Source organism: Podarcis pityusensis (genome assembly GCF_964106645.2).
Source record: "Podarcis pityusensis genome assembly, chromosome: 7".
NCBI classification, from domain to species: Eukaryota; Metazoa; Chordata; class Lepidosauria; order Squamata; family Lacertidae; genus Podarcis; species Podarcis pityusensis.
This window is the reverse complement of record NC_138031.1, coordinates 66,825,274-67,347,041: the sequence shown is the minus strand read 5'-3', so window position 1 is coordinate 67,347,041 and position 521,768 is coordinate 66,825,274. Positions and strand designations below refer to the sequence as shown.

At 43.0% G+C, this 521,768-nt stretch overlaps 2 protein-coding genes across 3 annotated transcripts; one reads left to right on the top strand and one right to left on the bottom strand.

The window, feature by feature from the left end:
* Positions 1-152,434: 152,434 nt before the first annotated feature.
* GMDS (GDP-mannose 4,6-dehydratase) lies at positions 152,435-441,737 on the top strand. 2 transcript variants are annotated; one of them, XM_081014931.1, is made up of 11 exons: positions 152,459-153,212; positions 186,186-186,230; positions 187,816-187,903; positions 189,113-189,222; positions 237,425-237,617; positions 238,125-238,229; positions 249,781-249,908; positions 354,788-354,906; positions 369,444-369,540; positions 440,461-440,529; positions 441,390-441,737. In XM_081014931.1, the coding sequence occupies exons 1-11, from the start codon at positions 153,105-153,107 to the stop codon at positions 441,450-441,452; spliced, it is 1,125 nt and encodes a 374-aa protein (XP_080871057.1). In that variant the 5' UTR covers positions 152,459-153,104; the 3' UTR covers positions 441,453-441,737. The 2 variants fall into 2 exon arrangements, with proteins under 2 accessions (XP_080871058.1, XP_080871057.1); XM_081014932.1 differs by lacking the exons at positions 354,788-354,906; positions 369,444-369,540; positions 440,461-440,529; positions 441,390-441,737 and adding exons at positions 267,181-267,282; positions 268,248-268,347 and having other exon boundaries at positions 152,435-153,212.
* Positions 441,738-458,209: 16,472 nt separating this feature from the next.
* On the bottom strand, positions 458,210-461,243 carry FOXC1 (forkhead box C1). Its single transcript, XM_081014033.1, has one exon. The coding sequence runs from the start codon at positions 461,143-461,145 to the stop codon at positions 459,211-459,213; it is 1,935 nt and encodes a 644-aa protein (XP_080870159.1). The 5' UTR covers positions 461,146-461,243; the 3' UTR covers positions 458,210-459,210.
* Positions 461,244-521,768: the final 60,525 nt, after the last annotated feature.

Genomic DNA, 521,768 nt, shown 5'->3' with positions numbered 1-521,768 from the left:
ACATGGCTCCCTCTCTCTTTAGCATCAGACAGCAAAAAGAAAAAACAAAGGACAATAGTCCAGCTTCACGGAACACAGTGACACAAACATCCTGTCTCCGTCACTTCCCACTCTGTGGAGTCAAAGCATATACCGTCATGTGATAGACAACAATCCCATGACTGCAATCACGGAGCAGGAATTCTAACAGTGATGGCTGGACATTCAACAACGACAAAAGAAGACCAGACAAATTCAGGGAGGAGAGGGCAATTGACATCTATGAGTCATGAATGCTATACTCTACCTCCACCACTGGAGGCAGCGATGCTTCAGGATACCAGTTGCTGGAAACCACGAGAGGGGAGAGGGCTCTTGTGCTCATCTTCTGCTCCCTGGTTTCCCACGGGCATCCTCTTGGCAGATGTGAGAACAGGATGCGAGACAAGGTGGGCCTTCGGCCGAATCCAGCAGGCTGTTCTTCTGTTCCTCCAGTTACCCTCACAAGGTGCAATGAGTGGTGAGCAGACTGTAGGGACAGATGGATCTTTCAGTTTCAGTTTCTCATTTTGCTGACCTTAAGTCCACATCTCTACATCAATTCATGGGTTATTGTTGGGTTTTTTTAAGTCCTCAAGAAAATTCATCAGTATTTTAGCATGAATTTTAGCATGAATTTCTCTTAATATACACACGTTTGTCTGCCATCTCCCCTAATATACACCTTTTTGCAAAACGATTCCCCCCAATATAATGCATTTGAAGTTATTTTTGCTCATACATGCATTGCTATATTACCCCAATATAAGCATTTTTGTGCACATTGTTTGCCTTATAGCACTGCATTGCAAAATTCAGAGAATTACAAAGGGTGGCTGTGTTTTGTTTCTTGTATTATTTCAAAAAGTGCAACTTAGGTACATTCACCTTTAAATTGGAACTGAACTGAATTTCACCACCACCCAATCATTTCTATAAGATGGAGGTCCTTTTTGATTGTGGCACTCTGTTTATGTAAAATTCTCCCCAGGCACACTCATCGGGCACCAGTGCCGGATTTATGTATAAGCTAAACAAGCTATAGCTTAGGGCCCCACTCTCTTGAGGGCCCCAAAATAATTTAAAGGAAGAAAAAAACTGGATGTACATTTCCAAAATATAAGATAAAAAACAAATAAAAGAAAACCTACATACAGCAACAGTGTTTTGTGTTGTATAGGCTCCTATTTGTTGTGTGCAAATGGCTTTAGATACCTATTAGGTCCATGAATTACCATATAGCATATATTCAACACATAAAACAGCAACAGATGGGCATACAAAGGGTTCCATTACCTACAGTAGCTTAGGGCCTCATCAAACCTAAATCTGGCCCTGTCTGGAACACAGTGTGGTTGCCTGGCAGCACTAGGAGAAGACATTTTCATTTGCCCAGGCACATCAATGCAGGGGGTTGAACCAAATGCTGGACCTCGTAGTCCCTTCCAACTCTATGATTCTGTGGTCATGCAGAGTGATTTGAATACTGATTTTATCTGGTAAGCTGTCTTTTTTTGCTGAAGTCACATGCTGCTGGTTTTAGCTTTATTTTAGTTTTACTCCTGTAGGCTTCCTCCCGTCCCACTAAATCCTGACAGTTTTTGTGTTGTTGTTGTTTTGGAAGGGCACCTTAAATCGTATTTTAAATGAAACAATCAATTACGTAAATTATTTCCATTAGAAAGGCATGGGAAGGTTTCTTCTGCAACCCACTTCCTAAGGAAGTTCTTTGGTTTCAGAGATGACTGAGGGCTGTAAAACATCCGCCCACATTTCAAATTCCATACTTACCTAAATACCCAGATTCCCTGAGGACCAACATACCATGGCATACCATAAAGAGGGTGGAGGGGAGGCAAGAACCTTTTGCCCTCTAGATCAGCAGTGCCCTCTGGAAGACTTTATTGTTTTACTGGCAGCAGTAAAATACACAGTGCTATCAGAGATGCAATATCAGCAGAAATCAAGAACTTGGCTCTTTCTTAGTGGCTGCATTTGCCTAATCTCCAAATATATTCACGAACATAAAGGCTGCTCTGTGTCTCTGTTCCCCACCATTTCAGTAAGAGACACAGGTTCTGTGCATGGCTGATTGAAAAGACAATGGGGCTACTCAGAGGACAAGGCAGGCAGAGGGTGTTGTGGTTCACAAACACACACACACAGACAATTTCAGTCCACATGTGATTATTCTCTTGGTTAATAAAAACCATTAAATGCACTCATGCTAAAGGCAAAAATCATGTTTCCTAGAACAAGAACAAAAACACTCTATCCAAATATGTGTCTGTGACTGCTTGACTTGTGTTGATAACATTTGTTATGGTTAGGAGATCTTTTAAAAAGGCACAGAAACATGCAGCTTCTTTTGTAGCCAAATCTTCATTATATCCAAGAGCTGCTATTAGCTTGGGCAACACCTGGATGGTGTCTGCAGTTCTAACCCCAATGAGGCCAATAGCAGCAGCAGAGGAAGGAGTAAAGAAAATAACTTATAGTAGAGAAATAGCAGGGGCAAAAGTGTTAAGCCCTGTTTCCCCAGTCAAGGTTTCTGAGAATCACTCAAAAGTCAGAAGCCTCAATGGCTGAATTATAGGGTTTCAAGAAAAACTAAGCACCTATGCCAGACCCTTCAGGTGTCACTGTTTTCCAGGGACAGTCCCAGATTTACAGAAGCCATCCCGGTTTCTGATTTGGTCCCAGAATGTCCCTATTTTTCATCAGAGAAATGTTGGAGGGTATGGAGTTACGCAACCCTCGAGCCAATGAGATATGTAACTATACAAGCTTTAGGAGACATCTGAAGGTAACCCTGAATAAGATTTTTTTATGTTTAATGTTTTATTATGTTTTTATATATGTTGGAAGCCACCCAGAGTGGCTGGGGCAACCCAGTCAGATGGGTGGGGTACAAATAATAAAATTATGGTGATGGAATAGGAAATCCCTATTTTCGTCAGAGAAATGTTGTAGGGTACGCTATGCTTGGCATCCATTTTGGTTTTAAAACCACTGTGAGAGTGATCCTGCCTTGGGCATCATTTGAGGCTGCAAGGGGCAGCGCTGTTGTCTCTTGAAATGCAAGCGCTCAGATGCAAGGTGTTTGTGAAAAGCGAGTCCCCCGTAAGGCTCTGAAGTCAAGCACATCACCCCAATCCCAAAACAGAGGGCCTTCCTGAAGACTGGCAGAACTTCCGGGCAGCTGCTTTAGATGGACTGGCCTCCAGCCACAGCACTTGCCACAGTGGTTTGGACGTCTGAACTGGGCCTAAGTCAAGACTGAAGCCATTCCATCCTCCCCAAACAGAAGTTAACTTAAAGACTTCATTTGGCAGTGGGGACTCAGGGGCAGGCAGTTTGGGGGCAATGGGGCAAGAAAGCAAGGTTCTGCAAGTCTATAGCATACTTTAAAATGGAGTAGACAACTGCTGGCCTCTGGGCCAGCCTTGATCCGCTAGACCTCATTTGGCTCGAAAGGCTGTTTTGTGTGGGCAAGTCATGCCCACCCACCCTGCACCTGATACCATAATGTAACCATAATACCTATGATTTCAGGTAACAGCAGGCTTCAAAGGAACAATGGTTTGAAAGCCATTTTGTAAATAGCAGTGAAGTGGCCACCTTCTACCTATGATGTGCTCCCACCCAGGGCTGGGAAGTCGATCGCAGCTTACCTGCCTATCTGGCCAATGGCACGCAGGCTGTGGTGCCAGCCCTGCCCCTAGGGCAGATTGGGCTGAGCTGGCAAGTAGATTTCCGGGGGGGCTTTTTTAAAAAAGGGGAGGTTGGCCAAATAAGTTTGGGAACCTCTGGCTTAGAGGAACAGAACTGGCCATGTGACCTCTGCAGTAGCCTCAGCTCCTCCATATTTTAAAGACCTAAACTGTCTTACCAGAGTGGTGCATGCCCTGGTTATCTCCCGCTTGGACTTCTGCAATGTGCTCTACGTGGGGCTACCTTTGAAGGTGACCCGGAAACTACAACTAATCCAGAATGCAGCAACTAGACTGGTGACTGGGAGTAGCTGCCGAGACCACATAACACCAGTCCTGAAAGACCTACATTGGCTCCCAGTATGTTTCTGAGCACAATTCAAAGTGTTGGTGCTGACCTTCAAAGCCCGAAACAGCCTTGGCCCAGTATACCCGAAGGAGCATCTCCACCCCCATTGTTCTGCCTGGACACTGAGGTCCAGCTCCCAGAGCCTTCAGGTGGTTCCCTCACTGCGAGAAGAGAAGCTACAGGGAACCAGGCAGAGGGCCTTCTCAGTAATGGCATTCACTTTGTGGAAAACCCTCCCATCAGATGTCAAAGAATTAAACAACTATCTGACATTTAGAAGACATCTGAAGGCAGCCCTGTTTAGGGAAGCTTTTAATATTTGATATATTTAATATTTTGCTGGAAGCTCCCCAGAGTGGCTGGGGAAACCCAGCAAGATGGGCAGGGTATAAATAACAAATTATTATTATTATTATTATTATTATTATTATTATTATTATTATTTTGTACTAATCCAAAGGTATGTGCTTAATTTGCTAGATGCTACCCAACTCCTCTACAACAGAAATAGTGTTAGTATAATGCTAGTATTTGGAAACCCTTGGATGTATGTATGTTAATGGGAAGGAGTCACACAGTGAGTCAAAATGCACGCAGCTGATACTTTGAAAATTGACTTTATGATCTGTTTAGCATTCCCATCAGTCTACTTGTCCTACCAAGTCATATTTCTGGATCGGCTTTTATTGTTGTTATTATTATTATAACATGGGGAACTACCCCAAAATGATATTTATATGAGAAATGAATCACCTGCTTTGTTTTTTCAATGTGAAATACGGAACCACAAAAATGTGCGTCTCAACACGCACATTTTCTCATTTGTTCACTTTCTCTGTTGGGAGGAACCGGGTTCTGAAGCTCACATTTAGAAAGTGGCTCTTTGTAGCTAAAATCTGGGCGAGCCTCTTCCCTCCCCCTCCCTTTTTTCTTTTTTAATGTAACCATAATATATCTGAAATCGTTGGGATTAGCCCTTTCCCCCCCGCTCTCCTTTCCTGTGTGCCTTCAATTAGCTGCATAAAAGCAAACCCACGGCTTTGGAGCTGAAAATAGCTGGAGAAAAGTGACGCAGATTTCGCCCAAGATGAAAGACTGGATTCCAGAAGCCTAATTAAAAGCAACTGAGACACCAGTATTTGATACAGAGTTTACTCACCTGAAAAAATAAATGGAGAACTGTAGCGTGGCTTTAGTGGGAAAGAGGCTGGAGGGTTTTCGCTCAGGTCACAGGAAGGCCTAGCGCTGAGAGAACACAAAATCTGTCTGTTCCTTCAGAGTCAGGGGGAGGTCAGACCGGGAGGTGAAGTTGCAGCTGCTGCTGCTCCTGTACTGATGCTTGCTCTGCCGAAACAGAGAGGCTGGGGCACATTCATAACGGGCTTCCGAAGGGCGCTGTGAGAGGCAGTCTTTGCAGCTCCATGCACACGTAACTGCTCCTGTCCCGTTTTCTTGAGAGCGCAAAATATGGTCTGAAGCTCAACATCAAAAAAACTAAGATCATGGCCACTGGTCCCATCAGCTCCTGGCAAATAGAAGGAGAAGAAATGGAGGCAGTGAGAGATTTTACTTTCTTGGGCTCCATGATCACTGCAGATGGTGACAGCAGTCACAAAATTAAAAGACGCCTGCTTCTTGGGAGAAAAGCAATGACAAACCTAGACAGCATCTTAAAAAGCAGAGACATCACCTTGCTGACAAAGGTCCGTATAGTTAAAGCTATGGTTTTCCCATTAGTGATGTATGGAAGTGAGAGCTGGACTGATAGCTGAAGAATTGATGCTTTTGAATTATGCTGCTGGAGGAGACTCTTGAGAGTCCCATGGACTGCAAGAAGATCAAACCTATCCATTCTGAAGGAAATCAGCCCTGAGTGCTCACTGGAAGGACAGATCGTGAAGCTGAGGCTTCATAATCCAAGATGAGGCTTCATAATCCAAGATGAGGCTTCATAATCCAATACTTTGGCCACCTCATGAGAAGATAAGACTCTCTGGAAAAGACACTAATGCTGGGCACAAGGAGAAGGGGACGACGCAGGACGAGATGGCTGGACAGTGTTCTCGAAGCTACAAACATGAGTTTGACCAAACTGCGGGAGGCAGTGGAAGACAGGAGTGCCTGGCGTGCTCTGGTCCATGGGGTCACGAAGAGTCGGACATGACTAAACAACTAAACAACAACAACCCAAGCACATATTACAGGCGTTGCAAAAACCTGCAAAACCTGGGAATGGAAGCAAGAGTGGGATGAGCGTGCATGCCATGGTCCGAATGACCCCTGTGCAGAAAACCAGACACCTCCATATTTATGAACATCAAAACCCATCCAGATGCACTTTTTGAGGGGCCTGCGCATATTCCTCTCTGATCAGGGGCACCACCTCAGGGTGTGTTTGCGTAGGTCTTGGTATCATGGCTTGCATTTTTGAGTACAGAAAGTATTGGTTTAAGGTGTAGAAATCTTTCCTATTCTATTTGATTCAAGAAGTTTCTAGAAACTTCTCGGTGTGATACAAGCTGTCGCAAGCCAGGAGTTTCTAGCTGACGAGTAAGTTTCCATTTGGCCTGGAAACAAGCTGAAGGTTCCTGATGTTTGGGTTATTCCTTCAGAGAAGCTTAGCACAGCTGGATCACACTGGTCCTGTTATCTCTTTCTCTCATAAGAACAGGCCATTAGGAGCCCGGCTTTTACTTTCTGTTTCCTTCTTGGTTCTCTGTACTTCAGGCACCCTGTACATAGTATGTTTAAATGTTAAGTTTTAGTTTTGTAAATTTACTGCAACTTGATTTGTGACTGTTCTGCTCATTTGCCTTCAGTAAATAATTACTGGATGAAACAAATTGCCTCTGAGTTCTTTTTTTTTTTAACACTCTGCCTTGTTTTTACTCTGCTATCACTTCACTGTGATTTGCTCTGGATCATTATGGAGCAAAACCGTGACACTTGGAGCCCCCAGAATAATTTTATGGTTGGGGCTGAACAGCGGCGGAGCAAGCTGATTGGGCGTCTGGGGTAGCTGCACCCAAGAGCAGAGCCAGCCGCCCGTGGGGGTGGGGCTAGCCAGAGCAAGACACTCTGTAGGGCCTCTGAGGAGTCTGCCTGCCTCCTTCCACTCAGCCGCCCTACAGCTGGGGGGGGGGGGGAGGCAGTGGGTGGACCATTAGCAGCGCAGAGCCTGTGGGCATCCAAGCCACCATGTCACTCTCAGGAGAGACGCGAGGCTTGGGCACACTGCAGGCCCCACGGTGAGTGCCATCTGGCATTTTGTCACCCCCTCAGTGGTGACACCCGGGGCGACCCACCTCCACTGCACCCCATTCCTCCGCCCCTGGGGCTGTGCCCCACCCCAAGGGAAGAGGAAGCTGAGTGTGGAGCCGTGGTTTCCATGGTCAACTTCTCCTCCTGCTGCTGCAGCTGCCGAGAAAAGAGGCACAGACTCCTCCCAATGTTGTGCCAAGACCTCTTTCCTTGGCAACCTTAGCAGCAGCAGCAGCAGCAGAAACCAGCTGCATGACGCCCAGTAGCTGCAGGAAGAGGTGCAGGAACGGCTGGCACTGTGGACACTCTGCATCTGCTGCCATCACAACTCGGGATGCCTGGCACAGGTGTGATGTCACACACAAGTGTGATGCGCAAACCAAGCATCACACACACGTGTCCCACACACACACACACTGAACACCAGCCCCCTTAATCTGCTTTATAAATTGGCATGTATGTCTCTGATTGTTGCCTGGTGTGGTTTAGTCCTGCTGGGTGTGGCTCTTGTTTGTTCCATCTCTGTGGCCCTATTTACATAGTACTTCTGTTCCTGTGTTTACTTGTAGTGGGGCTGTGCTTTCAGTCCCACTCCCAACATCACATACCCGCCAAGTCTCCAGGATTTTCCAGGGACAGTCCAAAAATTACGAAAGCCAATCCAGCTTCTGATTTGATCCCGGAATGTCCCTATTTCCCCTGCCAGTGCTTCTGCTGCTGACCTCAGGGAGAAGGATATTTTATTCAGGTTGAGACCCCTGTCCCTTAATGTATAGTGGTACCTCGGGTTTAGAACTTAATTCATTCTGGAGGTCTGTTCTTAACCTGAAACTGTTCTTAACCTGAAGCACCACTTTAGCTAATGGGGCCTCCCGCTGCTGCCGTGCCACTGCTGCACGATTTCCGTTCTCATCCTGAAGCAAAGTTCTTAACCTGAGGTACTATTTCTGGATTAGCGGAGTCTGTAACCTGAAGCGTATGTAACCTGAAGCATCTCTAACCCAAGGTACCACTGTACTGATCTTCTACCCTTTGGGCTTTGATCCAGTACACATTTTACCTGGGAGTAAGCCCCACTAAATTCAATGAGATCTACTTCCGAGTAGACATGTATAGGCTTACAGTGTTAAACTCATTACATGTTCGCTAAATACCCATGCTTGATAAAAAAACAAAAAGTCCTGTTGCTCTATTTTAACTGATGCACTATGCTTCCATTGTTGTTTTGTTACAACGTACAAGGACATTTTTCATAAAGGAGGACCACAGGCAAGACACTCAGAGTCCTTTTAATAAATAGTTAGTTAAATAAATAAATGCTTTATAACATTTTGCACCACAGTGGTATATTTCAAATTATTCACTTGTCACTAAGAAAGGGAACTGATTTTCTCCCTTATCGAATACTGCATAGCACTCTGATTTAATTTGGAAAATCCATAATGTGCTGATCCTATGGATTGGTATGAGGTGTAGCGACAGAACTACCAATTGCGTTATGAGGCTGGTGCACGAGTTCAGACACTTGGAGTTCATAAGAGTGAAATAAAACCTCAGACACCGTTATGAAGGAACCTGAAACATATTTTCCTGAGGAAATTGTTTTTGTTCTTAATCATAAAGCAAAACAAACATCTAGCCACTGGAATGTGTTGCAATGAATTATCTCCCAATATACCCCGTAGAAAATATTAGCAACATCAGCTAATTCTAGTTCCATGTGATAAGATTTCATTAAAAGTAATATAATTAAATTTCGTCCACTTGTAAATCTTGGGATATTGGGGGGGGGGGTAGTGTCAGGTTTTCCCTTTAATATTGCTTTTCAAAGGTTTGCATTGTCACTTTGTTTTTATAAAAGCTTGTTTCTATATCGCCACGAGGTACATTACTTCCATGTGTGAAGCGCATATTAGAGGAAGTTGTATGCAGGAAATGTGAGGTGTAAAAAAAAGCAGTTGTATGAATGTAGATGATAGAAGGGACAAGCTGCGAAGCTATAGGTCCATTTTGCTACTGTGGATTTTGTTAAAACTAAGTTTTAAAAAGGGTTGCTTTGGATCACATCAATGATTTTTTAAATAAAACAATAATCATAATAATAGCAAAACATCAGGTCCGCTGCACATGGGAAAGGCTGATTTAACCCTTTTCTCCCTGCTGTGGTTTTGCTGAGAATCACCCCCAAAGCTGCTATTAGCTAGAGTGGACAAGTGCCCTATTTTACAGAGGGCAGTCCTCTATTTTAAACCCTGTCCATCCCCGGTTCAGATTAAAGGGAAGGAATCGTAAGGAAGGGACCACAGGAAGGATCTTGAATTTCCCACCAATATGAGCAGCAGACTGAGCAGGCTACAGTCTTCCCCACTATGTTGAGATGAATTGCATTTCCATTTAAATTATAGCCGTTCAAAGTAGCACTAAGGAGATTACTACGTCAACCCAAACATTTCTCCCACCTCCCCACACTGTTCCCCCAAGTCCCCGGAGCAGATTTGTTGTGCAAACAGTAGGAGAAGAGGTGAAAAGCCCCATTGCACTGGTGGGAATTGTTGAGTGCCGTCTCCCACTAGCGCAACATATACGATAAAAAGCAAAGGTAAAGGTACCCCTGCCCGTACGGGCCAGTCTTGACAGACTCTAGGGTTGTGCGCTCATCTCACTCTAGAGGCCGGGAGCCAGCGCTGTCCGCAGACACTTCCGGGTCACGTGGCCAGCGTGACAAGCTGCATCTGGCGAGCCAGCGCAGCACACGGAACGCCGTTTACCTTCCCGCTGGTAAGCGGTCCCTATTTATCTACTTGCACCCGGGGGTGCTTTCGAACTGCTAGGTTGGCAGGCGCTGGGACCGAACGACAGGAGCGCACCCCGCCGCGGGGATTTGAACCGCCGACCATGCGATCGGCAAGTCCTAGGCGCTGAGGTACGATATGATAATTTGGAGCCAGTGTGGTGTAGTGGTTAAGAGCGGTAGTCTCGTAATCTGGGGAACCGGGTTCGCGTCCCCGCTCCTCCACATGCAGCTGCTGGGTGACCTTGGGCCAGTCACACTTCTTTGAAGTCTCTCAGCCCCACTCACCTCACAGAGTGTTTGTTGTGGGGGAGGAAGGGAAAGGAGAATGTTAGCCGCTTTGAGACTCCTTCAGGTAGTGATAAAGCGGGATATCAAATCCAAACTCTTCTCTTCTTCATCTTTATTGTCATTGTTCCATACAGAACAACGAAATTGAAAAAATCTACATCAGATATTCAAAAACCAACAAGCCTGCTATCCCAGCCTGGTTAATCCCCTAAAAACTCTGATACCCCATAATTAAATACAATATACTCCCATAGAGACTATCTTACACTGCGTTTAAAACCAAAATCACATTTGGATAGAAACTGTTTCTCAGACATCTAGTCCTAGTCTTTATAACCGTGTAGCTTCTTCCAGAAGGCAGAAGTTGAAAGAGATCATTTCCGGGGTGTGCACTATCCTGCACTGTCTCTGCAGCTTTCTTACGGCACCTGGAAGCATAGATTTGATCCAAGGTGGGAAGAGTGCACCCAATTATTCTCTCCGCAGTCTTTACAACCCTGGACAGCATTGTTTTTCCCCTGACCATGTGGTTCCCAAATCACACACAGAGACCATAACTTAATACACTCTCAACAGTACAATGGTAAAATGCCATCAACAGGTCCTTTGAGAGATTATTTTTCCGGAGGATTCTCAGAAAATATAACCTCTGCTGTGCTTTCTTCATCAGGTCTTTACTTAGCAATGCAAATTTTACTCCTCCTTTTTTGGGGGATGGTGGATGCGCTTCCTCTTAAGTGCCTGCCCTACTATTATGTTGGGTCTCTGGACCGTAATAAAGATTGATGATGATGACTATTAGCCTGGAAGATGTACAATGGCTCAACAGTCAATCACACAGCACAATCGTGTAGAACAGCGTAGGCAGAACTGCTGTAGCTAACGTAGAAATGCACATGAATAAAATGATTTGCCTTCGCTACACACGACACAGTCAGTTTCAGAAACCTAATAACTGTAATATGTACCATCGCATGTACCAATCTAGAAACACCTTCTGGGAATATATAGTTCTGGAAGTAACGAAAAAAGAAAAAACCCTAACCAAAACCTTCTTGTATCAGACGGAGTTCCTAGTGGTGTGCGAGAGATGCAAACTTTCCACAGCAAAAGTATGACCATTAAGTTCCAGTTTGAAACCCAGAAAGTTGAGCTGTGTAATATGAGCTCCTAATAATCTTTTTTTTAAAAAAAAGATATTTATTAGGATTTTCAAAATATTACAAAATAGAAAAAGAAAAAAGAAAAATACAAAATAAAAGTAGTTAAAAACAATTCAGTCTTTCAATCACTTATCTTTCATTTGCTTATTTCCCGGACCTCCTCACGCCTCCCTTTTCTGTATTCCAATTCAGTTTGTTAGTTCAGCAAATCCCTCCCCTCTTTGTTTATCCTAGTCTTCAATCTTAAAGTATTGTAACATTAGATTTTTGCCTATTAATAGTCCATTTTTTCATATTCCCTTATAACATTACAGCTAAAAACCACTTAGTTTCTATCCAACATCATTCTAACATTCATTAATTTTACAATATTTCTGTAAATAGTCTTTGAACTTTTTCCAATCTTCTTCCACCGACTCTTCTCCCTGGTCTCGGATTCTGCCAGTCATTTCTGCCAATTCCATGTAGTCCATCACCTTCATCTGCCATTCTTCCAGAGTGGGTAGGTCTTGTGTCTTCCAATACTTTGCAATAAGTATTCTTGCTGCTGTTGTGGCATACATAAAGAAAGTTCTGTCCTTCTTTGCCACCAATTGGCCGACTATGCCCAACAGGAAGGCCTCTGGTTTCTTTAGAAAGGTATATTTAAATACCTTTTTCAATTCATTATAGATCATCTCCCAGAAAGCCTTAATCCTTGGGCATGTCCACCAAAGGTGAAAGAATGTACCTTCAGTTTCTTTACATTTCCAACATTTATTATCGGGCAAATGATAGATTTTTGCAAGCTTGACTGGGGTCATGTACCACCTGTATATCATTTTCATAATATTCTCTCTTAGGGCATTACATGCCGTAAATTTCATACCTGTAGTCCACAACTGTTCCCAGTCAGCAAACATAATATTATGTCCAACATCTTGTGCCCATTTAATCATAGCAGATTTCACCGTTTCATCCTGAGTATTCCATTTCAACAGCAAGTTATACATCTTTGACAAAATCTTAGTTTTGGGTTCTAACAGTTCTGTTTCTAGTTTTGATTTTTCCACCTGGAAGCCAATTTTCTTATCCAAATTGTATGCCTCCATTATCTGATAATAATGAAGCCAGTCTCGCACTTTTAATTTCTTTTAATTTCTTTTAATTTTTAATTTAGTCTTTTAATTTCTCAAAACTCTGCAATTTCAATTTGTCTCCTTCTTGTTCCAAAATTTCCCAATATTTCGGCCATTTGGCCTCCATATTGAGCTTTTTCTGAGCCTTTGCTTCCATTGGTGACAACCACCTTGGGGTTTTGTTTTCAAGTAAGTCCTTATATCTTATCCAGACATTTAACAATGCTTTTCTAACAATATGGTTTTTAAATGCTTTATGTGCTTTAACCTTGTCATACCACAAATATGCATGCCACCCAAAAACATTATTGAAACCTTCTAAATCCAAAATGTCTGTGTTCTCAAGAAGCAGCCATTCTTTCAACCAGCAGAATGCTGCTGATTCATAATAAAGTCTGAGGTCTGGCAGGGCAAATCCACCTCTGTCCTTTGCATCAGTTAATATTTTAAATTTTATTCTGGGCTTCTTACCCTGCCAGACAAATCTAGAAATATCTCTCTGCCACTTCTTGAAACAGTCCATTTTGTCCAAGATTTGCAATGATTGAAACAAAAATAACATTCTTGGCAATACATTCATCTTTATAACAGCAATTCGACCTAACAAGGAAAGCTTCAAGTTTGACCATATCTCTAGATCCTTTTTCACTTCTGACCAACATTTCTCATAATTATCTTTAAATAGGTTTAAGTTCTTAGCGGTCATATTAACCCCCAGGTATTTTACTTTCTTAACCAATGTTAAACCTGTCTCCTTCTGAAACTTCTCTTTCTCAATCGGTGTTAAATTTTTCTCAAGCACCTTAGTTTTTAACTTGTTCAACTTAAATCCTGCCACATGACCAAATTCCTGAATCAATTCTAATACTCTTTTAGTACTAGATTCTGGCTCCTGTAACGTCAATACTAAATCATCTGCAAAAGCTTTCAATTTGTACTGTTTGGCTCCGACCTGTATACCTTTAATCAGACGGTCCCTTCTGATCATATTTAGCAGAACCTCCAGGACCGAAATAAAAAGCAATGGGGAAATTGGGCAGCCTTGTCGTGTCTCTTTCTCTATCTTAAATTCCTCTGTCACCACATTGTTAACTATTAGTTTAGCCTTTTGTTCTGAGTAAATTGCACTTATACCATTTTCAAACCCTTGACCAACCCCCATCCCCTGAAGATTTTTCTTCATGAAACTCCAAGAAATATTATCAAAGGCTTTCTCCGCATCTACGAAAATTAAAAAAGCTTTAGTATTAATATTCACTTGCAACATCTCCAAAATGTTGATTATATTCCTTGTGTTGTCAGACAAGTGTCTACCCGGGAGAAAGCCAGCTTGGTCTTTATGTATCTCCTCCACTAATACTTTTTTTAACCTTTTAGCCAAAATATCTGCAAAAATTTTATAATCCACATTAAGCAGAGATATGGGGCGGTAGTTCTTAAGTTGTGTCTTTTCAGACTCATTTTTCGGTATTAGTCTAATATAAGCTTCCTTCCACGACTCTGGCGCTTTTTCCCCCTCCAAAATTTCATTACAAACCTCCTTTAGTGGTTGAATTATCCAATCCTTCAAGGACCTATAATATTTTGAGGTTAAGCCATCTGGCCCTGGAGATTTGCCCAATTGCATGTTCTGGATGGCACCTTCCACCTCCTGTTCTGTTATTTTGTAGTTCAACATTAACTTATTTTCTTGAGAGATTTACTAATCCTAATAATCTAATAATAAACCCTAATAATCCAAACAACCCTGAGGAGATACAATTCCATAACTCAGGCAGGGTGCTTGTGCTTCCTCATCTGTGGAAACAACGGGCCTGCCCATCTTCTGAATACAGTGGTACCTTGGGTTAAGAACTTCATTCGTTTTGGAGGTCCATTCTTAACCTGAAACGGTTCTTAACCTGAGGTACCACTTTAGCTAATGGGGCCTCCCGCTGTCGCTGCCGCGTCGCCGCACGATTTCTGTTCTCATCCTGAAGTAAAGTTCTTAAGCTGAGGAACTACTTCTGGGTTAGCAGAGTTTGTAACCTGAAGCGTCTGTAACCCGAGGTACCACTGTATCTGTACACACAAAGCCTATTCTGGGAGGACTACACCATGTGTCCAAAAGAGTTTAAAGGAACCAGAAGATTGCCAAGATCATCTACAAACATTACACACTACACAGTGCTCATCATCTGCATATTGATCCACCCAATTCCCCAGCAGAGAGGTAGCCACAGGCAGCACAATGGGGTGCCTTTAGAATGTTTACCTCTTGGATGACTCAAGATGTTTAGCCCTAGAATTACATGCACAAGCAGCCTCACTATGGCACTGAGCCCTAGTTGTAGCTTCCAAACCATCTTGTCCAGAACTGGCCTTCTCCCTACCCTCTCGTCTCAGTGCCTCCATCTTGTCTGGATTTGGTTTAAATGCATTGGTCCACATGCATCTCATTACTGCATCTCCCAAGTCAGCTAGGGTAAAGAGAGAAAGAGCTGAGTGTCATCAGCATGTTGATGGCACCTCATCCCAAATCCCTTGTTGACATCTCCTAGGGACTTCCTATAAATGTTAAAAAGCATGGGGGACAAGATCAACGCCTGGGGAACCCCTACAAGTTAGCTCCCAAGGTGCAGAGCAATAATCCCACATTGCTACTCTTTGAAGTTGGTCTTGGAGGTAGGAGTACAACTGCCATAATACAGTTCTTCCATTTTCCAACCTACATGTGGTTTGTGCAAATCAAACAACTATATATATTGTGTATCCCTCATCTTTTTAGATGTTGTATTTATTGCAATAAGCATGTGCATTTTCAGAAAATAAACCGGAGCCACCAGTTTAGTCTGAATAGTATTGGGAATAAAGGGGATAGAGATGAAGAGGTTAGCCCCTATTGTTCCATTAAAAAATCCCCCCTCCACATGCTATTTGCAATGAGAGGAAGGAAAGTATCCACTAGTTTTAGCAATGGATTGTTTTCCACCACATGTGCTCCTGATGCTGTTCTGGATTCCCTACAGCTGCTATTTATGCAGTTCTTTGGTTTTGAAATGTGCAGGTTAACTGTGTCTGTGCAACAGGGCAATTCATGCAATTGTTTCATGGACTAAATGTTCCATTGCCCTGATCCAGCAAACTCTTCTTATGTTCTTATGTCACATCTAGTTTAACTCTGAGAAAAGTCAGTTTTTAAATCTTTGGAGAAAGTTTCGACAAAGGGAAGGAAGAAAAGAATCGTCTATAATAGTGCTGGAGGGAACAAGCCAATGTTACAATTTAAATGGCACAATTCTGGCTAAAATGTATTATGGTTTTTATTACAATGCTCACTTTGAATACAGTACAGATGTAGGCAAACTTCTTTTCTAATTAGCCCTACTGCCAACTTTCTGTTTATAACCCCGCTTCTTCTGTGCTTCCTGCACTCGGGCCCAGGTACATTTACAGCGAAATCTTATACACACCTACTCAGAAATAAATCCCATTAAGTTCAATGAGGTTTCTTCCCAGATAAGTGGGCAGCGTATGATGGTTATACTATCAGATATTTATTTATACCCCACCTTTTCCCTGATGGAACTCACTGTATTGTATTGTACCAAGTTATGTGGAAGACAGAAGATTGCAGCTGAGACTACAGGTAGAATGATAGAATCATAGAAATTGCAGAGTTGGAGGGGGAGCCGAAAGGGACATCTAGTCTGGCCGCCTGCAATGCAGGAATCGCAGCTAAAGAATATCAGACAGGTGGGCATCTGACTTCTGCTTAAAAACCTCCAAAAAGGAGAGTCCATCACCTTCCGAGGTTGTCTGTTCCACTGTTGAACAGCTCTTACCATCAAAAAGTTCTTCCTAATGTTTTGTCAGCCCAGAACTTGCCAAAATTGGTTTGTGTGTGTGTGTGTGTGTGTTTAGGGGGGAAACCTGCCATCTTCAAAATGCTTCCCTATCTCTCATGGTTGGGTTCTGTTCCTCTATGTGGTTTTCCCCACTAGTATAGAAAGGGATGCCTGAAAGCTTGAGAAATTTTGCTAGTATTATCAGGGACTTTGTTTCAGCCAAAACTCAGTTCCGGCACCTCTCAGGTGGGCACCATTGCCATTATAAGAGAACAAGGGAAGCTTTCCTGGTGAGTTTCGATACTTCTTTTTCTAGAAAAATAGCAGTGAGTATTATTAAGGTCCTTTTGCTTCTTTCAAACTCTTCAGATGTTTAGCAAGTGAGGTGGACATCCAACTTTGACTGACCTTTCATTTTAGGTCAAACTCTAGTGACTTAGGGATGGGTGGAATCCCTCTGTGGAATTTCACGAACGGGAATCTTCCCAGCTCTCCTCAAAATTTCAAGTTATATCTAACGTTTGTTGGGAACACTGTTTTTAAACACACACCATATAAATCACTAGCGGAAAGCAACGTGGTGCTTGCTTTTCAACTGGCATGTGACTAAGGAAGCACGTTGTTTAAAATACCTGTGGTTTCCTCCTGTTCACTTCTCCCTGTGCACCACACAGAAGAAAAACGAACGAGAATAGTTTAAACAGAGGGAGGGAAACCAAAATGCATAAATAGGTATGCTCAAGGTTTTCCTATAGGGACTTACTTAAGCAGATATTTTGGCATGATGTTAATATGGAGATCGTGGAAGGGAGAATGCGAGCTAAAGTGCACGGACCAAAGCAGGGTGCAACCGCTCAATTTGGCCCTGCAGCAATCAGAAACATATGCTGTGTGTTCCTAAGTTTGGAATGTTAGTTTTCTCAAATCTTCGGAAAAAAATGCATATTTAGGCATAATATTAAGAATACTTTGAAACTGACACTTGCATATTTTTGCACTTGTACATTGCTCATTTACATTTAGCTTTCCACTCCCTTCTCAGCTGGGCCTCTCTTTGTTCTTTCGTTAAAGAAACTGGTCAGAGGAGAATGAAAGTAAACTATGGAAAGTCCGGGGGCCACTAGCAAGGCAAGGCAGGCTTTCCAAAAACCTGCTGCAAGCATTTCCCTTGCTGTTTTGCTGGAATGACTTAAAGCTACGGCCAACTGGCAAATGCTTGTGCACTCTTTTTTAAAAAATAAAAAATAAAAAATTAATTCAGCAGAGAGCGAAACAAGGAAAACATTTTTATAAGCCTGTTTTTAAAATTATATGCAAGGGAAACAATTAACCAAAAATGCACAGTCGTTTTTATAATGGCGTGGAAATGTCGCAGCTGATATCCAGTTCCAGTGCCCCAATTTCCCCACAACTAGATTTATGTAGCAAAGGCTACCAGGCAGACAAAAAGATATGCGGTAGAGTGTTTAGGTTTAATATAATTTTAATTTAATAATGATGGCCCAAATGATCCAGCAGCTTTATGCTAGACTGCTTTCTCTTCTGGTCTGCTATTACAGTAAAGAGATTGTTGTAAACTTGAGGGCCGGGGCGGAGGGCAGGGAGATATGTGGCAAAAAAAGTATTTGGCCAGCTTTAAAACCATTCAAATTTCAACAGAGCTTCAGTTTTCAAATGGAACCACTTAGGGACAGCATTTGTTTAGTATTTATTTACTTCTCTCTCTCTCTTTTTCTCTCTCTCTCTCTCTCTCTCTCTCACACACACACACATACACGGCATATCACAGCTTACCCAACTCCTGTTATATATATATATAATAATTGTGAAGCTATCGATATCAAGGGTGCTGACTTGCCCCCCATATTGCGGGGGTGCACCACATGATGTGTCACATGACGTGTCCCGCCCCCACCTAGCATGAGAACGCTTGTGTGCCAGGCGCCCCGGCCCCACGATGCCGGCGCTGGGGCGCTGGGTAGGGAATGGGAACGGCAGAGCTGGGCTCCGCGCTTCTTGTATTGGTAGATTCAGCGATAACTTGCTTACTGAACACCAAAATGTATTCCTTTTCTGTTCAGAAATAATAAATCCAAGATCCCTCTCTCAGCTTGATATAACTAAAGTTCTCCTTTTTCCTAACTCTATTAGTTTGTTATACCTTTTTTATACAGTGGTACCTCGGGTTAAGTACTTAATTCGTTCTGGAGGTCTGTTCTTAACCTGAAACTGTTCTTAACCTGAAGCACCACTTTAGCTAATGGGGCCTCTTGCTGCCACTGCGCCGCCGCTGCACGATTTCTGTTCTCATCCTGAAGCAAAGTTCTTAACCCGAGGTAATATTTCTGGGTTAGTGGAGTCTGTAACCTGAAGCGTATGTAACCTGAAGCATATGTAACCTGAGGTACCACTGTATATAGCAGATCATTTTCCTCTTTATTTGAGGTAACCTATCCCCCAAAGGACAGGTCCTGAAGCTGAGGCTCCAGTACTTTGGCCACCTCATGAGAAGAGAAGACTCCCTGGAAAAGACCCTGATGTTGGGAAAGATGGAGGGCACAAGGAGAAGGGGACAACAGAGGACGAGATGGTTGGACAGTGTGCTCGAAGCTACCAGCATGAGTTTGACTAAACTGCGGGAGGCAGTGGAAGACAGGAGTGCCTGGCGTGCTCTGGTCCATGGGGTCACGAAGAGTCGGACACGACTAAACGACTAAACAACAACAATCCCCCAAAGGTCAGCTTTCTTAACATGATTATAGGGCCCAATGCCTCCAACAGAAAATTCCTTATCTGAAAGTATTGGAAGCACTGCTATTCCTGCCTTTTGAGAGATTTCATGCCTTGTTAGTGAATTCTCATTCACAACCAGTTCCCCAAATTTAGATACCTCATCTGTGTTTCATCTTTCAAGCACTTGCGACTTATTTCCTCTGCAGAAGTTACTGTGCCTTACTGTGGAGGCTAATGGAGAAATAGCAGCACTTAATTTTCCTTGATACTTGTTTCATGTCTTTTAAGAGCAGTTGTGGAATCAGATACTTCTCCAGCTGATCTCCATGATCTTTCTTTGATGTTAATAATAATAATAATAATAATAATAATAAATAAATAAATAATTTGTGCCCCACCTATCAGACAGGGTTGCTCCAATAACAGTCATTCTAAAGGAATATTGATATTTAGGTGCTTTAATTGATATAAATCATTATCCTTAAACTTAAGCCAGCTTAATTCTGCTCATAATACAGTGGTACCTCGGGTTAAGTACTTAATTCGTTCCAGAGGTCCGTTCTTAACCTGAAACTGTTCTTAACCTGAAGCACCACTTTAGCTAATGGGGCCTCCCGCTGCCGTCGCACCGCCGGAACCCGATTTCTGTTCTTATCCTGAAGCAAAGTTCTTAACCTGAAGCACTATTTCTGGGTTAGCGGAGTGTGTAACCTGAAGCGTATGTAACCTGAGGTACCACTGTATTTGGAATTTCCAATTCTCCATTTTAAATGGAAACTTGCACAGTGGGCACTTTTCCTACCATATAAAATTATGAATGCTTTTTTTTTTTTCAGTTCACCAAAAATCAACTAATAGTCACAATGCAATGAATAGAAACAGAAACCTAGAGGCAATTGTCATTTTAATTGTACATACCCTGGCCCTGGAATACAAGGGCTCATAATAGTTACGATCTTATTCATGTCAGCTGCCAACTTTATTCCTAGATATCAGACTGTTTTATTTGTTATATCCATGCTCTATACGTTTTATATAACCTGGAATACCGACCGTAGTGATAACATTTTCAAGGATAATATTATAGCATTATCAGAATCTTAATTTTACCCATTTTAAATTTTACTGCATAGAATATTGAATAACTACATAGTGCTATAGCCATGACTCAACCACGAATGCGCATAATAAAGGCAAGAATGTACAACTTTGGCAAGTGCCTCTTTTAACAGACAACATTGGTTGGATGTTTCCCAGTATCTTGGCAGATGGCATGGAGTAAATTACCTTAACTCATTTTGTAAACTGAGGAAATACATTAAATGCCACCATAACATCAAACAAAAAGTCTGACTTCTCCCCTCTGAATGCCTTTGTGCTATGTAAAAATAATAGCAAAATTACTTATCTGTACCTCATTCAGCATATTTAGTACAGTTGTGCAACTGATCTGGCCAAATCATGAATCACAAACCAAAATCACGTCAATTTTTACTGGTTTGTGCTGCATCCACTCTGGGTCGATGCAGCTACAAATTGCTGCAAGGCCAGTTGGATGGACGCTGAATTGATTTATGGTGTTTTGTGCCAATCAAGAACTAAAAAAAAGTCTCTCTAGCCAGACTATACCAAGCAGGCTAATTAACTATGTTATTTATCTTGCTGTCCACTATTTAACATAACATAGTATTTGGCAAAAACTGAACTGCAGCAGAACAGAAAAAGTGTTGACAAATACAGGTTAGAACAGAAATTGTTGCCTTCAGACATCACTATCTGAGTGATGTCTACCAATAACAAGTCCTACTGAATCCAGTGGGGCTTACTTCTGAGTAAACTTCTATAGGAGCGCACTGTAAAACATTTATTGACCACCTTATTTCAAGATGCCATAGAAAAATGTAAATAACTTTTAAAAAATAAAAGTAATACAGAAGTATACAAAAAAGAAGCAGGTATGAAATGCAGCCATCCTGGACACAACATGTTTTGAAGACCTGGTTTGCGTGGGTGAAATGGTGAGCTGGAGATTTCTAACTACAAAAATAAGATACAAATAACAACATAAAATCAAAAGAGGTGGCGATGATGGATACTAGGTTAGCCAACGAATCTTGAGTTTCAGGAACATCATTAAATCTTGCTGAAGAGCCCAGGAATCAGTAGAAGATTGTCAGAAAATGTCATATGCCCTCCACAAATAGTGTATGGGTTATCCATCTTTGCCATGTGGCAACAGCTTCTAGCTGGTCGCCTTGGGAAGGTGTGGCAGCTATGGAGGTGCTAATTCTTTGAACCTGCATCTCTGTAAAGGTGGCATATACGATAGGGGTTGTAATTTTTATGAAGCTGGACGCTGAAAAAAACATTCCTCAAAGTATGCCAGACACACCAGACCAAGAAAATGTGCATATTTTAAACTCACGAGTCGCCAAAGCATGTTTATATGAGTATGGTATCACATTTCTTGCCACAAAGAAATCACAGGTAATAATCCCGAGTGCAGAATGCTTCAAAGAAATGTCTATACAGATCAGTTTTGTATCCCTATGAACACTATGGGTCTCTCTACTCCTCCCCCCCCCACAAAAAACCAAAATTACTGGGAATTGTCATTTGGTGAGTGAACAGAGACTTGTGCGTGAACCTCAGTTGCATTCCAAGAACTTCATTCACCGGGGTCCCCTGAGAGAAAATTATAGTCTTAAATTAGTCTAAATCTGTGGTCTAGCCTCTTCCCATAAGGCAGCCTTACTGTGGAGCAACATGAAGCAGACATTTGGGCAGCTGATGTCACATGGGGCTCTATTTTTTCCTTTTTAAAAAAACAACAACTCCAATATCCATCTCGGTGGGTCACTTAAAAATGAGCTTTAATCTCAGTGAGGGGGGGGGGTTGGGGGGGATTCTCTACCACCAACGGTAGCTATTTTTTTCCTTTTCTTTTTAAATGTACGTCTGCAAATCTCAGTGCTCCATGGAGCCTGTTCATGCTTTGCGTGTGAGGTGCAGTTTGAGACACATAAGCATCAGCACATAACTGAATATCAGAAATAGTATAGTTCTCTATACTGTTCTCTTGCCTGCTCTTAGGCCACTGGTTCTCAAACCTTTTTCTCTAGGCCACACTTTTATAATAAAAATTTGCTCGCACCACACCTAATTTTTTTGCTGATAAGAAGTACATTGGAAAACAAAGAGATCACAACTAGGATTGTCCTCAGTGCCACTCGATGCTCTTGTTCTTGTTTTGAAATGATATCTATCCATATTCTGCAAATTACATAGATACTATACTATGGCGCTGTGGTCTAAACCACTGAGCCTCTGGCTTGCCGATCGGACGGATTTTGCTCCCGTTGCTCTGTCCCAGCTCCTGCCAACTTAGCAGTTTGAAAGAAGCCAGTGCAAGTAGATAAATAGGTACCGCTGTGGCAGGAAGGTAAACAGTGTTTCCGTGTGCTCTGGTTTCTGTCACGGTGTTCTGTTGTGCCAGAAGCGGTTTAGTCATACTGGCCTCATGACCTGGAAAGCTGTCTGTGGACAAACGCTGGCTCCCTTGGCCTGAAAGCGAGATGAGCGCCGCAACCCATAGTCTCCTTTGACTGGACTTAACCGTCCAGAGGCCCTTTACCTTACTATACTATACAGAAATGTTTAAATGTTTCTTTGATTGTCCTTGAATCTTCCTGCCATACTTGCTATCCTCTCATGCCACACCAATGTGGCACACCACATCCTTTGAGCATCACTGTCTTTAGGATGTATGATGGATTCTGATACCAGGAGAGAGCTTTTGAGTCCACCAATTCCCTTATTTCATTGAGCTGGAGAAGCAGCTGCCCCTCTGCAACTAATTTATAGGGACAGAGGAAGATATGTGACAGCGAGGGTTATAAAGAGGTCATTTTACACACACACACACACACACAGAGAGAGAGAGAGAGAGAGAGAGAGAGAGAGAGAGAGAGAGATTGCACTAATAGCTTTTATTACTTTTAACATGTACTCACTTAGCCAAACAGGTGAAACTGATTTGAGCCAGGTTTTTTTAATGAGCCCAAGGGCCAAGCAGGGAAACCAAGATTTTTTTGTCTGTGTGTGACAAGGCCCCAGCTTCTCCTGGTTCTCATCCCAGTTTGAAATTTGTGAGAAAATTCAATTTGAAGGAGCACCCTTCCCCTCCTCCCCAACTCTTGAGGCAAGCTCACGGCCACCTGAATCAAAACCAGATGTACTTATCAGGCCTAAAGATAACAAATTGCAGCTTGAGATCCTGTTGACGGCAGACCACCAGAGCACGGGTTACAAAACTCACTCGACGCGTGAAATTCTAGTCCGATGCATATTAATGCTCAGCAGAACTCAAGCCAGGTCTCCTCTAATTTTGTGTGTGTGTGTCAATTCTGCAAAACATTCCTGCATTATAAACTGGTCATTTGAGACTGTTTAAGTGAAAACCAAAGGCTCCGTTGCCCTCTAAGTCCCCCATTCCTTTTTACCCCTGAGCTGACAAAGACTGGTCTTTTCCAGTCCGCCTGTAGCAGGGGATGGCTTGTTTTGGCAAGGGAAGCAGGTGCCTTCTCAAGCTCTGAGATCTGGAGTGTCAGCAGTGACCTGAGGTCTTGGGTGGCCGACTTCACGCTTACATTTCCCCCTGTGTCAGCTGATACACCTACCACCCACGCACTGAAAGATTCCTGCAAGTTCAGAAACTTTCAAAGAGATCTGACCTTTTACTCCTCCCTCAACTGCCCTTGCCAATCCATTCCTCCAATCCCTTCGGAACAGCCTGGGCACATTAAGAATTTCCGGCTTTGGCTTCTTATAAACAGCAAGACTGGGGGAACATTTGAAAGATCGGGTCGTGTAACATTAGCTTTGTGAAGATTATTAAAATACGGCCATGTAAACAATTGATGCTTCAGTCCCTAGAACTCTCTTCTGTGCCCTTGGCCCAAGAGAAGGTTGAGAGGGATTAACTGGATATTTTTTCAAGCAAATTTTGTTTGGTGATCCCAAGCAGATGGTGTGCATTTCAACGCTATAGCGATCCATTATCTAGTTACCTTTTCGCCATTGTCATTTTTTGCGGTGGTGCAACATGACTGGCTCAGTATTCAGTGAGACCTGGGACTTTTTTGCCATATTGAGATTGACTGTTTTAAAATTTGCCAGTTTCACATGTTGGTCCTAATCATGTTTACTCAGAAGTGAGGCCTACTGGGCTCAGTGTGGTGACTCTCACACCCTCCAAGTTTTCCAGGGATGTCCCTGATTTAGAGAAGCTGTCCCAGTTTCTGATTTGATCCCGGAATGTCCCACTTTTCCTTACAATGTCCTTTGGAGAAATGTTGGAGGATGTGGAGTTATCCCACCCCACAAGCCATCTGAAGGCAGCCCTGTATAGGAAAGTTTTTCAATGTTTGAACCAATGTTCAAGTTTTTTCAATGTTTAATGTTTTATTAAGTTTTTTTATTTAGATTGGAAACTACCCAGAGTGGCTGGGGCAACCCAGTAATATGTGTTGGGTATAAATAGTAGAATTATCATTATGGAATGGGATGTCTGTATTTTCATCGGAGAAATGTTGGAGGGTATGGACTCTTTCTTCCAAAGAAATATGCTTCACATTACAGCCTAAGACTGCTGAAATCCTAAGCATCTAATGCAGTGACAGATTTATGTATAGGGTAAGTAGGCTGAAGCATAGGACCTCTAAATCTAGGGGGCCTCACCAGCCTGCCCTCTCCCCAGTGCCGCAGTCTCCCCTCTCCCCAAATTAAAAACCCAAGACTTCATGTGAGGGCAGGACAACTCGGGCCCAGTAACTATGAGACTATCAGGGCTAGCCAGTGGGGCCAATTTGAAGCAGTGGGGTGCAACTTGATTATTTTTTGGGTAGGGCCCCAGTTCACAGCCAAAGTCTGCAAAATCTTATAGATATAAATAAAATCCATCTAGATTGCCCTGGTGCAGGGGCCCCCTTAGGAGTGGCCCACGGGGCCTAATTTGGCCCAATTGCTCCAATTGCCTTAAGGTCATCCCTGATGAGACTGTGCAGGGGCTGGGCTGATAAGCCCTGCACCTTTTAGGTCCCTGGTGTCACCATTCAGAGTACAGACTCAAGGACTTGTTATGGAAATAAAAGGGGGCACTTATTGGAAATCAGTTTTGTCACCTCTTCCCCCCCCCCAAACCCCGAGACAATGAGCCCAGCTACCTTTTATTCACCTTTTATTCACTACAGCATGGCCATAAACCTGTACATTCAACCGCTGAAGTATACACCCAATATGTAGCAATGGAGATTTATGTTACTACTTTATGAATGAACACTGTGTTTATGAATGGACTCTGTATTTTGTGAATTACCTAAGAGCCACCAATAGGGAGCTCTAGAATCTGACAGCTAACCAACTGGGTACTATCAAACAGCGACCCCTATTGCTGAAAGCAGGTAACCAGCAGGGAATGCTTCAGCTCAGCCTTTGCACTGTTGACTGAACACCCCCTGCTGTGCAGATAATGAAGAAAGCTCGTAAATTGTATCCCTTCTGGCATCCTGGCCAACTCTATTATGCTGGTGTAAACCCTGGTGCACCAGAAGCACAGAATAGCAGCAAATAAAATCCACTCATACGTCAGCAACTGATAAGACTTGTCAACCAGTTCTTCCAAAGTCTTCCTAAATTATAAAGCTCCAAAATACAGTCCAAAAGAGAGCAGGTCTAGGAAGAGCAAGGCATACAATGGGCACCACCAGTGAAAAGGCCCTGCTCCGTGTAACTCCTGCCCTGTCATTTGATAAAGTGCCCACTTGCCCTCCGTCTTGACAAGGAATGCTCTCTACTGGAGTCTCCAGGTCCAGTACAAAGACCATAAGAAGGGAGAGCAGGGACCTTGAAGTTCCCAACAGCTGTTAATCAAGCAAGCAAGCACACAGGTCACCTTTGTCACAGTCAGGGTGCCTATGTCCTGGCCAGGCCCTATTGTCCTCAGTAACCAAAATTATATTATCAACATATAGAAGCAGAAAAGTTGTTTTCCTTCATTTGCAAGGAATCATACAAAACAAAGTAGCACCAATAAAGAAAAGTTCCAGGGTGGCAACAGAAAGCAAACTAAAAATGCTTTTGCAGTTCATCAAAACTATCCAGCAATATCAAGTTATAAGAAAACTGGTGCTATTAACAGTAATCCTTCTAGTTGGTTAATTGGTTTGGCAACTTCCATGCACATGACATGTGATGCTAATTATTTTCCCCAAGAGTTAAATGATAATTTTCAGGTGAGGGTCAGGTGCCTTGTCAATCCCAGCAGGTATATAAGAGGATGACCCGGCCTGCCCAGGCCTCTGGTCTGCCCAGGATTCTACAGAGGAGAAGCCTAGCAAGGAAGACTTGTGTATAGTATGCAGATCTGAAAGGGCCACAAAGGGTAAACCCATCAGTTCTCTACATTTCTGTATGAGTCTGTGATTCTTTTTAAAGTCCTTATGAAAAATGACCAGCATTTGAGTGCAAATTTCTCCCAATCATACACATTTTTGCAAGAAATTCCCCTAGTAGTATCTTAAGTTGCTTTCACTAATAGATGAGATTTTTTTTATACACACATTCCCTTAATATGCCCCTTTTTGCACACATTATTTGGTTAGAGAACTGGGTGATCATAAAATTTTGCGAAGTGTTAATTTTCATGTTTTGGTTTCCATGCTGTTTTGGAAACTGCGAGTCTGGTAGGTTCTCTTTAAAATTTGAAGCAAACCAAATTTCTCCTGCATCCCTATGATCTGCTTTTTGACCTAGATTTGGAACAGAGATTGTTTTGGTTGGCCTAGGTGATAATATACAGAAAGTGAACAAATATAATGTGCCCATGTTAGTCCTCCTGGACCTCTCAGTGGAATATTAATTACGGTCTACTTCAGAGCTACATAGCCACAAGATGGAACTGAGAAGCACTGTTTTACAATCTTCCCGAATATTCAGGAAAGTAGCATCAGAAAGAACAAGAAGATTGTTGTTTGATCCCATGGTCTTTCACCAGTAGAGTTCTGCAGGGATCCATCTCCCATGCTATTTAACAACTATATGAAACTGCTGAGAGGGCTTGTCCAGAGACCTGGGATGCAGTGTCAACAATACGCTAATGATAAAATGAGCAATCTGTCAGATTCCCCCAGATGTTCTGGATGCTCAGATACAGAATGTAAAGGGAAGGATACACTACATGCCTCGTTGGTTTGGGATTGCATCGGCTGTCCCAGATTGCTGACTGCAGCTTCTGCCTTCCCCAAGACAGCACAAAACATGATTCCTCAGGGAGTGCATAACCTCATCCAAAACCCTAGTCCAGCTATACCATCCGGTGCAATCCCAAACCAACGATGCAGAAAGTGCAAGACAAGTAAAAAAACAAGTGAAATACAAAAACTGGTATCTGATCTAGAAAACAGACATGAATCAGAAGCATGGCTTGCATGATCTTAGACAGACTGCCTACTTTCTCTGGTGGTTGTTTCTGTCAAGAGAGTAGGCGATACATGCAAGCAAAACGATTGTCTGAACCAGGGCCTGGAACGGAAATGGATAACCACCAGACCTAATTTGGCCTCACGGATTAGCTGAAAGCACAGCCAACTGACATCAAATGACGTCAAGCATTGGACTGGTAAATCCACGGGGTCAACTTGAAAAGGAAGAATCAAAAGTGCACTCTAAGTCTGCTCCCGGTTCTTCCTTTCCAGGCACCGATAGAATTTGGCACTTTTTGAATTTGATACCTCCTTAGAATGTGCTCCCACCTCTTCCTTTGTGAAGCTATATGACATCAGGTGATTGACAGGTGGACAGCCCTGCCCCTCCATCAAAGTGGCCCATGGAGGGGGGGGGGGGGACACTGGCCCAATCCAGTTGCCAACAGTCACTGATTCCTGACAGAAAGAAAATGGATTTGCCTTTAATAGCATGGCAGGTGCAGCTTCTTCCATTACAGAATTATGCTCTAGCGAGAATATATGCCTGCCAAACCTCTCTTTGACATGCAGCTATTAAAGGCACAGAAACACCCTTCAAAATCAAGTTTTGGCAAGACTAATTTAACATAAAATACAGTTTTTCCAACATTTGGGCGGAAAAAAACAGTAATTGCAAATGAAATATAAAATGCACTCTAATGATAAATGGAGCGTGGCAACCGACGTCAAGTATGCTGGGAAAGAGGAAATAACATTTGTGGAGTTGCAAACCTATTTCCTCAGGTTTTCTTCTTTAATTGACACACACACAAAAATCCTCTCATAAAATCCTAAGAAAATTATACTCATGCTCCTCGTGCGTTGCCTCTAATGATAGCCTCAAACAACCTTTGGACAGAGCAAGCCAAATTTCTGGCCTAACGTTTAGCTGGGTCCTTGTCAGGCAACCAAACATGAGGGAAGTCCACAAGAGTAGAAGCTGAAGACAGACTTCTGTGAGGTAAAAACAAAAGTTATGCAAAGTAAACAGGGAGATTAGGACTAAATGGAACCACTAAATTCTCTTGCAATATGCTGCCCCCCCTGCTTGATACAATGGCTATGGTTACAGAATTATTTATTTTTTTAAAAAGTCATCTCCTCACTTGCTCCCCAGTGTTCAGTAATGGCAGGAAATAGAAATCATTTCTGATGTGAAGTCCTAAGCTATTTTTTCCTAATCAGCTGCAAAGGGCTATGTAGAATGGGAAACCAAACCAATCCTTATGATACTTGCCGATTAGGAGTGGTTTTTTTTTAATCCTCTTTAAACTGAGGTGTTCAATTTCCCTTTCTATATGTGCAAGTAGTTCTTCTTGGCTCTGGCTACAGCTTACATTAATACTGGGCATCAAAAAGAAACCCCAGATATGTGCCATGATGCTGTGTGTTCCAAAGCCCTCTTCAGTTGTTCTTTAAATGCAAGGGAAGGGGGGTGTTCAGCAGGAATGAACATGCTAAGTCCATCCTAGTTGTCTTTCTTGTCAGCCTCCTCTATTCTACTCTGAAGTGTGTAGGTAAAAAGGTAAAGGACCCCTGGACGGTTAAGTCCAGTCAAAGGCGACTGTGGGGTTGGGGCACTCATCTTGCTTTCAGGCCGAGGGAACCGGCGTTTGTCCACAGACAGCTTTCCGGGTTATGTGGCCAGCAGGACTAAACTGCTTCTGGCGGAATGGAATGGAACACCATGACAGAAACCAGAGCGCATGGAAATGCTGTTTACCTTCCCTGCCACAGCGGTACCTATTTATCTACTTGCACTGGCATGCTTTCGAACTGCTGGGTTGGCAAGAGCTGGGACAGAACAACAGGAGCTCACCCCATCGCAGGGATTCAAACCAACAACCTTCTGATCGGCAAGCCCAAGAAGCTCAGGGGTTTAGACCACAGTGCCACCCGCATCCCTTCCGGGATGTGTAGGGAGCCTCTGATGATACAAGGGGCTTCCTGCTTCAGAAGATAATTCTCCAACTTGTGGAGGGTGGCAGGCACAGGAATGGTGACTGATAAGGTGGAGCTAGCGTTCCATTGACATGCGCAACCTCTGTGTTTATCCTACACCTGCAGGAAACTCCTGAAGAGGGTTCAAGTGTATTTCTATTCCAAATCCAAACTTTGCAGTGAGGAGTTGTAGGTGGCTGGGTTTGGGGTTTGGGTTTTTTGTCATAACAGCAAACCTTTAAGCTCAAGAACCTTTCCTAAACTCCGAGGATGTCGACATTAATCTGAACTCCAGAGCTCAAAAAACTTCCGTAGGCTATCCCTGCACCAGGGCTGCATACAAACCACGCATTTTAAGCATATGACTTCCCTCAGATAATCCTGCGAACTGTAGCTTTTAAGGGAATTGTAGCTTTGTGAGGGGTAAACTTCCCATGATTCCTTTTTTCGGGAGTGGGGAGCAATTTGCTTTGAAAGTGTGCCTTGTGTGCAGCCTGAGATTAAGAACATTGAAGGGAAACAATATTATTTCCCTGTTCGACTCCTTGAGTTTCCTATTCTTTCCCTCTTTGCTGAATTTTAGATGGTAAGCTGATTTTGGCATGGACCTATCCTCTTGTACTCAGTGGAGCATCATGCATGCACATACACACATTATTCTCCCTCCCTCTCCCTCCCCATCTCTCCCTTAGTGACCAGAGATTCTGTAAGAAAAACAAATAACAACTTCAGACTGGCCAGTCTAGTTACAAATTATCTCTGCATTGGGTCCAGGAAATGGTTTCTCCTGCCCCATTGGGTTCCTTCTCCTCTGTCCTCCCTTTTCCTCCCATCACCCTCATATTTTAAAAATCTAAGTCTCACACTGACCTCATGCCCAATCTGTGCCTGCCCCCCCCCCACCAGGTGACAGAAGAAGCTGCTGCCGATCTTTTATGGCTCCCAGCTCTCCTCCCCTTGATAACGTCCAAGTCTCCAACAGCTCCTTGGTGATGGTTATGCTATGACTCAGTGGGGAAATGACTGGCTAGACTGCGAGGGAAAAATACGAGGATGATTTCTTTCTCAGGAAATCTTTCCCCATAATGCCAAGATATAGTAGCAAGTGGGATTAAGGAGACTACAGTCACACTTACCTAATTTGTGGGAAGATAGGAATGAGTAATCAGTTCATATTCCCCAACTGTTATATTAAAAAAGAGAGAGAGAGGTATACGTAGGGTTATATCTATAGAAATTGTGTGGGGGAGATGTTAAGAACTCAATTTTGGGAAGTATATGAAATACATATGGAATCAATTGTTCTGTTTTATCCCTCCCTTCCTCTAAGGGGCTCTAGGGAGCTCACATGGCTTGCCCTGCCCATTTTAGCTTCACGCTGGTGTGAACCATTTGGGTGAGGGGCATCAGAAAACACACAGCTTCACTGTGCTCTAAGGCAGCAATGTGAACACATCCTGTTTACCCCACCTACCAGTCATGGCTTCCTGAAAAGCGTATGCCCAATAAAGCAGTTATTTCCATTAATGAACCCAGAACTTTCTTGTCCTGAACCAGTGTGTTTCTTTTCATTGGCTTAGCCACAATGAGCTAAAGGGAGAATTATGGAGAGAGAGAGAAAAATCTGGACACGATCCAGCTGATGCTAAATGCACCGTATTTTTCGCTCTATAAGACACACCTGACCATAAGACACACCTAGTTTTAGAGGAGGAGAACAAGAAAAAAATATTCTCTCCTTCTCTGCACAGTGCCTCTCCAGCAAAGCAGGAGGAGAAATGGAAGGGGCTCCGTTTCTCCTCCTGCTTTGCTGAAAGGGGCGCTGGGCAGCTTTCCCTCACTGCGCAGTGCTTCTCCAGCGAAACGAAGTCAGAACAGCAAGAGGAATCGCTGCGCAGCGAAAGCAGCAATCCCTCTTGCTGTTCTGGCTTCTGGGATAGCCAAGCATCTTCAGGGCAGGGGGAGTGTTCCTCCCGTTGCCCTGAAGAGGCTTCGGGCGGCTATCCCTGAAGCCAGGAAAGCAATGGAAAGCCTCCGGAGCGCAGCGGGGGGAGCACTCTTCCCGCTGTGCTCTGGAGGCTTTGCGTGGCTATCCCTGAAGCCAGGAGAGCGAGAGGGATTGGTGCACACCGATCCCTCTCGCTCTCCTGGCTTCAGGGATAGCTGCACAACCTGCATTTGCTCCATAAGACGCACACACATTTCCCCTTACTTTTTAGGAGAGGAAAAGTGCGTCTTATAGAGCGAAAAATATGGCATTTCGTTGCCCATTGTTTAAGTGGGAAAGTCAAATACATGCGATTGTATTTCCTGGTCTTCTTTCTTTCTTTTCACAGCCAACATATCTGACTTGGAGCTTAATAACATTGGCACAGAGACTATTTGATGAGCAGCCTCTTCCATCCAGCACAGGCCAGCAAAAGAAATAACAGCCCATTTTGCATGTCTAATATAGTGACACATGTATAAATAATGTGGTGAAAGACAGATTGAGGAATTACCAAAATGTGAAGGAATAGGAGGGGACAGATCATCAGTATCCTGGGTTTTTTCCCCCTTCTCTAAAAATAAGTTTAGAATGGCTGGCTGTGGAAATAGCTTTCACAAAAAATAATGTGGACAGTTGGCCAATATGCAGGGTGATGAGAAAGAAAAAAACCTGTTCTGAATAGACATACTGTATTTCTCCATGTATAAGACTAGGTTTTTTAACCAAAAAAATTAGGTTTAAAATTGGGGCTCGTCTTATACACGGGTAGTGCTGAGGGGTGTTATTTTAATTTGGAGTCCCCAAAAATAGGGGGCGTCTTATACATGGGGGCGTCTTATACATGGAAAAATACGGTAGCTGCTTTATCAAATAAGAGCAGGATGTCTGATTAGCTTTCGGATTTTTATAACAGAGCTAGCAATAAAAAAATAAGGAAATCTGATACAAATCCATAGGGACTTTGAAAAGACTGTTAACCTATCACACTTGAATAGTCCCACATATAGTCAGGCAAGTTACTTAAGCGGATTGTGTGCCTTCTTATGCACCCGTTTGCCTAATATTTTTGTACAGTCTTTTTTTTAGAGAGAGAGAGAGCTGGATCGCAAAATTAGGGTGAATGTGAATTTGGGAGGATAGCTGCCTTTGGGTTCATATACTCATTGAAAATGGGAAGTGTGCATTAGCTGGGCTCACATTAAATGTGAACCAGAGTAGCAGGCAGCACTTCCAGAGAAACTGGGGTTAGTATAGCAGCTTGGGAAGAGGCAAGGTAACAGCAAAGCTGGCCCACCCATGAGGCACAGTGAGGCAACCGCCTCAGGTGGTAGGATCCACAGGGGCAGTGGATCCCAATGTCAATCTTTATTTCCACACACACCCCTTATTCCGGATGTCGATGTTCACTCCCCACCCTTCTTCCCTGGCATGGAGTAGGGCACCTCTTTGGGGTTCACCTCAGGGGCCAAAATGTCTTGGGCAGGCCCTGCGTCGCAGCGAGGAGGCAGTGACAGGCCATCACTAGCTGCCCTACGACATGATGATGCACAATCTGTGCCACACATCGAGTATGGCGGAAGGTTTGTAAAGCTGAAACATTGGATGTTATATGAATACAGAGGGTGTCACAGAGGGTTCCAGTCAGTAAAGTCACCGTCCAAAGTTGGAGTTAACTCTTGTATGGATAATGTGGAAGATTATTGTACAGTGGTACCTCAGGTTCGAATCCCCGTGACGGGGTGAGCTCCCATTGCTCGGTCCCTGCTCCTGCCAACCTAGCAGTTTGAAAGCACGTCAAAGTGCAAGTAGATAAATAGGTACTGCTCCGGCGGGAAGGTAAACAGTGTTTCTGTGCGCTGCTCTGGTTCGCCAGAAGCGGCTTAGTCATGCTGGCCACATGACCCGGAAGCTGTACGCCGGCTCCCTCGGCAGATAAAGCGAGATGAGCGCCACAACCCCAGAGTCAGTCACGACTAGACCTAATGTTCAGGGGTCCCTTTACCTTTTTACCTCAGGTTACAAACGCTTCAGGTTATAGACTCCTCTAACCCAGAAGTAGTACCTCGGGTTAAGAACTTTGCTTCAGGATGAGAACAGAAATCGTGCGGTGGCGACACAGCAGCAGCGGGAGGCCCCATTAGCTAAAGTGGTGCTTCAGGTTAAGAACAGTTTCAGGTTAAGAACAGACCTCCGGAACGAATTAAGTTCTTAACCAGAGGCACCACTGTATTTCGAGGAGATAATGATCTGACATGGTCAGCTCTTCCTGCCTCTGGTTATCTGTGTTTTATTATTTTCTCTATCCATTGTAAAGAGTCTTTGATGATAGCCTTTGATGTACAGCAGAGCGGGCTCATAGCTGAGCCAGCATCTATTAAATACCTAGTTTTGAATACAGCAATTGGGAGTTCGGCACAGACTCATGGCCAGAGTGCTGTGCAAAGGAAGGCTACCTGGGGGTCACTTCACCATGTCTTCAGGGTTTCCCCATGGCTTGCTTGGTAATGTATATACTGCTTGCTGTTTGGAATAAAATCTGTAAACTTCTCACCCACTTGCGTTTGTATTGCTTCTGAGTCTAATTTTAAAAGAACCATACAGTGGTACCTCGGGTTAAGTACGTAATTCGTTCCGGAGGTCCGTTCTTAACCTGAAACTGTTCTTAACCTGAAGCACCACTTTAGCTGATGGGGCCTCCCGCTGCTGCGTGATTTTTATTCTCATCCTGAAGCAAAGTTCTTAACCCGAGGTAATATTTCTGGGTTAGCGGAGTTTGTAACCTGAAGCGTATATAACCTGAAGCGTCTGTAACCCGAGGTACCACTGTATTGCATTTGGCAAAACAACTATTTATTAGCAACAACACAATCTCCACAGACTTAAGCCTAATGAGCACAGCATCTCATTCCCAGTGGGTCTTCTCCATGAATTCAATTGCCAAGACTGATTTCCCCCACTGCTCTCTCCTCCTCTCCAGTGCTTTTCTCAAGCAATTGAAGACTGTGCCTGCATGCCTTCTCCGCCCTTTTCATGCATCTCCTGGTTCTGGGAGAAAGCTGGGAGGGGAGCAGGAGAGGGAGAAACCTATGATTCTTGCCTGCCTGACTTTCTGCCTCTTGGCCTCCTTCCTCCCATTTGCCAGCTTCTGCCTCTTATTCTTGACTTCTCTCTGCCACAGACTCTGCCAGCTCACTAAGCCCTGTTACCCATCCAGCTTCTGACGCCTCCTCCTCCCAGTCTTCTCCCTCTGACCACCATTCCATCACCACTCCCTGGGCTCTGAGCCTTCTTCTCTTGCTGGTTCCCCAGCTGCTTCCTCTGTGTCCAACCAGTCCATGACAGAGTGAGGGTAGAAAAAGTCCTTAAAATGTAATGTTTTGTGAATGCACTTCAGTCACAAATGGATGGCAAATCTCCCATCGCATCCTAAGCCATAAGTAACCCTGTCCACATGTTTCAAAGGCTAAGCAAGATTTTAAATGATTGGGTCTAAACTGACTCAAATTCATGCTTGTGGATCAGGCTGCATGTGCGTATTAAACTCCAAATTAAACAGCCATATACATTTACTTCACAAGCCACTTCTCAGCAAACTTCCCTGCCATTTTTTTTTTTTTAAGTATGAAGTGAGATGGTGGTGGTTGGGATTACTGCAATAAATTATTATGAGTTAAAAACTCACATTGCATTCTGAATGCTGTAAAACATCCATTAAATCTGTGGTTTTTATACCAGTAAATAGTTCTTATTATATTACAAAATAACGACTCTTTGTTTGGGCTCTGAAAGTAGAAATTAAAAAATATATGTGCACATATAAACATAAATGTACAATTTGGTTCTTATAATAAGGTCGCATTATGCCATAAAACAATTTAATATAAAACTCAGCCCTGTTCCCATTTTTAGAAATTAATGTATGATGAAGCCAGAGAGGTACCCCTGCCTCATGTTGAAAGCAGTAAAATATTATTTTCCTTCCTACCACTTGCTAATTATTTTCCAGTAACAGAAATATAGTAATAGGCTCTTGCATTTGCCAAATAAATGAAAGTACAAGGTATGATTTGTATGCGGCCAACAGACCTGGGAGCACCTGCACCTAGTATTACTCCCTGTTTCAGCCGAATCAATAGACCTTTCGTTAGAATCATTACATTCATTAGAACTGGTATGTTCCACCTACCCTAAGATGCTGCCTCCTCTGGCATGCCACTGGGATCTCCAAAACCAAAAGCACCTCTGGAGCACACTGTGTGCAGAAAGCTATTTCTATAAAGTTTCGGCATGATGTGTTATATTTTTCATCCCTTTTCAATTGGCCCTTAGATAACCAGACTCTTAGAACCAGAGGTGCCATTGAAAGCTAACACGTTCTGCATTTCCACCCATGCCTCAGGAGTATCTGCATATCAGAGCAACATGGGAGTTACTTCTTTGTGATTCAGTCCTGTGATGCTCCTGTTACTTTGAAAAGAGGAGCCCCGGAGGCTAGTCAGATCCCACAATTCCTTCATACTGTTGCATTGCTCCATCCTTAGGACTAGGGAGAGGAGGAACCCTATAAGTTGCCCGATGGCATTGTCTTGTTAGGCTGTGTGGCTAACCTGATCCAAAACACCCACCCACCCCACTTGCACACGAAAACAAAGATCACCACAGCCAATCACAAACAAACAACCACACCCTAGGCCAACCCCAACCTCTCTCACCACCAAAGGAACACAAGTGAAAAGCAGAGAACCTCCACAAGCAACGCTGGCACCAAACCCTACATATATTAAGTAAAATAAAAACATTGCCACCCAACCCCCCATCTCCCCCCCCCACCTCTCTCCCCCTTTTCTTCCTAATGTCTCAACAAATGAAACTGATTTGTAAACATGTTACATGGTAAAAATACGAGAGAGAGAGACATTGCACATACTTTTGTAAATCAAGAAAATCTTTAATAAAAATACATTAAAAAATAATAATAAGTTGCCCGATGCAATTGGTTCCTTTATAGAGACATCACAAAGTTATTTCTGAATGGCTCTGGGCCCGGCTAAGAATATAGATCCAATTTTTCATCTGTTTACTTCTGTTGCCCAAGCTTCCAAGAGTCAGCTCTAAGCAAAAGTGGTTCTAAACAAACTCCCAAGAGATTGGCCAGCCAACCAAAGCATTCTGAATTTCCACAACTGATATATTTTCTCCATGCTCTCTAATTTTAAACATTCAGGCTCTTTTAGAGCTACTGCACTTAAACATAATATTCTGGCAGAGAAGAAAACCACACTCAAATAAGGACAGATTTCAGGATCTCTAATGTAGAACCTGATGCTTTAAGTACCCCTTCCATTAGTACAATGATGCTAGTTATATAAACAAATTGGTGACCAAATATTCACTTTATTTATTTCCAGAGCTACTTCAGCTTTGAGGATTTATTTTAAAACTGTTCCATCACAACCCCCAATGCTGCTTCCAAACTAGATGTTTAATCGAGAAGAATTGCTCATATTTTATGGAGGTGGGTACAACATTGTCAATTGTTTTGTAATCCTTCCATGTTTTCCTAGTACTTCTTCCATCTTTTTTCTTACTACAGAAGGTCTGACATTTTATATAGATATATATATATATAAGGAAGAATAGTGCTGTCTGCACAGGTATATCACTGCTTTCTCTTTTTAAGAGGCGTGAGTTATGACATGAAACCTTTCAAATTTAATTCGTCTTATTTTAATGGCTCTTTTAATAATATCTGAAATGCTTCTCTGTGGGTTTTTTTTTTTTAAATATTAGTGACTATTGCTTAAACAGAACACCGTTTCAATGAAATAACATCAAATACTCTAAAATACATGTCTATATATATATATATATATATATATATATGTATATGAAAAGAAACATTTCCAGTCACCAGTGCTTTTTTCCTAGGCAAAAAGGTGCCAGAATGCACCTCCTGCAGAAGACCCATCCCAGAGCTCAAAGAGGATTTCCTGAGGCTTGCTGAGGCTGCCCAGCTGAGGCGAGGGGAGCCTTCCTTGCCTCAGCTAAGCAGTTTAGTGAGTGCCCTCCTGCACCTCTCCAGTTCGCAAAAGCCTGAGCAGCATGGGGACTTGCTCAGCTGAGGTGCAGTTTTCCCACATGTCAGCTGTCAGCTGGGAGCCTGAAGAGTCTCAGCAAAGCACCCCCTGCACTTCCAGCTCATGAGGAGACCCTTTCCAAAGCCTCTAGAGCAGCGGTTCTCAACCAGCGGTCCCCAGACGTTGTTGGACTACAACTCGCATCATCCCTGAGCTCTGGCCTTGCTAGCTAGGGGTGATGTGAGTTGTAGTTCAACAACATCTGGGGACCCACAGGTTGAGAAAGGCTGCCCTGGATGTCTCCTTCGGGTTCCGGAGAGGATCTGCTTGTCAAGTGAGGCATTGCTGAGGCTCTTCAAGTCTCTGTTCCCACTTCCAGGGGCCACCTGAAAGATGCTGGGACACCAGTTCTGGGGTGTCCCGGCTGAAAAAAATCCCTGCCAGTCACCATCATTTTTCTTAATGAAGCACTTCTAATATCCAAGACAGATCTTAAGCAGTTTGTATTATTCTTACCAATAGTAGTAGGCAGTCACATGTAACTCAATAAGTGCTTAAGTACTAAATAAATAATAGATTACTTAGGTTTGCTGGGTGGTGGTGGTGGTGGAATTCCCCAAATGGTTGCTCAGGTGAAATTAGGCTTTGGGGAATAGGCTTCCTCCCCTGTGGCAGTGAATAAGAATCAGTTAGATTATTTAATAATCACAGTGAGAGAGATAAAACACACATCTCCCTAGAAATGGCGGTGCTCCCAATTAAGGTTCACTCCCACCTCCGTCCCTATTAATCTAGGTCACTCCTACGTCTTGTAATCTGAGCTTGTACCATCTGCGCTTTCTGTTCTAACACTTTCTGACCTCTCTGTGTCTTTGGGGAAGCGGAGTGAATGCTGTCCAGAGACTGTGAATCTGTTAACTCTCTTCCAGTGTTTCTTCTCCTAGCTGTTCCCCATCCAGTATTTCCCAGCTTCTGTCTTCTGAACTATGCCCCTCTGCAAACCACTGTTCCAAATCTATACTGTCCTCCTGCTCCTGGGAAGATTCAGGATCAGGAGCAGGGGGAGGCTCCCACCGTTCTTCCTTAGTGCAGCCCTCCTCAGCACGGTCCCTGACAGGTGAGGTCCATTCACAGATTCAGTGATAGTCATCCAGGGTACGCAAATCTGGTATGTATGAAGCCCTCTGAAAAACATTGTTTGAAGCAATTGTTTGAAGGTAAAGGTAAAGGGACCCCTGACCATTAGGTCCAGTTGTGACCGACTCTGGGGTTGCAGCGCTCATCTCGCTTTATTGGCCTAGGGAGCCGGCATACAGCTTCCGGGTTATGTGGCCAGCATGACTAACCAGAGCAGCACATGGAAACGCTGTTTACCTTCCTGCTGGAACGGTACCTATTTATCTACTTGCACTTTGACGTGCTTTCGAACTGCTAGGTTGGCAGGAGCAGGGAACGAGCAATGGGAGTTCAACCCGTTGTGGGGCTTCAAACCGCCAACCTTCTGATCAGCAAGTCTTAGGCTCTGTGGTTTAACCCACAGCGCCACCTGCGTCCCAGGTTTGAAGACTGGGACTTTAAAGCACATCCAGGGAGCCTGTGGCCCTCCAGATATTGCTGGACTACAACTCCCATCATCCCTGACCATGGTCTATGCTGACTAGGGCTAATGGGAACTGGATACCAGCAACATCCCTGCCGCTGCTTTAAAGTATTCCCAGTGGAGGGTTGCCAAGCATTCTGTACACACTGCAGATCTTATTCGTTTGATAATAATGTGTGGGATTTGTTTCTTGGCTGCCCCGGCTGCAGGCACACCAAGAAGATGACAAGTTGATTTATGTGGCAAGCAGATTTATATGAACGGAATATCTATTGCCATGCCAATATTATAGACCCTGATAGACTAGTAACATAGCAGGGGAGTAACGTAGATGATTTCACAATATGCTGTAAAAGCTGCATGAATGAGCATCTGGAGAACTGAATTTGACAACTTGTCATGATCTACCTACCCTAAAATGCCTGCTACATCTTGCAAATGGCACGTCGACATGGATTTTCTTTAAATCCCTATATATGGTTATTTTCAAGTGAGACTAGATCCTAATTATATATTTTTGTAAAATAGACCATGCTGTTAGAGGCAGCTTAGAATCAATCATTCTTGGCAAGGCTAATGGCGAAAGAACCTGACCATGAAACACAAATGAGCAAAAATTGGCATTGCCTCAGAACATACCTGACTGGCCAAATTCTACTCTCGGCTTTATCAATGAAGTCTTGTTAAAGAGGCTAAGGTTATTTTGTATCAATTCCACAGTTTGCTACTCTTCTGCCTCATAGTCAGAATTTTATTTTCCTTGACAGCTCGACTACAGGCAAATTCCACAATGCTGGTGATGAAAGCAAAGCATTGTGGGTTTTTTCTCCTTCTTAGAGAAAAGGATTAATTTTTTAATTTTTCTTTTTGTTCACCTCCTAGGGCTTGTAGATCAGAAGGTCGGCGGTTCGAATCCCCGCGACGGGGTGAGCTCCCGTTGCTCGGACCCAGCTCCTGTCAACCTAGCAGTTCAAAAGCACATCAAAGCGCAAGTAGATAAATAGGTACTGTTCCGGCAGGAAGGTAAACGGCATTTCCATGTGCTGCTCTGGTTCACCAGAAGCGGCTTAGTCCTGCTGGCCACATGACCCGGAAGCTGTATGCTGGCTCCCTCGGCCAGTAAAACGAGATGAGCGCCGCAACCCCAGAGTCGGCCATGACTGGACCTAATGGTCAGGGGTCCCTTTACCTTTTATGGTTTACTTACAATATCTCCAATCTGCAAGTGCATTGCTTGTTTTAATGTACCTTTAATTCCTTTGTCACATATCACATTTCCACAATAGGTCGTGCTTAGACCACATTTCAGAGCATCTCAACTCAGAAAGGAAACCTTCTATGGAAAAAAGCAAGTGTTTTGGAATATTCCTCTTGCTTAAAGCATGCCTGCATAACAAAACAGGCCACTGAAGGAGGCTAATAATGGCTAAACACGTTTGGCATTTCAGTTATCCAGAAAAATCTGACTGAAGAACATTAAGAACATCTCATGCATTGGATGGAGGGCTTCTGTTTATTCAGGTTTTTCTTCACACGTTGTAAATATATTGGGCAAGAGTCACCTAATGGGACCCATCAACAGACGCTCAGCAAAAGGGTTTCCACTTGTGCAATTGGGCTTCCCCCATCCTCTTCCCTAAATTGGTTCTGGGGGCAGTCAGGAGAACCACCAGAACAGCATGTGGAGCAGAAGAGGGGGAATCATTCCATCTAGAAAGCTGAAATGCTTGCAGAGATGGAAAGTCTGAAAGAGCACAAAGTTTTATTCCATCCAGAATTTTGATATATGTTCAGTTTATGGATTTATCCATTGCAGATACTGTATTATAGATGTTTTATATTTGGAAGTCAGCGTTCTGGGTGGTGTTTTGTTGTGTTTTGTTTTTTTGTAGTCTTGTCTTTTCCTCTCTTTTTTACTATAAGATTCTGTCAGTTTGCATTTCTTAGTGCAGAAAGTATTGATCTGATGTGTAGAGATCTCTCCTATTCTGCTTAATTCAAGAGGGTTCTGGAAGCTTCTCTGTGTGAAAGAAGCAAGCAGAAGGTTCATGATGTTTGGGTTATTCCTTCAGAGAAGCTGAGTACAACAGGCTTAAACGGGTTCTGTTTCAGTCAAGGTCACGCTGACTATAAAGGTAACCTGGGTTTCACTTTCTCTTTCTGTCTCTTTTCCTTCTGGTGTGGTGTTCTGTACATAGCATGCTTAGTGTTATGGTTTAGACTTCTTATAAGTTATTGTAAGTTTAAGTCTGCTGCAACCGGATTTCTTATGGACAGTGCCAATCCTGAATGTATTGAATTTGTGACCATTATGCTCATTTGCCTTCAGTAGCTGTAAAGCTCTGCTGGATGAAATACAATTGTCTCTGGTCTATTTTTTTGGGAATTCTGCACCGTGTTAAAAAAATTTTCTCTGCTAACTATATGCTGGAATCTGCTCTGGATCAATATTGAGTAAAATTCCATGACAGATTCAACTCCTTTTTATGTAATGAGAGAGAGAAAGAGAGAGAGATCATTTATGGGCATCACAGCCAGGGATTTCTTTTCAGTCAGAACTTGCTGGAATACAGTTCCAACATCTCTCAGGTGGGTTCCAGCACTTTTCGTGTGGGTGCCGTTGCCATTCTAAGAGAACAAGGGAGGTATTCATGGTGAATTCCGGAGCCTCTTTTTCTAGAAAAAAATAGCACAGATTAGATTTTCCGTAGATTGACTGTGTTCAATGTTAAGTTTGTTACCCTTGACTTTTCACTTAACATTATCCTTTAATGGTGCAAACAATTGCTTCAACATTTAAGGCAATAACTGCAGGGGGAAATATTGCTAGTTTTGCTCAACACTCATGGGGACACTCAGTAGTGACAGACGAGGTAAAGTAGAACAAGGAAACTTACCTCCAGAAACTGGTGTTACTAAGCTTACTTGGGTGGTTCTGTGGCAGGGCAAGGGGGAGGCAGCCTGGTCAGGGCTCTGCAAATACACTGCGTACGTATGATAGTCTTTATTATCATTGTCCCATACAGAACAACGAAATTGAAAAAATCTACACCAGACATTCAAAAACCAACAAGCCTGCTACCCCAGCTATCCCAGCTTGGTTAACCCCCTAAAAACTCTGATACCCCATAATTAAATACAATATACTCCCATAGAGACTACCTTACACTGCGTTTAAAACCAAAATCACATTTGGAAAGAAACTGTTTCTCAGGTGGCTAGTCCTAGTCTTTATAACCCTGCACCTTCTTCCAGAAGGCAGAAGCTGAAAGAGATCATTTCCGGGATGCACACTATCCTGCACTATCTCTGCAGCTTTCTTATGGCACCTGGAAGCATAGATTTGATCCAAGGGGCGGAGATTGCACCCAATTATTCTCTCCGCAGTCTTTACAACCCTGGACAGCATTGTTTTCCCCCTGACCGTGTAGCTCCCAAACCACACACACAGACCATGTGGCGGGGGTTGTTTCCACTGGTGTGTCCATGCAGATCTGACCTTGCTCCCGCCCCCCTGCCCTGTGTTCTGCTTGGATCTATTCTTCTTCCCCACACATAATAGTAAGATGGCAGAGATGCTTAGTAATGGCATCCTCATCAGGAGTTATCAGTTCCCTCTCTGAGGAAGCTGGACTCCAGAAACTGTGGCAGGGGAAAAAAGAAGGCAGGCAGGCAGGCAGGCAGACAGACACAACTGCAGATTATTATTATCTAAATGACTCTCCGAAAGCTTGATGAGAAAAAGCTTCAAGAAATGCCAGCTTGTGACACACGGAGTATATGCTATAAAAGCAAACCTCTGTTTAAAAACCTGTCACAGATCAAGCACATTTAGTAAATTCCGCATTTTTGCCATTCTGCTCTCTTGCCCACAAAGAAAATCATTTTCTTTTCTCAAAGTGAGCTGTCCGAATTTAACTCCAGAAGATTTTTGCCATAAAGTGCTCAAGGACACCTTGGCTGATATGTTCAGGAAATTAGAACATTTTTTTATTCTGCTGTTGCCCTCGGGGGCTTTCCAGATCCCCTACCATCACCCATTAGTATTACCCCATAGACACAAACATTTCTTTCTGCCTGATTTTATATGTCTTAGGACAAAAATGTCGCTTTGAAAAAGACATTACCCAAATAAAGGAGAGTAAAAAAAGAAAAGAAAAGCATCAGGGGAATGCCACCTACTCCTCCCTCACACACAAAAATAGGTATCTTCTTGAAGTTTTTGGAGAAGATTTCCAATTGTTAGTCTAATCTTCCTGATGACATTTCTGTTGTAAAGGTAAGGGTAAAGGACCCCTGGATGGGGTTGCGGTGCTCATCTCGCTTTCAGGCTGAGGGAGCCAGCGTTTGTCCACAGACAGCAAGCCCAAGAGGCTCCGTGGTTTAGCGCCACCTGCGCCCCACGTTCTAAGAGGAATGTATTCTCTTTTAGATAGTCCAAGACTCCTTCTTTTGCAAAAAAATTCCTTTTGCTCAGTGTCAAGAATGATTCAGCACTGCAGGGACAATATAGCATATTTGAGACCCAATTCATATTTATTAGCCCTACAGAAGATATTGGGCCCACTCTTACACAACTGCTAAATGTTCTGTCTCATAAACTTTCAGCAGTGATTTAAACGCTGTAATAAAGTCTGAAAGGTTTTTGGAGTTTTTTTGCATTTACAATTTTGGGGGGGGGGGTAGGTCATATAGTATATAGAAGAAAATTAGGGGCCATTTCATAGCTACAAATACGTCCAAGTGATTTATGGTATCGACAGAACCCGAGGGTTTTTAATGATTTTATATTTTTCAATATAGTAAATTCAAAAGCAAAAAATAATAATAATGAGTATAGTCAAAAGTCAACAGCTCAAGAGCTTTAAAAATGAAACAAACCCTTTACTGAGTAAAAAATTCTCTGCCCACAGAATAACATTCCCAATCGTTATGGTGTCTTCTTTGATGTGGCTTGGAATAAGAACACCAGCATACTGAGACTTAGCTTAAAATAAGGCTGTATACTTCAACTCTTGGGTTTTCTCACCAAACCCAGTCTTTGAAGATGTGTTTAAGTGGCCCCAGTACATACCCAATATATCATGGCCTTTTCTGCCATGTTAACAAGTGTTTATAGGATTAGGAGCACAAGAGGCTCAGGGCTGGATGCAATTTACTTTGGGCAGTTCTGTGGGATTGAAGGGATTAATTACACCACGAACTCTCTCCTGATAAAAACTATTCTGCAGCATGTAGTGCAGAGGTGGAGACATCCCAGAAGACCCAAGGGGCCAACCAGCAAATGGCAACACTAGGTTAAGAAATTAAAGAAGAGGTAGTGGCCAATACTAGTCTTACTCAACTTACTTAAGGGCCATTAATTTCAGTTGGTCTACTCTGAGATGGACTTTCTTGGACACAATCCCAAAAATGTCATAGAATAGATAATGCTGGTTGGTCACACAATCTCCGGTGAAGAGAGGCTTGAAGAACAGCAACTGTCCTGATAACCCCACTGGCATTTGTGGGTGAACTTCTCAACAGATTTAACCCACAATTCTCTCCTATTTTTCAACAACACTTCAGAATCCACATTTTTAACTCAAGAGCCCAGATCTCAATAGCATTACATGGCTTCCTCACAAAGTGTTATGAACCTTGAGAGTTAACTGCGCCTCTTTTATGAAAAGTGAATATGCTGGTGATATGTAACATTGCTAATCACGCAAAACCACAGACTTCACTTATCATCACGGGGAAACTAAAGTGCAATGTCAACTAGTGGACTGATTGCAACTCTTTATGGTATCATGCCTTGGTTTCTCTCCATCATTTCTTTTTTCTAACTGGAGACAATGCCAAATATACACACAACACACATTGCCCTGAGTAAATCATGCTTAAACGGGCCTTTAACTTTAAGCCAATGAAATACTGTGAAAATCCCTGAAACAAGAAGTAATCGACTAGAAATATTATCTTATAGAATTAAACTAAATAACAAAAATCAAAATATGTCTGTTTAGAAGTTTTACTGAGTTCAATGGTACTTACTTCAAGTGCCGTTGGGTTCAAAGGGTGCTTACTTCTGAGTAGGGAGTGGGTGGCACTGTGGTCTAAACCACTGAGCCTTTTTGGCTTGCTGATCAGAAGGTCGGCAGTTTGAATCCGCACGGTGGAGTGAGCTCCTATTGCTGTCTCCCAGCTTCTGTCAACCTAGCAGTTCAAAAGCGCACCAATGCAAGTAGATAAATAGGTACTACTGCGGTGGGAATGTAAATGGCATTCCATGCACTCTGGTTTCGGTCATGGTGTTCCATTGCACCAGAAGCGGTTTAGTCATGCTGGCCACATGACCCGGAAAGCTGCCTGTGGACAAATGCTGGCTCCCTCGGCCTGAAAGAGAGATGAGCACTGCACTTAACTGGACTTAATCACTTAAAAATTAAGAACTGTTGTTGTAGAACGTAAGTATGGGCTGGGCAGAAGATGGATCAGGATCTAATGGCAGCTCTCTGAGTGATTTACCATAGATAAACAAGGATGCCCGATTCCCATTTGTTTAATAATTTCACTGGCAAAATCTTTCCTTTCCATAGATTGTTGACATGAAGAAACCTTGAAGTAACTTGGAATGGATTTTTATACGGGAGCACCGAGAGCTCACTTCATTTCTGGTACTCAAAACAAATCCCTGTGCTCAACTTGGAGGCACAATGTTCTTTAATTTTAAGAGTATACCTTTTGAACCTGGGTCCAGTTGGTGTATCTCATGGTTCTCGTAAAACACAATGTAGATCCTGCAAGCCTGCCCACCCATGTTCTATGCAATTCCTATTTTTTTCACTATAGGTTTCACTCATATTCTTTCTCTTCCTAAAACAGCTTACAGGGCTACTTGAAAGAACCTAGATGGCCTCAGACATTCAGTATCAGTCTATATAGTAGCAACGCTACAGAAATTGGTGGGCAATAAGGCTAGTAATAATAATTGCAAACATACAACTTCATACAGTGGTGCCCCGCAAGACGAATGCCTCGCAAGACGAAAAACTCGCTAGACGAAAGAGTTTTCCGTTTTTTGAGTCGTTCCGCAAGACGAATTTCCCTATGGGCTTGCTTCGCAAGACGAAACGTCTTGCGAGTTCTTGCGAGTTTGTTTCCTTTTTCTTAAAGCCGTTAAGCCATTAATAGAAACTAAGCTGCTAAGCCTCTAATAGCCGCTAAGCCGCTAAGCCGCTAATAGCCGTGCTTCGCAAGACGAAAAAACCGCAAGACGAAGAGACTCGCGGAACGGATTAATTTCGTCTTGCGAGGCACCACTGTATTTGTTGTGCCATGTTTTATATGCTAATGACTTAATAAGAGGGAGAGCAAAATGCAGCTAATACATCCATTTGAAAATGTAGTCTCGTCCAATTGTATGGTGTTTCATCTGTTCTCATAATTTTATGGTCAAGATTGTTTAGTACAAAGTTTAGGGAGAAGGCATGGTGAAAATGTTGGGGGGAATTTCATTAAAAACAAAACAAAACATCCAGGGAACCAATTCAAACAAGAGCAGGTAACATGAAAATAAATAGTGGATGGCTTTAAACATTGCCATAAAAATGTACTGTCTCAGGTGTTCTGGCAGTTGTGCGTCATTTTGGGCTTCTCTTGAGACTGTTTAAACTTATTTGCTGCCCAAATATCCTCTAGAAACCATTAGTTTATATTAAATGTAAAGCCACTAAATTCTTTCCTAATGACAAAGTCATTCAAATGGGTAGTTTCAAAGACTTACAGCTTGTCTTGTGCCAGATATATTTTATAGACAAGACTTGAACTATACCTTCCTTGAATATAACTTTCAATAACTAAAATGAAGGCATTTCAGGATCTAAGGACAGGAACCCAATTAATGCAGCAGACAAAAGGTCAAATGGTTGCCTCAGTTCAATACAGTTGAATTTGCCTTGTGTCAATAAGCACATTTGCTATGAAACTGCTGCTGGTTATTTGCTAGTTAATTCCATTTTCAGTGGTGGTACAACTCTAATGGCCTAGAATAGAGATGATCAACTAGTGGTTCTAAATGCGAGTTTCAGATTGGAAGATGGGTTTGTTTACGCTGGCTGGACTGCCATATCTTATTGAAATATTTTTCTACATGGGATCTTCATCAACTTCACAGAATCTTAATAAACTTCTCCAGAGCAATTGGTTGCTGCAGCATATGGCTCTTCCCAAACTTGCCCCTCCTTGACCTTAAGGGGGAAATTGCACACCTTGAGCAGAGAATCTGTAGATATACGACCTCAGCCCAGTATACCTGAAGGAGTGTCTCCACCCCCATCGTTCAGCCCGGACACTGAGGTCCAGCTCTGAGGGCCTTCTGGCAGTTCCCTCACTGTGAGAAGCAAAGTTACAGGGAACCAGGCAGAGGGCCTTCTCAGTAGTGGAGCCCGCCCTGTGGAAAGCCCTCCCACCAGATGTCAAGGAAATAAACAACTACAGTGGTACCTCAGATTAAGTACTTAATTCATTCCGGAGGTCCGTTCTTAACCTGAAACTGTTCTTAACCTGAAGCACCACTTTAGCTAATGGGGCCTCCTGCTGCTGCCGCACCGCCACTGCACGATTTCTGTTCTCATCCTGAAGCAAAGTTCTTAACCCGAGGTAATATTTCTGGATTAGCGGAGTCTGTAACCTGAAGCGTATGTAACCTGAAGCATATGTAACCTGAGATACCACTGTACCTGACTTTTAGAAGACATCTGAAGGCAGCCCTGTTTAGTTTTTAATGTTTGAAGTTTTATTCTGTTTTTAAAGTTTTGTTGAATAAATAAATTGTTGTTGTTGTTGTTGTTGTTGTTGTTGTTGTTGTTATCATCATCATCATCATCACTGCACAACACAGCAGGTGTGTGTCTGCAGCAAAAGGTAATGAGAAGCAATTGAGAAGCACAGCTTTTGACTGAACAAAGAACCTCATCTTTAGGATTATGGAGATAAAACTGAAAATACTTGGACAGTGTCCTCTGAAGGCATAGAAGCAGAATGAGTCTGTGTGAGGCTGCCATTATTCAAGGAACAAGAAGCTGGAAACCTGTACATCCTTACCATCGCCCCCGCTGCTAAAATATTTCCAGCAACACCTTTACTATTACTGCTAACTATTCCTTTCCACTACTGTCAACTATCGCCAAAAATCAAAATTCTCTATTTCTAAAAACTTACAATTGGAGTACGTACGAACTAAATGTTTTGTTTGGATATGAGAATGCTGCCATTTAAGCACAAGCTACTGTTATGAGAATTCAATTTCCTTTTGTTCCTTGGCACTGTAGCACTGAACACAAGTTGTTGCAAGGCTACAGAATGCTCTTCGGAGAATGCTTCTACTAAAAGCGACAGATTACTTTCAGATTGCAGGGCATGCTGTGTTTTCAAAAAGGAAGCAACAGCCTATGAACTTGGAAGAATTAAGGCGGATTTCTTGAGCCACTGATTCCAAATATCTAATCAAAATACGTAACAACAGCAAACTTAAAAGGGAATTCTCATTGTCATGCTCACTTTGCTCTAGTATATGTATTTTTGTATGCATTACTTTTCTGGATAACGGCACCACAAAATTTAGGGAGGTGTGTGTATTTCTAAAGATGGCTGTGCTTTGGTTCCTATATTGTTTTGGAAAGTACAACTTAGGTAGGTTTGTCTTTAAACAGGACTGGCCCGTGACCTTTCAGCACCTGAGGGGAACCACAAAATGGCTTCCCACCACCACCAAGGAAGAAGGGGTGAATGAAGATATACATCAGGAACATGAGGGCGCTAAAGATCTTATTATTATTATTATTATTATTATTTATACTCCGCCCTCCCCAGCCAAGACCGGGCTCAGGGCGGCTAATACTAAATATAAAAACAATTGATTAGAATACAGCTTAAAAAACAAAATTAAAATACAACATTAAAACATTAAAATGCAGCCTCATTTCAGTGGATAAAAAATGTTTTGGGGATAAAAACGTCAAGTCTTCACCAAGGCTAACTATCCAGACTGGTCCTACATGGGCCAGAAAAAAGCCAGGGTCGTTCCCAAATAGGAGTTCCAACACAGAAGGTGAAAGGAAAAAAGAAAGAGGGGGAGGGAATCAAATTGATTCCAAGCCAAAGGTCAGGCGGAACAACTCTGTCTTACAGGCCCTGTGGAAAGAAATCAGATCCTGCAGGGCCCTGGTCTCATGAGACAGAGCATTCCACCATGTTGAGAAGGCCCTGGCTCTGGTTGAGGCTAATCTGACTTCCTTAGGGCCCAGGACCTCTAGGGTGTTGCTATTTATGGACCTTAAGGTCCTGCATGGGGCATATCGGGAGAGGCGGTCCCGTAGGTACAAGGGTCCTAGGCCTACATTGAAAATACATCTCCGTTGAAAACAAGGGGGGATAAATCTGCATCAGGAACAAGGGTGGAAGGAGACCAACAGCGCCTCCCTATTGGCCAAGACTACACTGTAGAGGCAGCATGGGAAGGGTAGACCTGGCCTCCAAGGAATGTACCACAGCCATTGTTGCCACTGCGACAACATTAGGCAATGCATTTCTTGTCGGTTAGATCTGCTGCCCCTCTGGATACTGCTGTCTGAGATGCTCACCTCACCTTGTCTCATGGGTGGGCCGGCCCTTTTTTCTAAATGCAGACTGAATTGAATTTCTCCTCCATCCTTGCCCACACATGAAATCACAATGTGGAAAGCCTTTAAACAATAGGTCTGCTTGGGAGCCAGGCACAACATGGAAGCATACTTCGATTCCTAGAACAAACTGGTGGGAACTGAATTTTGGTGGCTGAGAATCACAACATAGCTAGGTTTTTGGAACACACTAACTTCTAACTCTGGGTGGCGCTGTGTGTTAAACCACAGAGCCTAGGGCTTGCTGATCAGAAGGTTGGCAGTTCGAATCCCCATGACGGGGTGAGCTCCCATTGCTCGGTCCCTGCTCCTGCCCACCTAGCAGTTCGAAAGCATGTCAAAGTGCAAGTAGATAAATAGGTACCACTCCGGCGGGAAGTTAAACATACGTTTCCGTGTGCTGCTCTGGTTTGCCAGAAGCGGCTTAGTCATGCTGGCCACATGACCCGGAAGCTGTACGCTGGCTCCCTCGGGCAATAAAGCGAGATGAGCACCGCAACCCCAGAGTCGGCCACGACTGGACCTAATGGTCAGGGGTCCCTTTACCTTTGCCTTTGCCTAACTTCTAAAAAAACCACGTCAGACGAGACACCAGTTTCTCCACCATTTCATCCATTTTAAGCAGATTACTGCTTCAGTGTTGAACAGAGTATTATATGTTTTATTGCGAGGCAATCCAAGGCTTTGTAAATGTCTGTAATGATGAAGCTTGGGGGGGGGGAGTTGTTTAAGCTATCTTGTTTGCATAAAAATCAATCTAAATTTGTTCAGAAGCCAAATAAAACACGGTTGGGCTAATGGGTTTGCCTCAAACGTAAAATCCTATAACAGCTCCAAGTTTATTAGTGCCCATTTACTGAACAAACCTTGGCAGGCAGGCGGATTTTCCATTGGCATTAGGAGAGTTAAAGAGACTATTTGGCAGGTCCAGCTTTCAGCAGACCTGAATCTAATTCGAAGGCTTTACTAATCTCTGTCTGGATAGATCTTTGTTGAAAGTTCAACAGCTTCATTGAGTGGGGCAAAGGAGATGTTAAAAGAGACAGATGGGAGGGAAGACCGGGGGAAATCCAACCATATTTTGTGTCTCAAATGCCAACTTCTGGTCTCTGCACTGGGGATTAGTGATGGGCAGAAACTCTCCTCCCTCCCGATCCACTTTAGAATGAGGCCATTCAAATCAGGTTAATTTGAGGACGTCTGCTAGACGCCGTAAATTAATCCAATTTAAAACCAGGCCCATTCTGAATTGGCAAGGCTTCCAAACCCCACCGTGTCTCCCCCCATGAGATCACCAGGAGCATGGCAGTGCCTAGAGGGTTCTTAGCCACCCCATTCCTTGTCACTGACCCCTCTTCACTCACCTTCAAAACTTGCCACAAACAAAAGGGACAGCAAGGGAGGACTGCAGAAATCATTGAGTCTTGAGTCAAGCTGTGGATGTTGATCAATGCATGCTCTACAGCAGAGGTTCTCAAACTTATTTGTCCTACCACCCTCTTTTCAGAAAAATAAATAAATTACTCAGCACCCCCCTAGGAAATCAACCTGCTTTAAGCAAACAAACAGAAGGATGCCATGGCAAATTTACATTATTTTATGCAGTATTTTTTTCTGTTAAAAAAAATGTTTAGGGATACTCTCATTTTGACTCAAGAAAATCACCAATTTATACTTCAAATGTTCTCAGGACATTGATTGCATGAAGCATATTTTACTGCATTGTGGGCAGTATAAGCAAGCAAGGGACCAACTGATCAAACCCCTACTGACAAATTTGCTGGGAAAACCTGAAGCCTCCCATAATAAATATCTTTTGGATGACAGGTCTAATGATATTATACTGTCCGTGGCAAAGTTTCTTTCAGAAGTCAAAAGAAACAAAGATCATCGAGCTCGAGACAAAACAAAATGGCCACCTTGGTTTCTCTCTCTTTTGTGGCTGGCTGTCTCAACTGTATTTTGTTCTGAAATTGTCCTACTATGGGTCTTTGGACCACAATAAAGATTTACATTTTATAATTCAAACCGGGGGAAATAAATACAGTAAATGGATAAAAGTACAAAGAACATGCAATACTCATATTGAAATACTGCCCCTCAATGAGGCCAAACTTTCATTAGTAAAACACCACACATCCACATTCCACACTGCTTCACACATTAAACGTTCACTTCCATTTGAGACTCGGGAAACACCGTGACAGGAAATGAGGCCACCATCGGGGGTAGCAATGGAACTGATGATTCACCGGGCTAGAGAAGAACTTTTTTTATTTTAAAAAATAAGTTTCTTCTCCCGTTAGATTCACAAAATGTTTAGGGATATGCATACCACTGCATCCCCCCAGAAAAAAGCACTGCTTTTATGTATCTATATTTCTGTTGGATGTTCTCTCCGTGAAGAGAGTCCAACCCACTCCAGGGTTGGGGCCGACAAATAGGCAGGCAAGCTGTGATCCACTTCCTGGGCTGGGATGAAGCCAAAAGGGGTTCACCCAAGCCCAGGAAAACCCCTCGCCTACAGCACAACCACTGGATCTAGGGGAGGCAATGTTGCCATCCTGCAATGGTGCCTGACCTGGCAGTAAGAGTCATTACAGAACAGATGAAACATGTAAAAATGGTTTTTCAAAAATTTCTTCTCTTCTCTTTGTTCTTTATGCTTCCTCTGCCCCCTTATTCTTATTCAACGCCTGTGATGGCCTAGGACTCGGGCTCGGACTCGGAACCGGAGGAGTCTCAGTCCGCACCAGATCCTCTGCCTCAGGCGGCATCTGAACCGAGTCTGGGGCCTGATTCTGAAGAGCCCTCATCTGCACAGGTTCCCCTGCAACAAGCACCAGCTGGGCCGAGTCAGGGGCCTGAGCCTGCCTTGGCTCCAAATGCGGGGATTACCTCGTTGCCCTCTGCTGGGCAATCACGTGCAGCTGCTCCACTACCAGTTGGGTCTGGAGAGTCTAAGGTGGCCTTTGGGTCTAGTAACCCACGGGCATCTCCCGAGCTGCAGAAACTCAGGTCTGAGAGAAGGAGAGACCTGAGTACTTGCAGGAGGAGTGCTCACCTTCAGGTGAGACAGGGAGGTGAGTCACTGGGGGATCAGGACCGGCCGTTACCCAGCAGAGATAAAAGGCTGTCGGGCCCCGCCCCAGGTTGCGGGAGCAACATTGCTGCTTGCTGGAACCTGCCTAAGATCCTGTGCCTGACCCAGCCTGGTTTCCTGCCTTGAGACTTGCCTTGGCCCTGTTGGACTGACTCCTCGCAGTATCCTTGGATTTGGGACCGGACCTGGACCACATTGCTCGCGTTAACCCCCGGGCCCAGCACAACACCCCCCCCCAATTGCACCTGAGGCTACTGCTGCCCCCTGGTCATTCCAGCACCCCCCGGAAGCAGTATCACTCCCTTTGGGAAACACTGCTGTATGGCATCCAGGCAGAAATGTAGTCCCCATGCTTCATGGGAGTGAGCCCAAGAAATCTTCCACCCTTCCGCCCTATTTTGATGCCATTCTGATTCAAAAACGGTTATACAAGAGAAAACAAACAGCTTTTTCAAAGAACAAGATACCCAACAGTAGAATTCTGTGTATTGCCATTAAAGACCACATCCCTTCCTCAAAACAAAACAAAAAAAATCTCTCTTTTGACCAAGTACAGGAATATGAACATTTCACTGCTAAGCAAAGCGATTTTTTTTTCTTGTAAGACTGTAAGAAATATGAGTTTGGATTCTGAAAGTCCCAAGGCAGATGGCAAAAACAGAACAATTTAGCCTCCATACATGGTCAGAGGGTTGTATCCAGTCAAAAGTTGTGGAGATGGTTTCGTTGTTGCTGTGAGGCAAACACTTCAAATTTTCTGTTGCGTTTTTGACAGCATAATTGAAAACTTTGTCAAGTCTTAATCATGGGTAAAAAGCACTGCTCCCAGAAAGCTGTGTAAGAAGCCCCAAAGGGTACCATAAATAGAAATTCCCTGCCCCATGAAGTTTGTGGCGAGACCATTGTCTGGGAGTCCAAATAGGAAGGGCAAGATGACCAAGGCTGTGGTCATATGGCGAGACTTTTCTGGAGCCCATGGGGAAGTGTGACCTTACTGTTGTAGAAGATACATTCCAGAGACCTTTCTAACTGGAAAACCTTGTTTATAATGCCACTTATTTGCTAGCAAGTGTACTTAGGATTGCAGTACCGGAACGGGTTACTTCCGGGTTTCGGTGCTTTGCGCATGCACAGAAGCGCTGAATCGTGACCTGTGCATGCAGACTGCGAACGTGCCTCTCACACGGATCACGTTAGCAACCCAAGCGTCCACTGTATCTGTATTTATCATATGATATGTTGATTTTTCAGCAGAAAGTCAAAGAGAGTGATGACGGGCCTAATAATCGGAGACTTGAAAATACATCAGTACCAAATTACATATTTCCTCTTGGTTAATGCATTCAGGAGCAGCTCTCCCATTAGGAAAGTGAGATGACTACCTCAGGTGGCAACAGTCCATGGGTGTTCCTCTGAAGACCCCTGGCCAGTTCCCTTTGAGGGAGAACAAAGCCTGTCCTGCTCCCCCCCCCCCCAAAAAAAAACTAGCCTGTTGCCTACATCTGATAGAGGTTGCTATCCCATTGCCAGTGTTGAGGTAAGATTTAACCATCTCTCCAGGTTGTCACTCAAGGACAATAATAAACAATAATGATGATAATAGAATGCCTTTGCCCCATCATGGATTTCCAAGCTAACTTGTGTGCTGTATTTTAGGCCTCCTTTCAGAATCTCCTTTGGAGATCAGAGACAGTGAGAAGGAGATGAGCTTTTTTAGTCTTTTCACACAGCATGGGGTCATCAGCTGGATCTCTCGCTTGGCCAGGACATGATAGATGGCGATTCTTCTCAAGTTCACAGGGAAGACTGCCTTCGCCTGTGTCCCTCCAGCTAGCAAAACAGAAGCTCTTGCCAAGACAAACAGCTCAAGGTATGAACATTAGCAGTAAGCAATAACTGTGGTGTGAAACATTCTCAGGAAAGTCCAGACATCAAGAATACTGCTTGGGATATCTTGAATGTCCTGCATTCTTTCACAGTGAAAAAAGGGCCGCACAATAGCAGTGTGGGAGACAGCAGCGGAGGAGGAGGACATGAGCCCTGGAGCACCGGCCATCAATTTTCTAACTGTGGCTGATTGAGGGGAACCTGGAATGTATATTACAGTGACTTCTGATGCCAGCCACTGTTAGGCATAGAATGCATTAAAATAATCATTTTCATCTGGGATGAAATATTTTGGTATGGCTGTTACATGGGTCGTTGAAATAAGCTTGTGTCTGTTAATCTGCAGAAACAGTAGATTAAGAAGAGGATAATTTATGCCTTTTCGTTTGTTTGTTGGCTTAGTGATTTGTCGAATGCTTGATCTCGTTGCTAAAACTATAAAAACTAAAAGGAACGTGGGGATTTTTCTTTACAACATGATTTTCTTGGTGAATTGAGATTGGATGGAAGACCTAAAGAATGCAGGGACAGTAACACACTTTGAGGATAAAGTCACCCAGCTTTGGAGCGATCTTGACTCTGCAGTTGCTGCAGTTCTGGTTGAAGTACCCAATACCAGAATTAATAGTGTGTTAGGGGATCAGTTTCAGTTTATTCAGTCACTGAGATGGACAAGGTACTGGCAGCAAGACACCCAAGCGTGCGCTCTTGACCCCCTGCTCCACCAGTGGTTCCACTCCTACCAAGAGCTGTTCCCCAGTTCTATATAACCCATGGTTGGCAAATGCTCACAGGGTAGAGAAGACAGTCTTTTCAGATAGTTGAATCTGGTGCAGTCAGATCTTGCTTTGATCATTGACCATCTGGCTTCTGTACGTTGAAGTGCGGCTGATGTGGATTTCCAGGTCTGAATCCAAATGCAACCTAGTCAAAGATCTGGAATGCATACACAGGCAAGAAGGGTAACCAATAAGGCAGCAGTCTGTCAGGCGGCAGAGGAACCAACCCCCATGGCAGGTTGGCAGGAATGGATAAGACAAGGGAAAGTCCTTACCATCTGCTTTATTCAATATTTACAGAGAGAGTCTTGGGAATGCAGCCTCTTGGAATAATGGTGTTATCCTGAGTAAATCTCCACTCCCCTCCTCTCCCACTTCCTCATTTGTCATCTCTTCTATAGGTGGCGCTGAGGGCCCTTTGCTTCTGAGCCCTTTGCTCTCCTACTTTTAAGGCTCGCCGGGTTCTGGGAGATGGTGGGTCTGGGATTCTTTTTAGTGATAACGTCAGCCAGCTTCTCCAGCTCTGCCTCCTCCTCCTCTCCCATTATTTCACAACTTTCCCCTTCATCTGCCTCTGAGCTGTGACCTCCCTCAAACCCCTGTTGTAATTCTGAACTGTCTTCTTCTTCTCTGGAAGGGTCAGGTTGGGGAGGCGGTCTTCACCCTTCCTCCTCTGCCCAGTCCCTGACACAGGAGCAGCAAGTAATACCTCAATTAAAAGTACGGTGTGCTAAAATTAACTAAATGCAGAGTGGAATAAACAAGTGTTTGATCTCTTCTGAAAGGTGAGGAAAGAGGTGGGTCATATGTACTTTATAATATGTATTAGAGAGTTTTAGATACTCACTAATCTCACAGCTCTTCCCAGTGGCTCAGAGAGCAGGAACATATTAGTGCATCACCAGGGAGGCATTCCATAAGAAAAGGTCCTATTTTGGGGAGCCACCAACAGGATGGGAATATAGTTTCAAGACGTACCGTATTTTGGCTGATCAAACAAAAAAAAACTGACCTCGTATGTGTGGGACTTTCCATATCCATAACCCCAGGCAGTAAAATACCAACAGATATTCACAGGATTGGCAGAACAGTTAATCAGAAACTGATAAATACAGGACATCTGGACATCTTATGAGAGGTTTAACAAGCTTACTCAAAAATCCATGCAATATTTTAATAGAAATCAGCTGTCAAAAAAGTGAAATAGTTGAACTATATTTTTACATCTGATCCCTATGCTTTGAAAACAGCTGGACATCTAGATATCATTGTTATCTCCTTAATTTCATTCCCATCGTCGCATGTGTAAAATTCCAAATTCGCCAAATGGAGGCGAACAGAGTACTGTCTAAGGCACTGCAGTCAACTGGCTCTAGTCATCAGCTTGTGCAATTAATGGATCAAATGTCTCTCCTGTGTCCAGAAATGTGCTGTCACCTTGTCCCAAAGAGCTATTTCACTATGTGGGAGGCAGGGGGAGCAAAACATTTTGCCAGGATTAAACCATGGATAATGGCGGCTAATTACTTCATTCAGGTTTTGTAGCCGTTCATTTTGCCAGCATTGGTAGCAGCTGTCATGTCTACTATTTTCCAGGACTCGTTTTCGAATCAAGATTTATACAAGCAACCACTATACTAAGTGACAATATTGAGACCTAGTGAAATGCCTAGGCTGGAACTCAAGTTCTAACATGATACTAAATTGGCAATGGACCGCGGTCAAAGAAAGGGACGGAATAGGTAGTGTTGATCAAGTCCAAAGAGGAAGGGAGGTTTATTCTGGCTCCTATTCAGATCAAAAGATTGTTGACCCACTCAATAGCATTAAAATACGTTGCATTAAATTTTCATTTCTGTGACCATTTTCAGCGTCGTCTTCTGTGACTAGCCATTAATAGTAGCATCATTTTTTTCTGCTTGCACTATAATGTCTAAAGGAAAACTTGTGCATGAGATATGCACCAGTAAAGCTTGTGCACCACCCCTATATTAGCTGCTCCTCTAAAAATATAAAGCACAAAAAGCAAAAGGCCGAGATACTTGCATATCTTATTGCTGGAGCTTCTGCTGAAGAAAGCTGCTGGTAGCTCAGTATTAAAGGACAAATTTTGCATGCAGGGATGGCAAACATCCTTGATTGAACTCTTGGAGAGCTGTTGCCAGTTAATAAAGATAGCAGTGAACTAGATAGACCAGTGGTCTGATTCAGATGCTCAGTCAACTACAGTCATACCTTGGTTTTTGAACAGAATGCATTCCGGAAGTCCGTTCGACTTCCAAAATGTTCGGAAACCAAGGCGCGCCAGATGTTCGACTTCCAAGGCAAAGTTCGCAAACCGGAACATCTACTTCCAAGTTTGCGACATTCGAGTTCCAAGTTGTTCGTGTTCAAAAACCAAGGTACAGCTGTAGTTCCTTGGTCAGAGGGTTCTGGAAAACCAGTTCCAAGCCACCATGTTGTTGTTTTTAAAATATTATTCAACACTGGTGATCTTATCAAATTATTTATTTAAGGTCATGGTGTTGGATGTGGCTTAAGCATCATCAATTTCAATAGGTCTACTTTAAACGTGGCTATGACTGGGTCCAACGCACAGCTTTTAGTTTTACCAGCACAGTTTGTCATTCTTGTCATTTCCTGGGCCTCATTTGAGATTCAGGATTTATGTCCTTACATTACTTCTGTTGATAGGGTAAGAAGAGGAAGAGACCTAAGTCGTGCAGTATGTGCAGACTCCTTTTATAGTCACATTGAAGGCCGGACTATATTTTGAGATAGAGGCAATTTGTAACCCTGCTGAAATGGAACATTCCAGACAAGCCCCTGGGGAGTTTCAAAGCTCACAGTGTTGGCAGTTCTCTCCCCCCAACCTCCCAGAATGTGAATGCTGAATTCTGGTGCTTTGCAAAGTGACCTGGTCAAGAAAGCATCAGGAAGCGAGGAAAGACTGGGGTGTTGGCACTCCCAGATTAGCTGGGGAAGAGAGAGCTTTAAAAATGGAGGCAAATGCAGAAACTCTAACATCTTCCACTACAAGTTCTTGTGATTTCATATCTATTATGATGAAAGGAGTTTGAAATGCTCAGTATCAGTGGGTAGGGATTTGTGTCCATCACAAGGATAATATGCAGGGTTTAACATTCGTCTGCCTACCGTCCATATTTTTTTTAAAAAAAAATTATTCAGTTTTATATTTTACATTTATATTCAAATAATAATCATAAACATACAGGATTCCTTGAATCCTTGGACTTCTCTCCACTCCTCCATGGCTTCCATTGTCAACCTTTTTCTACTGCATCATATAGTTTCTCCATTTTTTCTCAAAAATCCATCTTTACCTTAGTTCTTGTTATATTACAAGTGTTGTTACAATCCTGCCAAAGTATTTAGTTCTTTTAGGAAACTTATATTTTTTTTCCCCCGTTCCTTGTTAAAATTCCTATCTTCTTGGTTTCTAATCTTTCCGGTTATTTTTGCCATTTCTTGGCAGGAATACCAAAGGAGCAGAAAAGATTATTCATGTACGCAACGATGGTAGCGCGGATATTGTTGGCCCAGAGATTGAAAGAAGACAAAGTTCCGACCAGAGACAAACGGCTGATAAAGATGATGGATTACTGCGCCATCCAGAATTACTCTGCCCTGTAATAATCAATGGGATAAATTTAGACCTAGTTTTGTCTTGGAATATCATATCCAAACAAAATGATAAATGTCCCATCAAGCAGTGGTAGGGAACCTTCATTCCAACCTCTAGTAGGGAGCCTTGGAGGGTCCTAATTTGTTCCACAAAATCATTGTCCCCACTCCACACCCACCTGCCCAGCTCCTGCTGTCATATGTGATGCCAGGTGTGGCACAGGTAAATATGTACCTGCAAAGGAACAAGACCCACAGACCTCTATAGTACAGTTGACCCCTATCCAAATTGGGGCTTGCTCTAAGTGCAGATCTACTGGTTGGCTCTTACAGAAAGCACCACAAGGTATACCGTACTTTTCCGTCTATAAGATGCCCCCGTGTATAAGACCAATCCTATTTTGGGGGACCCAAACTTAAGAAAATGGGGGAAGATGGCACAGAGTTGTTGAGCTTTTGGGGGGCATTACCCAGGGTTGTTGAGCATTTTTTAAGGGGGGATTGCCAAAACTCGCTCACCCGCACACGTCGCAAAATCTGCCTCCCGTCTGTCCAATCGCCAGCAGAAGTTGCCAATCGCCCTCCCAACTGCTGGAGCATCAGCCAATCAACACCACCCATTGACGCAGCAACCAATAGCTGCTGACAGTTGTGGCAGCAACCAATCAAACGTCCACCCTATGCACTACCCATGTATAAGACGACCCCCACTTTTTAGCAGGATTTTTAAAGAAAAAACATAGTCTTACTCATGGAAAAGTACGATACTTCCTTTGCATGTAGGGTTTGATATCAAACAATGCAAACAAAGGAAGTGGGATTTGCCAATGGACATTGTCACATCAGGTTATTGACAAGTGGACATCCACCTGTCAAATTTGGCCCATAAGGCTGGGATCTGATATAGATCTGGCCTGTGGATCAAAAGAAGAAGAAGGGGGGGGGGAGGTTTCCTACCCCTGCACTACCAAGATGAAATTGTTTAAATTGTGTGGAAATCCTAGTAAGATTTTTCTGTATGGAAGAAATAATATAGAGCTAGGTGGCTGGTGGCCCTGTGACGTACTGTTTTTTTTCCACAACTGTCAGTTAAATTAATTTAAAAGAAACACATTATTTTTATTTTCTGGAGTGTGTCAAAAACTTTAGCAATCATTACACATTGGAATTGCCTCAGGGTAAAATGTGAGTGTGTAAACTAAGAAACCTTTCAACTTTTACTGTCTCCTGAAAACTTTTTGTATGTGATTATCACAATTTTCAAATAACTGGCCAAAACTCAGTTCCCTTACTGCACATCAGTATGTCTTAATGCATGTTTCTGAAGAGCCAGTAACTGGCAGTAATTGCAGTGATCTCTGTGGCTGGGCTATGTCATCCTGTCTGGAGAAATAATCCTACGAATTCTTTTTGCCTCGAATGGACATCAGAGGGTGCTGTTGCATTTGGTGTCTCAAGGACCAAGAAGGAAATCTGAGTAGCAGCTCCATTATCTCCAGTATACTCTGCTCTCTAGTCTCATAAAGTATAAAAACATGGGTTTCTGTTATAAAAATCCATGATTAGTTCAAGATGTAAAAGCTTCTGTTCAGCTAGTGATGCGATTGCGTAGGCTGCGTGAATTGCTGGTCTCTTATCACGTCTACTGATAGCCAGTGAAAGATTTTAAGTGCATTAGTAGGCTGTGTAGAAAGTAAACGCTTTGGACATGAATTTGCAATCTGAGAATAATTTAATATCTATTCAGTTCTACGTTATTTTTTCGATGGTTCTTGGTGTTCAGGAACCCAGAGCTCAGAATTACCACCCAGGTCAGAATGCTAGGACAGCCTGTGTTTTTTGCTTTGCTCCTCTCAGTAGTACATAACACTTGTTGTGCCTTGCAATCCTATATATGTCTACTCAGAGGTAAAAGTATATAGGATTGCAGCCTTACAGTGCAGTCCAATGAATGGCTTATGTTATTAACTCTGAAACGTAACTATGCCAAGTGACTTTTACAGGGGCGTCTTACCCATAGAGGCTAGTGGCATGGGGCGCGGGGCCCCAAGTTCTGGAGGGTGCCAGGGAAGAGACGGAGGCTGAACGTGGCGCCTCCCGGCATCAGCTCACCACCCTCGCCCGCCTCTGCCATGCCATAGCGGCCAGCTGAGCTAGGAGGCGCCATGTCCAGCCACTGCCCACCTCCTCCAGCCCCTCCGGCAGTGGGAACTCTGGGAAATGGGGGGGGGGACCGGAGGAGCTTTGCACCACGGCACCAGATATGCTTAAGACGGCCCTAGGCTTTTATTATCTTAGAAACATGTCACTGTGTACAGAGATCCCACATTTCTATAATAGTATCCATAAGAACAATTGTGGTTGTTCTTCACAGTCAAAAGTCGTGTGGCTCTTCAACGTCAAACGAATGTATCGTGAAGTAAGCTTTCTTAAGGCAAATCCTACGAGAATAGAATCAATCTTTGCTGTGCCCTATGTGTTGTTTTAACTGCTGGTTGATGGGCTGATTCTATTTCTCTGCCGCTTTTTAGTCAAACAAATCCCAAAGCGCCTTACAAACAAAAGATGAAAATAACATAATGGAACATCAGGAATACAGCATAAATCGTACAGAACAGTTAGCAAATCATCAGTAAAACAATCACAAATCACAAATCAAACAATTACCATCTATGTAGCATCTATTAACAAAACAGCTAAAAAATAACATCACAGGTACACCAAAAAGTGTATTATAGGATTCATAAAGTACTATAGCATTCATATCTATAACACAATATTAACAACCTTTACAAAGTAGCAACAAAACAAACAGAGCCCTGTTGCATTTGTGCACATACTCTCCCCACCACCATGACTCATAAACTTTCATTCTATTCAATGCATCCAAATACACTTGCACACAACATTACCTGGCTGCAACTCCCTTCTGAAGGATCCTTGCGATGGAGGTGTTTAACAGCATAACAGTATAGTTTAGGCCAGTGGTGAGGAATCTGTGGCTCTCCAGTTATTTACAACTCCCAGCTTCCTTGACCATTGGCCACGCTGACTGTGGCTAATGGAAATTGGGATACAGTTTCACCTTGTTTCACACAACACATACACTTGATTTTCCTTTGCTGACTGGAAAACCTCAATACAGTGGTACCTGACTTTGTGAACGTAATCCGTTCCAGAAGACCGTTTGACTTCTGAAACATTCAAAAACTGAGGTGCAAAGGGCGATCCCAATTTCAGTGGGGGAAAAACTCATCGAAGTCGTTTGACTTCCCAAAACCATTCGAAAACGGAATTAATTACTTCCAGGTTTTCGGCGTTCAAAAACTGAAATGTTCAGCTTCTGAGATGCTCAAAAACCGAGATACCACTGTAGTTCCAAACGCATGAAGAAGGAGGCCCCCTTTAGGTCTTCTAAGGGAAACACACCTTTCTGTGGTGTCTCTCATCTGGAGAAGTTCTCAGCATTATCTCGCCCTTTCCTCTTATTGTTTCCAGATCCGATATGTGCTATCAAATTTAGATTTTAGTGTATCAGAATCATTCTTTCATATAAACAGTTTTCGAACGCCAATTTCCTTAGCCTCCTGAAAAAAGCAAGGAAATTTTCAAATGTGATAAAGGTCTCTTTTTAAAAAAAAAAAAGTCTTTAAAATCTTTACAATGCTCATAAAGGTTATTTCTAACTTGCTGCCTATGCTCTGACTTTTGTGGATCAGTAATGGGTGAAAACATTTTTGAGGTGGAAGCTGCTACAGAGGTCTAGGTGGTTGCATTCCAGTTCTGTGTTTCTCTGCCATCACATTTTCTTTCATTCCATCTCAGTTACATTTAGTAAAGTATTTATATATGTACTTCCTTTCCAGATGGGACGTTAATAGATATACAGATTGCAGACACACACACACACACACACACACACTTATAGGCTTGGTTCCCTTACACTTTACAATACAGTATCAGTCCCGTTGCATATTAATATGCTTCTGGTTTCTTTTTCTTTCTTTCTTTTTAAAGTCAAAAGCAGAACACTGCACATCTCCCTTTCCCTTCTTTATGCCATGTCCCTTCATTCCATGTCTAAGAGCTTCTATGCCAACTCCATAGGATTTTGTGAACAGGGGCTGTGGGGAAGTTTGTTTGCCTCAGGCTTGTTAACTTGAGCATACTCCCTCTTTCTCAAATTTGTTTTCTCAGCTGGTGGCACACTGCCCCACTGCCCCACTGCCATCCATCCTGTGGAGAGCAGTTTCATAGGGGATCTGAAGCCCGTTACCAAAAAAAAAAAAAAAAAAACACAGAGGAGGAGGCAGAGGGAAAAGAGAATTTAATAACGACTTAGAGGCTGGATCTCTCTATTTGCCTAGCATATTGAAATATGCACTGTATAAACACCGCACATTCCACCTGCCGGAACATTTGCCAAAAACTGGCTCACAAAAGGGAACTGGTTCTTTTTTAAATAAATAAATGAAGATCTTCTTTGCTTCACTACACTTTAGCCATTGGCCCAGTCGTACCATTCCGCTCTCTCTGCCCTCAAACTGGCAGGCACAAACAAGCACAAACACTTCCCAACAGGAAGCTTTCCCCTTCAACTATTATAGTTATGAATTTCCTGCGTCTAGGACCGTATTGCTAGAAAATATTTTTTTCTTGCTGGAGCACAGCTGCGTTGGTCTGAATTAGGGGTGGCATTATCTTGTCGTCGTAGCATTTGGACATCATTGAGAAGAAAGAAACACACACACACACACACACACACATGTCACTTTCATTTAAATTGTTTGTCTGCTGTAAGGTAAAGGTAAAGGGACCCTTGACCATTAGGTCCAGTTGTGACCGACTCTGGGGTTGCAGTGATCATCTCGCTTTATTGGCTGAGGGAGCCGGCGTACAGCTTCCGGGTCATGTGGCCATCATGACTAAGCCGCTTCTGGGGAACCAGAGCAGCGCACGGAAACACCGTTTACATTCCCGCCGGAGCGGTACCTATTTATCTACTTGCACTTTGACGTGCTTTCGAACTGCTAGGTTGTCAGGAGCAGGGATTGAGCAACGGGAGCTCACCCCGTCACGGGGATTCGAACCGCTGACCTTCTGATTGGCAAGTCCTAGGCTGTGTGGCTTAACCCACAGCACCACGCACAATAAACTTTCACTGTTAGCTGAGGGAAACATAAAGGAAGGGTGTGCAAGCCTTTTGCACTTTTTCTATCTTCCCTCCCTTTTAGTTGAAACTCCTCATCCCTACCTAGATATAATGGAGGGATCTTTACTGGAGATATCTGATTATTATGCCTATTTTAATTGCTCATTACGATGACAAACAGTTTTGGTTTCTTAGTTTTCCATTTTTCCAGTCTCAGCCCTGGCTCAGCCACGATGAGTGAGTTACATTGACATACGGTATCTTCAGGGTTGGGGACATAATGCCAACTGAACCGAGTTGAGCCAGGAATTAACTGACTGAACCAGAGATTCACTGCATCCGAAGCTTCTCATCTCAGCAAATCTTACCATAGTATTGACCCCTTAGTGTTCAATGCATTTCACATATGCGATCTTGTTAATCTTTGTGATAGCCTGGTAAGATAAACCAATATCATTGTTAATCCTATATTGATGATGGAGACTAGAGGTTGATAGACTGTGATTTGTTTAAGCCTATTGTTCCATACATCAGCCATGAGCTGACTGGGCGACTTTCGGCAATTTCTATCTCTCAAAAAACATCAGTGGTGTTGAAATATTACTGCTGGCCAAGGAGTAGGGTTGCCACCTTTGTTCTGGCAAAATACAGGACAGGGTAGGGCGATGCAATTGGGGGACACTTTTTCCCCTCATCATCTGGTGCTGAAGTGACTTCAAAGCTATCTGTTACAATCTATTTCAGCCTAACAGGATGGCCCCTCTGGAATTTGCCATACATGCACGCCTGTCCACTCACACAAATACATGAATTTGTAAATCTGTCTGTGCTTAGCTTCCCAGAGCTTAATATGTGACCTTTCACACACCCTTTCAAATATATGCTTTTGGAGAGGATCCCTACCTGGGCAGAGAGAGAGAGAAGAATTGTACAAAACTATCAATACAAGACGTAGCATTTTACACTGAAATACAGGACCATCCCATAATATATAGGACTGGTGGCAACCCAACAGAAGAGTATAAATAAATAAAAGAAGAAGAAGAAGAAGAAATGCTTTTACACTCGGAAAAGTGCTATAAAATGCTAAAATATTATTAATAGAATACTTGTCCTTTTCTCATACAGATTTCTAAAAATGTGTCCCGCATACATTACACACACACACTGTAGTATTAAAAACTCCTGTCCCCGATTACAAAGCAAAGCCATGTGCATCTGATTTTGTAGTTTGCAGCAAGTACATTTCCCTTCAAACGTTTCGCCCATTTTCATCATTTGTTCATGCCTGAAAACTGAATCATGCAAAACTATCTTTGGCTCTCAAAACACCCTTCCCTTTTCTTTCCCTTTTCTTCCCAGCAGGGTGACCATGCCTCGGGATTAAATGCGAAGAAGGAGAAGGGAGGAGGTAAAGGAAATAAACAATCCACTCCACCCTTCCAGGCAGGGAGAAGTTCTAGTAATCAGTCGGATTCAAGAAGGTCAAATTAACAATAACAAAAGGTGCAGCATAATGAAGCGATGGGTGTAGTCCCGACATGGATGCCAGAGTCTCTTGCCAGCAGAAACAGGAATGAAAGGCAAGGTAAATGATGTCATCTTGAGATGAGTTTTAATCCCCTAAAGGCAGGTGATTTTCTCTTGGAAGATACCCTGACAAATGAATGATTGAACTCAGATTATGTCCATTTCCACAGTGGTTTGAACGGATCTTATTGAAACATTAGCCCTGAACTGAACAAACGTATAGATAAAGTGGGCACGGCCCTGTCTCTTTCTCTGGATATATTTAAAGGGTAAATATGGGCCAGAAGTACAGAGGCATGCTTTGTGTACATGTATTCATTATTCCACAAGAGGGGTCACGAAGCTGGAACATCAAGTATGCTTTGAAAGGATCACATTTCATCAGAAACAGCCAGAAACAAGATATCATTTGGTAACTTTACTAATAGTGTACATTGGGCAACCAAGCTATTATTTGGAACATTGTTTTAACAGGGAAACAGTGTCCCACTGAGTTTAGGTGTGGTGTATTCTAAGGCAGAATATGTGACTTTCAGCACATTTGTGGCATGCTGGTTTTTAATTTGTAAGTATAAAACCCTTTCTAGAACGTCGACCTGAAATCTTCTTGTAAAATGAATAGCATTTGAGTGGGTTGCAAAGCTTTTGATCAAGATACGACCAGATTTTTTAAAGCAAATTAAACTACACATTTAAGAAGGATGTTGACAAGCTGAATGTGTGCAGTGGAGGGCAAACAAGACGATAGGGTCTGGAAACCAAGCCTTATGAGGAACAGTTGAGGGAGTTGGGCATGTTTAACCTAGAAAAGAGGAAACTAAGAGGAGATATGATAACCATCTTCAAATGTCTTAAGGGCTATCACATGGAAGATGAAGCAAGCTTGTTTTCTCCTGCTCCATAGAGTAGGACCCAAACCAATGGATTCTATTTACAAGAAAGGAGCATCTCCACCCTCTTCGTTCTACCCGGACACTGAGGTCCAGCGCCGAGGGCCTTCTGGCGGTTCCCTCACTGCTAGAAGCCAAATTACAGGGAAGCAGGCAGAGGGCCTTCTCAGTAATGGTGCCCACCTTGTGGAACACTCTCCCAACAGATGTCAAAGAGAACAACAACTACCAAACTTTTAGAAAACATCTGAAGGCAGCCCTGTTTAGGGAAGCTTTTAATGTTTGATGTATTACTGTATTTTAATATGGATGGCAGGTTGAGAGGAGTTCCCTACCAGGACAGACTTTGCTCATGTGCTCAAGACATCGATTCCATAAAACATATTTTGTTGCATTGTGCAACATATGAGCAAGCCAGGGATGAACTGATACTACCCTTGCTCGTACCTTTCCCAGGAAAATCAGAGGCTCACTATGTCAGGTTCCTATTGGAAGATCAGACAAATGCTAGAACATTAGCAGTGGCAAAGTTTCTATCGGTGGTTGCAAGAACAAATGATCCCTATACTCTGAAGAATATGAGTGTTTAACCTGGAGGTAGGCTGTATGAATTGTGTATTGCTTTGTAAAGTTTTGTTGGGTTTCTGGACCGTAATAAAGATTGATGATTATGGTATTTTAATATTTGGTTGGAAGCCGCCCAGAGTGGCTGGGGGAGCTCAGCCAGATGGGCGGGGTATAAATAATAAATTATTATTATTATTATTATTATTATTATTATTATTATTATTACTTCCGACTAAATATCAGGAAGAACTTTCAGCCAGTAAGAGCTGTTCAATCATGGAACAGACGCCATCGGAAGGTGGTAGACTTCCTTGAAGGTTTATAAGCAAAGGTTGGCTGGCCATCTGTCATGGATGCTTTAGTTGAGATTCCTGCATTGCAGGGGGCTGAATGAGATGACCATCCACTTTCAGACATTACATTTCCTCCTTGTATTACAATGATGCCATCCATTAAGCCTTAGAAGGCATTCACATATGGCTGAGGCATGTTGTGTATGAACTACAAATAAGCAGATACATTTGCTGTTTTTAGATAGCCTTGTTTTCTGAAGCACGTCACATGTATTCTGAGGTCAGAACACCATGCCTCAAGGAAATATGTGGGAATAGTCAACCCACATCTCTCTGGTATCATTGAAATGAAAGTATGACATGTTGTTGCTGGTTTAGCCTTTCTTCTCTCTCCACTCCTATTCCACTTCATTGGCTGCCACTGGTTTGCACAGTGATGGAGGATGTAAAGTAACATCCTGTATATATTTTTCAACTAGATATTACTGGGGAAATATCAGCTTCAAAAGGCCTATGTATGTCCCCATAATGGCTTCAGGCTTGAGTCGACAGCTGCCTAACGCAGCAGATGACAGCTGAAAAATGGAGCAACAAATGAACTTGGCAGGAAGCAGAGGACCCATTTGCCGGCTAACTTCCTTCAGATAACTTCCATGCACAGTGTTAAACCATCCATTCCCTCAAGACACTGCCTCAGTTATGAGATCAAAATGTAGGTTTAAGAACCATTGGTCTGCTTGTAGAGAGATCTGATGGTAGCGTTAGAGTCAGCTTCCTTAGATATGGCATGCCTATTTGTTTTATTATAAAATTCTTGGCACGAAATTGTTTGTTCTCAAAGAACGCAGGACAAAGCACACTGAAAAAAAACCTACTGTCTATTGTAAGTCTGTGGAATGAATGGGAAGTTCTGTCTTTTCTCACAGCTGCTATATCACACTTTCTCTTGCGTCCAGGATCAAACTTTTTGCCTTGGGAATTAAGAATGGAAAATGTGTGTTTATCAGAGGAAAATCGTCACCCGTTAGTCAGCAATGAAAATGTACTGATAGAAGTTAACCTAAAAAAAAAAAAAAAAAAGTGGAAAGGGGGTGGAAAAAAGCAGCTTTGCATTTCAGCTGTGCCTTTAGTTCCGAAAAGATTGGAAAGAGATGGTTGGTGAGCAAACATGACAGAGAAAGGAAGTCTGCAATACTTCAATATATATATATATATATTTAAGAAACCACTCATTTAAGGGAAGCAACTCATTCCACAAAAATGTGCCCTGGATGAAAAAAAAAATGTGTAAGTGTTAAAAAAAATGCAAAATAACTTTTAATAAAGAAAAAAAAAAATGTGAGGGGTGGAATAAAAGAGTAGTTCAGCTTTCCAGTGTTGGTCTTCCTTGTCAATACAGTGGTACCTCAGGTTACATACGCTTCAGGTTACAGACTCCGCTAACCCAGAAATAGTGCTTCAGGTTAAGAACTTTGCTTCAGGATGAGAACAGAAATCGTGCTCTGGTGGTATGGTGGCAGCGGGAGGAGGCCCCATTAGCTAAAGTGGTGCTTCAGGTTAAGAACAGTTTCAGGTTAAGAATGGACCTCCGGAATGAATTAAGTACTTAACCTGAGGTACCACTGTATAGGTCTCTCCGGTCTTAATCTGAACTATTTGCCTATCATATATGGTGAGGATTTCTTTTGTTTTAACGGTCCCCATTTCTGTTGTACCATGACATTAGAATTTATCCATCCCTCTGACTGACCTATGTTGCTCTGGTTGGTTTTATGTTTTCACATAGCAATTTGAAAAGAAAACACCTAATTCCTCAAACTGATGCAGCTGTCCTACAGTTCGGATTAAAATCTGTTGTCCTTAAGCTGCAATATGTTTTGGAAAATTGATGGTCTGTTCACTGTGCGTTTGGACACCTCTTAAGATATTGTAGTCAAATTTTGTGTGGTGGCTCATGAGATCAAGGAGCAGGATTTCGTCCTTGGTTGGATTCAGTTGGATGCCATTTTGAATGAAGATGGCTTACAACTGTGGCGCTTGCCCTCCTAGGTGTGACATCATACTGGGTTCATAAGGAAAGGGTTAACTAAATGTAAAATGACTAACCTATAGGAACCCAAGGGGAGGAGTTAGAGTTGTTAAGAAGTCAGTCTGGAGTTAAAGAAGAGAGGGGGAAGAGAAGTCTGTGGGTTGGGCTAGTCTGATGTGAGAGAGTGAGAGAATCTGTTAAGAGGAGTCAGTCAAACAGTTGAGATATTCAGTCAGAAGGTATTAGGAAGGTATAGGCCGGTAAACTAAGGTTAAGAAACTGACAAGAAAAATTATCTGTGGAACCATAAACTTGTTAATGCTTATAAAATAAACTTGTTTATTTGGTTTAATGTTAACAACTGTCTGCACTCAGTATGTACCCGAGAGTAACGGGTTGGTGGCAGCGGGGAAGCGAGCACAGTGGTGGCACAGGGATCAATAGACCGTCAAATGTCCAGGGACCCTGTGTGATCGCCACAACAACCTTTCAAAACTGCACTGTGTTTAACCAGTGATTTCCAAACTGCAGTGATTTGCTGGTTTCCTAGAAGTCCCAAGTAATACCTCTGCTAGTTTAATTTGAGCAATTTGAATGGAATGCACCATTTATACTTGATTTTTATTTGCTTGTTAATTTCTTTCTCTCTCCTAGGATGCAGCCTGTATAGCTACTTGATGATCTTCAACGATCAATGTGTAACTTACCAAATACATACAATCAGCGCCGGATTGATGTATAATCTAAACAAGCTCTAGTTTAGGGTCCCACTCTCCTTTTTGGATTTTTGCAATGCAATTTACACGGAGCTGCTTTGAAAATAGTCTGGAAAACTTCAGTGAGTTCAGAATATGGCTGCAAGGCTACTAAGCGGGAATGAGCCACATGAGCACATCATTCCAGTGTCTCACCATCTCCTTTGGCTCCCATTTCCGGGCCCAATTCAAGGTGCTGGTATGAGCAGTTCCATGCAGTGTGGCACACACTGAGGTCATGCTGTAATTGCTTCCGCACAAACCCAGCCTGCAACTGAATTAAGCTTTGTTGTGCCACTGCAAAGCTGTCAAAACCTGGTAAATGTGAGTTGAACTGGGAACCGAGTGCATACTGAAGCAATTACGTGTCTGCTTTACCACATGCCAGATGTTACCCCCATGATCCAGTCAAAGTACATTCTTAGCATGTGAGTTGGGTGCTGTGCATTGCCTTCCTGACAATCTAGGCAGTGTGCTATGGGTACTAAGTGTAATGGAGATGCAGAAGCAATGCAAAAGAAACGGTCTAATCCTGGCACCCAGTCAGAAATGCATTTCTCCCGGATTTAAAATATTTATTTTCTGCATCAAATAGGGTTGCCATACTTCAGGATTTCCCCGGGATTCCAATGACTTAGCATCCGGGCAGAATTTCGGGAAATCGGCCAAATGTCCATATTGTTGAAAACTTTCCCCAAAAAAGCTCAATAACTTTTTGTGCCTGGATTTTTACTTCTTGAAATATGGCAGCCCTAGCATCAAAAGACTAATGGTGGTAACTAAGTCATAAGCAAAACACTGAGAATGATAGCCTTAAGTTGTGGTTCGAGGACCCGATCCCCGCGTAGTGGAATGAAAACACAAGGACTCGTGATATAAGGTTAATGGGCAAGAAAAGGCCACAACTTTATTGATTACAGCAAGTGAAAAGGTATTGGCTTAGGCATTGGATTACGTCAGCTGACTCCACCCACTCGGAGAGGGGTGAGTCTAAAACAGGGGGGTTTATTCACCAGTAGGTGGAGCCTGTTGATGGTAATCCAACTATAAGCTCTCTCCTGATGTCACCGAGGGTCGTGCCATGGCCTCCCGCCACGCAGGCATCGGACAGAATACACGACCGCCGGATTCCTTTAACGGAATACCCAAAATTGAAGGCGTAGGCGATGGCCACACCTAGCCCTTCCACACACCACAACACATTATTCCAATGCCTAACCTACCCACCAATACCACGAAAGTTGTGACAATTGCTACGAGGTAGGCGACAAAACCAAAAAGCCTAATGCCAATGGAAAAATTCCTACCAGGCCCCCCGGACAACCAGGGCGACCAACCTAAGGTCCATAGCAAGGCCAAAAGAAAACTGAGACCCTGAGCTCTAAGGGAGTGGAGGGTGGGTGACTCGCGACGGGACGATGAAGAGTGAGGCTGGGAGGCTGGCACCGCAGCAATTTACGCTGCCGTACACGCCCCCTCGAAGGCACCTGGTTGGGTGCCTGTCAGTGGGCGTGGGCGCCAGCCAGGTGAGCGGGAGGCAGGGGGCTAACGCCCCCTGCTTGAGGCGGAGACCGGCTCCCGCCCACAACCACTCCCCTCTTTTGCAGGAGGAGAGTCTTTAGTCGTGACAAATGTAAGTTTCAATGGATCTACTTTGAGTATGCCTCGGTCAGATAGCCCCCCAAAATCAACGAGAACCTAGTGTTTTATTGCAATGCTGCAAAAAAATAGCATATGGGTTAACATTATCTTATTTCTTGCTCCAGTATTTTATTTCAAAGAATCAGTTTTGAACAAAAATATTTTTATTTTTTATTTTTTGCAGTCTACATTCATGGATTCATCAGGAATATGTTAATTTAGACAAAAATGCTATTGATCATATTATCTGAAACTGTTCCAGAATAGTTGGAGCATTCACCTTGTGAGGCTTTACACGGTTTTTGCTGCTGGCAGCATGCTTAATATTAGTTCTAGGTCTCCTTTGGCAACTCGTCTGTCAGATAGCGCAACAATATTGCTTTTGCATCCAACGAGCAGCATATTCTCCAACAAATCGTATGATCTGCTTCCAAAATGTGTCTACAATTGAACACTTCCAAAATATATAAATAACACCAGCATGTGCAGCTCAACATTGCCAGCAGGCATCGTACATCAAATTATATATACATTTCAGCCTATAGGGGGCTGAAAATGCCTGAAACAGAACTTTAAGGAAGTTATCTTTGAAAAGCAGCTGGAAGAGGAGAGGTGTGCTGAGGCCAGAGAAAGAGCTATGAGAGAAGGAGGGTCCTGTTTGTCATCCTTTGGACTCCAGGGAAACTCACCAACCTCAGCTGTTTTAGCCTGAAACTGGATGTGTTCAGTGCAATGGCTTGAGTGCTTAATTTGAAGACAGCAGTGAGCAACTTGGGGGATCTCCATCAACTTTGGTGCTGGTCTGTTAAAGCAAGCCTAGAACATGGGGGTGATGTCATCAGGTTCCAGGAACCCTCTTATAATACGAATATTATTTATTTGTTTAGCCAAAGCCATCACAAAAGATTTCCATCCATGGAAGGGAGCCCTCTTTGTTGTGAGATTTTCAGAAGTTTGAGTTTGTTTGGGTCCTGGGTGAGAGTCAGGAGGCTGAGAGGTGTTGTGTAGTGAAGTGTGTCAGAAGGAAAAAGCACCAATATCAGGGTATTTTTGTTAGTAATATGTAGTGATAGTTTTTTGTGTATTTCTTGAACATATGTAAGTCTATTTGTGGTTTTAGTTTGCTGTATACCACTTAGATACATTACACCATTTGGTCTAAATCAATCAAATAGAATTTCTCAGTTGAAACTGTCATTCCAAATAACGGGATATTCTCTAGGTCCTTTTCATAACTATTCAGACAAAGGAGCTTGATTTTGAATAGCACTGTTTTTGCTAGAATTCCTCAGTCTTGAAAATACTGGGTTTTCCCCCAAGAAAGAATATACAAATCTGAATCCAATAAGCAGGAGTTAACTGCAGCACACATGTTTAAATTCAAAGCCATTTGATATTATAGGACTCAATAAAGAAAAAACAGTTGGGTCTTCTCTGGCACTAACTGCTTCCATTTTCTGGAACCATAGTAAAGGTAAAGGGACCCCTGACCATTAGGTCCAGTTGTGACCGACTCTGGGGTTGTGGCGCTCATCTCGCTTTATTGGCCGAGGGAGCCGGCATACAGCTTCTGGGTCATGTGGCCAGCATGACTAAGCTGCTTCTGGCGAACCAGAGCAGTGCACGGAAATGCCGTTTACCTTCCTGCCAGAGCGGTACCTATTTATCTACTTGCACTTTGATGTGCTTTCGAACTGGTAGGTTGGCAGGAGCAGGGACCGAGCAACGGGAGCTCACCCCGTCGCGGGGATTCGAACCGCCGACCTTCTGATCGGCAAGTCCTAGGCTCTGTGGTTTAACCCACAGCGCCACCCGCGCTGGATCTTGAGAAAGGGCAGCAAAAGCATTACTCTAACTGGTGGGCATTGTGGAGCATTCAGCTGCATGATTCGGAAGATGAGCTAAAGTTTGACCTTCTAAGCTACTTCAGTGACAGACTACTTGATAACTGGAGGAAAGGTCTCTGATTCTGAAGGGACAGCAGGATATCCATGTCCATAAATACATCTTAATGTGCCTTGTTTGTTTCTACGTAGGAAAACATGAACTAGCGGATGGATTTTGTGGAAAAATCTAGCCCCAAAGCACATCAAATGGTTATGTGTGAAAATGACTGGTTTAAATGTGACAGCTCGACAGTTATTCGCATCACGTGACTGAAGTTGTACGGCAAAATAAGTCAGCGGTGGACAGGGGTAGCACAGTGCAGCCTTCTAAAAATTCATCAGAACTGGGGGAAAGATGGGGACAAAACACATAATATATCTTGGGAGAGGTAATGTCCTGTTATTGTTTTAAACTGCTGGGACCTCATTAGCGACTATGAAAACATCATCTGCAAGTTCTGTGAGGTAATAAATCTACACTGGCCAATGGGGGTGTGGAGTTGGGGGGGGGAGAGAGAGAGAGAGTGGAGAAGAAAACAAGGGCAAAGAATGAACTGGACTACTTCTCCATGCTCCTCACACAGCTGTAAGTTAAGGACTTTCTGCATTGGCTAGCTAAGCAGCTTCCAGAAACTATTATGCGAATCCAATACGCAGCTGAGGAATGATAAGATAATAGGTTTGTGTCAAAGACTGCAAATGATAAATAATTCCTGGCAAATCTGTGTTCCTAGCTCTCTCAGCCCCCTCTTTTCTTTAGCCCTGCTCTTCAACAGCTGTATATATCATAGAAGATTTGGGAAACACCTGAGGGTTCAGCTATTTCAACCCTTGCACTGGCAAGATACCTCCTAACAGACACAGCATACCTTATTTATCAGTGTACCTCACGGATAGGGATGGGCGTTTCCTATAAAAAGGTAAAGGACACCTGGATGGTTAAGTCCAATCAAAGGCGACTATGGGGTTGCACTGCTCATCTCACTTTCAGGCTGAGGGAGCCAGCATTTGTCTACAGACAGCTTTCTGGGTCAAGTGGCCAGCATGACTAAACCGCTTCTGGTGCAACGGGACACCGTGACAGGAACCAGAGTGCACAGAAACGCCATTTACCTTCTCACCACAGCGGTACCTATTTATCTGCTTGCACTGGCATGCTTTCAAACTGCTAGGTTGGCAGGAGCTGGGACAGAGCAACGGGAGCTCACCCCATCACGAGGATTTGAACTGCTGACCTTCTGATCGGCAAGCCCAAGAGGCTCAGTGGTTTTAACCCACAGCGCCACCCACGTCCCCTAGGGAATTTCCTATAGTGGTACTTTATCTTTAACCTAAGTGGGTGTTAGCTCTGAACCAAGCCAAGTATCCCAGTTCCTTGCCAGGGATTCTCTTTTTTAAAAAAAATAATATTTATTACTTTTCCAACAATTTAAACACTACAAAAAAAATAAACAATACAATACAATACAATACAAAAACAGCACACAACACCAACACAGTAAACTAACAAAACAAAACAAAAACAGTTTAAAACACATCAAACAGTTTCAATATCTTATCTTTCATTCCCTTATTTCCACGACCTCCTCACACCTCCCTTTTTGTATTCCACTTCTGTTAATTGTTTCAGCAATTCCTTTCCATCTTCCTCTGCTTTCTATCCTTTAATTATCTTAACACATTCTAACCTTATTTTCCCCTTTAATACTCTATTAATCTATTTATACTTAATTCCTTATAACATTTCTGCTAAAGCCATATAACTTCATTCCAACATTTTCCTAACATTCATTAATTTTACAGTATTTCTGTAAATAGTCTTTAAACTTTTTCCAGTCTTCTTCCACCGACTCTTCTCCCTGGTCTCGGATTCTGCCAGTTATTTCCGCCAATTCCATATAGTCCATCAACTTCATCTGCCATTCTTCCCGGGTGGGTAAATCTCGTGTCTTCCAATACTTCGCGATGAGTATTCTTGCTGCTGTTGTTGCATACATAAAAAAAGTTCTATCCTTCTTTGACACCAATTGGCCAACCATGCCCAGGAGAAAGGCCTCTGGTTTCTTCAGAAAGGTATATTTAAATACCTTTTTCATTTCGTTATAGATCATCTCCCAGAATGTCTTAATCTTTGGGCATGTCCACCAAAGGTGAAAGAATGTACCTTCAGTCTCATTACATTTCCAACATTTATTGTTGGGCAAATGATAAATTTTTGCAAGCTTGACTGGTGTCATGTACCACCTATAAATCATTTTCATTAAATTTTCTCTTAGGACATTACATGCCGTGAATTTCATACCTGTGGTCCATAACTGTTCCCAGTCAGCCATCATTATGTTATGTCCAACATCTTGTGCCCATTTAATCATAGCTGATTTCACCATTTCATCCTGAGTGTTCCATTTCAACAGCAAGTTATACATTCTTGACAAATTCTTGATTTTTGGATCTAACAATGCTGTTTCCAATTTTGATTTTTCCACCTGGAAACCAACTTTTTTGTCCAGATTGTATGCCTCCATTATTTGATAATAATGGAGCCAATCTCGCACTCTGTTTTTCAATTTTTCAAAGCTCTGCAATTTTAATCTGTCTCCATCTTGTTCCAGAATTTCCCAATATTTCGGCCATTTGGCCTCCATATTGAGTTTTTTCTGTGCCTTCGCTTCCACTAGTGACAACCATCTTGGGGTTTTCTTTTCTAACAAATCCTTATATCTTATCCAGACATTAAACAATGCTTTTCTAACAATATGATTTTTAAACGCTTTATGTGCTTTTACCTTATCGTACCACAAGTATGCATGCCAACCGAATACATTATTGAAACCTTCTAGATCCAACACGTCGGTGCTTTCAAGAAGCAGCCATTCTCTCAGCCAGCAAAAAGCAGCTGATTCATAATAAAGTTTAAGGTCTGGCAGGGCAAATCCACCTCTTTCTTTGGCATCAGTTAGTATCTTAAAGTTTATTTGAGGCTTCTTGCCCTGCCAAACAAATCTGGAAATATCTTTCTGCCACTTCTTGAAACAGTCCATCTTATCCAAAATTTGCAATGTTTGAAACAAAAATAACATCCTTGGCAGCACATTCATTTTTATCACAGCAATTCGGCCTAACAATGATAACTTCAAATTTGTCCATATTTCTAAATCCTTTTTCACTTCAATCCAACATTTTTCATAATTATCCTTAAATAAATTCACATTTTTAGCAGTCATGTTAACCCCTAAATATTTCACTTTCTTAACCAATGTTAGTCCTGTCTCCTCCTGAAACTTCTCTCTCTCATTCACAGTTAAGTTTTTCTCTAAAACCTTAGTTTTCATCTTGTTCAACTTAAAACCTGCTACCTTGAATCAGTTCCAATACCCTTTTAGTACTAGATTCTGGCTCCTGTAAATACAATACTAAGTCATCAGCAATGCTTTCAGTTTGTACTGTTTAGCTCCCACTTGTATACCTTTAACCTCTTGGTCCTTTCTGATCATATTTAACAAAACCTCAAAGACCGATATAAAGAGCAAGGGATTCTCTACGCAAGATATATTGTGCAAATACCACACATACACACTACTTCTAACAGAATTTATTTTTATTTAGGTTTTCAAAATTTGTTTAAGGTTTCAGAATGTTTTGTGGAAGATAAGCAAGAATGAAAAGCAAAGATTGGGAGCATAGTTGGAGTAAGAATAATTGGATCAGATGCCATAGACAAGGACACAGGAAAGTGTTGCGTACAAGAAATAAATCCCATTCCCTGTCTTCTTAAAGGCCTGTTTAAAGTACATTTTGCGTTCTGTCTTTCAGTTTATTGTGTCTGGACTTCTTTGGCCACAACCTCTAGGGCCAGATTCCCACCAAACTGAAATGCTAGATAATCTGAATATCCAGTTTCTACATTTTCTGGAACATGGGTACACACTGAGGATATGTACGCCTATCTGAAATTGATACAAGTCCCAGGACACTGGTAAGTGTTTTTAAATATCAGAAGAACCAGGCATTTTCATTGTTTCAGTCAGATAATTGCTGAACCTGGTTCCAAGCAATTGTACTGATGAATATTGCAACCCATGCCAACTATTAAATTTATCTGGAATTTTGAAAGTGGAATTAGGAAGTAATCTACCTATGTGGTACATCCAAACATTGTCAGTCAACAGTCTACAAGCATGAAATGAAAACACTTAAATCTGGGCTTGCCAAATGTGTGTGTGTGTATTAAAAAAGCTTCTTCAAGCTAAGTGTCGCAAGCAACTATGTTACTACGAAGCTGCCAAGAAAATAATCAAAATAATTTTCTGATATTAAAAACCTCTTGCCAGCAAGATTAGACTCAGGCCCTTTCTGTGAGGGCCAGTGCCATAGCTAAATTGGTTTCAGTTAATAATTGGACTAATAACACCATGAATCTTAAGTTCCAACTGAGGAAAATGTCCATCTATATAACAATTCTAAAAGTTTGAAATTAATTTAGACTGAATTCCTTTAAAATGCTGCTGATCTTTACTTCATTTGTGAAGTAAAAAAACAACAACCAGAAATGTGACTGAGAACATCTTCATCCAGCATTCTGGGAACTGTTTCCTCATTCCAGTAGGGAATATGGAAGAATATTTTGGTTCTGTGAGTTTTCCCCCCACCTGATCAGAGGCCCAGTGGCTGTATGGGTGTTCTTGATCTCATAGAATTTCATGGCATAACTCACTATTATTCCCACTGTACAACTGGATAGCTAAGGCAGGAAGATAGCATTGCTTGCCTGCAGATTTATTTATAGGAATTATCCATACTATTTGGGGGGATATGAACTCATGACAGCAATTTCTATTTTCTACACGATGTATCCAGCTGGCTCCGATAATCTGAAAAACACTCTTTATAAAACGAATAATCATAAGCAGCACGTTGTCACTCAATCCAGATGCCTGAGATACTGTGACAGAGCATAAATGTTAAAGAAGCTATAGTCCCACAAATATGAGCAAGAAACAGAAAAGGGGGAGAAAACAGAAGGGGTAGTGAGTAACAAAAACTCTAAAACCTGATGAAATGGACTCTAGCCCGTGAAAGCTTATTCCATAATACCGCAAGTTGTTTTTAAGTATACTTGAAAGTTAAATGTTTCATCCATTAGGCAGCTGAGTCTGTCTAGCTACAGTGTTTTTCACTACAGAGTGAAAGGGTGGGTTTCATTTGCTTGGCTTTGCGAATGCTTGCTTTTAATTTCAGTGAAACCAAGAGTATATTAATTTCACCATAAGGATGAGTGGGTCAGGTACATCACAAACCTTTATACAAACATTATCTGCAGAAAAACTTAGTGTAGTGTGGTGGAAGGTACTTGCAAAAATCTTTCCTTAAAAAATAAAAATTCCATCTAATAGAGTTGGAAAGAAACCAGGCTGAAGATGAAAAATAGTAATTGGGCTCATGTGCCAGTTAGTAAGTCCATCTATAATGTTGAGCCTCTGGAGCAAATGAGCACTCTTAATGACTGCCAGAAGTTTCAGCCCACCCTTCAGGTCATCCACGGGTGCCACTGATCAACTGCCAAATCTGTGACTCTGCCATTTTGGGCTCACGTTCAACAGCGTGTGTATATATATCCTGCTATGTCAATGTACACTCTTTTTCAGCGATTTGACAATACTGAACCTTTAGGATCAGAGTCTGATAACACATAGGCTGGCAGACCAGATGTATGTTTCTAATAAAGCCAAGATGTCTTGCCATTTGTATCATTAAGAGAATCTGAAAACAACAAGTCACAGAAGTGGGATTAAAAACCTAACATGCATAGGGTTGGGTTTTTTTAAAAAAACAACAAAACCCAACTTGTGACCTTTGGCAACCTCTGAGATGACTCATGCAAACCATTTAACTTTCACAACTATTTCAGCATTAGTGCCCAATAGTTCATGAAAGAACATTCAAATAAATCATTGCTTCCAAGAACAGAAGAATTCCTCATGTTCCTGGTTGCTTGCATTAGCGCAATGGAAATGACACTGAGCTTTCTCTCATTAAGACATTTTACTACTGAAATTCTAGCTGTCATTCCCACAGCGTTACTGAGGAGAAGCTTTGACACTTGTCTGGAAGGCAGACAAAGAGGACTGATAATGTATCCCAGCGTGGGGTAGTTTTGAGAAAGGGGAACATCCAAAAGCCCAGGTTCCATTGGTTCCAAGGTGTTATGCTCTCGGTCTTATAGAGAAAAAACAGAACAGTCAAAAATGTTCTCATACAAGATGAGTCTTTTCCAGGTGGAATACAGGTAAAGGTAAAGGGGCCCCTGAGCATTAGGTCCAGTTGTGGCCAACTCTGGGGTTGCGGTGCTCATCTCGCTTTATTGGCCAAGGGAGCCGGCGTACAGCTTCCGGGTCATGTGGCCAGCATGACTAAGCTGCTTCTGGCAAACCAGAGCAGCGCACGGAAACGCCGTTTACCTTCCCGCCAGAGCGGTACCTATTTATCTACTTGCACTTTGACGTGCTTTCGAACTGGTTGGTTGGCAGGAGCAGGGACAGAGCAACGGGAGCTCACCCCGTCTTGGGGATTCGAACCGCCAACCTTCTGATCGGCAAGTCCTAGGCTCTGTGGTTTAACCCACAGCACCACCCGCATCCCTGGAATACAGGTAAGTAAAGTCAAATGGCTTCAAACTCAGTAGCACATATGAAAGTATTAAGAGCCTGCTGGATCATCAATGGCCCATCTAGTCCAACATCCCATTCTCTCAGCGCCCAATCATATGCCTGTGGGTATCCTGCAAGCAGAACCTGAATTCAACAGCACTCTGCCCACCTGTGAGCCTCAGCAACTTGGTATTCAGAAACATACTGCCTCTGACAGTGGAGGTGGTAGAAGAATAAACCCTTCAAGCCCTCCCCCCTTTTCTATATTGGCTTCATCCCATACTGCTTCTGTGGTAGCCTCAGTGGGTCCACAGCAGACCAGCTAGGTATGCCAAATTGCCAGGCATGTAAGTGGGGAAGAACCCCTAGAGTTATTTGGTGATGGGCTATTATTTGCTATATTCTCCAGGGAAATATGTTGCTTTCTCAGGAAACTTGATAGGGTTCTAGGCACAGTTACAGTGGTACCTCAAGTTAAGTACTTAATTCATTCTGGAGGTCTGGTCTTAACCTGAAACTGTTCTTAACCTGAAGCACCACTTTAGCTAATGGGGCCTTCTGCTGCTGCCACACTGCCGGAGCACGATTTCTGTTCTCATCCTGAAGCAAAGTTCTTAACCTGAGGTACTATTTCTGGGTTAGCAGAATCTGTAACCTGAAGCATATGTAACCTGAGGTACCACTGTAAATCTAACTTGATAGAGTTAAATCCAGCTAAAGGGCCACAGATCATTATCCTTTAGACCGGATTAGCAAAGGCCCAGGCTAACAAGCTCTTGAGGTGATTCAAGTCTCATGACAAAGAAATGACTATGGGCTGTCCCTTACGACTGCTCTGGAGAAGCTTGCTGGAAAACCCTTCCCCAGCTTTTCCCTCTAGTCTTCTTCTCACTCCACCCTTCTTTTTCTTCTCCCCTGACTGATGGCTTCCACCAGGCTATTAAGGAAGAAATACCTGCCTTGCCTGTGATTCTTCTTGGGGTGAGGTCTCCTGCTGGCCTAGCAGCAGTCCTGGCTGGTTCTGGCTGCTGTAAAGGAGCAGGTATGGTGGTCTGCACAGCAGTACAGCCAAGTTCCCAAATAGTCAAGATTTCAGTTCAGAAAATGACTTTTTTTTAAATTTATTTTTATAAAGGCAGTATGCGGTTTGTAACTCAGTTGGAACTTCTTGTCCTGAATATAGACATTTGTTAACTGTAATAGTACTTATCCACAATAAACTGGATCGTATCTAAGATACCTCTTATTATTTTGCAAAATTGGATCCATAATTCTGTCCTAGGCTCTATAAATCCAAAACTGCATATCTGTTCCTCTGCAGGGCTCGTCTTCCAAAGCAGCTACTCTATTCCAAACTTAAAAATGGAAAGCATAATGCTGGTGGTCAACAAAAGAGGTTTAAAGACTGTCTCAAGGCAAATCTTTAAAAATGTAGTGTATGGAGGAAGACTGGAAGAAATTCAAAGACTATCTTCAGAAACACGGCAAAATTAAGGAATGTTAGAGTGATGTTGGACTGAAAACAAGTGGTTTCCAGCTGTACAGGTTAAAGTTAAGGATAGATTAAGATTAAAGATCAAGATTAAAGATGTTTAAAGAAATGGAAATTTGATAATAAAAGGGAAAAATTTAAAGCTATATGACATTAAGATCAAGGATTAGGTTTAAAAAAGTTGAAGTTATATATTTTAACGTTTTATTAAATTAAAGATTGGGATTAAAAAAGTGGAAAAGAAACTGCTGGACAAATAATGTGGATTGGAATACAAAAGAGGGAGGTATGAGGAAGTCCAGAAAATAAGTAATTTAAAATTGGAAATGGAAAAGAGAGTTTGTTTTTAATTGTTATGTTTTGTGTTTTTATTGTTAAGTTTTGTATTGTTTTTTGTGTGTGTTGTTTTTCTTTTTTGTTTGTTTAAAACTTTAATAAAAAATTATTACTTCTAAAAATAAAAATAAAAATAAAAAAATAAAAATGTAGTGTAAACACTGACAACTGGGAAACACTGGCCTGCGAGCGCTCCAATTGGAGAACAGCCTTTACCAAAGGTGTCATGGGCTTTGAAGACACTCGAACTCAGGGAGAAACGTGCTAGGAGGAAGGCCCGCTTGGCAGATCCACACCGTGATCAACTCCTGCCTGGAAACTAATGTCCCCACTGTGGAAGGACTTATGGATCCAGAATTGGCCTCCACAGTCACTTACGGACTCATTGTTAAACCCGTGTTTATGGAAAACAATCTTACTCGGCTACGAGTGATCGCCAAAGAATAAAGGGCCATGCTCAGTCCTTGCCATTTTTAACAAAATGAAAGCCAGCAAAACAGCTACGAGTGAGGTGAAATATGGTGATCAAATTACCATTGCCATGATGGCAAAGTAGAATACTACAAGAGGCAAACCTGAAAGGGTCAAAGCAGACTTAATATTGCCAGAGCGCCTAACCATGGTTAGGAGATCAGAAACACCTTCTAGGTTCACATCTCTTCCCCTTTCACATGTACACCCCAGATACATATACATTTTTAACTGTATCAGAGATGGATATGATTAACATTACACCTGCCCTGGTATTTTTGTTAGCTATAGTGCAAGCCACAGTCTGCACCTTCTTCTAACCCTGGTTGCAAACTCTGGTCATATTCTCACCATACATCTGAAGCATTTTTATACCCCTTATACCACAGTAATGGCTCCCCTCTGCAAAGAAACCTGGGAACCATATTTTATTCAGGGTACTGGGAACCCTAGCTCTTCAAAGGGTAAACTACAGCTCTTGAGATTCTTTGGGGAAAGCAATGACTGTTAAGTGGCATAAATGTGCTTTAGATATATGGCATCCTGTTTCGATGGACACCATGGGTAACATTAAGGCCAGCACACATGTAACTGTCGGGCGGCAGAGGAACCGACCCCCACGGCAGGTTGCCAGGAACAGATAAGACAAGGAAAAGTCCTTACCATCTGCTTTTATTCAATATTTACAGAGAGAGGCTTGAGAATACAGCCTTTTGGAATAATGGCGTTGTCCCGAGTAAATCTCCACACACCCCTTTTCTCCCATTTCCTCATTTGCCACCTTCTCCCCTATGGGTGGCACTGAAGGCCCTTTGCTTCTAAGCCCTTTGCTCTACTACTTTCAAGGCTTGCTGGGTTCTGGTAGATGGTGGGTCTGGAATGCTTTCTAAAGACACTGTGTCCATCAACTGTTGCTCTCCTGGTGCTTCCTATTCTTCCTCCTCCTCTCCCAGCATTTCCCCTCATCTGCCTCTGAGCTGTGATCTCCCTCAAACCCCTGTTGTAATTCTGAACTGCCTTCTTCTTCTCTGGAAGGGTCAGGCTGGGGAGATGGTCTTCACCATTCCTCCTCTGCCTCGTCCCTGACATCAACACTGACAGCAGTCAGCTCTCAAAAGGAGGAGTGGGGAATGCAAGAACGGGGAGGTGGGACTTTATGAGTCCATGGGCATTTCTGACCTCCCATGATGAGGTAATCGGGAAGCATTACAAATGTCCATTACGCCAGCCACGCACTGAACAGGTTTTGAATATAATCTTCCTCAGTGACAGTGACCTCAGATATTCTTTTGGCTCCAAAGAGAATTCTTCAGGGATCTTCTGTTTCTTCCTCAAAAAGCAGAATAAAATTACACAACAAGCTATACAGTGTGGATATAAAAGTACGGGAAGAAAACAGCGTGCTATGAGATGCCGCGTGAAGTGAGCAGAAATATCTGGACTCAATGCATTTGGAGAGCTTTTGCTGAATTAAACCTTAATGTTTTGCTGGATTCCTCATAATGAACATACAAAGCTCTTTCTGTTCGCCTCCTTTTATGCATAAGTGTCACTGGGAGCACAAGGAAGCATGAGAGCTCAAGTTCCCTCGGTCTCACCTCCAAACATCATTGTACAAGGTGTACAACAGGACACAGTTTATCTGCAGTGCTTCTCCCCTCTGGTTCTATTTGTAGAAAGGTGACTCATCAATTAATTGTGTGTTTGCGCACGTAGCAACTGCTATAATAAGGGTTACCAAAGGCATGAAATTGTTCCTCTTGCCTTGCTCATACTTTCACTTGTTAATCTGAAACACTCCAAGATATGCGCTTTGCCTATGCTATTTGTTTATAAAATCAAAACTTGAGAGGCTTTTATATGCTTGTCTAAAGTAACAGAAAATTCCAGGGTGATGCCCTGTAGCATGAATGAAATGTCAGAGGTGGCTGTAGTACTTCGGACTGCAGGTGAGGGAAAATCTCTCTCTCTCTCTCTCTCTCTCTCTCTCTCTCTCTCTCTCCACACACACACACACACACACACATTCTAGTAAGAATAATAGCAAACATTAATAACAATCTGTGCAGTTAGACAATTAGCAAGGAAGCTGGCTTGGCTCCCCAGTGTGCTAAAGCGTGTTCTCCTTCATGGAGAGCACATGTTGCGGTGGGGGCTAACAAGATACCCACTGTTGCTGGGCGGGAAAAGAGTTTAGCCACCATTATCATTGTGCTGCCTGTTGCTGGGGAGATTTAAATGTTGCCATTTCATGATTGACAGCCATAGCTTTTAAATACCCTGCACGCAGCGTTGAGCTTCCTCTTTTCGCTGCGCACATTGGAACACCCACCCTCCCTCCCTATTGTCAGGTTGTTCGCTTGACCTTGCTATGCCTGTCATGGGGTCGTCTGCTTTTGGGGCAGGGGCCCGGTAGGAATTTTGTCCATCTGGCTAATTGGCTGGTGCCATTTGTTTTTTGCCTACTGCGTAGCAAATCGTCACAACTTGTAAGCTTGCGGTTAGGCATTGATTTAGGAATTGGTTGGTGGAGGGGTATGGATTGGCTGTGCCTGCCCCTCCAAAATGCTGCTGCTGCAAGGGTTTTCCGTTAAAGGAACCCAGGGGCTCCCCATGCTTTTGTCTGAACCCCTGTCAAGGGGCTAGGGCCACGCAAGAGCCCCTAGGAGCATTTGGGGAAAGGTAAGGCATGGTACCCAGTCCCGTCTCTCTCCCCAAAATGTTTTCCCTTTTTGACTTTGCGGGCATGAGAATGTCAGTCTGTCCCCGTGTGGGGTCAGATAGTTGCAACCAATGCCTAAGCAACCACTCACATCGCTTGTAATTTTAATAAAGTTGTGGCCAAAATTATGCCAAAAACCTTAAACTTAAATCATGTGTCAATTGTGTTTTTATTGAGGGGTGTCTTGGGGACCTCAACACGCAACTGCAACTGCTAGGATGGGCAAAAGATTCACATGAATCCCAAATCAAAAGTAAAACTAGGTCGCTTTGCACAGATTCAGAGCTTTTCTGAAACGAAGCAGAATTTTTTCAAAGGGCCTGAACAACAACAAAAAAGACCTCCAAAATACTTTGGGTCACTACAGAGTTCCAGGCATTTGAAAAATGCTGTAGCATGTCTACAAAAAATGAAACAAGCTTGCCTTATAAGGAAAATACCAGGTTCGGGGAGGGAGAGTACTTTTGTGATGGACAAATGCATCTTTGAAACAGAAGGAATGATTTTATGATGGCTCTCGCATCACAGTGCTTTGCGAAAGGGACGTCTGATGTGCTTGCCTTCTCAGTGAGCTTTTCCAGTTCTGTTAGTGGTGCTTGCTTGGAAAATGCTGGAAATGCAGGACCTTCTGCCATATACCCCCTGACACCCTCCTGTTAAGTAAGTTTTGCACTTAGTTTCTGTGACTTTGGTGCCAATTGAGGAAAACAGAAGACCAACGCCGTCTGTTTCATTCATCATAATTCCCAAGCCTTTGCATCCATCGTTCTGAAATTTGGCAGGCTACTTTTCTAAGGGCATCGCTATGATGCATGCTGTTTTCATGCAAACTGCCCGTCAAACAATATAGAGATCATCTGAATTATTTTTAACCATCCTAAAACTATAATGGCTGCCCTTGCAGCAGGATTCATCCCATCAGAAGAGGCTACTGTGCCTGCATAATTTTTTTTATCCAGTTCTGCCAAAAAATAAAGAAGTTATATATGGTTCCCTGTATTGTTTTATTTAGGGAGGGAATTAAATTTTAAAGGTGCCCATCACAAAAACCTCAGGACCTATTTGTCTGCAATTTTGCAGGTTTTATCGATTCTCTCTGTGTGTCCATGCACTAATATGCTTACCAACTTTACCCAATTCTGTCAAACAGGGAGGAAATCAGAGTCATTTTCTACTGTAGCCCACCCCACCTCCGAATCAAGATTCAGATTTAGACCTCAAGTCAAATCAGTAGCCTCTTAAATGCTTCAAACTACATATTTTTCTTTTCCAAAGCTTCAGAATAAGGTCAAAAGAGAATATTGTGGTCCATACATATTCCTGCACCCTACTTTGTTTTACTTGCAGGGAATTTTTTCACATAGCAAAGCAGTTCAGAATTTTACCATCTCCGCCTGCTACTTAATTCTCTTGCTAGGCCTCCACCTCACTATCTTACCGACAATATATCCTGAAGTGATTTGTATAACAAAAGTCATATTCATATTCCACAACATGGAGCACTGAATTACGCATGAGATTGCATGGCTGCATGTTTGGATTAGCTATTTGGAGCAGGGTGATATAGACTGGATGGTGAAAGGAAGTATTAATTAGCCATGAATTAAATGTAAACCTAGTAGGAACTGGAGGAGGTCCAGAGCAAAATCTCCCCCCCCCCCTCCACTTTTGTTTAGATACGCAACCATTGTTCCCAGATTCAAGCTGCAACCCTATACACACTTACCGGGGAGTAAGTCTCAGTGAAACAGGGGGTTTGTTTCTGGGTAGACTTGTATAAGATTGCACTGGCAGGCTGTTGCCAAAAGAGACTATTGTTAAGCTCTCTCCCTTTTTCGTGCTAACTGCCAAAATTCTGGTTAATGTCATTATCGCCTCACCTTCGTGGCTGTAGCTTTCTCTTTCTGGGTTTCACAGTTGATCCTGTAACCTTGACTGAGGATTCTACTATTCTCCCATGCCTTGCCTGATGCTAGTCCCATTCAGACATCACAGTCTAGATCTTCTAAACCATGGTTTATTGGCCCAAGAATGTGCTGTGTGCCCAGCTGTCCCTTCCTCGTCCTTCCCATGTTCTCTTCATCTCCTGCACTCAGTTTCAGTGCTCCTATTGTGGCTTGTTAAACCAGTTTCCCACGACATCTGAATCAGAAAACTTTGGTTTTATAGGCTACTCTTAAGCGAGTGTGGGAAACCAGTATCTCGTTCGGTTGCCAGGATTTTAAAGATGGGTGTGGGGGAGACTGTGATCATTTCTGACTCTTGTTTTCTGTAAGATGTTACTCTTTGTAAGAGGCACTCTGCATATACAGTACTGAAAGGCATGTAGATCTTGTTGTTGTTGTTTAGTCGTTCAGTCGTGTCTGACTCTTCGTGACCCCATGGACCAGAGCACGCCAGGCACTCCTGTCTTCTACTGTCTCCCGCAGCTTGGTCAAACTCATGTTGGTAGCTTTGAGAACACTATCCAACCATCTCATCCTCTGTCGTCCCCTTCTCCTTGTGCCCTCCATCTTTCCCAACATCAGGGTCTTTTCCAGGGAGTCTTCTCTTCTCATGAGGTGGCCAAAGTATTGGAGCCTCAGCTTCAGGATCTGTCCTTCCAGTGAGCACTCAGGGCTGATTTCCTTAAGAATGGATAGGTTTGATCTTCTTGAAGAACGTAGATCTTATGCTCTTCAAAAAGAAGAATGCTGCACCCTGAGAAATTATACTGTTTGTGAACATCGGAAGCCTGACATTCGAGGATTTCTGAAAATGAAAAGATGGCAACACTAATTCAACAAATTCAACAAGCTGGAAGATGGGCTGAATCACAAGCCTTCATTTCCAAGTACTGTCATATTACATTTCAGCTATTAAATCAACAGTCGGTGTTTCCAGATCGGAGTAACAACACATACACATTTGAATTGCAGTCAATTGTGTGGGGGGGTTTTATTTTATGTTTTTGAGTAACAAGTACTTGAGAAGTTATGAACTTGCTTGAGTTGTGAGGATTAAAAGTAGAAAAATCCCTTCAGTCCTATGCCACAGGTAATCAGGAAAACACCCGTAATTCAAACCTGATTTCCCTTAGGCACACAATTTATATGTTTGTATTTTAAGGAGAGCAGACATTACAATAAGAGTATTGAGAGCTGTTGAACCCCGAGGATCCTGTCAGATTTATATACTTGCACAAAGCTTCTGTCACTTGTAAATTGGGGTCAAGAACCTGTCTGGGTGGAGGAGGCAGAGCCAACGCTTTCCTGAAATCTTCCCCTGTGCCAGGAAATATTCAACCACACCCACGGCTCCCACAACTGAGCCAAGGTGTTCCAGGGACATCGGCTGTAATACAGGGCACGCCTGTGGAAAATAGTTTTATAAAGCATATCCCATGCTTTAAACCTTCCATTTCACATTGCTGAATTAATTTTTTATATATAAAAAAACTCTCTTTAACATGGCTAAAGTTTCTGTTTAATGCTGCATACTAAAAAAGTAAAATTAAAACCCAAAGTAAATTGTAAAATGAAAACTTTTTGCTTTTAAGAGATATATTACATATTGGTCAAAAGGGGCATTATTAGTATAAATAAGAGGTAATTAAGTGTATGATCCAGCCAGAGTTAAAGCATTGTTAAGCTCAAATGATTTCAGGGAGAGAGTTGTAAGTATCCTTAATTTTTTCAGTGGGCATATCTATATTCAAAATGTGTACTGGTTTTATTCCAGTTTATCCATTATCAATATCTATATTCAAAATGTGTACTGGTTTTATTCCAGTTTATCCATTATCAATATCTATATTCAAAATGTGTACTGGTTTTATTCCAGTTCATCCATTATCAATTTCCCCCGAGAGAATCCTGGCACATTCTAAACAGAACTAAAAAAAAACCCAATCTGAGTGGGTGGAGAAGGCTTGGTCAATGCTTTCCTGAAATCTCCATTTTGAGAAGGCAGAAGTTCTGTGGGGAGAAGGCACTCAGCCTGATTTTGATAGGATCACTGTCTCCTCTGGAAGGATGAACTTCAGAGTTTGAGGAAGAGCTCCAAGACCCAACTTTGTCACTGGAGCCTCAGATGAATTCAGTGGCACACAAGTTTAGGTTGGTACTTAGGTTGGGGTTAGTTTTGCTACATAAGAAGAGGCCTGCTTGAGTATTTTATGTTATTTGTAAGACTATTATTGCTGACCCAGGAAGCTGTCTCAGTCTGTCTCATGGACGGGTCGCCCTGATCATTCAAATGTCTGTGAAACAATCGCTAGAGAAGATGACTGCACTTGTTGATTCTGCTCTGCATAATGATTTGGGGTGTGATGGGACCAGCAGTGCTAGAGGAAGTCACTGCCTGTTTGCTTGCATAACTCTGTGTTTTCAGGAAGTGGAAAGAGCGCCAAGTATAGACAAGAGAGGTGTGGGCAATCCATCTTTATTAATCCACTTCTGAAAGGACATGGTGCATCAGCCTACTGTATGGGACCTGGGAGGTAGTGATCAGATGCGCAATACTCTAAAGGTCATTCAAACTGAACATTAGTATAGATTTCAAGTGAAAGTAGCCCTCCTTGAACAATGGAGCATCAAAGGGTTAGTCCAGCACGAAACTGCTCAGTTGCAATTCATCAAGAAGCTTCATTCTATCACCTCTGGCCTGAATCACGATAATGGCTTCCTATTACATTACTGCCTTAATTAACTTAGCAATGCTAGGATGTTTGTTTTGTCATCATCAGCTGCTGCTGAGAGTGGTTACTGTGCTTATTTTGTATACTTTATTGCCTTAATACGTGGGTAGGCTAACTAAGGCCTGGGGCCCGGATATGGCCCAATCACTTTCTAAATCCGGCCCTCAGACGGTCCGGGAATCAGCGTGTTTTTACATGAGTAGAATGTGTCCTTTTATTTAAAATGCCATCTCTGGGTTATTTGTGGGGCATAGGAATTAGTTGATTTCCCCCCCCAAAAAAGTCCAGCCCCCCACAAGGTCTGAGGGACAGTGGACCAGCCCCCTGCTGAAAAAGTCTGCTGACCCCTGCCTTAATATAACTATCACAGATTGTATTTTTTGCACTACATACCCATCTAATATCTTCCTTTATATTTCTTCCTCCATAGCCATGTATAGCATGTCACCTGAGGATTGGTAGTGAACTTTAATCCACAAAAGCTTGTGCCCTAATAACATAGTTGGTCTTTTAACAGGACTTTAACAAGACTCTTTTCTTGTTCCAGGGCAATATTATTGTCTTTTTGTTGCAGACGAGGCAAGCTCGTGTTATCTAGTGAGTTAATGGTAAGATCTGAGCAGGGAACATTCCAACCTGCAGCCCACCAGTACCTGAAAGGCAAGATCCATCTTTCTCTGCTGACATCTTAAAATCTTATTTCCATCATTGTGTGTACACCAAACGGGTACGTTGCATGTGATCGTCGTGTGGGTATATCTGAAAGAAGAATTTGGCCTCCTCCAGAACTAAACACTCCTATCAGATCTAAAGGGTGGATCCCAGTTAAGTGGCAATAATTAAGTTTTCTCTTGGCTGCAGTGCAAAAATGTTGATATGTTTGAGATGTCCAAACCTCAGAATAGTGTTTTGCATCAGCTGCACACTGTGTCCTTATTATTACAAAGCAAGGTCTTGAAAGGGTAACGTTTGGCCATTAAAAGGGCACTGCTAGCCAACTCACCATGACAAGGCTTCATGTTCTGCTGTCCAAACACTTGCTGAAATTAAAACCACATGGAGGTGCAAAAGTTTATTCCACCCCCTTAGGTGGAATAACTATGCACTGTATCCTCTCCTACTTGGGAGCCTCTGGGGACTTTTCACATGGACTGAGAGTCTCCGCAATCTCCAGATCTGCCAATGTAAAGTTCCAAATGAAAACACTGGTGTTCAAAATCACAGCATGGCTTCAGGACCACCCTCATCCAATTAAATGGCCTTGGCAATTAGAGCTTTGTTCCCACATGCTTCGTCAAAAGGGAATGGAAGGCAGAGAGAAACTTTGCAGGCCACCAGCGCTTTGAAATCACCAACATATTCTAAGTGTGTCTCTTATCACAAATACAAATGGGGGGGGGGTATACAGAAAGTGTATTGAATAAAGCATATTTCTTTACTGTACATAAAAAAGACCCAGTGTGGTATTAGAAGGGTATAATTTTTTCATCTGTTAGTTTGGGGCTGTTTAACTTGTTCATCTCTGACACATTTGAGACTTGGCTTTTCAATGTTGCTTTTAGTTAGGATTGCCATCTCTTTTTTTAAAAAAAAAATCATGCTTCTGCTCCTGTGCTTTTAACAGTGGTCTGGTATAGAAACATTAAGCAGGCTACGTTTGTCCTGGCATGAATAAGTAGCAGCAGGGGCAGGTGGTGTGGTGGCACAGGAGCCCAGAGCTGCCCTCCTGCCGCCGGCATTCCTACAAGTATCCTGTGCCGGGTCGGGGTGGGAGAGGTTGAGCCTGCCTGGGCACACTGGTGGCAGCAGCAGATTGTCTCTGCCAGTGTGCCCATGCAGCTCCAGTCTTGCTGGTGCCCTGCCCCGCCCCTCCCAGGTGGGCTGCAGCGAGGCCAGTGGGGGGAGGGAACACAGCCCTGTGGCACTACCCTTAGGGCATCAGCTGCTCCTGACTGGCATTATATTTCTGTGTCCCAGGTTTGTTAATGGTGACAAACCTCTCTGAAGAACTTCAGTGACCATAAATCCCAATGAACAGCTCCAAATCTGCTCCTTTAAGGCTTTTGAAGAAAGAAAGAAAGAAAGAAAGAAAGAAAGAAAGAAAGAAAGAAAAGAAAGAAAGAAAGAAAGAAAGAAAGAAAGAAAGAAAGAAAGAAAGACTTTGTAGGTCACCAGTGCTTTGAATCGCCAGCAGGGTTTACCAGTTTATCTAATCCCCATTAAAAGGGTAAAGGGACCCCTGACCCTTAGGTCCAGTTGCGGACGACTCTGGGGTTGCGGCGTTCATCACGCTTTACTGGCCAAGGGAGCCAACGTTTGTCCACAGACAGTTTTTCTGGGTCATGTGGTCAGCATGACTTAGCCGCTTCTGGCGAACCAGAGCAGCGCACAGAAACGCTGTTTACCTTCCCACCAGAGCTTCCTATTTATCTACTTGCACTTTGACGTGCTTTTGAACTGCTAGGTTGGCAGGAGCAGGGACCAAGCAACGGGAGCTCACCCCGTCATGGGGATTTGAACTGCCAACCTTCTGATCATCAAGCCCTAGGCTCTTTGGTTTAGACCACAGCGCCACCCGCGTCCCTCTAATCCCCATTACTGCAATACTATAGTAGTAGAATCTGCACTCAGAGAACTCCTAAAGAGTGGTTTCAGAAGCAACTGAAAAAACATTTGTTGCTTATTATTTTAAAGAGAGAGGGAATGGCTGTAATTCAGTCATAGAAACAACTGCTTCACCTGCAAAAGGTCCCAAATTTAATTCCTGGCATTGCTGAGGTAGGGCTGGGAACGATTCTTCTGAAACCCTGGGAAGCAACTGCCAGGGATTGCAGACAGCAGTGATCTAGACGAATGAATGGTAAATATAAGGCAGTTTCCTAAGATAGACTTTTTTTTTAGGAATGACCTGTTCCTGTCTGGCCAGCTGCAACTACAACAGGTCTTGTCACCATGAAGCGTCTGCTGTCAACCTTCTTTCCTCCTGACTTCTTGAATAATCAAAAGTGACAAAGCCTCCTGCGCTTCTCACAATGTGCAGAAACAGCTTTTATATCTGTTGCATGAAAAAATGTTCCTGCCAAAAAATAATCTTCTTATATTCAGTGATTATAAAAGGCAAAGGCACCTTGCCTTTCTTAGCATCTCGGGTCCCGCTGCTTCCCTCATCCTTGCAATTGATTGTCTGAGCTGCCTCTCTTGATGTGCTTTTAATCTGCTATGATGCCATAGCCGAGTATTTTGGACAATCTGACCGCTCTTGATGTATCTGCACTGATGTTGCAGGCAGCGGAATACTTAGGGTGAGATGGATACAACTCATAAATTGAATTCCAAACTATGAGCTACCTTTTAGCAACTTTTACTCAGGCACCATGATTTCTCAGTGATAGCTTGATGATGAAATTCAGCTGAGCCATTTCAGAGGCAATGAATAAAAGTTGCGCGTCCAAGTCACACGTAATCCTTCATTGTGGACCGGGAGCAGGATGATATCTGACCCTAATGTCATCATGTCCATTGGTGTCACCATGCCTGTGTGTCTTCACCATCACTGCCCAGGCATCTGCAGGATCTATGAAGAGGGAACTGTCTGTAATGACATTGACTGATTCTACAGGCAGCGGTGGAGCAAGCTGATCGGGCGCCTGGAGCGGGGCCAGCCACCCGCAGGGCAGGGCGAGCTGGAGCAGGACGTTCCATGGGGCCTCTGAGGAGTCTGCCTGCCTCCCCCCACTCAGCCGCCCTACAGCTGGGGGGGAGGAGACAGTGGGCAGATCGTTTGGGTAGAATGGTGCCTTGGCGCGCCCAAGCCGCCACATCTCTCCCAGGAGAGACGCATGGCTCGGGTGCGCCAAGGTCCTGTGGTGAGTGCAACCTGCCATTTTGTGTGTCCCCCCCCCAGTGGTGACACTCAGGGCGGTCCACACTCACCACACACCCCTTCCTCCGCCCCTGTCTAAAGGTAAAAGGTAAAGGTACCCCTGCCCGTACGGGCCAGTCTTGACAGACTCTAGGGTTGTGCGCTCATCTCACTCTAGAGGCCGGGAGCCAGCGCTGTCCGCAGACACTTCCGGGTCATGTGGCCAGCGTGACGAAACTGCTCTGGCGAACCGGCACCAGAGCAGCACACGGAAACGCCGTTTACCTTCCTGCTATAAAGCGGTACCTATTTATCTACTTGCACTTAAGGGTGCTTTCGAACTGCTAGGTGGGCAGGAGCTGGGACCGAACGATGGGAGCTCACCCCGCCGCGGGGATTCGAACCGCCGACCATGCGATCGGCAAGTCCTGGGCGCTCCAAATTACATGGAGGGAACTATGTAAATACGGTTGACTCCCTCTTCCGAATTTAACACACAATGTTCAGAAGTGTGTAGCCAGTTAGGGATGCAGTCCTACTCCCACATGCAGAGTGCTAATTAGCCGATAATCATGAAGGTATTTTGCATGTGATGGTAGCATCCTTTTCCCAGTTGCTTAAAGGAAACAAAGGAAGCTCACAGTGATTCTTCATTCTGGACAGATGGTTGTAACAAAACTAAAAGTCTCCTGAAAACTAAAAGTCAGAACTGGTGATTTCACAACCTACAAAGGCTGTGAATTACCATGTGTTTATAGAGGATTGTTAGAACACATCAAATGCTATCTTCATTTAAATACTGGCTTCTGTCTTTGTATGTTTTGCTACGTTTTCTGACAAATATTTTATTTATTTGTTTCAAGTATTTATGTACAGCTTAACATTCATAATTTCTAAGTGCCATACATATGATCTCTTAAATATGCAGATGACACTCAACCATATCTCTGTTACATCTAGAGCTGGAGAGGCAGTGCAGGTTCTAAACTGGTGTCTGGAGGCAGTAATGGGCTTTATGTGTGCCAATGAATTAAACCTGTATCCAGACAAGATGGAGGCACTGTAGGTCATGGTTTCTTTTGTCCAGGAACTGGAGAGACATTCTGTTCTGCACGGTTGTTCTATTGTTTTTTATTGTTGGTTGATGTGGCTATGCCTTTGCAGCCTGTGAAGAAATGGACAATACTGAATCCCTCTCTTACCATGGATTCTTAGATCCAGTGCAAATATGTTTTAAAAATAGTTTCCCAATATCATTGGCCATTGCTTCCTTTAGGGTTGATAAGGTACAAAGGCCAGTTTTTCTCCTGTGAGGGAGAAATGTGCTCATTTTCACATCATTATTCAAATCCATGACATTCTGTATGCAGCTTAAGACTCTGAATTACTTAACCAGATGCAGAATTTTTCAATGTAGCTTTGTCCTTCAGAAAACAAAATCCTTGAAAGTTGCCTTCCGAAGTACGGAGGGTTTCGTGGTGAGCCTGTAACTTCGAATTCATGTCAGCGCTAGAGATTGGCTGAGGCATAGTTAATGCACAAACCTAGTGTTCAATAATAGATAACTTCTGGCATCGCCTACTGGCATCTTATTAGGAAAGTTCATTACTTTCTTACCTACAGCAGACCAAGGCTGAGATGTGTGAGGCAATGTCTTACATTCCAAAGCACCGCACAAGATAAAACTGGAGAGGTTTTTAGGAGGCTGAGGAATATCACTTCTAGAAGCCATAGTCACATGTCTCAAGGCTTAACTTAAGGTTTCCAGATTTTTTTTTCAATGAATCCTGGGACATTTTAAATACTGTATTTTTCGCTCTATAAGACGCACCAGACCACAAGACGCACCTAGTTTTTGGAGGAGGAAAACAAGAAAAAAAATATTCTGAATCTCAGAAGCCAGAACAGCAAGAGGGATTGCTACGCAGTGAAAGCAGCGATCCCTCTTGCTGTTCTGGCTTCTGGGATAGCTGCGCAGCCTGCATTTGCTCCATAAGACGCACACACATTTCCCCTTACTTTTTAGGAGGGAAAAAGTGAGTCTTATAGAGCAAAAAAATACGGTAAATAAATAAATAAATACTACACGTTTGGGATGTTGATGCTGCAGCGATGGCAGAGGGGCGGCCGCCACCTTGACCTCAACCGCCACGTTTCTCCTTCCTTCGAGGCTTCTATCTCCTTTCTCCATGAGTCTCGCAGCCCCTGAGTTGTTGGTTCTTCGGTGGTGGTGGGGAAGCAGTGCGCGGTGGATCAGGCATGGAAGGCAGAGAAGAAGGACCGAGAGCTGCGGCTGTGAGGCTCGGGCAGCGCGATGCCTTCCTTCCCATCGGAGCAGCCCCAATCCCATTCCTACTTGTGTGCAAGCAGGAGGGGACGGGGATCCCTCAGCTGGGAAGGGAGGCTTCACACTGCCTAACTGAGAGATCCCTGCCCCCTCCTGCTTGCACACAAGCTCTGATAGGCAGCGTGAAGTCTCCCTTCACAGCTTAGTTGCTGGGGTCAGGGAAGGTGGAGGCAGCCTGGAAGTTGCATCTTAGAGCCCCTGCACCACCATCATATGGGAACTTCCAAGCAGCTCCTGAAGCCAGCCAGAGCCAATTGCTCTGGGCTGCTGAGACTGCCGCTGCTATGTTTCTCAGGGACATTAGATAAAATCTGGGGAAATCCCGGGGATGGAATTTGTCCAGGGACTTTTTTGCAAATCCGGGGACTGTCCCCGGAAAATGGGGACATCTGGCAACCCTAGCTTACATCAGCAGTGGGATTAGCAATTATGTTGTGTGTGGTTTTTCAATGAAACACCAGATGTTCCTTGATGCTACCAACCACCACCCTTCTCTGGCCACCATCTCTGTGAAATTCACCCCTTCATGACGGCATTCACAGAAAAGCCTCCAATAGGAGCTCCCCCGCCAAATGTTGATTACCACACAGAGAAGGATTTCTCCTACTTGCACACTGCAATATTGATAACAATCTACACCACACCAGATTAAGCACATAACTCTGCTTGCTAATCGTGTTGTTAATGTCACATGTAGTTTGATCCAACTCTTAATACAGTACAGCTGACAGACTCTGTTCTCTAGTCGGTTAAAATACCAGGGTTCTGCAGTGGGGAAATAATTATATAGTCTCCAACCTAGAAAGTCATGTATGCTCAGATGTGCCCATGATCCCTTTTGGCATGTATGCCTTTGTTTCGGTGGTGTTATGGAATCTGCACCTGCTAAAGCATTTTCCCGCTGAAATTAATAGGGAGGGTCTTTCTCCAGCCTTCCCTTTCCTGGATTCAAACAAATATCTGGGAAGGGGGAGAACTGACAGGTCTGCAGCTAAGGTGAAGAATATGTGTTTTGCTTTCGCAGCAGAAGTATATAAACGCTCGCCGATATGTTAAAGTGATCAGTGACATCATGTAGCATGCTTTCCATGCTCTTTTCATTATATGACCCAGCCTGACAGGATAACTGTAACACTGAGCCGAGTACAGCGATTTTATATCTTATTGAATTTGTCTGGGAATTAACGTTTCAGTCAGACTAATGAGCCTTAACACAGCTTTCCATGTTAAGAACGCGAAGAACTACGAAAAGCCTTCAGCTATGCTTTTGTTCACGCTAGATAGTAGCCCATTTATGTCTTAAATATATTGCGGCAGACAGCATTTTGGCATGGGGAGAAGTTAGAAATTTGGCATAGGGGAAAGCTGCAACAGGAGGGAAAAGTCACACCACAAAAGAAATGCTTGTAAGAACTGATTTTCCAAGTTTCCTTTAAACAGAGAGCAGGTTTATGTGTTTTGTTCCTGTGTGGTTCAGTCAGACAATGAGAAACTACAGTGTCCTAGTATTATTATCAGTTACAAATCTTTGGGAGGCCTGCCCAGGAACTGAAGGAAGCCTTCTCACTGCCTAGGATTAAAACTATCAACTAAGCCAGAAACCAGAGTGTATCAGCAGCAAACAATTAAGAACATGGGTTCTGCTTTTTGTAACATCTTGTACAATCCCCCCACCCCTTTGTATCTCGAATGAGCCACAAAAAGGAAAGGCTAAACTCTCAGCCTCTTCTTCATTTGTGATGTATTTCTTTACATAATTTAGTATAAAGTTACTTTCCCCCCCTTAATGGGTTATTATTATTTTCTTAATTTGCTAGTTATTTGCATTCTAATAACAATGGAGAATTGTGACAAACCTTGTATTCTGTCTGATGCAGACCAACAGGGCTCCCCAGAGTGTCTGGGATTTTCCTCAAAGAAGCAGATATTTTGGGTTTTATTTCAAAAAAAAACATTATCAGGTCTCTCACTTTTTTTTGCAATAGACCAGCTGCCCAGAACAGGCTATTTCTTTTTTAAATGCCATTTGAGAATCATTAAAGACATAGGAGAAGCCTCAAAATAAATTTCTGGCTAGCTCCTTGACCACTTACATTAAAGATAGAGTTTTTTCTTCTTCTCATTAGGTTAAACAACAATCTGTGTCCATTATGAGACTGACTTAATGGAGGATTATACTAAAACTTAGAACTTCAAGCAAGTGGTATTTAAATGTTGTTAAATAAAACAAAAGATTGTCTCAAGATTTACATAATTATATGAGCTTTTTCTAACAATCTTCATCTCATTGAAAACGTCTAAATCTGGAATCCAAATATGTGTTCTTTCTCTCTCTCTCTCTCTCTCTCTCTCTCTCTCTCTCTCTCAACCATTTTCCTGCATGGAACTCTACACATGCTCTGAAACCCAAGCGTCTACTTAAGCAGGTTAAATGCAACTAGCTAATTTAGACTGCACTTCATTTGCAGATATCTCTTGTGTGTGATTTTGTTGCTTTCCTTTCTTTTCCCAACTTTTTTTTTAAAAAATACAGTGGTACCTCGGGTTACATTTGCTTCAGGTTACATACGCTTCAGGTTACAGACTCTGCTAACCCAGAAATAGTGCTTCAGGTTAAGAGCTTTGCTTCAGGATGAGAACAGAAATTGTGCTCCGGCGGCGCAGAGGCAGCAGGAGGCCCCATTAGCTAAAGTTGTGCTTCAGGTTAAGACCAGTTTCAGGTTAAGTACGGCCTTCCAGAACGAATTAAGTACTTAACCTGAGGTACCACTGTACAATCCTTCTGCGATGTGGGACATGTTTCTATTGCCACCGTTTGTAAATGCTTGCTCACCCAAGGATTTTCTCTCTAAAATCCTCCCCAGTCTACACAGTTGTCAAGCTTGTGTTCTCGGGATATTTCGTCAGTTTCTTTTTACGTTCTGGAGGCTTTGAGGAAGTAAACCTAAATCTCCTTGTGGTTTAATATTTCTAGAGCTGAGCTGAAGGGAGGGCTCCTTGTCTGCTGGGCTTCAGAAAACCTCCCAAATAGTTGGACAAACTGAAGTCTTTTTTCAGGCTACGTTTACCCTGTGGTGGCAGACATTCAGGGCTCTTTTCTGAGAAACGCTTACAACCGGGGGCCACACCCGGAGGGAAAGTCCCTTCACCAGATCTGCCACAGCGGTTGTTGTTTTTTATAGGTTGTTGTTTTTTATAAGCTAAGAGAGTTCCGTTCACACCCAAATCCTCAGCTGTACCAAGTTAGCAACTTGTACAGCTGAAAAACTATGAATTGTAAAGGAATCTTCTTAACAATATAAGTCATGGGTAGGTAACCTAAGGCCCGGGGGCCAAATCTGGCCCAATCGCCTTCTAAATCCGGCCCATGGGCGGTCTGGGAATCAGTGTGTTTTTACATGAGTAGAATGTGTCCTTTTATTCCTGGGACACAAGAATTCGTTCAATATTTTTTTCCCCAAAATATAGTCTGACCCCCCACAAGGTCTGAGGGACAGTGGACCGGCCCCCTGCTGAAAAACTTTGCTGGCCCCTGATATAAGTTGTGTGCCCTGCATTTCCCAAGGTGCTGCCAGGGCAGTTTTCCCATCCAGTGTTACCTCGGGTTAAGAACTTAATTCATTCTGGAGGTCCGTTCTTAACCTGATACTGTTCTTAACCTGAGGCACCACTTTAGCCAATGGGGCCTCCCGCTGCCACTGTGCCGCCGCCACACAATTTCTGTTCTCATCCTGAAGCAAAGTTCTTAACCCGAGGTACTATTTCTGGGTTAGCAAAACCTGTAACCTGAAGCGTCTGTAACCTGAAGCGTCTGTAATCCAAGGTACCACTGTATTACTTCGGTAGGTTTCTTGACTGCGATCTTCAAGGGTGTCTAGCAGAAGTTCACTGTTCATCGTCTCTATAACCGTTTCTCCTTGCTGCTGCCTACATGAGTTACAAGAATGCAAAAAGGGTGGCAGATGAAGATGATGGATTTTCCGGAGCTAGCCGACCTGACGGGAAGAGTCCGCAACCAGAAGGAGGAGGATTACCAGGAGGAATGGATGAAATTTGAAGACTATTTAGTTAAATATGTTAAGTTAACTTAATTGGAAAAGCTTGCAAATATCAGAAAGGCTTAGGATTTAAATATGTGATGTGATTAATTAATATGTTTAATGCCAAATTTCGAAGAAAGAAAGATGTTAAGTGATTAAGTTAATTTTATAAGAACATTGGTTTTGGGAAACTGTTAAAATGATATACATTGAAATTCAACCAGGGGGATACGGGGAAGTCACTTAACAATGTTACTAAGATTGGTTTAAATAGGCTGAAATTTATGTTTGTGTATTTGTTTAAAAATTTTATTGGAAAACTAATTTTAAAAATTGGGGGGGAAAGAATGCAAAAAGGGGGGAAGGAACTTAAGAAGCAGTCTTGGGGACTAGTGGCATCACGTTCATGGGGGACGGGGGGTGGAAGGTGAATGGAGCCCCCCCCAATGCTGCTGGAGTGAACCCCCACTGCCAAACAGGGCCAAGGCCTGCTTGCCTGCAGCCCTTGCCCATTGCCTGGGAAACCCAGCCAGATGGGCGGGGTATAAATAATATTATTATTATCCTCCTCATGCAGCCCTGCAGCATCGCAAAGCAGCAAGGGGCTGGCGGGGCAGTGAGGAGCAAAATGTGCCCCCCCAATGAGCCCAGGGCTACTTTCCTTTTTGTCCTCCCCGTGCAACACCACTGCTTGGGACAGGAATAAGAGGTCCCCATCACCACAGATGTTTGCTGGGCTTTAGACAAAAAATCATTTAGACCAGGCTTCCTCAGCCTTGGCCCTCCAGATGTTTTTGGCCTACAAGTCCCATGATCCCTAGCTAGCAGGACCAGTGGTCAGGGATGATGGGAATTGTAGTCTCTAAACATCTGGAGGTCCGAGGTTGAGGAAGCCTGATTTTGACAAAACTGCTTACCATGGTGTATATATTAGGAGACATTTTCATTGAAATGATGAATTTTTATTAGGACACTTTTAAAAAATAAATAAATCACAAACGGATGTGAAATTGTGGAGTACTGAATTTAAGGCTGGGAAAATGAAGAACTAAGAGAACTCAAAATTGACCAGCATGCCAATCCCCAAAGTGTGTGTGTGTGTGTGTGTGTAGGCAACTTTTCTTCTGACAAGTTAATTCATAATGCATAATAATGTGCACTGCAACTAACAGACATACCAAGAAAAAAAGTCATCTTTATTATTATTGTTTTCTTGTTTAACATTTGTTTAACATCTTTTCTAATGATTTTTTAAAAACACATTTAGGTCTCAGTGCTCAGCACACTGGCCATGATCCAAACCACTGCACAGGAAGTTTCCTACTCTATCCTACCAGCAGAGAAATTTTAGCTTTTGTTATGGAAATGCACAACATATGTACTCTCAAACTAGCCAAAACATTCAATAAGAGAACCTTCCATCTGCATGTGAAGTTTCCTTCTCCTGGAACAGAACTATGTGGGTCTCCATGGATGTTTTGGATTTATAGTGTCGTAAGATTGTGGATTTGGAAAGGGAGAGGGTTAGCAGAGTCAGAGATACTTCCCTGACAGCCAGTTGTCAAGCATATTTTGAATTAGGAAAGCCACAAGCTTCTAGCCCAGAGTCTTCAGGTTGGGTATCCTATGGGAGCTAATACTTAAAACAGTCTTCACTAATCTGATGGCCTGCCAGATGTTTTGGACTACAACTCCCATCAGCCCCTGTCAATATTAGAGGGTTAGTTTGGCATGCCTCCATTCCCCAGCTAAGAATGATGTGATATTGGGATTGTGTGAGGTGGGAGACATAGAGGATGTCCAACTCCAGGTCTGACATACAAAGCTGAATCTCAAGGCCCCACAACCTCATAGAAAATACCTTTGTGGGGAGTACACCCATGTTCAACTCGCATAGTTGTGAATAATCTCGAATATTACAAAATTCCTTAAGCCTCCAAGGAAACCAAAACCAGGTAAGCCCTGTGCTCCTGGAACTTCTCATTCCTCTGAGTGGAGTCACTAGCCATTAGGCGAAAATCCCATTTAAATTAAAAGAGCTTGTACAATAGTTTTGGTTGCAGCAGTATTCCCACATGCGTAGGCTTCTCCACAGATTTTGTGGCGTGGCATTTCCGGGCATGATAAGAAATATATGTTCAGGACTGTTCCCACGACTGACATTAATGAGAAAGCCCAGGCACATATATGGGCATTCCCACTGGAATTTCTCAACCTAGCAAGGACTCCCTGCATCAAGACTCTTAGGTGATTTAAATGGATTCAACTGAGCTCCATGCAAAGCTTTACACAAGAGGCTGCGGTGGGGAAAGAGTCTGGAGAAAGCTCCCTTGGAGAAGCTAAACGTTTTGTGTTTCCTACAGAATCCAGTAATGATCTTTTAATCAGAGACCATAATCAGATAATCCATGGTTTGGCAACGGACCTGCCAAATGACAACCTTGCGATTTCCTCTTGGGGAGGGGAATGGGTGGGAGCAGCCACAGCTGCCTGTCAAATTCAGCAGTGGCTAAGCCAGTCCCATCTCCCAGTATGCCAATAAATAAAATAAATATTATTATTATTATTATTATTAAATTATTTATACCCCACCCATCTGACTGGGTTTCCCCAGCCACTCTGAGCGGCACCCAACAGAATATTAAAAACGCGATAAAACATCGAACATTAAAAACTTACCTAAACAGGGCTGCCTTCAGATGTCTTCTAAAAGTCAGATAGTTGTTTATTTCCTTAACATCTGATGGAAAGGTGTTCCACAGGGTGGGCACCACTACCGAGAAGGGCCTCTGCCTGGTTCCCTGTAGCTTCACTTCTTGCAGGGAGGGAACCGTCAGAAGGCCTTCGGAGCTGGACCTCAGTGTCTGGGTTGAATGATGGGGGTGGAGACGCTCCTTCAGATATACTGGGCCAAGGCTGTTTAGGGCTTTAAAGGTCAGCACCAACACTTTGAATTGTGCCGGGAAACGTAGTGGGAGTCAATGTAGGTCTTTCAGGACCGGCGTTATATGGTCTCGGCGGCCAATTCAGGTAGGGGTAGGGGAAACAGAAGGGAAAGGGAAGGGAAGAGGTGTCTGTCCCTATGCAATACTAGAACTTGGGGGCATCCAATAAAGCTGAGTTTCGGGAGATTCAGAACAGACAAAAGAAAACATTTCTGCCCACAGTGGACAGTTAAACTATAGCATTTGCTCCCACAGGAGCAAGTGATGGGCACCAACTTGGAAGGCTCTAAAAGAGGATAAGACATGGGGGATGTCAATGGCTATGTTCTACCTCAAGGCCAGCCCAGGACACTTTGGCATCTGAGGCGAACCACAAAATGGCGCGCCCTATTGCCTAAAGGCCACTGTAGAGGTGGCATTGGAGGGCTGCTGCGGTGCTGATTCAGCCTCCAAGGAGTGTACCATAGCTGGCACTGCAGGCGATACATTCCCTGGAGGCCAGATCTGCTGCCCCTATGATCCTGCCACTCAAGGGTGTCACCTCAGCTTGCCTCATGGGTGAGCCGGCCCTCTTCTACCTTTACAGAGGTACATAGTGAGCTCTGATCACCAGCTGCCTTCAGGTCTTGCTTCCAGGCTTCCCATAAACATCTCTGTGAAAACAGCACTCAACTAGATAGGACCTGGTCTAGGAGACCCTTCTTACGTTTAGCTACATGTGATAGGCCTTTTCCTTGGGTCCCTCATCAAGAACAACCTTCTGACAGTGCTCAAAACACCTACCTATTCATCAGCTGCCTACAATTAAATTGTATCTCTTAACTTATTAGTGTTTTTCAGCCCTAAAATAAGCAGACATAGTTGGGCAGAGAGCTGTAGTTTCTTGACTTGCAACTGAGCTTACAATTCTCTACTTCTTTCATAACGGCTTCTCTTAGCTCTTTCATAGGTGGGTGGACAGATGTTTGCAATTATGTCCCTATATGTGGTCCACAGGTATTCCAGAACTGAAGAGTCTGGCTCTTTTAAAAATATTTTCAAGAAACCAGCTGCCACATGGCTTCTTACAGCCAAACCACACCAAGTGGAAATATACTAAAAAGATGGGTAGAGTGAAGTACTTCTTTAAAAACAGAAAAATGACTCATGCTCATAAAATATAATTACTATAGTAATTTATTTAAAATATACTGGCTGGCGAAAGGGGGGAGAATTTCAATTGCCTGTTCATTAGAGGGGTTTCCCCCCCTTGCATGGTTCTGTGTCCATAATTGGCACAACTTACAAACTTTCTGTCTTAAAAGGGACTTCCTAGTTTTGGATACTTGCTGGAATTGCCTTATCTTCAGTCCTCTAGTGGGACTAGCCATGAAATAATCATTTGAGGACTGCGGAGCCTGAATGGAATGCCATATTGTAGCAAAGTGTGCCACTAGCTTTAAAGAATAATCAGGTTGGGGATTTCAAAGTGAACTTTAATAGCCTATGTGATATTAAATATTGGAATCATGAAAATGCTCCAAAAACCATACCTGGAAGGGGGAAAATATTTTTTTTAATTATGGGGTAGGGAAATCCAAAATATATTAGGCATATCTTGATGACATAAATTTTTGTATTACAAAATGCCAGGAGTTTTACAAAAAATTGTTGTGCTTTTTCTGTTAAAAATGAATTCCTCTATTCCTTCCCTATCCATTTAGAACTTCTGGAACAAGCTGGATCCTGCTCTTGATTACATTTTAATCCCATCCTTGGTCCATGGAGCTGAGGACAATACAAGTGGCATGTTCCCCTTGTTTCATTTTATTCTTAGAACAATCCCAAAATGGATACATTAAGTTGAGATATAGCAAATGACCCCAAAGCTTTTCAGTGAACTACATGGTCCAGTAAGTATTTGAAACTAGTAAATCTAAAAACCATGAGAATGTCTGCTCTTCCAGCCGCAGAAATATGTTGTCACTGTTGATATCTGTTAAATACTGGAGAAGAATAACCATTATCTTCCTAATCGGCCTCCTGGGAGTTGGGGGTTTAGTGTGGAGTGGATTTCACTGTGGTGTATTGGTTGATTGGTTGGTTTGTTTGTTTATTAAATTTGTCTCTTCTTCTTCTTTGGCAATCACTCGTAGCCAAGTAAGATTGTCTTCCATGAATGCGGTCTTAACAGTAGATCCGTAAGTGACTGTGGAGGCCAATTCTGGATCCACACGTCCTTCCACAGTGGGGACATAGGTTTCTGGATGGGAGTTGATCACGGTGAGGGTTTGCCAAGCGTGTCTTTCTCTTAGCATATTTCTCCCTTTCTTCCTGAGTTTGAGCGTCTTCAAAATCCATGACACCTTTGGTAAAGGCTGTTCTCCAATTGGAGCTCTCGCAGGCCAGTGTTTCCCAGCTGTTGGTGTTTATACTACATATTTTTAGATCTGCCTTGAAAAGAGTCTTTAAACCTCTTTTGTTGACCACCAGCATTACGCTTTCATTAAATTTGTATACCATCCTTCATCCATAGATCTCAGGGTGATTCACAGCATAGAAATACGAGATAAAAATGCATAATAATAATAATAATTCATTATTTATATGCTGCCTGTTAGGTCGTGGGTTGACATAGCAGCCGGCACAGCGATTTCTTCAAGTAGCTCTTTATTATGGTAAGCTGGAATAGAACTGACTGCGAACAGCTCAGCCGGCCTGTATTTATAGGCAGCCGGCTGTCAACATTGTAACCACAACAGCCCAGAGTTCCCGCCTAAAATAACAGACGCGGACCTGAGTGAAAACTATCTACAGACCTGAGTGAAAACTATATACAGTATCCCCCTGTTGGCCCAGGGTGAAACTACACTACATAACACCCCTCCCCACCGAGATAAGGCGTTAGTTACAATCGTAATGGTTTCCTTATATACAGCACTACGCGTAATGGTTCAATTAAGCACAAAAGCATATCGGTTACATTTCCCATACTTAGACCAACAGTGATACCTGTCCAACAACATAGTCCTTTAAATAAGTTGGGCGCTTGGAAACTCTGCCAGACCGCCGGGGACTGGTAGCCAAGTCCGGAGGGCCACACAGTTCTCGCTGAGGCTGTGGTGCGACCCTAGGTGGCGTTGGAACCAACTCCCCTGGATCCGCTGCTGTGGGTGGAGCCTCCGCAAGTGGAGTGGTCTGAGTCTGTTCTGAAACGGCTTGGTTCGGCTCCACGCTGGCAGCTTGCGAGGGAGGTGTAGGTGGGGCCTCGCCATCTGTACGTGTCTCTTCTGGAGCCGCAAGCGCAGTTGGGGGCACCTCGGTAGTGTCCAAGTCCCCAACCCTGCGCCTAAGCTGGTCTATGTGCCGTCGCCACAAGCGTCCGTCTTCGAGTGCCACCTGGTACGAGCGAGGTCCAGTGACTCCCACTACTGTGGCTGGCACCCAAGGGATGTCCCCCACATAGTTCCGGGCAAAGACCTGGTTTCCTGGGACAAATGCGTTGGCACAGCCTGGGGGTTCAGCCACGGCAAAGTCTGGGTGTAGCCGGTCGAGCGGTGACCTGAGGCGGCGGCCCATAAGCAGTTCAGCAGGACTCCTCCCTGTGGCCGCATGAGGGGTGATGTGTTGCACGAACAAGTATTCGGCGACCCGCTCATGCCAGTCTCCCCGGTCCAGGCGCGCCAGTGCCTCTTTTGTCGAGCGCACCATTCTTTCCGCTTGCCCGTTGCTGGATGGATGAAAGGGTGCCGTTAGGGCATGGCGGATGCCCAGTCCCAAAAGATACCGCTCAAACGTGCCTGACGTGAACTGCGGTCCGTTGTCAGAGACAAGAACATCAGGACACCCATGCGTTGCAAACAGGCCTCGCAGCACCCGGATGACAGCTTCGGTAGTGGTGGAGGGCATCAGGGCGACCTCCAGCCATTTGGAATAGGCGTCCACCACTACCATAAAGGTCCGGCCGTGAAAGGGGCCAGCCAGATCGATGTGCACCCTCGACCAGGGTGTCTTTGGCGTCTCCCAGGTGTGTCCCTTAGCTGCCGGTGGTGCAGGCCTCGACTCCTGGCACGCTTGACAGGCGGACACCCAGGCAGTGATGGCATCGTCCATATTAGGCCACCAGACGTAACACCGAGCCAACGCCTTCATTTTGACAATTCCCGGGTGGCCAACGTGCAGAGCCTCCAGGACGCGCTGACGGAGTCCCTGGGGAATCACGACGCGGTCTCCCCACAGCAGGCAGCCGCGATGAGCTGAGAGTTCATGTTGTCTGGTTGCGAAGGGCTGGAACTCCGATGCAACAGGCCCTTGTGGCCACCCCCTCCACACCCAGTTGAGCACCCGGCTGATGGTGCGATCCTGGGCAGATGCGGAGGCCACAGTGGCAGCCGATACAGGCGCTGCCGGAAGATCCTCAATCAGAAGGAGCGATGAAGCTGGAGCCGGGTCTTCCACAAATGCTGGAAGAGGGCAACGGCTGAGGGCGTCGGCATGGCCCATCGATTTCCCCGGGCGATGGATGAGCCGGTAGTGGTAGGCAGCCAGGAAAACAGTCCATCGCAGCATGCGTGGTGAGAGGACCGGTGGAGTTGGACGATCACCGGCGAGGAGGCCCAGGAGTGGCTTGTGGTCAGTGATGAGGTCAAAAGTCCTGCCATAGAGGTATTCATGGAACCTCTTCACTCCAGCCACAAGTGCTAATGCCTCCTTGTCGAGCTGGCTGTAATTCCGTTCCGTCGGAGATAGTGTCCTGGAAAAGTAGGCGAGCGGTGCTTCTCTTCCATCTGGAAAACGGTGACTAAGGACAGCACCGATGCCAAAAGGTGAGACGTCGCAGGCAAGGACCAGCGGCCTGGATTCACTGTACTGTACCAGCACACTGTCTGAAGAAAGGAGAGCCTTGACCGCGTTGAAGGCCGCCGTCTCCCGATGACCCCAGGCCCAAGGCGTCTTAGTGCTAAGGAGTCGGTGAAGAGGCTCAGCCACTGTGGCTTTGTGGGGCAGGAACATGTTATAAAAGTTCAGCAGCCCCAGGAATGCCTGCAACTCCGTTTTGTTCTTTGGGGTGGGGGCCTGCTGGATAGCGCGGATCTTGGATGTGGTTGGATGAAGACCGGAGGCATCGATAAGATAGCCCAGGAACTCTACCTGTGGAATGGCGATCTGGCACTTCTCCCTCTTTACCTTGAGCCCGGCCTCCTGGAACCTGGTCAGCACGGCACGGAGGCGCTCGAACAGCTGCTGGTGTGAGTCTGCAGACACCAAGACGTCATCAAAATATGGTACCACGCCCGGAAGCCCTTGCAGGAGACGCTCCATAAGGCTTTGGAAGATGCCAGGAGCCACACTCACCCCGAACTGCAACCGGCGGCAACGGAAAGCCCCCCGGTGGGTGACGATCGTCTGGGCTTCAGCAGTGGCATCATCGACTGGCAGTTGTTGATAGGCTTGGGCAAGGTCCAGCTTAGCGAAGACCTTACCCTCACCCAGGGAATGCAGCAGGTGTTGGACAACAGGAACCGGGTAAGCGTGCTGCTGAAGTGCCTTGTTGATCGTGCACTTGTAGTCAGCGCAGATTCTCACCGACCCATCTGGCTTGACAGGCGTGACGATGGGGGTTTCCCACTTTGCGTGGTCAACCGGCTCCAAAACTCCTTGGGCGATCAGTTTGTCCAGTTGTTCGTCCACCTTAGCCTTGAGAGCAAAGGGAACCCGGCGTGGCTTTAGCTTGATGGGGGCGACTTGTGGATCAAGGCTAAAGGAGATGGGCGTACCTGTATATTGGCCCAAGGTGCCGTCAAAAACCTCGGCAAAGTCTTTGACCAGACCCTCAGTCTCTGCGTTAGAGATGCAGTTGATGCCGGTGACTTCCAGGCCGAGGGCATCAAACCAGTCTAGCCCTAGGAGGCTTGGCCGCTGACCTTCGACCACCACCAACCGGAGCAGGCCCGAAAAATCCTTGAAGGCGATCCGGAACCGGCCAACGCCTACCACGGGAATGTCGTTTCCCTGGTAGTCTCTCAGGTGTACGCGGTGAGAGTCGAGTTGCCTTTTGGACACTCTGGGTACCAGTCTTTTGATGGTGCTCCATGACACGATGGACAGGGCAGACCCGGTGTCGATCTCCATGTCACATGGAGCTCCTTCAATGAGCACCGTGACGTTCAGCTTGCGTCGCGTAGGCGAGTCGGTTTGGCCAATCGTGGTTCCAGACGGGCAGCGGCAGTTGGTGAGAGCGAAACAACTTTCCTTGGCAGACTGGAGTGAAGACTTGGACTTGCGAGTCGATGAAGGGGGGGTGTCAGACGGAGCCGATCGGCAGACCTTAGCGATGTGGCCCCTTCTGGAACACTTCCTACAGATGGCGTCTCTGAATCGACACTTGGCACGGGAATGGTTGCCTCCGCAGCCAGCACATTCCGGTTGGCCCTTGGACTTCTGTTGGAACTTCCTGCGCTCCCGCTTTGTCTGGTGCACGTCATCGTCTTCACTGGAGGATGCCTCCTCACTGCTGGCCTCTTCATGATGCACCAGAACTGGCTCCCTAGCAAGACGCGGGCTGCTGGACTTGCGGATCTCCTGGGCGGAGCGTTCAGCAGCTTCTGAGGCCACAGCCTCCTCAATGGCTTTCTGTAGCGTGAGGTCTGGCTTGGCTAGGAGGCGCCGTTGCAGATGGATGTCCCGGACCCCGCAGACGATTCGATCCATCAGGGCATCGTCTAAGTCTCGGAACTCACAGTGCATGGCAGCCTGTCGCAGGGCGGTGGTGTAGTTGTTGATTGACTCCCCCTCTGCCTGGTTCCGGTGGTAGAACACATGGCGGGCAGCAATCTTGGACGGCTTTGGTGCGTAGTGGTTGCGGAGCTTCTCTTGGATCGTGTCCCATGGTGTTGCCTGGACTGCTTCAGGCGCAACCAACGCTCGGGCCGTCTCAAACACCTCAGGCCCACAGAGGCTGAGGAATAGGCCCCGCTTCCGCTCCTGTGATACTTCTGTCAGCTCGTTGGCTTGGAGGTAGCAGTCGAACCGAGCGAGGTAGGAGTCCCATGATTCAGAGGCTGGCGCAAAAAGCGGTAGAGGCACAAGTGAAGCCATGATCCCGATGCCGGCGTGAAGGGCGATGGATGGAACACAGTGCTCTAGCCAGAACAGTCAGCTCTGAATTGGTTCTGCCCAGTGATTTCGCTCAGTGATTTCGCTCTGTGATTCAGCTCAGTGATTCAGCTCAGTTCAGAGGCTGGCCGCATCTGGCTGTGCTCTGATGTCCATCCATCCCACCTTCGTCGCCAGTGTTAGGTCGTGGGTTGACATAGCAGCCGGCACAGCGATTTCTTCAAGTAGCTCTTTATTATGGTAAGCTGGAATAGAACTGACTGCGAACAGCTCAGCCGGCCTGTATTTATAGGCAGCCGGCTGTCAACATTGTAACCACAACAGCCCAGAGTTCCCGCCTAAAATAACAGACGCGGACCTGAGTGAAAACTATCTACAGACCTGAGTGAAAACTATATACAGTATCCCCCTGTTGGCCCAGGGTGAAACTACACTACATAACACTGCCCATCTGACTGGGTTGTCCCAGCCATTCTGTGTGGCTTCCAACAAATTAAAACACATCAAACATAAAAAAAACTTCCCCATAGAGGGCTGCCTTCAGATGTCTTCTAAAAGCCTTGACATCTGATGGGAGGGCGTTCCACAGGGTGGGCTGAGAAGGCCCTCTCCCTAGGTACTTGGAACTTCACTTTTCCCAGTGAGGGAACTGCCAGAAGGCCCTTGGAGCTGAATCTCAGTGTCTGGGCTGAACAATAGATAATAAATACATAATGAAAACAAAAACAACACAACACAACACTTTTCAGGACATATTGCGTGAACCAACAGATACCATTTTTTTAAGGTATAGAATTTTGAAGTTTATGACAGAACCTTGTTTTTTGCTACACACCTTAACTAGATGAGCATGCATAGAAGTGTAGAGTTGGAAGGGACCACGAGGGTTATCTAGTTCAACCTCCAGTAATGCAGGAATCTTGTGCCCAACATGGGGCTTGGACCCATGACCCTGAGATTAAGAGTCTCATGCTTTACCAACTGAGCTAAAGCTCAGTGTCCTGTGTTCCTATAATACATTTCTAGGAAAACCATTAGGTTTAGATTGCCTAAAGGGCCAATGTTAACTTTGAACGTATCACAGTGCCCTGACAAAGGTTCTTGTGATATGCAACATACAGATACTATTCTGCCCCAAATAATGGACTAGCCTGGATGTTGGGAGGAAACAAGAAGCACTCATTAATGAGCAACAGACTTCCTAATATATGTTTGGATTATCAACACTAGAGTGCACTGAAGTACAGATGAAGACACAGACTTACCAGCTCCTGCAAATCTGGCTAGGTCTCCACAGTCTTTGGAGTGCATGTACCAGGCTGAAAACGAGCTTTCGGAGGAAAGAAAAGGGGAAACATTACCTGGACAATCTTCAGATGCTTGCCACAGATGCAGAGGCTAGCTCTCCACCACAACAGAGGAAATGGTACGAAATAAAGTGTATAGTTTGAAATATATTAATGGGGAATTGTTGGCCAAACACCAGCCTCCTTGTCAATGAGGCAACCTCCCTCCCCATCACAGTTTCTTCCACAAAACACAGTAGACCATCTCATTAAGGACTCTGGCTCTGGGATGGAATAGGGATCAAATTCCATTTGTTTACCATCATATTGTCATCATCCAAAGCTTTGGAACAAATTAAGTCCCAGGATTCCTAGTCTCTATCTTAAGGGCCTTGATTTGTATGGTGATGTCAGGGGTTCAGGAGCAGAGGCAAGGGCAAGGGAGGAAACAGAGAGCGAGGGGGAGGAGGCAGAAGAAAAGATGAGTGATGACGACGACCCGAGATCTCCGAGTCTTTCCAGTGAATCAGAAGATTCACAGAAAGGAGCACCAGTGGCCAGGGCAAGGGGGGAGCCTAGGGGGACACCCCAGGAAGATAGAGCCAGAGGGGACTCAGAGGGGAGCAGTTGGAAATCGGGACCAGCGTCACCGCCAGAGAGCAGGGAAGAGGAAGGGCGCCAGGGATCAAGCGCTGGCAGCTCACAACAGGGGGGAGGGCACGAGTCAGGAGTGGCCACACCTCCATCGGGGAGCGAAGAAACGGTCAGACGGAAGGTGGAAGGTTGGGCGCGCGCGACAAGTTCAAATGCACAGGAAGGTGGCGCAGTAGGCAGCCCGGAAAGGGAGCCAGGTCCTAAAGCCCGCCGAAAGGAGGGAGAAGAGTCAGGGGGGTCAGCGTCAGCGTCAGAGGAATCCCGGAAGGAAGAGACCCCGGGGGGCAGAGGGACCCAGAGAAGAACAGTCAGGCGGAAAAGGTGGAGCAAGGCTAGGATATTAAGTTGGTGTACAAGGGGCGGAGACTCAGATGGGGCTTCGCCGATCTAACCATTAGACGTAGGGTTGCACGCAGCAGCTTGAGAATGGAAACTGTAACTCAATAAAGACTTTTATTTAATGATCGCTGGCTAGCGTGATCCTCTGTGAGCTAGGATCTGGAAGCAACTCTGACAGTAAGCCCCATCTCTTAAATTGTGGGCATCTACAGCCTCGCGGAGAGGAGAGAAAGCGGGTGCCTACTAGCGAGCTCACGAACGGCAGACAACATGACGGCCGAACAGCAGATAGTGGAACTCAGAGAAGCAGTGACACGACTGAATGCCGAGGCTCTTGCATCCAGGAAGAGAGAGGAGGACGCAGCTGCCGCCTACAGGGATCTCCAGGTCAGGTTGGAAGTGCTTACGAAGCAAGGGCAACTGACACCCAAACCGGAGGGGATTGGGTTGGGGAGACGAACAGGCGGTCTGGTCTCTCACTTCGATGGGAATTTGCAACAGTACCCCAACTTTAGAGCAGATGTAATGTGTGCACTGCAACTGCTGAACAAAGACTTTAGAGATGAGCAAGAGAAGGTGGGATTCATCATGTCCCATTTGCATGGAGATGCTAAAGCATGGCTGCGCAATTTGTGGAGAGATAATGATCCAGCGCTCCAAAATGCGGATGCCTTTATTAAAGCGATGGATGGGTGCTTTTTGTCAAGCATTGACGTGGATCTTGCTCGGCAGCAGATACATGGACTGAAGCAAGGGAGGGCCAGCGTAAGGCAGTACCATGCCCGCTTTTTCGCTTTGGTCAGTGCCCTGGAATGGGACAGAGATTCGGCTCCTGTAAGAGACCTGTTTTGGGAGGGATTGCACGGCTCGGTTAAAGATGAAATTGCGAGGGGGGAGAGACCCCGGACCACGCAGGAGATCGTTCAGAGGGCGCTGGCGGTGGGGGTGCGGCTGGAAGGACGTCCGTGGAGCAGTGGCGAAGGGCGTGGAGGGCGCGAACCAGCCAGGGGCTCCTCCTTCCTTCCCAGAGAAGCAGCGCGTGCGCAATCCACGCCTCCGCCAGGAGGAGGAGCGGAACCTATGGAGGTTGGAGGTGCAAGGGCTCAGTCAGCAGCCAGAGCCCTAGCACCGGCAGCAGTGAAAGCGAAGCCTCCTAGAGGGAACAGGAAGTGTTACATCTGCGATGATCCACAGCATATGGCGAAAGAGTGTCCCCAGAGGCTCCACAAGCACACTGCAGCCTCAGCAATGGTAACTGCAGCAACGCAGCAAGGACAACCACAGCAGGGAAACGACGGAGTCTGGTTGGAAGAGGCACTGGGGCCCAGCCAGACGTGTCAGTGAAGCAGTCCCCAGAGATTTTACAGCCCATGGACCCCCTCCCGCCCAAACCGGTAGTGAGGCTCACCGCGTCGCTCCAGCTGCCCAATGGAATCACCATGGACGTGCCAATCACCATTGACTCCGGAAGCAATGCGGACTTTATAGGGCAGGACTTTGTCGACCGGCACGCTATACAGTTGCTGCCTGCCACGCTGCCCCTGCAGGTTGTCACGGTGGATGGCAGGGAGCTGCTAGGGGGGCAAGTGGTGAAGCAGACGCCACCAATGGTGATGCGACTTGGGAATCACAGGGAAATCATCAGCTTCAATGTCACTCAACTATCGGACACGCCCATTGTATTGGGCATGAGTTGGCTGGACAAGCACAGCCCGACGCTGGCTTGGTACCAGAGGCAGCTGACCTTCGGCTCTTCCTTTTGCGCTGAACACTGCATCGTGCCCAGGCAGGAAGGAGAGGAAGAGGAGTCACAGCTGCAGCTAGGCACGCTGCAAGCGGTTCCCCACAAGTACGCAGAATTTTTGGAGGTTTTCTGCGAGAAGGAGGCAGACAGGCTACCCCCCCACAGACCATATGACTGCAAAATTGACCTGCTGCCGGGGGCGGCGCTGCCCAAAGGGAAGCTGTATTCCATGTCTGAGGACGAACTGCAGGAACTCAAAGAGTTCATAGATCATAATTTGGAGCGCGGTTTCATCCGAGAGTCCAAGGCAGCGGGGGGCAGTCCGGTATTCTTTGTTAAGAAGAGGGACACGCCCCAAAAAAGACTTGTAGTGGACTTTCGCATCTTGAACAGTGTGACCAAGCCATCGGACTTCCCCATGCCCCGAATCGACGACCTCCTCGCAAAGGTACGGAAGGGCAGAGTGTTCACCAAGTTGGACCTGCGAGGGGCATACAACCTCATTCGCATGCGGGAGGGAGATGAGTGGAAGACAGCCATGTTCACGCCCCTGGGCACCTACGAATATAGAGTTATGCCTTTTGGATTGCAAAATGGCTCCCACGTTTTTCAAGCTTTCATGCATCACGTGTTGGCGGGGCTCCTCTACAAGACGTGCGTCTGTTTCTTGGATGACATCCTGATCTTTTCGGAATCGCAGCAGGAGCATGACAGACACGTCAAGGAAGTGCTGAGCAGGCTACAGCAACATAGGCTTTACGCCAAGCTGGAGAAGTGCCAATTCGACGTGACGGAGGTGGATTTCCTGGGCTACAAGTTGTCTGATAAAGGGCTCGCCATGGACAGCGCCAAGGTCCGAGCAGTGTTGGATTGGAAAAGCCCACGCAACCGGAAGGAGGTCCAACGGTTTGTCGGCTTCGCGAACTTCTATCGCAAGTTTATCAAAGGCTTTGCGATGCAGACAGCGGCCATCACGGACACGCTCAGCTCCAAGAAAAAGAAGTTCATCTGGACAGAGCAGGCGGAGCAGTCCTTTCAGGCACTCAAGCGTCTCTTCGCGTCGGAAGAGCAGCTGCTTCATGTCAACCCCAGCAGGCCGATGAGGGTGGAGACAGACGCTTCAGACAGAGCCGTGGGAGCAGTCCTGCTGCAGAAAGACCCGCAGGGGGTTTGGAGGCCGGGAGCGTTTTACTCAAGGAAGCTCAGCAAGTCCGAACAGAACTACACCATCTGGGACAGGGAGTTGCTGGCCATTCATGCAGCGTTCAAAGCGTGGAGGCACTTCCTGATCGGCGCCAAGCACACGGTGCAGGTCTGCACGGACCACAAGAATCTAGAGCACTGGCGCACGGCACAGTTCCTGAACCAGAGGCAGATACGTTGGGCTGAGTTCTTTGCGAATTTCGACTTCCGAATAGAATATGTCCCGGGGGACACCAACATCATGGCGGATGCTCTCTCCCGTAAGCCACAGTATCTGGAGGAGGCAACGCCAGCGGCCGCCATGCACATCTTCGCACCGACAGTGTGGGCGTGCGCGGCGGCAACAGTTGACCTGGATGCGGTGCGACGAGCGTTGCAGGATGACTCCTTCGCGCAAGCAAAGATGGCAGAGGTGCACAGGGGCACGGCAGCGACCGACGAGTTCCAGCTGCGAGATGGTTTGCTCATCCGTAAAGGGGCCATCTACGTGCCGGGAGACGAACTTCGCGCCAAGGTACTGCAGCAGCTGCACGACGCGCCCACTGCCGGGCACTTTGGCAAGGAGAAGACGGTGGAATTAGTAGCCAGAGACTTCTGGTGGCCCGGAATGAGAGGGGAAGTCGCGGACTACGTGGCGAGGTGTGACACCTGCCAGAGGGCCAAACCAGTGCACAGACCGCCGGCCGGACTGCTGGAACCGCTGCAAACTCCGTTCGAACCATGGGAGAGAGTGGCCCTGGACTTTGTCACGGATCTGCCCAGCTCGAGGGGCAAGACGGCTGTGCTGGTGGTGGTGGACTTGTTCTCCAAGATGGCACATTTCATTCCGTGTGCGAAGGTGGCCACGGCGGAACAAACCGCCAAACTGTTCATAGACCACGTGTTCAAGGTTCACGGTCTGCCGCGGTCTATTCTGTCCGACCGAGGGCGACAGTTCATCTCGAACTTCTGGCAGAGGCTGATGGGCTTCCTGAACGTCAAGATCAACCTGGCGTCGGCTAGACACCCGCAGACCAACGGGCAAGCGGAGCGGGTCAATGCCATCATGCAGCAGTACCTGAGATGTTATGCGAATCAACAGCCTGCGACGTGGGTGGATTACCTGCCTCTCGCCGAGTTCGCCTACAACAACACGAAGCACGTGTCCACGGGGGTCACGCCGTTCTTCGCCAACAACGGGAGGCACCCCAGAACCTTCCCGGGACTGGAAAGAATGGGGGAGGGGGAGCCGCAGACAGCAGATGCGTTCGCGTCGGAGTTGCAGGAGGTCCACGATCAGCTGCGGCGGCACCTGGAGCTGGCTAAACACGCATACAAGGTACAAGCGGACAAACACAGAAGGGTTGGCGAAGAGATCCATGTGGGAGACTGGGTCTGGTTAGCAGCCCACGCAGTGCCGGCCAGGTCGTTGGCGAAGAAGAAACTAGGGCATAAACAACTGGGGCCCTACCAAGTTGAAGAACAGGTCAACCCGGTGGCTTTCAGGCTGGCTCTTCCGGAGGGTTCCAGAATGCATCCGGTGTTCCACAGATCGGTGCTCACTCCCTACAAGGCACCTCACAGGTTTCAGGAACCAGGAACGGCACCGGGTCCGCTCCGAGAGAGAACCGGGCAAGGGGGAGTGGCACAGGAGGAGCGCATCAACGAAGTCACGGAGATTTTGGACTCCAGATGGGGGGAAGAGGGGGTAGAATACCTTCTCGCCAAGGAGGGCACCCCGGCCAGTGCCAACAGCTGGGTGCCGGGCTACGCTTTAGACGAACCTCTGCTCAAAGAAGAGTTTCATGCCCTCTTCCCACACAGGCCAATGCCAGCAGACTTTTTCGACGACTGGCTTTTCACGCCCACGCTTTCAGCCAGCACGTTCCGGGGGTTCGACTCGGACGAGGAACCGACACGAGACGCCCGTTCCCCAGAGGGGTCACCCTCGGGATCTGCTTCAGAACCCTCGTATTGGTGGGATGATCGACCAGAGGAGCAGTTCCGCAGAAGGTGGCTGGAGGGTCCAGGACGAGCAACGTCTCCAGAAGGCAACGAGGGAGAGACGGACATGGACGTTTTCGGGGACGACCCGGGTTTCGAGCACGGCGGCACAGAGATGGAAGCGGAAGTGACCGTCGTCAACGAGAGCAGGGAGGAAGAACCGGAAGACTTCGGATGGCGGCCCGCCACGGGAAGCGAACTGTATCCGACATTCGTTCCCCTGACACAGCAGCACCCAGATCCCGCACCGGAAGGAGGGGAGGGGGGAAGAGGGGGCTTCGAGGGGGGGATGGATGTCAGGGGTTCAGGAGCAGAGGCAAGGGCAAGGGAGGAAACAGAGAGCGAGGGGGAGGAGGCAGAAGAAAAGATGAGTGATGACGACGACCCGAGATCTCCGAGTCTTTCCAGTGAATCAGAAGATTCACAGAAAGGAGCACCAGTGGCCAGGGCAAGGGGGGAGCCTAGGGGGACACCCCAGGAAGATAGAGCCAGAGGGGACTCAGAGGGGAGCAGTTGGAAATCGGGACCAGCGTCACCGCCAGAGAGCAGGGAAGAGGAAGGGCGCCAGGGATCAAGCGCTGGCAGCTCACAACAGGGGGGAGGGCACGAGTCAGGAGTGGCCACACCTCCATCGGGGAGCGAAGAAACGGTCAGACGGAAGGTGGAAGGTTGGGCGCGCGCGACAAGTTCAAATGCACAGGAAGGTGGCGCAGTAGGCAGCCCGGAAAGGGAGCCAGGTCCTAAAGCCCGCCGAAAGGAGGGAGAAGAGTCAGGGGGGTCAGCGTCAGCGTCAGAGGAATCCCGGAAGGAAGAGACCCCGGGGGGCAGAGGGACCCAGAGAAGAACAGTCAGGCGGAAAAGGTGGAGCAAGGCTAGGATATTAAGTTGGTGTACAAGGGGCGGAGACTCAGATGGGGCTTCGCCGATCTAACCATTAGACGTAGGGTTGCACGCAGCAGCTTGAGAATGGAAACTGTAACTCAATAAAGACTTTTATTTAATGATCGCTGGCTAGCGTGATCCTCTGTGAGCTAGGATCTGGAAGCAACTCTGACAGGTGTGCTTTGGTTTTGGTTTTTAAAATAAGTCCTCTCACGAAACTTCATTAGCATTTTAGAGCATACTCCTTGTAATACACATTTTTGCATCCAGTTTTGCCAAATACACTCATTTTTGCAAGGATCTTCCCCTAATATAATGCATTTTTCCCACATTCTTTTTGCTAATAAGTAGATTTCATGTACACTTGACCCAAATATATGCATTTTTTTGTGCACCATCTTTGACTGAGGGATGTCATTGCGAAATTCAGGAAAAGTGAACATTTTCAAAGATAGCAGTGCTGAAGTTCATGTATTTTTTCAGAAAATGTGAATTAGGTAGGTTCCCATTAATATGCAAACTGAAGTGTATTCCCCTCCCATTTGTAACTTTTACTGATAAGCGATGACAAATTGGAGACAGACAATTATTTCAGTGGAGCAATACACATACAAAAGTTAGGTGCCCCCTGTCTCTGCCAAGCAGTGGCAAGAGCCCAGGGGGTTCCAGGCACTCACCCAGGGCCTGTGTTCCTTTGGAGAACTGAGACACAGTGGAGTCTGTTGTAGCTTTAAAAAATGCATGGAGTCTGCATGGAGAAAGTCCAGATCTTACAACACGGTCATTTCAAGAGGAGCTTGTACGCCTTCAGCCAGCCTGCCCAAAATGGATCCCAGTCTTTCTTCTTCCTCCTTCCCAGAACACCCTGCTAAAAATTCTTTTCCTGTCACCTCATACCCAATTACCCTGGCAACCTTCCAAACCCCCAGTCTCTGTTCATATCTCAGGGCAAGAGGGGAGGGCAGTTCTTTTGCATCGCCGATGGCCCTCTATTGTTTCTTAATGGCCCTATTTCACCAAGTCATTTTGCTTAGGCTAGCTCAGGAATTCCTCTGCAGCTTGTATTTCTCCGTTTACATCCAAAATAATCAAAATCCTACCATATATTAATTTCTAGGGTTATGGGTTCCCATCTATCTATCTATCTATCTATCATCTATGGCACCTAAACATGAGAGATCCTGTCTGTTAGATTATCTTAGAAGCGTTCTATCTGCTCAGTAATGTGCGGCTGAGTAATAAGAACAGTTTCTTGTTGTGAAGAATGTAACATTTTATTTCCATTTTTAAAAACCCTCGGCCACTTCTGTGCCATTTCTCAAGTGTGTGGGTGTCTCTGCCATGACAACTTTTTGGAAACAGGTTTATTTCCACTGCCAACAGCTTCGCGACTGTGGTAATCGCAATTGCTGCTATGGTGAAGCTAGCTGGATCTACTTTGGGGGCTATACATTCACTTGGCAAATTCCCTTTGCTTTGGCCTGGGTCAGCAGGGTGAGGAAAAACACACACTAAGATGAGTTGGTCTCCTCTTGCAGAAGAAGAAGGCGAAGAAAAAACCCAACTCTATCTTGGACAGCGTTTTGGAAAGCAATAAAATCAAATTCAGTTCATAACACACACTGTTTGATCAAGCAGAACCTCTCTGCCTGCCAGCACTCTGCCCAGGGACCAAGAAAGATATATTTTTTTTAATGCCTACTTTTCATTTACATTAGTGTGGATTATTTTATTTTGCATGGAAGTAGAGACTGATCACAATGTTAATGCTACTGCCAGATGCTAATGTCTTGTACCCTTTGATACCTTGTGTATTTAAGTACCGGGCAGCTTATTCCTTTGAGTTCACTCTCAGGTAAGTGTCATATGTGCGTAGAATTGCAGTGTTTGTACATCTAAGTCTGCAATCCTACGCACACTCTCTAGGAAGCAAGTCCTATTGAAAGCACTGGGACGTCACAGTAGAAAGGGAGAAAGAATCCAGTCCAGTTTGCCTTCAAATGGGAACCTACCGAATCCACATTTTCTGAAACAATATGCAAACTGAGACACAGCATCCTTCGAAATTCACACTTCACTGAATTTTGCAATGCATATCTCCCGAAAACTAATGTACACAAAAATCCTTATATTAGGGAAACGTGTGCTTTCTAAGTGAAAATAACGTACCCCAATGCATTATGGAAAATTTGTTTGCAAAAATCTTTGACTTTGCATGATAAGGATGAAAATGCTGGGGTGGGGGTGGGCAGAAGCATTCGTGAATGTCATTTTCTCTTTGAAAGCAATATAGAAGAATTTGGGGGGGGGTGCAGATTTTTAAAAAGTTTTTAAAGCTATCTGGTGGCATAATATTTAGCCTGTCAGATCCAGCCACGCACTTTTATTTATTTTTAATTAACTGCACACACACACACACACACACACACGAAATTGTAGAGTTGGAAGAGACCACGAGGGTCATCTAGTCCAACCCCCTGCAGGAATCTTTTGTCCAACATAGGGCTCAGACTCATGAGCTTGAGAGTAAGAGGAGGTCGATGAAACAAGTAAAAGAAAGGTAAAGACATGGCATATTGGATGTGTGTTTTAGTTTTTTTCCCCTTTGTTTCTTTTTGTTGTATGGTTGTATTGCTTTTCTATGTTTTTTTTTTCTTTTTTATTGTTGTTTTTTCTTTTTTCTGTAATCTTTAAACTTTTAATAAATATCATTTAAAAAAAAGAGAGAGTAAGAGTCTCATCCTCTACTGACTGAGTTATCCCAACATCTATATATATATACACAAACATGCACATGTATAAGTTTTACCAAGCAAATACAATGTTCCAGAAACATCTGCATACATCTTTAGTTAAAGTTCTGTTCATCAAATTCTCACCAGTGTTTTCACTTGATCCTCCAGCCGTGCCCTTTTAAATATTTCCCATGTTTGACAACAGTGCAAAAATACTATGTATGTACCTTTCTTTGCCAAACACATATTCGGTGGCACGGCCTGCTTGAGTCACAGAACGGCTGAAACATCTTGTGTCACTTGTAGAGAAGCACAACAATGTATATCTGCACTGAATCAATCAAACACTCTTAGTTTATCTAAATAATGAGTATATCTCTAGGGTCAGTTGGATAACTAATTGAGTCCCCTTCCACAAGAAACGGGTTTCTCGGGTCCGACATCCTGCCCAGACGGCAAATACAATGGGGAAGCAAGACTACTGTAAAAGCAGCAACAAGGCTCAGGAAAAGCAGCATCCGGCTTGTCCATGAATAAATGTTGATGACCTGGAAAGTCCCGACAAAAAGAAAAAGAAACGCTGCAATAAATACATGAAGCAATGTGCCAGGGGTCCAATGGGCTTTATCATTTGGTCTGATCTATGAATGTTTATAATAGAAATGAACCTGCTTGTTTGACTAACCTCTGGAGCTTTTCCAACACGACAATCAAGAAAGAAAATTTAGGAGGTCATTAAAACCTTTTTACACCTTGGGCACTTTGGCAAACGAGTTTTCGCAGACATCCATGTGCATAAAACGTGACACATCCTGTCTAGAAATTATGTTCTCAGCATTAGTCGCATTGAAAACGATGGGTTCCAATTCAAACACATTCCCATGGCTCTGTCCAAGTGATTGCTTTTTCCATTTGTGCAGATTTTAAAGGATAAAATTGACCTCATTTCAGCTGGGATCAATAAAATGCATTCCTATATAGTGCTTCTAAAACAGTGGCATAACCCTCCGCAGGGGAGCATGCATGTGAGGGGGTAACGTCCTAGAAGGGCAGGAGATTCTACTGCCAAATAGAGCAGGAGGGCTTGAAGGGGAGGGTGGACAAGGAGGAACAATGCCCCCGTTTGCATGTACTACTAAGCCAAACCATGGCTAAACATGAGTGAAAAAGCATGTGGGTACTCAGTCTTACTGATGGGAAACCTGTGGTTTAGCTTAGTGTTGCCAAGCTCAGCGTTTGCTTCACACACCCCGTCGAGCACTAAGCCTAGAATAAGCCTTTGCTGCAACTCATGGTTTGTTTGGAGTGAGAGGAACCGTGAGTTTGGTTCAGACACAACTAATAATAATAATAATAATAATAATAATAATAATATATTATTTATACCCCACCCATCTGGCTGGGGTTCCCCAGCCACTCTGGGCGGCTTCCAAAAATAATAATAATATTAAAATACTGTAATACAAACATTAAAAGCTTTCCTAAACAGGGCTGCCTTCAGATGTCTTCTAAAAGTCTGGTAGTTGTTGTTCTCTTTGACATCTGGTGGGAGGGTGTTCCACAGGGAGGGCGCCACTACCGAGAAGGCCCTCTGCCAGGTTCCCTGTAACTTGGCTTCTCGCAGTGAGGGAACTGCCAGAAGGCCCTCGGTGCTGGACCTCAGTGTCCGGTAGAACGATGGGGGTGGAAACGCTCCTTCAGATATACTGGACCGAGGCCATTTATGGCTTTAAAGGTCAGCACCAACACTTTGAATTGTGCTCGGAAACGTACTGGGAGCCAATGTAACCACTAACCATGCCTTACTTCCTTATAATACAGCAGCAGGACCGTGGAGTAGCAAAGTGGCCACAATTTCTTGCTTGGTGCCCACATGCTTTCTGGTGCCCACGTGGACCTTAACCACGGCTTTGACTTAGTGTTATGTGTGAACCAGGCCAGTGTGTGGACCAAGGTGAGGGGTCAACGAGGAAAGAGATGGAGGCAAGAAAATATATATTAGGGAAGAAGGGAGGCAAGGATGACCGGAAAAAAGAAATGGCAGTCTAAGCAGGGCCAAGGATAGTAGGAGAAGAACCAAATGCACAGTAGGTTGTGAAGAAAAACATGGATGAAGGAAGTAGAGGCCAAAGAAAGAGAAGCTCAACATTTCATGAAGCCGTTACTGCTTTGACTCCAACTGTTAATATAAAATCCCAATGATTTTCAGCATTGCAGAAAGATGCCAAAGCTTCAGGCCTGGGAAGGATGCTATAGAGCAGCCACTGAAAATCTTTATATGTTTTTGATATCCAAATCTCTGTCACGAAATGTGTTATTTAGAAGGTTGACTTAAACAAAAAAGAGGGAAGGAGGTAGTCCTTAATTGTGCTCCACCCACAGAGCTTGTAATCCTGTGCACACACTTTTTTGCAACAATGCAGTGCTATACAGTGGTACCTCGGGTTACATACGCTTCAGGTTACATACGCTTCAGGTTACAGACTCCGCTAACCCAGAAATAGTACCTCAGGTTAAGAACTTTGCTTCAGGATGAGAACAGAAATCGTGCAGTGGCGGCGCAGCGGCAGCAGGAGGCCCCATTAGCTAAAGTGGTGCTTCAGGTTAAGAACAGTTTCGGGTTAAGTACGGACCTCCAGAACGAATTAAGTACTTAACCCGAGGTACCACTGTACATGAAAACTAAGAAGTAAGTCTCACTGTCTTACCTGGGCTTGCCCCGAGGTAAATGTATAGAACTGCAGCCCAATGCCCATTTTTATATAGCGGTGCTTCTGAATAAATATGCGTAGAATCAAGCTGGATGGACTTTACCCATTACCTTGAAAGCAATATTGATTCAGTGAAGGTGATAATAATATGCTTATTTGTTTCATAATTTATTTCATAACTTACTTGTAAGTTATGAAATAACTGTATTATGTGTATTACTTGTTTTACTTGTAAGTTACGAAATAACTATTATGTGTAGCATACCATCAATGCAATGCATTTGCAACATACCCTCCAATATTTCTCTGATGAAAATAAAAGGTAAAGGGACCCCTGACCATTAGGTTCAGTCGTGACCGACTCTGGGGTTGCGGCGCTCATCTCGCTCTATGGACCGAGGGAGCCGGCGTTTGTCCGCAGACAGCTTCCGGGTCATGTGGCCAGCAGTGCACGGTGAACCAGAGCAGTGCACGGAAATACCGTTTATCTTCCCGCTGGAGTGGTTCCTATTTATCTACTTGCACTTAGACGTGCTTTCGAACTGCTAGGTTGGCAGGAGCTGGGACCGAGCAACGGGAGCTCACCCTGTCACGGGGATTCGAACCGCTGACCTTCTGATCGGCAAGTCCTAGGCTCTGTGGTTTAACCCACAGCGCCACCTGTGTCCCTGTGATGAAAATAGGGGTGTCCTATTTAATCATAATAATTATATTTATATTCTGCCAATCTGATTAGGTTGTCCGTGTCACTCCAGGAGGTTTCTAACATATATAAAAACATAAAACTTTTAAAAAACAACTTCCTGTCTTCTAAAGGTTGTATGGTTACTTATCTCCTTTACTTAGGGGGTCAGATAATTCCATAGCCTCCAACATTTCTCTGTTGAAAACAGGGACATCCTAAGGAAAAGGGGACAGTTTGGGATCGAATAAGAAACCGGGACGGCTTCTGTAAATCTGGGAATGTCACTGGAAAATAGGGACATTTGGAGGGTCTGTTACAATACAGCTAAAACTAACTCAGATTTAAAAGAGGTTTATCAGACCAAAACTCAGTGGCCCTTTTGAGTACAATCCTTCTGCAATGTGGGGCATGTTTCTGTTGCCACCGTTAGTAAATGCTTGCTCACCCGAACACATCTCAGGGTAACTCTTCTTTGATATGGAAAATGGTGTAAGAGAAAAGCTGTCCATAGGAACCATTTCTAGGGAACTGACATTTGACACCTTGATATACTTTAATTATGAGGTTTTTCCCCCATTCATCCTGTTTGGGAGAGCCAGACTGCAACCAAACTTCAGGCGCCGGCTGATCTTTGAAAGTGTTTGCATTTAAAGAAACAGAGCTGCAATTCTATTAACACCAACGCTTAAGCCTTACACATTTTACAGGCAAAAACGTTGGCTTTCCTCCCCAAATAAAGCAAACGACAAGTAAACAAAACCCCCTACTTCAAAAAACTGCACACCTCTGAAAGCTGGCTCATGTCACAGGAACCTTAAACTTCAAAGAGCCAACGTTTTGCCGGATAATCATGCACAAGCACCTTGCCACTACTGCTCACGCCACTTCACATGTGGCACGCAGTGGAATTTTTATTTTTTAAAACCTGTCGCCTGGCTTGGAACTATCCCATGTTTAAAGTCAGAATGCAAAGTAGCAATGAGATGGGGGGGGGGATTTCACTTTGGAATAAATTAAGAGGGGCTGCAGTAAATTAAGAGGGGCCGCAGCCCACCAGAAAGTTGTTGCACAAAAACTCGATTTGACTGAAGGGGAGGCCCACGCAAGAACACTGGTGTATTCCCATGGTGTGGTTTACTTCCCATTCATTAACTGTACTCGCAACATTTAAAATGTTGTAATTTTCTTTTCAACATGCGCTGTCGTTGGCAATTTGCCTTGATAAACAAAGGAAAGAGAATCGGAGCACAGATCGTTACCTAAACAAGAATATGGCTCAGATTCAGCTAATCCAGCATGCTAGAAGAAGGCAGGGCAAGGGCTCCCACAAGTGAAATTGGGTTTCCCCACCCCTCTCATCCACTCACATGCCACCTGTATTTACTGTACTTTTCTGTCTATAAGACGCCCCCATGTAAGACGCCCCAAATTTAAGAAAATGGGGGGAGATGGCATAGAGTTGTTGAGCTTTTTTGGAGGGGATTACCCATGGTTGAAGGGACGCGGGTGGCACTGTGGTCTAAACCACAGAGCCTAGGGCTTGCCGATCAGAAAGTCGACAGTTCGAATCCCCAATACAGAGTGAGCGCCCGTTGCTCGGTCCCAGCTCCTGCCAACCTAGCAGTTCGAAAGCACATCAAAGTGCAAGTAGATAAATAGGTACCGCTCTGGCGGGAAGGTAAACGGTGTTTCCGTGTGCTGCTCTGGTTCGCCAGAAGCGGCTTAGTCATGCTGGCCACATGACCCAGAAGCTGTACACTGGCTCCCTCAGCCAATAAAGCGAGATGAGTGCCGCAACCCCAGAGTTGGCCACGACTGCACCTAATGGTCAGGGGTCCCTTTACCTTTACCTTACCCAGGGTTGAGGTTTTTTTAGGGGGGATTGCCGAAAATCACTCACCTGCATACGTTGCAAAATCCACCTCCCATCTGTCCCGTTGCCGGCAGAAGCCACCAATTGCCCGCCCAACTGCCAGAGCGTCAGCCAATCAACACCACCCATTGACGCAGCAACCAAGAACACGCACAATAGCTGCCGACAGCCGTGCCAGCAACCAATCAAACGTCCACCCTATGTAGTACCCATGTATAAGAAGAGTTTGGATTTGATATCCCGCTTTATCACTACCCGAAGGAGTCTCAAAGTGGCTAACATTCTCCTTTCCCTTCCTCCCCCACAACAAACACTCTGTGAGGTGAGTGGGGCTGAGAGACTTCAAGGAAGTGTGACTAGCCCAAGGTCACCCAGCAGCTGCATGTGGAGGAGTGGGGAAGCGAACCCGGTTCACCAGATTACGAATCCACCGCTCTTAACCACTACACCACACTTGCTTATATAAGACGACCTCCACTTTGGTACATCTGCTCTGGAAAGTCAGACAAACCTCAGAACAGCACGAGGGGTGGGGCGGGGTTATTGGCTTGTGGGGATGGAAAGGCTTGTGGGGATGGAACAATAATAAGAGCACAGAATTCCCCTCTGCATATACATATTCATAAGGTAAGAAATTAGAATCGTAGAGTTGGAAGGGATCCCAAGGACCAACTGGTTCAACTTCTGGCAAATGCAGGAATCTTTTGCCCAACGTGGTGCTCCAACCTACAACCCTGGGATTACGAGTCTCACGCTCTAGCGACTGAGCTAAGAGTGATTTCTTTATAGCTGAACCATTTCGGAACCATTTTGCGGTTGACTTTCGTCGAGTGCTACAGATCCTGTTTTGAATGCAGAAATATCATCCAAAAGGCCCTTTGTAGGACAGAGCTGTCTTCAATCTTTATTCATGTGAAAAAGGGTTCTGGGAGTAATAAAAAAGAAAAAAGATTAATGGCATGTCACAGGTTCATTTGCCTAATTGGAAATATAATTTGACCCCTTGCAAAGGAACTTTTGCTCACGACGTGTAGAACTTCACAAGTACTGTGTGGTGGGAGTGTCCCAAAATCCAACTATTCTGGACAACAACCACACAAGAAATAAGTAATATAACCAAGCAAGTATTAGAAATCACCCCAGAATTGACCTTATAAACATCTTGTAAGACAATAATGCCCACTTACACCACAAAGAACTCATAACCCACCTACTTTCAGCAGCCAGAAGCATCATAGCCAGGCACTGGAGAGACCTGTCAGGAGTAAGCATAGACCAATGGTACCAAATTGTATGGGGAAACAGCCCTACTAGAAAAATTAACCAATAAACTGAAACTGACACGGGGACAAATAGAAGATGCCTTCACCCCAGTATGGCTCCCCTTTATCACATACATAGCCCAACAAGACAACGACAAAAACCCACCAACAGCATACAAATCAATATGGCTAACCTGATCCAAAACACCCACCCACCCCACTCACACATGAAAACAAAGACCACCACAGCCAACCACAAATGAACAACCACACCCCAGGCCAACCCCAACCTCTCTCACCACCAAAGGAACACAAGCGAGCAACAAAGAACCTGCACAAGCAACGCTGACACCAAATCCTACATATAGTAAGTAAAATAGAAACATCGTCACCCGACCCCACCCCCACCCATCTTTCCCCCCTCCACCTCTTTCCCCCTTTTCTTCCCAATGTCTCAACAAATGAAACTTATTTGTAAAAATGTTACAAGGGGGGGGGGGGGGATGCGAGAAAGACATTGCAAACACTTTTGTAAAACAAGAAAATCTTTAATAATAATAAAAAAACTGCAAACAAGTACTGTTTTAAATCAGGAGTGCATGAAAGGGGTGCGTGAAAGATGAGCAAGACTACAACCCTAACCCCACTTACCTGGGAGTAAGCACCATTAAATTCACTCCTGAGTAGGCATGGTTAGGTTTGTGCTGTATGTCATCTTGGAGAGTAAGTAAAAGACTTCATCTACCAGCTTGTCTCTCATTTGGAAATGGGATTAGTTAGTGCTGCTTCTCTCCTAGAATAATTCATTCCACAAACACCCCTCTTGCAACAGCTTCCATGCTTGTCTATACACATTCATAACAGTAATGATTTTTAAATGGTGATGAGTGCAACCCATATCCTATTTAAATAGGGTTGCCATATTTTGAAGAGCAATAAAGAGAAAGCTGGGACAGTCATTCAGAGCAAATAAACACATTTTGTCTCAGATTTTACCACTAAAAAGAGGATGTGTCCTGGAAAAAGAGAACACATGGCAACCCTAAATAAAGGCTAATTTCCCACTAGTGTGGGGATTATCTGGGGAATCAGTACAGATTTTATTTTTAAAAACATGTTTATTACATTTGCTGTTATAACTAAACTTTGTCAAATATACATTTTAAAATACAAAATTCTCTACAATTTTTATGGATGTCTTCTGAAAAGAAGAATATGGGTATTGTCAGGGAACTGCCATCGGAGCTAGAGGCGGAGGGAAGGCTCTCAAATGATGCTGGAGAAGGGCCCAGCAGGGAGAGAGGCAGCTCCGCAGAGGGGGAAGCTAATCAGCGCAACACCAGGGAAAGAGAGGGGCTGATGGGGGAATCGGCGAGAGGGCTCCAGGACTCTTCACCGGACACCAGCGGGGAGAGCACGGGTCCCCCGCTACCCACGCCCTCCCTGCGCAGAAGACTTCCGCGCAGAGAGAGTAGGAGGAGACTTGGCGTCAAACAACTTTTATGTTGGAAAAGGTTTAAGAAACGCCCACTGACGGATTCTGCTAGCGACTGAGGCAGCCACAAAGTGAAGGGCTGTCCAGACAGAAAGGTTTAACAAGGCAACATAGCCAGGAGAGGCGGCAACTTACGCACGAGCAACCCATACTCATTACAGGTATTTCCAGAAAGAGACTTCAAAAAGAAAATTATTAAAACCAAATTAATCTAAAGAGAGAGGGTTTTAATACTGCAAATATCACAAACAGATCTTTGGCAATGGGTATATATCAAATATTCAGATATTGCAAACAGGGCTTTGGCAGCAGATTTTTTTTAACATCAGATTTTCGGGCGTGTGGGGAGAATGCAGGCTGACATTTTGATGTCAGGATTGTGTGGGCACTGTGAAAAAAACAATGTAAACATGGAGCATTGATCCTGCAATAAACATTTATATGGGAACATCCTATGCAACCTAAAAGTAAGGGTTGCATGTCTTTTCCCCAAAGGAGACCTGTAGGTGGGAGTATTGACTACCCCAGAATTTCAAAAACCTTAACAGAGCAGAACAACGACAAAGAAATGTTTGAATTAACCTTAGCAGTACTTATGAACACTCAAATATATCACCCTTCGTATTAAACACAGCTGAGCTTCAAAGGACATATGTTGTTTTTGGCAATCTTTAAGAAAAGGAAAAAATAAAGATGCATACACCTTGCAATTTCTCAAGCTGGGTTGTTTGAATCACACTCAGATATTGCTTATCAGTAAGCAATATGCTACATGATTCTACATGATAGGTTTGCGAGCATAATATGAAAATATCCATGCTGTTGGTTCTCATTTTCTATTTTAGTATGGTAATAAATATTACACAGGTTGGGATCGTGAAAATTCACAGTGCGGGGTGGGTTGGGTTGGGGACAGGGAATCAACCTCAGAGGACAGACACCTGACCTGTCACGGGGCTATTTTTCCTTCAACACTTCCTCTCAGTGAAAAAAGGGCAGTCAGGGGAGGCTTTCCAACAGCACTGTAGCAAGGGGCGAAATGCTTCAAGTCCCTTCCCAGCCACTGTAGAATCAATCTTAATCAGAGGTGCGGGCTAGCAATGCAATACTGCAACACACTCAATACTGCATCCCGTTACAGTGCTGCCTCGCAAGACGAAATTAATCCGTTCCGCGAGAGTCTTCGTCTAGCGGTTTTTTCGTCTTGCGAAGCAACCCTATTAGCGGCTTAACGGATTAGCGCTATTAGCGGTTTAGCGGCTATTAAAGGCTTAAAGGCTTAGGGGATTAGCTGCTAAAAGGCTATTAAAGGCTATTAAAGGCTTAGCAGATTAGATAAAGGGGGGGGGGAAGCGAAAAAAAAATCTCTAGACTCGCAAGACATTTTCGTCTTGCGAAGCAAGCCCATAGGGAAATTCGTCCTGCGAAGCAACTCAAAAACGGAAAACCCTTTCGTCTAGCGGGTTTTCCGTCTTGCGAGGCATTCGTCTTGCGGGGCACCACTGTAGTTCCAAGATTTGGAATGTAGCAGAAATGATACAGTTAACCAAATACAGTATAAACGTTCAGGAGAAGAATTTTTTAAAAGACAGAGTGATTTTTCAGCTTCACTACAGAGATAGCAGGAGGCAAACTTTGGCCTCTGCTACGTCCGAGGAAGAACGTTATTTATTTTATTTATCTATTTATTAAATTTCTGTCCTACCATTCTTCCCAAAGGAGCCAGGGCGGCAAACAAAACAAAACACAATCAGCAAAACAATTCATACATACATACATAATCATTAAATTCATATTAAGAAGCAAAAGGGAGACCAGCTAGGACTCATCTATTGGTTAGTGAAGGGACGGGTGCTCACATGCTTGCTCTCCTTTCCCAATCCCATTTCATCTTGTTTATTAGACTTTGAGCTCACAGACATGGAATGTGTTATCTTTTAATATCAGCACAGGGCTTAGAAATTGTTAGGCACTTTGCAATGCAATTGAAGAAGTGTCTATTCAGAAAGAAATCTCATTGTTTTCAGTGGGGCTTACTCCCAGTTAAGACATGAAGAAGAAAATAATAATAATAATGTCACCATTTTATTCATTTTGTGAAAATGAAATATGATTTAGATATTGACAAATGTAACCATTTTTAATTGATTGTTTCCCCTTTGGGGTTTGTTATACATTTATATCAATACATTTATATAAGCTTTAATATATTTTGATTTCATAATTAAAGGGCAATTTTTTTAAAAAAACACCAACTAGACAAAATAGGGCGATATTTTTTTTTATTGTATTTGATGTCCAGAATGAAAATATATTCAGTTACATATAGATACATACATAGATAGTTCTCTTTGAAAAGAATAAAAACTATACATTTGATTAGAGCATTTATGACAGAAGAGGAGGCAGAAAATTACTGATTGGGGTTAGAATGGAGAGTGAAATTAATTAGAAACGGGCTCAATTTAGATAAAAAAAGAGATTGTGGCTGAGAAGCCCCAAATTTTCTATAGCAATGAATCTCTTAATTTTTAACAGTGGAAGATCACTAGTGTAATAAGTAAATGGTTTTACAGATCTCTCTCTCTCTCTCTCTCTCTCTCTCTCTCTCTCTCTCTCTCACACACACACACACACACACATACACACACACACACACACACACACACACACACGATTGGAGGAAGAAGATGCCTGGACTATCCAATAAGGAAACAGCAGGAAAGGGCTCCAGAATTATGGCAGCAGGAATCTTCTTTGTAGCCACATCTACACAGAAGTTGTTTTCAGGAAACTTTGTATGCTGTGTGTGCAGAAACATGCTCCCCACTGGTTCAGGACCAAATTACCCAGTAACTGGTGATTTTTGGAGGGAGGGCGGAGAAGTTATCACAGCAAGCTGAACATGCTCAAATTCTCCATTCCCTCTCTATCTCAGTGTTCACTTTGAAAGCTTTCTATTTTAGGATTTTAATCTATTTGTCACTGTAGTATTTTAGCAACTCTCACATAATTAGATTGACAAAGCGAGGTCCCTATTCATACCAGATGCACCATCTGGTTTTAAAGCATCCATCAGCCGGTCCTTCTACCGCAATTTATTCTGACTCTTAAAAATTTATTAATCCCAAGCTTCACATCTACATCTGCAATATCATTATCTGCGCTTGTTCTATCATTCACCTCGGTATTTTTGCAAACTGCAGGCAAGTGACAATTTGGAAAATTATGGGTGGGTTAATGTTGCATGACTGACCGATCTATATCCTGAAGTTAAAGAAAGTGAAGTATGTATCTTTAAATATGATGCAAGAGGCTTATTCCAAAAAAAACATTCCCTTTACTGAATCTTTATTTGCAAGAGCCTATGACCAATATGTGTTTTAAAGGTGGAGGTATGGGAGGTGCAGAAAGTCAATAACCTAGCAAGCTAGATGAAATCATCTTTCAGACTATTCATCTTTATGGGGAGAAAAGTGTGACTTGTCCATTTGTATCTCTACCCAATGGACATGCCCTAGTGAATGTGGAAGTTCAAGGGTCAGACCATCTTCGCTTCCTGACCCCTCCCAGAAGTAGCTACCTCAGGCTACAAATCTGTGAAACTGACAAAAGTCCCATGAGATTTTGAACGTTTGAAAGGGAATGCTTGAAAGTGGCTTCTGCCAGAATGGTTGGATCCAAACTAACTCAGCAGGGAATGGAAATTCCAGAGCCATATTGGCTGGTTGGTTGTGTGTCCAAATCCAGTTGTGTGCGTCTGAATCCAGACAAACCCATCTCTTCTCTGCTTGAACATTTGACCTGTTTGATATAAACACAGTCTCGTAACACCTCTGTTTGTTGTGCAGTACCTGGAAAGTTCTAGAAAATAGGATACAATCATTACATTTCAGATCTAAGAGGTTAAACCCATTGCATGCCAGCAGGGTCAGTCCTACCATTGGGCAGAGTGAAGCGCCCCCCTTAAACCACTGATTTCAGGGTTATGAAAGGGCAGCAAACTAATGGCTATTTAATTTATTATCTTTGGGAGAAAAGCAATGACAAACCTAGACAGCATCTTAAAAAGTGGAGACATCACCTTGCCAACAAAGGTCCGTATAGTAAAAGCTATGGTTTTCTCAGTAGTGATGTATGGAACTGAGAGCTGGACCATAAAGAAGGCTGATCGCCAAAGAATTGATGCTTTTGAATTATGGTGCTGGAGGAGACTCTTGAGAGTCCCATGGACTGCAAGAAGATCAAATCTATCCATTCTGAAGAAAATCAGCCCTGAGTGCTCACTGAAAGGACAGATCCTGAAGCTGAGGCTCCAATACTTTGGCCACCTCATGAGAAGAGAAGACTCCCTGGAAAAGACCCTGATGTTGGGAAAGATGGAGGGCACAAGGAGAAGGGGACGGCAGAGGACGAGATGGTTGGACAGTGTTCTCGAAGCTACCAGCATGAATTTGACCAAACTGCGGGAGGCAGTGGAAGACAGGAGTGCCTGGCGTGCTCTGGTTCATGGGGTCATGAAGAGTCGGACACGAATAAAAGACTAAATGACTAAACAACAACAACAACAACATGTTTACTGTCAGGGAGGGGCAAAGCACATGCAAGATTTTCTGCGTCAGGTGCCAAAATAATTTGGCTGCCTTGGGCACTCTTACCTTACCTTTTTTGTGGGGGGGGGGGGTCACAATTTGTTTCTCCCCCTCAGACAGAAAAATGTCTTGGGCTGGCATTGGCAGCAGCCTATAGGCTCAACTATTCCCCAGAGGACAATACATATCACCCCAAAGTCCTATTTAACGCAGACCAAAAGCAAAGGCACTGAACCAACAAACAGCTGTGCATCAGACAGCTAATCTAGATGGCGATGTTTTTCATACCAGAAAAGAAAATATCTCTGGCGATGTGAGGGGAATGTTTGGCAAAAGCAGCCTATTGCAAAACTATAATACAAAATGCTGCACTTGCCAAAATGTCCACTTCTACACAACTTCTAAACCCTTGTTCTTGGTTCTTTAGGAACCAAGAACAAGGAAGTTGAGGAAAATAAAGCTCTGCTTCTTTCTATTCATATGTGCCTTTACAATTGACAGGAGGGATAGCCATCCTAAATATCAATCCGACTGAGTTAGTTGCCTCTGTAGTTACAACTAGGAGGCCTACTCTTATGAAATATATTGTTCACATGTTATGTTTGTGGAAAATAACATAACCCAATGATGGATCACCACAACACTACAGTTCCAAAAGCATCTTGCATTCCCCTTTCAGTCAGACAATGAGGTTATGTTTTTACTTCACGTAATCAGATTGGCCATTTTACTAGCAATCATTAGTCAACGGGAGCCCACAATGAGAGACACCAGGCGCACTAACATTGAGCAGAGATACTGCGAAAAGGCAAAGTAACAACAGGGAGGTAAGAAGGAAGGGTTCATGAAAACACCTTGTCTTAAAACTGGTGCTATCTTGTGAGCCAGACCACTGGTCCATCAACTCAATATGGTCTAAGGCAGGGGTCAGCAAACTTTTTGTGGGGGGCCAGACTATATTTTGAAAAAATAAAAATAAACGAATTCCTATGCCCCACAAATAACCCAGAGATGCATTTTAAATAAAAGCACACATTCTACTCATGTAAAAACATGCTGATTCCCAGACCGTCCATGGGCCGGATTTAGAAGGCGATTGGGCCGGATCCGGCCCCAGGGCCTTAGTTTGCCTACCCATGGTCTAAGGCTTCAGGGTTTCAAAGAGGAGATCTTCCCAGCCTGATAAACACCTCCATTGCTCAACAATGTACCACTCACTCTAAGAATTAGTTGCAGATTTTTAAATGAAGAAGTTCCATCGTAACAAGGTTTCCCCCCAACCAACCCCCCAAACGTAGGGAATAGCGTCTACCTGAAAAAATGTACACCGAAATATCGACCAAGCACTTTGCTACTGCATAACCCCCGTTAATGTTTCAGCATGGGGCTCCAAACAGGGTATTGCCGTCTCTCTTTTTGTTCCATTTACCAAGTCCAACCTGTTACTGGAAGTGAAAGTCCTCTCTACCGCAAAAAGGTTTCTGGTGAGTCTATAGATTCTGCCGTTTCCCACTACCCATATTACATTTTTATGATGTGGGACTGCTCCAACAAGTCTAAACATTGGAAGTGTAATGTGTGTTGCTGCCATGGTGACCAGATGCAAAGGAGGACTCTTGCGTGATTAGTAATTGTGCAGAAGAGAGAATTTTGGCAGGTGCAGCTTGTCATGTGAGGGTGAGAAAAACTGCACCTCCTGAAATGTCCCCTTGAACTGCTATTAAAAAGGTACCCCAGCCTTGCCTTTCTTTCCTGTTTGTCTCTGCAGTTACTACCTCCGAGGAAGCCAAACATTCTAGGAATCGCGAAACGTTTTCTATGGAGTTTTTCTTTTTTGGAGACTCAGATTCTTACTGATTCCTCCAGCTTCATAGCCTTAAGCATGGTTGGAATTATCAAGTGCATGACACTCTCATACAAAATAACATGAGTTCCTCTCATTCGAATAGGATTCACTAGTAGTGGTCTGATTCACAAACCAGGAAATAACTGAAACACAGCTTATCAGTGTCAGTAATTTACAGCCTGATCCTTTCAACCAGCAGTGCAGGTCCAATGAAGCCCACTCCTGAATAAGTTGACAGGAGCGAGCCAGCAGTAAATCACATTGAGCAAGTGGAGTTAAATCTTTATTAGTAAAAGCAGGATCCACATGGGAGTGTCAGGCCTAAGGAGCAGAGCAACCCATCTCCAGTAGGTCTAGCCCCCATGAAACAGTTGCTGAGACAGCAGGTCCCTGCCTAAATCCCCTCCTCTCCAGGTTTTTCCAAGCAATCTGAGACTGTGCCTGTGTGTCTCTTCCGCCCTTTTCATGCCTCTCCTGGTTCTGGGAGACCAGGGAGGAGGGGAGTTTGTTGCAGCAGGAGGGGAAGGCACCCGTGCTTCTTTACCAGCTGGACTCATCTCTGCCTCTTGGCTTCCCTCCTCTCCTGCTTCAGCTTCTGCCTCTAATCATGAACTTCTCTCTGCCACAGATTCTCCCAGCTCACTAAACCCTGATACATCTTCAGCTTCTGGCACCTTCTGCTTCCAGTCTTCTCCCACTGACCACTTATTGTCGTCCCATCACCAATCCCCAGGCTCTGAGGCTTCTTCGCTTGGGGGTTCCCCAACTGTTTCCTCTCACTATTCCTCAGCGTCCAACCATTCAATGCACTCCTTAACCCTTTGACCTCAAGATGGCTGAAAGACAAATCTTAAAACTTGGTCTGTCAAGAGGAAGGAGAAGGGCAACACCAATTCCAAAAACCAACAATATGAAGCGAATTCCCAAAGGTGCTTAAGAACATATTTACCAAATCACTATTTTTATTGCTGTTGATATTCCAAATGAGTTTTAAGAATTATACAATTATTCATCAGCTATAAAAAACGGTTTTGAAATGATATAGATGACAAATAAAGACATTTCAGTCAGCTCATCAAAAAAGTTTTAATTAATTGATCTAATAATTAAATCTAACTACATTTGCATATTTAACAACAGGACTGGAGTTTTGGTGCAAAAAAGGGCTTAAAAGAGCAGTTCAGAAGAGTCCTTTAGTTTCGCTGAGGTCAAACTGACACCACAAGAAAAAAATTTGGGGGGGGGGGATATAGGCAAGATTTGTACAGTACTTCTTTGATCAACATCCATGCTTAAAAATGGGAACAACATTGTTTGAAATGTTTCTCTGCCCATACCAGTAGATCAAAGGATTAATTTCACAGGTTATAAATAAGCAGTGAAACAAACAACATTCAACAGACTGTGGTTAATTAATAATTATTAATATTAACTATTAATTAGTTAGCTACTGGATGAGAACTATATGAAGAATTTCTGTATTCTCCTGCCAGTCTTCTAAAACATTATTTTTGGAAAGATAAACTGTTGAGGACCAAACACCATGGGGTGGTGTTGAATGAATGAATTTATTAATACGGTCACAGACCAGCGCCAACACACACAACACCACAGATCACAAAAAATATATATAAAAAAAAATACAAAGGGCAATATAAGTATAACAAGCATTTAAATACAAAAAGTTAAAATTAATTATTATTAATTAAAAAATTAAAATTAATTATTATTAATTAAAAAATTAAAATTAATTATTAGCATGCCCCCTGCTATCAACACTTGGGGGTTTGGTCACCATGGGATACTACTTGCTTCCTGCGACTAATTGCAGCCGCACAGAACTTGGCTACATTTAATGTAGTCTTGGGATTCTTGTCCTCTAGCAGCGGTTCCAAACCATGGTGTTCCGACTCCTTCCCGGACTTCCGCAAAACAGGAGCAATAAAAGTCGAACGTATGTCCTCATAAAAACGACAACGCAACAGTACATGTGCAGCAGTCTCAACCTCCAACGAGCCACAGGGGCAGACCCGCGCTGCGCATGGTTTACCCTCAAATCTGCCCTGAAGTAAGGCAGAAGGGAGAACGTTGAATCTGGCGAGGGTAAAAGACCGTCTGTATTTAGGTACCTGGAGACCTGACAGATAGTTAGCTGGAGAAAAACCTCTCCCATAGTCCCTTATTGCAGGATGTTTGATCATTTCACTCATGTGGCATTGTAATTCTACATCCCAGATACGCTGGCGAATTGTGGTCCTAGCTTTCTCGAAGCCTGTGGCTATCAGGGTCTGCTGTGGGATCCCCAAGCCTTTAAGCTTTTCCAGCAGTGTAGCCTTCCATCTGGATTGGTAGGTATCCAATAAGGTCAAAGGTGCCAGCCCAACCGGGAAGAAAATAAGCTTTAGCCAGTAATGGATCTTCAATATCCATATCCGGGTACTGATCGGAATTTGCCCAACCTCCAAACGGACTGCTATGTTGGATACGCAAGAGGGGATCCCCAGCAGGCAGCGGAAAAACTTAGTTTGAAATGCCTCTAGGAGAGTAAGGTTTTTAAAACTGCAGATCTGGGATCCATATAACAATTGTGGTAGTATTTTGGCAGCAAAGAGCTGGGAGGCTGCCGGTATGTACTGGCCTCCTTTCCCATAGAAGAATCTTATTAACGCTTTGGTAGATCTTTCTGCATTTGCAATAGTATTCTTAATCTGAAAGCGCCAGGAGCCCCTTTCCTGGAAGGTTACACCCAGGTATTTAAAGGTTGCTACCTGTTCTATTAAGCGGTTGTCTATTCTCCATTTGTGCCTCCTCCTTTTTTTGGAGAACACCATAACTTTGGATTTGTTGTAGTTAATTGTTAATTGTTCGATGCTGCAGTATTTGGTGAAAGATCTCAAAAGTTTTCTTAATCCAACACAAGAAAAAGAAATTAGAACTGTGTCATCCGCATATAAAAGGACCGGGAGGGGCGTACCAGCCAATTTGGGGGGATGGGCATTTTCTTTCTCCATATTTCCTACTAGCGAGTTGATATAGAAGTTAAATAAAGTGGGCGCAAGGACACACCCTTGCCTGACCCCCTGATGGATTTGGATTTCCTTGGATAGGTGGCCCTGTCGGTCACACCTTACCCGAATCCGTGTATTTTCATATAGACTGTGGATGAGATACAGTAGGCGTTTGTTTATATTTGCGGCGCTTAGCTTTCCCCAGAGCCTGTCCCTCGGTATTAAATCAAAAGCAGATTTGAAATCTATAAAGGCCACGTATAGGGAACCTCCTTTTCTTGATGTATATTTCTCCGCAAGATGTTGGAGAACAAGGCCCTGGTCTAAGGTTGACCGATTTGCCCTAAAACCAGCCTGTGCTTCTGAAAGAATGTGGTCTTGTTCCAACCAGTCCACTAATTTGCCGCATAGGTGGGCAGCGTACAATTTGCTAATGATACTTAGGAGGCTAATTGGCCTGTAATTAGCCGGGTCTGATCGGCTCCCTTTCTTGAATAAAGGGATGATGATTGCTAATCCCCAATCCTCAGGGATAGTGGCCGATTGGTCTATGCTGGTAAATAGGGCAGCTAGCACAGGGGCCCACCATTCAACATTAGCCTTAAGGAGTTCCGGTGTAATGTTGTCTACGCCGGGTGCTTTTCCAGGTTTAAGGGATTGGATGAGCCTATAGATCTCTTCAGTTGCTACTGGGGGCCATTCGGTGCCAATATCACTCGGAGCTGGGGGCAGGGCCTGCAGATGTTGATTTGATGTATATAAAGATAGAAAGTAAGCCTCCCAAATCCCAACTGGTATAGTATAATCAATTTCAATCGGGGAGTCTTGCCAACTTTTCGCGACTATTTTCCAAAAGGTGGCTGAGTCTTTCCTTCGAGAGGCCTCTAATAAACGTTGCCACTCCTCCCTTTGGGCCTGAAGCTTTTTCTTTTTAATCAGATCTTTATATTTACGTTTGGCTTCGAACCATTCCGCGGGAAGCAAGGGTAAGTTCGCTGATTTGTAATTCCTGTACTTATCCAGCAAAGAACGCTTTGTAGCAATACATTCCTGATCAAACCAGGGTTTGGATTTGTTGGGGAATATAGGTTGGCGCGATGTCTTTTTTTGGATCAGGTGGGGTTGCAAAAGTGAGATCAGCTCCTGGAACAAGATTATTCTAGATTCAGAACATGGTGGGTTTAAGAGATTATCTCTTCTCATGAGGAATGTGTCCGAGTATAGCCTTTCAGATGTTTCGGCATTCAGCTTTTCGGACCATCTAATACGTGAGTATCTCAACTCCATGTTGGAGGACCTGGGGGCTTCAAGTTTATCATTGCAAAATAAGTCTTTTTTTGCATCCAGGAGGAGGCAGAGCGGTAAATGATCACTATCAACCCTCTCCTCCACTTTGCACTCAAGGGCTCTATTTAGGAGATTAAATGATACCATAACATAGTCGATAGTAGAAGCTCCTGCATTTGATATAAAAGTAAATTCCCCACAGGTCTCCCCATTCTTGCGCCCATTTAGTATGACCAGGTCCAGCTTGTTAGAAAGCCGCAATAGGCACAAACCTGCATAATTACATCCCTTGTCTTTTGAGAGTCTGGTGGGTATAAGGTGGTTTTCTTCCACAATAGGTGGCGAGTCGTGGAAGTGTGCATATAGTGCTTCGTCAGACTGGCCAATTCTGGCATTAAGATCACCAGCCACTAGCACTGAAGCTGCGGGGGTTTGAGTCATCAAACCATCAATGTATGTTTCCAGCCCATGCCAGGTGTTTTTAATCAGCTGCTTGCCTCTTTGGGGGGGAAGATATACATTAATCAGTAGCAGGGTGAAGAATCTACTTTTCACTAGTAAGGCCATAGCCAGGTGTTTCAGTGTCTCTAGCTTTACTAAGGACGCCCTCAACCTTGTAGATATTAAAATGCCTAGGCCACCCTTGACTCTCCCCCCTTTAGTGCTTGGGGAACCTGTGAGGGACATTGAGGAAAAGCCGTTAACTTCTAGGTCTCCTGTGAGCCATGTCTCCTGTAAAAATACTATGTCGTAGCCTTGGATAAATTTAACAAAGGATGGGTCAGCTGCCTTTTTTTGCCATCCTGCGATATTCCATGATAAAAAGCTAAGGTTGGCTTTACCAAAATCCACTCCTTGTCAATTATCTTCCAAGGTACTGTTAGAGTTTCCCATTCTACGTGGCAGCCGTCTGTCATCCTTGCATGGAGAGCTGCCCAGGAGTTCTATGGTGTCAGATGGTAAATGTAAAGTGCTCACATTGGTAGACACTGGGCCTTTGCTGTACAAGGCCTCCTCCTGGGGGTATTCTACCTGGTTGTAGCCTAATTCCGCTTCATCTAAGTATCTCATTTTGGACCAAAAGCCTGGTGAGGTTTCCTTGGGCATGTTTTTCCTTATAGGGAGCGATGCATTGTTCTCCTTTGTAAGTTGTACTTTCTTGATTGCAGGTAGATTAATCTCTGCCTTTATCTGAAGGTTACGTGGTCGACGAGCCGCTGAATCGGGTTCTTGTGAGATGATTATTTTGGAAGGGCTCTTGCTCTTACTTTGGACGTCCACCTTAGTTTCCTTATGTAAGTCTTTCCCAGCCAGCTTGTTTCTTAGCGTTTCCAATCTTTCCAGTATTTCAGCTTGTATTAAAGGTGGGAATGCCCAGAATTGGCTAATTAAGGTATTTTCTTCAAAGGAGAAGTTGTGTGTAGGGGTGCCCAGTTCGTGAGGCGACTGGTGGTTATTCTGATATTCAGCTTTATTGTTTTCCACCACCTTTGAATAGATGTCTTTCTTATTTAATTTGATGAGATGCGAGGGGGGGGGCGGGCACTTCGAATAGGCGAATCACTGTCAGGCCTACCCTGTGCAACTTTTCCTTATTAATTAATATTTGTTTTGCGGTCGAGTCATCTTTAAATGTCAGCATCACTCGATTATACTTATTGTCATTTGGGAGAAAATCTGCATTGATAACGTTCCCTTGTAATAGGAGGCCTCTGAGTACTAAGTCAATTTTTTTAAATATATACGTTCTTTGTTGGTCCAGTGAATGTAATTCTGTACGGTTGTACATAGGGCAAATAACCAATCTGCTTCTGTTGAGGATCAGCGTTTGGTTGTTCTGAGTTATCTTGTTGCGAATGGGGGTGTTAGTCACCACAGTAGCAGAGGAGGTTTGCCGATCTTTATCTATTTGTTCGTTCCGATCTTTCGTTGGTTGAGGGCTAGGGGATTGTGATGCACTTGTCACTTTGGGTTGCTGGATAATGCTCTGTTTCGGGGTCACGGGTTTAGTATTCTTTGTATTTGATTCCTTTGTTGTGGGATTCTCCAGGAGCTTGAATAACTTAGAAAAATTCAATTTCTTAGTTCGTATATGGCTCTTAGTCCGCCTTCCCACTTTTATGTTTTTAGACTTCTTCTTGTGAAGTGGGAGTATTCTTTGGTGGTGATGCTTCTTTTTAGGTGAGGAGTGTGTGACTCGACTGTTGGTAAACATGGGAGTGGCTCTCTCTGGGACCTTCTCTGAGATACTGGACTCTGTTGGAATTTCAGCCGCTGGAGTGGGGGTGTGTGAGATTGCTCCCCTCCTGATGAGCTCTGTCAGGCTTACTAGCAAACCCACACATTCCGTAAGAAAGTTCCTAATTGGTCCTAATTCTTTACTTATGTGCATTTGGCATTCTTTCATCATTTCATTGAAAAGCCCAATCAGGATACAGGTATTGCTATCTGTGACCCAGCAGGCTCCTTTTAACTGACTTGGATTTTCCTCTATTCTCGTCGCACTTGAGGATTCCATCCTAGCCTTTTCGCTGGGGCTGGCTGCATTGGCTGATCCATCTAGTGTGCCTTCCAGGCATTTCAAATTTCGTTCTTGATCATGTTCTACGGGAGTGTCGGTAGCACTAGATTGGGAGACTATCTGAGCCATCTCCATTGCCAGACTGATCCCCTCTCTCTCCTCATCAATATCAGGTTCCTTCCCATACCATGTTCGGTCAATAGACCAATCGTGGAGAAGTGGGGACTCGGAGCCTATGGGCGTTTTTGTTTTAGGCTTAAAATAATGCAAAATTTTCGTCTGTGAGGTTACAGATGGAGATTCAACCCTCTGCGTTGGGGAGATCCCCAGAACTTTACATTTCTGTCTGGTGAGCACCATCTCCGTAGAGTGTATGGAGCTCCGTAGAGTATATGGAGCTATGTGGGATATGTGGATGTGAAGATAGCACCACTTAGTCCCAGTTAGACCAGGTGTTCAATTATGTTTAACTCAGAGTAGACCTATTGAAATCAATGAACACAGCTTAGTCATGTTTGTGACTGTTGAATAACACCCATAGGAAGAAATCTTGTGCACAGGGAACTGACATAGAGCAAGCTGGTGCAAGTTAAGCCAAGCTAAAGTTACACCACATCCAAACTCAGTTTTGCAGCGGGGCTTCTGCAAGCTGAGCCAGTCTGCGCCTGGTAAGAAGGGAAACATGCCTTTAAAACAGTGTTTGAGCTACACCACCTTTCCCCCCCAGCTTCATTTATGCTGAGTTGCCAGGTGATGTGACTGAGCTGAATCTGAGCCTAAATTTCCTCCCTTTAGACCCACCATGCTCTTGGAACACCCACTTTTCAGGGTTAAACCAGCTTAAGACCAACTGGGCTGGGCTCAACTAACTTGTGCCTTGGTGGCTAAGCCAAGATGAGGGAAATATGTTGGTACATCTCTGGCTGAACTGATGATGACAGAGTTAAACTAGCACAGCCCCGCTGCGTCAGGAACCTCCTGGTTCAGCCAGAGATCCACTTGATCCTAAACCACTCATCCTAGCAGATACTGCAATAAGATTGCTTCCATAGTCTATTTAAAGTTTAAGCAATACGAAGTCAAATATTGCTCTTTCTGGGAAAACAAGCAGTCAATTGTGGGTTTATGTGTGAAAGCAAGCAAAGAAGCTCATTTTGAACACTCTGGGTTACCCAGAACTTCCTGTTATGCATTTTGCCATTTTCCATTCTCTTTATTACCTTGTTGGCAGCTAACAAATTGTTGGAAAAAGGCATTAAATTAACACTTCTTTCTGCCAGTAAAATGATACACTCATAGGATGGAAATGTGAAAATCCTACCCTTGTTTTACTAGGAACTAGCTCATTGGGTTGACATTGTTCCACAGCAGCAGTGGGGGTGGGGGTGTCTTTTGTAATGTTACACAACATCCACATGGTTTTGTTAATGGTTCTATAGTATTGTTTGAAATTCTACTAAAATTGTAGCAACTGCAAATAAGCCCATAAAACTTATTAATCTGCTGAAAAACAAAAAGGCTAGTGTTGCTGGCTGGCAGAAGGGCAGACTTGCCTGTTGCATGAAATGATTGGGGGGCACGAATTCATCCTCTGATAGCCCACTTGGTATGCTGGGCACACTAACATGCATTTAATTACTTAGCAGACTAATGCTTAAGTTGAAGGCTGAATTAATATATAGGATGATGATGATGATGCATAATGATTTATTCTTCTTCGTGGTAGGGCAAGAATACAGTGGTACCTCGGGTTACATACGCTTCAGGTTACAGACGCTTCAGGTTACAGACTCTCCTAACCCAGAAATATTACCTCAGGTTAAGAACTTTGCTTCAGGATGAGAACAGAAATCGTGTCCGGCGGCGCGGCAGCAGCAGGAGGCCCCATTAGCTAAAGTGGTCTTCAGGTTAAGAACAGTTTCAGGTTAAAAACGGACCTCCGGAACGAATTAAGTACTTAACCCGAGGTACCACTGTATTGCACTCAGAAATTCCCAATGGTTTGATATGAATTTGTAAAGTATTCGCCTTCATTGTGGAAACCAACCAATCAACTTAGATAAGCACCTGCCAATTTTGCTATTGTTTGCCTGAAGAGTTGGGATATGAGAAATCCATCTCCCCAATCCCCCAGGTTCATCTCTTTAGGCTAGCAGAATACATACTGAAATATACTCAGAGTCGCAAAGTGATTTCATGCTCTTTATTCAGCTCATAGTGGTGAGGAGGAATGAATAATGTCCCCTCACAGTATCTGCTTTATATACATTATTTACACAATGGGCTGCACATGATTGGCTAATTCTGGAATTCTGCTGTAAGCCAATCAGGTTGTGGATTCACTTCTATCTGGAGCAGGATTGGGTGGTTCCTGCCAACCAATCATACTGCTGCATTGTTCTAGGACCAATCAGACTGCTGCATTCTGAATCCTATTGTTCTAGGACCAATCAGACTGCTGCCTTTTGGATCCTATTGTTCTAGGACCAATCAGACTGCTACAGTTTGGATCCTATTCAACTCAGTACATAACACCCCTCCCCTCTAAGTTCCAGTCCTGCCCGGGAGGTCGCATTCATAGTCCTCAAGGTATGCCGGCGGCCTACGTGTGCGTTGTGGCCTGGGGTGTTCCCTGGTCCGGGCTCCGGGTTCTGGCTCGTGTTCCAAGGATGCTGGCTGTGATGCGGCTGTTTGGTCTGGTGCAACCGGCTCGCTCAGTCGTGGTTCTGGTTCCGGTGTCCTTTCGGCCTCACGGGTCCTCTCTGTATTTACTGATTCTGCCTCTCCTGCTGGCCCCTCCTGCTCTATGGGCCTCACTGCCCCGCTGTTCCCTTGGGACTCCTCTGACCTGTCCTCCTCCTGGTTTTCTCCCGGGAATCGTCGCCGTATCTGGTCGCAGTGGCGGCGCCAGCATTGCCCCCCATCCGTTAGCACCTCGTACGACACGGGGCCAGTGACCCTGGTGATTGTGGCGGGTACCCATGCTGGGCCTGCCCCAAAATTCTTTGCGTACACTGGGTCCTGGGCCTCGAAGGTCCGGGGGTTCCTGCCTTCCCCCACCACTACCTCATCCTGAGCTCTATCGGGGTGAAGGCGGTCCAATCTGATTGCAAGGCGCCGACCCATTAGTAGTTCAGCGGGGCTCCGGCCAGTCGTTGAGCTGGGGGTGCTGTGCTGTGCTAGAAGGAATGTGGCAAGGCGGTACTCCCAGTCCCCTTGCGTCATGCGGCGAAGGGTGTCCTTGGTGGTCCGCACCATGCGTTCTGCTTGGCCATTGGTGGCAGGGTGGAACGGCGCCGAACGGATGTGGCGGATGGCGTTCTGCGCTGTGAAGGTTTGGAATTCTCCTGACGTAAATGCAGTCCCGTTGTCTGAGACGAGAGTGTCAGGGAGCCCGTGGGTTGCAAACAGCCTGCGTAGTACCCGGATGGCTGCGGACGTGGAAGTGGACGGTACCAGTGCGACTTCCAGCCATTTGGTGTAGGAGTCCACCACTATGAAGAATGTTTTCCCCTGAAAGGGGCCAGCGAAATCCACATGCAGGCGTGACCATGGTGCTCGGGCGGACTCCCAGGACTGGACTGGGGCCCTTGGGGGATCTGGGCGGGATTCTTGGCAGGCCTGGCAGTGTTTGACCCAGGCCTCTATCTCTCCATCGATCCCCGGCCACCACACATAACTCCTGGCAAGGGCCTTCATTCTTACTACCCCTGGATGTGTCTCGTGTAGGGCTGTGAGGACCCTTTTGCAGAGGGGCTGGGGAACAACGACTCTGCTTCCCCATAACAGGCACCCCTTGTGGGCCGACAGTTCATGTTTGCGGGTTGTGTAGCCGGCGAATTCTGGCCCGGGGCTGCTGCTGGGCCATCCCCTCCACACCCAGTCCAGGACCCGGGAGATGACCCTATCTTTCTTGGAATGGTGTGCAACTTCTTGTGCCTGAATGGGGCGGTCGGGAAGCAGCTCCAGGCTCATAACCTCTTGTGCAGGTGCTGGGTCAGGGCCTGTTTCCGGTAGTGGTAGCCTGCTGAGGGCGTCCGCATGGCCCATCGCCTTCCCAGGTCGGTGAATCAGTGCATACTGGTAGCTGGCAAGGAAAATTGACCACCTGAGGACGCGAGGAGACAGCACTTGGGGGGTCTGCTTTTCGGGGGCAAACAAGCCAAGCAACGGCTTGTGGTCAGTCACCACGGTGAAGGGCCGCCCGTACAAGAAATCATGGAATTTTTTTACTCCCTTTACGATTGCCAGACCCTCCTTGTCGATTTGCGAGTAGTTCCGCTCGGTTGTGTTGAGTGTCTGGGAAAAGTACGCCACCGGTACCTCTCTTCCATCCGGGAGTTGGTGCCCCAGGACAGCTCCAATGCCATAGGGTGAGGCGTCGCATGCTAGCACCACCGGCAGCCTCTCGTCGAAGTGTGCCAAGACCGAGTTTGAGACAAGCAAGTCCTTGACTGCCTGGAATGCGGCCTCCTGGCGCTGGCCCCACACCCAAGGGGCCCGCTTGTCCAGGAGTCTGTGTAGGGGCTCCGCTACCGCCGCCTTGTGGGGAAGGAAGGAATGGTAAAAGTTCAATAGTCCCAAGAAGGCCTGAAGTTCAGTCTTGCTCTTGGGCGCTGGGGCATCACAAATGGCCCGTACCTTGTCCCCAGTCGGGTGGACCCCTTCTGCGTCCACCATAAATCCCAGAAAGTCCACCTGAGGCACTCCTAGTAGACATTTTTCCCGCTTCACCTTGAGACCCGCCGTCTGGAAACGGTGCAGAACGGTGCGGAGGCGGTCCTCAAACTCCTCTGGTGTGGGGCCGGCAATCAACACATCATCGAAGAAGGGGGTGACGCCAGGAATCCCTTTAAGGAGAGAGTCCATTATATTCTGGAATATGCCTGGTGCCACGCTGACACCGAATTGCAGCCGCTTTACCCTGAACGCTCCTCTGTGCGTCACAATCGTCTGTGCCTCTGCTGTGGCCTCATCTACTGGCAGCTGTTGATATGCTTGGGCCAAGTCCAGCTTGCCAAAAATTTTCGACCCAGCCAGGGTGGCAAGGACATGGCTGACCACTGGCACTGGGTATGCGTGGGCCGTGAGGGCCTTGTTTATGGTACATTTGTAGTCTGCGCAGATGCGGACCGAACCATTAGGCTTGACGGGTGTGACGATTGGGGTTTCCCAGGGAGCATTAGGCACCGGCTCCAGCACTCCTTGCTCTACGAGTCGGTCCAATTCCTCGTCTATACGGGGTTTCAAGGCGAACGGGACCCGGCGGGCCTTGAGCCTGACCGGTCGTACTGCGGGGTCAAGCTGTAGCGCAATGGGGGGGCCCGTATACTGTCCCAATTTCCCATCGAAAACCCCTGGAAATTCCTTGCATATGGCGTCCACGTCCACTTGTAAGCTAGTGTGGTTCACCCCGGTGACAGCTAGCCCCAGTGGTCCAAACCATGCCAATCCCAGTAAGCTAATGTAGGGGCCCTTGACCACAAGCAAGTCCAGTTGCCGCGTCCGCCCTCGGTATTGCACCCTGAAGGTCCCCACCCCCATTGTGGGGACCTTACGTTTCTGGAAGTCCCGGAGGGTGAATGGGGCCGGCCTGAGTTTGGGACCCCCAGTGGGACACAGTTTCCTTAAGGTCCTTGCCGAGATTATGGATAGAGTTGAACCCGTGTCAAGCTCCATGCGGCATGGGGCCCCCTCTATCTGTACCTCTACATAAATTTTCTCTACGTTGGGGTGGGGCAACTGGTATACCTGGAAGTCCGTGAGCTCCGTCGAGTTGCCTTGGTGCGTTGGGCCCCGGGACCTGGGGCTCTTGGATTGGTCATCTGATGCCTGGTGTCGGGTGGGCCGAGCCCGACACACCCGGGCGATGTGTCCCGATTTTCTGCACTGCCTGCACTCTGCGTTGCGGAAACGGCAGGTCCTCCTCTCGTGACTCTCCCCGCAGCTTGCGCAGTTCCCTCCTTCTCGTCGAGGCAGCTGTGGTCTGTGCGCTGCTTGAGTGCGCTGCTGTGCTCGGTGCACCTCCTCCCTGTCGGATCCTGAGTCGTCGGTGAGGTCTTCATGGTGGACCCTCGGTTGGGATGGCAGGCTCGGCCGTGCCTCTTGGGTCGACCTCTCGGCAGCTTCTGTTGCCAGGGCCTCCTCCAGAGCGACCTGGAACGTTAGGTCCTTCTTAGCGTAGAGGCGCCGTTGCAGCTTCTCATCCTTCAGGCCACCGACGAGGCGGTCACGAAGCATGTTCTCCAGCTCTGAGAAGTTGCAGAACCGGGCGGCTTGGCGGAGAGAGGTCACAAACCCAGTTATGGTTTCCCCAGGGGCTTGCCGCTTTGCGTAGAAGGCATTTCGACGAGCCACCACTGAGGGCTGCGGCGAAAAGTGCCCCTTCAGCTGTTCCATTATTGTTTTGTATGGAACAGTAGCGACGTCTTCAGGCGCAAGGAGAGCCCGGGCGATTTCAAACGTCTCCTCTCCACAGACGCTGAAGAATATCGCCCTCTTCTTGGCGTCTTCTTCGTCGGTGACCCCTTTGGCTTCTAGGAGGAAGGTGAAACGGGAGGCGTACGCTTCCCAGTCTCCAGATGCTGGGTTGAATGGCGAGAAGCTGCTGTTGGCTGCCATTCTGAGTTCCTTGTGCCCCGGAGCTGAAGCCTGGATACACGGTGCGAGGCAGCGGTGCGGCAGTTGGCGGTGCTGCGGTGCTGTGTGTGGCAGTCAGCTCAGCGGGATCCCACCTTCGTCGCCAGTGAAATATACTCAGAGTCGCAAAGTGATTTCATGCTCTTTATTCAGCTCATAGTGGTGAGGAGGAATGAATAATGTCCCCTCACAGTATCTGCTTTATATACATTATTTACACAATGGGCTGCACATGATTGGCTAATTCTGGAATTCTGCTGTAAGCCAATCAGGTTGTGGATTCACTTCTATCTGGAGCAGGATTGGGTGGTTCCTGCCAACCAATCATACTGCTGCATTGTTCTAGGACCAATCAGACTGCTGCATTCTGAATCCTATTGTTCTAGGACCAATCAGACTGCTGCCTTTTGGATCCTATTGTTCTAGGACCAATCAGACTGCTACAGTTTGGATCCTATTCAACTCAGTACATAACACATACGCATAACAGAGCAGCAACTAATAAGCTCCCTATGGTTGGCTCTCCCCATTGAGGAGGCAAGAAGTAGTTGGACTTTGTGTGTGGCTCCTCCATCTTTCCTGTGTAGATTCATTTACAGGAAGATAAGTGATCAAGAGATGCAAACTTTATACAGTGGTACCTCGGGTAAAGTACTTAATTCGTTCTGGGGGTCCGTACTTAACCTGAAGCTGTTCTTAACCTGAAGCACCACTTTAGCTAATGGGGCCTCCTGCTGCTGCCGCGCCGCCAGAGCACGATTTCTGTTCTCATCCTGAAGCGTGTGTAACCTGAAGCGTATGTAACCTGAGGTACCACTGTACTCAGATAGTCTGGGACAGCCAAGTCCATCATAGGATTTAAGCATGCAGAGGCGATTCATGCAAGGCAAATAGATTAGATCCATGCAGGCAAAACACACAATTGCCTCTAAATATATGGGGAAGCCACAACACTACAATTTCAGGCCAGCACTTAAGTGAACAAAGACACTCGGAAGCCCTTTAAATAAACACCATTCCTCTCTTCTAATACAGATAAAGTTATTTGTGGCAGTGCTGCACAATGCAGAGGTTTTCTCACAGACACTGATGTTTCCCTCCACTACTCCTGCCTTGGCAGCAGCTAGGGGTAGCAGCGGTTGTACTCAAATAAGCTAGGTGTAATAGTAAAATGTTGCTTGCTATGAATAAAATAGCAGAAAGTGTTTTTAATGTGCCTTTTAATAAACACACCCTCTTCTTTCTTATATTCGCATACCCCACCCACCTCCTACTACAATTTCTTGTTTTCAGCATGCTGGGCTAATACAAAGAAACTGGGTTTAACCAAACTACACTTATGTAGGAAATGAAAAATTAAACAAAATGATCTCAGCAAATATGGAAGATAACCTGTCTGGTGGAACCACCACTCTCTCATTGTATTGCAGACATTAATGAAACATTAGATACTTTTTTTAGAAGATCTCACATTCAAAAGTGACCTAGTCCACAAGCTTTACATAGGAAGTCTGATAAAATCTTGCCAATAACTAATTATCACTGGGGGAGGTGGACAAGCATCTAGAATATGTCTAGACTAAACCATGAATGTTCCTTGGAACACAAACAGAAACTTTCAGCTTGGACTCAGAACAGTAACTTGAAAATGAGCTTAAAAAGCCCGAGAACTGCAAAGGCTTAAGAGCTGTCAGTAGTCAAAGACATTCTGAGTTTTATGAAACAAACATAGAACAAGACGTAAGTACAAGATAAAAAGGGGAGTACATTAATTTTGTATGCAAGGAATAAAGACATTTGAGTATCGTTTGCACACAAAAAAGCACCTTTCAGATTAAACTAAGCCTACTTAGCCCATGTTGCCAACTTTGCCAATTTAAGTCTCCACTAAGGCTAAATTGGTTAAGGGGACTTAAGTTGGCTAAGTGGGCGAAGTTGGTTAAGTGGGATCTTAAGTTGCCTAAAAGGGGTCTTAAGTCCCTACTTAGCCCACTTAAGTCCCCATGTAGCCCTCTTAAGCCTCCACTTAAGTCCCAATGTAGACAACTTAGCCCACTTAATTCCCCAGTGGGCTAAGGGGGCTTAAGGGGGCTATGTTGGGTAAGCAGACTTAAATGGGCAAAAGTTGGCTAAAATAGGGTTGCCATATGCCTGGATTTTCGCAGACAATAATGCTGTTCCCAGCAGCGCAGCAGTGTCCGGACGGGAATGGACCATATGTCCGGGAGAACCCGGATATATGGCAGCCCATGTTGGCAGTGCCGTTTTTACTGATTTATTTCAAAAACGGCATTTTTATTTTTTCGATTTTGCCTCCCAAAAGCTCAACGGCTTTGGGCAAAACTTAAAGAAAGCTCGACAATTTTCCATTTTGCGGACATGACCAAGCCAGAGCAGACGTTGCTGAGACAGGAGTGTGAACATGCTGGGAATGCGGGCTTGGGAGCGCACACCTTTGCTTCAAAATCTGTCCCGCCATGTCATACCCCGAAATCTTCCCGACGCAACTTCAAAAAACATGAAAAACTTCACTTGCCTGCAGTTTACTCCTCCGCTCGCAGAGGGCGCTGAGTCCCCCTCCCCCAGCTCCCTCACGCTTCCTGTTCTGGACCCATCAAGGACGCGCGGACTCTCTTCTCTCCCTTCGCGTCATCGAAACCCAGGAAGTCCCCACTTCTGACTCCGCCCCGCTCCCTCAGCCTGAGCAAAGCCGGCTGTGGCGAGCCCTCTGCAGCCCCTCCCTCCCTTCACCTCCTCCGCCACGTCACCCAATCGCCGCCCACCGCTCGCTTCGCCGCACAGTGATGACTCGCCCGCCTCCTCCTGCCTCGCGGGAGGGAGGGGGAGCGAAAGCGGCGCCTCTCGCGATTGGCTGACGGAGGAGGCGCCTGCCGCTGTTTTTCAAGAAGCGGAAACGGAGTGCGGGGGGAAGAAGAACGAGGCCGGCCGGCCGGTCCCACACCTTATATCCCCTCGTGTGTACGCTTTTCTTAAAGGGACCCCGCTGCAAGAGTTCCGGGTGGGAAACGCAAAGGGGAGGCAAAAAGGAAAGGAGCACCTGAGGCGCGCTCACCTTTACCTAGGGGGAGAAAAGGCGGGAAAGAGTGGGGGGCAGGTGTAAAGACACACACCACAGGCTCCCCATGCATGTTGGCCCCGACCTTCCCGCCCTGCACGAGAAACCTTTAATTTTTTGGTCGAGGTGAGGTGGCTTTTTGTATCCAATGGGCACCTCAGCAAAGCAAATATCGGGCCGTGGAAGCCAGCCAAGTCCCCCCACCCTGCCTCAGGTAATAGGTGATGCCCCCTCTACCTGGAGCCTGCAAGCGCCCCTGTGAGCGCAGCTGAGGGGACTTGGTTGCTGCTGCTGCTGCCCTCGAAACGAGCGCGTGGGGCGACACGCCTTCTCCGCAGTAACAGCTCAACACGTCCTCGCCACCCTGCCCCTTCCTTCCCCCTTGGGTGCCACGGCATCTGTAAACTCCTGCAGCCCCTCCCCTGCCAGGGCCATGGCACATTCCCAGCAGCAGGAAGACACCTGCTCGAGCTTGGCGACAGAGAACTGTGCAGATATGAGCCCCAGGAAAGTCGCCCTCGTCACTGGCATCACGGGCCAGGTAAGTGCAGCCCAGTCTATTATTACGATACGATAATCTTTATTGTCATTGTCCCATACAGAACAACGAAATTGGAAAAAAGCTACATCAGACGTTCAAAAACCAACAAGCCTGCTATCCTAGCCTGGTCAGCCCCCTAAAAACTCTGGTACCCCATAAATACAATATACTCCCATAGGGACTACCTTTAAAACCAAAATCGCATTTGAATAGAAACCGTTTCTCAGGTAGCTAGTCCTAGTCTTTATAACCTTGTACCTTCTTCCAGAAGGCAGAAGCTGAATTATTATTATCATCATCATCATCAGTGCTTTTTTTCTAAAAAGAATATGTTTAGAGGTACTCTCATTTTGACTCAAGAAAACCACCGTTTTATAGTTCAAATTGGGAAAAACACATGCAGTAAATGGACAAAAATACAAAGATTCACAAAGTGTTTGGGGGAGGGTGCGTACCCCTGCGTCCCCCCAGAAAAAAACACTGATGATGATGAAGCCTAGTCCCACCTGACCTGTTTATTTCTGTTGTGGAAGGTATCCTGGAACATCTGCCTTAGCAAAACTGAATTTGGCATTGGGGGAGGAAAGGGAGAGGGGAATCAGTGCAAATGAGTTTGACTGAACCGACGTGATACGTTTCCTTTGTGAAACCTGAACCTGAAATACTAATCGCACCAGTGCAGTTACGAGTTTCAAGGCTAAATGTCTCTGTGGTGGACGTATAGGTGTTTGTTAGCAGCTATGTGAGATGTCAAGTGGCCACCAGAAGTCTACTTCAGATCCTTCAACTGGAGATGCCGGTGACTGGACCTTATACAAGACATGTGCTTTATTACTGAAGGGTTGCTCAGTTGGTAGAGAATGACTCATGAGACACTTAAGGTTATGGGTTTGAGTCCCATGTAGGGGGTTGGACTAGATGATCCTTGTGTTCCAACTCTATGATTCTAATGTGATGGATGTGCCTGTTTTTGTTAGCAGGTTCTGAGAATCCCTTCTGTGCCAAGCTGAGGGGTGTGTGTGGATTGGGCAGGGGTGCTCCTCCACACAGTCTCTTCTGCTTGCCAGTTGGGTGGCTTGATGCTGTGGATATGATGATGACCATCACTCTGTAAATTCCTAGTTGGATGGGGGAGCAGTTTGGATTGCTCTCTTGGTCATGCTTAGAGAAGACCCATTGAATCAAGGTGATTTAAGTTAGTCATGACTAACTTAAATCCCACTGATTTCAATGGGTCTAGTCTACTTATGACTTATAGTATAATCCTTGTCATATCTACTCAGAAGTATATCTTATTGAATTAAATGGGGTGTACTCTATTGGTAAGTGGAGTTAGGATTTCAGCCTAAGTCTGGATCCAATCCAGTCTATGTAAGTTAGTTGAATTGCGCCCAAAGAGAACTATTTATTTGTTTAATTATAAGGGGAATGTTAACAGACAGCACCAGCAACATGTCAAAGCCATGAGGTCTAGGCCAATACTTTGTTAATCTATAATCCAACCCTCATCAAAATGACCTGTATCTCTATTGTCATAAATATTAAATCACATGCAGAGCCAAGCACAGTTATTTTCACGGTTCTACAATCTCTCTGCAGACCATCTGAATGGAGTGTAATGTTATGCCGTCTCCAGCTGGAAGTACATACAACAGCTTAATTCTTTTTTAAAAAATACACTGTGTGGTATCCAACACTCATGTTCTGCTAACACACACAACTTGTGCTAGCGGGATGGAACCTTGCCTTCCTTTCCTCCTGTCTGTGCCTTCAAAATAAGCTACAGAGGGTTGGGAGACCCTCCAAAGATGATTTGGGGGGAGAGAAGAGGAAACAGAAGTGCTGCTGCACCAGCAGAACCTTGCTGATGATGCTTTGGATCTAACTCACTCCTTACTTGACAGAATTGTGTGACTTATTGTGAAATGCAAACTGGCTAGCGTTCCTTTCATGACATATTCAAGATTACAATATGTTATCACCGGTACTGTTTGCCTTTAACAGGATATGCACCGGATGCCCAGCAGTATAAAGTGTTCGACAAGATTATAATCAGTATTGTAAACCTGCTGGAAGCACAAAAGTATACATATTCAGAAATTCATGTACTAAAACTTTAATTTTATGGCTCTGTCTCACAAGTATGAAGTGTAACAGTGACAAATGAATTTGAAAATACGTCAGAGAGCCATGATTCGTGGTCATTCCCATCTTCTACATGTTTACTCAGATGTATATTACACTGTTCTGAGTGGCACTCATTTTCCATATTGGCTTCAAGTATCTAGTTGTCCCCTCTACTCACACTTTTCTCTTTTTCAATTACATTACTTGCCCATATGCTGCCTCATACCACTCTGAACCTCTTAATATTTCATACTTTTCTCTATGTTAGAACAAGCTTCCCCTTTTAGTTTTCAGCTAAACCTCTCTGTCTTTCAAATGTTTTTACAAACCCTTCCCACATACAAATCATTTCGCAGAGAACCCTAGACTCATTTCACCCTGGAAAATACCAAGGCATTTTTCCAAGGTACATGACAAGAAACTAGATTAGTCCACCCCTAACTGTATTACATTCTTCTGGGCTCCAAGGTTATAGTTATACCTACAAGGAAGTTACATATTTGTTCTAGCATTTCACATTTTAATAGATTGCTCAAAGTCTATATGATAGCTTCTCCCAAACAATCCTGGGGTAATTTCCTGAATTGTTAACTGACAATATGCTAAAGTTCACATTTGGATATAAAGGGGGAAATCTGCCTGGATTTTCATTCTGAAGCTAACATATGACAGCACGAACACTCCCCCACCCCCACTAGCTCCTCGTGTCCTAGATGGGTTTATGAAGACTTAAACCATCATCTGAACCAGGCCACAGAATATGCTTGATGAAATGTTCTCATTCAAGCTGATTAAGCTTTTTCCTTTATCTCCATTGTGCTAAAATGTTAGTCTTGAGATTCAGCAGCCTTGTGTTTCACTTGCTGGAAAGGATTAGATACAATGTAAGCTAACCAAAGTTTATTCATAATATTTCAGTAAAATATTGAAGAAGCCTTCTAGGATCATGAAGAAGAAGGAAGCAATACATTAGCAACAAGTACTGTACAGTATATGTTTAAAAACATAAAATATTAACTTTGCTACTGGTAAAAACACATTTGTTTCCATTTACTAAGGGACATTGTTACAGTTAACAAATCAAGTCGCTTTTCAAACAGCACATAATTTGTAACTGTTCTACAGATGGATATAGTTTACCAAAGAAGTAGGTTTTCTAATACCTGCCATGTAAATTGGCTGTCTATGGCTTGCTAAAGCAGCATTACTATAAGCAATCAGACTTGATCACGTACGTAAATGTACAGAAAGCCTCTGACAGCTAGTCGCAATAAGAACACTGACACATCAGAGCACTCATGGAGTTGACAAGCCAGTTTGGTCAAAAACTGTATTAAACATTAAGCTTCTACTATACTCCAAACATATTAATATTTATGTCTTACTTCACTTCACCCCACCCCACGTTCTTTTCTTTTCTTTTAAGGGCTTTGAATGCATTACTGGGTAGATACAGTGGTACCTTGGGTTACATACGCTTCAGGTTACATACGCTTCAGGTTACATACGCTTCAGGTTACAGACTCCACTAACCCAGAAATAGTACCTCAAGTTAAGAACTTTGTTTCAGGACGAGAACAGAAATTGCGCGGCGGCAGCAGTGGGAGGCCCCATTAGCTAAAGTGGTGCTTCAGGTTAAGAACAGTTTCAGGTTAAGAACGCACCTCCACCTCCAGAACGAATTAAGTACAGTGGTGCCCCGCAAGACGAATGCCTTGCAAGACGAAAAACTCGCTAGACGAAAGAGTTTTCCGTTTTTTGAGTCGTTCCGCAAGACGAATTTCCCTATGGGCTTGCTTCGCAAGACGAAACGTCTTGCGAGTTTGTTTCCTTTTTCTTAAAGCCGCTAATTCGTTAATAGCCGCTAAGCCGTTAATAGCCGCTAAGCCGCTAATAGCCATGCTTCGCAAGACGAAAAAACCGCAAGACGAAGAGACTCGCGGAACGGATTAATTTCGTCTTGCGAGGCACCACTGTACTTAACCTGAGGTACCACTGTACTAAGAAGTATAGTATTTGAGCTCCTTGGTCTCAGTTTTTGCTTACCACAAAACAAACTGAAAACACTTCAATATCTGGAATACAGTGGTACCTTGGATTAAGTACTTAATTCATTCCGGGGGTCCGTTCTTAATCTGAAACTGTTCTTAACCTGAAGCACCACTTTAGCTAATGGGGCATCCCGTTGCTGCCGCGCCACCAGAGCACGATTTCTGTTCTCATCCTGAAGCAAACTTCTTAACCCGAGGTAATATTTCTGAGTTAGCGGAGTCTGTAACCTGAAGCATATGTAACCTGAAGCGTATGTAACCCGAGGTACCACTGTAGTAGCAAGTGTGGTGCCGTGGTGGAGAGAGTAAGAATTCTGGGTTTAAAGTTAAGCTAGTATGGCCAAGCAATGTGCATATTTGGGGCAGGGAAGATGCAACTCCTAGATTTGTGGATTGGAAATGTCGTTGTTCCTCAATGTAGCTTTTGTTCAGTGACAAGCACAAAGTGCAGCAGGGACTCCAAAACTCCCTTCTTCCCTACCCCAGGACTCCAGTCACTGGAAAGATGGCCACTATGCACAGTACATGCGGAATATGAGAGTCTCCCAGTGGCGTGCGGTCAGTGGACTAGAGGGACTAGGCTAGTCCCATAAATGTTCCCCTGGTGGTGGTGTCTCCTTCCAAAGCCAGGGAATCTTCTGCTTGATTTACGGAGGGAGATGCGATACTCTGAGGGGTCCAAGAGCCCTTCTGCCACCTTCCCAAAGCCTGGGAGTTTTCTGCCTGGCTTAGAGAGGGAGGCACAATGCTCACATGTGTGACGTTGCCCCATGCCTCGCAAGCTGGCACCTCTGGCCCTAACTGTTCCCCTATGAAAAATTTCACTGCACACCACTGAGTCACACCTTAGCTGCTGGCTGGTCTGAAGGCTCTGCTTTGCTTCTGTGTCGAATTCAGGAATTTGTTTCTTCCTGTGGCAGCCCAAGTACTGGTCACAGCGCAATCAACTTTTGATCACCATTGCTTACTGTGGCATTTGCCCGTTCTTTTTTTAAATGTCAGTACAGGGGGAGAGAAAGAGTTAATAGGTAGACCAATAGAAAAGCCAGAGGCGGAGCCTACCTGCTTATAAAAGGGCTTAGCCTGAGATTTGGGTTATTTGGTTTCAGTTGGTTGGTAGGTTGGGAAAGCAGTTGGCAGACAATTGGAAATAGAGAGACAGTTAGTGCAGTTGGTTCTTGTGTGAGGGGAGGTAGAAGAGTTAGAGACAGGCTAAAATAAGACTAAGAAGGTAAAGAGTAACAACGTTTTGAATGCAGTTAAAGTTTATTTGTGTTTGCAATAAACTACACTCTTCTTTGTTAAGAACCTGATTGAGACTAAGTGATTTACTGGGGAGGACCTGGTTGGTGGCAGCGGATTAGTGGTGTACGGGTCAATAGTCTGTGAGACGACCAGGGGCTACGTACAAACGCCACACTTACCATGGGGAAGGGTTGTAGCTTAGTGGCAGAGCATCTGTCTTGCATGCAGAGGGTCCCAGGATAATCCCTGGCATCTCCAGGTATGGCTGGAGGAGATTCCTGCCTAAAACCCTGGAGAGCTGATGCCAGTCAGTGTGGACAGTACTGAGCTAGCTGGACCAATGGTTTGACACAATGCAAGGCAGCTTCTTAGGTTCCTAGAGTCAAATAAGATTTCACTTCCTGGATAAGAATATAGTGGTACCTCTGGTTGTGGACAGGGTCCGTTCTGGAGCTCCGGTTGGATCCTGAGGTTTCCACAACCAGAGGGACCACTTTTGTGCATTCGCGCGTGGCAGCAGACCGCTTATGTACATGCACATGGAGCAGTAGAGCGCTTCTGCACATGCATGCACAGTGAAACACTTCTGGGTTTGCTGCTATCACACCCCAAAGTTTATGTTACCCGAGGGTAACATAAGCCGAGGTGCTACTGTATATTATACCAAGCTGTTGGTGTCACTGCAGATGATGATGATAATTTTATTATTTATAACTCGGCTGTGTTTATAATCTGGCTGGGTTGTTCCAGATAACTGAAGCCACTCAGATAACTGAAATTCAATTCATATCTTAATTTTCTGGTGATCTGTGAATGGAGAAATGCCGAGACAGAAAAGTTTGGCGAGGCCATTATTTATCTACCGGACTTGAATTTGATGTTTCCTTTTTACTAGTGTGGAGCATCTTACTTGTAATTTCTTTTGAAAGTAAGTCAAGAATAGGTATTCAAGGTTTAGTGTAGTGTTAATATAAAATGAAGTACTGTTTTCTGTTGCAAGAGCAGTGTCTCTGTTGGCTCCGGTATAATGGGCCATTTGGAGTGGCTACTTATCTGTGAACACACAAAGGTTATTGTGATTTTTAGTAGAGCAAATATTGATACCATTTACTTTGAGGGCAATCATTTACACCAGGTTTTAATGGGAATGAGTGTCTTATGTAAACGACTACTTTTTGAGTTAGAAAAATGATAGAAGGGTTTAATATATTTCTGAAATCTCTGCCATTTTTTTACATTTGTACAACTACAGTACTAGGTGGAAACCAGAGCTTTTATGCCTGACTTCCTGTAATTGAGTTACTCTAGACAAATTTCCACTAGGCTTTGTACAATAAGTATACTATTGAATTATTGTGTTTGTGTTTTAAATACTTATTTTCTTTATTTTCTCACTTCTCAATTGTGTTTTGTATGTGCTAAGAATGTCCAAATTTAACTAATCTTGTAGCAAGGGCATCTTTTTATTTGCTAATGCATCTTCTTTTTTCTTTTCTTTTTTTAAAATGTTGAATACTGAAACTTTTAACAGAAAATTAATCCTATATTATTTTAAATAACAAAATAAAATGTACAATGAACTAGGTGCTGTAGCCGAAGATTTGGCTGGTTAGAATAAGAGCAGTTTTGTAGTGATGGAACTGCTCCATCATATTTATGTGTTAACTGATTTCCTTTTTTCCCTTTTAAAGCAGATCTCTAAGTCATTGCAAATGTGTTTTGGTAGTGCCTAAAGTATGGCTGCGGAACCTGTGGTCCTCCAGATGTTGTTGGACTTAAAACCTTTATCATTTCTGACCACTGGCCATGATTATTGGAGCTGCAGTCCAACAAATCTGGAGGGCACAAAGTAAATGTTGAACAGGCCATAAATGCAACTTGCTTTGCAATCAAAGTAGTTTATTACTAATACTTGAAATATTTCAAAGAACAAGAAGGAACTGCATGTGCCTTGCATGCTATCTTAACATGCTTTTCCCCCTTGAAGGAATGAATATATTCTTTACAATTCATTTACGAGTGGTTGAAAATAAGGTTTTTTTCAGATATTTAGAAAATAGGGGAGAAAGTTATCATTTCTTCCCTCTTTCCTGATTTCCTAAACACCTTTCAAGTTTCCTTCAGCTAAGAAAGAGACCTCTCCTTAGTTCACTTAAGCATCAGCTTTGTTTATTGGTATATAGCAGGCATAGGCAAACTTGGCCCTCCAGAGGTTTTGGGACTACAACTCCCATCATCCCTAGCTAACAGGACCAGTGGTCAGGGATGATGGGAATTGTAGTCCCAAAACATCAGGAGGGCCAAGTTTGCCTATGCCTGGTATATAGGTTCAGCCACATGCCAGTAAACTGATCCCTGTCCAGCATCTTTTTAGAAGCAGTCAATGATTGATCATCTTATTCCATTGGATAGACCACCAACAGCTGCTATTTAAACAACCACAGGTTTGGGGGTAGATTTAGGCATAGAGAACCAGTCTTGTGGGTGCACTGTCCACTAACCATATCCCAGGAAGCTTTAAGAATTTGTGCTGCTTGATCCAATCTGTCACTTGATGCCCAGCTATAGCCCTTCCTGGAGAGAGAAGGCTTAGCAACTGTGATCCATGCTGTAATAACTTCTCCTCTGAATAATTGCAGAGCGTTCTATATGGGGCTTCCATTCAAGGTGGTGTGGAATTCAGCTGCAAGGGTGCTTACAGGTGTGACTTGGAGAGCTCACATAACACCTGTTCTGAGGGAACTTCACTTCCTGCCTGTCCACTTTAGGTCCTAGTCAAGGTCTTGGTCTTTGAAATATAAAGCCCTAACCACTGCGGTCCCGTATACCAGACAGATCACCTCACCCCACACAGACCAAAACAGAAAAAGCTTTCACTCATAGGGTGTCTGTTAACAATTCAGCCACCCTCGGAGGTTTGAGGAGTGGCAGCATGTGGAAGAGCCTTCTTAGTAGTGGCTCCCAAGTTATAAAATTTCCCTTGATTGTGTGTCCTGCACATACTTTGTACACATTTCTGTGCTGTGCCAAGGTGCAACTTTTTACCCAGGCTGAAATGGGGATAGATGGATGTGAATTTCCCCTTTTGTATCTGACACTGTATTTTATTTTAGGTTTGTGTGTAATATTTTTGTTTTTTAAGACTAATTTTATTCTTACTGTGTCCAGTCTTGAGATTTTGGGAAAGGGCTGGGAACCAGTATAACAAAGAAAGAAATATTATTTTGAGGGAATATATCTGCAATACTGCCACATATTAAGGAAAATAAATAGTTAACGTTTAAAGTTTTAGGTTAGGTGGGGGTTTTTTTTCTTGGTAAACAACTATACTTGCTATGTGTTAGATATAACCTATATTTTAAATAGAAATGGGAGGAATGTTCCTTAATTTGGTGTCTAGACAGGGGAGATACACTTCCTTTTATGAAACTTGATTTCTTTAAAACTGGTTTAGAGTTGCTCAGGTATGCTGGATACAGAACTGCTACAGTTACTTCAGTGTTTTCCTGGAGTGCTAAAGAATCTTGGTACTTTTTAAACAATATGCTGTATAACATCATCTAACTTCTGCAGTATGGTGAGATGAAAGGTAAGATGCAAGTCAAAGGTGGATTTCTTGCTGGTTTGTGTATAATGGATGATATGTGTGTGTGTGTGAACTATTTTAGGAAACTCATGTTGATATGGGTGAGTCTGTACTAGCCAGGAATTGGAAGCCTGCCTGCTGGAAGGAAGACTACCAAGTTTTGAGGATTTGATTATAAATATTGTTTGTTACCGAAGGGTGTCTTACAAACATACGGTGAAAGAAGGGCACAGTCATGTTTAATTCTTAGATTTGAGAATCTAAGGCTACAGATCGTGACTATTATTTTTTGCTTGTGGAAGGAATACATTATGTACTTCTTTTACTCTGTCTTGCTTTACTCTTTTCTCATATTTGTTCCAAGTTTAAGGTTTCTCTGTGATTGCTGTGACTCTGCACCAATTAATTTCGGTTTTGACTTTAGACACAAGGAATCTAAAAATAAGGATGAAAAATAGTTTCTCTTCTATTGCTCAAGTTGTGATTTATCCCTATGCAAATAATATACAATTTTTACCAGAATTTCAGTGATACCTCATTATATTTATCAAATGAAAACAACGATTAGTAAAAATAATTTCTAAGTGTTGAAGATAGTTGGTCTATAAAATATTTTGTTTCTTATTCATATACCGTATTTACTTGAATTTAATGCTCACCTTTTTTGGCCAAATTATGTTGCGAAAATTAAGGTGCACATTAGATTTGATGGCACATTTACATTTCTCAGCGAATACTTTTTTTTGGTTTCAAGGTTCTGAAAATTGAGGTGCGCATTAGATTCTATGGCACATTAGACTCGAGTAAATACAGTATTTGAATAGAAACTGTTAATGCTTTGTGGCAAGGCAACACATTAGCTCATTACAATTTTAGATGATAGGGTTCAAAATTATGTCCTTTATTCTGAAATCCAAAGCTGGTGTAGGTATTGTATGTTTGTAGCCTATGAAGTCTGCAAACAATTTATCTCACAAGTCTCTATACCTACAATATGAGAAGGAAAGAACTTTTGTATTCCAGTTTCTTCATCAGTGAACTAATTCTTAAATGTTCTCATCTCAAAATCTAGACACCTGTGTTTGGATTCTGAGTTCAGAAAGAGTTATGCATATTCTATCAGAGGAGGACCAGATGCTTTTTAAAAGTACTTTACCTATGGCTTCTCACTTCCAAACTAATTGAAGGAGAGCAAAGTTGTCTGTTACTGGCTGACTAGCAACTATGGAAAAATGAAGGACATCTAGTAAAATGTTGTTAGGGTTGTAACTTAAAGCAAAGCATGTGGTTTTGGGTAAAAAACATGGGGGAAACATACCGTATTTTTTGCTCTGTAAGACTCACTTTTTCCCTCCTAAAAAGTAAGGGGAAACGTGTGTGCGTCTTATGGAGCAAATGCAGGCTGCGCAACTATCCCAGAAGCCAGAACAGCAAGAGGGATTGCTGCTTTCGCTGCGCAGCAATCCCTCTTGCTGTTCTGGCTTCTGAGATTCAGAATATTTTTTTTCTTGTTTTCCTCCTCCAAAAACTAGGTGCGTCTTGTGGTCTGGTGCGTCTTATGGAGCGAAAAATACGGTATTTGCCTGTTTGCCTTTTTTCAGTTTTGAATTCTATGTACTTAAGTGCTTGTTACAAACTAATTCCCATCTATCCTGCTTTCCCCCTTTCCTATAAGGTTTCACTGAGACACCAGGATTTTAGTCAATTTGCTTCTGTGTTCATCACAAAATCATAATATATACTAAATGCTAACCTGTTGTGTTGAGTCGTGGGTTGACATAGCAGCCGGCACAGCGATTTCTTCAAGTAGCTCTTTATTAGGGTAAGCTGGAATAGAACTGACTGCGAACAGCTCAGCCGGCCTGTATTTATAGGCAGCCGGCTGTCAACATTGTAACCACAACAGCCCAGAGTTCCCGCCTAAAATAACTGCCGCGGACCTGAGTGAAAACTATCTACAGACCTGAGTGAAAACTATATACAGTATCCCCCTGTTGGCCCAGGGTGAAACTACACTACATGACACCCCTCCCCACCGAGATAAGGCGTTAGTTACAATCGTAATGGTTTCCTTATATACAGCACTACGCGTAATGGTTCAATTAAGCACAAAAGCATATCGGTTACATTTCCCATACTTAGACCAACAGTGATACCTGTCCAACAACATAGTCCTTTAAATAAGTTGGGCGCTTGGAAACTCTGCCAGACCGCCGGGGACTGGTAGCCAAGTCCGGAGGGCCACACAGTTCTCGCTGAGGCTGTGGTGCGACCCTAGGTGGCGTTGGAACCAACTCCCCTGGATCCGCTGCTGTGGGTGGAGCCTCCGCAAGTGGAGTGGTCTGAGCCTGTTCTGAAACGGCTTGGTTCGGCTCCATGCTGGCAGTTCGCGAGGGAGGTGTAGGTGGGGCCTCGCCATCTGTACGTGTCTCTTCTGGAGCCGCAAGCGCAGTTGGGGGCACCTCGGTAGTGTCCAAGTCCCCAACCCTGCGCCTAAGCTGGTCTATGTGCCGTCGCCACAAGCGTCCGTCTTCGAGTGCCACCTGGTACGAGCGAGGTCCAGTGACTCCCACTACTGTGGCTGGCACCCAAGGGATGTCTCCCACATAGTTCCGGGCAAAGACCTGGTCTCCTGGGACAAATGACCGTGGTGCGTTGGCACAGCCTGGGGGTTCAGCCACGGCAAAGTCTGGGTGTAGCCGGTCGAGCGGTGACCTGAGGCGGCGGCCCATAAGCAGTTCAGCAGGACTCCTCCCTGTGGCCGCATGAGGGGTGATGTGTTGCACGAACAAGTATTCGGCGACCCGCTCATGCCAGTCTCCCCGGTCCAGGCGCGCCAGTGCCTCTTTTGTCGAGCGCACCATTCTTTCCGCTTGCCCGTTGCTGGATGGATGAAAGGGTGCCGTTAGGGCATGGCGGATGCCCAGTCCCAAAAGATACCGCTCAAACGTGCCTGACGTGAACTGCGGTCCGTTGTCAGAGACAAGAACATCAGGACACCCATGCGTTGCAAACAGGCCTCGCAGCACCCGGATGACAGCTTCGGTAGTGGTGGAGGGCATCAGGGCGACCTCCAGCCATTTGGAATAGGCGTCCACCACTACCATAAAGGTCCGGCCGTGAAAGGGGCCAGCCAGATCGATGTGCACCCTCGACCAGGGTGTCTTTGGCGTCTCCCAGGTGTGTCCCTTAGCTGCCGGTGGTGCAGGCCTCGACTCCTGGCATGCTTGACAGGCGGACACCCAGGCAGTGATGGCATCGTCCATATTAGGCCACCAGACGTAACACCGAGCCAACGCCTTCATTTTGACAATTCCCGGGTGGCCAACGTGCAGAGCCTCCAGGACGCGCTGACGGAGTCCCTGGGGAATCACGACGCGGTCTCCCCACAGCAGGCAGCCACGATGAGCTGAGAGTTCATGTTGTCTGGTTGCGAAGGGCTGGAACTCCGATGCAAAAGGCCCTTGTGGCCACCCCCTCCACACCCAGTTGAGCACCCGGCTGATGGTGCGATCCTGGGCAGATGCGGAGGCCACAGTGGCAGCCGATACAGGCGCTGCTGGAAGATCCTCAATCAGAAGGAGCGATGAAGCTGGAGCCGGGTCTTCCACAAATGCTGGAAGAGGGCAACGGCTGAGGGCGTCGGCATGGCCCATCGATTTCCCCGGGCGATGGATGAGCCGGTAGTGGTAGGCAGCCAGGAAAACAGTCCATCGCAGCATGCGTGGTGAGAGGACCGGTGGAGTTGGACGATCACCGGCGAGGAGGCCCAGGAGTGGCTTGTGGTCAGTGATGAGGTCAAAAGTCCTGCCATAGAGGTATTCATGGAACCTCTTCACTCCAGCCACAAGTGCCAATGCCTCCTTGTCGAGCTGGCTGTAATTCCGTTCCGTCGGAGATAGTGTCCTGGAAAAGTAGGCGAGCGGTGCTTCTCTTCCATCTGGAAAACGGTGACTAAGGACAGCACCGATGCCAAAAGGTGAGGCGTCGCAGGCAAGGACCAGCGGCCTGGATTCACTGTACTGTACCAGCACACTGTCTGAAGAAAGGAGAGCCTTGACCGCGTTGAAGGCCGCCGTCTCCCGATGACCCCAGGCCCAAGGCGTCTTAGTGCTAAGGAGTCGGTGAAGAGGCTCAGCCACTGTGGCTTTGTGGGGCAGGAACATGTTATAAAAGTTCAGCAGCCCCAGGAATGCCTGCAACTCCGTTTTGTTCTTTGGGGTGGGGGCCTGCTGGATAGCGCGGATCTTGGATGTGGTTGGATGAAGACCGGAGGCATCGATAAGATAGCCCAGGAACTCTACCTGTGGAACGGCGATCTGGCACTTCTCCCTCTTTACCTTGAGCCCGGCCTCCTGGAACCTGGTCAGCACGGCACGGAGGCGCTCGAACAGCTGCTGGTGTGAGTCTGCAGACACCAAGACGTCATCAAAATATGGTACCACGCCCGGAAGCCCTTGCAGGAGACGCTCCATAAGGCTTTGGAAGATGCCAGGAGCCACACTCACCCCGAACTGCAACCGGCGGCAACGGAATGCCCCCCGGTGGGTGACGATCGTCTGGGCTTCAGCAGTGGCATCATCGACTGGCAGTTGTTGATAGGCTTGGGCAAGGTCCAGCTTAGCGAAGACCTTACCCTCACCCAGGGAATGCAGCAGGTGTTGGACAACAGGAACCGGATAAGCGTGCTGCTGAAGTGCCTTGTTGATCGTGCACTTGTAGTCAGCGCAGATTCTCACCGACCCATCTGGCTTGACAGGCGTGACGATGGGGGTTTCCCACTTTGCGTGGTCAACCGGCTCCAAAACTCCTTGGGCGATCAGTTTGTCCAGTTGTTCGTCCACCTTAGCCTTGAGAGCAAAGGGAACCCGGCGTGGCTTTAGCTTGATGGGGGCGACTTGTGGATCAAGGCTAAAGGAGATGGGCGTACCTGTATATTGGCCCAAGGTGCCGTCAAAAACCTCGGCAAAGTCTTTGACCAGACCCTCAGTCTCTGCGTTAGAGATGCAGTTGATGCCGGTGACTTCCAGGCCGAGGGCATCAAACCAGTCTAGCCCTAGGAGGCTTGGCCGCTGACCTTCGACCACCACCAACCGGAGCAGGCCCGAAAAATCCTTGAAGGCGATCCGGAACCGGCCAACGCCTACCACGGGAATGTCGTTTCCCTGGTAGTCTCTCAGGTGTACGCGGTGAGAGTCGAGTTGCCTTTTGGACACTCTGGGTACCAGTCTTTTGATGGTGCTCCATGACACGATGGACAGGGCAGACCCGGTGTCGATCTCCATGTCACATGGAGCTCCTTCAATGAGCACCGTGACGTTCAGCTTGCGTCGCGTAGGCGAGTCGGTTTGGCCAATCGTGGTTCCAGACGGGCAGCGGCAGTTGGTGAGAGCGAAACAACTTTCCTTGGCAGACTGGAGTGAAGACTTGGACTTGCGAGTCGATGAAGGGGGGGTGTCAGACGGAGCTGATCGGCAGACCTTAGCGATGTGGCCCCTTCTGGAACACTTCCTACAGATGGCGTCTCTGAATCGACACTTGGCACGGGAATGGTTGCCTCCGCAGCCAGCACATTCCGGTTGGCCCTTGGACTTCTGTTGGAACTTCCTGCGCTCCCGCTTTGTCTGGTGCACGTCCTCGTCTTCACTGGAGGATGCCTCCTCACTGCTGGCCTCTTCATGATGCACCGGAACTGGCGCCCTAGCAAGACGCGGGCTGCTGGACTTGCGGATCTCCTGGGCGGAGCGTTCAGCAGCTTCTGAGGCCACAGCCTCCTCAATGGCTTTCTGTAGCGTGAGGTCTGGCTTGGCTAGGAGGCGCCGTTGCAGATGGATGTCCCGGACCCCGCAGACGATTCGATCCATCAGGGCATCGTCTAAGTCTCGGAACTCACAGTGCATTGCAGCCTGTCGCAGGGCGGTGGTGTAGTTGTTGATTGACTCCCCCTCTGCCTGGTTCCGGTGGTAGAACGCATGGCGGGCAGCAATCTTGGACGGCTTTGGTGCGTAGTGGTTGCGGAGCTTCTCTTGGATCGTGTCCCATGGTGTTGCCTGGACTGCTTCAGGCGCAACCAACGCTCGGGCCGTCTCAAACACCTCAGGCCCACAGAGGCTGAGGAATAGGCCCCGCTTCCGATCCTTTGATACTGCTGTCAGCTCGTTGGCTTGGAGGTAGCAGTCGAACCGAGCGAGGTAGGAGTCCCATGATTCAGAGGCTGGCGCAAACGGCGGTAGAGGCACAAGTGAAGCCATGATTCCGATGCCGGCGTGAAGGGCGATGGATGGAACACAGTGCTCTAGCCAGAACAGTCAGCTCTGAATTGGTTCTGCCCAGTGATTTCGCTCAGTGATTTCGCTCTGTGATTCAGCTCAGTGATTCAGCTCAGTTCAGAGGCTGGCCGCATCTGGCTGTGCTCTGATGTCCATCTATCCCATCCTCGTCGCCAGTGTTGAGTCGTGGGTTGACATAGCAGCCGGCACAGCGATTTCTTCAAGTAGCTCTTTATTAGGGTAAGCTGGAATAGAACTGACTGCGAACAGCTCAGCCGGCCTGTATTTATAGGCAGCCGGCTGTCAACATTGTAACCACAACAGCCCAGAGTTCCCGCCTAAAATAACTGCCGCGGACCTGAGTGAAAACTATCTACAGACCTGAGTGAAAACTATATACAGTATCCCCCTGTTGGCCCAGGGTGAAACTACACTACATAACATGTTGTATGATGCATAACATGGCATCTTGGAAGGAGGGAAAACAGCAAATGTTTCTCTTGGCTTGATTATTTCTGAAAGATTTCATTGAGAGACCCAAAAGAAGCTCTTCACCTGATTTAAAATATAGGTGGAGAAAACACATCTTAATTGGTGAAGAAAATAATTTATTAACTGCCCATCTATAGATTTGTTGTGTCTGATTCAGAGTGTTTGCATATCTTTAGGAATTTACAAACAAATGTTCTGCCAGGACAAACTTTTCTGTCCCTGATAGTACTGATGGTGAAGACACATCTGATAAAGAAGGCCAGTCTCACTTCATTCCATGCAATTTCTGGAGATATGAGTCATTTCAGCTGGTACCTGACATCTTCTATTTCTAGGTAGTTAGTAAATATTATGAAGACTTTCACCAGGCTGTTTGATTTCTCAAAGGAGGAAGAAATCATGAGAATCACTCTCATTCTCATAATTTATTTGTAACTTCTATAAATATTGTCTGATCCAGACAAACAGTCCAGAAGGGACCACTTTGAATGGTATTGAAAGCCACTGAGCAAAATCATTGACAAATGAAAATAAGTATTAATCTGTTATTAACCTCTTTCCAATGTGACAATTTTTTTACAAAGGTCATCACCGAGTTATTTGCTCCTATTAACACTAGTCAAGAAGAAAAGCAAGGGGGGAGACGCTGGGTTGCCCAGTATTAACCCACATGTAATGAAATATCTTTTCATGAGGCTCAGTCAACCTTATGTCTATGTATTACTAGAAAAGCAAGTTATTTTAAACTACTTTAACAATTGTATATGACTTCCCTATCAGTTAAGTCAAATATATCCAAGCAAAGATAAGGGTAAGAGGTGTGGGCAGTGGTTGACTTTATTGATGTATAGAAGAATAAGAAAAAGTCCAATTCTCAGTCTTCTGGAAGAGGATGTAACTTGTGTTATAAACCAATGGAATTTCTATAACCATTAATGTTTTTATTACATTTATTTACACATCATTTTTGCCCCTTGCCCTTCTTCCAGTAGGAGCACCCATAGGTCTAACCAAGTAAAGAAAATACAAGTCAAACATCAATATAAGTATCAAAGTTTAGAAATATATCCTATATCATTTTTAAAAGCCTCATCAAACTGTTTCAAATCATCATCAGGAAGTACCAACACTCAAATAAGAGGCAAATGCCTGGGTAATTAAAATGTTAACGGTACAATGTAAGAAAAGAGAACTTGTCTGGAATTTGCAAACTACAGCTAAATTTTTAGCAGCTCAGAGGGGTGTGTCAGTCACTGACTCTTAAAGTCACTGAATAAAATTTAGAAAATGTTAATAAATATAGGATATTTTCTTTGATATAAATTTATATCCATGTGACTGCCAAAGCCTCCAGGGTTGTTGGTTGGTGTCATTTGTTGGTTGATTTCCCCTGTCATATTATATATCAATATCAATTTATATCATAACTGTCTAAGTGTGATTACCATATTGGCCCAAATATAAGCCACACCTGAATATAAACCGCACCTTTAAAATTCAAGGGGGGAAAGGAAAAAAAGCCAATACCTGAATATAAGCTGCTCCCTTAAAATTCCACAGGCATTCACACCTGTTCCGTTTTACCGCATGTCTGTTTCAGCGGCGATATCGTAAAAGCCATTTTTTCTGAGATTGCAAATTTAGGCCGCACTTTAAATTTTCACGGTCTGAATTTGGAAAAAAAAAAGTGAGGCTTATATTCAGGCCAATACGGTATGTCTAACTGTATAATCATATTTATGTATTTTCTGTTAACTTTTGTAGTAATTAAAAGCTAGAGCTGCTGATAAATCAAGTGTGGCTGGGAGGATGAATTTGGAAACTTTTGCTTTTTTTTAACCTCCCCCCCCCCCCCAATTTGGGGCTGAGTGTTCAAAACAAGCCAACTTCAACTTACTGGTTATGGAACTGGCTTGTTGAGATTAACTATTGTTAAATGATGCTCCCTGGTTTGGTTAAAGCAACAAGCTGGGGTTAGCTAACAGTGCATGCATATGCTTCAAACTTCATTAGGTTTGTGATAAGCAATTAAGAAAGTACTGGAAAGTTTCAAGGTCCTCTTCTAAGCCACAGGGGAGGAAAAAAGGAGGCATGTGTAAGCTCAGGAGAAGGTAGTGCCTAACCATGGTTTAATGTTGCATCCAAATATAGCTACCGTGCCAGTCTCCCAGTACATTGCAATCAACTCAAGTAGTCTGTTGCAAAACTGGGCTTGTAGCCAGACTGGCTACAAGGAACTGGATAATTAATACCCTTCAAGAATTCCCAAAGTTCAGCCTGTTGCTGTACACTTGACTATGTTTTCTATGAAAGGGATATTGGAAGCCGAGTGAATATTTTCAGGATTAGGGTTTAAGAGAGGATCCTGTTTGAATCCAAATGTGCCTTTCCCTTGGCAGAAGTGCTCTTCCTATCACAGAAGAGCTGTTTTCAACCTGTGTGAGGAAATTGAACCCAAATCGAGCGAAGTTCTGACTGGCACTTCATAATCTCCTGTGTATGTCTTTGCACAACTGTTTTGTGAATTGATTGGTGGTATTGCATTGAAAGAACTATTGTGCAAGAGTTTACCCAACAGCACTAATGCAGCTTTCTTCTTCAGATTGGAACTATTAACTACCTTTCAGTCAGCCCCTCAGCTTCCAACATACAGTGGTACCTTGGATTAAGAACGTATTCATTCTGGAGGTCCGTTCTTAACCTGAAACTGTTCTTAACCTGAGGTACCACTTTTAGCTAATAGGGCCTCCCATTGCCACTGTGCTGCTGCCGTGCACTTTCTGTTCTCATCCTGAAGCAAAGTTCTTAACCCAAGGTACTATTTCTGGGTTAGCAGAGTCTGTAACCTGAAGCGTCTGTAACCAGAGGTACCACTGTAATAGGCCTCCATGTGATGCCCACATGTTTAAATTTATTTATTGTTTACAGGCTTTAGTGGAGATTAGGTTCTGTATTTAACTTGCCTTACATTGAGCAAAAGACCAAAAAAAAAGTGGCTGAAGGCTGGATTTCAATAATGTACTACAGTGTTCTAAGAAATTACTTAATCATATAATGGTTATTTATATCATTGTTCTTAGAGACAGCCCTTCTAAATACCCTTTAACACTAAGCTTAATAGGAAGCAAGTTCTTTTGAAATCAGGGCTTTACTTTAGTGTAATGCCCATTATCAATTTTTGCAGGCCTTTTGACCACTATAGGCGAAGGCACTCGATGTGTTCTCTTGAAAGCGCTGGCAGCAGGAGAACAATTTATATTTTGCATTTTGAACTGTATCCAGTCTTTTGGGGCATGGTATAATTCACGTGCCCTTAAGAGAGAATAATTTTATGTTTTACATCTTGGATATGAGAGCTCATTTCTTTAAGAAATGAATCACTAATACTATTTCTGTTTAGATGGGATAGGTATCGAAGGCCAAGAAGGAAGGTTTATGGTCAGATTTATCACGCAGATCGCAAGAGGTGGTAATATCCAGCGCTAACTGTGAAACACTTAGATTCACAATGTAGCTTTTGAAACAGTCCATCCGTAGTGTAACCTGTATCCTACAGCAGGTTTCCAGAAGCAAATGAAATGTTGCTTTATTACCACAGTATTGCTGAATTTTACTATGTGTGAATTCTGTAATGTCAAATTGCCACCTGGAAGGGTAGAGGTGAGATCCTGTTCAAGAATATATACTGAATACCTCTGCAGTGAAACAAACATGCCACCAGGTGGCTCAAGAATATAGGTCGGAAAATGTTGGAAAGCTCGCTTTCCACTTTGTATTATTGTATCATTCTTTAAATATTTGAACCATTATAGAAACTATTGTTTTCCACAATATGTTTCATTATACTACACCATTTGAAAACAAGTTATTTTACATTTTCAGTTCATTTTTCCTGCACAACCTATAAGCCGCAGATGGGTGGGGGGGACTAAATTAAAACTTATGCATAAAGATCTGTTGTGACTGGACTGAAATCTTGATGTGAATGTGTAAGACAAAAAATAAACTAAGCCCAGTCTTCAAAACGATGGTGGTTTTTGGGTAGTTGTGCAACGATACCCATTGGTTAACCTGAATAAACATCACAACTCTGCCTAAAATCCTTGATTTGATTTTTAGCCTTGGCCTTGACCACATCAGATACTGGTAACCAACTCATCAAAGCCATACCTGAACAGAAATCATTCTACCAATGCTGTCCATTTAAGGACCAACTAATATGGTTTCTAAATATGGCAGTTGTCTGGTTCCCATAATAACAGTTTGCAAAATGACCTCAAAATCACTCATTCTTGTATTTTCCTTTCTGATGATGGCTGGATTTCCTGACTTAATTTTTCACTTTGAGAGAGGAGGAAGACTTTGCAGGCAAAAAAAAAAGCTAAATTCCCACTACAAGTGGTTTTTTAAAAGCTTTCTTAGGAAAGCATTGAATATCTTTAAAATGTAAGATAAAAATGTCCAAAGCTATATGTAGCTACAGAAGCATAAAATAGTTGCTCTTTGCCCATGGACAAACCAGCCTGAACCCGAGGAGACACAAGGCATGGAAACCTTTTCCTTTGTTCTAGGATGGAAGGCCTTTGTTCTAGAAGACCTTCTATTTATTTATTTATTTCATTTATGTATTTAAAAACTGCCAACTCGTTCAAAAAGAGCATGGTGGTTTACAATAGAACCATTATTATAAAATAATAGAATGCAGAACAAATGACCAACACCTGGATCAAATTAATTCTCTTAAAATGCTTGGTTGAAACAGAAACACTTTTAGCAGGCAGTTGCGTATCAGAACTTTGAGTGCCTGTCTGATTTGAGTGGGAACTTCCAGCTTTCACTCTGTTTTAGTTTCCAGTTGGTTTTAATGTATGTCCTTTTCTTGGTAAGTTGTTTGAGTTGCTTATTATAAAAGAAAGCAATAAGTCAAATGAGAGTACTAGCAGTGTTCCAAAGCACTGGCACTTAAAGCATTAGTTTAGAAATTTAGTTTGAATGTTTTAAGTAGTTTTTTTAAAAACTGATAATTTTATTGTATTATTCTTTTCGTAAACCGCTTGACTGTTTTTCACAGTCAGGTGGTATGTACACTTTATGAAATAAATAAACTAATATGAAATCACGGGTGCAGCCAAGGTGGATACTCCAGATGATCGCAGCGATCTGGTTGGTGTATACAGGAACAGGCAGTCCTTCAGGTAGGCTGGTCCTTGCTGTTTGGGGCATTACACACTAACAATAAAGCCTTTAACTTGACTTGATGCTGTGTAGGCAGCCAGAGCTTTTAGCAGACTTTGTAGCACCAATGTTATTGATATGTTCATAAGCTACTTTATAGTTTGTACACACCACTTGTGGCAACTTTTTCTTGAGAGGTGATTATATAAGTACTACAGATAAATACATGGACTCTTTTTTGAAAAAAAAAACAAGCTTATTTTCAAAGGGTAAGGTATACCTTTCTACCTAGTCTACAACAGTGTAGATTATTTGTGAAGTTATACAAGTGGCATGCACTGTTACTAACCAAAGCACATCAACCTGCTATATAATTTTAGCTCCACTTCACCTAGTTGATGCATGGGGCTAGGACTCAAGAAGTCATGGATTCAGATCCCTGTACTGCAAAGTATATTGAGCCACTCACTGTCTACCAGCCTAACCAGGGTTGTTGTGATGGTAAAAGAATATTGGGGTGGGGGGAACTATATATGTCACTATATATGGAAGAGGGATGGGATAGAAATCTAACTCATAAAATAGCTATTATTTGTATGAGTTGTGTGCCGTTGCTTGGGAAAGCACATGAACAGCTGAAGTCTCTTTTAACATTATCAAATGATTGAAGTACATTGCTTGACTTGAAGCATATGAATGGTTCTGGTGGTTTCCAAGATAGACATCTGCCAAAGTATGTTTCTAAGTTATTGGCTGCTTCAACTACTTTCCAGGTGTGGAATGTATGGAAAGTCATGGGTGCAACTGAATAGAAAAGTGTAGTTTGGTTTTGTCATCAGATATTAGAGGATTTACACTTCTCTGTGTGACAAGTCTTGTTTCTGTTTGGCTAGCTTGCAAATCTGTGCAGATTATTCACATCCAGAGAACTGCAAAAAAGGTTGCCTTGAAAATCTCTGTGGTCCTACTTACATTCTGATGTTTTTCCATTAATATCCTAAACTGGTGCTGTAGTTAACATTGGTTATAAGTGTAATTTTAAGCTTACCTTCTGGTTCATGGAAAGTTAATTTCCAGCTATTTCCAGACCTTTGTGATTGGTAAATATTTTTAACCATAGCATTCGGAAATTGTTGTTTTGCTTGCTGCCAGATATTTCATACCATGATGCAACTTTTCTGTTATTAAACAGCAAGAAAGTAATCTTTCTTAGCAGGATCATAACTGAAGTAGTACACGTTTTTCTCATTAACATAGACTTCTTAATATCACATATTACATTCAGCTGGGAGATGTGGCTCCTGTTGTATATATCTTAGATGAAATGTGCCTTTCGGCATTTTTAATGTCATGGACCTAGAATTCTGATCTTAACATTGATCAAACTTTCATGATAAATTAATCTATAATTATAATACAGAATACATTAACCCGTTAATATTTTTAAGTAAGGTTGTGAACAAGGATATTAAGGGATATCACCAATTACGAGCATTCTAGTATACCTAGCAGATGCAATTTAAAATAGTTCTAACATTTGACAGTGTTGCAAAACTTCATACAATGCTGCGTGGAATAAATGAATTCCTTGTACAATTCCGTTGAGAGATGATGATGCCTTCCAACATATTTTGATTGCTTTACCCTGCTAAGTAAACTGGATAGACTCACAGCCTGTGAATTGTTTGCCATTTGAACAATTTATTTTCTGCTCTTTGAGAATGCTGAAACTACATACCTCCTGTAACTGCTTTGTGTCTGAAGAGGTTCACTGATAAAATTTATTAATGGAATTCCAGACAGTGAGCAAGTGGATAGGAGAGCAAGAGGTTGGACTTGTAAAACAATTTATTACCAAGCGAAGGGTGGTCTTCTGTCAAGGGTAAGGAAAGCTAACTTGTTAAACCACATAACTGAGTAACTGGGGATCTAAAACCCTATAGATTAATCAGAGAAGCTATGTCAGTAAATTTCAGTATAAAAGCCAGAGAACAACACAGTTAAACATGTCGGTAGCTGTTCACTCCAAGCCCTAGTCACTAGTGCATTAGAATTTGTTGTTCCTCAGTACTTTTCCTTCTTTTTGTGGTCTGCTAATATTCTGCAGCTCTTCAGGTCTGTATCCTAAGTGCCTAGTCAGGGATATGAAGAGCCTTTCAGGTACTCATAGGGGCTTCTGCATGTGCTGCAGGTTTCCACATTAATTCCCTGACTGCATCATCATCTCATGCTGTGCGGCAGTGGTTTCCTAACAACTCTTAAGTTCATGGACAAGCAATTGGAAAGTGTAGGCCCAGCAGTGGGGAACATTCAGCCTGCAGGCTTAATTAGACCTGCCAAGTCTCTCCATTTGGCCCATGAGGCTGTTTAGCTCAAGCCACCCTCACCTTTCCTACAGCTGATATTGTATATCATAGCTGGGTCAAAAGGGGGGTTGAAAAATCAGCTGATCCGCAGTGCTTGCAAAGTGCTGTGCTTTTCCCCTTTTAGTTTGATTTCAGCCCACACAGGCAAAATGACACCAGGTGATATACAGGTGGGCATGCTTGCCTATCTGTCAAACATGGCCCCAGTGTAGGTGGTCCGTGGTCAAGAGGAGTCTCAGCCACCTTGCTACATGCATATAAGTTGCAAGCATAATTCAGGTTCTGTAGCGCAGCCTCTCCCATTCATGCCTGTCATCAGAGTCTGTAAAGCTCAGAGTTGTTGTATTAAACTATATATTTATCACATATAGCATCATAGAATCATAGAGTTGGAAGGGACCCTGAGGGTCATCTAGTCCAGTCCCCTGCAATGCAACTAAACTGAACTAAACTAAAGCATCCATAACAGATGACCATCCAACCTCTGCTTAATAACCTCCCAAGAAGGAGAGTCCGTCACCTTCCGAGGGAGTCTGCTCCATTGTCAAACAGCTCTTACTGTCAGGAAGTTCTTCCTGATGTTTAGAACAGAACCTACTTTATTGTAACTTGAACCCATTGGTTCAGGTCCTATCCTCCAGAGCAGGAGAAGACAAGCTTGCTCCATTTTCCATGTGACAGTCCTTCATATTTGAAGATGACTCTCATATCACCTCACAGTCTCCTCATTCCCAGGTTAAACATACCCAACTCTCTTAACTGTTCCTCATCAGGCTTAGTTTCTTGATCATCTTGGTTGCCCTCCTCTGCGCACATTCCAGCTTATCAATATTGTTCTTAAATCATGTCTTCCAGAACTGGACACAGTACTCCAGGTGTTGTCTGACCAAGGCAGAATAGAGTGGTACTATTACTTCCCTTGATCTGGACACTAGACTTCTGATGATGCAGCCTAGAATAGCATCACCTTTTTTTTGCTGCTGCATCACACTGATGACTCATGTTAAGCTTGTGGTCTTTATGACTCTTAGTACTTTTCACATGTACTATTGGTAAACCAGGTGTCCATCAACTTATATTTGTTCAGTTGGTTTTTCTTGCCTAAGTGTGGAAGCCGACATTTATTCCTATTGAAATTCGTTTGTTAATTTTGGCCCAGTTCTCCAATTTGTTAAGGTCATATTGAATCCCAGTTCTGTCTTCTGCGGCATTAGCTACTTCCTCCTAGTTTGGTGTCATCTGCAAATTTGATTAGAACCCCCTCAATTCCTTTATCCAAGTCATTTATAAAGACATTGAACAACAAGGGGCCTTGTCACTTTTTTTCTAGGATGCTGAGGAACCATTTGTGAGCACTCTTTGGTCAGTCAACCAGCTTTATGAAACAGACAGGCATTTCTGTTGCGTCCTTTTAGTGCCTATGCAGTAGTCAGGGTAGTTTACAATTCTTAGCAGCATAAACTTAATACTCTAAAAATCTTGCTGGAACCAAAGGACTTTTAAAAAGGTAAAGGACCCCTGACAGTTGAGTCCAGTCGTGAATGACTCTGGGGTTGCGACGCTCATCTTGCTATACTGGCCGAGGGAGCCAACGTTTGTCTGCAGACAGTTTTTCCGGGTCATGTGGCCAGCATGACTAAACCACTTCTGGCGAAACCAGAGCAGTGCACGGAAACACCGTTTACCTTCCCGCCACAGTGGTACCTATTTATCTACTTGCACTTTGATGTGCTTCAAACTGCTAGGTGGGCAGGAGCTGGGACCGAGCAATGGGAGCTCACCCCGTTGTGGGGATTCAAACCACCGACCTTCCAATTGGCGAGTCCTAGGCCAAAACCCTTTGCCGAAAGGCCAAGAAGGGTGAGGCAAGGTGAACATCCCTAGAGTGGAGTGCCACAGTCTAAGAGCTGAGAAGGATCTGCCTCAGGTAATTGTTTACCGTTGCTCAGTGTAATATGCAGCAGGACCTTGAAGCAGAGCCTTTTTATATATGGGTACGTTCACAGTAGGGACCTTGATATATCCTGAACCCTTTCAGGACAGGGCTAGCCAATGTGATACCCTCCAGATACTGCACTACAGTTCCCATCATCCTTGATGATTGGCCATATCGGCCAGGCCTGATGTAATTAGTAGCCATACGGCATCTGGAAGGCAACCTGTTGGCTCAACTCCGGAGGGATTTTTTCATCTGGAACTCACTGGGACTCAGTTCTGACACCTTTCAAGTGGGCGCCATTGCCATTCCAAGAGAATGAGGGAGGTGCTCATGGTGAATTCCAGCACCTCTTTTTCTAGAAAAATATCACTGGCTAAACCTAATTTGGTGTTTTAGAGATCAAAACCAGCAGAGACAAGTGGCACTGAGAGGGACTTTTCCTTCGAAAGAATTTGTCTTCTTTTGTAGCTGTTAGGTTCACAGGTGTATTGAATGTCAAACCCATTCTCTCACAACTGAGGAAATAAGATGTTTCCTTTGAAAAACTGAGGGAGTAGTTGGTGAAATGTCTCCAAAATGAATTCTAGACTGCTGATTGAGTTTGCTAACACAGGACATCCCCCTACCCTTTAATTACTTTTAGCCAGAAGAGGAAACCCAGCTTTCCTTTTACAGCCATTCCAATAGACACATTAAATAGTTTCCACAAATACCATTCAGCCCTTTAAATAATCTTGCATCTTTGTTTAAAATAGAATAGCATCTCCACTAATGTATTGGAGATCCTGCCTTTGAGTCTAAACAATTGTTTATGCATGTGTAGAAATAATTGCCTTGTGTAGAAGTAATTACTAGTGTGAGAGATTTGCACAATATAAATCCAAATTAAAATTTTAATCAAATTTATCATTGTATTCCCTAATCAAGCTGATAATGTGTTTTAATATAAAACAGCTTAATTTTTTAAAGTACATTTAAATTAACTTTCATATTGTTTCCATCTTGGATTGAGAAGGTGTTATTTTGTTGCAGAAACAGAGGTGTCGCATGAACTTGAAGCCAATTTTTTTCCCTGAGGGACACATCAATAAACGAGTACTGCCTTGGTAGGTGTAATAAGACATATTCCAGGTCATGAGCTACCACTGGTGAAGAAAAGCAGTATAAAACCACACAAACACAGCACTTTTATATGTTTTCTTTCTATATTAGGGAGATGTTGACATGCGTAAATGAGGTCATATAATGAATATGAATCCTCATCTGTATCAAGTAACTAATTTTGCATTGGAATTGTAAAACATGGCAGAATGTGCATGTGACTCTTGTGATAGTACTTCAGAAGTCTTTTTAAAAAAAATTAAATATTGAACATTACATTTATACATATTTTCTAAGATCTCATGTATAAATTACCAGACTATTGTGAGAGCCATTCCACTGATTCCCAGACTGCTCCTGTATCAACATCTGTGGACGTTATGTGAGTTAGGCCACTGGGGTTCAGACTCTAGGCTGTTTCCAGCGAAATAAAGATATAAAAATAAAATAAGTGAATAACCATAATAAAATTGACAACAGGTTTACTCAGCAGCCATAGCCCTTTCAGAAGAGGGGATTGGTTTTTGCTTCATCTTAATGTTACCAACTTTATATTATTGTTACCTACATGAAGAAAGACTTAGCTGTGATCATACTAAATCCACCACGACCAACTGGCGATAGCATTTCGGATGTCCTACTTCACAGATATTATGAGTGATATTCAGTTAGGTTTCACGCAAAGTAAATCCATGACTTTCAATGGCTGTACTCTGAGTAAAAAGGAGTTGAATACAGTGTGATTGCAACTTCTGTAAGGGCTACGTTCATGGGAGTTGCACGTAAAGGCAAAGTTGTGCAAAGTCAGAATGACCTCTTGAACCGTCCCTTGAGATCTGGTGAGATTGTTGTTGTCCGAGATCTCCCATGAGTCTCCAGAGCTCAGTAAGCAAGGCAGAGGGCGTAAAAAGCTCTTTTTGTACAGGGTTTTCCCTTTGTGGATAGCCCTGGGAGCTATGCAGAGCCTAGTAAGTAAGCCTTTCTATTTACAGTGGTACCTCTGGTTAAGTACTTAATTCGTTCTGGAGGTCTGTTCTTAACCTGAAACTGTTCTTAACCTGAAGCACCACTTTAGCCGCGCCGCCGGAGCACGTTTTCTGTTCTTATCCTGAAGCAAAGTTCTTAACCTGAAGCACTATTTCTGGGTTAGCGGAGTCTGTAACCTGAAGCGTATGTAACCTGAAGCGTATGTAACCTGAGGTATCACTGTATTTATTTTTTGCAATCCACATAAAGATATGATTGTGTAAGTAAAACCAGCATAAGTTGTGATCCCACTGTCCCACCTTGTATTTTGCTGACATTCTAGTGACATACTCATAGTAATTATTTATGACATTAGAATAGGTTCACCTTTATATTGCAGTAATGTTACAATATCCATTTACTAAGATAATGAGTAAATCTGAGAAAAATAAATAAATAGGTAAGCAAGACAATGAAAAAACAAAGGATCTAATGCCTCAATAAGTATAATTTGGCTGAAATTAACCAGCAACTGATATCCTCAAGTAGAGGTACCTTAATTTGTTTTAAGAATGCACATGAGTTTACTAGAAATTACATTTTAAAATAATTTATATTTTCAGTCTTCACAGTTACGAAATATAAATGTCACAATCCATTTTGGCTATGGCTGCAAGATAACCTCAGCGAACACATACAAAATTTGGTATACATAGGGGTATAGTTTAAAACATTCCCAGAATAGTTCTTTTCAAAACCATAACTTACAGGCTGCATTGAGCTATGAACTACAACTACTTCACATTTTTACTTGTCAGTGGTATTCTAGGTGCTGGACAAACAAAGGAGCTTTTTAAAAGCTTTTTCACAATGGAACCATTAAGAATGATAGAAGTCACATATTTTTTAATGAACGGTGTGCTATAGTACTTGGTGTTTTCTTTTCACAGCCTGATTGTGACTACATTTGACTTGCGTGTGGGACACTAAGCACATTTGGCTAATCTTTTTATATACAATTTAATTTCTTCGAATAACTATTTTTGTTGGGGTTTAGTTCTTTTGATTTGTGTGTGTGTGTGTGTGTGTGTGAGAGAGAGAGAGAGAGAGAGAGAGTGTGAGTGGTTTCTTAAAAACACCAACCTGTCTTGTACTCCACCAACTATTCAAACACTAAATGATCCACTGTTGAAAGAATAAATAATTTAAGCCAAAGAACAATGTCACGGTCTTACTCATTCAGCCTTACAAATCCCCTAAGCAAAACAAATTGCAAATTAGCTCAGAAAGAAACATTTGGGTTTCGCTTTGGTTTTTCTTTTAAAAATGTTTTATTTAAACAAGACAGACAAAAGGAGAAAGATCATTCTGGTACAACACAGTGCAGGACGGAGTGGCTGGATGGCATATAGTTGATGGCAAAAAGTGGTCTTAAGTAAGTCAAGCAGGTAAAACAAACTTGTTTTTTGTGGCAACTTGTAGCAGACAGTAGTGTTATGGTAATGTAGGAGGGAAGGTTCTGTTAGGTGGTGCTGTTTGCTGATTCTTGCATTATTTTGCCAGTTGGTGTTTGCTAGGATATTAGAGAAGTGTGTGGAGGGGATGGGAAACTTGCGGGAGAGGGTAACTGAAAGAAGAAGAACATGTTATGAAACTGTGGCACCTTGCGTTTTCTTCCTTGGCATTCTGCTGAAGTAGTTCTCTGCAATCTTTGAACTGATCACCCTAGCCATACACTTTTGCTACTTGCCCTTCACCTTTCGGGCCTCCTTCCCAGCCTCCCAGCTAACAGTTTTAGAAAGCCGCAAGGGAGTCGATCTAAAATTAGGGTAAGTACTGACTGCAGTTTGCATACCCCAAGAGATGCAATAAGACCACCACCATCAGCCGCTGGTACTTCCAGAAGGCTTGGGAAGAAACTTGCCATCATTGCCCTTCCTGACATGTGCTTTTTGCTGCTGTCAGCCTCCTCTGGAGTACGGCTAAAGGAGCCAGCTGTATGTCATCTAGCCTGGTGAGAAGACACCTCCCCTCTGAACTGCATTTAAGCCAGGCTCCTTGGGGTATAGCAAGACTAGTACCAGAAACGTGGTTGTCAGTTAATGCTTGTTTTGCTATATATATACAGTGGTACCTCGGGTTAAGTACTTAATTCGTCCCAGAGGTTCGTTCTTAACCTGAAACTGTTCTTAACCTGAAGTATCACTTTAGTTAATGGGGCCTCCTGCTGCTGCTGCGCCGCCGGAGCCCGATTTCTGTTCTCATCCTGAAGCAAAGTTCTTAACCTGAGGTACTATTTCTGGGTTAGCAGAATCTGTAACCTGAAGCATATGTAACCTGAAGCGTATGTAACCCGAGGTACCACTGTATGTGCTTAAGCTCAGTTTGCTGCTGCTGGTGGTGTTTTTGTAATACTGTATAGAGTTTATTCTGTATTTGCCAAATTGTTGGTTTTTGTCATTTTTTAATTTGCTTACGTGTTTTGTATTCTGTTTCTCTTATTTTCAGTGCTTTGTATTTTGATGTGTTGCTTGTTTGCTGTAAGCTGCTTTGGGCACAGCTCATTGTGGAAAAGTAGCAAATCAATTGATCGATCAATCAATCAATCAATCAATCAATCAGGAAGGTTGGCTGGGATGCCCAAGGGGTTGGGGAGCAATATGTTCATACGAAGCAAGGTTCCTGTTGCTTTTGTCCTTCATCTCTGGTTTGCCTCCTTTGAGTAACTGGCCACAAAGGAGTAGATCAAGCCTTGATGCTGGGGAAAGTGGTTGCTTTCTTTCCCAGGAACAGCCTAGTAGAGCCTTAAGCTTCTGCAGAAATCACAAGGGAAAGATCATGCTTTTAGTACCACACAATGAAAACACACATATATGCTCCACACTAAAGTGTTAGGAAAAATTTACACTGAAAACTGGTGAGTTTTGATGAGGATTTTTTTTTTAAACTCACAAATCACTTCAAAACATGGAGAACTGAATTTAAGGTTGAAAAAATTAAAAGCTGAGAGAACCAAAATTGACTAATACTTCTGATTTGCTTTAGGATTTCTAAACAGCAAAAGCTAACTATAGTGATTAAAATCAGCATTATTCTGTCTCCGGGCATCCAAACCAGTTGGATTTTTTAAAAAACAACATATTTACTGAGTGTAGGTGAGTAGTGTGCATGCACACGAAAGCTTATACCAAGAACTAACTTAGTTGGTCTTTAAGGTGCTACAGGAAGGAATTTTTTTACTTCGACTATGGCAGACCAACACGGCTACCCATCTGTAACTGGAACCATAATCCTATGCATGTCTACTCAAAAGTAAGTCCTAGTGAGTTCAATGTGGCTTGCTTCCAGGTATAGGATTACAGTTTTGGATTGTGTGGATGATCCTGCACACACTTCTGAGTAGGCATGCATGAGATTGTACTGTAAATGTACATTATAATAATGTTACATTAATATCTCTCTTGACTTTCAGTTGAATGGTCTGAAAGTCTAGAAATAAGGTAAATTGTAAACTTGGACTGACAGTTTAATCAGCCTTCTGAGTGTGATGTTCACTGACCACTACCTCACTGAAAGAAAAGAGGGAAGTAGGACAAGTGGATTATGATAATGTATCTTGAAGTAAGCCTTTTGCTAGCGTGCATTGTGTGAGATTACTGGACAGCCAAATTAGCAGTACTATGCTGGAATCAAAAAGCAGTAGCTTCTGGCGGTGGCTTGTTTCCCATTCATTGTCATGTCATGTTCTATCACTTGATAGACCTGGAAAGGAAATACAAAGGAAGTGAATGCCACTGCTAGTTCGAAATGTTCCAGTGTGGCTGGAAAGTTTGAGAAACAGCCCTAGTGAGAAGAACAAGACCTTATTGACAGGGTTCAGTTGTACTTGGATCTGTTTCTCATCAACGTTACGAATAATCGGGATCCTCCGCTCTTCGTTTGGGATTTTACTTTCATCTCTGGATTTTAATGTGTTAAGCAACCAAGGCAGAGCAGTACAACAGTGTTTTCTTTCCTTCTTTTTTAATTGAGTGAATGGTAACATATTTATATTTTCCCCCTTCCTTTTCACTGACTTCATCGTAGTCCTGGTTTGTTATTGTCAAACTAAACCAGGGTTGTAATCAGATTTTGCCTGACTCAAAGTATCCCCACATGTAGCAGAGTAAATGTTTATATGCCAATACTTTTGTTTTCTCTTTCCATGTTAGTTTACAGAAACTTAGAAAGCAATATTTGTGTCAAGAGTCTTAAGAAAAGCTGAGAAGATTGGAAATCACATACTGTATTTTTTGCCCTATAAGACTCACTTTTTCCCTCCTAAAAAGTAAGGGGAAATGTGTGTGCATCTTATGGAGCAAATGCAGGCTGCACAGCTATCCCAGAAGCCAGAACAGCAAGGGGGATTGCTGTTTTCACTGCACAGCGATCCCTCTTGCTGTTTTGGCCTCTGAGATTCAGAATATTTTTTTTCTTGTTTTCCTCCTCCAAAAACTAGGTGCGTCTTGTGGTCTGGTGCATCTTATAGAGCGAAAAATACGGTATGTGCGCCGTGCCCTGTCACTCAGCATGGATTTATGCATTTCCTCATCAGTGTTGCAGTGAATGTTCCATGGGCACTCTTTTATAGCAAGGAGGAATAGAATCATAGAATTGTAGAGTTGGAAGGGACCAACCTTCTCAAAGTTGCTGAACTACATCTCCCATCATCTCTGACCATTGGCATGCTGGCTTGTGCTGATGGGAGTTGGAACATAACAACAACTGGAGAATATGGTTTCTCCACCCCCACTTCAGAGCCCCATAATGCCTTTCAAGTTCCAAGTGAACACAGTGACTTAGGGAACCACTTTTGGAAGGAGGGAGTGCAAGTGAAAATAAATTATACCCTTCGGTGACTTCACCCCTGCTGCGAACTAATTCACAGTTTGTGTTTTAATATTCTCTATCTTTCCCCCTCTCTCTTCCTCCCTCCCTCTCAATATTTGCTTGGCAAGCTGTCAGTTGGCCTCCATAATCACAACTTGTTGGCTTATATTTCTAGCCGTAAGAACATTCACACAGCCCCTGGTACACAGGATAGCCGTTTGTGCTTTTGGAGTCTGTTTCCCAGCGCTAGTTGGTATTCCTCTCTCCTTTCGTAATTTCCCCTTTTGTAAGTGCAGGAGGGGAAATCCCAGGCTGCATTTATTTTTTTTAAAGTGTGATCATGTGAATTAGCTCCATGTCATATGTTTAAGTTTATAAAACATGTATAGTCCTATGAAATGTGATATAAACTGACCCTATGGCCTTGGAATTTTTTTTAACAGACAGTTAAAAGCAATATGACAGTAAATGGACAAAGAGAACAAATGAGTTCTGTTGTAATGCAGATTTGAAAAAAATAGTGGAGGGGGAAAAAGAGAATTTAAAATATGAAACAGAAAAGAATGATTTATGAGTTGACATGTTAAGTTGCTCTTCTTGGTGTATGCTATGCCAAGGATTTATATTCAAATACTTGTATTTAACTGGACATTAAATATATGCTGTTAGTCACCCGTTCAGTATTGATTTACAATATTCTTAAGGCCTTAGGGAGCTTATAACCACCATCTACAGATGCAATGGTTCTAACATTTCCATAACGTTTTCCTATCTTTATTCTTTTCAGGATGGCTCATACTTGGCTGAGTTCCTGCTGGAAAAGGGCTATGAGGTGAGTGACTCGTCTTGGTGACTGACTGCAGACTCATGGAATAATTTGGAAAGGGCTTCCTTGCTGCTGTCCCTCTCTGCATATGTTTTCCACTCAGCCTTAGATAACAAATCAAAAGTTTAGAGAAGAATGTGCAACATGGTCTGTAATCATGCCAGCTTATTGTACTATTTATCAAAGACTGTCCAATGGTGGAATCCCTTTCGTCCTCAGGGTATAGCTGTTTTTTGCACACTTCCTCTTGTTCAGATAAACAGCAGCCTGTGCAAGGTAAGGCTGCTGAACATTAGTGAGCGTGTTGTGATGCAATGTATAAAATTTAAAAAGGGAGGAAAGCCTGGAATAGCTACTTTTTTGTGGGAAAATGGATTTCATGCTCAATTTTTTTCCTGTTTCTGCAGAAAACAACCTGCAGAACCACCTCTGAAAGAAGTTGTTTACTCTTGGTTATGTTCTTCAGAGTTGGACTGTAGTAAGTTGAGCTCCATTTGCACAGTCCTGTAATGTTAGAAGTTTTGCAGAGCTGCCTTCTTCTGATGAACAGTGTGGAACTGTGATGTTGCATAGCACTTCTGTGGGAAACATTTACAGATTGCAAGACTAGACATACCATTTTTTAAAAGCACACGTGACTCATTAATGCAGGCACAACCATGCTGTACTCTGTTCCTGAAAGGTCCACCTGGACTATTTGTCAGATTGTGTTCCTCTCATCCTTCACAACTTCTTTAGTAGCGCCTTTCTTGAAGTGTCACTGGTTTTTCTCTACTGCTGTGACTTTCCTATACTCCACTTTCCCTATTCGTTTTCATGTTTTCCCTAGTGAGCCACTCTAACTTCGTTGTACTATACCTAGCACACTAGCACAAAAATAAAAATTGCATATAAGTGCTGGGGGCTGCAGTTCAAATACATATTTTCTATCTCATCTACACTCTCATTAGCTGGTCTTTAAAATTCTAATCCTCAAATTTTAGCATTATTTTCTCTAACAGGCTTATTATGCTATCCAACTGTAATTTTGACTAATTTACTTTTTTATTCTATTCACAATGCTGTCTAAAATATCCCTGTCTTCAATTCTGTTTTGCCCCATATCTTTCTGGTTAGATTCACCAGAAATTGGTAAGCTGGGCAGAAGAGGGGAAGGGTATGCTTGAGCTCACTGCATGTTCCTGTTCCACAGTTTGTTGTAGCAGGAATGTTATGTTGTGAGGGTTGTGTGTATGTGCTTGTGTGTGTGGCTGGTTTTAAAATATGAAGCATAAATGCACTATATTTTATACTTGTTGCTATAGTATGCCGTCTGATATTTTGATTACGAGGCTGTGTTAACAAGAAGAAATAATGCAAAATGCTACACTAATCCCATCTGAATTTAATGCTGTGGTATTTGGGTTTGGTTTGACAAAATAACTGCAAAATTATGTCCTCTCACTGTCCCCAGCTGTGATTTTTCTAGTTGTCATCCCAGTGTAACAATTCCTTTGTTCTTTTAAAGACATTATAGTTGTTATGGCCAATGGGGGGGACGACTTACTTTCTATATTACCTATAAAAATATTCACTAAGTATTTTATTACAGGTGCATGGAATTGTTCGTAGGTCTAGCTCTTTTAATACAGGACGGATTGAACATCTTTACAAGAACCCACAGGCTCACACAGAAGGAAGTAAGACTTTACTTACTGTTGGGATAGAGTGTAAGAGGGAGAAATGGGTGTATTTTTCTTTGTATCAGCAATGTTGTCTGGCTGGAAAGTTGTACAAGATTGTATCAGTGTGGAAAGTTAGCCATGGTGACTGATGTGTAAATATTTTCTGGTGAGGCTTAGAATTAGAATATAATTTGTTTGGGTTATGAGCCACATTTTGACCCTGTTGCCTAAAAGGACTTTCAAGGACAGCAAGGTTACTTAACTGAAGTGTCTTAACAGTATATTGCATAGTAATTTTCATTCTTAGCTAACAACAAGTTCAGATGTTCTTCTTGGTCATGCAAATGACGCTATCTGTCTTCACGTGATCCCAGACAGTGGCCAGTAGAAACGTCTCAGTCACCTCAACAAAACAGGCTGCTGACAAGTGTAGTTGCTGAAACTAGCCATACAGTTAAGGAATAAGTATGTTTTAATTCAGCCTTTAACTTTCAAAGGCTGATTTAAAACATTGTACAGTATTTATTCTTTATCTGAGTTACCCATATGCATGGTCACGTATACAAATTGTTATGTGAGTCAGTTGGTTTATAACAAGCAAAAGTAGTGATTTCAGAAGTACTGATTTTCATGTTTTTTAAAAGGTATGGTAAGCTTTTTTTTTATCTTAATATTTTTTGAACATCTGACATGGCATTTGTAAGAAACCTATAGTTCTTTTGAGTTTGTAGGAAACCTATAGTTCTTTTGAGTAGTTTACTCTTTTTTTTATCAGATAGCTGGCCAGTAGCACATCTAATACTTTTATCTAATATGGCTTTTAAAGTACATTTATTATAGCTTGTAAGTTTACTACATACTGTACAAGCGATGGATTAAAGGCAACATTCATGTTTGATTTTGTTTATGTGAGGAGTTACCTGAAGACAGACCATATAACTTGTGTGACCAAGAAAATAATGTTTGAACTAGAGTCAAGTCGTGAAGATCATTGTGCAAGAACTTATTGGAAATAAGAGATCTATTGCTTTCATGACTACAACTTAAAATACTTGCTAAACTGTGCCTCTCTCTTTTTTCAAACACCAGTGGAATCTGGTTATAATAAATATATTTTAAAATAATGAATTACGATTATTGGGACACTGCACATTAAACACCATACTGTATTAATGTGTGCATCAAATCTCTATTATCCTAACTATGTTCTTTTGTCTTCTGAAGACATGAAGTTACATTATGGCGATCTCACAGATAGTACTTGCCTAGTGAAGATAATTAATCAAGTGAAACCCACTGAAATTTACAATCTTGGAGCTCAGAGCCATGTCAAAGTAAGTAGCATACATCGGCTAGGATTTTTCTAATCGTGGCAAACAAGCAGAGATTTTGTGAAAAGTTAGCAACTTGTGTACTTTGAAATTTGTCTCTACTTCTTTCTGTAATCATCCTTTTTCTCACAAAGTCTTCCAGCGGTTTTCAAAACTATACACCTGTTAAATAAATCATCACTTTCCCAATATTCTGTTCTTCCTCCATCTTCACTGCCACCACTTTTTTTCTGCACACATCCTCACGTTTCTTTCCTCTGCTCCCAATATGTGGGAATGTGTCCATGTTCATGCGTGGAGATGCATGCGCTGCACATTTTAAAATCATGTCTTTTTCTTAAATGCATTTTTACATTATCACAAGACAGCCTGGCTCACATGGTGAGTTGCTGATTGCAATGCTCATCTTGCTTGCATTTCTTCTTTGTCCTCTCTCCAAGTGTATCAAGGCTACGTAGAACGTCAGCAAAGTTCACCAGTTGTGTTCTTTTCTGTTGTGCCTGCACACAGTCATCATCTGCTGCAGTTCATCCTCCAACACATGTGCATAGCAGCACATCAACTTTCCTTGAGGTTCAGGGTTGTTGCTTTTTGGCCTTTGCATTAACTGAGAGGGGCTATAAATAAGCAAACCAAGAATTTTGCAAATCTCCTGAGTTTTTACCATTATGTAGTAGGTTCAGTTCATCACTCCCTGCTCCCTCACCAGCGTGGACCCATTTTATTATTTTATCATTTATAGAACAATTACAAAATCTGGTTAATTTTGGCAACAAGCTATATGGGTCAAGTTATTGCCCATTTTAGCTTTGTGTAGGTATCTCAGGATGCCTGGAAGGAGATATCCCCAAACCTTATGATTTTAAGTTAATGAATGATAATATTACGTTTTAGGTTGAATTATATAAACTGTTGGTTGCAAATGTAATGTTTGGTTTCTCCTCAGATTGGTTTGGTTTCTCTTCAGATTGATGCACGTTTTGTATGCTGGCATTTTGTTGCTCTAAATAAAGATTTTTCAGTCTGGCCATACTAAAAATAAGGAAAAGAAAGAAAGAAGAGGTTGGTCTAGTTTCCTGCAGGAAACCAACACAAATTAAAATGGATTATTAGACTGAACCTATTGAAATCCAGGGACGCAGGTGGTGCTGTGGATTAAACCACAGAGACTAGGACTTGCCGACTAGGTCGGCGGTTCGAATCCCCGCGACGGGGTGAGCTCCCGTTGCTCGGTCCCTGCTCCTGCCAACCTAGCATTTCGAAAGCACGTCAAAGTGCAAGTAGATAAATAGGTACCGCTCTGGCGGGAAGGTAAACGGCGTTTCCGTGCGCTGCTCTGGTTCGCCAGAAGCGACTTTGTCATGCTGGCCACATGACCCGGAAGCTGTATGCCGGCTCCCTCGGCCAATAAAGCAAGATGAGCGCCGCAACCCCAGAGTCGGTCATGACTGGACCTAAGGGTCAGAGGTCCCTTTACCTTTACCTTTTATTGAAGTCCAGGAAACATGGGCAATGTTCTTCTTAATCATAAATAAAAAGGATTTGACTTCTAGGATAGATAATTTAGGAGTACTCATTGTCCGTCTTTAATTCTATTGATTAGCATGAACAAGCAAATGTGCTGGTAAAAGAAATAGAACATTATGACCATTTCACTCCTTCCCTGGTCCTGCTGCTGCCATGTTATTGGTTTGGCTTCGAATTACAGCTGAACCTGGGCTTGTGACTTCTCTTGCTCCAGAAAAGCCACAAGCTGTAACTAAGGTTTGTTTTGGCTAACCACTCATGGTTTGTTGCCGTCTGTGGGGAAACTAACCGCATGCCCATGCTCAGAGGTAATTCTAACTTGATAGCATGGCAACAACCAAAACTGGAGGCAGGCATGAAACAACCCTTTTCTAACGGTGTGCCAGCATTCTTGTTTGTTCACACCTAGCCATGGTTTGGCTGAGACCAGAGAGAGCCAGAATATATAATCAGAGAAGGAAGATGCTTCAGTTTACAGTTCTTATTTTATTATACTTCTGCAAGTAATTAGTTAGGAGACGGAAAACTATTGCCAGCTATACTCTTTTACTGCTAGCTCATTGCCCAGGCAGGCAGCTATCATAGTGACACTATTTTTTCATGGGGCAATGCTAATGTCCCTTATCTTGCATTTAATCTTGCTATGAAAGTGTCATGAGTCCTTTTATTTGTAATAGTTATTTAGTTATGATAAAAATGGACACTATTTATGGAGTGTTGTAACCAAATACTAATTATCTAATATGCTTCATGTACATATTTGGATTTCAGTTAAACAACATAAACCCCCACTCCTCTTTATATGGCCAGCAATAATATTAAGTATCTTCTGCAATTGTCTATAAAACAAACTTGTTTAGCTGTATGTACTTAATAGAGTAAGGGCATGGCCTGTTTTTTTTATACTGCACAGAAATATCTGTATTCTATAGCCACACCTGTTGCAGGCCAAGCATTATCTTAAAAAAATGAAAAGAAATAGTATTTATATTTTATTTTAATAGTATTTTATATTTTATCTTAAACATCTATATATTTCTAAAGCAGCTTACAGAATAAAATATCAGAAACCATAAAAAATAGTTTCTTTACTAATGCACAGTTCTTACTAGATCATTTAATGACAATAAACATGTGCCAGTTTTTTACATATAAACTTTCTCTTACATCAAATGTTAATAGAAATATTGAAATGCAAAATACCAGTCTTGAGGAACACTAAAGACTGACCAATTATTTAGAAGGAAATAGTTGCCCACGCTTCATTACATAATCCTACTGATCCTCCTCAACCACTTGTTTGAATGTGTCCTGAGATATCCAAAAAGTACTACAGAAATGAGCATGCCCCACTCACCCAAGTGCAGTATAGATAGCCAGGCTGCCTCCATTATTGGCAAACTCCATCTCTACATGGCCAGATCGCCTGTAGGTATGGTAGCAAGTATGGAAGCTTTTCAGCTATGACACAGCATCCCCATGGCAATCTTGTTCTAAGGAGAAGACGAGTTCTCTGGCTGCACAACAGTTGCTAAATGCATCCTGCATGGACTTCGCCATGGGAAAACCTGGACTGCATGTTCTCCTCAGCCTTCTCTTCCATATCATCAGCTGTTGGAATGATGGTCTAGCATTCCTTCATGCCACCAGCAGTCTTTAGCAGGCATAGGCAAACTCGGCCCTCCAGATGTTTTGGGACTACAACTCCCATGATCCCTAGCTAGCAGGACCAGTGGTCAGGGATGATGGGAATTGTAGTCCCAAAACATCTGGAGGCCCAAGTTTGCCTATGCCTGGTTTAGATAGTTGTGGATGCTTTTAAACTGAAGTGTATGGCCACCTTTGTTTCCTGAAGTGGGGTAGTGGTGGATTTGGGATGTATGAGGTGGGGTAAGTTCAGTAGGAATTGTGCTAGTTTCATCCACCAATTGAATGTATACCCTTCCTCCCTCTGTGTAGCAATGGCTGCACCCTTGAGAGATTTCTTTGTTCCAGAAGTTGTAGATTGTTGTGAAGAGTATCTAACTTGTAAGGCATAGAACTATGTAGCTAATACATAACTGTAGGTGGGAACGGAATAGGAAGCCATCCTAAGTTTACAGGATGCTTGTTTTCCTTAAGCTCATCTTTGGATTCCTGTGTTACTGCTGTGTTGCCATAGGCAGCAGGAGCAGCTAATGGCTAGGGAAGCACCAGCTGAATTTTGCGGGGTGCAGGCATCGTAGACACTTGAGAGTGGATAAATACTACCAAATTTCAGAAGGGAGGTGTAGGGGGATTTTGACTGCAAGGCCAGCCTTAGCGGTATGTGAACGATTAACAGATTCACTTGTCCTCCTACTGTGCCATGAGTAATTTGTATGAAAATGTAATACATAATAGAAAATGGCATATGTCGTATCTTTAGGTTTTTATAGACTGTGTTTCTTGAAATGGTTTTTAGTGTTTCTGTTGTGCCTGTAAGTTGCTTTGAGCTTATTTCCATGGGTAAAGTGACTAACAAATGTAAATAATAATATCATTGGTAAGAAACTGCTAGATTTCAGGACAGGTGCAGAAGCTGGGGTGACAAATACTGCAGTTTTTACAGACACACTATGCCTCTTCAGTTGACTTCAGTTTGGAAGCATTTGGAGAGATCCACAGCTCTTTCCAAATGGGCTTGGTTCAGCTTGAAATTTGTCTAAACCCAGTGCACACTCCTGGTATGTGATTAACTGTGAGGTGATATTTAAGGATGCAGTCATATACATACTTGTTGTTGTTGTTGTTGTTCAGTCACTTAGTCGTGTTCGACTCTTTGTGACCCCATGGACCAGAGCACGCCAGGCACTCCTGTCTTCCACTGCCTCCCGCAGTGGTCAAACTCATGTTTGTAGCTTCGAGAACACTGTCCAACCACCTCATCCTCTGTCGTCCCCTTCTCCTTGTGCCCTCCATCTTTCCCAACATCAGGGTCTTTTCCAGGGAGTCTTCTCTTCTCATGAGGTGGCCAAAGTATTGGAGCCTCAGCTTCGGGATCTGTCCTTCCAGTGAGCACTCAGGGCTGATTTCCTTAAGAATGGAGAGGTTTGATCTTCTTGCAGTCCATGGGACTCTCAACAGTCTCCTCCAGCACCATAATTCAGAACATATACATACTTATCTGGGAGTAAGTCTGATTGAGATTGAAGTCAGTGAGGCTTACCTCTGAGTAGATACAGTGCGGAATCCAACATTGCACTGTTAAATTCCTTTCGCTAGTGCAAGCGTTTCCTCTTGCCAGGCAAAACAATCTCTCCTCTCTTCCTGCCCCACCCCACACCCTGTTTTGGAGGTTCTCCTCACCAGTTGCCCTAGCACAACTTGTGCTGGTTTCCATTAGCACAACTGTTTAGTTGAACCTGGCCCATGAATTGTCCCAATTTCATTTTTATTGGAATAACCTCTGAGTTGCTGAATGTAGGACAAATCCAGCAAAATTTAAGCTGATCACTGTTCTTGTAGCAGATGTTAAGCATGTGCCCACGCGCATTTCTGGATCACCATCACCACATTGAACATATTTTCTGGATAGAACTCGGGAGGCACAGAGGTCACAATGAAACTCAGTGCTGCCTGTTAACAGCAGAAACGTGCTGTTTTTAAAAAAATCTGTTTTCTGTGGTTTTTGTTACATGCTGCTCTTTTTTACTGTGTAAATATTTTTTTGTGGGAATGAGCCGTGTATGAAAGTCCGGTGATACCTGTCCAAACAGATTGTTTTATTAGATCTAAGAGGAGCTGTAACCTTGATAGCAGCTAATAATGTTTGGAATTTCTCTTAAAAATTAGTGGACCACACAAAAGTGTAGCCATTTGCATTGTGTAAAATCTGAGCACTAGTTATAACTGTAGGTATTGTCTAGCCTGAACAAAACCTATAAATCATATATTACTTTAGTAGGGCAATATAAGCATCTTATATTGAAGCAGTTAATTCTTTAATTTTCCTTTTAAATAAATACATGCACATGGGTAGTAATGTGCTAGGTAGCAATAGCAGGAAGGTTATATTTCTTTACATGGAAACCAGTTTCATTTTAAATGGGTGTTTGAATCTCTCTCACACACTGTTTTGTACAGGTAAAAGATACAGCCAGCATTACTGTGTTTAAGTGATTGGCTTATTAGCACTTACTTAAATCTCTCTCATTTAACCAAATGGATTTCTAATAAAAAAAGGATTGGGTTGAGCCTACCATCCCAGTCCTTTGAGGTCAGCCACTACTAATGTTCTAATTTTAAGACGGGAAATTAAAGCTAAGAACGGAGACTTTCTCTAGGTCACTCTGAATCATTTGTGGAGATGAAATCAGAACCACAGTGAGGGCCTCTAAGGGTCAGGTTTTGAGGAACTATGATAATCTTGCTCCCTAAATTCTGCAAATAATCTCTTAACTTGACAGTTGAATTCTCCTCTGCTCTAACATACTTTTGCTGACATTTAAGATGACTTTAAGGTGTCCTGCTATGTTTTTGCTTTTCTAAAATTGTACATTGTGCCATTATATTTGGAATTACATATGTTAGTATGTATTTTTTTTTTAAAGCAATTTATTAAGTTTTACAATAAAAATAAACATAATAAACAATGTAACATTGATCTTAACATATTTTCACATTTTCTTTAGACTTCCTCACATCTCCCGCTCCCATTTTCATCGTTATAACGTTTTGTCAGCAATTTATCATCTTATTTATCTTATATCCCTTATATTTCATAATCTTATAATTCTCAAAAGGAGCTAAATTTCACAATCTTACTTATTTTCTTAAAAGCTTCTAAATTTAGTGGTGCTCAGTTATTTTGATCTAGCGTCTTGTTTAGCATTCACTCAAATTACAGTACTTTTGTAAATAGTTCTTAAATTTCTTCCAGTCCTCCTCAGTCCTCTCTTCTCCCAGGTCACGGATTCTGCCGGTCATTTCAGCCAGTTCCATGTAGTCTATCAGTTGTATCTGCCATTCTTCCAGTGTGGGTAGATCTTGAGTTTTCCAATGTTTTGCGAGAAGTATCCTTGCTGCTGTTGTTGCATACATAAAAAATGTCTGGTCCTTCTTTGCCACCCCTTGGCCGACAATACCCAAAAGGAAGGCCTCTGGTTTCTTAGTGAAGGTATATTTAAATACCTTTTTCAGTTCATTATAAATCATTTCCCAGAACGCCTTCACTTTAGGGCAAGTCCACCAGAGGTGGAAGAACGTTCCCTCACACTCTTTGCATTTCCAACACTTATTATCAGACAGGTGGTAAATTTTGGCAAGTTTGACTGGGGTCATATACCATCTATAAATCATTTTCATTACATTTTCTTTCAGAGCGTTACATGCAGTAAATTTCAATCCATTGCTCCACAACCTCTCCCAGTCCTCAAACATGATATTATGCCCAATGTCCTGTGCCCACCTTATCATAGCCGATTTAACCGTTTCATCTTGTGTATTCCATTTCAACAGCAAGTTATACATCCTTGAAAGTACCTTAATCTTTGGTTCTAACAATTCTGTTTCTAATTTCGATTTCTCCACCTGGAACCCTAGTTTTTTATCATTTTTAAAAACTTCTTTAATCTGAGCGTAATGTAACCAATCTCGCACTTTGTCTTTCATTTTCTCCAAACTCTGCAATTTCCAATTGTCTCCATCCTTTTCTAGTATTTCCCAATATTTTGGCCATTTAGCCTCCATATTGGGTCTCATATGTTAGTATGTATTTATGTGTTAATAGTGACAGTACAGTGGTACCTCGGGTTACATACACTTCAGGTTACAGATTCTGCTAACCCAGAAATAGTGCTTCAGGTTAAGAACTTTGCTTCAGGATGAGAACAGAAATCGTGCTGCGGCGGCGCGGCGGCAGCGGGAGGCCCCATTAGCTAAAGTGGTGCTTCAGGTTAAGAACAGTTTCAGGTTAAGAACGGACCTCCGGAACGAATTAAGTACTTAACCTGAGGTACCACTGTATATTTTTACACTGAATAAGCAAGAAGTAGCTCTAAAGTTTCTTAGTTCTTAAGATTTGCTGTGCCACTACATAAACATTTAGGACTCTGCTTGCCTCCAGATATAATGGCGCAGTGCCACCGAGAAATAACATGATGGTGATGTAACAAAAATATTCCTCTGTGTCAGAAATATGCTGTTACATGTGTTTATACACAGGTCGACTGTGAAAGACACACTGCATGTTTTTGTATTGCTTTGGCTAGTGATTCAACAGAAAGCTCCCTTTTTGGTAGTGCATCGAAACAGTTGTTTTCTTTTTGTCAAATAGATGGCAGCAGAGTGTTGTAGACAATAGGTGATTCAGTTCCTCTAACCATAATGAAAGAGGCATGACAGATAGTAGACTTCTATCAGCTGCAGCCTTGTAGAAGTTGTAGTTGTACATTAAAAAAGAAAGAATGCTACTATTGATAATGCACAAGAATAGAAGACCGAGAAGGTTATGCCTTGCTATACTTTCGTGAATAGTTCCAGGTGGGAAAAACCTAATCTTTTAAGGTATGACATCAACTCATGAAATGTGATTGAAGTCAGCTAAGATAATATGCACATCAAAATAAATAGACAGAGAAATAGAAAGTGTTCACAAGTTTCAAGTGAATTAACTACTGCCTTGGGGTGCTGTGGGAATAAGCCTGCATGCCTCTTTAAAGATAAGCCAGTCAGAGAAAGGAAATGTCAGTCCTTAAATTGTACTGACGTTATTTAAGAACACTGCTAAGGAATAAGGATTTTTTTTTCCTGACAAGAGTTTTAAAGTTTTCCCCCCATCCATACTGTGGCTCCTGTTTAACAACTAAAATGAAATACATATTTGTGTTCCTTTCGGTATAAGTTAAAAGTAGCAAAGTACCTTACAAGAGGTTTTACTAAATAAAATATTAATCTTTTAAGATATATAGGAATACATTTTATACAAAATGTTTATAAATTTTCCTGGTATCTTTAGACTCTGCAAGAACATCCTCAATAGGACAAAGTGTTTCGGTAACAATTTAGGCCGTAGCATAATAATCTGTGTTTCAACTCAGTGCATGATTACGACTATTAAGAACTCAAATGTACTTTTTGTTATTTCTTAATTTAAATCTGAAATTATTACTGTATTCTAGAAATACGAACATTTTAAGCAAAGTTAATTGTACAGCTGCGACTAAATCAGTGGTGTAGGATTTATTTTCTCTTGCCTGTGCATAGAATGTGAATTTATATAAATGAAAAATGCTATTTGGGCGTGACCCAACCAAAACTTTATAATTGTACAGCTATATGAATTAATTAACTTGAAATACATGTATACTTCATATATTAAATTCAATGTAACTTCATTTAATCATAACTGTATGATGAGTATGCTATTTAAAATGTTCGTTTAGGGATGTTTTTAATGTTTGAAGTTCTATTCTGTTCTTAGTCGTCTGTCGGGAGCCGCCCAGAGTGGCTGGGGAAACCCAGCTAGATGGGCGGGGTATAAATAATAAAATTATTATTATTATTCATATTTAAGCTGTGCTATTTGAAGGTGTATTATAACTATATCATTCCTCCCATGCAGTTAGCTCTTTTTGTTTTTACATTGTGTGCAGAGAAGCTTAGCTGCATTTGAAAACCCACTTTTATTTTAGTTTGGGTTTTCAAATACACATTATCCATTAGCCTAACCCTCTCCCCCATGTCCCCAGCAGTTTAGGTTTTAGCGTTAGTTTCTAGACATGGTCTTTCTCCAGTGCAAAAGATATAAAACAATAACGTGATATGAGAGTTCCATTATGAGAAGACAGCCATTCACATTTCTCCCAGGTGATTATAGCAGCAGAGTAAAAAAGGAACTTAGGCAGAAATGAAGGCCATGAAGGTGTCCGTACTGGTGATGCAAGCACTGTTGACCTTCGCATTCTCTGCCATGTTTATAAAGATGGTGGGAGAATTTGGTAGGGAACAAACTTGTGGCCGCAGTCCAGAGAGTTGCTCATGCAGCTTTGTCACATTGTCAGGTTATTAAAGGTGAGCACAAACTATTCTACACCTGACATTGGGGATGTTCTGGGTTTTCCTGATGCTGTCAGCAAATTTAAGGTGAAGTTTTTTGTCTGGCTTCTGTCATTCAGATATCCTCATTGGGGGCGTTTGACAGGACAAAAGAGATGATGTGTTGTTGTTGTTTTTACAACAACTTGCACTAGGATCAACACAAACACTAGGATCAGTACAAACAATTTGACCCTTCTCATATAGCATTATAAATACAGGAGAAGTATTTGAAGTAAGTAATGTTAAAAGTGCTTATCTATTCCCCCAGACAGCTATTCCCACAGACATGTTTTCCAGCTGAAACTTCAAATCCTAGATTTTAATTTGTGTTTTAAATAGACAAGCCTCTACTATGCTGGTCCATTCACCTTATGGCTTCTTTTGCAGTCATTCTGCACTTGTTTAAACTGATGTTGTCTCTCGAAGTAAATGCAAATATTTTATATATGTTGTACATCTGAATACACACACAAAGTAAGATGTTGACATATGCAGAAGATAACATGTAGTATTCTGACAGCAGGAGTTTGGGGGGGCTTCAGAGGCTGACTGTAGCTCTAGAAAAGAATTCAATTTAAGAATGTGATCATTAGATTAAGAACAAACATAAATGCAAAGAATAGAGCTTTGGTTCATATTTAATAATACGTCATCTGTCTAAGATAGGGAACAAATGCTTCTAAAGTATTTATATATTATTCCTGTAGCAATTGATATTTATTTGCTGAACAGCAAGTTTGTTATGGTGCAATGGGTTTATAATGTCTTTTGGCCTTTGAAATGTCGTTCAGATGGGGTAGTAAAAAACGATTAGAAGTTTTTGTTGGTATTTTTTAAAAAAGATGAGACTGTGAACATAATGAAGTGTTTTAAAGTTTGACAGTGATTTAAGAATGATTGTGGTATTGGCATGGATAGACATTATATTTCAATATCTAAATAGCATTTTTTTAAAAAAAACATTAAACTGTGTAACACAAATTTATAAACGTTATACTTAAACCTTTTCAGTCATACAGCTGTGTTTTTATTTTATTCATAGGTCACTCTTACATCAAATAGTGCAAATTCATCAGCATTCATTGAACTCTATAAGCATTATATCAGCTTTATAACAACATATTTTATATGTTAATTTAGAACTTAATTTACGTTTTGTAAGAGAGATGTATATTTTGGGTTATTTTCTCAGCACAGATTGTTTAAATCCTTCACTCTTATCACATTCTGATTTAAGCTCCCCCTCCCCTACATTAGATCAGCGATAAGAGTGGGGAGTATGTTGAAATGTTGCACGTTTGAACATATTTAGAAGAGTTTGACTAGAGCCATCTGTTTCAATGTTTAATCATCAAGCTGTTCTTGAAAAATAGGCCAAACATCCCAGGGGAACTAGTAGATACAAGTAGTTACAAAAATAATAAAAAGCAAAAACAGAAAATATGCAGATATCAAAAATGAATGATCTATAGCAACCTTTTCTTTGCTTCTGGATATGCTGGACCAGATTTCCTACTGATAGTAAAACTGGCAAGTTAAAATGTTTTCTTTTAATGAAACCGTAGAAATAAGGCAGCTTCAGATGCACCCTTTGTTTTCCTGTCGCCATTTTGAATTGATTTAGGAGGGAAATAACAAACGGAGGAGGGGGAAATAGCCCCTCCCCAAACATGGCCCCACCCCATTAAATGTAATTTAAGAGCTCTCATTTGCTCCTTGTCTATACCAGTCCAAATTCCTTCTCCGTTCCCTTTTCATTGATTCGTAAGTTTAGTGTTGGATCTGCTCCAGGTTGAATGCTACCCATACTTACCTTTAAATCGGTGTTTAAAACCTTCTAATTCTTGACAGAAACTGTTTGAAGTGAAATATGACTTGGATGAAATCTAAGCCTTACCATAGTTGATGCTGAAAGGGGCAGGAATTTTAGTGAGGGGGAGCATGTGAGCTTAAGTGGGAGACAGTATTTAAATATTAGGGATGTTTTTACTCTCCTAACTGGGGTTACAAGATTGAAAAATGTTAAACCTGCACCAAGCCTTAGAACGTTCAAGTATTTTCCAGCATGTACACCTGTGATTTATAAATGCTTATTTATTCTTGGGCAGAACCAATGCTTCAGCTAAAGCAGGCATCCCCAAACTCAGCCCTCCAGATGTTTTGGGACTACAACTCCCATCATCCCTAGCTAACAGGACCAGTGGTCAGGGATGATGGGAATTGTAGTCCCAAAACATCTGGAGGGCTGAGTTTGGGGGTGCCTGAGCCTTTGCCTACCTTTTTGCTCTCTTTTTAATGTTACAGAATTTACTTGTGCTCTGGTGCACACATGCACATTAACATGTGTCTCACATGTGTAAGGCATGGAAAAGCTAATTCTGGCAAATTAGGAATAGTACTCTTGTGATCTGTACTGGAGACGACTGCGTGCCACAGAGACTTTGCTTGCTTCGGCGGATTTTAGTGCTGATCAATGTCAGCTGATCAATGTGTTCTTTCTCTGGGGAGCTGTCAATAGCAGCAGTGGGGTTTTAATTGCAATATTTTATTTATTTTAAAATAAAATGTATAAATTAACAGTATAAATTATGACTTTTGTGGCTTCTCAAGCCATTACAGAAATACAGAGTAAAAATGGGTCAGTAACACAGTACACAGGCTATATCCCACACCCCAATGTTGGTTGAACATAGCAACTGTTGAGTTACTATCATAGAGATAATCTGAAGGCAGTAAATCAACTATACAGTACAGAGAGGTGAGGTGGAGTCTTAAGGTGCCAATTTAGCCATGGGTCCTGATCATGGAGAGGAGAGAACCAAGAAGGGGAAAATTCACATGCGAAGTACGAGCTCTCCTGGCATTGTGAGACCTGAGTAGAGAGCTAGATTGGGGTGGGGTGGGGGAGTAGAAACAAACATTAAGCAAATATTTAGCTGTTCTATGGTAAGGCAAAAGCCTGGATTTCTACTATACTGTATAACACAGAGGATGACCTCTAATGGGGTAGAATCCATGTTTGATTCTTCCCTCATTGAAGGAGACAATCCTTCGCAGTCTTCCAAAACCTTGGAAACTTCTCATTCACCCCAACTTTTAAATGATGAAGTTCCTGTACTCATAGGGACACGGGTGGCGCTGTGGGTTAAACCACAAAACCTAGGACTTGCCGATCAGAAGGTTGGCGGTTCGAATCCCCGTGACGGGGTGAGCTCCCGTTGCTCGGTCCCTACTCCTGCCAACCTAGCAGTTTGAAAGCACGTCAAAGTGCAAATAGATAAATAGGTACCGCTCCGGCGGGAAGGTAAACGGCGTTTCCATGCGCTGCTCTGATTTACCAGAAGTGGCTTAGTCATGCTGGCCACATGACCCGAAAGCTGTATGCTGGCTCCCTTGACCAATAAAGCAAGATGAGCGCCGCAACCCCAGAGTCGGTCACGACTGGACCTAATTCCCTTTACCTTTTCTCATAATCCCCCCCCCCCCTTTTAAAGTCTTAAACTTAGGCTACACTGAGGCTACGCTGAAACCCTCCTAGTTTAATTCAGCAATAGAAATATTTCTCCCTTTGAATAGGCACTGTTCGGAACCTCTGTACAGAAGAGTCCTGGCTAACGCCAAAGAAAATAACAAATATGGCTCAGAAGCAGGAGGACAAGAAAAAGTGAAGGCAAGGAAGGGAGCTAGCTAAAGTGAAGAGAACAAGTGGTGCCATCTCTCACAGTCAACTATGGGGATAGCATGTTTGTAAACTAGTGATGTGAAGCAGCTTCCTGGTGTAGTCGCCAAAGGCTGAGCAAATTGTGGATGTGCACCCAGTTGAATTTCAACCAATGAATTTCAACCTGAATCTGAAAAGGGCTTTTCACAAAGTTCTGGGATAGGCATAAACGCCATTTCATTACAAAAGATGCACATGACGAATATTCCTAGGTCTGCGTCATATTAGCCCTCCCTGCCAGAGGGCGTAAAACAAAGTCCCAAAGGCTCCCATATTCATCAATCTTACTTCAGGGGGCCTTGCTCCTCTTGAGAGGAGATGGGGTTGAAGCTCTTCAGATAATGTAAAATGGGCACTTGGCTTACTTAAGGCAAGATATGATCACTGGATTGCATCAATTTGCCCCAGAGGGGTGATTAATGGCTGAATTATAGGCATGTGTGGGGGACAGCAGGGACTTGCACTCTAAAGGCTTTCATCTGCCACAAGGACTTTCTCACTACTCAGTGTAAAGAAAAATGATCAAGTTTTGGTGCATTTGCAGGTTCAGCCAAGCTATGCAGTAACAGCACAACTCACAAATACGTTTGGTTGTGGGAAAACACCCTACCAGTTTCAGTGGTCAGTATTTTGCACAAAGGAAGTTTGTGGAAGTTTCCTTCTTGTGCAGGAAACTTCCTGGAAACCCCCTGCAGCAGATCGGGGAGGCAAGGGCAGAGGAGAGGCGGAGGGATGATGACTTCTGTTGCACTAGCAGAAATTATTGCACTAGCAGATCTATTTAGTTGGATATTCCCCAATGATCACCAACAGCATCATAGCTTTAGATTAGCTGGGAAATGATTGGATTAGCTGGGGTGATCTATATGTGACTATCCGTACAAGTAAGCATTGTTCTTGATCTCAATTGATTTAATTTGCCCTTTGCAATGCAACGTGGCCATGCCACAATCATGTTTACACCAGTGTGGTGTAGTGGTTAAGAGCCGTAGACTCGTAATCTGGGGAACCGGGTTCGCTTCTCCGCTCCTCCACATGCAGCTGCTGGGTGACCTTGGGCCAGTCGCACTTCTCTGAAGTCTCTCAGCCCCACTCACCTCACAGAGTGTTTGTTGTGGGGGAGGAAGGGAAAGGAGAATTTTAGCCACTTTGAGACTCCTTCGGGTAGTGATAAAGCGGGATATCAAATCCAAACTCCTTTTCTTCTCTTCTTCATGATCCCTGATTGACTCAGATCATGCAGCAAATGAGAGACACGACAAGGTAGAAAAACAGCACTGGGGAACGATGGCTAAATTGGAACAGAAATAATAATGTTCAGAAGTAATGTTTTCTGAGGGAACTCTCTGAAGGAACATTTCTACCAAAAATTGAGACTGGCATACATTTAGCACAATCCTAATCCTTTGCTTTTTCTTCTAAACAGTGTATGGAAGTTGAACTCTTGAGACAACATACATAAATCTCTCCAATAGCTAGATTTCTATTTGCTTAAGGACATTCTCGTTCAGGTCTTAATTTGCAACTTCTTCTTTTGAAGGACTTAAGCACAGTTTTTCATATTTACATGTAGGTGGAGGGTTGCATCGCCCAGTGATTGCCGCATAAGTATGCATGCATTCAAGCAAGCAAAACCTCTTGCTAGTTTGTGCAGGGTGTATTGTTCTTTTTTTAAAAACACATGGGAATTAAAAAAAAACCACACATTGGAATTTTCCAACATCTCTCATCTCACATGTGTTTAACATGCTATTTGTTTCTGTCTTGACAGTATATTTGATCTGATAGTTCTGTCTTTCATCTTAACATAATTGAGATAGAAATATTAACAGGACTAACTCCAGTAACAACTGTTCCTTACAAAATGAAAACAGTGAATGCAATGATAAAAGTGGAGATGTGCAGGAAAACATCATACTGTTCCGTTACTTTCCTCCATAATGCTTTCACAAGTTTCCTACATACAGAGAGGGTCTTCTCACACCTTCTTTCTTCTGTAATTCAATAATATACAGTGGTACCTTGGTACTCGAACAGCTTGGCTCCCGAATGCCGCAAACCTGGAAGTAAGTGTTCTGGTTTGCAAACATTTTTTGGAAGCTGAACGTCTGACACGGCTTCTGATTGAGTGCAGGAAGCTCCTGCAGCCAATCAGAAGCCTTGGTTTTTGAGTTGAATGGGCTCCCAAAACAGATTAAATTCAAGAACCAAGGTACCACTGTACTAAAATACTATTTGTATGCTACAGAAACTGGATATGCCATTTGAGAAGCTAATATTCTCCAGGAAATGAAAATCAGCTAAATCAAAATATGTATGATTGTTCATCACAAATCCTAACATGCTCACTTTTCTTTGTGCTGCTTAGCATCTATTTATTAGCATATAGCCTATTTGAATAACGAGCTGTCCCCTTCTCATGTACTTGGAGTGGGAGTGCTAGGAATGGATATGGATTGGCAGCTAGATAAACTTGTCTTTGGTCTGAGCCAAGTGTAAGTGGGGACATGGCACAGGCTGATTGAAAAGCTTAAAAGGGAGAAGGGTCCACCAAGCTATCCTGTTCTGGTTCCACAGACGTGACCCATGGCGCCGTTCAGTCAGCTGGTGGTTGCAGCACCAAGGAGAGCTCCTTGTGAGCAACTTGTCTGATGACTGGATGTAAATGTAGGCCTTTGAGCCTCTGTCTCCAGGCCATCTCTGTTATGCTCCACCTCCTTTGTTGGAGAAGTAGAGTCTCTTAAAGGGGCCAGACCTTCAGCCTGAAGATGGTCACTTCTCCTGTGCTCTGTGCCTCCTGCCTAGTGTGTTCTGTATGCAGTTGCAGTGGTGAGGTGATGTCACAGGCCCTTGCTTACTTACAAGGCAAGGTGAGAGATGAGGAGACTCCATGTCCCATTTCCCTGAATCTCAGCTCTTCAGCAAAGCAGTGGTGGCAACCCTGGGGAGCAGCTTGCTATGACTGCATTTTTCTGTGCACAGAAACAGTCCAGGTGGGGACTGGGGATTAGATGAGGCACCGTGGCTTGTCTGTTCCATTTATATGCTCCATTGTAATGGAAGTTGTAAACCCCCCCTCCCATATATTCTGATATGCACACACTCTCAGATACCGGACATTCAACTTTACAGTGGTACCTTGGGTTAAGAACTTAATTCATTCTGGAGGTCCGTTCTTAACCTGAAACTGTTCTTAACCTGAGGTACCACTTTGGCTAATGGGGCCTTCCACTGCCGCCGCGCGATTTCTGTTCTCATCCTGAAGCAAAGTTCTTAACCCAAGGTACTATTTCTGGGTTAGCGGAGTCTGTAACCTGAAGTGTCTGTAACCCAAGTTACCACTGTATTAATTGATGGCAATATCATATTGGCCCTCTTCATGTGTGAATCTCCTGAAGCATCACTCAATCACCATAAGCAGAGCTGCACTACTGGCCCTGCCACCAAATGGCTACTGACAACATAAGGAAAGCCTATGTATAGGTAGCTGTTATCCCATAGGCTCTGTGACTTTGTGTATATTTGTAGAGTCCTAAATATCTATATTTTGTACCCATATAACAGTCTTTCTACAGCATCAAAATATTTCCAGGTGGGGGGAGAGGGACACACACCCTGTTTTAATTTCACTTACCATGGTTAACTTGCCACAATTTTGTTTATGAATTGGGTGAATTAATATCCATAGTGCAGGAAGCAATGAGTCATTAATTCCTGACACCTCTTGTGTAACATAGTGAGTTCACTTTATTTGCTTACTGCTCTTGCTTGCTTAAAGCTGTTGTAAGGATCATTTGGCGGCTGTCTCTGATTATAATGGGTCAGTTGACTTTGTACAGGAAATGAAGTAATTTACTTTGGCATTTGTGCTTGGCTGTTTTCAGAATCATTGCTGTAAAAAATACAGATATTTGGAAAACATACTGAGAATTATGAAGAATTTGCTTTTTTATATCTGCGAATTTTTTCATCCTATAAATATTCTTTAATAATGCTGCAACCAACATTTCAGTAGGGACTTTTGTGCAATTAATACTACAGTTGCTGCTGATTCATCTATCTGATACTTTTGGAGATCACTGTATATTGACTTGTAGAATACAGATGAATCTTACTTTAAAATAAGCTGTCTTTCCTTTTTCTAAATTACTGTTCATCTGTCACAGGCAGATGAATTGATATTTTACCTTTTTTGTTTGTTTTACAAAGCTTAGAGTCATGATGGCCCCATAGCATTAGAATTAGTAAAAGGAAAAAGGTGTGTAGAATGGATTCGATAAACAGTGAATTGTTTCAGTCAGATACATTTAGAGTTTATTGTTGGTGTTTAGGATGTAGATGAGTGGGTTGAGTTTACTGCTGTAGGTGCAGTATATTTATATATGTAATAATTTTTTGCCCTTTTTCCTATGATAAACTTCCACAGACATACTGGCCTTTGATGCCTACTTTTTCCCAATATAAAGCACTAAATATTGTCCTTGTCTAGGGGTATTTTGAAGACCTCAACCAATGACATAGGCCGCTGTTTGTATTAATTTGGTTTAGTTACTATGAGAGTTCTCAGTAATGTCTATTCATTGTAGTAAAATCATTTAGAAAATATTTTTAATGTTCACTTTTTTTATAAATTGGCACTGCATATTCAGATATAAAACAAAATACATTATGGAAGTTATTTTCCTAGATTCTCTCCCATTGCTGATAAATTATAATGCAATGTGTAGAAAATGCTTATTGTCGGGTGGAATAAAAGGCATTTTCTGCCAGATGTACTACTTTAGGTCCATTCTGTAAACTGCATATCATGTTTCAAAATGATAGGACACCCTCTACCTATAATGTAATCCGTTAACAAGTTTGTTCATTATGTGAGTGGTTAACTATACTGTATTTGCAACAACTTTTTTTTTTAAAGCATTAAACAGAGGTGGCAAGAGTGACTGTTATTTATAGGCAGTTCTTTTCACCTTTGAGAACAAGTTCTGTCCTCCATACTTTCCTCGTTTTTGCTCAGAGCGCATTTGACACACAAACAAAAGTCACTTTTGTCTCGCGGTGGAAACGTGCCAAGCTATTTGACATAATGACAGGTGGGATATTATCGCTGCTGAAATTTTGGCTGTATGGCTGCTTTGTTCATGTTAGATTGTGTTTTGACTTGCATGTTTTTGGCCGCCATGTAGGATTCACCTTTATTGGATTTGGAACTTGCCTTGAAGTATAAGGGTTTTCCTGTTATATAATTTTCCAGTTGCAACTTGCCCGTTGTACATGTATGTACATGCTTCTTCTTTCATATTTAGCTTAAAAGTGCAAATTAAAAATTAATTCTGCTCAGTTGGGAAGTACCAGCAATAATGCCCACATGTGCGAACTTAAATATCTTAAATGAACACTGTGTGCGCTACAGGCGACAATGTACAAATAGTGAATAATACCAGTGTGATGTCTTTGGAAGGCTGTTTATAACCAAGGCGGGAGATGCTGCTGCTAATATAATTAAATATGTGCATTAATCTAGTTTAGATTAATGCACATATTTAATATTATTAGCAGCAGCATCTTTAAAGTGTCTTTTAAAACAGGCCAGGTATATTAATTTGAAACATTGGGTCAGGAGTTATCTGTTCTTAATGTAGCATAGAACTTGATTTCAGAGGAATGACTTGCCTTGCAGAATACAGTCACTTATAATATGAGCAGCATATATATGTACTTGTATACATTACCTTATTTTTCTGTCTATAAGACGCCCTCATGTATAAAACGCCCCTTATCTTTGGGGACTCCGATTTAAGAAAATGGGGGATCTGGACCCCATATATAAGATGCCCCCAAATTTTGGACATTATTTTTAAGGGGGAAAACCTAGTCTTATACGGTAATTACTCACATCTGCACTGCATAAATATAGTAATTTATTTAAACACAGTGACTTGGATCCTAAGTGCCCTTTCAGTCAAGCAAGGGCAGAGTGATTTATTTCCCGTAAGTCAAACGTTTTCAAGTATCAAAGGGAATTATAGATCCAGTCGGAGTCTTTCCACTCTGCAAACCTCTTCTTGTTGTTCTTCTTGTTGCGCATTGCTGTAGGTACAATGGTTTGTTTATTCTTAATGTTTACAGATACAAATAGAGAAAAAAAGGATTTATTTGGAAATCAATCCCTCTTTTGTCAAAGGGTAGTGTATGACTTAACACAAGCAAGTTCATTTGAATGTTGGCATGGAATGAGTAATTTTGGTGGTGCTTAATTAACATCATGGAAAATGGATGGAAATACATACACAGGTGCTCAAAAATCACTTTATTTTTAGCACTGACAATTTAATATCAAGGATGGTCCATTCCATCTCCTAAGCTTGGAAATCCAGGTGCACAGGCAGTGCAAGGGGTCAACAGATATGGGGGAATTACTGCACAAACAAGAAGGTGACAGTGGGAATGAATAATGCGATGAGGGGAAGAACTAGACATGTCACATAACTTGTTTATATTAACACAAATGTGAAAGCATGATTCTAAAAGGCATCTGCTTCCTAGTGGATTCTATCCAGTGTCAATGGCTTGAGGGCTGTAATCTAGAGGTACTCCCTGATTTTTACCTTCCTCTTCTTCTTTTTTTAATATAACCCTTGAATTTTATTCAGTTGTAAGAAAAACCAGAAATATATACCTCCAATTAGTTTTCATTCATGCTAACTCCTGTATGTGAATGAAATATCTATTTTAAAAGTTCAATTACCTCCATAAAAGTGTTTTCTCCAAGGAGTATTTTCCCTCAGGAATAAAGAGGAAATGTCTTTCATTCTCTGAATTGAATATGAACGATGAATGCCAGTATTCTTTTCAATAAAGGAAAGTTGGTAAGTAAGACCTTCTTGGGTTCCTAAAATGACCACAGACTAGGAATCGTTATTGTGTGGCCAAATTCTATATATAGTTTATATAGAGCCAGTTCCTTCCTTCTCTTCAGTCTAAAAATGTAACTTCAGTCATGCCTGTTTGTAAGCTGTTGCTCGCGGCTGAATGGCTTTTCTATTGCTACGTGTGTTTGTGTGTGTACATTCTTACTGGGAAGGTTAATTTAAGGAGGCTTTTCAATACTGTATTTCACTAGAGCTTTTTTTTTTTTACATGAAGTGTTGTAGATTCAACCCGTATCTAAAGTTTATGTGCTCAAAAGCTTATATGCATTAAAAATGCATAATTATTTAAACGGATTTATGATGATTATGCATGATATATCCTCTAACGTGAAAAATGGAACTGTAGTTATCATGTACAGTAATTTTATAATATTGAGTAAACATCTGTAACACAGAGGCACAGAATCCATAGGTGTACACGGCAACGCATATATATATGTACCGATATATATAATTTCAGTGACAAACCCACAGTGGAATTGTATTCACCACATTTTTGACCCATGTATTTCCGCCCAAGTTGGGCTCGTAAGGAATCTTTTATTCACTTTTTTTGAGAAGCATTAAGGTAATCTTAAAGCGGCTTCCAAACTTTTGACCAGATTAGTATTGTTTTAAAAAACAAAACATAAGGAAAGAAAAATGGGCAGCCTATCTGAAGCATGGGGTGAGAGGTGGCAATCAGCTTTGGATCATAGCCAGAAATGTGCATCAGTACAGGAGTGAAAGTGTGGAAGCAGAGCTCACCTGCAGCCCTCTTCTCCCTGATTTCTACAAATGTTGCTGTGCTGCCTGAATTACATAAATTTTGTTCTTTCATCTGACCAGAGTAAGCGGCTGGTTGCTTTTCATCTCCTTGGATCAGATAATTCCCCAACAATTTGTTAAAGGAGAGAGTAACTTTCACATTTAAGGCAGCCCATCATTATGCATGTCTACGTAAAATTAAGTCCCATTGAATTCAGTGGGGCTTATTACCAGGTGAGCATGTCCAGGACTGCAGCTTTTGTTTGTCTTTGAGACTAAGGATTGAGACTAAGTGAAACAGAAGAATACAGCATTTAGTATTCTGGGTACCAGAAATAATCTGCTCTGTTTAGAAATCTGTGGTGAAGCTCTTAACTGCATATATTCACAACTATTAATTGTACTTCGTCCCCATCTGGTTTCCGATGGAGCAGTTATGTTGTGTCGTACCTCTCTGAGACGGTGAAAGATTATGCAGGTAGAAACCTCTGCAGATTTTTTATGTGCCACCTCTGTTAATTGGTGAACCATAGCAGGAATTTGAACAGTTGTGAAAGTGTCTTGTTTGCTTGCTTTTGAGATTGGTCCCCTAATCCCAACAATTATTTGATTGCTTCCAAAATTATGTGTGCTTTTAATTTTCAAAACTGTCAATAATGGCTACCTTTTAGACATCATATTATCAGAACTTCCAATTCATGGTTTGGAGGAGACTGGGAGTGAGCTGTGTTCTCACACGCTGTCCCTTCCCCTTGCATTCGTTCTTTAATAGAACACTTCCTGGTTTCCAGTCTTGGTCTGGAAGGATTACTCATCTGTCAGTACAGATGTCATGACAAATTGTAGCTCGGCAAACCAGGAAGTGTTTTTCAGGTCAGGTGTTTGAAGGTCCACATGCCTTCTTCCCATCTGTTCTAGAGGATTGGAAGACCTTCCAGTGTAGCATGGAAAGTGGGGTGGGCTGCATGGCGGGGTTGCAGTGGGGAGAAATTAGCCTCTCCTCAACTTAAAGGTAAAGGGACCCCTGACCATTAGGTCCAGTCGTGGCCGACTCTGGGGTTGTGGCACTCATCTCGCTTTATTGGCGTACAGCTTCTGGGTCATGTGGCCAGCATGACTAAGCCGCTTCTGGCGAACCAGAGCAGCGCACGGAAATGCCATTTACCTTCCTGCCAGAGCAGTACCTATTTATCTACTTGCACTTTGACGTACTTTTGAACTGCTAGGTTGGTAGGAGCAGGGACCAAGCAACGGGAGCTCACCCCGTTGTGGGGATTCGACCCGCCAACCTTCTGATCGGCAAGCCCTAGGCTCTGTGGTTTAACCCACAGCACCACCCACGTCCCTCTCCTCATCTTAGCACCAACAAATGCTTCTGCTAGAGGATACTCCTGCAAAAAGAACTGCAAGCATCACCTGTTCACTTTAAAATAAAGCTGAACGATGCAAGCCTAATTGAAGTGGTTGCAAGGATGGTCACGCAAGTGGTGTTCTTGTTTGTGCCACCACCTCACTTTTCCCTCTGTCTCTGGCCAGAGAGGAAGTCTAGAACCAGGAGCCTAAGTATCTGCCTGGGCAAGATAGCCAACAGCCAGCACCCTTTCATCTCCATGGGGGCAAGGCCAGGCAAGGCGGCATGCTTTCCCTATACTTCCTCTTGTAGGCACAAATGTAATGTAACACTGAGAGGTTTATTAAATAAATGTTCAAATTGCGCCCTGAAAAGTGGTGCAAGTTATGTGGTTCAGTCGCTTGGAAGGAATGATGGTAAGAGAGACAGCCTGGGAAAGAGATATTAACCTGGAATAGCACCACTGCACCACAAGGGCTTGTGTGGTTTTTTTCTTGTTCAGCATAACTCAAGAAATTGGAATTAAACATGTGTTTCTTGCTTTACTTCTGTGTGGTCAGGCCATCTATAGTTTTTTGTTGAGTCATTTGTGAGAAACAATTGTGTGGTGAGGCAAAACAATTGTGTGGTGAGGCAAAATGTTACCAGTAGCAGTAGACTGATAAAGAAGAAGGAGGAAGAGGATGTTATTTGGGTCCTTAGAGGTGTGTGCATTTTCTGTGTTGGATGAACTGTAACAATGTCCTGCTACGTAGACTATAGCTGTGCCTTTATTAAGAACTTTCAGTTGGCCCATGGTTAATTCAACAGGTATCCTCTTGTTAGGTCTGTATATTTCTGTTCCCCTCCCAATATCCTGCCTCTACAGCGACCTAACTCTGTAAAACAGCACTTTCCTATCATACATATTGCATACCTTTGTCACTATCAAGCATTGGCTCTGTTCAGACCAAACCTTTGGTGCTAATTCCACCTTGATTGCTTGGTTGTTTTGATTCCTGGATCAACCATGAAGATTGGCCCCCAACTTCTCACAGTCCTGGCTTTGAATACTTTGTATATCCTGGTCAAGTTAGGAATACTCAGCTGTCCGCAACCCAGTCCTGTCTGGCAGTCTATGATTTAGGTAATGCCAAATCCATTGGCTAATGTATAAAACCCCTGATGTGAAGCAATTCAAGATAATTTGGATCCTGGGCAGCATGTGTTTTTGTAAAAGCCTTATAGTTTTTTAGCTCAAAATTAAGTTCAACGCATTCAGCATATTTTATTTATGGATCAATTCAACTTGTATATCCACAATAAACTGTCAAATTTTATTCCATATTGAAGCTATATTTGGGGTGATTGTTAACTATGTTTTACTCAGAGTAGACCCACTGAAATTAATGAACATGACTAACTTAGTTCTACTAATTTCAGTGGTTCTCCTCTGAGTAAAACTTAGTTGAATATCACCTTGTGTGGGTATTGGTCTTATCTGATGGGAAAAGTGACAACCTTTTATATTCAGCATGGCAGTATCATCTCATATCCCAAGTCATAGCTTAAAATGCATTAGTGTACTATTTGCAGGATGCACTGTTTAAGCACAATAAATTACCAAAGTGGTGACTGAGCCATTATTTGGTATACTAATAGTTTGCAGAGAAACTATTATAGAAGTGTGAATGGTTTTTTAAAAAATTAGAAATTAAAATCAAACAATTCATGTTTGAATCTACCTTGATGTGTTAGGTTTCTCATTATAAGATAAAATTAGATTCCTTGGGGGATATGATATTCTGCACTGCACATGTAACATTTTAAGATGCCTTGTAAGTGGGAGATTGTAAATGGTGCGATCAGAAGGCACACTTTATTGAAGCTGAACTGATCTGGGTCTGGTCAGTGCCTGGATAGGAGAGCACCTGGGAACTGCACGTATGCCACCTTGGGTTTCATCATGGTAGAAATGTGGGATATAATAAATGTAATAAATAAAAATAATTGTAAAAATATTTAAAAGGAGTGATGAAAATATTGAGTAAATAAACATCAAGGCAATATTGAAGAAGAGAGGACACATTGTTAACAAAAGCCAATTTGGATGTAGGAGATGGTATGCGTATGTCAGGTAATAAGTTTCCCTATTAACACAGATGAGAATATGGAGCTTTGCAACTGTGCCCAGAAGATGCAGAACCCATTCAGTGTAAATGGGCAAGCAAAGGATTTCATTGACAGACTGTTTTCTGCGCGCACTTTTTGAACCATGCAAATATACACTTGATAAACTTGCACAGCAATCAAATGACCATAAGTAGACCGCAAACCAGCCCTGTGAGTTGCCGCTGTTGGGTCCACCATAAGAGAGCTAAGGAGGAATTATGGGTTGGACCATAATGGCTCCAGAGGACCCATTACTTTCAGACGGGTAAATAAATGCATGTTTTCAAAACTTTCACACATGCCAGAGGTTTGAAGTGCATCGCGAAAAGCCAACTGGATAAGTGTACAAAAAAGAGGAAAGAACCCCAAACCATTTATCTAGAGAGCCAAAATGAAATCTGAAACACAACCAGTACAGTTTATTGAAGCAACCTTAACAACAACAACACATATTTACACAGATATTTCAAACTGTTGAGGTGGCTCGGTAAGCAAGCAATTAGAAACAAGACAAGGAGTTCTAAGACAGGATTTGAATATTTTATGGCCACTTTTCAGTCAACTCCCGGAGCTGTCAAATCCTTTTCAAGCCTTATATTCATGCAGTCAGCACCTCAGCAGCTGAACACATGTGAACACATAGAGTAGCTACAGATGTTAGAATCCCTCAGGGTTGTAAATGTTGTCACATCTTTCAAGTGTTCTGCATTTTACAGGCTTCCTGTTTTTAAACCATTTTTCTGGCCTTCTCCCACCTATTTCTGAACTTTGCTTATACTGCTCCTGTACTGCCAGCTTCTCGCTTTAGTGAAAGCTAACACTCTTCCTTTCTTCACCCTTAACTGAAATCGGTCAAGAAATGTGAAGGAAGATGCAACAGTTATAGGTAAAGCACTCAGATGTCTTGAAAGCAGATGAAGAAGACTCTAGAGGTATCAGGGAAGGAAGATGGGACATAGAACATATAAAATGAACAATGAGCAAAATAATTAGGCCCTTTGTTGTAGGAATCAGAATCCTATAGTTGGTGCATTCCCACTGTTCCAAAATCTGTAGTAAGGCAATGCTTTTATTCAGGACTATCCAAAATATTGTGCAAGCTTCTTAAGTTTAGCAGAACTTTTCATCAGGTGATAATATTATACCTGAGGGATGCTAGCTCAAAGAAATACACAGTGGCTGAATTCCTATTTTTGAAAATGCAATTTTATCCTGACATGACAGTAAAGAGGAATATGGTATTTTTATATTAGCAAAGCTGGAGATTAATTTTAGAGTAGTGTACTAGATGCAATTGTCAGTGGAAGCCAAACTCTGTAGAATTATAAACATTTTATTAACCAGTTGTAATGAATGAATCTAACACACTTATACAATGCTAAAACTTTATTGCAACCAAACCACAATGTAAATATTGGCTTTTTAGAAATGTTAGCTTTTTTGTGCAATTGGAATTTATCATTTTGACTATTATGAAAAAATCATCTGCTCCACAGCGTATATAACTTTGGGTGGCATTCAACTGCATTTTACTCAGAGTAGACCCATTGAAATGATTGTGCATGATTTAACAAAGGTCCACTAATTTTAATGGATCTGTTCAGTGTAAAGATGAGTTGAGCACCACCTATTGCAAACAGCCCAGAGTGTGTGGCTAACAAAATAATATATTTAAAGAGTTGCAACATTTCTGGTAAACAATAAAGCTCTTCAGTAAATGGCTGGCAGAAAAGAAGGGCACAGGTGAAAGTTTAAAACAAAAAGTGCAGCTTGGCATGAGTCTGTGAGTTTAATTACACATCATTTTTAATGATATAGAAGATGTCAGAAGGTGTTTTTGTTCTGTATCCCAGGTAAATCATGACAACTTCACTGAGGGGAAAAACTGTAGAGAAGTGGGCCAGGTATTTGAACAAGGCCTTCATTTAGAAACTGAAGCAAAGAGTTCTTCTGTTTCTCTTCAGCTATTTGGAGAGCACTTCCTAAAGGGAAGGTGACAAAGTTTGCTTCATTAAACTGCATTTATTTTTAACAGGGTTTTTCTGTTGAATAAAGAATCTCTTTCATACCTGCAGGTACAATAAGGTGAACTTGATTATTCAGTTGTATTGGTGGTATCAAAGCTAATAACAATGATTGACTAAATTCGTTCAGCTGAAACCTCTGTATGTTAATTCTGGAATAGGAAATTCTGTGTTTAACCAAGATACCTGTACAAAAGTTCAAGCTAGATTATATTCCCATATTTGATAAAGATCAAAAGATATATTATAATACTTTTTGCAGTGAAAATATTAGCATGTTGCTTTAACCAAAATTACACTCTATTCATAATTGAGTCCTACTTTTTAAGAAGGATATCATAAGTGTTAGTGTATTGAAGGGTATTAGAGTATATTGCTTGTGTATTCTGCTGTCACGTGTCAGTCAGTGAATCAATCAACAGTATTTTGAAATGAATGAGCTCATAGCATACTATGTACAACAGGCTCAAGCTTATACATGAAATCTTTACCTATACTAATTTGTTTTTATTTCTTTATAAAATGACACCTCCCACTCTGAAAAGACCCTCTAATGCAGTTTTCATAAGATATTTATTGAGATTTTTTGAAATATTACAGTAAAAATGAAAAACAAAAGAAAAATACAAAATAAAAACAGTTAAAATCACACATATTTTCCATTACTTATTTTTCTTTAGCCTGTTTCCCGGACCTCCTCATACCTCCCTTTTTTGTATTCCACTTCAATTTATTGGTTCAGCAAATCCTTACCATTAGATTTTAACCCATTTATAACCCTTTTTTCATATTCTCTTAGAGCATTACAGCTGGAAACCGCTTAATTACTATCCAACATCATTCTATCATTCATTAATTTTACAATATTTCTGTAGATAGTCTTTGAATTTCTTCCAATCTTCTTCCACCGACTCTTCTCCCTGGTCTCGGATTCTGCCAGTCATTTCTGCCAATTCCATATAGTCCATCACCTTCATCTGCCATTCTTCCAAAGTGGGTAGATCTTGTGTCTTTCAATACTTTGCAATGAGTATTCTTGCTGCTGTTGTAGCATACATAAAAAACGTTCTGTCCTTCTTTGGCACCAATTGGCCGACAATGCCCAGAAGAAAGGCCTCTGGTTTCTTCAAGAAGGTATATTTAAATACCTTTTTCAGTTCATTATGTATCATTTCCCAGAAAGCCTTAATCCTTGGGCACGTCCACCAAAGGTGAAAGAATGTACCTTCAGTTTCTTTACATTTCCAGCATTTATTATCGGGCAAATGATAGATTTTTGCAAGCTTGACTGGGGTCATGTACCACCTGTATATCATTTTCATAATATTCTCTCTTAGGGCATTACATGCCGTAAACTTCATACCTGTTGCAGTTTTCAACAATAAAATTAAAATTAAAGGCAATGCATTTAAAAAGAGCATTCAGAGCCAGAGTAAATGGGTAAAACCATGGCCACATTGAATTAAGACACGCTAAAAGTCTGGGAGAACAAAAAAAGGTCTTAACCCTACTCTCATGAACAACAGAGAAAGGGACAGTCTTAACTCCATTTGGATGAAATTCCACAATCAGTGCTTTCACCCAAAAGGCCCTGCTCCATGTTCCTAACAGCTACTGTGCCCTGCAGTTCACCCAACATCTATACCAGTGGTTTTCAACCAGTGTGCCATGGCACCCTGGGCTGCCTTGAAGGATGGTCAGGGGTGCTGCGGGCAACACTGGCCTCTGTCCCTCTTTCCTTCCCTCCCCCCTCTGATGCCCTCTCACATCTCTGCCTCCCAAAGGCTTGCACAGCTGCTTTTTGCAGCAGCCCCAGCTACAAGCTCTCCAGACAAATGGTGCCTCTGGGGCTGGCCAGGGGTTGACAGGAGCTGAGGCGGCCTTGGAGTAAGTAAGCCAGCGGGTGAGGGAGCCCAGCCAGCCAGTCCTCCAGCCCTTGCTATTGGGAATGGACAGACAAGTCCCAGGCCCCTGTGGGGCAGTGTGAGGAGGTACCTCTCTTTGGGGTGGGGTGGGGCAGCTCAGAGGACTCTCAAGGAGAGAGGAGACAAGAGGAGGCTGAGGGAACACTCCACAAGGGAGGGTGTTTAAAAAAGGGTGAGAGGCTGCCAGCTCTGCAGGCAAGGGGTGATGTAACTGGGCTCCTGAGCCCCATAGGGGAGCCACATAAAGAATGGAGTTGGAGCCGTGGACTCATGGTTGAAAACCTCTGATTTATGCCATCCTGCCAATATAGATGATTCAAAACAAGGTGGATTTAGACTGCACTATCATTTGGGGATGGATAGTTGGAAACAAATCTGGAACACACACACACACACACACACACACACACATACACACAATTAATTTACCATGTAGCATCAGCCCAGGTTCAGTTCCCAGCTTATAAGGATGATAACTACCTGAATGTATCTGTGGAGGTTAAATGTGTTGTTGTTGTTTAATTTTGAAATGAATACATTAATTCTAAAGAAGTCTTGAAGTTTATCTGCAAATAATGCACTATGAAACTACTACTGCAGCAACGTACAGGTTGCTTGGGGGTGCTGAAGGCCCCCTTTAAAATTTTAAAAGCTCCAAGTAACGTTTGGATTCTTTTCTCTTGAGGGTTAAAGTAAACCAATCCCGAACATGAACAAGCTCCATAATACAATGCTGTTCTTGTCAGGAGCTCAGAGCAAGCTCTGAAGCACATAGTGTACATATTGAAAAACAGCTGTTTGGTGACAGACTGCTAGCTGGGAAGTTGAAGCTGAGTGAAGTGGTTAGCCCACATCCCTTTGCCACTGATAAAGTGCTTTGATAAGCAGACTATAGTGGTGAAAACCAGCGAAAGAGCCAAAGATTGTGATTTTTTAGAATGAATGTAGGTCTTGTTTGACAAAGGCAGCCTTCTTCTCTTGTATACTGTTCCACATTTTGTTTTTACTCATTCCTTCATATTCAGTGTATGCTTCAATTTATCCACCCACTCGGCGCTGGATACAGAAGTGGAAGTAATCCTGAATATTTCAAAGGCATGCCTTGCAAGAGCAACAGATTTTTTAAAATATGCAGAAGAATTAAATCTTCCTAGTATAATCCCTAGTGTAGGCATTTATTTATGTATTTAAAATATTTATTAATCATCTCTAATCATAGATCTCTTAAGTGATTTATGTCACTACTGGGCCGACAAGGGGGATGAGAGGAAAGGAAGCAGGATGGGATACAGCCTTTTAAAAGAAGTCTTTCGTTCAAAAAATGCTTGTCTGTTTTAACCACAAGACAGCAACACATGGGCATCTATTTCTGCTTAATTCTATTTTAAAAAGAAATTCACAGTCAAAACATTCTTTGATTAATTTCTTAGCCTCAATTCGGCAATCTCAGAGATAACTCAGTGCAGATGTTGTGCATTTATTTCCACATTACTTGTATGCAGTTTCTCATATCTTATAAGTAAGGAAAGTTAAGTACTTGAATAGATAAATAGTTAAATTCTAAAGATTGATCATGTTGGCTGCTTCCATGAAGCACACCGATTTTTAAACAAGTTTCATTAAAATCCGCAAGTCCTGAGTTCCTAGCAAAATAAGTAAGTGTTTGAGTGTCTGCGTTTTACAGTGGCAGAGCAATCCTACCCTGTTGGAGGAGGGAGAATCAAAGCCAGATGAACCGTCAAAGTCCTGGCAGACTTGTGCCAGCAGGGCAAAATGTGTGTGTGTGAGAGCATCATTCCTCATTTCTTCCCCCCTCCTTTTGAAGGCTTTTTTCCCTTTCAAAAGCATTTTCTCTCTCTTTCTCCTTTGGAACTAATGGGAGAAAAATACACTAGGTTAGCTGATCCACAGCCACAGCATTTTCTGATACCTCCCCTTTTTGTTCTCTCCTACATCTAAGTTCCAACATTGGAGAAGAGGCTCATGAAGTCGCATCTCCTTCTCTCTCTCTCTCTCTCTCTCTCTCTCTCTGTCAGTTTGTGGACTCACCTCTCTACATAGGGAGATCGGAAAAGTTCCGTGGCCCCTGTAATGCCCTCACAGGAACTATAGGATGGTACCCTTAGGACCAATTCAGATAGTCCTATGGGATGGCTGACCTGTGATCTTTCAGATGTTGCTGGACTATAACTCCTATCGTTCTTGACCATCAGCTAGCATGGGAGTTGGAGTCAGACAACAGCTGGAGAGCCACACAGGCTAGCTACATCTGCTGTGCATGTTTGTTTTATGTTGAAATTGTACGCCCCACCTATTTCCTCAAGGAGACTCAAGGCAGCAAACGAGCAGTAATAAAAATGGAGAAAGGCAGGCAGACAAACAAAATGCAAACTGGTACAAACTGAAGCGTATTCAATAAACAGGGCATAAACAGTACTCCTGGTCTTCTCTGGAACAAACAGTAGTCCAGGTCACAGTGGATCTGAGTGCTTTTTTTCTGCAAAGTGCTTTGCAAATGGGTGGCAAAGGGCTTCTGTGGTTTCATGTGAAACCATTCTATAAACCATGATAGAAAAGGTCCTTCACAACATATAATAGTTCTGCTGGTTGGCTTTGCTTGGACGTATCATTGCACTGAAGTACTCCCATTGCCTCTTTTGAAAGTAAAGAGATAGACTCGATGAAAACTTATTTCCCTCTCTAAAGCTTTGTCAGTTTCTTTTCTTGTTATCTTTATGTTAATTTCGTTACAACTGTGGTCCGCTTGATATGTTTTTGGTCATCATGTGGTGTGGTGCTGCTGGTGGACTTGCAGCTGGCCTGGACTACATGGATGAACCTCGTTGGATGAACTGGTAACCCATTAGGGATTTGGGCTTTCAATGGATGTCATTTTCACGATTACAATACTTCAAAAAAACTGTTACCATGGTCTAGTAAATTGAAGCAGTTACGTGTGCAACTTGCTAGCTATTCAGCTTTCACTTTCATAGGGTAGCTTGTGGGTGTGCCGCCACCCCCCCAAGGAATTTGAACAGAAGTCAAGCAGCTGAACTGAGCCCAAGCCATCCATTTATTCAATATTGGCACTGCGTGAATTTTCAGAAACAATCATTTTTAACAATATACTTTCTATGTTGTAAAATACATGCCATACTGTACATTTCAAATTCCAGAATTATGTTGGTACGTGTCAAACGTAAGTTTAAGCTCCAGTTCATCCTCCAGTCAATCTTTCTGCATTAAGACATTACTAGTGGGTGAGTGTGCAATATGTAAAATATTTCTTTATTTATTATATTTATATCACATATTGCACAGACAAACACCCAGAAAGAAGGACTCCTTATAATCCATTCTATCCACAGTTTCCACCTTTAGCTTTTTAAATAAATGTATCTGGAGGGTATTAATGTGTCGGGAAAAACTTCATTGTTTGAAAAGTGAATCAAGAAATCTATAAAAAGGTAAAGGGACCCCTGACCATTAGGTCCAGTCGTGACCGACTCTGGGGTTGTGGCACTCATCTTGCTTTATTGGCCGAGGGAGCCGGCGTACAGCTTCCAGGCCATGTGGCCAGCATGACTAAGCCGCTTCTGGTGAACCAGAGCAGCACACGGAAACACCGTTTACCTTCCTGCCAGAGCAGTACCTATTTATCTACTTGCACTTTGACGTGCTTTCGAACTGCTAGGTTGGCAGGAGCAAGAAATCTATACAGATGCTATAAAGGCAAACTGCTAAATCACATACACCAGACATCACCATTGTGTCTCCTGGGGGTGCAGTGGTGGCCTTGAGGTCTTCACCTGGTGCTCATAAAGGCTCTGAGCCCCACACTAACTGTCCCATTGGTCATGAGGTGGTGAGGATGGCTGCCTTTTTCACCCTTGAAAAGTTCATAGAGCTGAAGAAGGAAGTTGAAAGCGTGATTCTCTTTCACACTTTGTCTTTCATGTCTGTGAGTTTTAAGGGCTCAGATTAGTTAATTTTATTGATTAAACACTCAAGATTTAAAGGCTTCAAAACACACAGGCAGTTATAGATAAGAATATATGAAATGCAAAAATGCTTCATGCTTCTCTATCTAGCTCTGCACTGAAATGCCACGCTGGTTGTAAATATGTTGTTATAACTAGGTTAGTTTGCATCCTAACTGCATGATCGAGAACAATACCTCAAAAATAGACAGAATCCAACACTTTCACAAGAGCCAAGAACTAACAAACAATGTTCTCTCTCTCTCCCTCTCTTATTGTAACTATGGAGGATGGATGGTTGAAAACAATTAGTCTTCTAGGAAATCTACATACAGACATGTTCATAAGAGTACACAACCAGGATCCAAAGTGCTTCTTGGGCTCACACAACTGAGTTGCACTAGCATAGTATCATTTTTTACTCCCCCCACCCCAATCTGAATAGCTTTTTCCAATCTCCTATCACAAACTTCGGTTTTAGAATCAGTTCCCCATACGGAAGGGGAAGTTGTGGTTCAAGACGAATTCCATACCAACTTGGGCAAACAGAACTTATTTAATGGTTCTTTGGATTTTTGCCTCAACCCAGCAGAGAATGAAGCAGATGTTTTCCAGCATATGTATAGGTAAAGGTAAAGGGACCCCTGACCATTAGGTCTAGTCGTGACCAACTCTGCGGTTGCAATGCTCATCTCGCTTTATTGGCCAAGGGAGCCGGCGTTTGTCTGCAGACAGGTTCCGGGTCATGTGGCCAGCATGACTAAGCCACTTCTGGCGAACCAGAGCAGCGCACGGAAACACCGTTTACCTTCCTGCCGGAGCGGTACCTATTTATCTACTTGCACTTTGACGTGCTTTCGAACCGCTAGGTTGGCAGAAGCTGGGACCGAACAATGGGAGCTCACCCCGTTGCAGGGATTCGAACTGCCGACCTTCTAATTAGCAAGTCCTAGGCTCTGTGGTTTAACCCACAGCATACAGAGGTCCAAAAAGTAAATCATGCCGAAGATCCCCCACCACAGATAATCCAAAATGTATTATCTGTGCTCATATTACATTTTACAATATCTTGTTTCTGTAATGACTGTCTGTCTGCATAGTCTATTGCAAAATGCAACACCTTAACTTAACTGTAGCTCGATATAGATTCAGGTACGTAGCTGTGTTGGTCTGATGCAGTCATTATAATTTTTTTTTTTAAATGTCCAGTAGCACCTTAGAGACCAACTAGTACTTTTCGCTCTATAAGACGCACAAGACCATAAGACGCACCTAGTTTTTGGAGGAGGACAACAAGAAAAAAAATATTCTGAATCTCAGAAGCCAGAACAACAAGAGGGATCGCTGCACAGTGATCCCTCTTGCTGTTCTGGCTTCTGGGATAGCTTCGCAGCCTGCATTCACTCCATAAGACGCACACACATTTCCCCTTACTTTTTAGGAGGGAAAAAGTGAGTCTTATAGAGCAAAAAATACGGTAAGTTTCTTCTGGGTATAAGTTTTCGTGTGCATGCACACTTCTTCAGATACTTCAGATGCACACGAAAGCTTATATGCAGAACAAACTTAGTTGGTCTCTAAGGTGCTACTGGACAGTTTTTTAATTTTTTTATTTGGACTGCGTCAGACCAACACGGCCACCTACCTGATTCTAGAACCATGGAAGGCACCACATTGAGCCACATGAAATGGAAGTCCATCAACAGAGTGCATCTGAAGAAGTGTGCATGCACACGAAAGCTTATACAGTGGTATCTTGGGTTACACATGCTTCAGGTTACATACACTTCAGGTTACAGACTCCACTAACCCAGAAATAGTACCTTGGGTTAAGAACTTTGCTTCAGGGTGAGAACAGAAATCGTGCAGCAGCGGCAGCGGGAGGCCCCACTAACTAAAGTGGTGCTTCAGGTTAAGAACAGTTTCAGGTTAAGAACGGACCTCCAGAACGAATTAAGTACTTAACCCGAGGTACCACTGTACCCAGAAAAAAATTAGTTGGTCTCTAAGGTGCTACTGGACAATTTTTTTAAAAAAAATTAGTAGCTAGATATGAGAGACAATTCTCACAACCGAAAGATCCTGTTGAATCACTTTCATTTCTTTCCCTTCATATCTTTCCAGGTAAGCCCATAAGTGGGCTTAATCTCCTAAAATAAAAGAATTCTATTTGCTTTTGTGTGTGTAGAAGTTGCTGATCCTTAATAGAAAGCAGCATGTGCACATCCTGCAAACTCATTTCCTTATTTAAAGTGAGCATCCTTCCTTTACTGAGAGATGCTTCCTTTTATAATAGGGAAGTTAGAAGCAGGCCTTTGTAAGCTCTTAAAGGCACATCCCTTCCAAATGACCTTTGTCCCATGCTACTAAATTATATTGTTCGGTCAACTGTCTTGTTCCACGCGTAAGATATTCAAGAAAAGACAAACTCAAATAAAATTCAGAAAATATCATATTTTTCCTATTATACAGCATAAATAGTAGATCAGGAAAAGGGATGGGTTTGGGGGGCAAGCGGGGTTGCTATTACGGTATATTATTTCTTGTAGTGATTTTATAACTTGCTGAGATAATTTTTGGAGATGTCAGAAACCATAACTTTGACATCCAGATTTACAAAAGGAAAATACATGAGATGCTGCTTTTAAATTTCTTGCTTGCATGTATTCTGTCACTGTACATCGATCCATCTCAGAATATAATGCCAATAGGCATGTGGTTATATAACACATTAAAAATCAATTAGAAGCACATTTCTGTAATTGGCAGCTCACAAAATAAATGAAAGCGTCTAGAAAACCTTAAGGTGGTATCCAATGATGCTGTTAGGTTGATGGTATGGTATTCTGTCAGCAGAATGGGAGGGAAGCAATTTTCAGCCATTACCCCTGTCTCCCTCAGTTCTACCCACCATACCTCCCAACTGGAGGGCACTCCAACCCTCTGGAGCAGATTTAGTTGTGAGGGAGAATTGCCCAGAAAACTATTTTGTCTCCATTCTGCTGATAGAAAGTCTTATTGTCAGCTGAGCTATCCAGGCTGACCGATTTGGATATTATTGTTTCATTTGTTATTATATTTTTGCGTTTTTTTAATATTGTAAACCGCCCTGTGATCCTTGGATGAAGGGAGGTATATAAATTTAAAAAATACATTTAAAAAATAAAATAGTGTTGCTGCTCATCCTTACTGCAGATTATCATGGACTTTAATTAAAGCCTTTATTTTTCTCCCTTCTAGTAATATTTAATCCCTACTCAATCCCCAGGTGAGTGCCATATAAATTAGCTGTTTTTGTTGGAAGAGATTTCCCTTTTTAATGTCAAATGTTAAACTTTTAATTCATCATTCAGTGACAATATTGGCCAGAGGTGGGAGTTAACGTGATTTTGATGAAAGCTACAGAAGGCATATCCAGATTTAAACTAAAAAAACCAAAAACTTGAAGTATGCAAGTCTGTGAGACTGGTTGCTTTTCCCTCTCAGAAGGCATATACTAGAAGATACAAAGCAAAATGATCATTTTAGAGGCAGGCCAGTGTGTCTCTGTGTGTGTGTGTGTGTGTGTGTGTGTGTGTGTGTGTTCAGTGGTGCATTGAATACAAATACTGTGCTTATGAGTTAAGGAAGAATACAGATTTCTTTGGTTTGTTATTGCAGCTACTGTAAATTTTCTGTAAGAGACAGTTCACAGTAATGTCTTAATTTCTTCTTTAAGTTCAAATCATTTCAGAAGTTTGCAAGGGATTTTAATATTATTATTATTATTATTGATATTTTGTATCCTCAATAACTTACTGTCCTCCCCCAATAAATTAAGCTCCATTTAAAGCCAAGCTGCCCAATGAGTGTATCTTTTCATGTCCTAAGTTAGGTATAAGCAGGTGAGAAATAGAATGAAACTTCCAAGGATCCCCCCCTCCAAAAAAAATGGTTTTATAAAAGAAGACACCATTTTTATATTCAAAAATCCTATTGTGGCTAGTGTATTCAAGTAGCACCCATGGGAATATGAACAAATGGATCTTCCTTATACTGAATAAGACCAGTGGTCCATCTATTATCATCCAGTGCAGGAGATGCTGTGCTGCTCTCCAGATGTTATGTATTACAACTCCTATCATCTCCAGTCGGTATGTGCAATGGTCTAGGATGGTTAGAGTTGTAGTCCATAACATCTGGAGTGCTCCATGTTGTCTACCACTCTTCTAGACTGATTGATCTCAGTCTCGGGCAAAGGTCTTTCCCAGCCATGCTGCTGGGAATTCCAAAGATTGAACCTAGACCTCCTGCATGTAATGCGTGTGATCTACCATGGAGATTGAAGATGTTCTCTCCACTTCTAAGATGTTCTCTCCACTTCACTGGAGAGTTGCTCTGTTTCACTAGAGCATGTACATACACAACAGACAAACTTTATAGAATTCCTTCAAACCAGAATAAGTCCAAAATGGAATCTTTAGTCTCAAAGTCTCTGAAAATCTTAAAATGAAGCGAGGTACCAGACTTTGTACGATGAAAGAATGCAGTGACTACATTATTACATGAGCACTGTTCCACAGCATTTGATATTTTCATTTACATACATTCATTCGAAATAAGATGGGTTTATGAAGCAATTCTATATCCTCCCACCACGCTGACGAGGAATTCTACGAAACAGTAGTCAATATCTGGAATCACTGTTCAGTGTTGGACATTATATTTGCTGAATACAGAAAGCTTCACAGCTTGTCTTTCATCGTACAAAGTCTGGTACCTCGCTTCATTTTAAGATTTTCAGAGACTTTGAGATTCCATTTTGGACTCATTATGGTTTTAAGGAATTCTATAAAGTTTGTCTGTTGTGTATGTACATCGTCATCGTGTTGCCTAGATATTGCCGACGTTCTCTTTGCAACACGGGTTTGTTTGGTTACTTATTTCACTAGAGAGCTACTATCAGCCGGTTCCTCCTGAAATAATTTTCACAGCGCTGGAGTTCCACTGAAATTACCAGACCTTGCACCAATAAATCGCCTTTGAGCTCCACTAACTTGTATTAGCTTTTTGTACCCTGTTTATGACATCTCATAGATTGGTGGTTACAGTAGTCAGCACATTTTTCTGCAGCATAATTGCTCTGTGGCATTAATTTAGGAGGGCTGTTAAAATATTGGTTTATGGAGGTGAAACGGTCTGCATTCTTGTCAGTGGGGTAGTTATAAATAGACTTGAAAATGGTAACAAGCCGAGCCTGCTTCTCTTCTAATGTTCCTTTTGAAATACGTTAAAACAAATGATTCATCAAATAAGCAAGGGTAAAGGAAGAAATCTGCCAATTTGTAGAATTTGACTCCTCCTAATCAGAGCAAGGCTACAGGATGTTGAGTTCCTGCCCTCCACCTGATTAAAGCCAAATGCACTACGAAATGGCTGGGACTAAGAGGAAGCGCCAAACACTTCACAGTTGGGGGTAGGACAGCAAAAGAATAGAAAAGAACCCCTTTACCTTTGTTGTTTTTCTGGCTCTCACAGATAAGCACTTATTTCCTGTGGTATTTGGACCTTTAAGAAACTGTGTGCAGTGTAAGGCAGAATTTTAAGTGCCTGGTCTTGGCAATTTTTTTATTTTCCCTGATATTGTAGCCGTTTTCTGGATAGCCAAATTGTTTTTTTGACTGTGGTCTCTACATATGCCAGGCTTTCAGATTGCTGCCCACCCACCTTTTTGCAAATCATAAATTTTGTAGGAATAAGAAACAGATTCAGATTAATTTGCCTTCTGGATCATTCTGATGGCTCCTTACAAGTTCTCAGGTCTATGTTTTTCTCTACAGAGAAAATTACTAGCTATTAGTCTATATGATTCCTTGGGTTAGCTTCACAGTTTGTAAGTTGTATGTAATTGTGTGGAATAGTAAGAGTTCCTTCAACCTTGAGACTCACCCAAGCTCAAAGTTTCTCTTCTATTTCAGTTATTGTAATTTTTCTTATAAGAAAGGATTCAGAGGCTTACCTTTAGCCATGTCGTACTTGTGATGTTTGGGGCATTTTATTAGTATTCGTCTTTAGAAATCCATTGTTTCTCAACTTAAGCTTTCTGAAGTGTATAGGCTATACACATTGTGATATCTGTATAATGCAGCAGAGGACGGGGAAAAGACTATAAGACACAGTCTGCCTGGAAATTCACTTTTGAGAAAGACAGTTTCCAAATTGCCTTTGGGTACCTGAAGCTAATAGCACAGGTCCTTTTAAGGCTTATCTTATTAGCTGAATGATAAAATATTGGTGAGATGTATTTTTGTTGTGGCATGGTACTTTGAGTGCCACTATTGTTCACTCAGTTGTTTACATGAAATGTAATACTGCTTAAGATTGTTCTCCCTGATAAGATGAAGTGGAAACACACCTAATTGCACAAATTACTTGTTGACTGGAAATAAGGTGTGCGTTTTTTGAAAAGATGATTCGAAGGCATTTGTAATTGCTTATTTAGGTTTTACCCCTTTAAAGAAGTAGCTTTGCTTTTACTGTCATGATAGCTAATGCCCTTATTGGTAACTAAAGTACAATTATGCATAAGCACATCCAAACGGTTGTGTTCGGATCTCTGCCTTCAAACTTTTAGGGTATGTAGATTTAGGGTGGAATCTTAAACACACTCCCTAAGCCAGGGGTCAGCAACCTTTTTCAGCCGTGGGCCGGTCTACCGTCCCTCAGACCATGTGGTGGGCTGGACTATATTTTGAAAAAAAAATATGAACGAATTCCTATGCCCCACAAATAACCCAGAGAAGCATTTTAAATAAAAGCACACATTCTACTTATGTAAAAAACACACTGATTCCCAGACCGTCCATCAGCCGGATTGAGAAGGCGATTGGGCCGCATCCAGCCCCCGGGCCTTAGGTTGCCTACCCCTGCCCTAGGCAGTAAGCCCAATTGGACTGAGTGGGACTTTCTTCTAAATAAGCATGCATGAAATTGTGCTCTAAAGCTGTCAAGAAAAAGTCATACTTTTATATGCAAGAGTTGAAAAAACAACAGCAACATGTTTTTGTAACAATTTTGTTTTAATAAAGCTACTGTGCAAATTAGATACTATTAGTTATTTCTTGTCTATATTGGGATTTATTATTTTGCATCAGTTGTGCGTCTTCTTGTTGTTGTTTAGTTATGTCCAACTCTTTGTGACCCCATGGACCAGAGGACGCCAGGCACTCCTGTCTTCCACTGCCTCCCGCAGTTTGGTCAGACTCATGTTGGTAGCTTCGAGAACACTGTCCAACCATCTCGTCCTCTGTTGTCCCCTTCTCCTTGTGCTCTCAATCTTTCCCAACAACAGGGTCTTTTCCAGGGAGTCTTCTCTTCTCTTAAGGTGGCCAAAGTATTGGAGCCTCAGTTGTGCTTAAAAAATTCTATTTAGCAAATGTTTCCGTTACCGTACATAGTTTTCTTTTCAATTCATTTCAGTGCTTTCTTGAGACCAGTGTTTTCAATGGTTTCCAAAGGAGCAAGATTAAAAACTTGTCAATAGATAGTTTAAGGGAACAGTAATGCTTTTAAGCATACACAAATGCAATTATGTTAATTATGTGGTTTAGTCTCAAATTACATTATCTCCATGTTGTATTGTGTGCTCTTGGGTGCCTGTTAATTTGTAATGCACTTGAGTTATGTAGCATAAGAACCTCCCTATAAATTGTGCAGGATCTGTGTAACACTGAAATGGTGTTTTTAAATAGATTGGATTAAAGCCACTGTAGAATTACATACTTGTTACTAGGAAGGTTTTTCCTTTTTCATGTTGCCAAAAAAAGGTGTCTGAAAATACCAAGATGCACTAATTTTCTGTGACTCAATGGAACTTGTCTGCTTGCTATTTTGGAACACACTATAATTATTTATGCTTAGACGTGTCTATATTTAAAACAGAGAGCCAATGTATATTGAAATGTGTGGAAATTTTGTAAACTTCACTGCTTGTTTTACATTACATTGCTGAAGAATGAAAACACCCCCAAGTTACTGACTTCTACATAAAAACAAAAATTGAAAGATATGATGGTGTTTATTATTGGATCCGGTCTAAGTTAGCTGTACTCAATCCCATTTAAATCATTGGCATCCAATGACATAACTTGTCCCACTAATATCTTATGGACTGTATCTAACAAAGTTCTGCTCAGAGCAAACCCAATAAGATCATGGGACCTAAGTCAGTAGAGTCCATTAAGTTCAGTTAGTCTGCTTTGACTAATATTGGATACAACTCTTAAATCCTTTAGCCAATCTGTGTTTTCATAACACCCACTGTAAATTATAGAAAGTTGTTGCATGTGTTTACCTTCCCATATTTTATGCAGGAGACAGGATGCGGTTAGCACAAATCTGTTGCATTTAATTCACTCTTTCATCAGAATGGTACACGTTATTTGTTAAGAATAAAGAAAGCAAAGTAAAAAAAATCTAAGCATGCACAACAAAAAATGAAAAATGCTTCCATTAGCATCTAGCAGCAGCTGTCATTGTCAAGATGCACACTGACATTGCCTATTTTACATCAGTTAGGACCCAAAGGAAGGAAGGCCTATTCTTGTATAATCAGAACATTAAACGTGAGGTGGTACGAGCATCAGGCAGATACTTCTGTTTCTCTTAACAGATACTCCATGTGTTTGTGTATAGATATTTTGTAGACTTCTTATACCTAAATATGGGCTACTCCCTAGTTCATACGTTACTTTCTCTTTACATTAACTGGACAGGTGTAGCAAAAGACCCTAAGTTTCTGAGTTGAGATTTCTCATTGGAAGGTAACAAGTGTTTGAAAATAGGTAGAAGAGGCACACAAGTAATTACATAAGTTTGCGGGCAGGCAGGCAGGCAGGCTGGCTTCCTTCCTTCCTAAATGTGTGTGTATATTTAAGGCATTTGGGTATATTTTACTTTTGCATATCTTAGCTAAAGTTTCTTCAGTTGCTTCTAAATTACATACTGTGAGCCGATGGAGACAAAACGAGCATGCATTCTGTTTTGAACGGAGAATGGGATCCACTTTAGTCAGTTAATCTTTCAGAAAATTGCACTCAGCTTCTCTCTTGCACATATATAAGACTGAAAAATAATACTAATTTTTAAGAGCGGCAGTATAATTGACTCATTCTGTACTTAGTAGTGTTTGCTGTATTTAGCATGATGTTCAAGGGGAGCATTTCACTTGGTGGTTTAGAGAAAAGGCATGTAAAGGTGACACGATCAAAGTTTATAAAAAATATTCATGAAATGGAGAAAGCAGACAGATGAGTTTCTCTCTGTCATAACACTAGACCTCACGGACATTCAATGAAGTTGAATCTTGGGGGATTCAAGGTAGATAAAAGACAGTACTTCCTCATGCAGTGCATAGTTAAACTGGAGGACTTGCTCACTCAGGACACAGCGATGGCCACCAGCTTGGATAGCTACTAGCCATGATGACCATGCTATATCTCCATGGTCAGAGGCAGCATCCTTCTGAATACCAGTTGCTGTAAACCTACAGAGTAAATGAGAGTTCTCTTGTGCTTGGGTCTTCTTCTGGGTTTCCCACAGACATCTGGTTGGCCGCTGTGTAAAGAGGGTGATAGATTAGATGGGTCATTGGCTTCATCCAGCGGACTCTTAGGTCCTTACGTATGCAATCTTCTTCCTTATGACCAAGGGTATAAGTAGAATACATTTAACCACCTTCCTCCTTAATCCCTTTCCTCCCTTTAAAAGTTGACAGAAAAATAAGATGATAATATAGCAGTATTATTATTATTTTGGTTTTTTGAGGAAAACTTTGCTCACTTTCTCCTAACCTCTCCTTTCATTGTACTTGCTGAACCTTTAAAGACAACGATGGATTGCACCTTGGTGTATGTTTCATTTGTGAAATGTATTAAACTCTGTCAGTATATGGAAGAATTATATCTACTTTGAGCACTGTATTTCTAACAGCAATTTTAATAAGAAGGAAAGCACAGAAGTACTGACAGTTTTAATAAAACTGCTTTGGAGAGTCACGATAAATGAAACTTAAAACAATGATGTGCTCAAATTTGTAACCCAAATCTGTAACATGCCTGTTTCCTTTCTTTCTGAGATACTCTGTGTGTTTTCTTTAGATCTTGTACTGATGCAGAATTCCATTACCTTATTTACCTTCTTAAAAAATAGATATTTATGGAAACTTCAGTTTCATCTCACATACTAGAAAACTCTCAAAGTCCTAAACTTAACTTTTTCAAGTTCCATCCTATATGATGGATATTCTCTCTCTCTCTCTCACACTCACTATCATTTTAATTATATTTATAAACCACTGAACATCCCAAGAGCAGTGAACAGCAAGTAGTAAATACAATACACAGCTTAACTATTAGCAAAAAATACCACAAAACCTTACAATTAAAAAAATCAGTGTGAACTACTATAGTCAAGCCTTCCCTTCATGGCATTTGCAGCAGGATGAACCAGTGCAGTGCTGAGATCACAGCCAAAAAGTAGGTAGCTGAACAAAATCTATGGGCCACTGTACTGATGTAAGAAATGTTCTGATGCCACACTAAGTCATGGTTTTCAACGTGAATGGCTCTAGCTCTCCCAAGGCTTATATACTCCCACTTTCCTCCTCCTATGTGACTGGCAGGAAGAGTTTGGAAAAAAATTTTTTTCGTTAGGTCAACAACTCTTTGTTATGCTGTTCAGAGTGGCAGATTGTGGTTAAGTCTGGTTAATTCAAAGGAAGCTAGTCTATTGCTTCAGAAATTGTCAGTTTTCTTTGTTTAAATAGTCCCACTCTGAAGATATAGTGGTAAATTTACAGAACTACCATGATATACTGCATACTTGAAGTTACCTTTTTTAAAAAATAAATAAAAAGACTGATTAAAAGAATTTATTTTGTTTGTTTGTTTGTTTGTTTATTATACTGCCCTATACCCATCAATCTCAGGGCAGTTCACAACATAAAATCACAGTACCTGTATAAAAAATCACAAAACACATACTAAAAATAAAAAACAAAGACAACCCAAGAATCCCTCCTTCCACAATGTTTTAAAAGGGAATTAGATGTCAACCAGCCATTTATTCAGCTGCCTGTATAAAAATTAATAACAAAACACTGAAAGGAAATTTTCAAAGTCACCTTTTCCCTCCCACATTTTATTCGTTGTCGTTGATTCCCATGACTCCTATAAAGCAAAATGAATTGGTTATCCTTTTACAACTCCCTTGCTAAAGTTCTCTAGTGACTTTGCAAGACTACCCTTTGGGGCTTTAAAAAAGAGGGGGGAAAGATGTTTAAAGCCTTTAGGACAGCTGGATTGCATATAAGAAAACTTTCAGAGCATTACTGTGTCACTGATCATTGATGTTGGAACATTTCAAACTGTAAATCCTTCCCTGGCTGCACTTCAGAATTTGGGTGTGTGAGAGTGATAAGCTTCTTGAAAAATGATGTTGAAAAATATTAGCATTCTCTCTCCCACTGTTAAAATATTTATGTTAATTGAGGCTTCAAACAATTTGCTTAAAAAAATTAATTCCTTGCCCTATATAACCTGATAGTTCCTCGGCTCCTTCAAATTAATAGCAAAAGGGTGCAATCTTAAACATCCTTACTAGGCAGTAAATTCTCTTGAACTCAGCTGTATTTTGCTGCGGATAAACATGCTTAGGATTGTTTTGCATGTGTGAATACATACTTGGGACAAAGGTTAATAGCCATTCTGAAGTTTTTACATTCTCTAATATACCACCTTTCATTTTTCCTTGTTGTATCCTCCACACCAGTATGTTATTGCTGTAAAATCTTTTCATTCCTTTATGAAAGCTCTTCTGTGATGGAGAGATTAATAGCGAAGGTGCACAGATAGTGTGTGTGAACCCAGAAACATAATAGATGCAGTGAAATTTAAAATATAAGAAGGGGTTATAATACCACCAGAGCCCATAACGTTTATCTAATCACCTGATATGCAAACTAGCATGTTCATCGGGCGTAGGTGTCATATGGCCGAACTGCTGTGATGTCACAGAAAACTTTGACAAGCAGAGCAACTGTGAATGCTCTGTCTACCATTAGATCTCCTGCTATAGTGTCATCATAAGCCCAGATAGACATAGGGCTCCTTTCTGATTGCTATTGACTTGGCTGCTCTGATATCACTGAAGAGTTAGGACAGTTGTACCAAGGATAATTGAATGCTAAGGGAGACTTGAGAAACCTGATACAGTGGTACCTCGGGTTAAGAACTTAATTCGTTCTGGAGGTCCGTTCTTAACCTGAAACTGTTCTTAACCTGAAGACCACTTTAGCTAATGGGGCCTCCTGCTGCTGCCGTGCCGCTGCTGCACAATTTCTGTTCTCATCCTGAAGCAATGTTCTTAACCTGAGGTACCACTGTGAGAGGTTGTGGGAGGATATTGGCGGACCTATATTGTGTACTCCACTGGCAAACTCCCAAGTGTTGTATTTTAGTTTATTTTTAATCTCTAAACTGCTGTTTGATTTGAACTTGGCAGAAGTGCTCAAGTCAGCAGACACCTGGATTAAGTATTGTTGTGGGGGAGAGGAGAACACCTCATATCAAGCCATGCTCCCAGCCCATTTCCCTCCAAGAGGATATTTTCCAAGACTCGCAATGAGTGGGAGAGCGGATGTATTGCGTATTACTTTGTTTCGTATTTGTTCTGTGCTCCTCCTTCCCATAGTAGTGGGAACTCTAAGCAGTACAGGTTAAAATTCCCAGGTTTTTTTTGTGGGAGAGAATGTTAGGGGTTTATCATTTAAATTTTAACAGTCTGCTTGTTTACAGTTATGCAGATTTACCTTCTGCAACAGGCATTTCAGGTGGGGTGTTTTAGTAAAGGCTGTAGTATTTTTTTATGTGTCTTGTTTCTTTTAATTGACAATTTGGATGTATTGATCTACAGTGGTACCTTGGGTTAAGAACTTAATTCGTTCTGGAGGTCCATTCTTAACCTGAAACTGTTCTTAACCTGAGGTACCACTAATGGGGCCTGCCGCCACGCCACCGCCACGCGATTTCTGTTCTCATCCTGAAGCAAAGTTCTTACCTCGAGGTACTATTTCTGGGTTCTACTATTTCTGAGCTCATTGAACACTTTTGTTAAACTAAATCATAACAAAAAAGGCCAGTTAATACCAAGGTCACAGGTTTGACCCACCTGTATACTCCTGCATCGCAAGGAGTTGGACTAGAAGACACTTGGGATCTCTTCCAACTCTACAGTTCTATGATTCTATATTATTGCATTTATACCACATGGCTTCAATTGACACCGTATCTTAGTGAATACTTCCTGCTTGCATACGTCACTTCCTCTAAAGTTGGTGATAGAAAACTATGTTGAAATATATTGGTTCCACATGATAACAATAATAGAGGACTGTATATTTGTACTGCCCTCAGTTGGCTGGCGAAGCTGAAGGAAACCAAATATCTTGCTTCCTATCAGCCTAGGGGTCATGGAATAAGGGAGGTTGGAATCATGAGGTGACCCTTGAAGAAAACCTCTGTATAGTTGAGGGGACTCAAACTTGACTGCTGTTTGGAATTTAAGCCAACCCCCAAAAGAAGTGCCGTAGTTCTAGCCATGCTGGTATGTGGAGCCTGGGTGACATCAAGTGCGCTAGGTATACATCACAACATTTTGTTGCAGTTCCCAATTAGAAGTGACACATCTCTTCAATTGAAATCTTTTGCGCACTGATAATACTTCCTTTTTAGTAGAAGTCCACATAAATATAGTGTTATGCCAATATTCCATCCCTGTCTGGAAGGAAGATACAGAGGCCTTGAATTTGTCATTTATCTGAAAACACCTATAGTAATTAAGAATTACCTCAAAGCAACCTACTCACATACAGTGGTACCTCTGATTACATACGTAATTCGTTCTGGAGGTCCGTTCTTAACCTGAAACTGTTCTTAACCTGAAGCACCACTTTAGCTAATGGGGCCTCCCGCTGCTGCCGCACGATTTCTGTTCTCATCCTGAAGCAAAGTTCTTAACCTGAGGTATTATTTCTGGGTTAGTGGAGTCTGTAACCTGAAGCGTATGTAACCTGAAGCATATGTAACCCTAGGTACCACTGTATACCTATTTTATTGACGTTTTGCTTTGCTTGAGCCTATGCGCTTGGTTAGTGAATGTAAAACTTTTTTTTACTAACCAAGACTGTAGGCTATAGCAAAGCAAAACATTAATAAAATAGGTACGTGTGAGTAGGCGGCCTAAAAATACTTTTCTGTGGGGCTCATATGCAGTGCTGTAATTTGGCAAAGACATCCAAAATTTGCACGGTGTGAAAAAAACATGAACCTTCCCACACAAAAAAGCATCTACATATTTCAGTAGGAAATAATGTGTAAAACTCTATAGGGCTATAAGGAACTGCCTTATACTGACTCCAATATTTTGTCAGTCCTGGCAAAGTTTGGGGGTAATTGTTCTCAGCCTTTTAAAAGAAAACAATATGCAGGGGACAGGGTGGTATGGTCACCCCTTGGGAATCTCGTGCATGCCAGCACCACCAATCCTGTCCAACTATGCCGCCCCTGCTATGACAGCCACTTAATGATCTCTTTCATTATCCCATCAAGGAATAGAGAATGACTTCACCTTTGGACCTTTCCAATATAGTATATATATATATGCTTGTAATAAAAGCAGTTTCTCAGGAAACCAGACCCACCAATCTCTATTTGCTTTAGGGTTTCCAGCCTTATGCAGGCTTTCCCTATCTTTCTCCTTTTGCAGCTGAGTCGTCTTCTTTTTTTTCCTTCTTTTTTTAAGGCAATCCCTTGTCCTTCAGCTGTCTATATTAAGCTTTAGCTCCTGGAGAGGTTACTAATACATATCCAGATACCTAGGTCCTTGGGGAGTCCTCTCAGTAGCCGTGGGGAATTTTGAGGTGTGGTTAAAGCTACCACCTTTTCTGGCAAGGTTCCTGTGCCTTTAATAGTCGTAGAATTGGGGAAAATTCAACAAATAAAGCTCCATCTGGCAGAGTGGCGGGGGTGGAAGAAGCTTTAGTTTCCGATTTTCCAACAGCCACGCGGGTGATAAAAGACGTAAGACGTGTGAGACCTCTAGAAAGATTCGTGCGACTTGCACGAAAGTACATTTAAGTGTATTACGACTTGCTGAATCGAAGTGGCAAATTTTGTTTCTGCTTCTAAAGCAGAGCAATTCATATTGGAAATGAAAGCTTGAATGTCAAGATGCATTCCCTGTGTAATGTGAATGGTGGTTGCAATAGCCTTCTCAGTTTCAGTGTTAAGCAACTTTTGCGATTGTGGTGGTAATTTAGAAAACAAAATACATTCTTCTTTCCTTTATACTTTTGTGGCTTTCATTGTAGGTTAACCTGAAGCGCTCACTAAAACAAGTTTACTGATTAGAATATCAGTCTAATGAATAACTTTGTATAGATTAGAAGTGAAAGTGCATAGCAACACACACTCAACCAGTTTCTCTTCAGGAAATAGGACAGAACAAAGATCCATGAGAAAAGGATCCACATTTATCTGATGCTCCATATGTCTCTCTCTGCATCTATATGCATGTAAGAATGAAATTTGCAAAAATTTGAATTTAAAAATGCCTCATATGCCTAAGGCAAATATATATATCTGTGTGTATGCGATCTTGCATTTTTGCTAATAAGCATGGTTGAAACCTTAAGTGCTGAAACATTTTGCCAAGTATTTTAGTGCTTGTTCTGTCTTTTTTCTGCCGTCCCAGATATCTTTTGATTTGGCTGAATATACTGCTGATGTTGATGGAATTGGCACTTTACGGTTACTTGATGCTATCAAGACATGCAGCCTCATAGACTCTGTGAAGTTCTACCAAGCTTCAACAAGTGAGCTTTATGGGAAAGTGCAAGAAATACCGCAAAAGGAGACCACTCCTTTTTATCCCAGATCACCATATGGTGAGTATGTCAGCTTATGTCTATGCTTGTCCCTGCCTACATATTGCATCCTAATTAGCTGCCATGAAGCACAAAGTTACTTGTGCTGATGGAGGCACAAAAGTTCGAGGCAAATGGGAGTCTGGCATCACAAATCTTGAGGTTGCAACCAATTTTAGATCTTAACTTCTTTTCTGGAACGACAGTTTACAAGCTGGCCTGCTAAAACTGAAGGCTTTTGTACCGAAGTTTAAAATGAAGGCAGTAAGATTTTCTACATTCTACTCTGCATTTTTTTCTTTTCACATTTCTTACCCAGTACAAATCCTACAATGTGAATGTGTTCTGTCACTGCTTGTTGGATGGAAGCTACCATTTCCATTAAAAACCTTACTTGTTTTTCCTTAAAGCATTCTCTCTCTTGTGAAATAAAGATAAAAATGGAAAGATGGAAATAATGTGGTTTCGCTTATTTGGAGAGGGGTTAAATTAACATTTTCAATAAATAAGTTACAATTATTGTTATAGGGGCAGCCAAGCTATATGCATATTGGATTGTGGTGAACTTCAGGGAGGCCTACAATCTCTTTGCTGTGAATGGTATTCTCTTCAACCATGAGAGTCCCAGGAGAGGTAAGAAAAATATTGAAAATTTCTGCGTTCTCTTGTGCACGTCTGAACAGGAATGCATTGTAACTGGTCTCAAGATAAATTCTAAACCCACATAATGAAAGCTTTCACATATAAAATAATTATTCATTTTGTGGACAGGCTCAAAACACTATATAATAGTTCTGTAGGGGGGGAAATCAGTAGCAGAATTGATGGAGTTGCAAACTTTCTATTTCACTGAAATAAAATAACCAATTCCCAATGATAGAGTTTATCCTAATAGCAGCACCTATAGCTCACCTAGTGCAGGTTTCATATTAAGATCGTCCTCTGACAGCCTCACTCCTGTGCTCTTTTGTTCATTGGCTATAAGGAAAAATATGCCAGGATCCATACCCATCAAATCAAGGGTACAAAAAAAGAAAAACACCCGTAGACTATTGATTACTGTGTTCCACTTTCCCCGTCGTTTGAAAGGGCTCTGGGGGTAGATAGGGAAAATGTGTGTGAGATACTGAGTCGGTGTGTACGTGTGAAAGAGAGGAAGCGTAATGTTCATTATTGTAGAACCTTTTTGGAAACAGAGATATAAAATTGATAAAATAAAACGAGGCAAGGTAGCATCCTACTGCCACTCCTTTCCCACGGCACTTTTACACTATTTAAATGTATTTCAGCTGCTATCCATCCATTCCCATTTCTGAATGGCAGCAATAAGTCAGATATCCTTCCACAGGGTTCTCAGAGTGATTCACAATGATTTCTGGACAGTGGGGGACTGTCTCCCAAAAAGTCAGACAGGGGTGCTTCTGCTATCATTTTACAAGCAGTCTATTTTGATGCAAGAGTGAAGAATACTAGAGGTTTAAAGGTGAGAAAACCATTTAGGACCTTTGCTGCTATATAAAAGAACAGAGGTTTGTTGGCCTAATTATAACATTTGCTTTCAAATGAAATAAAATGTTTGTAATATGAATCATCCAACTTTCCGAAAATGTCCTGCACGGTTTCTGATATTTCTATAATTGGGAGTAACCTGGATTTCATATGGAGTAATTTTCAGGTCAGGGTGCCTCTTTAAAGAGTGTGTTATGGTTTTGAGAAAGAAGAAAGATTTCTGTATTCATCACTGCCTTTGATCTGCAAGGCTTCTTTGACATTCTACCCAGGTCTGAGACTACTTCCCACTGAGTTTCCAGTCTTATAGTTCTCTCTGATACATTTATTATCCCACTGGAGATTGGGAGCCTGAGATTCTAAGTTACAGACCTTTTTCTTTTAGAAATGTGTGTGTACATGTATATGTGTGTGTGCCACTTACTGATGAACAAGAACTTCCTGCCCAAAAATGCATTCAATTCTGCTCCCATTAGAACATTAACAAAAGCAGTCAGAAGAGCTCTTTGGATGAGACTGGTTCCATTGTGCCCAAATAATTAGTGTGAAATGCATTCATATCTTGTAATTCTGGAAAGGAGAGAAACATTGTTTTTCTTAATTGCTTAAGAGCTATTCAATTTCATAACTTTATCAACACTAAAACACCTACGTAGTGTGGGATGTGAAAAAGAGCAAATGGTAGTAACATATGTCCTGAAAATGGTGGAATGTTCTCAGTAAAGTCTTAGTCATTCAGGAGTCAAAATAAAGGGGGGTTGAGCAGAATAGTTATTTACTATTTCATTATACTTGATAAGTGCCCCCCCAAGCTTTAAGACAAAATAAGTTTCCTTGCTCAAATTTGTAACAGTGGTGGTTCCATGGTGGAAATTGGTTCCATGGTGGAAATTGGAGACTTTCACAAACCAGAACTTCTGCTGCTCTGTGAACTAACATGAAATATTTTGATTTAATTTTTAGATGACTATTAAAACATAACCGAGCTGATTTTAGAACTGCTGCATGTTGACAACAATAGTCATTCAGAAAAATCCAATGGACCTTTTCTGCTGTTTTTTAGAGAAGGAAAAAACCATTAGGAGCTTCCTCAAACTGAACTGCTAACAACAGAAAAAAATGGAGGAACTTACTGTTTCAGTGAAGCAGCTGAGTGTCACCTCCCCTAAACAAACAACAGCAACATTCTTAATTTTTCAATTAGCAGAGGAACAGCAACCAGTGTTCCTTCTTCACTTTGAAAGATAATTCCCGAATGGGAATAACACATCATGATGTAGTGTAATTCCCAGGGAATTCTTTGTCATATTCTATTCAAATTAAGAAAAAGCACTGCCAGACTCTTTCCGTTGTGGCACCCATGCTTTTATTATTTAAAAACCTAGCTATAATCGAACACATTGTCAGAGTTGTAAGCTGCTTCCCAAAACCAAGACTTGCTTTGAAGCTCTTGCCAATGAGTAACTGTGGGGACACCCCTCTCTCTCTCTCTCTCTCTCTCTCTCTCTCTCTGTGTGTGTGTGTGTTAGGAAGGGAGCAAGGCTTCCAAAGTCAGAGCTTCCAAAACAGATCAGACGTTCGGCATCTCATATCTTACTTCTGAATGAAATAAAAGGACAGATTGTCAAAATCATGTAATTAGAACTTTGTAATAAGATCATGACCAATTCAGATATCCTCTGATCATAGCCAAGCTATACCTGATGTCCATTATTCTTGCAACATGGCATATAAGTCAAAATTTTAAGATCCAGTAGCTTTTGAGTGTTTGTGTCATTCACATCCCTGCAGTTAACAAATTGGCTTATATCTAACACTAGAGCAAAGTTCTCAGGACATTTAGATAGCAGTGCATGTTGCTGAGCAGGGGTCAGCAAACTTTTTCAGCAGGGGGCCAGTCCCTCAGACCTTGTGGGGGGCTGGACTATATATTGGAAGGAGGGGAAAATGAACAAAAATGAACAAATTCCTATGCCCCACAAATAACCCAGAGATGCATTTTAAATAAAAGCACACATTCTACTCATATAAAAACATGCTGATTTCCGGACCATCCGCGGGCCAGATTTAGAAGGCGATTGGGCCGGATCCTGCCCCCAGGCCTTAGTTTGCCTACCCATGTTGTTGAGCATTGTGTCCTAAAGCACTGTTTGATTAATTAAAAGTGTATTTGCTTAATTTCACATACAGTTTATCCCACAAATACTAGATTTGGGCCTGCAGAGGTAAAGGCAAAGGACCCCTGGACGTTTAAGTCCAGTCAAAGGTGACTATGGGGTTGCGGCCCTCATCTCGCTTTCAGGCTGAGGGAGCCGGTGTTTGTCCACAGACAGCTTTCCAGTCATGTGGCCAGCATGACTAAACTGCTACTGGTGCAGCGGAACACCGTGACGGAAACCAGAGCACACGGAAATGCCATTTACCTTCCTGCCGCAGCATCTACTTGCTGTGGTGTGCTTTCGAATTGCTAGGTTGGCAGCAGCTGGGACAGAGCAATGGGATGTCACCCCGTTGTGTGGATTTGAACCGCCGACCTTCTGATCAGCAAGCCCAAGAGGCTCAGTGGTTTAGACCACAGCGCCACCATACCAAGGACAATAAATACAAGCATCTCAGTGCTTCTTCTTACTCTATCTGTGACCCTTGATTGGTCCATTTTCTTTTGAAATGACTGGTGAACAGTCTTTCCTTGGATGCCTAGGTCAGTCATTGTCAATTGGGGGGGGGGGGAATCAATAGTATCATTTAACATCAAAAAAGAAAGCGAAACTCTCAGTTGATTTAACTGTTCAGCAAAACACAAAGTACTTCAGTATTCTCCTTAATCTTTAATAATTATTGCTCCCTGAGCCTGACCTTGTGCTTAATGTTGTACAAACTATTTAAAAACTGAATTAAGTTTCAGAAATAGTTGTTATAGGGAAGGCAAAGCTATTTGCTTTCCTTTGGTGAAAAGATATCATTTCTGCTGGACTGATTGCATTCATCTGTTTCTGGGTAGTCCATAAGTTTACTTTAACATGGCAAGAATGAATAACGGGGGGGGGGGGGGAATGTTTCATGGGAGTCAAGTAAGACATTGCAGAGGTAAGAAACCCAATTGCATTGCTTTACAGTCATTTGTCTTGTCCCCATTCCCTGACAAATGACAGCTTGGATCAAAAAACTTTAAGAGGCTTTCCTGCTTTCAAGTAATGAGAACAACAGAAACGTTCTAACGATGGGCGGCTCATAACGATCCCTTTCCTTCTCTGACATGGCTACCTGCCAGTAACTGTTTTGTATAAAAGCTGCTTTGTATAATAAGTTATATAAATTGGCTTTGCATAGCTTCTTTGATTGTCACTAGATTTATAATAATAAAGCTCATAAAAGCATGCTCTGTGAAGACTGACATAGCAACATATGTGACAGAAGAATATTAGATGTTAACCTCCTAAGCCACATCTTTTGCTTTAAGATGTTGCTGTGTTGTGGAGTGCCTGTGCAATACATCTGACACAAGATTAGTATATGTAGTGATAAGCAGGACAGGTGAAATACTTCTGGGTCTTGAAAAGTAGAAGGGCAAGGGTAACCATGTCTCTGTGGTCTGGGACATATTCACTCTCCCCAGTCTGAGTCTTTGCTCAGAGAGAGTTAAGATTATTGGTGAAGATTAGCTGAGCAGTTGTTCCCTTCCCTTCAGTTGCGTAAGGAGCTCATACAAGTATCTGTCATACTTTGACTTAAAATCTTGTTTCTTTAGGCTTGGTAGAGATGACCTAGCTACCCTGCGGTGGGAGGGCTCACCTCTGAAAGAAGAGACTAAGCACATTCAGCTAATCATGCAAGATTTCTGATTGCAGGGGCTTCTAGCCATGCTACTCTGAATGTACCGTATTTTTCACTCTATAAGATGCACTTTTCCACTCCTAAAAAGTAAGGGGAAATGTGTTTGTGTCTTAAGGAGCGAATGCAAGCGGGAGGCTCTGCTCAGCGCTCCCTTTAAAGAGCCACGTGGAGCGTGTGTGCGCAGCGATCCCGCTTGCTGTCCTGGCTTCTGCCTTAGCCATGCGCAGCCTCTTCCAGGCAGGGTTAGCCTTCATCCCACTGCCCGGGAGAGGCTGCGCGCGGGTATCCCATAAGCCAGGACAACAAGGGGCTATCCCAGAAGCCAGATCCCTCTTGCTGTTCTGGCTTCTGGGATTCAGAATATTTTTTTTTCTTGTTTTTCTCCTCCAAAAACCAGGTGTGTCTTATGGTCTGGTGCATCTTATAGAGCGAAAAATACGGTACTGAGAATATCCCTTCAGCCCCTCATGCTGAACACACATTGGTTAGGAATACAGAGATCGGATGTTTGGATGTGTTGAGAGAAATTTGGCATACATGGTTCCCATGTCCCCTACACCAGTTGTGCCCTCATGTGTTCTGCTGAAAGTCTGAATGCATGTTTAGTTTAAGTTAAGGAGAAACATAGAATCACAGAATCGAGAGTTGGGACGCCAAGGGCCATCTAGTTCAACCCCCTGAAATGCAGGAATCTAACTAAAGCATCCATGACAGATATACATCCACCATAGTTAAATAGTATAGATCTTTAGTTCTTGGGTTTTCTCTGTGCTCTTCATTTCACCTGTATTTATAATTTGAGACTCTTTCCTTCCTTTTTGGAGTTCAACACTTTTGCCATTCTGTTAATCTTGTGTTTAAAAATCAGGTATGTATCTAAATAATACGCTGGATTCAGAGAAGACTGTGTGGCTGAGACTGGCAGAAGCTGACTTCCCTGCCCCTCAGGCAACCCCCAGAGCCATCTGAAAGGTTTTTCCCAAGGGAAAGAAAGGGGACATTGCTAAATGGGGTGCAGTGCGGTGCTGCGGTCTGAGAGCATCACAAAAAATCATGAGGCGGCAACTTCTGCTAGTGTAACTCCCCCTCATAGCAGCTGCCTCTATCCAATTTTGGGGTAGTCCCCCCAGCCACACACACCAGAGCCCAATACTATGATGATTGAAGAGCAATCATAATAAGCTTATTTTAAAAGGCTTGCTGCTGGTGAGTGCTTGCAAAAAGATTGTAAGTACCTTTTCCCAGAACATGCATGCTTGCAAATGATCGGTTTTCAAAGTTTAACATTCCTTCAAGCAAGCTTGCTTTAAGTTTTGAGTACCTACAATTTAAGTAATGTTGCTTTTGGCAGAGCTTGGTGGGCAAATAAGGCATCAGCTCTCCCATCGTAGTGGTGCAACGAGGCATGACAATTTCCCAGTGTCTTGTCTTGCTTAACCAGGCCTGAAGGGAGATCCAGCCCCAACAGCTCACAAATATTACCACAATCAGTGAGGCAGCAGATTGGAAAATATGAAGTCTCCAAGGCCTGAATTCCTTCTATAAGGAACAAGGTCAAAGAGGAAATTGTTTTCTTTTGCTTTCAAAACTTAATGAGAACACTGACTTTCCACTGAAAGGCAATGACTTCCAAATTTAGGATGTGTGGTTCTAGATTCGTTTCTGCGTTCAATGGAAACCAAGTTATTGCTCGCTTAATATTTTATATTCAGTTGTGCTTTTGTGAGGGAAGTGATCTATGAAGAGACATTTTGCTGAAATCTTCTAAATCAGGCTTCCTCAAACTCGGCCCTCCAGATGTTTTGAGACTACAATTCCCCTCATCCCTGACCACTGGTCCTGCTAGCTAGGGATCATGGGAGTTGTAGGCCAAAAACATCTGGAGGGCTGAGTTTGAGGAAGCATGTTCTCAGTGTTCTGATTGCATTGTGTTTCTTAAAGAACATCAACTCTACTCTTTGGTTATCAAGATTGTTCTCAGGTGAAACAGTTAGGCCTGTGTATTTATTGGGAGATATTCCAAGCATCTTTCAGCACATGTGGGTTTGTTCACAGTCCCCTTTTCCTGTGACCAATTTCCTGTTAGAATGTCATCTGCATAATTGTAACCCTATAGAGCAACTGAAGGTGTGTTCACATTACCAGTGAAGTTGCTTCCCCCAATGCCTTTTACAGCTCTTTCCCCTGCTGCCGCCCCTTCCCGCCACCGCCAGCTGTTCACATCCGTACAGCTTCCCTGGTGTCAGATTAGTTTCTGTTTGTGTACACATCACATCTTGACTAGAGAAGAATTAGGAATGGCTTAACAACCCCGGTCAGTGTGAAGGTTGTTTGAGAAGCTACAGATCAAACAGCAGCAGCCTCCTAAACAAAGTGCAGGATACATATGCATTTTAGATAACATCATGTGAACAGAGATTAAAAACCCAGCACTGGAAATGCAGTGAGTGCACTGTAAACAGGGATGTGAATACAGCCTCAGACTTTCAGGAACAGAGACACTTCTTATGTCATTTCTCTGGAGCAGGAGAAAACGAGCTTGCTCCCTCTTCCATTTGACAACCCTTGAGATATTTGAAGATGGTTGTTATATCTCCTCTCAGTCTCCTCTTTTCTAGGCTAAACATACCCAGCTCTCTCAACCATTCCTCATAAGGCTTGGTTTCCAGACCTTTGATCATCTTGGTTGCCCTCCTCTGCACACGTTCCAGCTTGTCTACATTTTCCTTAAATTGTGGCATCCAGAATTGGGTGTGGTCTGATCAAGGCAGAATAGAGTGGGACTATTACTTCCCTTGACCTGGACACTATACTTCTGTTGATGCAGCCTAGAAGAGCATAAGCTTTTTCTTTTTCTTTCTTTTTTTTGCTTCATCGCCCTGTTGATTCATGTTAAGCTTGTGTATGGTTTCTTCTTTTTCTAGCAAGAAAACTTAAGACTACAAAATGCTACCCTTTAAATTACAAAATTTTAGTTATTGAACTCAGCCTGGTACTCAGGCTGAGACCCTACCTACCTGTAGACTGTCTCACCAGAGTGGTGCATGCTCTAGTTATCTCCCTCTGGGACTATTGCAATGCGCTCTACATGGGGCTAATCCAGAATGCGGCAGCTAGACTGGTGACTGGGGGCAGCCGCCAAGACCATATAACACCGGTCCTGAAAGACCTACATTGGCTCCCAGTACATTTCCGAGCACAATTCAAAGTGTTGGTGCTGACCTTTAAAGCCCTAAACGGCCTCAGCCCAGTATAGCTGAAGGAGCGTCTCCACCCCCCATTGCTCAGCCTGGACACTGAGATCCAGTGCCAAGGGCCTTCTGGCGGTTCCCTCACTGCGAGAAGTGAGGTTACAGGGAACCAGGCAGAGGGCCTTCTTGGAAGGGCCTCCCATCAGATGTCAAGGAAATAAACAACTATCTAACTTTCAGAAGACATCTGAAGGCAGCCTTGTTTGGGGAAGTTTTTAATGTTTGATGTTTTATCGTGTTTTTTAATATTCTGTTGGGAGCCGCCCAGAATGGCTGGGGAGGCCCGGCTAGATGGGTGGGGTATGAGTAATAAATATTATTATTACATTTTTTCTGATACCATTTCTCTCTGTGGCCCACTGTGCCACCGCACGTGCTGTCTGAGGGGGTCCCCCATCCCTCTGCAGCAACTTTCCAGGGGGCACGGGGAAGGCGGAATAAACAAAAATCACCTTCCTCTCCATTTGTAGATCCATCCCATTATTTCCTTTTTTAAAAAATAAAAGCCTATTTTTTAATTATCTGGTTCGGACCAGGAGAAGTGGATATATTTACACAGTACAGCCCTTGAAATACATTACAGTGGCAGCTAATTCCCATATTTAGTAAATTGCCTGGTATGCAGAGACCTGGGGCCATCCATCTCCTGTATACTATTTGCAGTCCTTCAATTGTGTGTGGAATTAGTAGCTCTCAACCATTCTTCCAAACATATTTAATGTTCCCTCAAGAGGTAATCATTGTAGAACGGAAGCTTTCATGATTGAACCCAGTAGGTCAGGCACTAAAACTCACTGCAACGCGCACGATGATTACAGATCTCGCTGCTGATACAAAGTATGGACATGCAGTGCTGAAAGCTATTAGATTCACTTGCTAGATTTTTTGCAGTCTGAAACCTGGATTGTATATTTTTACTTTCTTGGGGAGTTGTGGGCGGGGAGGAGAGGGTTGCTAAAGAGTATTTCAGCTCTTGGGTAATCAAACTGCAGCATGATTGTGTTCCAGAATGCCAGAAAGCTGCTACAAAGCTCAAAAGCAGACACAGTAATTTCCAGAAAAGATATAATAAAATTTCTTGTGTTGATTAGAATATTCTCTGCACATTTGGAACTCTTGTTTCCTTTTTTGTTATCATAGGTTTTCAGTTGAGCAGCTAAAACCTTTGATCTACTGCAGAATAAATCTACTGATAGTTAGGGAATATTCTATTTTTTAATTTTTTATTTATAATTTTCATTGATATATATCACAACAATTATTCAATCATAATTTTAACATTTCAAACTCCGACTCTTTCTGTGGTTTTTTACATTTCTTTTCATCTTCCTGCATATTCCAAATTATCTTAACATATTCTTTTATATATCTATTCCCATATTATAGCCCATATATATTTTGAAACTGCAGGTTTTTACACTAATTCTGCCAATGTCTTGATCTGTTTACAGTTTGTTTGTAAATACTCAATAAACCATTTCCATTCCTTTCTTCAAAAAAATTATACTGATTTCTTACTCTACTGGTAAGTTTCGCCATTTCTGCATAGTCCATTAACTTCTATATCTATTCTTCTCTCGTCGGGACCTCTTCTTCCTTCCATTTTTGGGCAAATAACATTAGTTACAAATATTCCAGTGCTTTTTTTTCTAAAAGAATGTTTAGGGGTGCTCTCATTTTCCTTCTCATATTGAAATACTGCCCCTCAATGAAGCCAAAGTTAGATTTACAAAATGTTTAGGGGTATGCGTACCCGTGTAAAGGTAAAGGTAAAGGTACCCCTGCCCGTACGGGCCAGTTGTGACCAACTCTGGGGTTGCGCGCCCATCTCGCTTAAGAGGCCGGGGGCCAGCGCTGTCCGAAGACACTTCCGGGTCACGTGGCCAGCGTGACGAAGCTGCTCTGGCGAGCCTGCACCAGCGCAGCACACGGAAACGCCGTTTACCTTCCCGCTAGGTAAGCGGTCCCTATTTATCTACTTGCACTTAGGGGTGCTTTCGAACTGCTAGGTGGGCAGGAGCTGGGACTGAATGACAGGAGCTCACCCCGCCGCAGGGATTCGAACCGCTGACCATACGATCGGCAAGTCCTAGGCGCTGAGGTTTTGCCCACAGCGCCACCCGCGTCCCTATGCGTACCCGTGTACCCCTCCCCCAAAAAAGCACTGGAATATTCTAAATGTACTCACTTGATAATAGGTTAATGCCCCACTTCACACAACTAGAGGAAGCAGGAGATGTGCTGTTGATTCCAACCCAAAACCTATGCAGTCCTGTTCAAAGGCAAAGCTCACCTATGTGGCCCAAGAGTGACATCACAGCCTGTTGTGGAGCATCTAGGCTGCATTTACCATGCCCTAAATCTCTGGGGAAATACCCCTGTTCATATGTAAGTACAAGGATCTAGGACAGTGGTTCCTAAACTTTCCCCCCATGGACCACTTGAAAATTGCTGCGAACCTTGGTGGATCGTTTAATTATTTTCTTTTCCTGCTTGTTGTGACTGTTGCAATGTGCTGTGATATATACTGTGTGGCTTTTAATTGTATTTTATTGCTTTATTATTATTACTATTATATTATTATATATATTATATTTAATAATAATAATTTATACCCTGGGCGGCTTACAGCCATATAAAAAATATTTCTCTTATTGTGTAATTATATAGAATTCAGATTTTAAATGTCCCTCGCAGACACTCCACAGACCTTCTGAATGTTCTAGGAGGCATACATCCTCTTCCTTGGAGTTGTTTTGTGGCTCCTAGACTTTAGACGTGTTTAGTTTCACATAGTTAATTATCATCATAATGGGCAGATTCTTAGGACTGAGCACTTCTATAGTCTTAAGTTTCAGTGGACTCTGGACTGTTCAGCACATGCATCTTTATTTGGGTCTGCTTGAGCTTCAAATGAATGAAGGGCAGAGGTGTCTCCTTCTTGCCCTCTTGAGAGCTCTAAAGCAGGCATGGCCAAACTTGGCCCTTGTAGTTTGGGGACTACAGTTCCCATCATCCCTGACCACTGGTCCTGTTAGCTAGGGATGATGGGAGTTGTAGTCCCAAAACATCTGGAGGGCCAAATTTGGCCATGCCTGCTCTAAAGGGTTCTGAATTTTCACATTTGCTACTCCACAAATGACCGCTCAGATAACAAGTTACAGGTGACTGAGATCTCATTTCTCTTGCTAAACGTTTTAGCATGCAAATTTCTATTTCACCCCAACTTTTGGAAAGGCCCAAGCCTTTAATGTTTGGGTTGCAGTCTTGTTTTTATTTTCTTATTTTCAAAAGTCTCTATTTGAATTTGCTTTTCTTGGCCTCGTGCCAGATTTAATACTGAAGCTTCAGATTAGGGATGCTTAGAGTTTCAAAGAAAGTTATTTGATGAGAGACTATAGCTAATGTGACATGTATGTTGGCACTCCTTGGCTTTCAGAAATGATAAATGATGACAGAATTTAGGTGATTGATACAAGGAGGAGGGAAGGCTGAAAGAAATTATCATAAACTGTATTTCTTGGGATCAGCTATCAGACAGTTACCAGACAGTTTCTAATCCCGTTATGCTATCTTTCTCTTTATTTTAGGGGCTAACTTTGTAACTCGAAAAATTAGTCGTTCCGTTGCTAAGATCCACCTGGGGCAACTGGAATGTTTCAGTTTGGGCAATCTGGATGCCAAGAGAGACTGGGGTCACGCCAAGGACTATGTTGAGGTATGCTGTTGGTGAAAAGTCTACTTTAAAGTACTGCTTTTTGTATGTTTTATTGGAACAGCTTCAGAGAAAATGTACATCACACAGAGATATACCTCTGACCATACATTTCTCTCAGCTTATCTAGAGAAGTAATGCAGAAGACTACCTCGTGCATATTAAAAATAGATTTTCAGGTTTACATTCCTTGCTAAATTCTTCTGAAAGGGGGCTGGAAACTAGTATTCATGAAGCATCTCTCTGTTCACCTCCAAAATGTTCTTTCTGTGGTCATGTTAAGTTTTAAGATGATATATTTCAATTGCGCTGAAAGCTTTCAAAATCCTGCTATTTCTTGATGGCCTCTTGCAGTGATGAGACAAAACAATTCCCATCTTAATTCCAGAAGGCCATTTTGGTTCTCTCATTTGAATATAATTGTTGCAGAGATTAGTTTAGGAAATAGTGCAGTTACCGTTATGTAACTTGTACAAACATTTATAAACAATGTTTTTCGCAATTATGACTTTTTTGGGGGGGAGAGAATCATACAGTCGCTAACTACGAGAAATGTCAGAATTGATTTCTGTTCCTCTTGAAAAGCTTTATTTCCACCACACGGTTGTGTGCAGGTCTGTGACCACATGGAGAAAGCCTAGTGTGCCAGACTGCACAAAGAGGGAGGCAACCACACTATCTTTAATTATGGCTCCTGGAAAAAAGTTTAGTGCCACATGTAGAACCTATTCCTTGTGGTTGGTATTCACATATATGATCACATCAATAAATGTAGCAATGTGAAATTGCCCTTATCTTTCCATTTCAAGTGGAATTTTGAAAACTCCCCAGCAGAAATACTTCATTTAAAACATAAATGATGTGCATGACACACAACAAGTTTGATTCAATAAACAATTGCAAGGAAATAGGCATAGATTTAAGGATGAGCCTCTCTATTGCACCTGACCCCACCCTTCAGTCTAAACCTCCTTGGTAATGCAGAATTTACTGGGGCGTTTTTTTCAACCTAAAGTTTTCTCTCTGTGTGTGAATGCTGGCCCAACTTCTTCTGCAAATATTAGTTGCACTGGAAATAAGAGTGGAGTTTATTTAGCAATACCAGTGAGTTTCCAAATGTGCTGGCCACCAAATAGAATGCACTCAGCTGGGGTCTCCACCAGTAACACATGTTGGTGATGTAAGTAACATTCCAGATCTTTCACGTGATTTGAAGCCATCCCAAAATTGTTCTGAAGCAATTCATAACTGTGATAGAGGTCATCTTGAATATATCACTCCCCAGAGATTAACTCCTGCATAATAGGTCCCTTGTTAATTCCTGGAGACACTGAATTTGCAAAATGCATTCAATTCCGGACTATGAAACTTTAAAACGGAAATAAACAACTGTTCCAGGATTTAATGGACTGGAAAGCAAAACTTCAAGATTTAGCACTGCTGTATAGTTACTGGAGAGTGCAGCAAATGTAGATATTTTTGTGAGCATTTTAGAAGCTTCCTAGAATATTTTTACTAGTACCGAAGGCCTTTCAGAACCCCTTCTACATTTATATCTTGTTGATACACAACAGGGATTTTGACTTCCCATAGTAACTCTATCAAACATATACTGTATTATTTTTGACCTTTCAGTGGTGCAATATTTCTCAAGCTAACAATCACATATGTATGCAGAAAGAATAATGCTGTGGGTTGAATCTCTTGTGCTTGTTTTAAAAAATATTTAAACAATGTACTTTGGGTTGAAAGCGAGCTTTAATGCTTAGGTAATGTGTTGCTGTTAGAAACAATGGTGACTTAAATATTTGCATGATCATCTGCATGAGTAATATTGATCTCAGAATCTGCCTATTAAAAGCAACATAACATTTTGATGTTACACATGATGCAAGCAGGTTACATGATGGCTGCATGTAAGTGTGTTTAGATTATATTTTGGATGGCAGTCAGTACCACTGTGGGTGGGGATGGGGGGGATAAGTAATGTATCAGCAGTGCTGATATATGAATCTTCTGTGTCTTGTTTTGTTCTGTGAAGATGATTTATTCCTTTTTATTTGGTAAAGGACAGTACAATAAACCATCTGTTAGATACGTTCTAATACTAGTGCAACAGTAAGCACTTAGCAGTCAGTGATTCATTCCTATACAATGTAAAGAAAAAATAGCAAGACATGTTACAAAAATCCTAGCATACCCCCAGGAGAGCCCTATTTCAAATTAATATAGATTCCCACAAACATTTAACTTGGAGCAGTGAGAACGTACGTATCAATCCATTACCAACTTTTTATTTCTCAACAACTAAATATACAAATAATGCCAAAAAATAATGAATGGATGGAATTTGAGGACATGTTTATTTCTGGTTGTAATGAGATAGTTTTCAAATATGCAGTCTTATTAAAAAGTTGGTGTGGGAAAAACATTAGGATTGGTTCACATAATACCAAATGTCAAGCTGTGTACATGTTTTTGGCTTATGTGGTCATAGACTACCATTTTTGTGAAGAGCAAAGCAAAGTGGACCCCGAACATTTCTACAGTCTCATTCGGTCCCTGTTCTTAGGTATGGGCTTGGATCTAGAATAGCACAAGCAGAACTCTACCTATATGATGGAGTTTCAGCGTTTGCTCCTGCCCATTTCAGTCCCCTGCACCCCCTGAAAAGCCACTCCTGAGAGGTGGAGACTCTCCAGAATACACATAGGAGCAAATAATAATAATCTTAATTTCACTTACATTTTCATGGAGGCTGAACTGGCACTGAGCAGAGATCTTGGGGTGGTAATAATAATAATAATAATAATAATAATAATAATAATAATAATTTTATTTATACCCCGCCCTCCCCAGCCAAGGCCGGGCTCAGGGTGGTAAGTGAATACCTCAATGAAGATGTCAGCCCAATGTACAGCAGGTGGGGGAAAAGGTGAATTCAATGTCTAGGTATCGCTAGGAAAGGTAATGAAAATGAAAAAAAAAAAAAAGAACTGCCTATATCACAATACCATTACACAAATCTACAATGTGTCCACGCTTTGAATGCTGTGTCCAATTCTAGTTGCCTCCTCTCAAAAAGCATCTTGTTGAGCTGGAAAAAAGCAACAAAAACTACGATGGAGCAACTCCCCTTATGAGATTAGGTACAACATTTGGGCTTTTTTAGTTTAAAGAAAAAGAGAAGACTTGATGTTTATAAAAGTACGCATGGTGTAAAGAGAGAGTTTTTCTCCCTCTGTTATAACTTGGGGACATCTATTGCAGCTGAAAGTGGGAAGATTTAGGGCAGACAAAAGTACTTTGTCACATAGCATGCAAACTATGGAATTTGCTGCCATGAAAGGTAGTGATGGCCACCAACTTGGATGCTTTTAAAAAGGTTTAGATGAATTAGATAGAGGATAATGTTAGCAGTGGCTACTAGCCACAATGGCTGATCTTCCACCGCTGTCAGAGGTAGGCAGTATGCCTATGAATATGAGCTGCTGGGGAGAGTATTGTTGCACTCAGGTCCTGCTTGTGAGGTTCTCAGGGGGATCTGGTTGGCCACTGTGAGAACAGTATGCTGAACTAGATAGTGCATTCGCCTGATACAGCAGGCTTTTCTTATGTTCTTAGTGACGTGGTGTGTGACACAGAGAGCTGCAATAGCAAGCGGACATGCTCAGAAACTGGATGGATGAACCTTGCGCAAATGGAAGTTCTCTGAACATACATGACTCCCTGCCTCTGCTTTCACTAATTTCCCTGTACATCAGAATCCGCATTATTCAAGGGCTCCTGGACTTGTGAAGTGACTTTTGGTGGTTGTAACAGCTACAATGAGGAGGAAGGGTTGGGAAATCCCTGTTATGGGACTGAAGTTCTGATCCCGTTAATCTGGAAACGAGTCAATATTGTTGCCTGTAAAGTGTTATTTCCTTCAATCCCGCTTTTCTTTGTTTTATTTTAAAACGGACAAAAGAGAGCCGTTTAAATTCGTAAGTGGGCTTCCTAATCACATCCATGAATTTTACTCCTGCGTGTGATGTCATAGAAGCTGCTATTGTGTTTTCCCTACCCCAGACTGTATCTGCGTGATCGGGGCCTGACAGTCTCAGCGATATCGTACAGCTGTTAGGCAAAGGGTCAAAGTACCATGCAGGAAGGACAGTCTAAAGGGCAGTTCATTGGCCACATCAGAATTGGGGAATGGATGCAGGGACAGGGCAGACAGGAAAGGAAATGGTCTGGTTTGATACTAATGCAGGAAGGTAGAGATCCAATCAGGTGAGGCACTGCATGCAGAAAAGAAGCTTCCCGGTTTTAAGTGCCAGCAACATTTTAGCAAACAAAAATCCCAATGCAATATTTGAGTCACGGCCCCTGCCGCCACCAGCACTTCTTTCATAGCGGAATGCAGTTCCGTGATTCATAGTCATATATGTGACTTCTGGCTCTGTGCCACCTGAGAAAAAAGGAAAGCTTCTTTCTTGTGAGGCAAGGAAAAAGATTTGCGGGGCAAGGGTTCAGCCTTTTTTTCATCAGAACATAAAGGAAAAATTATGCACTGCTTATAGGAGCCACTCTCTTGTATGTGGGATAAGTGTGAGTGATTGGCAATAAGAGAGGAAAAGAAGAAGAATGTAGCCCATAGTTATTTCAGACATGAATAGGTTCTGTATTTGAAAGTACATAATTGAGGCAAGAAAGTGGTTTTAATGATAATGTGTAGGAGCTCCGTCTAACGTAAATCATATGGTATTCATTTACAAAGCACCACAGTTGTGTCTACAAGTAAGTGTTGTTAATAGCCTCCTTTTCTTCAGGAAAATTATGCTCATCTGTTTCATAGCTACTGTACCATGTTGCTTTTCTGCAGTTATTCTCCCAGATGTGAATAATGGAATTTAAAACAAAACCAAGCCTATCTCTGTTTATGCAGATCTATCTCAGTGTTTCTGCATCTTTAGAAAAGATGGTTGCATTTGTTGAGTTACAAAGCAAAAAACCCCCACACCATATAAATGCTTTCTTCAGCAGAGCCATCTGGTTTTGTTTCCTGTGCGTCAATAACTGTATGTGTGTTATTATCAAGGCTATTCCCATGGTTTTCCAAGTGGTCTTCTAACACTGGTGGTCTCAGAACTCTGTTGGAATGATTGAAAAGTAAGAGGAAGGATTTCTTTCATGTATAAGGTTTCCCAATTGAGAAAATAATTATTATTTTCATAGTTTGGAGACTAACCTTTTATTTCATTATTAATGATAATGCATTATCTTTAAAATGTGTCAAATAACAAGCAGCTCATTTCTTCTCCTGTCCAAAGCAGAGTTTTCTAGAACAATATTATATAGTGTACCAAATTTATTGTTAAAGTTATGGCTGAAAACCCTGTGTGGGTTTTGTTGCTTTTTCTTTTAAATTCAGTGAACCTGTGAAACAGCAGGTGATTTAAAACTAAATCAGAGTTTTGAGATGATGCTGTTCTTGCCATCTCCCCCCAACCCCTTAAAACCCTGTGGTGGTCCACAGGGTTGTATCTGTTTAAACAGGGCTAGTTGTCTGAGACAGTTGCGGAAGAAACAACAACAAAATCATGAAACTGAAATGAGCTCCTGTCTACAATAGCTTATGGCATAATAAAGTTCATTAGTTTTAAGGTGCAATTTGTTAGTAGTCAGTGAAATGGTGTACAATGTCTCCACCGCTTAAAACCTCGTGAACTGATCCAGCTAAAGAGAGTCAAATGTCAGCCACTGTCCATCAGTATATTACATGATGGCACTGGAATAATGTTCATCTTCTGTGCATCCAAAAGTGCATCTTACCGCTTTTCCAGTTGTGGACATCTTCTATCAACACTTCCTTCCTTTCAGTAGGATGCTTATTTGAATGTTCATCTGCATACATATTGCGGTAGAAATAGTTTGCATAGTTATTCTCTTAGGCGTGCATCTGAGCACACATTCTTAATTGTCCCAAAAGACTCGGTGAGTTTCATAGAGGGAACACATACCTTAATAGGATGCTTATATTTTAGACGTTATTACAAAGAGGATCTATCAACAAAAATGACCGTTCTCCACAGTTGTATATTAAGCAACTGTGATTCTTCTTCCTTGTCAGAACATTCCCCAAATCTGCAGGGTATACTTAATATGCCACTTCTAGTTTAGAACAAATGCTTCAATTTTCAGCTATAGGTGTTCTGGGATGTGGCTTGACCTAACAAATAATGTTAATGATCCACAGATAGAGCAGCTGAACTTTCCAACTGGTCTTCTTTGGCAGGCTTTAAATTTATCTCAGGGGACTGGCAGCTCTGGTTACCAGGATAAGTATGCGGTGAAATTTTATGGCTGTCAGGCAATATTACTGCATGGTTGTTCTTACTACTTCAGTGTTTTTCTCCCCTCTCTCATCCCTCTCATCTCTCATATATTGTAGAAGATGAACATCATACACAAAACGTGTGTTACATTAAAAAAAAAAAAATCTACCTGCTGATATATTTCACTTAATACAATTCACATTTCCCCATGATTTGCCTCTGTCCAGCTTGTCCTGCTTTGAGACTTTCTTTTTCTTCCTTTTACAAAAGCGGTCTACAAGCATGATAAATAAATAACTGTTAATGCCTTCCAAAGTCTTTTGAAGTTGATGTTGTATTGCATGGATTTTTGAATTTTGTGTGAAAAGTTTTCCTCTTAGATAATGTGGGTGATAGGGAGGTGATGCATTCCCTGTTTACTTGCATTCTCCCACTGGTGATAGAGCAGTGACAGTAAACTCTTTGCTCTCTCCTGCCCCAGAGACAAGGATTACATACCGTATTTTTCGCTCTATAGGACTCACTTTTTCCCCTCCAAAAATTGAGGGGAAATGTGTGTGCATCCTATGGAGCGAATGCAGGCTCCTTGGCTTCAGCGATAGCAACGCTAAGCCTCTGAAGCGCAGAGGGAGCGCTCCCTCCGCGCTCCGGAGGCTTCGAGTTGCTTTCACTGAAGCCTGGAGAGTGAGAGGCGTCAGTGCGTACCAACCCCTCTCGCTCTCCAGGCTTCAGGGATAGCCATGCACAGCCCCTCCGGCAGGGAGAGGCTGCACGGGGCTAAAGAGGAAGCCAAAACAGCGAGAGGGATCCATCCCGCTCACTGCCTTGGCTTGTGCCATAGCCCCGCGCAACCCCTCCGGAAGGGAGAGGTTGCGCAACTTGTACGCTGCTCTTTGGGGCTGGGGGAAATAAGATTTTTTTTTCTTGATTCCCCCCCTAAAAACTAGGTGCGCCCTATGGTCCGGTGCGCCCTATGGAGCGAAAAATACGGTAATCACAAAGGCAGCCACAACAGTGTGTGTATTGCTGTACACGTGTTGGGACAGAACGCTTGGGAGCAAAACTCAGCTCTCACAACTGCCTTCGTCTTCTGACTCCATGTGCATCCATACATACCTCTGGGGAGTAGGAAATAATAACTTAATATCCAGTTGAAAGTACAAATATATACAGGTAAGGTTTTCCCATCGCCGAAAGCCCATTAAATAGTGGGAACAAATCCCCTTTCTTGCTAAAGTGTGTGCATGTATGCACAGAAACCTTATTTCCCATAAATTATGAAGGGGGTGGCGTATTGGAAGGTCCTGATTACCCCCCCCCCCAATAAAATTATAAAGCAGGGAACGGTTTAGAAAAGGACAGCCACAGTGATGAAGCAGTTCCCTTGTGAGGAAAGGAAGGTTAAAACTTTGGGGGCTTTTTAGTTTTAAAAGGGGGGCAAGTAAGTTGTGAAATGATAGAGGTGTATACAATTATACAAGGTTTGCAGAAAGTAGATAGAAATAAGTATTTCTCATAATGCATCTAGTGAAGCTGGAAGTTGTAAGATTCAGGACAAACAAAAGCACATACTTTTGCAGGCAGCACACAAACTCTGGAATTCAGTAGCACATGATGTAATAAAGGCCACTAACTTAGATGGCTTTGAAAGAGCATTGGACAGATTCATGGAGGATGAGGCTCTCTTTGGCTACCTGCCATAATGGCTGTGTTTTGCTTCCACTGTTGGAGGTGATGGGCTTCTAAATGCCATTTGCTGGAGAAGTTGAGTGGGAGAGCGCTGTTGTGCTCATGTCTTTTTTGTGGGTTTCCCATGGTCATTTGGTTGGCCACTGTGAGAACAGGGTGCTGGACTGGGTTAGGGCTCTTTGTATGTTCTTATGTGGTTTACTGTTGGTTAGTAGATTGTTTCAGATTGTCAGTGATGATTGTCACAATTAAACATATACTTGAAAGTAGTAGTTTAGTTGTGTGTGTGTTTTTTTAAAAAAAGGACAGAAAACTAAAAAAAAGCCCCCGTTTAAGCTTTTGTTGCACTATTCTTTTTACACAGAATAATTGTCACTTTGCTTATTTGCTTAATCATCAAAAGGTAATTTGATTGGGATGTAGGAAGACCTGATATAAAAGGACAGCCATCTACTCTGGATTGGCGGACAATGGAACATCCTCTCTAATGAAAGTAACTCATTGGGGATAGCAGCAGCTCCGCTTCTCCGTATTTTGCTGAATACAGATGATCGCTACGATTAACTCAAATGAGTGGCTGGGGATTTATTGTTTTCTCAGAGATAAGACATGGACTTCCTTCATTGGCACTTCTGGCAAACAGCTTGAACTTTACCGAAGGCATTGTTTTAATATCGTTATCTTGGATTCTTTTACTCATTCGTGTTCTGAGTTTCTTTTCGTAAGCCGCGTTGCCCTTTTATTGCAATTGTCTGAGCCGTTTGTCATTTGGGCCGCAGGAGTTCGGAGGTCCTCCCTTTGCACCATGTGATCTGCATCCAACAGTGCCTTTTCTGTTCAGCACTTGCCCTTCTCCCCAAAGCTGAAATAAATCAAAGTTGGTTGAGACTCAGTCGCAATAAATCAAGACCTGTCCAAAACTGGAGCCTGCCCAGTCAAAATGTCATAGCTTGGCTTTCACTGAGGATTAATTAAAGGGCTGATATAAAGCCCAGATGTGCTCCAGGAGAGTAGCAAAATGCTTTGTGGTAGCCATACTAAAAAGCAAAGCTTCCCATGGATCTGCCCACCCAAGTATATGGGAGGAGGACAAGACTGGGAGGGAGGGAGGGAAGGTGGGAGAAAACAGAATCAAGTATGTTCTCAGATTTTTACAGTATCTAGCTGGGTGGAAAACAAGACAAGCTCTATGTTTCAGCTCTACTGGAAAAACGTGTGTGTGTGTGTGTGTATGAGAGAGAGAAACAGAAACAGAAACGGCAGCAGAAGCAAACATGATTGTTAGGAGTTACATTAATCAAAGGGAGGAGAAAGCTGACATAATGAATAAACTTCTGCACTTTCATGGTTGGAAAAAAAAATCCTTTGCCTTAGTAATATGTGCTTAGTGTCTGTTTTGCATTAAATTTCTAAACATAATTGGGATTACAATAGTTCAGTTGAAGATTTCTCAGACTGATACAATAGGCTGTTGAAACGTATTTGTTTATATATATATAGTTTTTCAGGGCAAGCATCCCAAATAATGTTGATTTTAAATTCTAAATAAATAGTGCTGTAACACCAAGCAGCTTGACTACTGTATAACCAACATTTGTAGTTGGTGGGTTTATTAAGCACATCAACAAAACCAGCATTTAAATGTAATTTATAAGTAATTTTTTAATGTAATTTGCCCTACTTATAATCTGATATAACGTGTTAGCCTGCAATTCTGACTCTTGAGTATCTGTTTTGAGACTATGTTCTAGGTTTCTAGACTTCTAAAATTTACAGGAAATATTATAAAGGTGTGTAATAAAAGAAGTTAATCAAAACAGAATGTTTTGGAGTAATTTCATGGTAGGGAGCACTTGCCCTAAATTCTCTGTGGAGTAATAGCGAAATATGGCATCCCAAATGTTCCCAGGTGTTAATAAGTTTGTTAACATGATCAAGCATATGGGTGAATTGAGAATTTTCATCTGACATTCAGGGTTGATGTATGGCTAGCCTTTCTAGCCTGATGTAAATGGTTTGTTTTAAGGACAGATTATCATAGATGCCTTATTATTTCTATCCCTCCTTGCAATGGTACACTTTAATTGGAGATGATGTTAAAACATTTGTGCAGGGGTAGCAGAATGGATCTTTGGAGGCATTGACTCTGGCCCATGAGATCAAATCAGGATGCAACATGGCAGATAAGACCACCAACATTTATTGGGATTAGAAGCAAGTATATTCACCCCTTATCCCCTTCCACACACAAAAAAAAACCCCAAACACCACAAAAAGGACTGAACATGCTCAGTGGGCTGACTGGCTGATAGGAGAGGGTGAATGGAATGGAATAGAATGGAGTGGTTGGAACCCTAATCGGAAGTCCATGCAGCAACATTTTGTTGTAGAGTCTCGAACTTGTGTATCATTACAACTAACATTTGTCACTTTCAGATATCTTGCGTTTTGCACTTATGTAAGAAAATCCTATACTTTATGGATGGTACAGCATCAGACGTTGGATAATCCTGTGTTCTGTAACTTAGCAAGAATGATTAACTCCAATATAGAAAAAATATTTTGTTATGTTGTTATGGCACCGTCATTTGCTTTTTACTGACATACCATTTTCAGTTTGCCCCTTACAGAATTTGGTTTAAGCACCATGTAACTCTAGAAATCTCATAACGATTTTCAGTTAATTGTTGCATAGTTTAGTTTGTAAGTTTAGGAAAGCTCCTTGCTGATACGTATTAAATATGTAAACCAACTCTAACTGAAAAAGTTTTTTGGGGCAATTTGTTCTGAAAGTGAATTAAGCTCTGCATGTGCACGGGAAGGAAAAATATGTGAAACATTTGAAAAGTTAAAACTGGACAACTAGCCACTGTACATACTCAAAAGACTTTTTTTATTGGTAATATTTTCCTTTTCTCCTGGGTGGTCTGCAGCATCTCTGGTTCTTTTTAAAGTACTTCCTCTTCCCCACTCCCCTTTTCTATTTGTCCTTTCTCCTCTGTTGGAGGTCCTCCCTTCCCAGACACCATCCTTCCTGATCAAGACAACTAGCTATGATCCCCTTGGGCACCAGGCAGAAATGCTCAAGTTTCTAATCTAGAAGCATTTTATTAAGATTTCAGACGGACAAAACAAAAGACAAATGATCTAGGCAGTTTTGATGAGGACAAAAGTATGGGAAACAGCATTATTTCTCTAAACTGTGAAGGCCATGTGGACTCTGTCTCCATGTGTGGACGAGATTCCTGTCCTACTGGCTGAACATTTGCCTCTTGAAAGGAGAAAGGTAGATATTGGCTATTTGCTTATTTATGTTTGTCACCCACAGTGAATTTTCTTCATAGAACTGGAAACTTAAACTAGTATATTCGGAAGAGGCAGAAGGCAGGTTTTGTCTCCACCTCAGTAGTTCATCCAATTATGGCCTCTTTACTTTCTTCCATAATCATTGACTCCCACAAACAGCTGTGGGAGGACGTCGTTTCAGCCTAGTCTTAGGGGATGCAGGTGGTGCTGTGCTCTAAACCACTGAGCTTCTTAGGCTTGCTGATCAGAAGGTCGGTGGTTTGAATCCCCGCGACGGGGTGAGCTCCCATTGCTCTGTCCCTGCTCCTGCCAACCTAGCAGTTCGAAAGCACGCCAGTGCAAGTTGATAAATAGGTATCGCTGCAGCGGGAAGGTAAACAGCGTTTCCGTGCGCTCTTCACAGTCCTCTGTGTGCTAGTAGCGGTTTAGTCCTGCTGGCCACATGACCCGGAAAGCTGTCTGTTGGCAAACACCGGCACCCTTGGCCTGAAAGTGAGATGAGCGCCACAACTCCATAGTCGCCTTTGGCTGGACTTAACCGTCCAGGGGTCCTTTACCTTTACCTTTTTTACCTTTTATCTTACTTTCTTCCATAATCATTGACTCCCACAAACTGCTGTGGGAGGAAGTCGTTTCAGCCTAGCCTTATTGCATAAACCTGATTCATATTTTATCAGAATTGCATGCAACTGTGGTGCTGTTTAATTGAGTAAATGGGCTGTCTGTCAGAAGAATGGGTCGTCCATGTCAGCCTGGATAGCACAGTTGATTAGAGCACGGTGCCAATTATGCCAAGGTTGCAGGTTTGATCACCGTGTGGGACAGCTGCATATTTCTGTATTGCAGAGGGTTGGACTAAGATGATTCTCAGTGTCCCCTCCAACTCTACAACTCCATGATTCTATTACTCTATGATCTCCTATTGTACATCCAGAAAAAATCTAGCCTTGTCTCTGGCTTTCCTGGTGGATCTGGACCAACTTCTTTTTAAAATTTTATTTATAAATTTCATTATTACCATTTCCAAAATTACATTCACGTTCAAATATACATTCCCACTGTTAATATCTTTCTTTTAATAAAAACATTCAGCGACTTCCCTTCTTCCCCTTCCCTGGTTCCTTTAATTTTCCCACCATTCCTGCATATTCTTGTATATCCATTTAGATCACTTTCTCCCCTTATTCTTCTTTATTATACTGCTGCTAGCGTTTTCGCTTGTGCATCTGGACCATTTTCAAGGCTCCATGGTTCTGTTAATAGCGTTAGTGCCTTGGGTGAGATTTCATGCCAGGGCACTCCCATGGCTTCTACTTCCTTTCCCTAGAGTAGCCTCTACGTTGTCTCCTCTAGTAATCCATAGATTTCCTTAGGGCCATCATGGCCCAGCCCTCTGAGCATATACACTTAACCCTTTTTAGGAAATTGACTTGGAAAGTGGTTTCCTCAGGGCAATTATTTCAGTTAGGAGGATGAGAGGATTGGAGCTCTGTCAGCGAGGAAGGAACACTGTGTTTTCCATCATGACAGGGTGGTTTTAAGACCTGGCCCAAGTGTCCAGCATAAGTTAAATTGAACTTTCCCTTAGGGCACAGGAGATTCAGAGATACGGAAATGCAATATGTGTTAAAATGTTACTTTCAAAATTAACCTATTATGGCAAATAATGCTTTGCTGTCTTTCAAACTGTGAAAAATGTAGGTGTTTTTATTTCAATAAACAAGATCTTGGAAGAAATGATAATAGGAATGTTTATTTTTTCTTTAAGAATCTGCTGATTAAATATATTCACCAGCATGTTCTCTGTTATTGGGTTAACACATATTTCTTTGTGCTACTACTTGAGATGGGCTGAGTTCATTTCAGAGAAACAAGAGTTCTTCAGATTGGCATTAAAAAGCTGATTTCTTACCAGCTTTTCTAGAAGCCACCCTTCCTGGTTTTCACCTTTTGGGCAGGGCAGGGCATGGCAGTGAGCTTAACATGTTCCGGTAGCCCAAAGATTTCTCCTTTGTTAAAAGGTTCATAGCAGGTCAGGCATTTTTCTGTATTTTTTTTTAAACTTAACTGAGTTAAGTTAATTTCTCTTCGTTAATTCATCCACTTACACCCCCTTCAAAATAAACGGTTCTTCACACGAATCCAATTTAGCTTCAATATACCTTATTTACACTGTCTTTTATTGCAAGCTGCTGTTCATCTAGCTGTAAGATTTCCCAGCTGCCTCAAGTTTCTCAGTTGAGCGCTGGAAATGATTTCAGCATGGTAGTCCCTTTTTGCTGCCTGGTTTTGGAAATGGGCTCCAATTTGCCAAAATGCCCCAAGTTTTAATTTTTTTGCCATGGGGGAGCGGTGCAAGGATTCTTTATTTTACCCATTATTGGATAGGGTTGTTTTATATTCTTCCCATCCATAACTCTGGATAGCCAACAGCACAATTACCAGAAATTGCAGATCAGTACTTAGCTTTGTACTTTTGCCACCCTCTGAGGGACTAGTCATCTTGCCCTGAGCTTAAGTGCACTGTTGATATAAACAAGGAATGTTGTGTGAAACTCCGTATAGGCAGCTGGAGGAGAACTGGCAAGGAAGATCAGAGGCCAAAAAAAGCCTGGTTTTGTCTGGGAGCGACAGCAAAAAGTCAAAATGCACCTGGATGGTAAATATGCATGTCTAATCAAATAGGTCTAGGCCTCAAATGTCCATATATATATACACACGGCCGCAGGTAACAAATAATAATACTCCTGTGTCTCAGACATCCGTACGTTTGAGGGGTGGGGGCTCAATTTAGGATCTAGCAGTTTCAGCCAGGGATATATTTTATTACTGTTTGGGAATCTGCCCTTGAGGAGAAGGATACAGTGGTGCCTTGCAAGACGAAAAGAATCCGTTCCGCGAGTCTCTTCGTCTTGCGGGTTTTTTCGTCTTGCGAAGCAAGCCCATTAGAGGTTTAGCGGCTTAGCGCTACAGTATTAGCGGCTTAGCCGGCTTAAAGATCAGCTGATAAGCGGCTTAACGATCAGCTGATAAGAGGCTTAGCATCAGCTGTTAAGCGGCTTAAAGATCAGCTGATAAGCGGCTTAGCCATCAGCTGTTAAGCGGCTTAAAGATCAGCTGATAAGCGGCTTAGCACCAGCTGTTAAGTGGCTTAAAGATCAGCTGATAAGCGGTTTAGCGGCATGGGGAAAAGGGGGGGGAGGAAAAAACCCCCGCAGGAATTCGCAAGACATTTTCGTCTTGCGACGCAAGCACATAGGAAATTCGTTTTGCGAAGCACCTCCAAAACGGAAAACCCTTTCGTCTAGCGGGTTTTCCGTCTTGCGAGGCATTCGTCTTGCGGGGCACCACTGTAGTTTTAAATGCGTTACGGTGTAGAGAGCTGCACTAGAGTCAGCTAGATAAATGCAACCCCATTTACTATAAGTCATAATAAACATGTTAGGATGGGGTCGGACCTGACAGACAATACCTAGAGCAGGGGTCAGCAACCTTTTTCAGACGTGAGCCGGTCCACCGTCCCTCAGACCATGTGGTGGGCCGGACTATATTTTGAAAATAAAAATGAACAAATTCCTATGCCCCACAAATAACCCAGAGATACATTTTAAATAAAAGCACACATTCTACTCATGTAAAAACACCAGGCAGGCCCCACAAATAACCCAGAGATGCATTTTAAATAAAAGCACACATTCTACTCATGTAAAAACATGCTGATTCCTGGACCGTCCACGGGCCGGATTGAGAAGGTGATTGGGCCGCATCCGGCCCCCGGGCCTTAGGTTGCCTACCCCTGACCTAGAGGGTCACAAATGCCTCAACCTGTGTACAGTTCACATTCCCCCACATTTTCATGTTTTAGGACTCTATTGCTTTCTGTGGTGAAAGTTAACATATGGAGAATCCCGCTACCTCCGTTCCATCTCAGCAGCTCTGTGATCATATCTTAAGAGACCTGTTTTTGTCCTCTCTGCTCTAAAGCTACACATGCCACCTGTCTTCCAAAAGGCTTTTAAAACACTCAGCCAGTCCCTCTTATTCCAGTTACTCTGTGTTTGGGGACCAGAGGGTACAAGTTGCAGGCATGTGATGCATATGGCATAGTATAATGGAGTTATAAAATTAAGACCACAAGTCTGACCACAGATTATGTGCAAGGAAGTACCATGGATTTTTAGGAGAATGTACCTGTTCAGAACCTTAAATATATGGTGTCAGTTATAGGGCCGTTTGGCTGAACTGGCAAGGCGAGCCAAATTAGACCTGCTAGGCCTAATTAGAGTGACAGTGTGAAGCTTCCATACCACTGCTTTAAAGCATGTACAATTGGAAGTCACTTCTTTGAATCTCATACGAACCTGCCCAGACTCTGAGGTCTTCAAGGGAGGCACTTCTTTTGATCCCACTTCCCTCAGAGGCAGGCTTGTTGGGGACGCAGCAGAGGGCCTTCTTGGTGGCTGCTCCCAGACTTTGAAACTTCCTCCCAAGAGAAGCTAGACAGGTTCCCTCCTTGTTTTCCTTACTCTGGCAGGTGAAGACTTATTCTAACAGGCTTTTTGGAGCTGACTGTTTGTTACCAAAGGGCTGGTGCTATGATGTCTTTTATTGTACTTATTTATATTTTAATATACCTTTAATATATACCGTATTTTTCGCTCCATAAGACGCACTGTTTTTCCGCCTAAAAAGTAAGGGGGAAATGTCTGTGCGTTTTATGGAGCGAATGCGTGGTCCCTGGAGCCAAATTGCCCAGGGGCGAAAAGCAAATCGTGCTCTTTTTTTTTTTAGAAAGAGGGAAGGGGTGTTGAAACGAATCCGCTGAGCAGCTGCTCAGCAAGCGATTGTGAGGGAGATAAGGCTGCGAGTAAAGGGTTGGGGACGCGGGTGGCACTGTAGGTTAAACCGCAGAGCCTAGGACTTGCCGATCAGAAGGTCGGCGGTTCGAATCAGAAGGTCGGCGGTGTTTCATCTGTAAGCCACCTTGAGTTCCTGTTAGGGAAAAACTTGGAAAAAAGTTGGGATATAAATAAATATAATCATCATTTTTACTACTGTGCCCTCCCTTACACAAATGATTTTCAAATGTTTATCGTTGACATATTCCAATATCTTCTCTACACAAGCATACTTTCATGATTTCTTAAAATCATATGCTGCATCATAAACTAAATAGTCTGAATAAAAACAGACATAATTTCATTAAAATGTTTTTTTTAAATCATCTAAGAGGTCATACAAATAATTCTATTTGTAGATCAGGTAATGGTTGTTTTAAAAATGTATTTCATGCATATTTTTAAAAAAGAACTCAAGATGGCTTACAACAATACAATTAGGTAGACCCAAGTAGCAAAGACAAGCGTAATTGTTAGGAATGTGATCATGTGATCATGTGTTGTGGTTTTCTTGTAAGAACTTGTTGCAGAAAGTGGGATGTAATACAGATAGCCCTCCATTAAAATACATCTTTTTAGGCTGCCACAATTAAGTTTACATCGTCTGCTGTGGCATTTAAGTCTAATCTCTGAGTACAGTAACCAGACAGTGTGACCTTTTGCATGAGAACTGCATTGCATTCTTGTTCACATTGATATTAGTACTAAAAATAAATACTGGACAGGGTTTCAGTTCCATTATGTTCTTGATTAAAATGGTCTGTGATTAATTAAACTGAGGTGAGTAAAGCGGCAGGAGACTGTTCAGTGAGATCCTAGAAGGTCCAGATGCACTTTTCTTTTGCAGAGCATCTGGTCTTGCACTTTTCTGCTTCTTACCATTGTTGGTTAGAATTTGCTGTTTTATATAATAGTTAAAATTAGATATATTTCATTAAATAGCATAGTTTCCTTAAACGTTCATTAGGAATCCTTGCCACCTTAATACTATATGAGTCAGTTATTATTTATCCGCCTTCATATTATGTTCCAGATTCTTTGCTGTTAAATGTTTCCTTTCAGGATCATTTGAGTTCCTGTCTGCTCTACCCAAATATTTATGCATATTTTTTGTTGAGCTGGAATGTGAATGAAGATGTATTGAAAACAATACAAAACAAACAGGTAACATCACTTGAGTCTACAATGTGTTGTTTCTCAAAGGACACTTCAGATTTATGCTTATTGGTTCCAGATCTATCAAGTGATGTGTAGGCTTATTAGCATGAATATTAGCAGGTAGGCAATGGATAGGTAACAGATCCTTGTTGCTCCCATAGCTACAGCTTTGAGTTACCTACTGGCAACTACTGTTTTAAATTTAAGCATATGTACTTTGTGTGTGTGTGTGTGTGTGTGTGTGTGTGTGTGTGTACTGTATTTTTCCATGTATAAAACGCCCCCATGTATATTTTTGGGGACTCCAAATTAAGAAAACACTCCTCAGCACTACCCATGTTTAAGACGAGCCCCAATTTTAAACCTATTTTTTTTGGTTAAAAAACCGTAGTCTTATACATGGAAAAATACGGTACATACACTGGGGGAAAGGACATGGCTTGAGTCAGGAACCAGAACCCTCGACTTTAAACTTTTATTTCCAAATCAACTTTCCAGATTTGTTTGGAAATGGTCATTGTTCTGTCAATAAGTGATAGATTTTGTTTCCCACAGCTTAAATAAACTCCCAAAAGCAATCCTAAAAAAAAAACAACCCCACTTTATTCAGGTTTTGCAGAATGTGATATAATCAGTCAATAGCTCATTGCTTAAAGCCAATTGTCATATTTGCATCTCCACAACCACTTTTGTTTGTAGCTGAAATGGAGGATTCTAGAAACAGGCTGTAAAAGTAAGACCTGGGGACTGAGGCGATTGTTTCCCGCCCATGATGTAGAATATTAAGTTATTATATGTCCAAACACAGGTCATTCTTTATATCTGTCTATCTATCCACACACAGAGAGAGTTCATTCTGGATTGCTTTAAAAAAAAAAGCAAAAAAATCTCCCACGTTAGATTCACTTACGCATGCAGATGTTCTTGTTTAAAACATTTTACTTATGCTTTCCCGCCATCTTTCCCACTAGAAGGCTCCCTGTGCCATGCTGGTTGCTGATTCATTTGTTACATCTTGAATGATGTCTCTTGCCTCATCCCTGCTGTGTCGGAGATGAAAGCAGATGCTGTTCATTATACAACGAAATCTGAATCCTTAGATTTCAGTTTGACCTGGCAGGATTTATGTCAGTAGGCTGCGATATTGTTCCTGCCACACAACTGTAAAAAGCAATACGAAGCCTTTTTGCATGTGGTTTTTCAAAATCCACAATATTGTTTCTGTAACCCATTTTGTTAAGACCAGGCAATTTCAAACCTTCAGTGTTCCAGCTAAATTATATCTTGTTCATTTATCTGGCATTGTGCAGTTTTTGTATTAAGTAAGACTTTGCATGCAAGCCTATTCTTTGGCAACATTTTAGACTATTTTCATGTGTTAAAGGGTAAAAATACATTCTGGGAATCAAAAATTGTGCGTTAAATTTATTAGGAAGCCCCCTCTGGGCCTGTGTCTAGATAGGATCCTGATCTCCCCATTCCTCCTTTATCCTACGAGCAGTGCTTTTTTTCTGGGGGTACACAGGGGTAGGTATACCCCTAAACATTTTGTGAATCTAGATTTGGCCTCATTGAGGGGCAGTATTTCAATATGAGTAAGAAAATGAGAGTACCCCTAAACATTTTTTTTAAGAAAAAAAGCACTGCCTAAGAGGAACAGCTTCCAAAACCAATCTATATTTTTTCTGCCCTTCCAAAAAACACATCCCAAATCTCAGCCAATGGTTGATGGCTCATTTAGGGTTGTTTCCCCCCCCCCTTGTTTAACTCTTTTTTCCCCCAAAAGCAAGCTTATTTTTAACTTTGGCCAAATTGTTCTTTCGATTTTCTGATAAACATATCATGATTGCAGAGGAAAACAATTCCCATGCCTGGATTTGCGTTAAATGGGCAGCTGCTGAACTAAAATTAGCACAGGAATGTTCACCGACATATACGTTTCCATAGGTGAGAAGTGACTCCTTCTCAGACTGTGTCCAAATTATTGCTTCTTTTTTAAAGAACTACCATTGTTTGTATTATTCATGTTCAATTTTGGGGTGTTTTGTCAGCTTGTGGTCCCTGAAGCAGGTGAAATTAGCTGTCAGTTACATAATCAGCTACAATACACAGGTATATTTTTGATTTGCGTGGGAACCTTTCAGCAGTATACCCATGATAAATAACAGTTCTCTCTCCCTGCATGCCCAGAGCAATTTTACTTACTTAAAACAAAACCTACATGAGCTATATAAAAGAAAGCCCCCATGTGCACAGAAAAGGTTCTTTGAAACCAGCACCTTTTGAAAAAAATATTTTTCAGAGAACAGTATATAATGTAAAAACAACAACAACCATGTATCATTCAAATGAAACATAACTCAAGGTGATCAAACTGAATAATGATCAACTTACATTTTGTTCTTTGGAAGGGTGCTGGGAACATTCCTCCTAATGTTTGGCAATAGCTACTGCAGTTGAATTCTTATGAGGCTTCTGAATCTGGTGGTCATTGTTGAAGACAGTATATTGTACTGTATGGACAATTGGCTTGACCCAAAACAGCTGTTCTTTCTTTCATGGTGAGCAGCTTCTAATGGGAGCTAAAACCTTAACTATCTTCCCCCAGCCTGGCTTTTCCATAGATAATTTCCCTTCAGGCTATACATTTCTTCAACAGCTAGAATTACAGCACAATTAACTCACCGATATACGATAGAAATGATAAAATATTTTACAGGGTAGATTTACTCGTGGTCACATGGTTCAATAGTGACATGATAAATCAGGTAATCTCTGTCTTAAAAGTTAAAAGTCTCAAGTAAGACTATTCTTCTTCAAAGTTTATTACAGAATTGGAGACACACATGTGCTATGACACATACATAGCAATTAATTTAGTGCCAAGAAGGATTAGAACCAGTCTTCATATTTGGAATAATCATTTTCTATAAGTCGAGACTGCACGGTTACAAACTAATACTTTACACACATAAAAAACTAGGACACCGGAGAGAGGGAGAGCTGTGCTACAAAAATATATTTTTCTAAACACAGAGGTTTATTTTAATACAACGAAGCACCCACCACCATAACTTGAAATGGTCCTGTTCAAATAGGGTCAATTGCAGGAGGTAAATCTTTTCAAGGTAGATGCTTCCCCCTCAGGCTTCCTGCATTCACCAATACAAGGTGAATATTTGTGAAATGTGAACATGTAGCCAATGATTTGTCACATTTTAATAACTTTATGTGCAGTATATAAAAAAATACCTTTTCGCTGCATTTCTTCAGCTACTGCGGTGGGGTGGGGGGTGGAACCCTGACAGATCAATGGCAAAATGCAGTCATAGCTAAAGAATCAAAAGGAGAATGTGTTGTGGTTTTTTGGTTCTTTCCATTGATTGACTGTCCCATGCTATTCATATTTGTGCTCTCCTGAGGCCAGAGGTTTAATGTTAATTATTTTTATGGCTTTTTGAGTAAGTTTTCTGATACAGGTTCCACCTACAGTCTTCTCCCTCTCCCTCTCTTTCTCTCCATATTGACGTATCTAAGCAATAATTACCTCTATCTTTACAAGTACTTCCTCATCACTCTCTTGTTTCAACATTTCCCTGCATCTGCTTAATATCACCAGGCTGGTACTACTTGTCAGCAAGTGGCTCTTAATTTCTACACCTTTTATTTACCCTTTTCCTTGGAAGATGCTAGGGCTTCCATTGCTTCACTGTCCTTGTTTTCAAGATGTTTGGAAGCAACTCTAGCATGCTGTTACAGCAAGGGATTTGGTTTAGAAACAGTGAACCACCTACACATAAAGAATATCAAATAAGAAGACAGGGCAAGGTTTCTATTCAAGATACAGGAGCGTAGCTGGCAGCCAGTATTGATCTTTTGTTGTTTAATCGTTTAGTCGTTTAGTCGTGTCCGACCCTTCGTGACTCCATGTACCAGAGCACGCCAGGCACTCCTGTCTTCCACTGCCTCCTGCAGTTTGGTCAAACTCATGGTGGCTTCCAGAACACTGTCCAACCATCTCGTCCTCTGTCATCCCCTTCTCCTCGTGCCCTCTATCTTTCCCAACATCAGGGTCTTTTCCAGGGTCTTCTCATGTGGTGGCCAAAGTAGTGGAGCCTCAGCTTCAGGATCTGTCCTTCCAGTGAGCACTCAGGGCTGATTTCCTTCAGATTGGATAGGTTTGATCTTCTTGCAGTCGATGGGACTCTCAAGAGTCTCCTCCAGCACCATAATTCAAAAGTATCAATTCTTTGGTGATCAGCCTTCTTTATGGTCCAGCTCTCACTTCCATACATCACTACTGGGAAAACCATAGCTTTAACTATACGGACCTTTGTCTCTGCTTTTTAAGATGCTGTCTAGGTTTGTAATTGATCTTGGTTGAAATGGAGCTGTGTTTTTTAGGAAGGTGTGCCATGGGCTCGTGAGGGGCTCCTGTCTATCCCTAAAATCACCCATCCCATAGATGGGAAAGGAGCTTGGGGGACAACTTGAGAAAAACAATAGTAAGGGAGGGGTTGTTCAGCAGCCCCTCCCTTTACACTTGTTCTACACACCCAGTTTCACCCTCCCACAGCTGCTTTTCATTTACAACTATAATATGAAATACTGTAAAACTGCCCAACAAATGTGCAAACGTGTAAATCTGATCTCCCACCCACCACTCCCACCAGGATGCTAGTTGGTGCTAGGGCATGGGAAGCAGCCATGCGACTGTTACACCAAAGTTGGCTGAAAAGGAATCCCTTGATAATGGGATAAAAAGTAAACTCAACCTACCGTCTCAATAATGGGTCCAATTCAAAGCCAAGGGCAACAGGTCATGGAATTTCAGGTTTTCCCCATTTCAACCACTGTTTGAATGCATGTATTTGGTTTTATAAGCCTGTTGTCTTTGTCCATGGAGTTTTCTTGGCAGGGATACTGGAGTGGCTTGCCGGTTCCTGCTCCAGGTGGATCACGTTTGGTCAAAACTCTCCACTATCACCTGTCCATCTTGGATGGCCCTGCATGGCATAGCTCATAGCTTCTCTGAGTTATTCAAAAGGTCCATATAGTTAAAGCTATGGTTTTCCCAGTACTGATGTATGGAAGTGAGAGCTGGACCATAAAGAAGGCTGATCGCCGAAGAATAGATGCTTTTGAATTATGGTGCTGGAGGATACTCTTGAGAGTCCCATGGACTGCAAGAAGATCAAACCTCTCCATTCTTAAGGAAATCAGCCCTGAGTGCTCACTGGAAGGACAGATCCTGAAGCTGAGGCTCCAATATTTGGCCATCTTGTGAGAAGAGAAGACTCCCTGGAAAAGACCCTGATGTTGGGAAAGATGGAGGGCACAAGGAGAAGGGGACGACAGAGGACGAGATGGTTGGATAGTGTTCTCGAAGCTACCAGCATGAGTTTGACCAAACTGCGGGAGGCAGTGGAAGACAGGAGTGCCTGGCGTGCTCTGGTCCATGGGGTCACGAAGAGTCGGACACGACTAAATGACTAAACAACAACAACAACAATTTGGTTTTAATTCTTTTAGACGTAGATGGTTCCAGTCAAAGATGCTAACATGTGATGCACAAGAGAACTTCACGTCCCCCTTTTTGGGATGCTATGCTTCATCATTCATCATCACCAGCAGCTTGTGTTGCAAACATGTAAACAGCTGCTGAAGAGGGGGGAAAGTTGTGTAACTGAATAGGCTGCCAAATGCATCTCTACCATGTGTGCTGTGTAATACTTGTCATCTCAAGTGACTCATTAAAAGGTTCCCCCCAATGGTGCTTTGAAGTGCTGTGACAGCTTGAGAGCATCTATAAATTGTCACAAACAGCCCTCATACTGCGTTAGCTAATTGCTTGCTCTTTGACTTATTAGGAGTCATTGAGTTAAATAATTTGTCACATGTGTGGCTCTTAATAAATAATGTGAATAGCCAGTTCGTTAGCTGCTTCGGTGATATATAGAGACCGTTTTGGATATTGTCACATAAAGCTAGCAGAAACGTGCTCCTTTTGACCCTAGTATTGTCAGAAATTTGTGATAATAATAAAATCCTGGCAAAGCAACCTGTAAGGGGAGAAAACCTGCTAGAACCAATGAGGAAGTTCTGGTTAAAGTTCATGGAACCATTTCAAAAATATGTTTATATTTACTCTTTATATATTTATTCTTTATACATAGGATAGTATTGATTTCTTTAAAGTTATTGTACCATCTCTGGATCGAATCCAGCGAAGTTACAGACCTATTCAAATGAGTGCACTTGGGTAGTCATGTTCCTTGATATCAGTGGATCAATCTAGAGTAAATTGGATTCAATCCACTGTGTCCTTTTACTTGGTATTAATAGGAGGTCAGCTGCAGTGACCTACAATAGCAAAAGAGATACAAAAGAGGGGGTGAAGCAGAAAACTTTGCACTCTAAAGATGTGAAAGCAGGTGGCTGCAGCAACTGAAAGCAGTATTTGGGGGTTTTCAAATATTTGGTGCCAAAAATATACACACTGAGGTGGTTCAGATGTAATATAAAACCATGGTTTGGTGGATCAGAGTGCCTCAGCCTCATACATTCATCCCATATATCATGATTCATAGAATCATAGAGTTGGAAGAGACCACAATGGCCATCGAGTCCAACCCCCTGCCAAGATCATACAAAATGCCAAACCAGGATTAGATCCTGGTTTGCAATTCAGGGAAGGGTGGTGTGAGGTGTAAGTATGAGTTCGAGGCTCCTTGAGTACTCATTCCAATAGCGCCAAACTATAGTTGGTCCCATTCACATGATACTCAAGTGAATGGGATATTCATCTGATTTATCCTGACCACTTCCCAATTCCTGTTGATGGCAAACTTAATGGTAGCAACACCCTATGTATGTATTTTCTCCCAACATATGCTTCTGTTTTGTTGTCCTTCGATTTATATGTGCTCTCATTTTCCCCCTCCTAATTTAATACATCTCTGTGCTTGCACATTATCACTGGAACAACAGGCAATAAAAATGTCAGAAAGCCTAACATGAGGCAGGGAAGTCACAAATAGCTCCCAGCTGGAATGTTTTAAGCTAATTTGGGGTGTGGTGGGGGTTGGTTTACCTTTTGGATTGCAGCATCGCTCACTACAATTTAAATGGATGTAGTAATTAAATGATTGTTTAATTTAGCTTTTAGTGCAGACAAGTACTTTCTGTATTTAAAGTTTACAGTGCTACTTAGTCAAGTGCCATTTGGCCGTTGGATGAAGCCGCAGAAGAGAGACAAGAATGCCTGGGGTTAAGACGAACAACTCAATAGAGGGCTATGCATGCTTTTATTCATACAGATCTATTTATTTGTGCAGTGAAGGTGGGCGTTATATGCTGTTCTAAGTTCACCCAGTTCTGTTTGACTTTGGTAGAAACTGCTTGTGGAAATGGTTGTTTGACTTGGAAATAAATAGCGTTGTTTTCTAATTTGTGGGAAATCCTCAGAATCACTATTCTTACCATTTCTGTTCTGTGTGCTATATCTTTTTATGTTTTTCTGGCCTATACTATGTATGGATGTGGGCAGAGAGTTGCCCATGTTTTACTGCTAGACCTGCACAGTTGCTGGGATTATTTCAGACGACGCTAGGCTAGGTCAACCTCGGTCTAATCCAGCCATTCTCAACCTGTGGGTCCCCAGATGTTGTTGGACTACAACTCCCATCATCCCTGAGCCCTGGCCTTGCTAGCTAGGGGTGCTGGGAGTTGTAGTTCAACAACATCTGGGGACCCACAGGTTGAGAAAGGCTGAAATCCCACAAGGCACTTCTTTTCTTAAACAAAAGTTCATAGGATTGCATACTTCTTATTTATAGTTTATATTGATGAGAGAATTTACATATCAACTTTCTTGCAATATAGCGCTCCAGGCCGCTTACCGAAAAATCAAAAATCAAATTGAAACAAACAAAAAAACTAAACAAGATCACATACTCAAAAGAAGCAATTCAAAAAGACAGGTGGCAGACATGACAACAGATGTCATTCAAAAAAAACACCAGATATAGTCAGCGGCTAATCCAATAAAAAATACCTGCCTGAAAAGATGTTAAGAGAAGGCAGCAAAAAGACAGTAAGGTGGCAGCCAGATGGTTCTCATGGTGCAGGAAATTTAACAGTCTGTGCAAAACTGGATAGAGGTCCCTCTCCCATGGCTGCACCACATGTGCAAAGGCATCTCTCCAGTATATAGCTGAGATTGTGCAGGCTCGTACAGGAAGAGAGTCCTTTGAGCATTCTGATTCCAAGCAATTTAGGGCAGTGGTAGGAAACTTCAGCCCTTTCTGTCTGGCCCTTGAGACAGTTCCCAGGCCACCCACCACACTATTCCTGCTCCACACCCTCCTTGAGTATTCTGCTTGGCTAGTATGAGTCAGTGAACTGTGCTAATGCATTTGCTTTTCTGTGTGTGTGTGTCTCTGTAAAAACCTGCATGGCTGGAATGTAACCTATAGATGTAAAGAGTTACATCTGCTGGTCCACCCACTTTTGCCTAGGTCCCCCCTACCACTGAAAGCACCCCTTGCGCTGGAAAGGTTTCCCCACCTCTTACTTAGGGATTTAAAACTACTAACCAGCACTCTGAATTGAGCCTGCAAACAATAGTCAGGGCGATGGAAACAACAACAAAAAGGTTGCATGTTCCAAATGACCAATTACATTTATCATTCCGCAATCTGCCCTAGCTGCAATTTCTGGAGCCTTCTTAAAGGAAACTCCGCCAAGGGCATGTTGCAACACCCCAGTCTTAATATAACTTAAACTTATATCACTGTCTGCCTTCTGATGGAACGAATGCAGTTGGTGCCCCAACCCAAGATAAGCAGAGCCACTCCTTGACACAACCACCTCCTGATACCATCTGAACATCAGGCTGCCATCTAAGCAACCAGTAGCAAAACATGGAGAAGGTGCACTTCCAAACCAGACCTGTTCTCCATATGCAAATTGCTCTTCTTGTAAAATGCGTGACGAAAGGGGCGGTTCCCATGTTTTGAAAGGGGGAAAAAAACTTTATAGTTCAGACTCTGTAAAAATCTTGGACATCTGTCTTTAAGTTCCTGGGTACTATTCATTTTAGCTGGCATATTGAAAGGGTTTTATTAATCCTCATGGTTCAAATAATGTGCAGCTCTTGTTTTAACGAGTAATTCCTCCGCAAAGGAGTTCTGCAGGTTTTTAGCAATCCTCTGCAGAAATTATTATCTCAGCAACATTTGTTGGAGTCAATATATGTGGGTTTTTACTGGTTTCTTTGAATGGATTGCCAAATTCTCTTGATGCTGTCCCTCAGTGCACACATGGAGTACAGTGGGATGACCCTGTTAATGTCGCTGTCAAACTCCTCAATTAGTTGACACTCCTCCAACCACCCATCAGTGCTGATTTTTTGTAAGCATCAGTGCTCCACCATCGCTTTGCACTGTGACATTGTTTTAGTCAAACTTTTAACTTAGTTTAAATTTAAACTGATGGAATTGGATGCACTTTGTTGAAAATACTTATTTTCAAATGTAAATATTATTAAAATGCATGAGTGTTCACAACAAGACTCCTGATCTCAAAAATGACAGAATCAGAACTATATGTGTATTACACGTGGTACAAAAACTGCATAGTATCACCAATAGACTCATGATACCCAAGTCTGTTTCCCTGTTAACACCTGGCTCAGGTGTACTGACACCTTTCTGTGAAACCACCTCTCCTTGAATTAAAACAAGCACATGCATTAATGCAATTTTGACGCTTTCTGAAAACATTTATTTTTGAAGACCCTTTTTGCCATCAATAGCACTTGGTTTTTATTGAATTATCTACCATTGATCTAGCAGCTGCTGTTTTGTAATTTGACTGTGTGTTCATTTTTGTACACCAGCTTCTTATTAGGAATGAAAGATGCTATATAAATATATTTTTTTATAAAAAAAGTTTACTCCACTGACAATATCTGAATAGTTAATAAGAATCTGAGATATGCCATATGTGGTTAAGGGAACTAATATGGTAAGGGTTACAGAAGACAAATTGTAAGTTTATTAAAACTTGGAAAACTTATTCTGGAATAATAGAGCACAAAATGTAATTCATATATTTCTCTGAGTGAATTTTAGTTTCCCCCTTTTTAGGAATAGATGTAATTTTGTTACTGGAAATAGTTGTAGTATGTTTAGCTTTACTTGTTGGCTTTTCTCTTTTTTATTCCTGTTGTTTTTACTTCTATTATATAGCATTTACCTATACGTGCATGATAGCCATAATGGCAGCTAATACTGTCTAATACGACTTATCTCTGCACCACCAGAGTATGATTATTTAGCTTGCGTATGAAATATATCTGTTGGTTTAACTGCTCCTTCGCATTTTGTGTGTACATGGCTCATCATAATAATTAACTTTGAAAATAAAATATAATTAATGTAGAGTTGTTATTTAAAAAAAAATTTTTTTTAAAGCCTGTGTGTAATTTAATTATATTTGAGATAAAGGTTCAGAAGATGTGAACTTCAGAGGCATACAAGAGCCAGATAACAGTGGTATTATTATGGTGTGTGTGTGGTGTGTGTGTGTGTGTGTGTGTGTAAACACAGTGTATATTTATCTGGTCTGAAGTATGCATTAAACGGTAATTACAGTATAAACATTTTGAGCAGGTGTGGAATAACATCGGTTTCCCCAAAAAGAAAATGCCGTGTTTATCTGCTCAGTTCAGAGAAAGCATTGGCTCTGCTCCTTGAGCAGTTTCACCTTGCTCTGCCCAAGGTAAGAGGGGCAAAAAAAAAGGGGGGGAGGGCAGAAAAATGCCCCCAATCCCACATAAATCAGAAATTTCCAGTTGTAAATTGCGCGCCACCATAACATCCTTTGCCACAGTTTACATGCCAGGAGTGGGAGCTTGAGGGTAGTTTATAGCGGAAAAATGGTTTCTGAATGGATGGATAGTACACCCTCGTTCTGCATCTCCTCCCTGGACTTCTGCACAAGGTCTATGGTGTGAGGAAATATAAAGCAGCATTTTTCTAACTGCCTTTTGAAAACAATGAATTCTCTGTTAGCTGCAAGCCCGAACTTCTGCCGTGCCTGCCTCACGAGGTTGGAATGGCTAGTTAAATGCAGGTTCAAAGCTCCTAGCCTCCAAGTACTTTTAACTCAGCACTATTTTTGCTTCTCTAACCTCTGTTTTTTCTGCTTAAGCATCTAAGGTCTCCTTGTTTTTCAGGGAACTAGGCAGTAACTTTTTATAATTAGATTAGAGATAATCAAATGAAGCCTTGGATATTTATTAAATGTCATTTAATCCCTTTCTCTCCACCCCCCCCATAACCTTTTTATAGATTTTGCCTAGTTTCTTGTAAATTTACACTTTGTTAGTTGCTTAGATATATTTCAGGTACCTTATTTTTAAATCAAATATCTGATTTGTGAGATGAACTTTTTTCTTAGTTCAGTGCCTTCTGTTAGATATCTATCTGTATGTCTTTAGATATATGTGGAGGCATTATTCTTAAAAGAGGTTTTCGATATCCGCTTGAGAAAGTAAACGGATTTCAAAACCAGAAAGAAAGACTGCAAAATTACCATACATTTTCAGAATAACTTTTGTCCTAGCTTTGTTATATAAGATATGCTGGACCCAAGTATTTACTTACACATGTGGAAGACAGCTTCTGTTCATAGAATTTCTGTATTACACCTAATACTAAGGCATTGAATGAGAAAAGTGAAACTAAATCCAATCATTATCATCATCATTTTAATTGTATGCCGCCTGGTTAAAACAGCATGGTTAAAACAATGCTCACAGAGTTTAGAGAAAATGAAAGATAAAGTGCGGGACTGGTTACACTACGCTCAGATTAAAGAAGTATTTAAAAATGACAAAAAGTTAGGATTCCAGGTGGAGAAGTCAAAGTTGGAAACTGAACTGTTAGAACCTAAGACTAAAGTACTTTCAAAGATGTATAATTTGTTGCTGAAATGGAACACACAAGACGAAATGGTTAAATCGGTTATGATAAAATGGGCACAGGATATTGGGCATAATATTATGTTTGAAGACTGGGAAAGGTTATGGACCTCTGGGCTGAACTTCACTGCATGTAATGCTTTGAAGGAAAATGTAATGAAAATGATATATAGATGGTACATGACCCCAGTTAAATTGGCCAAAATATACCATTCGTCTGATAATAAATGTTGGAAATGTAAGGAAAATGAAGGAACCTTTTTTCACCTCTGGTGGACTTGCCCGAGAGTGAAGGCCTTTTGGGAGATGATATATAATGAGTTAAAAAAGGTGTTTAGGTACACCTTTACCAAGAAACCGGAGGCCTTCCTCTTGGGCATTGTCGGCCAGAGTGTGTTAAAGAAGGACAGAACATTTTTCATGTACGCAACAACAGCAGCAAGGATACTGATTGCTAAGAACTGGAAAACTCAAAATCTACCTACGTTGGAAGAATGGCAGATGCAGCTGATGGACTATATGCAACTAGCCGAGATGACCGGCAGAATTCGAGACTTGGGAGAAGAGAGGATGGAAGAAGACTGGAAGAAGTTCAAGATTTATCTGCAAAAGTATTGTAATTTGGCCGAATGTTGATTAGGATGTCAGAGTAGAAGTAATTGTCTACCACTAAATAAGATTTAAGTTTAAACTATATGTTAATGATCAAATCCAAGATTACGAACAAAATGATAATTTGTTTGGAAACAATTCTTTAACGATGCAGGTGTGTGCGGGAGGCGTGGGGGAGTCCAAAGCAATGATGAAAAGATGTCAAATAATTAATGTTATTTGTTTAAATATGTTTATGTATTGAAAAACTTGAATAAATATATATTAAAAAAAAAAAAAAAAAAAAAACAATGCTCAAGGCGGCTTACAACATGACAAGATTTACATAATTACCAACATAACAAAAGTCATAAACAATAATTAAAACACATCAAAAGTACACAACCAAATGGAAAACAATTTCCACATAAATCATAAAATCTAAAACTAAAAATACAACATTAATACCAATAATGTCCTTTAGCTAGCCCAAGAATTTGCCCAAACCCTTTCACAAGTAGAGGCGAGCTATAAAATAGGGTTGAGGAGCCTGTGGTCCTGCAAATGTTGTTGGGTTGCAGTTGCCATCATCCTTGACTATTGGCTATGCTGACTGGAGCTGATGGGAGTTGGGGTCCTACAACAACTTGCCGATCAGAAGGTCGGCGGTTCGAATCCCCGTGATGGGGTGAGCTCCCGTTGCTCGGTCCCTGCTCCTGCCCACCTAACAGTTCGAAAGCACGTCAAGTGCAAGTAGATAAATAGGTACTGCTCTGGTGGGAAGGTAAACGGTGTTTCCATGCGCTGCTCTGGTTCGCCAGAAGCGGCTTAGTCATGCTGGCCACATGACCCGGAAGCTGTACACCGGCTCCCTCGGCCAATAAAGAGAGACGAGCGCTGCAACCCCAGAGTCGGCCATGACTGGACCTAATGGTCAGGGGTCCCTTTACCTTTACCTTACTCTTGTGCAGCTGTTTGTGGTGATTGCACTCGTGATTCTTTTCTTTCTATGGTACATCCTGTTTTGGGGGAGAAGGTATAAAAACAATTTGGGATCATGACCTGAGATTGAGGTAATCTGCATTAAGTAGTCGAAACAAACAAACAAAAAATTCCTTCCAGGAGCACCTTAGAGACCAACTAAGTTTGTTATTGGTATGAGCTTTCGTGTGCATGCACACTTCTTAAGTAGCACTTCTCAACATTTTCCAGCAAGATCTGGAGGGAATAAAAATAATGAATTGGTATTTGTTTTCATATATGTTTCCATAATACAAAATCATTACAGACTTGTCCGAGTATTATAACTTTATATGTCACAAAAAAGGTACTTTGTGGAATTTAGGTGTTTTTTTCCTAACTTCTACCATACTTGAAACTCTTGGAGATTTTCATTATAATTGGGTGCACTTCATCCCACTTTTATTACAAATGTAATGAAATCCCTTCCTGTTTTAAAATATGCCTGGAACATCCATCCCTTTTTCATATATTTCACCTCCTCCCTGCAGCAGACTGGTGTTGACTAGTCTAGTAAGAGATAACCGAACTCAGATAATGACAGGCCCATTCTTTATAGTGACTGCAGACATATCTGGAGAGGCCAAGGCAGAGATCAGGTTTCCAGTTTGTTACATTCAACGGTACACAGGGGCAAGTGGGCTGATAAATCTGTTTCTCGTTTTAAAAGGTGATGGCTAAGAAGGTCAGGGTTTGCCACGTAATATATTATGAACATCAGCTGTCAATTTACTCATTTAATTTTGTGTGTGGTAGTAACAGCTTTACACCTTTACTGTAACGTAAATATATTTGAACTAGGGAAAAAGTAGACACCAGAACGTATTTAAATATATAATATCTCAGTTACTTCTTGTACACTTAACTTGCATGTAAGGCTGAGGTGGGGGAACTAGTCAATATTTATATATTGGGATTTTGTTTGCAAAGGAAACTAGCTTGCAATACTCATTTCCTTTCTGTGTGAAGTAGATACACATACGTAGTGTTAACTTTCAGGGACTAGCCTGGATCGTGAGCCTCTGTTTTCGTTTGCATATTGCTGAGCTTTTTCCTGACCAAAAGATATTGATTCAAAGTCTTCATAGATAACACACGTTTTGAACTGCAAAATTGGGAAGCTTTGAGGTTTAGCTTTGGAGTTTCATTTACTATATCAATATACTTTGGGGAAAATATAAACTATATATTTGGATGTTTTTGTTGCCTTCTCTGATGTCTTCAGTGTCATTTTGGGGTTTTTTAATCATTCTGGACTGAGTTAAACAGTCATGGGCTGTTAATTGCAAACTGTGCAGTTGCATCAGTGTCAGATTTGGTAAAGACCCAGCAATAATGAGACAAACCACTATTTTACAGTACATATCGGCCTGGTCCACGTGCCTTACTAGGTCTGCAGCATCAGGGGAATATTATGTGTTATTTCAGGACCCTGAGAGCAGGGGTGTCATCTAGGGCGACCAGGGGGCTGAGAGCCCCCTATACAGTGGTACCTCGGGTTACATATGCTTCAGGTTACAGACTCCGCTAACCCAGAAATAGTGCTTCAGGTTAAGAACTTTGCTTCAGGATGAGAACAGAAATCGTGCTCCGGCGGCGCGGCAGCAGCAGGAGGCCCCATTAGCTAAAGTGATGCTTCAGGTTAAGAACAGTTTCAGGTTAAGTACGGACCTCCGTACTGTACTGGCTGGCTGGCTCTGGAGAGGCTTCTCAAAATGGCACTCAGCCAGATCAGCCGAGCCCCCTTCCTCCTCTACGCAGGGCAGGGAGAAGGGTGGGAAGAAGCCATGAGGAAGGAGGGAGGAGGTGTCGCGGTGTGTGAGAGGGAGGGGGGAATAGTGCCCCCCCCAAAAAATGGCGGCACACAAAAAAAAATGGATAGCTTTAACTAACAGAATCCACACGATCCACGGACCGTGCGTGGGCCAGATCCTGAGGGCAATTGGGCCAGATCCGGCCCGCGCACCGTAGTTTGCCAACCCCTGAATAAGACTCTTCAGAACTGTTTGAAGATACCTACCTTGGTATTGTCATACAAGAGGCTCCCCTCGCTGCTGTGAAGTTCAAGGCAAAGTCCGTATGGAATTTGTTTTGTAGAAAAATATTGGATCCCAAAGTGCCCTTCTACGAATGGAAAGAGTCCTCCTTCTCACAGAAGTATGGTTGAAATCAAACCATAACTTTTGATAGAGAGGGAATCTAGCAGTAGCATTTTAATACAGTGGTACCTCAGGTTACATACGCTTCAGGTTACATACGCTTCAGGTTACAGACTCCCCTAACCCAGAAATAGTGCTTCAGGTTAAGAACTTTGCTTCAGGATGAGAGCAGAAATCGTGCTCCGGCGGCGCGGCGGCAGCAGAAGGCCCCATTATTTTTATTTATTTATTTATTTATTTATTTACGGCTATTAGCCCATAAAGTATGTACAAACATAAAAGCACAGAGGCATAAAGACCGATATATTCGGCACCAGAAGGTGAACACCATGATGCAGGGGTGGGTCATTGAGCAGAGCCAGATAACAGCTTGGGGCCCGGAGAGCTCCAAGGGACGGATCCCAGAAAAAGGAAAACTGAAGACGAGATCCGACATGCACTCTCTTCAAAACTGTCCGATTAGTTTTTGATGTTGTTGTTTTTGGTGGTTTTTGTGTGTGAGATAACTGCATTCAAGAATCTCGCCACCTGCAGAGTTACAGAAGGATCTGTATCCTGCAAAAGTAGAGCGGCATGTGACTCAGCAGGCCTGCCAACCAAGCGCAGTAAAGCAGGGCCCAGGACAGAAGGCCCCATTAGCTAAAGTGGTGCTTCAGGTTAAGAACAGTTTCAGGTTAAGAACGGACCTCTGGAACAAATTAAGTACTTAACCCGAGGTACCACTGTAGTGAGGTGGCAGGAGGCAGTGTGTGGTCCTCTCTTCTCTCTTTGGTCGATGTAATCTTGTTACTGTAAACTCACATGTTGTCAGAGGTGACCCATATGTTGTGAAGCAGGAGTCGTGTAACAGGGGGCAAGTATATTCATATAAGATGGAGCAAAAGCTTACGTGAATAGCTTATGCCAAAGATACTGGATTTCCTCTGCCTCCTTTTCTTCCACATTATAATTTTCATTTAAGTAAACCTCCCCGGGGGCCAATTCGTAATGAATTAGCTCATTGTCAGCATACACCAGAGGTGAATTGGACCTCTTGAATTAATAAAAGCATTCAACTGCAGCACTAAGTGGCATGCTCCTCTTGTGTTTATTTTCTTGTAGGTGAACTTGAAATAATTTCCTTCCTTCCCTCCCTCTGATGTCAGGTACAGAATTGTTTACTTGGTTCAAGGATGCTCTCTGCCTGATTTGACATAGCCCAGCACATTCTCCTCATTGCCAGCAGTACACCATGGGAAATACTTCACCAGCAAATGAATAGGACACCCAGTTGACCTCAGAGTTAAGATTTAGGGAATTACTTGCATGAGGAAGGGGGAAAACAACCTTAGGCTGTTGAGGAAGATTTTACAGACTTTCAATTCAGCCATGTTTAACAGACAAGCTTATTAAACTTTTTCCCCTTTTGTATCTGGTATATCTCAAAAAGGCATTTGTCCTTTTACACTGAAACAGCTACCTTATCAACCGTATAGTTTTGTTGTGTGTGTTAGCTGAATAATGAAAATGGAGCAATGATTTAATAGGCATGATTTAATTTTAAGTGAATATTTGTTTTTATAGATTATATAGATGCCTCTGGGGCTTTTACGAGAAGAACTTAGAATTTTCTATTTACTGCACTGCTAATATCAGAAATTTATTGTTGGTTTAATTTACATGTATAGCTGCATACAGTAGTGTCGTTTCTGGTTTCAGGGGATGTGAGGGACAGGAAGAGAATTTCAGTGGAGTGTACGGAAAGGTTACATTGCTCAGAGCAGTATATTTTAAAAGAATATATTATGGTCACCTTTCCATGCCTCATAATAGCCAGAGATAAAGAGGATCAGATATTAACTTTCTGTATGAAGACTTGGAGGACATTTCTGACAGTGGAACTTAAAACATTATTTAAAGCTAAGCATGAGATTGAGATCTGTGATATCCTTTCCTGAACTTCTAAGTGAATGCTGTGTCTAAATGTCAGAATGGAAGTATATTGGTCAATTAATCACTGCCAATGAGCCATAACATGTCAAAGCACCATTTCATGTTGACCTCCTCCTGATGTTTGTAAAATCTAAACCAGCAACCAGACAGCCTCTGATATTGACCACACTACTTTTTTGCTTTCTTAATAATTTTGGAGCAAAATGTATATGAAATACTTTTTCAGTATCTGTATTTAGCATTTCTGCTGGTTGTTGACAGAAAGAACATAGAAAATGTATTGTGAATGCTGAAAAGACATGTTTCAAAACAATCTTACCTAATTTCCCTATTTAAAGTTTTTCTGTTGTAGACCTCTACAATAGCAGATACTGGAGAAGGTTACTGAAAGTTTTAAAGTTTGCAATTAAATAAACACAAAGGTGGTCTAATGTTTCACCTGTTCTTCCTTCCTTATGCATTTCAGTAGCACAGGTGATGTTTGATCATCTTAAGTAAAAGTTCAAAATCTTAGCATTAATAATAGTTATTCTCCTAAGGCAGAAATGATTACAGTATTGATGTACATTGGATTTTTTTGTCATTTGCCTTCTCTGGTCTCCATTCTTTTTCCTCTTCCACACACAGCAAAAGTACCGTAACTTAAGTCACAGTATTAATTTGACAAACTAGGAAAATTAAAATATTGTGACAAGCAAAGCATTGTGTTACTGGTGGAAGGAGGTACAGGAAGAAACTTCTTCTACTTTGCTGGCCCATTTAGGAAATTTGGTCACTGGTACAAAGCCATGCAGCTGCACATAATATAAAGTAAGTTTAACTGCATATTTGGTGAGTTTATAACTTCCCTAGGGTATTTTAACATTAAAAATAGTGATTGTTAACCCAGTCCATCTGAACTTAAATATGAACTTGTTTTGCGAGAAACAGAGTAGCATCTAAAGTATTATTTGTATCTTTTTTCCTTCTGCATAAGGTTTTCACATATATTTTAGCTGAATTGTATGTTTTTCTATGACTCAGTGGGTACATAGGTGCTCAGATCCATGCGTTAAACAAAGATGGCAATTCCCAGTGATGCACTTTGAATATGCATATGCTATGCTTTGTATAGTGATGAAATGTTTGTAACAATAATAGAATCAGATGTACGATCATCATTCTTGTTACATTTTAGACAGCAGTGATAAATGAATTGTTTTGATAATAAATTACTGGCTGCATTGTACTAGGGAGTTTAAGAAGGAAAAACACAGCTAATCTGGAATTTTCCCAGTCTAGGTGGAATAAAAGAAGCATAAATGTACTCTGCATATGGTAAACATTGTCACACATGTTATTAGGCACTACTACAAATTATTTTAAACACCCAGACAGTTTCTGTCGTAAATTGTCTCCTTCACCATTTCTCCTTCATGCGCGACAGATTTAAGCCCTAATACTATATGGCATGTTCAAGCGTACTTCGACATCCTTTCCTGTTATATGAACGGATTAGCTGGTGTCATGCAGTTACTCCTTTAGTTCATTTTTAGATTTACAGGTTTTAAGTGGAATATCAGGAGAGCTTTCTCTCGTTTCATAAAATTGGACTTGAGTGGAGGTATTCCTTAGCTACATGAGTTAGATCAGAACAAAGGCCATAATATGTGTTTAGGGACTCCTTAAAAAGCAAGCTATGCACCAGTTTATTGTAAAGCTTTGGGAGCCCCCATTGACTGTTGTAAAGCTGTAATTATAGAGCTCTGTGTGGTTTTGTCTTGGCATCAAGTCCTTATTATCATGATTTCATATGCTGCAGTGAATAAGAAAGCATTGACTGCGTAGGCCGCAAATACTCCTATGCAGCCTTCTTATTAGTGGAATTTCTGTGCATATATATTCTACAACTATATACCTATATATAAAGATTAACTTAATTGGTTCTGCACAGGAGACCAGCGTGTGGGCGTTGGAAGGGAGCAGAACACCCACTTAGAGGGAGCGTGCAGGGTACTGGCATTCCAATCCTATTGTTAAATTCCAGGAATAGTGGCCATAAACCCGTACAGCCCTGCTATAAGGACTTCAACCAGCCTATCTGCCCTGCTCAGCAATAGCACAAAGTGCCTGATTGTAGCAGCGTCGGTGCTGCTACACCAGTTTCATCTCAAATGCTTCCCCAATTTTACCATGCGAAACGCGAGGACATCTGTTTAACTTTGCATTCTTGCGTACTCTGCTCCACAATTCTTGTCCACTTCTCCAGACCTGTGGGAGATTGTGGGAGGATATCGGCGGACCTATATTGTGTACTCCGCTGGCAAACTCCCAAGTGTTGTATTTTATTTTATTTTTAATCTCTAAACTGCTGTTTGATTTGAACTTGCCAGAAGTGCTCAAGTCAGCAGACACCTGGATTAAGTATTGTTGTGGGGGAGAGGAGAACACCTCATATCAAGCCATGCTCCCAGCCCATTTCCCTCCAAGAGGATATTTTCCAAGACTCGCAATGAGTGGGAGAGCTGATGTATTGCGTATTACTTTGTTTCGTATTTGTTCTGTGCTCCTTCTTCCCATGGTAGTGGGAACTCTAAGCAGTACAGGTTAAAATTCCCAGGTTTTTTTTTTGTGGGAGAGAATGTTAGGGGTTTATCATTTAAATTTTAACAGTCTGCTTGTTAACAGTTATGCAAATTTACCTTTTGCAACAGGCATTTCAGGTGGGGCATTTTAGTAAAGGCTGTAGTATTTTTCTATGTGTCTTGTTTCTTTTAATTGACAATTTGGATGTATTGCTCTACAGTGGTACCTCGGGTTAAGAACTTAATTCGTTCTGGAGGTCCGTTCTTAACCTGAAACTGTTCTAAACCTGAGGTACCACTTTAGCTAATGGGGCCTCCCGCTGCTGCCACGCGATTTCTGTTCTCATCCTGAGGCAAAGTTCTTAACCCGAGGTACTATTTCTGGGTTAGCAGAGTCTGTAACCTGAAGCATCTGTAACCTGAAATCTCTGTAACCCGAGGTACCATTATACCTTTATGCATTTGTTTGCTGCCTTGGATACACTTACATTCATTTTCTCAGACTCTCTGCCTCCTTGCTCTCTGTATAAATCAGGAGGGTGGGGGAAGAGACATAAAAATTCTAGAAATTTTCCAGCTTTTTCAAACACGTGATTTTGAAATATGGAACACAACAAGGATCACCTATATATTTTTTGTTTTAAATAATATTCCAAGATGATAAAAACAAGTAAGAACAATAAACCATGATTGTGTGCTCAGTGATCCTCAAATAACCAGTTCTGCATGGTTTGCATGGAAAATGCATGGTTTGCATGATCCCATTTGGAGTCATGCTTGCTGCTTTAGGACCTTCCAAGTCCTTTCATCCACTGCCTAGCAGCTGATGGCTGTAAGCTTCTCCCTCTCCAGTCACTTAGCCCTCCTTACTAGGTCTGTGAAGTATCTTTGTTCCCTATCTCCATTCATCAACTTGATTAATGTAGCCTTGGACAGATCTGGTGAGCATTCCTCCCTTTGCTTCTCTTTAATTAAGTAAGGTGCCATATTACGAAGACCCTAGACTTCACCATGGATAAAGCATTCTACTACCATAAGAACGTCTCACGTGAAACATAGAATTATAGGGCTAAACAAGTCCCTGAAGTTGAACCCATTGTAATTCTCGTATAAGAATAGAGTTGGGAGTTACCTAGTATCAGGAGCTGGAATCAAGTGTAGGGTCGGCAATAGAAAACAGTGTCAGTGCATTTAACTGTTTATTCAAAGAAACCAAAACAGCGCAGGCCTAGTGATCCCAACAACTCTTCCCAGTAGGTCTTGCTCCAGTGAGGCAGTTGCGAGCAGTTTCTGCCACTCTTTAAGGCTCCTCCTCTTCAGGGTCTTTTCCAAAGCAAATGCAAACAGTGTCTGCGCACAACCAGTCTCTGCTCTGCTCTTTTCATTTCTCGGTGTGTTCTTGGAGACCAGGGAGGAGGGGAGCAAGTTGCGGCAGGAGCAGGAGACTCCCTGGATTCTTCAGCAGCCTGTCTCAGATCTGCCTCTTGGCCAACCACCTCTCCAGCCTCTGCTTCAGCCTTGGAGTCTGAACTGCTCTATGGAACAGACTGTTCCTGCTCACTAAACCCTGTAACCTCTTCAGCCAGTTCATAACACCTAGTCCACCTCCTGCTTGATGCAGAAAAGTGCACACCACCCTTTGTTTGAAGGCTTTCAATCTAAACCAGGGGTGGGAAATGCTTTTCAGCCCTAGGGCCATATCCCCTTCTGGGGAACCTTCTGAAGACTACATGCCAGTGGTGGGCAGAGCCAGAGATAAAAGTGGGTGACAAAGGGATATGACTCTCACCTTTGGACAATAGGCTACATTCCAGCCATGCAAACTCAGAGGTTTCAATACACCTTCCTGTCCTTTATCCATGTAAACAACAGGCATTAGCACAGTTCAAGTACACAAACCAGCCAAGCAAAAGCACAGGGGTGGAGAATACTGTTTTTATATATGTTGGATGCCTCCGAGAGTGGCTGGGGCAACCCAGTCAGATGGATGGGGTACAAATAAAAAAATATGTTGTTGTTGTTGCGTTGTTACTGAGCTTCCCCCACCCCATGCAAGCTGCTTTGACAGGGTCCTGTCAGATAATCCAACTTCAGTGAAATTAGGGAGGGGGAAGTAAATTGTAAATGCACTCCCAGTTCCCTCCTTCCTTCCTTCCTTCCTTTGCAGCCTAGCTCAAGCTGATCGGCACTGGCTGCAAACCGTACACTGGCAGGGACTAGCTGTACTCAGGAACAACTGACTGCAGGGTCCAAGCAAGGTTTGTAGCCATCACCAATCAGCTTTGCGGGGGCTACAACCCCTATTTTCAGCAGGGATCAGCTGTGCTCAAGGAGTGTTATGTATTTGACAGTGTGATTTGTGAACCTCTGAGATTTTTCAATACCAAAAAGAATTTCATAAATGAAATAAGGTGTAGTCCTTACCCCTCTTGTCTGGGAGTAAGCCCCATTGAATTCAATAGCACTTATTTCTAAGTGGGGTGTTAGGGGAGGTGTAGTACCTCTGGTGGCGGAGATGGCCTACTCCTTTGGTGCAGCTTGCCCACTTTTGGTCCCCACCTTGCACTCAGCTCTCATTTGTGGCTCCTAGAAGCTGCCAGCATGTGACAGTGGCCACACCCCGAGAAACGGCTTCGACTGGCCAGCTAAACCATGTGAGGGTAGCCAATGGGACTTAAATCCTCAGTGAGTATGGGACTTCCCTTGCATGCAAAGACAGGCTCCAGCAGATTGAGTGGACAAGAGCAATATTGGTTCCAACAGTCAAGAAAGCGGTTTCTGCAACAGCTGTAGAGGGAAGTGAGGGCAGATGGGGTTCGTCAACCTAGATGGGTTTGTAGCCCATCTAGCAGAAAAGGCTAGGCAGTAAACCGTACACAAATCCATAGTGGAGTCCTAAAATGGTTGGGTGGCACCTAGTACAACACCTTCCAGCAACTCCTGCAGCCAAGCTGGTGCCAAATGTATTTCTCTGCTTTCCTTTGGACCACATCAATGAGGCCAAGAGGGGGGTCTTGTCATCTGGGCAGCCCAGGACCTCCATGCACACTGCCCTGGCTTGCAACCTGGGAGGAAAAAAACCAGCACATGTGGAAACCTAAGTATATGTAGGGCAATGGGTGCTACATTATCTCCTGGTTTTCTGGAGAATCATTCAAATTGTTTAACAAAATACACACATAAATACATGAAAGTTAACAAAATAATTTAGATTACTAATAAGACCAGTTCTGAGACCTATATAACTTTGGAAAATTTAAGCTCAGTTTCTGAAAAGAGTGAGGTTTTTATGGCCGAGCTATTGACCTCTGAGATTGGGTTTTATAATGGAAATGATTACATAACCTTGAACCACCAAGCCACAGACAGTATCATTATATTACTCTTTGCTCATGTCTATGCTTTGGAAATAGTGTGGGTATTGTCTGCTGCTAATATTGCTAAGGGACTCGAGAGAGCTGGCATGTGCATTAGAGCCAGAATAGCTTTTTTTAAAAAAAAAATTAAAAATTACCCAACATGAGTCATAAAACTTAGCAGATGAAAAATAAATTGCTTGGTATGGAAATGTGTATGCCTTTTGCCATTTTATTCAATATGGTTAAATCAATATATGTCACTTGGTGCATATGCTAATTCTTTCTCAGAAATATAAAGAATTTTTACATGTCTGAAACTTGTACCACACCATCAAAATACAGTGTGCTTTTTTAAAAAATGGACATGTTTTTTTTCTGACAGAGCAAGTCAGTGTGTATGCCTTACTTCAACCTGAAGATCAAAATTTTACTGATTTATTTAGTCAATGAAAATCTGTATAAACTGTCCAGTCATAAAATATCAAGGCATTGTACCACGATGTATACAGATGCAATGGAACATAAAATACCATAAAAAATACAAAATAATTATTAAGATGACTGGCTCATCTTAACAAAATGTAAACTACTAAATAGGGTTATCAACATTAAAAAGTATTCAAGAAATGCCTGAAAGTCAGTTGCAAGGATGCCTGCTGAGCCTCTTCAAGTGTATTCCACAGCATGGAACCATTTATGCTAAATGCCCAACTTTTAGCTGAAGCCAGTCAAGCTTTGGAAATGTGGGGGACAAGTAACAGCAGTTCTCCAGGTGATCTCAGTGATTGAACTGGAATATAAGGGCTCAGGTGGTAATTAAGACATTTGGGTCCCAAGTTGCTCCAGGTATTGTCTTTTGATATAAGAACTTTGAACCTGGCCCAGTAGCATTTGGAAAGCCAATGCAGATGTTTTAGCAGAGCTGTCACATGCTGTCAGCCATTTGTCCCCACCAGCAATCTAGTCATTGCATTCTGCACTAACAAGCTTGTGGAGCAAGCCCAAGGGCAGCCCTGCATTGAGTGCATTGCAGTAGTCCAGTCTTGATCACAGTGACTGGATATCCTGACCCAAATGTGGCTGCAGCTGGTATTTTGTATAGCAGACAAGGCTGGTCAAAAAATACTCGTATCCAAAGAGACCATTTGGGCTTCTGATGACAAAGATTTATCTAGGAATACTCCCTCCCACCTCACAATACTCTTTCAGAGGGAGCAAAACCCCTATCTTAAGGTTATATCTTCCCAGGATTCAAACTCAGTTGATTGGCCCTCATCCAGTCCACCACTGTGTATTCAGGCCTAGGGCAAATGCTGATTTAGATGTTACAGAAAAATAGAGCTACTGATGACACCAAGCTCCAAAACTGCCAGCTCCCATTGGCTTTGTGTAGTTAAATAGCATTGACAACAAAATTGTGCCCTGCACAAACTCATACCACAGGTGCTAAGAAACAAAGCAGCACTTCTCCAGTGCTCCTTTGTAGACTCAGAACACACAGGTAGGAACAAAATCACTGCAATACGGTTCCTCTGATACTCATCCTGATCAGTCAATCCAGGAGGATACCGTGGCCAATGCTTTTAAAAGCCTCTGAGAGATCAGGTAAGAATAACAGGGTCACGCACACCCTGTCCCTTTGACAAAGATCATCAGAGAGCCCAAGGCTGATTCAGTCCCAGAACCAGGTTTGAACCCAGACTGAAGTAGATCCAGATTATCAGTGTTATCCAGAAACACTAGCAATTGCTCTAACACAATATTTTCCACCATCTTCCTCAAAAGAGGGGTATTGGTGATACGCCAGAAGTTATTGGACACACCAAAGTCCAGGGTGGCCTTTTTTTAAAGTGGAAGTCACTTCATGAGCAGCAGGTGCCACCCCATCACACAATGGTGCATTCAAAACACCCTGGACCCACCTGGCCATCCCATTCTGGCTAACTTTCTCCAGCCAGAAAGGGCAGGGTCCAGAGGGCATGAGGTAAGATGCATTATTATAAATGTGAACTGTTATAAGAGGCAGATTTGGCGAATTCTAATTTGAGAAGAATATTCTCTGAATGCAGTCTATGCACATAGCATCATCTTGCATCTGCAGATCGAATCTAACAGAGCAATTATCTGAAAGTTTACTCAGAAGTAAATCCCACTGTGTTCATTGGGGCTTACTGCCTAGCTAAGTGTGTTTAGAATTGTATCCTAAACCTGTTTTTCCTAGTTTTCAGTGCAGAGGAAACCACTATTCATAGTTATTTACTTAGCAAACATGATCATGTTAAGCCAAACCACAACATTATAATCTCTCTCATTCAAGTCCCCATTTCAGCAATAGGTATATGAGCTACCTTGGTACTTCACCTAAATTTGATAGATATATTTAAGAGGAGACATTGTCAGGCTAACTGTAATTCAGGGGAGCCCAACCAAATAGCATTTTTATTTATAAAATATCTCTATGCCATCTTACAACCATAAAGAGAGCCTCCAAGGTTGTTCATAATAATAAAATATCAATACAATTAAAATGAACATTCAAAGTGAAACAGAAATACAAAGCTAACTAGATAAAAATAAAATACATTGAAAATGTGGTGAAACAGAAATAGCTTAACAGCCCACCTGAGAAGACACCAGTCTTGTCTCCCTTATGGGGGAGTTCTAGAAGCACAGTACATTCTCCGAAATGGCTCCATCCCAGCTCTAGCATCCCTTGGGATCTGTTTTGGTGACAGAACACAGAGCAGAGCCTCTGAAAATGACTGCAATTGACAGATTCATGCTGAAAGAGGTGGCCCTTCTGATATCCTGGTTCCAAGCCATTTAGGGCTTTGTAGGTAATAAGCAACAATGTAATTGATTAACAGTGAAGGGTCTTTAAAAGGAATGATTTACTTAGCCTTGAGTCCCAAGGTGCCCTTTCCAGCTTAGCAGAAGAACACTGCAAACTGAAATCCAGATATCTTTTTCCATTAGCTCAAGCCCTTGCACAGCAGTTTTGTACAAGGAGATTCAATATTTGTTAGTTCCTCTTTGCAGAGCAAGCCCCAGCGGCTGGGGCACAGAGGCCCATAATAGAGCTAGTGTTATAATGCAGAATTGCATGCTGTCCAGACTTTGTAATGGGGAACTTTTTTGTGTCACAGCCTAATGCTTGCTTTACAAAGATGTAAAGTGTTAGACTCAAGATCCATTGATTTCAGTAAGTCTACCCTGAGCATGTCTAAAATATCACCCATGAACTCCATTGAGATCATAGTGGAATTATTGTGTGCAAATGGATGTTGATATCTAATTTTCTCATGCACAAAAAAATTCACTGCATCTTCCATAAAGAGAAGATGCAGTCCATATCACAGAAAAACACTTTGAATGCATTATTGAACCATTGGACTTGGGGAACATCTCTAAAACCACGAAGGCCCTGCCACCATCTCTACACAACACATAGCATGTGTAACTGAGCCACATGCAAACAGGGGGGATCATCCATCTTACAATCAAAGAAGGAGGCAGAGTTCTAAAGATTCTAAAATCTTGACCTGCTTTCAGACTTACACATCTCAATAGTGTTTGAAAGTTGGATAAATATTTGGGGATAGCAGTCACACATTGAAACATAGACCATATATGTGTTATATTATAGAGAACCTTCTATTCCTGTATGTATTCTCTTCCAGAGTATTTATTGATTATCTCAGTTGATGATGAACTTCACCAACGGGGTCTAAAGATAGTCAATTTTTTTTTGGTCATTTATTGCACATTTACCATAAGGAAAAAAGACGTGTGGTGCTATTTATTAGCAGAGGTCTGGTAGTCCTTGTGCAGACTTGGTTTTAAAATATATGTAAACCTTATTCAATCTTCCACCTTGAGGAGATTGTAATACACTTCTGCTATCTTAAAAATATGAAGGCAAATTACATTACATTTTTAGAGACTTGTGGACTGCAGAAAGCCATGCTACATTTGCCAATTCCAGTATTTCTTTCCCTACGTTATTTAGTTTTAGTGCTTACCCCCCCCCCTTTTAAAAGAAAGTCCTCTTGCATTCCTTTGTTGGCTACATAATGCATTGCTCTTATTCACCTTGGGACTTACACACCAAAAAAAAGAGAACGCTGTCATAAGATTGTTCTTTTGTGGTCTTGATTTTTAGTCACATCAATCATAATTAAATTGCTTGGCGGCAGAATAAATTACAGTAAACCATTTGACCTTTATTCTTCTGTTCAAAGAAATCATGCAAAGCTTGGAACTTCCTCCTGTGAACTTCCATGAGATTTGCTATTATTTTTGTTCCTTTAAAACGGTAAGAATGAGGCTTTGATTGAAGCCACATAGTAAATCTCTCAAAAATTCTTCACCACTTTGCCTACTTGCTTGATATAGTATTTGCTGTTTATAATTGGCTGTTAGCGGATTGGCTTTCTGTGTAATAAACTACTCAGAATCGCATAGAGTTGGATCAACTTGGGTGTTCCACAGTTAACGTGGTGGTGGTTATGCCTAATTCCCGCAGCAGAGAGGGGGGAATTAGGAGGAGCATCACAAAGAACAAAAGTTAGTTGACTGCCAGCTGAGTAAAGCCCTTGCTGTGAACAGGTTTGAGTAACAGCAATATTTCTAAAGGAGGGAGAGTAATGACACTTAAGTGAGGTTGGTCTTAGTGTAAGCAGTTGCAGGTCTGTATCCAATAATGTATCATTACTGCGTCTGGAATAGATCACATGGATAAATTCACTGAACTCTTACCCTGCTGTGAGCTCTTTTGCTGTGTTCTCTCTGCTTGTTAGCCTCCCAGCCTCTAGTTTGACCCTGTTCCTTTCCTTAATTAATGCATCTCCAATTCCCTAATCTGGACTTTAAATTTTTTTAAAAAAAATCTCATGTTTCTTTGTTTCCCCCCCCCCCCGACTTGAGGAAATAGTTGGAAGAGTTTTCAACAGTTTACCCAGAGGCAAAATTAGCAGGTGCATCCAGGGTTATTATAAAGCCGATCAAATGCACAGAGAGCCTGGCCCAATTCCAGTTCTGATAAACAAAATAGCATTGTGACTTAACTGCAGGCTGACATTAACAGCATTATTCAGATCATCGTGATAGATTCTCGGATCTGTGGCCATAAGAAAGAACAATGCATGAACAATGATCAGTAACCACATTGGGCCAGATTTAGGATTAGGTAGGAAATCCTCTCCCCACGCCCAACTGTTTAAAGGGGATATGTTGCAACCTGTCAGTTCCCATGAACATGAAGTGGGGTCTGTACCTGACCGTAGACTTGCACACACCATTGTTTTACACATAATAGCTGAATGCTTTTCATTTGATTATACAGGTAGAAGCCTTCTCCAGCTAGCACAACGTTGGGGGCATAAAGACTGATGGTCTGTCATCTGCTAGTCTGAGCTGTCCCTGGTACCCAGTTTAGGCCACTAGTATAATAAATAATGCTTTGGAACATAATTAGAACATAATTAGAACTTGGGTATCTAAATCTCATACCCCTTTTATTATGACTTTTCCTTTAGATTGTGTCTGAAAACACAGGAACACCTTATCCAGCTTTATTGAAAGATAGCTTGCCACACCTGTGTGTCTAACATACTACCCTGCTGGAATCTGGTGTGCATGATAAAATGATCACATGATCTCTTGTTAAGGGGTGGGAAGATTTGTTTTCCTGCTCCCCTACTTCCCTACATTTCTTGTTGGATGGAAATGTTTTGTAAAATTTCCATACCACTTATTAGAAAATTGCAGGTGACTAGTTAATCTAACAGTTAGATAAACATTGTGTGCAAATTTCTTCCCAGTAATTGATTCACCCTAACAACGTAGCAGTTCGAAAGCACGTCAAAGTGCAAGTAGATAAATTGGTACCGCTCCGGCGGGAAGGTAAACAGCGTTTCTGTGCGCTGCTCTGGTTCACCAAAAGCGGCTTAGTCATGCTGGCCACATGACCCGGAAGATGTATGCCGGCTCCCTCGGCCAATAAAGCGAGATGAGCACCGCAACCCCAGAGCCAGCCATGACTGGACCTAACGGTCTGGGGTCCCTTTACCTTTACCTTTAACATCACAAGTGCAAAGGTTTTGATGGATCTCAAGCCATTCTGATAAATGGGGTATATATTGTTGACTCTTAAAACAGGATTGGTTTTCCTGATGAGATTTTGGGACTCCAGCGGATGTAGGAGCCAGTTCAATCAATATCAGTTTATTGCTCTAGCCAAAGGCCATGACAAATCTGCAGCAACATTACCAATAAAGCAATACAGATCATGCATCCATAATATGAGCCAACATCCATGATGTAAGAGAGGTGTTACCAGAAACACCAACAAACTCAAATCCAGGTTGATTTAAAATTAAACCTCCAAATCACCACAACAATTTATGGCAATTTTATCTAGCAACTTTCCCCCTCCCCCTTCCCACCAGTGCATAGAGGGCCACTGTGTGTGTTACAAAGCTGTTATTGTCACCCAAAAAAAAACCTGGACCATTTATGCCAGATCTGGCATAAGTTGCTTGCTTGTGTGAAGCATCTCTTGGGTCTATATGTAAGGAGCAGGCTAACAGATAATGAGTTGCCATATGCTCTGTATTATTTTCTTAATACCAATAATAAACTAATTAAAGTTTGTCATGGCCTTTAGCTAGAACAATAAACTTACAAACTTGGATAATGAGTGATGTCTTCCGCCTAAGGTTGACCACAGAAACTTAAGTCTGTCTGCGTATGGGACCTTGTAGCAGCCAACAAAGACTGCAGTTGGCATCGCTTGGAAACGCATCTCAGTAAAGGCATTTCTTATGGAAGCTGGTGAGAGTTTGATCAGATAACTAGCACTAAAATGCTGTGTTCTCAAGGGTGGATACCAAAGGGGCTGGGGATCTGGTGTTTCTAATTAGTTGCATGTCCCTCTTGGGTTCTATCCAGAAGAGCCTATCCCTTAGTTGACAAAATAAAAAAAATCCTTCCAGTAGCACCTTTAAGACCAACTACTGCTACTGGAAGGATTTTTTTTATTTTGACTATGGCAGACCAACACGGCTACCTATCTGTAACTGGAACCTTAGTTGACACTTACTCAAGGTCAAAGCAGAGCTCAGTTCTGGAAAATAATAATATGATATTCTATAATAATGCATATTCTCACTCTCTGTTGCACTTTCCTAAAAATATTTTCCAGCCAATTTATCTAGCTGCAAGAAATTTATATTTTTAAGAAGCTTTTGAAATTTCATGTGAGACAGGTGAACAGTGAATATTTGCATTTTGGAGCAGGGAGATTTGGGTTGATGTTCTTATCTAGACCAGTCATTCTACTTTACAGGGTTGTTGGGATAACCTCCTATATCCACCAATTTTTAATTCACTGAGGGCAAGCCAGGATATTAAATAAATAAATAAATAAATAAATAAATAAATAAATGCAGTGTTTTACAATATTCTGCATTAAGAGATCATTTACATGAAGCCTTTAAAAGTTGCTGAATTACATGAAAGAGCAATTTAAACAGGTACAAAAGGTCTTTAATAGCCAACTTCCTCATTGTGAAAACTGAAGCTTAGATTTTGCAAGGAACTCTTAACTCCTTCCAGGCACTCCCAGCAATTAAGATGGAAAGGCTTTAAAAGCTCTTTGTTAGAAGTGATTGTGCAACTGGGACTCTGTCATAATATTTGATAGCATAATATGTTTTATAAAATGTCATTGAGCTTCAAGTTGAATTGGCTTTGCATAAGAGTCTTAGAGTATTTAGAGAAGAAGTGGAAATTTATGCGTTGGAGTTTTCCTCCTTGTAAATGTGGGAAGGGATACTTTTTGATATTTTGTTGTGGAAATGATGTATTTAAAATATGTTCCTACATGTAATAGCTTAGTTCAGATGCAACACTAAACTATGGGTTTCCCTGTCCTCAGTTTAGTGTTTAAAACTGAACCCTAAACTATGATTAACCTAAACTATGTTTTATTGAAACAAGTCAACTCCAAGTACAGTGGTACCTTGGTTTAAGAACAGCTTAGTTTATGAACAACTTGGATTAAGAACGCTGCAAACCTGGAAGTAGGTGTTTTGGTTTGTGAACTTTACCTGGGAAGCAGAACATGTTTTGTTCCTGTTGAGTGTGTTCCATTTGTAAATTGAGTCCCCTGCTGCTATGGGAAAGCACACCTTGGTTTAAGAATGCTTTGGTTTAAGAATGATCTTCCAGAACGGATTAAGTTCGTAAACCAAGGTACCATAATTTGAAGTTGTTTAATTCAACAAACCATATTTGGTTACTTAAAATGAAGAGTTTCTTGCTTCTTTTTAGCCAAGCTGGGGGAGAAGAAGGGAGAGAGAGCTGACAAACCGGAAGCTTTAGGATTACAATCAAATGAGGCCATTCTTTGTATCAATTAAATGAAACTAAGTGTTATTTGCTATGGCAAATAAACCATACAGTGGTACCTCGGGTTAAGTACTTAATTCGTTCCGGAGGTCCGTTCTTAACCTGAAACCGTTCTTAACCTGAAGCAACACTAGAGCTAATGAGGCCTCCTGCTGCCGCCAGAGCACAATTTCTGTTCTCATCCTGAAGCAAAGTTCTTAACCCGAGGTAATATTTCTGGGTTAGTGGAGTCTGTAACCTGAAGCGTACGTAACCCGAGGTGCCACTGTACATTCACAGGTAATGTTTAGAGTAAGGAATAACAAATTAGCTAGTTTCCAGGCAAACCTTTTACAGTATGTATTTTAAAAAACCACTTGTTCATCCAGCAATTCTTGCGTCATAAAAAATATTTTAAAGCTGAAGTGAAGATGATGGAGCGGTTGGAGGATGGATGGCGGCTAACTTTGAGGTTGAATCCTGACAAGCCAGAAGTACTGTTTTGGGGAAACAAGAGGTGGGAAGATGTGGGGGACTCCCTGGTCCTGAATGGGGTAACTGTGCCCCTGAAGGACCAGGTGTGCAGCCTGGGAGTCATTTTGGACTCTCAGCTGTCCATGGAGGTGCAGCTCAATTCTGTGTCCAGAGCAGCTATTTACCAGCTCCATCTGGTACGCAGGCTGAGACCCTACTTGCCCGCGGACTGTCTCGCCAGAGTGGTGCATGCTCTAGTTATCTCCTGCTTGGACTACTGCAATGCACTCTACGTGGGGCTACCTTTGAAGATGACCCGGAAACTACAACTAATCCAGAATGCGGCAGCTAGACTGGTGACTGGGAGCGGCCGCCGAGACCACATAACACCAGTCTTGAAAGACCTACATTGGCTCCCAGTACGTTTCTGGGCACAATTCAAAGTGTTGGTACTGGCCTTTAAAGCCCTAAATGGCCTCAGCCCAGTATACCTGAAGGAGCATCTCCACCCCCATCGTTCCGCCTGGACACTGAGGTCCAGCACTGAGGGCCTTCTGGCGATTCCCTCGCTGCAAGAAGCCAAGTTACAGGGAACCAAGCAGAGGGCCTTCTCGGTAGTGGCACCCGCCCTGTGGAATGCCCTCCCACCAGATGTCAAAGAGAAAAACAACTACCAGACTTTTAGAAGACATCTGAAGGCAGCCCTGTTTAGGGAAGCTTTTAATGTTTGACGCACTGTTGTATTTTAATATTTTGTTGGAAGCCCCCCAGAGTGGCTGGGGAAACCCAGCCAGATGGGCCGGGTATAAATAATAACATTATTATTATTATTGTTGTTGTTGTTGTTGTTGTTGTTGTTGTTGTTGTTGCTGTTATTATTATTATGAAACCATCTGATGAAAAGCTTTGTGAGAGGGCCAATCTAGCTGTCCACAAAAGGACCTCTACCTGTTGACCCATGCAGCATCACACTTCAAAACTGCTTTTAGCTCATTTCTCTCAGTCATTCAAAAGAGAGAAAAGCTGCTTATCCATGTCAGTTTGGTCCCATAGCAGTCATTGGGCTGAGCATGGTGGAGCTGCATCTTTTCCCTGCCACTGCCATTTGATGAGACCACAAGAGTTGACCATGAAGTCCTGTGAGCACTTAGGATCAGATCACACCATATAGAACTAAGATTATACCCACAGTCTGTCCTAGATTGCTTGTTGAGTAAAAATACCAGGACCTTGAACTTTGCTTCTCTAGCACCAGGCGAAGAGGCCCCTTCTCTACAAAGTAAATGCCTTCAAACCAGTTGTACCATTTCTTCCACATGCACAATTGGCCAGTGATCTGCTAGGTCCCAGTGACCCCAATTCTCATGTAACATTTAGAATTATTAATTCCCTGCCATACAGTCCTGTTTGCCAAATGCCATAAAACCCCAGTGGAGGGAAATAAGAGACAATTTGGCTTTCCCCAATTGTCACCTAGCGGCAGAGAGAAGGGAATCAGAGGCTATTCCTCTGCTTTGAGACTAGCTGCCTTTGGCCCACTCTCTACTGCCTCCTAGAAGAAACTGTTCAACAAGACTTCTTGTACTCCATCCCTGCTGAACGTTATGAGTACTATAGTTTTAAGAACTGATGCCCAAATCCCATCCATTTTTCCTTGTATGTCCTGCATTTTAGATGGGAAACGTAAGGGAAGGGTCTGTTTTGCTTCTGAGTTTTGCAAGCTGCTGATGGAGCCCTTTTGGATAAAGGGAAGGGTAAAAATGATTATTATACATCCCTCCCAGCAAATTTAAACTTTGCCAAAACACTTTCTTGGTTGGACAATTCACAGCGCTGTTGTTCTAGAAAAAGAGGTGCTGAAACTCACCGTGAATGCCTTCCTTGTTCTCTAATCATGGCAATGGTGCCCATCTGAAAGGTGCCAGAACTCAGTTCTGGTGAGTTCTGGCTGAGAAAAAAGCCCAGGACAAAGGGCATCTTGGATTCTGCTTTCATTCCATGGCATGCCTATGGATGTAGTTATCAGATGGCAACCTATCAATATCTCATATAATTAGTGTATGTCTCTCAGGTGATAGAACATAACTGCAGGTGTTTAGAGGAGGCAGTAGTGTACAGTGGTACCTCTGGTTACGTACTTAATTCGTTCCAGAGGTCCGTTCTTAACCTGAAACTGTTCTTAACCTGAAGCACCACTTTAGCTTATGGGGCCTCCCGCCACCACCGCATGATTTCTGTTCTCATCCTGAAGCAAAGTTCTTAACCCGGGTACTATTTTCTGGGTTAGCAGAATCTGTAACCTGAAGCATATGTAACCTGAAGCATATGTAACCCGAGGTACCACTGTACAGCTTTCCTCTTGTGTGTGAAAGGTTTGGACAGAGAGTTAATATCTGAACAGGGGGAAGTGTTCCTTGCCAAGATACAGTGGTACCTCGGGTTAAGTACTTAATTCGTTCCGGAGGTCCGTACTTAACCTGAAACTGTTCTTAACCTGAAGCACCAGTTTAGCTAATGGGGCCTCCCGCTGCTGCTGCTCCACCGGAGCCCGATTTCTGTTCTCATCCTGAAGCAAAGTACTTAACCTGAAGCACTATTTCTGGGTTAGCGGAGTCTGTAACCTGAAGTGTATGTAACCTGAAGCGTATGTAACCTGAGGTACCACTGTACTAAAGTTAAAGTGTTGAACTTAGGGTTCAGCATAGCAATTTTTTTTTATTTTAAAAGAAATCCTTTTAGGAGATTAGAAAGGTTATTTGCACTATTTATAGGATGCTCTATAACAAGGTGGCTTAATGAAGGGGAAAGCTATCAATGACTACAAGTCATGGGGGCTATGTGATGGCTAAGGTCAGACCAGCAAGCCCCTGAATACTGGGTACTGGGAAACAATTGGAACAGAGATATATTGCCTTCATGTTTTGCTTGTGGGTTTCCCCGAGGCATCTAATTGGCCACTGTGGGAAACAGGATGCTTGGCAGGCCTTTGGTCTGATCCAGCAAGGCTCTTCTTATATCTTAACTTATAAAATACAGTTCATGTTGGCAAAATAAACCATGGAAGAGTCATAATTTCTCTACCTTACTTGTATAAACATGACTTGAAATGGAGATGACTGAAAGGCATTTATTGATGGAGGAGGGGATGAACTATTAAGCTGTAATTCAATAATCTTGTCTTACAAATTGTATACATTACCTTACTCATGAAGTAGATTTTTTTTTTTTTTAGTGCACTAGCTTGAGGGAAGAATAAGCGTCAGCCTGAACAATGAACACCTTGAATTTTGTCAGTTTGTCTCATATTCTGGTATTACTTAAGGGTAATTCTGTATCTGCTTCGTTTTTTAATATACGTGAATAAAGGAAAGACTGTGGGACACATTTATTGAATGACAGAAGGCAGGATGCATTGATGGAAATCAAACTGAAATGGTATTTAAACTGGGTTTTCTGTAAGTGAGGGATAATGTGGAATGAATTTTGATACATATATTTTTTAATATATGTGGAACTCTTGTTCTCTAGAGAACTAGACTGGCTCCCTCTTTGCCGTCCTTCTGCCAGCAGGTGAAGACTTCCTTGTTCTAACATTGTTGTTGTTGTTTTTTGGTTGGCATCTGTCTGTCTCAAGAGATGATAGAGTTCGCCTCCAGGGGTGAAGGCAAACAAAAGTGACCTCCCCAAAGCACAAGTCTGGGCAGTGTGTATGGAGATCCTGGGCTGCCCAGACAACAAGACCACACTCTGGGCCTCACTAATGCGTTCCAAAGGAAAGCAGAACAATAAATTTGGCACCAGCTATGTGGTGGAGTTGCACCCTGATTAAGTACTTCTGGGGAGAAATACATGAGGAGTTGAAAAAAATGCTTAAAATCCCATGAACAAAAAAACCAGAGGCTTACCTACTGGGCCTTTTAGGAAAAGAAATACCGAAATCCAAAAAAAGAATTTTCTTATATGTGACCACCGCAGCTAGGATAGTAATAGCATCTAAATGGAAAACTAAAGAACTACCTACCAAGGAGGAATGGATTCTCAAATTAAATGAATATTTAAAATTGGCTAAATTAACAGCAGCCATACGACAGCAGTCAAATCAAAAACTAAAAAAAGAATGGCAATGCTTTGATGATTATATGACAAAATATTGCTCTAAAAAAGACATGCTAATATGCTTAGATTAAGAATGTAAATGCATCAAAACAATAAATTATCAATGACATATGTATGTATATAGAGAAAATAAAAACAATCAGAATTCAGTGATAAGGGTAAAATTGATTTTAGAGAAGACGAGTAGCAGTGGAGGGAAGTTAAACAGGGAGGAGGGTTTGTTTTATTTTGTTTATTTTTTTCTTTTTGGATATTGTATAATGATTTAATGTTTCTTTTCTGTTATGTATTATTTCTGTTTTTTTAATTAAATTGTATGATGGAAAATGTAAATAAAAATACCAAAAAAAATTGGCACCAGCTTAGCTGCGGGAGTTGCTGCAAGGAGGGATGCAAGCCTTTTGGGGATTGACTACTTTTAGTTAAATGGCTGGTGCCCTGCTGTTTTATTGTAATTATTGGTATGTTTTAAACATATTTCATACATGTATATAGTTTTAATTCTATCAGTGTTTAATTGTTTCTTTAATGATTGATTTTTCTGTATTTTTAGTAGTTCTTCTTATTTGTAAGTTGCCTTGAGTTCCATAAGGGGAAAAGGTGGGGTATAAATATAACAACAAGAACAATGGGTACAGCTGCTTTTAAGGGCTAAAACCCTCTCAAGGTGGCTTTCTTTCTATACAATATAATATATAACATAAATAATAAAAACTTCAAAACAATAAAACAGGAACACTGAAGAAACCATTAACAGAACTGGTCAAAATACAATATATTACTAGGATCCAGTAAATTGTTGTTGTTGTTTAGTCTTTTAGTCGTGTCCGACTCTTCATGACCCCATGGACCAAAGCACGCCAGGCATCCAGTAAATAATTATAGCTAAATACTGTTCAATTCAGAAGCCCAATGAAACCTTTGTAAGGAAATGCAACAGAGAACAAGCAAGTCTGTAGGGCTCTTCTAAAGGCCTGCAATGGTGGGACTTAGTCCAGTTCGCAACATGCCCTGCAAATGGGCCCACCACCAAAAATGCCACTTACCTTGTGCCCACCAGCTTAGTAGTTCTCCTTTTTGAGACTTCGACAAGTGCTTGTTGGATTTGCAAATTATTGTAGAAATGAATATTTAACCATTCACTTTGCAGAGTGAATGGTAATAGGAGAGGAAGGGATGTAGATCATCTGCCAATGGGCTAGGAAAGACTCCATCTGAAATCCTGGAGAGCTGCTGCCAGTCTCTGTAGATATTACTGAGCTAGGTTGGCCAATGGTTTGACCCAGTAGAAGGCAGCTTCCTATGTTCCCATTTTCAAAAAGGGAGGGTCAACTATTTCTATGCCATGGGTGACCTATAAGCTGATTCCTGTAGGTGTTTCAGGATCTGCTTTTACATATTTAGAAGGTGTGGGGTGAGCAAATGCTAAAGAATTCATCCCTTTTTTCTTTGAGCTATATTGGGTACATCTAAATGTATTTCCAGTGCTGCCCTTAACTTGGAATTAACTCTTAGCTCTTTAAGCTGTTTGGCATGGACATATTCTATTCATTATTGACTCCAAATTTGCTTCTTTGTCTCTTCAAAGTCTCTGGCATATCAGGTAGCAGCTGACTCTTTTGTGCCTACATGGAAAAGTGAGTTAATGGGGGGGAAATTGTACTGTTGATTTTTTTTAGCCTCTTATCTGCTGTCATTGGAGCAAGTGCAAGCCAAATCTATGGTTATACCAAGATTATAAAATATGAACGTGCTTGTTGTTAGCTATTGCACCACATACTCCATAGTCATTGGACCTCATTTAGTCTGCCACCAATAATTTTATGCTGTATACCCAAGTATAGAAGACCTATTTCATTGGCCTGTTCAAAGATTTTAAGCAGCAGATTTTCTGCTCATGCAACCACTCAGAAGTCTCGCATGTATTTTACTGTAGTTTTCATCAGGGGGTTAAATATATGCATAGCATAGCATCTTTGGAAACAGTTTCCTGGTCAATCTTTAGAGTCCTTTCTGGGTTTCTTTCTCAAATGTATTACTAAACAGGCAAAATATCTGGAGATTATTTAGACCTTCTGTGATGGGCGCCAGCGGTGAACACTCCGCCACTGAAGTATAAGCTATGATGAATTACCCAATTCTGTTTGTTCATGCTTTTATTGCATAGTGCCCACAAATTTGCTCGCCATGGCAACTGTTCCTCCCGCTCCTTGCTTCCCAAGCCTGCAGCTTGGAAGGTGGAGATCACCCCTCTTTAGAGACACTCAAACTGAAGCACTCAAACTAGGCAAATATCCGCCCTTCTGACCTTCGATCTGGAAAGAGGAGTATTCTTTGCTAGCAATGCCAACCACAGCTCGTGGCCTTTTGGCCACAGCTGTATCAGCCAAACAAGGGTTTTTTTTTGTTCGTTATGAGTATAGTTGGAAGTATGCCTGCTTATTCCTCCTGTCCACATCTCAGAGACCAGACATCACAGAGAGGGTTAAGTGGACTAAGTATGGCCCACTCAATAATTGTTGAATCGTATCTTTCTCAACTTTTTCAAGTGAATCATTGGGATAATCAGTAACTGAGATCCCATTTAATAAAACTGTAGCAAACACCATTCGTTATCCTTGATTCAATTTGTCTTTCGTTTTGAAATTGCTGCTAAGAGATACTAATCATACTACACAATTCACTAAAAAGCAGAGGGTTTTCTTAAAGTGAACATTTCAGCCCACATCTCTGCCATCCAATCAAAGTGTCCAACTTGGATTGACTAGACATCTAACCCACTGGCAGAATGATAGATCTGAGATACACTTGAAGGGATAATTGTATACAATCAGTTTAAAAGCTGGTAAATATTTAAGGGTCAGGGGTTAAATGTCACAGCCACAGTACTTGGGCTTGGGTCCATAAAGTATCAAGAATGGTAATTAAATCCAGGGTATATTTCACCAAAGGGAAATAAATTTGACAGCTAACAACCAGTACTGGATTACCACCTTTCAGAGGTTAGGGATCATGCTAGTAATTGTAGGTGGTTTACAGTTGTTAACATAATAAGTAGAATGATTACCTACTTTGGGATGTGTAATATTAAGTGAAAGGGTACTACGTTTTCTCTCTTCCTTTTACAAAAAAAAATATGTGTGCATGTTTTTGAAAACACATTTTTAATCATTTTATGTTTATAATTTCTAAGACAAGTTCTGAAAGTAAAATATCTTCAGACCATGCTGCCTGTATTGCCTAAGCAAATAGAAGCATTTTCAGCAGTCTGTCAGGTTACAGGTTATGTTTCTTAAAAAACAAAAAGCAGCATTGTTAGTTCAATGAAAAATAAATAAACGTGAGTAGCAAGATTCACAGTAAGTAAAACTGGTTAGTTTTGGGGGTTGTTGTTTTAAAAAAATCCACCCATGCTATCATTTGTTTTTCTGTAGTTATGAAGTTGTTAGCCTGTTGATCTCAAAAACATTTACAGCTATATGTGCAGTACCATAACAGCTGTTGATAAATCAGGTAGAGAGATTTGTGCAGTTGAAGGGACAGTGTAACTGCGGCATTGTAACCGATCACTGTAGCTCATTGTGTTTTTACTTGCCTGAAGATAACTGGAGGTTTCAGTGGCCAAGAATGATTATTTTGGTGCAAATGAGTTAGATGAGATGAAGCATAAAGATAAATCTTTTCCGCAGTTCACAGATTTCCTGCTGGAACAGAATATTCCCCTCGATTCAGCATGAAGGAAGTCTTGAATGAGCAGCTTAAAAGAAACAGAAACCAGTTATTGACTTCAGCGCGGGTTTTTCCCATAGATTCTTTTAGAAGTCGGCATGGGCTTTCCTCATACGTGGCACTGCTTTGGGTTTGTCTCCTAGGTCCTCCTGTTTCCTCCTTGTGGGGCCCAGAGTTTCCAATGTCTGCTGTAGATTTGGGTCTTCCTTTTGGAGAGGCAAATGCTGATCTGCAGATCCTGTTCAGACCTGTGGGAAACTGCAGCAAAGCGATCGCTATTAATACCGTTCCTTTCCCACTTAGTGTGAAAGGAACTCTCAACAGGAAGGTTTGAGTAGTTTGCAGAGCATAATTCCTTGCTTTTAACTCCCTGACTCCAATGCCATTCAAACTGCCTAAAGCTGGGAGGGAGAGATACTTCCTTTACAGATAGTTATATCCCACCTTTTAATTCTACAAAGACTTCCTTAGCGGCTAACAATTAAATCCAACAATGTAAAGAAGCGATCGTCAATTGCAACAATAAAACAGAACATTGGCAACCACACTAAAGCTACAAGCAAGGTGCTTCCATCTTGCAGGATTCAAGTTCAGTTTATTTTCCCTTACCCATCCCAACATTGCATCCAGGCACCAGTCTGACCCTGCTCAACCTCTCCTGATCCAGACCCTATGAAGAAATAGAACCGTGTGTCATCTGCATACTGATGACACCTTGTCCCAAAACTCCTAATGACATTCTCAGTGGCCTCATATACATATTATGTAGCACTAGGGATAAAACAATGCCCATGGTGTAATTGCCAGGGGGCCGAAATCACTCCCCCAATGCTACTCTCTGGACAAAGTCCCAGAGGTAGGACCAGAATCACTGTAGCACAGTGCCCCCAATTCCCATTTTTACAGAGCCGGTTCAGGAGGATATCATGCTTAATGGTCCTGAAAGCTGCAGAAAGATAAAGAAGCATGAGCAAGTACAAAACCATGGGCTCAAAGGAGGGGCTTCAACACCAGCTCTGTTTTGTATTTTCTTGGACAAATTACTTGTCCTTTGTGACAAGCAAGGACACCAGAGCAGCCAGTTTGTGACTAGCCACTTCTCCATGGCAGCCATTTTGTGCTAGTGACCACAACACGTTTTCAGATTTCTAACTGTTCCCGTGAGCCCCTAAAGGTTGGTGACCCTTGGTATAAGGTATATTCATATATTCTGGATTTTCTTTGCAAGGCTCATGAGCTGCTTTTGCTGGTGCTTATGCACATGCAGAAGGAGATCTCTGAATCCCAACTGATATGTTTTGTGCCTTTTGTTATTGTATATCCGTAGATCATCTATCGGTACAGTGGTACCTCGGGTTAAGTACTTAATTCATTCTGGAGGTCCGTACTTAACCTGAAACTGTTCTTAACCTGAAGCACCACTTTAGTTAATGGGGCCTCCTGCTGCTGCCGCACTGCCGGAGCATAATTTCTGTTCTCACCCTGAAGCAAAGTTCCTAACCTGAAGCAATATTTCTGGGTTAGCGGAGTCTGTAACCTGAAGTGTATGTAACCTGAAGCGTATGTAACCCGAGGTACCACTGTATTTTAAATGTGCCAGCTACCCCAAACTAGATTTGTAAGTCATTGTTAGTTATTCTTTTTAGTCAGTCTGAGAATAATAAGTAACGCTGATATGCTTCGAGAAAAGGATTGGTGCAGGAGATTCAGTCCCAAAACTTTAAAAAGTTGTGATGGAGATGTGGCCATTGGGTTCAGTCCTAGCATACAGAGAATATCAAAAGTCTAAGTGGACTAAATGTGGTATTTCCTCTAGTCAGAGAATTGTTTAGTTTAGCCAGATTTTAATCTGTGGCCCCTGCCTACTGTTACGTAGAAGGATTGAAATGTTTTTGAACAGGGGTCCGCAACCTAAGGCCCATGGGCTTCCGCGGCGCAGAAAATTGCATCTGCGCATGCGCAGACACCGAAAATCGCAGGCGTGCGTGCTCACACACATGCACGATCCAGCCCATGGAGGGATCTCCATGGGACTGATCCAGCCCAGGCAACATAAACCTTGCTGACCCCTGTTTTTGACCAAGAGTATGCAGCATGCTTATTTGTACTGCAAAGGGCACATACCTTTTGTTTGGAATCTGGAAGCTCCCCTTTAAGCAAATGAAATGCGTAAATAATGAAACATTTATTGACATGTGAAGCAAGGAATCCACGTCTTGGAAAAGACAGACAATGATATTTTAATAAAGCATACTGGAACCTTAAAAAAAATGAAAACCCTAAAGGCTTTTTTAAAATACATACATAATATCCAATGTGAAAATACTGCCTCTAGCCCAGGGATAGGCAACCTAAGGCCCCGTGGGCCGGATGCAGCCCAATCGCCTTCTCAGTCCAGGCCACAGACGGTCCGGGAATCAGCCTGTTTTTACGTGAGTAGAATGTGTGCTTTTCTTTAAAATGCATCTCTGGGTTATTTGTGGGGAATAGGAATTTGTCCTTTTTTTTTTTCCAAAATATGATCCGGCCCACCACATGGTCTGAGGGACAGTGGACCAGCCCACAGCTGAAAAAGGTTGCTGACCCCTGCTCTAGCCTGTCTGCTAAAAGTTAATTTAATTTAATTTACTTGGTAGGGACCCTCATTGAACTCAATGAGACTTATTATATAACATTATACTATAAAACTATGACAAATAAATTGGAAGGGTAGGCACCAAAGGAAAATAGTAGTAGTTTTTAAAAGTTCTAGTCTTATTGTATCCTATTACTCAAAGGAAGGAAATACAGTGCAGTACTTCTTAAAGCAGAAATCAGATTTCATGTAGAAAAGTGGTGTAATGGGTTTGAGTTTCCTCTTTGTCGGAGAGGTTTTGATGGAAATAGTCCTCTGAACCTCTTTTAGGAAGTGCTTGATCTACAGATACTGATAAAAAAAGCAGTGCTTGCAACAACCTTAGCTAATATGTCTGTATATGGGACTACACTGCCATCTTTGTATAAATAGCAATTTATACTAAGACTTTCCGCTTCCCATGTTTAAGAGTTCCCTAAAGTACTCTTCAGTATGATAAATTAGATGTAAAGGACAAGCAGGAGGGACTGAGTCATCTGCTTCAAAATTCACATGGTGAGAATTTGTTTTATTTTATATTTCTAAACATTTGTCTTTCCGAGAAATCCATAGCAGTTGGGACAAATTAGCCATTTTTTGCTCTGAAGTTATTGGGGGGTGGAGATTAGAGAATAATATGCCATCATTTTGTAACATGAGGCCTACTTAGTACAAGCTTTTGTATTTTTCATTTAATCTTGGTATTAGTAAACAAGATTAAATATTCTCATACTGAGATGGATGGGATATAACATGGGGGTGTAAGTGTGCAGGTCTAGAAGCATTTATACAGTGGTACCTCAGGTTAAGTACTTAATTCGTTCCGGAGGTCCGTACTTAACCTGAAACTGTTCTTAACCTGAAGCACCACTTTAGCTAATGGGGCCTCCTCCTGCTGCTGCGCCGCCAGAGCACGATTTCTGTTCTCATCCTGAAGCAAAGTTCTTAACCTGAAGCACTATTTCTGGGTTAGCGGAATCTGTAACCTGAAGCATATGTAACATGAGGTGCCACTGTTTGCTGTTTTTCCTATGTTCAAATTGGCATTTGAAGACTGCACATATCCCAAACAAGCATTAAAAAATAGCAAGGTATTCTATTATTAACAATGTGCTGTGGTTAATCATGAAAGAAGTGTGGTTTATAGAACTGAGGGTGAGGTAAAGTTAAGGGGTTGGTTGTCTGATTGTTCTTTTGATGAAAGCAGGGATTTGTACTGAAGTATGACTGTGAGGATAAGGCTGTGAATATTACTTTTCCCAAAGGATGAGAGAGAATGTGTTCTTAATATTCACAAAGTACTTAAAACATTCTTCCGTTCACCGGTGAAGTTTAAATCATTACTGTCTGCTAATTATTAGCCTGCCACATGTTTGTTTATCATCTCAAGGCATTAACTCTTTTTAAAAACAAAAACAAAAAAATGGAGGGGAAGCTTGTTTTATATTGGCTATTTCCCTGAAATTCTGAGCCAAGTGCTCAGATTGAACCTTTTTAGTGAAACCTCCTTTAAAAGGAGTTAATAACATGTTATTATCTGGATTAATAAACCTCCATCCTGAATTTAAAGTATAGGGGGGAAATTATAGTATAGAATGAAATTTGTAAGTAATTGTGGAACAGATGAATGATACCACTTTTCTTTCATTAATTGCTGATTAATGTAGTGTTCTAATTGAGTTTGACTGTTTACCACAAATATATAATCATTCAATTAGAATGCTCTAGCCTTCCATTTTTATGCTTCAGCCCCATTGTAGATGTTAAAACCTGTTTCAGGGTTTTAATTTGTGGGGAAATGTATTCTGAATTCCTTTTCATAAAGCTGACCTATCATGGGCATAAGCATATGTCTCTCTTCATTTTAAGTAATTTACAGTTTAATTAGAATCCTTTCTGATCCCTTGGGGACTAAAGAGGGGGGAAAGACAGAAAGGGCTTTGTAATCTTGTGTTGCTTTCAGGGTATAGATCTCACCTTGTAAAAATTTTTATTGCACCCTCCTCCTCCACTTGTGCCATGAAACAGTGAATCACTCCTCCTCGTCTCTAAGTACAACTGCAGCACTCATGTTTTATCCTGACATTCCAAGATGAGCTTACCATTCCTGAGAAAGAGGCGGGGGGGGGGGGCATTTGATGCCACTAATGCAATTCTGCTGCCTTCTCTTCTCAGAGGAGTCAACTTCACTAGCAGCCATTGGCCGTTAAACCCATCATGAGACTCTTGCCCTGATGATTAATATATGCGAGGGCTCAACTCACTCCTCGTCCTATTCTAATTTATTCCTTCTCGTGGCATAGCATTGTGTATGTTCAGCTGTAGGGTGACCTTAGCAGAGGCCTAGTGGCGCCGACAATTTCCCCTCCTTTGTGCAAAAATCCAGAGAGACCAGCGCGAAGAAAACTGACAGTGGCTTCACTCATCACTGCTAATGGTCTTCAGTGCCTGAAGACTTCCTTCCTTGGGTGGCCCTTAGCACTGAACGGGAGAATTTAAGACCGAAAGTGATTGCTTTTGGTGTCATATATAAATCCCCCCCCCCCCCCAGAAAGAATAATGCAGAAATGGTTCACCTAGTATCTGTTAGAACAGGGGTGGCCAACTCCCAAAAGACTGTGATCTAAAAACTGGCAGTGGTCTACCTCCTTTTTTGGGGTTCAGGTTAAAGTTGTTGACCTTTTTTTAGCAAGGAAACCATGTTTTGGGGGGATTCAGATCAAAGTTGTTGAGCTTCTTTGACGGTGATCTACCACAGACGTCCAGTGATATACCTGTTGGACATGCCTGTCTTAGAATATATCATATGGCCGCTCATCCAGACATCCGTTCCTTCATTCTACCATGAGACGCTGCTTTGGGTGTTCTCAAGGATTCATCACATGCGATCCCTCTGCCACTAATTACAATTAATGACAGTGATTTGCATGAGCATGGTAGTATTCATGGTGAATGACTGTGACACACTTGCATTGGATAGACCTGGAAGACCTGGAAGTTGCCCCTTTCCCCGCCCCTGCCCCCCTTAACCAATTTATGAGTCACTTATCAATCCAAGCATTGGTAAATAGCCCCACTTGCTGGTCAGTCCTCCTGACTCCCCAAGCATCCTCCTTATTTCAAAAGCACCCCCCACCCAATAAATGCCGCGGAGGGAGGAAAGCCCACCACAGCAATGGGCCTTCCAGAATCAACTGGACTTTTATCTCCCAGGTGCCATCTTTGAATGTATCCCCAGTGCAGACAGATGTCAAAAGGTACATTCTGGGCACTTATAAATAAGTCTAACAGAAAGAGGGCATTCACCTGTACGTCCTACTGAAATTTGTGAGAATATTATGCATATAAGTTAATGTCAGACTGTAGGGTGTTGTTTGGGGTATTTTCTTGCAGGGTGGTGTTGCTGTTGCCATTGTTGGTTTTTTGTGTCTTTATCTTAGATATTGTTGTGATTTATGTGGAAATGGTTCAGCTTGGTTATGTTTTGTTTATGGCTGCTTTTGTTATGTTGTAGTTATGTACTTTTTCATGGAGCCTGGAGTTGCTTAGAACGTGGTGCTGATAACGCCAAGGTTGCAGGTTTGATCCCCGTATGGGACAGCTGCATATTCCTGCATTGCAGGGGGTTGGACTAGATGATCCTCAGGGTCCCTTCCAGCTCTATGATTCTATCTTGTAAGATGCCTTGAGCATAATTTGAACTGTGGAAAGGAGGCATACAAATAAAAGTATTATGTATGTATTGAGCCATGTAAATTAACATTAGTTTTTATTTTGCATTCCTTTGAATGCTACTGGTATGCTTTTATAACTGTGTCTGTGACAAATATGGGTGTTAGATTTGTTTCAACTGATACTCTTTAAAATGATATTAATGTTCACCTAGTAACTTTCTGATTTGAGCTAATATGAACATTATATATTGAGGAGTTACATTCAGTATATACATTCAGTTAAGCACATACAGGCATATTATACATAAAGTTGCATATTATACATTCAATATATACATTCAGTTAAGTACATACAGGCATATTATACTAAAATGATTTGCCTGTTTTACCTTTTACTTTTCATTTTGATACTTAGTATCTTTGCTGTCATGACTATAAATAGATTAACTATTTGTTTTGGCCTAACCTGATTTTCCTTTAATGATGCTTTGGACAAAACATTTTACTCAAATAGCTTAATATGGTAATATGGTTTACATGACTTTTTATTGATAAATAGTTATATATAGTTATCCATAGGGTTGCTGCTTTAGACAAATATGAAAAATGAACTAGTTTTCAAAACTTTCCATCTCAGAATTTCTTTTATGGCTGAAAGAAACATGAGAAGAGGATTTCAAAGAAAACAAAGAGCTTCAGATTTATTTTCCAAAAAAGCCGCACAGAAGCTAAATTTAGCTCCTTGATCAAATTGACCCAGTCTTTAACCCTGGCAAACGTTACCACAACACACTTCCAATAGACAATAGTTTGCATACCAACATCACACTGGAAACAGATGTGCATGTAGAAAAGACTTTCTTGGGTGATTCTCTGAGAATCTTTTTGAGCGAAATACTGAAAGGCCTTTCTTCCTAATTGGGGCATAAACCGCATCTCCTTGCAAAGACAGAAAGCAAGCATTTCGGAATCTCACTTTTTAAAATTTATTATGTCACAACTATGTTTTGACCAATGTTTCATAATATCAGTCACTGGAAAACCATTGCTTGGCATGAAGCTCGATTATTATCTTATTTAAAAATTGTTAACAGCTGGCCTATTCATGGGTGATGGTTGCACAGTTTATATATCAAAATGTTTGGAATGTGAACAATTACCTCTTTTACTTTCTCACAAAGTTGCCCATAGTTTATATAAACTTTTTTCTGGCCCTTACTGAAATATATATAATTCCCCCACCACTGCCATTCATTCATCTCAAATCCTTTCCTCCTCCAAACACTATTGCCTTGTGTTGTCTTTGCCTTCTCTTGCCCTTGTGTTCTAGCATCTTTTGAGATCTCTTGTTGTGTGGACACACAACTATGTGAAGCAGGATATTACACCTTTTTTAGACAAACGTACACTTTTGTTTACAGCATCAGTGAAAAGTAGCTGCAGGACTACTTTTTTCTGCTACTGTAACCAAAGTAAGATGGTAAAAAAATCTTACAGTCTGCTTTGTACTTTCTTCTCTTGAATCCAAAAGGGAACATTTGAATGACCCAAAGTACATCCTTAAAATAGAGGACAGTCCCTTTTGCATTTCCTGTAGTTGGATAAGGATCATTTTCAAACACTTGATTTTGGATTTTTCTTATGCGGCTAAGAGAATAATCATAGTTGAAAGAAATCAACAGAGAGCATCTTTTTGCAGTCAAAATATATACAGTGGTACCTCGGGTTAAGTACTTAATTCGTTCTGGAGGTCTGTTCTTAACCTGAAACTGTTCTTAACCTGAAACACCACTTTAGCTAATGGGGCCTCCTGCTGCTGCTGCACCTCCAGAGCACAATTTCTCTTCTCATCCTGAAACAAAGTTCTTAACCCAAGGTACTATTTCTGGGTTAGCAGAGTCTATAACCTGAAGCGTATGTAACTTGAAGTGTATGTAACCCAAGGTACCACTGTATCCTGTAGCATCCTGTCTTATTTGCTATGATGCAGGCTTCCAAAATAATTATGTTCACACATGTAAAAATAAGTGGACTGCTTCTTTTAAGTTGATTAGTTAATTCTCTGCAACAGGAGTGGAGAACCTGCGGCTCTCTAGTTGTTGTTGGAACTCAACTCCCATCACCCTTCACAGTTAGCCAAAGACATAGCTAGGGCCTGAGCTGGAGCCTGAAGTTCAGCCAGGAAAGATACTGTTTTATTAACCAGGCAAGGATCTTCAGGGCCTGTGTTTATTCCAGACCTTTTCAGTTGAGAAACTTCCAACCAAAGGAGCTGGTGTTGCACTCCTTAGTTATCTCCCAGCCTGGCACCTGAGTTTACTCAGTGCTGACACACTTGCAAAACCCAACCTCAGTCCATGAGTTGTCCAAGAGTCTGTCTGTAACATCTGCTTACTTTTGAGTGCAAACATAGGATTGGTTTAGCAGCTGCTCATGCAGCAGTTACCTGGCTGTCTTTCACCACCTTTCACCACTGAGTACTGCTTCATAACAAATCAGAGTGTGTCGCAAGGTGGCAGAAGCAGCAGTGGACTGATCCTTCAGCACTGTGGCAGTGGGCTACAAATATGATGATATCTGCTAGGCACTTCTACCCACCCAGCAACTATGGACCTGTGCAAAGCTGAAACAGCAGCCCCCATTCTGTGGGTGTTCCACTATTGCTATTGCAGCTGTCTGGGCCTTCAGTGACAAGAGCGCCTATTTCCAGCTATGGTTGGCCTATCGGCTACGACTATTTCTGCACATAGATAGGTTGGCCAGAGTAAACTCTCTAGTAATGGTAGACTATTTTAATGAACCCTGCATTAAATGTGCTAAGTCTGACATATAAAATCCCAAGCGGCTTAGGACCCACCTATCTGAAAAAGTACCTCTCTGTGTTTGATCCAGCACATGATTTGAGATTGCCAAGGGAAGCCATTTTCGTTATGCCATCACAAAACAAAACCCAGACCACCAGAACATGTGAAGTGAGAAGGCCTTCTCAGTGATGGCACCTTGGTTATGAAACCTTCCTGCCAAGGTTAGGGTGATAATGTCTAGCTTTCAGTGCCAGGTGAAATTTGCCACTTGGCCTTTTGAGTTTGAGTATTGGTCTACCTATCGGAATGTAAGTGATGGAGGGATGCACATATTGAATTGAATTGTAGATTCTGTAAATATTTGTATTGGTTGGTTTTATGTAGTTTTTTGCAGGTTGTGGCTCACTCTGAGGTCGTTTTGTGGTGAAGGGTGAGTGTGCCTATTATAAATAAAATAAAGTCCCAGATTCACATGAAGGCCTTGCAGATGGTGAGGCTCATCAAAAGAGCTCCAAAATTGAAAGTCTATCCTTTTGGCTCCCTAGGAGCAGCACTACTCAAAGACCCTCATCCCTTGGATCTGATCTGCTGGGCCCTAACAATTTCCAAAGAGAGAACTCTGAGAGGGCCCTCTCACTGATAATATAATGTCTCTGTGCTAATACAATAATCAATACAAATAATCAATACCTATTTTCTAGGAAGGCTTTCATTGGCCATGTTAAAGTACTTTCAACATATGCTTTTATGTTAGGTTTGAGCCACATGACATTTTTAGTTAATTGACTTTTAGTTTTTGTTTGTTTTTTGTTCTATAAAATAATTACTAATTTTAATTATAGTTTGAGTATCTTTCAATGAATTGGATACTTTAAATTGCTTGTTTATATCAGCTCTAAGTAGTCTGTCTCTTGCGGGATGGGTGGGATGATGTAAATTGCATTTTGCCTTGGCCTCTTGTCCAAAACTCATGAAATGTGCCTAAGTAAGAAATGGAAGTTTGCCACACTGTTGTTCAATATACTTGTGAGTTTATATGCCTAATTTTTCCATCTGTATCTGTATTTGTTTGGCATTCCCTTTGGACCATACACTCGGCTGCCAAATTTCCCATCCAATATTTGTGTTCTCCTGAGGGATGTGCATTCCTCAGCTTTCTCTGGAACATCCAGAGTCTGGGTCAATGGGTACTTCTTAAAAAATAGCATGTTGTATGTCATCTGTATTCTTTATACAGGCCCATTGAATAATACCAACAAGCAACCACACTACTTTGGCCACGGTGGCCACAGCCTTGGGAAGGAAAGTTCAGCTCACACAGCTAATTCCTGAACCTAAATAATTATCATTTCAGTTGCAATTGTCTAGTAATGGCTGTGTTTTCTTCTCCTTTGTGATATTAATTTTCCTTTTGGCAGTTTATATGAGCAACAGGAAATGGGGTTCCCCTCCAAAAACTTAAAATTGTTGGCTCTCTCTCTCTCTAGGCTAGCTAAAGTTGGATACAATTTCCTTTCAGCAGAGCAGCATGTTAGACTCTGAATCTAAGGAAACTCAGATGGAGAATCGACCTACTCAGCAAAAGGATGTAAATATCCCCAAGGGGCTTAGTTTATTATGCAGGTTTGCTCTCGGGTTTTGTCAGATTACTCTAGGCTTTCTCAGGCCAGATGTACTTAAGAGGTCTGACTAGATGTAAGTGACAAGCTTTATTAATACATTAATATTTTTAAAATTGCATAGAGGACAGTCTACGAACCAATAACTCTAGAACAACCTTGTAGTTAACTTTTGTTGAATTCTGTAGCTGAAATCTAATGGTGGGTGTAACAGACACTATATAGTAGAAGAAATTCCCCCTACAAGATCTGTTCTGGAGGGTCAGAAAGGGGGGCAGGGAACGAAGGGCAAAGAGAGTGGGCATCTGTTGACATAGTGTTGGATGTTGCCCTATGCAATTACTTCAGGATGATTCAAACTGAAATGGTTTTGAAAGACAATAACATTATTGCTGAGACTTCCACAGCCTACTGCGAGGGGAGAATAAAATGAATGAACAGATATAAAAGTTTGAAGCAATAGAAGAGCGGCAATAAACTGCAGTTTGGAACAATCCTAAATGTTGCTGTGCCATGTTTGCCTGAAATTAAGAATGGGGGAGGACTAAGTCCAGTGTTTTCCACCCCCCACCCACACCCAGCGGTCAGTCAGCATTCTGTGCATGTTAAGCATCCTCATGACTTATTGAGCTGTTTGGGGGGTTCTCTTTTTTAAAAAAAATTATTAATTTTCCAAAAATTTAAACACACATACATCCTATCTATAATTAAACCAATCTTGGTAACATTATTAAGTGACTTCCCCAAATCTCCTTGGTTGAATTTCATTATATATCATTTGAACAGTTTTCCAAAATCAATTTTCTCAAAAAATTAACTTGATCACTTAACATCTTTCATTCTTTCTAAATTAGCTTTAAACATCTTGAATCCTGTCCTTACACATTTAAATCCTAAGCCTATCTAATATTTGCAAGCTTTCCCAACTAAATTATCTTAACATATTTAGCCAAATGGTCTTTAAATTTCATCCGCTTTTTCCTGGTACTCCTCCTCCTTCTGGTCACGGACTCTTCCAGTCAGGTCAGCCAGCTCCGAAAAATCCATCATCTTCATCTGCCAATCTTCCACTGTTGGTACCGTATTTTTCGCTCTATAAGACGCACCAGACCACAAGACGCACCTAGTTTTTGGAGGAGGAAAACAAGAAAAGAAATATTCTGAATCTCAGAAGCCGGAACAACAAGAGCGATCGCTGCACAGTGAAAGCAGCAATCCCTCTTGCTGTTCTGGCTTCTGGGATAGCTGCGCAGCCTGCATTCGCTCCATAAGACGCACACACATTTCCCCTTACTTTTTAGGAGGGAAAAAGTGAGTCTTATAGAGCAAAAAATACGGTATTTTCCTGCACCACCCTCTCAGTAGGTCTACAGCCTCAGCTATTTTACAAGGTTGTTCTGTGGATAGAATAGTAGAGGAGGGGCCAGATACTTTGCCCTGCAGTCTTTAGGGAAGGGCTTTGATATCATTGTAATCATAAATAAATGTGACTGTGACAAAGACGAGTATTTTACTTAGCCTGATAGACTTTGCTGCCAAGGAGTGTGGTGGAGTCTCCTTCTTTGGAGGTCTTTAAGCAGAGGCTTGACAACCATATGTCAGGAGTGCTCTGATGGTGTTTCCTGCTTGGCAGGGGGTTGGACTCGATGGCCCTTGTGGTCTCTTCCAACTCTATGATTCTATGACTTTGTTTCCCCAATTGAGTGAATAGGTCATGGTAAATGGTCCCTAGTAAGCAGTCTAAGACTTGTGGTATCTGATGCTGTGCACCTGATTGCTACACAAGCCCAGGGCTTGGAAAAGGAAGAAATGTATCACTTCCCACCTTTGAGTTCTAGTTCTACAATTCTGTTAATATAACAACATTTTACGGCAATGTAATCCTTGCATTTAAATATCTCCCTGCAGGCTAAATATAATTGAAGTTTAATTGTTTGGTGCAATATATTCGCAATGGCCTTTGTAAAGCAATTATACTATCCTCTTACTACAATTATTTGACATCATATTTGACATTTAAGTTCATGTGAGCATCTTCCAAACTTTTGAGCTGCATCTGTGAAATAGTTGGTGGGATGCAACTTGCTCATCCAAGCCTGTGTCTAGACAGCAGTTTCTCACGCTGTACAATTTACTGCTAAACCAGAAGTACAAGAAGCAGTGCTTTTAAAAAAATGTGGTGTAGGGAAGGGGGGTTCATTTAACAGTTCTGGGGCAATCTTGAGGTCAGTTGTGTCATGATAGTTCAGCAAACCATGCCACTATGCTTGCTTCACTGGTGGTGGTGGTGGTGATGATGATGGTGATGGTAGTGGTAGCAATAATAATAATAATAATAATAATTAATATTATTATTATTTTATTATTTATACTCCACCCATCTGGCTGGGTTTTCTCAGCCACTCTGGGCAGCTCACAACAGAATATTAAAAACACGATAAAACATTAAAAATTTCCGTAAACAGGGCTGCCTTCAGATGTTGTTTATTTACTTGACATCTGATGGGATGTCAAGTTGTTTATTTACTTGACATCTGATGGGAGGGTGTTCCACAGGGCGGGCACCACTGCTGAGAAGGCCCTCTGCCTGGTTCCCTGTAACTTCGCTTCTCGCAGTGAGGGAACTGCCAGAAAGCCCTCGGCGCTGGATCTCCGTGTCAGGGCAGAATGATGAGGGTGGAGATGCTCCTTCAGGTATACTGGGCCAAAGCCATTTAAGGCTTTAAAGGTCAGCACCAACACTTTGAATTGTGCTCGGAAATGTACTGTGAGCCAATGTAGGTCTTTAAGGACTGGTGTAATATGGTCTCAGCGGCCACTCCCTCAGTTAGGCATTACATTACAGATCTCCATGAGAGTCAAAGCACTCCCCGTTTGGCTCGTGGCTGTTCATTGTTCTGATTCAGTACACCTTTCACCTGAAAACCATTCCAAATGTGATCCTAAAGCCTGTTACCTGAAGGTTACAAGAGAGAGCTGTGTGGGTAGACAAGGGCCAAGGAAACCTGGCTTTCAGTCCTCATCCAACCACAGAGCACAGTGTGTGATCCCTGACCAGTCACTAACAGCTTGATGTGCCTTACATCATGGGTTGCTGTGCCCTGAGCTTCTTGGAGGAAGAATTAATGTGTTAGATCCAAACCACCACCACGAGTGGAAAGAAAATTACCGCCAGTGCTGTTCCACAAGAGCTTGCACATGAATTTATGCATTGCTATAATAGCTCAATTCTATAGCAGGTTTTATGCTGAGTTTGTATAAGCAGAACAGCATTTAGGGGTTTAGTTTCACTTTTTCTGGTTACATAGCAAAAGATGCCTTCTGCAGGAGGGCATATTTGGATCCAACTCAATAAAAATAAAATTTAATAGTAGATGTTAGAATGCCTAAACAGTGCTTACACTTTTATTCATCCATGGCTTTTTCCTCCACAATTAACTTAACATTAGCCATAGTCAATTGTTATCTATTTCTACCTTTGTGATTTTGGGATTGTTTCAGAACGCCCACACATTGCACTAACTCTGATTTATATGCTTGGCTTTACTGTGGCCCTCACCCTGTCTACAGATTTATCCCATGTCATCTCCTTATAGCAATTTATAACCTCTATAAAATGTCATCTAGAGTTCCTTTTTATGTTTTCTGAGTAATAGCTAGAAAGAATTGCATAGGGAATCAAAAATCTAATGAGTTGTACATTATTTGACTATTTATAACCAGAAAGCAGTCACTGACAAATTTTGGCAATTTTACAGCTAAAAGCCTAGGCTATTGTGCTTTTGAATGTAATTTATTAAGCAAATAAAACTCCTTACTGGTAATGGATCCTGTTAAACCTGTGGCACTGCATGAGCTCCAGGCTTCTACAGCTGTGGAGGCTTCATAATACCTGCATACATCTTGCATGTCTGGACACTAATATTTTACACTTACATCATATTTCATTTACTCAATTGCTTTTATGCTCGTGATTGGGTTGTAACCAGACATTTAGAGTGAAAACCTTAGGTGGTAGGAGGAGCTGGGCAAGAAATGAATTTCATTTACTCTGTGAAGATTTAAATCCCTATTTTATGAGGCATAGCATTTAGTAAAGCCAAGTGGTAGAGAGAATGTTAATGGCTCCAGAAATGTAAAAATAACCTCAGGAAGGAAAATTGGAGGCAAAGAAAATAGAAAGGGGGGTGGAACAGAGGGGGGGGAGCTGTTTAGGACTTCAGTATCATTACTGCACTGTCATTAGACGGTGCGGAAGTTTGCAAACTCTGTTAATAGAAAAAATATAGTTCATAGCAGAAAGGATTGCCTTGCTATCAGCGTTCTCCAAAACACGAGATGAATTTCCCCAAGGCAGCTTGATCTGTTGCTAGGTGAAGTCACATTTCATTCTGACAAATAGGGCAATTTTGTTTCTATAAACGGAACCGATAGTGTAATGTGGCAACTGTGGGGTGTTGCTGTTCCAGCCAGCCAGCTCTGCCCTTTTCCAGGATGCACAATTTGGCTACTTAAGAACCAGCACTCAAGAGAACGTTTGCTTTTGAGATATAGGATGCTTCTTAACTATCACTGTAAGCAGTGTCAGTGGACTACAGTCCTCTCCCTTAAACCTTCAGCAATTCAATATGTATATTAACTCCCTCTTTTTCTGATTCCACACACCTCCTTGACTTCCAAACCTATGTCAAATTACCAGATTGTTTGTTTACTTTGGGTTCACTCTAGGTCCTGAAAATTAATGTATAGTACAATATGGTCTAGCTTTAAACTGATTTTTTTTTAACCAGACATAATGTACACACTTATTTCTATTCCGCTCTTCCAGCAACAAATGCTGAGCTCAAAGCGGTTCCCAATAATCACAAACATCTAGAAGCATAGAAGCGACAAGTTTGCCTTTTCAATGAAACGTCAGTGTGCTTTAGGGGACATGTTCAATATCAGAGATGCCAAGCCAATGCAAACAGCAACCAAGCAGGAAGATCAAGCAGATTTTCATGCACTGAAGCCTATGGCACTCCCTTCCAGCTGATCTTAGTCCCTATAGTCCCCCTGAGACATTTTTTTGGGGGGGGGTGTAATAAAAAATGTTTTTTCACCTGAGACCTCCAGGTATAGGGCAGTTTATAAATTGAAATAATAATAGTAATAGTAATAATAATAGTAATAGGACAACTGCTGGCATGCTTCCCTTAGGCATCCTACTGACCACTGTGAGAACAGGATGGTGGACTTAGGTGGGCCTTTGGGGCTGATCCAATATATTCTTACAATTCTTTTTGTCTTTCTAGGGGAAAAAATCCTACAAAATGAAAGTTTAGATTTAACAGCAAATTACTGGCATAAATCATTTTTTTGGAAAGGGTGGCTTAGAAGACCGCACTCTTGTTTTTCCTTCATTAACCTCCTTTGACACCTCTTTTTGCCCTCGAGGTAGCCAGATGCTAGCTGCAGCTGGGGTCCTACACAATGTCATAAGCTTTGAAGTTTTATTTTAGATTAATTTGATACCACAGAGGAGGTGAGGTAGACTGTTGATCAACACCTCTGTAGTCCTTCTCTAATTGCTGAAGTAGTATCTCTGAAGTTGAATTGAGCTTTGCGCTTCGTAATTAGCAAAAGTTCTCCCCACTACTTTCCTGGCCTTCCCCAAAGGAGCCCCTGCCATCTATAGTAAATTGTAGCTGTAGTCTTGATAATACACTGCGTGGACAATAAGGTCTCAAGGGGTGCTTACTGAAAGAGATTAAACTGTAATTAAACTGCCCTATGAGTAAGAGGAGAGGAAAGAAAAGATTTGTGGTTTTCATAAAGCAGGGGGGGAAATACAAGGGCTGGTGTTTACAGCTTGGAGACATTTTCGCCGTCTTGACACAAAACAATTTTATTTTTAGCAGACCGTGGTTTTGCAATGGTGCCTTATCAATCCCACAGTCCTGTTCAATGAAATAATTGGCTTGAGATAGTCCCAAATCAGCAGTAACGGACTCAAATTCAGGAAAGAAGCCTTAAACACCCATGTATAGAAACAAATTGTATTCACCCCCAGAAGCACGAATATATATATATATATATATAAGCATTTTGAAATTCTGTATGTTAAAATAGAGCTTAATTGAACACAAAGCAATGTGATATCCTTTTGTTTAGGTTCAAAAATAGTTTGTATGTGTGCGTGTTTTTAAAAAACCTTTCTTCTTATCAGCTCAGCTATTAAATATTGTGGCTTACCAGCTATCAGTCTCCGATCAGCACAGTTAGTGCATTTTACCTTCCAAGGAAGTGCACTTTGAGCCAGCTGGAGCACGAAAAATGTAGGAGCTGGAGAAAGTCATAATTGAAACAGGCGACTGCTCTAGTACAGACAGGAAATAAAAGGAAGACTGGACCCTTCAGTGGATTAAATTAGATGTTTCAAATTCAGACAGTATCAGGGGAAAAAGAAGACTTATTTAGAATAAAAAAAGGTAACAGTAAGTTCATTCAGATGAATGCCTCCCCTTCCTGAGCCCTCCCTCCTCATCCATAACGCATGAAATTTGCTGTAGTCTTTCTGTGATGTACTGTAATCACATAAGTCTCTCTCTTAGCCAAAAGAGTAGCAGGTTCCATTGGTAAATTTCTCCTTATCCTATCCCTACACAAGCATAACTTTGGAATACAGTGGTGCCTCGCAAGACGAAATTAATTCGTTCCGCGAGTTTTGTCGTCTTGCGATTTTTTTCGTCTTGCGAAGCACGGTGTCAGGAAAGTTTTGGAAAAGCTTCAAAAATCACCAAAGTCTTTAAAAACCTCAAAAAAGGCTACCACACCGCGTTCTATGAGTTGCTCCTCGAAGTCAAGTCGCAACTGTATTAACGGTGTTAAGAAAAAGGAAACAAACTTGCAAGACGTTTCCGTCTTGCGAAGCAAGCCCATAGGGAAAATCGTCTTGCGAAGCAGCTCAAAAAACAAAAACCCCTTTCGTCTAGTGAGTTTTTTGTCTTGCGAGGCATTCGTCTTGCGAGGTACCACTGTAGTTCTTCTAGGTAACATATTAAACTTCAAGTTGGTGGTACTGATTTCAGTAGTTTTCATGGATTTTCACTGGTATAAGGGAGAGTAGTGTATGCCCCACTGTTTGTAATAAAAAACTCCTATTATAGCTAATGTGAATGAACTGCTGTCACAATAAGCACATCACTTTACTTTAATATCCATTAAAGCTATATACATGCTCTTCATATGAAATGTTTAATGTCAATGACATTATAGATCATTACTTAAATAGAGCTCTGTGTCACATTTGTGACATGAGGCTCTTTAAACAGTGCTCTATATCATTCATGCATGGCAGCAACACCATCACACGGTTTTTGCAACATATATTCACATCTAAAGAACATAAGAAGAAGCTGGCTGGATCAGACCAATAGTGTTATCTAAATCAAAATCCTGTTTCCCAGTGGCCAACAAGATGACTCTGGGAAGCCCACAAGTAGCTGGTGTTTGCTGGTACAGTCATACCTTGGAAGTCGAATGGAATCTGTTCCAGAAGTCCCTTCGACTTCCAAAATGTTTGAAAGCCAAATCACGGCTTCTGATTGGCTGTGTGAAGAAGTTATTTCTTTTTATATGTTATGAGTCTCTTGCCAATCAGTTTCAGAGGATTGTCCTGAGTTCCAGTATTATATAAAAGGGAGAATGTCAATCCATTTTCTCCGCATCACAAGTGGTATTTAGCTACTGCATCCATTCAGTATAAGGATTTCTGCTTGCTCAGTTGGATTTTCTCCTGCATGACAAAACTTTCCCCCTCTCGTCCCCGTCCATGGGCCCTGCGCCCTCCCAAAATCTGCTCCAGAGGGTTGAGGGAACCCAAAGAACACATTTAGGTGACATATGGGATGAGGAGACGGGGAGAAATCTTTGCGTTGATGGAACGTTCACTTCTTGCTGCGTTGGATTCTATCCCATGCTGCCATGAGTCCTGTGGAGACATTGTGGAGAGGGTGGTCAGATGAGAAGGAAGAATGGGAGATGCTCAGAGAGTTGGAGAAGGCTGACCTAGGGGGAGGTGATAGTGGAGTATCTGTCCAATAGAGACGATAGAGTGTGCCTCAAACCACTGTGTTAGCAGCACAGAAGTGACTTCCCTAGGGTACAAGCCTGGGCAGTATGTGTGAAGGTCCTGGGCTGCCCAGACAACATGATGCATCTTTCAGCCTCGCTGATGTGGCCCAAAGGAAAGCATAGCAATACATTTGGCACCAGCTTGGGTGCAGGAGTTGCCAGAAGGAGGTGCTATCCAACTGTCTTAGGGACTCCACTCTGGATTTGTGTATGGTTTACACATTAGCCTTTTCTTAGTTTCTAATAGTAAAGGTAAAGGTAAAGAGACCCCTGACCATTAGGTCCAGTCGTGGCCAACTCTGGGGTTGCAGTGCTCATCTCACTTTATTGGCCGAGGGAGCCGGCGTACAGCTTCCGGGTCATGTGGCCAACATGACTAGGCCACTTCTGGCGAACCAGAGCAGCGCACGGCCGTTTACCTTCCCGCCGGAGCAGTACCTATTTATCTACTTGCACTTTGACGTCCTTTCAAACTGCTAGGTTGGCAGGAGCAAGGACCGAGCAAGGGGAGCTCACCCCGTCGCGGGGATTCGAACCGCCGACCTTCTGATTGGCAAGTCCTAGGCTCTGTGGTTTAACCCGCAGCGCCACCCGCATCTCTTTCTAATAGTTTCTAATAGTAGCTGTTAATAAAATGCGCTGTGCACAGAGACTTGGGCTAGGTGAATTTTCTGTTGGATGATGCTATGCTTTTAATAAAAGTAAGGAAGCAACATTCTTGCACTACTCAGATAACAGTACCACTTGTTTCTGAGATGGACTAAAACATGTTTAGCAGCTGGAATTTATATGGAGCCTTATTAAATAAAACAGCAGTAGCCAGCTCCCTCCTACTGCAGCATACTTGGAAGTAAAGTACCTGAACTTTTCCAAATGTGCTTGGCCTTTTGTACTTCACTCTGCATCTCTGTATTTCATCTTCGTTGTGTTTGACAGTTTTTGACCTCACAGTAATTTATTATTCTTTTTATTACTACTTAAGATCATGGTAATTGAAAGGCTTTATTTATATGATTACAAGTTAGTAAGGAGAAGATTAAGACACACCCAGAGAGCATGCCATAAAAATGAAAGCCTCTAACATTAGCTTCTATTTTATTAAGTTGTGAACTTTCTGTTTGGGCTTTTGCCTTGCAAGATGGTGGTTAGAACATGTGTTGTAATTGTTCAGAGCAGAAATGTAAATGGAAGCAATACTGTGCTTAAATAATAGTGCTGTTTTATTTTGTGCATGCAGTTCCAAAATTTTATAAATGGATGATTACAGCACTGTTTGTGGGAAGTCTTTATACTTTTGGTGAGCTGTATTATTTTTAGTGAATTCTCAGAAAGTTTTCTGTAATATAGACAATCAGCTAAACTGTTACAAAGGAGAAGGAGCATTCCTTTATCCTTCACTTTATAATAATTTTGGTATTTAACATACTTACAGTGCAATCCTAAATAAGCATATACTCAAAAATGAGTCTCGCCGAGTTCAATGGCGCTTACTTCCTAGTAACTTCATACTGCCTTCTTAGGATTGCAGCAGCATGAATTACTTTTGTGGACAAGCTACAAAGGATAGAAAACCTAGAAGGCACACCTGTATAGAACTTCATATCACACATATCATGTCGAGCTCTGAGTTATAGTAAATTTTAAATCACCAGCAATGTTTATGGCACTGCATTGAGAGACTAATCAAAAGGGTGGTACGGTTTTTCAGAACACCACCTCCATTTTTAAGGCACTTTTAGTGAGGTGTACAATCCAGGATACTTAACATTACATAATGGGATTATTGATGTATTTATTTATTTGTGGCAGACGATAGAACTACACATGATAGTTATTACTAAGGAATCTGTTTCAGTTGCCAGGATTTCTAGACATGTAATGGGTATGTGATATAAACTATATATACTATACTTTCTTTGTGGGTTGCTTAGAAGGTTCCAAACAGGCCACTAGACTATGTGTGACGGTGGCTCCAAGGGAGGGGGGAATAGGAGACGGCAGTAGTTCTGCTGGCGGCTGAAAATATTAGTAAACTAATACAGAAACAAAATGTAAGAGATCAACTTATCCTTGGAGGGAGGGGAAATTTCTAAAAGAATATGGACTGCAAAGACGGCTCAGCATGATCCATCCATCCATCCAACATTTATGTTAAAGTGTTTTTCCTGAGGTAAACAGGATGTTAAGCTCTTGGCTAATTTATCACACTGGAAATAAAAGGCTCGTTCCTCAAATAGTAAGAAGATTAGCTTTCTAAGGAATGAAGTCTACCAGAAATCAGCAGAACATGAAATAGGTAGCTGAGGAGAAAAGGATATCTGCTCTTTCCCCCCCTCAGGTATGCTTAGTGTCAAGGAAAGAAAAATCTAAGCAACATAAATTAGTCACTAGAGGAGGTGACTACCTATTGCCTCAAGTTGCTCTGGATCTGTTTTCCTTATTCTGGCTCTGGTGAGACACTCACCACATTTATTTAATTTTAGCTTTTCTTTTTCAGAGGTACTCTGTCTTTCTCTCTATTGAAAACAATGTCCCTACTCTACTCTGAGTTCCAATGTATGTTCAAAGTCCTTAGTCAAGCCTCCCTGACTTTGGAGAACAGCTGGGCTGCATCCTTACAGAAGCAGCTGGAGATGAAAACCAACTAGAAGCAGCTGTACCGGGTCTAAGTCATTTAGGTTTATAATTAAATTCCTTACATAGTAGTACAATTGTGAAATAAAATCTATGCTAGCCAATGGGAATTTAGAAGAAGACCAATTTTCCAATAGCTTAGTTAATATTAAAAATCACGGATGTGCCCATTTTATCAATAAAAGAGAGTTTGCATAAGGATTTGCCCATGATAGTGGGGCCCCTCATGCCAGGCATGTTGCATAAAAACACCTCCTAATGAAATACGTCATGTGATCAGATTTTTATGGATTATTTTAAACCGTCTGTTCAGAACTGGAAAGGTGGATGTTCTTAAAAGAGGTTCATTCAGGAAAATAAGGGATGGAGCACCAAGTATGGGCCAGGGGCATAATGGAAATTAATTGGGCATCATGTTAAGTAATATTACTCTAATCCCACAGCTTTGAGCAGTTGGACTGAATTTCTATTTTATAACCTCTGTTAGAAGCTTGCATATTTTAAGTCTTGGCAACTGTTCAGTTTTAGTGGTTTAGCTCAGGAAACACGCCTCTTTGCTCTCAAAAGCTGGAATTTGTGCTTTATATTATTCACCCTGGCATGGTGCATACGGACAGTTTTCCCTGTTTGCTATCTTTCTGTTGAGCCTTTCGCATCAGCTCATTTATCTTTCAGGTGTTATAATCATTGACCCTCAATCAGTATTACATTATCCAAAACAGGCAATTATCCACATTGTCACTTTTGCATTTGCTCTTTTGACCTGCAGGTCATGGAGGCCTAGTGTAACTGAATCCCACAAAATTATTCCCTTACCTGTCATATAAATAGTCATCCTGGCAAAATGAGACCCATGGGGGCTTTTGCTGAGGTGTTGAGAAGGCCAGTCTAACTCGATCCTTTATTCTGCTCTTTAAGGAATGCAGTACTGTTTTGGCACTCCATCAAAATAAAACAAAGTTCCATTTTTGAGTCTTTTTTTAAAGGGGGAAAAAAGAGTACCCCTGTGCTTACAAATGCTTCTTTGTGGCCTACTTTATTGAAATTTCCATTCAGCTCTTCCATCTGTTAGCTGTGTTTGCCACTATTCCTAGGGCAAGAATTCTACCTTTCACCTTCATTTGGGGGGGTGTAAGGTCATAAAACTGTCTGGATTATTTCTGCTATATTTATACCTAAATTAATATTACTTCTCTAACAGATTTAAAGCTTTTTAATTCCCCAGTTCATTATTCATGGTGAATTTATTCACTGCAGAGAATAGCGTTTGTGTTCCATAGGAGAGAAAAGCATTTTCTATTGAAACAATATTGTCCAAAAGTTACTACAGCCCCAAACATTTATTAATGAGCGTGCGTTTTCGCTTTTTAACCTGGCTGCAGTTAGGTATAACTACTGGAGCACTCCGAAGCTAGCTCTTGCTTTTCGACATTGGAAAGCTTTTGTCAGAAATACTCTTAAAGAATCAGCAACTTCATTTTAAGTTTATTCAGTACTTACAAAATATGGCTTGCAGAGATTCCCTTGTGCTGCTCACAAACAGTGTTTTAGGATTGCAAGACACACAAAGCTCCCTGGGCAGGGCACATGCTGGGTACATACACAGCTTTCCTAGGACAAGGGTTTGAGACCACCCAAGCAGGGAAAGACCCTTTTGACAAACAGCCAAGGGGTGGGGGCACAGCATGCAACAAGGGCAGCCATGCTGACAGCAGCAGCCTCCAGTGGCTCCCTGCAAAGGCCACAAGGTTGGAAAGCCGGAGATGCGAGTTCAAGCCCCACCACAGGGAAAGGGAGAAACGCCTCCCCAGTCAACTTTCTGTTGGGACTCGAACACACACTGCAAATACCAAAGTTCCCTAAATACTCAGAATCAGTTGTTGTTGTTGTTGTTTAGTTGTTTAGTCATGTCCGACTCTTTGTGACCCCATGGACCAGAGCACGCCAGGCACTCCTGTCTTCCACTGCCTCCTGCAGCTTGGTCAAACTCATGTTAGTAGCTTTGAGAACACTAGCCAACCATCTCGTCCTCTGTCGTCCCCTTCTCCTTGTGCCCTCAATCTTTCCCAGCATCAGGGTCTTTTCCAGGGAGTCTTCTCTTCTCATGAGGTGGCCCAAGTATTGGAGCCTCAGCTTCACGATCTGTCCTTCCAGTGAGCACTCGGGGCTGATTTCCTTAAGAATGGATAAGTTTGATCTTCTTGCAGTCCATGGGACTCTCAAGAGTCTCCTCCAACACCATAATTCAATTCTTCGGCGATCAGCCTTCTTTATGGTCCAGCTCTCTCTTCCATACATCACTGCTGGGAAAACCATAGCTTTAACTATTCGGACCTTTGTTGGCAAGGTGATGTCTCTGCTTTTTAAGATGCTGTCTAGGTTTGTCATTGCTTTTCAGAATCAGTAGCAAGCAGCAATCAGACACGTCATGGGGTATTTGCCTGCCCCTCGCCCCAGTTATAGATGCCAGGAGCTCATCTTTGTGGCTTAGGGCCTTTGTATTTACGGTACCGCCTCTCGTGGTATGCCCCGCTGAGGACCTTAAGGTCCATGAATAACCATAGTTTAGAGGTCCCGGGCCCTAAGGAAGTCAGACTATCCTGCACCAGAGCCAGGGCCTTTTCAGTGATGGCTCCAACCTGGTGGAATGCTCTGCCCCATGAGACTAGGGCCCTTCAGGATTTAACCTCCTTCCATCGGGCCTGTAAGACAGAGCTATTCTGCCTGGCCTTTAGTTTGAATTCAGCCTGATCTTTTATTTCCCTTCTCTTCCCTCCCCCTCCCCTTTTATGAAGATTACCCACTCTTAGACCCCACAGCTAATTCTCCACTGGCCTCGCTGGCCCAAGTAGGACTAATTCAGCCAGCTAGCCCTGGTGATTATCTAATGCTTGTTAGATGGATTTCCCCTAAATTGATTTCTGAACTTTGAATTTTATGGTTATTCATGTTTTTATACTGTATTTTGTGCTGCTTTTACAATTAAGTGTTTGAAATTTGTTGTTAGCTGCCCTGAGCCCGGTTTTTGAACTGGGAAGGGCGAGGTATACATAAATTATTATTATTATTATTATTATTATTATTATTATTAGTGGTAGAACAACTTGTGACTCCTGTGCCATGGAGGTTCCTTGCTCAATTCCACATTATAAAATGGAAGGAGCCCCCTCCCAGGCACACCTGACTCCTGCATGGGCCAACCAGCCCTTTTAGCCCATCCTGTGGTTTCTGTGCTACTTGGTTGGCTTAGTGATCAGACTTACGGCTGGCAGACTGTGTCATAGGATAGCATAGATTGTGACTCATCAAAGCAAACAGCGACAGCCATGTATTGCCTCCTGCTGCTTGCTTGACAACTTCGTTTTTGTAGTCCTAGGCAGCGGAGAAAGGAGTTTTATGGAGCTTCTGGTAGATTGTGTCACAAGCTATGTAAGGTATAGAGTAACTTCTGTATTCAAGTGCTCTGTATTCTTGAATTTTACTTAAGAGGTTGATAAAACTGGTGACTAACTCATGGTCCATAGGCCACATATGGGGCTGTAGAGCAAGGTTTCCCAAAAACAGTTTCTAGCTGTTTTTGGACTACAATTCAAATCAAACCTGACCACTGGTCCTACTAGCTAGAGATGGTGGGAGTTGAAGTCAAAAAACAGCTAGAGACCCAAGTTTGGGAAACGCTGCTCTAGGGATTCTTTGTGACCCTCAAGTCTCCCCCTCCCATTATTAATTAAAAGAAATTACTGACCACTCCTCTTGTCCCCTTGTTCTGATTCTGCTATGCCAAGGTCTGTCCCTCCCCGGCATGGAAAAGGGGATAATTGGCCTCAACCACATTTACGCTTTTGGCATGTCCACTTTGCCATTAGGCCTGGGGGGGGGGGGAGGGTTTGATCTTGGCCTGAAAAAGCTACCTCTTTGTTATATCTTTTGTTATAACTCAATAGAGAACAGTGGACCAGAGATGACTACTCTTTCTCTATCTTACTTCTCTCCAAGGGTGATAGGTAGCAATCTATTGAGGAATAATGTAGATGTGGTATTGCATAGCCTCCATTATTTTCGCTGAGGAAAAAATGAAGTGAACAGAAAAATGCTCTGCCCTAATAGTTGACTGTATCCCTTATGTGATCTTTCATAAATATAAATGTTTGTTTATTTATTAAATTTGTATACCGCCCTTCATCTGTAGATCCCAGCGTGGTTCACAATACAAGATGAAAACACAAGATGAATCCCAGGGTGGTTCACAATACAGTGGTACTTCTGCTTACGTACTTAATTCGTTCCGGAGGTCTGTTCTTAACCTGAAACTGTTCTTAACATGAAGCACCACTTTAGCTAATGGGGCCTCCTGCTGCTGCCACGCGATTTCTGTTCTCATCCTGAAGCAAAGTTCTTAACTCGAGGTACTCTTTCTGGGTTAGGGGAGTCTGTAACCTGAAGCATATGTAACCTGAAGTGTATGTAACCCGAGGTACCACTGTACAAGATGAAAACACAAAATATATAATAAAAACAAAAACAAACTAATAATCCCCTCCTCCCCACAACATGTTTAAAAGGGCATTGGATGTTAATCAGCCAAAGGTCTGGTTGAAGATAAACATTTTCACCTGGCACCTAAAGGTGTTTAATGAAGGTGCCAAGCGAAACCCCCCCCCCCAGGGAAGAGCATTCCACAAATGGGGAGCCACTGCAGAAAACCCCTGTTCTCATGTTGCCACCCTCCGGACCTCATGACCTGCACCTAGAGGTGCAGCTGGGCCACCCACTGAAGCTGATGGAGGCCACTCTGGGCCACTGGGGACACCAGAGTCTCAAGCTACAGCAATGGATCCAGGAGTACCCCAAGCTACAAACCTGCTCCTTCAAAGGAAGTGTAACCCCATCAAGAGCAGGCAGCCTCCCATCCACCCAATCTAGGGATTGAATTGATAAATGTAGCACCATGTCTTCAGTTCAGATCAAATTACAGACCTTCTACTGTTATATCCTGTACAAAACTTAAATGGTAAAACATCCCATGCGATTTATACTGTCCTTTGTTATGTTCAAAGCAGAACATTACCAAAGACACTAGCAATGTTGTTTAAAGTTTCTCTACCACTGTTTCTAATTGTATGGTAATTACTGAACGATTATGGGGTGTTGTTTCCAGATTTTATTGATCTTTTCACTCTTCCCTTTTTGTTATCATTGAAGAAAAATGTATGAGGGAATAAACTGGAATTACATAAAGGAAAGGAAGGCTTGACCAGAACAGCATATTGGATACATTATTGCTTCTACTAATAAATGAATTTGGTTGGAATATGTAAAAGGAATTTATATTAATTCCATTCGTGTGATACCTGCTGGTGAGAGCTGAGCTGATCAAAGGCAAGTAGCCTTGATGACAACTTACTCAGGGCTTTGGCAGATTTTTATGTTCTTCTAACTGTGTGAAAGACTTTATAGACTATATTCTGTCTCTCCTTGTAGCAAAGAAACAGCAGTAAATCAGCCCTCTAAAATCATGCGGCTTGTCATAAAGAGCTTCATGTAGATCTGTCTGGAAAAAGTCTTGAACTTTTCTGAAAAGAAGATAAAAGAAAGAGAAACATATAGAAAGCACAATCATTAAATTTCCCGTGCTTTCTTATTCTCATTCAGTATTGTAAATATAAAAAATCACAAGTGTTATTATTATTGCTTGGTATGGAAAAGCATGTGCCTGGTTTTAAAATATTTATTTTAGATTAACATTAACAGTGTACTCTCATTTCTCAGTAGAGAGTGATGTTGAACAACCCTTATGGGAAGCTGGAATTGCTTGTGAACTGGAGCAATTTGTGTTTCAGCTGGGAGTAGATTCTAGTCACATCAGCTTTACTGCCCTGGTTACTTTGCTAGGCACTGTAGGATGAAGAGCCCACTGCCCTATCATCTGAGATGTTGCTTGTTGATCTTGGAAAGGGAACAACAGTACTTTCTTGTAAAAGACTGTGTATGGCTCGCTGGTGCCATTATATTAGACACTGACTTCAAATCAAGTGCAGTGGTACCTCTCCTAACTGTATTTTTGGGGAAATATGCTTAACTTCCTAAGCTGGTAATGTGAGAAGCTGTTGTTTGTGTGGAAGAAGCCCCAGTGCAGTGACATTTCCCCTCCTTGAGAATGGGGCAGAAATGATCTGGGACTGCAAGACACTCTCCCTAGATTACTGAGCAATTCTTGCATTCCTTTGTGCCCCACAAAAGTACAGTGGTGCCTCAGGTTAAGAAACTTAATTCGTTCTGGAGGTCCGTTCTTAACCTGAAACTGTTCTTAAGGTACCGCTTTAGCTAATGGGGCCTCCCGCTGCCGCCGCGCGATTTCTGTTCTCATCGTGAAGCAAAGTTCTTAACTTGAGGTACTATTTCTAGGTTAGCGGAGTCTGTAACCTGAAGAGCCTGTAACCTGAAGTGTCTGTAACCCGAGGTACGACTGTAAAGACTTTGCAGTGACTCACATGCCAAGAGTATCAGAAATGGCCTTTTAAAAGGTTGAAAGGAGCAGTTATCTTAAAATGCTCACGCACTTGTTATCATCATCGTCATCACCATCATTAATTAAATTTCTATTCCACCCTTCATCCAAAGATCTTGGGGTGGTTCACAGCACAAAAATACAGAATAAAGCCACAAAGTTCAAAATAAAAATGGGGGGGGGGGCTTACACTCAACCCCACTGTTCTTTTTAGAATAATATTGATATTTATACTTCATATTTGAATACAAAGGAGGTCTGTGTTACAGGCAGTAGAAGGTGAGGAGTACAGGTAAAGCAATGAGTTAAACAGGGATCTGGAAGCAGGAACGTAGGGATCAGCCGAGACAGCTCAGTCGGTAGAGCATGAGACTCTTAATCTCAGGGTCGTGGGTTTGAGCCCCATGTTGGGCAAATGATTCCTGCGTTGTAATGGGTTAGGCTAGATGACCCTTGAGCTCCCTTTCCAACTCTACAATTATATGATTCTGTGACTAAGGAGTCTACTTCAACAGGAGGAGCTGGCAAGCCCAAGGACTTTGGCCATGGGGGATGGGACAAGAAGCACTAAGGAGCTCCTCCACAAGCAACAGGGCTAAGCTGAATAAGTGAAGTGGCCAGCAAGCTAAAGATCTTCACAGTTACATTGAGGATGACAATGGTGTCAAAATGCGCAAGACAAAGTTGCTTCTGCTTACGTAGTTTCAAGCCTTGTGAGACTATTGCTGTGTTGTTTCATTATTTCGTTTCTTTTTGGAAGATACCCAATATTTAGAATGACATATTATGAATCTGTGTGCGTTATGGGTATGGCTGGCCAGATGTAAACCTCCTTTACCTCTTTAATGTGGTGTTCTGCCAAAGCGGAGCTTAAGCCTTCAGAGTGCAAGTATTGAAACACGCTCTACAATAACTTGAAATCAGACACACAAGAGAGAGCGAGAGAGAGAGAGAGATGGCTTTTAGCTTTCTTCCAGAGATAGATGCTTCATGTTCTGCAGTTGTGTTCCTCCTGCTGAGCTGGCAGCTGCTGCTGTAAGTTCACAAAGGTCACCGCAGCTTCTTTCCTGTTGCTCCTCCAGGCACTGAATTTCTGGAGCAGAGCTAGATATAAGATAGCCCTGTTTGTTTTTTTGGCAGCAAAGAAGATTAAAAATAAAGTATATGCTTTGCAGATCTTCTCGCAATGGGAAGAACAATTTGCATTTTCGATGCACCATATACTCTGAATTATCCTCGCTCAACCTTCAGACAGAAAGCCATTGTGTACATAGTATTTTTGCCATATAATACCTGGTTGAGGAGCGGGGCTATGTTTTACGTTATATTTAGAGATCCATCTCCCGCTAAGAAAACAAGTACGTCCGTCCCCCCACATTCGGTAAGATTTGCCTGCAAAACTTTCAAGGTAAAAATACTTACATCTTTTTAAAACTTCAGTTGAATCACATTTTTTAAAGGAGATGCTAATACTTCAATGCAGCCCTTATTTTTATTTTCGGAACTGAGAAAACTTGAATACAGTGGTACCTCGGGTTACAGACGCTTCAGGTTACAGACTCCGCTAACCCAGAAATAGTGCTTCAGGTTAAGAACTTTGCTTCAGGATGAGAACAGAAATCATGCTCTGGCGGCGCAGCGGCAGCAGGAGGCCCCATTAGCTAAAGTGGTTTTCTGGTTAAGAACAGTTTCAGGTTAAGTACGGACCTCCAGAACAAATTAAGTACTTTACCCGAGGTACCACTGTATAGATATTTGAGGGCTATGTCACACACGTCCCCTGTATATGTGATCCACATGCAGTGAAAAACAGAAGCAAAGCCTCAGGCTTCCCCCCACCCTGATCTGTAAAACATTTAGTGCCATTCAAGGGTCGATGCTCACTGTGTCACTTGTTGCTATGGCTTTTTTTTTACAATTAAAAGCAGACCTGAGTGAGGGGGTACTGTTTCCTCCCTGCCACAAATCCCAATGAAAATCACCCACCTACTCTTCTCTTTTAAAAGCCGAAGAAAAACACACAGTGCATCCAGCATCTGGATATCTCAGTTGGTTAGAGTGTGGTGCTGATAACACCAAGGTTGCAGGTTTGATCCCCGTATGGGACAGCTGCATATTCCGGCATTGCAGAGGGTTGAACTTAGATGATCCTCAGAGTCCCTTCCAACTCTACCGTATTCTAGGAGTCTATGATTCTACCTACATCTCCTTTGCCATTCTGCATTCTGCTATGCCCAAGTAGGTTCCAGATGGCTTGCGTGAGTTAGGGTCAACTCATGTACAACTGTGTGTGATCAGCACGTACTAAATGCAGTTGTAGTGTTGTTGTTTAGTCGTGTCCGACTCTTCGTGACCCCCTGGACCAGAGCACGCCAGGCCCTCCTGTCTTCCACTGCCTCCCGCAGTTTGGTCAGACTCATGTTTGTAGCTTCGAGAACACTGTCCAACCATCTCGTCCTCTGTCGTCCCCTTCTCCTTGTGCCCTCCATCTTTCCCAACATCAGGGTCTTTTCCAGAGAGTCTTCTCTTCTCATGAGGTGGCCAAAGTCTTGGAGTCTCAGCTTCACGATCTGTCCTTCCACTGAGCACTCAGGGCTGATTTCCTTAAGAGTAGATAGGTTTGATCTTCTTGCAGTCCATGGGACTCTCAAGAGTTTCCTCCAGCACCATAGTTCAAAAGCATCAATTCTTCGGTGATCAGCCTTCTTTATGGTCCAGCTCTCACTTCCATACATCACTACTGGGAAAACCATGGCTTTAACTATACGGACCTTTGTTGGCAAGGTGATGTCTCTGCTTTTTAAGATGCTGTCTAGGTTTGCCAACGCCTTTCTCCGAAGGAGCAGGCGTCTTTTAATTTCGTGACTGCTGTCACGAAACAGTTGTAGTAGTAGACTGTTATCGTGTTCCCATAGGTCACTACAGCACTGAGCATTGTTTGCGCATTTGTGAGAAAGGGGGACTAGCCCTGGTACACAGCAATCTCTCTGACATTCTCAAATGCTAGCTAGACTATAAGCCACTCCAGACAACCAATTTATTGAGTGTTCATCCTGATTTGCTTGCACAAAGCTTGCAATAGCGGCTAGATTATACCCAGTTTTTATGGAGCTTGCATTCTGATTTATTTGAGGGGTGCTTATACGACAATGAATATTCATCCTGATTTGCTGCTTGCTTCCCATTGGCAATTTGTTTATCCCATGCTTTCTCCAAAACGCAAAGAGTCCATTTTTTAATTTTAAAAAGTGGTTGTTGCACTAGACAACCTTTCGGAGTCCACGGCTCCCTTGATCAACTGCATTCTTCCTGTGGCGCACTTGTGGCACCCAGGAGCCCAGTTGCCTGCAGAGCTGGCAGACTCTCACCCTTTTTCGAGCACGCTCCCTTGTGGAGTGTTCCCTCAGCCTCCTCTCCTCTCCCCTCTCATTGGGAGTCCTCTGGGAAGCCACTTCTGCCACCCCTGATCTCTGAGCTGCCCCCACCCCACCCCAAAGAGAGGTGTCTCCTCACACTGCCCCACAGGGGCCTGGGGCTTGTCTGTCCATTCCCAACTTCCTTGCTTACTCTGAGGCTGCTTCAGCTCCTGGCAACCAGCACCCCCTGACCAGCCCCAGAGGCACCATTCGCCTGGGGAGCTTGTAGTCAGGGCTGCTGCAACAAACAGCTGTGCAAGCCTTTGTGAGGCAGAGATGCAAGAGGGCATCAGAGGAGGGACGGAAGGAAATAGGGACAGAGGCCAGTGTTGCCACGGCACCCCTGACCATCATTCAAGGCAGCCCAGGGTGCCTTGAATTTCTTCTGCAAAATGGTGACTGTCTGGAAGAGTCCTTGCAGAACAGGAACTTATTAGGTCAAAAAGGATGATCCTGAGAAACTTTCTTCCCTCTTCCATATGTAAAAACTGACTGATACAGTCAGGCACAACAATAGCAGAAGAAATAGGCTCATAGTGGTCCAGGAAAAAAGCTATGAAAGGTACAGTTTTCAGCTACAGATATCTGTATTGATAGACCAAGTTCTCCATCAGTAAATAATAAGCCTAAGGCACTGAGATTTGCAGTAACATACACATTCTCTGTCATCATGAAGTCTTTGTCCACAGTGAAAGTTGATTTTGATTCCTCCCCCCCCCCATTTGAAATCTGACATTTATTTTTTTGTTCAGTTTCAGTTTTTTTAAGGATTTCTTTGCCTGCGAAAACCCACATTTTTTTGTTTGTTTGCTTGAATAAAGTTGTGTACTCTGTTTTGCTCTACTTAAAAGTGTTCTATGCTAAAGAGGTTGGAAGGAAATCACTCCAGCATTTTCAAGCTTACAAGGGCTGATTTATTTTCCACTGATAGGACATAAAAGTGCCTGTTTGAATTGTGTATGTGTATTTTGGAGGTATACTGTATTTGCTTTACTAATGAACACTGAAATCTGCAATTGTATATATGAGTTCCAATAGGCCCGCATATTAAACTGCTCATGTTTCCTGTTTAAAAAGCTCATATAAGACTGAACCACTGAAATGTTTATCTTTTGCCATTGGATCTCTGCACTCCACAGAGTGACACACAAACAGGCTGAGCAGCTACTAATCAAACTCTTTAAAGCCGCCAAACTCACTTTTTGTCTGCATTATGAAACTAAGATTTGGTCAACTGAGGTCAAGTTGTGCACTTAACACAGCTTTCCATTATAGGCAGTGAACTCTATAACAGAGAGTAAACTCATATATAAACAGAGAACTTTTTCTGCTGCTGCTCAGGGCTGGGATTAAGTTGGATCACCTAGTCTTCTGCTTTTAATGAAATTCTCTCCCTTATATTTTCTTGTTTGGAAGACAGTCCAAAGTTATCTCATGCTAATTTAGTTAGGCAGTGCCCTCCAGGGATGTCACAGGCCTCCATGACCCCTCCAGAGAGACTCCGGGAAGGGATGAGGAGAATTAAACATTCCTGAGAAATTGCAAAGCAAGAGCCCCCAGAGATTTTGTAGAAAAACTAGCTCCAGACTATCTGCCAGAGACCCAAGTCACCTTTTCAGCACTTCCTTGACATCTCTCCACCAATTCCATCTGGCTTGACTCAGGGGGTCAGCATGGGGACTGGGAAGAGGTGGCAGTGAGAAAGTGTGGAATTCAGGGGAGGTCTGATTTACGCTGTTTGTGTGGGATATGTTAGATAAATGGAAAGAGCAGTGCGAGAAAATAATAGATCTTATTTCACTCCAGAGCCTTTCCCCTGCGTTCCGGAGGGGTAGGGAAGAAGGATTGTTTTTCAGCTAAAGATACTGAATAAGGAGATTTAACAGTTCATTAGCAGTCGTATAATTTGATGCAAGCTTTGTGTCTTTGGACTTGTATGGCAAATGTGTTAAATATTTGTTTCTCAGAGCATAATCTTGCAAATTCTTATTACTGTGGATTCATTTCAGTGGCATTACTCATATAGTAAGGCTTATGGGCATGCCCTTATTCCTTCTGGGATAAAGCTGTTTTAACTGTTGAAGCATCCTAATTTTTTTAAAATGCACAGGAATGCTCCCATATCTCAGTCCTTTTTCATAATGTATGTTATAATGTTAAATCCTAGTGTTTTGGGGGGGGGGAATATCTCCCTTGTATGAGTAAGTTTAGCAACAATAAGTGCTGTTCAATGATTACAGTCATATATGCTGTTTTTCCTGTGTGTCTATAAAACTTATTTTTAGGTTTTACTCACAAAATTTGTGATCAAATGGGGAAGCAATTCTTAGCACTGTGTCCATATAAATGTGGAACTGGAGTGGGCAATAAAAGGTAATCAAAAAAGCAAAGCAAAACATTATAGGCTTGTTCTGTATGCACACATTTTTAACTCTAAAATATATTTAAACTCTTAATTCATTTTTCTGCATTTTATTTATGCACACAAGGTTGAAGAAAATCCAAAAGCTACAGGGGGTATATCTATTAGGATCAACTAAGATCTCACAAAGCAGTGAGGAAGATTTTGAGTTTTCCAGTAGTCTTGTTCTGGCTGTTAAGTAAAACAACATCCAGCCTGAAGAAGCATACTACTTGTTTTAGAGAATGGGTATCAACATAGAACTGAAAGTATCAACATTAAGTGATATGGTTGTCACCCAAAGCCCTAAATTGTCACTTTTCCTCCAAGGCAGAGAACAAAAGAGCCACACCGAAGGCTTTTTCCAGCTATACAAACCATACTCCTTGTGTCATTGTGAATAGTCTGTTCTCAGTATTGTGTTAACTGGCCAATTGCAGATACAGCTGGCAGTCATTTCTATGACTAAGATCATACTAGAAAAGCCTTCCATATCCTTAGACTTTTTGGGTGTGAACTTTTGGGTGTGAAGTGAGACTTCAATGCGCACTCCAACTTTTAATTCCAACATCTGAGTTTTCAAGGGAGGTATCACATTGCATCGTGATATATATATATATATTGGTTGTCCTCCTTCAAAGTGGTTGAACTGGATTCATCCTTAAAGCACAGAACATTGCCCTGTTGTTCCAGTTCCTAAGTTCTCAAAGGCAGGCCTCTGAAACCCTCAAACATAAGGACACTGTTACAAATGATATTAAAAAGAGCATTACAATCAACTGCATTTATAAACGGAAAGGAAAACTTAGTTTGGGGTCTATCTGATGTACATTTGTCCAGACCTTAACATTTGCACACCATACATTTCAGATTAAAGCTGCCCCCTAACACGATACGCTATATTTCACAGGCTCCCACTGCATAACAGCCATGTTAGAGCAATAATCCTATTATACTTCTATAATAACGTCTGTGTAGCTTCTGTTTTCTCGACATCAGGCATGCCAGCAGGCCTCTTTAGTGGCGAGCCTTCAAAGGTTTGGATTGGAAAGGTTCATCTAGTTCAGCCCTCTATTCCGGGTAGGATCTGAAATACAGGCTGTGTCCACCCTATCCCTGACAGATGACCAACCTGGTTCCACATAAACACCTCCGGAGAAGTTGAGCTCATGATCTCCATTCTAAAGTTCTTTGCAATCTCTGTGCTGTCCCACATAGGAGCTCTACACGTGTGTGTGTGTGTGTGTGTGTGTGTGTGTGTGACTATGCAGACTTTCTTTTATATTGTCATCCATCGATTTATCGATCCAGTTAACAGATTTCACAACGGAACGTATACATCCATTAATAAGACCCTGTACGTTTGTATAGAAGCCCCAGTGAAATGAATGGACATTATGCATTTATACACATAGACGGGGGGGGGGGACACACACCTATGTAGCTATTTGCATGCTTTATTATCTAAATAGCAGGAACCCTGACCTTAATTCATAGATTTAATTCTGTATTGTATGCGTGGGCACGCTTATGGTCTCTCACCCATAAATCCTGCGTCTTTGAATAGAATTGCTCCCTGGATGGATAAAATATGTGGCTGTTCTGCAAGAAGTTATCTAAACGTTGGGAATGTGTATGTTGCTGGCAAGAAAATAAATGTATCTTTTATATTCACCGTCATCGAACCAAAATTATAAATAAATGCCAATGTATTTGAACCCTGCAGGCCCATTTCACTCAACTTTGGGTTACTGTTGACCTGAATTTCAACTTGAGACATAAAGTGAACAATACATTTTCTGCTTCTCTCCGCACCGTATTTTTGTTTATTTGAAGCAGTTATATCCCACCTTCCCTACACAATTTTAGTTGTCTTTTCAATGAACTCAGGACTGAATCGTGTTAAGGCCCAGGAACGCTTAGCTCCAACATCTATTTCTCTGCCAGTTCTCAACCCTGAAACATCTAGAAAAAGAATTGATGGGAATGTCTCCTGATCAGATGCAGAATGTTACCATCTTCAGAGAGTACACAACACATCACCGTGACAATATTGCCATCAAGTTCAACACATATCAGAGTGAACAATTGCCAAAAAAAAAGAAAAGAAAAGTGCGACAGAGTCACACTTGACTTAAAAAGAAGACACTTTTAATCCCAAAATGAAGGGATTGGTAAAGAAAAGAAAGTTGAAATGGAAAGTGCAGAGGGTTAAATCTCTCCAGAAATCACAATAACAGACGCTCAGCTAGAATGCATACCACAGGACAGTAGAGGAACAAAGTGGTTGCGATCTCCTAGCCACACATGCACACTAAGTCATGGTGTGCCTTAGCTGTTATGTGTACCAGGCCAATGTCTTGAATTCACTCCTAATCAACATTCATTTAAAGTTCCTAGAGTGCCCATATACTGGTAAATGATACTGAAAATCTGCTGTCGTGTTTTCTTTGTTTATTTTTCCTTGCTGACTAGTGTAATGTCTCCTGGTTCAAACTGAGATGATGGTCTCTTCGTGGAAAGAACACGATTAATCCTATTTTCTTCAAAAAATTAGAGACGGAAATGCATAAGCATCTTCATCTGATGCCAAGAAGCCTTCCAGCCAGTTTTTGCAACAGGGTGATCAATACACCCAGTGTGATGAATAATTTAAGGAGATTAAGTTGTTATAGCAACAAACCAACACTTGACTTGAAAGTCTACTTGAGCTATTTGTAATGAAAACATGCTTTTGACTAGTGCTTTCCTAGCATTCATTCCTATGTCTGCCCAAACCTGACCACATTCTGGGTGCCACCCTTTCGTCTTGCAGTGATTAAGTTGACTGCATAGGGTGGCTGCTTCCTCCATCCCCCCCATGGAACAAAAACATTTGTGCTTTATTTCTAAAGTGAACAGAGCAAATTAATTCATGAAGCAACTGATTAAAAGATTTGTGGGGGTTTTTTAATGAGCCAGAGGGCAAAAACTTAGAAGCGTGCTTCATATTTTTACTAGGTATAAGAAGTTTTGTATAGCAAATTCAGGAGGGAAGGTTTTTAAAGGAAGATTATCCATTGATTCATCATTATCTTTTATTATTTCTTAATCTGAGTTATTATTATGGTTATATTTTATAATACTCGGTGTTATTTTTCCTCTGTCTTCCCCCTGCTCGCTTGTATGGTCTCTTTCCTGTGACAAAGACACAGGGGCCTTCCTGTTGAGCAGAATTATCCTATGGAGATTGTGCTGAGGGAGGAAGAGAGATTGTGCGGTGAAGGAACCATCACTGCATCCTAAACCTGCTGAGTTTGTGTCTGCTAGAGCAAGGGGTGTATGACGTCCTACCTTTTTTCGTCTCCTCACTGGCATTTTAAATTATTATTCCCCTCCCAATTGGGAACGCACCAGGGAACATTAAAGGTGGGTCAGCAGTCGTGGCACAGCTTTCCACAGGTGTGCTAGGGAATCATCTGATGACAGGCCTCCCTCTCTGACTGTGGAGTGGTAGATATGCCACGTTCTGTGACCCCTCAGACCCTCTCCAAGGGAGCTGCTCCCTAAATCTTCATGCAGCAAGAAGGTATTTCTACAGACCCAAACCAGTCTTTATCTCATCTGCAAGCATCAGGGTTCTGGCTGCGGAGTTCCTCATAAAGGATTACAAGAGAGAGCATCTTTATTTCAAGTGAGATGTTAGTGCATGTACTTGACATATTATGTATTTCCTATTACATTTTCTTGTTCTGTTTGTCAATTCAATTAAAACAGCGTGCATAAATAAATAAAAACCAACAAACATGGAGAGACAGATAGGAAAATACATTAGGCAGACCAGAAGCTTGCCAGGCAGATTTCCCCCAAGAACGGATTCCCCTCAGAAAAGCACTACAACAGAGGAGATCATCGCATGCATTCCTACTACCAACCATACATGAGTGGGGAGAATGGAGCAGGCCTTTCCAACTGGCCTCAATATCAACTAGGATCAGTCCCTTTGGTATCATGGCCCCTCGGCCCTCCAGATGTTTTGGGACTACACTTCCCAGCATCCCTGACCACAGGTCCTACTAGCTAGGGATCATGGGAGTTGTAGGCCAAAAACATCTGGAGGGCCAAGGTTGAGGAAGCCTGATTTAAACAATTCAGGGCTTTTGCCCGTAGACCACACACTAGGGAAACAGGTCTTACCATGACCATATAGTGGCATCTTGTGCCAAAACACTTGAGAATAATTTCCATCATGGCACATAAGGCTTATTCATATAATAACAGGATAGGAAATTGTGCTTTCCCCCAGCCAGCAAATCTGGGGCCTTTCCACCTAACCAACTTGGCGCATGTGGAACGCCCTCCCACCAGATGTCAAAGAGAAAAATAACTACCAAACTTTTAGAAGACATCTGAAGGCAGCCCTGTTTAGGGAAGCTTTTAATGTTTAATAGGTTATTGTATTTTAGTGTTTTGTTGGAAGCCGCCCAGAGTGGCTGGGGAAACCCAGCCAGATGGGCGGGGTATAAATAATAAATTATTATTATTATTATTATTATTAGGCTTCATTTCCCATCCATTCACCCATCGGAGGATATGGTATGTAATATCATGGTTCTGTTGCCGCAAAAACCATAGCTTTTTCTTCAGAGGTGGGGTCCAATTCCAAATCCATTCACTCTCACTTAACGTATTATAAATTCATCTGCAACAAGGCCCAGACCCAATAATGAGAGAAGCAAGACTCCTCCATCCCTTTCAGAGATTGAAGGCTTGGTACTTCTCCCCAAGCACCCACAACCAGAGGCTCCCATTGATCTTCCCCGTTTTAGGGGTGTTTTTAGATGATCTTTTCTTCTCTGTCAATGAAGTGAGGGAGTTTTTGTGAGGGGATATGCAACAGATATTAATAATAGATAAAGATGGCTCTGGAGTTTTTTTAAAAAAAACCTTTTAAAAAAGGAAAAGACAAAGGGTGATATATTTAAAGGCTTGTTTAAACTTCTATTGTTGACGTGATTTCCCAACGAGCAGCTTTTCTGTTTCATTTTGCCCATGGCAAATACCTAAAGATCAGTAATAAAGCCTTATACAAATACCTTCATACTTTGCAAGAACAGCATTTTGACACTCGCTGATACAGTACAAGGAAAAGGACAACACTACATTAATGTTTGACAACACAGTAAGAGCATTGTGTATTCACCTGCAATGAATGACGAAAAAATTGGATGAATTAAAACAGAAAGGTTCTCAGGGTTTATATTTAAAAGTTTATCTAGATCACAGTGATTCTGTTCCCAAGCACTGTCTTCTGTTGTCCCATTATTTCTCCTGAGGTGTTGTAAAACGGTTGGACCATACAAGCGCAAAAGAAAAATAGATATTAATTTATTATGTATTATACATCCCAAGCACTCCAGTATGCCAAGAGAGACCACCGCTTTCCTACTAGTGTCTCTGGCTAGTGAATAATGATGTAATTAGTATGAACTAAATAAGTAATTGCCGTTTGCAAGTGCAAGTATTGCTACTATTGTTGCCATTTGTCCTGAGAAAATACAGTTGTTGTGTAGAAAGAGGTTTCATGTTAGCTTCGCATGGTAAAATTACGTGTCTTGGGAGGCTTGCCGAAAGATGAAAAGGTTTTAGCAGGTGCAGAAAACAGTACACTGACAGTACTTGCCTAATGTTAATAGTCAGGGAGTTTCAGAGAGACTGTGCTGTTGCATTGAAGGATCAGTCTTACCAGATCTGCAAACAGTCCGGTGTTTGGAAGCGAAAGGACACAGCTGCCCATGGGCTCAGGGCTCCCTGTAGTAGACTGAAAGCTCTCACATTGTCACTGTACCTCTGGAGAAAAATGAACACCCAACCAGACTCTATTAGTTCACACTCCTGCCTCTGCCTGCTCCATCACACATACCTAAATATGATCAGTGTTGTGAATGGCTTCTCTCCAGCTGTGATTGTTGATGCCACACCATGGGCTAGTGTCCACACGTGAGTGTTATTCTGCTGTTAATCCGCTTTGCTCTCGATTCAAATTACCATATTTTTCGCTCTATAAGACGCACCAGACCACAAGACGCACCTAGTTTTTGGAGGAGGAAAACAAGAAAAAAAATATTCTGAATCTCAGAAGCCAGAACAGCAAGAGGGATCGCTGCACAGTGAAAGCAGCAATCCCTCTTGCTGTTCTGGCTTCTGTGATAGCTGCGCAGCCTGCATTCGCTCCATAAGACGCACACACATTTCCCCTTACTTTTTAGGAGGGAAAAGGTGAGTCTTATAGAGCAAAAAATATGGTAGACCACCATAGTCCACAGCTGCACATATTGGAATTTGTATAGGAGGAGCAACTTGGGTCTTTCCCATTCATACCAGTAGGCATTTCCTTTTGTTTTACAATTTATTTATTCTTCCTTACAATTTATTGATTCTGTTGTGCCAGTTATGTACCAAGAGGGTATGCGAACAGATAGCTCTTTGCACACCTTGGCTTTTCATTTTTATTTTTATTTTAATTCCCTGCTCAGGAAATGTGTAAAAACACACCATCGGGTATTCTAAATTCTCAGCACATATTTAATGTGGTTTGTGTGTGCATTTTTCTGGTTCTGAATGTATTCTTCGAGTGTAATTTTCAATAGAAACCTGATTCATTTTGTGCTTTTGTTTTAATTCCTACTGCTAATTGGACTTACAAAATATTAAAATAAGCGTGTACATATTCTTAACACTCTGCTTAGATTTTCTAGAATGTTCAGCTTCAGAAGTTAACTAAATTATAGGTGGTCATTGCATGTTACTCAATGTAAGATCTCATTACCTCCTAAAAACAAGAAGTACTGCATGCAGAAAATTCATCCATTTTAAGTTAAAGATTTCTGACCAGTTTCAGGTTTTGATTTGGGGTTTTTTTTTTTTTTGTTTTCAGACAAATAGCACCATCACAAAGGTGTCATACAACAATGCAGGGATCTTGCTACCATGAACATTTGGGTGTTTAGTTAAACTAAGCCTTGATTAACAAGCTTTGTGCTAATGGATGACAGCACAGTTAATAAGTGTTTTCAGTTGGGGTGCTGGATTAGTGAGTCATACCTATAGTTGCTTCAGATATGTGTGTGTGCATGGGCATAGCCAAGGGGGGCAGGGGGCATGTGCCCCCCTAAATCAAGTAAATACATAAAAATACTTAACTAACTGACCAGTTGCATTACAGATACAGTGGTACCTCAGGTTAAGTACTTAATTCATTCCGGAGGTCCGTACTTAACCTGAAACTGTTCTTAACCTGAAGCACCACTTTAGCTAATGGGGCCTCCCGTTGCTGCTGCCACACCGCCAGAGCACGATTTCTGTTCTCATCCTGAAGCAAAGTTCTTAACCTGAAGCACTATTTCTGGGTTAGCGGAGTCTATAACCTGAAGCGTATGTAACCTGAGGTACCACTGTAGCTCTGTTCTGCCCCCCCTAACATTGATCCTCCCCCACCCAAAATAAATCCTGGTTTCGCCCACGTGTGTGTGTGTACGCATGTCATGCACACATAAGAGAAATGCGCAGAATTTGTATGGTTTGACTAGAATAATCCTATGCAAGGTTTTCTTTCACTTCCTTCAGTACCCAGGTGTGAACAATATAGAGAGCAAGCTATTTCTGAAGGGTGTTGGCCTGCATGAATATTCACTTGACACCCAACGTCACAACATTTGAAATGCCAAACTTCCTGTCATGCCGGCACAATATCCATGGCATAGCATCCTCTTCTGTGCTGTTACTCTAGCCTAGGTCAACAATGAGTACTCACCCTCACTTCAACCCGCTGCTAGTTATTTGTTTAAAAAGCATGGCTTAGGATCTCGTCGTAAGCTCAGAAATATTCCATGCCACCATCACTAGAGGGATTTTATTATTTGGAAAGAAAATGCTGACAACCCGTGTAGTTATACAGAACGTTAAGTGCAGGTCAAAGTATTCTGAAAGTACACAGGCATGCTACTATCAGGGCTTTTTTCAGCTGGAACTTGCCAGAACTCAGTTCCGGCACCTCTCAGGTGGGCGCCAACAAGAGAGGCATTCATGGTGAATTCCAGCACCTATTTTTCTAGAAAAATAGCACTGGCTAGTATGTATTCTTGCGTTGCAATCAGTATCACTTTTAGCATTGCTGGGAGCCCCTAGAGGAAAACTAAATTGATTCACATAAGAAAAACAAATGTGGTTATGGATTTTGCTCAGCCCTTCATACAAGAGAACTCCTGGGAAGACTACAGACTTGGAACTAACCCAGAAATTCAAACCATTAAAAAAACAACTTAATTATGAAATAATGATGATATTTATACCCCAGTTGATTTCTTCATTGAGTTTTATCTTCACAAATTTGCATTAGCGTTGCCGGCATCTGGTAATGAGAGGTGATAAGAAAAAGTACTTTTTGTTAGAATTGACATCTAAGTAAATGTCTGCCACCCTATATGAATCATTCTGCTGAGAAATTGAAGAAAACTTTGTCTCTTCCTTCACCTCCGCAAAAAAATGTTCAAATATGTGACCTCGCGATGGTTAAAAGATAGCCAAAGTCAGGCAGTGATTTTATCGCAGATTGAGGCCTAGCCGTGTCACGGGTCAGGGAGTTCAGCATGTGAACAGGAAGGTGAGAACTGCTGAACTTTTACCTCAGTTGTGCAGCCCCATCAGAGAATAAATGGACCAAATCATTGTACAGCTGTATAAAGAGGTGAACGGCTGAATACCTATTGCACAGAGGCCTTTGTTTTCTGCACATGATCTGGCATCATGATAGGATGCACTAGGCTGCAGCTTTGTGGCAATTACTAAGCCATTATCACACAAGAACACAGGATCGTTTATCTTCTAATTCAGAATGTCACCTGTTCTTCATTTGCAAGTCAATAACCGTTAATTATGCTCAGTGGAACTTTAAACAAAGATTTTCCCCTCTGTTAAAATCAGTAAGCCATTTAGTAAGGGCAAAATAAATCTAGAATTGCAGTATTTTATTATTTTGCTTGTTTTTATCCTGAAGCCAGTACAATAAAACCCTAGAAATTGGTACATCAGGAACTTTATAAACTTTGTGGTGGGAGAGAACCAGTTCCTGGGATTTTGACTGTTATGAAAGCGTTCAGTACAGATTTCTGTTTGACTGCATAATATTTATTGCTGAGATTTTTATTGAATGATTAAACAGCTTGAGCAACTGGTGTATCCTATCCACCTACCCTTTATTGAGTCTCTTTGACATAGTCTCCAGAACAAGAGACTATTTTTGTTAAACAGTTGCTGGTTTTTTTGCAGAAGAAAAAAGTACAAGCGTACCCACATCCTACAGTAGTGTTTCCTAAAAACAAATGATTTCTCAAAAAAAGTTTCTAATCTTCTAATAATTATTTCACATGTTTTCACAATGTAGGATGTTTATTTTTTTAAAAAAAAAATGAGTACAGCAAAGCAAACAGAAACCTGTATGTATTTTTAATTAAATAACTCTACTTCAAAGATACTTTAAAGAAGCAGAAAAAGGTGCTTTAAAGAAACAGCAAAAACGAAGCAGAATTATGTAGTGTTGTGAGCACCATACAAGTAATATAAAGTATTTGTCATGTTGCAATCTTGTACCCATTGACATACACTAATGTCCCTTGGAAATTTCATTTTGCAGAATTTCAAACAACTTACAGTGGTACCTCGGGTTAAGAACTTAATTCGTTCTGGAGGTCTGTTCTTAACCTGAAACTGTTCTTAACCTGAGGTACCACTTTAGTTAATGGGGCCTCCTGCTGCCACCGCACAATTTCTGTTCTCATCCTAGAGCAAAGTTCTTAACCCGAGATACTATTTCTGGGTTAGCGGAGTTTGTAACCTGAAGCGTCTGTAACCTGAGGTACCACTGTAGGGTTTTTTTAATGAATTTTGTAGAATTAAAGATGTGAATGATAGAAAAGGTTGCCATTCATCTGAACCATAAACACAATATCTGCAGTCCGATGAGATCCCATGAGCACACCTTTTCTGTTTTCTTTTACAAGCAGAAAAAATACTCTTTGTGTGCAATTCTGAATCCCTGTGCACATGCAAAATAATACTCTGAATAGAAGGGATTGAAGAAAATAGAAAGCTACTGTGTGCCATAGGTTTTGCATTTGAAATCTAAATTGATTTGAATTAATGGGACATAATTTTGAAGCAGTTTCGTAGAATTGGAATCCTGGTCTCTACCCTTTCATCCAGGAACTGCTCCTCTGTCAGCACATATGACAGAAATGGATGGAATGGAAAGGAATGGTTACACATTGGCAATGCATTCTGTTGTAGGTTTGGTTTAGATTGTATGTTTAGATACTAAAGATTAACCTTTTGATTTAAAACATTCAATAGCAGTGCTACCAAGCTGCACAAAGCAACTGAATAGCGACTAGATAAAAGTTCTGCTTCTGATCATGCTCTAAATTTATAAAATTGCACTAAGATCTTTTGATTCACTGAAATAAATCTTCATCTTTGCATTTCAGAAATGAAGCAAAATGTCTTATGGCTTTGTTGGCAATAACGACATACATCCATTTCCATAGCAGCTGGGATTTTTGCAGCAATGTGTTAGAAGGTCTGGTCTTAGAAACATCACTACATCTGAAATTGATCAGTCTACTAATTCTCACAGTGCACAGTAGGCTGATCAAGAAAGCTGGCATAGTCCAATGGATACAGTGTCTTTCATTTTGACCTTATTCACCCTTGTGTCCCCCTAAGAAGCAAAAGATCTGTATGTAAGTCGTGAATTTTGATTTCCTGAGTTTAAAAGACATCATAAGAGTTAGGACACACCTTCAGTGAAGGATTTAATCAGGTAGTTAGACTGGAATGCCTGGAGGTGGGGTTTTTTCTTTTTCTTTTTTAATAAACTCTTTTTTGAACCCCCCAAGGCTGCTGTATCACAACTGAGAAAGCAGAATACAAATAACGAGGTATCTTTCATAAGTTTAATCAACGATTTCTTGAGCTGCATTTGTTTCATGCTGCAACTATTCCAGGTACAGAACTGTAGCATACTAGTGAAACTTGGCTACATGTTTTAGCTGTAAAAAAACCCCCATCATGCAAGCACACTACTTCTGTGAGAATGCTTTAATTCTCTATGTATTGCTGACAGAGGGGTGGGGGAAATCTGAACTTTTCAGGTGCTATTTACTAAAAGAAACTGAGCTGTCCCAGAGCTTATATTAATCTGATTTGCAGAGTATCCCCTGGCATCTGGGGAGCTAGTAAAGTTGTTTTCTTTAAATGTGATGTGAAGAGGTCAATGCAAATAGCATTGTGGATTACCCTACGAGATAGCAATCCCTTTAAACCATATGGGGAGAGTTTGAATTATGGTGTTTGCATGCAGATTATTTATTAAACAAGGGTTGAGCCTTACAGGTAGCTCCCTGTTTCTTTCACTAAGGGATTAGAGTATTTCAGTCATTTTGGATTGACTTACAGTGGTAAGTTTTTCTCCAGATATCATTTCAGGGTAGCAGTGTGGTCTAGCTGATTGAGTACTAGGCTGGGAGTCAGAAACCCCAAGTTCTGTTCTTGGCTCAGCTGCTGACCCTGTGCAGGATGTTGAAGACATTTGTTGCTCCTGATTTCTCTTTCTTGCCTTTCATCTGCCATAGCTATTTAGCCCTGAAAGCTCTGCACAGCCACCAGACTCAGTTATGCAACTTTGCCACATATTAAAATCAGTGAAAGAGGATATGTGTTCGTAATTCATTCCAAAACTCTTTGTTTATTTAGAAGAAGAAAATTTCTGTGTTTATTTGCATTTTGCCTTTTACAAAAACGTCTTCACAATTTTGTTTTCTTTTTGTTCAGCTAGCTATGTTAATAATGCAGGTCAAATAACTACACCTTAAGCAGCTAAATTTACATGTATACATTTTTTAACTTCACATAAGTTTCAGACAGGTATTTGGCCAGAGAAAATGTAGTTTTCTACAGACAACAAATAATCAAATAAGGCATATGCCCAGTGCTTCATTTTCTTCATTTATTCCAGTTGTGGAATCTGGGTTTTGCAAAAACAAGGGTGTCACATGACTTTAATTAAAAAAAAATTGACTTTTTGCCAATGTAATTTACTGAGTGAAGGTTCTTGTAAGATCTCAAAACGTGTCAAGATTACAGACTACCACCTCCTGGAAAATATCTGAAATACAGGTTGAACTGAGTTATGGGCTGCAATCTCAGTTATAACCTAATATCTAATGAGCAAAATAACCTAATGAGCAAAAAAATGTGCCTTCAAATAGAATCCCCTCATTCTTGTGATGTCCACTGGCTGGTTTAAATTGATCCTAAGGTGTTAAGAGGAATGGTAGCCAACCAACTAATAAATATGCTGGGAGGTGAGGCCATTTGGCAGGACAAAAGAAGTGTGCTGGGGTGAAGAATTTCTGCTGTCCAGCAGTGAGAAACTTCACACCCATCTATTCTGGTTTCTAAGATCTTTAGGAGGCATTTTCTCAGTCCATTTGTCCATGGGCAAATGGTGGCTTTGTCCCAGGGACATTCCTGCCTGTTTCACTCATGACTTGGGCATTTTTGCCAAGTCTAGTACAAGGAGGGATGACACTGTTGGGAACCTGTATTCCTGAATGCTTGTATATACGTTTGAACAACATTTGGGTGTTCAAAAAGAGAGAGATAAGAACAGCTTTATACAGCTGCTCATTTTAACCCTGACATTTTCAGAGGAATTAAATAAGGAGGGGTTTAAAAAGGCATTCCAGTAATGGGAGATGTATAACCATGCAGTGGGATGGGGCAAGGTTTTTATAAAGTGTATTGAGATCGTCTGATGGGGCACTTCTGGTGGTTCCACATACCCCTGAGGTTCAGCTGGCCTTCACTATGAACCAAGCCTTTACTGTGGCCGGCCCTACCTGTGGAACTCTCTACCACTAGAACTTTGGTGGGAACCATTCCTCCCTTCTTTAAGATGTCTTCTAACAATTGTACTTTTGACAAATGTTCTGTTTTGACAAATCAGTATTTATGGAGGTTTGATTGGTGTTTTTAATGATGTTTTCTGGATACTTTCATTTATTTTATTGTCATAAGCTGTATACTCCCTTGATTCTTGTGATCATTTGGGGGGGGTTATAAATACATAAATCAATAAATTATCTTCCATAGAGCAGTGAGAATGATAACCAATTAGGCTATATTATATTATTTCTTCCTCTAATGTAATAAAAATAATTTGCCGCAGTGGTACTGCTTTTCCTTGAAGTGCTGTTCTGCTAACTAAAAATGCGTTGGGTTGTTTTAAGTGGTAATACAATATAATGCGCCAAACGGGAGAGCAGTAACAGATGAACTAAATTAGGATGTACTTATCTTTCTTCAGGCTATGTGGCTAATGCTGCAAATGGATGAGCCAGAGGACTTTGTAATAGCTACTGGGGAGGTCCACAGTGTCCGCGAATTTGTGGAGAAGGCATTCCAGCACATTGGGAAAACAATTGTGTAAGTAGGAACACACAACAGCAATAATTTTGATTGACCATTTCTCGCTCACATCCTTTTATTTGGCTATTTGTACCTCTGTGAGTTCTGTTCATGTACCGTGCTCTCTCTTATTATGTCCTAAAGCCTTTCAGTATTATCCTTTTCCCCCATTCAGTCTAATTTGAAGATATGTTGACAACTCATATCCAGAACAAAAAATTGGCAGAATTCTCTCTGTTCTATCTGTACCTAAAATTGTGCAATCAAGCACTAAAAAAATTGTTTGGTTTTCACTTGATGGTGGAGGGGAAGGTGACAGTATTCAAATGTCCACATTAAGACCATTTGGCCATTCCAAGCCAAAGAACAAATAAAAACTCTCATGGCAAGTCTCTTTAAAGACAGAGGTTTTGCATTCATTAGATGAATCTGGCCCCTGGTTTCCCATGATTAATCCCAAACGTTAAAATCCAGCCTAACAAAGGGAGTCTTGTGTACATCCAAGAAAGACTCAGGTTTTGACTAAGGCAAGGGAGTTTTCACAGTTGTGGGACAACAACCAAGTGTGCCATTCTCATATTTGGTATTACAATTTTGTGCTCAGATACTGAAATCTAGAGCGGCTTTTCCCAAACTTGGGTTTCCAGCTGCTTTTGGACTACAGTCCCCATCATCCCTGACCACTGGTCCTGCTAGCTAGCTGTAGTCCAACAACAGCTACATACTGCATTGTTGTAGCAGTAGGTGGATGGATGACTCAAAAAAGAAAATCAATTTTCCTCATTCGCTCTGAACCTGCTGTCAGTTTTGGGGTTTGCTTTTCACAGAATCCAAATGGCAAGTAAATTTCCATTCCAAAAGCAAATGGGCGCTTGGAGCAGGAACTAAGGCAGCGACTTCTGGAGATGAGCAATTGAACAAGCACTTGCAGAGCTCACGAGGGAGTTGTGAACTTGGCAAAGGTCCAGAGCAGACAAAGAGACTTATATTCTCACTGCCAAGCATCCCTGCCAGCACCTCTGAGTCATGTGCTGGGTCATTGTTTGCAACTGGATTTTCTCCCTCTTCCTTTCCTCCCAAGTATAATCCTGGTGATAGAACCTTATGATATCCAGATTGGTACTCTTGCAGAGACTCTGGGCTTCCTATCAGGATGCGATGGGGAGGGTTTATCAGGTGAGGGAGGCAGGCTAGACATCCATGATATGAGGCATCTCAGTCTGCCTTGGGACTACTGCAGGTTTCTCTAGGTCAGGGTCAGCAAACTTTTTCAGCAGGGGGCTGGTCCACTGTCCCTCAGACCTTGTGGGGGGGCCAGACTATATTTTGGGGGGGGGGGGATGAATGAATTCCTATGCCCCACAAATAACCCAGAGATGCATTTTAAATAAAAGCACACATTCTACTCATGTAAAAACACGCTGATTCCTGGACCATCCGCAGGCCGGATTTAAAAGACGATTGGGCCGGATCCGGCCCCCGGGCCTTAGTTTGCCTACCCATGCTCTAGGTTTCTTCGGGTATAGGAGTTTTCAGCAGACTTTGGGGAGATCAGAAGTACTTGCTTCTGTTTGTATTTATTGTTTACTTACTTACTTGCATATTTCTGTTAAAAAAATAAAGCCAAGGTGATTGTAGGACAGGCTGGGTTGCTGGTGCCCCTCCTCTGACAAAAGACTCTTTGATCCAGCAAAAGCAACCACAGTACCAAAGGAGACCCCTTTTTTTTCACCACTTCGCTAACAGAGCACACACAGAGACAGATGGGGCTGTATGCTGTTGGCAAGAATGGTGGGATATGGGTCAGGTGTTAAGCTCTGTATATGCTGTATAATGAACATAGAGCCCAAAGATGTTGTTCAACTCCAACTCCATCAGCCCAGTTATCATGGCCAGTAGACACTGATGATGGGAGTTGTAGTCCCATAACATCTGAAGGTATTCCTGGTGCATATGAATGTGAATGTTATGTACATAATATGAGTATTGCATGGGACAATGAATGAGTTATGTGTGTATAAATAGGAGATTGTGAGGGAAAGGGGAATGGACATGGAGAAAGTACACACACAAAATGCCCTTACCCATATATTTCCACTCATCTGTTCTCCATCACTGGTTTGAAACTTCTGAGACCATGTGCCGCTTTAATTTCATTGTATTAATTTGCAAAACTACCCCTAGCGTTGGCATTTAATCCACATCAAAATCAGCGGTGTATCTACTATGTCAAAGGTAACAATGTTTCATTGTGTTGGTCTGGAACAATGAGGAAAAGGAAATTTGACAAGTGAAATGTAAGCAATTTTGTCTATGAGACTTTCATCTTTGAAATCTAGTTCATTTTTTTTCTTTTAACACGGTTACTGCCAAGGAAAACTCTGGAATGATGAGACTCCTCAGAGTGATTCTAATTCAGTTCCTTGCGCTGACAAGAAGACCTTTCAGCTACAAATATTTTCCCCCGTAACTATTACACCTTTTCTCCCCCCTTTCTATCTTCCTTTTGCCTATTACTAATTAAGTAATACGATGGGGAAACACTTTCCTCTTCTCATTTGAACTCCAACAGGATAAACCAAACAGGCAAACACTTGTCTTGACTAATTTTCTGTCATTAATCTTATTAAATCAGAGCAGCATTGTAAGGATAGCCTCAAACCACTACGGCACTCGAAAGTTCTTAGCAGACTGCTGTCTGTGAATAAAGGTGGAGGGGACCCTATATAAGCAGTGGAAAGATTTATGAGGTTTCCCCTCATATAATTCTACATATAGATCTGCAGCAAAAGTATTCGTTGCTTGAAGGGCTGAGATTAACATAAAAAAGCAATGAGCAGTCACATTAATCTCCATTTTTGCTATCCTTGCCTGAAATTGTCATGATTTGCCTATTCTTCAGAGTATTTGCATTTCTTCTGTGTAAGCTGCTTTGGGTGTTTTGGGGGGAAAGCAGCCTAGAAATGTTTTAAAGGAGTAAAGGGTTCTGAAAAGTCTCACAAGCAAGAGCTGTTTTTCAGGATGTGCAAGGGAGCAATCCTAGAGGTACAAGTAGCTGGCATAAAGCAAGCAGGCATAAATTAAGCCAGATCCAAACCCCATTCAGCAGTGAGACTGGTTGCTGCTGCTCTGACCACAGTGGAGGAAAAGCGAGCCTTTAAAATAGTGTTCTGTGCCAGGTTACTAGGTCGCATGACCAGACTGAATGGTCTTAGGATCTAGCCTAAGTCTCCCGTCTCTGGTCCCATTCCCTCCACACATCCAAACGCTTTTTGGAGGCTTAATACCAGCCTGAACTAAGCTGAGATGAGCAACTTAGGCTGGCGTATCTTTCGCTGAGCCAGGTTTGGGGGCTTAATCATAGAACTGCAGAGTTGGAAGGGATCCTGAGAATCATCTAGTTTAACCCCCTTGCAATGCACGAATATGCAGCTGTCCCATACGGGGATCAAACTTGCAACCTTGACATTATCAGTGCCATGCCCTAACCAACTGAGCTCTGGCGTAACCAGAGGATGTAGTGTCCTCATGTTGACCAACATGTCCTAACCTGCAACCTCACCCTGTTCTAAGAATATTCAAGACAACTGTTGTTTTTTAAACAATCATAAGATTCGTTGTTGTGATGATGACTGCTTCAAACAACAGATAAATGTTTTTGAAGGCTTCTCTAATTATGGAAACTCTGCAATTAAGTTATTCCATAGAGGAGATTACGCTGCCAAACCCTGCCTTACGACAGAATAGAGAATGAACAGTAATAAACTATAACCTATGCAACTATAAATTTATATAGCTATAAATCTGCACCAAGAAAGTGAAATCATAGCTGTCAACCATCCCTTATTTGGCGGGAAATTCCCTTATCCCAGTGCCATGTCCCGCTGCTGTCCCTTATTGATGATGTCCCTTAAATTTCCTGGGTTTCAAAGGAAACAGCTCCTCTCCCTCCCTCCCTGCCGGCCAGGGAGGAGGGAGGCTCCAACTGTGTTGCTTGGCTGCGTTGCTCACCCAATAAGGAGTCTAAGAACAACTGGGGGGTGGAGCTTGCATTCCTTGTGCCGATCAAATCGGCCGCGTTGCCTGGGGACTCGCCTTTGCTCAGCGCTTCCCAGCGGAGAGGTGACGGTGGTTTTCCTTGCTGCATCTCCTTTGCCGGGTTGCTGTGCTGTGGGAACCACCGCTTGAGGCTTCATTTGGCTGCTGGCTGGGCTTTCTGCCTTTGGCTCGGAGGGGCTCAGAAACTGAACATACCTGTGCTTGGAATTAGATAGATACATCATCGATGGCCCACTCACCCTTGCCAGGGAAAATGTCTGTCTGGAGCAGGGGCACATGGTGGGGGGAAAGGAAAGGAGCTGGTTGAATACAATGGCAGGCGGCGATCTCGTGGGAGGGGGGGCTTTTGGATTTGTGTTGGAGGCTCCTTCGAATGACTGTTATGGGGAAAAGGAAAGGAGCTGGTTGACTAAAATCCCTTATTTTGGCTGCTGATCCCTTATTTTCGAGGCTGCTGGTCCCTTATTTTCAAATCTGTAAGTTGACAGCTATGAGTGGAATCAGTATTGGAATCAGACCTGGAAGAACCAGGTCCACTTAGCAATGAAGCTTCCTGGGCCAGTCACTATTTCTCTGCATAACCTTTCTTACAAGATGTTGTCAGAAGAAAAGGAGGGGTGGGTGATCATGTACGCTGCTCTGACATATCAACTGCGTCCCACACAGAGCCTATCCAGAAGGGTACTGTGACCCATAGTATCAAAAGGTCAAGCAGCAGGCAGTCCGGACAACATTCCACAACCCCTAAGACTCTGGCTGGATATAGTGCCATCAGTGACAATACGGCACATTGACTGGCATTGCCATTTGCCAGCCAGAGCATGGATTCCCAAGAAGTTAAAAATAATAAATAACTTCAATATATTTTGACTGTGTTCCCCACACAGTTCAGGTGTGCGGTTTCTTTGTGGAATGAAAATGATGGGAGGGAGAGCACAGGCATGCTGGCAAGCCCCTTCTCCTCCAGTGCAGAACCTTCCCCTTGTTTATGGGCCTCCATGAGTTGAAGGATGAACTTGTTCCGCATGGCCTATTTCTGGAGGCTGGCATGTTGTAAACAAATGGAAGGTGATGCACCCAAGCGGCAAGGCTTGCCAGTGCTGCTCCGCTCTTCCCTCATATGACCTTCATCATGAGAAGAGACTCAGCACCTGGATAGGACTGGAGAGTAATCCTTATCAGATTGAAATCAAAGGCAAAATTTAATTTGACTTAACGTGCGTGGCTCGCACAGGGATATTCCTTGTCGTTGCTACTGTCATTTCCCTTTTCTAGGAGGATTGAAAAACGGTCATTTGCAGCTGGTGAACACATTGTTATAAGAGCTACGTATCACGCTTTTCAGATTTTGGGGTTTAATTACTTTTCCCCTGTGGTTTTTTTCTTTATACTTTATCTTTTAGTAAGTATTAAGCAAGTAGAAATTCTATCTGAACATCAGATGAATGTGATTACCGTACCATATTTATTTCCTGTCTAAACTTTGCCCCATGATCAGTTTTCTTATTGCATCTGTTGATTATCCACAAAACTAAAATGCAACACGATGATGGGAAATCTCTCTCTTTTTTTTAAACATGCAGTAGTCATGCATGCATGTTGACCTGCAATCTGGTCATTGTCTTCTGATGTGTTTATCCTGTGGTTAATAGCAGTTGAGCTAAGCTGAAGTGTTAGCATGCACTCAAGATTGGGCTTTCATTTTTGTCGTTTGCAGAACAATTAAGCATCTTTGAACATTAACAAGGAAGGAAGTATGCCATTAAAGTGGAGCTTATTTTCAAAATCATGACCTTCATTCTGGTGATAAAAAGGGCCCATGCGGAACTTTGTGGCGTACAATAATATTCTGTTATGCATGCACTAAACTCCAGTGAAGTGGCTAATCTGGCTGACAATTGGTGACAAACTCACTAGCCTGAAAAATTACTTCCTATTCAAACTATGCATCCTTATACTTGTGGCAGACATTTCATTATTTCAAAGTGTTTTGTTTACAAATATTTATTGCATTGCTTTCCCACTGGCATGAGTACTGCACACAGTATTTTGAAGTGTATTGTATCGTATAGTTTAGTTTAGTTTATAGTACTTTGGGAAACATGTTGAGCTACTGAATAATTGTCATCTCTTACCATTCATCTACTCCTGCTTCATTGACTATGCAAAAGCCTTTGACTGTGTCGATCACAGCAAACTATGGCAAGTTCTTAAAGAAATGGGAGTGCCTGATCACCTCATCTGTCTCCTGAGAAATCTCTACGTGGGACAAGAAGCTACAGTTAGAACTGGATATGGAACAACCGATTGGTTCAAAATTGGGAAAGGAGTACGACAAGGTGAGAGCATTTGGGTCAAAATTAAGGGAGAGAAGAATAACAGTGACCTCATTGTGGGAGTTTACTATAGATCCCCAAGCCAAACGGAGGACATAGATGATGCCTTCCTGGAACAGATGGCCAAGCATGCAAAAGGAAGGGAGATAGTAGTAATGGGGGACTTCAATTACCCGGATATTTGTTGGATGTCAAACTCAGCCAAGAGCATAAGGTCAAACAGATTCCTCACTGGCCTTGCAGACAACTTCATTGTCCAGAAAGTAGGAGAAGCAACAAGAGGAACAGCCATTTTAGATCTGGTCCTAACCAATGTTGATGACCTGGTTAGTGGGGTAGAAGTGGAAGGATCATTAGGCGCGAGTGATCATGCTCTTCTGAAGTTTACTATACAGCAGAAAGGAGCAGCCAAGCATACTAGGACTCAGTTTCTTGACTTTAAGAAAGCCGACTTCATAAAACTTAGGGAAGTGCTGGGTGAGATCCCATGGACAGTAATACTAAAAGGAAAGGGAGAATGAACTCAGGCTTGCTAGAGAGGTTAAAAGCAACAAAAAAGGCTTTTATGGGTATGTTCGTAGCAAAAGGAAGAACAAAGAAACAGTGGGGTCACTCAGAGGAGAAGATGGTGAAATGCAAACAGGGGACACAGAAAGGGCTGAACTCCTCAATGCCTTCTTTGCCTCAGTCTTCTCCGATAATGAAAACAATGCCCGACCTGAAGAATTTGGAGCAAATGATTCAGCAGAGGAAACACAGCCCAGAATAACTAAGGAGATAGTACAAGAATACTTGGCTAGTTTAGATGTATTCAAGTCTCCAGGGCCAGATGAACTGCATCCAAGAGTATTAAAAGAACTGGCAGATGTGATCTCAGGACCACTGGCAGTCATCTTTGAGAATTCCTGGAGAACAGGTGAAGTCCCGGCAGACTGGAGGAGGGCAAATGTTGTCCCTATTTTCAAAAAGGGGAAAAGAGAGGACCCAAATAATTACCGCCCAGTCAGTCTGACATCAATACCAGGGAAGATTCTGGAGCAGATCATTAAGCAAACAGACTGTGAGCACCTAGAAAGGAATGCTGTGATCACCAATAGTCAGCATGGATTTCTGAAAAATAAGTCATGTCAGACTAACCTGATCTCGTTTTTTGACAGAATTACAAGCCTGATAGATGAAGGGAACGCAGTGGATGTAGCCTACCTTGATTTCAGCAAGGCATTTGACAAGGTGCCCCATGATATTCTTGTAAAGAAGCTGGTAAAATGCGGTCTTGACTATGCTACCACTCAGTGGATTTGTAACTGGCTGACTGACCGAACCCAAAGGGTGCTCATCAATGGTTCCTCTTCATCCTGGAGAAGAGTGACTAGTGGGGTGCCACAGGGTTCTGTCTTGGGCCCGGTCTTATTCAACATCTTTATCAATGACTTGGATGATGGACTCAAGGGCATCCTGATCAAATTTGCAGATGACACCAAATTGGGAGGGGTGGCTAACACCCCAGAGGACAGGATCACACTTCAAAACGACCTTGACAGATTAGAGAACTTGGCCAAAACAAACAAGATGAATTTTAACAGGGAGAAATGTAAAGTATTGCACTTGGGCAAAAAAAAATGAGAGGCACAAATACAAGATGGGTGACACCTGGCTTGAGAGCAGTACATGTGAAAAGGATCTAGGAGTCTTGGTTGACCACAAACTTGACATGAGCCAACAGTGTGACGCAGCAGCTAAAAAAGCCAATGCAGTTCTGGGCTGCATCAATAGGAGTATAGCATCTAGATCAAGGGAAGTAATAGTGCCACTGTATTCTGCTCTGGTCAGACCTCACCTGGAGTACTGTGTCCAGTTCTGGGCACCACAGTTCAAGAAGGACACTGACAAACTGGAACGTGTCCAGAGGAGGGCAACCAAAATGGTCAAAGGCCTGGAAACGATGCCTTATGAGGAACGGCTAAGGGAGCTGGGCATGTTTAGCCTGGAGAAGAGGAGGTTAAGGGGTGATATGATAGCCATGTTCAAATATATAAAAGGATGTCACATAGAGGAGGGAGAAAGGTTGTTTTCTGCTGCTCCAGAGAAGCGGACATGGAGCAATGGATCCAAACTACAAGAAAGAAGATTCCACCTGAACATTAGGAAGAACTTCCTGACAGTAAGAGCTGTTCGACAGTGGAATTTGCTGCCAAGGAGTGTGGTGGAGTCTCCTTCTTTGGAGGTCTTTAAGCAGAGGCTTGACAACCATATGTCAGGAGTGCTCTGATGGTGTTTCCTGCTTGGCAGGGGGTTGGACTCGATGGCCCTTGTGGTCTCTTCCAACTCTATGATTCTATGATTCTAAGGCTGTATATTGCCTCCCTGCTTATTTAATTTATATGCAGAATTCATCATGCGAAAGGCTGGGCTGGATGAATCCCAAGCCGGAATTAAAATTGCTGGAAGAAATATCAACAACCTCAGATGTGCAGATGACACAACCTTGATGGCAGAAAGTGAGTAGGAATTAAAGAACCTTTTAATGAGGGTGAAAGAGGAGAGCGCAAAATATGGTCTGAAGCTCAACATCAAAAAAATGAAGATCATGGCCACTGGTCCCATCACTTCCTGGCAAATAAGAGGGGAAGAAATGGAGGCAGTGAGAGATTTTACTTTCTTGGGCTCTATGATCACTGCAGATGGTGACAGCAGTCACGAAATTAAAAGACACCTGCTTCTTGGGAGAAAAGCAATGACAAACCTAGACAGCATCTTAAAAAGCAGAGACAACATCTTGCCGACAAAGGTTCGTATAGTTAAAGCTATGGTTTTCCCAGTAGTGTATGGAAGTGAGAGCTGGACCATAAAGAAGGCTGATCGCCAAAGAATTGATGCTTTTGAATTATGGTGCTGGAGGAGACTCTTGAGAGTCCCATGGGCTGCAAGAAGATCAAACCTATCCATTCTGAAGGACATCAGCCCTGAATGCTCACTGGAAGGACAGATCGTGAAGCTGAGGCTCCAATACTTTGGCCACCTCATGAGAAGAGAAGACTCCCTGGAAAAGACCCTGATGTTGGGAAAGATGGAGGGCACAAGGAGAAGGGGACGACAGAGGATGAGATGGTTGGACAGTGTTCTCGAAGCTACCAGCATGAGTTTGACCAAACTGTGGGAGGCAGTGGAAGACAGGAGTGCCTGGCGTGCTCTGGTCCATGGGGTCACAAAGAGTCGGACACGACTAAACAACTAAACAACAACCATTCACGATGAAAAGTTATTTGAGGAATGAGAAAGCTTTTTTCTGAAAAAGGAGCTGAAATCTACTTCTGAGGTCTCTGTGGGTTGTATCCCATTGAAATTAATGGACGGGATTCATCTGATGAGTTCCATCTGTGGTTAAGTCTTACACAAGGACTTCTACTTGCACAATTGGGCTTTTACGCCATCCTCTCCCACCATGTGCCCCCTGAAATTGGCTTGGGTGGGTTGGGAGAACCCCCAGAACAGCATGCGGGGGGAGGGAGAAAGGGGAAAATCAGTCTGTCTGGCTTGCGCAAATGGATTGTTCATCATGGCACAATGTTGAATTCCATCCAGTGGACCCAAGTTAATCATGCCCATTGTTTTAAATGGGTCTACTTTTGAGTATGGCTAATGTTGGACTGTGATTTTTATGGTGGTATTATTTTGAATATGTTGGAGTGGCAAATACTACACTATCAACCTATCTGCTTTTGAAACCTAGGCAGTAATTTAAAAAGAACAGTTTTAAATTATCATGTTTAGTTCTCTCACTGAGAAGCAGGCCCATAGGAATTTATGAGACACATCAGGAGAATATGTTTTTAATCTTCAGTATCATTAAGCGTTACGTACAGTATTCTGTGGATTCATCCTGCTTTAAATTACTAAAAACCTGCTTTAAATGTTAATGGTGACAACCATCTTGATCTTTCCCTAGATGGGGTTCTGTTTTGATCTAGCATGTCTATACATTTTTTCCCCCTCTCATGTGGCTTTTGTCCTGCTTCTTGAGCAATCTTCTGAGTTTGTGTTAGATCTGCCTTGAATCAGGACTCCTGCAGACAAGGTCCTTCTGCTCTGTCAACAAATTCTGAGCAGGAAAGTAGACAAAAGTTAATGCTGACAGCTTTCTTTCTCTTTCTGTCTCTCTACTTTCAGGAATATTTCATAGTGTGTTCAAAAATGGCTGCAGAAAATATTATCATTAATATGCTTCTCTAATAAATCCTTGGAAGGAATTAACATCATTTTTCTCTAGTAATCTGATTAGCAACTGTCTCTACTTCTCTGTTATTGAAAACAAAAAGTGGCTGCATATTTTTCTGTCTAGGTTGAGCCACCCTTTCCTTGCTCCTTTTGCATCCAGCAACTACAGCTGGATCGAGGCGGGTCGGGGCTGCTGATTCTTCTAGATCTGTCAGCAGCTTTCGACATGGTCGATCATGAACTTCTGGACCACCGCCTTGCCGACGTGGGGATCCAGGGCACAGTCCTTCAATGGCTGCGCTCGTTTCTCTCTGGTCGGGGACAGAGGGTGGCGCTTGGGGGGAAATTGTCATCGCGCCACTCCTTGGTGTGTGGAGTACCTCAGGGTGCGATACTCTCCCCGATGCTTCTCAACATTTTTATGCGCCCCCTCGCCCAGCTTGTTCGGAGTTTTGGGCTGGGTTGCCATCAGTATGCCGATGACACCCAACTCTATCTGTTGATGGATGGCCATCCTGACTCGGCCCCAGACACACTGACCAGATGTTTGGAAGCTGTGGCTGGATGGTTACGTGGGAGCCGGTTGAAGCTAAATCCTTCGAAGACAGAGGTCCTGTGGCTGGGACGGGGCGATATGGGTTTGGGGGGGCAACTCCCATCTCTTGCGGGGGCGCAATTAGTGCCAGCGCCGTCTGTTAAGAGTTTGGGTGTAATCTTCGACACCTCCCTTTCCATGGAGGTGCAGATTGCAGCTATAACAAAGGCGGCATTTTTCCATCTCCGCCAAGCTAAGCAGTTGGCTCCTTACCTCTCTCACCCTGACCTAGCCACTGTGATCCACGCGACGGTCACCTCCAGACTGGATTATTGTAACTCGCTCTACATGGGGCTGCCCTTGAGACTGACCCAGAAACTCCAGCGGGTGCAGAATGCTGCAGCGAGACTCCTTACGAGGTCTTCGCTGCGAGATCACATTCACCCGGTGCTATACCAGCTGCACTGGCTCCCGGTGGAGTACAGGATCAGGTTTAAGGTGCTGGTTTTAACCTTTAAAGCCCTATACGGCCTAGGACCCTCGTACCTACGGGACCGCCTCTCCTGGTATGCCCCACAGAGAAACTTACGGTCTTCAAATAAAAACATCTTGAAGGTCCCAGGCCACAGAGAAGTTAGGCTGGCCTCAACTAGAGCCAGGGCTTTTTTGGCTGTGGCTCCGATCTGGTGGAACACTCTGTCACAAGAGACCAGGGCTCTGCGGGACTTGACATCTTTCCGCAGGGCCTGCAAGACAGAGCTGTTCCACCAGGCCTTTGGCCAGGGCACAGCCTGACTCCCTCCCTCGGCAATCTTCGCGGAGCTCTGGCCCAATGGTTGCCAGTGGCTTGAATTAATTAATTTTATAATGAATGATTTTAGAGTGTTGTTTATGCTGTATTTTTGTACTGTTTTATTGTTGTTAGCCGCCCTGAGCCCGGCTTTGGCTGGGGAGGGCGGGATATAAATAAAATTTATTATTATTATTATTATTACAACATCCAACTGACCACTTTTACACGTTTACTGTGGTGATGGTGAATAGTGAGTCTCTAGAAAACTCAAAGCATGAGGTCAACCGCTTCCAGAGAAATAAAAAGGCAGTTCTGGTCCTTTTACAGCTGCAAAGGGTTTCCTTACACCCTTCTTCCAGAATTGACAAATAACTACCAGGAAACTGCCATCTAATGGGGAAAATCCATGGCATTCTATGAGTGTACAGGATTTCTATACAGCTGTACACTGTGCGTACAGGATTTGTCTTGCCTTGCATACTGGGGTGGGATTGGATCATTCCCTAATCTCCGTTTTCTGAAGATTATTGGAAAGTTTATAGTTTTGCAACAATGAATTATGTGAACGTACAGTGTAGTAAACATTTGATCACACATTGTTTTATAAAATATTCTGAAAGCTGAGTCCATCCCCCCACCTTAAACACAGATAATGATCTTCTGCAGGCAAGCAAAATTCGCTCTTGCTTCCCATGCCAATGTCCTAGCTATGGGCCTGCCTGGCATATGGTTGAGGGTGGGACTGTTTGATGTTCCAATAAGTGCTCTGTGAGACCAAATATGCTTAGGGCCCTCTGAGCTTAAGCCTGGGAGAGAGAGGGGATTTCAGCCTTATGCAAACATATGCACACCATTTGCTCATTCTGTTTGTAATTCACCCCATGAGCATGAGGTCTACTCACCTCTTTTGTTCCATTTCCGTATTTAAGACAGGCTGTAACTCGGAGTGATTCCGTGAACAGACCATATGCTGGTCCACTTCACAGAGTCAAATTTTCCCTCTTGCAAAGCCCAGCATGTGGCTTTTAGGAAGGATTCTATAAAGTCTTACGTTAATGTAATAGTGTGAAAAACAAAGGAGACCACACTTAAAAGTCCGAAAGCTTGTTTTAAAATAGTTCGACAAATTATCATGAAAGCAACGTAGAAACCAACTGAAGAACATAATTAGACAAACGAGTTTTTAGTCTGATGTTGAAATTGATTGTAGAAGTGTTTGATCTGAGCACATTTCAAGGCAAATTGGAGCTTATAGCTCTGTCATCATTAGACCTGAGAAAACAAATGTACAAAGATGTTAAGTATCATCTTTATTGACTATGTATCAAATGATAAATGGATATATTTTTGTATTTTGTTGTCTCCTTTATATCTCTAGTCTATGTTACACATCTGTTTTTGTAAACATCTAATTTCTAACTACTCGGGCATAAATTCCACTGCTTATCAGTGTTACTCTGTAGCAGTAAAAACTGTATTTTTGTAGCATCTTAAAGAGTAACATATTTATTGTGGCAAAAGATTCATGATCTAGTGCATGGGGAGGCAAACTAAGGCTTGGGGCCCGCATCTAGCCCAATTGCCTTCTAAATCCGGCCCGCAGATGGTCTGGGAATCAGCGTGTTTTCACATGAGTAGAATGTGTCCTTTTATTTAAAATGCATCTCTGGGTTATTTGTGGGGCCTGCCTGGTGTTTTTACATGAGTAGAACGTGTGCTTTTATTTAAAATGCATCTCTGGGTTATTTGTGCAGCCTGCCTGGTGTTTTTACATGAGTAGAATGTGTGCTTTTATTTAAAATGCATTTCTGGGTTATTTGTGGGGCATAGGAATTGGTTCATTATTATTTTTTCAAAATATAGTCCAGTCCCCCACAAGGTCTGAGGGACAGTGGACCAGTCCCTGCTGAAAAAGTTTGCTGATCCGTCATCTAGTGCTTCTTCAGGTACAGAATCCTTATATATATCTACTAAGGGACGCGGGTGGCGCTGTGGGTTAGACCACAGAGCCTAGGACTTGCCGATCAGAAGGTCAACGGTTCGAATCCCCGCAACGGGGTGAGCTCCCGTTGCTCAGTCCCTGCTCCTGCCAACCTAGCAGTTCGAAAGCACATCAAAGTGCAAGTAGTTAAATAGGTACTGCTCCGGTGGGAAGGTAAACGGCGTTTCTGTGCACTGCTCTGGTTCTCCAGAAGCGGCTGAGTCATGCTGGCCACATGACCTGGAAGCTGTACGCCGGCTCCCTCGGCTAGTAAAGCGAGATGAGCGCCGCAACCCCAGAGTCAGTCATGACTGGACCTAACAGTCAGGGGTCCCTTTACCTTTATATATTTACTAGCAAAATATAGCACATGAGGCACCTAACAAAGTGGTGTCCAGTGCCAAAAACATACGCCTCATCTCATGCATAGTATCAGAGCACAAAACAAGTGGACCTTAAAAGCCATTGTGCTTCCGCTCTGGTCAAACCTCTGCCTCTGCTCCTGTGGCCTGAAGTGTACATTGCCCTGGAGAGAGAAATAACACCAGCCTTGTCTAAGAATCTGTGCACCAAATGCTGCTGTGATCAGACTGGTAAAGACATTATGGGGTGATGAAATGTTTGTCATCTTTGCAGGTGGGAAGGCACGAATGAGAACGAAGTAGGTCGATGCAAAGAAACTGGCAAGATCCATGTGACAGTTAATCACAAATACTACAGGCCAACTGAAGTGGTAAGCAAAGTGATTCTTTCAGCTTCACAGAAGAATGCAAAACAAATTCAGTCACCAAATCGCTGCATTTGGGCAGCTGTTTGCAAGAGGGTTCTAACTTCAACTACTCCGTTTGCTTTCAAACAGGTAGCCATATATTTCTCTTAATTACCCTATCTATGCAAAACAGGGATAAACCTCAGAAACCAGAATTACTGGATATTTCATGCTCTATTTAATCCAGTTTTGAATTAGCAAAGATGATGTGGACAGTTTCTTTCTTCCAGATTGTTGCTGGAGCATAAATGCTTGAGACAGAAGTAATGATGGGTGCGATTTATTACATATTTTCCATTTGTATTTTCAAGTCTTATATCTATTCATGTGTTAAAAGTTTAAATTTATATGCTTATTTTCTGCAGTATATTCCAGCAACTAAATACATGGGAAAATCAGAAAGGAGAGGGAGAGAGGGTATTCAAAAAATAATAAATAAATAAATAAATCAGTCTAGAATATAAGACCATGGAATTTTATTTTATATATTAATGTTCATCTACCTGCTGTTTGTGACTGTGTTAATGGAAAGTCACTGAAAAGTCATAATTAAGACATTTCCTTTCATGTGCTGGAAATAAATTCTCTTAATTAGGCCAGAATGCTTCTAATATATCCTTGTGAATTTGGAAGCAGTTTAAAAACAGTCAGTTATTGAGAAGAACACAATTATTTATATGGCTCTGCCACAAAGAAAAGAAAATACATATTTGGCACTAGTAATCCTGATTCATTGTACTTCCATTGAAGTCAATCAAACATTAATCAATCAGTTCCATCTGCTTATGTTGATGAATGATGGTATGAAGGTTTCCATAGCCACCAGTGTGCATATTAACCTTTTACAGTGTTTCATTCTAAATATTCATCATTCATTCAGCCAGATAATATGACCATTTATACTGGTGGTCACTGAATCAGCCTCCTTAGTTTGCTGTGGTAGATCATGGTGCTGGAAAACAGTACAGACTTGGCATTTTAGACGGTGATAATTTCATACGTACTAGTACAGCATACATAAACCTATGACTCAGAGCTGTTCTAAGAATTTATAGACCACTTTCCCATCATATTGCTTTCCTTGGCATTTAGAATTAGGTTTTCAACCTTACTGAGCCAAACTCTGCACAGTACATACGCGTAGTTTCTGAAAAGCCAGCCTTTTTTGCTGGTTAGAAAAATAGCCAGGTTTCGGTTTAAAGGTTTATCTAAAACTCTTCAAGCTTTTCAGGGGGTGCGGGAATAAACCATTGTGAATATGTTAATAGGAAACTGCTACAGTTGGAGCAGTGCTATCCAGCACATGTATTGCAGGAGCATATCTTTAAATATAGATACTGATATTGATATTCCTGAGCCACTTCAATGATAAGGGTAGCCTGTCACTCAAACCCAGAGTAATGAGTAATGCTTTAAAATATTGATCCACATACCAATCGAAAGATAAACTGAAATTCTCAGTGGTTAGTTGTCAAAGTAGCTAAGAATATTTCCCAGTATCTTCAAGGCAAGCATTTTCCAGAAGCACTTGTTTCTGGCCTACACATATAGGGTCTTGGTTCTGAAAATAATATGTCTTTGCATTTCTGTGAAGAGTAGGGTTCTGTTAAAAGTATATTTTCAATAAAATTTCTGTTAGATTTGCCATGTTTCCTGCTTAGCTGTCTACCTCTGTTTCATTACCCTTCATTGAAATGCTTGTCTTTTTTAAAGAGGTCATTTAGAACTGAAAAGGTAATTTAAAATCTGAGAGCATTTTCATATTAAATGTTCTGTCTCTGAATAATAAGGATTTTCCCTGCACAAAGGACCAGTTATTCATACTGACTTTCAGATTTTCCTGTTTTTGTTGTCTATGTCCCAGTTCCCTTTCCCTGCTGCTTACAAATCTTTCACTCCAAATAAAGTTGTAGCCCTAGAATCTGGTGTATTCTCAGAGGCTTTTCTCACAAGAGAACAATATTCTACTGCTTGGAAGAAATTGTATTTCATTTTGTCCTCACCTACTTTAAAAATAAGTCAGAAACTGGATGCTTCAGTATTATTATGGGAGTGGATAGTGCCATTACATGGTTTGGCGACTACATGTCACTGGTCTAGGTGGAGTCTGGTCTTTTCTCATGAAAGAGAAGATCCATGTTTAGCTTATTGGTTGCATCTTTTAAGGCTTTCATAATATGGGAAAAATTTTGTAGTGGAAGTCCTGCACTGAAACAAATGCGTCTCCAAAAATATGTGTGAGATGTTGGATACTGGAACTGAGTTAATTGAGGACTTTTAAGCTTTGTTTCCCTCATCCTTTGCACCATCTTTCAAAAGTGGCATCCCGTGAGGGTGGCAATGAGAGAAACTTTTCAGTGATGGCCCCTTGGCTGTGGCACGCTCTTGCCAAACACCCAAATAACTCTCCTGGTTATTTGAAAGTTGATGTGGCTTGATTTCTGGCCTATTTTTGGTGTTCATCTTTTAGTTGGGTGGGGAAGTATATTTTCCTTGTTATTAGTGGCTGGTAGAGGAACCCTTGGCTGGTGGATCTGTGTTTTTATTGCTTTAACTACGGTATTTTATGGTATCATTGCATTCTTAACTTGTCAATCTCTTTTTAGACTTTCTGTAATAAGTGATGACTAAACTGAAATAATTATAATAATATTTGTAACTGTTGAATCTAGCTATACAGTGGTACCTCAGGTTAAGTACTTAATTTGTTCTGGAGGTCCGTTCTTAACCTGAAACTGTTTTTAACCTGAAGCATCACTTTAGCTAATGGGGCCTCCTGCTGCCACTGCACTGCTGGAGCACGATTTCTGTTCTCATCCTGAAGCAAAGTTCTTAACCTGAGGTACTATTTCTGGGTTAGCAGAGTCTGTAACCTGAAGCGTCTGTAACCTGAAGCATATGTAACCTGAGGTACCACTGTATATGCATATATCTACAATGAGTGTGGGGAAGCTGCTGTTGATTAAATAATAAGATTTTGGTTTGTGTCCTTCAGCATTTTATCTAATCACTTTATCCAGAATTGTAGATCTTCCTTTTTGATATTGTATAAATACTTGATGTGGAATAAAGGCGGAAGCAGAAAATGGAGAGGGAGGGGATAAGCATTGTGAAAAAGAGAAGAGCATGTGGGTTGTGGGGGGTGGAAGGTGGGTGTTTTACAAGAAGATAAAGCAGGATGGGCAGCTAATTCCTAACTCGGGGGCTTTGTGTGCATGGAAGTTACCTTTCATATTTGTTCCCTGCTAGCCTTGTGCTTCCTCTAAACTCTCCACAGCTCTTTCCTCCGGCTCAGACCACAGATTACATCATAGCATAGGGAAAGTATGACTCAATGGAGGAAAGAAATCATGATGTTCAGACATTCTGTTTAAAAGACTGTTTGCATACAGAATTACCAGAGGTGGTCAAGTTGTTAAGAGCAGGGCTGTAAATACACAGTGATTATGCAGAATGTTATATTAGATTCAGAAGGCAGGCTACTGAGAATATCGGTTTTCACTCTTGAAAACAGCAGCTTTCCTTATGGCTGCACATGTTTGCTTGAGAGTGTAAGCAGCCACAGGAATTGCTGAATAAGGGCTTCAGGTCGTCATCATCTGAAGCCCACCACCAAGAAAGCTTAGGCTGGTGGCAGATGACCAGGACAGCACAATTTCTGTAGGCACAACCCACTGTGCAATTCCCTTGCTAAGGTGGTCAGACTAGCCCAGGCATAGGCAAACTCAGCCCTCCAGATGTTTTGGGACTACAATTCCCATCATCCCTGACCACTGGTCCTGTTAGCTAGGGATGATGGGAGTTGTAGTCCCAAAACATCTGGAGGGCCGAGTTTGCCTATGCCTGGACTAGCCCCATCTTTTTATATCATATTTTGCCTTGGGGGCAGAAAGGCAATTAATGAATTAATAATAACACCAGCAGTAATAGTTCAGTGCCATATTCTCTCTACTGCTCTCTAGTAGGAGAAGAATAAGTTACAAAAAAGTAAGAAAATTCTAATTTGCATATTTTAAATAGGTCACAGAAGTCAGCATTTCTAGGTGAATCTTTTCACCTTAATATGGAGTATTATTTTGTGTACAAGGCCCATCCAACCCTGACCATAAAATGGTATTTGAAATGAGAAATCCTCCATCAGGTTTTCTATTTTCAACATTTGTTAGTTGACTGAGGTTGCAATTCTAACCCCATTTACCGGGGAGTAAGCCGTACTTCATCCAGGCTAGCTTCTGAATAGACATGGTTAAAAATTTACAGTAAAGATCAAAAACACATCTCCAGATGTGTGTCAAGACATCATGTTTCTGATGAGTCCTGAGCTTCACTCCTGACATGCTTCTCAGACTTCTCAGATTTTTCTTTCAGTCAGGTAATCATCATACTAAATCAATACCTCATAACGGCTTAACCACCTAAAACTAGTCATGTTTGTCCACTATTAATGGAATGGTTTCATTCTTAAAGCATGTGTGCATTTGGTATTTACTTTGTCTAATCCCCAAAAATGTGGTGTTCACTTGTCTAAAAAGAAGAAAAAAGTGTATGTTTTTAGGACCCATCTTGTTTTTTGGGTTGTAAGTTGTTTTATATCATTTTTGATATTGTTTTTAATGCTGTTACTCACCCTGAGACGTTACTGTGAAGGGCAGGAAATAATAAATAAATGTTCATTTTCTTATATTGCTTCCCTCCAGATCTCACTCATCCTTCCTTTTATATGGAAAGGACATGTTGTTGGAATGTTTGTGACAGTTCAATAACTCTTTTCCCCATCCTAAAATTATATTTTTTAATCTTTCTTGGCTTATATCACATGCCTAGTCCAATATCCATTTCCTTCATTTCCTATCTGTCAATTTGTTTATATGTTAGTAAGTTTTACACACACACACACACACACACACACACACACACCTCTTCTTTATAGCTTTCATTAATCTCTATATCCCTACTTTACCACACTTGGCCTCAGTTGCCCTTTTACTTCTTCATACAACACCGGAATAAGCTTTGCGTTTTTACCCTCATTGAGGGGTGGGGGGGATGATTTTTAATACTGAGCTCTACGTTTCCCAGACTTCACAAGATTCCAATAAAAAACTCCTCAGGGCATATCATATTCCTCCAAAGTCGGCTCTGCTCAAGTCCAAAGCATTTGTGGCAGTTCGTACTCTGAAGAGTTATGACTCTTCAAAATATAATGAAACTGATCACAAAATCCCTGTTCTTTTCTCCCACTTCCGCACCCCCACCCTTTTCCATACATATCCCATTTCCTGCATTTACATTCCAAATGGGCCATGAGTCTGAACATAGCTCAAACAGCTGAACAAGAAATATCCATCTTAGTTGTTTAAAGGTCCATATTCCTATCACTGTGTCTGTATGCAACCCATAGTGTCAGGGCGGATCTGTACATTGCACTACAGGAAGAAAAACCCTTAGCGGTTGTTTTTCCATGACTAACAGCCTTTGTCTTATGACAAAATCTTCTTACCTATAGAGGAAGATCCTTATGCACTTTCTTTTCCCAAACCGGAGGTTTATGTCAACATCTGAAAATCACTACTTTAGTAAATTATTACTTTTTATTGTCTTTCTCGAGTGAATCACTGTGTCAGCCAAAATATTTATATCATTACTTACTTTAGACTCAACAGTAAGCTTCCGCCAGAGTTACCATCTTGCCAATCTAAAAGGGATCTGGGGTTGTTTTTGTTGTTTTCCAAGCTTGGCATAATCATAGGGTTGCCGTATACCCAGCCAACCCAACCCACAGGTCGCCTAATTTGCATATTATGCCATTTGTTTGCTGATTTTGCAAACCAAGCTACAAGTTGTGAAATGGCTCTGCATTTTTCAGCTGCTTTTCCACTCCAAACCGCCTCATTTGGAAGTTGCTTAACAAACAGATGGCTTGGCTTTTTGTGCATGTTACATGGAAACGTTAGTACAGTGTGTATTTAACCCACAAAGGCTAAATTGTTTGCTTGTGCGCACATGCATCTAAGTGTTGTCATAAGTCTGTATTGTTCTCTCATCCAAAAGATGCTAAACTGTGTAGCACTGTCTCATGGCTCCTAACTGCTCAGGAAAGTGGAGAGTGGTGTGTGTGTGTGTGTGTGTGTGTGTGTGTGTGTGTGTCCTCCCCTTGTTACTGAAATACCTGACTTCTGTCGCAATGTTTCCTCCTTCATGTACAGAAGCATCTACTGAGGTGCTTCATAACTTTCCCCTTACATCATTTTTACTTTTCTGACTCAGCCCAGTGATATCCAATCCTGAGAATCCTGGGAGATGCCAAACATTGGAATCATCCTGCACTGCCCTGTTCAGTTTAACCAGTTGTTGCCCTTTGTTTCATCCTACTTCACCTCCACATTTTCCCAGCCACTCGCACTGCTGACCTTGCCTCCTGCCCCCGCCTCTTCTTGCCCCCGCTGCTGTCATTCTTGAGCTTTTAAAACCAGCCATGTGTCATCTGTGAACTCCACGTCTTCATTGATCTTCCTGAGAACATCAGCTTGTCCCTCTAAATCTGCTATCTGATCCTTTCCAACTGACAGCTCTTGGCCTCAAAAAGGTATACCCTTACTTCCTCGGATTTAAGTGAAAGCCACCTTATCCTCTAAATGTGGCATCTCGCTGGCCGTGCAGTTGTTACCTTTTCCTTTATATCAAGGAAGCTGGCTAGAGCAGGTAGCTATTAACTCCTTTAAACAATCGGGAAACGGAAGAGGTAGAGGATGACATGTCTATTTACAATGAAATAGCGAGAGAGGCTCTGACAAATGCCCAGCACGGCCTTTTGTTTTCATTGCTTGTTCCGGGGGCCAGTTAACAGCCAACACAACAAGGCCTTGGCTAGGAGACATTACCCAGACCTGGGCCTTCCCCTTACACTTAATGACAGCTAAGAAGTGCAGCGGATGTTGGTAAAGTGGGCAAGAAAAAAAAAACCACCCATCTTGTATATAATGAAATAAATATAGCCATAGTTCTAGCTATTTTTCTGTATAGTTAGGGTACTTGAAGCAGCGGCTATCATCAGGCATATGGGTGGGGCTAAAACCCTTACCAGTTCTGAATTTTTGGTTCAGCCCTGATGAAAAGGACAAGTGTTTTAATAATCCAAAAGCCACAGTAGGATAACACGTTTTAGTATGGGCCACTAGAGTGTCAAATAAATAAGGACCGCTATGTTGCCCACTATTCTGTGACGTTTTACCGTAATTGGTCCTAATACAAGTTTTACTCAACTATAATGTTTGAATTTGTTCTAATGGGCTAAGCCGGCTACCTAATTTTTTGGCATGCTTTAAAATGGAAATGATTTGCCTCTTTGTTCAAAGTAATGACTGGCTAGGGATTTCTTGTGCGTTGGGGATTTGTGAATGGTTTGTTTAATTTGCTTGCATTAATTGATTTTGTTGCTTTGGGCTAAATGGGGGCTGATAAAGAGAAGAAGACTTTTCAAGATACCGGCTTCACCTCTGCAGCTCCACTGCCAGACCCTTATTTTATTTTATTTTATTTTATTTTATTTTATTTTAGTCTTATTTGTGAAAATTTCTATTCTGCCAGTGTTAAAAGAAAAAGCCATGGTGGTGAACCATGATCAGCTCAAGCCATTCTTTTAATTAATAGTGGTGTTCAAATAGGTTTTACTCAGAGTAGCCCCACTGAAATCAACTTAGTTATGTTCATTAATTTCAGTGGGGTATACTTGGAATACAGCTTAGTTGAATGCCACCCCTGTCAGTATAAATCACAACACCAATAGAATCAGTATTTTCCCAACTGTAGATTAAACAATTTTCAGTTACAATGCACAGAAGAAAAGTTATAGTCATTTCCCCCCCTCCAGTTTGTCTCTCAAAAACATATTTTCTACATATCCCCCTCACATGAATACTACTTTTAGCCATATAGACATTCTCTTTTGATTGGAATTGTCTTGTCTTATATATATATTTCTTCAGAAACAGCTTCTAAATCCCTACATTTTCTGGCAGTGTTTCTCATGATCCTAGACTCTGTTTCTGTGTGTTGAGGGGATTAAGAAAGTTGACTGTGATGATCGCATAGTTAACAGGGGAAATGCGAGGTATTTGTAAAACCTCAGGTGAGTGATGTGACCGAGTTTGCTCTGTGTGGTATGTCGGTAACTATGCAACAAAGCCTGCCAAGCCCGCTTGTGTCACTGCTGAGTGCGTGTTGTGACATTTACTCTTCACTCCAAACAGTCTTCCTGTAGTGCTAATCCCGTGAGGTTAGAACAGCCTTTTATCCTGCACGTAGTAAAGGTTAAAGATGCTACACGAGATTTTTTTTTCTTTCTACAAAGGTATGATCAAGTTCTCTACCCCCACCTTTCCTCCTGTGTTTTTAAAAAAAGTTGCTGCTGCATTGCTATGGATCCAAAGAATCATGAGGAGAAAGAAAACAGCTGCGGAAACTTTTCTGCAAATGCTTCACTGGAGTTCTCCTTCCTCGGTTTCTGCAACACACACACACAGGAACACTATCTTTGGATTTCCTTTCTTCACACAACACTCAGGTGCGAGGTCTTAAAACAGCCCTTCCATGAGTGGAAATAGGGGTGGACTTTGGTATCATGGCATCCTGAGCAAGGACACAATTTGGTGCCCCCCCCCCGAAATACTTTTAATATTTTTTTTTAATACATTTTTATTAATTTTCATTGATTATACATATATACAGTCTAGATTACATAAGTTGCATATAACATAGCTGTTACAAAAATCATATATATAGTACACAATTATTTATAGGCTCCGCCGAGCCTCGGACTTCCCTTCACTTTATTGATAAGTATCAGATAATTTCTAAAGTTACATGTTTTATCTCCTTTACATATTTGCCAAACACTGTTAGAGTTATTCTAACCCTGCCAGAGTCCTCAAAGTTCTATACTTATCTCTTATATACGTCAGATATTTATTCCAATTTTCATGAAACTTCTGGTCATCCTGGTCTCTTAGTCTTCCTGTTATTCTAGCTAGTTCAACATAATTTATCATCTTGTTCTGCCAGTCGTCTATAGTAGGTATTACTTTTAATGTTCTGCCAGTCGTCTATAGTAGGAAATACTTTTAATTTTCACAATACAGTTGTGCCTTGGTTCTCGAATGTAATCCATTTCGGAATTCCGTTCGACTTCCAAAACATTCTAAAACCAAGGTGTGGCTTTCGATTGGCTGCAGGAGCTTCCTGCACTTCAGCGGAAGTTGCGTCAGATGTTCGGCTTTCGAAGAGTGCTTGAAAACCAGAACACTTACTTCTCGGTTTTTGGCATTCGAGAACCAAAACGTACAAGTACCAAGGCGTTCGAGAACCAAGGTACGACTGTAATTCATTTTGGTACAGTTGCTTTTTTATGGATCTTCTCAGTAGGTACCTAGGTACATATAGGTTGTTGTTGTTGTTTTGCACACACACACCCACCCCCAGCTTGGTGCCCTGTGTGCAGGAACGGACCGCACTGACCTAAATCCAGCCCTAGTTGGAAGGGCACCTTTAACCCTAACCCCACAGTGCCCATTCAAGCTCAGTTTAAAAGGGAAGACCATATTTTGGAAACAAAGCATTTACTTGATCTATAAAACCCAACCAAATTCTTAACCCCCAGGTTGTGGTGCCAGAAGAGACTCTGGACAAGTAATCTGTTAACATAAACTGTGGTCACCCATATTGGCTTGCAGTGGCTTTGGACAGAAGGCCTCCTGAAGAGATGAAGTCAACAAGGAGAGAAAATAAAAAGTATTCATAAATAAATCAGATTTTGCACACAGTCAGCATAGGATTCTGGTAACAGTTTTTGAAGAGATATTTACAGGTTTCCCACCATGTGGAGGCCCACCTCTCTTGCTAAATTTGCACCGTTCTGCTCTACCAGGAATGGTTTTATTTGTGTGTTATATAGATATAGATATAGATATAGATATAGATATAGATATAGATATATAATTTTAACTCTCTTTTCTGTTTTTGTAATTGTAAACTATATTATAGTAATCCATCCTTGCAGTGAAGGGTGCGCAAGAAATTTTACCAATAAATAAACAAATAAATTTAAATGTGGTTGTGATAGCAGTCAGGGCCGGCCCTGTTATTAGGCATAGTCAGTTTTGCCATGAACGTGGCTTTCCATACTTCCTTTGCTGAGATCCCAGGTTATAAACGTTCATGAGTGTATGCAATCAGCAGAAATGCAGATGCTATAATTCCTTGGCTCAAGAACAAGGTGCCTTCTGTCACAGGGAACTCATCCTCCTTGCTGGAAACTCCCTGGATGTCACATTAAAAGAGCTGAACTTTGTTTCTTTTGCATAGTCTCCAGTCATGGGTGGCTCAATAGGAAGTCTGTTCTGGAAGCCAAGCCCTTTCTTTGCATTTGTAGTTTAGCAGGGTGTGTAAAACCCCTAATTAACAATCCAAAACGGTAAACTTAAGATCTTCAGTGAGTAGCATGTGTTTAATATATAAGGCCTGGGGTGTGAATGTGTAGTAAAAGCAGTGTGAAATTCACACAAGCATTTGAACTGGATTTGCATGTGGACGTACAATGTTGAAGTTCAGAGCTTTTGGTCCATGTGGTGCTTCCTATTATGCCTGCAAGTGTACATACGAACTGTTTATTTCCAAGGGCATGCGTAAGGTAAAGGTAAAGGGACCCCTGACCGTTAGGTCCAGTCGTGACCGACTCTGGGGTTGCGGCGCTCATCTCTCTTTATTGGCCGAGGGAGCCGGCGTACAGCTTCCGGGTCATGTGGCCAGCATGACTAAGCCGCTTCTGGCGAACCAGAGCAGTGCACGGAAACACCGTTTACCTTCCCGCCAGTGTGGTACCTATTTATCTACTTGCACTTTGATGTGCTTTCGAACTGCTAGGTTGGTAGGAGCAGGGACTGAGCAACAGGAGCTCACCCCATCGCGGGGATTCGAACCGCCGACCTTCTGATCGGCAAGTCCTAGGCTCTGTGGTTTAACCCACAACACCACTCGAGAGTCCAAGGGCATGCGTAGCCTTTTGTTATTTCAGGTCATCATGCTTCCAAATAGGAGCACTTTGCATGTGCAGTTTATACAAGGTAGGGAGCACTTTGTTTTGTTTTGGTTATCAACAGAGATGTCAGAAGAATCCATTGAAAACAGACTATCAGGTGTTTCCTTTCATCCACGTACTCAACTCCCATTGTGGCAGTGATTCTTGCTATGGAAAACATTCACTTTAGTTCTCCATAACTTGGTAGTAATAGTAGAAGTAGTAGTAGTAGTAGTAGTAGTAGTATACCACCCTTCATCAGTGCATCTGAGGATGGTTCAAAACAAAAAATTACAATATAACAACCACGAAATGCATAATAAAACATGCACCCATTATATGTAAACAGATAGGTAAATTGCTTTGTAATACACTTCATTTACATACTCAATTATGTATACAGCTGCTTCTTTGCTTTTTTTGTTCCTGAAGTATTGTTTGTTGTCAAAGGCAATCTATGTGCACTAAGGTTCATTTTGCTCAAAAGTAAATTTCACAGAATTCAGTGAGTCTTACTCCCAGGTAGGTTGGGTTAGGATTTCAGTCATAATGTTCTTCCTGGGGTTTTTTTGGTTTTTTAAATGGAACGCATCATTCATTATTGTTATTTTCACATTGAAGTAAGTAATATCTCTGGTTACCTGTTGATTTTATCTATTCTCCTCAGTTAAAGTCCTAGACTCTTTGTCAAAGTGGGTGGAACTATTTGGCACTTAATTTTGACCACCCTAAATCTACATTTTAAAGGCAAAATTAGATTTAAAAAGCCTTTCCTTCCCCCGTTGACTTATAACCATGCTGTTACTTCCTGGTACCTGAGGGAAACGAGATAGGATGGCAAGTTGATACTTAACTGTGAAATGTGGTAGCAAAAGTGGTTGCAATCTTAGCTCCACTTAACTGGGAGTAAGCGCCACTGAATTCAATGGAACTACTTCTTGGTAGACATAGCTAGGCTTGCGCCATAGATTGTTTTATGATAGGCCATTAGCCACTTCATTAACTTTGTCCTTAAGGTGTCACAAGGCTCTCTGTTGTTTTAGCTGCAAAAGACTAACGGGGCTACCCCTCTGGAAATTAATTAATTTTGAAAGGGAAGATTCGGGGACTGTAATTGTTTTGTAAATATATTTTTGATGACTGAGATCAGCCTATTATGTGAAAAGGCCAAAAGAGAACATGGACTTGTGCAAAATAAACAAACTGCATAGGAATTTTAAAAATACCAGATGAAAGTGTAAATGGATATCAGATAGGACTGAGCTCCTACATCCCTAGTTATCATTAATGTATTGAACACTTTTAAAGGTTAAAAAGAACATAACTAGAGCCAGAGTTTCAGTTGCTCTGTGTAGTGTGCTTCATTGTGAGAAGGGGGAGTAATATTTTCATTTATGAATATGCTTGCATAGGAAACCTAAAACAATTAAAAGAATAGTAAAGAAAAGACAGTGTTGTGTTAAAGTCCCAAAGACCAACTTGGGTGAGGGGAAGAGAGAGATTTAATTTGTCTGCAAAAACTCATCAGGAAGGTTGCTGTATAGGAACCCTATTAATATTAATATTAATATTAATATTAATATTAATATTAATATTTACAGAAATGGCCCTGCTTCTGGTGGTTTGGACTCCTTGTAAGGTCAAATCCTAACAAGCAGATCTGAAGTGCTGGGAGGGGGCTTTGCTTTCTGAAGCCACCAATAGCTGCCTCAGCACTGAATAATAATAATAATAATTATTATTATTATTATTATTATTATTATTATTATTATTTACTTATACCCCATCCATCTGGCCGGGTCTCCCCAGGCACTCTGGGCTGCTCCCAACAGAATATTAAAAACACGATAAAACATCAAACATTAAAAACGTCCCTAAACCGACACATAAACTTTGGTACCCAATGCAGGTCATTCTGCGGCAATAGGCTCAAGTATCACCACCATGCTGCCTGCTGATAGTCTTCCTGGCAATGGGGAGGCTAGCATCATCTTGGCAGGAAGAGATGCTGCCACAGATTCTGAATCCTACTGCTCCTACCTTAAGGCTCCTCCAGTCTTGGCTTTCTTGCCCAGCTTGTCTTCTCTGGCGGCCTCCTTGTTTACAGTGCTTCGCAGACTGCTGCTTCTTACTTTCCCGTCTTGGCAGCAAAGCACCATACGGGATGGTGTGTAAGGTGTGCTATATTTGTAACAAGCTGTATTTTGCATGGAAGAACAAGTGAAATAGGTCACAATGGTGTCATGAGGAAAATCCCCCAAATGCAGTGAAGAAAGCGGGGCTGTGAACCTGGTGGATCAAATCAGGTGTGGGGAGGAAGGGATGTGTCAGTTTTGGCTCTGTCAGGATGGGGGAGGGAGCATTTTATTTAATTATTTTTAATACCGGAGTAGCTGCTCTTCAACCATAGCTCTCAGAGAAGCTTACTTAAAACAGACAAAGAAAACAATAAAATACAATTGTAAGGAAACAGACAGATAAACAATTCCAGTACAGTGGTACCTCGGGTTAAGTACTTACCATATTTTTTGCTCTATAAGACTCACTTTTTCCCTCCTAAAATGTAAGGGGAAATGTGTGTGCGTCTTATGGAGCGAATGCAGGCTGCGCAGCTATCCCAGAAGCCAGGAACAGCAAGAGGGATTGCTGCTTTCACTGCGCAGCGATCCCTCTTGCTGTTCTGGCTTCTGAAATTCAGAATATTTTTTTTCTTGTTTTCCTCCTCCAAAAACTAGGTGCATCTTGTGGTCTGGTGCATCTTATAGAGCGAAAAATATGGTGATTCGTTCCAGAGGTCCGTTCTTAACCTGAAACTGTTCTTAACCTGAAGCACCACTTTAGCCTATGGGGCCTCCCGCTGCCGCTGCGCCACCAGAGCACAATTTCTGTTCTCATCCTGAAGCAAAGTTCTTAACCCGAGGTAATATTTCTGGGTTAGCGGAGGCTGTAACCTGAAGTGTCTGTAACCTGAAGCGTATATAACCCGATGTACCACTGTATAGAAGCTCAATTATGTTCCAGAGGTGAGAGATTCCTTTTACCGGTCCCTCTGTGGCATCTTGTATATCAAAACCTGTATATTTTTGGTGTGGTAAATGCACATCCTTGTGCTAAGCCACTCTCACACTGGAAAATGGCCATGATTTTGCTAGCAGTGCAGGATAGCTCAGTCAGTAGAGCATGAGACTCTTAAGAGCATGAGTCATGGGTTCGAGTTCTACCTTGCATTGCAGGGGGTTGGACTAAATGACACTCGTGGCCCCTTCCAACTCTACAATTCTATGATTCCATAATTATAAGGAAAGGTGAAAGCTATTCCATCCAACCAGCGTTACCAGGTAGTGCTGTAATCAGTGTTACCATATAATGTGGACTCTTTATGTCCCTGTACAAATACTTGGTAAAAATTCTATCGCTAATACAGGTCATTAGTTTTCAGTGTTTCATTTCTAAGTAGAGATTTCAGGGTTTGGACCTGTATACGGCTGTTCTCTGACTTGGAATGTCTTACCCACTAATCCCAGCTGGTAAAGAGAGAGAGATTGTACATATGCTCAAAGTCTACCTTGTTCTTAATTTTTTTATTTCATATGTTCCAGTTCTGACAGTTGCCACTTTCAGGGCTGAGCCATTGCTCAAATTAAGCCTGGTGCTTTCTATACTGATGTTCTCACATATATATTGTTGCATACCACTCCTGTCTCCAATTGGGGTGAGATTCCAGGGGTTGCAGTCATATACCCAGGGTTCTTGTTTCCTTTGGAATGAGTTACAGTGGAGACCGTGGTGTCTTTATGATACAGTGGTGCCCCGCAAGACGAATGCCTCGCAAGACGGAAAACCCGCTAGACGAAAGGGTTTTCCGTTTTGGAGGTGCTTCGCAAAACGAATTTTCTATGTGCTTGCTTCGCAAGACGAAAATGTCTTGCGAGTTCCTGCGGGGTTTTTTTCCTTTCCCCCCCCTTTTTCCCAAGCCGCTAAACCGCTTATCAGCTGATGGCTAAGCCGCTTAACAGCTGATGCTAAGCCGCTTATCAGCTGATCGTTAAGCCGCTTATCAGCTTATCGTTAAGCCGCTTATCAGCTGATCGTTAAGCCGCTTATCAGCTGATCGTTAAGCCGCTTATCAGCTGATCCACTAAGCCCACTAAGCCGCTAATACAGTAGTGTAGCACTAATCCGCTAATGGGCTTGCTTCACAAGACGAAAAAACCCGCAAGACGAAGAGACTCGTGGAACGGATTCTTTTCGTCTTGCGAGGCACCACTGTATATGGTTTATTTACACATATATACAACCTGTGCCTACAACCTTGCCACAATCTTGCTGTGACTTATGCTCCCCAGGCCTTTTTAAAATAGAGCTCATGCTTTTAACAAGAAACAAATGTATTACATGATGCAGCACTTTCATTATTTAACACAGTTATTTTTGTTACTATATTGTGATCTGTGGTTTCACGTTATTGTTTGGAACTGGAGGTTAGATAAATGCTTTTACAATGGCATTAAAAATGTGCACTGTCATGCAGAAAGCAATGTGAATATACCTTGTTACAATTAACTCTAAGAAGGATGATGAATGAAGTTCTCGAACTTTGTTGTTGTTTAGTGGTTTAGTCGTGTCCGACTCTTCATGACCCCATGGACCAGAGCATGCCAGGCACTCCAAACTTCCACTGCCTCCCGCAGTTTGGTCAAACTCATGCTGGTAGCTTCGATAACACTGTCCACCCGTCTCGTCCTCTGTCATCCCCTTCTCCTTGTGCCCTCCAACTTTCCCAACATCAGGGTCTTTTCCAGGGAGTCTTCTCTTCTCATGAGGTGGCCAAAGTATTGGAGCCTCAACTTCAGGATCTGTCCTTCCAGTGAGCACTCAGGGCTGATTTCCTTCAGAATGGATACGTTTGATCTTCTTGCAGTCCATGGGACTCTCAAGAGTCCTCCAGCACCATAATTCAAAAGCATCAATTCTTCGGCGATCAGCCTTCTTTATGGTCCAGCTCTCACTTCCATACATCACTACTGGGAAAACCATAGCTTTAACTATACGGACCTTATATGGATAGGGCTTAAATTTGCCAGCTGGCCAGAATGCTTGTAGATTTGAGGCAGTGAGTTAGCTAGTATGATGTATTTGTCATTGCATATTCCTCCTTCCTAAATTCACACCTAGTAGTAATTAGTGGTGTAGCATTCACCAGCCCGTGTTTATACAACAGATATATATGTATATCCTGCCCTCCATTCTTGAATGAATGATCATGGTCATGCTTTCAGATACTGTACAGATTCATGCTTTCAGACAGTGGAGGCACCAGGACAATAAAGTGAAACAATAGCACAAGCCTCTCCCCTTTGTCACTGCCAACCTTCCAAGTGAAGAGCAGGTCACAGGAAAGCCCAGTTTGCATTCAAATATTTGATTTATATGGGAGATTGGCAACGTAGCAGAGGGCAGGGTTTTGCACTGCTTTTCCAGCACACTAATTCAGCAGTGCTCCAAGCTCATGTGTAACTTTGTGTTAGGATGAATTCACGCAACCAGATTGGAAGGTTAGGATTGAGGTGTTTGGATCTGTGTAGCAATTTTGCACATGGAGCCATTTCTCTCTCGTCACAACTCAGCCCATGTTCATTGTACTGCTGCTGCTACAAGTGGGGGCCTCTTATCGCAACCATTTCAGCCTGTAGTGGTTTGGGGGAAAGCCCATTTCCATTTGTGAGATCACGGAAATGCAAACAGCATTACAGAGAAATTTATTTGCGCAAGGGATGAGGCACTGAAAAAAGCCATGATTTAGTACAAGCCTCTCGTTTAACACCTCAGATTGTCTTTGCATATATGCGGGCTAGATTCCAACAGCATTAGGAAATAAATCTTTGGTGGATAATAATCTGAAGTGCAAAAGCCAGCAGATGTAATTCAACACAATTGATAATCTCTGCATAGTGCAGTCTTCAAGCTAAATTATCATGGAGACTAATTAACTTTTTCACAGAGACAGCATTTCCCTCCAGAGGAAGAGTAAGGTCATTGGCGGGCTAAGAAGCACTGCATGCCTTGGCCTTTGCTTGTTCCATATGGGATTTTAGCCTTGTGGTCCTGGAAACTCACAAGTATATAGACAAAAACCCCTAAAACCTATCAGTTTATCACATTTTGCCATGGGACTTTTATCAGGCTTTAATGTTGTCTGTTTTTTCTTCTCTTTGCCTGCATTTTTTGCTGCAGAAAGAGTGGGTTTTATTGCGCTACAATAAAATGTAATCATTTGGATCTTATCATGCATGGGGGGAAATTAGTAGTTTGAAGCATTTACTTCAGATAATTGTACACTGAGAGCATTAACCTTATTTTTGTATGCCAAACTCAGTTTCCTGCTAACTTGAGGGTTTTCTTGTCTGGTTTGCTTTTGCTTTTTCCGAGGGGCTGTGCGCTACCTTTATCACAGCTAATTGCTTACTGCAAAAAATGAACCGTCAATGAGACATCAGCTGACATTGTTTGTCGAAAGCTAAATGTGTGCATATCAAATGTTGTCTGGGACACAAGCAAATTCAAAGTGTAATTTCTTGCCAAGAAAACTGGCTTTCTTGGCAAAGTACCTTATTAATATTTTCAGCAGAAGTTCAGCTTTTCGACTGCCTTTGGTACAGGAAGGAGCCATATCGGCATTCTAGTCCAATTCAGGATTTGACAGTGCCCAAGGGAAAGGATGCGTCAGTTTTAAGGAATCCCCCTCACACCCCACAAATCTTGGAAATCTTAACATATATAACATCATGTCTGCCTTTAAGAAGCAAATATTGTTCTCAGGATCAGCTTTCATGGTTTTTTTTTATCTTTTCTGTGCACAAGTAATTTAGAGCTTTTTATGGGAGACAGTTTGACTTAGAATTCAGGTTGGCTGATGTGATATGTCAGTCATCAGTATGAAATTTAATTAGCTGTATGTGATTAGCAACGTGTAAATAGATGTCGCTGAAAGGTGATAAAGAATAATGTTTCAAGCCACTTGGATCCTCAGGAAGTGTAAATTAGTGTAGTTTCATTTACTGTTCTTCTTATTGTCTCTCTTTTTTAAAAAAAAAAAAACTTTTACAGTGAGACGTTGGGTAACATTCTTGGCATTATCAACAGTTTTGGGAAGTTATGTATTCCTTAGAAAGTAGGTTAGGTTTAAACCTTTCCATTCTGGGGCGGAAATCCAGAGTTCATGGGAAGCGTTTATGACAGTTTTCACATGTATTCTGGGCCTTTTGAGTGGATTCTTCCTATTGTAATCCTAGCCTCAGTTCACCCTGGAAGCCTTCCAGAAAGCCAGGAGATTTCTGTAAATCTCAGTGTCTACATTGAAGTTCTTGGAAGTGGGCATGAGGCTCTTCAGTTCTTACGTATGGATCTTGCCAAATTTATACACCCATGAAAATATGATGGGTGGACACGTGAATGCATGTTGCTTGCTTCCTTCTGAACAGTATACAGTATATAAAAATGCTGACGGTGTCCCTACATTGTCGTGGCTTTTCTATGCAAGCAAGGGAATAACTCACTTGGATGTTTCTACAGCAGATACATCTGTCCATTTCCCACCCCCACCCCCTTGTTTTGCAAAGAGAACACGTAGGCTTGCATCCAACGTAGCACTAAGTCTCTAGTTTCTTTAGCACAATAATTTAGACTTGTGTAACAGAACATCCCCCCTGCTCTTCCCTCTGTGCCCGCTAAATCTGTCCTGGAGTTCTCCCAACCGTCTGGAGCCATTTGCCTTGTTCAAGCAGACATTTTCTTCAGTTCAGCAACCCTTAACGCTTTTGAGTTCTTTGTGTCCCTGCGGGCTCTTCACACAGTACATTTCTAGGAGGGTTACATACGCTTCAGGTTACAGACTCCGCTAACCCAGAAATAGTACCTCGGGCTAAGAACTTTTCTTCAGGATGAGAACAGAAATCGTGCTCCGGCGGTGCGGCAGCAGCGGGTGGCCCCATTAGCTAAAGTGGTGCTTCAGGTTAAGAACAGTTTCAGGTTAAGAACAGACCTCCAGAACGAATGAAGTACTTAACCCGAGGTACCACTGTACAGTGGTACCTCGCAAGACGAAAAACTCGCAAGACGAAAAACTCGCAAGACGAAAGAGTTTTTCGTTTTTTGAGTTGCTTCGCAAGACGAATTTCCCTATGGGCTTGCTTCGCAAGACGAAAACGTCTTGCAAGTTTGTTTCCTTTTGGATTTTCAATGCATTCCTATGGGAAACCGTGCTTCGCAAGACGAAAAATTCGCAAGACAAAAAAACTCGCAAAACGAATTAATTTCGTCTTGCGAGGCACCACTGTATATGTAAAAGTGTAAGGTGCAGATGAAATAAAATGGATGTTCGGAAACATTTACTGTCATACAGGTATACACACCAGAGTGCCAGGATTGTCTGCAGCTCCTTGTCAAGTGTACACTTGTTGCAAAACAATGTTTGTTCTCTCTCTTAATGCATGGAATGGCCTTTAAAGAGGGCGTAAATGGTTGGCTTCTTTGAAGAAGAATACCTCTGAACCGTCATGCAAATGACAATGACAGAGCCTGTTCCACAGCTTTCCAGGATGCCCCTGCCTACTATAATACAAAGAACTTCTGTCTGTCTCAAATTGCAAAACACAGGGGATATTATAATTAATATTATTAATTACTAAATTTGTGCATTGCCTATGCCAGTGCCTCTGGGCAACTTACAACATATAAAATAGGAGATGCAATTAAAAATCTGTAAGCATAGTTACTTAAAAATTATATATAAAGCTATGTAAAAAGTGTTTCAGTTGGAATGGCCATCACAGTAAGACAACATAAAAACTATTGTTAATTCCAAGGGTGAGACCCAATTGTGATGTCCCACTTAAGTAGCAGGCTTCAGCTTGTGCAAATGGGGCTTCCCTCTCCTTACCCCCTACATTCCTGTGTGTGCTTCCTAAAATATTCTTGAGGTTTGAGGGGCTCTCAGGAGCAGATTGCAGGAGCATGGGAGACTGCAAGGAAGAACAGAGAAAGGGGAAGTTCCAACACATTTGCAAGTATGCTGTTGCATCTTTCCCTAAAACCCTAAAAAACTATGCCACTGTTAAAACCAATAAAATGGCTAAAATTCAAGCTGCTGAAGAGGCCAGAATGCATCTTTGTTGTGGTTTGGCTTCTTTTCCTTCTTTGTTGTTGTTTAGTCGTTTAGTCGTGTCCGACTCTTCGTGACCCCATGGACCAGAACACGCCAGGCACTTCTGTCTTCCACTGTCTCCCGCAGTTTGGTCAGACTCATGTTTGTAGCTTCGAGAACACTGTCCAACCATCTCGTCCTCTGTCGTCCCCTTCTCCTTGTGCCCTCCATCTTTACCAACATCAGGGTCTTTTCCAGGGAGTCTTCTCTTCTCATGAGGTGGCCAAAGTATTGGAGCCTCAGCTTCAGGATCTGTTCTTCCAGTGAGCACTCAGGGCTGATTTCCTTAAGAATGGATAGATTTGATCTTCTTGCAGTCCATGGGACTCTCAAGAGTCTCTTTCAGCACCATAATTCAAAAGCATCAATTCTTCGGCGATCAGCCTTCTTTACAGTCCAGCTCTCACTTCCATACATCACTACTGGGCAAACCATAGCTTTAACGATACAGACCTCTGTTGGCAAGGTGATGTCTCTGCTTTTTAAGATGCTGTCTAGGTTTGCCATCGCCTTTCTCCCAAGGAGCAGGCGTCTTTTAATTTCGTGACTGCTGTCACCATCTGCAGTGATCATGGAGCCCAAGAAAGTAAAATCTCTCACTGCCTCCATTTCTTCCCCTTCTATTTGCCAGGAGGTGATGGGCCCAGTAGCCATTTTCCTTCTTGCATAGCTCTAAATAAGATGCCTACAGTCATAACATGTTTCTACCAAAAGCATGAGAAAGTAAGTCAACTTAAAACAAGAACAACTCCACCAAGCAAACAACCCTTGGCAATTTATTTCAGAGCCATGCTGCTGGTGTAGAGAAGCTGTGCCCCACATTGCCACCCAGGAAGTAGGGGCACCCAGAGAAGGGCCTCTGTTGAAGATCAAAAGGAATGGTTTGGGGAGCCTGCGGTTCTTCATGACTCCAGGTCCATGGCCTTTAAGCACTATGTAAGTTAAAAGCAGATCCAAGGCCATTAGAAGCATTAGAAGTTAAAACCGTATCCAAAAAGAGACCAGAATCTGAAGCAGATCTTTCAACACAGATGAAATATACTCATTAGGGCAAACCCCTGTTAACAATCTGGCTCTTGCAATCTGAGTGAGTTGAAGTTTCTGAATGGTCTTCAAATGCAGTTCCCTATACAATGCATTACTGTAATCTAATCTATATGTTACCGGAGCATGGATAAGGGTGGCAGGAAAGAGTGCAGGGGACAAGCTAGACAAAGCTAGTGAAAAGTTCTTCATGCCGCAGATGCCACTTGGACTTCCATTGATAAGGCCAAATCTAAGAGTGAATCCAAGCTGCAAACAGGTTAAGAGAGAGTGCAGTCACATCCAACGTAGGCTGAATACCACCAGCCTTCAAGTCCACTAACCGTAACGCAACCATAGCAGACTCCATCTCATCTGGAGCTTCATATGACATCAGTGACCTAGTCTTGTAGGCAAACAGATTTTCCCAATTCTGCTTGCTATAGCGAGTGTGAGCTTTCTGGTGAGCATGACAAAACCCAGCCTTCCTATGACCCTGAGAATCATCCCTGCAGTTGTGCAACACACATTAGGTCCTACAAGCACTTCTGAAGCAGAATGCCACTGCTGGAACAATGTTCACCTATCTCTCCAGCTCTGAGCTAGAGGGGAAAGCTGGGAGGGACTTCCTTTGACTCTGTGTTTCTGATGCACGTGAAGTGCTTCAGCGTGATCCAAAAACCAATCTTCCATCTTTGTCTCCAGGTGGGGAGTTGCAGAGAGGAGCTGGGAATTGTCCCTGACCTCAGACTGAGTTTTTCAGGTGCAATTTCAGTCAAGTGCTGGAAGGGGTGGGGAGGTTCCCAGAGGCCGTACATTTTTGGTTGCTTGCAAAGATCAGCTAAGATTTGTGAATCCCTAAAGGAAAGTAGGGACACGGGTGGCGCTGTGGGTTAAACCACAGAAGGTCAGCGGTTCAAATCCCCGCGATGGGGTGAGCTCCCGTTGCTCGGTCCCTGTTCCTGCCAACCTAGCAGTTCGAAAGCACGTCAAAGTGCAAGTAGATAAATAGGTACCGCTCCGGCGGGAAGGTAAATGGCGTTTCCGTGCGCTGCTCTGGTTTGCCAGAAGCAGCTTAGTCATGCTGGCCACGTGACCCAGATGCTGTATGCCGGCTCCCTCGGCCTATAGAGTGAGATGAGCGCCGCAACCCCAGAGTCAGTCACGACTGGACCTAACGGCCAGGGGTCCCTTTACCTTTACCTTTAAAGGAAAGTATTCTTGTGCAAGAAGAGCTGTGTGTATTGTTACGGAAGGCGCACTTTACATATAAGTGTGGCAAAACTGGGAACAAATAATAGCTATTTGCATTTTTGAAGTATTCCTGCATTGGCCAAAGAATGACGATTGTAATTAGCAAATGAATCAAAGTAGAACTGTTTATATTCTTAGTACAGTCAACATCACATTGCCGTTCCTTTCCTGACTGTGCAGAATTCCTTTTAAAAATGTTATCTTATTATCTGTTATAGGGAACGGTTATTTGTCAATTTCCCACCCTTGAAACAGATACATTCCCTGCATCTCCTGCTGCTCTTATCCATTTAATATCCTAAATACCACAATAGTCTCAAATTTCCAGCAGTGAGGCGCATCAAGACAAAATCAGCTGGAGACATTTTTGTGATTCTGCGCTGCTTGAAGGGTATCAGTTTTAACAGACTGGCAGCTCAAGGGGCAGTAGGAAGAGATGTTAATATTTTAATACAGAGATGTGCCGCATACCGTTGTAGAAAGATAGCACCAAATTAAAGTCAGTTCTTTGGGCGGTGAATTAAATATTCACCAGTCATAAAGTACAGGGCCATCGTGCAACAAACCCGAAACGCTCTTGCCCCCAGGTCATTCTCCTCTGAGTAGTCCTCCTGCATTTCAGTGGGTTAATAATGTCTGTCATTTATCTCCTTTCTGTCTTTCATAGGAATTTTAAATATGATTCAGTATCCCTCCTAACGCAGCCTCTGACCTTGGCATGTCAAGTGAATGACTTGAGGCCTAAAAATGTCCAAGTTGTTCATTCTGTGAGAACATTTGCCTTGAGATTATTGAAAAGATTGCTAAATAAAAAGCCAGCGTCTTGCTCTTCTAGTCATTCAAGTGAGAAGTAATAGCACACGCAAAGGACGTAACTGAAGATGTTCATGTCTCTGGACTGGCTTATAAAGGATATATGCAGCTGAACATACTTTTAGAATTTAGGACCTGTTGGTGTGAGATTCAAAGTTAATAGCTTATTGCTCCTGATATTTTATGTACAGATTTTTACCGAAGCCAACCAATTTAACAGTCTTATGTCAGCATGAAAGTGATATCATTAAGAGAAATTATGTTTAAAGGTAAAGGTAAAGGTACCCCTGACCATTAGGTCCAGTCATGACCGACTCTGGGGTTGCTGCGCTCATCTCGCTTTATTGGCCGAGGGAGCCGGCGTACAGTTTCCGGGTCAGGTGGCCAGCATGACTAAGCCGCTTCTGGCGAACCAGAGCAGCGCACGGAAACACCGTTTACCTATTTATCTACTCACACTTTGACGTGCTTTCAAACTGCTAGGTTGGCAGGAGTTGGGAACGAGCAACGGGAGCTCACCCCGTCGCGGGGATTCAAACCGCCAACCTTCTGATCGGCAGGTCCTAGGTTTAACCCACAGCGCCACCCGCGTCCCTAAATTATGTTTAGATGACTACTAATACATGAAGAATAAGGGTGTCTACTTTTCTCGTTCTGCAAGATGATTTACAACGCAATCTTTTGCATGTTTGCTCGGACGTTTACTGACTATTGAGCTTAGTGGGACTTACTCCCAGCTAAAAAGCACTAGGGGTGGGGAAATTTCAGAGGGAACGCTGACTGGCAGAAGAGTTAGGCTTTTCCATCCTTTCTCCAATGTAAACTGACTCTTTGCAGTGGAAAAGGATTATACCTTTTTGAGTTACTGTAGCAGGAGTGCTCTCATGGAAATGGTTTGTTTTCTCTGATGCCTACGTAATGCACAAAATGCCTCTTTTTTGCCTTAGCGGCAAAAAAGAACTTGATAAAATTACTGAAAACTTCTGCAGAGATTCAGAGATTTAATGTGAATTAAAGTTTCTTCCTTGCGTATCCAAGGGACCCTGAGGATCATCTCTAATCCAACGCCCTGCAATGCAGGAATATGCAACTGTCCCATACAGGGATATAATCTGCAACCATGATATTATCAGCATATTTGAAAGGTGGTTTATCTTTTTCTTTCAAAACTGCATGCCCCAAACCATTTTAAAGCAATGAATTGCAAACATTATCATAAGGGTAGGGGATGTTAAGTAGTTTCCTAAGTTTTAAACCCTTTTTGTCTTTTACAGACTGGACGGTATTTACTCAGATTATGCCTGAGTTAATATCAGAATAGATGATGACCTCATATACTCAAAAATTGTACAGCTGCGTGTGTAGGTGTTTAGTTTACAAAATAAAAAGCATTGCCTGTATCTTTGTAAAATGCAAGGCACCTCTGCACCAGAAGTTTATAATGACAAGATATTTTGCTTTGCTTTAAGGACCAGATCTGTTTATTTCTAACCATTCTGACTATTTGCAATTATTTATGTTTTAGTGCTTACATTTCAAGCACCTGTAGTTCTGAAAAAGATGAGGGGGGGAAACCCCTTTCTATAACCATAATGACTTTTATATATAATGGTACTGTTTCATTGGGATGCGGGTGGCGCTGTGGGTTAAACCACAGAGCCTAGGACTTGCCGATCAGAAGGTTGGCGGTTTGAATCCCCGCGACGGGGTGAGCTCCCGTTGCTTGGTCCCTGCTCCTGCCAACCTAGCAGTTCGAAAGCATGTCAAAGTGTGAGTAGATAAATAGGTACTGCTGCAGTGGGAAGGTAAATGGCGTTTCCGTGCGCTGCTCTGGTTCGCCAGAAGCAGCTTAGTCATGCTGGCCACATGACCTGGAAGCTGTACACCGGCTCCCTCGGCCAATAGAGTGAGATGAGTGCTGCAACCCCAGAGTCATCCATGACTGGACCTAATGGTCAGGGGTCCCTTACTGTTTCATTACCTATGCCAATCAAAGTCAAAGGAGGCGTACTCCACTTGCAACCCATGGAACATTTTTGAGTGGATTTGTTCATTTCTAAGAACATAAGATGAGCCTACTGGAACAAGCCAGTGGTCCATCTGTTCCAGCTTCCTGTTCTCACAGTGGCCACCCAAATGCCTGGGGAAAGCATGCAAGCAGGACATGAGCACAATAGCACTCTTCCCAAGTAACTGGTTTTCAATAGAACCTGGAGGTAGGACACATCCATCATTTTTCGTAGCCATTGATAGCCTTACCCTCCACGAATGTGCCTAATCCTCTTTTAAGGTAAAGGGACCCCTGACCATTAGGTCCAGTCGTGGCCGACTCTGGGGTTGCGGCGCTCATCTCGCTTTATTGGCCGAGGGAGCCGGCGTACAGCTTCCGGGTCATGTGGCCAGCATGACTAAGCCGCTTCTGGCGAACCACAGCAGCTCACGGAAACTCTGTTTACCTTCCCGCTGGAGCGGTACCTATTTATCTACTTGATGTACTTTCGAACTGCTAGGTTGGCAGGAGCAGGGACCGAGCAACGGGAGCTCACCCCGTCGCAGGGATTCGAACCGCTGACCTTCTGATCGGCAAGTCCTAGGCTCTGTGGTTTAACCCACAGTGCCATCTGCGTCCCTTAATCCTCTTTTAAAGGCATCCAATTTGGTGGCCTCCACTGCCTCTCATGGGATCAAAATCCATAGTTCTACTGTGCACTCTGTGAAGAAGTATTTTCTTTTATACATAACATTTCAGTTTCATTTGAGGTCCATGAATTTTAGTGTTATGAGAGGCACAGAAGAATAAAAATTTATTGGCTTTTTACACACTATGCATAATTTTATCCACCTCTATCATGTCTCCTCTTGTTTGCCTTTTCTCTGAATGGAAGGGGTCCCAAATTCCTTAGGTGCGGCAAACCTTTGGCCCTCCACGTGTTGCTGAACTACAACTCCCATAATCCCTGGCAGCGTATATTTTTAGATATGCTGTAAGATGCCCAGAGTGGCTGGGGAAACCTAGCCGGATGGGCGGGGTATAAATAATAAAAAATATTACTATTATTATTAGCCATACTGTCTGAGGAGGATGGAAGATGGAGTCCAGTGACATATGGAGGGCCGCAAGTTCCCTGCTCCTGCTCTGGACGATGGCAGTGGTACAAGCTCGGTCCATTGGTGTTTCTACTCTGCCAGGTGGGGGATCCTGAATTCAAATTTACTATACTATTTCCAGTCAATAGTAGATGAATGTTATTCCAGAAATAATTAATTTTACATATTTATAAATGTGTGCAACAAACAGCGTGCCTATCTCTGTATATAAAGCTGTGCGTACGTGTGTTTTTAAATTCAAGTATATATTCTACACAAAACTTTAAAGTGTACATTAATCAAGATAAGATGTGTTTGTCAGTGCTTTCATCTCAGTGGGAGACAGTTATTACTGGAGTCATAGTCTTGAGCACCAGCTGAGGGTAGGAAACTGGATTCTGACTTCAGAGCGCGTGACTAATATCTTTTTCACTATCCTGCTTCTTGCAGGACACATATACAAATAATATATGTGGCCCTGGGAGTGATGTAATATATATGTAGCTGAATACAAAGACACAATCTTTGAGAATACAGCCTTTTAAAGGAAACCAACATTTTGTAGAGCTTCTATTTTAGAATGCCTCATTCCCGTGGAAGTATGTTTTTTAAAAATTGGAGAGTTCAGGAGGAGGCAGAAGTAAACTTCCATGCTTTACAAACCTGTTTGGTGATAAACATCTGATAATAGTGAAGGAATCCTGCAAGGAGTTTTATCTGTCACTTGAGCAATATTTTCAGGGTGGACTGTCCTGACTTGATTTTGAGGGGAAGGAGTAATCGCCACTTGACTTGCATAGGTAAAGTAGCAACCACAGACCAAACACCAAAGCTTTTCATTGTACCCAATTCTGGCCCAGAACTAGTTAATGGAATCAGCAGCCAATCATTGTGCTGAGCAGTTAAACCTCTGTTTTATGCATTCCCTTTCCAGTGAATGTGCTGTAGTTGTGTAAAGTAATTATTCAGCTTGCGATGACCACATGATTGACTATTGCCTCTTCATAAAGCCAGGGTCTGCTTAGCTCTGCGGTGCAAGGTGACTGCTAAATTGTGCCTGCCTCTTTGTGGAAATATATAAATCCACACTGAGTGAACGTTGTTCATTTTCCTAAGGACTGGATTTCTGTGCCAGATGACGTATTTAACTCTGGATAATAGGGTAGTTGGGTGAAGCCTGTTTTCTAGTAACTGCATGCATGCACCAAACTTTTTTTGAAAGCTGGGAACCGGGTTTCTTTTCAGCATGATTTAAAAATAAAAATTGAGGAACATTACAGTACTGTTTGGGGACTCTATAGGACGGCTATTAAAGCAAAAGTGCTTTTATAACCCTATGTTATATGCATGGATCCTTAATGCATGTCCTTCTGGATCATTGTAAATAAGTGGAACATAGGGAGGCTCCAGGCTGTTGGTATTTTGCCAGAGAGATTCAACACAACACCAAACCTTTAGGTTTGCACAGTTAAAGTGAATGAAAGCACAACAAATCCACTTTAAAAAATGAAACTGGCTTTTTGCAGTATGTGGGGGATGGGGAAATGTGTTGAGCAGTGTGGGATGAACTAACAGGAGATTTGGATGAATTGTTGTACAGGTAAAAAGGTAAAGGACCCCTGGACAGATAAGTGCTTAAAGGCGACCATGGGGTAGCGGCACTCATCTCGCTTTCAAGCCAAGGGAACCGGTGTTTGTCCACAGAAAGCTTTCCGGGTCATGTGGCCAGCATGACTAAACCACTTCTGGTGCAACAGGACACCATAACGGAAACCAGAGTGCACGGAAACACCATTTACCGTATTTTTTTGCACCATAACACTCACTTTTTTCCTCCTAGAAAGTAAGGGGAAATGTCTGTGCGTGTTATGGAGTGAATGCCTACGGGGGGGGGGGATCTGCTGCAGTCATGAGCAGAGGATCCATGGTTCCCCTTCCTTCCCTCCTCCGTAGCTCGCTTTGAAACAGCAAAGCGGGAGAGGAGCCACTTACACAGGTGTAAGCGGCTCCTGTCTGGTTGGCTGCTTTAAACTGTGCTCTCTGTCCCTCTCTCCTCCCCACTCAGCTCGCTAAATAGCAGCAAAACCTTTCAGCTCTCTAAGCCGGGGAGGAGGGAGAGAAGCAGAGCCTGCTTGTTTTAAAGGAGCAAAGCGGGAGAGGAGAGGAGCCTTCTCCCCTTATACCCCTCTTCTGCATTATTAGCAGCATCCTTCTCCACACACCCCACGCATGCACCTTGTCCCTTGAGTGCTTTTCCTTCCCTCCCCACTTAAAACGTGGTTACAAAGCACGGATTCCCATGGATCCTCAGGATTTTTGCATTGGGCTACCCCAAACTCACCGTCAGATCACATGTCTGTGGCCACAGCATGAACCACAAAAATCATACATCCACTGTTTCGTTTAGAATATTTTTTTTCTTGTTTTCCTCCTCTAAAAACTGTGTGCGTGTTATGGTCAGGTGCGTGTTATAGAGCGAAAAATACGGTACCTTCCCACCGCAGTGGTACCTATTTATCTACTTGCACTGGCATGCTTTCAAACTGCTAGCTTGGCAGGTGCTGGGACAGAGCAACGGGAGCTCACCCCGTTGTGGGGATTCAAACCACCGACTTTCCGATCAGCAAGCCTAAGAAGCTCAGAGGTTTATAACCACCCCACAAACATATCAGAATGAATAGTCGGTAAAGGTGGAATATAATCCAAACTCCGCATAAGCTTTCTGCAAGCAAATTGGGATGAATGCATCCGTCAGTCTTAAGAAACAATAGTGTGCACCTCTGGAGGTGAAGTCAAACTGTTGTGTTAGCAGCACTGAAGTGAGCTCCCCAGAGCACAAACCTGGGCAGTGTGTATGGAGCTCCTGGGGTGCCCAGACAACAAGACCCCCTCTTTTGGCCTCACTGATGTTGTCCAAAGTAAGGCAGAGCAATACATTTGGCACCAACTTGGTTGCAGGAGTTGCCAGAAGGAGGCATACAAGGTGCCATCCAGCCATGTTTGGGTCTACGCTCTCAATTTGTGTCAGGTTTACTGCTTAGCCTTTTCTTCTGAAGATACCCTGCAAGGCAGCAGAGGTTTAAGATCAGACTTTTCCTTCTCCCAGATGGGCTCCTTTCCCAGGTAGATGAGCCCCACCTACCTGCCCATGACTTCCCTCTAAAGCACATGCAGAAACCGCCTTCTTGACCTTTGGACCCATTTCTCTGGCTGAATCTGCCAGAGCCTGTCTCAACCACAATACTCGCCACTTGTCTTTGCATGAAGGGGAGTGCCTAACTCGCCAGGGGTTTGAGACCCATTGGCTACCCTCACCTGCTTTAGCTGCTGAGTCGAAGTCGTTCCCGGGGTGTGGCCGCTGTCACATGCTGACAGTTTCTAGGAGCCACAGGTGAGAGCTGAATGCAGAGCGGGGACCAAAAGTGAGCAGATTACAGTGGTACCTCAGGTTAAGAACTTAATTCGTTCTGGAAGTCCGTTCTTAACCTGTAACTGTTCTTAACCTGAGGTACCACTTTAGCTAATGGGGCCTCCTGCTGCCGCCACACTGCCACAGCGCGATTTTTGTTCTCATCCTGAAGCAAAGTTCTTAACCCGAGGTACTTTTTCTGGGTTAGTGGAGTCTGTAACCTGAAGCATCTGTAACCTGAAGCGTAAATGACCCGAGGTACCACTGTACTCCAAAAGAAGCACAACATTTCCCCCACCAGAGGTACTACCCCCTCCAACACCCCATAAATCCTGCTCAAAAAATAGGTCTCATTATTTTCTGTCATTCATTACAACGTGCTGTCATTATAATATTGTAAACTAAATAAAAAATCAGTCAAATTCTTTTTTAGGAAAATAATTTTTGTTAAAGATTCCTTTGAAGAATATTGGAAATGTTCAGAAAAGCATCCCGCTCGGTGTCTGTCCAATAGCACAAAAATGCTGCTGTTTCTCCACAAAATTTTAATGGTAAATCTTCTTAGAGCAATGTAAACACATAAATGCCAGAAGGTACCTGCTAATATTTGCCTCCCTCTAGAAATTCTGGAATCGCCAATTCTGTCAAATTGTTTTGAGCTGGTGGTGTGAATGTGAGGAAGATCTATCTAATCCTCCTTTTTGCATTTTTACCTGCTACTTTTGTACAGTAATCCTCATGCAGACTGTACAAGCGCCAAATCCTCTTGTCAGCACCTAATTTGGCTGACTAGCCAGAGCCATGACTTAAGGCGGATGATGATAGGATGTGTTTGCTGGAAAAGGTGTTGCGGCAGAAATTACCATAAAATCTGCCTCTGTCATAGCTCAAATGGTGCCATAAATTCGCAGTGCACTTTTTTATGCAGAGATAAGCCTTATATCCATCACAGCCAGTTAACTACAGCAAGATTGCACAAGCCAGCAATCAGGACTTCTGCTCTGCATATGTAGTTTGAATTATTCACAGCCTCGTACAGACATTGATTTTTCAGCTGTGATTAAAAACAGCCGTAACATACACACAGGTGATATTGATTGTTTTAGCAGTATCTAGACAACAATTGAATTTCAAAACACAATAATTTTTCCCCCTCGGAACATCTTTTGTGAATCAGCTCACACACTTCTTGCCTGTTCCAAGGTTATATTCTGAACCCCATGCACATTTACTCAGAAATTAAATAGGGCTTCTTAATGACCGGAGGGCATACAGCCATGTGAACCAATCAAGGATTTGAGGGAAGCTACAGAGATGCCTCCGAGGAAGGAAAGAAAGGTCAGCCTGACAAGTACAATGGACAGGGACTTTTCTGAGATGGCCCCACAAATATGGAATTCCCTCCCCTGAGATACACAATCAGCGCACTCGCTGGCAGTGCTTAGGCAGGCTCCAAACTTGTTTTTGCTTTTAATAAGGAGGTTTAATAGACAGACTTTTGTCTGACTGTAATATATTGTTATGAAATGTTTTTTGATGTTCTTATTATGATTGTGATTATGTTGTTTATCTTTTATATGGTTTCTAATAATTTAAAATGTTGTAAGCCACAGTAGGAAAATAGAGGACTGGATAGATCAGTTGGTTTGGACCAGGTGCTGATAACACCAAGGTTGCAGGGTCAACCACCATATGGGAGAGCTGCATGTTCCTGCATTGCAGGGGGTTGGACTAGATGATCCTCAGGGTCCCTTCCAACTCTACAATTCTATGAAAGATGGCTGATAAATTTTAACAAGAGCAACAATGAGGAGGAGGCATTCCTCCTAAAGAAAGTACAAGGGGCAAAGTACAAAAATAATAATAAGAAGAAGAGTTTGGATTTGATATCCCGCCTTTCACTCCCTTTAAGGAGTCTCAAAGTGGCTAACATTCTCCTTTCCCTTCCTCCCCCACAACAAACACTCTGTGAGGTGAGTGGGGCTGAGAGACTTCAGAGAAGTGTGACTAGCCCAAGGTCACCCAGCAGTTGCATGTGGAGGAGCGGAGACGCGAACCCGGTTCCCCAGATCACAAGACTACCGCTCTTAACCACTACACCACACTGGCTCTCCAGTTATAAAACAAATAATTCCTTCTACCAGCGTCTCTGAACAATAACTTCACTTGTAACTTTGGGGGTAAATAGCCAAGCACTGCAAGCTGGATAAATTCATATTGTGAACTAGGCAATTAAATACCTTGCAAAAATATCACTATAAGTAAAGTGTCAGTTTGCTCACAAGCAGGTTGGGAGAAGTCAAAATGTCTGTTTTAAGGCAACAAGCCGTTGTTATTACCCTGCCTGATGTTTCCTAAGTCTAGATCCCCTGCCCATATATTTCCAAAATATCTCCTAGGAAGACACTGGGAAACCTGAGGATATTTGTAGAAAGCAAATGTCCGAAATCTCTTCCTTAGCAACCTGCACCTTGGCCTCCATTGTTCACATTTGCTTTCTACGTCTGTCTCTTCATATTTACTTCAGCAACTCCGTGAAATCTGGGAATATCTGGGGGGAAAGGTGTTGGTAGTTCTTTTACTTGGCCCAAAGTAGGCATGAGTGTCATTCTGAAGTTACATGCACAACCTTAATTAGTGCAAATCATTATATAAAGTATTTGTTTAAGTGTATAGACTTCTTGAGGCATATGCTCAGCATCTGAGTGAACACTAGTACGAGGTGTTGTGTTTCTCTTTAATACCATTCCCAGCCATCCAGTTTAGTTTATTCCTCGCCCCCTCCCATTTCTCAGTCATTATAGAGAAGGTAGCTGAGGGCCTTCTCACATTCTTTGTTGGTTGTTGACACCAAGAGATGATTGAAACAGCTTCCTATTCATGGCAGGGCATATTACTTGAGAGTTGTTAAAAGCAATCAAAGTACTTTTTGTCCCCATTCCATAGGAGAGCTTCAAACTATTTTTTCCTTCACTTGGGGATAGTGCTTGAAACCTCTTGTTAATAGTATATTATATAGTATATTAACAAAACGTTAATGGGTTGGATCCAGAGAATTCTACTCTAATGGGAGTTTCCAGAATCATCTTCCCCTGACAAAGGAATCTCCTGTCGATTTAGCCCAATGCATGTCATGCTGCAATAGTGTACTATGTAATAATGCTTGCTAGCCAATTCTCATTTCCAAATCACTGCAGAATGTTTAGCCTCCCAATATAAACTAAGCCCAAATCTAAGAATTAATGCTGTGTGTGTTACATATCAATTTTTGAAATCTTTATCACGCTTAAGGTACATTCTATTTAACAGATCTTAATTTGATTTCGATCATCAAAGCACAAAAGTTATATAAACATATAACTTGGAACAAGAAATCTAGTGTGGAAAACAAAAATCTACTGCCCAAGTTTAATCTAGTATAGGCCAGTTAAGGTGATCCTGCCCCCCCCCCCACTCCCCAATGATGATAGAACGTGAATTAAGAAGCATGAGTCTCTTAGGCACTGAAGATTAAAGTTAAAAACATGGTAATGATACCTTGATGATTGAGTGATGTCTGCCAAACTTCCTCAGGGACTTCAGTAATATGAAGGTAATATATCATTAGAAGTGTTGAACACTATGTCTGACATGTTTAAATTTATGTATCGCATTCCTCTAAAATAACAACTGGGAAAGGGCTTTTTAAAAATCTGAAAATATGTAGGAGTTGTGTGGAAAACCACAATGTAGGTGATGGTCTCAATTGGTGGTGCTGAATAAAAGTGTTCAGAATCATGTCATATGGTAAAACCAGCTTCGAATAACCTCAAGGATATGTTCATGATAAATTTGTACTCAGTGAAGGTTAATAATGTACAATCCACAGAACTTTCGAACTGGATGGGTACAACATATTTCAAGTCAATAGGACTGGTACATTGATGAGAAACAAAGTTATATGACAAGAAGTTTCATTAGACCTTACTTTCATGTAAACTTATTAGGGTTTCAGCATGAAATGGTTTGTGAATCATAACCTTAGGTTTCAGCGTGACAGCCACTTGTTTTCGATTAATGCAGTTTAAAGTCATGCAGGTACTCAGTGGGTTCAGGAAGTACACTGTTAGAAGGGATTGGTTAGTCTTCCCCTCTGTCTTGATTTACAACATTTTATATCCAGAACCTATACTTAAGACGTCAGTGGCAGATATTTGAACTGTTGCATCCAGAACTGAATGAAGCCCTACTAAGTAGAAACTTTTTACCTTCCCAGTCCTGAAAACGATATTCCTTTTGAATCAGCCCCAAATGCACTTTTGAGCACTATCACTACGCTGATTTACAATCAGTTTGCTATCCACTTTGGGAACTAAGACTGGGGGAAACACATTCTGACAAGGGTGCATTAACTTGCTATTTTTGATTTCCATGGGGTATTAATTTCATTTAAAAATGCAATCAATCTCTTTCAGAATCTCTAATGCATATATATATATATGCATTAGAGAAATATGCAAATTCCTATCAGGGTGTGTTTTTCTGGCTGCATATTTCTGGATAGATGTTTGGCAGGAGGATTCCCCCCTTTGAATGAAACAAGTTCTAACACCATCTTTTGAGAACTTGTACAATACAGCAAAAAAGGAAATGCGTTTCAGTCTGCGCACAATCTGGATGATTTCATGGTATGGCACATGGAATTGTCTGAACCCAACCAGTTCATAAGCAGTTGTTTCTTCTTCGCACTATATACTTCCAGATGATTATGTGCCGATATGGGGGGGAAACCCACTTAGAGTTATCCTAAGTATCTTTACAGGGACGCGGGTGGCGCTGTGGGTTAAACCACAGAGCCTAGGACTTGCCAATCACAAAGTCGGCAGTTTGAATCCCCACGACGGGGTGAGCTCCCGTTGCTCGGTCCCTGCTCCTGCCAACCTAGCAGTTCGAAAGCACATCAAAGTGCAAGTAGATAAATAGGTACCACTCCGGTGGGAAGGTAAACAGCGTTTCCGTGCGCTGCTCTGGTTCGCCAGAAGCGGCTTAGTCATGCTGGCCACATGACCTGGAAGCTGTACGCCGGCTCCCTCAGCCAATAAAGCCAGATGAGCACCGCAACCCCAGAGTCGGCCACGACTGGACCTAATGGTCAGGGGTCCCTTTACCTTTACCTAAGTATCTTTACTCACAAGTAACACACATTTAGTCCAGTGGAGCTTACTCTCAGGTAAGTGTGCCTAGGATTCAAGCCTTAAAATACTAATTTGTATGTGTAGCTGGACTATTTACCTAATACTGCTTCTTCTTTCTACTTAACAGTGCCCTTCCTTTGTCTGTCTCTTAGTAAAAACACCTGATACGGTGGCACTGCTAAAGCTAAGCATCTAATATTATTTGTTCATTAGTTTTTGAATCTGAAAAAAAAGAATCTTCCCTGTTGTTGTATAATCGCTTTAAAATTGTAGAAATTCAAATTCCACTATCAACTCGAAAATCCAAATGTTGAGTTTAGTGACATTCATTTCAATATAGTTCTAGATGGGCTTGTAGGCAGAAGAGAAACATCACAACTGTCCAGACAGCTATATACAGTACTTTTAAACAACAGTGAACTGCAATCTGCTATTGAACCTTTAGTTGATCTTCTGATTAAAGCTTCATTGTGTTGATTTCTAGGTGATAGAATTTCATCCCACACAGTATGTAATTGGATATGCACATCTAAAATCTGTCGAACACACACTTTGCATGTACTCCACCCAGTGTTATGGTTCAGATTGCATTTAAATTAATTATCAGTTTGTCAGCTATGTGCATAATACAACTTGTTTGCTTCTGGTTTATTAAGACACACACACAATACACACACTATAATCCATTGTTAGGGGTGTGTGTGTTTAATTAATTGTTCAAATGTAAAATCCGAAGGATACTCTGAGCAGGTTTATGTTGGCTTCCTCCCTGACCTATTATGTTCGTGCTAACAATAGACCTGACACTTGTTTTGCAACGTCAGTTCCAAAATAAGCACAGATCCTTTTGAAGTGCCTACTCTTTGTTGTAAGACATATTCAGAATCACAAGCCAATTATTCTAAAACATTCCTTTTCCACTGGCAAAACAGTGGGAGCCAATTAACTGTAGAATTACTCTAGCATTTGGTACGCTGTTGCATACACTAACATAAACTGGAATAAAAGCTTAGTGCCTTGAAGATCAATGAAAATATTTGTTGCTGAAGCCAAATAATAGCATACCTTTAAAAAGCTGCACTTAGCTAACTATATGGGGAGATAGAATTGAGAAAACTCACTTTCTGCATTCCATTCACAAATCTACAAATCTCTGTCATGTTCCTCTTTTGAAAACTCCAACTTCAACCTTTTCGTAGGAAAAATCCTCCAGCTCATTTCAGGTGCCCCATCTGCATCTCTTATTTTTTAAAAATAATAATAATTGCATTTTCTATTTTACATATACAAGCAAAATAAAAACATAAACATAAAATCCCCTTTGACTCCCCCCCCCTCCATTGTGGATCTAAATATAATGATTTTCCCCTCTGAATTTCTTTCACAACTCTATTCTTATAAATCCTTTAGCATTCCATAGTTCAAATTTTCACTACAAGTTTTCTGTCAATCCTACCAATGTGTGTAATTGTTTACAATAGTTTTTCAGAGAGATTGCAAACTTTTCCCATTCCCACCTCTTCCTGGTTTCTAATTCTTCCTGTAAGGTTTTCCATCTCGGCATAGTTCATCAGTTTTATCTGCCACTCTTCCTTGGTTGGAGTTGTACCATCTTTCCATTTCTGGGCTAACAGAATCTGCGCAGCTGTAGTCGCGTACATGAATAGTTTCATCTGGTCCTTCGGGATCTCTGGACCTATAATACCTAAGAGAAAAGCTTCCGGTTTCTTCGGAAAAGTTATTTTCAACATTTCTTTCAATTCATTATATATCATTTCCCAGAAGTCTTTTATCATCATACATGACCACCACATGTGATAAAAAGTACCCTCTTTCTCTTTACATTCCCAGCATGTTTTAGACTTTGATTTATACATTTTAGCTAATTTACTAGGAGTTAAATACCAACGATACATCATTTTCATATAATTCCCCTTCAAAGTGTAACAAGCTGTAAATTTTAATCCTATTGTCCATCATCTCTCCCACGCTGCTAATTCAGTAAGGTAAAGGGTAAAGAGACCCCTGACCATTAGGTCCAGTCGCGGACGACTCTGGGGTTGCGGCACTCATCTCGCTTTATTGGCCGAGGGAGCCAGCGTACAGCTTCCAGGTCATGTGGCCAGCATGACTAAGCCGCTTCTGGCGAACCAGAGCAACACACAGAAGCGCCGTTTACCTTCCCGCCAGAGCGGTACCTATTTATCTACTTGCACTTTGACGTGCTTTCAAACTGCTGGGTTGGCAGGAGCAGGGACCGAGCAACGGGAGCTCACCCCGTTACGGGGATTCGAACCGCCGACCTTCTGATCGGTAAGTCCTAGGCTCTGTGGTTTAACCCACAGCACCACCCGCGTCACCCGCTAAGTCAGTATTATAACCAAAATCCTTTGCCTAGTGTATACTATCTGCATCTCTGCAGAATCCTTTTTGAGGTGAAGGGACCATAAAAGGCAAGCAGTTCTCAAAATGTGTGTGCAGCATAAATGTATATTTATCACCATTAGGACATTTGATTGGTGCAGCTGATTTGTAGTTCTATTGACAAGTACCTCTGTAGCAGGTACATATTTATTTTGCTTCCTTTTTCTGCTAATATGGCACTTGGTGCTCGTAAGATACGTATCAGTTTAAATGTGAAATTATAATTTTTCGTTCCTATTTGTCGCTCAGTCACCCAGACAAGAGACTGTAGTTGCAATCCTATATGCGCTTCCCTGGGAGTAAATCCCATTGAACTCAATGACACTTCTGATTAGATTTGTATAGGATTACCCTGTGTATCATAGCCTGCTTGAGAATGAACTGTCTTGAATTTTTATTTCTTTATTTGAGGCAGTTATATTTTCACCTTTCTGCTTGCTCATCCAAGACAGCTTTAGTGTTCTGTACAAACTTCATCATTGTTTATTCTTGGCTTCCGTGCATTTTACCTTCTTTTTGTGTGAGAATTATGCATACCTTTTCATCTCTTTACTTTATTACCAAGTCATTTTGATCCATAAAAAACACTTGCCTTGTTATCTCAGGTAAGTCAGTCTTCATGGGAGTCTTTGGTGAAGGTCCTTGAGTCATTTCCAGCATAACATGTGGAGGGCACACATTTTTAACAGACAATGTCGTGTGTGATTTCATTTGAGCATTTTATGTGGGGACTGGTGTTTGCAGGATGTACATGTGAATAGAATCCTATATTTCTGTTGGATCCTATTCACAGATACAAATCAGAAAAAGAAGTGTAGGTGGTTCAGGCCTGCAACATGACCATTTTTTTTTAATGTTTAGTTTCAGATTTTCTTAAGAAGAAAGGTGAGAACAGAAGTACAATTGTGATGGGAAAATAAAGACACGGTTCAGATTAAAGATGCAGCACAGTTCTGAAAAGGTTTAAGATTGCTTGTGAAGTTGTCTGATTTTCACATGGAAACACTTATCACTTTAGCAGAAGATCTGTGAACTCCAGTCCAGACATAAACTTTTTGAAAGCGCTTCTCTTTTCCTTCACTACAATTTCACCTTTGACATCTAATGTTTCTGCTGCCTCTTTGACTGGTTTCCTACCTTTGTTATATTAAGTAAAATAACATTTTATTAGCAGTTTTTACATCATCAGCTGTTAAAGTCTTTTTTGTCTTCCCTTATTGCAGAATTACATTTACATGCCTAAGCGCAGGCCCACCACCCCCTGAGGAAGCCAGTCCTCACATCCAGGAAAACACCAGACAACATATAGTATATGGGATTAAATTGGCCACAACTTTATTAATTTCAGATGCAGGAAACCTTGGCTTAGCCAAGCATGGCCAAACTTGGCCCTCCAGCTGTTTTGGGACTACAATTCCCATCATCCCTGACCACTGGTCCTGTTAGGTAGGGATGATGGGAGTTGTAGTCCCAAAACAGCCAGAGGGCCAATTTTGGCCATGCCTGGCTTAGGCAATGGACATGTACCCCTCTCAGCCCGCTGCTGAGGTTCTGAGGCAAGACAGGTTGAGTCAGGAATATGGGGGACACTGCAAAATCTGTGTTTACACAGCTGGGGCCCCTCTTTCCTTGTTGCTGAGGGGAGTTTTATGACCCACCACTGTGTGCTTGTGGTCAGTGACTCCCCTCAGTCAATACACCCTTTAATGGGGACCCTGCAAACACCTGCATGGGAGGGTTGCATCACTACTCCACCCCTTCGTTTGGTTGATGGACTAAAGCAGCCATTCTCCACCTGTGGTCCCCAGATGTTGTTGGACTACAACTCCCATCATCCCTGAGCTCTGGCCATGCTAGCTAGGAATGATGGGAGTTGTAGTCCAACAACATCTGGGGACCCACAGGTGGAGAACCACTGGACTAAAGGATTCTGCCCAAGGCCTAAAACCCCCAAAGTTGTGACAATTGCTACGGGGAAGGCAAAACCTGAAGAGCAGGGGAAATTCCTTCCCAGCTCTGAAAGACAGCAACCATCATCCGACAACTGTAGCAACGCCCATGGACCTGGAAAGGGAAAAGTTAGCCTGCAAAACAAAAGGGAACAATTAGAGTGGGTGGGTGATGCTCTGAGCCGACTGTGCTACCGACATCGGCTGGAGCCACCTTTTAAAACTTAAGGAGCAGACTGGAGTGAAGCTTACGCTCCGCTCTTTAGCTCCACCCCCAAGCCTGCCACAGATTGGCCAATTCAGAAACAGTGTTTTGGCGGGAGCACTGAAGCCTCTGCAGAAACTTCCAGGGACAGAGCAATGGCCAATTGGGGCGGCTTGGCCACGGGAGGATGGCGGTTCCACACGCCGGGCCACAAACGTTGCCTACCGCCGGGACTCGGTGAGCAGCCCTTAGCCTGCTAATGTTTGTATGTGTGTTCCTTGATTGGTTGAGTATTCCACTTTTAAAGGCAGTAACCTTGTCTTTTATAAACCCCTTGACCCTGCTGTTTAGCCACATTGGCATCCTTTTGAATGTATACAAGCATCTTCTAGTTTGTGAGATAAATTTGATCTGAGACTGTTATTTCTTTATGTTTGCTACAGCAAACAGTCTGTGGTTGTGCAAATTAATACGTAGCAGGAGTGGTGTGCTCAAAAAAAGTGAGCAAAGGCATCTTCTAACAATTCTGCGTATTTTGCCCAGTCATGCATTGTCCCAGTTAATGTTGACTCGTGTGCCATAAATCTGTAAGAACATTCAATAAGAGATACAGTAAAGCTTTTTGCATTATTGCCTCAAATGTACTGATGCCGTTCTGAGTATGTGGCTAGGCAAATTTATATTAGGTTGAATATTCTTCTCACTGAACTGTTGGACTAAAAGTGTGTTACATTCTCTATGTTTGTTGTGAATTGCAAAGAAACTACCTTATCTAGAATTTCCAAAAAGCCCTGCAGCTGTAGCGAGATGCTCAAACGTGGAGTAACGTTCAGCTTAGGAGAGTTGGCGAAAGATCAGGAAATGAAAAGCGTAGGGGCTTAAATCAGAAGTTGTTTATGGAAATCAAACCAAGCAGATTCTCAGTGTGTAGCCAGTGTGAAGATACATTTTTTTGAAAAGGAATTGTTTAAATAACACCTGAGGGTATGGTATGACCGTCAGATGACATCTGCCTTTGAAATGTGGAATGCAAAATAGAGAAAAGAAAATGTAATAGGAGAAATGAAAGTGTGGGTAAAAGGATAATTTCTCACGTCTTAAATTCCCTACTGGGGAACATACAGCTATAGATATGTGTTACTCTGGCTTATATATATTGTAAAGAACATCCTGATTATTATTTTAAAAAACAAACAAACATTATTTCACTTTCACAAATAAAGCATGGATTTTCTGTGAGAATTAGTTTTTATGTGTTCCCGTTTATACAATTGGCATTTCCCTTTTTCGATGCCTACAAAAACTATTTAAAAAGCAAATCTGCATACCCATTGATTGTAGTACTTTCTTTGCAACTGATTTGGAATTTCTTGTACTCAAATACAGTGGTACCTCGGGTTAAGTACTTAATTCGTTCCAGAGGTGTGTTCTTAACCTGAAACTGTTCGTAACCTGAAGCACCACTTTAGCTAATGGGGCCTCCTGCTGCTGCATGATTTCTGTTCTCATCCTGAAGCAAAGTTCTTAGCCTGAAGCACTATTTCTGGGTTAGCGGAGTCTGTAACCTGAAGCGTATGTAACCTGAAGCATATGTAACCCGAGGTACCACTGTACATAGAAAGTGGTCTATTTTGTATCTATGCCGATCAACATTTATTTTTAAGTGCATTTTTTTTAAATTGGAAAAAGTGTTTAAATCAGAGGAGTATAATTTTTTTTAAATTCCTTTTTCAAAGGATTAAACACATTCATGAAGTGTAACCATACTGAGGGTTATTAGCAATAACGGATGGAGCCTCGGTGTACAGAGGCAGTATATCTCTGAATACCAGATGCTAGTGACAGACAGGAGGGCGAGGGTATCGCTTGTACTGCAACCAAGGCATCTGGCTGGCAGCTGTTGGAAGCAGAATGCAGGGTTCGGTGTACCTTTGACCTGCTTTAGCAAGACAATTCTTGCATTCTCAAAGCTTCCTTCAGACTGGAGGGAACCATGCACAGGAAGTGAGATGGTCTTTGCGTCCCACTGAAATTGGCTTCAATAAGTAAAACTATTGTATGGGTTTAAATTTTTAAAAAAGCAGTCATTCAAAGTATGGACACCCTTCAGTTATAAACCCCTATATTTGCATTAAAGAAAGAAACAGAAAGTCAAAGACAAGAAGACATCAGATCTCTCCCCTGGGCCTGCTTGTAACAGTAAATGTGTGCTGACTAACAGTCCTGAAGGTGAAATATTTGCAAAGAAAACAAATAACCACTATTATATAATTCCCTCGGCCCTCCCATTTGCTGTCACTGAACAAGGAAGGGCTCTTCGATGTTTTTCTTCGATGGGTGTCCGTCGTAATTGAGCAGTTCAGATAAAAAGCTTAAATATTTAGTCGGAGCAGTTACAATAGCGTTCCTCAATTATTTGCATCTGCCAAGAGTACAGTAATACTCTGCAGACTTTAGCACTACCGATTCCATCCATAGCCAGCATAGCAGAAACTGTTCCATACTATTACCAAAATAAATATATGGGTTAGGAGAGCACCTATAGATATGCCAATTACATTTTTAATATGACTTCCAAATCAAATTAACTTCTTTTTGTTAAATGCAACCCAGTTTTACAGAAATCATTTGTTACAAAGTCTTAGATATGTCCTTGGAAGGAGTCTCATAGCTGTAGGAGGCAACAATTTATCCTTTCTCCCATTCTTCTCCACTCCATCTCAAAGCAATATTAGAACTGTACAGTCATACCTCAGGTTACAGCCGCTTCAGGTTGCATCTTTTCGGGTTGTGGACTGCCAAAACCCGGAAGTACAGTGGTACCTCTGGATGCGAACGGGATCTGTTCCGAAGCCCCATTCGCATCCTGAAGCGAACACAACCCGTGTCCGTGGGTCGCGATTCGCCGCTTCCGTGCATGCACATGAAGTCATTTTGAGTGTCTGTGCATGCGCAAGCGGCGAAACCCGGAAGTAACTCACTCCGTTACTTCTGGGTCACCGCGGAGCGCAACCCGAATATGCTCAACGCGAAGCTACTTCAACCCAAGGTGTGACTGTACCGGAACAGGTTACTTCCGGGTTTCTGCAGTTGCGCATGCGCAGAAGCGCCAAATCACAACCCACACGTGCACAGACACAGGTTGCGAAAGCTGTGGGTTGCGAACGTGCATCCTGCACGGATCACGTTCGCAAACCAAGCGTCCACTGTACTAATGTCTTGAGCCAACAAATAAAGTTTTCTGACATGTCAGATGCTGGGCATTATGTTGAGACTGTCTTGCTTCCAAGTGATATGATTCAACAGAACCTTCACATTTTATGTTGTGGAGCTGGAGCTGCTTTTTGCATAACAGGCATTCTGGAAATGTGGATCCAAAACCTAAGGTGTATCAGTTGCATGATTTCATTTACCAGACCAGTAGGCTCAGCAGAGCATCACAAGACGCATTGAGAAACGGACTTACAGCATCAACAAAGTGTGCCAGTTCTAAAAGGAAGCTTCAAAGGAGGAGCAGGAGCAGAACTTCTTTGAAGCCCCTGCCAGTTCATAAAAATCACTGGAGGGGACAACATTTCATGAATGGTCTGCTGAAACTAGTTAGCGTACAGCACCTACGCCATTTGACTGAGGGCCAACTATAGTTTGCAGTTAAAACTAAAGCTAGGCACTCTTGGTCTTACTTGTTTCAATTTTTCTTTTAAAAAAAATTTGCGGGGAGGGAGAGAAAGATGCGCACACACAAACTGCTATAATTCAAGTCAAGATGTAAAATTCTACAGCACAGTTCTAAGACTGTGATATTGAATCTGTATGCCTTTCCAAATACAGTCATACCTTGGACGTTTTGGCTCCCGAATGCCGCAAGCCCAAAAGTGGGTGTTCCGGTTTGCAAACGTTCTTGGGAACCCGAACATCCGACGAGGCTTCCGCTGCTTCCGATTGGCTGCAGGAGTTTCCACGCTTTGGTTTTTAAACGTTTTGGAAGTCAAAGGGACTTCCAGAACGGATTCCATTCGACTTTCAAGGTACGACTGTACAGTGGTGCCCCGCAAGACGAATGCCTCGCAAGACGGAAAACCCGCTAGACGAAAGGGTTTTCCGTTTTTGAGTTGCTTCGCAGGACGAATTTCCCTATGGGCTTGCTTCGCAAGACGAAAATGTCTTGCGAGTCTTGAGATTTTTTTTTCACTTTTCCCCCCCTTTATCTAATCTGCTAAGCCTTTAATAGCCTTTAATAGCCTTTTAGCAGCTAATCCGCTAAGCCTTTAAGCCTTTAATAGCCGCTAAACCGCTAATAGCGCTAATCCGTTAAGCCGCTAATAGGGTTGCTTCGCAAGACGAAAAAACCGCTAGACGAAGACTCTCGCGGAATGGATTAATTTCGTCTTGCGAGGCACCACTGTAGTGAGAAATGGAAGGAAGCAGACTTTAATATGCATTTATGTGATAGGGCTTTTTAAAAAGATTAGGCAACTTAATGAACATATGAAAGAATAGTGAAATGAAATACTCTGTTTATCTTTGGTGTATTCCTCACCCTACCATTATGCATAGTGAATTGAGAGATGGACAGCACAACACAGGAAGTCGCAGTGTCTTTTCCCTCCTATCCCTGCTTTCAAATAAAGAGACCTTTTCCTAGTACTGATTCATATACTGTAGCCAATGAGGCTGTTTGAACCAGCAGGTTTCAGGGCGTGCTTTCTGAACTGATGCAAGCAGCTGTATTTGAATTTGGGCCACCACATGCCCACATATTCATTGTGTGTGTTGGGAGTGGTGTTAGTCACAGGACCCTGAGAATGCTTCTCCTCAAAGAATGCTAAATGGTGCATCCAATATTTTTGTAGTTAGGCACAAGACTGCAGTGGCATTTTCTTATGATATCGCTTACAGTACTATCTTGATTGTATGTTTGTTTTTTTAATCATATTATATATTGTTGGTCTGTAAAAAGTAACTATATGTGATCTAACTCCAAATAAAGTAGCCTTCTCTTATCATTGTCAATAGATTGATTTTTGTTGTTTTATATGCCTATATGTGGCACAATGTTTAATTTTGTCAGAGATTGAAAGCTTTCCAGCATATGCTTCCATGCAAAGGATTTAATCTCCATAATATAATCAATAGGGAATAATAATAATAATAATAATAGTAATTTATTTATACTCCATCAGTTTTTTAAGGTAGCGCAGAATTGAAAGTTTTCTCTCTGTATCAACGTGTAGAGCAGGCACTCTAGAACTATCCTTGAACTGAACAAAACTGCTAATAGATTGGCATAATTTTAAAGCATTGCTATTCCGTAAACCACATCTAAAATTCTAGCAACATGATCACCATCCACCGATCTTCTTTAATTTCTTATATGCTCAGATCAAGAGGGCATAGAACACCTAGTAACTTGCTGTCTTTTAAACCCTCTGCCTTTCATCTTTGAGGGAAGGTTGCTAATCTTATATGTCTTGTCAAGTGTTGAAACATTATCAGCCTTATACAATACAAAAAAATGTGTTATTAATTGTAGAAATCTTTCTGCAACTTCAGTTCATTTTAAAATAGCTATTTGGGAGTAATGTGCATTTTAAAAATAATAATAATGTGGCAGGAAAAATATGCACTACTTCTAGACTGTAAAGAGACTCTAAAATATCATATAATACTGGGAAGATATGTCAACCACTATCTCCTTCCCAGGAGGGGGAGTTGGGCAGGGGATCTAGTTTAGTTCAAAATAAATGCTAATGATTTGAAAAAGGTTTTTCTTTTTTCTTTTTTTAAAAAAAGGTTGAGGAGCAACTGTTTGAAATGTACACAAATCCATCTTATTCTTTAAAACTATATTAGGCTAGTTTCCAAGTTGTGCTGACATCCTACATACTGGTTTTCAGAAAGGACTGTCACCATCAATTTTTCTTTTTTAAAGGACTTTAATTCTTTCAGCATGTTCATATGGTTTTATAAAGCCCCAGATACATAGCAAATCCCCTTGGTGTTGTAAGACAAGATTGCTGTTAAAAAATGTTTAGGCTTAGTCAGCTTCTTCTCACCACCGAAGTCATGAGGGACTCTGGGAAATGGTGTTTATACTAAGCTTAAATTGATAGGGCAAGTTTAATGCAATCAGGTCAAAGGTACAACTGCTTAGCTAGCCTCATCAACCACTCAGGTTTCAGCATCGGTTTATAAGCAAAGGCCTGTAATGATAACATCTGGCTGCTAACTCATGGACCGCTTTTCTGCACGCCATGATTGAATGTAATTTGATGGTGGGGAGGAGCGAAGCTTAGGGGCATCTTAATTCTCAAATTATACGATTCCAAATAGATAAGATAGAAATGCTAGACTTTGATCGATCTCAGTATTGTGACCAGCTCTTCCCCCAACACTCCTTTTAAACAAAGTGCTTTCCTTTGCCTTGCCCATGGGCAAAGGCCTTCAGGTCGAGTAGGAAGTGTGCAGTTGCTTTTTTAAGCCTTTGTGATTTGGAGGGGAAAAACAAAAACAAAGTCTTCATTCTCCGTTTGTCTCCTTTGCACATATTCATCAAGCGGAGCTCAGGAAGGTGCTGGTTGAAGCGCTGTGTTCGCTGCGAATTAAATAGGCAGGAATAGGATCAAGATGATGCACAGCTTGCCTCCGTACCACAGAGCGCTGCTTCAAATCCCTCAGCCTATTAAACAATAAAATATTACATAAGTGAAACCATCTCTCACAAACTTATCCAGACTTCACTTTTACCAACAACTCATAAATGCCAAGGACGCACATATTCTTTACAACTTATGATGCCTTCTATTATAAATCTCCATTCTATTCCCCATCAGAGTTCTTAGATTTAGAACACTAGTCCTTCTTTAAAGGAATGATTAGATGTAATCTTGTCTAATTTTGTGACTGTTTTTCCAATTCTGCTATTATCAGTGTTCATCAACCTTCAGTCCACACAGGTTGTTGGCCTAGAGTTCCCTTCATTCCCAGCCGGCTTGACCAATTGCAGGGATGGTGTCTTCCAACAATATCTGGGGACCCGAGGATGGAGAACACTGTACTATTTCATTCTGAGTTAAATTCATCAAAGCAATATATGATCAGACAAGACAAGAGACCTTAGTTTAGTGGCCGAGCAACTACTTTGCATGCAGAAGGTCACAGATTCCATCCCTGGCATCTGGGAAAGATCCTCATCTGAAGACCTGAAGAACCTCTATCACTCAGTGTAAACAAAACTGAACTAGATGGACCAATGGCTTGACTCAGTAAAAAGCAGCTTCCGATGTTGCCATGGCTGTCGATTTGTATTTCCCAAATTACTTCTCCTCTCATTCCTCTTTTTCTTCATCATCTCATCCATCACTGCACCTAGACGCCAAGACTGACTATGTCCAGAAGTTTAAAAATCTTGGTTGATTAATTTATTAATGAAGCAAATCTAAATAAATTTGCCTGTGAATTTAAAAAGTACCGTATTTTTTGCACCATAACACTCACTTTTTTCCTCCTAGAAAGTAAGGGGAAATGTCTGTGCGTGTTATGGAGCGAATGCCTGCGGGTGGCGGGGGGGATCTGCTGCAGTCGTGAGCAGAGGATCCATGGTTCCCCTTCCTTCCCTCCTCCGTGATTACAAAGCATAGATCCACATGGATCCTCAGGATTTTTGCATTGGGCTACTCCAAACTCACTGTCAGATCACATGTCTGTGGCCACAGCATGAACCACAAAAATCATATATCCACTATTTCATTTAGAATATTTTTTTTCTTGTTTTCCTCCTCTAAAAACTACGTGCGTATTATGGTCTGGTGCGTGTTATAGAGCGAAAAATACGGTAGTTCTGAAGGGCAGGTGCATAACATATTTGTCTTTATATGAGGCCCACATGGCTTATTGTAAGATATTCTCCTGGGACGGGGGTAAGGGGGCGAGTCAGCAAAGGTTATCACAGCTGTGGAGAAAGTAACCGAAACAATAAGTATATATCCCTTAAATAAAATAAACCATTTACCCAAAATTAAGAGAAGCTGAAACCCAAACTCTCCAGCTTTGAATGTACCACTTCCAAAAAGATAGTTTTGGCAAATACAGTGCTTGCTGCCACACACAAATTCATGTCTAGTCGTCTCTTTCTGACAGCACTGAAAACCTGGCATTGCTCAGCAATGTACTTAGCAAAACTTCCAGCATCTGAGGTGGTAAATGCATGTCTGAAGCCACCCAAATTTTTCATCTTTTAATCATTAGCCCGTACTCTCCCACTTAAGTTTTATGATGTATGTGGGGGTTTTCAGTCAAAGGTTGGCGCAATTTATCCCTTTTCCTTGGGAGTGTTATTCAAGTTTTAATGCTTACATTAGCCATTTACATTTCTTCCTTCAAAGATGGGATTGGACCCTTTTAAAATAATAGTGATTATATACATTGAACTGTTCAAAGTATAAACTGCCTTTGAGGATATTAACAAAAGCTAAACTACCAACTGTTAAGTCAATTAATCATACTCTGCATTGGAGTGTTTCTTTTTTAATACTCATAGGATAATCCAAATGTATATATGTGCCTCAAGAGGTTATATTTATACACCACATGTGTAAGATATAAATGATACTGATGAAGACCGTGGAAGTAAATTATAATAAGGGTATAGTTTGAACTACTTCAGTATGAATTTTTAATGTGTTTATTATAGTGCGGATTGCATTTTAGCTGAACCAAAGGAGCCAAGATTATTAACTACAACCCCTGTACAACTCTTTGAGCATATTCAGAGTTAAACATTTGGTATAAAACATAAATATAACCTTCTTTCTTTCTAATTCCAACCCCATAATAAAGTAGAATGAGAAATGGTTTGCATTGTTTCTGGGGAGGAGTGGGGAAGTGTTTTTAAACTGATAGTGCGAGCGTATTTTATCTTATTGGACAAGTGTGTGCAATCTTTTATTTGGGTTGTAGAGAACAATATTGGATGATTGAAAGGGAGCTCCTTCTTTACACTCCTTTATACTTTCCATGCGAGACAGCTGATGAAAAGGCCACGCATAAACATTTCCAATACTATCTGAAAAACGTTAACATGAGCTGGTATAACTAAACAATTATTGAATCCATATTTTAAAACACAATAATACTTCAAAATTCTACAGTGAAGCTGTGGAATGTCTCTTCTTCTGTTAGGGTTGCTGCTGGGTTCCAAATGTTTATCATGGGGGAAAATGGGAAAGCAAGAAATCTGCTATCATTTGCTAGAAGCCTGAGGGCTGAATTCAATTAACAGCTAATAGAGCACATCATAACCACCGTGATTGTCAATACTGAGGTGTGCCCTTTGCTAGTTCTAGTTCAGACGTGCTACGATCCATTAAAGCTAAGTATCCAAGATAGGAACTACATAATCTCTGCATCATGCATGTCATATTACAAACCACACTTTTCCTCTAGGCCTAAATTCAGTCGTGCCAACAGTATGCTGCAGTTAATTATGCCAGCTGTATTAATTACGTTCTAGTTACTTCAGTGCAACATAGGTTTAAAAGGAGATCCCTCCCATCCTCATTGGGTGAAATCATGCTTTTGTTGCTATATATGACGTTTTGCCAAGCAGCTTGCCCAAGGTAGACAGGATTTTAAAATGGACCATTTGAATTATGTTTGATAATAAGAATAGAAGAAGTGAGTGTCTGGCATAACAATGGCAGAACTTTAAGGAGGGTCACTTAGAGGGAAATGGCAGTTTTAAACAACTGCAGGGTTTTGAGTAAAACAGGGATGGAAGGATACTGAGAATGGAATTTCAGATGGAAACAGCAGAGGTTTGAGTAAAGCAGGGATGGAGGAACACTGAAGGGTTAAACAAAACCCACCTAGTTTTAACAATGAAGAATAGCAGAGATGGGTACAGCAGAGATGTTAGCACCAAAAAAGCTAACACAACAGAGCCTTTCCAAACTCATTTCTTGCTGTAATCAAGAAATTGAGTTCGCTGTACTCAAATCTCTGCCATTGTTTAAAATGGCGACTTTCCCTCTCAGTAATTCTCCATCCCTGATTTACTCTAACTTCTGATGCTGATTAAATTTGGCATTTTTATCTCAGTGTCATTCTATCCCTGCTTTACTCAAACATCTACTGCACTGGTGGCAGCAATAAGCAGCTCTGGCTCTCCCAGCCCTACCCATTGCCACCCCACCACCACACTTACCTGACCTGGGGGTTCTGGATCATGGGCCCTACTGGTCAAAACAGGAGCCTTAGCAATTGCCTTCTCCCGCTGGAAACAAACTAGGACTGCTCCAATAAAATTGCACCTGGCAAAAAGGAGTGATAGACCCTGGTGGACCGCCCCCTTACCCGCTTGTGATTGGCCAAGCAGATAGTCAATCAGGATTTTTTTAAAATTCACTTGTCACTTCCCTCTGTGGTTCCCAAGGTTCTTGCTGTGGCTCCCCATTTACACATTTTTCACTTGGGGGGCCCTTAGAATATCCTGGGGGCTCCCAGGGGGCCATATGGGAAACACTGATCTAGAATGATTTGACATGAGCTATTCAAGATGTCACACTCAGCTTCTAGAAAGAATGGTGCATACTAGTGAACAACCACTGTCACAGAAAAAGCTGGTTTCTGTTCTTACCTTTGTAAAGTGTGTTTGTGGCTCAGTGTTTTAAAAAGGTCCACTGACCGAGTAGGTGTAACCTGGGAGACTGAGCAGTGCATGGTTTAACTAGGATCTTCTCTCACAGATACTCCTCCCTGTGCAGCTCAGTTGGGAATTAAAGCGCCTGTCCCTTCTCCACACCTACCAGGTACATTGAGGTCAGGCAAAAGAAATAATACTCTGTCCTAACTTGCATGGAATCCTTCACATGGTGCTACTGGCAGGAGAAAGCTAAATCTAATCCTCTCTGTTGCAGCTTCAGTGAACCCGGCCCACTTCTTTTCTCATTAAAATTAAACTCCTTTGTTTCTTGCCTGTGGATTTTCAGTCCACGTTGGTGTGTTGCAATAGTACTTAGACACCCTAGGGTGTGATCACTCTCTGAAAGGTCACTTCTGGGCCATCTGGGACATCCTATGTGCAATAGTATCTTAGTGTAGGCTAACAATGCAGTGACTGTCATTGCGTAAATACTTAAGGGTGTATATAATGCTTTGTCTATTTCTCTGGGGAAGATTTCCTCCTGACTTCTGAAGCTTAGATTCATCTACGCACAACAACTCTGAAGCATTTTAATTCGAAATTGATTTATATCCTGCACAGTGGTACCTCGGGTTAAGTACTTAATTCATTCCGGAGGTCCGTTCTTAACCTGAAACTGTTCTAAACCTGAAGCACCACTTTAGCTAATGGGGCCTCCTGCTGCCACCACACCGCCGCTGCACGATTTCTGTTCTCATCCTGAAGCAAAGTTCTTAACCCGAGGTACTATATCTGGGTTAGCGGAGTCTGTAACCTGAAGCGTCTGTAACCTGAAGTGTATGTAACCCGAGGTACCACTGTATCCCAATTTTCCTGAATGAACGTAGTCATGTCCACCTGCTAATCACCTTGCCTTGCCTAATAAAATCACACTAGCAGTAAAAAAACACATTAGACCCAAATGTTACCGAAAGCATAACTTGCACAAAAATAATTAAAACAATTATTTTATCTCTTTTTCCAAGCAAGAGATTGCTTTTTTCAAAATTAAATGCATATTCTTTGACCAGTGATGATTAATTTTTTTAATATTAAAAGGGGGGAAAATACAGTGGTGCCCCGCAAGACGAATGCCTCGCAAGACGGAAAACCCGCTAGATGAAAGGGTTTTCCGTTTTTGAGTTGCTTCGCAGGACGAATTTCCCTATGGGCTTGCTTCGCAAGACGAAAATGTCTTGCGAGTCTTGAGATTTTTTTTCCGCTTCCCCCCCCCCTTTATCTAAGCCGCTAAGCCTTTAATAGCCTTTTAGCAGCTAATCCGCTAAGCCGATAAGCCTTTAATAGCCGCTAAACCGCTAATAGCGCTAATCCGCTAAGCCGCTAATAGGGTTGCTTCGCAAGACGAAAAAACCGCTAGACGAAGACACTCGTGGAACGGATTAATTTCGTCTTGCGAGGCACCACTGTATTCCATTTTTAAAAAAAGCATGAGTGTGGGTATTTTCACCAAGAGCAGTACATTTCAAAGGATGGTGTAAACCTGCACACAGGGGTGCCAACTTGAATAAAATATTGGGGGCCGGGGCAGATCAGCCTTGCCCTGCGTAATCAATCACATGACACGGCACACGCACCATTTGAACGGCAATGCCCGCCTACTATTTTATGGGGGGGGGGTGTTGGCTCCTGTGCTTGCAAATAATGACAATTTAGCCCTTCATTTGCTTGTGTATGTGTGCCTAAGGTAGTTATATCCAGCATTTCAGTTTTGAGAAACTCACAAGGTGACTACTAATCGTAAAACAAATCAGTATGAAAATGCCATTATCAGGTTAGAGAATACAGAAATACAAAGACGAGAGAAAACAAAATATAAACTGCAAACCTAGCAATAAAACTGCATCGCTGTTCATTGAATGTTCTGGTAATTTACCAGAAACCAGTAAGGTAAAGGTAAAGGGACCCTTGACAATTAAGTCCAGTCGTGAACGACTCCAGGGGTTGTGGCGCTTATTTCGCTTTAAAGGCCGAGGGAGCCAGCATTTGTCCGCTTCCACAGACAGTTTTTTCCGGGTCATGTGGCCAGCATGACTAAGCCCCTTCTGGCGAAACCAGAGCAGTGCACGGAAATCTCACTTACCTTCCCGCCAGAGCGGTACCTATTTATCTACTTGCACTTTGACGTGCTTTCGAACTGCTAGGTTGGCAGGAGCAGGGGCCGAGCAACAGGAGCTCACCCCGTCGCGGGGATTTGAACCGCCGACCTTCCAGCTGGCAAGCCCAAGCAGCACAGTGGTTTAACCCACAGAAACCAGTAGGGGGCTGTTAATACAGATGACATGCATTCCATACTGTTTGTCCTAGTAAGTAATCTAGACTTATTTGTGTTTTTCGAAGCAGTCTCACTTATAATGCATGTATTGCATTGTATAAAGGGAGAGCCTTCCTGGCTACAGTGCTCAACTTTTTGAATTCCCTCTCTGAGGAGGCTTGCCTGGCACCTACATTCTTATCCTTTCAGAACCATTTAAGGCTTTTGATTGCTTAAATGCTACTTTAATTTGCTGTTTTATTGTTCCTCTTTATTGATGGCTTTATGAGAATTATATAAATCAGGAGTGACTCACCTTGGCCGAAGGGACTTATCCAGCCCCCCAAACACACAGCAATTTCTTTCTGTTCCCTCAAGACCCCATCAAGTTTGGCAGTGATCACCCCCCCCCCAAAAAAAACCCAAATTAGACATGGTGCTGCCGTGAGCAAATCAATTTTAACCTCTGCCCAGCCCAGCACCCAGCAGCTCCTTCTGGGTCCTCAGATTGAGCGAAATAACCCTTCCTCTGATCTGCATGGATCAACTGAGAAGAGGAAGCTATGTTTGGGTACATGCATATGTTGCAAGAGTATAAATAGCCACCCAATTTTGGCCACACCCACGCACTGACATGTGGCACCTGGAAGGCTGGCCAAGAGTGAATATGACCTTCTGGTTAAAAAAAAAAAATAGTCATCCCTGGCATAAATAAATATCAGTAGTTTCTTCAACTACAGGGATGGAAGAGTATAACTGTGAGCATTTAGCCCAGGTATAGGCAAACTCAGCCTTCCAGATGTTTTGAGACTACAGTTCCTATCATCCCTGACCACTGGTCCTGTTAGCTAGGGGGTGATGGGAGTTGTAGTCCCAAAACATCTGGAGGGCCAAGTTTGCCTATGCCTGATTTAGCCTCTGCGTTGAGAAGGGAAGGGGAATTATTGGTTTGCTTTGTTCAGGACTGGCCCACCCATGAGGCAAAGTGAGGTGACTACCTCAGGTGACAGCATTCACAGGGGCAGCAGATTATTATTTGTATTATTATTGTTGAATTTATATACCGCCCTATACCTAGAGGTCTCAGGGCGGTTCACAGAAAAGATCAACATAAAAACCACAACATATATAATCAAAATAAAAACAACAACCCAGTAACACACACACACACCCGATGCAGATATTTACTTCCCCCTTGTTCCTGATGTAGATCTTCAGTCACCCTTTCTTCCCTGGTGGGGACCATTTTTACACCAAAGTGGAAAGTGAAATGTAATTAAAGTGAGCCATAAATGTTTTCCGTTGTGTATACAGGGATGTCTTGGGAGAAGAGATCATCAGATTGCAGCTGAAACAAAAAAAATCTGGATAGAGGCCATATTTGTAAAAGCTTTCTGATAAATGTGAATAGCTGGCAAAATCCTGCTGGGAGTTTGGCCTGAGGCCATAAAGGTATGCACCAGCTGACTAAAAAGAGAGAAGTGCTTTGTGTGGGAAGAATTTGGGTTCCCCTGTAATCCCTGCAACAGGACAATGGAAGCTACAGTTGCACAACACCTTTCTGGTGTCACTTAGGGTGAGGTTTGGGGTTAAGAGCTGGTGAGACTGTTCAGGCAGATAAACTGTGAGGTTAATGGTAAATGGTAAATATTCGTATTTCTCTAGTAATTGCCTATGTGTAGTCATAGTGTATCAGCTGGTAGAAACTATTAGGCTCAAATAACTCAAAATGTGGATGGCACCTAATTTTGTGAAGCACTGAATTTTGGGACTGTGCACTTTGAAGCTCAGTCCCGATTCTGATTCTAAGGTCCTTACAAATTCTGGAGTCTCCAGTGAGAATGTGAATGTGTGCAGTGTGAATACAGCTTGAACAAGAGATCTGCACTTAAAATGAAAAAGTCTTATCATTTCTCCTATTGCAACCATAGTATCCTTCTTATTGCGTTGATAATGAAAATTGCTTCCTCACTGTGTCTAGGTTGCTTTATATTGGATTTTAATGTTAGCATTATTGATGCCTTCTCATTTTTTTATTTTCATTTATCATTGGGTTTTCTCTATTCTACAGTAGATTAGTTTTGCTAATCGCCCTGGTAGCAATCCTTACAGTTTGTGATCCTGTACAGTTTGTGATCCCGTATTTAGTCTGCTAATTTGAATTGGAAGTAGCTGTTTCTGAATGCAAGCGGATCCCAGGTGAATATCAATATCATGCTTGAAAGCATTCCAGAATTAGCCAGTGTCATAAAACAACAAAGAAATTAGACGTTTTTATTGCAGCATGTTAAAACAGTGCTGTTATCAGTTGGATCATCATGTTACAGGGCGAGAAATGTAGCTGTCATGTAAGGGATAGATTTCCCATCATAAAACTTCCCTCCGTAAATGTCAGCACCTCACTGAGTGCCTCTTGAACTTCTAGTAAACACCAAGAGCAATCCACTGTGTGTACGACCAACCTATATTTTAGTCATGGATTTTACTCACCAGTACTATGGAAATGGGTGTTGTCCAAGACCTGGGAATCATCTGTTATTGCACCATTGCTGAAGCTGAACTGCTCAGACCATTGTGAGTCCCATGTAAAAGAAAGATTTAAGTAGAATACAGTGGTACCTCGGGTTACAGACGCTTCAGGTTACAGACTCCACTAACCCAGAAATAGTACCTCGGGTTAAGAACTTTGCTTCAGGATAAGAACAGAAATCGTGCGGCGGCAGCAGGAGCCCCATTAGCTAAAGTGGTGCTTCAGGTTAAGAACAGTTTCAGGTTAAGAACAGACCTCCAGAATGAATTAAGTGCTTAACCCGAGGTACCACTGTAAGTATTTTTAATGTGAAGTTTTGCTGCCATATGCTCAGTGTTAAAGGACAAATTCACAACCGTTTGCAATAGCCAGCGTATTTCAGTGAAACGGTCAGGTTGATGCAGACCTTCAAAAATGTTCCCTCTGCCCTTTGCTTTTTGCTGGATTGTGTGAAATTATGAAGACTATACTCCATCTGGGTATGGGTATCATATATTTCCCTCACCACTAGGTGGCTTCATGTCGAGCCCCTACTTCTATTATTGTGGTGAACAGGGGTAGTCAGGGAGTGACTTGCAGGCCTAGACTCTTCTTTCTCTAGAAATTATTCCTTTGCAAGGTTGACACTCATTACCGACTTTCAGGTAGGTGTGCCGGTTAGAAAGTTTGGGGAATACAGAAAACACATCTTGCCTCTTAACATTCTCCTTGTAAAGAAAAAAAAATCATTTGTGGCTATTCCTCTGTTTGTGCATTTGTTGTAATGGACTGATGACCAGAAAAAGCATACATATTGCTGACCAGGAGAGGATTCACAAATTAAGACTTAATGGTCCTATCTGCAAAGCTCATGGTGTCTTTCTTTCTGGGGTATAGAAAAGTCCATGGATTTACAATATGACTCAAGTTTTCAGTTCCCTTCTTAGTTTCACTTCTCAGATCTGATGTATTAGGAAAACATTTTGAAGTGCATGATACACTCCTCTTGGCATTAGTTTTATGTCAGGATTGTTCTGCTACCATTTAAAAAAAAAAATTGGATTATAGGTCCTATGTGACTATGTCATTGGTATTTATTCCCTAAAGCTATGTTGCTTAGCTGTGAAAGCGTACTTTCCACAAAGCAAATAAATTATTTCCACCATACTCCAAAGAGAGCTCTGGAACTTCTTTAGTGAACGTGAGTTACTATTGGACTTATAAGCAATCATTTACATGCTTGATTTTCTTCAGGTGTGCTGCCAAAGAACCGTCTGCCTGCATATGTTTTTACACATCTTTTAGCTAAATGAGAATTCCAAGTGCAGAATCTAACACTCCTGAAAACTGCAGCTATTTGAGTGCATATGGATTGTTCTAATTTACAGCAAAAGTCTTCCCTCCCCACCCCACACCGCCCCATACACATATCCTCTCCTGCCTCCCTAAACATCCCCATACTCCTCCCAATCTTCTTCCTCTACTCCCTCTGACATCTCATCGTCATCCCACCACCAACCCCCTGGCTCTGAGCCTTCTTCCCTTGAAAATCTCCCAGTTGCTGCCTCCCACCACTCCTCTGAATCCAGCCAATCCATGTTAGATGCTGATTCACTGATTGTATTACTATAACCTGTATAACAGCACACCCTAATCTCCGGAGCCAGTCCTATCATTAGGCAGAGTGAGGCAAACCCCTCTGACAGCACGTACTTGCAGGGGGATGGACCATTGTTCCTGAGACCCTTGCCATTCCCCACTGTTAGAGATTAGAGCTATGTGTGCCACACAACCTGACATACACCCTACTGTCTTCAGGTCAACTGAGGATGCTGTTTTGTTGCCAGTTTCAAAGTCAGACGGAACTGCCAGTCCAGTCAGTTTCTGCACATGGAATTTGGGCTGGGGGACACCTTTGCCTCGGGCGGCAGAATATCTTTGGCTGGACCTGATCATCTCCTTTATTGCCTGGGAAGTCTGAGTACAGGGAGCAAAATCCTGACACTACAGGAAGCGGCAACCTGAACTAACAAGAACGTTAATGTAGACTTCATAGATTCTTTTGCCCCTAAACTCAGGGAACATTGGACTTCTTGCTAAGATAGAGAAATGCCATTCCCATGTTTCACAACTCACATTACAAAGCTGAGTCAAAGATTCCTTTTTGACACTCCAGCCAAAATCCAGTGTAAAAATACACCAATGAATGGGGAACCAGGGATCTCTGTGTTAGCAATAAAAACTGTCAGTTTGATGGACACGGGTGTGGAACATATTCTGACTCCTGATCTGTCAGCACAGACCTGCTGTGAACTGGAAAAGAAAGAAGAGGCCTAATCTGTATTAATTTGCTCACAAAGAAGATACCAAATTCTTCACTTAACATGCATTGGTAGTTTCAATCAAACGGCTGCATGGAGGAACACATCTTTTTGCCCCAAGCAGTTAATTATATGATGAAGTAGCTCAGGGAACAACTTAATTGGTGTTTCTCTTTTTGTATCACTTCTCTCATCAGTCCTACAACTTTACTCCTACCTTTTGCTTTCCATCTTACTCTTTGCTTTAAAAGAAATTGCAAAGGAAATAATTTTCTAAACAACACGTAGAAGCCCTTAGAGAAAGTGGGATGTCCCAAATGCTTTCTTCTTCTTTTCAACTGTACACTATATTTACATTGTGCTACTCACATTTTCCCAAACCGTGTGAGCTTTGAGTAAGCACTGAGGAGGAGGAGGAGGAGGAGGAGGAGGAGGTGGAGGAATAGAAATAAGCAACTCTTGGAAGCATCAGCCATTGCATACAGGGTTACACTGTCATAAGGTGGTTCATGTTCCTAATAAAGATCTTAACCTTTTCACATTACTAAAAACATATGACTTTAATTACCAAAATAAACAATTCCAAAAGGTAGGTCCTACTGAAAAACAAGCTCTCTTTGCCATTCTGTTCTTTGCTGTTTACTGAGGATAACATCGTGATATTAAATATCTGTCAAGGACCTCCTTTGCATCCCACAAATGTTTAAAAAAACCAGTTTAGTTCTCCGTCTGTAATTGATGTTGTACCTTAAAAATTGGCAGCAAAACCACAGAATGTAATGATGGTTTCCTTCCTTATGCTTAAATGTACTCTGACCCATATTAAACATTGGTTTGGGGTTTTTCCATTGTGTGTGATACGCAATTATTTGAGTTGTTTTGTGTGGTTTCAACTTCATTATGCATAGCAGCAACAGAACTGTTTACCAAGTATTATTATTACACAAGATGAAACGGTTAAATCGGCTATGATAAGGTGGGCACAGGACATTGGGTATAATATCATGTTTGAGGACTGGGAAAGGTTGTGGAATACTGGATTGAAATTTACTGCATGTAACGCTTTGAAAGAAAATGTAATGAAAATGATATATAGATGGTATATGACCCCAGTCAAACTTGCAAAAATTTACCACCTGACTGACAATAAGTGTTGGAAATGTAAAGAGTGTGAAGGAACATTCTTCCACCTCTGGTGGACTTGCCCTAAAGTGAAGGCGTTCTGGGAAATGATTTATAATGAACTGAAAAAGGTATTTAAATATACCTTCACTAAGAAACCAGAGGCCTTTCTTTTGGGTATTGTCGGCCAAGGGGTGGTAAAGAAGGACCAGACATTTTTTATGTATGCAACAACAGCAGCAAGGATACTACTCGCAAAGCATTGGAAAGCTCAAGATCTACCCACACTGGAAGAATGGCAGATGCAACTGATAGACTACATGGAACTGGCTGAGATGACCGGCAGAATTCGTGACCTGGGAGAAGAGAGGACTGAGGAGGATTGGAAGAAATTTAAGAATTATTTACAAAAATATTGCAACTTGAGTGAATGCTAAACAGGATGCTAGATCAAAATAACTGAGCACCACTAATTTAGATGATTTTAAGAAAATAAGTAAGATTGTGAAAATATAACTCTTTTTGAGAACTAGAAGATTATGAAACATAGAAGGGATATAAGAATGTAAATAAGATAATAAATTGCTGACAAAATGTTATAACGATGAAAGTGGGAGCGGGAGATGTGAGGAAGTCCAAAGAAAATGTGAAATTATGTTAAGATATATGTTACATTGTTTATTATGTTTATTTCTATTGTAAAACCCAATAAATTTCTATAAAAAAAAAAAGTATTATTATTTGAAAGCTATTGTATTATCAAAACACCAAGGCCTTTTCACAACATGGTGAAAATCTGCTTATTTTGAAACATAGGTGCATACATAGGACATTAGCTAGACTTAGAGGCATCCATATGTCATCTAAAAGATTCCTAAACTGTGTTTTTAAAACCCATATGGTAGCCAGTACTTAAACAACTTAAAAGGGTGAACATCTAAAAGTAAACTTATCACCTGAGATGAAGCGCATAGACAATGTCTAACATTTAACAGAAAGGATTTTCCCCCTCCCCTGGGCCAGCATCTTAAAGAAAACCTAAATAGAGTATGCTTCCGTGTTGCCATTCCTTCTGGATGTAAAGGAAGCTTCGTAACTAGGGCAGGATCATTTGAAAATGACAAGGTTTGTGTGTGTGTGTATTTTCCCTTTTCTGAAATGTTCCTTCATGTTTGCTGCAGGGTGAAATAATCAAGATTTCTTTGGTAGTCGATCAAAAATGCCATTTTCACTTGACGGTTTTTAAGCTAAGAGGTTCACAGAGAGGACAGACTGACATCAAGACAATTTTCATTTGGTGATGATGCCCTGAAAAAAAGAAAGTTGCTTATAGGCATTTCGGTAACCCGTATCTGTGAGGGCACTCCTAACATGATGGAAGCCAGACTGCTGGGAAATGTATTCATTAGATCAGTTCAGTAGCTGTAGAAGAGGGGTGAGGAACTGGTTGCGTTCCACAGTCCTTACACCCCCCGCACCTTGTGGGCCGACTTTGACTGGTGGCTGGAGTTGCCCACCTGTCATTCACCTGATGAGGTGACCTGTTTTCCTTTGCCCACGTGGTTTGAAATCAACCTGCCTGGGCAAAGGCACCAGGAGTTTGCAGGTGCCAACAATGAGCATATAATCATGGCAATCACTGTGCAAAGGCACAGTGTCTTTGCATGAAAAGAGGATCAAGTGTATGGCAGCAGGGCATGACTTGACTGAAGCTGCCTCACATGGCGAGACCCAACTGGCCTAATTGGACTCATGTGTCAGAGGCTCCCCATCACTGCTCTGGATGTACCATCTCATCTACGAAATGTAAACAGTATGGCAGAAGATTCACGCACACATGTAAATAATACAAGCAGAAGTGTTTGGAGAGCAATCTATGCAACACTGCTGCTATCATCCATTTCTTCCAGTGCAGCATGCATTGCTTTCTTTTATTTGTCTCTGGAACAAACGGAGGATACAAGGCAGCAGCGATCCTTTGACCTGGATGTTCCCCATAAGCGTTCCAGCTGGAATAGTAAAGGAAAGAAAATGAACAGATTGCACAGTGTGTGTGGTTGGTATACGGCTGGCTGGAAATCTGGATTCAAAATAAGGGAAACCAAAGCTCAAAAACCCTTAGACTGAAAGATAATGATGATCATCAGGGTATTGCAAGATATCTGGGTAGAACTGAGGAACAGAAAATACAGGTTGGCTTTCGCTTGAAAAAGAGAGCAAGTCTTTTATTGAGAAGAGCAGTAGAGAATATTAGTAGCCTTTGTGAATCTGACCTATGGTCCACATAAACCTTCATCCTGTCTCCAGTAGCATCCAATAAAAGCTACAACATAGCGAGAATTAAGCAGCGTACGTCAATAATGAGAGCAATCAGATCCTTGTCACTCATCCTTAGCTTCTGGCAGTCTGTGGTTTAGAAACACCCTGAACATGACTCCACATGCCGTGATAATCTTCCTAATGCTAACTGATATTCCTGTGCATCATGAATTTGTCCACCTCTCTTTGAACCCAGATACGTGCCCTTCAAATGTTAAGAGCAGAAGCCGGGCAGCTGCTTTTCTGTGGGTTCAACCCACAACGCTGCTGCGATGTTTATAAAGGCCCACCATGGTGTGGGCAGATCTCATCAAGCAGCCTGCTCCTCATGTGGTGGAGGGCTTTTAAATACAGTACTACAACCCCACTGTGGATTGAACCCATGAAACAAACTGATCACTCGACACTGTAACGTTAGTCTTCACTGTGTCCTGTGGCAATAAGCCTCAGAAGGGCAGGTTAGCCGAAAGGCTGAAGTGACAAATGAAAGAGCAGCGAGCCACAAAAAGAAAGTGGTGATTTTAAAAAGCAGAAGTTACTAAGATCTGATGGGTATCTCAGAGCACAGGAGCACTTGGGCCATATCCAGTGTGCCACCAGCAGGACAGCTTTCTTGAAGAATGCAGAGTGCAGTTCAAAATCAGAATTTTTCCTATAAATAAAGACTGAAATAGCTTGGATCCACGCACCTATGAGGCTCCCCTCAAAAGTTGGCTTAGAGTGTCTTCTTGGTTGCATCATCCATTGACTCCATTTGTACCACATTAGCTCATTGTATTGGATTTTGATTGCTGGATTAAGATTATAAACTCCTTGTTAATACCCTTGTATATAGGTCGGCTTTGAATGGCTTCATGTAGCTTATATTGGTAGTTTGCTGAACACTCTTAAAGACACTTCTATATGCTGTTCATAATCGGTCAATATAAAAGCAAAACAGTTTTTTTTTTTATAAAATCACATAAATCTCAGCACTTGAAAGGTTCTGTTGGGAAGGAGGAAGTCTTTCAGGTATGAGTTATTTAGGGCTTTAAATAACAACATGAGCACCTTGAATTGGGCCAAGAAATGAATTGGCAACCAATGCATTAGTTTTAAAACAGGAGTTTTGTGAAATCAAATAGAACCTCAGCCAGTAATCTGGCTGCTGCATTTTAGACAAACTGAAGTTTCTGAGTCGGCTTCAAAGGCGCCTAGTTAGAGCACGTTGCAACACAAATTGGAATTAAGAGTCTTGCATATGGGATAATTTGAGGATGATGGGTGTCATATATACCATCGTCATACCAAGCACAGATTTTGGGATCCCTTTTTGGGCAGAAATAGTTTTGAATGGGTGTTTTGTCCACAAACTTGACCATTGTGTCTCTTCATTGTCACTGCCAAGGTCCTGCTCCCATATAGCTTTTAGTTTGTTCGAGCTGTCAGAACCAGTGCCTAATAGGATTGTGTAAAACTCAGGCACCTGCCCCATATTATCTGTTGTGTAGGAAAGCAAACTCTGTTCCCATTTAGTTAATGCCCTCAGAGCATGGGCGTAGCCAAGGGGGGCAGCTGCCCCCCTAAATCAATACAAATCTGAGGTCCTGCACCCCTAACAGAAGCCTGCCCCATCCCCACAAAAATTCTGGCTACGCCCATGCCTTAAAGCCTTTTGCTTGACTTCCTTCTTGTTTAGAAATGATGCAAATTGTCTCCATTGCACCCAGAATAGGGGGCCAGTCTGCAGTGCTCCCCTGACCTCAAGCTCTGTGAGTAGGCTATGTCTCAGAGAATTCACAATATTAGTCACCTCAAGAAAAAGGTAACTGCTTCAGCTTTAAGTGAATAAGAGATCTCTCTCTCTCATATTCAATAGACAAAGCCTCTGATGAGGAGGGTTCTGCCATATGGCCTTGGAGTTCAATGGCAGAAGAAAGAGGGTTACTCCATTTTGTCCTTGGTTATGTGGATTCACAACCTGTCCATTTGGGCACTGTACGCTACTACAGAACTCCTTCGATGCTGGGTGATCCTTCACTTACTATAAAATTTCCCCGTCCTTGGTCCTGCACGTGAATTAACAAAGCGACTCTAAATATGGAATGTGGGCTGGACTAGAATCTCACTTGAATAATACTAATTTGGGAAAGTATGTGTATGGAATGAAAATCAGGAAATGCTCCTCTTGAGGTGAAGAATGCAGCTGGATGTGTTGTAAACAAGTACCTGCAAAGGGTTACTCTTTGTAGTGTCCTACTTGGACCAATGCATTAAAGCTGTCATCAAAGTAGATCTGATTATTTTGCACATGGCTTTCCTGAAAGGATGTTATGATTTTCTAGATGTTTGGTAGCTGGTGATAAATTAGGCTTTTATGATGTCATGTGAAAGGCCATTGCTTGGATTTCCTCTTCTGTGGAGCATGCTGAGGGATACTTTGTGGAGACCTGCTCTGAATGCAAAAGCATCCCACCTTCTTTTACTTTAACCGTTGCATGAATCATTCGCTTTGCAACAAGAGTAGAAGCTCTGATAGAAAATTTTGTGGCTATGGAAGATACGTATGTATAATAATAATAATAATAATAATATAAAACCTGCCAACAAAGCCGTGTTGTTTATAACTGATAAATAAGAAGCAAGATTGTCATTGATGTGTGACCATGCCTTGGAAGTGAGATCCAAAACTTACTAACTCCTTTCCCGATCTCTAGACCACCATGTTGGCTGTGTGCGATTTGAGTAGGGAGAGCAGAACTTGTAACTATCCGTCAGAAATGTCTGGGGAAAATATTTCTCACCCTAGATATACACTGATACAATATATTCATATAAATCACTGGCTCATGATTCTCTCTCCATGTTTTAAAGTACTGGTGTCCTTCAAAGACAGGCTATTTTATGTGGTTGAGACAAAGTTTTATGAGTACCGTGGGAATAGTTCAGTGACATCATTTTTCATCTATTGAAAGGAACGACAGAATCTGACATTTATCAGTGATTAAGGGTAACGTCTGGGGAAGGACGTGGTATATTGTCAGGATCACAGAACTGGAAGGGAGTAAAAGGCCACTCCACAGTGAGGCAGGACAACCTGTCCATCAAACTGTCATAGGTACTAGAGATATGAACCACAAGTTGCTTAAAGCAGAGTGCAGGCACTTTGTGGTAGCAAATGCAGGTTGGTAAGACATTTAGGATTCTTGCGTACTGTGAGTAGGAAGGAGCTCTGTGCCTTACTCCAGGGATGGAATTGTGCACCAAGTTACAATTCCTTGTTCGATCACCTCCAAGTCAATTCTAGGGGGTCACCACCATCATCACAGTTTAAAAAGGGTAAAGGATGTCTGTTTTTGTAGGATGGGTGGGCTAAATTGGGGAAGGGGCAATAGACAAAGGGGGCAGGACTGGCAAGCATGTGGAAGGACTGGCAAAAGTAGCATCATTCAGGGGCTGAGGTACTGAAATAGTATTTGCTAAATAAATAAATGTAATGTGATATCTTCTATTAACCATATGTAGATTTTGGTTAACTATTAGGCTAACTAGGTGAACCAAAATCTACATGTGGTTAATAACTTCAATAACTTCAGTAATGTAGATATCAATTTTATTTTAAAGAGAAAATTTGAGATCCATGTAATTTATTGAAAACATTTCCCCATAATTTCCCCATCAAACTAAGAAATAGAGTTGCACACATTTCATTGTCTTATGAAAAGCTGGAATGTAAAATTGATGATTCTGAACTTTTGTATTTGTCAGTACTGCCACAGCTGGTGGTAAGAGTACTTAGGTTGGATTTAAATGTTACTTTTTGATGTGAGAAACTCACTACAAGTTGATTTTACCATGTCAGGGATGATTTCCTGGTAAAATTATTCCCATTTCTGGTATACCCCAGATGGGTGGGATATAAATAAAATCGTTGTTGTTGTTGTTGTTACACATTGAGTCTAACAGTGATATATGTAAAAGCCTGCTAAACACACTCCTAACTCTAACTGTCTGTTCCTCTCCTCCCCTTTATTATGAAATTTATTATGTGGTTATCAATGAATTTGATCTGAAAAAAGAATATGTAAAGTGGTTGTTTTTAAAATGAGTGCTTAATGTAATGTTGGTTAATGAATATGTTGCTTATTGTTTGCTTTTTTGTAGTTAAAAAAAAAATCAAATAAATAGAGAGCAACCTATAATCTCCAGGGGTTTACTGTGGTGTAGCGAGTACCCACTGTCATGTGCTGACCAACACAGGCAAAGTATTCTCTCAGGTTACTGACATAATAAAGGCACCCTGTGGTGACTTTACCACCTTAGGATTCCATAGTGAGAGGAATAGAGGAGTTAAACCCACATCTGTCTCATCTTTTCTGGACGTGGAACATAACGGGGGGGTATCACTTTTCCCCTTAATGAAGAGAGGATCTACTGAGCTAATCTGAAGCCTCTTGAAATCAGCACTGACTTCAGTGATCTTTGGATTAGCCCTCCGGTGGGAGACATTTATCTGCTTAAAGAACCATTTTTAGCAAGTGAACCAGTCAAATAATTTTGCTTTGATTTACATTGCCAGCCATGTGATTTGGTTGGCATAAGCACAAAAGTAAGGACTGCAACCTGCTCTCTGAAGAGATAGGTAGGCATTTTATCCTTGTGCTGATTAAACTATGCAACTGTTTCCATCAAAGCAATTAAGCACCAAATCGCACATCGCACAGGGCCAACCCCCTCTGTTTTGCTCCATTGTCTCCATTGTCAATGTGCTTGTCAAACTCTGCTGACTGATGCCCTTTCCCTGACGTTGAGCTGAAGCATTGTTTTAATGCTGACGGCATTCCCTTGGTCCGCTTGATGGACATTGCCACCAGTTCCCAACTTCCTGAACAAACCAGACAGTTTGCTGTTTTCTCCTTGTCTCTTATCATTCCCTGTCACTGAAGGAGAAGTCTGGATTCAGCTTCAATTTGTACTGATATACTGCAGTGTGGTGAGAAACGAGGAGTGACGGCTATTCCTTATCATTATTGTCGGCCTTGTGTTTATTACTTCTTGGGATCCATGCGCTTTGGCCTTTTGGAAACGTTAGACCAAAGATTAACAGGCAGGTTTTTAGTGAATGATGAATGAAGAGGTTGGGCTTAGATTTCCTGATTGGTTATTGACCTAACAGTATCATGGAAACTTTTTAATGGGACCTTATCCTAAGATGTGCTGAGTGCCAACAAAATCATGAAACAAATGGAGGACTTTAGAGCTCAGCACCTTTCAGAACCAGCCCTTAATGGAAAGCATCTTAATTCTATTCGACCATTTTCCCCTTCCTCAAATAAGCTACTTTGCATGTATGTTTTTAGCAAGTGAAATGCTTCTTTGTTCGCATTAGGAAGTGGTCTAGCCTTTAATTGCAAGCGAAACCACTTTATATCTGAACTGCTTACATTTTCCAGTCTTTTTGGCTCTTCGTGAAAATTCTGTCTTTCAAAAAAAACACCTATTGGCACAAGAATGGAGGTTAGCCAACTCGCACTACATTAAAACAAATTTAGATGAAGAACCAATTTCACTGGCATTCTTCTATTCCCCTGGTATCATGCTTGTTCCACAACTTTAGTTTTCTAAAAATAGTGAAGGGAAAAATGAAAAGTGAATGCCATTCATAGATGCCGCCCTGAAATTCCTAAAGATGTTTAACATCCATTACCAATTTGATTGTGGTCTTGTTTGCTAAAATGTAATTGCCCTGCACTCTTGCTTTAATTGTCTGTTACTCTATAGAGTTACAGTGGTCCTTTTATAAATACAGTGGCACCTCGGGTTACATACGCTTCAGGTTACAGACTCTGCTAACCCAGAAATAGTACCTCAGGTTAAGAACTTTGCTTCAGGATGAGAACAGAAATTGTGCTCTGGCGGCGCGACAGCAGCGGGAGGCCCCATTAGCTAAAGTGGTGCTTCAGGTTAAGAACAGTTTCAGGTTAAGTACGGATCTCCAGAATGAATTAAGTACTTAATCCTAGGTACCACTGTATGCACTGTATTTATAACATGTTCCAAAGCGATTAAAAGTTCTGGGGCAATTGGTTACCTTTCAATGAGAGCATATCATGACAGCAACTTACAATGTCTTCGTAATGTTTGCTTTATTTGCAAATACAAGAGTAGAGCTCTTATTGGAAGCAAATGGATAGCCCTTTGAATTTCTGATCCCTAAAGAACATGTAGCCTTCCTGCCCCTGCCCCCCAGGCTGCACCTCATTTTCAGCTAACTGCAACTAGAAGATTTCAGCTCTCTGTGTCTAATTTCAAACTACAGAAACTGTTTTTCACAGTATCTCTGCTCCCTCTTTGCTATGAGTAGTCATCTTCCAAAAGCTAGGTTTTAGGCCATGGGTAAAACATCTACAATCATTAAGAAACATTAACATTATTTTGTCAAGCCCCTGGCTCTCATCAGGTGATGCTTTTAGGCCAAACCACAGTAAAAGACCAATTCAAAGTAATCAAGGCAGGGCAAATGTATATTAACACCAGACTGAAATTATACAGTTCTAGCTTTCAAGTTGTGTTATACTCAAAACTGCTTATTCAGCTCACACAAGTATATAAGACCGAAATGAATATATTCAAAACTGCTAAAAACAAATTTCACGAATCTTTTATAACATTTGCATCATATGTATGCCATATAACATAATCCAGCTGTGCAACACAGATTTTTATTATACCTGTTTGAAAAATCATTTGTGCAAATTTGGGAGCTAAGACTGTTTGATTTCATAACCTAAGATAATGGCATAGCTGTCATGATAACATAGAACAGTAAAAAAAAAAAGGACATACTTTTTCAGTGAGCATTATCAGTGATTTCTGTAACACTCTCAAATCTGTTTGGCTTAATTTGTGACTCCTTTGAGGCAAAGAGACACACATATTTAATTAAAAACTGCTGTTAGCTACACTGAACCCTCCATATATGGTGGGATATAATTCTGAATAAATATAGTACTCTCAGCCTCCCCTCCAAAACAGTCCCTTCTTTTGATAGATCCTTATACTGACTTGAATAGAACAGCCTGGTATGTTTGCCTGTGCTGCTCAGTAGAACATTGATGTGACACAATGTTAACACCCTGTTGTGACATTGTGCTCCTCTACCTCCTTACATGTATCCTACTTTGAACTTTCCAGCCACTAAAGGAAGTTTCAGAATTAAGTTGCAAGTTTAAAACAAACAAACAAACAAAACAAAACAATTAGGAGCTGTGCTAGCCATCCCTCACCCAGACTTGTACTGTGAAGCTATTGAATGCTTTGCTAAAGAAAATTGAATTAGACAGTAATAAATTGCACTGTGAAACCAGATCATTCACCTAATGAGCTAAAATAAAAGCTATGATGACACCCAGAACCAGAACTCAGGAAATGGGATATTGACATAGAAATGGTTTGCATTTTTTCCTCTGGCTTTCATTGCTTTATTTTTAAAAAATTCCAGACCACACTCCACAACCAGCTCTTTGATGCAAAAGTATGTGTCTTTTCCAAGACTATAAAACTGAACTGCCATGAGATCAAGTTTAATAAACATAATTGTGCAGCATTTGACACTTAAACCTGCAATTACGAAAAGGGAGGAGGTTTTTTAAAAAAAAAAAAATTTACTAGATAAACTCATGCATTTCGCTATCCTACAGAGATCGTATCACAGCTAAGTGAATTTAAATCTGTGGGAGATTTGTACAGTAGTATTAAACAGCACCAGTTTGGCTGCTGGCTTTCTGTTGCTTCGCCAAGACTTTGCTTTTTCATAGCCAAAAACAGGTTGTAACTCACATTTTAAATTTGCAATTTTAAGCTTTGTTTTCCTTTTCACAGAACGTAAAGATTTAGTGTATCTTGCTTTAAAGTGTGTGTGCAGCATCCCTTGTTCTGTGAAAAATAAAGTACTAACAAATTACTGAAAGCAAGAAGGCTGCTTTTGTGATTTTGTTTTTAAAATGTGTGTTTGTGTATCTTAATACATTCTCCAGAAAGTCATTTGTGGGGCTCACTGCTCTTCCCTTCCCGATTTTATGTATTTTTAGAGACCAGTGGCACCAAAAAGAAGGGGGGAAATCCATTGTAGAAAAAATAGACAGTAAACTAGACTGTGCTTTGAACCCAGATTCATTGTTATGTTGTGCTCCAGCAGAAACGGAAGAGTGGCAGGACTGCATTTGACTTGGTCAGCGGACTTTTCATAACCTTGTTTTGGCAGGGAAGAGGGACCTCATCCTCACCTTTCATAAACTTTCTGATCTTTGAAGTTCTTTAAGAAAGCAAAGTCCTAGCACAGAGCTTCAGTCTGCCCCTGGACTGGCATCTAGGCTCCAGTTCAGACTAAATCTGGAAGTTAAATAGGTGCATATCTCAGTTCACTTTAAATAAGGTAGCTGAGCAGTGATTCCCGCCCCCCCCCCCCCGCAAGCCTTTTCTATTGTTGTTTTCTAAGTAATTGTAATCACACTTTTTTCATAGCATGAACCACTCGCAGAAATAGAGACTGTTAGCCACCAAGGTTTCAGGCACAATCCTTCATACATTTATTCAGCAAATCATGGAGTTGCAGCCACTGTCATTTGTCTGTGTAAAATTATTTTTACTACTAGATGGTACTGAATGACTTATAAATAACCATGGCACAAAAAAAGAGTCTACTATTTTCTCTGGGGCGTTGTTGTTGTTTTAACTTACGTTGCAATCCTGTGCATATTTCCTCAGAAGTAAATCTTATTACTGGCCATACCCAAAGTGTGTTTAGGATTGCAGACTGAAGTTGGATTTTGCTGTTCCTAGATCGTTAAATTACCAAATAGGCTACATTTCGTAGAATCTGTGCATGATTTTACAACAGCTTTTCTCCACTCTCAGCTTGCATTAACAAAATATGAAAGTGATGTGATCCTGGTCAAAAGGTGTTCTGGGCATCACTTTCAGAAGTATCTTAAGACCAGCTGCAGCTGTGAGTGCTAAGCTGAAAGGAAGCACCTTGCTCCTATACCAAAATGTGTCTGTTGTGGAAGTAATGAAAAAGACTGTTGGTGTGTGTGTGTGTGTGTGTGTGTGTGTGTGTTCCTCCACATGCCATTAGAATCCAATTCTTATCAGCCCTAGTCAGCATGGCTTAATAGTCAGGGATGGTGGAAATTGGCATCTGAAGAGCGATAGGCTCCCAATCCTAGTGAACACAGTCTTAGTAGCACTGGTGCAAATGAGCGTTTTTGTTTTTTTACAAGCGATGTTAAGAATATATTTTTAATTTTTTAAAACTACAAGCTGAATTAAAGCACCCTGTTCATCAGAGCACTTTACAATAAAATCATTTTCCTCCTTCTTTGTTCTGTCTTCAGTTAACCGTATTTACAAGCGACACCTAATGATCCTTATTGTCCTTAGGATCACTTTTAGAAAGACCTTCGTGATCATTTAAAGACTGCTAAATCCAAAAACCTGCAGCAGCTAGTAGTTCGAAATGAGAAAATCAGCTGGTTCATTTGTTATATCGCTCTTAACTGTGAAGTTTTTCAGCACTACCTTTTAGTGATCATATGGATTGTATCTGAAAGAGAACATTATAGTGTCAGGTTTTCTGTTTGATTTACTTCTATAATTTAACCAAAATTGGAGGGGGGGTGCAAGGTGGGATACATTAATTTGAAACAGCTCTGCCAGTAGCAAGTCTTAGGAGGTATGACAGCTTAAAACAAGATGTTATCCATTAAAGAGTCAATATTTTTGATGTGCAGCATACATTGTAAATGGCCTGCACAGCTATTCTTGAATGCTGCCTCCTGGTGATTTATAAGCCACAGCACTTTGACTCGGAGTTGCAAAAAGAGAAGGAAGGTGGTTTGAATTTCTGCGAAGCACTGGCACTTTCTAGAAGCTCTGTGTGGATGGAAGAGTCTGTAATGAAATTGGGGCAAGGTGATGTCTATCAACACTTTCGTAACCATCACTTTGCCTGTCTACCTCCCCTGCAGCCTGGAAAGGGAATCACCCACCCATCTTTTTATTCCCCACAGGATTTTCTTCAAGGCGATTGCACCAAAGCAAAGCAAAAACTCAACTGGGAACCCAGAGTCACATTTGATGTAAGTTCTGTTTGGGGTTTTTATCTCCATGCATTTTATTTGATGGTCTGTTTTTTGGGGGGGGGGTGGGAGGAAATCTGTGCTTAGAAAAATTTATAAACTCATTATTATTAGAAATAAAATAACATTTTATATCATTTAAAGGAAGAGGTGAGAGCTTTTTCTATCAAGGGTCACGTGTCCTTGGGAAAGTTGATGAGGTGCATGCTGACTGCGGGGGATTGCATTTTCCTAACATTTTGTTGGATGGATGCTGAGACAGAGCAATATTCTCAACATGAGAAATGCCATTCTGACTAGGGTTGCCATACGTCTGGATTTTCCTGGACATATCCAGTTGGCGGAAATCATACACATGTACGGGAAAATCCAGACATGTGGCAGCCCATGTCAGCAGTGCAACTTTTCTGTCTGGATTTTCACCGTTTGAAATATAGCAACCTATTTTTGATTGGAAAGGGGAAGACTGAGTGCAACAAACGAAAAACGTTCATTCAAAGCAGCCCAAGCCATTTTAGTGCCTGAGGCAGAACCATCCAACTGGTCTCCTGTTGGCATCATAGTAATGATGATGAACCATTTGCTGTCCTTCAGGAATATCCTGACCATTAGTTATCCATTGCCTCCCTAATAGTAGGACCAGCTCTCAAGGACACAATAAATAGATGGTTTGAATGCATCTCAAAAGGTTTATTCTGGTTGGTGGGCTAATTCAGGGGGAAATAGATACTAGAGGGAAGTAATGTTGTGGGAATACAGCTATCACTCTAAGCAGAGCCAGACACATCTGTTTGTTTGTTTGTTTGTTTCTTTGTTTCGTGTGTGTGTGTGTCTGTGTGTGTGTCCCTTCCTATTGGCAGGAGCTGGTGAAAGAGATGGTGGAAGCAGATGTGGAACTCATGAGGAACAACCCCAATGCATGAATCTGTTCCTCCTTCCATACCTGCTGACATGACTGAGTCTCCAGGGAGACGGCCGGCCTAATTATGACTTCTGCAAGTGCCATTGCTGGGGATGGGGAACGACAATCACTCCACTGGGTGTTGAAGATTTGCTGCCATTTTATTTTCCTCTTGCTTGTGCAATGGATCATTTTTTCCCCTTTTCAAATCTCAACCATGCATTATGACTTTACATTCCTTGAAGAGGGAAGGCTTACCACTCCAATTCATTTTCTTTTGATATTAAAAAAAAATCCTTTCCATAAATTAGACCGTACAGTGCATTTTTTAATTCTTTCTCCACTGCAAGTGGGAGGGGGAGGGAAAACGAGTGTGAGTTATAGAGTTATGCTTCCCTTCCAAAGTTAGGGTACTTCCTTTTTTTCTTTTACTCTGAAATAAATGTTTGGAAAACCCAGTGTATGGTGGATCCATCCTACTGACCTAATTAGATTTATGTAAAATCATAGCTATATTATCCAATGGAATCATGTTGAGTTCTGAACATCGCATTATACCTCCTGTTTGATATTTAACCTATCAGGCAATCAGAGGTTTGGAAATGTTTTTTTTAAAAAAATCTTAAATCATCTACATGTGGGTTGCATACTATTTCCTACACAGATGTGCTTTTCATGTGTGAAATGTAATGTAAAAAGTTTATTTGTATTGAATGGGTCTTACATATAAGAAGATGGTGTGTTTTTTTATAGTGTCCTTAATGTTATTTGTTCAGGGGGCAAAGGGATTGTGCTTCCCTCCCGCTAGCCCTTAGCTACTTGCCCTTTCCACTGCCAGAACCCTTTACAGTATGGGTAACTCGGGCTTGCAGTGCACAGTTCCATCACCCTAATCCTTACTGACTTTAGATGTCTCTCCATGGTAGACCAGGGGGCTTGCTATGTTTCTGATTCTTCAGCTCCCCGCTTTAGCATTGTGTATGCACATGTTTGCAGGGTGAGAACCTGTGACAAAAAGCCTCTCTGTGCAGCACCCAATTCCTGCACACAACAGAGCTATTCACATCCCATCCTGTTTCTGCTTACTATAATTAGACATATAGGAGGCCTGAAGCTGCCACAAAGATGGCCTTAAAAAAGATTAAAAGGAGAGGAGGGAAATCCAGACTTCAAGGCAAGTAAATATTGTTGAAACATTTGGTGCCAATGTACCAAGGTTAAGCAGAGGTCGCGGGTCCCATACATTTGCCTTCCCCTTGGCTCTCCCGCCTGACAATCACCCTCTGCGCTTCTTTTAACTCTTTGCCTTGAAACGAAAGGGTGGGGCATTGCCAACTTTTCCTCGCGACCCTGCATTTCAGTCAAAACACGGTCGCGTCACAAAAGTTGCGGGCCCGCGTTTCTTAACACGGAAATTGCCTTGAAGTCATGAAGTGCGGATTGAGGGAGTTTGACTGCTGACTGCCGTCCGGTCTCGGGTAAAACTCCCTTCTTGGATTCGAACCACTTTCAGCCCAGCCCAGTCTCCTGCGTTGGTTTTAGAAGGGCAGAGAGAGAGAGCCGGGTAGGTTAGAAGCAGGGCGCATGCATTTCCAAGCCGGGAGTAGAACCGATGAAGAATCCAGGAGGAGGAGAGAGAGAGAGAGAGAGAGAGAGGGGGGGGGCAGCCCTCTGCTTTCAGGAGGTGTGTAGGGCGGGTGGGGGAGGCGGCGAAGGGAGCTTTGCCCAGCCTGCAGGAGAGAGAGAGCACTCTTTGTGTGGCTGCCTGCGAGGGAGGCGGGCGGTGCGATGGAAAGTGTGCGCGCCGCGAGAGGAGGTGGTTTCGGGGTTAGCCAGGGCTTGGGGCCGGCCTGGCTGATGCTCAGAGGGGCAACAGGAGCTGGCGGGCCGGGGAAGGGAGGGGGGCTCCCAATTGGGACCAGATGCTTCCTCGAGGCTGCCTTCGCAGCAGCAGCAGCAGCAGCAGCGGAGAGGCTGAGCTTAGCCGCCGCTGCCTGGCGCTGCTCGCAGCTCCACGCAGGTGCAAGGAAGGAGGGGGGCGCTCGGAGAACAAGAGGGGCTCTTGTTTGGCTGGGCCGAGGAGAGGCCAGCCGCCTCTGGGCTTGCCAAGCCGAGGAGAGGGTTCCCACCTTCGGGAGCGAGCGAGCCAGCCAGCCGCTTGGCTTCTGCGCTTTGCTTCAGGCCTTGCACGGAAGGGCAAGTGGCTGCGGGAGCGCGGATCCAACGGGGTGCGTTGCCAGCCGGCCGAGGCCCGCTCGGTTCTCCCAGGGCCGCTTGTCTTCATCCTGCGGAAAGGGGTGACTTTCCTTTCTGCTGCGCTCCCTCCCCGACCTGTGTCCGGAGTAGACGGCTTCCTTTCACTCCTGCCCTCGCCATGCTCTGGGCACTGCCAGTTATGTGGGCGATTTCAGACAGTTGCTGGCGAGCTGAGCTGAGCTGCCACTTGGCTCTCCCCAGTAAAACTGCTGCTTCCCAACATGATCAGCTAGACCCGAGGCCTGCGGAGCCCCTGGAAATCACTGACTGTGACTCTCTTGTGTTGTTCGCCTTTGCGCTAAGAGCGCTTCTCCGCTGCTTTTTCTTTTCCAGTGCGCTCAAACCACGCACCCGGGCTGATTTTGACCGAAAGACCGACACGCAGACGGGGCTCTCGAGGGCTAGCGTGTCCCGGGAGAAAGCTCAGGCGCCCTCGGGAAGTCTGCACCGCCATCGAAAACGGCGACGTGTTTAGGGTCAGGCTGTGTTTAAGGACAGGTCACACTTCCACACCTCCCCGGCGCCGGCCTCTATCGCGCTGGAGGGGACCGGGGTGCTGAGAAATCGTGGTTAGGTACAGCCCTGCGCTACAAGAAGCTAAAACACAGGCTTCCGATGTTTTATTTTTAAATTTAAAGGGAGTGGGGGATTTTAACTGACTTGGTCCCATTATTAGGGAATGTGCAGGGATGCTTGTTTTCTTTGTTTTTCCGGCTGCACCCAAATCCGTGGCAAAACTGGTATGTCAGTTCAAGGAAAGTGGTGGCTTCCCAGCGCCAGCCACCGGAAGGTCCTCCTGCGCCATCTCCACAGAAATGCACGCCACAAATTTAAATCACTTGTAAAGTACGTCCTCTGTTTGGACTCACATTAAGGTACCCTGAGCCTTCATTGTAGGTTTACGGAGATAGCGTAATTTCTATTCAAGAGACACAGACTACCCTTACAGAACTGCTGTCCCCAAGGTTTAAGTTTGGGGTGTGTGGCGCCTTAACGCCGCTGAGCGGAAAGGGTTAGGAAGTGTTGCGAGGGCAAGGCAAGGCGTGGACAAGCCTGGCGAAAGGAGGGGGACCCGGTGTAAGGAGGTTCCCCAGCGACGGTACTGAGAAGAGGCATTCCTGTTTTGTTTTGTTTTTACTGCCACTATAGAGCCTACATTTTGACTGTTCAACGACACGAGACTGAAATCTTGCAAAATAAACTTGCAACTGAGTACCACTGAAATCATGCGTAATTGCATTTGGTGTCGCGCGTAACGTTTTTCGCATTGCGCTCCTTATCTTTGCTTACACCTTTTTTTGCGCCTATTACGACTCTCAGTAAGCATCTATGGAAACTCTGGCTCCTGATCTTTGCGCCTTCGAGGGGGGGTCCCCTAGCATGGCGGTTCCTTTGTGGTGTTTGGGTGTGTTCAAGTAATTTAAAGAAGCAGCCCTGGTATATCATAATTACCATGTAGTTTTATTTTCCCTTGTAAGACTTACCTCCCAAGTCTTGACTGAGTGAGATGAGCGCAAGTTGGGTCGTGTGGGTTAATGAAAAGTAAACTACCTGATGATTATGAGAAGATGGGGAGCTGGAGACCTCCCCCTTTTTTTCTCGCATGACTTACATCCCAAGTTCTGGGGGAAAGTGGGTGAAGTGGACAGGGGCTGGGCCTTCTGGATTCATTATTATTATTATTTGGGGGGGGGGAGTTGCATGCAGCCGTCTTCTCCCCACCCGCCGCCGCGCCGGACAACTCCAGTCCTGGCATCCCATCTGCAATATCACTCCCCTGGCATGTTGACATTCATCGTGGCAGGTGACTGCTTTATTGCTGTGGGGGGTGGAAGAGGAGGGAGGTCTGCTTGGCCAGCTCGCATTCCTTGTCAAGGCCCAGTGGGATCCTCCTTCCGACAAGGAATGCGCACATCTCGCATCTTCACTGCAGAATTTGTTTCATGCGCTGGCTATATAATAACCGGCAAGTCCCACCAGAAGAGACCATGCAGCCCGCGTCTTCCAGCTCATCCCGTCAGCTCTGCCGTGTGCAGGTTGGCGGAAAAATGCAGGAAAGCAGGACGGAGCTGCGTTTTGTTTCCTAAAATGGGCTCCTGGCGCGGCTGCGATATGTCTTTGCCCTCTCTATGTATCTGACCATCAAGCCTACCTGTCCTTCTTCCCCTAAGAAAAAGATCACACTGGGCCTCGAAGTGGGAAAAGAAGCCGTGGACTCGATCTCTCTCAGTCGCACACTTCCAAGGGGAAGTGGGCCCGAGGGGACGTGTGGGGGAGCTGGTGGCGGTGACCAGTCTCTGGCAACAGGAGTGGGGACAAGAGGGTGTCTGAAACCCAAAATGAGTCGCAGTTTGGGCCCCTGGTGTTTTCCTGCTCTGCTTGTGCGCAACAGGGTGGAGAGGGTGGAGAGTGGGCGCTTTGCAAGGATCAAGGTTCAGTAAGCGGGCGCCTGCAACTGCCCGGCGTTTCCCCTCGCATATCCCGCACCCACAGCCCAGTCTCAACGCGGCTGGCATTCCAGACATCTCAGCCAGTTCCTCCCAGCCTCGCTGCTCAGGTTGCTCTCCGGGTGTGAAGCCTCTTTCTCCCTTCAGTTACTTGTTTGGAGCGCTCCAGAAACCGCGAGCGGCTCTTTGGGCCTGGCCTGCGTCTCTAACCGGTGACGGAAAAGGTAGTGGACAGGGTGGACAGAAGCTGGCCGTGTCAGCCCCGAGCGCAGCCCGAGGCACCAATCTTACGCAGCAATCTTCTCCTCAGCGTCCCTTCCCCTGTTGTCGAAGAGAAAAGCTATAATGCGATAAACACACTGGCGAACAAGTGACAATTTCCTATTGGTTTTCGCCTGGCGATCTCTCTCTATCTCTCTCGTAGAGAGACGCGGAGACCCTGGTTACCCTCTAAGATTACCTCTCTGCCTTGGCTGGAAAAGAGCTCTGGGTCAGCTGCATAGGGGAGACTTGCCGTATCAATTAAAGGGTGATATGTGATCCCTGCCCGCTCGCCCCCAGCCCTAAACTGAAACTAATAGGTGATTAGAAAGGAGCCCGAAGGCCCCCAAGACGGACGGCTGAGACGGATGGATTTGGGGAGGTATGAGATCGACCTAGGCGATGGGAGAAGGACGGATCGGCGTCCTTCGAAAAGGCCAGTCCCGCTCCGCCCCTGAGTGGAAAACTCAGCTGGAAGGCAGGCCCCGTGGAAAACCGAGGACTTGCTTGTTAAGGGCTGAGACCCGGCACTGCGCAGATAACCCGCTCCAAAGAGGCCTATGTAATATCTAGACGCGTCTCTTTAACGCTCCAAAGCGGAGCGGAGCAGCACCCGAACACACGTCCCCCTATTTACTCCAGAGGAATCCAGCCATTGCTGTGAGCGTCCGGTGAATGGGTGGGCATGCCCGCCTTGCCTTTGTCTGTGCGCAGAGGCCAGCGGAGGGAAGCGGGAGCCGGGCTGTCTTCAATCCCCCTCCCCCGCGTCGCCCGACGACGCATGGGGACGTGGGGAGTCGTTAGATGGTTTCTGCTTGGAACTGCTGCTGTAGCGAGGGTTCCTCATCATAATCCCCGAGCAGGTCGTGCGAGATGTTCGCCGGAGGGATGACATTCCCAGGGGCGGGTCATTTGCCTCCAGACACAACAAACTCCAGAAACAGGCAAACACTGCCGAGTTTTGACAGGCTCGAGGAAGTAAAACAAAACGAGAGAGAGGTACAGCGCGGGATGTGCAGAGGGCGAATGAAGGAAGCCCTTTCCCCAAGTCTACTCGAAAGGAGCCTTCCCTGCTTCGCGCGCCTCACCGCTTTCCTTGGCAATCCACGGCTGTTTTGGAAGGGGTGTTTTGGGGAGGGGAATGGCGGTGTGGTTTCTGCAGATGCCTTCTAAGAAATGGGTTTTTAAGCCTTCTAAATGAGAGAGAGAGCGTTTAGACCTTGCACGTTTTCGCGGCTTAATAATCCCACAGAAAGAGTATGCAGTTCTTTCTCAGAGCTGCTTCTGCCCGACGGTTGTTCCCTCTTTCCGTCTCGTCCTGCCCTCTCCGCCGCCCTTTTCTTAATGCTCGCTCCCTCCTAAGTCGACATTTGGCATGAGAGCTACGCCGAGCCCCTCAAATTAGAGCCCACTTCGGGGCAAGCAACAGAAACAGTAGCGCGCCTTTCTCTTGACTTTTTTATATATATAAAAAGTCAAGATCTATCGTCTAGAAAGTGTGTTTAAGACCGTAGCTTTAAAGAACATTTAGAAAGGGGGTCTTTCCTTGACGAGCGGGCATTGATACACTGAGCATCGCTTTTTAATAATTATCGCATTGCATTCTATGCTTTATCAAAGCACCGCTCTGAAAGCATTTTTATCCAATAAAATAAGCACTCTGGCATCTCCTGAATTGAAATGGCGCTTGCTTGCTCCCGGTGATTTTAGGGGTCTCTTCCTTGGGCATTTTCTGACGCGCAAATAATTTTAAAAGTAGAAATTCATTAAAAGGTCTCCTTGCCTAGTGATCATGGCATACTTTGCGCTTCTGATCCACGCTGATTCTTGCTTGTTTTAAGGGCAGGCACTGTTCTGAGAGCGGCAGGCAAGAGGCATCCAGTTCGCCTCTCAGCTCTCTGAAGAGTTAATAGCTCCAAATGTGTTGGTTTTCCTGCCTTCTCCCAGGGGTGATGGGGGCAGGGCGGCAGAGGGGGGCGAGAAGAGGGAGAATTTTCTCTATATGAGGAAAAGAAAAAAAAGGTCGACCGAAATTGAGCTGGATTTTCCTCGGGCTTGTAATATATGGAGTCTGAATTCTCCGCCCACCCGCTCACCCCCACCCGCTTACCCCCAACCTCTCCAGCAAGAGGTCAGGTGAAAGTCTCCTGCAGGTAAGGCTCGCTCCTTGGCTCACAAATTGTTCCCTTCTGCCCACCCAGGTCGACTCAGATCTGTTTATTTAGGGGAAAGAAAGGAAGGAAAAGGAGCGCTGGACCCTCCATTCTCATCGAAAGACCCACCGGCGGTCAGAAAACCCTGGCTGATCTGCCTCCGTTTTTCTGTCTTTCCTGCCAAGGCGCACTCCCATCCACGGCAGCAGAAACTTTGTAGAAACAACAACAGCAAAAGCAAAATAGTCTCCAATATGCAGGGAATAAAGCTACTGGTTTGGTTTTGTTTTTAATTCAGAACGGTTTCCCTACCTCCCTAATCTATTCTCTGTAATAAGGTGAAATACTTGATAGGTAAATCGAAGGCTGGTTTGTGGGGGGCAGGGGCAGGAGGAGGAAGCTCCTAGACACTTTGAGGGACCCCCTCCACACACAAAAGAAGCATGCCTTGTCCCTGAACCCACAGCCAATCCAGGGGCGCTCTAGGCTTCTGCGTCTTTCCTTGCTGGCACCGGATCAAGCGGGTCCCTGGTTTTAAATCAAAGGCCAAACTGTTAGCAAAGACAGAGCAGCACCCCCGCCAGTCCACACACCCCAGTGGCCCGGCGAGTCCAGTTCCTGCCCTAATAAATCGATCCGAAAACGCACGGGGTGGAACAAAGTCACATTGATTTCAGAAGGTGGTTTGTGCTGTGCGCGCGCCACCGTGTGCCCCCTTTTTATTTCCATCTCTCCCCCCCCCCGACCCACCCCCCAAAAAGGCTCTCTTGGAACGCGTTCAAGTTCCGCTGAAATGCACACGGAATTTGCTTCCCAGTGCGCGCCTTCGGGAGCGACTTCGGAGGAAACGGAGGCTTCTGTCAACAAAGCGATTAAGGCGCTCGGGAGTCTCGGGTTTGGGGGCTCCGGCCGATCTGGTTTGGAGGTCGCCTGGGCAAGCGCGGCCCGTTCTCAGGCTCTCTCCCTCTTTCCTCATATATATATATATATATATATATATATATATATATACACACACACACACACACACACACACACACACACACACACACATTCGGGTTGGAATTACAGCGGCCTCCGCGCGCCCCCCGCCCCATATATAATATGCTCAATATGCTACTAAATTGGAAGTCGGTCACGGGAAGAAAAAGAGAGCGGAGAAGGCGGGGGGGGGGAGCAGCAGCAGCCAAGAAAACATAAACGAAAATAAAACGACCAACGGTGGGGCGCAGGTTGTGGGGCGGACAGATACTCTTCTTTAAGTAACCCAAGAGAGAAAAAGAGAGAGGAGGTGTGTGTCAGAAAATGTCTGGAAAAGCTGCAGAACAAAGACCCTGGCCCAGGCATCCGCTTCTGCCCCGAATTCCCCTACAAGGCGGCCAAAACTCCGCGGGAGTGACCGGCCGTCTCCAAATGGGATTCGATTTCGGTGCCAAATAGGCGTCTGCCGCCCCCCGCCCTTGAGAGCCGCTAGGTGTTTCTTTCTTTGTAAGAAAAGCGCTGAAGAATTCCGAGGTGATTTAACTACGACGACCACCGCTTTGATTTAAAAGCCAAAGCAAGTATAGAGTGTGATCTCAAGCTCATTGTTGCTTTTCGAGGACACGGTTTTTCAGAGCTCCGGGCCCTGCTGCGACGGCCCCTCCTGCATAGCAGGCCTAGCCTCCGACGCCTGCCTCGCCCGACCTGCTCTATGGATGTGGCAAGGGACTCGCGGGTCTTGTCGGCGGGATCCATATAAGTTTGGGGTTTTTTGTTTAGGGCTAGTGCGGGCTGTAATGTGATGAAGCGGACCACCTACCTTCGGGTTTTGGTTTCTGCTTTCTTTTCGGATTAACTACTTGGCTTGGAGAGGCATTCGAAAAGCAAAACAAAAATAAAAGGGGGGGGGAGGGGGAGAGACACAGCAACCAAACAACGCCAGGGGCATATAAGTACAAGCGATTTGTAATGGGCTAGTTTGTGGAGGTGGTCTTCTATCCCGGATCGGTAGAGGAACGAGCACGGTCGTTCCCACCAAGCTTTTGTGAAAAGGCTGGAGCGCAGGGCGCTTTTCCTTCACTGGTTCGGCATGCCAGACTCTTAAGGGGAGTTTCTGCCCAAGCACTTCTGAGGATGCGATCCTAAGCAAGCTTACATCCTTTAGACTTGCGCTCGGTTAAGAATGTATTGGATGCGGGCCGGCGGAGAGTGCCGGGTGTTGATCTCCTCATACATTTGTCATCCCTAATGAGCCATTCCCAGGCAACCCCTTTTCCTCTCCTTACCACTCCCAGGTACCAGGGCTGTAAAAAAATGCGAGCCTGCTCTTTCTCTCCTCCACCTTCTTCTCTTGCTGGGGCGTTTGTGCCTCCTGTAAGAAAGACCCTCCGGACGGCTTGCGAGGCAGGCCCTGCTAGCTCCTGGTTACTGCAGAAGCCGGGCTATTTCAAGCAAGCCGCGGATCTCCCTACACATGGTTTCCTTCTCGGTGAACTTAACGCCTCTTCCTCCCACTGGAGGCATTTGGCGATTGTTTCGTTAAATGAGACGCCGGTTAATTAAAATAAAACACAATCGCCCATTAGGCTGCTCCTCTGGAAGGACACGGATGGTGGACATCCTTTCGCTTGCTCCCCGCCTCCCCTTCGGTCCTCTGCTCTGATTAAATCGGATTCCCTTTTCGGCTGGGCCTGATTTTCGGGATAGGACGACACTTCCAGCCTAGGGGGAGAGAAGGTGGGAGGGAGGTGAGATCCATCGTCGTTTCCAATGGGCCTGGTGCAAAATCAACCCAGGCGTGGGCTTTGTCCCAAACCGTCCTCTTTACATCTCGGGCTGAAATCCTCCCCACACTTCATTGGGAGCCTGGCCCATTCAACTGAGGGGTGCGGGGGGTGGGCTTAATTCCCAATAAGCAGTAGGACCGGCACCTGATCATCTTTAGCAAAAGTCTGGAGAGGAAGAAGAAGACTGTATAGCAGGCTTGGAGGAAGATCTCTGAGTAACCCCCAAAAATAATCGGAAAAACTTCCTCAAATATGGAAAGTGATGTAACAAAACCCCACACAAATAGTTGGATTTATTGGGGGTGGGAGAGAGAAAGAAATAAGAAAAAGAGCAACAACGACAAAGCCCCACAGTAGGGTTTTAAAAGAGAGGAGGGGTGGGGTGGGTGCGTGTTTGAGATTGGCACTGATCAGTGCTTCAGGAAGAAACAAGAGAGCTTTGGTACCTATTTCAAAAGTTGAGACAAATGGGCTGGATAAAACATTACTGCCGAGTTAAAGGGGGCTAGGAGACTATCAACATACTTTAAATATTTTATATAATATTATAGATGCACAGAGCAGATGCACTCTCTGTGTGGCCCACAGCTGTGCAATGAATGCTAGCTAACCAGGTAACTAAACTGTATCTATTGCGGTTCGTGTCCACCTGATAAATGTTATTTTGACAATTTGCCATGTAATAATTCTAATCGAGCCAAATTTCAGCTGAACGTGACCCCGTATAAGGATGCATCGCTGGCAGTATCGATATTTCTCTTGCAGCGCCTGATAAAAGATTATATTAAATCCCACAGGCCCGGGAGAGGAGGGGAAGAGGCGCTTTTTGGTGAGAGTTAACATGACCAGAGGAAGGAACCCGATGGAAAGCCCCTGCGCTCTTTCAACATAGGAAGCCTGTGAATTCAAGCACTGGAGGGGGGAGATGTTATCAGGCTTCTCATGAGGAAATCTAAAAATATTTTTTTTTCCTGGATAGAAAAGCCAGGAACGTCTTTTTGTATTAATAAAACATATACAGTATTTCAAAGTATCTGTAAGTAAACAGCATTCCGAGCAAAATCCTGAGCTCCTTAGACTTTTGTGAACAAAACTAATTTTACAAAAGTTTTACCTATTTTAGGACCTAGACAATTTAGTAGGTCATAGAGTTCAGCTGACTTCGGTGGGGCTTGCTTCTAAGTAAGCGGGTTTAGGATTGCAGCCTTCATTTGGCAGAGGCACAAGTTTTCTATTCAGTCAACATTTGGACTTAGGAGACAGATCACAAAGGACTAAAACATTTACAGTTGCAGAGTTTCCCCAGTTGCAAATCACAATGGGGAAGAAGCGCCTGGATTTAAGATGGCCAAAGTCAGCATAAATAAAAGATCTAATTTCAATCTCAATTCAACAGATTTAAAATCGGATGTACATCTCAAATCTAGGTATGTTTACCCGGAAATATGTTCCACTGAGTTCAGTGGAGCTTACTCCCAGGTAAACGTGCATTAGGACTGTACCCTAAATCAGATTCGGATTCCTCATACGGAATAACTCCAAACATTGTCGACATGAATAAAACCTGAACATGATCGATTTCTTTTCTTCAGAGGGGAACACCCCCACCGCCCATTAATTCAAAGAGCGGGGAGATTATGCAAGCATCCTGCGTCACCAATTTCTGTACAGCTGAAGCTTTTGCATAAGCAGGAGGATGGATCGTAGCCCGCGGTTCAGAAGTTAGACGTTCAAACTTTCCATACCCAGTGTCGTCTGAACTGACGTTGCCGTTTGCGCAGCTCTATACGCAATCTAGTTAATCTGTAGGATTTGCCTTCGTTTTTTTTCTTGTTTTTTTTAAGGCGCTAAATTACATTCGTGTCAGGAACCTTTGGCTTATGTGGATGGTGATTGGGGTGCAGTGAAACTGGGGCAACTCCCACGCTGTACCCACGCACATCCCTTCTCTGACCAGTTTCCTTTGACATAAAATAAGCCTCTACAAAAAGTTAAATGAACTGTTTACACTCAGTTTAAAATTATCTACCATTATCTCTAGATCCTAGATAGACATAACATCCCAGGCCAGGAAGATCAGCACAATGATTTCTCTTCTACCCCGAAAGCTGTTGTCACGCATCTACTTGGAACCAAGCCCCACGGGCGTCAAAGGCGCTCGCATCCAAGCAAACCTCCTTTGCGTGCGTCGCAGCCTTTGACAAGCATCCTGAATTATGCGCTGGACCTCGCACGCTTTTCTCTTCGATACACAACCCACTCCATTTTGCAGCGCGGGACGACAGCATCTAAGGCCTGATTCACAACCGGTTGAGAGGCAGGCCTTCGGGTGTTCAGAGGGCTGCGGATCGCTTGATCTCTCTCTCTCTCTCCCCACCCCCCACGCTGCTCGGCTAGAGGGCGAGGAGGAGTAAATACTATCAAGAGAACAGTTCGGTATCTTCCAGCCCCATCAGGCCAGGCCGTGGGAGAGGCCTAGAAGCTGGAGTAACGGCAGCTCCCTTCGCTCCCCCACAGCCTGCTGGAGCCGGTCCCAATTTACCGTGATTCACTGTCTAGCTACGGGCCTCCGAGCTCCCCCTCGCCGCCATTTGGTGCGTAAAAATTCGGGGGGCGGCCGGCCGCGTTTCATTCTCTCGGGACCACGTGCAGGCCAGCAGGGTGAGGAGTGGAGGTAGGGAGGCCTGGACTGCGTCAAGGAGACGCCAGCACAAAGGCTCTATTCATGGGCAGCCATCAGCAAGCCCAAGTCCCTTGGTGGTACTCCTCTGGAGCAAGAGAGGGGCTCCAGCCTGAGCCAGGCTCACCTGCGCGCCAGGCTCAGTTGCTTGGCCTGAGTATATGAAGGCGAGCAATTCCCTGACCTTCCAGCTGCCTCCATCCTTTCCTCGCCTACGTCTATCTCTTCCAAGGCCTCCTTCTTAGGAGAGCCTGGACGCCCAACACGCGAGGCAGGTTTCTAGAAACCCCTCCTCGTCTCCCTTTCCGAAAGCATCGATCTCTTTGCCGTTCCCTGGCTTGGGGGTCCGGGAGGGAGTGCCGGGGGAGTGACAGGGCCCGTCTGCCGATCCACCTGTAGCTGGCGGGTTTCCCTCCTCCTCCTCCTCACACGTGTGCCTTCAAAACAAAACAAAAGGTGGCAACCGAGGAGTAAACAGCGAGTAACGAACAGCTTGGGAGCAGGCGAGTGGTGAAACAAGAGCGCAACTGAGTGGCCTTTTTTGTCTAAAGAAAGGCTTCCCTGCGCGCTGGTTGGGTCAGACTGCAATTCGGATCCTGACCTCATGTCATCTCCTGTCAACTCCCTGGGAGCTGTAGCCGCTGGATACTATCACCCTAATGCACATAGAAATGACGAAGAAAGAGACCACAATTTCCCAGTCTGGTGGATATAGCTTTAGAGGGCTGATCCTTACGGGGAACAACTTCTGTTCACATCAACGGGGACAGACTTCCATCTAGATTCCTTTTTTAAAAGAGAAAAAGTTATCTGAGGGCAAACTAGCCAGCTCTTAAAGCAACCGAAGAGTGACGCCTACAAGCCCCAGGGGTTTAAGACTTAGTCGCAAGGGTTCAAAAGGCTCTTTGCTTCTCATTCCTGGAAACTTTGTTCAGATATTGCAGCAACGCAGCTTCCTCCGCCCCACTTTATACATTTTTACCTGTGAGTAGACTATACTGTCTTTAAAGGGGTCTTCACCACCCCAAGTAAATGTTATGGGCCATGCTGATTCCATGCATAGCTGTCAACTTTTCCCTTTTTTTAAGGGAAATTCCCTTATTCCGAATAGGATTCCTCGCAAGAAAAGGGAAAAGTTGACAGCTATGCCTAGTTGGGATCAAAGATGCCTCGCTCTCATTTCCCTGGAAAGGGGTCTGCGTGTTTCTTAAGAAAAAAAACGGGGAAGGGACTAAAAGACTTAGTCTTGGCCACACTTCACCCGGACCGCAGCCCAACCATTTTACGTGAGAGTAAGTCTCACCGATTTTAGGGAGATTCGCTTCGGAGTAGGTGGTCGTAGGATGTCGACTCTCCGCCTTAAAAGGGAGGTGGGTGGGTGTCTTAATCGGCTGGCTGGCTTTGTGGCACGCACTGAAACCCAGTTCTTCTTCCTACGTCGTTTGCCCCCAAATCTATGTATTTTGTCGTGGCCTCTGCTCCTGCAAATGGGGTCCTCTGATCCCATCTGGCTGCGGACTACTGGGAAGGCAGGAAGTAGCTTTCGCCAGTGGAAATCGAGGCGATCAGCAAACAAACATCATCCGAAGAAAGACTCTCCTCCTCCCCGCCACTCTGTCTTCTCTCACAAAGGACATTGGGGTGGGGAGAGGGGGGTGGTTGGAAAGAAAGGACCTAAGGAATAAGCCCGCCATAAGCAGAGTTCGTAAATTCCCGGTTTATGAGCTCACTGAAACCAAGAGTGTCTCCCACTGATGGCTTGCACACCGACGCCTCAGTTGAACGTGGTGGGACCACCTCTGAGGTTCCTCAACCTGGTTTTCCCACCCCATCTCTGAAAAGACACAGCTAATAAACTGAAGGGATGTGACAACACACGAGGATGCCCACCTCCGATTATTCCCTTCCTTTCTCCCTGGCTCCTTATATGTACAAAACACAAAGAGCGCGCGAGAGTCAGCCAAAATTATAAATGTCCATGAGCGCTGCAGTTTGATTTCAGTGGGAGAGTGAAGCACAAAGCCAGGCCGATTCTCTCCCACTGGATTGAATGGGGCTTTCAAAACGTTTCCATGGTTCGTTTCGCTTTCGGAGAGCCAACTTCAACTAGCCACATGCTCTGGTTTGCTAGATAGAACTGGATGTGTTAAGCTCAAAACGTACAAAGGCTCATCTATACGAATCTATTCCGAAATATAAAAAAATCAAATCGAAAGCGATCCTGCTACTTTCCTGGAGCTCTCTTTGAATCGGGAATCGCTAGTCGTGCTAATGACAGATCAGTTAAGGCCATACCGCAAGCTGTGCACCAAAGCAAACTTCAGCAGGCTCACTCAGGACCATTGAGTTCAATGGAATGTAGCAAGTAGGTGCCTTAAAAAGAGTCACAACTCCATCCCTAACACGGTTAAAATCAAGTATTTTGAGGTTAGGCCGATTTCATATTCTAGGTAGGCCTGCTAATTTTAACTTCTTTACTCCGGAGTCCTCACATATTTAATAACTTTAGGTTAACTGAATTGCAGATCGGACTGTGGTTTAAATTCAAGTCCAAGCTATATAGACTAGCAGCTGACCTACTAATAATTAAAGTATTTTGCCGCATTTCGAAAGTGCTCTTCGCAAATAAAGGAGGGGAGAATAGTTCCCAGGGTGCAATTCCGAGGTTGTAAACGCTTTCTTGAGAGTAAATGCCATTGCGCTCAGTAGCACTCCTACTTTCAAACAAGCCACATACATAGGATAATTCCGCACAGCGTCACCCTCAATCCGGGTCTACGTCTCACAATTCGAAGCGCTTTGAAAAAGGAAGCAAATGCCCAGTTCACAAACAAACACACAAACAAAAAAGATCACAAGAGTGCAATAGCGTGAGATTAATTCCGATAGGGAAATGCACTAAAAAGCGAGGAAAATCCGTCCCCAAGTTTCTGAGCTGTTGCTTGCTTGCTACTCTGGAAGCACGACTAAGATGAGAAGGCGCCTACTCAGGTTTTAATTAAATTAGCCCGGATTTATTTACTGTTTGCGGCCTTTAACAACCCGGGAGCAATTACTGCCAAGTGTTGCCTTCGATAAGAGCGCCTGATAGGAGCTGCATTCTCTTGAAAAATGCTCACCGGAGGCTCCCCAGGAAGGCAGCCTCGCCTCGCCTCTGACAGCGCGGCCGATCCCTCGCAGATAAAAGGCTAAATTGCATTTTGTTGGGGTATTCACAAGTGGGCAAAGGTGTTTCCTCCATTCCTTGCAAACCTCATTGAGAGATGACCTGAAGGCGAGTTTCTACATTTGACCAAAACATCACCCGTTGCTATTTGCAGCCATCCGCAGAGGGAGTTTCTTCTGCTTAAAGTGTGTTTGTGTGCGTAAGAGAGAGAGGGAAAATGAGGTAACAATGAGGGAGACCAGTTTTCCTTCTCAGTTCTTTGTGTATATAGAATCGCTCCCTAGGAAAGCAGCAAAAAATATTTAAGAACTAGCGACCTGTCTAGAATAATGAGGGAAGAGGAAACAAATCCAGGACGCCATGGTTTGTGGAACGAGTTGCCCAAAAAACATGTTCGGGGGAGGGAACTGAGCAGCTCCCCCCCCCATTAGTTCACATTGGAAGAAAGGGTTTTAAGGATCTTATTACTATTCTATAAAATATAGCTGCCTATATTTAGAAAATTCAGAAACCTGAACATGCATAAATGTCACTTTTTTCATAAAAGGACGCATTAATTTGCAAATGAAGATCAGGACCTCCTGCGACTTCTTTAACGCCTTCCTCTTGATATGGGACAGATTACGGCCACGGGCCTTCCGCGGATATATTCCAATATTTGTCAAGTAGCTCAAGCCCTCTGCATCTGCTGCCTCGCAACAGTGATGGCTTGGTGGCTTACATTTCCCACCTATTCGCTAAGATTAATAACCATAATAGTCAGAACTCATAAATAGCAGCAGCAGCCTCAGCAACAGCCACTGGAATCAGCATTTGTTTTTAAGTCGATTCCAGCCGCATCCAAGTCCACACACCCAACACAGATTTTTAAAAATCGATGGACATAAATGATATTTATTTACAAGTTTAGGACTAACCAGAAGATTAAATTCTGTTGGTTTTGGTTTAACCGGTTTATGGGAGCGAGTTACCCAAGAAACTTTTTTTTTTTTTTTTAATGTATTTTTCACTTAGCCCACACTGGAAGAAAGTAATTCTACCATCAACATTTCAGCTGTAGGATTTTTAATTTTTTCCTTTAAAAAGTGGGGTTAATATATCCAGACGTATATGGTCTCAGTCCAACTGAATGGTAATTTATTAATAAACAAGCAAGGCAGTAACTTCAGGGTATCTCCAACAAAAAAAGGAAAAAATGATAAACGATAAAATAAGATTAATACAGCTTCCCATTTATATATATAAATGAAAATAAAACAAAACAAAAATCAATGTTTAACGTTATTTTAAAGTCAACCTTTCTGAAAGCATTGGGTGGGGTGGGGTAAAAAGAACACTTTCTGGTGTTTGGTCCAAAAGTTCCAACTACAGATTTAAAAATAAATTACTATGCATCCATTTACATTTTCGAAACAAATCCTTGCCTATAAAGGAGTCCTTGCAGGGGAGAGGAAAGGAAGGGGCTTTCTAAGGCGACGTCGCTTTTCAAACCAGGGGCGAAACTCGCATGGGCTTGAGCGAACCCGGATTGCGCCTTCATTGAGGGCTGCGATCCACACCACCCCGTGGAATTCAATGGAGCCGCTGGACTTATCCCCGCGAGACTCTCGCCGCTGGTTGGCTGGCATTTCCCGCGCGCTCAGTCGCCGGCGCCCAACCAAGCGCCGGACCAGCAGCCAATAAGGCTGGCGCAAAAGGGCGCGCAGGGTGGGAGCCACACAACGCGGCCGGCAGAGCCTCTCGGAGAGGGAGGCGAGGGAAGAAGGCACCCTCTCTTTCTGGGTGTGCGGAGGGTTGTTTTTAAGGCAAGGAAGAAAAGCACAAACTTACGTGTTATTTGGAGTAACACTGTCCTTTAACAAACCATGTCCTTAGTTAATAAAAAGGCTGTCTTTGGGTAAGAGTCTGTGGAGGTTTTTCGGGGGCGCCGAGCGTCGTGTTTGTGTGTTGGTGTTTATAGTGGAAACACGGCTTCTCCAGCGTCCCCTCAGAGCGCGGCGGCGGCGGCGGCGGCTGAGGGCCCGCTTCTCCCCTCGCCGCTCTCCTCGGTCAGAACTTGCTGCAGTCGTAGACGAAGGCGCCCGAGGGCCGGTAGAGCGGCTGGCTGCCTGGGAACGCCATTTGGCAGCTGCTGGCGGCCGCCGCCGCCGCGTTGCCGTTGACGGGCGAGTTGCTCAGGCCCAGGCGCTGCGACGACTCGAACATCTCCCTCACGGCGTGGAAGTTCTGCTGCTGCACCGGGTAGCCCGACGGCGACGGCGACGGGGACGACGAGGCGGCGGCGGCGGCAGCCGCAGCGGCGGCAGCCGCCGCCGCCGCCGCGGCTGAGGCGGGCGCCAAATGGGCGAGCTCGCCCACCGCCGTGGCCTGGTTGAGGTACCACGAAGCCAGGCGGCCGCCGCCGCCGCCGCCTTGCGGGTGCCCCTCCTGAGGGCTCAGGCTGAGGGAAGAGGCGCTGCTGCTGCTGCTGGCCGCCAGGCTGTACTCGGGAAGGGGGTCCTGCTCCACCGGGCTGCCGCTCAGGTGGCCTCCGCCGCCTCTTTCTCCGCCGCCCCCGGCAGCTGCGGCAGCCGCGGCAGCAGCGGCCGCGTAGAGGCTCATGGCCTGCAAGTTGCAGTGATAACTATTGGCGCCGCCGCCGCCGCCGGCTTGCGTGATGGCACTGCTGCCCGTCGTGTTGACGCCCTGGCTGCAGGGGGCGCTGTAGAGCGCGCTCTGCGCAGCCGCAGCCGGCGAATAGCAGCTGCTGAGCGCCAGCGAAGGCGGCGGCAGCGCCGAGGTCCGCGACGTCGAGGCGCTCGAGGGGCTGGACGACGACGACGACGGCGGGGCTGCGGTGCCGGCCGTGGAGGGCAAAGCCAAGAGCTCCCCGGCGCCCTGCCCCGGCGAAGCGCGCAGGGAGGTCATGATGATGTTGTCCACGCTGAAGCCGCCGGCGCCCGCCCCCCCGGGAGGCCCTCCGGGGTGGTGATGGGGCGGCGGCGGGTGGTGGAGATGCGGGTGGTGGTGATGGTGATGATGGGCGTGCGGGTGAGAGTGGTGGTGCGGGTGGTGGGCGTGCGGGTGCTGGCTCGGAGGCGCTTCGGCGGCGGCCGTCGGGGGGTCCAAGCCCAGCGCTCTGCCGCCGCCGCCGCCGCCGTGCGGGCTCCCCGCTCCGCTGGAGAGGCTGCTGGCGCTGGAGCTCCCGGGGCTCTCGATCTTGGCCACGGGCGCGCCTCCCAGCGGGGACAGCGCTCGAGGGGGCGACGTCGAGCCGTTCTCCGTCTTGATGTCCTGCAGCCTCACCGGAGGCGCCTGCTGCTGCTGCTGCTGCTGCTGCCCACCTCCGTCTTGGTGTTGCTGTCGAGTCGACGTCTGCTGCTGCTGCGTCTGCTCCTTGCTATGGAGGCGCTCCTTCTCCTCCTTGTCCTTGACGGCGTCTTTCTTCTTGAAGCGCCTCCGTCGGCGCAGGAACGAGCCGTTCTCGAACATGTTGTACGAGTCCGGGTCCAGGGTCCAGTAGCTCCCCTTGCCGGGCTTCTTGTCGTCTCGGGGCACCTTGACGAAGCACTCGTTGAGCGACAGGTTGTGGCGGATGGAGTTCTGCCAGCCTTGCTTGTTGTCCCGGTAGAAGGGGAAGCGCTCCATGATGAACTGGTAGATGCCGTTCAGCGTGATCTTCTTATCCGGCGCGTTCTGGATAGCCATGGTGATGAGAGCGATGTAGCTGTACGGAGGCTTCACCAAGTCCTTGGGCTGCGGCGGAGGCGGGTAAGGGCCGTACGGCCTGCCCATGCCGCCTCCACCACCACCTCCGCCTCCTCCTCCTCCACCGGCGCCCGGGTACTGCTCGTGGGCCGCCGGGTGCGGAGAGTACATGCTCATCGGGGCCGGCATGGCCGCGTAGCCGCCTCCGGCCGCCGCGCGGTAGTAGCTCTGCTCGCCGCCCAGGTATGGCACCACTCCCAGCGAGTTGGGGCTGGAGACCGAGTAGCGAGCCTGCATGGCCTCCCTGCCAGCCAGCCAGCCAGACCAAGCGGCAGCAGCTTCAGCAACAGCAGCAGCAGCAGACTGGCCTCCTCCGCCTCCTCCTCCGCCGCCTCCTCCTCCGCCGCCGCCTCCGCCTTTGCTTTCCCCCCTCCACCCCTCCGCAGCTCCAGAGCCAAAAAAGTATAAACCAGAAGAGGCGACCAGGATCTTTCCTTTCCGCCCCGCTTCCTCCCCCGAAAAGGGAGCAAGCAAGCAAGCAAGCGGACGAGAACTTCGGGGTCCCGTTAAAGTTTGCTGCTTTCCCCTCCCCCGCTCAAGCGGGCCAAAAAATTAAATAAATGGAAAGGACCCCGGGCGAAGGAGAGGGGGGAGGTTGATAATGGTCGTGGGGAGGGGAAATAAGTCTCCTTTTCTTCCTGCTGCTGCTACTCCTTCTTGTTCTTCTTAAAACAAGGCGCCGACCCTCCACGGAAGCGGCCGCCGCCGAGAGGAAAAGCCAGTTACTTCCATCAAGGGCGAAACTGGAATCGCGCGCGCTCCCTCGCGTAAAGCTGAGCGCACAAAACCCCCTCGTGGCTTATTTCCCGAGCGCCTTTCCTTCCCCCTTCTTCTTCTTCTTCTTCCACGGAGGTGGACAACAGGTTGAGATTTCTTCCTTTAAAAAAGGAATAAAGACCGAGGCAGGCGAAGGAAACCAAAAGGAAGAAGCAGCGTGCGTTGGTTGGAGGGGCGCGAGAGACCGGATATTTTCTCTCTCTCTCTCTCTCTTGGACTCAAGTATGAAAAAAGACCCAAAAAAACCACCTTCCCCAAGCGGTCTGCGGTTGTTCAGCGCGGCCTCCTGCCTCCGTTTCTCCTACAGTCTCTTTTCAGCCGCGCGCTGCTCGGAGAAGCATTTGGAAAAACTCCTGAACTTTTGAGCATCCGTCACCAAGGCGAGGACTTTTTTACGCACTCGCAGGGCTCTTTCCCTCCCCTCCTCTTTCCTCCCCTCTTTCCCTTCCCCCTCCCTTTTTCTTTCGAGACTGGGAGGCCCCGCCCCGCCCCGGTGGCGTAGCCAATGAGAAGACGCCTCCGAGCTCCGAAGGGGCGGGCTGGGCTCGTAGCTTCAGCAGAAGCCGCGGCGGCGGCAGGAACAGCAACTCGGAGAATGATAGTTCTGGGACTGGCCACACACGCGCACGTCGCCCTGCCCTCTCCTCCCTCGCGCGTATATAGCTCCTCCGCGCGGCCCGAGGGCAAGCCTTCCCTCGCACACAGGAGTAGGTATGCGGATCAAGTTGCACTCTCCTCGCTCCGGAATGAAAAAAACACACACCAACACATTTTCTCTACGCTCATCAACCGGCCCTGCGCGCACAACACACACACACACATAAATCCTAACACACGCACACAAATATTATTTCTGCAGACAATACTGTTTGCAACAAGCAACAGCGACCGAGTACTTTTGTCAGGACAGAGGCCAACTTAAAATTAGGGAGCCAGCTTTCGGGTTTCACAAAACTCTTCGTCATCTTTGCTGAAGAACAACAAAATGGTGAGGGCACAAAGTGCTTCGTTTTTCCTGAGGAGTTTTTGAAAGTTAAATCATTGTTTTGAGGGCTTCACTCGCATGCCTCCCACTGTAGGTTTTCTAAAAAATAAAAAATAAAATCCCCTTTTTGTTAGGCATGACTAAGGATTCCATGAAACTGCAACCCCCCCCCCAAAAAAAAACCTTGGTCTTAATACGTTTTATTTGTCGTGCCTCTGTTTCCCCTATCCCGCTCCCAGTTAATGAACCAATACAGCCGAGAGCATGTCGACAACGGATCATCATTTAAGTGACACAAAGAAGTAAAAATATACCATATGTGCATTACACAAGCAAAACAAACCTTAGGCAAGCGGAGTTTTCTGCTGATAGGAATATTCATATGTGCTCCGAATAAATATGTTATTGGATCGTGCTTCTACGGTATTGAGTTCCACTGATTTCAGCCGCAGAGATATAAACCCGAGCTGGAAACCGTCCCATTATAACCAGTGCGTCGAACGAGGTATATGCAATGTCATCTCTTACACCCGCATGCACAAATATGCAACGGCACGCACCAACATTCACATCTGCCGACCGCAATATTAGATCTTGATGCATTTTAATTTTCTTTAGATACAGTGTTCTTGATGCAAATTTGCAGGCCATTTTTTCCCCTTAGCTTGTGAGGATGCACAAATGCGCAACTGTTCCACGTAACCCTTTCGCTCATCGCGGGCTGAACTCCCCACCCGCCCGCAGTGCTCCTTACAGACTCCCATAACACGCTTCTCAGTAAAGAAGGCCTTGGTTCTCTAACTGACCCCTTTTTCTGCGTGTGCGACCTATTCGCTGCTGCCTGGGCTTCCAATGTGTAAGTTTCCTTTCACGCCCTTCGACGGTCCTGGGGTCGCTCCTCTGTGCCCTCGAGTGGCAAAGGAAGAGCTGGCGAACAGCCTCGACCGATTCTCCACACACCAGGCCGGAATCCGGATTAAGGAGGGAAGGAGCAGGGGGCCCAAAGACTCCCCGGACCCCCCTGGCAGCCCCGCCCCGCTCCCGCGCTCCCTCCAGCCAGCTGCCTGACCAAACTTTCCCGAAGAGATTCCTTTCTCTGCCATTTGACAAGCCTTTGACGAGTTCTCCAAAGCTCCCTTTTATGAATCGGCTTTTCCCGTGACAGCTTGGAAAGACAGCGCTTGTTGCTTATGCAGTGTTTATAAACATAGTCAGGTCATTCACATATATTGCTGGCTTGTCCAGGCAATCTTTTGAGGTAGTGAACCCTTCTTCCTCTGTACTGGGTATGAGAAAATTTCGCATTGAAAGCGTCTGTATTTTAAGCACATTTGCTGCGAAATAACTACCACTTTGAACTGATGGCATCGGCATTCGGTTAAACTTATTTAGGTTTGGGATGCAAAACTTACAAAACGGGTACTGAGACAAGGAGAGGGGTTTTTTTGTGGGAGCACGAGAGAGCCAGCCTTCGAGTTACACAGGACTCTTCAACAAACAGGAACCAGGAGAAGTTTGCAGGGCTGTTCTTACGAGAAGAGGGACCGACAGTTGCGAACAGGAGGGCAAAGAAATATGCCTGCGCGCAGGGCAAAATGCTTTAAAGATGAATCACGAATAAAATATGCAAGACAACAACTCTATTTTAGACATTTTAGCAAACTGCTGAAGGAACTCTAACGTGAAAGGTACAAGGTTTGGGCAAATAAGTGTTTGACTTTAATCGACTCCAGCCCCGGACTCCCCGCTCTCAAACTGATTGTCCCTAAAATAAATTTCATTAACACCTTAGTGTGACTTGCTTTGCAAGTAAGTGTCCCTCGACCCGCTTAGTGTTGGGAACAAAGATTAGACGTGGGCTAATTGAAGGGGACTCCTTAATTAAGGACACGGCATCTCCAAAGTCTTGTAGGTTTGAATGGCAGGCTTCAACACGTGCTTGGGTACCTTCCCTTGGAATTTAAGAAATTAAGTCGTGGATTTAAGCTGGTCCTACCCTACTTGTGTGCGTGTGAGTTGTGTCTTGGTTTGTCTTCCTTGAGCTGGTGACAAAATTTCACTCTGAGGATGTGTCAAAAAAACCCAAAACCTTTTGCCTCCCGGATTGCAAACCCCACCCCGCTCCGCTTTCTTCACCGTTTGGGATGAATGAGTGGTCTTGAAGTCGTGGCAGGTCTATGCTGACGTGACAACGAATCGCGGTTCCTTCCCCCCCCCCACCCCCAGTCGTGATTTAGTTAATCAAACTTTTTTTTTTTTAAGTGGCAGCTGGGTAAACTGATGGAGGGGCAGGAAAGAGAAACACAGAACCCGCACCCCATAACTCACACATTTGTCACACTGTATAAACACCCAAGTGTCACATGCTGTCAGTACCAGCCATGGATTTGCCCCCCCCCCCCCGCGCACTGCATCCCCTTTGGGGAGCCGGCTGCAATCTCTGATTTCTCTTCTTCAAAACCTCCAGTGCTTTTTCACGGAGGAGGTGGCCGTTATTGCGCCATTTGTTCGCCTGCTCCAGGCTTCGTCCGTCTGAAAAGGCGCCTCTTGCTTTCATTCAAAATTCGAGAGAGCTTTCGGGATAGAAGCGTTTCGCTCGCTTTGGCTTGCGATTCGAACGCCTTTTGCGGGCCTTTTCGCGGCCCCCGCCAGACGAATCGTTACGGTAGCTCGGCTGCAAACTGCTCTGGATGATTCGTCCCATTCCCCGGGTCCAATAAGGTTCAAAGTTCCTTGCTGGTATTTTCAGGGCAAGATGATCGACTTGACATTAACATAATTAAATCAAGCTCTCACCATCTCAGTATACTTGTTTTAATATCTAAAGTTCCCCGTGTATATGCTCATCATTCAAGAATTGTAATAAATTGTGGGTTTATTTTTCAACCACCTGCAACACTGCACAATTAGCCGGCGGCCCCGATTCAGCTAAAGTTGCAGCCCGATTCTGTTCCTGTTTACTCGAAAGAAAGTCCGGTCAATTGCTGCATCAAAGGTTAATTCGTCTCTGGACTGGGGCCGCTGTGTGGACTCAGGTGCGATGACAAATCCCATTCCCTTACTCCCGAGTAAACTTGTGTAGGAGACCAGCCCAACTCGATGCATCTTTACTGTAATCGGAATTAAGGCTGCAACCCTAGGGAAATTTAACCAGGGAGAAAGCCCCATGGAATGCCGAGGGATTTACTTCTGAGTAAATGCATAGGAAGGTTGCTAGTCAGGTTCCCTCCGAGTTCACTGGGATTTATCCCCTTAAATAAGGGAGGGCTAGGCTTGCAACTGCAATGTCTCCTGCATTCCACCCTTGAGAAATGTTTTGTTTCATCCGAGGCTCCTATTTCTGGCTTCATTGCTCCGCTTAGGACAAATCGCGGCGATTGCGAAACGAGCAGCCCGAGAATCGGGCTGAGGACGTAGGTAGGGATTTCTCCGCGTGATAAAGAGTAAAAAAAAAAATCGCCCCCACCCTCCCAAGTGAGGTGATTTTTGGATGCCATCCAGGAGAAGAAAGGAGCGTTTGTGTTTTACATCACCGAGTTTTGCCAGAGGTTTTATGCAGTTCCTTGACTGCTCCACCAAGTCCCCTGCTGCGGTTTATGGGATGGCAGGCTGAATGGGTGCCTAAGGCAGAAGTCGGGGCGGGGGCGGGAACTGCGCATCTTTCCCTCCGAAGTCCAGCTAACAGCGCCACCCTATTTACTCAGAAGCAGTGTCCATGGGGCTAAATCCCCATTTAGAAGTGAGAATTCAATAGGACTTATTTCTAAATATATATGGTTAGGACTGCTCTGTTAGGCAACGAATTTAAGCTGCCTAGCCACCCCGACCTAGGGCCTAATTTATTTGCAACCAACGCGGTTTGATTTTCATTGTGTGTTTAGGATCGCGCCTTTTATTTTTTATACATCCCCGCTCCTATCCTTAAGAGATTTTGGTCTGAGGAAAGTTCCACTTTCCTGAATAATAAAGTTACAAATAAATGAATTTGGGCGGAGGATGCCTTTAGTGGGACTACGACTTGGGTTGTGGTTCTAGATCGGGGTTTTATACTGGTGGCATAATTTGTCTCTCTTTGCATGGCAGAAAACCGTCCCTATTTTACAAAACCAGTTATGTATAACCTCAGGAGAACAAGGGACTGGCTGAGGCCAAACGCGTTTTCTTGAGAGCCAGTCCCATTAATTTCAGAAGGGCTTAACAAGTTAGCTGGCAATTCTGTGCGCGCTTACTGGGGAGTCAGTCTCATTGAGTGCGGAAGGACTGACTTCAGATGCGTTTCAGACGCGAGATTCTTTAGAAATAAAGGCAAAAAGTCGAGCGCGTTTGATTTCAGTGTCCCGGAGTGACGCTTGTGTTTTATTGTTTTAGATCAACGGGGCAAACATGCTTCAGATTGGGTCCCAAATAAATGCAAGACCAAACACAAGCAGAGCTGCTGGGTACTGGATTGGCGCTTGAACCCTACAGGGCGTCCCTGCACCTCCATGTCCACACAGTCTTTCTTCCTCTCTGGACCCGACGCGCACCAGCCTTCAAGGCGCCTTCAAATAATTTTGCAGCTGATTTTGAAAGAACGACCCCGCCAACTTTTCCAGGCGATGTTTATTCAGAGAAGCTGCTTACGCGCAGTTTCCGCGCAGTGCCTTTCTCGCTGAACTTCCGGGCCCTTTCCTTGGCAAGTCAGTCCCATTCATTTCCACAGCACCTTCGGGGGATCGGAGCCTCCGCTCCGCCTGACTCCCAAACCCCAAAGTGCTATTTCTCTTTCCCTTCAGATTCAAGACAAGCCTTTCCTTGCTTCCCAAAGAGGCGTTCTAGGGTTGTTGTGTGTGAAATTTGGGGTATGCGGAAAGGGGTAGTTAAGTGGGACACCTCTTCCTGGGAGAAACCTAAATATGGGGCGGCTGGGGCGGGGAAAACACCTGTGGATGCGGAATGACACCCTCTCCCCAAAGTACGCGCATTTAGATCTTGGCACCGTTTTGCGTGACTGTCTGCGGAAATCCTCGAGGGAGGCAACCGGGCGTGGTCCATGGGGCCAATCCCGAGGGGCATTCGGGAAGAGGAATCTCTTTTCCGCAGAGAGGATCCCACCGGCAGATTTCCCATCCCTTCTCCTCCCCTCCTGCTGGCTCTCAGCTTGGTCAGGAATGGATGCCGTCACTTGCTTGCTTGTTTGTTGGATGTTTAAAAGCTGCAGGGGTCCCATCGTGTCCCCCCTCCCCTCCCCTCCCTCCCTCCCCCTCCCAGGTGATAGTAAAGAAGGAGGGAGGGAGAGAGAAAGAGAGAGAGAAGGCGGATTTCCTGATCCAGTGACTTGGAAATGGACATATTCTCTTCCTTTTCCTATCTCTGCTTTCTCAGGAGACTGGAAGGGAGTGCGCGGGGGTAGGGTGGGTGGGTGGAGGGGAGAGCTTGAATAATATTATGGGATTCTTCCAGGCCTTAACGAACGTGCGGGGAGTCATGAAACCCCAGGGTCGCCTGCCACCCCCAGCGTTGCCCCGCGCCCCCAAGTTTGAGTTTCTCGCTTCCTTGGCTGAATTGCTTTGTTGCTGCTTGTTTATTCTAGATCTCTTTGTTTAGGCTGGCTGGAAAGGACACCTGGCTGGACCCAGACAACAGGCAGCAGCGAGGGGGAAGCCAGCCCGATCCTAAACCCTCTCCGAATTAAACCCCATTGATTCAAGTTAGGTTTGCTGCAGGGTATAAACCCTTGTGATTCTCCGCGTCGCGGGTCTCCCTCCTCTTCCGCTTCTTAGAACTCAGTTCTTCAAGTCCAGTGAGCAAAAGCTCACCGACTGAAAAGAAAGTCTGAAGCGTCTCTGGGACGCTCTGCACTCTGCACATGCTCGAAGGCAGGTGGTGTTATTGCACCGAGGGTGTTAAAAGTAGGTCTGCGATGAGCTCTGTTTCACTTAAGCTTCGTTGATGGGCGTTGTGGAAGGGGTGGCGGATGCGTCACACCACTAATTTTATTTTATATTTTATTGTCCTGGGAGAATTAAACGCCGTTTCCAGCCAGAAAGAAAGACTAAGAAAGTGGGGAGGCTTCTCCTTCCAATCCGGAATAATAAAAGATACCCCAAAATTATAGGAGAAAAATGCCTCCCCGTCTCACTCCTGCGGTCTTGCCATAGGCTGGTGACTGATGCTGCCGGCCCACGCCAACTCGTATAACGAGTTAAGCATATACTGCACCCTCAAGCCAGGAACCAGGCAGAATAAGTTCTCACCGAATTTGGTAGCGCAAAAAGCGCTGCCTCTCTGGAAATCAAAAAGATCAACAGGTCTGTTTCCTAACGGGATCCATTGTTTTACACCACTCCAAAGTCAGACTGCCTGACTCTGGAGCATAGGGTCTCTCGCTGCCTCTCAAGAGCGGGGCGTGGTGCAAGACGAGGGGTCACAACCATTCTCTGAAGAAACGATTTGAATCCGGGCTGGCTTTCCATCCTCTGTCGCCGTGCACGACGCAACGCCACCTGTGGATTGGCATCTCCAGCCTGTGTAACTGGAGCGCCCCCTGCCGGTCCCGACAGCAATCGCGTTATTATCTGGACTTCCTTCTGCCTTAAGCTGCCCAGGCCTCTTCAAGAATACAGTCTGGGCGCTTCATGGAGGTTGCTCATTCTTAAAAGAACTCGGGGTATGTGCAGGCTCCACGGCAGACTTTTACATAAATTTCGTTTGCTTGTGTGTCTGTCTATATGTAGCGACAAGAAGATGGGGCCTCACTGTTGTTGTTTAGTGGTGTCCGACTCTTCGTGACCCCATGGACCAGAGCACGCCAGGCACTCCTGTCTTCCACTGCCTCCCGCAGTTTGGTCAAACTCATGTTGGTAGCTTCGAGAACACTGTCCAACAATCTCGTCCTCTGCCGTCTCCTTCTCCTTGTGCCCTCCATCTTTCCCAACATCAGGGTCTTTTCCAGGGAGTCTTCTCTTCTCATGAGGTGGCCAAAGTATTGGAGTCTCAGCTTCAGGATCTGTCCTTCCAGTGAGCACTCAGGGCCGATTTCCTTAAGAATGGATAGATTTGATCTTCTTGCAGTCCATGGGACTCTCAAGAGTCTCCTCCAGCACCTGAGCTTTGCAGCTGTTAACAGATGCTCAAAGGCCGACAAGGTTTAAGAAAGAGGGTGCTGGAAGGGGGCAGGGGATTTTGGAAGCCCGCTGCAAATGTCCCAGCAAAAGGCCTTGCTCTGCAAAATAATATTCTAGAAGCCGGATTTCCTCTTCCCTAGATGCCCTCTCTGGATGTGTGAATGCTCATTCTGATTACTGAACCAGTAAGGGAAATATCTAATCTGACCTGATTAGTAAGTTGCAACGGGTTTCTACAGCAATGTCCTTGTGATTAAGCTTGCAATACCACTGGTGCAACAGGTAAGGCGTGGCACTTGGACATTGGCCCACGCCTGCTGTGGCGCAATGGTTGGTGGTTCGAGCCCACTCAGGCTGTGCATTGCAGGGGGTTGGACTAGATGTCCCTTGTGCCCCTTCCAACTCTGCAATTCTATATGATTCTATATGGACTCAGCCCAGTGGGATTTGGACAAATGCCTATGGAATTACTAGTCCACTCCTTCTGTCTCCCAGCACACAGCTCTTGTCTCTTTAACAGCAGGTGAAACACCCCCACATAGAGATGCAGCCCAGAATAAGTTACCTTTCTTTTCATCCAGCTGATCCAACACACAGCAGAAGGCAGGGGAAGCTTTGCAATCCTGCGGAGGGTTGCAATCCCCAGGCATTACACATTAATGGAAATTGTGCAAGGGGTTTTATGGGTTACAAATTGCATCCTGTGTGTTTGGCCTGCTCTGCCAAGCCAAGCCGACACCCACGGAAGAGACACCGAAGTCACCTCCTCATTTATGGCCAGATATTAGTCAGACGAGACGTTGGCCAGCCTGGCTACATGCAAGCAACCACACGCTCTTAGTCAAAGTCAGAATGAGAAAGAAGAATGATCATATTGAGAGTGGAATGGGGGAGCTGCAACAAAATATTGCAGTGTGGAGTGTACCCGTTCAGAGTTTCAGCCATCTACCGGTGCCCAGTTCTGCACTACTCCATTCTATTCCTCCTGTATTTTCTATTTCCCTGCCCCCAACAGCCAGTGTTTCTTGGTCACTTAATATGCTCCGCCCTCATTGGGTGGTTTGAGAAAATTTAAATTTCTTTCACCTAATGGTGAAAGCCTTGGTGAAGACTTGACATTTTCATCCCCCCCCAAAGTTTTTGATTTGAGGTTCCATTGAAATGAGGGTGTATTTTAATGTTTTAATGTTGTATTTTAATCTTGTTTTTAAGTTGTATTTCAATCAATTTGTTTTTATATTGGGTGTTAGCCACCCTGAGCCCGGTCTTGGCGGGGTATAAATAAAATTATTATTATTATTATTATTATTATTATTATTATTACTACTACTACTGCTACTACTATTATTATTAATGTTGATTCCATACTTCTGCAAACCTTGGTGTTCTTCCAAAAATTTGCTGATGCCTCCCTCTTGTGTGTGGGTGCTGCTTTGGCTACATGAGGACTGACACTCAGAAAACTGAGTTCGCTTTCAGCATATATGATCTCTCTAGGTAAAGGTAAAGGGACCCCTGACCGTTAGGTCCAGTCATGACCGACTCTGGGGTTGCGACGCTCATCTCGCTTTATTGGCCGAGGGAGCCGGCATACAGCTTCTGGGTCATGTGGCCAGCATGACTAAGCCGCTTCTGGTGAACCAGAGCAGCGCATGGAAACGCTGTTTACCTTCCCACCGGAGCGGTACCTATTTATCTACTTGCACTTTGACGTGCTTTCGAACTGCTAGGTTGGCAGGAGCAGGGACTGAGCAACAGGAGCTCACCCCGTCACAGGGATTCAAACTGCCAACCTTCTGATCGGCAAGTCCTAGGCTCTGTGGTTTAACCCACAGCGCCACCCACGTCCCATATATGAACTCTCTACCCACACACAAATCATAGAATCCTAGAGTTGGAAGCGACCCAAAGATCATCTAGCCCAGCCTGATGTAATGCAGGAATATAAGCTAAAGCATCCTCGACAGATGGCCATCCAGCCTCTGTTGAAAAACCTTCAAGGAAGGAGAGTCCACCACCTCTCATGTGTGCCTGTTCCCTTTACTGTAAATGCCTTTACTGTGGTGCCACGTTTATGGGACTGTCCTCGTATATATGAAGCGTTATCCTCAGAAGTATAATCAGTGCTGGCCAAGAGGTGCAAAAAGTACAGTCTATTGAGAACTGCCTGCAAAATAAAATTAAAAATAAAATAAAAGTGAGACGAGCAAAGCAAGAAGTTAGAACAGCAGCAACTTGTGATAATTGTGGCTTTTGTAAATAGCTGCTTTGCTTATCTTAAGCTTCACATGCCATTGTCACAGATGGTACTCCTTGCATCTCACTTGGGCCATTTGGCCCCCAATGTTTACATTCTTTCCTCACCTCCCCAGCACCCACAAGATTTAAGAGAAGATAAATGTTGATTACTGCAATTAGATGGAATCTAGTGGTGATAGTTATCAGCATGGCTTCAAATCAGGGTCATAGTTTCCAATTAATGTAAGGACAGCTTTCAACATACAGTTCAGCAGAGGAGCTAATCCCCCTAATAGCCTTTCCTTTAAATGAATACCCAGGCAGAAGTGCTAGTCATATCTTGCAAGTTTCAGTTACCCTCTCTTTCAAGACAGGACTCGTTGAGGTAGAAAATGTGTCTGTGGCTTAAAGGTGAAAATCCAGGACCCCATTCAAATGCAGCAATAATAATAATAATAATAATAATAATAATAATAATAATAATAATTTATACCCCGTCCATCTGGCTGGTTTTCCCCAGCCACTCAGGGCAGCTTACAGCATATATTAAACATAAGGTAAAGGGACCCCTGACCATTAGGTCCAGTCGTGGCCGACTCTGGGGTTGCAGCGCTCATCTCGCTTTATTGGCTGAGGGAGCCGGTGTACAGCTTCCGGGTCATGTGGCCAGCATGACTAAGCCACTTCTGGCGAACCAGAGCAGCGCACGGAAACGCCGTTTACCTTCCCGCTGGAGCGGTACCTATTTATCTACTTGCACTTTGACGTGCTTTCGAACTGCTAGGTTGGCAGGAGCTGGGACCGAGCAACGGGAGCTCACCCCATTGTGGGGATTTGAACCGCCAACCTTCTGATGGCAAGTCCTAGGCTCTGTGGTTTAACCCACAGTGTCACCCGCATCCCTTTTGTAACACTAATCAATAAAAGTTTCCCAATACAGGGCTACCTTCAGATGTCTTATAAACGTTATGCAGTTCTTTATCTCCTTGACATCCACAGGGAGGGTGCCACTACTGAGAAGGCTCTCTGCAAGACTGGCCAACCACATGTTTTTGTGTAATGTTTTCATTAAAATATTTTCTTGGGTAACAACAGAGTCTCTTCAGTCTCTTCATAGAATCCTTCAGGCAAGTCAGTTTTATATTCAGAGTGAGACATGACTATTCTAGGCAATATGGGGTTGAGGGAAAAGAGATTTGAGAGGAGAGAGGGGAGGAAAGAGGGAGACAGTAAAATGTCAGTCTTTTAGATAGTATATGAGCAAAGCTTTTCTGTCAGCGTCATGTAAATAGGTATTATCATCTATTATTATCATCTATTATTATCTGTTATAATTATAATTATTATATGCCACCCATGCGCTGCTCTGGCTCGCCAAAAGCGGCTTAGTCATGCTGGCCACATGACCCAGAAGCTGTACGCCGGCTCCCTCGGCCAATAGAGCGAGATGAGCACCGCAACCCCAGAGTCGGCCACGACTGGACCTAATGGTCAGGGGTCCTTTTACCTTTACCTTTAGCATCTGAAGAGGTGTCCCTCAAGACCAAGAGGTTTAGGATCTAAAATTTCCTAATGGTACCACTGCAGGTGAGGGCTCATGTGATTGACTGCTGCTCCTCCCTGCACTTAGACAACTAGGACAAACTTTTCCCTGATTTGCTTTGTTTCTATGTGCAGGGATTTTTTAAAAAAGCTTTTCAGCATGAGGAATAATTCAATTATTTGAGTGCTCACCTGCACTCTGAAAGGGGTCTTGCTGAGAAATAAAATGATTGCCTCAACGAGAATGAAGACCAGGAAGGCTTATGAATGTGAGTTATTCCTTTGCCACCACAGCAGACTGCTCACTTCCTGCAAATCCTGGTAACTTTGAAAACTGCCCCTATTCGGTGAATTAAGGTGTTTGAAGAATCTGATGTGGTAAATATTAGGAAAGCGCAGCAAAGCTGAGAAAAACACGGGAGCTGTTTAAGGATGCAATTTGCAGAAACAGGTCAGATTGCAAATAACTGGTTTCAAGTTTGAGGAAATTAGTTTCCTGTAGTGTCATATCTTTAAGCACCATGACAAATATTTATATATATTTGCTGTTGATGGTGCTTATTCTTATCTGTATGTATAAACTTTTATTTCAATACATAACTGATATAATCATGCACCAGGGTAGGTTTTTCACTACACTTCATTGCTACCAGTATTGTTTACTTCACTTAACTGAGGGATGGGGAAACTGAAGTTGCCAGACTGTAACACCATCACCCCCTGACCATTATAGAGGACAGTTGGAAGATCCCAGCAGAATACCAGAGCATGGTATGCATTAATATGGAAACTATAAGTCCGGATGCACTTGATCAAGACAATGCGTCACAATTTATTAGACATTTCGGTGAAGCAAGATCTCTTCTAAAATTATTTTAATATTTGTCGCTCTGATTAAAGCATGCGGGAACATGTTGTTCTACCTGCTTTTAATCATAGATATGTTGTTTTGTTCAACAGCATTTCCTTTGAAAATGAAAAACAAAGCAAAACAAAGCTCTTGACCAGTGTGCCACTTTGAGGATTTTTAATCCATTGCTGTTTATTAATTAAGGGATGCGGTAATTATATGATTTGTGTTTTTATTGGGCCAGATCCAGCTAACCCAGTTTACTAGTGGAAGCCGGTGCAAGGACTAGTTGAGATTCCTGCATGGCAGGGGGTTGGACTAGATGACTCTGGGGTTCCCTTCCAGCTCTACAATTCCATGATTCTATGAGTCCTCCCAGTGCAGAACTCCCAACAGTACCAAGGTGTGGGGAAGATTGTTCCATCTGGCAAGCAGAATGATCATCTTAGTGCAATGCTGAATTCCACCCATTGTGTTCTATTTATGTGTCTCGAATTCTGACTGGTAAACTACCTTGTGAGGGGAACGTGCCCAGAAAGGCAAGTTGGAAACTTGTGGCATGCATATGCATACAAACAGGAATTGGGAAAAGATTGGTTCTTGAAAAACCACTGCCCAGATATAGGATGCATTGAATGTGTCTGTTACCAGGAAATTACCCTGAAAAACAGCATGAAACAAAAATAAGTAAGATGAAACTTTTTCTCTGCTGCGGAGAGGACAGAATCATAGAACTTGAGAATTGGGGATCATATGGTCTGTTCCCCTGGCAAATGTCAGAATCAGTTGTTGTTGTTTAGTCGTTTAGTTGTGTCTGACTCTTCGTGACCCCATGGACCAGAGCACGCCAGGCACGCCTGTCTTCCACTGCCTCCCGCAGTTTGGTCAAACTCATGCTGGTAGCTTCGAGAGCACTGTCCAACCATCTTGTCCTCTGTCGTCCCCTTCTCCTTCTGTCCTCAATCTTTCATCAACATCCTCCAGCACCAGAATCAGTGGGAAAAGCTTAATCCAGTGGGAGCTAAAGTAGGTGTCCTCTAGATATTGTTAAACTACAGATCCCATCAGCGCCAACCAGCAGGGCCAATGGTCAGAGATGATGGGAACTGTTGTCCAGCTACCTCTGGCTAAACCTATCTATTGCATGCATGCTTTGGAATGCTCCAAAGGCACAGACGCAGTCGTGCTGACCAGCCTGACAACTCTACTGTCTGCCACCCAGCTGGTTTATGTTGCCAACTTTTGCTAAGCAGTGCTCTTGTGCCAATAATAATAATAATAATAATAATAATAATAATAATAATAATAAATTTTATTTATATACCGCCCTCCCCAGCCGAAGCCGGGCTCAGGGCAGCTAACAACAATCAAATAATCAAACAATCAAATAATCCAACATTCTAAAAACATTTCATTATAAAAATTAATTAAAATCAAATTAATGGCAACCGTTAAGCAAAATTCTGTGCAGGTTGCCAGAGGAGGGAGTCAGGCTGGGCCCTGACCAAAGGCCTGGTGGAACAACTCTGTCTTGCAGGCCCTGCGGAAAGATGTCAGGTCCCGCAGGGCCCTAGTCTCTTGTGACAGAGCGTTCCACCAGATTGGAGCCGCAGCCGAGAAAGCCCTGGCTCTAGTTGACTATAACAGTGGAGGTGATAAACCCCATCTCCATTCTGTGAAAAGCTTTCCCCCATTTCTTCGAATCAAGGTCCTGTTCAAGGCGCAAAATAAGGCCAGTTCTTTGGGTCATTCTTAGCAGTCCTAGGTCAGAACTCTGGCCTGGAAATGCAGCAGTAGCTGTGTTGTGTGCGACAAGTTGGCTGAACAAGCACAGCAGCTAGGTGTAGGCAGCGGTGAGGTAATTGAAAGGGAAGGGATTTGGAAAAGATTCCAAAAAAAAAGCAGCCCAGCACATAAACCCCAAATGCTATTAAGAACCACTAAATTACCTGAAGGCATCTCAATTAAGGAGATTGCAATCTTCCATCATGATGCAGCTATTGCTATTAAGGATTCCCGGTGCTTTGACTGAGATATTCTAATTAGACAGATTTCCTGATAAAGCACGTTTAAATGAAGCAAGCTGTGCTGTCTCTTTCGAGGCCTCAGCTTGCTGCCAGGCGCTGTCTGTCTGTTTCTGCATGGCTTGTCCCTCCCCGCTTTTGGATTGCAATTTCGTCAGTGTAGGTCTTTGCTTAGAAAGATGAATGTGACAGGACTTTAATTTTGCCTCAGTGAGGATTTATGCTGCCATAGATGATTGCAGCTATTTATTGCTCTGCTTTTATTATCGGATGTAAGTTGTTATGGACAAGTGGTGTGTACCCCGCCTTGAGATAAATGTGAAAGGTGGACTAGGAGTATTTTAATGAATAGTGATGCTATTAATAGCAAAGTATGAGTCAAGGATCTCTGTGGGTCAAATGGCCTTGGACTATACTATCATCTTGCAAGAGCTGTCTTACTTTTAAATTTCTCTTTTGTATTAGAGGGTCCTTCTCTTGGGTGGTTTGCCATAGCTTTGCATCCAGCTGTCCTGCCTTAACTTTGTGCAAAACTACATAAAGCTAAGTTGGTTCTATGAAAAAGCTGGTAGGATGAGTGTTGGAAAACTATTCACGTGGCGCCATAAGGGACGTAGGTCTCCAAGACTCACTGTGGTGTTAGCAGCTACAGTTTAGATCAGTGAGTCCCAATGGGGTCCGTATAACCCACCCGGGTTCATGGTACCATTCACATAACAAAAACTACCATAGAGATATTGAAATTTCCAAAAGTAGGCAGTCCACGGCTTGGCTGTTCAAAAACAGGGGGTCCTCAATACTTAGCTAATTCGGAACCACTGGTTTAGATAGTTGGTGTAATTTGTTGTTGTTGTTAAAAATTCTATACCACCCTCACAAGGCAAGTTACAATATAAAAACGCAAAAAACACACAACATAATAACAAACAAAAGCAATAGCTTCCACAGTTTCAAAGGTCATAGATTGTTAAATTAGCCAAAGGCCTGGGAGAAGAGGGATGTTTTAAAGATGCTGCCTTTGAAAAGTTGATGCATTGGCCCCTTAACATTATATGCTGTACTTTTTATATTTCCAGATCCCAAAGGCTGCATGATACGTGACACTAAATGCATTGCTGTCAATTGCATAAGGTTTCTCAAAAAATTATATAATGATGATGAGAAGCATTAATGGGCCTGATCTTTATTAGAACTACATAATAGTATTATGACTTGGTAGGTGCAAGGCACCCTAAATTCTGGATCAAGTTAGTGTTAGAATTTAATTAAGTCTTGTGTGTTAAAACTGTGTGTCAGACTCCCATGTATTAGGATGTAATCAAGACCCATGTGTATTAAGTTGTGTGTCAGACACCTCTTCAATCCTAGGGAATAAACAAGTCGGGCTAATTTCCTTTTGAGGTGATTGCCTGGAGATGAGCCACTAAGACAACACAAAGGATCATGTGCAAATCTCATCTGTAAATGAGTGGACTCAACTAAGAGTTACTTTAAAAAGATAATGCCAGTGTTTTAGGTTAGCATTATGGGATTTCAGTTAGGCGCTATGGAAGCAGCGGGATGGACAGAGAGTCAGGGAGCAACATTTGGGAGCAATGGTTGAGGCTGTGGGAGAAGCCAGAATGTCCTGGGGTGTTAAGGCTGTGAACCCCTCCATCATAGACTGTCAGGGGCTGGACTGAGGAGGAACGGTGGGGGCTGCCCCCCTTTTCCTGAACCTTCCCGAGAACAGAAGGACAGTATAGATTTAGAACAGTGGTTTGCAGAAGGACATAGTTCAGAGACTGTAGAGGGGAAAAGCTGGGAAATATTGGGAGAGGAACAGCAGGAAGAAGAAATACTGGGAGGGAGAGACAGCTGACAGACTCGGTGTCTTTGGAGAGCATTCCTGAGCCCAGGACTAGGCGGGCATTGAGAGTAGTAGAACAGAAAGCTCAGAGGCAGAAAGCTCAGATTAGCCGACGCAGGGGTGACATAGAATAGGGGAGAAATGGGGGGTGGGACTTGCCTTAGAGCAAAGCCATTATCTAGGGAATACTGCATTCCTTTGTGTCTCTCTGCGAATATAGAATAAAATTACTTGGTAAGAACTTTTATTGTTTATCTGATTCTTGGCTGCCGCCGTGGGAGGGATCGAATTCCCTGAAGCCTGACATAGGCTCAGGTTGTATCTATGTGAAAATAAAACATATATCATAAAGACTCCAGTCTTCACTGGGCCTCATTTTCCAAAAGGAAACACAGAGAAGCTTTAATCATTGCTCCTCCATGGTGATCTGCAAAACCCACTCCTATGTTGAGAGCCAGTGTGGTGTAGTGGTTAAGAGCGGTAGTCTCGTAATCTGGGGAACCGGGTTCGTCTCTCCGCTCCTCCACCTGCAGCTGCTGGGTGACCTTGGGCCAGTCACACTTCTTGGAAGTCTCTCAGCCTCACTCACCTCACAGAGTGTTTGTTGTGGGGGAGGAAGGGAAAGGAGAATGTTAGCCGCTTTGAGACTCCTGAAGGGGAGTGAAAGGCGGGATATCAAATCCAAACTCTTCTTCTTCTTCTTCTTCAATATATAAAAAGATCCCATTGTCCCCATGAAGAGCAGCATGGGGGAGGATGATTTTGAGTCAATGGACACTCCCCAGCTCAATAGTTAAGTGTGACGTTTTGTGCATGTACTTACTATTAAATAAAGAGGAGTTTGGATTTGATCTCCCGTTTTATCACTACCTGAAGGAGTCTCAAAGCGGCTAACGTTCTCCTTTCCCTTCCTCCCCCACAACAAACACTCTGTGAGGTGAGTGAGGCTGAGAAACTTCAAAGAAGTGTGACTAGCCCAAGGTCACCCAGCAGCTGCATGTGGAGGAGCGGAGAAGCGAACCCGGTTCACCAGATTACGAGTCTACCGCTCTTAACCACTACAGCACACTGGCTCTGATGTAGTTAGGTCCTTAGGTGCTGTTGTTACTGTCACCTGCCCTCATCTCTCTCCCATGCCTGCTGGATAGTACACCTGAGTACTACAGTTCATGATGGAAGGGGCTGGATGAAAAGAATGGAGAGAAATGGGTTGGATAAACTGTTGCAGCTGGGCCTGGCACTTGAACAGGGGAGTCAGGGTTGTAGCCTCAGTTGATAGGTTGCTGTCAACTCTAGTCATTTAGAGTGAAGGGCTTCTAAGATGGAGACTGAACATCACACTCTCTGTATGTTCCCAGGTAGTGGAGCTAGAGACCATGGCTAGATCTACACAGCTATTAAAAAAACAAAACAGCAACGCTCTGAATACGCTCTGCAAAAAAACTGCTGTAAAGCTCACAATTGAAAATACCATTGAGTTGTGATTTCAGCTCTACAGCGCCATCTCGTGTCACAATGTTATAACACATTTATAACGCTGTATTTTGTAGCTGAGGTCCATAACTCACTTCAGAGGGTAAGCATGTTCGCAGCTACTGATTCCAACAAGCTAAATTCACTTTGCTCTCTATGGTAGGGCTCACCAGATTTTTTGGACCAATGGCCACATTTTGAAGTTTCAGACAGTGCTGGATGCTGCTGCTATGAAATGGCTGCCGTGGGGTGTGTGGCCTAACACAAAATGGCTGCCATGGAGAACACAAAATCTGAGAGACAACCTTATGCTTATCATAGGAATTCAGCTATGTCCTGATTGTGGAGATCATGCTTTGACGGTGTTGTTATCTAATAATAACAATACGGTGGCCACATCACTCTCACACGTATTTTGCAGAAATTGTATAGAAGGTACTTGCAGATTTGTCCCATAACTTTCATTCTGGGAGGGATAGAGACTTAATATTTTTTTTAATACAGGAAAGCTCAGAGTCTGGAGAAACCTGTACAGGTGGACCAGTGAAAGCCCATGGGCTCCAAGTTGGCAACCATCATCATGGCTAAATCTTGCTTACACATCTTGCTTAGATTTCCATCCTAAGAGCATAGGAAGGGAAAGGGCCCCTAGGTTCAGTCTTCAAGTAGGGCTGGAAAGGACTCCTGTCTGAAACTTTGGAGAGCTTCTAACAGTCAGGGTCAACAAAACTGAACTAGATTGATCATTGGTCTGATGGATCATTCGTACAAGCGAGCTTCCTGTGTTCCTTTGAAGCTGCCTTGTAGTGAATTGGACCATTAGCTGAACTGGTCCAGTATTGACTACAGGCTGGCAGCAGCTTTCTGTGGGCTTAGACTGAAATCTCCCTTTGCCCCTGCTCCCTGGTCTTTCGTGGAGATGCTTTGGATTGAACCTGCAGGGCTTCTGTTCAGTGGGACTTTGGAGCAAATGCCTAGGGCCCCACTTGGCAGGATGGAAGACCCACCAAACACACTAGGGTTGGCTTTGGAATCCATATTTGGAAGCAAGTGAAGTTCTGACTGCCATCATCTAAACAACTCCTCTCCTCTAGAGTCCAAAATGTCCTAATAGACACTACAGTGGTACCTTGGGTTACAGACGCTTCAGGTTACAGATGCTTCGGTGTTATGTACTGAGTTGAATAGGATCCAAACTGTAGCAGTCTGATTGGTCCTAGAACAATAGGATCCAAAAGGCAGCAGTCTGATTGGTCCTAGAACAATAGGATTCAGAATGCAGCAGTCTGATTGGTCCTAGAACAATGCAGCAGTATGATTGGTTGGCAGGAACCACCCAATCCTGCTCCAGATAGAAGTGAATCCACAACCTGATTGGCTTACAGTAGAATTCCAGAATTAGCCAATCATGTGCAGCCCATTGTGTAAATAATGTATATAAAGCAGATACTGTGAGGGGACATTTATTCATTCCTCCTCACCACTATGAGCTGAATAAAGAGCATGAAATCACTTTGCGACTCTGAGTATATTTCACTGGCGACGAGGATGGGATCCCGCTGAGCTGACTGCCACACACAGCACCGCAGCACCGCCAACTGCCGCACCGCTGCCTCGCACCGTGTATCCAGGCTTCAGCTCCGGGGCACAAGGAACTCAGAATGGCAGCCAACAGCAGCTTCTCGCCATTCAACCCAGCATCTGGAGACTGGGAAGCGTACGCCTCCCGTTTCACCTTCCTCCTAGAAGCCAAAGGGGTCACCGACGAAGAAGACGCCAAGAAGAGGGCGATATTCTTCAGCGTCTGCGGAGAGGAGACGTTTGAAATCGCCCGGGCTCTCCTTGCGCCTGAAGACGTCGCTACTGTTCCATACAAAACAATAATGGAACAGCTGAAGGGGCACTTTTCGCCGCAGCCCTCAGTGGTGGCTCGTCGAAATGCCTTCTACGCAAAGCGGCAAGCCCCTGGGGAAACCATAACTGGGTTTGTGACCTCTCTCCGCCAAGCCGCCCGGTTCTGCAACTTCTCAGAGCTGGAGAACATGCTTCGTGACCGCCTCGTCGGTGGCCTGAAGGATGAGAAGCTGCAACGACGCCTCTACGCTAAGAAGGACCTAACGTTCCAGGTCGCTCTGGAGGAGGCCCTGGCAACAGAAGCTGCCGAGAGGTCAACCCAAGAGGCACGGCCGAGCCTGCCATCCCAACCGAGGGTCCACCATGAAGACCTCACCGACGACTCAGGATCCGACAGGGAGGAGGTGCACCGAGTACAGCAGCGCACTCAAGCAGCGCACAGACCACAGCTGCCTCGACGAGAAGGAGGGAACTGCGCAAGCTGCGGGGAGAGTCACGAGAGGAGGACCTGCCGTTTCCGCAACGCAGAGTGCAGGCAGTGCAGAAAATCGGGACACATCGCCCGGGTGTGTCGGGCTCGGCCCACCCGACACCAGGCATATTCCAGAATATAATGGACTCTCTCCTTAAAGGGATTCCTGGCGTCACCCCCTTCTTCGATGATGTGTTGATTGCCGGCCCCACACCAGAGGAGTTTGAGGACCGCCTCCGCACCGTTCTGCACCGTTTCCAGACGGCGGGTCTCAAGGTGAAGCGGGAAAAATGTCTACTAGGAGTGCCTCAGGTGGACTTTCTGGGATTTATGGTGGACGCAGAAGGGGTCCACCCGACTGGGGACAAGGTACGGGCCATTTGTGATGCCCCAGCGCCCAAGAGCAAGACTGAACTTCAGGCCTTCTTGGGACTATTGAACTTTTACCATTCCTTCCTTCCCCACAAGGCGGCGGTAGCGGAGCCCCTACACAGACTCCTGGACAAGCGGGCCCCTTGGGTGTGGGGCCAGCGCCAGGAGGCCGCATTCCAGGCAGTCAAGGACTTGCTTGTCTCAAACTCGGTCTTGGCACACTTCGACGAGAGGCTGCCGGTGGTGCTAGCATGCGACGCCTCACCCTATGGCATTGGAGCTGTCCTGGGGCACCAACTCCCGGATGGAAGAGAGGTACCGGTGGCGTACTTTTCCCAGACACTCAACACAACCGAGCGGAACTACTCGCAAATCGACAAGGAGGGTCTGGCAATCGTAAAGGGAGTAAAAAAATTCCATGATTTCTTGTACGGGCAGCCCTTCACCGTGGTGACTGACCACAAGCCGTTGCTTGGCTTGTTTGCCCCCGAAAAGCAGACCCCCCAAGTGCTGTCTCCTCGCGTCCTCAGGTGGTCAATTTTCCTTGCCAGCTACCAGTATGCACTGATTCACCGACCTGGGAAGGCGATGGGCCATGCGGACGCCCTCAGCAGGCTACCACTACCGGAAACAGGCCCTGACCCAGCACCTGCACAAGAGGTTATGAGCCTGGAGCTGCTTCCCGACCGCCCCATTCAGGCACAAGAAGTTGCACACCATTCCAAGAATGATAGGGTCATCTCCCGGGTCCTGGACTGGGTGTGGAGGGGATGGCCCAGCAGCAGCCCCGGGCCAGAATTCGCCGGCTACACAACCCGCAAACATGAACTGTCGGCCCACAAGGGGTGCCTGTTATGGGGAAGCAGAGTCGTTGTTCCCCAGCCCCTCTGCAAAAGGGTCCTCACAGCCCTACACGAGACACATCCAGGGGTAGTAAGAATGAAGGCCCTTGCCAGGAGTTATGTGTGGTGGCCGGGGATCGATGGAGAGATAGAGGCCTGGGTCAAACACTGCCAGGCCTGCCAAGAATCCCGCCCAGATCCCCCAAGGGCCCCAGTCCAGTCCTGGGAGTCCGCCCGAGCACCATGGTCACGCCTGCATGTGGATTTCGCTGGCCCCTTTCAGGGGAAAACATTCTTCATAGTGGTGGACTCCTACACCAAATGGCTGGAAGTCGCACTGGTACCGTCCACTTCCACGTCCGCAGCCATCCGGGTACTACGCAGGCTGTTTGCAACCCACGGGCTCCCTGACACTCTCGTCTCAGACAACGGGACTGCATTTACGTCAGGAGAATTCCAAACCTTCACAGCGCAGAACGCCATCCGCCACATCCGTTCGGCGCCGTTCCACCCTGCCACCAATGGCCAAGCAGAACGCATGGTGCGGACCACCAAGGACACCCTTCGCCGCATGACGCAAGGGGACTGGGAGTACCGCCTTGCCACATTCCTTCTAGCACAGCACAGCACCCCCAGCTCAACGACTGGCCGGAGCCCCGCTGAACTACTAATGGGTCGGCGCCTTGCAATCAGATTGGACCGCCTTCACCCCGATAGAGCTCAGGATGAGGTAGTGGTGGGGGAAGGCAGGAACCCCCGGACCTTCGAGGCCCAGGACCCAGTGTACGCAAAGAATTTTGGGGCAGGCCCAGCATGGGTACCCGCCACAATCACCAGGGTCACTGGCCCCGTGTCGTACGAGGTGCTAACGGATGGGGGGCAATGCTGGCGCCGCCACTGCGACCAGATACGGCGACGATTCCCGGGAGAAAACCAGGAGGAGGACAGGTCAGAGGAGTCCCAAGGGAACAGCGGGGCAGTGAGGCCCATAGAGCAGGAGGGGCCAGCAGGAGAGGCAGAATCAGTAAATACAGAGAGGACCCGTGAGGCCGAAAGGACACCGGAACCAGAACCACGACTGAGCGAGCCGGTTGCACCAGACCAAACAGCCGCATCACAGCCAGCATCCTTGGAACACGAGCCAGAACCCGGAGCCCGGACCAGGGAACACCCCAGGCCACAACGCACACGTAGGCCGCCGGCATACCTTGAGGACTATGAATGCGACCTCCCGGGCAGGACTGGAACTTAGAGGGGAGGGGTGTTATGTACTGAGTTGAATAGGATCCAAACTGTAGCAGTCTGATTGGTCCTAGAACAATAGGATCCAAAAGGCAGCAGTCTGATTGGTCCTAGAACAATAGGATTCAGAATGCAGCAGTCTGATTGGTCCTAGAACAATGCAGCAGTATGATTGGTTGGCAGGAACCACCCAATCCTGCTCCAGATAGAAGTGAATCCACAACCTGATTGGCTTACAGTAGAATTCCAGAATTAGCCAATCATGTGCAGCCCATTGTGTAAATAATGTATATAAAGCAGATACTGTGAGGGGACATTTATTCATTCCTCCTCACCACTATGAGCTGAATAAAGAGCATGAAATCACTTTGCGACTCTGAGTATATTTCATTCGGGTTACAGACTCCGCTAACCCAGAAATAGTACCTCGGGTTAAGAACTTTACCTCAGGATGAGAACCAAAATCATGCACTGGCGGCGCGGCGGCAGCGGGAGGCCCCATTAGCTAAAGTGGTACCTCAGGTTAAGAACAGTTTCAGGTTAAGAACGGACCTCGGAACAAATTAAGTTCTTAACCCGAGGTACCACTGTATAGTTGTACCTTGGTTTTCGAACAGCCTAGTTCTCGAAAGTTTTGGCTCCCGAATGATCAAAAACCGGAAGTGACTGTTCCAGTTTTCGAACGTTCTTTTGGAAGCCAAATGTCTGATGGAGCTTCTGCGGCTTCCGATTGGCTGCAGGAGCTTCCTGCAGCCAATCAGAAGGCACACTTTGCTTTTCGAATGCTTTGGAACTCAAATGGACTTCCAGAATGGATTTCGTCCTGCTTCCAAGGTACGACTGTACTGAGTTAGCTGAACCTGTGTACAAATATTTATTTTTTTAGTGAAGTGAATAGGTGAGCATTAACTCTTAGGAGTGTGTTGCAGACATGCAATTCCCTGTTAATTCAGCTTCCATTAAAGTCTTTAAATCCGCCATGCATAACTACCTCAGTCCCCCCCCCTCCATTTTTCTTTTCCAAATGTTATTTTTATCAGGCATATTTAGCAAAGTCTTGTAAATGCTGCTGAGTAGTGGCTCACTTGGCCCAGAGAAGCATGTAACTATAAATTGAAACACGATGCTGATAATCAAGGCCTGGAGAATGTGTTTAGTCTACTCTTGGGTGGATAACGAGAATGTATATTAGCAAATACTTTTACAGGCAATGGTAGATAATATATTAGGAAAAAGTTTTCAGCCTTAAATACTTTGATATCTATAGACATTTATTTTAATTATGTTAAGGAAAGAAAAGAAAACTCCCTGTAACTGCTAATAGTTTTTTTTTAAAAAAGCAGTCCTTGTACATTGGCAAAGATTTAATAGGCAAATGGTTAAAAAAAGAGCTAATGGAAATAGTCCCCCTTCCCCACCATAGAAAGGACAAGGATGCTGTTGGACAGTTTTGTTAATGGGACATTGTCGGGCTTATTTTCTGTGTAGGTTCAAACAGAGGACTGAGGAAATTCTTGGTGAGTAGCTGCTGGAAATCTTGTTCTCCAAGTTGGTAATAGAATGCAACCTCACGCCGAAAGAATGTTGCAACCTGGATTTATGCAACAGGGAATGAATCCAGACCTTGTGGCATTTTGTGGGTCTACTCTGTGGCATTTGGGATGATTTATTGTAGGCATGGAGACCCCACCTTAGGCATACATCCCCCGTGCAGTTTGCAATACAAAACTGGGAAGATTTTAATATATATATATTTAAAAAACAACAGCTCAGTGCAGATGGGCAGAACAATCCAAAGCATTGATGCACAACCCTGTTCTGGACTTTGCCTGGCTCTGCTTAACTCTCAACTGGGGACTTTCCCATTGTTATTGTGTGTAGGTGGAGAAGCTACTGATTCTTTCCCTTTGAACTTTTATCCAAAATGCTACCACCTTTCTGGCACTTGCAGCACTTATGTCATATCATCACAGGTTCAGCCTGGGATTTCTCCCAGTCTGCTCTGTCTCTCACTGTAGACAAGAACGTGTCTGTCATGGCTGCATAATGCGCACAGAGATGGAAAGGGAGAAGGGAAGTTGGCTCCCTCCTCCCCCATCAATCTTTCAGTCTTCTTAAAAAGTGTTTTTAGCTAATTCCTTATGGGGTCGCTTCTAGGTTTTGACCAAAGCCTTGCAGTTCTGTCTGTCCATCTATGCAAAAAACAGATAGAGCCAGTAGCAAATACAGTCGTACCTTGGTTCTCAAACAGAATCTGTTCCAGAGGTCCATTTGACTTCCGAAAACGTTCAAAAACCAAGGCGTGGCTTCCGACTGGCTGCAGGAGCTTCCTGCACTCAATCAGAAGCTGTGTAAGCCGTGTCGGACATTCGGCTTCCAAAAAACATTCACAAACCGGAATACTCACTTCTGGGTTTGCGGCGTTCGGGAGCCAATACGTTCGAGTCCCAAGGCATTCCAGAACCAAGGTACAACTGTATTCAAAGAACTATGGCTAGCACACAAGGGAACTGAACAGCAGTTTCCCCTGCTATATCACATACAGTAGTACCTGGGGTTACAGACACTTCAGGTTACAGACTCCGCTAACCCAGAAATAGTACCTCGGGTTAAGAACTTTGCTTCAGGATCAGAACAGAAATCGCACGGCGGCAGCGGGAGGCCTCATTAGCTAAAGTGGTACCTCAGGTTAAGAACAGTTTCAGGTTAAGAATGGACCTCCAGAATGAATTAAGTCCTTAACCCGAGGTACCACTGTACTGCTTTTTGTTAAGCCTCCCCAGTCTTGAGGTGCTTTTCAGAGGGCATAGCAGGGGTCAGCAAACTTTTTCAGCAGGGGGCCGGTCCACTGTCCCTCAGACCTTGGGGGGGGGGACTATTTTTTTTTGGGGGGGGGGAAATGAATGAATTCCTATGCCCCACAAATAACCCAGAGGTGCATTTTAAATAAAAGGACACATTCTACTCATGTAAAAACATGCTGATTTCTGGACCGACCGCGGGCCGGATTGAGAAGGCGATTGGGCTGACTTGGGCCCCCGGGCCGTAGGTTGCCTACCCATGGCATAGAGGACTGTTGTTTTGATAACCACAATGCCAAAGGCCCACCCTTCCCCTCCCCCTGTCATATGGAACTGGTTGCATAGTCCTTTGGATCACAGCCCAACCCATTTAGTTTTCCTTCTTTGCTCTGAGCCAATAAGGGCGCATTGCACGCCTTTGCAGGTCTTCTGCCACCGTCTGCAAACCTTTCAGCTCCAGATTCCAAATGCTTTTATTGGCAAAGCACAAGGACTGTAGGTTTGGGAACTCCCTGCCTTTTGTGGGATTTGCAGCTCCTAATATAAATGTTAAATAGAACAGCTCTGGCTGAAGTTGCAAGAGCTGGCACGCTTTGTCTGTCAGGTGCATTTTCCTGCGAAGGATGCAATGTCAGGTGGTTATGATGCAAATTGAGACGCAGCCGCTGCAATGTAATCCAGGAGCAGCTTATTATTATTTTTTGTAACAGGAGACATTCTGCGGGTGACCTAAGAGTATAAGGCCTTATGAGAAGCGACTGTGTTGTGCCAAAAGCTTATGGATCTGTAGGTGTTTTGCTGCGAGACAAAGTCTACCATTGGTAATAACCTCTAATGAGTTTGTCTGCAAGCTGCTTCAAATCACCTCCCACGTCCGTTCCCTTTTGTTATGATCCACCCAGATATATGGCCACACAGGTTCTTACTCCTTCTTGCTCACTCATTTTCGGCTGCCTCATTTGCTCCACACGTACACCATCGCATGGCAAAGCTTCTTTTCGGATGGGTCTCTAGCAGGTCCATAGCCACACCTGCATGCCCTCCATATGTCCTGTTTTATAGGGACAGTCCCAGAATAACAAAAGTCATTCCAGCTTCTTATTTTATTCCAGAATGTCCCTCTTTTTCCTGCGTCTCCAAATCTGAGGGTAGAGGACAGGGATGGGGGACTTGTGGCCCTCCAGATGTTGTTCAAATAAAGCTTCCTTCACCCATAGCCACTGTCCATGGCAGCTGCAGTTAGTGGGAAATGGAGTCTAACCACCTCTGGAAGGCCAGAAAGAGTAGCTCTCTGTTGACGTTATAGATGGCACCATTCCTTTATACCAGTATGAACATATGCTCAGGGGGTGTCCAGCCATTTACATAATCACCAGTGATATTTTTCTAGAAAAAGAGGTGCTGGAACTCACCACGAACACCTCCCTTGTTCTCTTAGAATGGCAATGGCACCCACCTGGGAGGTGCCACAACTGAGTTCCAGCTTTAAAAAACCACACACCCTGAGTTTTTGACCACATGCATAATTGGCTTGTTGGGCAGGCTAGATAGGGCAATTGCTTCTGCAGTCCTTAAGATTCTGGATTGCCACCAATATTGTTGAACAGTCTGTATGAGGCCAGGGAGGAAGATTCCTGGAGGCTTGTTTCGAAACATTGGCGTGCCACCCTTTCCCTCACAAAGCCAGTTTGACTAAAACATTGGCAAAGCGATGAATCCCACTAAAACACTTCAGTGAAAGTCGACTATAAAGCAGCAAATAGTGCGCAGCAACACATTAAAACCAAAGCAAGCACAGAGAGACCTGTACCTGCCATCCCTAACTTTATTAATAACTCTCAGCTCTATATTTTGCTATCGATTCGCTTAGGTGTGGCTGCCTCAATCCTAAATGAAGCCCTGGGCGAAGGGATGCGGTTAAACAGATTGAAGCTGATTGGAGACAAGATGGAGGTGATATAGTTAATCCAAATGCTTTTGGGAGAGTTGGAATGCCTGCTTTGGGTGGAGCAACACTTACTCCATCAGAGCATGTTCAGGGCCTTGGGCTTCTACTAGACTCTGCTTTGCTCGTGGAAAAACAGATAGCAGTGTGCTTTACCTGCTGTACCTATTGCATAGGCCCCAGCCTATTTTTGGAGTAGAAGGGTTACACCTGGTTGCTCTGCAATTTGTGCAAACTTAAAGATTGACTACTGCAAGGCACCTTCACAAGGGGCCACCCTTGGGAGCTGTAGCTACTGCTATGGCCTGCTTCCTGATTCATAAAGTAAAGGTAAAGGTACCCCTGACCATTAGGTCCAGTCGCGGACGACTCTGGGGTTCATCTCACTCTATAGGCCGAGGGAGCTGGTGTTTGTCCGCAGACAGCTTCCGGGTCATGTGGCCAGCATGACTAAGCCGTTTCTGGCGAACCAGAGCAGCGCACAGAAACGCTGTTTACCTTCCCGCCAGAGCGGTACCTATTTATCTACTTGCACTTTGACGCGCTTTCGAACTGCTAGGTTGGCAGGAGCAGGGACCAAGCAACGGGAGCTCACCCTGTCGCGGCGATTCGAACCACCGACCTTCTGATCGGCAAGCCCTAAGCTCTGTGGTTTAGACCACAGCGCCACCCGCGTCCCATTCCTGATTCATGTTGTTGTTTAGTCGTTTAGACGTGTCCAACTCTTTGTGACTCCATGGACCAGAGCACGCCAGGCACTCCTGTCTTCTACTGTCTCCCGCAGCTTGGTCAAACTCATGCTGGTAGCTTCGAGAACACTGTCCAACCATCTTGTCCTCTGTCGTTCCTTTCTCCTTGTGCCCTCCATCTTTCCCAACATCAGGGTCTTTTCCAGGGAGTCTTTTCTTCTCATGAGGTGGCCAAAGTAGTGGAGCCTCAGCTTCAGGATCTGCCCTTCCAGTGAGCACTCAGGGCTGATTTCCTTCAGAATGGATAAGTTTGATCTTCTTGCAGTCCATGGGACTCTCAAGAGTCTCCTCCAGCACCATAATTCAAAAGCATCGATTCTTCGGTGATCAGCCTTCTTTATGGTCCAGCTCTCACTTTCATACATCATGCAAACAGGGGACACAGAAAGGGCTGAACTCCTCAATGCCTTCTTTGCCTCAGTCTTCTCTGATAAAGAAAACAATGCCCGACCTGAAGAATTTGGAGCAAATGATTCAGCAAAGGAAACACAGCCCAGAATAACTAAGGAGATAGTACAAGAATACTTGGCTAGTTTAGATGTATTCAAGTCTCCAGGGCCAGATGAACTGCATCCAAGAGTATTAAAAGAACTGGCAGATGTGATCTCAGAACCACTGGCAGTCATCTTTGAGAATTCCTGGAGAACAGGCGAAGTCCCGGCAGACTGGAGGAGGGCAAATGTTGTCCCTATTTTCAAAAAGGGGAAAAGAGAGGACCCAAATAATTACCGCCCAGTCAGTCTGACATCAATACCAGGGAAGATTCTGGAGCAGATCATTAAGCAAACAGTCTGTGAGCACCTAGAAAGGAATGCTGTGATCACCAATAGTCAGCATGGATTTCTGAAAAATAAGTCATGTCAGACTAACCTGATCTCGTTTTTTGATAGAATTACAAGCCTGGTAGATGAAGGGAACGCAGTGGATGTAGCCTACCTTGATTTCAGCAAGGCATTTGACAAGGTGCCCCATGATATTCTTGTAAAGAAGCTGGTAAAATGCGGTCTTGACTATGCTACCACTCAGTGGATTTGTAACTGGCTGACTGACCGAACCCAAAGGGTGCTCATCAATGGTTCCTCTTCATCCTGGAGAAGAGTGACTAGTGGGGTGCCACAGGGTTCTGTCTTGGGCCCGGTCTTATTCAACATCTTTATCAACGACTTGAATGATGGACTCAAGGGCATCCTGATCAAATTTGCAGATGACACCAAACTGGGAGGGGTGGCTAACACCCCAGAGGACAGGATCACACTTCAAAACGACCTTGACAGATTAGAGAACTGGGCCAAAACAAACAAGATGAATTTTAACAGGGAGAAATGTAAAGTATTGCACTTGGGCAAAAAAAATGAGAGGCACAAATACAAGATGGGGGACACCTGGCTTGAGAGCAGTACATGTGAAAAGGATCTAGGAGTCTTGGTTGACCACAAACTTGACATGAGCCAACAGTGTGACGTGGCAGCTAAAAAAGCCAATGCAATTCTGGGCTGCATCAATAGGAGTATAGCATCTAGATCAAGGGAAGTAATAGTGCCACTGTATTCTGCTCTGGTCAGACCTCACCTGGAGTACTGTGTCCAGTTCTGGGCACCACAGTTCAAGAAGGACACTGACAAACTGGAACGTGTCCAGAGGAGGGCAACCAAAATGGTCAAAGGCCTGGAAACGATGCCTTATGAGGAACGGCTAAGGGAGCTGGGCATGTTTAGCGTGGAGAAGAGGAGGTTAAGGGGTGATATGATAGCCATGTTCAAATATATAAAAGGATGTCACACAGAGGAGGGAGAAAGGTTGTTTTCTGCTGCTCCAGAGAAACGGACACGGAGCAATGGATCCAAACTACAAGAAAGAAGATTCCACCTAAACATTAGGAAGAACTTCCTGACAGTAAGAGCTGTTCGACAGTGGAATTTGCTGCCAAGGAGTGTGGTGGAGTCTCCTTCTTTGGAGGTCTTTAAGCAGAGGCTTGACAACCATATGTCAGGAGTGCTCTGATGGTGTTTCCTGCTCGGCAGGGGGTTGGACTCGATGGCCCTTGTGGTCTCTTCCAACTCTATGATTCTATGATTCTATGATTCTATGATTCTATGACTGGGAAAACCATAGCTTTAACTATACGGACCTGATTCATAGAGCAGGGCAAAAGCATGTAGCAGGTCACTAGTTTGGGGGGCAACGGCACTGGCTGCTTATGCCCAGTTCAAAGTACTAGTCTTGACCTTTTATTGCTCTTAGTTGGAGACTTCCCCTCTCTGCATGAAGCTACCCATCCTTTGTAAGGCAGAGTCACTCTGCCAATGGGACTGGTGCCTGAAGCCAGCTCCCTGTAGACCATGTCCCTGGGGAACCTGAAATCAGGATTGTGTCCCCTGTTTCCTTGTGTGACCCATCCAGGGTTTAACAAGCTTTCTGACCTTCCTTTCTGCTTGAGACAGTAAAATGCCACCTTGCATGCGAATTGACTTCCACTCAGTGGATTGCAGGTTGCATAGGCTTGCTTTAACGCTGCAGAAATTCTCCAGGTGCAGCCCTCACTGCATCTCTATGCCGGGAGAAGATGTACCTACTGAAGTTCCACCTGACAAACAGCTGCTGGGGTTGCAGAGTCTCAGTCGGGCGGGTAGGTGAGATACAGAAACAGTAACTGCGAGAAGAACTGCAATTAAACTTCATTTCCTTTTGTTTTGAATTGCAACAAACTGAGCTCAAAAAGTTCAGGACAGAGCTCGAAGCTTCGGAGCAGACGAACTCTGTTAATGATTTAAAATGGCCTGTGACCTAATTTTCTAAGCACTTGCTTGGGTGGGAACTGCCTCGATGTCAACAGGGCTGGATTAACCATTAGGTTACATACATGAAACAATGCAGAATGCCAGCCAAATGTTGCTGTGGGAGTTTCTTGCTGGGGAAAGTACGCTGGGCACCTTTAAAATGCAGCACACCTTAGAACATGTGAGCTATTATTTCATCATGTGGTTTGGGGGCGGCAGAGAGTGGAGAATGTGGCCCAGCTCCTGCAAAACACCCATAGAGCTCTCCTAGCACGTGGAACAGAAAAGCTCTACTCTTTTATTTAATTCTGCTTCTACAAAGTTTCCTTACGCCCTTGGCAAGGAGATGTCTGCCAAGTAGGAGAATACGGACAGGGGGGTTTCTCATAGGTTTCAACATGATCAACAGCTTGGTCTGGTTAGGGCAGGGTGGCCACCCTGTGACCTTTCAAATGTTCTTGGATACCCACCAACTCCAGCCAGCATGGCCAATGGTTAGGGTTGATGAGAACTGTGGTCCATCAACTTGCGGAAGGGTACAGGTCTCCTCATCCCTAGATTAGGGGCTTGGATGTCTTCTCTATGTGGAAGCTTTTTAGTGCAGGAAAAATATACTGTTATGGGATGGGGGAATGTGGTAGATGTTCGTGAAATTATGTGTGGGAAAATGTGGTGGTGGAGAGAATATTCATAGGCGTTGATGGCAGGGTCATCTAGTGAAACTGATTGGCGGGAAATTAAGGTCAAACAGATAAGAATAAAATATTTATCACCATGCACAATTAGAGATGGGGTGGGGGTGGGAATTTGATGTAGTTTGCACACAAACCAAAAACACGACCAGAATTTGAGCTTCACTGAATCTTGCAGTGCAGTTCTGCAGTCAAGCAGTGTGTACAAAAATGCATAGACAAGGGTAAACTGTGCATACATTAATGAAAATGGCCTACAAAAATGCAGGATGTTACAGAAAATTGCTTTTGCAAAAAATGTGTATATTAGGCAAAATTTGCACTAAAATGTTGGTGGATTTTCCAGGACTTAAAAAACAAACAAACTCAGATACAAGGAAATGTGGACAACTGACCTTAAGATTGGGAAAAATGAGAAACCGAGATTGTTATATCAACTTCTGGAACTGGCCAGGAGAAACTTTCAAAGAGGATTAGGCAATTTCACGGAAAAGATGTCTGTTGTTAGTAGTCACAATGACTATAGAAAACCCTCCCTCTTCAGAGAAGGATGCCTTGGGGTGGGTTGCTGCCTTCATTTCCTGCATGTGGGTGGCCTGGAGGCATCTAGTGGACCATTCTAGGAAGCAGAAGGATGCTGGGCAACTTGTGATTTGATCTGGCAGAGCAATTAGCAGGGTTTAACATGTATCTCCATGCCCCAAAGAAATGCATTACCTGGGGGTTCCTGCATATCAAGCGTTTGTTGAAGGTCACAGAGGCCTCCTGAAAAGTTGGCAATCTAATTTTGGGGTCTCTCCACCAAGCACTTCTGCTGTGAATTTTCGGGCTCATCTGCATCATTTTTTGGACAATTCTCAGCTGTCCTTTAAATCACTGCCCTCCCACACTCTCCCTTGCCTCCCCCCCCCCAGCCGATCCAGATTTCCACAAACTAGGGAATCTCCAAAAAGGAGAGGTGCTGAGCCTGACAATAATGTATGAAAACAGCCTTGATCTCCTGAGGAATGCGAACATTATTTTGCAAGGTTCACAGTCACACTTGAAGGCAAGTTTTGGATGGATACTGTCAATTTGTTCCTTTTCCTCCGAAAAAGCTACAGCAGCATTCCTCAGACTCCAGATGTTTTAGGGGTACAACTCCCATCAGCCTCAGATAGCATGGACTGAGCTATAGTGCTATACTGTTGATTTTACAGATTTTAAAGGATTGATATAAAAGAAAGATATGAAAACTCATTGTAGCATTTTTATTGCATTGCTTTATAGTAATTCATATCAGAGATTGAAGCCGTTTGTGTTAGACAGATTCTACCCAGCGCATAGAGACCTGTGTGGGCCTGTGTACACATTGCCATTTACTTTGGCTCCAGTGCGCTCCCACAGCTGGTGCCTGAAGCTGTGTATACATGTTGTTAGCTACAATACACATCTATCTTGCAGTTTCTTGGGAAATACTGATGGCTGATACATTTCTTCAGAGGTGTTCTTAGGTTTCTTTGTGTCCTGGTCAAGGAGATGTATTGGTGCCTCTGAAGCTGGGAGAGACCATGGACCAGAAACTAAAAAAGCTTGCTTTTTGCCACCTTTTGTGCTCCACCAGTGACTTCCTCAGCAGCCACTGGGGTTGGGTCTCCCCACCCTATGTTAGTCTGTCTGCTTGCCTTCCTGCCTCCCTTTCTCCCTCTGTCCACTCACTGTTTTCCCTCCAAACTGCCAGAGTAGAGAGCTGTGATGCGGGTGGCGCTGTGGGTTAAACCACAGAGCCTAGGACTTGCTGATCAGAAGGTCGGCGGTTCGAATCCCCGCGACAGGGTGAGCTCCCGTTGCTCGGTCCCTGCTCCTGCCAACCTAGCAGTTCGAAAGCACCTCAAAGTGCAAGTAGATAAATAGGTACCGCTCCGGCGGGAAGGTAAACGGCGTTTCCGTGCGCTGCTCTGGTTCGCCAGAAGCGGCTTAGTCATGCTGGCCACATGACCCGGAAGCTGTACGCCGGCTCCCTCGGCCAGTAAAGCGAGATGAGTGCTGCAACCCCAGAGTTGGTCACGACTGGACCTAATGGTCAGGGGTCCCTTTACTTTACTGGCCAACCCCTAGGTATGCCCCTGCATTTCTCCTTCAACCAGCTTCCATCTGATTTGAAAATGTACATCGCGGTTAAGCTGAGGTGTCCACATTTGAGAGAGATGTTGCACACGTACAGATGACACACATGTACAGATGACAGCTTCACAAATAGGAGTTTGGAGGGGGTCGTAGGCATGGGGAAACCAAACAGGTAACATGCGTTGGGTGAAGACATCTCCATCCCATCTCAGATGTGCAAATGTGACTTGATATGCAGAGAAGGCGAGGAAATGACCTCACTGTCTTTTTAAGCCATTAATATATACCTAGCCTGTGTGAATACTGGAAAAGGTTAAGTATACTGACAGGGCGCTGTCATTCAGAAGTGAAGGGGCCTCCTGTAATCTTTAGGGTGCTTAAATTCCACTGAAATTATTTGGATATGTTGTTGTTTAGTCGTTTAGTCGTGTCCGACTCTTCGTGACTCCATGGACCAGAGCACGCCAGGCACTCCTGTCTTCCACTGCCTCCCGCAGTTTGTTCAAACTCATGCTGGTAGCTTCGAGAACACTGCCCAACCATCTCGTCCTCTGTCATCCCCTTCCCCTTGTGCCCTCAATCTTTCCCAACATCAGGGTCTTTTCCAGGGAGTCTTCTCTTCTCATGAGGTGGCCAAAGTATTGGAGCCTCAGCTTCAGGATCTGTCCTTCCAGTGAGCGCTCAGGGCTGATTTCCTTCAGAATGGAGAGGTTTGATCTTCTTGCAGTCCATGAGCCTCAAATACTTCTATTTATTCAAATTTATGGCGTGATCCAAAGAGTTGTAAAAAATATTATACGCATATATTACTAAGCAGATTTCGAGCGTAGAGGGAAGCCACCAGAAACTTCAATGATTATATATGATACTACTGTTGAGTTTCATTGAATTTCCAATTAATAGCCCACCCGGCCAGGTTACTTGTGTGAATTTCTGCTGCCATCTTGGCAAATCTATCTACTTTATGGGTTGCAGACATAACTTCCCTACCCAGCACAATTTTAAGCGGCAATCTCATGGGCCAATTACCCATCTGTTTTTACAAAAATGTCGGAGTGATTTTCTCTGGACATACTATGCATAATGGACAGTACCATAGATAATCTCAATCGAACCACAAATGCACATTCTGTGGTCCCTCGGGGTGCACACTGCTAGAGTTACTGCGGATATCACGGTCTGAGGTGAGGAAAAAGCTTTCTCTCTGTGTTGCAGGGTCTCCAGGATGAGCCAGACCACGCTCATATTCCAAGTTTGATTTGAAGCCTGGAGAAAACTGAAGAGGAATCGATTACTGCTCTATCCCTTCAAATTGCGATGTCTTTCAATCAAGGAATGCATTGGCAGCAATTGAATCCTTTGCTAGCAGCTGCAACTGGAATAACTTGTAATTTGCTGTAACCCTGAATGTTGCTGTAACTCTGAACGTTTTATATTTTGCATATATATGCATGCACGCTTCTGAGCCTGTTCCGCCATATTATTGCAAGGATATCATCGGCTCCTGCATGGATTTATTCAAAAAAGAAAAGGTTCCTCTATGGAACATTGCCCCAGATTTTAATATCCTTGTTGCATCTGTTAGTCAAGGAATGTTTTGGCGGCGACTGAAGTCTTCACCAGCAGCTCAGAGCGGAATAACTCATTTATTTATTTATATCTACTTCATAAAAAATTATATCCTGCTTGATTGTAAGGCGGAGGAGAACCTCAAAGAGGTTTACAAAAAGAATAAAGCGGTAGAATTATCCACAAAAACATCTATTCAAAGAATAATTTTAACCATAACTGATTAAAACACATGTAAACATACTACCTATCTGGGTAGGCTTGACTTGTAAGATGGTTGCTTCTCTCACCACGGTGGTTGGAAGGAAGCACAATTATTTTGCACAGATATATCCTGCGTGAAGCAGTTTGCAAACCGTAAAACACTCTGAAAACCACAGTTATCACTGATACATAAAAAGGAGCTTGTTAACCTGTTTTGAACACTGGTAAACCACCGGAGTGAATAAGAAACGGTAGCATTTTATGTCCATTTTAAAACAATATGCTTTGCATTTCCCCCTTCAGAGCCTTGGAAGGGCGGTGTGCTGACATAACAACCATCCACGCAGGTGCTCCCTTGGAGATTGCTTCCCGTCTGTTTTTATTTAATATATACAAATTTAATTACATTTTATTGCTGCTGTTTTTAATTGGCGCTGGTAGGAAAGAGCCTCCCAGCCATGCACCGAACCCAACGGGTGTGTTAAAACAAACGCCCGAGGCCTCAGCCCAGAAAGAAAGAAAGAAAGAAAGAAACATACTTAAATCCCATTAAAAATCAATGCAACCTGTAGTGCCTGCATAAGCAGGATTCATGTTGTCATGGTTGTGTCTTTTATAAAGAGGACAATCCAGACTCCATTAAAATCCATGTCCAAAGGGGAGGGGAAAACACCATTGACTTTATGATTCAATTTTCTTTGCAGCGCGATATTCTTCACCTTCATTGTTCACTTGAATGCTGCCACAAGTCGCCACAGGATAACAATTGAGTCATGTAGGAAGAATGTATACTTGTGTCGACCTATGAGCCACATACAGTTGTTGATCCAAAATAATATTCAGCACAACAGATTCCAGTTTGCAGGAATAAAGGCTTGATGTGCCACCATTTTAATCTTCTATATTCTTGGGTGCCCCTATGGTCTATTTGGGAGGGTTATAGCTCAGTGGGAGGGTGTAACATGCAGAAGGCCCAAAACCCAACCCCCACTGTCAAAAGAGGGGGTGGGGAAGCTCAACAACTCTGTCCAGATTTTCACTTTAGGGAATATAGCAACTCTAGTATAGGGACAGATCCTGAAGCTGAGACTCCAATACTTTGGCCACCTCATGAGAAGGGAAGACTCCCTGGAAAAGACCCTGATGTTGGGAAAGATGGAGGGCACAAGGAGAAGGGGACGACAGAGGACGAGATGGTTGGACAGTGTTTTCAAAGCTACTAACATGAGTTTGACCAAACTGCAGGAGGCAGTGGAAGACAGGAGTGCCTGGCGTGCTCTGGTTCATGGGGTCATGAAGAGTCGGACACGACTAAACAACAAAACAAAACAAAACAAAACAACAACAACAACAACAACAACAGTATAGGGAAACTTCCTATGCCATTCCATAACTTCATGTTCTCTAAGCAGAGCTCCATAGTCTAGAAATGGACTGGCGCCGGGATGGCAAACCTATGGACTTACAGATGTTGATGGACTCCCATTCCAATCAGCCCTAGTCAACATGGTCAATGGCCAGGGATGATGGGAGTTGTGGTCTAGCAACTTGGGGGAATGGGGTAGGTTTCCTAACCCTTATTCTAGCTTCGCAACGAAGTTGAGGACAACTAAAAGTAAGAGCATCTTACAGTTGCAGCACATCCGTTCTGGCAGAGTATTGCACGTAAATATATACATTTGCAGGTTGCTTACAACTCCCCAAAAGAGAATACAGAAATGTGGGAAGTTCACTTTTTCACAGTACGAACATTCTTGGTAAGGCCTGGTAAGGTTAAGTTGGGAGTTGTGTGCAGACTGTGAGCTCCTAACTGGCTACTTCTGCTCTAAACTATTAGTGTTCAGTTTTGTAAGAAAGATCTAATTTGGATGACCAGGGGTCTTCCGAGGCAAGATTGACAAAAATCCATGGATTCTCACAAAAATCCTGTTGCTCTGGGGATGCCACAAGCTGGGATGGGAATGGGGATGAATTTGGATCTTGCTTGAGCCAGGTTCTATGACTCCCCTGTGCTGACAGCAGGCAAAATACCTACTTGCTATTTTTTGTTTTGATTAGTCCAGATTTTGTTACTGAAGTTTTGGAGTATGAGATGAATAAAGTCTGAGAAGGGATATCTGGATAGGTACTCACATCAACTGCTGTATGCCAATGTTCTTGGTCAAAATGATATTGATCATAATATTTCCAGGTTTCCTTCCTTCCTTCCTTCCTTCCTTCCTTCCTTCCTTCCTTCCTTCCTTCCTAGAAAAAAATATTACAAAGTAAGCCAGAAATAGAATTGCAACCTTTTCCCTATTCGCCCCTCCTTGCTGGTTTGGCAACCATGACAGAGTTAGTGTGAGCAGCACACACTTTGAAATAAACTGTTACTATGCATCTTGTATTATGAGTTGATCAGACAGTGTAATGGTGTACAGTGGTACCTTGGTTTAAGAACAGCTTAGTTTATGAACAAATTGGATTAAGAACGCTGCAAACCTGGAAGTAGGTGTTAGGGTTTGTGAACTTTGCTTTGGAAGCAGAACATGTTTTGCTTCCTGTTGAGTGTGTTCCATTTGTAAATTGAGTCCCCCCACTGCTATGGGAATATTTGAGGAATTATTGTATTTTAATCTTTTGTTGGAAGCCACCCAGAGTGGCTGGGGAAACCCAGCCAGATGGGTGGAGTAATAATAATAATAATAATAATAATAATAATAATAATAATTAGAAAGCACACCTTGGTTTAAGAACGGACTTCCGGAATGGATTAAGTTCATAAAGCAAGGTATCACTGTATTTGTATAATCTTTGTAATGACAATACTTTAACTTGTGGAGACGATTCAGAATCTGGCTTTTGTAGGTCATTGACTTACAGTCAGCTATCATCTATTTCCCATAGACTTTTTTGTCTAGACAAATAATTAAGGAATTGATTAAGGTCAAACACTCCTAACCTCCCCCAGTGCAGTATGTTACTCAATTCTTGCTTAGCAAATTAGAATTATGAATGGTGACTTTCTTGGGAAGGAGTGAAAGAACCATTTAAAGCAAGACTGGTCAACCTATATCTCTCCAGGTGTTGTAGGACCATCTCCCATCATCCTTGACCATTGGCTATGCAGGCTGGGACTGATGGGATTTGGAGTCCAACAACATCTGGAAGGTCCCGGTAGGAGTTTCATTAAAGTTTACTATAGTTCAGTGCTGGCGTGGTGATATACAGTATCTGTATATTCAGTCAATGAGAGGCTTCCTAATCACCTATTTCAATCGTTAATTACAGACGTTTCCCATTTGTAAACAGGGAATGACAACATAGCCTATCTTTGTGCAATAGGGATAATTGAAATAATCACCTACTCCTATCTTCATCTCTCTCCAAAATGCATGATGAGCACCAGGCACAGACAATCTCCAGTAGACTAAAGTGGCACCATGTAAAGCAGGGAGAGAAAGGCACATGCTTTAAGAACCCAAAGGCATGTGGATGAGAATAATCTGCCTAGCAACTCAGAGCCCACATTGCTTCTGATCTGTATGCATGTAAAATTTACATTTACAGAAACCCCCCCTTCTTGGGAGACACATGAATATTTTTTCAAAGGTGCAGGTGTACAGAATGTACATAAATAGATTATTATGTGTTAAAAGATAGTAACGATCAATCTAGAGAAGTTCAGTTGGTCAATGCGCAGAACACTTCATATCACCGTTCTTTTTACCCCAATGTACACTAGTGGCCAAAATTGTGGAAACCTTTTGGAAAAAGTGTATTTCTGAGGTTTGGTGGCTCATAACAGTACTTTTTTGCTCCATTTCTTTAATTTTATTACATTTTACAAGCCCGCTAAATGAAAGAACACAAAAACCCCAACCAACTTGATAGCAATCACACAGCACACTGACAAATGTCCTCCTCTCAGCTCCAGTACATAACATCAAGAGCTGAATCCTACTGTGATGTGATTGAATCATTGCCAAAACAAGATGACACCTGATTGGCTCTCTAAACACTCATGCTCATTGGCTACATTCAAATGGAGAAAAGCTACTGCATATCAACCTAAGCAAGTTGTGCTTCTTTTTTCTGGTTATTGGGCTATAACATTTTATAGAATACAGATAACTGAACAAACTTTGTTGCATTACATTCTTCATTAAAATATCTTTCCATTGATATATAATTTTATGGTATTACTCCAAAAAAGTGTTGTTATGAGCCATCAAACCTCAGAAATACCCTTTTCTCAAAAGGTTTTCACAATTTGGGCCACTACTGTAGAAGCATGCCTCTTTACCATGGCTTTTGACACCCAAGTTGCATATTTTTTATGATCCAAGTTGTTTCTCTAATAGTAAGCTGTTTTAATCTAGTTTTTGTAACATTGTGTTTTAATTGTTGTAACCCACTCTGGACGTTAGGGTGAAGGGTGGGTAATTAATAAAAATAATAAAAATATGAATTTGTGGGAATCCAATAAACCTTGCTTTCTTAATCAGGGAAAGCATGGAGGTTACCAGGCCTCATACCACCTTGAAACATAGAAGAACTTCATGATGGCTGGAGATATGTGATGCGTTCCTCTTTCTACCAATGTTGCAGTATATAAAAGTGGCTGCATGTCTGAAAATATCTAACTCCAATGAAGAGCCTTGACACTTGGGTGGCCCTGCTGCAAATGGAAAGAGTTGCCCTCTTTGTTCTAGCAGGGAGATCTGCAAGCTCATGTTACAGATGCCCACCCTCAATGCGATGCTCCTCCAGACCTGATTAAGCTTATGAATATGTAGATAGATCTCCGTATTGCTAGTAGTTACATTCTACCAGACCTAGGCCAGGGTCACACTCTTTGCTGGAATTTGATAACAGCCCCAGAGATATGAATGTGGGATATATAATTATGCGTGTTGAACTGCTCTCATTTTGGGGGGAAAAGATTGATTTCCCTATAAGGGGCTACATTCTGGATGAGTGGGAAGCCACAAGTTACTTGATATTGCACTGCAATATTGAAAAATTCCTACGCTTCTTGGAAATGAATGTAAATAGTCGAATGTGCCTCTTTTAAGAGAGAATTTCGCTTCCACCACAAATGTAACTATATGTTTATTTTCATATCTATGCATCTGTATCTACATTCCAGATACCACATTGACCTCACAGTTTGAAGCTGTATTCCAGCAGCTATATTTTGTATTATTATAGTTGGATAGCCAGATCTTTTCTCCTGCGTGTATATATCCTATATAAGTTGCTGCTTGCGGCCACTGACTGCTCATTACGAGGCTCCAACACTGATGTAAACTTTAGTTTAGCTAAAATTGCTCGTTGAGTTTAGAGTAAAAAACAAAGGTATTTCCAGTCCTCCTTAAGCACTCAGCAGTTGCTCTTATGCTATCTGGGCTTGCTGTGAAAGTGAGTGGCCATCAAGAGCACTTGATCTGCTTAGGCCCATTGTGGTACAATAAGAAGGCCTGCAACTTCCTGCTCAGTAACATGCCCTCTCCACAAAGGCTGTGAATTTGCTAGAACACACACACGCTCTCTTGAACTTTGATGTATCATGTAACCATCTAGCACTACACTGGCCAAATCCTTACAGGTGATCTCACTTTTTGGAATGTTGCCTCTGGTCACATGACCAGTCTAGCGCGAATGGATTCGTGTATGTTTTTTAAAATGAAGGCATAGTTCAACAAACAAGCGTTGGCTGTTGCTCAGTAGGAGGGACCCAGCGCAACTTCCGGTGAAGGTTTTAATCCTTGTAACTTGATAGCACGCTTTTGGGTCTGAGGACAGAATCTGTGTGCAGTCTGCGACAACTGGAATCCTCCCTTTCGCTCAATTAAATTGAGTACAATCCTCCCTCCAATTAAACACATGCAATTTGCCTTTGGCTCAAGTAAGTTGTTGCCTGCAGGCTCTTCCATAGTTGTTGAGCCGCTTGACACAACAACCAACTTCTCTAAAGTAAGGTTACCAGATTTTATTCAATTAATCCGGGGACACTTTAAATATGTACATACATACTAACTACACGTTTGGGATGTTGATGTTGCGGTGATGCCTTTTGGAGCAGCCCCATCCCAACTCCTACTTGTGTGCAAGCAGGATGGGGCAGGGATCTCTCAGGCAGCGCAAAGCCTCCCTTCCGATCAGAGCAGCCCCAATCCCATTCCTACTTGCATGCAAGCAGGAGGGGGCGGGGATCCCTCAGCTGGGAAGCGAGGCTTCCTGTTGCCTAACTGAGAGATCCCTGCTCCTTCTTGCTTGCATGCAAGCTCTGATAGGCAGTGTGAAGCCTCCTTTCAAAGCTGAGAGATCCCTGCCCTGCTCCTGCTTTCATGCAAGTAGGAGTTGGGAGACTGCTCCAATAGGCAGTATGAAGCCTCCCTTCACAGCTTAGTTGCTGGGGTCAGGGAAGGTGGAGGCAGCCCGGAAGTTGCATCTTAGAGCCCCTGCACCACCATCATATGGGAACTTCTGAGCAGCTCCTGAAGCCTGCTCCGGGCTGCTGAGACTGCCGCTGCTGCGTTTCCCGGGGACATTAGATGAAATCCGGGGACATTCCGGGGATGGAATTTGTCTGGGGACTTATTTGTACGTTTCTGAGCACAATTCAAAGTGTTGGTGCTGACTTTTAAAGCCCTAAACGGCCTCGGTCCAGTATATCTGAAGGAGCGTCTCCACCTCCATCGTTCTACCCGGACACTGAGGTCCAGCACCAAGGGCCTTCTGGCAGTTCCCTCACTGCGAGAAGCCAAGTTACAGGGAACCAGGCATTATTATTATTATTATTATTATTATTATTATTATTAATTATTATTTGCAAATCCGGGAACTGGTGACATCTGGTGACCCTACTCTAAAGGAAGAGCATAGGTATTGCCTTCATCTGGATCCGCTGAAAGTTGGACATTCTTCCATCTCCACTCCTCTTTGGTTGCCTGCAATGTGTCTCTTGAACCTTCCCCGTCCCTTTTCTATGTTAAAATGGGAGAATCTAATCTGAAAGCAAAACAAGCTTGTAACATATTGGCGAATGCACTTCGCCATGAAATCACTAGCAATTAAATAACTCAGTCTAAGGGAAATCTGGAAAAAACACACATTGAAAGCCTATGATACCTGGTTGTTACTAAGGAAGCAAGGAAGCAAACTGAGCAATGCTAGCCCAAGGAGGCAGCTGAAATCTGGGCTCCTTGAAAAGGTGCTGGATTCTGTTCAAAGATCGGTGCTGTTGCAACAATGATTTGGCATGACCCAGCCTAAGACAAGTTGGGCACTTTTATGGTCTTATGCATGTCTGTTCAGAAGGATGTTCCATTGAGTTAAGTATGTAACTCAAGGATGTAGCTGTAGCATACTGTAAATCCCATTTCTTTCAGCGGGATAAATGCTACAGCTGACCCTGTGCTAATGGAAAAAATATGTAGCCAACTTGAACAGGTTTATTGTATCTCTTCCCTTCCTTTCCACCCCCAAAGCCCCCAACACAGTCTTGTAAACTTTAAAGGTTTCTACCCTAGAGAGCCACCACACACACACACACACACACACACACACAATTTTGCATTAGCATGTGGAATAACCTCACATTCTGCTGCATTATCAATAGCATACAGATTCTCCTGATTGTCTTTTTTCCTGTCATTAGTTAATTTTCTGCCCTTGGCTATTCCCTTCCCTAGCTGGAATATTTCTCAATATTCTGTGTCATCACAGCCACCCAGCTAAAAGGTGTGCATGTTTGGCTTGTGTCTCTCTGTGGGAATGAATTTCTGGGTATATATGTATTGTAGACTGGAAGAACAGTTTGAATAGTTTACGGGTGGCGCTGTGGTCTAAACCACTGAGCCTCTTGGGCTTGCCAATCAGAATGTTGGTGGTTCAAATCCCCGTATGGGGTGAGCGCCCATTGCTCTGTCCCAGCTCCTGCCAACCTATCAGTTCAAAAGCACACCAGTGCAAGTAGATAAATAGGTACCACTGTGGCGGGAAGGTAAACGGCATTTCTGTGTGCTCTGGTTTCCGTCACAGTATTCTGTTGCGCCAGAAGTGGTTTAGTCATGCTGGAAAGCTGTCTGTGGACAAACGCCGGCTCCCTCAGCCTGAAAGCGAGATAAGTCCCACAAGATGAGTCGCCTTTGACTGGACTTAACCGTCCAGAGGTCCTTTACCTTTACCTTTTTTATGCAGCATAGAGAACCAGGGAAAAGAATTCATTCCAAAGGGAGGGATAAGACAAGAGAAGAAATGAAGATGGCCTCTCTATAGTCATCTGGTAGCTCCTAGGATTGGCTGAGGGGAAGCATGTTCAGTTCGCTCCCCCTCACCTGAGATAATTCCTTTCCCCGCCTCTCCCAACCTTGTGACCTCCAGAGGTTTTGGACTACAACTCTTATCATCCCTAGTCATTGGCTATACTGGCTGGGGCTAATGGGAGTTCTAGTTCAAAGACATTTCAAGGTCACCAGGTTGAGAAAGGCTGAAATATGTGGGCCATGGATGAGTACCTGTGCCAGGTGTATTCCCTGCCAGCACAAGGGAGGAAGAAATGTGCACACAGAGCCCTCAGCCAAGGCTTGGCTTTGGAGATTGTTTCAGCTACGCTAAAAATGTTGGCAACTGCAGGGCCATTAGCAAGAGTCCCTCTCCTACGCTGCCCAGCCTCCCCATTTTGTCAGCACCTGAACGGACTCAAAGGGTGGCAAATAGATGAACATGTGGCTGCATAGTGCACTGAAAGAGTGATGGGAACTAAATTAGGGGCTTTGCTGTATTTCCCCACATTTTAGCAGTCTGCTGAACCGTATGTTGCTTGTGGAAATGGGCATAGTGTTTGAGAACTTGGGAATTAAACATGGAAAAATGGAAAAACAGAACAGCTTTTAGGGTGGTAAGCAGGGCCGGATTTAGGTTTGATGAGGCCCTAAGCTACTGAAAGTAATGGAGCCCTTTATATGCCCATCTGTCCTTTGTCAAAAACAAGTTGTCACTGTTTTTTGTGTTGAATATATGCTATATGGTAATTTATGGACCTAATAGGTATCTAAAGCCATTTGCACATGACAAAATATGTATTTTATCAACGTAATTGTTGAACTGAAATACAGTTAAGAAGAAGTATATTAATAGTGAAATACAATTAAGAAGTATATTAATAGTGAAATAATTATTAAGCTCTAACTTAAAAAGATTGGGGGCCCATTACTTACATCATAGGAGCCTACACAACACAAAACACTGTTTCTGTATGTAGGTTTTATTTTATTTGTTTTTTATCTTTTATTTTGGAAATGTGCATCTAGGTTTTTTCCCTTTAAATTTTTTTGGGGCCCCTCAATAGAGTGGGGCCCTAAGCTATAGCTTGTTTAGCTTATACAGTATACACATGGCATTGCACTGTAACTGAAGAGAGCACAGAGCACTTTACTGAAGCATTTGGAAACTCCCATAATACCCTGTGTAGAAAGAACTGGAAAGGAGGACAATAATTTTGTTCTTTGGACTTAGCTTTTCCTTCTGTTGATTGAAGCCAATGGCACCTCTGTCATTAGTTATTGTGTTGTGTTCCTGTTGTTGTTAATGGAACTGGGTGGAGAGAAGTTTGTAGCTTCTAAGAAAGAAACCATGACCTCTGCGGTTAGTAGACTTCTCTGCTCATAGAAATTCCCTATATAATGTAGAACTCTTGAGTTTCCAGGGTTCTGAATCATGCGGTGGGAGCCTAAATGGGTAAAGATGACTCCCCTCCCCAGAAGTCATTCCTCCAACTTGTGGAGGAGAAATTGTGGTTGGAGGAGTCAACAAACTCATCTAATTTCTTTGCTTCCTCACACCTTGATTAAAGGTGGAAGTAGAATACTTGAATAAAGCTATTGTTTAGCCAATAGGTTCCATGGCGTCTGGGTGGAGTTGGGAGTTTCCTCCTGATGTTCTGTCTTAAGAGTTCCTGTCCAGTGTCCAGACAGAATAGCTAAGAACAAAAGTGGAACACTTCAGGTTGGGTTTCTGCCCATAACAGAAAGGAGTTTACAATTCCAGATTACTCGTGGGAGTTGCCACTTTCAAACAGTGCTCCTTCCATGTAAGCAGCATTCTGTGAAGAAAAGATCATGGAGAAAAATTCCAGCTGGTTTTCTGTGTCAGGGCATTTTTCCACAGAGGGGATCATTTGATGATGATGGTAAAGGGTAAAGGTAAAGGACCCCTGGATGGTTAAGTCCAGTCAAAGGCGACTGTGGGGTTGGGGCACTCATCTTGCTTTCAGGCTGAGGGAACTGGCGTTTGTCCACAGACAGCTTTCTGGGTCATGTGGCCAGCATGACTAAACCGCTTCCGGTGCAACGGAACACCGTGACAGAGACTAGCGCGCATGGAAACACTATTTACCTTCCCGCTGTAGCGGTACCTATTGATCTACTTGAACTGGCGTGCTTTCGAACTGCTAGGTTGGTAGGAGCTGGGGCAGAGCAACGGGAGCTCCGTCACGGGGATTAAAATTGCCCACCTTCCAATCGCAAGGGGTTCAGTGGTTTAGACCACAATGATGACAAAGACAACAACAACAGCAACAACATTGTGTGTATATGCTGAGTTAGAAACTATGCAAAGGAGTTACACGATTAAAATAAACAATGGTAAATCAGCCCTTTTCCTCAGTGATTTCAAATCACAGTGATTTACATAAACTCACCCTGTTTATTAAAATGACATGGCTACATCTATTATCCATGGATGAGGGGGAAGCAGAGGAAACAGTTGAGGCACTAGGCCTCACCTGCTTCCACATGCAGCTGTTTTTAAGCAGCTGCCTGAACCATACTCTTTGGTATCAATGGCTCTGGAGTGCCACCTACCACACTGAGAACACAGTGCAAGGCAATGAAAGATGGAGAATCGCAAGCAAGAGTGGTTTGCCTTGTACACCTGTCAGGTTCGGTAGTACAAAGATCAGAGAAGGCCAGCCCCGAAAACAGCTTAGTCAGGGCCGGCTCAGCCACTTGGTGGGGTGAGGCCACTGCCTCAGGCAGCAGAAACCCCCAAGGCGTCACCCCTGTGGGCACCCTGCCTGACCCACTGTCGATTTCAAGGTTGAGATTGTTCCAATTTCAGTGGACTTGTAAAATAGTAAAGGAATTCTGGGAAATGATATATAATGAAATGGGGGAAAAAATGTTCAAGATGTTGTTGTTTAGTCATTCAGTCGTGTCCGACTCTTCGTGACCCCATGGACCAGAGCACGCCAGGCACTCCTGTCTTCCACTGCCTCCTGCAGTTTGGTCAAACTCATGTTGGTAGCTTCGAGAACACTGTCCAACCATCTCGTCCTCTGCCGTCCCCTTCTCCTTGTGCCCTTCATCTTTCCCAGCACCAGGGTCTTTTCCAGGGAGTCTTTTTTTCTCATGAGGTGGCCAAATATTGGAGCTTCAGCTTCAGGATGTGTCCTTCCAGTGAGCACTCAGGGCTGATTTCCTTCAGAATGGATAGGTTTGATCTTTTTGCAGTCCATGGGACTCTCAAGAGTCTCCTCCAGCACCATAATTCAAAAGCATCAATTCTTTGGCGATCAGCCTTCTTTATCGTCCAGCTCTCACTTCCATACATCACTACGGGTAAAACCAGTAGTTCAAACAATCCAGAAGTTTTTCTACTAGGAATAACAGGGAATGAAATAGAAGTGGAAGAAAGAAAAGGTCCAACCAAGGAAGAGTGGATAACCAAGATGATGGACTATGCTGAAATGGCGAAGATGACCATGAAGATCAGACACCAAGATGAGGGAAAAATTAATATTGAGTGGGGAAAAATTATAGAGTATTTAAAAGACCACTCTAAATATTTAAAAACATTAGCAGGATTGTTATAACACTTATAATGTAATAAGATTAGAGGTTTTTTTTAAAAAAGGATATAATATGAATTGTAAAAATGTAATTAGATGTAATAGAAGAATATGAAAATTGGAAACCGGGGGGTGGGGGGTGGGGGTGGGGAGTCCAGGGATCCAAGTAATCACAGGTGTGTAAAAATGAAAAATGATTTAAATGTTTAAGAATATTGTTGTAAAATGTGGGGCGGGGGGGAGGGAGGAAAAAAAAAAGATTATTCTAATTTCCAGCAAGATCTTGCCAAAATCACATGAAAATGGATATAAGTGCAATCTCACCTGATAACAATGCCAGTGCCGGCCCTGCCTTTTCCACTAGTGCTTCAGGCGGCAGCACAGGCAGGGCAGGTAATAGGGGCAACAGCAGAGCAAGGCGGTACTTCACATTTCACCTTGAGTGGAGAAATGGGACGCCCTTAGCAGAAGATGAAAAAATTACTCCTATTAGTAAACAGGATTGTTATGAAACTCCAAGATCCAGAAAGGAGCTTGCAGAGTCAGAATAACATGTCATTAAGTTTTGTTTTTATTGTTTATTCGTTTATTGTTTTCTTCTTTGATGTACCTTTTTGTCTTTGTTTTTGTTTGTTATTCTGTTATGTGATATTTGTTATAATTGTGGAAAACTTAATAATATATATTTTTTTAAAAAGAACAACATGCCATTACTGCTGTATGTACATGAAAAGAACAATGCCATTGCTCCGATTCCAAACGGATTTCCAAATTCACGAAGAGTTTTGCGTTTTTGGCCGTCTTGTGCCCAAAAAGACTTTATACCATGACGGTCACAAATCTTATGATGGTTGTGCTATAAGCAGATATTGGTGCATCTTTCTCATGAAATGCCAGGTTTTCTCCACAAATTTATGAATTTGTCCCATTTCATGATTCTTCCCAGTGGGAAAATATCTCAGTTATCAGTTGTGTTGAAGGGCTGTTTGCTAGGCTTGAAAATGTCTGTGATGGAGCAGTGCTTCCACCTGGTGGCTTGAAGGCAGAAAGATGTCTGCCGCTGCAGAGTCTGGAGTTGGCTGAAGGTGCAAAAATGAAACCGCCTCTGGAAGTTTGGGAGAAAGGTCATGCTAAAGACTATTTGTCTTTTGACTCTGAGAAGTGGGGCAGAAAATCCAAACTGCTGTGCACTGTGTGGAGAAATAATCTCTGTTGTTCTGTCCCGAATTCACCACCATTGTGCCATTAGATGGATTCAGGTTCTGGTATTATAAGAGTAAAGGTAAAGGGACCCCTGACCATTAGGTCCAGTCGTGGCCGACTCTGGGGTTGCGGCACTCATCTTGTTTTATTGGCCGAGGGAGCCAGCGTACAGCTTCCGGTCATGTGACCAGCATGACTAAGCCGCTTCCGGCGAACCAGAGCAGCGCACGGAAATGCCGTTTACCTTCCCACCGGAGCAGTACCTATTTATCTACTTGCACTTTGACGTGCTTTTGAACTGCTAGGTTGGCAGGAGCAGGGACCGAGCAACGGGAGCTCACCCCGTCGCGGGGATTCGAACCCCGACCTTCTGATCGGAAAGCCCTAGGCTCTGTGGTTTAACCCACAGCGCCACCCGGGTCCCAATTTTAAGAGTGGGATTAAGAAAAACCATATTTCTAATCGATCCACTTTTTCTAGGTTACTAGGAAACCTATTTTCAGGCCAAGAGGCACATTTCTTTTTTAGAAACCTTCTGGGGTCCACTTGCAAGCGATGAGTGAGGACAGAGGCTCAAGAGGGTGGAGCAATGTGTGTAAATTTTACTTTTTTTATAGGATCATAGAATTGTAGGGTTGGAAGGACCAGGAGGGTCATCTAGTTCAACCCCCTGCCATGCAGGAATCTTTTGCCCAGTGTGGGGCTCGAACCACAACCCTGAGATTAAGAGTCTCATGCTCTACCAGCTGAGCTATGATTCAGGTATAGTTGTCTAGTTTCTACAAACATGGACCCAACCATCTCTGTCCAGCATCCAGGAAAGCAAGACACATGGTTGGAGTTTAAGGACACCTCCCAGCCTGGCAAGGAGGGTGAGAAGCAAGACCAAGGGCCACATAGAAAGATTTGGAGGGCCACTTTCAGCCACTGAGCCTGAGGTTCAGGCCCTGCTCTACACCATGCTTAATTATATACACCTCAGTATTTAACTAGAACTTGGTTTTTCTCAGTGAGTGGCCATTGGGACCATACAACACCACTCTTAAAGGATCTACACTGCCTGCCAGTACATTTCCGAGCACAATTCAAATTGTTGGTGCTGACCTTTAAAGCCCTAAATGGCCTCAACCCAGTATACCTGAAGGAGCGTCTCCACCCCATTGCTCAGCCTGGACACTGAGGTGAAGCTCCGAGGGCCTTCTGGTAGTTCCCCCACTGCAAGAAGTGAAGCTATAGGAAACTAGGCAGAGGGCATTTTTGGTAGTGGCGCCCTCCCTGTGGAATGCCCTCCCATCAGATGTCAAACAGATAGGCAACGATCTGACTCTTAGAAGACATCTGAAGACAACCTTGTAGAGTGGTACCTCGGGTTACAGACGCTTCAGGTTATAGACACTTCAAGTTACAGACTCCACTAACCCAGAAATAGTAAAGGTAAAGGTAAAGGGACCCCTGACCATTAGGTCCAGTTATGGCCAACTCTGGGGTTACGGCGCTCATCTTGCTTTATTGGCCGAGGGAACCGGCGTACAGCTTCCGGGTCATGTAGCCAGCATGGCGAACCAGAGCAGTGCACGGAAACACCATTTACCTTCCTGCTGGAGCGGTACCTATTTGTCTACTTGCACTTTGCTTTCAAACTGCTAGGCTGGCAGGAGCAGGGACTGAGCAACAGGAGCTCACCCTGTTGCGGGGATTCGAACCGCTGACCTTCTGATTGGCAAGTCCTAGGCTCTGTGGTTTAACCCACAGTGCCACTTTGGGTTAAAATTTTGCTTCAGGATGAGAACAGAAATTGCACGGTGGCAGCGAGAGGCCCCATTAGCTAAAGTGGTACCTCAGGTTAAGAACAGTTTCAGGTTAAGAACGGACTTTCAGAACAAATTAAGTTCTTAACCTGAGGTACCCCTGTATCAGGAAGTTTTTAATGTTTTATGTTTTATTATGTTTTTATATGTGTTGGAAGCTGCACAAAGAGGCTGGGCAACCCAGTTAAATGGGTGGGGAATAATCATAATCACAATCATAATCCATAATCCACTATCTGCTCAACACTGATCATCTCAACATGTGGAGTTAGTTACTGTAAGTCTTTTAGTTACTCCTCAAGCTGTGATTTCTTTTCACAGAAGGGCTCTTGGGTGACACCTCCATAATATGTCAATAAGAGCTACCTCTTTAAAATAGAATTTTGCCAGGGTAACATTCTGAGTTCAGGATGAGAAGGAGTCATCCCAGTGACACGTTGCTGGGCTGGTTGCGCAACAGAGCATGACATGAGGTGTGCATTAAGTTATTTTAAGATGCACCGGCTCATCCAAAGGGATTATGGAGCTTTGACACAAAGCCAACTGACTCTCATGTCCGCAAGGTGAGATTACCTGATGATAACCACACCCCCTGGAGTGACTGCATGGATGCAATTACATTAAAAAGCCTTTTATTAACAGGGGAAAGTACCAAACCTTCCCTGGGAGAACACAAAGTTCATTGTTCCCCGCCTTGGCTGTGTGACTCACACTCTTTGACACTGAGAGGGATCTCCAGTACTATATTGTACCAAGGCATGTATACGCTTGGGAAATTTAATAATAGGTCTCTCTAAAGATTCACGAAATTAAAAGACGCCTGCTTCTTGGGAGAAAAGCAATGACAAACCTAGACAGCATCTTAAAAAGCAGAGACATCACCCTGCCAACAAAGGTCCGTATAGTTAAAGCCACGGTTTTCCCAGTAGTGGTGTATGGAAGTAAGAGTTGGACCATAAAGAAAGCTGATCACCAAAGAATTGATGCTTTTGAATTATGGTGCTGGAGGAGACTCTTGAGAGTCCCATGGACTGCAAGAAGATCAAACGCATCCATTCTTCAGGAAATCAGCCCTGAGTGCTCACTGGAAGGACAGATCCTGAAGCTGAGGCTCCAATACTTTGGCCACCTCATGAGAAGAGAAGGCTCCCTGGAAAAGACCCTGATGTTGGGAAAGATTGAGGGCACAAGGAGAAGGGGATGACAGAGGACGAGATGGTTGGATAGTGTTCTCAAAGTTACCAACATGAGTTTGACCAAACTGTGGGAGGCAGTGGAAGATAGGAGTGCTTGGCGTGCTCTGGTCCATGGGGTCACGAAGAGTCGGACACGACTAAACGACTAAACAACAACAACAAAAATTTATTGGAACAATGGCAGGACAGATTACTACAGCTCAGACTGTTGGGAATAAATTTCTGTATTTCATTACCACAGGGCAGGGGTGGGGGCAGAAGGTAGACTGAGACCTAACGCAAGATCTCTTGAGCGATTTGCAGTAGATGAGCACGAGTTTCCCAATTCCCAATTGCTTACCAATAGCAGCAACAAAATGTCTGTTCCCTTCCACCCTAAAATTTAACTGTGGAAACGAAAGAAAGGCTGGGGCGACCTGGACTGTGTGTGGGGAGGGGGGGGAATAACACATTTGCAGCCAGATGTTGCAGAATATATATAATACACTCAGAGACATATAAAAATCTGCTTAATTCCAGGACTGCCATAATAACTCAGAGACACCTTTTCTCCTTCCGTGGGAGGGTGACCATATAATAAAGATAAATTGGGGGTTCAAAGGAGGAGGGGGAGAAAACTTCTTCCTGTGTAGCTCAAACTAAAGAATGCATATTTTTTTTCTTGGAAAGCAAGTCCTTCCAAACAAAATAATTCACTGTCCTTCTGACTCTCTCTCTCTCTCTCTCTCTCTCTGCTACCCGAACAGTGCAAAGTTATTTTGACACATTCATGCCCTCCACATGTCAAATACGCTTTCCAAGCAGCCTGTGCCTGCAGAGGAGAGTGGGGGGGAATAACTTTTAGCTTCTCTGCTTGTTGGCTTCTTGTGTTTTTCTTGACGAAGGTGATCTGTCTCCGAACGTTCCTCTGGTTTGGCAAGAACGCCAAATTATAGCGCCGCAAGTCCAGGCAGTGTTTGTTGACTTGCACAGAGGGTGTTGCTTCATGTGTGGGAGTGCGGACGGGGAGTTTGCCAGTCAAATAAAAGGCATCATTAGGGACACATATTCCCCAGCTTGCTTTTTGCGACTGTGTTTTAGGTGGGGAGCAGGAGGATTTGCTTCTCCAAGCTGTTACAGTCAGAAAATCTCGCTGTGTATTTCTTAGCAGAGCTAAATGTTAAAATAACTGGCTGACAATGAGCTAAATAATTCCCAAGTCCCATTACTATGACCAACAAAAATCATAGAATTGTAGAGTTGGAAGGGACCATGAGGGTCTTCTAGTCCAACCCGCTGCAATGCAGGATTCTCAGCTAAAGCATCCATGACAGATGGCCATCCAACCTCTGTTTAAAAACCTCCAAGGAAGGAGAGCCCACCACCTCCTGAGGAAGACTGTTCCACTGTTGAACAGTGCTTACTGCCAGAAAGTTCTTGCTGATGCTTAGTCAGAATCTCCTTTCGTGTAACCCGAAGCCATTGGTTTGGGTCCTACCCTCCAGAGCAGGAGAAAACAAGCTTGCTTCATCTTCTGTGTGACAGACCTTGAATTATTTGAATATGACAATCATATCTCCTCTCAGTCTTGTCTTTCTCAAGCTAAATATACCCAACTCCCTCAGCTGTTCCTCATGAGGCTTGGTTTCCAGACCCTTGATCATCTTGGTCACCTTCCTTTGCAGACGTTCCAGCTTGTCATATAGCGAACCCATATAGCAGATCATGTCCAGGACTGTGGTGAGCAGCCACTTTGGAGTAAAGGTATACAGTGGTACCTCAGGTTAAGAACTTAATTCGTTCTGGAGGTCTATTCTTAACCTGAAACTGTTCTTAACCTGAGGTACCACTTTAGCTAATGGGGCCTCCCGCTGCCGCCACGCCGCTGCCACACAATTTCTGTTCTCATCCTGAAGCAAAGTTCTTAACCCGAGGTACTACTTCTGGGTTAGCGGAGTCTGTAACCTGAAGCGCCTGTAACTCGAGGTACCACTGTACCCTTCTTAAATATTGGCACCCAGAACTGGACACAGTATTCCAGGTGTCACAAAATAGCGAGCAACCTTTTTTTAGGCTGCTAGAGCTCTTCATCAGACTGAATGTTACACAAGAGAATAGGAAGTTTGAAAGAAGCTGGCTTGCTATTGAAGCCAGAATGTCTTCAAAAGTAAAAAATCATAACTGTTGTATATACTTAGAAAGGGTGTGGTATATGTGGGGTCTGGCTATGGAGACCGTCATAAAGAGACCTGTATTTCAGAATTTTCAGTTACGTCACTATATAGAGTTCCCATAAATAAACACCCCACAACTTGGCCTGGCTCAGTCTGACTTGGATCAATTTCACTGCAGAGAGCAGAACTGAGGAATAACCTATTAAACTTCTGAGAGGGGGTGAACTCCCATGCAGAATTGCCTTATTTCCTGAAAATCATTCTGTGACCAAAAGATCTCTTCAGCAAACATACTGCTTTGAAAGGAGGCTCTGTGTGAAACCTGAAATTAACTTAAAATCTAACAAAGTAGGCCTTTGGCTATAAAAGCTCACATTGCAATAGCCAGTTGGGCTTCAACCCTATGGGTATTTGGGCATACATTTGGAACCAATGGGGTTTAAGCAGCCTAACTATGCGGCCACACAGGAGGGAGGGGGAACCCAGCTATAAATAAGTCAGAAATTAGAAAAACAACACCAAAAAAAAAAAACCCTTATGGAAAAACACATATAAAAATTTATTGCTCTCTGGCGCCATCTGGTGTTGCATGTTTAAAGCGCATTCAAATGGTTGTTTCTTTACTAATGTAGCTGAGTCCTGTACTTTGGTTTTACAGTAGAGTATACTCAGACACAGACTCATAAGTGCTTTGTGCCTATTAAATGGAGAGCTACCATTCTACACCCTGATACTGCCATGGATGTAGTGTGGTAGGTTGTGAAAATGCTGAACCTAATGGGGGAAATCCATCTGGTTTGCCAGACTATGTTTTATGGCTACTGCACACAGCAATAGGATAAGTGTTCAGTCTGTAAGAAATGGAAAATCGAATCTAGTAGGGCACTTCTGGCTCAGTGTTAATTTCATTGAATGGCATAAGTAAAGAGGAGGTAGAAAACTGGGTTGCTTTCATTACTGTATTTGCAGCTACTAACCACACATTTGGAAGAATGGAGGATATCTTTCTTTAGTGGAGCAAATGATTTCACCCGCCATTTTATTTACCCAGAATGCTGTACATGTTGCTCCAGGGCTTTTTTTTTCCAGCCAGAACTTGCTGGAACTCAGTTCTGGCACCTCTCAGGTAGGCGCCATTACCATTATAAGAGAACAAGGGAGGTGTTCAAAGTGAGTTCAGACACCATTCCCCCCTAGAAAAGTAGCACTGTGTTGCACCATTCTGGGAGGAAAGTGACAACCACCAAAAAGGTGATTGCAAGTGAGGGCTGCCATTTTTGTGTGTGTGGTGGCTGCCATTTTTCACAAAGAATTATCTGGAACAATCCAATATTTAGAGCATTCTGGGAAAATAAAGTAGCTACAGCCTAGAGAGGCATGGCTGCTGAAATTAGCTGGGCCGAGGTTGTCAAAAAACCCTCTGCCAATCTAAGTAACTAAATGAATAATAAAACAAATAATGAAAATGAATGGAATTTCAATACAAACAATGTGTGCTGGTCCCGGGGGTAAGGTACCTTGGGTGTAGCAGAGTCCACACGAAGAGGGGCAAGGTCCGAGGCAGAGAGCCGGGCGGGGAACAGGAACGCTGGAACAGGAGGCTGTGCAGGGAACAGGAACACCGGATGGTCGGGAACAGGAGGCCGAGCAGGGAACAGGAGTACCGGATAGTCAGGAACAGGAGGCCGAGCAGGGATCAGGAACACAGGAAGGTCCGAAGCCAACAACGACGTTGCTCCCGCAACCTGGGGCCGGGCTGACTGGGCTTTTATCCTCTTCTAAGGCCAGGGGCGGTCCCGGTCCCCAGGAGCCCCGCGTCCTCTGGCCTTAAGGCGAGCACTCCTCCTGGGGGCAACCAGTTCCCTTCGCCTCTCTGCCCTAAGCCTCTGCAGATCAGGAGAGGCCGAAGGGTTACTGGGCCCTGGAGGAGGCTCACCTGTGGCCACTGAGTCATCAAGCCCCTCTGGGGCCAGAAGGGCTTCACCTGGGGCCAGCTCCTGATGCACTGCCACAGGTGCAGGCTCTTCAGCATCTAGGCCTTGCCCCAGTTCAGCCGGCCCTGGAGGCGGGGACTCCTGTGCAGGCTGGGATTCCTCTGTTTCATCCTCCGAATCGGAATCCCAGGCCATCACACAATGTTTCTTGAATACCCCTGTAGAGCAGCCACCATACTGAGGCTATTTCAAGTGGCTGTTATAATGTACAATTCCACTCCGCTCAGTAGCTATGTCCTAGGGTTTGAACCCTGGAAAATTCTAGAACATGATGCCATTTGAAGGTTCCTTTGAAATAAATGCTACCGGAGATATTCAGGAACAGCTTTTTCAGATGATCTTTTGGAAGCGTATTCCATTCAAAAATTAAAAAAACAGGTTGGTGTTTGGGATTTTTGTTCTGTCTAGTATCTTGTCATGCTGGTGCTCGTCTGTTTTGGCTCCTGAACGCCGCAAACCTGGAAGTGAGTGTTCCGGTTTGCGAACGTTCTTTGGAACCTGAACATCCAAGGGGATTCCGCGGCTTCTGCAGCCAATTGGAAGCCGCGCCTTGCTGTCATAACGTTTTGGAAGTCGAACAGACTTCCGGAATGGATTCCGTTTGACTTCTGAGATACCATTGTATATAGTGCGAAACATTTTTTATTTGGACTACAGTGGTGCCTCGCAAGACCAAATTAATCCGTTCCGCGAGTCTCTTCGTCTTGCGGTTTCTTCATCTTGCGAAGCACGGCTATTAGCGGCTTAGCGGCTATTAGCGGCTTAGCGGCTATTAACGGCTTAGCAGCTATTAACGGCTTAGCGGCTTAGCGGCTTTAAGAAAAAGGAAACAAACTCGCAAGAACTCGCAAGACGTTTCGTCTTGCGAAGCAAGCCCATAGGGAAATTCGTCTTGCGGAACGGCTCAAAAAACGGAAAACCCTTTCGTCTAGCGAGTTTTTCGTCTTGCGAGGCATTCGTCTTGCGGGGCACCACTGTACTGTACACTGCCCTAGAATCTTTTAAATAAATAAATACGTTCCAAGAGTGGCATCGGTACAACAGAAGAAATAATAATAATAATAATAATAATAATAATAATAATAATTTTATTATTTATACCATACACAAACCCCATCTTTAAGGTAAAGCTTAAAAGGACCTAACTACATTGGTGGAGCTCAGTGGAACTGGAATCTTCTTCCAAGATTCTGTGGTTGGGACCCACAGTTACCACCCACCCAAGTATGTGGGTCACTACCCACATCTGGACTCCCATGAAAATCTGAATATGTGATATGTGAATAGACATCTAGTTAACTAGTTGGAGAGTATCAATCAATCAATCTTTATTACGGTCCAGAGACCCAACAAATTGTTACAAAGCAATGCACAATTCAGACAGCCTACCTCTAGGCTAAGCAAGCGTTTTGTTCAGACTTAAAGATAGGGATCATTGGTTCTTGCAACCACCGATAAAAACTTCGCCACTGCTAATGTTCTAGCGTTTGTCCAGTCTTCCAACAGGAACCTGACATAGTGAGCCTCTGATTTTTCCCGGGAAAGGTACCAGCAAGGGTAATATCAGTTCAGCCCTGGCTTGCTCCTATTTCGCACAGTGCAGCAAAATATGTTTTATAGAATCGATGTCTTGAGCACACGAGCAAAGTCTGTCCTGGTAGGGAACTCCTCTCAACCTGCAGAATCCAACACTGCAGAAGGAAAGACGTTTAGTTTGGCTTTGGAGAATAACCTTCGATAATTTGGTACTGTCAGGTTTTTAATGTAAGGTGTTAACTTAAAGACATGCCCATATTGTACTGGTTGGAGAGTATAATCCTTAGTATACATTCTAGTAGTTTGACCTAAGGGCATTTTATTAAATTTATTTACCTCACCTTTTTTTTTTAAAATAAAAAATGAGATTGATTAGTTTTGGGTTCCTAGGGCAATGCTTTCATGAAATGTACATACATTGTGGGGGCGGGGGAAGAGAAGGTACAATGTTTCTCAAACTGAAAAATGCGACCCCACTGGCTTAGAGGGTCATGACTAAGGCTCTATTTTAAAAAGTTTTAATTTCCTTTTCTTTCCAGGCTTGGACTTAGAATAGAATTGCAAAAGCCTGCACTCTCGTGGCAACCCCCTTTTTCCTGTCGTGATTCACAGCTTATTTTATGATCGGTCTGGAGGGTGGCAGTAGGGAAACAACTTGGAAATATCTGGTTGTTTTTTTATTGACTGATTTGCACACAAAAAAAGCTAAGGAGTTGGTGCTGTTTTTTAAATGCTGTGCACATTTACTACTAACCACATTTTGAAATATCGTAGAATCATAGAGTTGTAGAGTCGGAAGGGACCTAAGGGTCATCTAGTCCAACCCCCTGCAATGCAGGAATCTCGACTAAAGCATCCATGACAGATGCCCATCCAACTTCTGCTTAAAAACCTCCAGTGAAGGACAGTCCATCACCTCTCATGGGAGTCCGTTCAACTGTCAAACAGCTCTAACCATCAGAAGGTTATTCCTGATGTTCAGCCAGAATCTCCTTTCTTGTAACTTGAATCCATTGGTTCGGGTCCTGGCCTCCAGAGCAGAAGAAAACAAGCCTTGTGACAGCCCTTGAGATGTTTGACGATGGCTATCATATCTCCTCTCAGTCTCTTTTCCAGAAGAGAAGAAGAAGAAGAGTTTGGATTTGATATCCCGCCTTTCACTCCCCTTCAGGAGTCTCAAAGCGGCTAACATTCTCCTTTCCCTTCATCCCCCACAACAAACACTCTGTGAGGTGAGTGGGCCTGAGAGACTTCAAAGAAGTGTGACTAGCTCAAGGTCACCCAGCAGCTGCATGTGGAGGAGCGGAGACGCGAACCCGGTTCCCCAGATTACGAGACTACTGCTCTTAACCACTACACCACGCTGGCTCTCCAGGTTAAAGATACCCAACTCACTCACAAGTTTCCAGACCCTTAATCTTCTTGGTCGCCCTCATCTGCACACATTTCATCTTAAAGTCTATTTCTGTGCAAAAGTACCTTGGAATAATTGGTAACGTAGTTCAAAGGTCGCCAATGTGGTGTGTCTCCCTCCCCTGATGTTGCTGGATTACAGCTCCCAGTACCCCTCACCAATTGACATGCTGGCTTGGGTAGATGGAAGGTGGAGTCCAGAAACATCTGGAGGGCACCACGTTGGCTAATATTGATCTCATCCATGCAAATCCCTTTCAAAGCTTTGGAAAAGTTGCGTTGGTAATGATTAGGGCCACCTAAAATGTCACAAAGCATTGAGCGTGCTTTCAAGTTTTCCATCCATAACTCACTCTTCATCAGGTTTGGTGGTAAGCTGTAAATACAGACAGACAGACAGACAGACAGACAGACAGACAGACACATCTCAGGACCACATTACCTCAAGGACTGCCTCTCTCCATATGAACCTACCCAGACCCTGAGATCGTCTTCTGAGGCCCTTCTGTGCTTCCTCCTTGAGAGGTCCAGAGGGTGGCAACATGAGAACGGGCCTTCTCTGCAGTGGCTCCCTGTCTGTGGAATGCTTTCCCCAGGGAAGTTCACCTGGCGCCTTCATTATACACCTTTAGGAGCCAGGCAAAAACGTTCCTTTTTAACCAGGCCTTTGGTTGATCTGATTTACATCCTATGCCCTTTTAAAATGCATTTGGGGGGCGGCTATTGGGTTGTTGTTGTTCTTTAATTATGTATTTTGTGGTTTTAGATCTTGATTTTATTCTGTGAACAGCCCTGAGACCCCCAGGTATAGGGTGGTTTAATAATAATAATAATAATAGGCACATTTATGGAGAAAATAAAAGACTGGTGTTGATCAGCAAAGAAGAGGAGGAAGAGGAAGAAGAAAAAGAAGAAGAAAAACATGGTGCTGAGGGCCCAAACTGGACCAGGACTCCTGGAAGAGAAGATGGAGAGCTCCCTGTTGTCTGGACCTGGGTTGGACCTCCTGCACCTGCTGTCTGCATTTAAAGAAAATATTCTACTGGTGTGAATGGGAGCTTTCCATCCAATGCAATCTGGATTGGGACTGCAGAGGGCGTTGTGATGGTAGCCCCCATTTCCCACACCAGGGTGCTGATCTGTATCAAGGGGCCTGCCGTCTATTTACTCCCCAAAATGTAAATTGTGGATGGTGTGAATGGCATCTCATCAAGTTTTGTGCTGAGCCAGTGGTCTTAGCAGTTGGGTGTGA

Coding starts and splice junctions, on each gene's coding strand:
- GMDS (XM_081014931.1), top strand. CDS start 153,105: ATGGCACATTCCCAGCAGCAGGAAGACACCTGCTCGAGCTTGGCGACA. Junction 153,213..186,185: donor TCACTGGCATCACGGGCCAG/GTAAGTGCAGCC, acceptor TATTCTTTTCAG/GATGGCTCATACTTGGCTGA. Junction 237,618..238,124: donor TTATCCCAGATCACCATATG/GTGAGTATGTCA, acceptor TTATTGTTATAG/GGGCAGCCAAGCTATATGCA.
- FOXC1 (XM_081014033.1), bottom strand. CDS start 461,145: ATGCAGGCTCGCTACTCGGTCTCCAGCCCCAACTCGCTGGGAGTGGTG.